The sequence below is a fragment of the Mesoplodon mirus genome, assembly GCF_964341445.2.
Source record: "Mesoplodon mirus genome assembly, chromosome: 5".
In the NCBI taxonomy this organism is placed as follows: Eukaryota; Metazoa; Chordata; class Mammalia; order Artiodactyla; family Ziphiidae; genus Mesoplodon; species Mesoplodon mirus.
In genome coordinates, this window is record NC_138980.1 from 120259902 (window position 1) to 120836617 (window position 576716).

The following is a 576716-nucleotide window of genomic DNA, read 5'->3' on the forward strand; positions in this document are numbered from 1 at the left end:
GAGTAGCTCCCGCTCGCCACAACTAGAGAAAGCCCGCGTGCAGCAACAAAGACCCAGTGCAGCCAAAAACAGAAAAATAAAATCAATAAATTTTTAAAAAATAAATGAAACTACAGCAAGGTACCATCCATAACCATCAGATGTGGCATTCTCTCCAATACTTAACATTGTCAGGCTGTTAAAATGTTGGCAATATTTATTAAGGATGAAGATGCACATACTCTTTGACCCAGCAGTTCCACTCAATACCAAGAGAAAACCTCCTACGTAAATCTTGAGAAGTTTGTAGCAGAATGTTGCAGCCTTGTTTGTAACAGTGAAAAACAAAATAACCTGCAAGTCCAGTGACAAGAAAATGAGTAGGTTACTGTCTTATATTGGGTTTCCCCCAGAGCAGATCCTGAGACTAGAATTTGAATGAAGCAGTTTATTTGATAGATGACACCAGAAAGCACCAATTGGTATGTGGAAAAGTAAAACCGGGAAGGTAAGAAGGCCAGTTCAAGGTCAGTGAGCAAATTCCCATTGGGTAACAAACTCAATAGTGCTGAGATATCTGGGAAATGGAGGGGAGGAAATCCGGAGTATTTATCCCCAACTCGTTGATTTCGGGCTGCTCCCAGGTTTGTCAGCTCCCTGACCTGTGTATGGCTGAACACACTCCAACTGCTAGAGTCCCAGGTGTTTGCGATAAGAGGCTGCTGGCATGCATAGGAACAGCGAATGCTAAACACTTAAAGCAATTCCATATGTTTATGATTGTGTATGTAAGATTTTCATACTTTTTAATATAGTAAAAAGTATAAAGCCACGCATAGTTTGTTTGAAATATTTTACAATTTTAAAATATACAGAATCAGGAAAATCAGAAGTTCAGGAGAGGAATGATGGTAATTCAGACTAGAGGATCGGGCATAGTAAAAATATTTGATTTAGGATAGATTTAAAAGTTGGAAGTAGGGACTTCCCTGGTGACACAGTGGTTAAGAATCCACCTGCCAATGCAGGGGACATGGGTTCGATCCCTGGTCCAGGAAGATCCCACATGCTATGGAGCAACTAAGCCCATGTGCCACAACTACTGAGCCTGCACCCTAGATCCTGCGTGCCACAACTACTGAGCCCATGCACAGCAACTACTGAAGCCCATGCACTCTAGGGTCCATGTGCCACAACTACTGAATGCGTGTCCTGCAACTACTGAAGCCCACACGCCTAGAGCCTGTGCTCTGCAACAAGAGAAGCCACCACAATGAGAAGCCTGTGCACAGCAACAAAGAGTATCCTCTGCTCGTCACAACTAGAAAAAACCTTCACACAGCAACAAAGACCCAATGCAGCCAAAAATAAGTAAAATTAAATTCTTTTAAAAAGTTGGAGGTAATGGGATTTTCTGGTGGAGTTTGATTTTGGCTTTGGACCCACTGAATTTGAGATACTTTTAAGGAAAGAAGGAAGGAAAGAAGGAAGGAGAGAGGGAATAAAAAAAAACTGAAATAATAGAACCATGCCTTCAAAATTGAGAGAAGTTATTTTCAACTGATAAATCTATACTCAGCCAAATAATCAGGGGTGATGCACACCTGAACAGTTGATCTGATAAATGAGTTGGCTACTAAGTCCTAACAGGCAGGACAAAGGGATGATTCATGTCCTGGGTGGGACAAAGTGGGCCACCATGTGAGAGTTCATCACACTACTCAGAACGGTATGAGGTTTAAAACTTTAGGGCTTCTTTGGTGGCGCAGTGTTTGAGAGTCCGCCTGCCAATGCAGGGGACACAGGTTCATGCCCCGGTCCGGGAGGATCCCACATGCCGTGGAGCGGCTAGGCCCGTGAGCCATGGCCGCTAAGCCTGCGCATCCGGAGCCTGTGCTCCACAATGGGAGAGGCCACAACAGTGAGAGGCCCACGTACCGCAAAAAAAAAAAAAAAAAAAAAATTCCACGCCATGAAGGCTTAACACACCAACACAGCTCTTGGAGGGTGGAGGGAATTGCAATCTAGAATTAAAAAGTCATATTTAATTTCTATCATATATTCAATCTCATTTTAATAAATTCTATGTGGCATCCACATTTGGGGCTGATTTGGCATTTCATTATATCAGCCACATTGCTATAAATGACATTCCCAATCAATAGATTAAAATAAACTTGTGCGCTTTCCCTGCAGTACATTAAAGGTGACAGCAATGCTCTTCACTCACTGTGTTGATTAAGAATTCACTGCCTTAGCAGAGAAACCCCTAATCACAGTGCCTTAACACAATGGAAGTTTATTTCTTGCTCAGATGAAGTCCAACACAGGTGTTTCGATCAGCAGGCAGCTCTCCAGGTGGTGATTCAGGGATCAAGGGTCATTCCATCCTGTGGCTTCTAGCTTCAGCTAGGGATTTCCAAGATTGTTGCCAAAAAGGAAAGAGCATGGAGGATCACATGTGGGAGGTCTGACAGGGAGGGCAGGCTGCAAAGTGGCACACAGGACTTTCCTTCACATTCCACTGACCAAAACTTTGTCATAACCACACCCAACTGCAGGGAGGCTGTAGTCTAGCTGTGGACCAGGAGATAAAGGAAACAGATTTGCTGAACAGCTAGGTAGAAAGGAAAAGAAAAGATACCAGGATTATAACTTCACCTCTGCTTCTCCATTTTTCTATTTTTGCATCTTTGTTCTGGGGTTAAGAGATTTGGGTGAATAGTATGGAAATGCCTCTTGCTTCTAGTAAGGGTCCTTGAAGTTTTTGAAAATAGAAGGCTAGAAGGAGTTAATGCTAATTGTTCTTTAATGTTTGTGAGAAATATAAGCAGAATTCAGGTCTTCTTAGGAAAGAACTCCATATTTTAGGAAAGTGACTCATTCATGGGCAGAGATCTCTTGTAAAGAATGGAAAGAGTAATACCAGTCTTTGCACACAGAAATAACTTTGTCATTTAGAGCCTTTTATTAACATTACAGATTGGGCTTGTATTTTAGTTCCATACTACCTATATTCTCATTGCCTATGCCATATTTGGTAAAAAGTGTTCTTCTGTTGTGGAATATATTCTTGTTTGGCTCTTCCATCTAGACTAGGAAGCCTGTCCTTCCCCAACAGGCCATTAGTAGCACAGACTTCTCCACATTCTGTCCTCAAAACTTACACCTGGAAGGGGTAAGATTTCAGGTTGTGAGTGGAAATCGGGTCTGAACTCTGTGGGTCTCATTCGGTGAATGCTCCCTGCTGGTCCTCTCACTCCCTAGAGTTCTCTTGTATCTCCAGGCAGCCTGACATCCAATCATCTTTCTCACTTCCCTCAGACAGGACTTTGTAGCATCTGAATTGAAATTAAGAATGTTGTCAATTCATTTAGTACAAACTCAGAGGGGCAAGAAGAAAGTTCATCCAGATTGAACGGTTCTGAATTTCCATCTTAAAAACTCCAGCTATTACTTAGGTACACAAATGCGATTGATTTGGTCCGAGTTTTCCATAGAATGTGAAATATATATGTCAATTCATATATATATATATATATATGTATATATATGTGTGTGTATATATATATATATATATACACACACATATATATATATATACAGAGAGAGAGAGAAATTTATTTTAAGTAATTGACTCATGTAATTGTGAGCACTGACAAGCCTGAAGTCTGCAGAGCAGGCCAGCAGGCTGGAAATCCAGCCAAGGAGTTGACATTGCAGTCTTGAGACAAAATTTCTTCTCAAAAAACCCTGCTTTTGATGAAAACTGTAATTCAAAAGGATACATGCACCCCAATGTTCATAGCAACACTATTTACAATAGCCAAGACATCGAAGCAACCTAAGTGTCCATTGACAGATAAATGAATAAAGAAGATGTGGTACATATATACAATGCAATATTACTCAGCCATAAAAAAGAATGAAATGGGCTTCCCTGGTGGCACAGTGGATAAGAATCTGCCTGCCAATGCAGGGTACACGGGTTCCATCCCTGGTCCAGGAATATCCCACATGCTGCGGAGCAATTAAGCCCATGCACCACAACTACTGAGCCTGCGCTCTAGAGCCCGCGGGCCACAACTCCTGAAGCCCATGTGCCACAACTACTGAAGCCTGCGTGCCTAGAGTCCATGCTCTGCAACAAGAGAAGCCACTGCAATGAGAAGCCTGCGCATCGCAACAAAGAGTAGCTCCCGCTCACCGCAACTAGAGAAAGCCCGCATGCAGCAACGAAGACCCAACACAGCCAAAAGTAAAAAAATAAATAAAAATTAAATTAAATTAAAAAAACAAAAAAGCAAAAAAAAAAAAAAAAGAATGAAATAATTCCATTTGCATCAACATGGATGGACCTAGAGATTATCACATTAAGTGAAGTAAGTCAGGCAGAGAAAGATAAATATCATATATCACTTATATGTGGAATCTTAAAAAAAATGATACAAATGAACTTATTTATAAAACAGAAACAGACTCACAGACATAGAAAACAAACATTGTTACCAAAGGGGAAAGGACTGAGAGGGATAAATTAGGAGTTTGGGATTAACAGACACACTACTATATATAAAATAGATAAACATCAAGGACCTACTGTTCAGCACAGGGAACTGTATTCAATAGCTTGTAATAACCAAAATGGAAAAGAATCTGAAAAAGAATATGTATATATCTGAATCACTTTGCTTTACACCTGAAGAAACATTGTAAATCAACTATGTTTCAATTTAAAAAAATTATCAGGGCAGGAAAAAAAAAAAAAACCTGCTTTTGCTCTAAAGCCTTCAACTGATTAGATCCGGCCCACCCATGTTGTTAACGGTCATCTCCTTTACTTAAGGTCTACTGATTGTGGGTGTTAACTATATCTACAAAACACCTTTATGGCAATACCTAGATTCATGTTTGATTAACTTACCAAGTACTACAGCCTGGCCAAGTTAACCCAGAAAACTTACAATCAAAGTAATCAATAATGTGATTGTGCCATATGCCTCCTTGCAGTTATTTGCTTTTCACTTCAGGAAGCTTTTTGAAATAAAGGCAACAGTCTCTTAAGCACTAATGTCACACTTCTTGGTCTATCAGGATGCTTTTTCTTAAAGAGTTTGTGGTTCAGTCTAAATGGAATGTCAACCAGATTGGAGGTTTTTGATTTATGATTGGGTCTTAATTGTCACCTCCTCCATAGTTCAGTGATGCTTCAAGCTTAGATTAAAAATAAAAAGTGAACTCTAACTTTTCAGGTTGTCTCCCCTTGCCCGTGAAAATCCAACTCCAACACAACAACTCACTCTTGCTTTTTATCAACACCTCCAGGTATCTGCAGCTTCAAAAAACATTCCTTTGGAAAATCAAATCTGAAAACATTCAAAGAGCTGGCCTTCAGCTCTGCAAACTTTTGACAATAATGTACATTGAATGAAGTTTGTCAAAATCTGTTTCTTTTCATAGCCTGTGGCTTGTGAGTGATTTCTGGGAAATGTTGATTATGAAATAAGCTCTCTTCAGTCGGTTTCAAAAGATGATCCCCAGGTAGGTAATCGTCAAGTAGAGGCATCTTTTCAGAGAAACGCAGGGGTGAGCAAACCCCTCTGGGCCTGTGTTGTCACTGCCCAGAGTCGTGAACCTGTGCGTGGGGGTGCTTCAGCATTTTGTACTGTAACTTTTCAACACAAATTCTAAAGCCAGGGAAGAGGGCAGGAAAACAACCAGGCTTCAATACAAGCCAGCCGTCAGATCCATCCTTGAGTCACTCTGTTAAGTGGAACCAGTAATTGTCTCGTTGGAGACCTGCAGAAATAGCTCATGGGAGAGAACGATCTGTACCTGGAATATATTCATTAGCTTGTGTGCCAAAAGGCCACACGTGGATAGAAACCATAATCTTGGTATTTCTTTGCACTCTGCAGCCTTGAGACTTCAAGGGCAGAAGCCCATGTGCCCTGGTGGCCACCTATCAACCTCTCCTACCGGCCTGCCTGGCAAGCCGGGTAGCATGTGGAAGTGGTGGGAGGGGGCAGCTGGAAACCCAGGGATTTAGGTCCAAAGAGAGCAGAGAAGATGGATGCATTGTACAAACAAGCACTCTGATAAAGGCCTGTTTCTGGTTTCTTGGGACCCTCCTACTGGTCTAGCTTATATATATACATATATATATATATATATATATATGTATGTATATATATATATATATATATATGTATATATATATATATGTATATATATATATATATATTTTTTTTTTTTGGCTGCGTTGGGTCTTTCTGGCTGCGCACTGGCTTTCTCTACTTGTGGTGAGCAGGGGCTACTCTTCGTTGTGGTGCATGGGCTTCTCATTGCAGTGGCTTCTCTTGTTGCAGAGCACGGGCTCTAGGCATGTGGGCTTCACTAGTTGTGGCACATGGGCTCAGTAGTTGTGGCTCACGGGCTCTAGAGCGCAGGCTCAATAGTTGTGGCACATGGGCTTAGTTACTCTGCTGCACGTGGGATCTTCCCAGACCAGGGCTCGAACCCGTGTCTCCTGCATTGGCAGGTGGATTCTTAATCATTGCACCACCAGGGAAGTCCTACTGGTTTAGCTTAAACTGAGAGAGGATTTGGTGCTCCTCACTGGCTGTTTCCTCCCATTCATAGTCAGTTACAGCTCTTTTCATTTTCATTAAATACATTTAATATGCACCATTTTTGCATGGCCCTCTGCTAAAATCTGCACAGAGGCAACATCCCTAGCCCTGAAATTGTGAAAAGAGCACTGGACTCAGGGAAAGAAGGCCTGGGTTACAATCTGGAATGTTCATTAAAAACCTTAGTTGCAAGGAACAGATCCTCACTGGAATCACCTCATGTGATTGGGTGGGACAGGGTATTGACTGTAAAGATACACACAGATTGACATGGGAAGGTGAAGGCCATCTGGAAGCTGAAGCAGGGTAGGGAAGGGGGTGGGGGGATGGAGCTGTGCTGATTGTCAGTTGTGGTTTTTTTCCTGCTGTCTGATTTCCTCTGTGTGCCCCTTGTAACTCCAGCCTACCATCCCCAAAGGCTTTTTTTGGGATCCCACTACTAACTAACTACTCAATTTCCACGTTTCTTAATTCAAATTCCCAAGCAATAATATGATAATTCCAGCTTTTAAAGTCAGGCCTCACAATAGCCCAGTAAGGATTGGCTGCTTTGGGACAAGGGTCCTCCCCTGGTCAATCGGCTGCCTTGAGCAGCTCACTTCCTTCCTTCTCTAAAGAGATGTGGCGGGCCAGGCATTCTGAGGCTTGGCTTGTCCAACACACTTAAGCAGGTTATTTAACCTCTCCCAGACCACCGTTCCTCAACTGTATTAGGATGCTAGCACCTGCACAGCCAACAGAGTTATCACTCATGCATTCAAAATCATGTATTAATGCAAAACAAAACTACAATGAGGTACCACCTCACACCAGTCAGAATGGCCATCATTAAGAAGTCTACAGGGCTTCCCTGGTGGCACAGTTGTTAAGAGTCCACCTGCCAATGCAGGGAACACAGGTTCAGTCCCTGGTCTGGGAGGATCCCACATGCCGCGAAGCAACTAAGCCCGTGCACCACAACTACTGAGCCTGCACACCTAGAGCCCGTGCTCCGCAACAAGAGAAGCCACTGCAGTGAGAAGCCGGAGCACTGCAACGAAGAGCAGGCCCTGCTGGTGGCAACTAGAGAAACACCGCGTGCAGCAACGAAGACCCAATGCAGCCAAAAATAAATAAATAAAATAAAAAAATTTATTTTTTTTAAAGTCTACAAATAATAAATGCTGGAAAGGATGTGCAGAAAAGGAAACCCTCCTACACTGTTGGTGGGAATGTAGATTGGTGCAGTCATTATGGAAAACAGTATGGAGGTTCCTCAAAAAACTAAAAATATAGTTGCCATATGATCCAGCAATCCCACTCTTGGGCATATATCCAGACAAAACTATAATTAGAAAAGATACATGCACCCACGTTCATAACAGCACTATTTATAGCCAAGACATGGAAAAAACCTAAATGTCCATAGACAGATGAATGGATAAAGAAGATGTGGTATACATATACAGTGGAATATTACTCAGCCATAAAAAAGAATGAAATAATGCCATTTGCAGCAACATGGATGGACCACAGACCTAGACATGAACCTAGAGATTACCATGCTAAGCGAAGTAAGTCAGAAAGAGAAAGACAAATAACATATGATATCACTTATATGTGGAGTCTAAAATACAATACAAATCAACATATCTATGAAACAAAAACAGACTCACAGATATAGTAAACAGACTTGTGGTTGCCAAGGGGGAGGTGAGGTAGGGGAGGGAAGGAATGGGAGTTTGGGATTAGCAGAGGCAAACTATCATATATAACATGGATAAACAACAAGGTCCTACTGTATAGCACAGGGAACTATATTCAATACCCTGTGACAGGAACTTCCCTGGTGGTCCAGTGGCTAAGACTCCATGCTCCCAATGCAGGGGGCCCAGGTTCAATCCCTGGTGGGGAAACTAGATCCCACATGCCACAACTAAGAGTTCGCATGCTGCAACTAAAGATCCCACATGCTGCAACTAAAGATCCTGAATGCCACGACAAAGATCCCGTGTGCCGCAACTAAGACCCGGCACAGCCAAATGAATAAATAAATATTAAAAAATATATATCCTGTGACAAATCATAATGGAAAGGAATATGAAAAAGAATATATATATTTACATATATTTGCATATATGTATAACTGAATCACTTTGTTGTGCAGAAGAAATTAACACAAAACTGTAAATCAACTATACTTCCATAAAATTAAAAAAAAAAAAAGCATTTACTGAGCTTCTGTATGAAGCACTTTGAGTGCTTTCCAGGCATTGTGCTTAGCAATGGGGTTACAAGAGTGAATAAAACTGATGTATATCTGCCCTCATGGAGTTGACCATCCAGGATCAAACAAGATCGTATCTGTGAAAGCAGCCCCAACCGTCCCACCTACAGCCCCACTGCAGACTTAGTGTTAAGATGCTTTCCTTCAGTCTTTTTCATAAGCATGTACTGTAAGTCATAGCAGCACTAGGGATCCAAAGATAAATAAGACGTGGTTTCTGATCTCAAGGAGCTCACAGTCTACTTGAGAAACAAACATGCAAGGAAACAGGGATGGTGCCAAAGCACAAGTTAGCAGGTAGCAGATGAGGTAGGGAAAAAGGAACCTCAGCTTGGCTAAGTAAGTCAGAGGAGGCTTCTCAGAGAAGGTGACACCTGAGCTGAGATATAAAGGACGAGGAGACATTTGTCAGACGTTCAAGCAGTGGAGGGGGGTAGGGTGAGGAAGGACTATGGACATTCCAAGCAAAGAAAATAACATGCAAAGCACAGTGGTTGTAGAGATTATGGGGAGTTCCAAAAACAGAAACACTCTAGGATTGGCGGAACCTGAAGTTTAAGAAATATGGCCCAAAATGAAGCTAGAACAGTAGCAAAGGCCAAATAATCATGTAGAATTTTGGATGCCTCGCTAAGTTGTTTGAGTTTTATCCCATACCCTTTGGGGAGTCATGAAAGAATTTAGATAAGTGGATCAATCTCGGTCATTAATCGGAGTCATTTCAGATTTACTTTTTACAACGAGCAAGCTGGGGGACAGAGCAAGACTGGATTGGAGAGGGGCAAGAACAGAGGCAGAGATGTGGTAAAGAAGAGATACAAGAGTCTCAAGGAGAGACAATGAGGACCTGATCTGATGAGGGAAGAGTGGGTAGGAGAGGACGTAAGCATCTCCAGAGAGTTTTAGAAGGTAGAATTTGCAGAACTCGGTGATCGTTTTGAAAGTAGGGAAGAGAAGGGATGAGAAGATGACTCCCAGGGTTCTAGCTTGAGGGTGTAGAGAGGAGAGGAGTGCTGAGCCCCAGAGAAGGAGTTCAGAAAGGAAGCAAGCAGGGAGGCGTTACCTCCATTGGGACAGATGGAGTTTGAGGTGCCTCTGGAACATGCAGAGATGTTGAGGGACTCTGCAGCTGGATGTGCCAGCCTGTTGCTCATCATAGGAGGCTGCGATGGAGGTCTAGATGTGGAGACATCAAAATGTGAAAGCATCTGAGACAATGGGTCCAGAGAAGGTAGAGTGTGAGAGGGATGGTTCATGGTAGGGACCTTGGGCAGACACCTGTCTGCAGGGGTGAGGGAGACTCATTAATTGGAAGAAAACCCCACCGTCCCTAAGACTAGCTGCTCACTCCCATCCTGCCACTCAGGAGTATGCTCTGGACAGAGACAGAACAAATCATTATTCTCTGACAAAGATTAGAGGTGTTTGCCTTAACTAAGAATTTGATCTGGACCAACATAAGGATAAGCTGTAGTTTCAAAGTTTTAGCCGTGTGTGTGTGTGTGTGTGTGTGTGTGTGTGTTTACGTAGCACTGGGGGTAGATGTTCTCTGAAAGGCTCAGTAATGTGCTGTTTTCCTTATGCTCCCTGAGTCTCTAGCCCGGTCCAGAACTCCCAGTGCTCTGCCTAGTAATATACTTGGCTATCCCCATTGTGAACACAAGAAACTGTCCTGGCAAACATGTTCTAGAGAAGGATTTAAGATGGAGGTGGGGGGAACATGTATTTTAGATTAGCTGAAAGGAAAGACGTCAATGAAGCCGAGAATGAAGGTAGATAAAAGTGAGAGAAGGAAGTGATGGAGAGGGAGGACGCCCCTGAGGGCTTCAGAGCAGAGGTGAGGGGGCTGATCCTGAAGAGCAGGTGGCAAGGAGGAAGGAGTCAGAAGGGGGGTCCAGCTTGCAGGGTAAGTGAAGGAAAGGAAGTCATATGTGTAATTGAAGATAATTCATATGCAGAGCTTAAATCCCTGTGAATATGGAGAGATGGAGCAAGCCTCTCTGAGAAGAAAGAGCACATGCTTATGCCACGTGGGCTCCAGAAGAGGCAGCAATGTGACATGGAGCTGACGAGGGGTCATAGATATATAAAGAACAAGCCAGTCTATATTTGCAGTAGTGTATGCAGCATCTGTCAAGGTCATGTATAGTTGGGGATGAAAGTAGACATCTCATATATTCCAGTTTTTCAGTAGAAAAGGATGCAGGGAAAGTCATCATTTCTCCTTTAATAAACCCAGAATAAATCATAGAGAATACTAAAAGAAAACACAAGGATTGATTGAGCTTTGGGCAATCACGTACCTTTTTAAAAAAAGTTTCAGTCTCCATAATATATAAAAAGTACTGAAGAATAAAGAAGAAAAGGAGCAAAGCGCTGATAGAAAAATGGCAACAGATAAGAACAGAAAGGTCACAGAAAAAAACAAATGGACCTTACATATGTGAAAAGCTGCACACATCACTAAAAATAAGAAAAATGCCAATTAAAATTGCACCATAAAACTGAAAAGCTTGACAGCATACTCTGCTACAACTCCCATGCAGGGAAATTTGGCAGAGTCAAGTAAACAGCACTACGTATGTAGTCTTTTGCCAAAAAACTTAATCTGAATTGAATCAAGCCTCCAGACCCAAATTCTAATTTATTAGAATGCAGAGGATAAAGGAACAAGTCAAATCGCACCATCATAAAACCAGAGTGTTGAACATTTTTTAAGAAAACTAGATTGGACTCTGAAAAACATCAATACCATAAACTAGAAATGACCCAAATACCCATCAACAGTGGCATGGATAAATTTTGGTACAATCCTATATTGTAATGCTATACAGCAAGAATGAATGAACTTCAACTGCACACAAGAGAATAGATAAATTTCACAAATATAATGATGAGTAAAAGAAACAGAAACAGAAGAATCATTAAGCTACAGTTCAGTTTACATAAAGTTCATAAACAGGCAAAACTAATCTATGGTGTTTTAAGTCAGGATCCTGGTTACACTGAGGGGGATAGTGATGGGAAGAGATCAGGGCTGTTCAGTTTGTGAAAATTCAGTCATAAACTTCTGTCTATTTTTCTTTCTTTTAAAACTTTTTTTTAAAAAATTGTGGTGTACACATACAGTGAAGGGCATAGAGTAATAATCTTAATACATACTGTTAGATGGATTTTTTACAATTATATGCAACTTGTAACCACCACCCACATCAAGATATAGAACATTTTCAACACCCCAGAAAGTTCCGTGATGCCCATTTCCCATCTAAATATCACCCACTCACCCACTATTCTGACTCCTATCATATTGGGTTAGTTTTTCATGTGCTGAACTTCATCCGACTTCTGTGTCTGATCTTTTTTTGCTCAGCATAACACCTGTGAAGTTCATCCTGAATGCTGCATGTGTCAAGTTTTTTTTAAAGTTGTATAATAGTCCATTGTCTGAATACAGCACATTATGTTTCTTGATTCTCCTGTTGGTGGATATTTGAGTTGTTTCTAGTGTTGAATTAGGAATAATTCCTGTACATATCTTTGGCAGACACAAGCACTCATTTCTCTTTGGTTATAAATCTAAGAGTGGACTTGCTGAGTCATCGAGTGGACCTATGTTTAGCTTTAGTAGATACTGCCAAACAATTTCAGAAGTAATTGTACCAGCCTTACTCTTACCAGCAATATATGACATATTTGTGATATTCTAATATTTCCATAACCTCTTCAACTCTTGGATTTGTCATCTTTTTAATTTTAGCTATTTTGATGAATGGATAATCGTATCTCACTGTGGTTTTAATTTGCATTTCTCTTATGACTAATGATGTCTAACACCTTTACATATGTTTATTAGTCACTTGGATATCTTTTTTTAAGGTACTTGTTAATGCTTTTGTCCATTTTGTTAAAGCTTGGGTTTTGTTTTGTTTAGTTATTTGTAGTTGTTCTGTATATTCTGAAACTCAGAAAGTTGTCAAATACAAGCACTGAAGCTGTCTTCTCATCTGTGGCTTTCTTTATTGTGTCTTCTGATGAACAGTCTTTATTTTAATGAGGTCCAATTTATCAGGTTTTCTTTTTCTTTTAAGGTTAATGCTTTTGTTTAATATTTTAGATATATTTATCTTCCTAAGGACAGAAAGACATTTTTCTTTGTTTTCTTTTAGAAACTTTATTGTTTCACTTGACACACCTAGGTCTATGATCCACCTTAAATTAATTTTTGTATGTCGTGTGAGGTAGGGGTCAATTTTATTTTATTTTCTATATAAATACCCCATTGCTCCAAGGCCATCTATTAAAAAGGTAATACTTTCCCCCACATGACTGCAGTAGTGCTTTTATCATATATCAAGGGACAATATGTGTTTGCATACATTTCTGGACTCCCTGTTTTATGCCATTTATCTATTTGTCTTTCCTTGAGCTAATATCACACTATCTTGATTATTCTTCTTTTAATGAAAATCTTGAAATCTTATAGTACACATCCTCCAAATTTGTTTCTTATTCAAATTGCCTTGACTATTCTAGGTGTTTTGCAGTATCACATAAATTTTAGAATCACCATGTCAATTTCCACTTTAATTGGAATTATTATGAATCTAAAGATTAACTATGTAGATTTAACATCTTTCCATTTATTTAGGTCTTCTTTAATTCTCTCATCAACATTTTATACTTCTTAGTGTAGAGGAGAGGTCTTTTACATCTTTTGTTAGGTTTGCTTGCGGGAATTTGGTGTTTTTTGATTGTGTTATAATTAAATTTTTTACTTTCATTTTCATTTTTTGTTGCTAGTATATAGAAATGATATTTTAATATAAATTTATTTTATTTATTTATTTTTGGCTGCATTGGGTCTTCATTGTGCACACAGGCTTTCTCTAGTTGTGGTGAGCAGGGGCTACTCTTTGTTGCAGTGCACAGGCTTCTCACTGCAGTGGCTTCTCTTGTTAAGGGCTCTAGGTGCTCGGGCTCAGTAGTTGTGGCTCGTGGGCTTTAGAGCGCAGGCTCAGTAGTTGTGGTGCACCGGCTTAGTTGCTCCACAGCATGTGGAATCTTCCTGGACCAGGGATCAAACCTGTGTCCCCTGCATTGGCAGGTGGATTCTTAGCCACTGCACTACCAGGGAGGTCCCTAGAAATTATTTTTGAATAATGACCTTATATCAAGAGACCTTGATGAATTTGTTTATTCTAATAGTTTATAGATTATTTGGGGTTTTCTTTGTATATATTCATATCATCTGTAAGTAAAGATAGTTTTCTTTCTTCCTTTCCAAACTTTACACCTATTTATTTATTTTTCTAGCTTATAATGCAGGCTACAACTTCCAATGATTTTTTTACTTTTCTATATGTACAGTATAATTCAAAAATTTTTTAATTTAGTGGCATAACTGAGCTAGACTAACAGAGACTAAAATGACATAACCAAATGTAATGCATGAAAACTTATTGAATCTTGGTTTTAAAATATTTACAAAAGACCTGTTTTACAATTGGCAAATCTGAACATGACCTGAATATTAAATGATTAAATGAAATTATTAATTTTTTGAAAACAGTTTGATAATAGTGTTGTAGTTATGTAAAAATGTACTACTCTGAGGAGATAAATGTTTATTTAGAGAGTAATGTTAATCATGACAAGTATTTTTAAACAGTTCAACAAAAATGTATGCATGTGTATGTGTTTGTATGTATATATGTATGGAGAGAGAGACAGAGAGAAAGCAGATGTGGCAAAATGTTAACAATTCTTGAATCTAAATAGAGAATTGTGGTGCACAGTTGGAGTGGCTCCCATGATCCCCACCTCCTGGAGTTCATGCTCTTTTGTGATGCCTTGTCCTTGACTGTGAGCAGGACCTGTGACTTGCTTGTAGACAATAAAATATGGCAAAGATGTAGGGTGCACATATTTATGTGTACATGATTATGTGATTAAGTTACATAAGACTCCAGTTTCTGTCTTAGTGGAGTCTCTCTCTCCCTTGCTAGCTTTGAGGAAGCAAGTGGCCATGTTGGGAGCCCCACGTGGCAAGGAACTGTGGTAGCCTCTAGGATCTGAAGATGACTTCCAGCTGACAGCCAGAAAGAAACTGAACCCCTCAACGAACTGAATTCTGCCAACAACTTGAGTGAGCTTAGAAGCAGATCCTTCCCCAGTTGAGCCTCAGATGAGGCCATGGCCCTGGTCACCACCTTGTGCAGCCTTGAGAGATGCTAAGAACAGGACCCAGCTAAGCCATGCTAAGATCCTGAATCACAAAAACTGTGAGATAACAGATATGTGTTGTTTTAAGGTGTTAAATTTGTGATGATATTTTTGTTAGTAATAGAAAACTAACACAGGTGTGATGGTTAATTATGTCAACTTAACTGAGCCATAGGGTCCCCAGATATTTGGTCAAACTTTATTCTGGATATTTCTGTGAGGGCGTTTTTCGGTGAGATTAACATTTAAATAGGTATACCTAGTAAAGCAGATTGCTCTCCCTAATGTGGGTGGGTCTCATCCAATCAGTTGAAGACCTGAATAGAACAGAAAAGCTGACCTTTCCCCAAGTAAGAGAATTCTTTCTGCCTGACTGTCTTTGAACTGGGACATTAAGTTCTTTTTTCCTGTTTTCAGACTCACACTGAAACATCCATTCTTCCTGGGTCTCAAGGCTGCTGGCCTTTGAAGAAGAACTACACCATCAGCTCTCCTGATTTTCAGGCCTTCAGGATACATAAGGATATACAGATATCACTGCAATATTCTTTCAACTTTTCCACATGTTTGAAAATATTCAAAATAAAAATGGGGGAAAATGCTCTGAAGTCAGAAGTGTCAGGAGACAGTTCAAAGAAGGCTCCTATGAAGATTCACTAGATTTTTTCCCTCTTATTCTCAACCTCTCTCCTTTCCTTTTTTTCTCAGTGAATCTATTTTATTTAATATGAGATTTTTAAAAATTTATTTTATTGAAGTATAGTTGATTTACAATGTTGTGTTAATTTCTACTGTGCAGCAAAATGATTCAGTTATACATATATATACATTCTTTTTCATATTCTTTTACATTATGGTTTATCACAGGATATTGAGTATAGTTCCCTGTGATATACAATAGAACCTTGTTGTTTATCCATTCCATATAATAGCTTGTATCTGCTAATCTCAAACTCCCAATCCATCCTTCTACCACCCTCCCCACCTTAGCAGCCACAAGTCTGTTCTCTATGTCTGTGAGTCTATTTGTATTTTGTAGATAAGTTCATTTGTGTCATATTTTAGATTCCACATAATATGAGATTTTTTAACACACAATAGCCACTGTAGTTAAACATAAATAATAAATCTACCCTTTTTGTGGAGATTTATCCTCTATAAACATTATACTGAGAAAGTTTGGCCTTAACCTTTGTTCTGCAAATGTTTCAGAATTTTTTCTACTGCCACATTACAAGATAAATGTCAGTCTAAATGAAGGCTTTTCTGTAAAACTCAGCAGCTTCACAGATGGCCTCTAATCCACACTCATAAAAGACAACACTACAGTTTTTTGGTTGAAAATAATTTCAAAAGCTCTTCTTAAGTTCCCACCAGAACATAATGCTACTTTTGATGCTGCATGAGGTCAGTTAAATAAACTCAGGCAGTGTTCTCCAGGAGTTATCAAACAAACTGAGAAAATTACATAAAAATTATGGTTTTACCTAGGATTAATATAAACATTTTCCCCAGAAACCTCAATAATTACATATAGCCAAATCACTGCTTTGCCCCAGGTTGTTTCCTCTGATGTGACTTGATGAATAATCCTTCACAGAAAGTGAACAAGGTTAGACGAAGGCAAACAATGGAGATATGCCTCAAATTCATTTTCTTAAAAACATACCTTAAAGAAACCTCTAACCATTGAGAGCATATTTTTAAGGAGGTCCGTCACATAGTAAAGCAGTTTCTGGCTTGGGCTATACATTAGACTCACCTGGGGATCTTAACAAAACACTGGTGCTATGGGCCTTCCCTGCTGGTCCAGTGGCTAACACTCCGTGCTCCCAATGCAGGGGACCTGGGTTCGATCTGTGGTTGGGGAACTAGATCCCATATGCATGCTCCAACATGAGTCCTCATGCCGCAACTAAGAAGTCTGCACGCCACAACAAAGATCCCTCATGCCACAACTAAGACCCAGCACAGCCAAAACAAATAGATAATAGGTAGATAGATAGATAGATAGAAAATCTCAGCAGAGAACTGGAAATTATTATTTTAAAAAAAAACACTGGTGCAAGAATTTCCATCCCCCATCCCAGAAAGTCCAATGTTGGTCTGGTATCAGGATTTTTAAGTTTCTTTTATTCAACAAAGGTTTAGGAATTATTGTAATAGAAGCACCATATATGTAAACTCTTTACATATTCTTAGATTACATGCAGAAACTAATTTGAATCAACTGTACTAAATGGTGGATACTCATAATCTAGGTCACTCACGCTATACCAAAATGCACAAACCTAGAGGAAGAAAGAAAGGGTCTAAGATGGAGAAAGGATTCAAAATGCTGTCAGATTAGGAATTGCTATAGCAACAGGTGATGTTGATTCCAAAAAGAAAGACCTGGAACCCAGGAGCTGCCTTCACATAATTCAAGGGTACACCAAAGGGCAGAGCTAGAGTCACAAATGACAGCTAAAGGAAGCTATATTTTGGTGCAATATAAGACTTTCTTAAAAAGCAGTGTATCTGTGGAACATTCTTTGACATAAATCATAGCAATAATTTTTTTTGGATTTGTCTCCTAAAGCAAAGGAAATAAAAGCAAAAATAAACAAATGGCACCTAATTAAACTTAAAAGCTTTTGCACAGCAAAAGAAACCATCAACAAAATGAAAAAACAACCTATAAATGGGAGAGAATATTTGCAAATGATGTGATCAATGAGGGGTTACTCTCCAAAATATATAAACAGCTCATACAACTCAATATCAAAAAAACAAACAACCTGATTAAAAAATGAGCAGAAGACCTGAATAGACATTTTCCCAAAAAAGACATACAGATGGCCAACAGGCACATGAAAAGATGCTCAACATCATTAATCATTAGAGAAATGAAAATTAAAACCACAATGAGATATCACCTCTCACCTGTCAGAATGGTTATCATGAAAAATAACAGAAATAACAAATGTTAGCAAGTATGTGGAGAAAAGGGAACCCTCATACATTACTGGTAGGGATATAAATTGGCGCAGTCACTGTGGAAAACAGTATGGAGGTTTCTCAAAAAACTAAAAATAGAACTACAATATGACCCCAGCAATTCCACTCCTGGGCATATATTCAAAGAGAATGAAAACACTAATTCAAAAAGATACATGCACCCCAATGTTCATAGCAGCATTATTTACAATTGCCAATATATGGAAGCAACCTAAGTGTCCATCTAAGCAACCTAAGGAATGGAGATAAACACACACACACACACACACACACACAATGGAATACTATTCAGCCATAAAGAAAAATGAATTTTTGCCATTTTTAACAACATGAATGGACTTGGGAGGGCATTATGCCAAGTGAAAAAAGTCAGACAGAGAAAGACAATTATTATATGATGTCACTTGTATGAGGAATCTAAAAAATAAAACAAACCAGTGAATATAACAAAAAAGAAACAAGACTCACAGATATAGAGAATAAACTAGTGGTTACCAGTAGGGAGAGGGGAGTGGCAAGGGGCAAGACAGGGCTAGGGGATAAAGAGGTACTAACAACTATGTATAAAATGAATAAGCTACAAGGATATAGTGTACAACACAGGAAATATAGCCAATATTTTATAATAACTATAAATGGAATATAACCTTTAAAAATTGTGAATCACTATGTTGTACACCTGAAACCTATATAATATTGTATATCAACTATACCTCAGTTCTTAAAAAAGCAATATTATCTGGGAATAGACTGGGTTGCCTTGAAATTGTGAGTAGCTGGTCACTGCAGGAATTCTGACACTAGCTTTTTTTTTTAAAATAAATTTATTTTATTTATTTATTTTTGGCTGCGTTGGGTCTTCATTGCTGCATGGGGGCTTTCTGTAGTTGCAACGAGCGGAGGCTATTCTTCGTTGTGGTGCATGGCCTTCTCACTGCGGTGGCCTCTCCTGCTGCGGAGCACAGGCTCCAGGTGCGTGGGCCTCAGCAGTTGTGACACGCAGGCTCAGCAGTTGTGGCTCGTGGGCTCCAGAGCACAGGCCCAGTAGTCGTGGCACACGGGCCCAGCCGCTCCGCGGCATGTGGGATCCTCCCAGACCAGGGCTCGATCCCATGCCCACTGCGTTGGCAGGCGGATTCTCAATCACTGCACCACCAGGGAAGCCCCTGACACTAACTTTTGAGCTCTAGGCCAGGTTGTTACAGAAGAAACCCCTGTACCAGGTGCTGTGTTAAGCATATTTGCTATTTTTGTGACCATCCAATATCCCTTTGTTCTTTTCCTAGCAACAGCCCCCTAGTTTTCTCTGAAGGCCTACGTCTATCTTACTCTCAGTTCTGATAGAGCCAACTCTCTGTCTAGCTCTAGGAAAGAACATCGATCCACTCCCAATCAAATGGAAAACTGTGATTGCCCTACACGGTGACTGGTTCGAGAATAAGCAAATAACCCAACTTGAGCCAATCAGAGGTAATGAGATTAAACTCTGGGAATATTCCTTACATTTTTGAAGACTCTCTCCCATTAGATTCAAAATTGTGACAATGTGATGTGGAAAATATGAACTTGGAAATTAAAAAAAATTTCAAAATGATCTTATTAATAGCCTTAGAGATTAAATAAGATAATATAGCTGTGAAACAAGAGGATGATGCTATAGAAAAAGAATATTCAGATGCCAAAAAAGAGTTCTTGGAAATTAAAAGATATGATGATAGTACACACACACACACACACACACACACCACAAATGTACTATGGCTATGCTCAAGCATCCTTAGCAGCATCCCCCTTCAACAGACTTCTGGATAAACCACCTTTTATTATACTGCTGAGCTGCCTGGGTTCTGCTGACAACTGTGTGTATGAAGTACTTTCGTTTGATATTTTCAGTAAACCTCAGTTGTTAAAAACAAACTAATAAAAATTTAAAATATGACATTAGTAATGAAAACAACCACTTATGAAGTGAAAGATAAATATGAGTAAATCCTACCAAAAGTAGAAAAAGACAAAGGGATGAATAATAGGAGAGAAATTATATATATGATTAATCCAATATTAACATGCTAAAAATAGGAGACCCAGACAAATAGAACATAGAAGAGGAAACAAATAAATTATCAAAGAAATAACGAAAGAAAAATTCCTAGAATTGAAGGATGGGAGTGTTCATAGTAAAAGGTCCTACCACTGAAAGCACAGCAAAAATAAATTTTAAAGACCCACAGTTAGGCACATCATTGTCTCTGATGATAAGTTATCATCATAGGATTTGGAAGAAAGTAAAAATCAAAGTGTAGCAGTAAAGAAGGGTCTTGCCCAGACTTTGAAATGCAAATCCAAACAATGTCCTGCTTTCATAATACGTATTTCTCTTCAACAAAACTAAAAAAATATTTAAACATTTTGAAAGCTTTTTATTTTGAGGCATTCTATAGTGACCTCTTTCATAAATATGAAAACCAAGATTCCCTGATCTAAGCGAGACTATAAAACAGATTAGGTGATTCAAGAAAGGTTATCAGGAAAATAGCGTTGATGATGAAAGACTGCTGACTATATATAATCCCAGGAAACTACATGTGACTAGCAAATCTATCAAGATGACTTCTTAATGCTCCAAAATTCTCTTGATAAAGGACTGAATACAAAATTTTATGAATGTTACAATTGTGTAAAAGATACATCTGTATTATGGCCAAGCACAAAAATCTATAAAATTAAAATAACAAGTTTAGTATGTTTTCTCTATTGATGATGTTTTTATTCATCAAATTGTTCTTAATATTGTTATATTGGTTTGGCAACAAAAAATTAAATTCCTTTTCTTTTTCCTTTAAAACAATTGCTCCCAAGTACAAAATAATAACTTCAATTCATTTTGATTACTCCCATGACATGTTCCAAGATAATTTTATGAAGACCTAAGTGTTCCATTTAGTATTAGGAAAAGGAAAATGTTAAGGGATGTTTAAGCTCTGTAAAGTTGAATAGAATAGCATTTGAATGGCAGGATATAATTACAGATCACTAAGGATACAGTTCAAAATGTACCCAATTCTACCTCTTAATACTTTTCTAAGAACAGAGTGCTTCAGTGATATATGAAATTAATAAAATATCAAAAGAAATAATAGTTCTGGAAGAACCAAATCTTCCTGGTTAGAGTTATCAGAGCTGTAAGAATTACTACTAAAATTTAATAAAATCTATATCAACTATAAAGGACTAGACCCTGTACTACTTGTGTGTCATTGAATTGAAGTCTGCCTTTTATTTTCATTTTACTGTTTCCAACAATGTGTGTCCAAATACTCCATCTAAACTTAAAAGATGTCTATGGGAAAATATCATATCCTATATATTTATTTGTCTTAGTTCAAATTCCCCCTCGACAAGGTCTGGAAACAGGTGGAATGCAATCCTAGGAAGAAGTGAGAGAATAAAGCAAGAAAGGACAGAAGTATTTAAAGGGCACACTCCTAAGGTCACTATTAGGTAATGGAAACCTGGCTGAAATTAGAGGTGATCCAAGGGAATGTGACATGGGGCACCAAAAGCATCTGCTATACTCATACCTAAAATCTTGCCCCACACTCAAAAGACTCTCAGGAAAAGCTTTCCAAGTCATTTAATCTATTCCAGGACCCCCCAAAGCTTCCTGCTCCCAACAGTGATATTGTCAAAGATTATCTGAGGGGCTTCCCTGTTGGCAAAGGGGTTAAGAATCCACCTGCCAAAGCAGGGAACACAGGTTCGAGCCCTGGTCCGGGAAGATCCCACATGCCGCAGAGCAACTAAGCCCGTGCGCCACAACTACTGAGCCTGCATTCTAGAGCCCGTGTTCTAGAGCCTGCGAGCCACAACTACTGAAGCCCGTGGGCCTAGAGCCCATGCTCCGCAGCAAGAGAAGCCACCACAGTGAGAAGCCTGCACACCGGAAGGAAGAGCAGCCCCCACTTGATGCAACTAGAGAAAGCCCGTGCACAGCAACGAAGACCCAACACAGCCAAAAATAAATAAATAAAATAAATAAATTTATATTAAAAAAAAGATTAGCTGAGAAGTTGTACATTGCCTTTTACAATTACATTCCAGGACCTAATTTAATTTTGTCAGTTCCATGTGTCTTTGAAGCAAATAGCAGAAACATTCTCATATTAGCTTAAGCGAAGGGGGTAGTTATCATGTGGGGATATCTCAGGAATTCCAACATGACTTTTAGGCTGAGTCTGAATTTGGAAATCTGAAGGCAGCTCTCCCCCCTGCATGCTGGTTTCTTCTCTCTGCAGAGTTTAAAATGAACCATCATGCTGAATGGAGTTGTTGATCAGTCATCCAGTGCTCATTGCCTGTGTTGAGGTGGCACCAGCAGTGATTCAGAGATCTAAGATATCACTCTGGACCTTAAAGAGCTTAGAATTTTGCTAAGAAGGTAAGGCACATAAAGAATAATCTACATACAAATTAAAGACCAAATGACTGTTACCATGTAAGTATCATAGGAATTCTAAAAAGGGATATACCATGGTGGTTGGGATGGCTGGCCAAGGCTCCATGGAGGAGGTGAGCTAGGTTTCCAAAGATATGTAAGATTTAGAAAAGTAGAGAGGAAAAGAGGGGGCAAAAAGGACAAAATGAGCAAGCAAAGGACCAGAGGAAGGAACATGTCCGGTCCATTTCCAAGAAATGACTTAACCAGTGGCGATGGTGACTCCATCCATACTCATTAACTAACTCCTTACTGAATGCTGCTCATGACGGTAAACCAGAACCAGTTAGTATGTTGGAAACATCTTCCTGTTCCTTTCAAACTACAATTCAGTCATTGCCTTACTTTGCATAAGATCCTGAAAACTGTCTGCAGAGAATACCCTGGGTGAACTCTCTTACCTAAGCATAATCAGTTTTAACTGGGATCAAGGAACGCTTAAAATTCAGCCACCAGAAAATCACAGAAAAGGTTGTTTTCTTTTCCAAGAAGCATTGACAGGTTCTGTGTATTTTCCCACAGAACTTAGAGACATGGACTGTATTATATTAGTACGAAGGCCTCATAATCCATTTTAACATTTCATGCTTAAAATGATTTCCTTGAATTAGAAACAAAACTGAAAGCAACATTAATTCTTAATATTCTAGTTATTAAACTCCCCATTGTTTAAGAAATAGCACATCCTTGACTTAAATCCATGAACTATCGAAGTATCATATTCCTCAATGATTATTATCACCTAAACATTACTTTAATACAGAATATAACAGCTATTTTCATCACACTGCGATGTAAAAACACTCACCAAATATTTTCAAAGTTTAAAAATATTTTAAAATATTGTATCTTAATCAGGTGATCATTTCTTAGTTTTCTTTCTTCCTTCTATGTATTTGTTAAGTAGGAGGTAAAACATCAGCAGGAATGGTTCTTCTTTGAACTCTCCTTTTTCCTGGAGTAACATATTGCTGGACTTTTCCCACTAAAGTTTGTCCTAGTTTTGCCAGGATTCTCTAGTCTTCTCTGTACTAGGCTACCACCATCCCCTACATAGTCACCAGCTTGGTTTGGAAAGAGGTTTTTTTTCCCACTGCAGATCACTTGCTCATCCAGCAATGTAACTTTAAAAAATAGTAAGAAGATCTATATTGGACATAAACCAAATGATAAACAAAAAGAAACTCTAAATGGCAAGAGCATGCAGAAGAGATGAGCTATCCTGAAGCACATCAGGGATTTCTACACACCCCATCTGTCAATAATGTAACATTAAAGCATGCTGGAGTTTGGTCCTGTGCCAGCCTCCCGGGCTTCCTCCCTGCACAGCCTGGGAGTTACAGCCCTTCCCTCACACCTGACTGGGACTTTGGGGTGAGGAGGTGCTGCACGTAAGGAAATCTGAGGCACACAGAAGTTAACTACCTGGTCCAAGATCACAGAACTAAGCTGTGAGACTTGAGTTGGATTCCTTCATGCATCACATCTTTACCATCACTTAAGAAGCCATTGAGATACTTGTGTATTTAGCTGTCTCCTACCTGCCGTGTGGCTGAAAGGGTCTTGGTGCCCTGGCCTGGTGTCAGGCCTGAGCCTCTGAGGTGGGAGAGCCGAGTTCAGGACATTGGACAACCAGAGACCTCCTGGCCCCATGTAATATCAATCAGCGAAAGCTTTCCCAGAGATCTCCATCTCAATGCTAAGACCCAGCTCCATGCAATGACGAGCAAACTCCAATGCTGGATGCCTCATGCCAATCAACTAGCAAGATAGGAACACATCCCTACCCATTAGCAGAGAGGCTCCCTAAAATCATAGTAGGTTCACAGATACCCCAAAACACACAACTGGACGCAGACTTCCCCACCAGAAAGAGAAGATCCAGCCCCACCCACCAGAACACAGGCACCAGTCCCCTCCACCAGGAAACCTACACAACCCACTGAACCAACCACACCTACTGAGAGCAGACACCAAAAACAATGGGAACTATGAACCTGCAGCCTGTGAAAAGGACACCCCAAACACAGTAAGTTAAACAAAATGAGAAAACAAGGAAACACACAGCAGATGAAGGAGCAAGGTAAAAACCCACCAGACCAAACAAATGAAGAGTAAATAGGCAGTCTGCCTGAAAAAGAATTGAGTAATGATAGTAAAGATGATCCAAAATCTTGGAAATAGAATGGAAAAAATACAAGAAACATTTAACAAGGACCTAGAAGAACTAAAGAGCAAACAAACAATGATGGACAACACAATAAGTGAAATTAAAAATTCTCTAGAGGGAATCAATAGCAGAATGACTGAGGCAGCAGAATGGATAAGTGACCTGGAAGATAAAACAGTGGAAATAACTCCTGCAGAGCAGAATAAAGAAAAAAATGAAAAGAACTGAGGACAGTCTCAGAGACCTCTGGGACAACATTAAACGCACCAACATTCAAATTATAGGGGTCCCAGAAGAAGAAGAGAAAAAGAAAGGGTCTGAGAAAATATTGGAAGAGATTATAGTCGAAAACTTCCCTAACACGGGAAAGAAATAGTCAATCAAGTCCAGGAAGCACAGAGAGTCCCATACAGGATAAATCCAAGGAGAAACACACCGAGTCACATATTAATCAAACTATCAAAAATTAAATACAAAGAAAGAATATTAAAAGCAGCAAGAGAAAAGCAACAAATAACATACAAGGGAATCCCCATAAGGTTAACAGCTGATCTTTCAGCAGAAACTGCAAGCCAGAAGGGAGTGGCAGGACATATTTAAAGTGATGAAAGGGAAAAACCTACAACCAAGATTACTCTACCCAGCAAGGATCTCATTCAGATTTGACGGAAAAATTAAAACCTTTACAGACAAGCAAAAGTTAAGAGAATTCAGCACCACCAAATCCGCTTTACAACAAATGCTAAAGGAACTTCTCTAGGCAGGAAACACAAGAGAAGGAAAAGACCTACAATAACAAACCCAAAACAATTAAGAAAATAGTAATAGGAACATACATATCAATAATTACCTTACATGTAACTGGATTACAAGCTCCAACCAAAAGACATAGACTGACTGAACGGATACAAAAACAAGACCCGTACATATGCTGTCTACAAGAGACCCACTTCAGACGTAGGGAAACAAACAGACTGAAAGTGAGGGGATGGAAAAAGATATTCCATCCAAATGACAATCCAAAAAAAAGCTGGAGTAACAGTTCTCATATCAGACAAAATGGACTTTAAAATAAAGAATATTACAAGAGACAAAGAAGGACACTACATTATGATCAACGGGTCAATCCAAGGAGAAGATATAACAATTGTAAATATTTATGCACCCAACATAGGAACACCTCAATACCTAAGGCAAATGCTAACAGCCGTAAAAGGGGAAATTAACAGTAACACAATCATAGTAGGGGACTTTAACACCCTACTTTCACCAATGATCAGATCATCCAAAATGAAAATAAATAAGGAAACACAAGCTTTAAATGACACATTAAACAAGATGGACTTAATTGATATTTATAGGACATTTCATCCAAAAACAACAGAATACACTTTCTTTCCAAGTGCTTGTGGAACATTCTCCAGGATAGATCATATCTTGGGTTGCAAATCAAGCCTTGGTAATTTAAGTAAATTGAAATCATATCAAGTATCTTATCTGACCACAACACTATGAGACTGGATATCAGTTACAGGGAAAAAAATGTAAAAAATACAAACACATGGAGGCTAAATGATACGCTACTAAATAACCAAGAGATCACTGAAGAAATCAAAGAGGAAATAAAAAAATACCAAGAAAAAAATGACAATCAGGGCCTCCCTGGTGGCGCAGTGGTTGGGAGTCCGCCTGCCGATGCAGGGGATGCGGGTTCGTGCCCCGGTCTGGGAGGATCCCATATGCCGCGGAGCGGCTGGGCCCGTGAGCCATGGCCGCTGGGCCTGCGCGTCCGGAGCCTGTGCTCCGCAACGGGAGAGGCCACAACAGTGAGAGGCCCGCATACCGCAAAAAGAAAAAAAAAAAAAAATGACAATCAAAACACGACAACCCAAAACTTACGGGATGCAGCAAAAGCAGTCTTAAGTGGGAGGTTTATAGCAGTACAATCCCACCTCAAGAAATAAGAAAAATCTCAAATAAAAAACCTAACCTTATACCTAAAGCAATTAGATAAAGAAGAACAAAAACAACCCCAAAGTTAGCAGAAGGAGAGAAAGCATAAAGATCAGATCAGAAATAAATGAAAAATAAATGAAGGAAACGATAGCAAAGATCAATAAAACTAAAAGCTAGATTTTTGAGAAGATAAACAAAATTGATAAACCATTAGCCAGACTCATCAAGAAAAAAAGGAGGAAGACTCAAATCAACAGAAATGAAAAAGGAGAAGTAACAACTGACATTGCAGAAATACAAAGGATCATGAGAGTTTACTACAAGCAACAATATGCCAATAAAATGGACAACCGGGAAGAAATGGAGAAATTCTTAGAAAAGCACAACCTTCCGACACTGAACCAGGAAGAAATAGAAAGTATAAACAGACCAATCACAAGCACTGAAATTGAAACTGTGATTAAAAATCTTCCAACAGGGCTTCCCTGGTGGCGCAGTGGTTGAGAGTCCACCTGCCGATGCAGGGGACACGGATTTGTGCCCTGGTCTGGGAAGATCCCACATGCCATGGAGCGGCTGGGCCCGTGAGCCATGGCCGCTGAGCCTGTGCGTCTGGAGCCTGTGCTCCACAATGGGAAAGGCCACACAGTGAGAGGCCTGTGTACCACAAAAAAAAAAAAAAAAAAATCTTCGAACAGACAAAAGCCTAGGACCAGATGGCTTCACAGGTGAATTCTATCAAACATTTAGAGAAGTGCTAACACCTATCCTTCTCAAACTCTTCCAATATAGCAGAGGGAGGAACACTCCCAAACTCTTTCTATGAGGCCACCATCACTCTGATACCAAAACCAGACAAAGATGTCACAAAAAATGAAAACTATAGGCCAGTACCACTGATAAACACAGATGCAAAAATCCTCAACAAAATACTTGCAAACAGAATCCAATAGCACATTAAAAGGATCATACACCCTGATCAAGTGGGGATTATCCCAGCAATGCAAGGATTCTTCAATATGCACAAGTAAATCAATGTGATAAACCATATTAACAAAGTGAAGGATAAAAATCATATGATGATCTCAATAGATGCAGAAAAACTTTCGACAAAATTCAACACCCATTTTTGATAAAAACTCTCCAGAAACTGGGCATAGAGGGAGTCTACCTCAACATAACAAAGCCTATATATGACAAACCCACAGCAAACATCGTTCTCAATGGTGAAAAACTGAAACCATTTCCTCTAAGATCAGGAACAAGACAAGGCTGCCCGCTCTCACCACTATTATTCAACATAGTTTGGAATTTTTAGCTACAGAAATCAGAGCAGAAAAAGAAAAAAAGGGAATCCAAATCAGAAAAGAAGAAGTAAAACTGTCACTGTTTGCAGATGATACTAAACATAGAGAATGATACTATACATAGAGAATCCTAAAGATGCTACCAGAAAACTACTAGAGCTAATCAGTGAATTTGGTAAAGTAGCAGGATACAAAATTAATGCACGGGAATCTCTTACATTCCTATACACTAATGACAAAAAATCTGAAAGAGAAATTAAGGAAACATTCCCATTTACCATGCAACAAAAAGAATAAAATACCTAGGAATAAACCCACCTAAGGAGACAAATGACCTGTATCAGAAAAAACTATAAGACACTGATGAAAGAAATTAAAGACTATACAAACAGATGGAGAGATATACCATGTTCTTGCATTGGAAGAATCAACATTGTGAAAATGACTATACTACCCAAAGCAATCTACAGATTCAGTGCAATCCCTATCAAACTACCAATGGCATTTTTCACAGAACTAGAAAAAAAATTTTTACAATTTGTATGGAAACACAAAAGACCCCGAATAGTCAAAGCAATCTTGAGAAAGAAAAATGGAACTGGAGGAATCAGACTCCCTGACTTCAGACTATACTACAAACCTACAGTAATCAAGACAGTATGGTACTGGCTCTAAAACAGAAACATAGATCAATGGAACAGGATAGAAAGCCCAGAGATAAACCCACACACATATGGTCACCTTATCTTTGATAAAGGGGGCAAGAATATACAACAAGAAAAGACAGCCTCTTCAATAAGTGGTGCAGGGAAAACTGGACAGCTACATGTAAAAGAATGAAATTAGAACACTCCCTAACACCATACACAAAAATAAACTCAAAATGGATTAAAGACCTAAATGTAAAGTCAGACACTATAAAACTCTTAGAGGAAAACATAGGCAGAACACTCTATGACATAAATCACAGCAAGATCCTTTTGGACCCACCTCCTAGAGAAATGGAAATAAAACAAAAAATAAACAAATGGGATGTAAAGAAAGTTAAAAGCTTTTGCACAGCAAAGGAAACCATAAACAAAACGAAAAGACAACACTCAGAATCGGAGAAAATATTTGCAAACGAAGCAACTGACAAAGGATTAATCTCCAAAATACACAAGCAGCTCATGCAGCTCAATATCAAAAAAACAACCCAATCCAAAAATGGGCAGAAGACCTAAATAGACATTTCTCCGAAGAAGATATACAGATTGCCAACAAACACATGAAAGAATGCTCAACATCACTAATCATTGAGAAATGCAAATCAAAACTACAGTGAGGTATCACCTCACACCAGTCAGAATGGCCATCATCAAAAAATCTACAAACAATAAATGCTGGAGAGGGTGTGGGGAAAAGGGAACCCTCTTGCACTGTTGGTGGGAATGTAAATTGATACAGCCACGATGGAGAACAGTACAGAGGTTTCTTAAAAAACTAAAAATAGAACTACCATATGACCCAGCAATCCCACTACTGGGCATATACCCTGAGAAAACCATAATTCAAAAAGAGACATGTACCACAATGTTCACCACAGCACTATTTACCATAGCCAGGACATGGAAGCAACCTAAGTGTCCATCGACAGATGAATGGATAAAGAAGATGTGGCACATATATACAATGGAATACTACTCAGCCATAAAAAGAAACGAAATTGAATTATCTGTAGTGAGGTGGATGGACCTAGAGTCTGTCATACAGAGTGAGGTAAATCAGAAAGAGAAAAACAAATACCGTAGGCTAACACATATATATGAAATCTGAAAAAAAAAAAAAGGTTCTGACGAACCTAGGGACAGGACAGGAATAAAGATGCAGACGTACAGAATGGACTTGAAAACATGGAGAGGGGTAAGGGTAAGCTGGGACGAAGTGAGAGAGTAGCATTTACATATATACACTACCAAACGTAAGGTAGATAGCTAGTGGGAAGCAGCCACATAGCACAGGGAGATCAGCTCGGTGCTTTGTGACCACCTAGAGGGGTGGGATAGGGAGGGTGGGAGGGAGGCACAAGAGGTAGGAGATATGGGGATATATGTATACATATAGCTGATTCACTTTGTTATACAGCAGAAACTAACACACCATTGTAAAGCAATTATTCTCCAATGAAGATGTTAAAAGAAAAACAAAAAACAATTCTTGGAAGTCTATCAATTAGAAAGAAATACAATTTCCTGAACTGGCTGTCTCTCCCAATTACCTCTGTAATTGCCCTTTCCTATTATTTTGTACCCTTGTAATACAATACCCTCTTAACTGGTGTGTCTAACTTTTGTGTCTCCCTTCCCTAGTCTTTATTCCACATAGCAAATAAAAAATTATATTTGTGAAGCACAAAAAAAAAAAAAGCGTGCTGCATGGTAGTAATGCCTGAGAAAGCAGTTTTATTTTAATTACCAATTTTCAAGCCTGAATGAAACAAATTCTGTCCTTTGGAGTGATCTATTATTTCTTTTTTTTTTTTTTTCTTTTTGGTGGGGTGGGGGGAGCATATAACTAGTATCTGCCCAACATGTAAAGCAAATACCTCAAACTGAAGGAATAATTCTCCCTAATGGCCAGATGGTGTCACCGACTGGTGACAAGTCCAATTGCAATGAAATTCTACTAGGCATTTCAACATCATGACCAAAAGAAGGGACCAAAGTTCCAGAAGTGCAGCTGGATTCATGAGAGTTTTAGAAAGGTGACAAGTTTCCCACAGGGTTGAAAAAGAAAAGAGTTTAAACACTTAGGCTCCTTGTCCACACATGTTTGGGAAAAGAGGAAAAATTCAGGTATTACCCTGGCTCTGAGCCTACCCTGTTTTAGCCAACCCTGCATTCCAGCAGCAACTGAACACCTACTCAACTTTTCTGTGTGGCAATTCTCTGACCTTGTGACCTGATTCTGTGACTTCCCTGGCCTCGTAACCAAACACACACTTTTAGATCTCAATTCTGCAAACTGGATACCTGTCTTTGCCTCTCCCTTCCCCACCCGCCCCATCTTTTCTCCAGGAGTGGTATCTGATTATAACCCCTGCTCTTTCACGGAGTGGCTATACAATTTGGGTAAATCATTTAGCCAGCCTGAATCTCAATTTTCTTATTTGCGAAATGAGGGGTTTGGATGAGAGTTTCAAAGATCCTTTTGAATTCTAAAATACCACTGCCTTTCTGTCAGGCTCTTGGAGACTGTGGCCTGTCCCTGATTAGCCGTTTGTCTGTGAAAAGGGTGAGTAGCAATTAAGTACACTGAACAAACGTTAGAATGCAACATCTTTTGTAAAATACATGCTTTCTTGTCAGTTGTTTTAAAATTAATTCTTCCTGATCTAGAATTGGACCAGGTACAGAATAATACCCTGTATCTTACTCTCACATAGAGTGTATATCAGCCAGTGTTTCTCCAAATAATAAAACCAACACAGGCTAACTTATACAGAAAAGAAATTTATTTGAAAGATATCTGATATTTCAAAGAATTTCAGGAAGACTGGAGAATCAGCCTTGGAAACAGGAACTCAGGGGTGTATGACACAGTCAAGATTCCACCAGAGGTTCCGTAAGTGTAGGGTTCTGGCCCTGGCATCTCTGCCCTGGACGCTTGTCACCATCCACCGAAGTCTCAAGTCCATCCAGCCACTCTGAGTGATCTCTAGCTGTCTCTAGCCTTGTTATCATTCCCTGAAGACTCAGAGTCTCAGTAAAGAGCTTCTGATTGGCTGAACCTTGCTCAAATGTCCACACACAGGTCTAAGGAGTCCAAAGGGGAATTATCTGCTCCAGTCCTTGTTCCAGAGTGGGAAGTCAGATCCTGGCCTCCACTCATCTTGGATTTGCCAAAATAGAAAAGGTGTTTGGATGCTGGACAATGCAAAATGACACATAGTTTTCTCACTTATGATTATAAACTTAACACATCTTGAAGGCGTATCTAAGAGGTCAATCATGTTATTGAGAGGTTTACATCTGATCAATTATTCCAGCATTACTTCATCTCTTCATTGATTTACATGAATCAGTAGTTGGTCCAGTAAATGAAAGCATATTCATCAGTATGCTGACTAATTTATTGAGCTGGCTTTTCATATTTACATGGCTCATATTTAGATGTCATGTCATCTGCATGACAAAATGAGTATTTGGAATGAATAATGAATCATCGGAAGAAAAAGCACATCTTCCTTCTGAACATAGGTTGTCACTGCGTTTTAAAGTAAAAATAATACTATTTGATATTTCGTTCTGGTCTAAAGTTCTTCACAGAGCTGATGTTAGTTTCCTTAAGTCGTTGCACTGTCCTGGTTTTATAGATCAGTTGGGATTTCTGAGGTATCTGGAGTTTAGGTGACAGATGTCAGAAGAGACACTAGAGCTAAGTTTCTCAGCCTCTTTCTAGAACAAATCCTCTAAGTCTAAGAAACAGTTCTTCTACCCTGAGAACAGAAGGCAGGAAGGTTCCCACCGGATTGCTGCCATTAAGGGGGACCCCTCCCAAGGCCAATGTAATAGAAGAGAGTTTTGTCAACAAGCTCAAGGACTGAGACAGTCTTCCAGAATATGCAGTAAGCTCAGAGAACTTGTCTGAGGAACTGCAGGGGTATCAGTGAGTAAGAGGCCTTTGGTTTTTGTTATGTTTTTAAGATATTCAGGGGACAACCAAAGAAAACCTCCCTAAAGAGAAGCAGCTAGCAACCCAGAGTCCTTTATCCTGGCACACAAAGTGCCTCCCTGCACTGGTCCACCCTTTGTTCTGGTACAAAGAATATATTCATCATGAAATAGATATGGATGAATGTAACAGAGATCCTCCAATGACAATGGCTTAAATAGATGAGAAGTTTGTTTCTCTCCATGTAAAAGCCCCTCTACTCTTCACTGATATGATACCTATTGTCCTTCAGGTCTCACTGGATATGTTACCTCATTTGAGAAGCCTTCCCTGATGCTACCTAGACAAGTTAAACTTTTTTAAAAAATAAATTTATTTATTTATTCATTTATTTATGTTTGGCTGTGTTGGGTCTTCATTGCTGTGCACGGGCTTTCTTTAGTTGCGGTGAGCCGGGGCTGCTCTTTGTTGCGGTGCGTGGACTTCAGTAGTTGTGGCTCGTCGGCTCTAGAGCACAGGCTCATTTGCTGTGGCGCACAGGCTTCGTTGCTCCGTGGTATGTGGGATCCTCTTGGACCAAGGCTCGAACCCGTGTCCCCTGCATTGGCAGGTGGATTCTTAACCACTGTGCCACCAGGGAAGCCCCTCCTCTCTGTCTTGAGATCAGAATTAAATAGGTAGTAAATGAATTCTTGTATAACCACAATTTTTAAGAGAGCTGGAGGGGTTCCACCAGTAAACCAAAGTGTTCAGCTTATTTCTGGAAGGCAGAAAGTAGATGGATGGATTTCAGATCAAGATGCTTATCAAACACATGCATCAACTTTTACTTGTTCCTAAACCCCCACCAAAACATATTGTTAATGGTATAAAACCATGAGGACAGCATGTTTCATATTCCAGATCATCCCACTTTATCACCCACAAAGTAGGATGTGTTTAATTGGGTTTGCACACCTTGGGTCAGTCCTGCCTCTCAGCTCCCGTCACCTTGCGTCTCAGTGTATCTCACACAGTAGGGAGGGGAGCAGCGCCAAGGACAACAGGAAGAGCTGCAAATCTCATTCTGTTCTTGGTTCCATTCCTGAGGCTCCTCGAGTAAATCTGATGGCCTCTTGGAGCCCTGCTGGTCTCATAGGTAAAGTGGAGATAATAACATCTGTCCTGTTTCTTTCAAGGTGTGTTTGCTGGACTAAAATGAGACCAGAAGTAGGTAGAAACAATATGTCCTCATCCTCAAGCCCTGTTAGAGTCATCTCCCTTCAACATTCAAGTTACGATGAAGTCAGGGCACGCCTGCCTAGATTAACAGGCTCTTCCATCCCACCTCACCCTCACCTCACCTCACCTATGTGGGAAGTCAGTCCCCACAGTTCCACCATCAGCCCCGAAACAGGTCAGTCCCCAGGGCCTGGAGGATGGACAGGGACATGACATGGGCTGGGGGTACTGTCCACTGAGAGGACCTTGCCCACAGTGCAAAATCTGATCTGTTCTCCATTGTTTTCTTGTTGTTCCCAACTCCCACAAAGGAGAGTCTGCCTTCCCTAACGTTTCACTCAGCGAGGTTCCCAGGCCCAAACTGACCCGCACTCTCATTCCCTATATGAAAGCCTCTTGCCTCAGATGTTTTGGTGGTGCCAGGATTGTGATGTTCCAGCATCAGCCTCCCTCTCCTGCCTATGAGCCCTGTCACAGCACCCAAGTCAACAGCACTAATCCTCCAGGTGAACTGTATCCCAGGGCTTCATTCTCCTTTTTCCCCCCAGTCCAGCCTCTCTCCATCCATCCAACATGTTCCAATACCCCGATGACAGGTGTAGTAGGCTGAATAATGCCCACCCCAAAGAGGTTCACATCCTAATCCCTGGAATCTATGGATATGTTACAAAAGGAACTTTGCAAGATGTGATTAAACTAAGGATCTTGCCATAGGAGATTATTCTGGATTATCTGAGTGGGCCCAGTATAATCACAAAGGTCCTTATGAGAGTGAAGCAAGAGGACAGAAGGAAGCAGAGAGAGACAAAGACATGTGACAACAGAAGCAGAGTTGAGAGAGGGAGAGACCCTGAGATATGAAGGGAATAAGGGGCTACCAGCCAAGGAATGGAGGCAGCCTCTAGAAACTGCAAAAGGCAATGAAATGGATTATCCTTTAGAACCTCCAGAAGTAACTCAGCCCTGCCAACACTTTTAGTCATGTAAAACCCAGTTTAGATATGACCTCCAGAACTGTAAGAGAATAAACTTGTGTTGTTTTAAGCCAAGCTTGTGGTAAATTGTTACAAGCAGCAATAAGAAACTAATAAAATAGGAGTGAAAAGTAGATCATTTACTTTGAAAAACTGGCAATATCTGCAGAAGCTGAACATATGCCTGCTTCATGACTCACAATTCCACTCCTAGGTACGTACCCAACAGAAATGTGTGTATATGTTCACCAAAGACATCTGCTATAATGTTCCTAGCAGCATTATTTGTAATGTCCCAAACCTGAGAATTACCCCAATGCATATCAGTAATAAAATGAGTAAATCCAGGTACATTCACACAGTGGGATACTATACAGCAAAAAGAATGAACAAGCTAAATCCATAGACAGTACGCACCTCTTCAACATAATGTTGAGTGAAAGAAGCCAGAAACAGAGTATATTCTGTAGATTCAATTGCTGTAAAGTGCAAATACAAGCCAAAGTAATCTAAGCTAGTTGCAGCCACTACCTACCCCCTGGAAGGAAGAAATATGAAACAGTCTTCTGGAGAGCTGGTAATATTCTGTCTCTTGATCTTAACGATGCTTCAGTTTGAGCAAAATCATTGAAATGTGCACCTATTAAACATCTACTATACATTATTAAAAACTTTTTTAATGGGGGAAAGGAGACTGGTGCCTTCGTGCAAATTTGCCCAATCCCCTCCTGTGAATCTCCGACCTTCCCAAACAAACGGATGTGGGCAAGGGTCAACCCAGATCTAAGATTCCAGCTCTGTAGAGAACAACTCTGGGTTAAAATGACCTGTGAGGGCTTCCCTGGTGGTGCAGTGGTTGAGAGTCCGCCTGCCGATGCAGGGGACACGGGTTCGTGCCCCGGTCCGGGAGGATCCCACATGCTGAGGAGTGGCTGGGCCCGTGAGCCATGGTCACTGAGCCTGCGCGTCCAGAGCCTGTGCTCCGCAACGGGAGAGTCCACGGCAGTGAGAGGCCCGCGTACCGCAAAAAAAAAAAAAAAAAAAAAAAAAGACCTGTGAACTTGCTTAACATATACTTACTAAAGGGCCAAATTTAGCGGATTATTTTCCTAAATAAAGGAAACCTTCTCAGAGATAAGTGTACTTTCCCCCTTTGAGAAGTCAAAACTACAAATTATTTTAAATTGACATCATCTGAACAACAACAACAAAAGATCACAGTCTTTTCTCCACCAGATGATCCCTTATAAATGAGTTAAAATCATTGCTGCTTCTTAATTTCATCTCTCTTTAATTCCACAGTGGAGTTTAATGCATGAAATATACGTTGTGGAATTTTAATATGTATTAATGTTTTTTTTTGTTTTTTTTTTTTGCGTTACGCGGGCCTCTCACTGTTGTGGCCTCTCCCGTTGCGGAGCACAGGCTCCGGACGCGCAGGCTCAGCGGCCATGGCTCACAGGCCCAGCCGCTACACGGCATGTGGGATCTTCCCAGACCGGGGCACGAACCTGTTTCCCTGCATCGGCATGCGGACTCTCAACCATTGCGCCACCAGGGAAGCCCTGTATTAATATTTTAATAATAGTATAATGAAGTTATAAACTCATCAAAACAAAAGAAGAACGGCTGCTCCCACGAATGCCTCAACCTGAAGTGAGGCTCTGGCTTCACCAAAAGAGGGAACAGGGACGGGAAGGGGGAAGAGAGACCCGTAGGGGACAGACACACTGACCAGCCAGGTGGATATGAACTGCGGGGGAGGGATGCAAATGTAGACGGGCTGAGGGACCAAGGGCCGTTATAGAGGGGTGGCCGACGCCCTGCTGTAGGAAAGACGCTGCCGCCCTTGCTCTGGGCCAAGTCGCTCAGGCCAAAGCGCGGTGGCCTGGTTGGGGTGTGGGAATGGGGGGAGGGCGGATACTCGTGGGGACAGAAGGCGGGGCTTCAGAGGCCACACTTTGGCCCCCGGGGCCGCCGCCCACACCTGCAGCACAGCCGCGAACCGGCGCGTCACTCCCAACGGAAATGCCGTGCAGCCCGGGCGTCTGGCGAGGTGCGCGCCTCCTGGTCCCCGCTACGACGCTTCGCCGCTCGGGGTCAGACGCCCGCATCTCTCCGCCGAGTGGGGGCGGGGATACGGCGGCACCTACCGGGATCTGCGACTCGAGCCGCCGAGGAGCCGCCGAAGACCACATCCCAGCCCGGACGGCGCCCCGGGGCCACAGGCACGGAGGGTCCAAGCGGAACCGGGGAGGCAGGAGGCGCCCCGCCGACTCGACAGCGCGTCCCAGGTCAGTGTGAGGCCCTGGCTGTGCGAGCTGCACTTAGGGAAACTTTGGTTTCCGTGTTGGCTGCCGGGAGGAGGGCGAGGAGAGCGCAGCCCGGGCCCAGCGGCCTCCGTGCGCCCCGCCCGGTACGCTCAGGCCCTGGGAGTCGGCACCTCCCGCGCACCCTGACTCTGCAGAGACCTGGCGCCCACTGAAGGCCTTCGGGGTGCAGGGCCCTGTCCAGAGACTCTGCCCCACCATTCCGGGCGCGCTCCACGGAGCCAATTCTCGCGCCTCCCTCAATCCCCGCCGGTTCTTGGCTCTGGCTTTACGGCGGCGCGGGCTTGGACCCCGCCGGCATGCGGGTTTCGCCTCCTTCTCGGCCTTGCAGCGCTGGGGACGTGATGAGGGTAGCCGGCGGCCGCGGGATGTCTGAGAGGATCCGGGGCAGGGGCCTCGCGGGCGCGGGTCCGCGCCGCAGCGCGCGCGCTCGGCCGCAAGAGCGCGCGGGTCAGAGGGGCGGACTTGGACGTGTCTCCGCAGGTGTCTCCGGCTGCCTGGCGGCGGCAGGTGCAGGCTGGGCGCGGGGGCGGGCCAGAGGGGGCTACGGAGCCGTTTGCAGCCACTGTCTCCACAAATGCGAGCTACACAGGTGCGGGCAGCCGGGTCCCCGGAGTTGTTGGGGGCGCACAGTTTTGGCACCAGGACCCCAGTCCCCTTGTCGGAGAACTGGGGTCCGGAGGTGCGCCTGCCCCAGCATGGGGGCAATGGCTGCTCCCATCGGGCGTGCCACTTCCCAAAGGAGGGCCGTGTCCTCCGGGCGGGCGGTGCGGGGACCGCTCCGCAGCGGCTCTGGGCAGAACCCCTTCTCGTGGATGGCGATCGCCTCAGCCCTCCAGCTGTGCCTTGGCTCCGAGACGAGGCGACGAAACGCGCACCCCGCCCCTATCGGTGTCCCGACGCTGTCTCCCCAGTCACCTTCCTTTGCCCTTCTCCGACAGCACCTCGGGCTCGCTCCCTCCCCGCTCTCAGGAAAAGCTGAGCCAGCGAGGACTGTGAAGACGCTGCCAGAATCCTCAGCAGGCTAGAAATCCCATCACCTTGGTTCCCTGAGACTTGGAGGTATAGGTTGGCGTGTCTTTATGTGTGTGCGCTGGGAAGGGGGTGTGTGTCTCAGAGACATGTGGGAGTGCAGCTCCCCCAGGGCCCAGCCCCAGGGCCCTGGGGGACAGCTGAAGTAACTAGAAGTAACCAGCCCTTTTGGGTACGTGTGGGAAAGACAGCAAACCTCACCAGCTACTCCTCCCTCTTGGGCAGTTTCTAAATATTTCTTTCAAGCTGGTGCCAGAGAACACTTTTCCTGGCAAGTCACTATGTTTCCTGGGACAGTCGCAGCTGCATCTTTTGTTCTGGCCCCGACCCTTTCCTTGCATGGGGAGAAGACATATATTTTGCTTGTGGCAGGCAGGCTTGCCTCGTTCCAGGTGCAGCTGGCCTCCGCATCCTGGCCTGGGCTGCCCACTACAACGCTGGACTTTCTCAGACCTGTCTGGGAAGGGTAGGACAGCAGACCTCCAGTACCTGGCCTGTTCTAACTCAAGGCTGTACTCTTCTCTGAGCCTGTGGGCTCCCTTTGCCCCTCTCTAGGCGTGGCAGGCGTCTCTGCCCTTCACTCATGTGCGGGAGAGTTGAGCATCAGGTGGCCTGGAGGTGATGATGGAGACAGCTTGGTGGGAGCCTGAGGCAGGGATTGATAGCTAATAGGTAGTGGGACTGGGGTGAAGAATGAAGAGTTTGTCACAGATTCTTTCCGAGCGTGCATGGGAAGCACCCCCTATTGGGAGTGGAGCCTGGAATCTTATTAACAAACTCTCCATGTGATCTTATGCCCACAGAAGGTGGAGAACCTGTTGGTATAGGCACCTTAGCCCCCATTCTCAGACCCCATTAGCCCAGAGCATTCACGTTTAGTGATAATATGTTTAGAACCTGACATTATTGAATTCCTAGGTGGCAAATATATTAGGCTCTTCTAAAATCCTCACAGTCATCTTCAGTAGAGTAGGTATTATCCCCACTTTAAGAATGAGGAAACAGAGGCTCAAAGGAACAGCTTCTCAAGAGCCAGTAACTTGGGAGGAGACAGTGCCCCAGGCTTTGATACACAGTCTGTTGCCTCCTCTGGTCCCCTTGTGGGCAGCACAAAGATAGGGCATCCTGGGGCAAAGGTGAGCGGCTGAATTTTGAACTTGAAACCCATTTGTTGATTTCCACCCCCTTGCTGCCCTCCCCCACCATGGCCAGATAAGTAACTTTTTGGGAGGGAGCATACATCCTATCTGGAGGTGGAGTAAGAGGCTCAGAGGAAAATAAAATTTCTTTCTGAATGACAGGAAAACTGGGGATGGCTTGGGGAGAAAAAGTCACAGGAAACACCAAGCCTATCATCTCCAAGATAGCTTTTTAAAGCACCTCGGCCCATGTGGCACTGCCATGTTAGATACCACACAAATTAGGCACTCAAAACAGAACCCTACTTTGTAAGAAGCAAGGAGACGTAAGAGAAGGGACACAGGAACATCTAGTTAAGTCCTGGCAAGCAGGTGAGTAAGAGAAAGAGTACCTTTCCCTCCTCAGCCACCTCATCTGCACAGAATGGGGCAGACCAGGTGAGTGCTGCAGCCTTTCCAACCGCAGCAGTCCTTGCAGGGTAGACTGCTTCCTGAACACACACACACACACACACACACACCACACACACACACACACACACACACCACTGGGTTGCCGTGCACAGAATCCACTCCAGACAATTTACAGAGTCATAATCAGTGAAATATGATTAACTGCACAAACACTGTGGGGATGTCTTTCTCAACAAGGAATTAAAAAACTAGACTCCAAATGGGAGAGATGTGTGGAACAAATTATAGGTATTTATGTAGCTCTGAATACATTTGATTTCCTTCAGTAGGAACTGACAGCTGGCTGACAGAAAACTCGTCCAGGGAGAGAAAAGACATAAGTGAAGTATGAAATTTTGAATAATGTTTTCAGGTAACTTTCTATTTCCATGTAGAGTGGGTGTCTGGAGGGGTGAATGTAGTTATGGTTTGAATTGCTTCATTTATCGACAGATATTTTTAATAGGGCTCATAATTCTAAGATCCAGTGCTTTTTACTTCTTTTTCCTGCCTTCCAGTCCCATGGTAGCTGGGAATTTCACCAGTCAGCCTGTAGACTCAGTTTCTCTTGTTTTCAGCACATGGCTTCCAAGGTTGGAGCCTACCTGATCAATCTGTTCAGAGAATGAATCTTTGTTTTCTTGCCTAATAGGGTGGTTGTCTACTTGGGGTGGGGTAAAGTTCTGGGGGTCTGGTTGTTCTATCCAACCATCCTGTCATGTTCAGCCCTGTGCCTCATTGCCACTTTCGGTGTTGTTTGGAACCTCCATGTCCTAAGCTTCCGGGGTCCTGTGGGTAAGCTGGCTTCCTTCTCATGGGGGCCACCTCCCGGGGGCTTTATGTTGTAGCCTCTGCTATGCTAAGGCAGTTTACCACGCCACCACCCGCCTCTGTCTCCACAGCTTGTTTGAAATTGGTCATCTGATGATAACTCTCTTCCAGTTTTCTGTGTTCTTCAGAATAGATATCTTTTAAAAAATTTTGTATTTGTATATGAAAAATGCTAAAAGAAGGTTTCTTTTGTGAGCACTGTCTCATGTGAGCTCTTTGCAGATGTTTCGCATTCAGAATAAACCTCTGAGTTGGGACCCAATCTGTCAACCAACCCTAAATTCCTAGGTTGCTGAGTTGCAGGTATGTCTGGCTCTGGAACAGCTTTTTTAGAACGTTGCACGGGGGACAAAAGTCATGTATTTCATGTGTTAACTTTTATTATATTTATGGATGTATATATCTAGTGGTTGTTCTTTGCTTAACATCATGAATGAAACTAAAGTGGAAACGAATAAGTATATTCTTTTGAATACTGCTTATCAGGAGCTGACTAGCTGAAATTCCTTGAAAGTCTAGGCATAAATACTATTGATAACACCACAAAAAGTGATTTATGTTGTGAAAACTAAGACTTACTATGGCTCTTTATAAATTTTAATTATGAAACATTCTTACATAAATGCTATGTTCTTTTCTGTGTACATGTCCCATTTTACAAAAGAGAATAGTAATATCATACAGGTGAGTACTTGAAATATATACTGTTTGAAGAATAATAATAAAATGGACACCTATATACACACCACCCAGGTTGAGAAACAGAACATTACCTGAACCTTAAAAGCCTCTGTGTGTCCCTCCCAAATTGCATTGTTCTCCTTAACCCTCACCAAGAGGTAACTTAGTCTTGACTATTGTGTAAATCGTTCCTTTGCTTTTTTGTTTTCTGAGTTTCCCACTTGCATGTGATCCTTAAGTAAATTAATTGTTTATTTTTGGAAAACTGGGTAGAAAGCACAAAATTAGATGAATAAAGAAAGATCTATATTAACAATATATGGCAAAAGTTCTCAGGAGAACATAAGTTAAACAGTCTCTGAATCTGAGTTCAGCTCAGCATTCCTGAACATTTACAAGAGCCCCTCTGGGCAAGGTCATGAGTGAGTCCTGGGAAACATGGGGCTTACCATGATAGGGCTTCTGGCGGGCTGCATTGTAGAGCAGATAGTGGATAGGCAAAGGCAATGGGTTTTGAGTCTTTCTCCTCCTAAGCTCACCATGACTTATCCCCAGATCGCAGAGCAGGTCAAAGTAGAACATTTGAGTAGGGCTGAAACGAGTGCCAGTGGCTGCCCCAGAAAGCAGGGTATGGAGGGGAGAGCAGAGATGTGGTCAGGACAAAGCAAGTCAGTTAAAGAACTGAGATCAGGCTTACCTGGGCATTTGGTCCTCAGTTAACAAGATGGTAAAATGGCAGTATGATCTCAGAGAGTATGTCTGTGCACATCCATTATCCTGGCATCTCCTCTCACCATCTTCTTGGGGATTTTCAGTGCCTTTCCTCTATGATGATCTCCAGATCTCGTTTCTTCTTTCTTGTTCCACCATTTCATCTTGATAGATTATATTCTTCAGTAGATTCTTGAGAGTGTATCCCAATTCTTGACTGATGGTTTGGCTAGATAAAGAATTCTAAGCTGGGAATAATTTTTCCCTCCGATTTTAAAAAATATTCCTCCGTTGCCTAAATCTTCTCTGTTCTCAGTGTTCTGTAAATTTACAACCATGTGCCATGGTCAGGGTCTGTCTTCATCCATTGTGCTGTGTTCTCTTTAGGCCCTTTCAATTTGGGAACTCATGTCCCTCATGTCTAAAAAATTTCCTTGATCTTATTCATCATTTCCTCTCCTGCTCACCCCTTTCTCCACCCCCCACTATTTTCTCTTGCAAGAACTTCTATCAGTTGGATCTTGGATTTCCTGATCTAGTCTTCTAATTTTCTTGTTTTTTTTTCTCTCTATTCTTTTTGCTTGACTGTGTTAGAGATTTTTGTCAATGTTATTATTCAACCCTTCTATTGAGTTTTGCAGTTTGTATCATGTTTTTATCTTTTGAGAGCTTTTTATGATCTCTGAATATTCTTTTTAATAGACTCTTATCCCTGTTTCATGGTTACAACATCTTCTTATCCCTTTGAGGATAATGAGTTTTTGAAGTTTTCATTTTTCGGACTAATATCTGTCTTCTCCAAGTTGATTTTTCTATTTGTTCTGCTCTCTGTCTTTAATGTAAGAGGCTTTTTTGTTTTCATGCTCATGATTAAAGGGCTTGGATTAAAAACCTAATGTGAAGCTTTTTCACATGAGTGACCTTTAAGCCACACTCTGGGATGATCTGGGTGGCATGTTGGGGCATCCCTGTGATCAGTACTCTTAGGTATTTTCTCCTTGGTAGGTCAGATTCTTGAGAGAAGAGTATAGCAGTTTTCTTCTAAAGGATAAAGATATGGCTGCCATCATTCTTGGAGCTGAGTTGGGGTAGAAGGCTGTGAGTCCCTTCACTCAGTGGTCAGTAAACATACCATCACTTATTCTCCTATTTTCTTGTCCTCAAACATGCCTAGTGTCTCTCAGTCCAGAGACTCTCTGTTTCACCATTTCTGGAGAATAAACCACTGGACATCTTTTGAGGTGGGAGAGGGGCAGTCTTCTACCTCCTAGTGGCTTGGAGTGAAGGAGCACTTCTCAAACTTCAATGCGCATGCAGATCACCTGGGGATCTAGTTGGACTGTAGGCTCTGACTCAATAGATCTGGGATGGAGCCTGAGATTTTTGCATATTTAACAAGTTTCAGGTAATGCTGCTTCTGCTGGTCCAAGGTAGGACCACGGCACTTCCCGGAGCAAGACCTAGGGATCCGACTGCCTCTCTAACAGCTTTTCTCCTAGCCCTCCTTATTTAGCTGCACTCTCCACCCCTAGTTATAGAGCCTCCTACTGCGGCCTCTTTCGAGGATTCTGTAGTGTACACGGGCTTAGTTCTCAACTCTGCCACCAATGACTCGAGGCACAGCCTTTTCAGGTTGGCTCAGTCAGTTACCACTGGCCCATCTGCTTTCCGGCTTCCAAAATGTTGTTTGTCATCTTCTCTCCTTTTCCTGCTATCTTTTTTTTTTTTTTTAATCTTTTCTTTTAGGGGGTTTCAGGAAGGGACAAAATTAGATGTATGTGTTCTGCCACATCATCGAAGTATAATCATCTGCTAAAATATTTTCCTAAAGTTTGGTTGTAGTATGGTGTAGAGCCTGATTTATGATAAATAACTGTGCTATTTTAAGCCTCTAGGTCTTTGCACAAGGAGTGTTCTCTACTTTTCGTTTCCTCCTTTTTCTGCCTGCCAAACTCTTTCGCAGTCTTCAAGGTTTAGCTCAAATGGCTGGCCTCTGTGAAGCCCCTTCCATCCTCAAACCATTAAAGTCTGTGTGTTCTCATGACTTTAACCTATAACCAGCTGCTTATACAGTAACTCTTCCAAACAGCTATGTAACCTCTTCAGGGCTAAGGCCTATACCTTTGTAGCTCAGTGCCCAGCATATATTAGGAGCTGATAGATAGCTGTTTAACAATTGAATTAATTTCTATGTGCATGTCTATCTTTCCCTTTTTTCTTCACTTTCTTTCTGCTCTCTTTATCTCTTCTTTCCTTTAAGAAGTCATTATATTTATTATCTATTCCAGTGGTTCCCAACCTTTTGGGACCAGTTTCGTGAAAGACAGTTTTTCCATGGACCCTGGTAGGCAGGGAGTGGTTTCAGGATGATTCACGTGCATTACATTTATTGTGCACTTTATTTCTATTATTATTACATTGTAATATATAATGAAATAATTATACAACTCACCATAATGCAGAATCAGTGGGAGCCCTGAGCTTGTTTTCCTGCAACTAGATTGTCCCATCTGGGGGTGATGGGAGACAGTGACACCCGAGGTGTGTTGCTTATGTCCAGTCTACTCTGTCATCTCATTTTGGTCGCTGTCACTGAAGAAAACCCTGCTTCACAAAGACAGGATATTGGAAATGGAAGCAGGCTTTTCAGTGCTTTTGTGGCAATCTCAGGATATTCCACCTTGACTTTAATCCAGAACGTATGGAGATTTGAAGTTGTTTCAAACATACTTTTACGTCCACCATCATTTGCGATCTCAAGCAGTAGATCCTCTTGTAGCTTGGACAAAGTTGATTCACCTGGCTTATTCACAGTATGGGTCACGGATCCATTCCTTCCCAGTTCTGGGGTCTTTGTGGTTGGGAAGCAATGCTCAAACTCTTTTGAAAGCTGAGATGGGTGATCATGCACCAGCTGGGAGAAAGAAGGCCCTGGCTCAGTCTCTTTCAAAATCTCTGCTAATGTTTGAAACATGTCAAAAATCCCAACATTCTCTCGTCACCCCCATAATTCCAGTTTGGCTTTGAATGTAGCTACTTTATCTGCCAACTTGAACACAGTTGTCATTCTCCCCTGAAGTGACAGATTGAGTTCGTTGAGCGGGTTGAATACGTCACACAAGTAAGCAAGTTTTTTTTTTTTTTTTTAATAAATTTATTTATTTATTTTTTGGCTGTGCTGGGTCTTCGTTGCTGTGCATGGGCTTTCTCTCGTTGCGGCGAGCGAGGGCTACTCTTTGTTGCGGTGCGTGGGCTTCTCATCACGGTGGCTTCTCTTTGTTTTAGAGCATGGGCTCTAGGCATGCTGGCTTCAGTAGTTGTGGCTCACGGGCTCTAGAGAGCAGGCTCAGTAGTTGTGGCGCACGGGCTTAGTTGCTCTGCAGCATATGGGATCTTCCCGGACCAGGGCTCGAACCCGTGTCCCCTGCACTGGAAGGCGGATTCCCAACTACTGTGCCACTAGGGAAGCCCAAGTAAGCAAGTTTTGCGACCCATTCTGTGTCACTGAAATGTGCTGCCAGTGGTAACTGTTTTTCTAAAAGAAATCTCTGGAGCGGCTCTCATAACTCAAAAACTCTGGCCAGTGATCTACCTTTAGAAAGCCATCTCACTTCTGTGTATAAGAAAAGACTTCTGTACTCTGCGTCCATCTCCTCACAGAACTGTGCGAACAGACATGAGTTAAGGGCATGTACTTTAATGTGGTTGATAATTTTAATCACATCCTGCGAAATGTTGTTAAGTTCAGGTGACATTTTTTGGCTAGCCGGCATTTCTCTATGGATGATACAGCGCATAGACTCACATTCAGAAGCAACCTCTTTGACCCAGGTAGTGAAACCAGAAAGCCGTCCAGTCATGGCAGCCACTCTGTCTGTGCCTATGCCAACACAAAATGATATGCAATCATTCAAAGAGTTGAATAGTTCTGCAGCTGTGGTGTTGGTTGGCAAAAAAAAGTGCACATAACATCTCATGCACATCCTCCTGAAAAATATATCACACAAAAACAAGCATTGTTGCCTTGTTGTCAACATCGATAGACTTGTCAACCTGGATTGCGTACTACGGTGACTCATTAAGCCTAACAATTGTGCCTCAGTATCCTCTGCTGTTTCATCAATTCGTCTAGTTATGGTGCTGCCGAAAGAGGAACACATGCCACCTTTTGAACTGCATGCAGCCTCTCCTAAAAGTTCACGACACATGTCCTTAGCAGCAGGCAGGATCAACTCTTCACTAGTAGTAAAGGGCTTCTTAGCTTTAGTAATGCCGTTAACCACTAAGAATGATGCTTTCAGTGCAGACAAATTTGATGAAGTGGTGGCCTTCAATAATTGCTTCTGTTTTTCGTGTTCACGTTTTTTTGTTTTGAAAAAGTCCAGAGGCTTGTCTTTTAATGCAGGGTGCTTGGTCTCCATGTGGCAAAGCAGTTTTGAAGGTTTCATGGCTTCCTTGGATAGCCTGTCGCCACATATTATACAGAGCGGGCTTGAAGAATGTGAATCACCTGTTGCAGTGAACCTGTAATTTAAGTAGGACTCTTGTTATTTTCTTTTAAATGCAGCTTTCTTTTTGTGGGCAGTCTTAGAGTCTTCTGCTGTCTCATCACTGGGTCTTTCCCCCTTTTCAAAGAAGCTCTCCAACAACGTTTGGTTTTTACTCATTTCGGCTAGGGTTAGCTTGCGGGCTTACCAAAACTGTGACTGAGACAAGTGTGCAGTGCGGGAAAGAGGTGCAGATGGAAGTGGTAAATAAAATAATGGGTGGGCCACGTGTGGACTAAAATAAGTGTCGGATTCTGACTTAAAGCCTGCCACCAGATGCAGCTGTACAATTGAAGTACATCAACTCACTTGCCACTATAAAGCCTGCCACCAGATGCAGCTTGTCACTTGCCACTCACTGATAGGGTTTTGATAAGAGTCTGCAAGCAATTGATTTATTATGGTCTCTGTGCAGTCAAACCTCTCTGCTAATGATAATCTGTATTTGCAGCCGCTCCCCTGCACCAGCATCACTGCCTCAGCTCCACCTCAGATCATCAGGCATTAGATTCTCATAAGGAGCCTGCAGCCTAGATCTCTCGCATGCGCAGTTCACAGTAGGGTTCACACTCCTATGAGAATCTAAAGCCACAGCTCATCTGACAGGAGGCGGAGCTCAGGCGGTAATGTGAGCGATGGGGAGCTGCTGTAAACACAGATGAAGCTTCGCCTGCTTACCTGCCACGCACCTCCTGCTGTGCGACCTGCTTCCTAACAGGCCACAGCACAGACTGGTACTGGTCCGTGGCCCGGGGATTGGGGACCCCTTATCTATTCTACTGTACAGTAGAAATTCATATCCCATATTCTTTATTTTAAAAGTAAATGAGTAGAGTAAATAATACTGCTTGATTTCTCAAAGCTACACAATTCAATGAAATAGATTTAAATATTATACAAACTTTTATTTGATTTTTCTCCCCAGCTCTAAGGACTGTTACAAGACTAACATTTCCTTGGCTCTCGATAAAGACATAATTCTTATCACCTAATGAAATTATCTGTTGAATAAGTTTAAATCTAAATTTTTATGTACGTATGTATGTATGTATGTATTTATTGGCCATGCCGCATGACTTGTGGGATATTAGTTCCCCGACCAGGGATTGAACCCAGGCCCTCAGCAGTGAGAGCACAGAGCCCTAACCATTGGACCGCCAGGGAAATCCTGAATCTAAATTATTTAAATAAACATAAATAATTTTCAGTTTTAATGATAATAAAATGTTTTTAAAGTCTATATGTCTTCACTTGTTTCTAGCCTAGAAAACTTTTTTGGAGCAACTGTCAAAATTTAACTCAATACTATGTTGCTAACCCCATAACCTAGTCAGTGTACAATTTAAGTAATGGAATCAAGAAAACTGCATAATCTCATGCTCACCATTCCTATCTCAGTGTGAATTCCAGACATTATATCAGTTATTTTAACATCTTGTAGTCCAAATATTTTTCATCCTTTAAAAGAAACATCGAAATGCCCCTCAAATTGAAAACTTAGATCTTAATTGCATTATTTAACTGAAAAGCATGTTTAAGTAATTAATACTAAGAAGTTTTTTGTATTAAGTTATCATAACCATGCTCTATTTTAGTTGATTCAGTTGCAGTTACACAGAATTTTGGCTTTTTTGCTTAAATTTGCATTTTAATATTATTTAAAAAATATTTTTCACAGGTGGAAACTAGGTGGATTTTGTTTAATTGATGTGGGATTTAGAGAAGTACTAGGCTAGTGTTATGTCATAAATATTCAATGAAGATTTGGGGAAAGTAAATTTTAGTTCAAACTTCCCTAAAGGTTGTTACTATTCTAAATTTTTCAAATTTTGCTCTATATTTATTAATAACATAATCTTATTTATGTCTTCTTTATCTATACATATTTCAGAAATTAATTGTGAATAACAACATGAATATAAATTGGGACATTGATTCAGGCTAATCTTTTGTTCTTCATCTTCTTTGCTAACCAGATATTGATTCTGACTTTTGAAGATGGATGAAGGTATAGAAATTTCCAGTGATGGAAATTCCCTGATCAAAGCGGTCCATCAGAGCCGGCTTCGCCTTACAAGACTCTTGCTGGAAGGCGGCGCCTACATTAATGAGAGCAATGACCGAGGGGAAACACCTTTAATGATTGCTTGTAAGACCAAACATGTTGATCACCAGAGTGTCAGTAAAGCCAAAATGGTTAAATACCTATTAGAAAACAATGCTGATCCCAACATACAGGACAAATCTGGGAAAACTGCTTTGATGCATGCTTGCTTAGAAAAAGCTGGTCCTGAAGTTGTTTCTTTGCTCCTAGAGAGTGGGGCTGACCTCAGCTTGCAAGACCACTCTAGTTACTCGGCCCTCGTTTATGCTATAAATTCAGAAGACAGAGAGACCCTGAAAGTCCTACTTAGTGCCTGCAAGGCAAAAGGGAAAGAGGTCATTATCATAACGACAGCAAAATCGCCCTCTGGCAGGCACACTACCAAACAGTACTTAAATATGCCTCCTGTGGATATGGATGAGTGTTATTCCCCAGCCACCTGTGCCACTCCTTCAGAAATAGACTTAAAAACAGCCTCATTGCCACTATCACATTCTTCTGAAACTGAAATGACACTTTTTGCCTCTAAAGATCTGGAACCCACAGGAAGCAGTGATGATATGGGGGACCCAAGCTCCCCCTTGAGGAAGCCTTGCATGGCCCCTAACGGGCCCAAGCTACCTCAGGCTCCACACTGGATCAAGAGTCCCCCCTCATTAATGCACCAGAACAGAGTGGCCTCCTTACAAGAGGAGCTCCAGGATATTACTCCAGAGGAAGAATTATCCTACAAAACCAATGGGCTGGCACTTTCCAAGCGATTCATCACTAGGCACCAAAGTATTGATATAAAAGACACTGCACATTTGTTAAGAGCCTTTGATCAGGCCAGCTCAAGAAAGATGTCATATGAGGAGATAAATTATCAATCATTTTTTTCAGAAGGAAATCAGCAATGCATTGACATCCCAGTTGACCAGGACCCAGACTCTAACCAGACAATATTTACTTCCACCTTAAGAAGTATAGTTCAAAAAAGAAACTCAGGAGCAAATCACTATAGCTCTGATTCCCAGCTCTCAGCTGGTCTCATCCCTGCAACTTCAGATGATGGCAAAACACTTATAGGAAAGAAAAAGATCCTCTCACCATCTTCTTCTTTGTTGTCAGGATCCAAAGAATTGTTGGAGAATATCCCACCAGGACCCCTGAGCAGGAGAAATCATGCCCTTTTAGAAAGGCGTGGTTCAGGAGCTTTCCCTTTAGATCACAGCATTACACAAACCAGACCAGGATTTCTGCCACCCTTAAATGTGAATCCTCACCCTCCCATCTCAGATATCAATGTCAGCAACAAGATTTCCAGCCTTCTTTCTTGTGGTCAAAAAATGCTTATGCCAACAGTTCCTATTTTCCCCAAAGAATTCAAAAGTAAAAAAATGTTGTTAAGGAGACAATCATTGCAAACAGAACAAATTAAGCAATTAGTTAATTTTTAAGAGACGGCTAGAAAATACATTTTGTTCACATGTCTATACCAGAGAAATATGGAACTAGAGAAGAAAATTCAAACGTTCATCCTTTTAAATCTTTTAAGTGGTTAGTCCATAATAGGGGTATCAAAATGTACTGTGTATTATCATATTAGGCACTGTGGATATACAAATAATAGATAGCTTTTGCTAAGGGAATTCTCTCAAACAAAATTAAAACTTTTTTTCAAAACCTTCAATATTTAACAACTTTCATGTGGTCCAAGTTTTTAATTTAAACAAAAATAAGCAAAGAAAGAAGGTCACATATGTTGGAGATAACTTTAAAAATTTCAGATTTGCCAAATATTTTATTAGGAAACATTGTGTTCAAATGAATTTTTAAAAAGCATTTCATGATTGTAATTTTCCATGATGCCAACAGCATAAAAGAAAACATAAACAGCTAGAAAGTGTTCTATGATCAATAAGCCTAAGCTACAAAGAAATAATGAACTAATTCTTGAAAAGTGTTGACTGCAGGTAGGTGACAACCTAATTAACATTTTAAAAGGTCAACCATTATAGTAGACGAGGCAGTTATATGTGTTGTCAGCTTAATAAGTGTCAAAAATGGCAGATCCGAGTTTTATAAGCTAGTAATAATCTGTGCCAAGTGTTTGTGTGCTGTTTTTTGCTTTGCTTTGTTTTTTAATGTTATTTTATGGAATTCTTCCTTCTCCATATCTTTTAATTCCTGTTATTGTTTTTTGAAGCTTATTCATAGGTTCCCAATAACAAGATAATACAAAATTTAAAAAGCATCTCTCGTTTTCTTATTATCAAAGTGTTCTTGTCTTTTTAAAGACAACCAAAAAAAAAAAGTTTGGAATTTATCACAAATAGAAACTAAATGCTTGCTTTGGTTGTAAAAAAGAAAAATTGATTATTAGATTATTTTAGGTTAGCTAAAATTAAGAAAGCCAGTAGAAATTTAATGACAAAATGTATTAAATATTTCGTCAATATTAAACAATGTCTTTTTTTCTGATATATAATTATTAGACATTTATATATTTAGAATAATTAGGATAATTTCCTTGTGTGACATTCCAATCATCTAGAATTTAGGACCTGTGAATAACTTCTAACAAAGTAAATGAATACCATGTTAGAACCATAAAATATTATAAAATGACTATATTATCTATATGATTTCAAAGCATAGTGTTTATAGAGAGACCTTATTTCAATCTAGCAGTTTTACAACAAAGAATAAATCAAACTGTACAAAACCTGAGTGTATTAATTTGAGATCCTAGGAACTGGCATTATGCTTTTCTTCACAATTGGATATAAGCAAGTTGTTAGGTACATAGTAATTATTTAATTTCTTGTGGCTTTTATTTGAAAAAGTAACTGTAAGTTTTCCATTTAATGTTTTGAAAAATATTAATATTAATTGCACTAGAAGTATTTTCTGATTCAGAACTTAGAATTGTACCTGATGTTTATAGGTAACCTTAACCCATTTCGCAAGTTTTAATATTGAGAAAAGTTCTTGGCTTTATGTTGTAAGGGTACAGTTTGGAAGAATATGTAGCTAGATTAGTTCATAAACAAAATGGTATCAATAAAGATTTAAATGCCATTTGGAGTATCAGTGATTTTTACTTACCTCAAATACTAATGATAAATATTTCAACATAACCTGAAGAGAAATTGTGCCACGTATGTTACTTTGAGTAAATAGAAAACTAAGAAAGAATAACATTTGTTGCTATTCTCATCCCAACATGAAAAGAATATTTAATAGGATTAAAACTTTGTTGGCCATATTTGGAAGAATTTTTAGTCTTGTGTCAATCCTAGGAACATTTTAGGGGCTGTGGTTGTTTGAGCATAGTTGTAAAGTCATCCTGTGGGACTCAATTGAGATTAGACAGCTGACCTTAAGTACTGAAAGGACTGATGACTGACTTAGTCTGAATCCTCCAGATTAAGAAAAACTAGAACCAGAAATTTGAAGTTACAGAAATATTTCAACTCTTTTACCTACTAGAGCTGTCCCTCTATGGAAAAGTCTATCCTAGGAAGATAAGAACCACTTTTGGAAATAGGCTGAGGATAGATGTTGATCAGAGATTTAACAAAAGATATTCTTTTTATTGAATAATCTTTAAAGTCTTTTCAATTTTGAAGGTTGTTTGAGACAGGCTTTACTTATTAACAATTCTAGATTCATTGGGACAAGTTGAAAACTAATGATTGAAATTACATTTTTTTAAACATCTTTATTGGAGTGTAATTGCTTTACAATGTTGTGTTAGTTTCTGCTGTATAACAGTGAATCAGCTATACATATACATATATCCCCATATCCCCTCCCTCTTGCACCTCCCTCCCACTCACCCAATCCCACCCCTCTAGGCGGTCACAAAGCACCGAGCTGATCTCCCTGTAATATGCAGCTGCTTCCCACTAGCTATCTGTTTTATTTGGTAGTGTATATATGTCAGTGCTACTCTCTCACTTTGTGCCAGCTTACCCTTCTCCCTCCCTGTGTCCTCAAGTCCATTTTCTACGTCTGCATCTTTATTCCTGTCCTGTCCCTAGGTTCATCAGAACCAATTGTTTTCTTTAGATTCCATATATATGTTAGCATACGGTATTCGTTTTTCTGACTTAACTTCACTCCATATGACAGACTCTAGGTCCATCCACCTCACTACAAATAGTTCAATTTCATTTCTTTTTATGGCTGAGTAATATTCCATTGTATATATGTGCCACATGTTCTTTATCCATCCGTCAGTGGACACTTAGGTTGCTTCCATGTCCTGGCTATTGTAAATAGTGCTGCAATGAACATTGTGGTACATGTCTCTTTTTGAATTATGGTTTTCTCAGGGTATATACCCAGCAGTGGGATTGCTGGGTCATATGGTAGTTCTATTTTTAGATTTTTAAGGAACTTCCATACTGTTCTCCATAGTGGCTGTATCAATTTACATTCCCACCAACAGTGCAAGAGGGTTCCCTTTTCTCCACACCCTCTCCAACATTTATTGTTTGTAGATTTGTTGATGATGGCCATTCTGACTGGTGTGAGATGATACCTCATTGTAGTTTTGATTTGCATTTCTCTAATGATTAGTGATGTTGAGCATCCTTTCATGTGTTTGTTGACAATCTGTATATCTTCTTTGGAGAAACGTCTATTCAGGTCTTCTGCCCATTTTTGGATTGGGTTGTTTTTTTGATATTGAGCTGCATGAGATGCTTATATATTTTGGAGATTAATCCTTTGTCCGTTGCTTCATTTGCAAATATTTTCTCCCATTCTGAGGGTTGTTTTTTTGTCTTGTTTATGGTTTCCTTTGCTGTGCAAAAGCTTTTAAGTTTCACTAGGTCCCATTTGTTTATTTTTGGTTTTATTTCCATTTCTCTAGGAGGTGGGTCAAAAAGGATCTTGCTGTGATTTATGTTAAAGAGTGTTCTGCCTATGTTTTCCTCTAAGAGTTTGATAGTGTCTGGCCTTACATTTAGGTCTTTAATCCAGTTTGAGCTTATTTTTGTGTATGGTGTTAGGGAATGTTCTAATTTCATTCTTTTACATGTAGCTGTCCAGTTTTCCCAGCACCACTTATTGAAGAGGCTGTCTTTTCTCCATTGTATATTCTTGCCTCCTTTATCAAAGATAAGGTGACCATATGTGTGTGGGTTTATCTCTGGGCTTTCTATCCTGTTCCATTGATCTATATTTCTGTTTTTGTGTCAGTACCATACTGTCTTGATTACTGTAGCTTTGTAGTATAGTCTGAAGTCAGGGAGCCTGATTCCTCCAGCTCCATTTTTCATTCTCAAGATTGCTTTGGCTATCGGGGTCTTTTGTGTTGCCATACAAATTGTGAAATTTTTTGTTCTAGTTCTGTGAACAATGCCCTTGGTAGTTCGATAGGGATTGAACCAAATCTGTAGATTACTTTGGGTAGTATGGTTATTTTCACAACGTTGATTCTTCCAATCCAAGAACATGGTATATCTCTCCATCTGTTTGTATCATCTTTAATTTCTTTCATCAGTGTCTTACAGTTTTCTGAATACAGGTCTTTTGTCTCCTTAGGTGGGTTTATTCCTAGGTATTTTAATCTTTTTGTTGCAGTGGTAAATGGGAGTGTTTCCTTAATTTCTCTTTCAGATTTTTCATCATTAGTGTATAGGAATGCAAGAGATTTCTGTGCATTAATTTTGTATCCTGCTACTTTACCAGATTCATTGATTAGCTCTAGTAGTTTTCTGGTAGCATCTTTAGGATTCTCTATGTATCATATCATGTCATCTGCAAACAGTGACAGTTTTATTTCTTCTTTTCTGATTTGGATTCCTTTTATTTCTTTTTCTTCTCTGATTGCTGTGGCTATAAATTCCAAAACTATGTTGAATACTAGTGGTGAGAGTGGGCAGCCTTGTCTTGTTCCTGATCCTAGAGGAAATGGTTTCAGTTTTTCACCATTGAGGACGATGTTGGCTGTGGGTTTGTCATGTATGGCCTTTATTATTTTGAGGTAAGTTCCCTTGATGCCTACTTTCTGGAGGGTTTTTATCATAAATTGGTGTTGAATTTTGTCAAAAGATTTTTCTGCATATATTATCATATGGTTTTTATCCTTCAATTTAATATGGTGTATCACATTGGAAATTACATTTTTGAATTTCAGTCACCCACATGACTTCTTAGCTTTATTTTCACAATTATTAAGTGTTAGTTTTAGTGGCACAAGTTTAAATTTTGATTGTCAGTTAACACATTTCAAAAAGGATCTTCTCCATTTCCAAAAAATAAAAAATTGCTATGTTATCCCTGCAGCTTTGGGTCCTATAAATATGAAGAATCTGACGTCCAAGGGAAGAACAGTTTCACCAAGGGATTCTATCACTGTCTTCTGAAATGGAAACTGTGATAACCATCTAGTCATCCCAGGCTCCTTCATAAGAGAAAAAGGGGTCATGAAGTTCGTTGAAATAATTCTCAGTACTACAAATAGGAGCTAGAAGGAATATGGGTGGAATTTGACCAATTCACTGGGGACTCCCTTCTATTATCATAGCCAGTGGTAAATATAGGTTATCACAATCCCACACAGGCAGAAGCATCAATGCCTCAGAATTCTTAAGAATGAAGAGATGGGGGTACACCACCAGGTACATTCTTGACATTTCTGCCCACAGCTGTTGGAAGGGACAGCCTAAGGTGTCATATGACCCCACCAGTTCCCTTCCTCCCCAACAGTAAAGTGGACCAAGGATGGACAAGTTACTGAAAGGAACAAACTGGGATGAACCAATGGGGCTTTCTCTCAGTAATCTAAATTTGTTCTGTGGAGCACTGGAGTCCATGACCTCCCACTGCTGAGGACCCTGTCTTAGTTCTTGCCTAGGACAGTGGTCTTAGTTCTTAGCCTTCCTGCAGTCTAGGTGTTCAGCTTTTCCCTAAATTTTCTGGATATGTCTCCTTATGGTAACTTCCTCCCTAGCCTCAGTTATTGGAGTTAATTTGAGTAGGATTCTATTATTGCATCCGAAATGTTTCTGACCAAGACAGTACCTAAAGAAAGCAGTATCAATTGGATCAAAATGGAAAATATGGTCCAGAAATAAGATAATCATTATCAGAACTAGGACTGCATGGCTCATGCAATGACCAACTCATAGGGCAGCTTTGGCACCTAAGGATTCAGCTTTGAAGAGTATCAGGAGACCATGTCTTCATCAGTGACCATAGCATGCCACATAGGCTCTTTAGAACAATGCCTGGCATATAGTATGCACTCCAAATTTTTGTTGCTTCTTATCATCATAAATATGAGGATGAGGAATTTTGAAAAACTAGAAAACTTTGATAAATTGGTGAGACAATGGTTATAATTATTCTGTTTCCCCTACAAAGTTCCAAATAGGTCATTTATTTAATATATCCCTTTTAACTCAAAAACAACTTAAATATACTTTTCCACTGTTTGAATTTTTAAAAACCACCTGCATATATATTTTTTCAATTTAAAGACTAATAGGGAATTCCCTGGCAGTCCAGTGGTTAGGACTCTGAGCTTTCACTGCTGAGGGCCTGGGTTTGATCCCTGGTCAGGGAACTAAGATCCCACAAGCCGTGCAGTGCGTCCAAGATGAAAAAATGTTAAAAAAAAAAGGGACTAATAAAACTTTTTCAACAACTGAATACATAGAGATGCAGAATATATTTAAATGTACTACACACATTTTATAGCTTAAACAATGCTAGAATGATTAAAGCAGAAATGGCATTAACCTTTTATCCATATATGCTGAACACCTAAAACATTTTGAGACATTCACACTTTTTGGTCTTAGAACTCCTTACAGTCTTTGGGCTTCCCTGGTGGTACAGTGGTTAAGACTCCACGCTCCCAATGCAGGGGGCTCGACTTCGATCTCTGGTAAGGGAACTAAAGATCCTGCATGCCGCAACTAAAGATCCCACACGCTGCAATGAATATCCTTGCAACAAAGATCCCGCGTGCGGCAACTAAGACCTGGCACAGCCAAAAAAAAAAAAAAAAAAACAAAACAAAGAAGTCCTTAACAGTCTTAAAAATCAGGACCTCAAAGGGTTTTTGTTGTTGTTGTTTGCTTTTTTAAAAAATCTAGGTTATGTGTATCAATGTTTACTACATTAAAATTTAAAACTGAGAAATTTTTAAAATATTGTTTTAAAGTGACAAACCCATTACATGTTAGCATAAGTATTTTATGAAAAATAACTACATTTTCCAAAATATATTTAGTGAGAAGCGAGGCAGTGTTTTATGTTTTTGCAAATCTCTTCAATGTTTGGCTTAATAGAAAACAGCTGGATTCTCTTCTGTGTTTCTGCTTCAATCTGTTGTAATGTTCAGTTGAAGCATATGAAGAAAATATGGCTTCACACAGATATGCAGTTGAAAAAGGAAGAAGTAACTTAATATGTTTTTCAGATAGTTGTAGGTAGTCTTCCTTGATACTATACTCAAACTTGGTAAGTGGTAGTTTCTTAGAAGGTTAGTTGTAATGTAGAATCTGAAACCACACCAAGGAACTTCCATTTTCTGTTACACTAAATTTCACTGCCCTGTCTCACACTTTGAATGGATTCCTTACCCAAGCAAGACCTTATAATACTGTGCATGAGTCATTTGGAAAATATTGATTCCTTGAGTTATGCAGACCTTCCAAGTGTAGACACATTTCACTATATACCATAAAGAAATAGTATTCATTAATATCACCACTGATATCAAAGTCTTTTAAGTATTGGGAATTGTCAAGCTCACAATGATGGGTTCAAGTTTAGTCAAATTCTAATTTTTCATGTAAAAACTCAGGTTTCATCATTGGCAGCAGATACTGTCACTTGTTTTCCTTCAAGCGACAAGCTTGCTTTGTTCATTTTTGAGAAAGTATCTGCTAAATACCCAAGACTAAGTAACTGGTCTGTCAGTTGTTCTTTCAAGTATAAATGTTTTTTCCATGAAAAAAATGGCTAGTTCAGTTTGCAACAAGGACTTTTCTTTAATACAGCCACTGAACTTCAGTATACAGCAGAATTGTACTATGCTTAACTCACATTCTGTCACATGAAATATTAAAAAGATGTGTACTCCGGGTCAAGATTTACTAAAATTAATAATTTTTGCTGAATCATTGATGATATTCCTATGTCTTTTTTGTTTTGTTTCTAGTGTGTGGGGCAGTGAAGAATATGATTGATAGTTGATGCCATGAATTTGATTCATACTAAGGCATCCACAATTTAACCCAACATTCCTTTTTCCACCATCACTGCAAATGTCAACACAGTGAAATAGGCAATTTCACAAGTGGCTTTGACCTCATCCATCTTATGAAAGCATCTCAGTGGAACTGAGGGGTTTGTGGACCACACTATAAGAACAATTGGCCTAAGAGAATTATTGAGGTTTTGTGTCATCCATCCATCCATCATTTGTTAAAGGCCTATTCTGACCAGGTATCATATAAAAATGAGTAATTTCTTCCCCCCAAAACAGCACAGTTGAGGGCAAAACGCGTAAAATAATTATAATCTAGCAGAGGATGTATATCAGGAGAAAGCCCTGGGGAAGTCTTGAAAGACTCTTTATAGGAACCTTGACTTAGGGGCAGAGCTCAACAGGCTCTGTGAAGAGGTCATGCCCTTCAACTTTAATTCAGAATTTTTTGATTAGCTCTTGAATTCACAAAGTGGCAACAGACTCTCACAGCAAATATTTCAATTGAATTTTCTGAATTATTACTACGTTATGTGACCCCAAGAAAGGGATAGAGAAGAAAGGGACAATGACCAGCCTTTATGAAGATTCTTTAGCAACAACCAAACCTGGAACTCAGCTGCCAGATTTAGTCAGACTGGTCCCTTTCACAAGCAGAAGCATAGAAACAAAAGAGCCTCCCTAGAGGACAGGAGGCTGGGTGAGCCCCTTTCAAGGCCTGCCTGTTTTCTGTCTACTCTGATGGTTAGACTAGGGAGTGGGGGTGGGTAGCCTTCATTGTTTAAAATTATGACATAATTAAAAATATGTAAGAGGGAAGAGATATGGGAACATATGTATAACTGATTCACTTTGTTATAAAGCAGAAACTAACACACCATTGTAAAGCAATTATACTCCAATAAAGATGTAAAAAAATAAAAATAAAAAAATAAAGATAGTACTCTCAAAGGAAAAAAAATGTAGTAAAGTAGCAATTACGGGGGCGGGGGGCTGTAGTTCTTTAAGAAACTGATAGAATTAAAGAGCATCCTTTCTTAAGTCAGAGTGGGAGGTGAGTTCAGAGGCAGGAAGATGGGGTTTTCATTTTTCTTTCCAAATTGGTATAAAGTAGCAATGTCAACAAATCACTGAGAAATATCGCTACACCTGGCCTCTGTTCTATCCTGTTTGGGTCAGTAGCACCACCTGACGCTCTGTTACCCAAGCCCAAAATATGTATATTAGACTCGTCCTTCTCCCCCATACTTCCCATTCAACTAGTTTACAAACGCTTACAAGCTCTTCCTTTTTAACCTTTCCTCTATTTCTTGAGCCTTCCCACCACCTTAATTCAGGGCATCATCTCCTTTCACTTCAAGAATTCTAAGGCTCCTTCTCATGCCACTGGAATCACCTTTGTAACACTCAAAACTGGTAACGCTTCCCTGCTTAAAATGGTGGGATGATTCCCATAGCCTGAGAGAAAAGGAACAAACTCCTTAGCTTGGAAAGTGGATCTGGTCCCTGCCTAAATGTTCAGCTTCAAAATACAGGGCCTCCACAAACTTTTTTGAACAAGTGAGATCAGGCTCTTTCCCACTTGGAGTTCCTTTGCTCACATGCCTCTGTCTGAAAGGCCCTTCGCTCTACCTGGTGAATCTTACTTAACACAACCTAAGTATTCTCTCCCAATTAGAAAATACTGCTCTCACCACAACCTGGTATATAGTTTCATCACAGGAGTTACAGCAAATATCCAACTTACTGTTAACAAGTCTCTCTCCCCCTACTAGATGGTAAGATCCTTGAGGTAGGAATCATTTCTGAATTATTTGCACAACCTCAGCTTATCAGACATTAATTAGATGTCCCTTTCCCTCACCCCCAGAGTTCCTATTGAGCCCTGAAGTCCTGTTACATGTCTCCCTCGTGAAAGACACAAGTGACTGGACAAATTAAGGTCCCTGGACCAAAGACACAAGTGACTGGACAAATTAAGGTCCCTGAGGAGACTTGTGTCTCCCTCATGAAAGACACAAGTGACTGTACAAATTAAGGTCCTGTTACATGTCTCCCTCATGAAAGACACAAGTGACTGGACAAATTAAGTTCCCTGGACCAAAGGATGGCAGTCCAAAGGTATGAAGGAGAGAGAGAAGCAATCACAGTGAAGAGTAAGAGTGACACTCATGGGGGACACTGGAACAAAGACCCTGAGTTCCTGCTGCTGGGGTGCCAAGAGCTCCTGGATCCCGCCCCACTTCTTCCAAGAGCTGCTTATCAGCTCTTCTTGGTTTCACTAATTCATTATACTCCCATTTTCTAGATTAAAAAGTACTTCAGCGCTACAATTCTCATCTCTCTTTTTAACACACAACTATTTTCCTTGCATTGATTCATGAATTTATAATTGTAAGATAGTAAGCTCATATTAGGTAGGCTCCCATCTTAAATTTCAAGATGAGGGATAGAGCATTTTTCTATATAGTCACTAGGTATTTAGTTTTTTGTTTTTTAATTTTATTTATTTGGTTGCGTTAGGTCTCCGTTGCTGTGTGCGGGCTCCCGCTAGCTGAGGCGAGCGGGGGCTACTCCTCGCTGTGGTGCGTGGGCCTCCCATTGTGGTGGCCTCTCCCGTTGCGGAGCACGGGCTCCAGGCACACAGGCTCAGTAGTTGTGACGCACGGGCTTAGTTGCCCCGTGGCATGTAGGATCTTAGTTCCCTGACCAGGGATCGAACTCATGTCCCCTGCATTGGCAGGAGGATTCTTAACCACTGTGCCACCAGGGAAGCCCAGTTTTTTTTAATTACAAGGAAAAATCCAAGACCCTAGCTCCAACAAACAAGCAAATAAACAACCTGTTCTGAATAACTTGCAAGTTTTCAACTGGATAAATGAGTATGTATCTGGTTGATTAGCAATCACATCACTCTTACAGGGCCATAAGCTACTGCACCTTTAAAAGCTCTGATTTTTTGAAAAATTGGGTGTTGTACAAAAGTATCTTCTAGGACTAGGATTGCTCTGTAGGCTTGGGAAACAGCAATTGGATGCTATGGGGTTTTAACATCAATACATTAGACCTAAGAACCTGGAGAGATAAAAATAGGTGTTACTAAAACATTTACTTATTTTCTGTCTGTGAACTTCTTCCCAAGTATTTAATAATATCTTACAATTTTATATGTCAATTATATCTCAATAAAGCTGAAATTTAAAAAAGGAAAGAAATAATTGCCTATTCCAAAGTCATGAAAACATTCTCCTTTATTCTCTTCTAAATGCTTTATAGTTTTAGAGCTTTCACTTTTAGGCCTAAGATTCAACTCTAATTAATTATTTTTTGTATATGGTGTGAAGCAGGGATCAATGTTTTCCTTTTTTCCATAGGGACCAAAATCCATTAAAATTTTACTTTTTGGGACTTCCCTGGCGGTCCAGTGGTTAAGAATCCGCCTTCCAATGCAGGGGACATGGGTTCGATCCCTGGTCAGGGAACTAAGATCCTACATGTCACGGGGCAACTAAGCCCATGCACTGCAACTACTGAGCCCACGCGCCACAACTAGAGAGCCTGTTTGCCACAACTACTGAGCTTGTGTGCTCTGGAGCCTGCACGCCACAACTAAAGAAGCCTGCGTGCTGCAACAGAGCCCACGCACCGTAACGAAAGATCCTGCATGCTGCAATGAAGATCCCGTGTGCCGTCATGTAACTAAGACCTGACGCAGCCAAATAAATAAAATATATTTTTAAAAATTTACTTTTCGGGCTTCCCTGGTGGCGCAGTGGTTGAGAGCCCGCCTGCAATGCAGGGGACGCGGATTCGTGCCCCAGTCCAGGAAGATCCCACATGCCGCGGAGCAGCTGGGCCCGTGAGCCATGGCCGCTGAGCCTGCGCGTCCGGAGCCTGTGCTCCGCAACGGGAGAGGCCACAACAGTGAGAGGCCCACGTACCGCAAAAAAAAAAAAAAAAAAATTTACTTTTCAACAGAATACATTTTATAATTCTCTTATGTAATTTTTATTCCTGAGAACACTTTAAATCTTAATCTAAATGACACTTAGTTGATAAATTTCTCAATATAAAGGCATTTTGCCTTAACACTAATACTTTAAAAAATATTATGAAGGATAAAGTAGTAAAGTTAATCTTTGGGACAAACGAATTTGATTTCAAACTTAATTAAAATGCAATTCATTTATAAATTCAACTCTCTGTAAAAGCAAAGCATGGTCATTTTAGAACATTTATAATGTAAACATTACTTTTTACTATAATTTTAAGAGTTATTTGTTGCAATTATTAACATTTTATAATTATGAAATTGCATCTTTTGCTGTTGGCAAACAACCATAGAAAGTGAAGTTTTAGGTGTTATTTGACAAATAGCACCACATTGTTGTAGCTAAAACTTAAAGGGGAAATATGATCATTTTCTTGAAGTATTTATATGTATACAATGTTCATGTTATATGCCTTACTGCTATCTATCTATCTACAATGGATCACATGATAAGTCTAAAAGAAGGGAACTATCTGTTGAGCACTTGCTATGTGATGAGCGTTGAGCTACAAGCTTCCATTGCATGAATCTCCCTTAACCTTCACAACAACCCTACAAGAGAATCCTCATCCTCTGTGCCCCTCCCCCATTTTATAGATGAAGAAATCAAGACTCAATGAGGTTAAATATTTCCCCAAATCTATGGCTATTAAGGGACAGAGGTGGTGCTGTTAGGTAAGTCTATCTGAATTCAAAACCCAAGTTCTTTTCTCTACATCGCACTACTTTATTCACTGGGAGAAAATGGTTGATAAAAGATAAATTACATATCTTAGGACATTCATTGGTAAATTACTTTTCAATAAATCAAAGAAGCAACATGTTTTTCTGAATACCTTGCTCAGGACTATGCCAGGCACTGTAAATACAATTAAGAATGCTCTCTTACCATAAAGGACTTTATAATCTAGCTGAGGAGACATAACTACTACGTATGACACAACTAGTGAAAACTATTAGTTGAAATTACCTGTTAAAGATCTGGAGACTACAGATGGTGTAGCTGTTTTTGAAATGAAGTACTGTGTTGAGGACACTGAATTAACTTTTAGAGTGGGACCACATTAGGAAGGGTCTTGAAAGAGTAAAATTCAATAAAGTTGAATTTAAGAATCCCCTAGAGATTTTTGATTTGGCATAAAGAAAGAGGTGTTTTTTAAAAGTTTTTTTTTTCCAGCAGAAATATTCAGGGTATCTTTGAGTAGAGTATGAGGAATGAAGTCATGAGGAACTAGTTTTTGAAATTCTAGTAGTAGAACAAGGGCCTGAACCAAGGTGATGTTGGTGAGAAACTTGAAAATCAAATGATATATTACCAGGATTAAAATTCTGCTCTCCAATAGTATTTTGCTTACTCTAGATATTATCATCAAAACAAAGAATACAAAAAACATATACGGCTGTCGGCATACTCCCCAAAATATGGAAGTTCTAGATACATCTAATTTAATCCGTATTGTTTTCGGTAAATAGACTTGATCTTGTTATAAGAAAGCTGCTCATCCCTGTGAAAGTTAAAAACATTTTTAAAGGCCTCTTACTCTTCTGTAGTCTCTGAATAACTAGTTCTGCAGGAAAAAGGAAAGAGGATGGCATATTTTTATGAAATCTGTATAATGCTAGTGCCAACAAAATGTGATTTAATAGCTGTACGACGTGGATTCTTTCAATTATCTTCAGTATACCAAAATTTTTTAATAAAGAGTTTTAAAGATTCATCTTCCTAAATTATTGTTATACTAGCCCAATGAAATCTCTTCTTTCCAAATCTTTTAGGTAAGTACAGTATTATAAGGACATAAGCCTAACAGAGTAAGCACTCAGTAAGTGTTTTTTGATTGGATAAACTGAAACATAAATCAATCATCATAATTTATATGGTAACCAATTCAGACCAAAGCAAAGAAGGATTATGAAACCAAAACATGAAATAATTTAGCAGAATTTTCATCTTAGAGATTAATTTTGATTCCAATGGCTTGTTTAAATTCATGGTTTTGTGGTTCCAAGATGTCATAGAAAACTCTTTTTTTGTCAAAATGGCCTCTAATAAAAAGTAAATCTTCAGTGGAATAGCTATCGTTTTTTCCAGTCCAAACAGTCAGGCTGTACCTGCATTAAAATAAAACAGAATTATATAGTTAAAAGAGAAAGATAAGAAACAGTGATGAAGAATTCCAATAACCCTAAAAACAGTTACTCTCATTTGTCTCTAACCCAAATTCACACAGAAGAAAAAATTAATTAGCACTGGTGGAACTATATTTTCCTGTTTCATTCCTTCATCAACATCAAAGGGACTATAGAGAATAAAATTCACACTGCTGTTGCCTAAATTAGGTCCCACAGTATCTGAATTAATGTTAAATGGCTTTAGAAACCCAGACTGGTAGCACTGGAAATGGACCCAATTTTGGACAAAAGAACTGAGGAGACTGTGTTGCTGATCAAGGAATCTGTTCCCTACACAAAAACCACAGCTCTAACCTGGTTTCTTCAGTAGCCAGGCCACAGTCAAAAGCACGAGTGGAAGGGACAGTGAAGAGACACAAATGTCACTGACGTTCCCAACATTCATATTCACTTAAAGTGGCCCCGCTATCCCTTCCGGGGGTTTTCTGTATGAGATACAAGAATGCCAAGAGATGTCACTAAGAATGCCAAGCAGAATAAACCTAGATCTATTTCTGGAGTTAAAAAACAATAATAATATATGCAGATTTATTATGGATATAAGAATATGCTCAGAATTGTAATGTTACTTAAATCGTATATTTTCATTTCTCCTGTGACATTACTATTACATTACTCTTAGTAGAGTTTAGAGAAATGTGAAGCTGTTAAGTATTTTCATATTTATTTTCCTCATAAACTTGTCAGAATCCAGGGAAAATCTCCAAAGCAGTTCTTCTGCTAATGATAAGAAACAGTCTAACCAATGTATATATTCTTGTTATACTGACACATTACTGTCCTTAAGGATGATGACACCATTCTGGAAATGTAACAAAGGAAAGTACTTCGGATTTTGTTCTATAGTGGTATTATGTGACAAACCAAAAAGAATTTTAAACTACAGTAGGGAACACAGAAAAAAAAATGAGAATTACTTAAAAAACTTATATTTTTGCTAAAATGGCATTTTTATTACTTTATTGAGCACCATGGTGACAAACGTTATAAAAAGACAGATGTGGGGCTTCCCTGGTGACGCAGTGGTTGGGAGTCCGCCTGCCGCTGCGGGGGGCGTGGGTTCGTGCCCAGGTCCGGGAGGATCCCGCGTGCCACAGAGCGGCTGGGCCCATGAGCCGTGGCCGCTGGGCCTGCACGTCCGGAGCCTGTGCTCCGCGGCGGGGGAGGCCGCGGCAGTGAGAGGCCCGCGTACCGCAAAAAAAAAAAAAAAAAAAAAAAAAGACACATATGAATTTAGGTTAAAAGAAGTTATTCATTTTATTTCCAGTGTTATTTTGCCTCTTTTAATCTTCCCGCTACTGTATTTAAACTAAAAGTAGGAAAAATAAAATTGACTAAGGGTATTTTAAATGCACCCATTCAAATCAATTCTCAGGTTTCATTTTTAAAGCTCTTTTCATTGTGATGTAACATGTATAGGAAAAGATGCATAAAACATAAATGTTTTAACAAATTATTATAAAATGAACTCCAGTGTAACAAAACACAATTCAAGAAAAAACACTGCCAGCACCTCAGGAGACACCTGTATATCACTGCCCCATCACAACCTCGCCTTTCCCCCAGAGTCCTCACAACCTTGTCTTTTGGGTTGCCATCTTCTTGCTTTATTTACCACCTATGTATCCATCCTAGACAATAGTTTAATTTTTGCCTGTTAATGAATTTTATATAAATGGAATCATACCAGATATAACTTTTTTGGTCTTGCTTCTTTTGCGGAATATTGTTTGTGACATTTATCCAACTTAAAACAGGTAGCTACAGTTTATGCATTTTCTTTGGGAAACAGTTTAGCAGTATCTACTAAAGCTGAAAGTATGAATACCCTATGACTTAGAAATTCTATTTTTAGAAATTCCTTTCTGATATAACCTTTATAAATGCAGGCACATTTGCACCAGGATGTGTGTGTGTGTGTGTGTTCACATTTATATATATGAATGTTCACAGCAGCAATCTTTGCAATAGCCAAAACCATGAAATAATCCAAATGTCATTCAATAATAGAATAAACTCTGAATGATGTTGAATGTTTTGCCTGTGTTCTCTTCTAGGAGTTTTATGGTGTTATGTTTTATATTTAAGTCTTTAAGCCATTTTGAGCTTATTTTTGTGTATGGTGTGAGGGTGTATTCTAACTTCATTGATTTGCATGTGGCTGTCCAACTTTCCCAACACCGCTTGCTGAAGAGACTGTATTTTCCCTATTGTATATTCTTGCTTCCTTTGTCAAGGATTAACTGACCGTAGGCGTGTGGGTTTATTTCTGGGCTCTCTATTCTGTCCCATTGATCTGTATGTCTGTTTTTGTGCTAATACCACGCTATTTGGATTACTGTAGCTTTGTAGTATTGTCTGAAGCCTGGGAGTGTTATTCCTCCTGCTTTGTTCTTTTTCCTCAGGATTGCTTTGGCAATTCTGGGTCTTTTAATTGTTCTAGTTCTGTGAAAAATGCCATGGGTAATTTGATAGGGATTGCATTAAATCTGTAGATTGCTTTAGGTAGTATGGCCGTTTTAATAATGTTAATCCTTCCAATCCAAGAGCACGGGATATCTTTCCATTTCTTTGAATCATCTTCAATTTCCTTTATTAATGGTAAACAACAAAGCTTTAATGTAATATATTACTAGAGAAATTTTCATAACATTGGGGATGGAAAAGAATTCTTAAACAAGACACAAAAATCACTAGCCATGAAGGATATGTTCGAGTAATTTGAACACATTAAAATTCAGAAATTCCTTCCATCAAAAGATACCATGAAGAACATGAACAGGTTAGGCACAGAGTTGTGGAAGATTTTTGTAAATCAAAAGGGCTCTAATACAGAATTTATAATGAACTTACCTATGAAATAGAAACAGACTCACTGATATAGAGAACAGACTTGGCAGTTGCTAAGGGGGAGGGAGCCTGGAAGAGGGATGGATTGGGAGTTTGGGATTAGCAGATGCAAACTATTATATACAGAATGGATAAACAACAAGGTCCTACTGTATAGCACAGGGAATTATATTCAATCTCCTGTGATAAACCATAATGGAAAAGAATATGAAAAAGAATGTATATATATATGTGTATATATATATGTATAAGTGAATCACTTTGCTGTACAGTAGAAATTAACACATTGTAAATCAACTATACTTCAATAAATTTTTTTAAAAAGCTTTGTTGTTTACCTTTCATATTTAATAAAAGACTCTGAAAGAGATGAAGTTAAGAGAAACTCAAAATTAGGGACAGAGTTCCAAAACAAATCAACAATAACAAAAACAGGACCACCCCCCCGCAAAAAAAAAAAATCTAGACAGAGAAGTAGAAGAATCCACTTAGTGCAATGCCATGGAGCCAAAGGACAAGGGAGTTTCAAACTGAAGAGGGGGACCAGCAGTACTCAAATGTTGCAGAGGTTAAGAATTTGGCTTGAACAAAGTATGATCTTCAAATGAGAAATTTCAGGAGAGTAATTGACTACACAGAAGTGGAAGGTGAGGAAACGGAGGCAGTAAGTAATGAAAGAAATGGGATGGCAGGATCATCCTATTTGAACATGGCAGCCTAAAGTCAGCACTGCCTCCTTTTTCTCCTATAATCACCTGAAAGTAACAAAAACAAAAGAATGAAAATAGAAACCCCATCTTCAATGAAATTAAGAAAGAGCTGAAAGTGCAAATTACAAAACAGGTGAGAAGGTTTCTAACAGCAACAGAAATTAAGGCCACATGTTAATGAGGTAGAGAGAGTTTGCTCATGTATGCAGATTACAGAGAAAGCCTATAAGAGACTCTTCTGGATGAGAAGCATATCCCACCGAAACACTTCGCACAGTGGGAATGGTGTCCTTGAACTACAAGTGGGAGCTTTCCTGGATTAGATTTGGTCTCAAAAAGCAGTGGAGACAAAGAAATAGAACAGGAAAGCCATAGTTGTAGGAATCAGACTGTTCCTGTGAAAACCCAAAAGTTTAAATTTAAGAGACACGTGAGAGATCTTACCTAGAGACACCACAACTGCTTATCTCCATTGACTGGGGAGAAGTTAAAGGCTAAACAAGTCACACGTAAGACTCTCTGGGTCATAAGGAGCATAGTCCTGATCCCTCTCCACTATGAACTTTAGGCAAGTAGCTGGTCTAAAAAACACCTCAGTTTCTTTAAAGCAGATAATCAAAATAAATTTGGCAGAGATTTTATACAAGAGAGTACAAGAAAATATAAGGAAAAACCCATGGCAGATGGAGAAATAAAAACCTCATCATTAGAAAAAAACTATCAGATAGCTGAAACAGATATAAAGCTATTTTTTAAAAAAAGCCACAAAACAGATGAAAGCCATAACCCACACATTTTTTAAATGATGCAGTTGCCTCTTTGAAGAGCACAAAGCAGATAGATATACAAATTCATGGAAGAAGTTTCAAGACAACAGAAAAGAGATGATAAAATATTAATTGGCAGATCTTAGGAAAGAAGTGGAAAATTAATACTATTACAGAAATATGGTGAAATCTGAAGGTATACTAGACTAGAGAGAACAGACATTGTTGAAAATATTGTAAGGGTCAGAGAAGACAAATTATAAAATAAAGTAAAATAAAATGCAAACAAATAAAATGGCAAGAAAGACTAAAGAGAAAACAATAGATACCAAAGACAGGCAAAGGAGATCTACATATTCATAACTGGAGTTTCTGAAAGAGAAAACATAGTGGTACAAAGGCAACAGAACAAGTATTTAAAAATACAATTCAGAGAAATATTACAGAAAAGAAGAGCATTTAAATCTATATATTGAAAAAAACTCCATATTGCTGAAAAAACTGGTATAGAATGGTCCATACTGAGATATATTCTAGTAAAATTACTAGGCCTCAAAGATAAAGAACCCTTTCTATATTCAGTTTCCCCCATTTTCCCCCTCCAAAATCACGTCGCTTATAAGGGCAAACAAATAATCAGGCTGGCTTCACACTTTGCCACATCAACAGTCACATTAGAAAGCAGAAATGGGGCTTCCCTGGTGGTGCAGTGGTTAAGAATCTGCCTGCCAATTCAGGGGACACGGGTTCAAGCCCTGCTCCGGGAAGATCCCACATGCCACGGAGCAACTAAGCCCATGCGCCACAACTACTGAGCCTGAGCTCTAGAGCCTGTGAGCCACAACTACTGAGCCCACGTGCCACAACTACTGAAGCCTGCTGCCTAGAGCCCATGCTCTGCAACAAGACAAGCCACTGCAATGAGAAGCCTGTGCACCACAATGAAGAGTAGCCCCCGCTCGCCACAACTAGAGAAAGCCTGCACACAGCAATGAAGACCCAGTGCAGCCATAAATAAATAAATAAATAAATAAATAAATAAATAAATAAATAAAGCAGAAGAGCAGGGCTTCCTTGGTGGCGCAGTGGTTAAGAATCCGCCTGCCAATGCAGGGGACATGGGTTTGAGCCCTGGTCTGGGAAGATCCCACATGCTGTGGAGCAACTAAGCCACTGTGCTACAACTACTAAGTCTGCACTCTAGAGCCCACGAGCCACAACTACTGAGCTCGTGTGCCACAACTACTGAGCCTGCGTGCCACAACTACTGAAGCCTGCACACCTAGAGCCCGTGCTTCACAACAAGAGAAACCACCGCAATGAGAAGCCCAAGCACCGCAACGAAGAGTAGCCCCCGCACGCCACAACTAGAGAAAGCCCACGCACAGCAACGAAGACCCAACGTAGCCAAAAAAATAAATAAATTTATATAAAAAAAAGAAAGAAGAAGGGCAATGCCTTCAAAATCCAAAAGGCATTGTGAGCCAAGAATTTTACAGCCAGCCAATCTATCATTCAATATGAAGTACAAAGTTGGACATTAAGAAAGAGAGTACAGTCAACTCAAATTAGGTGAGAGGGGGGTGAAGAAATACACTAATTTTATTATTGCTCATGGAATTTAATGAACACTTGTAAAGAAGTAGATTAAGCATATTTTATAAAGTAGCAGTAAGAAATAACCAATAGGAAAAAATCTAACTTACCAAATATTCAGAATTAAAAATACAAAAGAAAGAAAACAGCTACAGTGAAATGCTTTTTAAAGCTACAGAAATAGCAAATATGCTAGTTTTTCTTTTAAATGACAGAAACAAGACCAAACATATCTGTGTTATAAATAAATGTAAATAAGTTAAACTCTTCTTTTAAAAGAAAGACTGTTAGATTAGATTAATGAGAGCTAGGTATCTAGGCATCTGATAAGGAATTTAACAACATGGAAAAAAGAAGGCTAGAAAGAACCCTCAGGGGTTGGGTTGAAATTGGAAATATCAGTATGAACTCATGGGTTGGTTAAACACACACACACACACACACACACACACACACACAGATACAGAAATGTTTATAGACATATATGTAGGGGTGTGTATATGTATGTAGGTCTATATAGGTGTGTTTTTATATACATACATATATACATACACAGACCATAACTACACATATACATACACATATATTTTCCAGCTCTGTCCATTAAGAGGTCCTGGAAGCATTGACACCCTAGGAGCAATGATTATACTAAAATCCCAGATTTTGCTTTCTAAATACCACCTGCTGCTATAATCAAGCAGGGATCCTTGAAGAAGTGACTGATTTGAGAACTGGGACAAGTACGTGATGAGCTTGCCAAGAATGCAAGACCTGAGGTTTGTCATGAGGAAATATTGAACTGACCGAGATTGAGGACTTTTTTCATAATAAAAGGCCTGTAGTCTTGAAGACTGTCATGTGTACGAGAGGAAGGGAAAAACTGAGGAACTAACTATTTTGAAGGAGACTGATGCAAACTAAATGCAATGCATGTTCCTGGAGAGTTTCTTGGACCACAAGAAAATAAGGATTGCTGGAATGGTTGATAAATTTGAATGGGGTCTGCAGACTGCATGGCAGTGTTGCCTCAATGCTGATTTCCTGGTTGGAAGGTTGCATACTAGTAATACAGGAGTGCATCCTCGTGTGGGGAAGTGCACTGCAGTACTTAAGGATATGAGGCATCATGATAGAAAAAAAAACATAGAAAAAAATAGAGAAAGAGAGGTGGGGGGAGAGAAAGGGATGGAGGGAGAGAGAATGGTTGAACAATTTGGGAATCTGGGTAAAGGAGATGTAGTAGTTTTATGCAACTTTTCTGTATGTTTAAAATTATTTTTTTAATGACAATAAATCAGTCTTAAAACAGTCAATGAAAAATAAAACTTTATAAATTTATTTTTCAAAGAAAAGATAAAGCAAAGCTATTCAAGCCAAACAAAAAGAAAGACAATGTGAATTTAGGTAAAAAATATCATTAAACAAGACCAAGAAGGAGAACTTTTAATAATAAGGTATAATTCTTCATGAAGATAATAAAACCTATATGAATATGCCCCAAATAACATATCATGAGCATTTAATAAGCAAAAATTATGAAGGCAGAAGAGGAAGCAGACAAAAACACTTTAATAGTTGGAGACTTTAACTCTCTTAGTCCATAAGAGAGCAAGTAGCCAAAAAATTAAAGATGCCAAATATTTGCACACATGCAAAATGGCACAAGCATAAGGTTATTCATTATAGCATTGTTTGTAATATCAAAGATTAAAAGCATCCTTTATGTTCATCAATAGGGAGGTTGGTTAAATAAATTATAGTACATACATAAGTACGATGCACCTAGAAAAGGAAAATGAGGAACCTTGAAAAAAGCTCCAAGACGTATTGCTAAGTTAAAAAAAAAAAAAAAAGCAAAGAAGAGAACAGAAGCAAGGTATATAATATGATACCTTTTGTTTTAAAAAGGAGGGGAAAATAAGAATCTATACTTGTATTCATTTTTTTTTTTTTTTTTTTTTTTGCAGTACACGGGCCTCTCACTGTTGTGGCCTCTCCTGCTGTGGAGCACAGGCTCTGGACGCGCAGGCTCAGCAGCCATGGCTCATGGGCCCAGCCGCTCTGCAGCACGCAGGATCCTCCCAGACCGGGGCACGAACCCGCGTCCCCTGCATCGGCAGGCAGACTCTCAACCACTGCGCCACCAGGGAAGCCCCTGTATTCACATAAAGAAACTACTAATGTGGTTGAACAAGAAACTGACAACTGTGGTTAGTGAGGTTGGGCAGGACTGGGTGAATGGGAGAAAGACTTTTCACAGTATAACTCTGTTCACTGGTTTTTAAACCTTGTGATTATATTACTTATTCAAAGAATTACATTAAAATATTTTTAAAAGCAAAGAGTTAGGCATGAAAGAAATAACGTAACTAATAATGTATGTTATTAACCTGTCACAGAAACTAGTAGTTTTATTCTAATATCCAGTCTCCTTTCTGTCTTATAGCAATCCCCTGAATTCTAACTAGGCATAAGACTGTAGAGAATAATAGCTACGTGTCCCAGCTTCCCCTGCAGCTAGGTATAGGCATACGACTAAGTTAAAGCCAATGAGTGTGTGCAAGCCAGTGAGTGTGTCCAATGGCCCTGAAGAACAGGGACAGGCCCTGAGCCTCTTTTTCCCTCCATCCTACCAACTGAAACTCAGACATGGCAGTAATCAATCTGACCATATAGATGAGGTCAAAATCCTAAGGAAAACAAGTACCAAGACAGAAGGATTTTGGGTCCCCAACACTGTGAAGGCATCAAATCTGCCCTGGCCTATTTATGCTTTTCCAGTTATGTGAGACAGAAACAAACTTAAGTTTAAGCTATTGTTAATTTAGGTTTCTGTTATAACAGCCAAACTATATCATAAAATACATGAACTCATACAAATATCCATATATCAAACCATTAATAAAACCTTAATAAAGTCTACAAAGTAGAAATAATATAGACATTATCTGATTACTATACAATAAACCTAGAAAACTATTAACCAATCCAAAATAAAATAATTCTACTATCTCAGTGACTAAAAAGTTTTCTCTTAAAACAACTTTTGAGACAAAGGAGAAAAAAACCACAATTGCAGAATATTTATAAATTAACAGTGATGAAAACCTACACATAAGAAACAAAAAGATACAGCTACAGCAGTGGTCAGAGAAAAAAGTATAGTCTTAAATATTTATGTTAATAAATATAAATATATTAATAAATATAAAAAATGAAAATAAGCATCTAACTCAAGAAATTAGAACTACATGAAAAGAATTTTAAAAGATAAAAGAAGGAATTAGTAAATCATAAACCAGAAAAATAAATAAGAGTTCATTTTCAAAAAAAAGAGAGATAAATCATTTTCTAGTTTAATCAAGACACAAGGGAGAAAATTCAGATAAACAAAATAAGGAAATTATTTTAGAGACACAGAAGAAACCAAAAGAAAACTATTTTAATCATCTGTCTGTAAATAAATCTTAAAACTTGGGTGAGATAAACAATTTTCTAGGAAAATACAATACATCAAAATTGGCTACCATACAGAAAATCAACCATTTACCATGTAAGAAATAGAAAAGACTGTATAAGTTAAGCTTTCCCCAAAGCACCAGGTTTAGATGGTTTCAATGTTGAGTTTATGAAAACTCAGGTACAGGCCTCATTTGAATGTTACTTTTAACATCCCAGAAAATGTAAAAAGAAAGAAAGGTCCCTAGTTTTTTAATGAAATATCCATGATATTGATACCTAAAACTGAGAAAGAAAAAGAACTACAGATTTTCAAATGCTGAGATCCTAACTAAAATATTAGCTATAAAATTCAGCAGTACATTAAAAGAATCATAAATTCTGATCAAGTGGGGTTTATTCTGTAAATGTGTGGATGGTTCAATATATAAGATATTAATAAAATTTATTTTATTAATAGATAAAGGGAGAAAATACTGTTATTTTCATAGAAACTGAAAAAAGCATTTAGTAAAAACTCAATACCCACAGGAATGTGGATACTTCTTTAATGTTTGAGTATATGCTTCCTTACTCTCTACAATATAGTGAATTATCAAACAGGGTCTTTTTCTGGATGATTTGTGATCATTCTTTATTTGTTAGAATTCTTTACAACTATTTGACATATGTGTTGAGGATGGTTTTACCAGAACCTATTTTTATGTATTCAAATGTATCAAACTTTCCTTTTATAGCCTCTGGGTTTTGTGCCTTACTAAGAAGGGTCTTCTCCATTCTGAAACTATATAAAAAAAGAATCATCACTTGTGGGTTTTTCATGCATTTAATGTCTGTTGTTCAAGTCTTTAATTCATCTGGAATTTATTTTGGAGGAAGGATTAAGGAAAGATGTTAACTTTGTTTTTCCTACAATGTTGGCCTGTTGTCCCAACACAAGTTATTGAACTTTTGCTCCAATGATCTGAAATACCAGCTTTTTCCTGTTCTAAGTTCCATGATAGAGTTGGGTTTATTTCTGGACAATCCCTGCTGTTCTATTGACTAGTCTACTGAAAAGACAGTATCAAAACTATTTCAATATCTGTAGCTTTATAATATTTAATATATGGTCCAACCAATTTTTATTACATATTAAAATAATAAAATTTTGGGAATTCCCTGGCGGTCCAGTGGTAAGGGCTTGGTGCTTTCACTGCCGAGGGTCCAGGTTTAATCCCTGGTCAGGGAACTAAGATCCCACAAGCTGCATGGCCGAAAAAATAAAATAAATAAATAAATAAATAAATAAATAAATAAAAATTTTATATGGGAAAGACTTCTGGAATTATGACAGAATTCAAAGGGAAATTATTTTACCCACTTATAACTTTTTGTGAATGTATAACATAATGAAAAAAATGACAAACATTTACTGGGCACCTACTATGTGCAAAAGCTTTTGTGAGGAATAGAGGTGAAAGACACAATGTTAAGGTTCATCAAGGATCTTCATTCCAGTGAGGAAGTCCGAGCACTTACAGAATCAGTGTTCATTCTCTGTCTCTTTCTCTCACACACGTTGTCTTTACATAATCAGTTTTCATCTTCTTTCTGTCTCTCACACACACTCACATGCACACACTATATTGTAAAACTTACACGTACCTGTTTGATTGCTTTAACAGCCAAAGTAACTGAGAACAAGACTGCCTGACTAATGCTGCTCTGACAGGAAATGTTACAAGCTGCTTTAGTTCATTACATATATATTCCATCTCTTTCACCATTATCCAACTGTAACCTGAAATGAAAAGAAAGATATTTAACTTTTCTAACCAAAGTCCTACAAGTCAATTAAGTAAAAAACTCAATTACATATGAATAGGTAAATTCATAGGTAATTCATAAACATTTCCATTTGGATTCAGAGAAATTAAAATACCACTTAATGCAAGAAAACATTTTTTGAGTGGAAAATGTAGATAAAAAATTAACTCTAAAGTCATGTCACAAGTGACCTAGAGCAATAAATCAAAAATTAAAACATTAGAAAGGAATTTATTAATCTCTCAAATACAAAAAAGGAAATTCTAACATTATATTTACTTTAAAGATTCTAAGGCTCTGCATCATTAATATTCTCGATAAACTTAGATCTTCTGCTTGTTGTTAAGTTTTCTTTTCCAAGAGAGAGAAAGAGTATTTACTAGCTGTTTAAGTAATAATTAACTTCAAGTTTTTGGGGGTGTGGGGTTCTAGTCCAAATTACTTACACATTTTATCTAAAATAGAAATAGTGTTAAAATTGACTTTTATATATGTGTTTTATGTTTTAAATCATGTTTAGACATTGTGGAAAACATATCTGCCTGTTTATAAACAGCTTCAGAAAAAAATCTATATTTTAAAAATAGCCCCTACACTCTATCAAAAGCATCCATAGGTTGTAAAAAGTACTGGTCAGTAAAGGAACAATTTACAAAAAGCCTATGTGAATACATTAGTTTAGCAGCTAAATGCCTCATGAAAGAAGGGAAAGGTCTGCTTTCCTTTAAAATCTGGAAAATTATATCTTTTTAATTAGAAAAAGGGGTTGCTAACAGAAGCTATACTTACATTACTTAAAACTTATAAACTCTCTTTTCTAAATTTTGCAGCAGAAGAAGTAAGGGAGGATAAAACACATGTTGGTAACGACCAGAGGCCAGTTGGGGAAAAGCAGCCTGGAAACATTCAACACCAACATTAACTTAAAGACCCAGATATGGTTTAACTCGGCTCAAGCCTGAGATTAAAGCCAGAGTTAGACTAAACTGTGACTAAAAGATTAGAATCAGTATGGAGGCTATTAAATTGTTTCTAGTTTACCTTCTTTAAACACTCTGAATTATATGCTACATTCTTTACTGAAACTAATAAAAATTAAAATGATTAGAAAATTAAAATGGAACAAATTTAAAGCATATTATTTTTTTCTCAATCATATCAGTTGTTAGTCCAGGGGGTTATAACCTAAATGTCACTACTCATCAGATAGCAGTTACTCTAATCTCATGTTAGATTTTAAAACTTTACATCTAAAAACAATAGTAGCAAATAAGTAAAAAGAATGCCCTGAACACAAGATAAAGGCTAACATCTCCACTGGCTCTAAATAACTTCTTGGTTAATTATTTTTACCATGTGTTCAGGTGTCCCAGAGCATCTGTTTGCTTAATAGCTGTTTACTGGAAAATCACTACCTAGGAATGTATGAATAAATAGAAAGATGAATCCAAATAGCGTAATAAATTTCAGCCAGGAGAAAGAAGCTGAATATCAGGTCCATCTGTAAGAGTACATAAAGGGAAAGAAGAAATCCAGCCTAGAGGAGAGTCTCATGGCCTCACATACCCCCTGTCTAGCCAAAGAGAGCTTAAGGGCACCAAGGTTCCAGCAGCCTACATTTGGAGCTCCTTCTAATGTCTAGGGAACAGAATCTGTGCTGTTCAACTGTACACCCACCGACTTCCGGCCTCACATTACTTGAAAAGTTTTAATTACCACTTCTCTATCTTTTATCTGACATAGGGAGTTTGCTCCAAAGTAAAAGGAAAGAAGAAAAGAGTATAGAATGTTCTACAAGTTCAAAGAGACCAATTCAGGATTCATTTGTGTATATAAAGAGGCAGCTCTGGTTATTCTAGATCTTGCAAATAAATATTTTCCATGGAAGCTTGGTGAGAGAATGTCACCAATGAATGAGTATCTATCTGAAATAACAGACGGAAGAGTCATACACACATCTTTAGGGCCAGACCTTTCCCTCCATTAGGCTCTTAGATTTTGTAGAATGTGTTTTTGGTTTTGTATTAAAGGTATTATTTTTATATTTGAGTATATTTTAATTTGACCAAAAAGGAATACATTCAAAAAATTATCACCTTCATTGACTTTCTCAGGATGCCATCCTGTTGTCCAACCTAGGGAAAATGTCACATCTGGAAAGAAGGATGTCACAGTGTCTATAAAAGGTTTTGCATCCACTACTCTGCTATTGCCATTTGGACCAGGAAGAATATCAGCATTAATCCACACTGGACGCTTCAGATGCCTCTTCACATTTTCCAAGAGCATCATGGATGGTTCTACAGCTGCCAGACTAAAAACAATTTGTTGTCAATGAGATATATTCCTAAAGTAAAAGTTAAAAGTTCTTTTAGACTGGTGGCTTTAATGTTGTCAAATTCATAATAAAAGTATAATACCATAATGCCTGAATTAAACAAAATCAAAGAGTAGATAGCACTAGAGGGGAAAGCTAACATGTCCCATATCTTAAAATGTTGATTTATACTTACTATTCATGAAGGTACCTGAAAGGGTCTATAAGTGTATGAATAAGGATACTACATGTAGACAGAGGTTTCAAAACTCTGTATTAGGATCACTCAGTATAAAAACAATTTGTGAAAAGACACAAACATTCACTCATCAGAGAATGTATAAATAAGATTTAAAAATTAAATACACGCATAACCTGCAAATTCAAGTTTATGAAAATACCCAAAGTGCACTCAGGCCCCATGTCTCTTCTCTAATAGCGGCTCATGACCTTGGAGAAAAGGGCTTCTTTTCCTTCATGCATACTTGTGTGAGTCTGGACACATAAACACATTTCTAAAAATGATTGCCAAGTGTAAAATTATAACATTTCCTTAAAGCTTTTATAAACTTCATTTTTTCCTTTATTGTAAACACCTTTCCTGGAAACAAGAGACAACTATATTTTAGTTACTTTTAAACTAAAAAGCAGCTTCAGTCTTTTTACTTCCCTACATCTTTTCTAACAGACACATATATCTTGAAACAATAAGATTTTAATCAGCCTACATAATTTTTACTGATTAAAAATACATACACAAACTTTATTGGAAAGCTACACTACTTATAATTCTGAATGTCTTCTGAACCTTTAAGGCCTATGTTCATTTCTAAGAAAATTAGCTTTTAGTGAATACAGTGATGGGAGGCTAAGAATCTGGGAGACGGATACTGGAAGCGAGAACATTCAGCACCTCTCCTCAAATTTCCATTTTTCTTCTTAATGGATTGGAGTCCTTCTGCCTATGCTTCTACCTCTCTTCACCTCACTCTTTTTGGGCCTCCTACTTTAAGAGCAGAAACTGATAACTTCATTATTTATAGGGTCATATTTATTAGTGAGCAAGGATACTGTTCGCTAAAATCAGAGGAAACCAGCCTCTCTTTCACTCTGCTCCCATGTAATAAACTGCTTTTTTCTCACTCTTATGCCCCTGAAATGGAGGCCCTAGATTTTAGTGGATTGATAAACTCTAATGCTAGACCTTACAGACTCTAATTTAGATGCTGTCATTTCTCTGTCTCAAATGCTTTCTGCCTTGAATGGTATCAATGCCGTGTTAAAAACCACAATTCTGAGATCTGGCCAGCTGTACTTCCTACAAAATTCCCCCATTTTTAGTAGCAAACAACTTGTATTTATTACTCTAAAGCTTGCTTATCTGCAAGTCCCACAGCAGCAGCCAAATCCTCGTGGGGCTCTGCTCTTCATGGGTGGAGTGGGAGGTAACCTTGAACTAATCCACGCATGTCTCCTCTCGTTTTCCAGAAAGGATTCTTATTTCTTAAGAAATCTGGTGTCTGTGGAGGTTGGGTTAAACACTAATTTCCAGTTTACGTTTAGGAGGAAGCTTCTTATGCTTTCTCAATTTAGTAAGCTGACATCAGGCTGTTTAACAATGGTTCGCCATCTGATAATATCTAGTCTCAGCATATTCTCTCCCAAACTGAAATTCCACCAGCATATATTAAGTGTCTACTACATGCAAAACACTGCACAGTTAGACCTACAGAGCTAAGACACAGAACGTAATGAAATAAGAATTTAATGTACATATTCTGTTTTATATGTAAATATTTTAATTATCACTAATATAGACTATAGTAATGTCATTTTCTCTTACCAGAAACTTAAATAAGAAAAACAAAACCTATATTAAGAAAAACACAAAACTTTACTAAGAAGAAAACAACTTTTTGTTGTAGTTTTAATTTTCTAGAGCTTTACAAAATAATTAATAAAATTCCTCTGGAAGAGTAAATGTGGAGGAAAAGCCATAACATTTTTGGAAAAAAAAAAAAAAAAGACTAAGGATGAACTTTGCCCAAGAGCAAGATACAATGTTTACTACAAAGAATAAAATACTATGTTCCTAGCCTGGAAGACTCAATATTATAAATATTGCAAAATTACACTTCGTTCCCAACTAATCTATAAATTCCATGTAATTCTAATTAAAAATATCAGTGGATAACATTCTCAATCCTTACATGTATTAGTATTAAGTTTCCCATAAAGAACTGACAAAAGGTTTGCCAAAATGATCATTTGAAGAGGAGGGTCCTGATCAGTATACTACCTAAAATTTCTTTTTGGTAGTACTTATTTAGGAAATTCCAAGGAAGAATATAAACTTAGCTCTTACAGAATAGAGTTTTTTTCTAAAAAGTTACTTGGTAAGTCAAACTTCTCAGTACCTATTTTCCTATTAACTTCATTTAGAAATTGGGGCTAACAAAATAAAAATCATACTTAAAATGATAATAAACTATTTAAAATTACTTTCTAAGGTAAAATTCCAGATAAAAAATTTAAATCATCATACATTACTTAGTTATTACGTGTATACAAACAAAATAACTTAGAGGCACAAAACAAGAACTATTAAAATTTGACTATTAGGTCATTCAGCTACTCTTACAGACGTAGTGCAGAGTTCCGGTTCAGAGTGTGAACTCTTCAGCCAGGCTGGCAGCTCTCCTACTGATTACGTAACCACAAGCAGGCTACTTACCCCTCTCTGCCTCTGTTCCTTCATCTGGAAAATGAGAACAGGAATAACCTACTTCTTAGGATTGTTATGAAGACTAAATGAATTTACACATTTAATGCTCTTAGAACAGTGTCTGACACACAGTAAGTGCTTATATAATTGTTAGTTAAATTCATTCCCCTTTGGGCTTCCCTGGTGGCACAGTGGTTGAGAGTCTGCCTGCCGATGCAGGGGACACGAGTTCGTGCCCCGGTCCGGGAGGATCCCACATGCCGCGGAGCAGCTGGGCCCATGAGCCATGGCCGCTGGGCCTGCGCGTCCGGAGGCTGTGCTCCGCAACGGGAGAGGCCACAGCAGTGAGAGGCCTGCGTACCGCAAAAAAAAAAAATTCATTCCCCTTCAAATATGTTATGACCAAAACACTTTTTTTAATGGCACAGCCTTTCAGTGGTAGCTGCTAGCGTTTAGGAATGAAGGAGCTGGTCTGACTGGTGAGGAGCCAAAGAATATATTACAGGGGCTTCCCTGGTGGCGCAGTGGTTGGGAATCCATCTGCCAATGCAGGGGACATGGGTTCGAGCCCTGGTCTGGGAACATCCCACATGCCGCGGAGCAGCTAAGCCCATGCACCACAACTATTGAGCCCGCGTGCTGCAACTATTGAGGTCCGTGTACCTAGAGCCAATGATCCGCAACAAGAGAAGCCACCGCAATGAGAAGCCCGTGCACTGCAGGGAAGAGTGGCCCCCGCTCGCCACTAGAGAAAGTCTGTGTGCAGCAACGAAGGCCCAACACAGCCAAAAATAAAAATAAATTAAAAAAAAAAGAATATATTACAGAGAGCAAGTCTATGGGCAATAGTAAACATCAAAAAAAAAACAAAAAACTGAGCACATGAAAATGCAAGGAGCTCTAAAATTCAGCTCACCAAGCATTAATGGTTAAATGCTTTATTTCACAGTACAGAGAACACTGGACTGGCTCCAGGAAACCTGGGATCTGGTCCTAGCTCAGCTCTCAAGCTTAGCTATTGTCACTTAACCTCTCTAGGACTAAGTTTCTTTGTCAAGAAAATGGAGTTGGACCGTTCACCACTCTAAAAGCTTTAAGATCTTGAAACAGCTTTCATTCACCAACAGTGTAAAGAGGTTGACTGGTACACTCAGGCCCACAACTGATTAGAGTAATCTTAAAAACCCTGTGAGTAAGAGCTCCAAATCCTTATTAATTTCTTGAGATAATTCAATTTTAAAATATTGTTCAAAGATAAGGCAGGATTACCACACATCCTAGATTTTCATAGCAGTTGCCTTCATGGGCCTTATGGTGAGCTTTTATGGTGTCACAATAAATTCCTGGCTTTCCCTATAACTTTTATACTACCAAAATACCACAGAAGTAAAATTTTCCATGATAGCCACAGGGAAGGAAACAACACTTAATCTTGCTCTCTTCATTATCAATGTTTCCAAAATATTATTTTTAAGAAACTCTTCAGTTATTAAAGAATTCTAGATAATTCCCCTTCCACAAATATAGTAACACAAATCAAGTAGGAAATGCATTAACTACCCCAACTACTGCCAAATCTCTCTTGAACTACTTTTTAATGAAAGTATTTTAAATTTACCATTCTACTATTACAATGGTCACTTATGATAACTTCCTTTATAAAAATTAACTTAATTTTAGCCTTAAAGGGTTCCCAAGAAACAATTTTAGCAAACAACTCAGTGTGTCTTTGGTCCATTCCTGAAACATATTAGTTTGCAATTCCATTTTCAGTTTAGATAAAGTATAAAGTTATTTAGTCAGGCACAGATATAGTTACTGATTTTTTTTCCATTTTTCCATATTGTTATTCTATAACAACTAGGAGACTGAACACGTTTGTACAAATACCTCTTAAAATCCAGTTTGATGCCTTTATTGCTTTTTATAACTTCAGCCAGCCATTCCTGTAAAGTATTATCACTGTTTGTTTCAGGAGGATGAGCCATGATTGGCTGGCCATGCTCTGATCCATCACTTGGAAAAATGACATCAGCCTCTATCATATGAGCAGTACCTGTCCAAATAAAAGAACTTACATTAATGCTAATAAAATAGAGACTGTAGGAGATGGCACATTCAGTATCCTTTTGAGGAAGATAAAAGGAAGGAAAGAAAAGAAACTTTACTCAGTAAAGACTAAGTGCCAGGTACTATGTCAAGCCTTACATGTTGCACTTATTTGTTACATGTGAGCAAATAGGCAGTGAGGAGTTCAATACCTTTGCCTAGGTCACACTCAAGCTGTTGTCCTAATATTTAATTTCTTCCCAGTATATGGCAAAGTGAGAATACAAAGGGAGGCTTAATAAGTATTTGTTGACGCTTCTGAGAACAAAAATAGTACTTTTATCTTCTCACTCCTCAAATTAGAAACTACAGATGTTTATTGTTTATGTTTGAAATTGTATGTTATAGATTCAGTTCCTTGACCTAAAGCTTGGCTACTATTTAAAAGCACACATCCCTGGAATGGGTAAAGAGCTTCACCAGTCACTTGAGTGTGCTTAGCAGGCTCTGATAGACTAACTCCAAAGACGGCTGACAACAATTCCTCCCATATGTACGTGCCTCTCTCCTCATCTCTTTCTCCTCTCCTTGAGTCTGGGCTGGTCTTGTGACTTACTTTGACCAGTGGAAGGTAGTGGAAGTAAAACTCTCAGTTCTAAGCCAAGCCCTTAAAAGGCCTGGCAGCTTCTGCTTTCATCCTCTTGAAAGCCGGCTACCATGTAAAGAAGTTCAGGTAAGACTACTGAAGACTCAGAAACCACATGGTGAGAGCGAAGCCTCATGGAAGAAAACTAAGACTTCCTGCCCAACAGACAGCATTAAGGTCTCTGACACGTGAGTGAGGCCATTTTAGAATTTCTAGGCCCAGCTGAGCTCCCAGCCAAATGCAGCAACATGAGTGCTCCCAATCTATACCACATGGAACAGAAGAACCACTAGCTGACCCACAAAACCATGAAAAATGATAAATCAATGTCATTTTAAGCCACAAAGTTTTGGGGGTAGTTTATTACACAGCAACAGAAAGCAAACAGAAATAGCTACCTGGAAGTGGGGCCCTGCCATAACAAAAACCTGAAACCTGTGACACTGGTTACGGGATCCAGCAGATTCTAGAAAGGCACTGTTAAAGCAAGTTAGAAGAGCAGTGAGGAAATTCTTTTCACGTAGTGGTGAAACTTTTGATAACGTTGGCACTTGTAGCAACTGGTGGAAGATAGATAAGCTTATTTTCCAATAAGCGTATGAAGAGATGCTCAACATCATTAACCTTCAGGGAAATGCAAATCTAAACTACAATGAGATACCAGTTCACAAGTACTAGGAAGACTATAATGAAAAAGACAGTAACAAATGTTGACAAGGACATGGGGAGATTAGAAACCTCATCCACTCTGTTAGTGGGAATGTAAGAAGGTGCAGCTGCTTCAGAAAAGCTTGCAGTTTCTCAAAAAAAGTTAAACAGAGTTATATTTGAGATACAATAGGTCAAGCTTTTGTCTAATTTCATAAAAATTAGGCAAACATGACTTCTCAATAAAGTGGTACTTAGCACAATATATGTAGGCATTCCAACTTCTCTATCAATGCAGTTGTAAAGGAGCATATAGGCCTTGGAATTCCTTAACAGTAATAGTCCGTGTCTCCATTTATTAACTCCATTCATTTCCCATGAATAGAAAAAAAAAATCACTAAATGGCAGTGACAAGGAGTCTCAGGTCTCATGTAAATTATGTTCCTGAAGGTCTCTTTTAAGAATAAGAATGGAAGCTAAGCAGTAGGGGCAAGAGATCACGGTGGCTTGAACTAGGATGATGACAACAGAGATGGACAGATATAGACTAATTCAAAATATATTTTGGAATAGAATTATAATGTCTGGATAATAGAGCAGATGCAAGAAATAAAGAAAACAAAGAATAGATGATTCCCAGATTTCTGGCTTAAGAATACATGGGGAATTCCCTGGCATTCCAGTGGTTAGAACTTGGCACTTTCACTGCTGTGGGCCCTGGCCAAGGGACTAAGATCCCGTGAGATGCATTGCATGGTCAAAAACAAACAAACAAACAAACAAACAAAAGAATCTATGTGGATTATGCTGCCATTTACTGAGATAGCAAAGATCATAGGAAGTACAGGTTAGTAGACATAATTAAGAATTTCATTTTGAATAATTTAAATTTGTGATGCATGAGAACTCTCTAAGTGAAAACACCAAATAAGCAGTTGGATAGACTAATACAGAAGAGAGGGAGGCCTGGCCTGGAGATATGTTTGTGAGCTGTCCAGCCTCTCTCCCTATTCTCCCACCCTTGGTCCTTGGGTAGAAGCTTTTTGAAGGTCAGGGAATGCTTCTACTTTGGGAGACTGCCTGGTCACCATATTTCCCAACTCAGGGAGAGTCAGATGAGGAAGTCTGCACATCAAGATTATCACTCCAACCACAGGAGCCCCAGCTTGTGACAAGAGCCAGACAGTAGAAAACAGCTTTGTTTTTTCTGATTTTCTGCACAAGAAAATCCCAAATAGTTGCTACTCACACTCAAAACAAAACTCAAAGAAATATGTTTATAGAAATGAAGTTAAACTTATCTATCTTGCCTATACTGTTTACATGCTCTAATGCAGCAATTTATTATATTTTTTAATACATTTAGTTGATGACTATAGTCACACTTTTCCTAAATATGTTACAAAGCCTTTTTTAAAAAACTACATTTTTTATTCTCAAAAAGACTTGATGATTTCAATTTTTTAACCAGCGTTTCTTTTAATATATATTTTAAAAATCTACATGCAGAAATGTTATGACAAAAAAATTACATTATATGTAATAACTTTTTAAAACAATTTTGACTATTCTGAGGTCGGATGTGTTGACAATGCAATACCAAATGACACTCTTACATTGTTCTTCCTGTACTTTGTTTTTTTAAAACATAGACATTGTTGAAAATCCAGTATCACATGTTAATCAAAATAGAAACAGCTTCATTAATAACAGTTGTACTAAATTTAAATATTCTGGGAGAAATAAGATAAACCAATGAAATACATGTTTCCAGGAATCTGTTTTCTTTCCTGTGGACTAGAAAGAAATTGCAAGACTGGCCAGAGCTGAGAAAAGGGACTGGATGAAAAACATCCCCCAAACTATAAAACTTGGGGCTCTTGTTGCCTAAGAGAAGGTAAAGAGGATATTATCTGAAAACTAAGTAACCTATAAAAAATTCCCAGATCAACACCAGACTTCCAGCAACTGGAAATGACTTCCATTAGTCATTTTAAAAACTTAGCTAAAAGTAAATGATCCATAGTTAATTAAATTATTTCTAGGTATGAGGCTTCTGCATTTACTATTACAAATTGTAAATTTTTAAGATTTTTTCCAAATTTTTAGTTGTTATATAGAAATAAAATTTATTTTCTGTTCTGATTTTGTACTGTCAAAAAAGACAGATTGTCTAAATTAACCTATGAATTATAATCATTTATCTGTAGAATCTTTTTGATTTACTATATATGCAACCATATTGTCTGTACGTAACAGTTGTATTATTCCTATCTTTTTTCCATTAAAAAAACTGATATTTAATTCACATACTATAACATCATCCTTTTAAAGTGTACCATTCAGGGCTTCCCTGGTGGCGCAGTGGTTAAGAATCCGCCTGCCAATGCAGCGGACATGGGTTTGAGCCCTGGTCCGGGAAGACCCCACATGCCGTGAAGCAACTAAGCCCATGCGCCACAACTACTGAGCCTGCACTCTAGAGCCCGTGAGCCACAAGTACTGAAGCCCACGTGCTTAGAGCCCATGATCCACAACAAGAGAAGCCACCATAATGAGAAAGTCTGCAACTAGAGAAAGCTCATGCGCAGCAATTAAGACCCAACGCAACCAAATAAATAAATAAATAAAGTGTACCATTCAATGGTTTGCAGAATATTCAGAAAGTTGTGCAACCATCACCACCACCACCTAATTCCAAAAAAATTTTGTCACCCCAGAAAGAAACGCTGTACCCATTAGCATTTACTCTCTAGTCCCTATTCCTATCAGCTCCAGGCAGCCACTAATCAACATCTTCCTGAAGCATTGCTTTTGCTAAAATTTATTTATTAAATAATCACTGTTTGGTTACTATGTGCTAGGCACTGTTTTAGGTATTAGGGATATTAGAAGACAAGGTTCTTCCCTTTGAGGAACAAAGAAAAGCAATTTAAAAGAGTATCTTTACAATAAAAGAAATACATATTTAGATACATTATCCAGATACATAACTAAGATGCAAAAAATGTGTACATTTTTACAATAAAACACAAGGTTACAAGGAATTCTTCCTGTTGGAACAGGGCACTTCAAGCTGTGCCCTACCCCTCTGGTGACATGCTTTCATTCTCCTGAGCTGCTGCAGCCAACAGGGGTACTTCAGCGCAAAAGGCTAACTAAACTGCTTTAGTAATCATCTGATTACAGATGGAGTTAGTAAACCAAAAGGCTTGGTTTCTAGCCTAGGCATAGATATTGCCCAAGGCATTATAAATTAGTATTCAATGACTTCATTCAACAACTATTTATTGAGCTTCTCCTTAGTACACTGTGAAAGACACAAAAATATGTATGTACGACATACAACCTGATCTTAAAAATTTTACCTAAATCACTACAATATATAAGCAAATGTAATAACATATGAGAGTTTTAAATAAGGCATAGAAACGGTAAATCACTTCTGGAAAATGAGAAAATTCTTCCATTATGGAAACTTGTTCATTTTGTAAATAAAATGAGATCTTTTACAAAAATGTTTATGTTAGCCAAGAATTTACACTTGAATCATCTAAGTCTCTGGCACCTGCAAATATGACCAGATTTTTTTTTTAAAAAGAGTTGACTTCATCTATAATCTAATGTAAATACAAGTAACTAATGACTTACTTCTCAGTGCCTCATTCACTTGCACCTTGTGGTTAGCCGCATGATACCAGATGATCTGGGCGCCATCTTCTGTTGTGATCTGGTTATTTCTGAGAAAATATTCCAGTATGTTTTCACTCCAAGATCCTAAAATAACAGCATTTATATTAAAAAGAAGTTTTTATAGGGTAAATTTTTTTAATAAAAAAAGGGCACAGCATATATTGATAGAGAAAAATAAAGTAATAAAACTAGGAAAATATAAGATTTTTAAAAATTAAGAACAAGTATTAAGATGTGGCAAGTATAAAAATATATATTTATATATAAATATGCTATTTATGATGTAAGTAATAATTAGTAAACATATAGGATAGTCTGAACCTCAGAACTGTGAGGAAATATGTAGGAAGAAAAAAAAAACTGGTAAGAAGCAGATATTTTAAAGCAGGAACTTTCACATGGTATCTTCTCCAATCCTGGCCCCATAAATAAGTAAAATGTATATAAAGCCAATGCTACATTAAAAAACTTCTAAATTTTGTAGAACTTAATTGCCTTCTCCACCTGAGGCTCCATTCTATATTTATATTAACCATTTAGAATCTTAAATTACACATTTAAGCATATTCACCTTCAAATTATAAATGTCAACAACACTTACATGAGTGACTAAGTAAATCCTGAGTTAGTATTTATAGATTTATCTAGCATGTACAAATATATGTAATTCCTATAACTATCGACTAGTTTTTGGCAGACCAGATTTTTTTCTTAATTAGGCATTAAAATGTGTGAGTTAACCAAGACTAAAATACTTGAATCAGTTCTACTCCATATCATGCCATGTCACAATATAAGAAGGATAAAAGACTGAAAAACAGTGAAAGAGGTATCTATAATCTTACCTCGCCAATTCTTGTTCATTGGTTTAAACATTTAAGTGGCTATCAAATGGCTGCAAATTCCCTATGCATGAGATTATGTCTTCCGTTTAATTATTTGTTTATTAATTCCACCTAACAACAATTAAAAACCTAAAAATGGCCATCATAAACTGATGATAAGACATTGAGAGAAAGTAAAATTTGATAAGAGAATGGAGGGGCATATAAAAATAACTTCTAAGTAACATGCATGGAACTCAGTAACCACTCTGCATATTGGGCTACAGAATAAAGAAACTAAACAGTTAGCTGTAGCATCCACTATCCAAGCAGTCTCCTATACAAAACACATGCCCCTTTTTAGCATAGGCAAGAGAGTCACAGACCTTTCAGATTCAGATGAAAATACATGGGCATCATTTTTTTTAATGTTTAACTTAGGCATCTTAAAAAGGTACAGTAACTACTGGCTAAAACAGAAATGTCCAACAATGGGAAAAATTAAATCACAGTATATCCTCATGATAAAATATGTAATTGATGTGGCTGTTAAAAATGAAGTTTTTGAGATATGCCAAAAATCTCACAGAAATGGTAATCATGCATGTTACCATAAAAAAACTAAATGTTAGTTAATAGTGCATGCTAGATGTATCCTTGACACCTTCCAACTAAACACACTGAATTCAAAATTTTTATAAGGGTAACTTGCAGATTAATAATAAAATATCATGATTCCAGAAATTAAAAACATTTGAAGCAAAAAGTTCTCCTTGCCCAGTTAATGGGTGAAACTGTACCTTACACTTAGCCACAACTGTATATATCTTTCCATATACACAGAATTTCAGACTCTACTTACCTATAATCTAGGGTATTATCACTATTTTAAGTAAACTGTTATTCTGAAAATAGGGCCAGGAGAAAGGCAAAATTACTCGTAATTTTTAAAAATTAAGACTTTTAGTGGGAGCAGTTTCAGGTTTATAGAAAAAACTGAGCAAAAAGTAGAGAGTTCCTATATGTGACCTCCCCTAATTTTTACATCTTTCTGTGGTGATGAAATTGCTCTGAAATTGATTGTGGTGATGGTTACACAACTCTGAATATACTAAAAACCAATGAATTCTATGCCTTAAATGAGTGAATTGTATGGTATACAAAGTATATCTTGATAAAGATTTTTTTTAAGTTTTAAAAAAAGAAAATGTAAAAAAAAAAAGAAAAAAAGGAAAAATACATCTACCCTTTGACCCAGAAATTCCACTTTCATAAACTTATCCCATTGACAAATATGCTTGTAATATGTAAGAAATGACACATTTGATATAAGGATATTTATTGCAGCATTGTTTGTAACAGCAAAAGAGTGAAAATAACCTAAATATTCAGCAACAGTGAATTCACTAAATAAATTATGGTATATCCATGCAATGGAACACAATGCAGCCATTAGTAAGAATGAGGCAGATCCATATGTGTAATATAGAATAATCTCAAAGATATGTTAAGTGAGAAAAAAGCAAGGGGGAGAACAATATGTATAGGTACTGCAGTAGGAAGAATAATGATCCCCCCACCCCACCCCCACCCCCCGCTCCACGATGTCTATATCCTAATCTGTGAACTGTGAATACGTTGTTACACAGCAAGGGCGAATTAAAGTTACATGTGCAATTAAAGTTGCTAATCAGTTGACTCTGAGCTTGGATTATCCAGGTGAGCCTAATTTAATCACATTAAGCATCTTATAAGATCCTTGTAAGTGAAAGGGAAGGCAGGAGAGTTAGTGTTGGTGTGACGCAATGTGAGAAAGACTTGACCAGCAACTGCTGGCTTTGAAAATGGAGGATGAGACCATGAGCCAAGGAATTCAAGCAGTCTCTAGAGGATAGTAAAAGGCAAGGACACTGATTCTCCCCTAGAGCCTCTAGAAGGAATGCAGCCATGCTGACACTGATTTTTAGCTGAGACCCATTTCAGACTTCTGGCCGCCTGAATTATAAGATAATAAATTTGTGTTGTTCTAAGCCACTAAAAACTAATGCTCTAAAAAACTAGTTTGTATGTTAAAAAAAAAGTGGGAGAAGAACAAAAATGAGAACACAGTATATGGTAGCATGTATACTACAATCTTAACTATATGTATCTTTTTTTGGCCATGTCACATGGCTTATGGGATCTTAGTTCCCCCACCAGGGATCAAACCCAGGCTTCCTGCAGGGGAAGTGCAGAGTCCTAATCATTGGACCACCAGGGAATTCCCTATATTTTCTTAAAAGTCAGGATTGTCAGAAAATATACCAAAAAGTTAACTAATGGTTAACTATCTCTGAATATGGGCACTATGTAAATTGTTTTCCTATTTCAATATACTTTACTGTATAAATATTCTATAATGAGCATGTATTATGTTTACAATCAGGAAAAATTTTAAACTGAAAAAAGAATGTATTACCAAAACTGTCTGATGTGACTACTTATGTTTATGTAAAAGATACTGTAACCTTCTGGAGTAGAACTGCCCAGCTTAAAACACCTCTAACTGTTTTGCACAGCAAAGGAAACCATAAAAAAAAGTGAAAAGACAACCCACGGAATGGGAGAAAATACTTGCAAATGATGCGACTAACAAGGGGTTAATATCCAAAATATACAATAAGCTCATACAACTCAACAACAAAAAATGAACAACCCAATCAAAAAATGGGCAGAAGACCTTAATAGACATTTCTCCAAAGAAGACATACAGATTGCCAATACTCACATGAAAAGATGCTCAATGTTACTAATTATTAGAGAAATGCAAATCAAAACTACAATGAGGTACCATCTCACACCAGTCAGAATGGTCATCATTAAAAGTCTACAAATAACAAGTGCTGGAGAGGGTATAGAGAAAAGGGAACCCTCTTACACTGTTGGTGGGAATATAAGTTGGTGCAGCAGTATGGAGGTTCCTCAGAAAACTAAGAACAGAATTACTACATGATCCTGCAATCCCATTCCTGGGCGTATACCCAGACAAAACTATAACTCAAAAAGATACATGCACCCCTATGTTCATAGCAGCACTATTTACAATAGCCAAGACATGGAAACAACCTAAATGTCCATTGACAGATGAATGGATAAAGAAGATGTGGTACATGTATACAATGGAATACTACTCAGCCATAAAAAAAGAATGAAATAGGGCTTCCCTGGTGGCGCAGTGGTTAAGAATCTGCCTGCCAATGCACGGGACATGGGTTCGAGCCCTGGTCCGGGAAGATCCCACATGCCGTGGAGCAACTAAGCCCGTGTTCCACAACTACTGAGCCTGTGCTCTAGAGACTGTGAGCCACAACTACTGAGCCCTTGTACCACAACTACTGAAGCCTGTGCGCCTGGAGCCCGTGCTCCGCAGCAGGAGAACCCACTGCACTGAGAAGCCCGTGCACCGCAACAAAGAGTGGTCCCTGCTGGCCGCAACTAGAGAAAGCCTGTGTGCAGCAGCAAAGACCAACGCAGCCAAAAATAAAATAAAATTTAAAATAAATAAATAAATTTATTTTTTTTAAAAAGAATGAAATAATGCCGTTTGCAGCAACATGGATGCAACTAGAGATTATCACACTAAATGAAGTAAGTCAGAAAGAGAAAGGCAAATACCATATGACATCACTTATACATGGAATCTAAAATATAGCACAAATGAACCTATCTACAAAACAGAAACAGACTCAGACATAGAGATCAGATTTGTGGTTGCCAAGGGGGAGGGGGGAGGGAGAGGGATGGACTGGGAGTTTGGGGTTGGTAGATGCAAACTATTACATTTAGAATGGATAAACAAGGTCCTACTGTATAGCACAGGGAACTATATGCAATCTCCTGGGATAAACCATAATGGAAAAGAATATAAAAAAAGAATGTATATATGTGTATAAATGAGTCACTTTGCTGTACAGCAAAGAATGGCACAACACTGTAATCAACTATACTTCAATTTTTAAAAAGTGAAAAAAAAGAAACCCACCTCTAGCTCTGGGGTCAAACAACAGAGACACACTAATTACCAGCTTCTAAAGGCTACATAAAAAAAAGCTGGAATAATGCTTGGACACATCACTTTGTCTACATTTCCTATCCTCACCCAATTGCCAAAGAGGAATAGGACTGCTCAAACTATTCCTCATTTCATCTGCTGAAATTATGGGTCAGGTAAATGTCACATTCCTTTCATTTCAACCAAGATCTCAAAAGGTAATACTCCTCCCTCCTCGCCACTCCTTTTCAACATTATACTGGAAGTACCAGCTAATGCACTAAGACAACAAAAAGAAATAAAAGGTGTACATACTGGGAAGAAGAAATGAAACTGCTTTGTTCACAAAGATATGGTTGTCTATGCAGAGAATCCAAAAGAATCAACACAAAAACTCCTGGAATTGGGCTTCCCTGGTGGTGCAGTGGTTGAGAGTCTGCCTGCCGATGCAGGGGACACAGGTTCGTTCCCTGGTCCGGGAAGATCCCACATGCCGTGGAGCGGCTAGGCCCATGAGCCATGGCCGCTGAGCCTGTGCATCCGGAGCCTGTGCTCAGCAACAGGAGAGGCCACGACAATAAGAGGCCGGTGTACTGCAAAAAAAAAAAAAAAAAAAAAAAAAAACCTCCTGGAATTAACAAGTGATTATAGCAAGGTTGAAGGATTCAAGTTTAATACACAAGAGTCAATTGCTTTCCTATTTACCAGCAGTGAACGTGGAATTTGAAATGAAAACACAATTTACACATTTACATTAAACCCACAAAACCAAAATACTTAGGTATAAACCTAACAAAATATGTACAAGATCAACATGAGGACAACTACTCTGATGAATGAAATCAAAGAAGAACTAAATAAATGGAGAGATAGTCCATGTTCATGGATAGGAAGACTCAATATTGTCAAGATGTTAGTTCTTCCCAACTTGATCTATAGATTCAAGCAATTCCAATCAAAATCCCACCAAGTTAATTTGTGGATATCGACTAACTGATTCTAAAGTGTATGTGGAGGGCAAAAAACCCAGAATAGTCAACATAATATTGAAGGAGAAGAATGAAGTGATGACTCTATCCAACATCAAAACTTACTATAAAGCTACAGTAATTAAGATAGTGTGGTTTTGGTGAAAGAATAGACAAATAGATCAATGGAACAGAACAGAGAGTCCCAAAATAGACCCACATAAATAGAGTTAACTGATCTTTGATGAAGGAACAAAGGCAATACAATGGAACAAAGACAGCTTTTTCAACAAATGGTGCTGGAACAACTGAACGTTCACATGCAGAAAAGGAATCTAGACATAGACGTCATACCTTCACAAAAATTAACTCAATATGGATCATAAACCTAAGTGTAAAATACAAAACGATAAAACTCCTAGAAGATAATATAGGAGAAAATCTACATGACCTTCATAGATTTTTTTATCTATGGTCACGTCACAGCAATGACCTTTTAGATACAACACCAAAGGCACCATCCATGAAAGAAATAATGGATAAGCTGGACTTCATTAAAATGAAAAACTTCTGCTCTGCAAAACGTAACATCAAGAGAATGAAAAGACAAGCCACAGACTGGGAGAAAATATTTGCAAAAGACACATATGATAAAGGACTATTATCCTAAGTATATAAAGAACTCTTAAAACTCAACAATAAGAAAACAACCCCATTAAAAAACGGACCAAAGACCTTAACAGACACCTTACCAAAGAAGATAGACGGATGGCAAGTATATGAAAAGGTGCTCCACATCCATGTCATCAGAGAAACACATTAAAACAACAGGGTATAACTACACACCTATTAAAATGGCCAAAATCCGGAACAGTGATATATCAAATGCTGGTGAGGATGTGGAGTAACAGGAATTCTCATTCATTGGGGGTGGGAATGCAAAATGGTACGGCCACTTTAAAAGAGAGCTTGGCAGTTCCTTACAAAATTAAACATACTCCTACCATACAATCCGGCAATCATACACCTTGATATTTACTCAAAAGAGTTGAAAACTTATGTCCATACAAAAACCTGCACGCTTATGTTTACAGCAGCTTTATTTATAATTGTTGAAACTTGTAAGCAACCAAGATATCCTTCAGTAGGTGAATGGATAAACCGTGGTACACCAAGACAACAGAATATTATTGCTCTCTAAAAAGGAATGAGCTCTCAAGCCATGAAAAGACCCGTGTCTTTCCCCGGAAAGCTTAAACGCATATTACTAAGTGAAAAAAAGCCAATGTGAAAAGGCTACATACTGTGTAATTCCAACTACATGACATTCTGGAAAAGACAAAACTATGGAGACAGTAAAAAGATCAGTGGTTGTCAGGGGTTGGGGGGAGGAGGATAAGTCGGTAGAGCACAAAGGATTTTTAGGATGGTGGAACTATTTTGTATGATACCCTACCATGGAACGTGTCATTCATTATACATTTGTTTAAACCCACAGACCGTACACCACCAAGAGTGAACCCTAATGTAAAGTATGGACTTTGGGTAATTACGATGCATCAGTGTAGGCTCACAATTGTAACAAAAGTACCACTCTGGTGGCGGAGGCTGATGTGGGGAAGTTATGCGTATGTCAGGTAGGGGTATATGGAGAATCACCGTGTCTTCCGCTCAATATTCCCAGGAACCTAAAACTGATCTTAAAACAAACAAACAAACAAACAAAGCTCCTTTACAAAATGTCAGAATATTCTTGCCATTCTTTGCCACCCCAAAAGCTTTTCTTTACCGCCCACGCCGGGAACCAAGGCTCTCGGCCGCTTGATTCTGGGAGAACGTAAAGAACGCGGACCACGAGATCCAGAAAAGGAAGGAGTGCCGCCAGAGGAGTCTCTCAAAGGTCCCCCAACCACGGCAGCGGGCCGGAGAAAACGTCCACTGCAAGCCACTGTGTGGAGCACCTTCCCAGACCCGGAGACTCGGGAGCCCCGCTTACCAGGGGCCCCGGCGGTCGCTGTCATGGTGACCGTGGTCCTCAGTCTGCGCAGGCGCTGAGCGGTGGGTGCCGCCGAAGACCCGCCACAGATGGCGAGAAAACCCGACTCTACAGAGAAGACACCTTGCCGTGGCCTCCGACGGCCGCCTAGGAGGAACTTCCGAAGCGGAGGCGGAAGGGGCCGAGGAGCGGTGCGCACGCGCAGAGGCGGCGGCTCGAGTTTCGCCAGCCCGCGGTCTTCCCGGATGGCTTTCGCGTCCTAGTGTCGCGCGCGTTGCTCCTTTGAAAGGTAGTCAGGAAATGAGTAGTAATAAAGAACGCGGCGTCAGGGAAGACAGAAGCTGGGTTGAGACGCCAAGTTGCTGCTGTGGGGTACGAATTTCCAAATTGGATATATTTTCTCTTTTTAATTTTAGTAGCATCCTAAAAAATGACATGAAATCCTATCTCCATAAAAATTAGCGTTTCTGCATAAGGAGACTGAAGTGATAAGTTGGAAGTTTTCTGTTCCCTTCTTGACTTCTCTACCGGTTTTCACTCAGAAACACTCCTAGCAGCTGGATTCTCCCACCCACTGCCTTCTTTGCCCTCCTTAACTCCTTTCCACAGCCAAGCTGGGACTGGAAAAAGCGCCAGTGGAGTCAGACTGACGTGAATTAGCAATGCAGCACTGCCATATTCTGGTTCTGTAACTCTAATACCACTCAATCCGTCAGTTGTAAAATTAGGATAACAATACATCACCTCACACACAGCACAAATGGTAGCCCTTCTCGCCCAACTCTTCATATTTTAATATACGTAAGTCTTTCCAGACGAGTTGTAATTATTTCAATATGTTTTCAATAAGGCTTCCGTATGCTCTGGATTTTCTCAAGCTCAATCGAAAAGATTTCTTGAGTTTCAGAAAACACTAAATTATAATGACTTCATTGACCTTAAAAAAAATCTTTCTTGAGATATACAATTGATTGGCTTGAATTTGATCTGCATTTCCTAATGATACAAAATGTTATACATTTAAAGGGTACAATTCAGTGTAGTCACAGAATTGTGCAACCAGCACATCATCAATTTTAGAACATTTTCATCATCCAAAGCAGTCACTCCCCTTTCTCCCCAACCGTAAGGAACCACTAATCCACTTTCTGTCTCTATGGATTTGCCCATTCTCGACATTTCATTTAAATGGGATCATACAGTATACAGTGTTTTATGACTGGCTTCTTTCACTTAGCATAACGTTTGCAAGGTTCATATTGTAGCATGTATCAGTACTTTGTTAAATTTTTTTGTGGCCAAATTTCCATTATTTGCATATACATTTATTTGTCTATTCATCAATTAATGGATGGACTGTTGCATTGTTTCCATTTTTTGGCAACTAATGAATTTTGGCTGCTATAAACATTCTTGTACAAATTCTGTGTGGAATTATGCAGATGCATTTCTCTTGGGTATATACATAGGAGTGGAATTGCTGGTTCATATGGTAACTCTATGTTTAACTTTTTGAGGAAGTGCCAGTTTTGCAAAGCAGCTACATACAACATTTTACATTCCCACCAGCAGTGTATGAGGGTTCCAATTTCTCCACATCCTCACCAATACTTGTTATTATCTGTTTGTTTATAGTCATCCAAATGGATACGAAGCAACACCTCATTGTGGTCGTTATTTGTATATCGCTAGTGACTAATAATGTTGAACATATTTTCAAGTGCTTATTGGCTTTTTATATATTTTCTTTGGAGAGTGTCTATTCAAATTATTTGCACATTTTTAAAATTAGGTTATTTGTGGAGGTTTTGTTGAATTGTAAAAATTCTTTATAAAGTCTGACTACAAGTCCCTTAACAGATATATGATTTACAAATATTTTCTTCCATTTTGCAGGTTGTCTTTTCACATTCTAGATCGTATCAGTTGCAGTACAAAAGTTTTTATGGCCTATTGATAACTGTATTAGGTCAATATTTTCATAGCTTTTACAGTAACTGGCTCAATTAAAATTACTCTTCACTGTCCATTTTTTAGAACTACATAGTGGAATATGTGGCATGAGATAATGATGTCTAAGATTTGCTTGAAAATACTCCAGCAAAGAAATAAAGAGATAGATGAAGCAAAAGTGGAAAATCTTGATAATTGTTGAATCTGAGGATTGTTATAGGTAGGGTATATGGAGTTTCATCATACCATTTTCTCTACTTTTGAGTGTTTGGAAAATTTTATAGCAAATATATGTCTAATTACTTTTTTTTTTTTTTTTTTTTTTTTCTTTTTGCGGTATGCGGGCCTCTCACTGTTGTGGCCTCTCCCGTTGCGGAGCACAGGCTCCGGATGCGCAGGCCCAGCGGCCATGGCCCACGGGCCCAGCCGCTCCGCGGCATATGGGATCCTCCCAGACCGGGGCACGAACCCGCATCCCCTGCATCGGCAGGCGGACTCTCAACCACTGCGCCACCAGGGAGGCCCTGTCTAATTACTTTTAATCTTTTTGCACAAAGGAAGGGTTTCATGTGTTAAGGGTATATGGTACACTGAAGAAAGAAGATGTACAGAGCCTTATGAAGATCAGAATGTGAAAAATGGGCATTGACCTGATAGTTTGGAGCTGCTTTTGATGACATATTTAAAGAGGAATTAATGGTATAATATTAGTTCTGATTAACCCAATCTGGGTAGAGGTGGTGAGATTATGTGTATTAGAGGAGTGGAATAAGATGAGGTCATCTGTGGGTGACCTTTGATTCAGTACATACAATTCACTCTTGAATAAGAGTGTAGCTAGCCTTAGAATTTACTTTCCACTTAGCACTTATATATATTAAATGTATATATTTTATAGTTTTCTGGCTTCTGTTTTGTTATTGACAAGTTTTCTGCTAGCCCAGTTGCAAATTCTCGTAACTATAAAGCAGTCAATTTTTACTCTCTGGTTGCCTCAAATTTCTTTTTAAATATGCCTACATTGATAGCTTCCACTTACTTTGATTCCTGTCCTGGATTTATTCTGCAGTTCAGCAGACAAAATATGTTTAAATGTCATCTGCCAAATTGGGAGTCTCTGCACTGGATTCCTACTTCCACATAATTTAATGATAAAACCAGGGATCCTACTAACTCCCTAAATTGTGATTAAAAACAAACAAAAAACTAATTTAATTCAATGAATTTTTTTTTTTTTTTTTTTTTTTGCGGTACGCGGGCCTCTCACTGTTGTGGCCTCTCCCGTTGCGGAGCACAGGCTCCGGACGCGCAGGCTCAGCGCCCAGCCGCTCTGCGGCATGTGGGATCTTCCCGGACCGGGGCGCGAGCCCGTGTCCCCTGCTTCGGCAGGCGGACTCTCAACCACTGCGCCACCAGGGAAGCCCCTAATTCAATGAATTTTAAATGGCCCTCAGGCTTGAAGTTAAAGGGTTTTTGAGGATTGAGAATTTAATTACTTTATATCTTGGTTCCTTTAGCTGCTTAAATATTTTCTTTTTTAAGTTAACAAATCTGTCAGGCATTATTGCCACTTATCCAATTAGCTGTGTTTACTTACAGGGTTGAGTGAATCATGAAAACCCAGACTCATGGGATTTTGGGAGTTTTCAGCTAGCTCCTATGACACAAATATTAGCCTTTTTAATATTGTCCCATATGTCCTCGAAGCTCTTCATTTTTTTCCACTTATTTTTTTCATTGTTATTCAGACTGGATAGTTTCTACTCATGTATCTTCAAATTCACTGACTCTTCCATCATCTCCAGTAATTTTTTTATTGTATTCTTCAGTTCTAAAATTTCCATTTGGTTCTTTTTATAGCTTTGATTTCTTTGGTGAAGACGTCTATCTTTCCATTCATTTCAATAATGTTTACCTTTGCTTTGTAGAACCTCATTAGAATAATTTTTTTGTCTTTTTCTGATAATTCCAACACTTGGGTTACCTCAGAATTGGTTTTTGTTCATTGTCTTTCCCCTTGAGAGTTACTTAGATTTCCCTAGTGTTTTGCATCTTGAATAATTTTCGATTATTTCCTGGATATTTTGAATATTATGAAATTCTCAGTCCTGTTTAAATCTTCAGGAGAGTGTTTTTGTTTTGTCTTGTTTTAGCTGGCAGTCAATCCAGTTAGTTCACACCACACATCCTGGCCTGCTTTCTGTGGGCTATTGTTCCAAAAATTTAGTTCTCAGTGACTTTGCACTACCATTCTAATCTGCCCAAATTGTGCACCACCCAGTGGCTAGTCTGAAACCTGGATAGTGAGCTATACTGTAGATCAGTTTTCAAAACCTTTGATTGGCTGCTTCTGGTCAATTTCACACATGCACAGTGTGGAGGTGATCTCAGGATTTTATATACAAATTTAGAGTTTCCCTTTTTTCAATTCCCTCCTATCAATGATCTTCCCCACACTCTCTGGCTCTAAGATCACCCCTTCTTGGTGTTCTGGCTAGAAGGCAGAGCTTTAGCTTCCCCACAACATTGCTAGTGTTCTGCCCTGCACTGACTGCCACCATTGCACAGTGGGTAGAGAAGGGGGGGTGCTGCCTTTTTGCTGTCTCTAGATTAGGTAGGGCAGGAAAAGTCCACATTGCCCCTTAGGGTTTACACATGGTAGGGAGGGAGGGGTGCTGCTGTTTTTCTGCAGCTCTCCTGGAATAAAGTAAGTAAATTCAAAAGGATTCTGTCTCATAGTCCCCCAACCCCCTTCTCTGTCCTCTGACTAGAGAGAGCAGACTGTCCTCTGACTAGAGAGAGCAGACTGTCCTCTGACTAGAGAGAGCAGACTGCCAGCTGGCAGTTCCTATTTTAAAGTGCCTATGTGTAGATTCCTTTTTATTTATTCTGTTTGGAATTTGTTTAACTTCTTGAATCTGTAGAGTCATGTATTTCATCAATTTTTAAAAGTCTACATGATATCTAAAAATATTTGTTCTGTTCTACCCTCCCCTCTCCTTCTGCAGCTAATTAAGCAGATGTTGGGAATTCTCACTGTATCCTCTATATGTCTCGTTTTTTCCATCTTTTCATCTTTTTGTTTCTCCATGCTGCATTCTGGATAATTTCTCCTGATTTATATTCCAGTTTATAAATCCTTCCAATTGGTTATATTCTGTTCTGCCTTTAAACCTAATCACTGAGTTTTAAAGTTCAGTTTTTATATATTCTTGCAACATTTGTATTTAGTTACTTCCCAAATTAGTTCCATCACTTTTTAGTTTCCAATTCTCTACAGGTATTTGACACTTGACTTTATTTCTTTAAACACAGAAAGCATAAATGTAATACCTAAGACTATATGAATTTAACTGTTTCTACTAATTCTTGCCTCTGGAATCTAGTTTCCTTATGTGCCTGTTCTTTTTGTTTGTTTTGGTTTGTGTGTGTGTGGGGGACCACCTTAAAGCAAGTTAAATGCTTAAGAGTCTTTGGGTGATGTAGGCAATTCTAAACTTGGCTACAATTTTACATAATTTATATTTCTGATTCATCCTCATCTAAAGGCCAAAACCCTTTGAGGGAGTCTCAGCCTACTGTGGGGAAGTTCTTCTGTTAGATTCACAATTCCTGTTAGATTCACCATCTTGTGTGGGCCTTGAACTTTGGTATCTGTGCCCCTTACCCCATTAGGCTGTCGTATTAGGGCCCCATGCTCACTTCTTTTTTTCTCTTTACTTTTGGACTGGGTGTTCCATACTGTCTTAAAAATCTCTTTGATGTTTTAAGATGCTTTTTGTATTTTAATCAGCTTTGGTTGTTTTTATCAATGGCACAGCTCTAAATATCCTAACATGCAATTTCCAGAAACAGGAAGTTTCCCACAAGTGCGTCTTTGTTCCTACATGGCCAAACCCTACTCTTTCTCTTGGTATTCTCTGCATTTAGCACATACTACTTGTGGAGTGGAATCCATAAATGTTGATAAGAACTATGCTTAATTTTTTCAGAGCAATTAATCTTTTTTTTTTTTTAGAAATTTGTACTTATAGCTGCTCTAAGATATAGGTATCTTGTTTTAGTTAGCTAATATTAGTTGCTTCATGTAATAAACCACCAGAAAATTTAGCAGCTTAAAACAACAGATATTTATATCTGAGATTCAGAAATCTGAGAAAGGCTTAGTTGGGTGATTCTCATGAGGCTACAGTCAAACTGTGGCTGGGGCTGCAGTCTGAAGGCTTGACTGGGTTGGAGGATCCCCTTCCACTTGCCTGGCAGCTGGCTTCCCCAAGAATGAGTGACTCAGTAGAAAGAGAAGGAGAAAGAGAAAGAGACAGACAGACAGGGAAGGAGAGGTGGGGAGAGAGGGATGAAATGAAGACAGTGAGTGGGGAGAAATACACCAAAGATGGCAGCCATAGAACCTTTTATAACATAATATTGGAAATGACATCCCATCCCTTCTTCCATATTCTGTTGGTCACAAAGACCAACAGTGGTACAGTGTGGGAGGTGACTACACAAGGGTGTGAATAACCAAGAGGCAGGGATCATTGTGGGCTATCTTGGAAGCTGGTGAGCACCTTATTTTACCAAAAGAACAAAAAAAGAAAGAAAGAAAAACTTTACTATATTTGGAGGTTCATAATAAAGCTCTTGAATTAGTCCTATTTCTTCATTTGTAAAAAGCATGAAAATATGGCTGTAATTTTATCAATGCAAATACAGAAAATGTTTCCCAAAAGGTGTTAAATATTAAATTGTGTATCATTCCAAGCTAAATCCAAAACACAGAATATAAAGAGAAGATTTAAAACTACTAAAAATCTGATGTAAAAAAAAACCAAAAAGAACACCAATGTCAATTAAGTGGTAAAAGATAAATTTAGATGGTGAGGCTTAGTGTTGGGTAGGAAAAAAAATAAAGGTTTTAAATATAGCTCAAATAAAAAATAACATTGCAAATATTTTCATAAAAATTTGTTACAAGAAAAACAGTCCTCCTATGGAAACATATGGTCATAATTCCAGTAATAGATTTTCTTCTTGCTTTTCTGCAATTAAGATTGCTTTTATCAATTACACAGTGGGTGGAGAAGCAGTGAAAACTTTAAGATTCTAAATAGAAGCCACATAAATCAAAGTAATTGAGATGACATTGTGTTCTTCAGTGTAAACAGCGCACTATATTTTGTATAAAAAATGAGGGGAGGTAATAAAAATATATTTGCTGCTACTGCACCTAAACCTTGGAAAGATACACAATAATAAAAATCACTTCTTATTGAGATTGGAGAGTGAGAAGAACAAGGTAGATGCATACAAGGTGGGTAGTAAGGCTTATATTAAGTTTTTAACATTTCTTTCTGATTTTTGAATGTTTATATATTACACATATGAAGCATTTTTTTTAATCACAAAGAAAAAAATTAAAACCTAGGACTGTTTAGAGGTTTCCGGTTTATTTCAAGATATTTTCTTTTAAAATTTGAGTCAAGTTATCAAAGTTATATTACTTTAAAAAAAAGAAGAGTTGTATTCTTTACTTATAAAACAATATTTAAATCTAGGCTGTTATAAACTTAGGCAATTGAGACACCATAGTCAGGCTACTACTTTTATGATTAAATTATGATTTTTATGATTATGACTTTTATGATTACATAAGGTAAGATATTCACACAACACAGAAGACTCTTTAAAGTAAATTGCCTTAAAAGGGAAAGTTGAATGTTTTGACATATTACTGACTCTTCAGATTTTCAGCTCTTGCCTAGACAAGTTTAACGCCCACACCTTCTCATTACTGGTATGGCTATCCTCCTGGATTGTTTTCCAACCAGCTACTCAGAAGTCATATCTCTATTTTAGCAACTACTTTTACTTTGTTAATTATCTGCTTCACACATTCATCTCCAAGAGGGAAAGAACTATTTTATTCATCTTTCAATCAATGAAGCCTACTAAAGTGCTCTGCGTATAGAAAGCATATATGCATATACTAAGTCTGCTGGATTGCTGCAAAAGCAAATGGGCTAAATTTTACTTAATATTTCAAAATTCTGGAAAGACAGTATTCTTAAAAGGCATAGACCAAAAATAGATCATTGCAGACTGAGTACAAAGAACCATTCTATTTCTTCACCTTTAAAAAAATTAAAATTTTAAATTATCAATGGGAAGAACATGACCAAATGCATTCAGAAACATATTGTACATCTACAAAGAATACTTTAAAACGTGCCTCCAAAGGTAACTCCAATTTTTATTAAATGTAGAGACTTTAGGGAAACAAATCCAAAGCTATCCCATCATGGGAAGAGTCCTCTACCTTCTGGTTATTTTAAAGTAACTTCAGTATTCATAGATTGTGCCCTTAACTTATACTGCAAAATAAACAAAAATATAAAGAAAACAAATTGAGTTAGATATGCAATTGCTTATGATGTCAACAAATTTCACAAGTTATTACATGTTGCTTAATTTTATTTAATGTCTGCAACACTTTACATTGTTTATAAAGTAGTTACTTCCAAAAGACTGATATTTTCCTCCATGCTGTGTCTTTAGCTAGTACTACAGATGTGATTCAGTAGGAATCATATGACCAAACTGATTCAAATTCTCAGTTTTTTCCTAGCCTGAGACCTAAGAACCTGAGTTATAACCCTGACTTCATCTTCAGGTTGAGATGCTTCATAAATACTTTCTTAAAACAGGGCTATTTAGTGTAGTTTCTTTTTCTTGAGACACAGGAGTGTTTTTGATACAAAAACATATATATTCCACATTAGAATAAAAAAAGCATTAAAATAATGATTATTATTTTAAATAAGTTAAATGACAGGATTAACTAAAATATGACCATTACTTTTTTTAACACAACGTACTTTAAAAATTTCTTTCTATTTGAAGTAAAGAAGAAAGTTCTGTAACAGTTTCAAATACATAGAATTTAACTTATGTTAATATCCTGTTATAAAAAATAACTACCATATAAAGAATTTAAAATATGCAAAAGTAAGTAGTTCATTAAAATTTATATTTAATACATTGGTGTCAATGAAAATATGTAGGCTTGCCAAGAAACTTTTAAGGTTTAAAGAAGTTAAAAAAACACCTGTTTCAGGCTTCATTTATTGCTACATAATGACTACTTCAAGGGTCATCTGCCCTGTCGTCAGTCACTCTTAGAAGTGGTATATACAGTGGTATACTTTGGAAGGAAAGGAGGAAAAATAATGCACTGCAATACAAAAATATTACCTATTTATAAATTATTAAAGATTTATAAAACACATACCAAATCACATGTTCTCGCTATAAAAACAATATACTTAATTATAGAAGCACAAAATCCTGAAGCACCCACAATTACTTTAAGAATACCCATTTAATAAAGAGAAAACCATATAGGTATATATAAAATAATAATTTGAAAAGAAAAAAGGCAAAATTCTGATTTTAATGCAAACAATCAGTTTATCTAATCATGGAGGTAGGTCTCCACTCCAATTATACAAATAAGTTATCTGCCTTATTCAAAGAATTACCATATAAGTGTAAGATCTGGAAACTGGTCTGTGCCATTGAAATACATTTTTAACAGACTTTAGAAACCAGTAATTTAACTGGCATATAAACAAAAAAGGTAGTTCCTTCATAAGCTTACATCTGAAAAGAGCCTTCATTAAAATCATTCTTGGCATAAAGAGGTATACCTAAATGCAGATACTTTGGCTTAGCATTTAAATAACACAGTTAAATGCTACAAATTTTTTAAAGACAGAAGAAATCCTTGTCTTCTTCAGTACTTGTAAAGTGTAAAGCTTCAAAAACTGTGCATCTTTTAAGCTTTTGGATATTTAATATTGTGCTAATGATTTTTAAAAGATCATTCCTGCCTAAAAAGCAAAGCTTAACATGTTTCAAATATCAAACATATTTACTTTTAGTGTTTGTGGCATTTCAGCTTTAGTGCTGGAGTTAGTTTTAACAAATCAGTTTGCAATATAATACGACTCACGTCCTTTCACTAAAAAAGATTTTCAATAATAAAAAATACTAATTCTATTTCTAATGGTAAACTAGTAGAGTTGGAGGTCCCACCGTGGATCACAGGGATTAGAGCACTATCAAGATCATTTAGATAATGCTGAGGAAGAAGTTGGCCTTCAGATCCTGCCTGAAATTCAACCTGGAAAAAAAAAATCTTGATGAGTCAACCCTAGAAAGTGAGCAATCTTGTTTAGTTCAGCAGATGAATATAAAATAAACTATTTAAGAATATCATTCAATTTAAGCACGTTAAGAAAATACTTGATATTTTGTTCATAAAATAATGTTTTACATTCCCCTTTATTTCTTCTATCTACTACATAAATTATAATTGTCCCGTCCACAGATACTATGAAAATAAAATTGCCACTACTTCATACTTCAGGTTTCTTCTCAATGAACATGTAAACACATTGGCGGACCAAGGTTTTGAATAACTGTCAACATGACTTAAATAAAAACCCCTTGGTATTTAAAAAAAGATCTACTTAAAAATATTTTGAATTTATCATGAAATAATATTTGAATTTAATTTTGCTGGTGAAAATTACATTTTAATACATATGACTAAAAAAATTAACAATGCTTACTCAAATAATTATCAGGTGCTTCCTTGAAAAAGGAACTTTTAATAGTGAGATAAAAATGTAAGTTCTTTTTTCCAATAAGAACTGTAACACATCCTGCCCGAAGAAGAGCAAACCTTCAACATATGAAATTGTTCATGTTAAGATTGACCATTCTGGGACTTCCCCGGTGGTCCAGAGGTTAAGACTCCACGCTTCCATTGCAGGGGGCGTGAGTTCGATCCCTGGTCGGGGAACTAAGATCCCACAAGCGGCGTGGTGCCGCCAAAAAAAAAAAAAAAAAAAAAAAGATTGACCATTCTAATGAACAACCTGGACTGAAATCTATTATACTGGATGTCAAAAACAGTTAAAAAGGCACATTAAAATACTACTGGCTTGGGACTTCCCTGGTGGTGCAGTGGTTAACACTCCACGTTCCCAAGGCAGGGGGCCCAGGTTTGATCCCTGGTCAGGGAACTAGATCCCACATGCCGCAACTGAGTTCACATGCCAAAACTAAGGCGCCCATGTGCCACAACTAAGGAGCATGCCTGCCGCAACTAAGGAGCTCATGGGCTGCAACTAAGACCTGGCACAACCAAATAAATAAATATTAAAAAAAATACTACTGGAGTACCACTTTTCACCTATCAAATTGGCAAAGTTCAAAAGTTTGATTATATACTGCTTTGATAAGGATGTGAGAGAAAGAACACTCTCATAAATTGTGGTAGAAATATAAATTGTCATAACCTCTATTTGAGACAATATGGTAATATCTATTGAGTACATACTTGGACCTGGCAATTCTACTTCTAGGAATGTTTCTTATATACTCACACTTATGCAAAAGCAAAATACTGTGGATACCTTAAATATTAACCAGGACATACCAAACATGCATAAACACTAAATAAGTTATGGTACATTTATATAATCAACTACTACTGTGCAACTTTAAAAAGAATATGTAGTTAATATGAAATATCTCTAAGATATATTAAGTTAAAGAAGCACTGTTAAAAAAAAAGTGAAAAGAGAACAAAAAGGACGTACAAACTTAATTGCTCATACATGCAAAAAATTACAAAGAATACATAGAAATGGATAACATTTGACTGCCTGACCAAGAAGGGAGGATGAGGGGGAGTATGCAAGTGGACTGAAGGGTTAGGAGTCAAGGGTAGGAAGGAGATCTTTCCAAGGCTATTACCTGATGCAACTCTACTGGGAACCATTTACATTGTAGCCTGGAGTTAATATCTCCAGAGGTCACCAATTAAATAGAGTACTGTGTGAATGCTGCTCTCTAGCATGTTTAATGAAGTGGTCCCAATATATACACATCTGTGAGATAATAGAAAATATATATTGGTCTCTGACCCGAATTCCTGGCATAAAGCTCCTAAAACCCTTGTCATTTCCTAAGTGATAAGAATACCAGTAACATCTCTTGTTCTAATATTTATCTTTGATCCCATCCCTGACACAGGGCTTCTAAAAAAATTGTAAATTCCTAAGTGATAAGAGAGGGAGGAGCATCTTTTGTTCTTTTGAGTCAACTCTGGATGGGCTCCTAGATAGGGGCTGTTCACCAGAAAGACCAAGCCCATGATTAGAAGTTTTAAATTTCCAGCCCTACCCCTCATTCTCCAGAGAGGGGAGAGGGGCTAAAAACTGAGTTAATAATTGATCATGCCTACATGAGGAAACCTCCATAAAATCTCAGTAGAAGTGGGTTGAGAGCTTTCAGGCTGGTGAATACATCCACACTGGGAGGGTGATGCACCCCTACTCTGCAGAGACAGAAACTCCTGCTCAGGACTCTACCAGACCTTGCCCTATGTATATCTTCATCTGGCTGTTCATCTGTATAGCCTTTAGTGAACTGACAGACATAAGCAAATGTTCCCCTGAGTTCTGTGAGCCGCTCAAGCAAGTTAATTGCACCCAAGGAAGAGGGGGTCATTGGAAGCTCTGATCTATAAATGGTTGGTCAGAAGCACAGGTGATAACTGACTGGCATATGAAGTGGGGGAGGAGGCAGTCTTGTAAGAGCTGTAGGATCTGATGCTATCTCCAGGTAGATCAAGTCAGAATTGAGTTGAATTCTTGGACACCCTGCTTGTGCCTGAGAATTGCTTGCTGGGGTAGGGGAAAGCCTCCACACATCTGGTGAGCAGAAGTGTTTTCCGTTGAGTAGTGAAAGAGACACACAGGAAAGACATAGGAGGGAAGAAATAGGTTTTTCCCTACATGGGAGGAAAAAACTGAAAATTTTCCTTTTTTAACATTTTTAGACTTTTGTAATTTTAAGTCACATGAATATAGAATTTAGTCAGCATAATTTAAAAACCTACTTATCAAGCAGGAATGTTGTGGAGCAGGGGTCAGCAAACTATGGCCTGTGGGCCAATGTGGCCCACCAACTGTTTTTGTAAACAAAGTTTCACTGGAACACAGCTAAGCTATTTAGTTTACATACTGTCTACAGCTGCTTTCACACTATAATGGCACAGTTAAGTAGTTGTGAAAGAAATCTGACAGACCGCAATGCCTAAATTATTTACTGTCTGACCCAAAAATAGTTTGCTGGCCCCTGCTGTGGACAGTAAAGGAGATAATGTACAGGAAGTGTGTACCGAACATTAATGTTCAACAAACTTTAGTTCTCTTCAGTGATCTCATAGTAAAAGGTTAAAGAAAAACTTTTGATTATTTTAATATAAGATATATTCATTTCAAAAATACATCACAAAAACATGCCTCACCATATCAGTGTCAATGGAAACTCTGAGGCCAATTTTATTTATCCCATTATTCTTTAGAGTTTTCAGGTGAGGGCACAGTGCAGCACTACAAGCCATGGCTATTTCTTTTGCAAACTGATAAGGAGTTGCTGAAATAGATAAATCCTGGTCCTTTAGAAAGTAGAACACCTGAAATGTATTTAATTAGGAAACAAGTCATGATTAAGATTAAAAGTAGCTTTAAAAATGCAACAACTGCTACCTCCAACTTTATAAAATTCCAATGTTAGTGCCATGAAATTCACTAGTTAGGAACATTACATATATAGTATGTATATATGTGTATATATATATATATATATATATATATATATATATATATATATATACATATACATATACACACATACACACACACTATATATATATAGCCTGATCTATAGCATAAGTAGAAACTTAAAACCAAAGATTAGGGAATATGGGAATGACTTAGCTATTTTTGCCTAAAGTTAACTTGTAGCAACAAAAGCTTTGTTAACTCAGTTTAAAGAAGGGTACTAACGAGCCCACCCTATAAGATCACCATCCCATAAGGACATAATAATGAAGTTAAGATCAAACAAAGAAATAATGTTCTATAATTTCTATACCCTCTATAGTTTCTATCTTCTACATGTGTAAAATCACAAAGAATACCTAAGAAATCAGTAACATTGATTGTCTGACCCAGGAGGTAGAGTGAGGGGGAGAATGGAGGTAGACTAAGGGGCTGTGAGGCTACAGTTTCATATTCTCTCATTTTTAAAAAACTGGAACATGCAAAACTAACTTTCATATGTGAGTGCTGATTAACTGATATCTATAAAATATTTTATTTTTTGTAAAATAAGAGAAAAATGAAAACACCATGGTCAAATAACATGTTATTGTACAAAGATGGCAATCCTGTGAAAACTTAACTGTGAGCTGACAGGCAGTACCACTATACAATAACCTGAAATGATCCTATGGAAATGCATATCTGGTGTATATAAGGCAGTCTGGGGTGGAGATATGTGTGTCTCAAGGTGTAATGAAAGTGTAATACGCTGCACTTAAACATTCAGAGGTTGAGTACTGCGAAATCTCCAAATTAACAAAAACATATCCAAACACAGCAGGTAAATGGAAGGAAACGTCTTTCTAAGTTACCTCAGTACACTTTACAATCTTCTCATCAGTTTCAAAATCTGCTTCCAGTTTTATTTTTTCACTTGGAAATCCTTGTAATGATATTCCATCCACTGAACTAATAACACTGCAGAATAAAATATAATAGAACAGATTTATTTAATACCAAAGTACTTTCTATGAAGTAAATTATTAGACTTGAACAAATGGAATAAGGATAAAAATTATGAAGGCTATAAATTTAAAGCAGCAGTAAGACATCTCAATTATACAAAAAAATAATTAAAACTTAGCTCATATTCATTTACCAAGATTTCTTGATTGTGTAGCAAATTATATCTACTTTTTCATATGCCCAATTCAGACCTGAGGTTTAAAATACCTTAGTCTCCTAACAGAAAAGCTGTCTCATGAATTTCAAAACTCTATTTTGGAATCCTTCAGCATTAGCCCTCCTCTTCCTTTTTTGCTCCAGATCCCTTAGCCAGTCTCCAAAAAAGAAAGAAAATGGGTAACTAAAGAGAGGAGGGAATGGCAGTAATATTCTGTAAGGCCTCTAATGTACATATTATTGAATTCAGTTGTTTGCATTTACAGTGCATCAGTATAATACAGAATAAACACCCAAAGGGAATCCATTACTTATTTGATAAAAATAATTCCATGAAAATACATATCTGGTATATAAAAGGCAGTCTGGGGGGGGAAATATGTGTGTGCCTCAATGTACCATATAACAGACAAAGTATCTTGTCTTTCTCAGACCTGGCATCAAGCCTACACTGCTACACAATGCACATTTTATCATTTGCCCCCTCCCAAACTGACCACCCTTTAATAATTTACAACATCCTGACTAAGAAAACATACATGGTGCTGGTTAGGTACATTTTTGAAAAAACCAGACTGCATTTATTAATTGGAGTATATGCATTTAAATTAATGGTATAATTCTATATTTATTTATAAAATATTTAATTTTGTTAACAGGATGTTTTTATCCTTTCTCCTCCATCAAATCAATTACACTTTGGTAACAAAAAGTTCCTACCCTTTGTTTCCTTTTTCTTCAGAATCTACCCAGCAGATGTCCACATATTCTCTCATGTCTACAGCATCAACTTTCCCACATGTAATTTTAAAGTCTTTTTGTTCTCGTAGAGCTAGCCGCAAGCCATCCATGGTCTCTGGAGTTATTTGTACCATTAAGCCATCTAAAAATGAGAGTTATGTTTCACATTTCTTTTACTGAATATAAATTTATATGTCTAAGCCATAAATTTTGCTATCAAAATATGTTCCATGCAAGTTTTAGACCATCTGTTAAATCATCTTGATGGTTGTTTTCTGTTAGGGAATATGAAAAATATTTCACAATGTTAAGGATTCTTTTTTTATTTTTTAATGGTTAAACAAACAAAGGTGAGAATTTCCACTTCTGGCTATGATGAAATAATGATGCCAAACTGCCCTTTCATTATGGTAACCAACCATAAAACTAGACAAAATGTATGAGGCAATTGTTTTCAGGTTCTGGACAATAGGAAGTACAATACATGGTCCCTATAGGAAAACTCAATAGGTGAGCCCATAACTGCCCAGGCTCTCTGCTTGGGGACAATTTCTGCATGGTGACCAGTAAGCCTACAATTGCTCTACTGGGCTGAGAAGTCAGAGATAAGAGTTTAGGGAAACCTGAAATCTGTGGTCAAGACACTAAAAAGGGGAGCATCAGGAGACTGTGTTCAAGGACTTTTTGAGTCCTTGGACCAGAACTGAGAACACATTAATAGAGTGACCCTAGATGAGGCATAACAGAAAATGGCTATTATATGGTTGGGAACAGAATAGAGATAATAGAAGTCAAGCAATGTTGGGGGATATTGGTAGTCTAGACCAACCAAAATAGACATTAGCACCTCATTAACCTGAACTGTGCAATGCCAAATCAAAGATCTTACAAAATCTACAGGCAAAATAGATTTGGGGGATGAGTCCTGCCAGACTGTAAACACCTTAGGATATCCATAGATCCATCTGTTAAAAAAATAAAAAATAAAGACTACACAAGCTCAGGGTAAGCAGACATAAAATACCTGCTTAAACATAAATAAGCCTTCTTCAGCAAAAAAATCCCTTTAAAAAAAGCTAAAAGAATCTAAAGTCTCTAAAGCATATCAATAATGACAGTACATAATAAAAAATTACCAAAGACAGGAAAATGTGAGCCCCTATAAAACTAAAACTAACCATGAGATGGCCAAGACATTGGATTAAACACAAAACACTTTAAAATATCTATTCTAAAATATAATCAAGGACCTAAAGGAAAACACATTTAAAGAATGAAAAGCAAATACTGGCTAAATGTATAAACAGATTTTTAAAAATCTGAACAGAGAAATAGAAACTGGAAAACCCTCCCCCCAAATTCTATAACTGAAAAGTATAATCCAACTAAAATAGAAACCTTAATGGATAGGCTTAATAGTAGATTGAAGATGGCAAAAGAATCAGAGAACATAAAGAAAGGTCAACAAAAGTGATCAAATCTGAAGAACCCAGAGAAAAAAGAATGAAGAAATATAAAAAGAGCATCAAAGACCCATGGGATGGTATAAAACAGTCTAATACAGATATGGATTACATATACATAGATAGACTATCTCCCAGAAGGAGAAGAAAGATCAGGACATTTAAAAAAATGGTAAGAAATTCCCCAAATTTGATGAAAAATATTGACACACACATCCAAGGAGTTCAATAAATGCCAAATAGGATAAATACAAAGAAAACAACATTGAGGCCCACCACAGTAAAACTGGTGAAAACCAAAAATAAAGAGGCTATCTTGAAAACAGACTGAGGGAAAGGGCACATTAAATACAAGGAAACAAATATAAAAACTATTACTGACTCTTCACTAGAAATAATGAGGGCCAAAAGACAATGAAATGACATCTTTAAAGAAAATAAAGACTTTCAAAGCAGAATTTTATACCTAGCAAAAATACCCATAAAAAATGAAAATGAAATAAAGACAGCTGCAGAAAAATGAAAAGCAAGACAACATTAGATAAATGAAAGCCAGCCAACTTGTGTTACAAAAAATACTAATGACTTCTTGGTGTCTGCTCCATGTAAAGAGCTTGGAACATGTCACTTCCATCCTCACAACAAGAAAAAAGCTGAACAATAAAATACCTAGGAATAAACCTAACTTCTATTCAACATAGTACTGGAAGTCCTAGCCACAGCAATTGTACAAGAAAAAGAAGAAAAGGTATCGAAATTGGAAGGAAAGAGGTAAAATTGTCATTATATGCAGATGACATGATACTCTATATAGAAAACTCTAAAGACTCCACACAAAAACTATGAGAGCTGATAAATGAATTCAGCAAGGTAGCAGGCTACAGTATTTACAGAAATATTTTGCATTACTTTAAACAAAGAAATATCAGAAAATAAAAAAAAAGAACCCTTTAAAAATTGTATTAAAAAAATACCTAGGAATAAACCTGACCAAGGAAGTGAAAGACTTACATGCTGAGAACTATAAAACATTGATAAAGGAAACTGAAGATGATTCAAAGAAATGGAAAGATATCCCATGCTCTTGGATTGGAAGAATTAATATTGTTAAAATGGCCATACTATCCAAGGCAATCTACAGATTTAATGTGATCCCTATCAAATTACCCATCACATTTTTCACAGAACTAGAACAAATAATCCTAAAATTTATATGGAACCACAGAAGACCCAGAATTGCCAAAGCAATCCTCACAAAAGAACAAAGCTGGAGACATAAGCCTCCAAGACTTAAGATAATACTACAAAGCTACAATAATCAAAATAGCATGGTATTGGCACAGAAACAGACATATGGATCAATGGAACAAAAGACAGAGCCCAGAAATAAACCCACACACCAATAGTCAATTAATCTTTGACAAAGGAGGCAAGAATGTACAATGGAGAAAAGACAGTCTCTTCAACAAGTGGTGTTGGGAAAGCTAGACAATCTCATGTAAATCAATGAAATTAGAACACTTCCTCACAACATATAAAAAGATAAGCTCAAAGTGGTTTGAAGATCTAAATATAAGACATGACACCATAAAACTCCTAGGAGAGAACATAGGCAAAACATTCTTAGCTGTAAATCATAGCAATATTTTCTTAGGTCAGTCTGCCAAGGCAAAAGAAACAAAAGCAAATATAAACAAATGGGACCTAATCAAACTCAAAAGCTTTTTCACAGCAGGGAAGCCATAAACAAAATGAAAAGACAACCTACAGAAGGGGTGAAAATATTTGCAAATGATGCAACGAAGGGTTAATTTCAGAAATATCCAAACAGATCATACACCTCAATATCAAACAAACAACCCAATCAAAAAATGGGCAGAAGCGTTTTTCCAAAGACATACAGATGGCCAACAGTCACATGAAAAGATGCTCAGTATCACTAATTATTAGAGAAATGCAAATCAAAACTACAATGAGATCACCTCACACCAGTCAGAATGGCTATCATCAAAAAGTTTACAAATAATAAATGCTGGAGAGAGTATGAAGAAAAGGGAACCCTCCTAAACTGTTGGAAGGCATGTAAATTGGTACAGCCACTATGGAAAACAGTCTGGAGGTTCCTTAAAAAACTAAAAGTAGAGCTACCATATGATCCAGCAATCCCACTCCTGGGCATATATCCAGAAAAGATGAAAACTCTAATTCAAAAAGATATATGTACCCCAATGTCCATAACAGCACTGTTTATAATAGTCAAGACATGGAAGCAATCTAAGTATCCATCAACAGATGAATGGGTAAAGAAGATGTGGGGGGTGTGTGTGTGTGTGTGTGTGTGTGTGTGTACACACACACACAATGGAATATTACTCAGCCAAAAAAAGAATGCAATACTGCCATTTGCAGCAACATGGATGGACCTAGAGATTATCACACTAAGTGAAGTCAGACAGAGACAAATATATCACTTATATGCAGAATCTAAAAAATAATACAAATGAATTTATTTACAAAACAGAAACAGACTCACAGACATAGAAAATAAACTTATGGTTACCAAAAGGGGAAGGGAGAAGAGGGATAAATTAGGAGTATGGAATTAACAGATACACACTAATATAAATAAAATAGATAAAATAACATGGATTTACTGTATAACAGGGAAATATATTCAATATCTTTTAATAACCTATAATGAAAAAGAATCTGTAAAAAAATATATATATATGAAAAACTGAATCACTTTGCTGTACACCTGAAATTAATACATTATTGTAAATCAACTATACTTCAGTAAAATTTTTTAAAATAAATTTTAAAAAATTAAAAAGCTGAACAAACATAAAATGAACAACTCTTAGATCTATCAAAGAATTGATGTCCCAGGGCAAACTGCTGCCCTGAAAAAAGGAGCAAAATCAAAACCTACCACAAACAACCCAACAAAAATAAAACATATTTCTTCTTACTTCTTATCACATGTAATGTGATATAAGAAATATAATTGAATATATCACATTCCATCATCAGAAGACAGATATGGCACACAAAATGGAATCATAAAGCTCACTTACTTTTAAAAGGTATTACTGAAAAACATGGATCTAGACAAGAACACTTACAATCACTGCTTCCACTGGAAGTACTAGCCAATAAACAAGAAAAATAAATTAAAAAGCCATAATGGCTGTAAAGAAAGAAGCAAAACTATCATTATTAATAAACTATCATTATTTGTAGTTATAAAAAAACTCTAAGAGTCTATAGATAAATTATTTTAAATAATGTAAGTTTAGCAATATAGCTGGTTATAAGATAAAAATAGAGAAATCAATTAATTTCTATTTTCCAGCAACAAAAGCTAAAATTTTTAATTTAAAAAGATATGCAAGAATACTTTAAAAGGATCATATACCATGACTAAGGGGGATTTGTCTCAGGGATGCAAGGATTTTTCGGTATCTGCAAATCAATCAATGAAACACACAACATTAACAAACTGAAGAATAAAAACCATATGATCATCTCAATAGAGGCAGAAAAAGCTTCTCACAAAATTCAAGATCCATCTATGATAAAAACTCTTCAGAATGTGGGCATAGAGGAAACATACCTCAACATAACAAAGATGCCACCAAAAAACTACTAGAGCTCATGAATGAATTTGATAAAGTTGCAGGATACAAAATTAATGTACAAAAATCTCTTACATTTCTATGCACTAACAACAAACTATCAGAAAGAGAAATTAAGGAAATAATCCCATTTACAACTGCATCAGAAAGAATAAAATACCTAGGAATAAACCTACCTAAGAAAGTAAAAGACCTGTACTTGGAAAACTGTAAGACACTGATAAAAGAAATTGAAGACAACACAAACAGATGGAACACAGATATACTGTGTTCATGGACTGGAAGAATTAATACTGTTAAAATGAACATACAACCCAAAGCAATCTACAGATTCAATGTAATCCCTATCAAAATACCAAGGGCATTTTTCACAGAACTAGAACAAATAATTTTTTAATTTGTATGGAAACACAAAAGAACCCAAAGAGCCAAAACTATTTTGAGAAAGAAAAACAGAAATGGACAAATCATGTTCCCTGACTTCAGACTATATTACAAACCTACAGTAATCAAAACAGTATGGTTCTGGCACAAAAACAAAACCATAGATCAATGGAATAGAATAGAGCTCAGAAATAAACCCATGCACTTATGATCAATTAATCTACAACAAAGGAGACAAGAATATTCAGTGGAGCAAAGATGCTCTGTTCAATAAATGGTGCTAGGAAAGAATGAAATTTGAACATTCTCTCACACCATGTACAAAAAAATAAAAAACTCGAAATGGATTAATGACCTAAATGTAAGATCAGAAACCATAAAACTCCTAGAAGAAAACACAGGGTGAACACTCTTTGACATAAACTGCAGCAATATTTTTTGGGTCTGTCTCCTAAAGCAAAGGAAATATAAGCAAAAATAAACAAATAGGAACTAATCAAACTTAAAAGCTTCTGCACAGGGCTTCCCTGGTGGTGCAGTGGTTGAGAGTCCGCCTGCCGATGCAGGGGACATGGGTTCATGCCCCGGTCTGGGAAGATCACACATGCCATGGAGCGGCTGGGCCCGTGAGCCATGGCCGCTGAGCCTGCGCGTCCAGAGCCTGAGCTCCGCAACGGGAGAGGCCACAACAGTGAGAGGCCCGCATACCGCAAAAAACAAAACAAAACACACACAAAAAAGCTTCTGCACAGTAAAGAAAACCATCAGTACAACAAGAAACCTACCAAATGGGAGAAAACATTTGCAAATGATATGACCAATAACGAGATAATATCCAAATATATAAACAGCTCATACAACTCAACATCAAAAAAAAAAAAAAACCTGATTAAAAAATGGGCAGAAGGGCTTCCCTGGTGGCGCAGTGGTTGAGAACCTGCCTGCTAATGCAGGGGACACACGTTCGAGCCCTGGTCTGGGAGGATCCCACATGCCGTGGAGCAACTAGGCCCGTGAGCCACAACTACTGAGCCTGTGGGTCTGGAGCCTGTGCTCCCCAACAAGAGAGGCCACGACAATGAGAGGCCCATGCAACGCGATGAAGAGTGGACCCCGCTTGCCACAACTAGAGAAAGCCCTTGCACAGAAACGAAGACCCAACACAGCAAAAATAAACAAATTAATTAATAAACTCCTACCCCCAACATCTTCTTAAAAAAAAAAAAATGGGCAGAAGACCTGAATAGATGTTTTCCAAAGAAGACACAGGATGGCCAAAAGGCATGTGAAAAGATACTCAACATTGTTAATCAGAGAAATGGAAATTAAATCCAGAATGAGATATCACCTCACACCTGTCAGAATGGCTATCATCAAAAAGAACAGAAATAACAAATGCTGGAAAGGATGTGGAGAAAAGGAAACCCTCCTACAATGTCGGTGGGAATGTAAATTGGTGCAGCCACTGTGGAAAACAAAATGGGGATTTCTCAAAAAACTAAAAACAGAACTACTACATGACCTAGCAATTTCACTCCTGCGTATTTATCCAGAAAAAAACAAAACCACTAATTCAGAAAGATACATGCACCCCAATGTTCATAGCAGCATTATATACAGTTTCCAAGCAACCTAAGTATCCAACAACAGATGAATGGATAAAGAAAATGTGGTATATATACAATGAAATACTGCTTACCCATAAAAAAGAATGATTTTGCGATTTGCAACAACATGAATGGACTTGGAGGGTATCATGCCAAGTGAAATAAGTCAGACAGAGAAAGACAAATACTGTATCATATCACTTGTATGTGGAATTTAAGAAATAAAACTAGTGAATATAACAAAAAATAAACTGACTCACAGATATAGAGAACTAGGGATTACCAGTGGGGAGAGGTAAGCAGGGAGGGGCGATATAGGGGTAGGGGATTAAAAAGTACAACCTAGTATGTAAAATGTGAGTAAGATACAAGGATATAGTGTACAGCACAGGGAATATAGCCAATATTTTATAATAACTATAAATGAATATAACATTTAAAACTTGTGAATCACTTCGTTGTACACCTGAAGTTTACATAATATTTTATATCAACTATACCTCGATAAAAAATAAATTTAAAAAATTATAATGGCATTTAAATTACACTAAAATTGTAATAAGTAAATAAATAGATACCATTTACATTAGCAATAAAATCTATGAAGTACAGGAATAAATAAGAAATGATATTGAAAACCTATACAAAAACAATAAAATTTTATTGGAAATGAATATTATTAAGTATTATGTAAATAAATTGAAGGTAGCCAATGTACATGGAAACAATGAAAACAGAAAATATGCCAATTTTCTCAAAATTAAACTAGCAATATAATGCAATTCCAATGAAAAGTCCAGTGGACCTTTTAGAACCTGACAAGTTGATCCTAAAATTAACATGATAAAACAAAGGGCTTAGACTGGCCAGAACACTACTAAAATGAGGAATAAGGCATGTGTGTGGCATCAGAGATGGGAGGACTTCCTATAAAGCTATGTAACTGAGATAGTATGGAGGATGATATTAGTGAAAATGAAGACTAAGAACTTCCGAAAATACTCCATAAAAACAACAAGGAAACTGATAAAATGTCAGAAGAAACTTTTTCGAAACTCTTGAAATTAACCAAAGGCTTGCAGCAATCTGGGGAGTATTTATTTAAAAAAAAAAAAAAAAAAGCAGGAGAGAAGCAAGGAGAATTACAATCCTGCAGTCTGTGGAACAAAAACCACATTCACAGAAACATAGACAAGATGAAAAGGGAGAGGGCTATGTACCAGATGAAGGAACAAGATAAAACCCCAGAAAAACAACTAAATGAAGTGGAGATACGCAACCTTCCAGAAAAAGAATTCAGGATAATGATAGTGAAGATGATCCAGGACCTTGGAAAAAGAATGGAGGCAAAGACCGAGAAGAGGCAAGAAATGTTTAACAAAGACCTAGAAGAATTAAATAACAAATACCTAAAGGAATTAAAGAACAAATAAACAGAGATGAACAATACAATAACTGAAATGAAAAATACACTAGAAGGAATCAATAGCAGAATAACTGAGGCAGAAGAACAGATAGTGACCTGAAGACAGAATGGTGGAATTCACTGCCATGAAACAGAATAAAGAAAGAGGAATGAAAAGAAATGAAGACAGCCTAAGAGCCCTCTGGGACATTAAACGCAACAGCATTAGCATTATAGGGGTCCCAGAAGGAGAAGAGAGAGAGAAAGGACCTGAGAAAATATTTGAAGAGATTATAGTCAAAAATTTCCCTAATATGGGAAAGGAAATAGCCACCCAAGTCCAGGAAGCGCAGAGAGTCCCAGGCAGGATAAACCCAAGGAGAAACATGCCCAGACACATAGTAATCAAACTGACAAAAATTAAAGGAAAAGAAAAATTATTGAAAGCAACAAGGGAAAAATGACAACATACAAGGGAACCCCCATAAGGTTAACAGCTGATTTCTCAGCAGAAACTCTACAAGCCAGAAGGGAGTGGCATGATATATTTAAAGTGATGAAAGGGAAGAACCTACAACCGAGATTACTCTACCAGGCAAGGATCTCATTCAGATTCGATGGAGAAATCAAAAGCTTTACAGACAAGCAAAAGCTAAGAGAATTCAGCATCACCAAACCAGCTCTACAACAAGTGCTAAAGGAACTTCTCTAAGTGGGAAATCAAGAGAAGAAAAGGACCTCCAAAAACAAACCCAAAACAATTAAGAAAATGGTCATAGGAACATACATTATCAATAATTACCTTAAACGTGAATGGATTAAATGCTCCAACCAAAAGACACAGGCTCACTGAATGGATACAAAAACAAGACCCATATATATGCTGTCTACAAGAGACCCACTTCAGACCTAGGGACACATACAGACTGAAAGTGAGGGGATGGAAAAAGATATTCCATGCAAATGGAAATCAAAAGAGAGCTGGAGCAGCAATACTCATATCAGATAAAATAGACTTTAAAATAAAGAATGTTACAAGAGACAAGGGAGGACACTACATAATGATCAAGGAATCAATCCAAGAAAAAGATATAACAATTATAAATATATATGCACCCAACATAGGAGCACCTCAATACATAAGGCAACTTGCTAACAGCTATAAAAGAGGAAATCGACAGTAACACAAGAATAGTGGGGGACTTTTAACACCTCACTTACAACAATGGACAGATCATCCAAACAGAAAATTAATAAGGAAACACAAGCTTTATATGACACAATGGACCAGCCAGATTTAATTGATATTTATAGGACATTCCATCCAAAAACAGCAGATTACACTTCCTTCTCAAGTGCACACAGAACATTCTCCAGGATAGATGACATCTTGGGTCACAAAACAAGCCTCAGTAAATTTAAGAAAACTGAAATCATATCAGGCATCTTTTCTGACCACAATGCTATGAGATTAGAAATCAATTACAGGGAAAAAAACGTAAAAAACACAAACACATGGAGGGTAAACAATACGTTATTAAATAACCAAGAGGTCACTGAAGAAATCAAAGAGGAAATAAAAAAATACCTAGAGACAAATTACAACGAAAACACGACTATCCAAAACCTATGGGATGCAGCAAAAGCAGTTCTAAGAGGGAAGTTTATAGCAATACAAGCCTACCTCAAGAAACAACAAAAGTCTCAAATAAACAATCTAACCTTACACCTAAAGGAACTAGAGAAAGAAGAGCAAACAAAACCCAAAGTTAGCAGAAGGAAAGAAATCATAAAGATCAGAGCAGAAGTAAATGAAATAGAAACAAAGAAAACAATAGCAAAGATCAATAAAACTAAAAGGTGGTTCTTTTATTTTTTTTATTTTTTTTTTTTTTTGCGGTATGCGGGCCTCTCACTGTTGTGGCCTCTCCCGTTGCGGAGCACAGGCTCCGGACGCGCAGGCCCAGCGGCCACGGCTCACGGGCCCAGCCGCTCCGCGGTATATGGGATCCTCCCAGACCGGGGCACGAACCCGTATCCCCTGCATCGGCAGGCGGACTCTCAACCACTGCGCCACCAGGGAGGCCCAAGGTGGTTCTTTTAAAAAAAAAAACAAAAACCCAGCAGGAACTTGATTGAAAACAGCAAGTTTTGTGTCATTTTAACTTTCCTATTCCCATCCCCTCCTCTCCAGCATAGCAGAAGCCTAAAAACCAACAGCCTGAAATCATAGTAAAAACCATCAGCTTGGTATCCACTGGAGAAGGTAAATGGGGCTGGATCTCCTTCAAAACCTCATTACTGGAGAACTGTCATTTTTTGACTTGTCAGGTGGTTCCTGGGAAGACTCCACGTACAATGTCTTTATTTGACCAGACTCTAAGCTTACCCAGTGAAAAAAGTCTTTTCTCAGGGAGCATTTGTGAAAAACAGCTAGAGGCTAGTGATCAACATCATAGCTGCCTGTGGCAGCAGACACTAGTAGAGACAAACGATAGGCCAACCAAACACTTAAAGGAAAAGCTGGGGAATAAGATGTCCATAAGGGCTTTGAAAGGCACTAACATATATCTGGGAATTGAGAAGCCCCCATGCATGTGCAATACTGTGTGAATGCCCAGGATGTGTGCATGCTAAGGAAAGACCTGAGAAGACCCTAAGCTCTCACCTCAGACTAACCTTTAGGCTATGCACAAGCAGGAAATGCAGGCTAAGGCAGAGTTGTCAAGCTTGAGGTAGGCCCAAATGTTAGTCATGTTCTAGTTCTTGGCTGAGTGATGATTTCACATAAGTTTGTTGTACTTTGCTTTGTAACTTACATATATTCTTTTGTTAAGTATCGAATACATTTTTAAAAGGAGACGGAAAACATCTTTACATTAAACCAATCTTAAAGATGAAACTCATACCTTCAACTATGCTGGACTTAGCAAGAAATCCTGAAGATGCTTTTAGAGCTCCATTGAATACCACAAAACTTGCACCTGTCACTAATTAAAAAATACAATAATTATGTTTTAAACTGCTCTTTGTATGCTAAATGATATTTGTTAAATGCATAATGTGGAGCATAGCATATTTTAAGTACCTGATAAACGCCATGCCCATACCACTTATATTAGAATAACAAAAAATACCAAACAAAATAAAGTTACGATAAAATATTTCATAAAGGTTATTTAATGTTTGTATCTAATAATTGATGGCTGTTGTACTATTTACAGTGTTTGTATCAAGTGAGGGTGTGAAAAATCAAATATCCACTACTGTTGAGAGCATAAATCAGACCAGTCTCTATGGAGGACAACTTGATAAATTGCTATTAAAATTAGAAAAACATGTATGCTTTGACATACAAATTCCATTTCTAGGAATTAACGGCACATATACAAGGTTATTCATAGTACATTTTTACAAACAGCCAAGGATTGGTAGCAACTGTCCATTAATAAGGGACAATTAAATGATGTTCACATATAAAGTGGAAAGTTATGTGCAATGTAAAAGTTCTTTATATACTAACAAAGAATAATCTCCAAAAGAAAAAACAAGGGCTTCCCTGGTGGCGCAGTGGTTGAGAGTCCGCCTGCCGATGCAGGGGACATGGGTTCGTGCCCCGGTCCGGGAGGATCCCACATGCTGCGGAGCAGCTGGGCCCGTGAGCCATGGACGCTGAGTCTGTGCGTCCGGAGCCTGTGCTCCGCAATGGGAGAGGCCACAACAGTGAAAGGCCCGCCTACCGCAAAAAAAAAAAAAAAAAAAAGAAAAAACAAGGTGCAGAATGGAACAAATGTTATGACTTGTTTAAAAAAGTGGAAGAAAGGTGTATGTGTGTGTATGTGTGTGGTGGGGTGGTGTTTGCTTATATATACATACAAGCAAGAAATCCCTGAAAGGATATACCAGAAACTGATAACACTGGTTTGGTTGCCTGTGGGGAGGGGAAGAGGGTAGTCTGAGGGTCTAAGGAGGAAAGGAGATTTTGCAGTGTGACTATTTATACTTTTTGAATTTTATACTACATAAATATTCATAAAATAAATATTAAATGGCTGTAAAATTTTAATGACAAAAATGTCAATAGCATGTTAAGTTAAAAAAGCACAATATAAAAGTAAATATCCAGTATAAAATCATCTATTTAACATATATATCAATATAAGAAGGAAATATATTAAAATGTCAACAAAGGCCATATTTTGGCACTTTTTTTCCTTTTACTACTTCTTGAAACATATTTTCCAAGCTTAGTACAAATGAGTATACATACTTTTATAATCAGAGGAAAATTTTTTATTAGCAGCCAGAATGTCTGACTATTTTAAATGTGTTATTTTACAATAATGTATTAATTTTTTGGAATACTTACTTCTACTTAACTTTCAATTTGTTAGGTTCTCTACTGCAAGGATTTGGTAATCACAGCAGTCACTGAGGCCATTCAGCCGAGTAATGTCATTCACATCACCATCTTTATCATTTTTATATTCCCAGCCACTTAACAGTTTTATAAATCATTCTTCATCCTTATTTACCCTGTGCTCCCCGCTAAGAGGAGTTGGAGCAGACAGCAAACAAAGGCAAAAAATACCTCACTCCAGATACACCCACCATATGGGACACACTAAACCTGAAGACATCAAAATAAACACTGTATTCCAAGATAAACACAAATATTAGAAGCAATTTTTTTGTTTGTATAGCTAAAAGTTTAAAGCATACTGTTTTATCACCATCAATTCAGCAAATAAGTAAGGTATCTACATATAGGTATATTCCTCTTTGAAAGGAATTCTACTTTTTGAGATGGTTTTATGGATTGAGACTAGGAACCAATACTCACCTTTTCTAGGATGGCCAGTAGCACTGTTGGCCTGTGTTTGATAAACTCCATCATTCTGTATACAGACTAGATGAGAATCTGCTTCTGTACTAAAACTAGCTCCAATGCTAATGACATGCTCATTAGAAGAATTTATTACTTTCATTACCTGGAGAAAAACAATACGCATTTAGAGACATTTTTAACATTTTGTGCCTTTATTAGTGACAATAATTCAAAGAGTCACATTTCTGACCACCTTTATCAAGCTTTAGTCTGGACAACTCCCTGAGAATGTGATAGAAACAAATGCTTTACAATAAAATCACAATTAAAAGACAGATAAAACAGTAAGAAAAAAAATGAAAAAATAGGATTAAACAAATCCTCTATTAGGAAACAAATCTAAAATTTCAAAAATAAGTTTTTTTTGTCATTATATATTAGTCCAATTCAAAACAAATTTAACACACTTCTAAAGAAATCTAATGTTCAATAATTATCTCAAAACTTGAATAAAGCAATTATACTTACATCATTGTATTTTTTCCGAGGTATTTTTATGCAGCTTTTCCCCATTTCCATATGAATCAGTAGCTGATCTATATTATGCAAGGTATACTGGTAATTTCGAAGGTCCTACATAAAATAATGATAGTTCCATAAACCTTAAACTACTATCCATGAACATTTACCCATTCATTAAATCCTTTTTTAAGAGTATCCATCATTTTAAAACTTGTGATACATAACTATCAAAACACCATCCAGAAAGCAATAGCAACTTCAAAAACCAGCTAATTCTTCCAGCTACTCCACAATAATAATAAAAATTATCATTCTCAGGAAGAATTCTGTAGCATTTGAGGGTGATCTCTTTCTAGTTACAGATCTTCCAAAACAATAGATTTTCAAACCGAACATGGATAAATAAAAAGCAAGTTGGGCTTCCCTGGTGGCGCAGTGGTTGAGAATCTGCCTGCCAATAGAGGGGACATGGGTTTGAGCCCTGGTCTGGGAAGATCCCACATGCTGCGGAGCAATAAGCCCATGTGCCACAACTACTGAGCCTGCTCTCTAGAGCCTGCGAGCCACAGCTACTGAGCCCACGTGCTGCAACTACTGAAGCCTGCATGCCTAGAGCCCATGCTCCGCAACAGGAGAAGCCACCGCAATGAGAAGCCCGTGCACCGCAACAAAGAGTAGCCCCCACTTGCAGCAACTAGAGAAAGCCCACATGCAGCAACGAAGACTCAATGCAGCCAAAAATAAAATTAATTAATTAAAAAAAAAAGCAAGTCCACTGAAATGAATTTCTATAATAAAAGGTAAACACAAAATTACAGAAATTAGAGGTGGAAGGGAACCTGAGATCATCTAATCCAATACTTCCTATTAAAAATGAGGTGACTTGGGCCACAGTTTGCTCAAAATCATCAAATTGATTGACTTTACTAACTCTTTTACTAAGGCTTCAACAACTGTGTGGATCTCACATTACCTAAATGTGTAAGCACTGCAGTAGAATGAATCAAAAGGCAATTTGAATCAGGTATACATAAATTAGGACGTGTTCTAAAAAGCACTTCATCAAAAACAGAGGCCATTTATATTAAATGAATTAGGATTTATTATAAATGAACTTTCATTATACCAAATATGTCAAATTAAAATAGAAAAATATAAGTATGTAAAATTTGCTTAATGAATTGTTAAAGTAACAATATAAGAACACTTAATAAAACAGTTCAATTACTCACAACAAGTAAGTTCATAATAGTGTGTCCTATTTCTCCAAAAAGAGGTTTTCGGCCTCTGATACTTGTTAAAGGAGCAGGATATGCTATACACAAGAATAGAAAACTGGTTACCATCAACAAAAAACAAAAAAAGTCTTAAATTTATTACCTTTAATTTTCATTTTTCAAACATTATGGATAAATACCAATCAGTTCTCTGGGGAAAGTAAGAAATGACATTAACCCATACCATGTATCTATCAGATGCTACATTGAACTCGGACCTTTACATACATTATCCTAATTAAACCCTATAACAACCCAATGAGGCAAGTATGTCTATCCCTACTTTACAAATGGGGAAGTAGAGACACAGATTAATAACCCTGCCTATGGTTTCTAAGTTAATAACTGGTGAGGGGCTTCCCTGGTGGCGCAGTGGTTGAGAGTCTGCCTGCCGATGCAGGGGACGTGGGTTCGTGCCCTGGTCCGGGAGGATCCCACATGCCGCAGAGCGGCTGGGCCCGTGAGCCATGGCCGCTGAGCCTACGCGTCAGGAGCCTGTGCTCCGTAACGGGAGAGGCCACAACAGTGAGAGGCCCGCGTACCGCAAAAAACAAAACAAAAAACAAACAAATAACTGGTGAAAGATATGAAACTAGGCTTGGCCTGATTCCAAAGCATTTAATCTTTCATCATACATGTTGTTTCCAAACATTATGATGGCTAGAAAATTACCATAACTACATAAAGTTCTCATAATTTAAAAAGAAATATTCTGATAATTTAAAGCAAAATATGAAGAATTCAAGATTTTTAAGGCATTTGTAATGTTCAATTGTGTGAATTTATGGGTGATAGTAAACTTTTATAGTTCTTGGGTCAGCATGATAAAAGGAACACATAGAATCAGAGAAGTCAATGCAGAGAAGACGTGATATGGAGTCTGTCACCTAACTACTTTTCTGTTTCTTTAGGACACTATAAATATTGCACACCAAAAAGGAAAAGTACCTTGGTGGCAATGCAGCAGGAATTCTGGAAGAAAAGGAAAGTGAAAAAAAGGAAGGTAAGACTATTTCTATGATGATAAAAATCGGACACATTTTTAACCCAAGAATTAACCTGAGAATTTCAGTTCTCAGCTTAGGTTAAGCAAACAAACCTCTCTAATACATATTATACAAATATACCTCCTTAAAAGTCTAAGAAAACACACATGACACTATCTATTTTAAAAAAATAAGTCAGGGCAACTCACATCTTTGCTATTACAAGCATATATTTTAGTTTTAAAAGGGACAACTAAGTTATCTGGATGACAGAGAGTACTAAAAGAAACATAAATTAGTGGTAAAACACATTAAAATGATAAACAATATGAATAAGGTAAATGCTGACTTTTTACTTCATCTTTTATGAATAAGAGAGTGTCCTTTGCAACTTGATAGAGGTAATTTTATCTAAAACAGTAATTTTCAAAAGGTTATGGCTTAGAATGACATTCTGTCAGTTACAAACGGACCTCATAAATCATCTAATCCAACATGTAATGGTGTTCCAAATAGTCTCAACATAAAAGCGTAGGTAATCCCCATTTGATTAAGATTAGCTAAGTATTTTGATCTAACCTTCCATAAAAGTAGCATTCAAGTATTAGTATCAGAGACAAAACGTTAGGCTGAATGGATGAAACACTTGGCTCAGAATGAAGTCTCTTAAGCTCTTTGGTTCACACAGTACAAAACCTGAGATGAAAGTTAATTTTTACTTCTTGCACCACAGTTTAATAGTATCCCATATTTAAATCTTAAATGGTAAAGACCAACCCCTCAGAACAGAGAGTTTAATAAATTTGCCAAATAGATTTAAATGAGTATATCTTTCACTGAATTTGTCCATTTTGAAATAGTAATGGACACTTTTATAACTTCTCTACATTTAATTTTCCTCCAAGAAAATACCTATTAAATTATACATGAATCAAATGCCTAAATTTTCCTTAGATGTGATGTACTTCACATGCAACAAATAAATTATTCTTTAAAAAAGTGAGGGATAAAGAAAGGGTACGAATTCAAAGACAGTTGAACACAGAAATGATTTCAACTCAGAAATAACCATACACGTAATCCTGGACCACTATTTCACAAACATTTATGTTTGGCTTTATGGTGTACACAAATGGGGCAGGGGGGCAATAATTTACCTTCTTAATATGTAGGCAACATAACAAAATGAACTCCCTATAGCAAATACTTTTAAGAAAACTTTTCAAGGTTTTCTATGTTTTTTTTCTGAAATTCAAAAAAAATTTTAAGGTAAGTTAATATAATAATTATGAATATCTAGAAACTCAGGACATAGCAAAGTTGTCTAGATTAATTTGGTAGTAGAGGAGAGCTGTTTTAGAATTTTTAAAGTACATCAAAAAAAAAGTAGTCCCATTAACCCATTAAAAATTTATTTTAATGATATCTGAAATTCTTATTTACATTCAGTATATTTGAACCTATGTAATTTAGCTTTTATTCTAAAACTTACCTTTATATTCTGCACCCAATCTCAACATTAAACGCATAGGAAAAACCTTTGCCCAGGGAATCTCTAGCTTCTGGATGAGAATTCCACAAAGAAAAGGATTACTTGGTAACAGGAGATCATCAAGTTTCTGAAAAGTAGGTGTAATAAATAGAAATCCTCCATGATCCTTGCTGCTGAGAAAACTCTCAGTAAAGGTAATACTGTCCAAGTTTTCTATGTATTTTCCTAGAAATAAAATCATATATAAAAAGATTTTAAGTTGTTTTGAAGCAGCATTATGAGTTTGAATGTCCCAGTATAAACTTTCTTAAATAAAAGCAATGTAAAATATTTTTTCTTTATTTCCACTCTTGAAGAAGCACTGAATACCTTGTGTGCACAAAGTTCGGTTATTCCTGAAGATTGGGAATTGTGAACAAAAATTTGAGAATGTTTCTAACCATTAAGTGTTTTAAAATTTTTCTCCTTACTTCATGGTTAAGTGAAAAGTCATCATCATGTCCCCTAAATCTTATACATACAGAAAAGTATACGGTGGTCCCCCCTTATCCACAGTTTTGCTTTCCATGGTTTTAGATACCCCTGGTCAACTGTAGTTCAAAAATATTAAATGGAAAATTCAATAAACAGCAAATTTTAAATCTCTCACTATCCTGCTCTGCCCCATTGGGATGTGAGCCACACCGTGAATCACTTGTCCAGCATATCCAAGCTGTATATGCTACCATCCATTAGTCACTCAGTAGCAGTCTCAGTTATGATCGACTGTTGCAGTATCACTGTGCTTGTGTTCATGTAACCCTTATTTTTCTTAATAATGGCCCCAAGGTGCAAGAGAAGTGTTGTTGACAATTCGGATGTTCTCGTACTGTGTCTAATTTATAAATTAAGCTTTATCACAGGTATGTATGTATAGAAAAAACTGTACATAGGGTTCAGTACCATTAGTGGTTTCAGGCAGCTAGTGGGGTCTTGGAACTTATCCCCTGCAGATAAGGGGGGATTATTGTGTAGACAAATAAACAGACCAGGAAGGTAAATATATTTTCACTTTTAAAATTAAAAAAACTATAAAGACACTAATTTCATAAAATGCTAAATTTAAGGAGACTGAACAATGACAGAGCTCTTTTAAGTAATCAGCAATCTCTTCACAAAATAAATCTTTAGTAGAGTTAGCATAGCCAAAAGCAAAAATGCCCTTAATTTATCCATTCCCTGGTCTGAACAGTTCAAAATAAAATGGTATACCTTTCAGAGCGTCCTTATAAATGGTGATAAAGAGTCTGAAGATGTCCTTAGGAATAGTATCCTCACTTGGCAAACGTAACAATAGAATAATAATTTCTGCCTGTCCCAAGCCGTGCAATCCATTGGTTGAGAAGTACCAATATTTGTCTGAGGAATCTTAAGTGACAAAAGTGTACAACTATAAATGTCAACTTCTATTAACCAAAAAAAATTAAATATAATTGTCCTTTGCATGAAGCACAACTTTTTAAACTCCTTAGTTTCCCAACATTCTCCTCACAAAAACTTTAAATTGAATTGTTTGAGATTAATATAAAAAAGAGAAAGGATGAAAAATTATCTGATGGAGTCAATTAATAAACAACAATAAAATAAAAGATGCACTAACAAGCTGAAATGTAGTGGGTGAGAATCAGGTTAGTTTCAAAGAGAATGAAAAGCTAAAAGATGCATTATTGAGTATTGAGGACTATTTATTACTAAGAAATATTTACTTCCTTACTTTTAACTAAGTCTAGTGTAATTTACTTTAAAACTGTCTTTATTGTTACTAAATCAGGATTCTTGCTTATCTCAATTAGAAAATTTCAGTTTACCTAAAAGCTATATGAAATATGGTCAGCTGGGGAGATTGGGACTGACATATATATACTAATATGTATAAAATGGATAACTAATAAGAACCTGCTGTACAAAAAATAAATTCCAAAATTCAAAAAAATATATATATATGGTCAGCTGTATCATGAGCATCAAAATACAGCTTGTTATAAGCCCATGGCCTTAACCTAGGACTGAATGAAGGACACTAGTAAAAATCTTTAAGCTATTACTTCAAGTCCCACTGCATATAAAACTGCAAAATTTATTTATATTAATATTTGGCTACAAAAACCAATATCCAATACTGCTTATTTTTCACCATTGCCAGTCTGAATTTAACCTGACAATGTAATTAATTATTCAGAAATCCTGCTTACCAATTAGGCAAAGAAAGATGAATCATTACTTACAAAATGCTAACTTGACATTCACAAGTAGATTAGCATTTAGGACAAATGTAACAGGACAAAAACCTTCGCCTTCAAGAAGCAAGATGATCTGCTCGTGAGATGGGTGTTCTTCTATTACAGGCACTAAAACATGAAAATAATATATTAATTAGAATATACATGTCTTCCTGTTAAATATGGCTATAATGAAAAAAACAGATTTATAAATCCACCAATGGCTTAATCACATTTAAAAGCAAAAGCAAACACGTTTTATAAAATCAATCAACACCTGGACAACTGTTAATATACTGATTTTTACTTTTCAATTTATGTAAACATATTAATATTACAATACATATAAATCCTGATCAATTATATTATATATAGTCTATGCACAAATATGTTGATTAAATAGCATATTGATACAATTTTAGCACCTTTAAAGTTTTAAAACAAACCGTTTTGTAAAGTGGACTCCTATCTGCCAGCCACTCCAATTATAAATTCTGAAATTTACAGCTGTGAAATTAGTCTAGACCCAAGTTGTACATGCTACTTGCTACCATATGCCTTATGTCAGTGACAAGTGGTGAAAAAAGAACTTGACAACCAACAGGAAAATATACATGGCATGCAAAGAACAGGGCTTAAGGTATTTTTGCCACTATCAATAGGATCATGAAATGGTTCCTACTTTCAGAACAGAGATCCTAGGCTTCATTCCCCTACATTATCATGCACAGAACATAATCATTTCATGTAAGATTCAGCATAATGCCTGGGGTAACAAGGATATATCCCTAGGGAACTACTCCAAGGTGGGAGATAGCCACAGAATCTCCAGATAAGAAAGGACCTTAAAGACCACCTAAGTTCTCTTCTTTTACAAAGGAAACTGAGGCCCAAGAGATTAAATTGCATGCTTCAAGTCATATGTGTATTAAGTAGCAGATGAGGAACTAAAATTCCTAGCTTTGTCATCCAATCAAATATTCTTTCCTTTAGGCACTATGTTCCTTAAAAAAAAATGATATGGAGTCAAAACTAATATAGGACTAAAAGTCTATGAATTTCCCTGTTGTATTGGACTTTTGCCTTATTTTAAATTAGGGACCCAGATGAGATAAGTGAATCTCATTCAAATCAACTCAAAAGGTCAGATCTTTTTAGAATTTGTTTTTATACAGTAAGATTTTTGTAAACTAGAGTTCCATGCCATCGTACATATTTCAACCACACTTTCTAAATTAAAAAAATACATTTTATATATCACAGACAAAATTCATCAATATATTCTTCTTTTAAAAAAAAACCTCCTTTTTAAATTTAAATAACTGCTATCCTACCTGATCCCTTTTCTCCAGATGCAACCAGAAGAGGAGGCAAGCTGTCCTCATCATCAGGTAGAAGACTAATCTTATTGCAAACATTCTTGTCAATACCACACAATAACCTATAATCTGAAATACTAGCAACAGGTAAATTACTGTTAACCAAGACACCAGTAGGACTTGATAGGTCCTCAGTTTCTGCAAAAACATCATCATCTAGTGTAAAAGAGCCAGAAGTAGGCAACCCCTCAGTTCCTGTGTTTGTAGGCAGTTTTTCCACAGATGGAACCTGAGAAATAGGACTTTGAATTATCTCATTTCTTATATCGCCTGTCTCACTGTTTGGTTTTTCCACTGTAGTAGAATGGGCATGATCCACCGTGTTTATCATCTGTAAAATATGGAAAAGAAAAACCCAAATCAGTTCATAGTTTCTTTCTTCAGAAGCCAAATTTCCCAAGAAATAGTACCATTTTGGTTCTTTAAATTCAAGAGCACAGGTTTAGCTTTACTCTCTGCTCAGGTAGGTATTTATGACTAATTTTATAGACTGGAAAAAGGAGGCAAGGAGAACTTCAGGATCCTATACCATACCACAAAGTGAGCACACTTAGTTCAACTCAAGGCACTCCTCCTAACAGACAAAAAAGCCTGGCTGAGGGGTGGCAAGGGAGAGGAAAAAGGGAGAAGGCAGGGAGGGGAGTGGTTAGGCAGCAAAATGGTAGACATGCTCCACAACAGTAACCACCTAGAATAAACTGCACCTCAAGTCTGCTTCAAGTAAGCCCCTTTCTTTTTAGACAGGCCAAACCTAAGTCAATAGAGAATTGCTTATGAACTCAAGTAATACTAGCCTCTATAGAAATTCCATTTTGTTAAAATATTGATTGAGGGTAGGTGCTAGCTAAGAAACATACTTCTGGTAATTAGAGCTACTTGTAAAACCTAGCTCGTGAACTCTTACTGACAAACAACATAAGTTTATATGATACATGAACTTGAAGAGAGCAGGATACATATCCATCTTGTCTGATGTATCTTTACCCAAGATAAACCAGGTAACTGGCTCAGAGGAGATGCTCAATATATATTTGTTTAATGAATAAAAAAGCATTCCTACTTCATGTGTTAATACTTACTTTTATGAGTATTTTGCTACTTTACAATGAGAGTTATTAGTGGGCTGGGATTCTATATTATGTATCTTCTATTTAACACCTAGCACATTTGTATAAACATAAACATAAATACTACCATCAGGTACTTTACTGAATATTTGAAAATCATTAAATAAATTAGTCTAAATTAACTTACTAAATCTCAGTTCTATTTCCCCATACCAGTGGTTCTCAAAATGTGGTTCAGGGATCTCTGGGGTCTCCAAGACCCTTTCAGGAAGTCAGTGAGGTCCTAGGATTTTCTTCATATAATTTAACTAAAACATATCACAACAGACTGACTTTAGAAGTAGATGTGAGAATCTATCTTCTATTAAGCCAGACGTTAAAGAAATTCACAAAAATGTAAAACAATGTTATTCCTCTCACTAAACTTTTGTTTCAAAAACTTTTCATTAAAAATATTTCTATTAATTTAATGAGCTTATTTTTAATTAATTTTTAAATGTTTATCAATTTTATATCAGTAATTATCAATAAACATAACCCACATAACCTGTAGTTCTTTGGGGTTCTCAATAACTTTTAAGAGCATAAAGCGTCCTTAGATCAAAAAGTTTAAGAATCACTGCCTTAAAATGACATTAAAAAAAGGTAAAATCTAAAATATATTCATACATCATGTTTCTCATTTTATGAAGCTCAAAGCATTTAAAAAAAAAAGTACTCTAAAAAATCACACAAGGAATTACTTACAAAATAAAATTTTATTAAATTAACAAGTCATTCTTTAGATTCCTTACCAGTGGCACGTCAGGTAAGAGAGGACTAAAGTCTTCAGAACATCTTTTACTTCCAGAAGATAATTTTGTTGTATCTGCAACTTCGCCATTGGGCAATATACCATCTGCAAACCATACTCTCTTCTGTTCTTTGGAGCATAATCCTAGAATCAGTTTAAAACGTAAAGCATTTTAATTTGATAACATTGCAATGATTTAATACTAAATGGGTCAGGAAACATTTTCAAAAGCTTTTTGCTAGCCATTGGCAAGCCCTGCATTCTCAGGGTTTCAAGGCCTAGAGAAATGGCCTTTTGTGATTCATCTACCCAGAGTAGAAGTTTTTTTCTAATTCATACAAAGGCAGGGCTGGCCCTAGGAATCCCGTACTCAGAAAAAGAGTGGACAGGAGAGGTTATACCTTAAAGACATTGAAGGCAGATTTAAAGCCTATATTATTAAGGCTAACTTTGTGAGTGTGGAATAAAATTTAGGGACTAAGGCACAGGGAGGAAAAATGGAATAGACCAGAGCATGGTAGACAAGCAAAGGGAAAAAAGTATGAAGAACAGAAGAAAGAAGCATAAAAAGTCTAAAGAAAGAAACAGGATCACTTGTGCATCAGAGGTCATTTCCTACTTTTAACTTACTTAACAAGAGAAGCATAACATGCTTTGTTCTTATAATGTTGATATTGAAATTTATTAATATTTATTAATATTTTCCTTTCAAACGTGGAGGAAATAACTAGATGTCAGCATAAATATTTGTTCTCTTTTATTAAAAAGCATCCACGGAGGAAGGTTATGAAAATGCCTGCCAGATGATTTTAGAACATATAAACATCAAAAGGACCAACATCTACCTTCCATATCATAATCCAGATAACACTGAAAAAATTGGAATCATATATGTATAATTTTTGCAACATGGGTGGACATATTAAATAAGGTATCTTTCTTGTATTTGCAATACTTTATAATTTAATAATTTTAAAAGTCAATATAAGAGAATAAATATTTTTAAAAGCAGATTCATTCATCTTTAGAGCTATAATATACAACCATATATGCTAAAACTCATTATTTAAGTCATAATGATAAACAGAAAATAGCTATTAAGTGAGAAATAAGTGAAATCCAAAATAGTTGACAGAAATACTTGAATTTGTCTCTAACTGACAATTACAGTTATTTTCTAGCATGTTACAGACTAATAGTTTATTTTTAAGAGTGTACACAGGCTTACTGAATAGCACAGGGAACTATACTCTATATTTTGTAATAACCTATAAGGGAAAAGAATCTGAAAAAGAATAGATATGTATATGTATAACTGAATCACTGAGCTGTACACCTGAAACTAACACAACATTGTAAATCAACTATACTTCAATTTTAAAAATTAAAAAAAAAAAGTCTACACAGGCTTTACTCAAGATCCTAAACTACAATAGGCTATAAAAAAAACAGAGAGCCCAAAGATTTTTTAAATCTTTAGAAGTTTGTTAAAGGATTTAAGAAACATTTTTTATTGTGGTAAAATACACATTTAAAAATAGATTTTTAAGGAAAGGGAGACATGCCAATTATTTACCTATTGTCTCTCAAACCCAAGCCCACCCTTCCACATGGTGCTCTTTGATGCCAGGCTGGAAGTCTGGAAAGTGCAACTCCCAGACCCCCTTGCTAGTTGGTTCTGGTCACATTCCAGCAGTGACAGGCACTGGTTGGAGACTGGAAGGTGGGAAAAGAAGGAATTCTTCCTGTTTCTAGTCCCTGCCAGGACTTATGCAGCAGCACCACCACCAGATACACCCACATGTCCTGTGATCTTCAGTACTCCTTACATCAAGCCTGGGACCCTCCTTCTGTCATCTGAACACCAACCCTGTTAGGCTCCTTGATGGTCCCAGCATTTGCCACTTGGTGTTCCTCTAGAAGTCACAGTACTAGTCATGTGACGTGGTACCCTAATCCCTGAATACTAGGTCTGAGAACCAAGCATCTCTTGGTGTTCCTGCACGGGGTTCTAGTAATACTGCCTCTCCCTTTGCATTCTCCCAACCCTAGGGATGGTGGTTGCTTCCTGTACTTACTAATCTCTGAGTCACTTGAGCATGCCCTTTTTGTTCTTCTACCCTTCTAACGTACATGTATAACCAGTTCTCTGTATTAAATTCCTTCTAGTAGCTAGTCTGGTTTCTCTTTTCTCACTAGATCCTGTCAATACGAGAAAACTTCTACTTTGATCATTTATCTTTAATATTAGACACAACATTTTCTTCAAGTTACCTTCAACACTTGGTTGTTTAAGTGCTGAGATTGGTAAAGTTGTAGGTGAAGATATACTGGATGTTTGAGTCTCCTGAAGAGGCTGGATGGTGGCACATTCATCAGAATGATTAGATGTAAGATTAGAACCAGTTGGACTCATCATCCTTTCAAATGCCTGAGCTATAAAGGGAAAAAAAACTTGATCTCAGGTTTTTGAACTTCAAAGTAAATCATGATAAATATTCTATTTTTCAAGTTGTAAGAAGAAAGAAATTAATGGCTAACTAAGAAGTGACATTTGGCAAAGATAATATCCTTACTTTAGTTGGCAGCACTCCACTTCAGTATAAGCTACCAATTAGTTATTTCAATATAATTTTGGCATATATTTGATATCTACTAAAGAAAATCATTGTTATTTAATATGACCATCTGATTTTGCCCATGTACTCCTATAGTCTATTTCCAATATAGCTCCTAGTGATTCTTTTAAGACATAAATCATATCATATCATTCTTCTGTTTAAAATCCTTTAATGGCTTCCCAACTAGAATGAAAATTTAAGTTGTTACAATGGCCCACAAGACCCTACATAGTCTGCATTTCTACCTCCTCTGCTTTCCCAGTTAGCTGTCTGACATCATTTCTCACTAAAATCCTACTTGCTCATTAGAATCCAGCCACTGAGGCCTCCTTGTTCTTCAACAAGGGAAGCAAGCACTGTTCTAGCTTAGGGTCTTTGCTCTTACTATTCTTTCTGCCTGGAAAGTTCTTCCACATGGCTTTATTCTCTCACTTCCTTCAGGTCTCTGCTTACACATCATACTATCATAAACCCTTATTCTGACCACCACTAAAATTACTACCTCTTGCCACCAGTCTGTTACTATCTTTTATTTTCATTTAGAATATTATCACCATCTGATATTCTCTTTGCTTTCTGTCCACATCTCCTCACATTCATAAGGTCCATGAGATCAAAAGCGCCATAAGAACAGGGAATATATTTTGTTCTCAGCTGGAGCTCCAAAGCACTGAACAGTGCCTGAATACTGCTGAATGATTTTTTCATCCAAATAACACGGAACAGCACTGGTACCTCTCCCTTCAGCACTTCTCCAAACTGATCTGCTATAAAATGCTGCCACTACTACAATAACTTTCCTCAAGTGCCAATGAATTAGCACGCTCATGCAATGGCTTCCGCTAACCAAGTAAAATCCAAACATAGTACTTTGAGTTTCAAAGTAATTTCCAACTTCCTCTAAGTTTATGTAATGGCACTCACATGCATGCTTCTTTAAAACTTATACAGTCTCAGCACAACTTCCTCATTATCCACAATCTCTAATGAAACTATCTTTTCTTCTTTGTGGAATTCGTCTTATAACCCTTGAGCCATCTTTCTCCTCTTATTAGTAACATTATGATATCAAAACAGAATAAATAAAACAGGTAACTAACTAAATAAATCCATTCCAAATATTTTCTTTGATAAACCAATGCTTGATCTCACTATCCTACTAAGTCTCTTCAGTGACTAAATCTTCTCCTCTTCTGGATCCTTATGGTCAATATGTTTTAATGTTCACCTAAAAATCTGACCTGTCAACTCAAATAATGTTTCAAATCTTCATGGCTGTTTTATTTTTTAAGTGGGGAGAGATAATTATGTGGGAGCTTGCTCTAAGATTTCTTAACTCTAGCAGGTTGCTTGGCTAACAGCACCAGGGGTAGTCTTAAAGGCTACTGAAACAGCATAAGCAAAAAACAAAACAAGTACAAGCACTTAAACTAAATTCTTCATAAACACTGGTGGTAATATGGAAATATAAGAAGATTTACACTCTATTATCTTCCAGAGCAGAGGTCAACAGCAGGGAGTAAAGCAGCTTACCTCAGGCTAACAGACTCACATCAGAGCTTTTTGAAGAATTGCTGAAAAAATTTATCTTCATTCAAAAGAGAAAAACAAATTATTATCAGGTATTTATTCTCCTGGCTAACAGGAAGCAGCACCTGGGCTAGCACACAGGCCTGGTCTTAAAAGTCCCAAGTAATATTTGCTGGGAATTAAACTGTCAACAAATCTTTGAAAATGCCAAGAAGTACTCAAAAAAACAAACGTGTATTTGAAGAAAAACACACACACACACACACACACACACACAAAACTGTGAGAACTCAAGTAAGATTATTGCTGATAACAGTAAGCTAGCTAGGGAGCCAGAGAAACAATGGGAAACACAAACAAAATTCTAAAATTGAGAAGGGAAAAAAATATATAAAAGACAAAAATGTGCAAATAGTGTGACAGTCCTATGAATTTATATAAAAATTATAAATATTATACCTTAACTTTTATTCCCACTTTAGGTTGTAATTTTCTATAAGATGGGAACTATTATCTTGCCTTATGCTATTAATATGTAAGACTGTATACTGTTTATTGGTAGGTATTCTATAAATGTTTAGATTAAGATGATGAAGATGACAATGATGGTGACAAAAACAAATAGGCAGATGAAATGCAGCATTTAGGGACTTGGTACCTGTTAAAAGTTAATGAACTGCCACTCCAGAAACTGAACGCTTCCTTTCCACACTGGTAGTAATAATTGTGAGAGTAGAATAAAAAGAAGAGAAACCAAGCCTTGGGATGTCCCACCTAAGCCAGATAAGTCAACACTAGGTCCCTGCCTTAAGAAAATAAAGAAGTTTATCTTTGTCACAATCCAGTTGTTTTTAAGATATATTCAATTACTGGAAGAAGATATGTCAGGGTAATACTCACCTTTACTAATAGTCTCATAGCACACTACACATACTCTTGCTTCCTTTTCTAGATACTGCAATTTACACTTCCTATTACAACAGACACCGCAAAATACCTATAAAGGACAAAATATCAAATTTGATTTTGTTTCAAGCACATTTATACCAACTGGAGGCAGGGAGAGGAGAGACCCGAACTCTAACCAAAATCCATTTTTCTGATTACATAAACAAGTTTTCTAATCACCATAATCATAGGTAATTATTAAATGATTCTTTTTATTTTTATTATTTTACTTAAATGAGGTTTCTGTAATTTAAAATTGTATCTCTGATGAGAATTCCTTTAAATCAATTATGTTAATTGGAAGGGAACAAAAACTTTCTTAATGAATACGTTCATAACTTAAAAAGCTTTCTGTGGTCCTTTACAACTTTTTTTTTTTTTTTTTTAACTTTTTGGCCGTGCTACACTGCATGCGGGATCTTATTAGTTCCCGGACCAGGGATCGAACCTGTGCCCCCTGCAGTGGAAGCACAAAGTCTTAACCACTGGACCGCCAGGGAAGTCCCCCTCCTTTACAACTTTTAAAAGGAGAATGTTATTCAAAAAAGAAACAGACTCACAGATATAGAGAACAAACTAGTGGTTACCATCAGTAGGAGGAAAGTGGGGAAGGGCAAGATAGGGTTAGAAAAGGTACAAACTACTAAATATAAAATAAATAAGCTACAAGGATATATTGTACAGCACAGGGAATATAGCAAGTATTTTATAAGAACTACAAATGGAGTATAATCTTTAAAAAGTGTGAATCACTATGTTCGATACCTGAAACTTTCATAATATCGTAAATCAACTATACTCAATTTAAAAAAAAACAAGTAGAATGTTATTTTTCTAAAAGAGAGTAGGGTTGATCTGAGACTAACATATTACTGGAAAATGCTGAAAAAAATGCAATGTTATTTCTAGAGGCAACTCTTAGAGTCCATAGACTATTAAGATAGTCAGAACACAAATGAGGTCACAGCTTCAGTGTTCTGAACCTTGTGCAAGCCAATCTGCTTTTTTCTCAGTGTTTACCTCAAGTATCGAGCATAACACTAGCTGCAGAGTAGTCTTGAAATTAAGTATTCAAGGATAAACTGGAAGCTGACTGAATTCCGTACATTTGACGTGTTCATGTTAGAGAGAGAATGAAACGTATTCTTAGATTTCACAAAAATTAGTGTTCCTCATTTCCCAGTATGTAATACCCATGACAATGTGACATTTATTCAAACCTCAAGCAATCTGTAAAATGACAGTGCTTTATACACTTCCACGTAGGTGAAAAACGATGATTTTAAACTAACTGAATCTTGTAATCATCTCTTTATCAGCTTTTTTGTCACATTAAATTTCATTTAAAATGTCTCAAAAGAATAAAAGACAAAGATTTTTATAGCTTACTTTTCCACATGCTCGGCAGTGATGTCGCCGTTTCGTAAAAGTAAATTTGACTTGGCAGTTCATACAATTTGGAGCTTCTGAATCAGGAACCCAAGTAGGTTGTTTCCGGCCCAAAACAAGGCCTTCTTTGCAAGTGTTTGCAGGCACAGATTCTTCATTTGCAGTTACAAAACTGGATCCACCTTCAAAATTACTTTCTATATCAATGTAATTAGAATTGAAGCTAACCTGAGGATCAGTCACAGAATCTGTAGCACAGGTGGTTGGAACAATGGTATTTGCTATTCTGGGTTCACTTTCAGGCATATTTGGAACATCCAGCTTATTTGGTTCCTTTGAACTCCTTGTTCTTGATGGAACACTAAACAGTTGCTTAGGTCTGGCACCTCCAACATGAACAGATTGACTGTTACTAACAGAGACTGATAATTCATTTGTAATCTCAGACTTACTGCTAGATAACACTTGTTCAACTGGAATTGTACTTTTTTCCCCTAAAGAAAGGCTACCATTTTCTGTTGTATTCTGTTTATCAACCATTTCGCAAATCATATTAATACCAGGACTTTCCCCAGTAGCTTCTGCTTCAGCATTGAAATATATATTATCGACATTTCCATCATCTGGGCCTTTCATATCTATCTGATTCATCTGAGATTTTGAGTCATTTACATTTTCTTCAAATGATTTTATGTTACTAGGCTGAAGATACTGTTCAGTTAGAAAGGCATCAAGTTCAGCATCACTAACTGGTGCACCACTTTTCATGCCTTCATCAATATTAAAGTAATCCAAATCTTGTCCATTGATATCATTGCTTGAAAAAGTGAAACCTTCACAACAATCAGGAGATTCTGGGGCGTTCGCACCAGAAAGCTCTATTTGAGATTCTGCAGCTGTAGAAGAACTGGTGTTATCAGGGTAATCCAAAGACTCAACTCTAACTACCATCTGGTTAGAATCTGCCTTTCTATCTCCCATCTTTTCAATTAATGGCTGATGAGGTATGTTTTCACATTTTTCCTGTTTCAAAAGATCAGTCTCCTTCAAAGGTTCCCCACCTGAAGCTATATTCTTCTGTATTTCTTCATGCACAGTCACTGCATCTTTTATATTATTTTTATATTCATTCTGGGGTAAACAATCACCATGAGCTTTATTTTCAATTAATGATCCACACAAAGACCCAGGTACTGGAAGACAGGACAATGAGGAATATGTATTTTCACTTGAAACATGTAAAGTTGAAGCAGAATCTTGGATTTCATCTTTATTATCTTTAAGTTCTAAATTTCTTGAGTCTTCTTTTGCAGATTGTTTTATAAATATATCAGTCCTATCTTCCTGAAAGGAAAAGTCAGGTAACTTGAAATTTTCATCTCTTAAATTTGAATCATTTAAGCATAAACCTCCATTTTTTGGAAGACTGCAAGACAAAGGACTTGTGCTGCCTCCTTCTTTTAAACATTCTGGGGCAGCTATGACTGGCACATCTACCTCCTCTTTTACCAAACAGCCATCAGCTTTTACTAATTCACATGGCTGGTTCTTGTACTGTAGGTGGTCTTTGGCATCAAACATTTTAGAACTTTGTTGAGTCAAAGCAGATGGCATGTTAAAATCAACAACTGGTTCTAACTGATTAGAGATCTTTTTATCCTCTAAATTTTCTTTTCCTCTGTGATTACATGAATCTGAAAGTGTTGTATCTACTTTTACACCAAATTCTTTAGTTCCACTGATTTCCCTGTTTTGCAATTCAGAACTAACATCATTCTGTTCCTCTCTGCTGACTGTATTATTACCATGGTCTGTTGAAGAAACACAGAAAGTTTCTGACACTGAAGATAAATCCAGTCCAATCAAGGAATCTGCACTAGACTTAAAATCATCTGGCAATAATTTTTTAATATCTTCTTCACTATTAGTTACACGAACTAAGTTACCCATGTCACTTATCAGATCACAGACAGGTTTACTACATCGTCCCATATATAGAGGCTGGATTTCATCTGAAGTGCCACCATCCACAGAAGAAAGGAGATCAAGTCCTGTTACATTTTTTTCATTTTGTATAGAAGTTTGTCCCTCAAGTGTTTTTTCATTCAGGGCAATTTGATTTGTTTCATAGCCTGTTTCTGATGAGGCACAACAATTAATGCATTGTTGATCCTTTGGTAGCAGTGAAGTTAGCTGTGAGGAAGCCAACTCTGAAGAGACTGAATAGTGGTTAGAATCATATGAATTTTGTGCATCTTGGAGATAATCTTGTTCATCTAATTAAAATAGAAATATAATGTTAGTCAGGAGACCCAAATCAAAATTATTACAAAGATGTATGGTTTCTACGACTTCTAAACTTTTTTTGAGACCAGAAATATATTACTCTCCTGCAAAATAGTAATAACCTCCAAAATTATTTTCACTTGGATTTAAACTACTTAGGGTTTTTACTTTTTAATGTAGATGTCATAATATGATAGGAATTCTACTCAAAATAACTCAGTTGCACTATAAAAACCAGACTAAGGAAGAGCTGAAAAACAATCTAACTTCTTTGTTCTGCCCTCCAGTTTCCTAGTCTTCATCCTAAGATGAGGAAAATACTATCTTTCATAGTAATGAAATACCAATTAATATAGAACTTTCAGTTGCTTTCAGCTGGTTCATATGTTGTGTTTTGTTTTTTTTTTGGCGGTACATGGGCTTCTCACTGTTGTGGCCTCTCCCAACGTGGAGCACAGGCTCCAGATGCACAGGCTCAGCGGCCATGGCTCACGGGCCCAGCCGCTCCGCGGCATGTGGGATCCTCCCGGACCAGGGCACGAACCCACGTCCCCTGCATCAGCAGGCAGACTCTCAACCACTGCGCCACCAGGGAAGCCCTTGTATGTTGTTTTTAAAGGTCTTTCTTTTACCTAAACATGTATCTGGAGAGAAACTTCTACCTTTCTTACTTCTATTTCTGGCTATTGCTTCTATTCAGTATAAGAATACACTAATTCATTACAATAAGTGAATGTTTTACAGAAGATAACCAGGTAACCAAAATTGAAACCAAGTTTTGCTAAGAGTACTAATTACGGACATTTTAAAATTACATTAATGGTAAAAATGAAAAATGGACAAACCTGGATTCTGTTCAAAATCATCGAGGAGTTTGTCCAAGTCACTGACTGCTGCTTTAAAATAACTGTCCATCCTACTTGTAGACTTACTCAGAATTTAATTCTTGTGTGCCTAGAAAATATGAAGTATGATAATTCATTTAATTCTCTGACATATAAATATTATACCATGTACTGCATGCCAAGAAACACAGCCAGGGAATAGACACAAATAAAACTTAAGAGTATTGCTTTGAAGAATCTGTAATTTAGTTGGGGAAATTCCTCTATATATACAAAAATGACATGAAAACAAACTCTAACAACATAACATGCATACATAAACTATTTAAAATTTAAAACACTTATCTAAATAACTCATGGGTCAAAGAATGCATAGTTGAAAGCTATAAATAGCTGTTAAGTACCACGTATCAAATAATATAAAATATACTATTCACAAATAAAAATACTGCATGTAAAAACTTGCAAGATTCAGCAAAAGAGAATACTTAAAGACAAATACCTAGAGACTTAGATGCTTATACTAGAAAACAAAGAATGAAAACAAATAAGCTAACAGCAGAAATTAAAGAAATAGAAAACAAGCATATGAGAGAGGTACAAGAAAACTAAAAGTTAGTTTTATGAATAAAGTAGGTGAACCTCTGATCTGTGGCAGGAGCTCCATCAAATAAGCCTGAGAGACCTTGAAGGAATCTATCAATGACTAATGGGACAATATAAAAAGGACACAGGAGCTAAGTATCACTGGCTTAAATGGGACAAATGAACCTCAAATAAATGAAGACTACAAAGGACTGACCACAAATCAAATGGATTAAAAAAAAACAAACAAACCAAGAGATCATAATGATACTAAAAACAAAAACCACCACTCATTAGAGAGTTGCTAGGGCAGTAACCCTTTACTCTGAAAATTGATATACTAAGAGAAAAGAACTAAGAATTTATCCTTTCCTTTATTTACAAAATGTACTTTAGGATAAGAAAACAGTTGCTGAGGAAGAATTCTTTAGATAAGAATTCCAGTTGATAAATGCAGAAAGATATTAAAAATTTTAAAATCATTTCTTCATAGTCCCTAAAGCAATAAATGGACTACGCAATGGCTATCAATGGATGTTAAAATTGTTAGATGAAAGGTTGAGGGGAACTTTATAATGGTGGGATCAGGTCAACACATCTAAATCCAGTGACCAATTTCACCATCAATTAATGTGGAAGACATAGAATCACATACAAAATATTCCTGCCCAAAAAAACAAACAAAAAAACCCACAAAAAAACCCTGAATCCAAATCTAATCAAGTTTTTAGCACTAACTGCATATTTACAGGAAATTCAAGGATAGAGGGACAAGTTAAATGATATCAAAAGAAAGCAACTGGCTAAATCCAGAAGGGGGAACACTTTTCAGCAATGTTCCTTAAACAGTTGATAGTGAACGACTTTTTTTTTTAAACTTCCAGTCTGTTACAAACTGCTACTTTTGTAAAACACAATAAAACTATACAAATTTTGCAATAATATACAAACAAAAAGATATAGATTATTAAACACATTTGAATGGTGCCCTGAGTAAGGAATAGGAGTGGGAAATGAAGGATAAAAGACAATAAACTACTGAGAGGGCTTTACTAGAGCCACTTATGATGGTCACCATGAACTGAGGACACACGAGGCTCAGAAAAAATGAGATACTTTAAAGATGGGTTAAAAAAGATTAGACAGAGCTTAAGAGAATTGAACAAACAGGAAGACCTATCTGAAGAAATAACCTAAAATGTAGCCCAGAGAGATGAGGAAGAAGAAATATGAAAAAAGAAGTTAAAAAACATGGATGACAGAATGAGAATGGAGCCCCATAAGAAGAACAGAGCATGGAACAAGTATGCTTGAAAAGATAATGCCAGGAATTCCAGAACTGATGAAAAACACAACAGATATAGGTAACCCATTACCAAGCAATATAAATACAGTTGACCCTTGAACTACATGGCTTTGAACTGCACAGCTCACTTATTTGCAGAATTTTTTTCAATAGTAAATACTGCAAAACTCCAGAGTTGGTTGAATCATGGATATGGAGGAACCATGGATACGGAGGGCTGACTATAGGCTATATGTGAATTTTTGACTTGCAGAGAATCGGCACCCCAACACTCACATGGTTCAATGGTCGACTGTAAAGAGAAATCAACAGTTAAATACTCTGTAGTGAAACTTTTGAACTCCAAGATAGAACAGCCAGAGAGAAAATCTCATCTTCAAAGAAACAATAATTACGCTAGCACAAGGTAAACTTCAGAACAATTCTCATTGACAATGGTATGCCATCCTATTCATTAAAGCATATTATTCTTTTATTTCCATTTTTAAATTTTATTTATACCATACATATACAAAAGTACATGAAAACACATAGGCACCAAAACCAATAAAAGGAACCTGGAGGAAGAGACAATATAGGAAGAAGAAAACTTCAAAAAAACTAATATTCTCAGGAAAAAAAAAGCAATGCAACTATGAAACAGCAACAGGAAGCCATACGTAAAGAATATGTGAGAAAAAAGATCATGAAAATTGATAACAGAAATCTTAAAATTCACGTGAGGCTTACAGAATGTAGTAAAAGCAGTGCTTAAAGGGGCACTTATAGCATTAAGTGCATATATTAAAAAAAGAAAGATCTAAGAATCCATAATCTAAGCTTTCACCTTGGGAAACTAGAAAAAGAACAACTTAAGCCCAAAGTATGTAGAAGGAAAGGTAACAAAGATCAGAGCAGAAATCAATGAAATTAAAAACAGGAAAATAGAGAAATGGAGAAAAGCCACTGAAACCAAAAACTCTTTCTTTGAAAAAAGTAAAATAAACTAGGCTAATTAAAAAAAAAGAGAGATACAAATAACCAATATCAGAAGTGAAAGAGGGGTCATAACTACTGATACCATGGACACTTAAAGGAAAATAAAGCAATATTATGAAAATTCTATGCCCCCAAACTTGATCATTTTGATGAAATGGACCAATTCCTTGAAAAACACAAACTATCAAAATTCACACAAGGAAAAACAGACAACCTGAACAGTCCTATATATATTAACAAAACTGAATCAATAATTAATAATCTTCCACAAAAAAAGTCATCAGGTCTAGATAGGTTCACTGGTGAATTTTACCAAATATTTAATGAAGAAATGATCCAAATCTCCCACAGTCTCCTCCAGAAAAAAGAAGCACAGGGAACACTTCCTAACTCATTCTATAAGACCAGAATTACTCTAATACCAAAAACAGATAAAGACATTACAAGAAAGAAAAACTACAGACCAATATAACTTATGAACACAGAAGTAAAAACCCAAAACAAAATATTAGCAAATTGAATTCAGCGATGTATAAACAAAATTATACACAACAACCAAGTGGGATTTATTCAGGTATGCAAGGCAGGTTCAACATTTGAAGATTAATCAATGTAATATACCACATCAACAGACTAAAGAAAAATTATCATATAATCATATGAACTGATGCAAAAGAAAAAGCATTTGACAAGACCCAATACTTACTCATGATAAAAGCTCTCAGCAAATTATGAGTAGAGGGGAACTTCTTCAGTTTGATGAAGAATGTCCACAAAATACCTACAGCTACCATTACACAATATACTTAGTGATGAGAAACTAGATGCCCTACCCCCAAAGACTGGGATCAAGGAAAGGATGTCTTCTCTCACCACTCCTATTGCACATAGTACGGAAACCCTCACTAGTGTAATAAGAAAAGGAAATAAAAGGTACACTGTTTGGAAAGGAAGAAATAAAAATGTCTTTATTTGTGATGACATGATTTTCAATGTAGAAAATCTCCCCAAACTGATCCTCCAATATGGAAAAGTGAGTGTAACAGCAAAGATGCAGGATACAAGGTTAATATACAAAAGTCAAATGCTTCCTATATGAGCAAGGAACAGTTGGAATTTGAAATTTTAAAAAACAGCTTTTACAATATACCTCAAAAATTAAATGCTTAGATATAAGTATAAAATATATACAGGACCTATATGTGGAAAACTACAAAATGCTGACAAAAAATCAAAGAAGATCTAAATAAATGGAGATATAGTCCGTGTTCATGGACAAGGAGACAATACTGTTAAGATGTTAGTTCTTCCAACCTGATCTGTAGATTCAGTGCAATCCTAATCAAAATCCCAGTAAGCTATTTTGTAGAACTCAGGAAACTGATTCTAAAGTGTATATGGAGAGGCAAAGGACCTATAACAGTCAACACAATACAGGGATACCTTGAAGATATTGTAGATTTGGTTCCAGACCAGTGAATATCACAATAAAGTGAGTTGCACAAATTTCTTGGTTTCCCAGTGCACATAAAAGTTATATGGTATTTGTCCAAATGATTTAAAGATTTACACTATACTATAGTTTATTGTGTGCAATACTATTATGTATAAGAAAACCAATGTACACACCTCAATTAAAAAATTCTTTATGCTAAAAATGCTAACTGTCATCTAGGCCCTCATCAAGTTATAGTAGTAACATCAAAGATCACTGATCCCAGATCATCATAACAAATATAATAATAATGAAAAGTATGAAATACTGCAAGAATTACACCTTACATAAGAATGTATTTTAAATGGATAATAGAGGGTGAGTGGCTAAGACAGAGGAATAGGAAGACCGTGAGCTCACCTCCTCCTGTGGGCACACCAAAATTACTACTTAAAGAGCAACTAATGAGGAGAACTAGCAGAAAAGATCTTCTACAACTTAATATAAAGAAGGAACCCCAACAAGATGGGTAGGAGACATGGTACAGTCAAGACATATACCCTTGGGTGGGTGATCCATAAGGAGCAGGATAATTACAACTTCAGAGGTTCTCCCCAAGGAACAAGGGGCCTAAGCTCCATATCAGGTTCCCCAGCCTGGGGGTCCTACACCAGGAGAATGAGCCTCCTAAAACATTAGGCTTTGGGCTTACATTCAGGATAGCCAGAGGGCTGGGGGAAATAGAGCCTTCACTCTTAAAAGTGTGCACACCAAATCACACATGCTCTGAGATCCAGGGCAGAAGCAGTAATTTGGAAGGAGATTTGGTCAGACCCACTTGCTGATCTTAGAGAGACTCCTGGAGAGGCAGGAGGCAACTGGGACTTACCCTGGGGACATAGATGCTGGCAGCAGTCATTTTGGGGAGCTCATTCTACCATAAGGACACTGGTGATGACAAGAACCATTTTGGAATCCTCCCTCTGGCTTATCAGCCATGGGATCTGGACCTAACCAACAGCAGGCCAGCATCAGCTCCAGGACATCCCAGACCTCATAGCCAACCATGTCAGGAACCAGCCCTGGACCTGGCTCCGCCCACTAATGGCCAGCACTAGTCCTGGCCCAAGCACCTCATGACCCAGCCCTTCCCACAAGCAGTCTAGCATCAGGACTGGGACACCACAGGCCATGCAGCCAGCCATGTCAGGACCTGGCCCTGCCACCAGCAGCCAGCAGTCTTCACACTACTCAGGGCCTGGCAACCAAACCAGACAAGGGGTCAGCCACACCTACCAGGATGCCCACAGCAGTCACCTCAACAAAACAGAAGGGCCCATGCAGTCCACCTAGAGGGCACTCCCTAGAGCAGATAGGTCTGGGGATGAGAGGGGAGTATGCTGCTGGGCATCATAGGACATCTTCTACATAAGGTCATTTCTCCAAGATCAGGAAGCATACCCAACCTACCAAATACACAGAAATAAAAACAGAGAATTAGGCAAATGAGGAAACAGGAATATGTTCCAAATGAAGAAACGAGATAAAACCCCAGAAGAAGAACTAAGTGGAGATAAGCAATCCACTTGATAAAGAGTTCAAGGTAATGATCATAAAAATGCTCAAAGAACTCAGGAAAAGAATGGATGAACACAGTGAGAAGTTGGAAGTTTCCAACAAAGAATTAGAAAATATAAAGAACCAAATGGAGTTGAAGAATACAATAACTGAAAGAAAAAAAATACTCCAGAAGGAATCATCAGTAGACTAGATGATAGAGAGGAACAGATCAGCGAACTAGAAGACAGAGTAGTAGAAATCACTCAAGCTGAACAGGAAAAGAAAAAAAGAATTAAAAAAAAAATAAAGAGGACAGCTTAAGAGACCTCTAAGACAACATCAAGTGTACTAACTTTGCATTATAGGAGTTCCAGAAGGAGAAGAGAGAGAGAAAGGGGCAGAGAACATATTTGAAGACATAATAGCTGAAAACGTCCCTAACCTGGGAAAGGAAACAGACATTCAGAACCCACAGAATCAAGGAATCACAGAGAGTCCCAAACAAGATCAACCCAAAGAGAACAAAGACATATGGAAATAAAATGGCAAAACTGCCATCTGTAACAACATGGATGGACCTAGAGGGTATTATGCTAAGTGAAATAAGTCAAACAGAGAAAGACAATTACTATATGATTTCACTTATATGTACAATCTAAAAAACAAATGAACAAACTCAACAAAAGAGAAAGAGTCATATATATAAAGAACAAATCCCCCTTGCCAGAGGCAAGGGTGATGGGGGGAAGAGAGAACTAGATGAGGGAGACTAAGAGGTACAAACTTCCAGTTACAAAATAAATAAGTCATGGGTATGAAATGTACAGTGTGGGGAATACAGTCAATAATTATTTAATATCTTTGTATGGTGACAGATGGTAACTAGAGTTACTGTGGTGATCATTTTGAAATGTATAGAAATATCAAATCACTATGTTGTGTACCAGGAACTAAAATAGTATTGTAGATCATTTATACTTCAAAAGCAAACAAACAAACTCAGAAAAAAAGATCAGATTTGTGGTTACCAGAGGCAGGGGGTGGAGGGAGGGGGAACTGGATGAAGGTAGCAAAAGGTACAAACATCAGTTATAGGATAAATAAGTACTAGCGATGTAATGTACAACATGATAAATATAATTAACATTGATGTATGTTATATATGAAAGTTGTTGACAGTAAGCCCTAAGAGTTCTCATAACAAGGAGAAAAAATTTTTCTATTTTTTAATTTTGTATCTATATGAGATAAAGGATGTTCATGAAACTTACTCTGGTAATCATTTCATGATGTATGTAAGTCAAATCATTATGCTGTACACCTTAAACTTATATAGTGCTGTATGTCAGTTTTATCTCAATGAAACTGGAAGAAGAAATAAATTAAAAATAAAATGGATGAGACTAAATATAAAATGCAATATTCTAAAAACTTCTTGAAAAAGCATAAGAGGAAATCTATATAACCTTGGGTTGGTGATGAATTTTTAAATATAACACCAATGGCATGAGACATGAAAGAAAAAAATTGATAAGTTGGACATTATTGAAGTTAAAAAAAACATCTGCTTTGAAAAAGACACTGTTAAGAAAATGAGAAGACAAGCCACAGAGTGAGAGATAATATTTGCAAAACACATAACTGATAAAGGACTTGTGTCCGAAGTCCTCAAAAAACTCTTAAAATTCAATAATTAGACAACAATCCAGTTAAAAAATGGGCAAAAGTTCTGAACAGATACCTCTCCAAAGAAGATATAAAGTTTGCCCAACAAGGATCTACTGTATAGCATAGGGAACTGTGCTCAATACTCTATAATAACCTAAATGGGAAAAGAATTTTAAAAAGAATGGATACATGTATATGTATAACTGAATCACTCTGCTGTACACCTGAAACTAACACAACACTGGTAGTCAACTATACTCTAATATAAAATAAAAATTTAAAAAGATATAAAATTTGCAAATAAGCATATGATAAAATGCTCAATATCATTTATCTTTAGAGAACTACAGATTAAAATAATGAGATGCCACTACCTATCTATTACAATGGCTGAAATCCAAAAAACTGACAATACCAAATGCCCAAGGATGCCAAACAGCAGGAACTCTCATTTATTGCTGATATGAATGCAACATGGTACAGCCACTTTGGAAAACACCTTGGCAGTCTCTCACAAAACTAAACATAGTCTTACCATAAGAACCAGCAATCATAATACTGGGTATTTACCCAACTGATTTAAAGATTTATGTCCACACAAGAACTGAGATGTGAATGTTTATAGCAGCTTTACTCATAATTGCCAAAATGTGGAAGCATCCAAGATGTCCTTCAGTAAGTGAATGGCTAAATAAACTCTGGTACATCCATGCAATGGAATATTATTCAGTGATATAAAGAAATGTACCATCAAGCCACAAAAAGATGGATGAATCTTAAATGGATATTGCTAAGTGAAAGAAAGCAGTCTAAAAAATCTCTATACTATACAATTCTAATTTTATGACATTCTGGAATGGGTAAAACTAGAGTGACAGTACACACATCAGTGATTGCCAGTGCTTTGGAGTAGGGGAGGACTGAACAGGTAAAGCAAAGTGGATCTTGTGGTGAAACTATTCTGTATAATACTATAATGGTGAATACAAGACATCAAGCATTTGTTAGTACCCATACAACTTTATAACACAAAGAATAACCTCAATGTACGCAAATTTTTAAAAATATTTAGAAGGTTGGGGCACTCAGATGGAATGCAGAATGTGAAAAAAAAAGTCTAAATGCATTACAAATGTATAAAACAACCGTGCTGAAGGGGGTGGACAAATAAAGTTCTACCTTTGGAAGTAAGTGGAGTCTAAAGGCAACACAAGCAGTGTACTCTAGTTGATAGAGTTGTTTCTCCTGGGGGTATGGGTTAATTCTGAAACCATCATACACATATGCTAGAAATGAAATTAAATAAATGGATGGCTGATGGTGGCAGGGAGGTTTCCACTTTTGGAGGGGAAGGTTATATATAAGCAAGGGGAGGAAGCTAGAATGATCCATGTGGTAATGAATTTGAGTTGGAGACATCAGTATAAATTCATGTTTAGCTTAATATGGACACAGATGGTTACACATTTGTAATAATTTTTTATTTGAAATATTTATAGATATTAGCATAAACCATATCTCTTGCTCCATCAGCTGAAAGGGCCTAAAAGCAAGACGTCTTAGTGGCAACAAGCACACTAGTGCCCAGATCTTGGTTTCTCCAACAAAAGGAACCAAGGCTCCTTGGGGAAATTGCTGATTGTTAAGACTGGGACAGGAAACATACAAGATGAGCATGGAGTATCTTATAATGCTGGAAAGTAAGGAAATGCATGTGCACATACATGCACACACATAATGAAGGAGGTATGTCAAAATTTGCCTCCCATTCAGTCTTTCTCAGGAAACTACTAGAAGATGTACTTTGCCAACATGAAGGCGACACCAAGAAAGAAAAAAGACCTGACATCCTGGAAACAGGTTATCCCACACAAGGGAGAGAAAAATGAAATTCACAGATGAGCATAAAAGGACACTTCAGGAAGATAGCTGTACAACAGGCCTAGAGAGCAACCCATCAAGATGGAGGCAGGGTGACAGACAATTACAGGAAAGATGTTGCAAAATAAACAAACAGATTATCTGATGTGTGTGAATCTACCAACAGAAGATTTACACATCTTGCCTGAAAGATTGTTAATAGATTAAATAAAAGATATGAAAAGATATATTAAAAAACCAACATGATTATTAACTCTAGGAAAAACACAGAATTATATAAGAAAGGAAGTATCATCACAATATACTACCTGGCTCAGCTGTACACAATATTTACATAAATGATGCAAACACTAAATAATAATTTCACTAAAAATTAATATATAACTAATTTGCACATGTAAAGGAGGAGAGAAGTACAGTATTTAAACGTGGAGGCTGGTGTAACAAACATAAATTTCCATCTTCTATAATGGGAAATTGGTAAATAACGTCTAAAACTATGGTAGGATGGGGGTAGGCAGGAGAAATAGCTGTATATGAGAGCAGGTTATTTAAAAACCTAGAGGTGAAAGAGTTGAATAGTTGCTGACTGTGGGGCAGCCTTTCTCAGTAAGGGTTCTGTGAGAGAATTAAGCCTTAATGCCCCTAAGACATCCACTTTACATAATGAATTAACATTTCTCCTATGCATCTGAAGTGTTACGGCAGTTGACCCTTGAACAATGGGGTGCTGACTCTTCACGAAGTCCTATATAACTTACAGTCAGCCCTCTGTATCCACAGTTCCTCAGTATGTGAGATTCCTGTCTGTATCCATGGGTTCAACCAAGCAGGATGGTGTAGTACTGTAGTATTTAGTTACTACTGGAAAAAAATCTGCGTATAAGTGGACCTGCAGCTCAAACTCGTGTTGTACAAGGGTCTACTGTAGTTATAAATCACCCTTGGGGGAACTGAGAAAATAGTTACTCAAGTTATTTTCTGTGTTTGTGATTCCAATGAGGAACACTTCGAAAAGCTGCTTCTGTAGAGTGGGATTCAGGGAGAGAAGGATGAGGGCAGAGGGCTATTGTTTTTCACTGTAAGTCTTGCAGGATTATTTGACTCTTTAAATTATGTACAGGTATCCCTTTGATAAACATAAACATTACCTTAAAATAAATAGCAAAAAGTAATAAAGGAACTATGAATACAAAATGTATTTTAGAAAAATAAAGCACAGAACTCAAAGGTGTAGAAAGTTCTTATTAGAAAAAGCCCAATAATTTTTCTTAAAAATTATAGAATTTATTAAATAATATCTACTTAAGCAGTATTTCTATCTAAATAGCAATGTACTACTAAGTATTATGTTCTTTGAGTCACCTAAAAGATACAAAACAAGGTAGGATAATTAATAATATAATCTAACAATTTGTAAAAGGTATGACATTGAACTCTTTTGACATGAAATCTTATTAAACTGCACATACTTCCCATTTCAATCAAGATTTACTTATTGTGCCAGTAATCTACCCTTGTACAGAAGACACAAAAGAAATGCAAGATATACTCCCTATTCTAAGGAAGTTTATTTATGTGTGCATATAATAACTTGTTTTAGGTAGTATCTTTACTCACTTGGCCATTTATGTATTCATAATTTTATAAACAAATATTTACAATATTTACTCTGCAAAAATGATTTTTAAAAATCTCTTCATGAGTAAAACCAAATTGGCAACAACATGGAAGATCTGTCAGAAAACAACAAAACCAATAGTAAGGAGACTCCTAAAATGGTTAAGGTGAGAGATGATGAGGGCCTGAACTGAGACAGGGCAGATGGAAAGGAAACATATAAAAGCGGCTAAAGAATGGGAACTTTTGGGGAGTGAAAGCAAGGGAGAAAGCTAGGATTACTGCCAGGTTGCCATCGCAAGTGACTGGGTAGACGGAGGTAGCACTGACCATAACAGGAAATACAAAGAGGAGCAGGACTGAGGGAAAACACGAGTTCACGTTTGGACTGGTGTTTGAAGTACCTTGAGAACATCCTGGGGGAGATGTCCGATAGGCAGTTGAATGTAAGGATCTGGAATGCAGGAGAGAAGTCTGAGATAGATAAAGATTTGGGAATTGGCAGCACATAGCTGTTAATAGATGAAATCACCTAGGAAGAGAATATAGAAGAGGACAGGAGCCTGACATCAGATAACTAAAGGTCACAATTGGTGTTCCTAAAGCCACTCTGAAAAAACTTTGCCCATAGTTCTATGTACTTCCATGAAAAAATATCCAATATATAATGCTAAAAGACAAAAAAATCAAATTGTAAAACTTCATGCATAGTACAAATCAATTTTTACAGATAAGTTGTAAAAAAAAATTGAAGTATTAGCAAAGTCACAAGAAAAAGAAATACAGAGGAGCAAACACCAAACTATTCATAATGGTGTCTGAGATTATGTAAGCATAACATCTATATTACATGTTCTTATAGTATTTTTTAAACAAAAATATACTACTTCTATAAACAGGAAAAAAGATAATTTTGTTCCTTTCTTTCAAAAAAATGATAGCGGGCTTCCCTGGTGGCGCAGTGGTTGAGAGTCCGCCTGCCGATGCAGGGGACACGGGTTCGTGCCCCGGTCCGGGAAGATCCCACATGCCGCGGAGCGGCTGTGCCCGTGAGCCATGGCCTCTGAGCCTGCGCGTCCGGAGCCTGTGCTCTGCAACGGGAGAGGCCACAGCAGTGAGAGGCCCGCGTACCGCAAAAAAAAAAAAAAAAAAAAAAAAAAAAATGATAGCATGTATCCTTATAATGTAAAAAGATAATACAAATCTGTTAGAAAAACACTTGGACACTGGACCATAAATGGGCAAACAATATGAACAGATAACTAGTAAGATTATGAAAAAACATTCAATGTACAACCTGCATTACTGAAGTAACACAAATCAGAATACATACCATTCACTGCCTACTAGATCAGACTATGATCTTTTTAATAATAAAAGTACTCAATGTTGGTAAGTGTTTGATAAAAAGAGCATCTCAGACACGGCTGATAGGAAATAAACTGGTATACTCACTCAGGGGAACAATGTGATAATATGCATCAATCGATTCAAAAAGATTCCTAACATTTGATCTAATGATTCTCATTTCATAAATTCAAGACAATAATCCAAAACAACTGAAAATATGCAAAGATATTTTGCCAAATCATTAATTGAAACAATCTAAACTCTGATATTAGGACAGAAAATTATGTAGGCATCATAAGTGATGTTTATGTCTATCAAAACTTTTTTTTTTAAATATATACTCTATGACCTAGCAATTCCACTTCTAGAGAAACACTAGTACTGAGGCTCAAGAACACATTATAAAGAAATTTCAATGTTGCAATGTTTGTAATAGTGAAAATTGCAAAGAACCTAACAGCTCATCAATACAAGAATGATTAAGTCAGCTTTTTAAAACTGTGGTCTGAGGACCCCTAAAGACCCCAGGAGCTTTCGGAGGGTGAGGGCCTTCCTGTTCCAAATACCGATCTGTGCAAGGATGGATTTTCTTAATATGCTTCAGTTTAAACAAGGTAGCGCACCAGACTGAAGGGCAAAGCAAATATGAGAATTTAGCCGTCTCCTATAAAGCCAGACATTAAAGTGATCTACAAAAAATGTAAAACAATGCCATCTTTCTCACTAAATTTTTTTTAAAAAATAGTTACTTTAAACAATATAATTTAATTCAATATATAATGGGTTATTGTTATTTTTAAATGAATAAGTAAAATTTTTTTAATTTTCTGAGTTTTAATTTCTAAAATGGTATATATATACTGCATTAGAAAACAAAAACTCTTCTAGTCCTCGATAATTTTTAAGTGTATAAAGGGATCCTGAGACCCACTGGATTAAATAAACTGTAATACCATCATATTATGTAATATTATAACTGGGGATGATAATTAAAAGGGAATTTATTTTTATCTGTAATGTAACTGTTTCAAAAGACACTTTGCTCATGTATCAGTTGTGTAATCAAAAATCATAAAGTCATGTCTGTGAAGCTTTTTAAAAACATGAGGAAATGCTTAAAATATAATTTTAAGCAAGAAAAGCAGGCAATCCAACTGTATATAAAATCTCATTATTTCAATTAAGAAAATGCCACCGGAAAAAAAAAAGACTCAGGTGAAAAGTCAAAATTAACTATTGTTGATTACCTTTAAATGTGGAATTAAAGTTGATTATTTTTCCTTATTCTTTATTATATCTAATTTTTTTACACTAAACATGCGGTTTAATATCCAGAGGAGAAAAAAGGGAAGAAATTAGGTGAAAAATTATATATAGTTCTACTAGATCAAACCACTGAACTTGTGCCAATTCAAAAGACAAGCTCAAAATAATAAATTAAGGAACCTAATTCGATCAACAAACTGCCTATTTTATTAAAGGAAAAATATTAAGTTATCAAATGTATGGACTGGTTTCCACACGAGTCAAACTAACAAGAACTCCCTTAGCCTGGTATATAATATCATGCAGTCACGGTAGTACAAATAAGTTTATAGTTTAAAAGTTAGATCATCTTTTATCATTTTTCAAAGGTACTAAAGAAAAGGTAGACGAAGGGACACTAGCGCGTCCTTCTGGTCTAAAACGATGAGCAAATGCATCGGTGCGAGAATGGGCTTTGCTAGAGCACGGGCGGCGATGACAGATTCCTCTGCGGGGGCAGAGTCATTTCAGCGCAGAGGCTACCACTCACTCCTCGGGAGCGACAGCCCCTCCTGCAGGCTCAGCCCCTTCCCTGGAGGGACAGGCGGCCCTGGGGGCTCTTCTCCCTCCATCCGCCGCGGCCCGGGGGTTGCTCCCCCCGCAGCGCCCAGCACTCCGGGAGGCCCGGGTGGGTGGGACCCGGCAAACAGCGGCCGTGATTGCCATCCTGGCCTGGTCCGGCCCAACAGGCTTTACCGAGGAGCCTCGAGGTTTGAGAGTCCTTATTTCCCAGCCAGCTCAGGGGGGCTCGGAAAAGGAATGGGTCGGGGGCTCAAGGCTCAGCGCCTGGAGGAACAGGAGGGCCAGACCCTGCGCCTAGGGCAGCGCGACCATTGGTCACCCCGCCCCCTCCCCGAGGGCAGCAGGGGTGAGGAGAGGCCAAGACGCCTGTTCCAGGGGGCTCTTACCTCTCCAAACCCCTGCGGAGCTCTGTGAGGCTTGACGAGACGCCGCGTTAAGGAGTGAAGAGCGACCCCGGCCGGGAATCCAGGGTGTGCGCGATGTCGGCTCAAGGTTTGTTGCCCCCCTACCCCCGCGACCTAGGGAGAGCAGACAGCGCAGGCGCAGAGAAGGCTTTCTGTGCCTCACACGCCCCCTCCTTCTGCGTCCGCGGCCTCCCCGCTCACGAGGCGCCTGCGCGCTGCCATGCCCGTTCTAAGCCCCGGACGCCGGGTTTCTTACCGGAAAGGCCTGAGGAGGTTTTGGGGTGACTGGGGTGACTGGGGCTCCTGAAGATCGGCCGTAGGTCGGGACTCGGTTTCCCACTAGAAGCCTTGGAGCCGGGATCGGGAGGCGACTGCGTCCGGGTCCGGCTTCCTCTGCCCTTCGCTGACCTAGACGCAGCTTCCCCCGCCCCCAGCCTCCGGCGTCCTGCGGCCTGTACTGGACACACCCGCCTGCTGGGCAGCCAGCGCGGCCTGCTCCCCCCAGCGCTGCTGTCTTCCCGGAAAAAAACTCACTTTTTTTGCTTTGGGCTGGTTTTGCAACCACCCGCAGCCCCCCTCCCCCTCACACCCTGGCAGCAACCAAAATGCTCCTACCCCCCTAACAAGCCTTAAGCCCTCCAGCCGACTGGCCATTCCCGAGGGCTCTGCCTTTGCCTCTCCTTGCTTTAGTTCTGCTTTTCTGACAGTGGCCGCGAGAACAGCTGCCTCCCCTGTCTGAAAACAAAAGCTAACTCATCCGGAGAAGTAAATGTCAATCATGTGATGTATATTTGTGCTTGTTTGAGCTTTACTGTGTTCACCACAAGTTTCCTATAAACTTAAATGAGGGAAGAAGAGACATCTGTGTGAGGTCAGGGTATTACAGACTGGGGAAAAGAATCCGTCGGTTGCCAAAAGGTTTTACTGGTTCAGAATTCATACTGCTCTTTCAAAAAGTTCAAGAGTTTTAGTATCTCAGGAATATGTAAGTCTGATGTAATTTGCGGTGAAAGATTTGAGAATCAGCGTTCAAATCCCAAATATGCAAATTGGACAAGCATGGTTACTGATCTTTCAAACATACTTCATCTTGATTTCCCCAAATTCTGAAATGAAATGGTGTGGCTTTAGTTCAACGGTGAAACTTGTATTGATTGCTTAAAATAATTTATTGAGCATCTGCTATGTGACATACACTGTGTTAAATGCTTTGGTTAGGTCATCTCATTTAGTCCTAAGAATAATCCTACGAAGAACAGTATGCATTTTCTCTACTATGTGTCCGGTGTTGCTCACAGATAAATAAAATGGGGTCACTACCCTTATAGAAACACAGTCTTACAGCAAAGATGCATGTATACAAGTACATATTTGAGATAGAAGTATTTATATTGCACAGTGTGAGGACAAAGACTAGAAATAGGAAACACTAAGACCTTAAACAGGTAAATGAGAAAAGTATATACATGAACAGTCAATTCACAAAATAAGGAATTTAAATGCCTACTGCATATTTTACTAATGTTCAAACTCATTAATAATGAAAAGAAGACAAAAGAGGTATTATTTCCCATGGATCTAATTAGTTTGTTTACATTGTGTATAGACTCCATTGGTGAGGGTAGAATGAAATGAGCACTCATACCCTGTTGGGGATATAAATTAAGACAAAGATTTTGGAAAGTTACTTGTCAAATCATATCAAGAAATGTTCACATGACCTAATTCCGTAACTTCTGTTTTGGAAATTATAAGGAGATATTTCAGAATACAAAGATTTAGGTGAGTAACAATAAGGAAAATAAATAAGGTACCGAAACCCAATTACCTTTCACATATAAATTGTACTTTGTATCACATTTATTTGTTTATGGGTGTTTCCTCTATACAGTGCATTATGCTAGGAGTTGTAAGGACTGTAACGATGGATAATTTATGATTTTTGCCCTGAAGAAGTTCACAATCCACTGTGTCATTCTTTTATTTATTAACATAAATAGCTGAGAGATTGCTGCAGTATAGTAAAATTACAAGAGCTTTGTGTAGATTCTTGGTCAAATTTTCTGTGATTTCCTTTGTTGGTTGAAATAAAGAAGAAAGCTACACATCAAATGCAATGTCAGATAAAATATTAAGGAAAAAGAGTCCTTGGCAAAAGTTGAGTAATATTACTGAAATATTCAATGTATCATCTTTTACCTAAAGATCCTCTTTATAACTAAATGTTTTCTGGACTTGGGGAAAGTCATCATCCTAGTTATAACATACTTGGTCAATTTATTCCTTAGACTAACTAGTCATCACTTGGATCATCAGCAGTTTTTATTATTTTGAAAGGTAACCAGGATTCTGATGATTTTAAGAGGCTTAAATTCCATTGTAATATGAACTTCCAAAGCTGTTCCCTTTTCATAAGTAAACTGGGTGGAGAAAATACCAGAAGCAAATGAAAATAACTATTACAATTATTCATTTGTTTCATGGCTGGTCTGAGACTAACAAGCAGTTTTAGAACTAGGGATTCATTGCTCCAAAATACAGAATGTGACATGCAACTGTTAGTTACCCATCTGCATTTAAGTGATATATAACCATGCTAAAACACCCATGTTACAAGGAAAAGAGCTGAAACAGCTTTGTAAAAAATTGTCTGCTGGTCTAGGGCCAATTGGATCAGCTATTTGGAACAAAGTCACCAATGAAGAAATGGTTATAGTTTTGGTGACCGTGCGAACTAGTTTTTAAAAATGCATAGGAACAGTTTGGAAGGAATTCCACTAAAATATTAACTCTATTTTTGGAAGGTGAAATTATGAGTGATTTCTCCCTCTTCTTTCAAGTGTTCCATATTTTCCAAGTTTTTTTGTAATGAGAACATATTACTTTAATAATCCAAGAGGAAAAATGGAATGATTCCTTTTTAAAAGTATTGCTGAATTCGTAATTGACCCAACCAATTATCTTATATTCATTATGCAATCTCTGCATACAATATATTGCATGACTGTGAGTCATCAGAGAGAAATATACCCGAAAGGATTGAGGAGCACTTGTGTCTGGATACTGTCTTAGAGGTGGTGCAAGGTACAGTGATTCCCAGGGCACATGTTTTGTTTTGTTTTGTTTTTAATACATTTATTTATTTATGTATTTTTGGCTGCGTTGGATCTTCGTTGCTGCGTGGGCTTTCTCTAGTTGTGGCGAACGGGGGCTACTCTTCGTTGCGGTGTGCGGGCTTCTCATTGCGGTGGCTTCTCTTGTTGTGGAACACGGGCTCTAGGCGCACGGGCTTCAGTAGTTGTGCCTCGCAGGCTCAGTAGTTGTAGCGCACGGGCTTAGTTGTTCCGCAGCATGAGGGATCTTCCCGGACCAGGACTCGAACCCATGTCCCCTGCATTGGCAGGTGGATTCTTAACCACTACCCCACCAGGGAAGTCCCCGGGGCTCAGGTTTGATACAGCTTCAGCATCATGACATGGGTTCTCTTGTTGAGGGGGGTCAGATTTCTTTGCCAAATATTTCTAGTTCTTCTCTCTTCTGGGCCTGTGATGGCAGGGTATCTTCTGGCCCCCTTGTGGTTGAATAGGGCCAAGTGACTGATTGAGGCAAATGAACTGTGAGAAGTAACACGTGTCTTTCTAGACTGGATATTTTACTTATCAATGTGAGGCACTCCAGAGCCTCCTTTCCCTCTGGCACAGCAATAGACCAGACTTGATACCGTGGCCACTCCATTAGTGTGAGTTCTTGAGGGATTCCAGAGCACTTCTAGAACAAGAAATAAACCTTGTTGTTATATGCCACTGAGATTTGGGGGTAATTTGTTACTGCAACATAGTTTACTTAGCCTGTCACGGCAGATAAACTTTGTTTTATGTCTCTGAGATTTGGGCGTGCTATTCTGAGCCATATACCAGGGTGGTGTCTCAATGACGCTATTTACGGCAGCATCGTTTCCCAATGTTTTGCCTTCACAAATAAATTATTCTGTACTTACAATTATTATGATTTACCAGGTAAATACATTTTGTTGTAAACACATGTTTAACCTCTACTACTACTAAGAATGATAGTTAATTTTTTTTACTTTTTTTTAATGAAAAACATCAATCACATAAAAGTACAGAGACTAGTGCAATAGAACTCTCAGATTCAAAATCAATTCATGGTCACAGATCTTATTTTACCTATAAACTCACCCACTCTATCCCTCCCCCCACAACTGAATTATTTTGAGGAGAATCTCATTTATCTTATCTTTTTTTTTTAACATCTTTATTGGAGTATAATTGCTTTACAATGGTGTGTTAGTTTCTGCTGTATAACAAAGTGAATCAGCTATACATATACATATATCCCTATATCTCCTCCCTCTTGTGTCTCCCTCCCATCCTCCCTATCCCACCCCTCTAGGCGGTCACAGAGCACCAAGCTGATCTCCCTGTGCTATGCGTCTGCTTCCCACTATCTATCTATTTTACATTTGGTAGTGTATATAAGTCCAGCCCACTCTCTCACTTCGACCCAGCTTACACTTCCCCCCTCCCTGTGTCCTCAAGTCCATTCTCTACATCTGTGTCTTTATTCCTGTCCTGCCCCTAGGTTCTTCAGAACACTTTTTTTTTTTTTTAGATTCCATATATATGTGTTAGCATACAGTATTTGTTTATCTCTTTCTGACTTACTTCACTCTGTATGACAGTCTCTAGGTCCATCCACCTCACTACAAATAACTCAATTTTGTTTCTTTTTATGGCTGAGTAATATTCCATTGTATATATGTGCCACATCTTCTTTATCCATTCATCTGTCGATGGACACTTAGGTTGCTTCCATGTCCTAGCTATTTAAATAGAGCTGCAATGAACATTGTGGTACATGACTCTTTTTCAATTATGGTTTTCTCATTGTATATGGCCAGTAGTGGGATTGCTAGGTGTTATGGTAGTTCTATTTTTAGTTTTTTAAGGAACCTCCATACTGTTCTCCATCGTGGCTGTATCAATTTACATTCCCACCAACAGTGTAAGTGGGTTGCCTTTTTCCACACCCTCTCCAGCATTTATTGTTTGTAGATTTTTTGATGATGGCCATGCTGACCGGTGTGAGGTGATAACATCATTGTAGTTTTGATTTGCATATCTCTAATGATTAGTGATGTTGAGCATCCTTTCATGTGTTTGTTGACAATCTGTATATCTTCTTTGGAGAAATGTCTATTTAGATCTTCTGCCCATTTTTGGATTGGGTTGTTTGTTTTTTTGATATTGAGCTGCGTGAGCTGCTCGTAAATTTTGGAGGCTAATCCTTTGTCGGTTGCTTCATTTGAAAATATTTTCTCCCATTCTGAGTGTTGTCTTTTCATCTTGTTTAGGTTTCCTTTGCTATGCAAAAGCTTTTAAGTTTCATTAGGTCCCATTTGTTTATTTTTTGTTTTATTTCCATTTCTCTAGGAGGTGGGTCAAAAAGGATCTTGCTGTGATTTATGTCATAGAGTGTTCTGCCTATGTTTTCGTCTAAGAGTTTTATAGTGTCTGGCCTTACATTTAGGTCTTTAATCCATTTAGGGAGTGTTCTAATTTCATTCTTTTACATGTGGCTATCCAGCTTTCCCAGCACCACTTATTGAAGAGGCTGTCTTTTCTCCATTGTATATTCTTGCCTCCTTTATCAAAAATAAGGTGACCATATGTGCGTGGGTTTATCTCTGGGCTTTTTATCCTGTTCCATTGATCTATATTTCTGTCTTTGTGCCAGTACCATACTGTCTTGTTTACTGTAGCTTTGTAGTATAGTCTGAAGTCCTGGAGCCTGATTCCTCCAACTCCATTTTTCTTTCTCAAGATTGCTTTTGCTATTTGGGGTCTTTTGTGTTGCCATACAAATTGTGAAATTTTTTGTTCTAGTTCTGTGAAAAATGCCATTGGTAGTTTGATAGGGATTGCATTGAATCTGTAGATTGCTTTGTGTAGTAGAGTCATTTTCACAATGTTGATTCTTCCAATGCAAGAACATGGTATATCTCTCCATCTGTTGGTATCATCTTTAATTTCTTTCATCAGTGTCTTATAGTTTTCTGAATACCAGTCTTTTGTCTCCGTAGGTGGGTTTATTCCTAGGTATTTTATTCTTTTTGTTGCAATGGTAAATGGGAGTGCTTCCTTAATTTCTCTTTCAGATTTTTCATCATTAGTGTATAGGAATGCCAGAGATTTCTGTGCATTACTTTTGTATCCTGCTACTTTACCAAATTCATTGATTAGCTCTAGTAGTTTTCTGGTAGCATCTTTAGGATTCTCCACATATAGTATCATGTCATCTGCAAATAAAGTAAAACTGCAGTGACAGTTTTACTTCTTCTTTTCTGATTTGGATTCCTTTTATTTCTTTTTCTTCTGTGATTGCCATGGCTAAAAATTCCAAAACTATATTGGATAATAGTGGTGAGAGTGGGCAGCCTTGTCTTGTTCCTGAGCTTAGAGGAAATGGTTTCAGTTTTTCACCATTGAGAACGATGTTGGCTGTGGGTTTGTCATATATGGCCTTTATTATGAGGTAGGTTGAGGTAGGTTCCCTGTATGCTGACTTTCTGGAGAGTTTTTATCATAAATGGGTGTTGAACTTTGTTGAAAGCTTTTTCTGCATCTCTTGAGATGATCATATGGTTTTTCTCCTTCAATTTGTTAATCAGGTTTATCACATTGATTGATTTGTGTATACTGAAGCATCTTTGCATTCCTGGGATAAACCCCACTTGATCATGGTGTATGATCCTTTTAATGTGCTGTTGGATTCTGTTTGCTAGTATTTTGTTGAGGATTTTTGCATCTATGTTTGTCAGTGATATTGGCCTGTAGTTTTCTTTTTTTGTGACATCTTTGTCTGGTTTTGGTATCAGGGTGATGGTGGCCTCATAGAATAGAATGTGTTTGGGAGTGTTCCTCCCTCTGCTATATTTATCATATCTTTTCATCTCTAAATTTTTTCTACACGTATATTTAAAAGATAAGCACTTTACAAAGTAGAAATAATAATGCAATGAAATCCTTTTCTATCCAATATTAGTATCTTACTTCAATATGAATAACTTTGTTTTATCTATAGCCTTACCCAACCTTATTATTTTGAAGAAAATCTCATGTCATATCATTTCATTCATAAATATTTCAGTATGTATTTCTAAAATAAAATAGCTCTTCACAAAAATATATTAATAATACCATTATTACACCTGAAAAATTTAACAGTAATTCTTCAATAATGTCAAATATTTAAGGATTGCTGTCTATATTTCCAATTGTTTCATAAATGTCATCATTTTTAAATAGCTTGTGTGAATCAAAATCCAAATAAGGTCAACATATTGAGATTGATTGATGTCTACTAAAGTTCCCTCTTTCTTTTTTATTCCTGGCAATTTGGTTTTTTTAAAAAACCATGTCTTTTAGCCTATAAAATTTTCAGTATCTGGACTTTTCTGCACCTCCCTCCACATAGTATCTTTTAACACGTGTCTCTTGCCTCTGTGTTTCCTGTAAACTTGTAAACCTGTAAACTGTAGCTAGATCTAGAGGCTTGGTTTGATACAGTCCAGTTTCTTTGCCAAGGCTACTTCATAGACGGTGTGTACTTCCATCAGGAGACACATAATACCTTGTTGGCTCTCTTTCAGTGATGTTAACAACCATTGATAATCACTACTTGGATTCATCCTTTGATTTGGAGTTTGCAAAATGGTGACATTCTAATCTATCATTTCTTTTTTATTTATTGGCTGGAATTTTTCTAGGGAAAGAAAAATGTCCCTCAATAACAATTTAGTTTTCCTGAAATAAAGTTCAAACAGGAAAGAGAAGTTAAATATTCAGCCTTTTACTTTACTGACCATTTTCAGAAGAATGAGTTGGTTCCCTTGTACCCTCTAAAGGAGACTAATGGTGTGTGTGTGTGGGGGGGTAATATATGTAAGTTAAATGTATGTATGTATATGATACTATGTATCATATGCTACATATATATGATACTAAACCAGTTCTCTAGCTTTTAATAAACACATTTCAGCATTTTCACCATTGTACATCCCAATGTTTTTTTTTTTTTTTTTTTTTTTTTTTTTTGAAAAGCAACCATTTATTAGAACCAATACAAGAGTATGAAAAGAGGGAAAAGAGGAGTGGAAGAGGGGGAGAGAATGAGGTCTGCATCAGATGTCAGTTGTGGAAACACATAAATTGCCTACTTTTAAACATTTACATTTAAAAGGCGAACATATATATATATATATATCACTTATCCTAAAAAAAAAAAATCAAAAGCAGACATGTTTGGCTGAAATAAAACCAAGAAACACAACCAAAACTCCCCCACAAACCAAAAAGGTCCATAGAGAATTCAATTTCCCATTTTTCCATTCAGAAATCTGGCTACAAAGTGTGATTTGTTTTGCTACTCAGGATGGTACCGAGTGCTGAAAGAAACCCAGCCTCTGGAGTCTCTCAGATCCCATCCTGTGGGAAGGGGTGAGAAGGCCTGTGGCCGTGGGCAAATCAACTCCTGGCTACTTGGCAGGATGGCAGACCGTGCTCTCTCCATCCTCCAGGACTCCACAGAACCGCCTGGTGCCGCCAGTGCCGTGAACAGAGGAGCAGAGTCCACTCAACACTGAGAACCAGGACGTGACCGCGGCAAGGGGCCAGGACCTTGTGCTTTTTCAGGGGTTACACATCTAGGGCCAAGGAGAGGGAAAGGAGAAAGAGCCCTGTTGGGAAGAGGAGCCAGCTGAGCCCCTGAACTGAGACAGAGAGCAAGGCTCTTGGGCCCACACCTGGGCAAATACAAAGTGTCCAAAGCTTTCCCAAACCAGAGGGAAGAAAGGTCAAGGTCAGGTTCAGACAGTGGACACCGAGAAAGAGATGACAGATGCTGAATACAGTGAACTGGATGAAGCTTTCAGGAGCATCACTGCCCAATTCTGAGTGTTAAGCTTATCTCTAGAAAAAAAATTTTCCAAGATGTGGCTCTTTTTTGGTGGGGGATGGAGGAAGTGGTTATGCTTATTGAACCAGCTGGTTCCTATGGGGAGGCAAAGGCTCGGGTACAGATACCACGAAGGGGTGAAGTGAGCCAGCCGTCCTGGGATCAGTTCAGGGAGCAGCAAAGCCAAGATATAAACCAAACCCACTGTGTGTGCCCTGCTCCCAAGACAACCCAAGTCTGTTCCAAGCCCATGGGGTATGGGACCTTAATCCCCAACCAGCAGCAGCATCCCTGATTCCCTAATCCAATGTTCTTGGGTCTCAAACGGCCTCTCTTTGTGGATGCAAGACATAAAATATACTAAGCACTTTCCCCCGTAACATCCTAAGTTAAGTCTGGACTATTAAGACTTCAACATTCATGGAAACACTGTCAACATCTGAACTAGCAGCTTTGATGAGGGGTGGGGGGCAGAGAATTTGCCAAGGTCACTAAGTAGTTCCAACCTTGGGACAGCTCAGTGAGGACAAAAGCCTATGGCAGGCCTAGACCTCAGCTCAGGGCATCCTCCGTCGAGGACCCTAAAGTATTCTATCAACTTTGGTTTACAATGCCTCACAACACCCCTGTGAGGTAGGTCAGTATTATTATCCCCATTTGACAGATGGGGAACTGAGGCATTGAAAGGAGTGACTTGCCCAAGGTCAGCCATTATGAATCAGTTGAGGAGGTTGGCACCATAGTCAGCATCCACTCAATTCTTGTCCATCCCCGGAGCATTTTACATCTTAGACTGCACTTGGGAGCAAAAGGAAGCGGGTAGCACACCTCACCCTGCAAGCCAGATGAACTCAATCAACCCACAAGTATTAACTGATAGCCCATTATTTATCTAGCACAAGGCAAGGAACCTTGGAGTAGAAACAAGCTGCTTCTGAAAGTCATGTGTTCATGGGTGCCTTGAAAATAAAATTACAGTTTAAACATTAAGGGCATGAATCCTTTTGTAAACAAATACTCACTTTACCCTAAGAGGTGAAGGACTAAGTCACACCAGTTTCTCAAAGTTCTATACTGAGTAACCCAAATTCCTAAAATTCAGAGTGAAGCAAGACCACACTCAAGCAGAAAGCTAAGAACAACTTCCTCAGTGGTGGTCTGGGTAGTGCTCTGAGCTCCAAGGTTGGTGGGGAAAGGCCAGCCACTGCGGTGGCAGCAGCCATTCTCTACAGGCTCAGCGAGGAACCCTAGCACCACCCGACACGCCCTGCCGCTACTCGTCCCTCCCCACGACACGCAGGGCCAGCGTCTTTCCAATCTTTCTGCCTCAGCTCAACCTCAGGAGTTGCAGTATCTTCAAAAACAGTTAAGGATATAGATGGTGACACTTACTTTTCCATTCAGGGAGAGGGTATAAAGTGATCTCTATAACTAGTCAGAAGACACTTGTAATATTCTTACCTCCTGCCAGAGGCATAAATCTTTAACAAAAGAAAGGCAAAAGAAAAAACATGTTCCCCCCTCCTTTGGATTTACACTGGATTCTGGTAGAAATCACTATGACCCTTACCCTAAAACTAAGGGGAAAAAAACTAAAACCACAGCCAGTCCTGGTTTAGAATCAAATCCTAAAGCTCCTGGAAACTGCAAAACAGTGACTCGAGCCTTAAAAGGGCCATAACATGATGAAACTCTATCTTCTAAGGTGTTCTGGAAGGATCTCCAGGCAGGAAGCCCCTCCTTTCCCCCATACCTACTTGCAGTAGCCAGAGCAACAGGACCCTACGTACCTCAGAAGCTCGAAGAATGATTTATCAATACATACAGTATAATGTTCACCAGGGATGCTCTAGTTCCAAAAAGGACCAACCGTTCCAAGACCTAAATATAAACCTTTTTTCATTGATGGCTGATCACATTGGGTAAGACCAGGTGATGAGAAAGTTCAAGACTGATTAAAGCAGCAGTGACAGTTCAGGTTCAGTCTGTGTTGGAATTTCTCAAAAAGCATGACAAACTGGCCACTGGGGCCTGGGTCAACTGTGAGGGTCACACCTGCCAATGCCAGGGGACATCGCCAAATTAAAAAAAAGAAAAAAGAACAAAAGGAGAGGAGAGAGAATGGCAAGAAGTTCATTGCATTCAATTTGGCCTAATTTCTTGATAATAGTTTCCTATTAGATTTTCTGATTAATACTGATGGCTCTTACCTAGGCAGTGATAATTAGGTTTTGATCTATTGTGACATTAATGATCACAATCAGTTGACTTTGAAATTGTTTTAATTAATGGCTCGTCCCCTGTCGGCTGCCTCCAGTGCAGGTTCTGTCCCTTCCCCCACCACCTTGTTTTAACTCCTTCTCTCACTGACCTCAGAGACAAATATAGCATTGGAGGGTCACTTTCTTCCCATGAACCAAGATTTTAAACTATCTTAAAATATTTCTCTGACAGGGGAACAAAATGAGATGATGTTAGGTGAAATGAGAGGATCCGGATAAAAGGCAAGAAAACACGCTCTCAACGAATAGGAAACATTCCATCTTAGAAAACCACCACAGTCAAGCATGATGTTAAAGTGGCAACGACAAGCTGAAGTAACTCTAAAAAGATGAGATGAGGTAGTTTAAAATCCAAGAAATCCAGCGCAAGCAAAAAGAAACTAGAATTTTTATGAAGCTATCCAAAGAACCTTCACACTTTAGTCAACTTTCAATTATCCAACTCTCAATTATGCAGGCAGAGAAAAGTAGCATTTTTCCTGTGGTCACATGGTCAGAACTAGGACATTTCTTAAGGTCAGACTGTTTCTTCACAGGGCTAGGCCTCACCCTGGACCTCCCTAGACTGATTAAATCCGAAACTCTGGGTCATGTGTGTTTCTGGGAGAGGTTTCAACATAATTGACACAAGTCTCTGCTTAGAAATCACCATCTTGAGGTGTTAAATGAAACTACACTGCCCAGAATAGATGCCCAGGTGTTACCAGATGTGCCCCAAGCCTTTTTTTTTTTTTTTTTCTTAGCAAATCTTCTGTCATTGGAAAGTATGTCCCTGTTTTAGGCTTCAAGCCAGCCTCACGTTAATTCCTTCAAAAGGAATGAGAAAATGAAAAAGGTGTGAGCAACACTGACAAAATATCCATAAGGAATACATTTTACAGAACCCACAATAAAGTAACAACACGTAACTGGATCTGCAACATAGGTAATACTTTCCACAAGCAAGGATTAACTACCTTTAAATACTTTGGCAAAGAACCTCGAATAGGGACTGAAGCCAGGGTTCTCAACCTCCACTCACCTTTCTCTTGTAGTAGCATTTCTAACCAAACCTGTTATCTTTATTTTCTGGAATAAAACAACCGTTGTTGTGGTCCATCTATGGTCAGTTAGTTCAATTCACCCAAGGTCATGTCTTTTCTACACACGAACCAGTTGTCACCCTCCTACTTTAGGGCCACAAACTATACCAACCAGTCAGTTGTCTCTGCCCTCAAATATAAAATGTGTGCCCATTTGTAGCATTTATTACAATGAAGTATTAATAGTTCATCCCACACCTGTATGAAAATTCTTTGAGGTCAGGGACTGCATCTTTTTGAACTTGGTATCCCCAGGGCCAAAAAATGTCCGTTAAATGAAATGCATGTTGATGTACACTAAGGTGGCTGGAATGTGGATGGCTCAATAGAAATCCACCACGATTAATTGGGGGGCGGGCAATACCGAGCATGTGCTCTTGGGGGCAAGGCTGGTAACATCTCTATTTTTGAAAACATAACTTTTATGATTAGTGGTAAAGCCAAAATGAAACTGAAATACACTGGGTCCAGACCTTTCCTCTCTCTGCCCTGACACAGGTATGCTTGGTTGGTGGTCTAATTACAAAGGTACAGATCTCAACACTCTAAAAACCTAAACCAAAAGGATGGAGTCACGGGTGCAAAATGAGCTTTTCCTTTGACCTAATTTGTGAGAAACCATTTCCACATTTCAAATCTAATGATATTACCCTTCCTGAAGTTCTCAGGTCACTGCAAACTTATTTTAGGCCCTCAAATTTGAACCTTAAAGGCAAAAACAATCACTCCCCAGCCCAAACACAGATCCCTCTGATCCCCTACAGTACCTTAGGTAAGCTGGGCTACACACAGATCAGACAAAACCACAAGATGAAAATCACAGGCACCTTCCCTGAGGCCAAAGGATTTGGCCTGAAGATAAGGAACTTGGATTGCAGGGAGGCTACAGTACACGTAAGAAGAGTCAAGAAGAATAGAAAACTGCAGGAACTACACGAACAAGACCAACTTTTCTTCAACAAAAAAAAGTAGTATGGATATACGGCTGGGGGCCAGCCAAGGACCACAGACTTTCCAGCATTAAGGAACACCACAGGTCCAAATGCTCCCTTGAGCAGATGAAAACTGGACTGCAGGGGGAGAAATGATATGGCTCTCTCCAGGTTAAAAATGGGCGCTACCATCAGGGTTGACGTTCTCTAACAGCTGATCTTAATGTGAGGGGATCTGCCCCGCCCAGGGCTCAGAAAAGCAGCTATGCTGACCTTGATAGACTCTGCTGGTCAAAGCTCTGCTACATTCTCTGGAAAGAGAAATCCTTGAATGCTGATTTCAAGAAAAAATTCAGCATTAGAAAGATGTTTTGAAAGAGGACTTAACATAGGAAAAATATACTTTGAGCACCTGAGACCTAGATGTTTAAGAGTGCTTAGCCCAGGGCCACTAACTCTTCTGAGAGGAGGAAGCCCCATGAAAGCAGGTTTCTCTTTGAGGCTGCAATCCTCCAAAGGCCTGGACAGCTACTCAGCACTAACAAATGCCAGAGGAACAGGCAGGCACCCATCTCCTTTCTGCTGAGGGCTAAGATCAGTATTGGCCTCTGGCTCCCTCTGTTCCTATAGAAGTAGCAGTGGGTAGGCAGGGAGAGAACAGGTTGTTTGGGCAGCACTCAGTACAAGACCATGATTCAGTAAACTGTGGACAGAAAAAGACGAATGGAGCAGAGACTGAAGTACTGAAGAGGTGATGAGTAGATGATACTGGGTTTTTTTTGTTAAAAGAAATCAGATTTTGATGAATGCCTTACGTATTACCTATAACCCTGGCAACCATGTGTCCCACGTTTCTCAAGACCAGTCTTGGTACCAAATAATTTGGTCGTGTTCTTTGTCCACAGGCTAGATCTGGGCTCTAAAACTATGGTCACTGTACTTTGCTTACATCCCCACTGCTCCTGGGAGACCCACTCTGGCTACATGGATAAGCTGTCATTTTCTCCACCTGCAAACTCAGAGACCCAGATCACCTCCTCAGTGGCTCTGGCCTACTTCTGTCCTATTCTAGTATACCCTAATTGATATCCTTAGTTACTTGTATGAAAAATCTCTTTTCTGACTATCCTTTCTTTCAGATGCCCATCAGATTAAGTACTAACAACTGTCAACTATCCAGCACTTTATCTAGGCCTTTTATTCCTTCAGAGAGTTAAGGGAGATGGAGATAAAACCCCTACCCACTTGAGGTATGGGTTATGAGTTCTCCCCCAATCACACTGCCATTCAGAAGGATTTTCCTGGATGGCTGAAACCAAAAGCTTCATTGTTCCAGTCTGTCATGTCACTGCAGCAACAGCTGTCTTCTCAACCGTGCAGTATAATTTTTGACATAATTTATACAACCACACAGAATTCAATCAGCAGCTGGGCAGGGGAAGCAATGTTAACAAATGCTATGAATGGGTGTATGATTTGCATGTTACTTGGCTCATCTGTGGACTGGAGCAATCTCTGCACTCCCCTCGTTACTCTGAATAATCTAGAAATGGTTGAATGCTCCTGGCCAGACAGCTATCTGTTTTAAAACTCAAAAGCAACCACAAAAACCTCAATGGCTGGTGAACTCTAGAGTTAAGGCTATTTCAAGCATTTATTCTTATCTCCTCAGCTTTGGGCTGGGACAAGGATGCTCAAAACCCTGCTATTTCTTTACTTTTAGTCTTGATTCTCTAGCCCCCTTCAACTACAAGAAAAAAAGGGTAATGAGAAGTAGGGTGTTTCTTGGGGAACAAAGGCAGAGGATATAATCAGAAAAATAATCTCTCAATATAATGGTAAAGCAGGAAGAAGCCAAAAGGGAAGTATTTTGCTGAGTAGGGAGAGGTCGTGTCAACATGCTACTGCCGGGGCCTGTCACTCTCTGAGGTTGATAGTCTTCCATGGAAATGCATTAAAAAAAAAAATAAAATACAACTAAGAGTTTGAGGGCGGAGAAAGGGAAGAGCATTAATACTTTGGGGACTCTTGGTGGCAAATCCAGGAGTCATCAAAGCAGGAAATTTATGATTATAAACACTATGAATATTTAAAATTGATACTGTGGCCAATGGCTCCCCTACTGAAAATAATGGCATGGAGGGAAACTTGGGTCCACTGAGAAGTGAGGGTCAGGTTTGAAGCCTCTTTGGTAACAGGAATGCTTTGGGAGGCCACAAAAGTTGGCAGGGCTGGAGGGTGCCTAGCACCTTGGCACAAGCAAGCACCAGGCAGTCACTCACACCTACATAAATAGATAATCCAAATGGGAGGGATGGAAGGAAATAATACATATATGCCATATGTGATAGTAAAGACAATTGTATCCTACCCCATCATCCTCAGGTACTAATAGCTACAAACCTCCAGAGTCAATAATCTTGTCATTTTATGACAGACTACACCAACTTGCAGAAGCAGAATCAGGGATTGCTAAGAAACAAGGCCAAAAGTCCTGGCGCTAAAAGGAGTGCCTTGACAAACATGAATGTAAAATTTCAAGCCCTCCAAAGGATGGAGCTATTCTGGGAGGATGGGTGAGGATGAACAACAGAGGGTGGCCCAGAAGACCACACGAGGAACCCTGTATTCTCCTGGGTAGAGCTGAATGAGGTTGGGAAAGCCCCAACAGGTAGGCAGTTGCTATTGGCTTTTTAAAAAGATGGGCAACATCTTTTCCAACCCAACATCTCAAAACAAAGCCTAGCTGGTCATCAACATGTTCTAAGAGCCAAAGAAAGAAACCAAAATTCATCATCATTATAGCAAAATCCCCCACTAAAAAGCGACCGACCCTGAAAAGATCAAGACTCTAAGGTGATTAAAAAGTTAAGACTCATCTTGAGGTCACAGGGGAGCAGAAGGAAGAGAGCAGGGCAAAGGAAAAACTGGTGAGAATTACACACAGTACGTAAATGCCTGGTCTTCACAGAGAGACACTTATCATGAATCAGACCATCAGTTATGTTACAAGAGGACCAATACCAACATCTCTCCTGTGGAGCACAGTGATAAGCACATTTTTTATGGATGTGTTTAGGATAGAAGGGGGTGGGTAGAGGGAGAGGAGGCAGGGAGGTGAATGTATTATGTACAAAGAGAAATGGCAGAGACCACCCCCTCCTTTAGCTCTTTGTTGTTTCTTTCTCTTTGTTTTCCGCATCCTCAGGATATGCATGCCACGTCAGTCTCTCTTCATAAAATGCTATCACAATTTGTGGACATTTAACATTAGCTTCTTTTGCAAGAACCAGGTCTGCTTCATCTGTGTCTTTCCATTTCATTAGGAACATTAAATCGCCACAGGAATCTGTCGCCCCAATGATCTTTTCTGGTTCCAATCCTCTCTCAAAGCCCCGAGCGATATCATTGCTCTGCTCTCTCTTTTTTTTGGATTTGATATCATCAGCACTGTTGGAGAAATTGGATTTCCTCTTGTTACCTTCTGACTTCTCCCTGGGTTTGTTATTTTCACCCTCCTTCATCTTCTTATACTTTTTCATAAACTCAGAAATTAGCTCAGGGCAATCCAAGTTTTTCTCAGGTTCCCAAGTATTGTGCTCCTCGGAAAAGCCTTTCCACTTCAGTAGATACTCCACTTGCCCCTTAACCACACGCCTGTCTAGCACCTTCTCCACGACGTACTCCTCCTCATCCTCTGAAGAAGAACTGTCAGCTGTCCGCTTGGTTTTCTTTCCCATGTCTCACGCTGTTCCACCTGAAGGACTAAGGCCACCGGGTTCCCGGGATCGAGACCGATCACTCACGCTAACGTCTCCCCTGTTCCTCGGTGGTGAGGCCGGACCACAGGCCGCCGCTGCCGCCGCGTTCTGCGCAACGCCAACCGCCCGCCAAAAAGCATCCCAATGTTTAATACTATAATAAACACATCATACCCATTGCCAAAATCATGATACTAAAAATATTATTAAAATGGTCCAAGGAATTATAATTAAATTTAAATCAGATTAGGATATACTTATAACTCTAATGTTAGATTTCTACTTTTTTCTGTAAAGTCATAAAACAGGTCAATAAGAAAAGGTTATCAAAACTATTAGGTGCTTTTATACTATATCTAAGGATAGTCACAATTGAATTCATCTACAAAAACTTCAAAGATATAGGTATATCATATTAGTACACAGTTATACTAATTTTATGTTTAGGAAGCTGGCATAAGGAAATTCACCAAAGCTCAAATATGTTAAGATGCAATTGACAATATCAGGCAATATATAGAGAGAAGAAACAACTGTTAGTGATCTAATTCCACTGACAGTTAGCATGTAAACTGGAGCCAGAAAGGGAACTGAAATTCAAATCAGAGAAGTGAAATTAATTATTCTACTTTTTAGTCACTTAAATAATTATATTTTTGTGAGAACAAGCTCAAAACAAAAGTTGACATACTTTCTGAGTTACATAAGTTTAACATTGTGTATAATTAGGTGAAAAAATGAACTGGGGTTACCAGCTCCTTTCATTATATATATTCAAGAAAAGGGATCACATTTTCAAACACTGGGAGAGTATTAATTTTCTACAGCTGGAGAGAAGACCAGGAACCCACCAGTGGGTAGCAGAGACCAAGCCTTGTAGGCATGCAGTGACCTCAGGAACTTGGCAGTGAGTGAGAGGCACAGTCTGAAGTCAGTGGAAAGATCCCTTGTAAGATGTATCTCTGGGCCTGCCTGATCTTCAGTGCCCAAGAGGCAGCTCCAGTGCTGTATAGCAGCATCCTGCAGTCAACAGAGCAACAGCAAATCTGGCAACCACACAGAGCAAAGGACAGCTAACCTCCTGATTTTGACATTACTAGGATTGTTGCGGGACCCCATCAAGAAAGAGAAGGGAATCCCAAAAATGATTGGTTGAATTTTCCCTCCAACCTCAGAACAGATTACATTTGATTTAGGAAATAGGGAAATGTGATATATCTTGTATCCTGGCATTGTGTAATAAAATTCATGCCCACTATATGTAGTTTTATAATGGTGATCTCTCAATAAAAATAGAATGGAAATCCTGTCCTCTATTATGAGAGATGATGATGTTCTTATTAGCTCTTTTTGGTAACAGATTTGATAATCAGTTCAAAAGTGAATTTTCTCATTTAAAATATTTTTGAGTTACTCCTTCAGATCAAGAAAGAGAGATAACCAGAAGAAACTTTTCTGCACAATTTACAATTTTCCTTAATGTTAAAAAGAAACCAATAGACTCATATGGACTCTGAGACTTTTACAACTCATATTAAACTATATATGTGTATATATACACACACATATATTTATACATCTGAGATAGAAAGATAGATACACAGTCAAGCAGGTTAAACAAATTAAAATATATATACAGTTAAACAGGTTAAAAGAAAGTATGAAAGTATATACTAAACAGCAAAAGGGAATCATCATCTACCTCACTTTTTCTCTTGAAGTAAGACTTTGCAAGAATGTCTGCTGTGATTGACCAGTGATATACAAGGAGACTGGATAATATGGGACCACATTTCCTCATGTGACATTTTCTTCCTATTATGGTCATTTTCCTGCCTATTTCCTTTTTTTTTTTTAAAGTTTATCCCTTCCCCTTTCTCCTTTGGTAACCATAAGTTTGTTTTCCATGTCTGTGAGTCTATTTATATTTTGTAAATAAGTTCATTTGTATCATTTTTTTTAGATTCCACATATAAGTGATATCTTGTGATGTTTGACTTTCTCTGTCTGACTTACTTCACTTAGTATGAAAATCTCTAGGTCCATCCATGTTGCTGCAAATGGCAATATTTCATTCTTTTTCATGGCTGAGTAATTTTTTTTTTTTTTTTTGCGGTACACGGGCCTCTCACTCTTGTGGCCTCTCCCGTTGCGGAGCACAGGCTCCGGACGCGCAGGCTCAGCGGCCATGGCTCACGGGCCTAGCCACTCCGCGGCATGTGGGATCTTCCCGGACCGGGGCATGAACCCGTGTCCCCTGCATCGGCAGGCGGACTCTCAACCACTGTGCCACCAGGGAAGCCCTGAGTAATATTCTTTATCCATTCATCTGTTGACGGGCATTTAGGTTGCTTTTATGTCTTGGCTATTGTAAATAGTTCTGCTACAAACTTCAGGGTGTATATATCCTTTTGAATTAGAGTTTTTGTCTTTTCTGGATATATGCCCAGGAATGGGATTGCTGGATCATATGATAACTCTACTTTTAATTTTTTAAGGAACCTCCATACTGTTCTCCATAGTGGCTTCATCAATTTACATTCCCACCAACAGTCTAGGAGGGTTCCCTTTTCTCCACACCCTCTCCAGCATTTGTTATTTGTAGACTTTTTAATGATGGCCATTCTGACTGGTATGAAGTGGTACCTCACTGTAGTTTTGATTTGCATTTCTCTAATAATTTTGTGATGTTGAGCATCTTTTCATGTGCCTATTGGCCATCTGTATATCTTCTCTGGAGAAATGTCTATTTAGGTCTTCTGCCCATTTTTGGTTGCATTTTTTGTTTTCTGGATATTGAGCTGTATGAACTGTTTGAATATTTTGGAAATTAATCCCTTGCCAGTTGCATTGTTTGCAAATATTTTCTCCCATTCCATAGGTTGTCTTTTTGTTTTGCTTATGGTTTCCTTTGTGGAGCAAAAGCTTTTAAGTTTAATTAGGTCCCATTTGTTTATTTTTGCTTTTATTTCCATTACTCTAGGAGAGAGATGCAAAATAATATTGCTGTAATTTATGTCAAAGAGTGTTCTGCCTACGTTTTCCTCTAGGAGTTTTATAGTATCTGGTCTTACATTTAGATCTTTAATCCATTTTGAGTTTATTTTTGTATATGGCTTTTTAAATTTTTTTAAATTTATTTTATTAAAATTTTTTTCGTATGATTTTATTGTTTTTAGAAAAAATTAAGTTACACTCCATTTACAGTTATTTCAAAATATTGGCTAGAATCCCCGTGTTGTACAATACATCCTTGTAGCCTATCTTACACCCAACAGTTTGTGCCTTTCACTCCCCCACCCTTATGTTGCCCCCTCCTCTCCTCCCCACTGGTAACCACTAGTTCTCTATATCTGTATCTGCTTCTTTTTTGTTATATTCACTAGTTTGTTGTATATTTTAGATTCCACATAAAGGTGATATCATATAGTATTTGTCTTTCTCTGTCTGACTTATTTCACTTAGCATAATGACCTCCAAGTTCATCCATGTTGCTGCAAATGGCAAAATTTCATTCTCCATTTCCTTCTTGACATCGACTCCTGGACTATATCCATGGTCTTAAATTAACACTATTATTTTTCCTAAATAGAATTTTCTCCAATGACTTTTTTTTTTTTTTTTTTTTGCGGTACGCGGACCTCTCACTGTTGTGGCTTCTCCTGTTGTGGAGCACAGGATCCGGACACGCAGGCTCAGTGTCCATGGCTCATGGGCCCAGCCGCTCCGTGGCATGTGCGATCCTCCCAGACCGGGGCACGAACCTGTGTCCGCTGCATCGGCAGGGAGACTCTCAACCACTGCACCACCAGGGAAGCCCCAATGACTTTTTTAAAAAATAAATAAATTTAGTTATTTATTTATTTTTGGCTATGTTGGGTCTTTGTTGCTGTTCGCAATCTTTCTTTAGTTTTGGCAAGTGGGGCTACTCCTCATTTGGTGCACGGGCTTCTCATTGCGGTGGCTTCTTTTGTTGTGGAGCATGGGCTGTAGGTGCATGGGCTTCAGTAGTTGTAGCACGCGGTCTTCACTAGTTGTTGCACGCGGGCTTAGTTGCTCTGCGGCATGTGGGATCTTCCTGGACCAGGGCTCAAACCTGTGTCCCCTGCATTGGCAGACAGATTCTTAACCACTGCGCCACCAAGGAAGTCCCTCTTCAATTACTTTTAATCTGTTTTCATTTCAATGATGACCTGTCAATTTTATTACAGTCTGCACTTTTCTTGCTGTCCTTCTATATATTAGTTAGATTTAGATTTGACTAAGGGTGTTAATAGCCTCCAAAATATCAGAGGCTTAAACTAGATGCTTATTTTCCTTTTGCCTTAACATCCAGATACAGATGGTCTAGGGCTTCCATAGAACTCTGTTCTATGAAGTCAACACATACTTTGGATTCTTCTAGGTTTTTACTCTATCAACTGTGGGCTCTATTCTCAAGGTCACCTCATGGTCCAAGATGGCTCTTCAGCTCCATCTATCATGTCCATATTTCAACTAGCTAGGAAGAGGAAGGTGACATAGTGGGTCAAAGGGTTCATGTAAGCTGTTCCTTAAGGAAGGTTCTCTGAAGCTGCTGCAGGATACTCTTGCTTATCTGCATTGTTTAGGACTTATTCCCCTGGCCATATATAATTACAAGGAAGACTGGGGAGTTGTTTATTTTGGGAAGCCCTGTGTGTCTTTATTTTGGAGGGCCCTGTGCCTCGCTGAAAATTCTAATGGGAGAATGGATATTGGGAAGAAATAGCAATTTCTGCCATACTCTAACTGAACCATGGGAGCTCGCTTGTTGCAAGAACACAGATTCATCAAATAGCATGGATCTGAACAGGCTCTGCATGATACTTGCAACTCCAGAATAAAGGCTGACCTCTCAATCACACTGGGACACACTATTAATGATTGCATTGTCAACGCAATCAAAAACAAAACTGTCCCTCCAACCCTCGTTGTCTTTCTTCCCCTCGTCACATTTTTAGAAGGAGTGTTTGCTCTCACTGACTCACTTCCCCACATCCTTTATTTATCTCCAAACTTCTCTAGAATGGACTGTCCCTGAATACTCCACTGTTCTTGCAAACACTAACAGTGACCCTATGAAACTAAATTAATCGGGTGTTTTTCTGTTGTCTTCCTTGGCTTCTCAGCATCTGGCAAAGCTGACACTTCCTCTTTCTTGAAACCCTCTCTTCTGTTGGATTCTATGACACAACACTCTTCCAGAAGCTCCATGTAAGTCTCCTTTGTAGCTTCTCCTCTATCAGAACACAAAATAGTGGATCTCCTAAGAGCTCAGTTCTAAGTCCTTCTTTCCACCACCACACATAGATGAACTCATCTACTGCAGGCTTCAATTATCACGTGTGCTGAGGATCCCCAAAACTACATCTGTAATTTGATCTTTATTCTGCTTTGCAGTATCTTCCTTTTCTTTCAGTGTCTGAGCAAACAACTAACTTGTCTTTGATTAGCCAAAGCTGGTTCTTTATTACCCATCTGAATGCACAGAAATTTAAAAAAACACGTGAGCTTGTCAGCAAACCATAGACTGTATGCCATATTAAGAGAAAATATTATTATAGCTTATCATCATAGTATTTAGTCTTTCATTCCTTAAACTGTCAACCAATATAAATAATTACATATCTGCTCTTTCTCAGACACATTCCCTACATATTATTGAGGATTTAAGAATAGAAACTAGGGCTTCCCTGGTGGCGCAGTGGTTGAGAGTCCGCCTGCCGATGCAGGGGATACGGGTTCGTGCCCCGGTCTGGGAGGATCCCATATGCCGCGGAGCGGCTGGGCCCGTGAGCCATGGCCGCTGGGCCTGCGCATCTGGAGCCTGTGCTCCGCAACGGGAGAGGCCACAACAGTGAGAGGCCCGCATACCGCAAAAAAAAAAAAAAAAAAAAAAAAAAAAAAAAGAATAGAAACTAAAGACAATGTCTCTTTTATAGAGAATTTTTAAATATAGTTGAGAACAAATATATGCATTATATGTATCAGTATACACATTCAGTATTGGCTAAATAGATATATTCAATTGCGGGTTTTATCAATATTATCAATATTATTTGTTTCTGGGGAGTTCTCTTTAAATCATCTACATCTTTCGTTAATTTTTTTCCACTAAATCTGGTATTGTTTACATGAGACAATAGAGTATAAAGCAGTAATTCTGCTGTTAATTTGAAAAGATGATTTCATTATTACAATAGGTCATTGGCAGCTCTAACCTCCAATGACCTCCTTTGTTATTCTGTTCATAAATACTGCATGGTTAAATGGGATCACAAGTGTAAGTGAAACATAATTATAGCATTGCTTACACTGAGTATGACTGAAATAAATGTATTTATGTTTAACAATAAAAATATAAAGATTATACTTGGTCATTGTTATTAGAATAATATTTTAACATTCCTTTTTTGTTTTTTTTTTTCGTGGTACACGCGCGCGGGCCATTCACTGTCATGGCCTCTCCCATTGCGGAGCACAGGCTCCGGACGCACAGACTCAGCAGCCATGGCTCACGGGCCTAGCCACTCCACGGCATGTGGGATCTTCCCAGACCAGGGCACGAACCCGTGTCCCCTGCATTGGCAGGCGGACTCTCAACCACTGCGCCACCAGGGAAGCCCTAACATTCCTTTTAAGGTGCTCTAATTTATCTTTTCTGGTTTTCTTTCAGTACCTTTCATCCATTTGTGCCAACTTTAGTGCCTGGTTCTTTTTCTTGATCAATTGTTGGTCAAAGGCAGTTTGGAGAACATCTGCCATTATACAATAGTAACTCCTCTTTTCTTCAGAAGTTCCAAGTATTTTCTTTTTCCCAACTTTTTTTTTTAAACATCTTAGCCATTTTAAAGTGAACTGTTCAGTGGTATTAAATATATTCACATTGTTGTGCAACCATCACTACCACCCATCCCCATAACACTTTTCATCTTGTGAAACTGAAACTCTATACCCATTAAATTCTAATTCCCATTCTCCCTTTCCCCCAACCGCTGGCAACCACCATTATACTTTCTGTCTTTATGATTCTGACTAGTCTAAGTACGTTGTTTAAATGGAATCATACAATATTTGTCTTTTGTTACTGGTTTATTTCACTTAACATAATGTCCTCAAGGTTCATCCATAATGTCCTCAAGGTTCATCCATATTGTAGCATATGTCAGCATTTCCTTCCTTTTTAAGCCTGAATAATATTCCATTGCATGTTTGTACCACATTTTGCTTATCCATTCACCCACTGATGGACACTGGGTTGCTTCCATGTTTTAGCCATTGTGAATAACACTGCTATGAACAGGCATGTATTCAATGTTTTTGAAAGAATGTTTACCAGATGTCAGAGACAAACCCAGAATAACTCTTGCCTGAATTCTGAGACTGATAAGCATGTGTGGTCTCCTGACCTTGAGTCTCTCACAGGGCCTAACATTGTGCCTAGGGTAAGTCTGCTGACCTTTGACTGTCCATTGGTGTATGTGTTGAATTAACAACATGATGGAAGTGTGCATGGTCAGACCTTGGGGATTTATAAGGAATTACCTTGGAGTCACTGTGGATTCAGATATTCCTGAGGGAAATCCTTAATTACTGGTATCTACAGGGATTTTCTCTTGAGCTAACCAATTACCCCAAAGAGTAATATACCAATCTCTTGGGGTTGAGGGAAGAGTTGGGGGACAGGGTGTGGGTAAACCTTGTCTGCCAGCTTTCTCAGAGTCAAAGAAGATAGAAAGATGAGGTTACACTATTAGATGTATAGACTTCCACTTAATAATTTCCCTGGTTTCAGTACTGAGCCTCCTGCATTATGTTAAAAAAAATCACAAAAAGTGCAGTTTTTAAAAGAAACTTTTGAAAACAAAAGGTTCTAAAATTCAGCATATCAAAAGTCAAACGCGCTATCCTCCCCAAACCTTCTCTTCTCAGTTTGCTCACCTTGATAAACGGCAGTTTTATCCTCCTGACTCAGAATAAACTTGGCCATCGTCCTTCACTCCTCTTTTTTTTCCCTCCCTTCACACTTATATTTATCAATCAATAATCCTCTTGGCTCCGCCCCCAAAATATATCCATTTCTCACCATCTGGGGTGAGCTACCATGATCTTTAGTCTATTGCAGATTGTTCTACTAACATTGATTTTTGATTTGTGGCCAACAATGAATCTAGTTTATCTGCTTGGACTAATAAACCCTACTTGCCTTTGTTTTTTCTTGCCATAGCCTTCTGCTCTGGGTATGACCCCAACGACTCTGACTTGTGGTGCCTGTGAGCCTCCTTCTGGTCTAATAACAGTTTTGGATTTCACTACCTTAGACCTGCCCTACACCAAATCCAGGAAGGGAGGGTACTGATGGCAAGGAAAGGAAAAATGCAAAAGCAGTAGACTATCTGCCTTGCAATTCTGTCCCAGGCCATGCAAAAAATTCTTCAGAAAATAAGTGTGAATGTCCCTGTGCTGGCTATCTGGTTTATTTGTCCTCAGATCTATTCCCTGCCCTTCCCCTGTTTTGCTCTGTATTGCAGGACCCTCACTGCTGCAAACTGCATTTTGCAAGCTCTTTGACAACTGATTTCTATTAGGATGAACCACTGAGGAGACAATGACTGGAGGTTGAAGGGTGAGAAGTAGGAAAACCAAGGTACTTCTCTTTTCTCTCTCTGCTTTGTGTAACATGTCAGGCAGGTTCCATCTCTCTCTAGGCTTCCTCAGCTCTGGTTCCACCACCTCCTCCCTCTGTCCCTCTGGCTGTGGGAGCAATAGCTGTTTCCTGCCATTGGTAACTTTGTGTTACCTCACTGACCTCTGATTGCCTTCTCAGCTCTCCCACCACTTTTGTGACTAGTTTTCCACATTAAATTTTCTCTATTAAAATATCTCAGTTCTGTTTTTCTGCCTAGAACCTGACAGATGCTGCCACCTTTCAAAGTCCTGCCAGATGCTTCTAATACCTGCTCTAGTTTTATGCTTATAACCAAACTTCCCCCTGCATTGCTAGTATTTGTTTGTTTTCATATATACTCTGAAAGTTTAAAGGAAAATTGTTCACCTTCTATAAAAGTGAAATATTTTTAGAATCGTAGTCTAAATGATTTATTTCTCAAGACCAGAGATAGCAGCTTCCAGTTTAGTGAATCCCTATCAAGTGTTGGATACTGAGCTAGCTAGACACTTTGAAAATATTTTCTCGAATCCTTACAGTAATGTTCAAGGTAGTTACTGCTCCCTACTTATCAGAGGAGAAAACTGAGGAACAGAGAAATGAAGTAACTTGACCAAGATTACATAGCTCATAGGTGGTGAGGTTTGGCTTCACACGTATCTGTCTGATATGACCATTTTCCACTGCCGCACTCCACCTTTCTAACATGCCTACCTTCACGTTAATCATTGTTTGCTCATCCTTGTGATTTTAATAAGCACTAATAGGTTTTATTATATACTTTCATAGTAATTTTAGGGCCACATGAAAGATACATGAATTTCGGAAATATTAAGTACCAACATAGGGAACCAATTGTGTCTTGATTAGATCAACATTTGTACATGGCTTCAACTGTCATTCCAACTACTATTTGTACACTTGAACGATGGAAACAAAATCTAATTAATGAGTTGATTCTATCATGTAAAACCAATCATATGTTTCAATATCCGTTGAGCTCCACAATGAAGTTAACCCAAAACAGATACTTCCATTTATTCTACAAAAAATGGAGAAGCAAGACCAAAGTAGCTGTTTTACCTAATTACTGAACCTCTGTTCTGAATGCAGGAAGCTACTTCCTAAGAGAAGCTGCCATTTTTAGCAAAGAAACAGAGCCTATAATAGAGGCAGTTCTCAAGCACTGCAAGATTTCAATCCAAAAAGTACCTTATTTGCTCACAAAGATGAGAATGTGCACACACAAGTTTGTATATTATTTTTCAAGCACCGTGTCCACAAAAACTAGAAAGTATGAACCAAAGAAGTGTTGAGGCCAGGATCTCAAGTGGGAATTAACAAAAAATGAGGAAAGAATAGATATCACTTGAAATAGAAAGTGAAACATGATCCTAACTTTCCCCTTTTGGCTGTTAAATCCCTGAACCCCAGCATTTGCCTTCAATAGTTACAAATCCTCAGAAGGAATATGGTCTAATTTCACAGATGACACTCGGGTATATCCACAAGTAGATTTGTACTTTGTGGATTTTCCTGTGACAAATTGGCATTTCATACTGGTTTCTCACTGATGCCTGGCATTCACTGTTGCCAATTCCTTCCAATATTGGCTGCTATATGTTAAAAAATGACAAATAGAATGGACTTGAGAATATGGGGAGGGGGAAGGGTAAGCTGTGACAAAGTGAGAGAGTGGCATGGACATATATACACTACCAAACATAAAATAGATAGCTAGTGGGAAGCAGCTGCATAGCACAGGGAGATCAGCTCGGTGCTTTGTGACCACCTAGAGGGGTGGAATAGAGAGGGTGGGAGGGAGGGAGACGCAAGAGGGAGGAGATATGGGAACATATGTATATGTATAACCGATTCACTTTGTTATAAAGCAGAAACTAACACACCATTGTAAAGCAATTAGACTGCAATAAAGATGTAAAAAAAAAAGACAAATGGCTTATACTATATAGCTGAGTAAAACACAAGTATCCTATAATCCCATTCACCTGAAAAACAAACAAACAAACAAACAAAACCACTTCACAATGCACAATCTCATTATACATTTTTAAGACAAATGGAATGCCTGTGCCCCTGATCCCTTATATTAGCACAGATGATCAGAAGTTAATTCTATATCATTCTTTATCCCAATGCAAGGTAAAGGTACATAGAGTTTAGTTCTGATTAACTCACCAAAGATGTGATAAAAATAAAAAATTCTACATTTGATACTGATTTTGAAAACAAAAAATAAATTTTTATTTTTCAAAAAAATCTGATTTCTACCATTTAATGGGGACATTCTGTTTACTGTTTTAGGCCAGACCTTTCAAATGCTTTCATGTGGAACTTATTATAAAATTATCTTCTAGACATCCACTGACTATAAACTATGTTCATTACTGTCGACTTAAAAAAACTGCGCAGTGTGAGAGCTGTGAGTTAAGTTTTATTTGGGGCAAAATAAGGACTATAGCCTGGGAGACAGCATTTTAGATAGCTCTGAGAAACTGCTTCAAAGAGGTAGGGGGGAAGGTCAGTATATGTGTAATTTTGGTGAAGGGGGAGTACATAAAATCAAGTACATATATATATTTTTTAAACATCTTTATTGGAGTATAATTACTTTACAATGGTGTGGTAGTTTCTGCTTTATAACAAAGTGAATCAGTTATACGTATGCATATGTCCCCATATGTCTTCCCTCTTGCGTCTCCCTCCCTCGCACCCTCCCTATCCCACCCCTCTAGGTGGTCACAAAGCACCGAGCTGATCTCCCTGTGCTATGCGGCTGCTTCCCACTAGCTGTCTATTTTACATTTGGTAGTGTATATATGTCCATGCCACTCTCTCACTTTGTCCCAGCTTACCCTTCCCCCTCCCCATATCCTCAAGTCCATTCTCTAGTAGGTCTGTGTCTTTATTCCCGTCTTGCCCCTAGTTTCTTCATGACCTTTTTTTTTTTTTTTAAGATTCCATATATATGTGTTAGCATACAGTATTTGTTTTTCTCTTTCTGACTTACTTCACTCTGTATGACAGACTCTAGGTCCATCCACCTCACTACAAATAACTCAATTTCGTTTCTTTTTATGGCTGAGTAATATTCCATTGTATATATGTGCCACATCATCTTTATCCATTCATCTGCTGATGGACACTTAGGTTGCTTCCATGTCCTGGCTATTGTAAATAGAGCTGCAATGAACATTGTGGTACATGACTCCTTTTCAATTATGGTTTTCTCAGGGTATATACCCAGTAGTGGGATTGCTAGGTCATATGGTAGTTCTATTTTTAGTTTTTTAAGGAACCTCCATACTGTTCTCCATCGTGGCTGTATCAATTTACATTCCCACCAACAGTGCAGGAGGGTTCCCTTTTCTCCACATCCTCTCCATCATTTATTGTTTGTAGATTTTTTGATGTTGGCCATTCTGACCAGTGTGATATGATATCTCATTGTAGTTTTGATTTGCATTTCTCTAATGATTAATGATGTTGAGCATTCTTTCATGTGTCTGTTGGCAATCTGTATATCTTCTTTGGAGAAATGTCTGTTTAGGTCTTCTGCCCATTTTTGGATTTTGTTGTTTGTTTTTTTGATATTGAGCTGTATGAGCTGCTTGTAAATTTTGGAGATTAATCCTTTGTCAGTTGCTTCATTTGCAAATGTTTTCTCCCATTTTAAGGGTTGTCTTTCCGTCTTATTTATGGTTTCCTTTGCTGGACAAAAGCTGTTAAGTTTCATTAGGTCTCATTTGTTTATTTTTGGTTTTATTTCCATTTCTCTAGGAGGTGGGTCAAAAAGGATCTTGCTGTGATTTATGTCATAGAGTGTTCTGCCTATGTTTTCCTCTAAGAGTTTGATAGTGTCTGGCCTTACATTTAAGTCTTTAATCCATTTTGAGTTTATTTTTGTGTATGGTGTTAGGGAGTGTTCTAATCTCATGCTTTTACATGTAGCTGTCCAGTTTTCCCAGCACCACTTATTAAAGAGGCTGTCTGTTCTCCACTGTGTATTCTAACCCCCTTTATCAAAGATAAGGTGACCATATGTGTGTGGGCTTATCTCTGGGCTTTCTATCCTGTTCCATTGATGTATATTTCTGTTTTTGAAGCACCATATTTTTTTGTAGAAGGTTTCTGCTAGTCACAATGAGCAGACGTCACCATGAAAGATTTTAGTGCTTTTACAGATATGAGAAGATACAAGAATTGGGGTCATAAAATCAGCTCCTGAAAATATCTAACTATCTGAAGACCTGTTCCACCAGTTTTTCCCAGAGCACAGAGTGCCTCATTTCTGCTCTCCACTCTAAGCTCCTTTCAGGGGTGTGTTGAAAGTCAGCAGCTGCAGCACATGATTTAATCCTTGTAGAGGTAGATGGCAAGTGCCAATGGCAGGTGCCAATTTGTAGTTGACATTACAAAACATATGGGCGTATTTTATAATCTTATTTTTAGAGACTTCTAGGGAAGACTTTTTCATAACCTCTCATAATTGAGTGCTGCCTCTAAGAGAACAGCTAATCCTGTTCGATTTACCCCAGGACGCTTTTTGCTGAGATTTACTTTCTTTTCAAAAACATCATAGTGCTAAGGCATTTAGCATTCCAGGCAGGAGTTAACAATGCATCCTTTAAAGATCTAGCATTTAGTCAGCAGTCAGCAGATCTGGTTTAAGACCTGTCTCTACCACTAACTAAGCTATGTCATCTTGGGAAAGTGCTTTAACTTCTCTAAGTTTCCACATCTGTACAATGGGATGATAACTACAGCTACATGTCATTCACAGGGTTCATGTGAAATAATGAAATGTATTTAGGGAATCTACCCATTCTTTAAAACTTGAGAACTTTATGCATGGCTGACATGGTGTCAGCAAAGTGGGAAGTACTCACCTATACTCTCAGTCCCAAATTTCTAAGGTTTTCTACACTTCAACAATTTGACAAAAAAGTCAAAAGAGGAAGAACAAGAAAAATTTTTTTTTAATTTATAGTTAACTCAGATACTTCAAGATCTGTTACCTGTGCAAAGGCAATCTTACAAACATCTAAATGTCTCCTAAATATTCTTCTCCCCCCACTTCCTCCTCCTGCTCCTTCTTCTTTTTTAAATCAAATGATGCAAGGAACTCCAAATGCTCTTGATTCAAAACAGAAAGTGAAAGATTAGAAAGAATTAGTTAAGAAGTTCTAACTGGTGTTACATATGCTAGTTGCTCCAACAAAGAATAATAATTTCTTATAAGCAATGTATACAACATTCCTCATCAACAAGATCTGGCATCCCAGAATTCCATCTTAAAAGTTGCATCAAATGAAATAAAAAAGTAAATAAATGAAATGCTATAATTTGACATTATAAATTAAATTTATACTATAAAACAGCTCATTATAAGATTTTGGATGGGAAAAATGCAAATGGTCCCATGGCTAAAAGTGAATGGAGAATGCTTCTCTTAGATGAACTGTAGAAATGTGTTTAAGATGGTAAACACAGGGAAGTCCATTCTATAGGTAGAAATTTTTCATTGAGAAAAAAAGGATGAAAATGAGTACTAACAGGAAAACATGAGTTGATAAAATGGAGAAAAATAGAAATTAGTAAAATTTACAGTTAGATGATGTAGGACAAATGTCTACAGGTACAACTGACTGACTGTGTGTATGTGTATGAAATAGACTTACAAATAGAAAATGTGAAATAACATTCAAATCTGTCTTTTATGGGTTTCAAGGCTCCTGTTTTTATTTTATTTTTTTTTATTTTTTAAAATTTATTTATTTATTTTTGGCCACATTGGGTCTTCGCTGCTGCGTGCGGGCTTTCTCTAGTTGCAGTGAGCAGGGGCTACTCTTTGTTGCGGTCCGTGGGCTTCTCATTCTGGTGGCTTCTCTTGTTGCGCAGCATGGGCTCTAGGTGTGTGTGCTTCAGTAGTTGCAACACACAGGCTCAGTAGTTCCAGAGCATGGGCTTAGTTGCTCAGTCGCCTGTGGGATCTTCCCGGACCAAGGCTTGAACCCATGTTCCCTGCATTGGCAGGCGGATTCTTAACCACTTCGCCACCAGGGAAGTCCCTCCTCTGTTTTTAAATCTATTCTGTTCAAATTTTGTTTCCTATTGCAAGACATTTATTTACTATAGAGAGAAAATATAGGCTCATGGAAAATGTTGATAAGCTAATTCAACATGTGTGACTAGCTGGTGAAAAAAATTTAATTACCAGATAGAAATGATTTGGAGCAAAAAAAAAAATTTATACTTGCTAATACACATTATTCTATCACATTAGAGATAAAACATATGAAACATCTCTTGAAGCCTCAATAAAGACATTTGTCAATGTCTATAATTTAATATTTGACTAAAACTTAAATTGTTTAGTAATAAATCTTGCAGAATTGAACCAAGAAACTAGAATATGATATACTCACACCTCACTCTTACAATATCTTTTTTGAAGTCTATGGACTAGGTGAATGATTTCCCCAGGGGCTTGAAAAATGGAAAGTTTAAGATTATTCTTTACGTATATATATGGGGTCACAGTGAGGTATGAAGCTATTCAGAAGCAGGAATTTTTCTTAAGAGCTAGATAAGCAGCAGAATTCCTGAGCCATGAAGCAAAACAGCTTTATGATGTGGTTTTAGCACACTAAGACCCGTCTGTTTTACATATTCTAAGAATAGAAATGGACTGCAGAGTCAGAACAGTAATAGAAGAAGTATATAGCTTTAAATATGAATGGTAGCTTCCTTTGCTTATCTACAGAGAAGAATCTTGAGGTTGATTTGGGCCTCATGATTTGAAGTAAAACATAAAACACACAGCCATCAGAAAAAGTCAGCACTCTATAACTTTCCACCCATAAATATAAAAATATCATGTTCTTTAAGGAAATTTCTACAATGGATCGGAAGCAAGTCATACATTACTAACCTTTGTGTATCCTTTAAGTCACAAGTCACTAGATACATATGATAAGCCCAGTAACCAGGGATTTTATTATATTGAAAAGTACCTAGAAGAAAGGCATGAACAACAGGATTAATTAACACTAAAAAGGAGATTTTAGAAGAAATAATATTTAAAGCTTAGTTGCACTAAACAAGACTACATACAAAAATCTGCTTTAAAATCTTTATGCATAGAGTTATGTATACTGCTATAGAAAGATATTTAAAAAACATTGCCCATGGAAAGGGCAGGATACAAAATGGGTTGTTCATTTTTACAAAATATACAAATAAATTAATAGTTAGCCCTCAATTAATGACTTCTTTCATTCCTGAAGATCATGCCATTAAATGAAAAGGTATTTCCGTTAATTTTAATAGAAGTTGATGATGTAGTCTATCCCATCTCAAAACACCCAAACAATTTTTTCACAAATAGAAAAATGTACCAATAGAACAATGAAAACAAGATGATATAAGTAATAAAAAGTGTTTTAAAGTAAATTAATACAGTTTACATAGTGATAAATGAACGTGTATTGTATCATCAAAGGAGGAAAATCCCTATTTTGATATAAGAGGGATGCAGGGAAATTTTTCTTTAGAAAGTGGTGGAAGAACAGATGATTCTCAGGCAGACAACTCTTTCATCCCTATCAAATTGAAAAATATATATTTTAAATGTGATAACATCTAATGTTTAATTGGATGGTAAAATGGGTATCTCATACACTCATACTGAGGTTATAAACTAAAGTAATCTTTCTGGAAAATAATTTGATGCTATGTATCAGGAGGTCTCAAAATTATTATACCCTTTGAATGAGTAGCTCTCCTTTTAGAAATTTAAGGGAATAACATAAAATAAGCACAAAAGTATGTGGACAAAGATATTTTCAACAGAGCATTTAAAGTGCAACATTAAAATCATACAATAGATTTTTATTTAAGCATGAAAAATGTCTATTATAACTAAATAATTTTCATACCTTATAACCCAGAAATTCCATTTCTACCTTTTACCCTGAAGAAACATATATCAACGATATGTCAAAGAATGTTCATGGTAACAGTGTTTGACTAGGAAAATAATGGAAATAACTCAGGACAATGACAAAATAAACAGTGGAATTTTCATATGAGGAATACTCTAATCAGGAGTGGTGTTCAAAATTAAATTGAAAAATTAAAAATTGCTCTACAAAAGACAATGTCAAGAGAATGAGAAGACAAGCTACAGACTGGGAGAAAATATTTGCAAAAGACACATCTGATTAGCCAAAATGACTGTTAGCCAAAATGTACAAAGAACTCTTAAAACTCAACAATAAAAAACCAAACAACCCAATTAAAAAATGGGCCAAAGACCTTAACAGACACCTCTCCAAAGAAGATATACAGATGAAAATGCATATGAAAAGACACTCCACATTATGTGTTATCAGAGAAATGCAAATTAAAATGACAATGAGATACACACATATTAGAATGGCCAAAATCTGGAACACTGACAACACCAAATGCTGACAAGGATGTGGAGTAACACGAACTCACATTCATTGCTAGTGGGAATGCAAAATGGTACAGACTCTTTGCAAGAAAGTTAGGTAGTTTCTTACAAAGCTAAATGTACTTTTACCATACAATCCAGCAATCTCACTTCTTGATATTTACCTAAAGCAGTTGAAAACTTATGTCCATACAAAACCCACACACAGATGTTTATAGCAGCTTTATTCGTAATTGCCAAAACTTGGAAGCAACCAAGATGTTCTTCAGTAGGTGAACAGATAAACTGTGATACATCCAGAAGATGGAGTATTATTCATCATCAAAATGATATGAGCAGAGTCAAGATGGCATACCAGGAGGATGCGAAATTCACGTCTCCTCACAACTAGGGCACCTACCAGGCACCGGTGGGGGACCATGGACACCTAAGGGGATGGGAGGAAACCCCAGTGACCGGGTAGGATGTGGGGAGTGGGGGGAGTGAATAGTGAGGAAAAGTGGAGGTGGGAAGGGACTGGCGCCCCTAAGGGGCAGCTGGGGGAGGGGAAGGGATCCCATGCCTGAAGGGGGAAATTGGGGAACCATTGGAAGGGCAGAGGATCAAAAGGGAGTGTGGTCAGGATTCCCCTGCCTACTTGGACCCCTGGGAACCTGCTGAGATCCCAGGCCTGATCCTCTGCCCACCTAGGCCCCCTCCAGCCACGCGGGTCCTGAGGGAGTGGGAGGGAAGGAAGGGGGAGCCGGAACTCTGGGATGGGCACCCCTGAAGGGTGGCTGGGGGAGGGGAGGAGTTCCTACACCCAGTAGGACCCACACATGGTTAGGGGTCCAGAGGCGACGGGGGAGACCCTGGGGGAGACAGTGGGGGAGGGGTGCAAAGGAACAGAAGGGAATGGGGCCTGTGCTTTCCCTGTCCACTTAGGCACCAGGAAGCCTGTTGGGCTCCTGGGCTTAATCCTCTGCCCTTGGAGCCTCCCTCCAGACTTGCAGAACCAAAGCCCCACCCCTACACCCCCACCCAGGGCCCTACCGCTGCACTCGGAGACCCCCTCCAACGCGCTGGGCCTAAACCCCACCCACACACCCTCACTCAGGGCCTTACCTCCAAACTCTGGAACTCCACGCTCCAGAGGCCCTCCTTTCTAAGTGCTGTCTCTCCCCTTCCTTGCAGGTCCTAAGCAGAGGCCCCACCCCACGCTCAAACCTCCACCCACCTAGGTCCTGCCCCACCCTAAACCCCACCCCTGCCTAAGTTTCACCCCCCCACCCCCCCACCCACCTGCCTAAACTCTGCCCCCATAGCCACAGCTTTTTAAAATTATTTTCTTTTCCTTTTTCCTCTTTTAGATTGGAGTTCTGTTTTACCTTCCTGATTCATTGCTGTTGATTCTTTTATATTTTTATTTCCCTAATAAATCTTTTATTTTTCTAGTTTTATTTTATTCTTTATGCTTTGTTAGTGATCTCTCCTTTTGGCTTGTTGCCCCACCCCCTTTTTAAAAATTTTTTTCTGCTGTGGTTTTATTTTACCTTAATGCAGTTGTTTCAATTATACTTTTATTTTTCCTAATATATTTTTTATCTTACTAAATTTATGTTGCTTTTTATTTTTTGATATTGTATTGTTCTTCTCTTTCTTTCTTTCTTCCTTTTTTTTTTTTTTTTTTTTTTACTGTGCCACAAAGCTTGTGGGATCTTGGTTCCCAGACTGGAGGTTGTGCCCAAGCTCCTGTGGTGGGAGCTCCAAGTCCAAATCGCTGGACTAACAGAGAACCTCAGACCCCAGGGAATATCAATCAGAGTGAGGCCCCCTGAAGGTCCTCATCTCAGCACCAAGACCCAGCTCTATCCAACTGCCTGCAAACTCCAGTGCTGGACGTCTCAGGCCAAGCAACTAGTAAGACAGTAATACAGCACCACCCATCAAAAAGAAAAAACAATGAAACAGTAAAAGAATATGTTACAGATGAAGGAGCAAGGTAAAAACCTACAAGACCAAATAAATGAAGAAGAAGTAGTAAACCTACCTAAAAAAGAGTTCAGAGTAATGATAATAAAGATGATCCAGAATCTCGGAAACAGAATAGAGAATACAAGAAACATTTAACAAGGATCTAGAAGAACTAAAGAGCAAACAAACAGTGATGAACAGCACAATAACTGAAATTAAAACTACCCTAGAAGGAATCAATAACAGGAAAACTGAGGCAGAAGAACGGATAAGTGAACTGGAAGATAAAATGGTGGAAATAACTGCCAGGGAGAAGAATAAAGAAAAAAGAATGAAAAGAGTTGAGGACAGTCTCAGAGACCTCTGGTACAACATTAAACACAACAATATTAGCATTATAAGGGTCCCAGAAGAAGAAGAGAAAATGAAAGGGTCTGAGAAAATATTTGAAGAAATTATAGTTGAAAACTTCCCTAACATGGGAAAGGAAATAGTCAATCAAGTCCAGGAAGCACAGAGAGTACCATACAGGATAAACCAAAAGAGAAACATGACGAGACACATATTAATCAAACTATCAAAAATTAAATACAAAGAAAAAATATTAAAAGCAACAAGGGAAAAACAACAAACAACATACAAGGGGATCCCCACAAGGTTAACAGCTGATCTTTCAGCAGAAACTCTGCAAGCCAATAGGGAGTGGCAGGACATATTTAAAGTGATGAAAGGGAAAAATCTACAACCAAGATTACTCTACCCAGCAAGGATCTCATTCAGATTCGACGGAGAAATTAAAACCTTTACAGATAGAGCAAAAGTTAAGAGAATTCAGCACCACCAAACCAGCTTTACAACAAATGCTAAAGGAACTTCTCTAAGTGGGAAACACAAGAGAAGGAAAAGACCTACAAAAAGAAACTCAAAGCAATTAGAAAATGGTAAAGGAACATACATATCAATAATTACCTTAAATGTAAATGCTCCAACCAAAAGACACAGACTGGCTGAATGGATACAAAAACAAGACCCATATATATGCTGTCTACAAGAGATCCACTTCAGATCTAGGGACACATACAGACTAAAAGCGAGGGGATGGAAACAGATATTCCATGCAAATGGAAATCAAAAGAAAGCTGGAGTAGCAATTCTCATATCAGACAAAATAGACTTTAAAATAAAGACTATTACAAGAGACAAAGAAGGACACTGCATAATGATCAAGGGATCAATCCAAGAAGAAGATATAACAACTGTAAATATTTATGCACCCAACATAGGAGGATCTCAATACATAAGGCAAATGCTAACAGCCATAAAAGGGGAAATCGACAGTAACACAATCATAGTAGAGGACTTTAACACCCCACTTTCACCAATGGACAGATGATCCAAAATGAAAATAAATAAGGAAACACAAGCTTTAAATTATACATTAAACAAGATGGACTTAATTCATATTTATAGGACATTCCATCCAAAAACAACAGAATACACATTCTTCTCAACTGCTCATGGAACATTCTCCAGGATAGATCATACATTGGGTCACAGATCAAGCCTTGGTACATTTAAGAAAATTGAAATCGTATCAAGTATCTTTTCTGGCCACAACACTATGAGACTAGATATCAATTAGAGTTAAAGATCTGTAAAAAATACAAACACATGGAGGCTAAACAATACACTACTTAATAACCAAGAGATCACTGAAGAAATCAAAGAGGAAATAAAAAAATACCCAGAAACAAATGACAATGAAAACACGATGACCCAAAACCTATGGGATGCAGCAAAAGCAGTTCTAAGCGGGAAGTTTATAGCAATACAATCCTACCTCAAGAAACAAGAAGCATCTCAAATAAGCAACCTAACTTTACACCCAAAGCTATTAGAGAAAGAAGGACAAAAACCCCCCAGAATTAGCAGTAGGAGAGAAATCATAAAGATCAGATCAGAAATAAATGAAAAAGAAATGAAGGAAACAATAGCAAAGATCAATAAAACTAAAAGCTGGTTCTTTGAGAAGATAAACAAAATTGATAAACCATTAGCCAGACTCACCAAGAAAAAAAGGAAGAAGACTCAAATCAACAGAATTAGAAATGAAAAAGAAGTAACAGCTGACACTGCAGAAATACAAAGGATCATGCATGAGAGATTACTACAATCAACTATATGCCAATGAAATGGACAACCTGGAAGAAATGCACAAATTCTTAGAAAAGCACAACCTTCTGAGACTGAACCAGGAAGAAATAGAAAGTATAAACAGACCAATCACAAGCACTGAAATTGAAACTGTGATTAAAAATCTTCCAACAAAGAAAAGCCCAGGACCAGATGGCTTCACAGGCGAATTCTATCAAACGTTTAGAGAAGAGCTAACACCTATCCTTATCAAACTCTTCCAAAATATAGCAGAAGGAGGAACACTCCCAAACTCATTCTACAAGGGCACCATCACCCTGATACCAAAACCAGACAAAGATGTCACAAAAAAAGAAAACTAAAGGCCAATATCTCTGATGAACATAGATGCAAAAATCCTCAACCAAATCCTAGCAAACAGAATCCAACAGCACATTAAAAGGATCATACACCCTGATCAAGTGAGGTTTATCCCAGGAATGCAAGGATTCTTCAATATATGCAAATCAATCAATGTGATACACCACATTAACAAATTTAAGGATAAAAAGCATATGATAATCTCAATAGATGCAGAAAAAGCTTTTGACAAAATTCAACACCCACTGATGATCAAAACGCTCCAGAAAGTAGGCATAGAGGGAACTTACCTCAACATAATAAAGGCCATATATGACAGACCTACAGCCAACATCGTTCTCAATGGTGAAAAACTGAAACCATTTCCTCTAAGATCAGGAACAAAACAAGGTTGCCCACTCTCACCACTATTATTTAACATAGTTTTGGAAGTTATAGCCACAGCAATCAGGGACAAAAAATAAAAGGAATCCAAATCAGAAAAGAAGAAGTAAAACAGTCATTGTTTGTAGATGACATGATACTATACGTAGAGAATCCCAAAGATGCTACCAGAAAACTACTAGAGCTAATCAATGAATTTAGTAGTGTAGCAGGATACAAAATTAATGCACAGAAATCTCTTGTAGTCCTATACACTAATGATGAAAAATCTGAGAGAGAAATTAAGGAAACACTCCCATTTACCATTGCAACAAAAAGAATAAAATACTAAGAATAAACCCACCTAAGGAGATAAAGGACCTGTATTCAGAAAACTATAAGACACAATGGGCTTCCCTGGTGGCACAGTGGTTGAGAGTCCGCCTGCCGATGCAGGGGATACGGGTTCGTGCCCCGGTCTGGGAAGATCCCACATGCCGTGGAGAGGCTGGGCCCGTGAGCCATGGCCGCTGGGCCTGTGCATCCGGAGCCTGTGCTCTGCAATGGGGGAGGCCACAACAGTGAGAGGCCCGCGTACAGCAAAAAAAAAAAAAAAAAAAAAAGAAAACTATAAGACACTGATGAAAGAAATTAAAAACTATACAAACAGATGGAGAGATATACCATGTTCTTGGATTGGAAGAATCAATGTTGTGAAAATGACTATACTACCCCAAACAATCTACAGATTCAGTGCAATCCCTATCAAACTACCGAGGGCATTTTTCACAGAGGTAGAACAAAAAATTTCACAATCTGTATTGCAACACAGAAGACCCCAAATAGTCAAAGCAATCTTGAGAATGAAAAACAGAGCTGGAGGAATCAGGCTCCCAGACTTCAGACTACGCTACAAAGCTACAGTAATCAATACAGTATGGTACCGGCACAAAAACAGAAATAAAGACCAATGGAACAGGATAGAAAGCCCAGAGATAAGCCCACACACATATGGTCACCTTATCTTTGATAATGGAGGCAAGAATATACAATGGAGAAAAGACAGCCTCTTCAATAAGTGGTGCTGGGAAAACTGGACAGCAACATGTAAAAGAATGAAATTAGAACACTCCCTAACACCATACACAAAAATAAATGCAAAATGGATTAAAGACTTGAATGTAAGACCAGACACTATAAAACTCTTAAAGGAAAACATAGGCAGAACACTCTATGACATAAATCACAACAAGATCCTTTTTTACCCACCTCCTAGAAAAAGGGAAATAAAACCAAAAATAAACAAATGGGACCTGATGAAACTTAAAAGCTTTTGCACAGCAAAGGAAAATATAAACAAGACGGAAAGACAACCCTCAGAATGGGAGAAGATATTTGCAAGTGAAGCAACTGACAAAGGATTAATCTCCAAAATATACAAGCAGCTCATGTAGCTCAGTATCAAAATACAAACAACCCAATCCAAAAATGGGCAGAAGACCTAAGTAGACATTTCTCCAAAGAAGATATACAGATTGCCAACAAACACATGAAAGGATGCTCAACATCACTAATCATTAGAGAAATGCAAATCAAGACTACAATGAGGTATCACCTCACACTGGTCAGAATGACAATCTTCAAAAAATCTACAGGGCTTCCCTGGTGGCGCAGTGGTTGAGAGTCCGCCTGCCCATGCAGGGTACACAGGTTCATGCCCCGGTTCGGGAAGATCCCACATGCCACAGAGCGGCTGGGCCCGTGAGCCGTGACCGCTGAGCCTGTGCATCCAGAGCCTGTGCTCCGCAACAGGAGAGGCCACAACAGTGAGAGGCCCGCATACTGCAAAAAAAAAAAAAAAAAAATCTACAAACAATAAATGCTGAAGAGGGCGTGGAGACAAGAGAACCCTCTTGCACTGTTGGTGGGAATGTAAATTGATACAGCCACTGTGGAGAACAGTACAGAGGTTTCTTAAAAATCTAAAAATAGAACTACCATATGACCCAGCAATCTCACTGCTGGGTGTACATCCTGAGAAAACCATAATTCAAAAAGAGACATGTACCACAATGTTCATTGCAGCACTATTTACAATAGCCAGGACATGGAAGCAACCTAAGTGTCCATCGATAGATGAATGGATAAAGAAGATGTGGCATATATATACAATGGAATATTACTCAGCCATAAAAAGAAACAAAATTGAGTTATTTGTAGTGAGGTGAATGGACCTAGAATCTGTCATACAGAGTGAAGTAAGTCAGAAAGGGGAAAACAAATACCGTATGCTAAAACATATATGTGGAATCTAAAAATAAAAACGGTTCTGATGAACGTAGGACAGGAATAAAGAAACAGATGTAGAGAATGGACTTGAGGACATGGGGTTGGGGAAGGGAAATTTGGGACGATGTGAGAGAGTAGCATTGACATATATACGCTACCAAATGTAAGACAGATAGCTAGTGGGAAGCAGCTTCATGGCACAGGGAGATCAGCTCTGTGCTTTTCGACCACCTAGAGGGGTGGTATAGGGAGGGTGGGAGGGAAATGCAAGAGGGAGGGGATATAGGTATATACACATGCATATAGCTGATTCACTTTGTTATACAGCAGAAACTGGCACACCATTATAAAGCAATTATACTCTAATAAAGATGTTAAAAATAAATACCAAAAAATATATACATATATATAAGCTATCAAGCCATAAAAAGACATAGAGGAATCTTAAATTCATATTACTAAGTGAAAGAAGCCAATCTGAAAAGACTGTTTGATTCAAACTATATGACATTCTGGAAAAGACAAAACAGTGGAGACAATAAAAAGATCAGTGGTTGTCAGGAGTTGAGGGGAGAGGAGGGGGAGGGGAGAAGGATGACTAGACAGTGCACAGAGAATTTTTAGGGCAGTTAAAGTATTCTGTGTGACGCTATAATGGTGGATACAAGACATTACACATTTATCCAAACCAGTAATATGTACAACACCAAGAGTGAACCCTAATATAAACTACGGACTTTGGGTTACTTATGATGTGTCAATATAATTTCACCAATTATTACAAATATACCACTCTGGTGGGAGATACTGTTAACAGGGAAGCTCTGCATGTGTTGGGGCAGGGTATATATGGTAAATCTCTGTACCTTCCTTTCAATTTTGCCGTGAACCTAAAACTGCTCTAAGAAAAAATCTTTAAAAAATTAAATTGGTACATATCCTTACACCTAAATATTTTAATATGTGAAAAAGGAGATATTTTATTCATGTGTTACATGCATATTTAAATTTTTTGTTTGCATTTTTAAAGATGGAAAAGCTTGTAATGTGATGCTATGTGGGAAAAAAAGTAGAGAACTAAATTTTAGGTACATTACAATGCCAATTGTTTAGAAAAACACGTAGAAGGACTCAACACAAAATGTTGGTAACTGTTTGCCTCTAAGTGGGAGAATTATGGCTTATTTTCCTTCTTTATTCTTTGTACATTGCTTACTTTGTACTTTTCAATTTTTTTAAACCATAAGCATATATTATAAAAATAACGATTAAAAAGCACCTTCTTTCACCCCCCAAAAAACCCCAGGCTACAATATATATGAATATCTAGATCAACTCCTTAAACCTGATTTTGATGCATTAGAGATGCATGACTGAGCAAAAGGATAAAACACATTAAGGTGATAAATGCTATTTTTTAATAAAAAGAGATTATCATAGGATTGTCTCATTTGTGAGTCTAGTTTCAAGTCAAAATTGCATAAAACACCAACACATTTAATTTCTAATCTGTCATAACTAAAGAATTTGTAGTGATATAAATAAAAATAAGTAAATACTATAAAATTCTGGTCATCTTTCAGATTTTTTTTTTCAAAGAAAAAGAGGTGGGAAAGGACCCCTCAGTTTTTAACAAACTACATTTTGCTCTAAATGATAGAATACACCAGTGGGAAATGGGTATAGCAGCAGCATGGAAAATAATAGTAGCACAGATCCAACAACTCTTGGAAATGAGAGTTGGCGGGGGGAGAGCGAGAGAGAGAGAGAGAGAGAGAGAGAGAGAGAGAGAGAGAGAGAGAGAGAGAGAGAGAGAAGTTAGGAAATTAGGAGGCTCCTGGAGGAAGAGGAGGGGCATGCAGAGTTTGTCTCGTCTAGTGTTTTCCAAATGACCAGTGACTACCGCATAAGGTTGTTGTGAAAGCTTCACAAATTAAGTCATATCACAAGCTTACTGTAGTAGGCACTCAATAAGAATTAGCTATTATTACTATTGATGGTTATATTTCCCACTGTGAACTAATGCATTAGCATTCTTGTAGATATGTTAGTCTTTTGTGATTTTGGTTAGTGTGCATATGTGCCCTAGAGCCCAATCTAACTTGGATATTCTAATACACTGAATTTCCAAGTCTATAAAACTAGAGACAACTACAACAACAAATAAACTAAAGACAAGACACTGGACACATTGATTTTCCACTGGATTGCCACCTTATGCAGATAAAAATCTTTTAAAATGAGAAATAAAAAGTTAGCAAACACAAAATTTATACTCCTTGACTCTCAAATTTAATGCCAAAGAACTTAATGATAAGAATTTAATTCTGGGGCTTCCCCGGTGGTGCAGTGGTCGGGAGTCCACCTGCCAATGCAGGGAACACGGGTTTGAGCCCTGGTCCAGGAAGATCCCATATGCCATGGAACAACAAAGCCCACGAGCCACAACTACTGAGCCCATGTGCCACAACTACTGAAGCCCACATGCATAGAGCCCATGCTCTGCAACAAGAGAAGCCAGTGCAATAAGAAGCCCATGCACCGCGACAAAGAGTAGCCCCCACTCCCCACAACTAGAGAAAGTCTGCGCGCAGCAACAAAGACCCAACACAGCCAAAAATAAATAAATAAATACATAAATTTATTTTTTAAAAAAAGAAAATTTAATTTTGAAGTTGACCAAATACATTGCAACAGTTTAGTAAATCTTTAGAAGTATAGTGATGTCTGTTTCATATTTTGAGTAGATATTGAATTTCATTCACATGTATAATATTGAAAAAAGTCTTCGAAATCAGTGATTATTACTTTAGTTATTTAATGACCTAACAGTTAAGTAAATCATCTCCCCACGTCTGGGAGATGGCCTGGCACTCACAATTAGGCCATGGTGTTCTCCTCTTGAACATAAAAAATTTCACAGAATAGTAATATCATATAAAGCCATGATGGATCAAGGCAAAAATAAGACCTCCCCATAATCACATCTGAATATAGAGAAAACATGAAATTGTCCAAGCCTCAAAAATAACAAACACCTCCCTGTCTGGCTGACACGAGTGTTGCCTCTATTAATTAAAGCTTTAGTGGGGGTCTGGTCTTCTCTTCTCCTACATAAGTTTGCCAAGATACCTAATCATAGAATTACTCCCCCTTCCCAACAGTCTCCAATCCAGAGCAAATCCCTGCTTCCTCAAACACCCCCCAACATCACCTAACACAAGCCCAAATCCTCTAAGTTTTTTCTAACATCCTTTTCCTGTGACCTGCTATAGTTCCCTTGGTGTTGCCTCTCCCTTACTTACAATGAGTAATCAACACAACTCTAAGTGTATTCCTGGTGGATTTTGGCCGAAGGACATGGACATAATTATATTTGAAATATATTTACCAATTTCTAAAAAGTGGTTCACTCTGGCCTTGACAAAACAGGCAAAATAGTTACATTCAGGAACTCAGATTTCAACTTTTAGTCCCTGCATGGGAATAAAACAGTAATCCAGTGACAACTCAAATAGGCCTTTCTTCCAAGTTATTTCACGTAAACTTTAACAGCAAACTGTTAATCTCTGATGGCAAGTTCGTGAAGAAGCAATATGCCAAAAGAGAGCTAAAGTAGTTATTATCCATTGATTACAGTCATTAGCTTTATATGCAAAAATACTCATAACAAGAGCTAACTCATTGTGCCTTTTTACAAAGTCCTGATTGTGAACAATTTTGGTCTTCAGCTGTGAGCCAAATTTATGCATCAGTAATTATTCTTGGTGTTAAAACAGTTGTTGATTAAATAAGAGAATTCAACCAGACACTATTATTTAGTATTGGTTCTTACAAGAGCTTATTTTGATGCTCTAAGGGTAGTCACATTCGTAATGTCCACAGTGCAATCACTGAAGATCCTTGGAAAGAGTAACAGAGTGTGTCCATATACATTCAACACTCCAAATATCAAAAAGTGCAAATAACCAGGTTTTGGGGGGTCGGAGGGGTTGGGGTCAGTAAACAAGATAAGATATGCCAATTATTTTATTGGCTTCCTGGTAGTCACATCTAGAACAAATTTATTTAAAATGTATTTTATTTTATTTTATTGATGTACAGTTGATTTATAATGTCGTGTTAATTTCTACTGTACAGCAACGTGATTCAGTTATACATATATATGCATTCTTCTTCATATTCCTTTCCGTTATGGTTTATCATAGGATATTGAATATAGTTCCCTGTGTTTACAGTAGGACCTTGTTGTTTATGCATTCTATATATAATAGTTTGCATCTGCTAATCCCACACTCCCAATCCATCCCTCCCCCACCCCCTCTTCCCCTTGGCAACCACATGTCTGAACGAGTCTGTTTCTGTTTTATAGATAAGTTCATTTGTGTCATATTTTAGATTCCACATATAAGTGATATTATATAGTATTTGTCTTTCTCTTTCTGACTTACTGCACTTAGTATGATAATCTCTAGGTCCATCCATGTTGCTTATGCAAAACTTTTATATTGCCTACATATTCAGTGAAATGTGGGAATATCTGTTATGCAAGTCAACTAATATCTGTTGTTTGTTAAATTGTTGTTCTTTTTTTTTTTTTTTTTTTTTTTTTTGGTATGCGGGCCTCTCACTGTTGTGGCCTCTCCCGTTGTGGAGCACAGGCTCTGGACGCGCAGGCCCAGCGGCCATGGCTCACGGGCCCAGCCGCTCTGTGGCACGTGGGATCTTCCCGAACCGGGGCATGAACCCATGTCCCCTGCATCGGCAAGCGGACTCTCAACCACTGCGCCACCAGGGAAGCCCTGTTGTTCTTTTTTTTAAAAAAATTTTTTTAATTTTTTTTTGGCTGTGTTGGGTCTTCATTGCTGCACATGGGCTTTCTCTAGTTGCGGCGAGCAGGGGCTACTCTTCGTTGCGGTGCGTGGGCTTCTCATTGCAGTGGCTTCTCCTGTTGCGGAGCACGGGCTCTAGGCACGCAGGCTTCAGTAGTTGCAGCATGCAGTCTCAGTAGTTGTGGCTTGTGGGCTCTAGAGTGCAGGCTTCAGTAGTTGTGGTGCTGCACAGGCTTAGTTGCTCTGTGGCATGCGGGATCTTCCCTGACCAGGGATTGAGCCCTTGTCCCCTGCATTGGCAGGCCGATTCTTAACCACTGTGCCACCAGGGAAGTCCCTAAATTGTTGTTCTTGTTGATGATCCTGGTGCATGCACTGCAAGGTCCTGAAGTACCTTGTAAATCATAACAACTAAGAAATAGATACATAAAGGTGTGTGTAATTTTAAGGGTAACGGTATTTTATTATTACACTTTTGGAAATTAATAATCCTTACAAATTACATATTGTGACTCACTCCTCAGCTGTTGTGGATAAATGGAAACTTTCTTCAGATCCATTCTAGTATTCAGTTATAATGTTCTACCCAAACTCTGAGTTTTCCTTAATTTATTGGAACTGAAACAGAAGTCTCTTACTAATCTATAATCAGAAAGGCATGCACGTTAAATTGTTTTCCAAAAGAAAATGGTGAAAGTGTGAGCTGTGCATGGTGACTTCCTTCCAAAGAGTACAGAGTGGAAAGGGGGCCAGAGGAGAGTCACTTTCCAGTGGAGAAACCTGAGAAATGCTACTTCAGTCAGGTGATCAAGGCCAATATCAACAGCTACAAATTATGCTGATAATATGTACCTTTGATATGATGTGATGAAAATGGCACTTTACCTCTGTGATCTTCCTTTCATAAACCCATAACCCAGTCCAATCATGAGAAAAATAGCAAATGAAGTTCAATAGTGGAGCATCCTGTCGTATAGCTGATCAGAACTCCTCAAAACAGTCAAGATCATCAAAAACATGGAAAGATGAGAAAATGTCACAGCAAGAGGAGCCTAAGGAGACATGGCAGCTAAATGTAATGTGGGATCCTGCAACAGAAAGAGGATATTAGGTTAAAAACTAAGAAAATCTGAATAAAGTATGGACTTTAGTTAATAATAGGTAGATAGATATAGACAATGGTTTTTTCACTCATCTTGCATTACTTTGTAACATGCTTGTTTCAGAAAATGTAGTTACAGTTAACAATCTGGCTTTGGCACTGAGTAAAGGTAATTTAAAAGTTCTTGTGGTCATCAAAACCATGGCTATTTTTCTTAAATATCACTGCTTTAACCAACAGAACTATCCCAGGACCAGAAGATTTTTTGTAACAAGGGTGCTTTCTTCTGAGAAAATGATTTTAGCTGTTTGTATTGAAATACAGTTGTTTTCAAAGAAACACATGCTGCTTAAAAAAAATACTATCAAATCCAATGGCCAAGTACAAATCCAAAAATAAAATTACAGATCATATTCTGTTTTTTCACGGCATTGATTCCTTGCTTTAAAATGTTTATTATAGTAAAACCATTTAAGAAACAATAAACATTGAGGGGAAAACTATAAATAGTTCAGTGTTATATGCTCCTGGTATGTTCTACATCCAGGTTACACCCAAATGGAAAATAGCTTGTTTACAAATAATATGGTTTTCAGGGTAAAACATTCGGAAATTTGGAAGGACATGCTACTATGTAATTGTTTTTTTTTTTTTTGCTACTATGTAATTTAAGCTTCCTAAAATCATCAACAAGATTTGACTACCATTCAAAATAGTGAAGCTGTTGATGATTAAAGTTACGACTAGTTTTGAGAGGGAATAAATTGGTGAAATACTTTAAATTTGGCATGAATTCCTCAAGTGCTCCAAATGCTAGCTTAGAAATAAGGAGATCTTCCCTGGAAGGATTCTTAGCAGTTATTTCTCAAATTACACTAAGGAATTCTTTTTCATTAATTTTTGATTTAGTACTACATCGGATGTACAAATTTCTTCATTTCAATCATCATGTGAAATAACAGAACATTTAATTGGCCAAATCTGAAAAGAATCTGAACTCATGTCCCAATATATTCATGTTGGTGAGAAAAATAATCATTAACTCCAAGCAATTTGCACAATGTTATAATACACTGTATCCTTCACTCCTCCAGGACAAAAACATCTTATCTTTCTGATTCTCACTGACTCTAGCACAGTGCCTTTCATACAGTAAGTACTCACGAAGTAGTGATATAGTAAATGAATCATTTAATGAACTATTTGACTTGTTTGCGAAAGACATTTGAATTTTTGTCAGTCCAGTTACTTTCTTCATATTAAAATTATTTCTATTTTTTGACAAATAACAATTAAGAGCTTAGCTTGTTATGAAAGAAAAGCTAAACTGTGATAAAAATTTTCCTGTATATAATCCATAAAATATATAAATCATACACAGGTAACCAAAAGTTGAATATATAGTGTGATTATGCTATGTAAAATGAAATCAACAGACAAAAAGGAGGGGAGGAAATACATTACATCATTAACTACGGCTGTCTTTGAATGATGGATATATTGTTGGGCTTATGTTCATAGAATCTAGAATGAGGGATAGCTATATTTTCAGCAGGTTTTTAGTACATACTACTTCAACATCATTACACAAGATCTCTGAATCACCCAAAATATATTTTGAGAGACATGATGCAATAGCATTTCCCTCTCATTTTTTTTTCTCTAAACCTCTTTTTTTTTTCCTTCATAAGCAAATTACCCTATACTTATTCCTGTTATAGTTTTCCAGGTAAGTATATTTTACATAAATTTCCCCTCACTAGTACTATTTTTTAGGGTCAATTGAATTCTAATTCAGTTCCCCAGGTTATCAGACATCCCATCTAATTTTGTACCTTTAATATGGCTAAGCATTTTCACAATTCTTCATCCAAATACCTAATATATATAATAATCCATTATAGTAGTATCCATAGTCATAATACCAATTCAAAATCATAATTACCATAAATAGGCAATACAGTCAGTAAAATTCAAATGTGAATAGGGTCTAGTTATGAATCTGTTAGATTTCTATTTTCTCCACTTACTTACACAAAGTGCTCAATATAAAAACTTTTTCAGGGCTTCCCTGGTGGCGCAGTGGTTAAGAGTCCACCTGCGGATGCAGGGGACACAGGTTCGTGCCCCGGTCCGGGAAGTTCCCACATGCCGCGGAGCGGCTGGGCCCGTGAGCCATGGCCGCTGAGCCTGCGCGTCCAGAGCCTGTGCTCCGCAATGGGAGAGGCCACAACAGTGAGAGGCCCACATACCGCAAAAAAAAAAAAAAACTTTTTCAAAAATATAAGCTTGTTTTCACATCTAAGGTTAGGTGTAAAACATATATATATATCTTCAAAGCTATATACATATACACTTTCACATACAAATACATATATTTAATACATATACAAGTGTATATGTATTTCTTTTACCTTAATATGTCTTATGTATATGTGTTATGTATTATACTTAATATGTCATATGTATTAAAAATAATATACAAACATATATACTATCAAGCAAATATGCACTATTTTTTTAAACTCATAGATGATTTATTGCTTTAAGTAACTAAACAAGAAAGAGAAGAGACAGGCTGTTGGTCAAGACAGTAGGCACTCTCTCTCCAGGGTTTGCCAGTTGCATCTGCTTAAAGCCTCAACAATACTTTCTGGACAATATAAACACATCATAGCATACATGGGAAGCAACTTGGCCAATGACACACTGCTTAAAATAGCACATAACAAGGGCTCCCCACCAGTCGATTTGCCCTGAAATGACCAAAAGAACATGTGTTCATATGATGTGCTGAATACAAAACGTTAAAAAAATTTTTTGGCATTAATACTAACAACAAAATGGTTTCTTGGACATTCTGCAGGAGTGGGTACACACAGAGAATTACCTCTTCATTTACAGATTACCAGTATCTATGAGAACACTTGGAGAAAAGCCAAGAGGTGAGGCACCTCCCCTCCCAATGTCATTTTCTTTGCCAAAGTAGCAGGGTTGGGGGAAGGGGGGGGTTAAATGGAGAAAGGCAGCTGACCGAGCACCAGAGGTTGTTACAATCACCAAGTAGCTGCAGCAAACAGCAGGGGCTGGACACTGCCGTCTGGGGGTTTGGGGATGAACGACTCAGCCTTGACTTGTAGCCAGGGAGGCCCAGGGATTTGGCCCAAAGGCCTGCTGGAGACCCTGGGTGGATGGACACAGGCACTGGATGGTCCAGTCCCTTCTGGGAGGAGTGGTGGAGCCAGGGCTGGGCCTCCAGCCCCGAGGTCTAGAAGTAACATGCCTTCTCAAATACGTACTATTTTATGTATATCCCTTAACTACTTATTGTGAATATAGATGATTTTACTACTTTTGTCTTTTAACCTCTCTACCAGCTTTGTGTGTGGATGGTTTCCTACCTTTATTGTATGTTTGGCTTTACCAGTGAGCTTTTCCATTTTGTAATTTTCTTGTTTCTAGCTGTGGGCTTTTCCACCTAGAGAAGTTCCTTTTGCATTTGTTGTAAAGATGGTTTGTTGGTGCTGAATTCTTTTAGCTTCTGCTTATCTGCAAAGCTTTTGATTTCTCCATCAAATCTGAATGAGAGCTTTGCTGGGTAGAGTATTCTTGGTTGTAGGTTTTTCTCTTTCATCACTTCAGGTATTGTGTGCCACTCCCTTCTGGCCTGCAGAGTTTCTGCTGAAAACTCAGCTGATAGCCTTATAGGAGTTCCCTTGTATGTTATTTATTGCTTTTCCCTTGTTGCTTTTAATATTGTCTCTTTATCTTTAATTTTGTTTGTTTATTTATTTATTTATTTATTTATGGCTGTGTTGGGTGTTCGTTGCTGTGTTTGGGCTTTCTCTAGTTGTGGCGAGCGGGGGCTACTCTTTGTTGTGGTGCGCAGGCTTCTCGTTGAGGTGGCTTCTCTTGTTGCAGAGCACGGGCTCTAGGCGCGTGAGGTTCAGTAGTTGTGGCACGTGGGCTCAGTAGCTGTGGCTCACAGGCTTTAGAGCGCAGGCTCAGTAATTGTGGTGCACAGGCTTAGTTGCTCCACGGCATGTGGGATCTTCCCGGACGAGGGCTTGAACCCATGTCCCCTGCACTGGCAGGCAGATCCTTAACCACTGTGCCACCAGGGAAGCCCTTTATCTTTAATTTTTATAATTTTGATTACAATGTGTCTTGGTGTGTTCCTCTGTGGGTTAATCCTGTATGGGACTCTCTGCACTTCCTGGACTTGGGTGACTCTTTCTTCTTCTAGGTTAGGGAGGTTTTCAGCTATTATCTCTTCAAATATTTTCTCAAGTCCTCTCTCTCGCTCTCTCCTCCTTCTGGGACCCCTATAATGCAAATGTTAGTACACTTGATGTTGTCCCAGAAGTCTGTTAAATGGTCCTCATTTCTTTTCATTCCTTTTTCTTTTTTCTGTACAGTGGCAGCGATTTCCACTACTCTGTCTTCCAGATCACTGATTTATTCTTCTGAATCATTTAGTCTACTATTGATTTCTTCTAGTGTATTTTTCACTTCAGGTATTATATTCTTCATGTCTATGTGTTTGTTCTTTATATTTTCTAACTCTTTGTTGAAACTTCTAACTTCTCTCTCTGTGCGTCCATTTTCCTCCCAAATTCCTTGATCATCTTTATGATCATTACTGTGACTTCTTTCTCATGTAGATTTCCTATCTCCACTTCACTTGGTTCTCCTTCTGGGGTTTTATCTGGTTCCTTTGTCTGGAACATATTCCTCTGCTGCCTCATTTTGTCTAAGTTGCTATTTGTATTGGGTTGGCCAAAAAGTTTGGTTTTTCTCGTAAGATGGCTCTAGTAGTGCTTAGTTGTCTTTAACTTCATTTGAAACAATTTTGTTAAATGGTATTGTGACAGTTGCCATATCAGTGTTTATTTTTAAAAACTTATCAAAATAGGTGAATATTTGTATAGCCATTTTAATATTGAAGATGGAAGAAAAAAAGCAACATTTTTGGCATATTATACTTTATTATTTCAGGAAAGGTAAAAATGCAACTGAAACACAAAATATGATTTGTGCAGTGTATGGAGAAGTTGCTGTGGCTGATCAAATGTGTCAAAAGTGACTCAAAGTTTCATGCTGGAGATTTCTCACTGGATGATGCTCTGCAGTTGGGTAGACCAGTTGAAGTTGATAGTGATCAAATTGAGACATTTATTGAGAACAATCAAAATTATACCATGTGGGAGATAGCCAACATACTCAAAATATCCAAATCAAGCATTGAAAATCATTTGCACCAGCTTGATTATGTTAATTGCTTTGATGTTTGGGTTCCACATAAGCAAAAAAAAAAAACCTTCTTGACCGTATTTCCACATGCGATTCTCTACTTAAACGTAATGAAAACGTTCTGTTTTTAAAACAAATTGTGACAGGCAATGAAAAGTGTATACTGTACAATAACGTGGAATGGAAGAGATCATGGGGCAAGTGAAATGAATCACCACCAACCACACCAAAGGCCGGTCTTCATCCAAAGAGGTGATGTTGTATATATGGTGGGATTGGAAGGGAGTCCTCTATTATGAGCTCCTTCTGGAAAACCAAACTAGACCACCTGCATAGTGGGTGGACTTCTAGACTGGTTGGTTGCCAGGCCCTGCTTTGTGCAGATGCTGCTAGCTGCTGTTTAGTGGGGCCTGGTCATGAGGTGGCTGGTTGTGGAATCCTGGGGGGCCCTTGGGGCTAGTGCTGGCTCACTAGTGGGCAGAGTCAGGGTCCCAAAGACTCTGGGGCTGTTGCCCACCCACTGGCAGGTGAAGCCAGATCCTGGGGTTAGTGCCAGTCTAGTGACAGGCAGAGCTGGTTCCTGGAGTCTGACTTCAGGACCCCAGGATCACAGAGCTTGTTTCAGATCATTGGAGGGGTGGGGGGGGTGGGGGGAAGGGTCAGTTCCTGGCACAGTTGGGTATGGGGCCCAGGGTGTCTGGTCAGGGCCCAGCTGGTCCCAGGGTAGGGTCTGACCTGCTTTGCAGGAATCGTAGTTTTCTTGCTTCTGGTGTCTGCCCACTGGTGGGTGAGACTGGCCTAGAGGCTTGTGCAGGCTTCCTGGTGGGAGGGGCTGGTGCCTGTCCACTGGTGGGTGGAGCTGGGTCTTGACCCTCTGGTGGGCTGAGCCATGTCTAGGGGCGAATACAGAGGCCACTGTGGGCTCTTTAGTCTTTTTTTTTTAAGTTTTTTTTTATGTATATTTATTTTTGGCTGTGTTGGGTCTTCGTTTCTGTGCGAGGGCTTTCTCTAGTTGTGGCAAGCGAGGGCCACTCTTCATCACGGTGTGCGGGCCTCTCACTATCGCGGCCTCTCTTGTTGCGGAGCACAGGCTCCAGACGCGCAGGCTCAGTAGTTGTGGCTCATGGGCCCAGTTGCTCTGCAGCATGTGGGATCTTCCCGGACCAGGGCTCGAACCCGTGTTCCCTGCATCGGCAGGCAGATTCTCAACCACTGCGCCACCAGGGAAGCTGTTTAGTCTTTAAGCAGCCTGTCTGCTGATGGGTGGGGCTGTGTTCCCACACAATTAGTTGTTTTGCCTGAGGCATCCCAGCACTGGTGCCTGCAGGCTCTTAGGTGGAGCCAGATCTTGGTGATAATGAGGTAAGATGTTAGCAGCCAGCAGCAGCAGTGTTCATGCAGCTGAATGTTCCCCAATATGTCTTGACACCAGTGTCTGTGTCCCCAGGGTGAGCCACAGCCACCCCCCACCTCTCCAGGAGATTCTCCAAGACCAGCAGGTATGTCTGGCCCTAGCTCCTATCAAATTACTGCTTTTGCCCTGGGTCGCAGTGCATGTGAGCTTTTGTACACACTCTTGAAGATTGGAGTCTCTATTTCTCCAGTGTGGGGCTTCTATAATTAAGCCCCACTGGCCTTCAAAGCCAAACGCTCTGGGGGCTCGTCTTCCTGGTGCTGGACACCCCCAGGCTGGGGAATCTGACATGGGGCTCAGAACTCTCAATCCTGTGAGAGAATCTCTGCAATATGTGTTTGTGGGTCTCCAACCCAGGGAGTGTAGGATTTGATTATATCAAGAGTATGACCCTTCTACCCGTCTTGTTGTTGTTCCTTCTTTATGTCTTTTGATGTAGAGGATCTTTTCTGGTAGGTTTCACACCTTTTCAACGATGGTTGTTCTCTGCGGATAGTTGTGATTTTGGTGTGCTCTTGAGAGGAGGTGAGCTCAGGGTCTTTCTGTTCCTCCATCTTGGCCGCTCTCCCTGTACTATCTTATGGAGCATCTGAACTGAATGCTTGAAAGCTGAGTACCAAGACACTCACCCTTGGACCCAAAATGGCACAGTTACTACCAGGCTTATAACAAATCTATAGAGAACAGCCAACTGTTGGTGAACGAATTCTCCTGACAGTCACCTCTTAACACTGAAGCCAGGAAAAGTAGTGAAATTCAAATCAGTTATCTTTTCTTCAATAAATATATTTTGTGAGAGAGAAGGATGAAAAAAGTGACTAAAATAGAGCTTCCCTGGTGGCACAGTGGTTGAGAGTCCGCCTGCCGATGCAGGGGACACGGGTTCATGCCCCGGTCCGGGAAGATCCCACATGCCACAGAGCAGCTAGGCCCGTGAGCCATGGCCACTGAGCCTGCACATCCGGAGCCTGTGCTCTACAATGGGAGAGGCCACAACAGTGAGAGGCCCACGTACCGCAAAAAAAAAAAAAAAAAAAAAAAAAAGACTAAAATAAACTTTGAGTTATACGAATTAAACTAGATATGTTATTTTTAAAAATCAACTGGAGTTAGCCTATTGTTTGCTCATCCCCACCACTACAAAGATGGATTATGTTTCTCAGGACAGAGAAAGAGAGCTTTAAGCTTCTTTCAGGCCTTGGAAGGCAATAGGAAACTACAGGGACCACCCAGTGGTAGGGAACCAGAGAACAGGGGCATGTCCTGGAGTCAGTAGGAAGAATAAGGTGAGATTCATGCCGAAAGCTGCTTGGAGCATCAGGGCCCAAAAAACAGTAGCTGGGACCAGGCTCTATAGCAGCACTGCAGAGTCTTCAAAGCAATGACAATGATGCAACCACCGAGGACAAAGAGCCAGTCCTAACCCATTTCCTGAGAGGCAGGAGCCCAGAATTCTTGTGTAATCCTGGGGAGCGAAAGGAGTCCTCAAATAACTGAGGTTGACTTTCCCCCTCCTCAAAGTAGATACATTTGATTTAGGGAAGTAAGGGTTTGTGACTTTTTGTACCCTACCATTTAGTGCCCATTAAATATGGAATTTAATCTCTCAATAAAGAAGACTGAAAAAGAGCAGAATACTTCCCTCTATAGGAACATCCCCACTGATCTTTATTAGTACTTTCTGCTCTTTGGGTGTTGTAACCAGTAATCTTTAATTTATTCCTTCAGATTAAGAATAGACTCTAAGAGGCACTAGATGTATTTTTTCTCCATATTGTATAATGTCTTAATATTGATTTCATCCCATCTTCATTGGATAAATAAATCTCAATAGAGACACATGGCTTTTCAATATAAATTAAACAATATACAATATAAATTAAACAAAAAAATCTGACAAACAGGTTAAAGAAAAGTATGCACTAAATGGAAAAATGGAACCTTTCTGTCTATGCCTCTCCTCTTACAGGGTGACTGCAACAGGTGCTCAGTTTACAGAGTGACTTAGCTTATTTGGGACCTCATTCCCTCCTTGGCATTTTCTCCTTGTTTATGATTCTCTCTCTCTCTCTTTTTTTTTGGGGGGGGCATGCTGCATGGATTTTGGGATCCTAGTTCCCTGACCAGGGATCAAACCCGGGCCCTCTGGCAGTGAAAGCGTGGAGTCCTAACCACTGGACTGCCAGGGAATTCCCTATATGATCATCTCTTTATCAGTGTCCTTTTAATGCCAAGAGCTCCTAAGCAGGCCATTTGGACTTTAGTTATCTTGATGACACTAAATTTCCTCATACACTTTTTTCCCAAAATGGGGCTGTCATTCTTAGCTTTTTATCTGTTTTTGCAGTTTTGATGATGGCCTATATCCCCATTAAGTCCATTTCTGAATTTTTCCTATTGTCTCTTATTTCAAGAGATCTTCCAATGGAGGCATTGGAAGATCTCTTGGAATAAGTATAACTTTTCTAATTTAGTACACACTGGCTCAACAGACTCTATTCAGCCTCAAACTGAAGGACTGTTTTTAGACCAGCAAGTTTTTTTTTTTAAACATCTTTATTAGAGTATAATTGCTTTACAATGCTGTGTTAATTTCTGCTGTATAACAAAGTGAATCAGCTATATGTATACCCCCATATCTCCTCCCTCTTGCATCTCCCTCCCTCCCACCCTCCCTATCCCACCCCTCTAGGTGCTCACAAAGCACCAAGCTGATCTCCCTGTGCTATGCAGATGCTTCCCATTAGCTATCTATTTTACATTTGGTAGTGTATATATGTCCATGCCACTCTCTCACTTCGTTCCAGCTCACCCTTCCCCCTCCCTGTGTCCTCAAGTCCATTCTCTATGTCTGTGTCTTTATTCCTGTCCTACCAGCAAGTTTTTGAAAGCAGAGAAAGTATTTTCACCTGAAAAGCACTGGTGGTGATCACATTGCTATTTGCATAATCTTTGCCAATAAAGCTGAAAGCAAAGGCTCTTCCGTGAACCCTCTTCCTCCCCTTCCTCTTCTGTAGGAAAGAGCTGTTGGCCCTTACTCTGCCTCCGTTTCCTCCAGTTAGGATTCCACCCAATTACTCCACTGAACTGCTCTTACGGCTGTTGTTAAGTCACAGTGACCAAATTGCTAAATTCAATGGACGTTTACAGTTCTCATTTTATGTGGTCTCTCAGCATCTGATACACTTGACCTTTCTCTCCTTTAAGCTCTCTCTCCCTTTGGTTCCGTGGCATCACACTGACCTGAAGTCTTCTTCAAGACTCCCTTGAACCCCCTTCTTCAGTCAGATTATTAGATACTGGAGTTCCTCAAAGCTCTGTACTAAGTCCTCCTTTCCTGATAACACTAACCTAGATGATCACATCCACTACCATGGTTTAATGACCGCTTATATGCTGATGACACCCAAAGCCATATCTTGGACAATGTCCAGCAGACAGTTGGATTCAGGATCTCGAGTTCAGAAGAAACCCAAGATCTCTTATCCAACTGTCGGCTGGACATTGTCAAGAACTATGAATGGTCTGAGATTTTACCCTACTTTCAAGCTAACTAGTTAACGTGTCACAGTTTCACAGGTGCTGGCTGAAGACATGAGACTCCTGGGTCAGAAACAAAGGACTTTATAACTCATAGCAGAGGCAGCATGAACCTCATATTTCCATCTGTTCCTTTGTTCCCCAAGATCCCATGGGGGTGGTAGAGAGAAAGACTCAGATAGATTCTGCACATGTAATTGATTTATGTCCCAGATGAGGAAATTTGAATTTAGGAAATCCCAATCTTTAAAAGTTGCTAATAGCTAACCTACCCAACCTTCGCCCTGGAGGAAAACACTATCTTCAATATACTAGACAGCAAACATACCTGCTCTTTGCCCTGGAGGGAAACGCTATTTGAATCTTGCAAGGCTGTTTGCTATACAAACATCCTTGAACAGGTGATTCAGAAAAAAGCTGCCACAAGACCACAAAAATGCAAGAAGAATTGTCTCTCAAAACATCTTTCTGTCTCTCTGTTTCTTTAACATATACCTTACTTAAGGCCTGGTGCAAAATAGGTGCTTAATAAAAATTTGTTGACTAATATGCCTACATATTTCTATTTAAAAGGTAGACATATAGAACTTTCACTTATGGAATTATTTTCTTTTCAAATATATGCCTTCAGTTGTTTGTGCATTGTGGGAAACAGCAAAGAAACAGAAATTTCACATCCAAAGGTTGACTCATTATATTTCTTTCCAAACCTGTTTCACCTTCTAGCTTAGTGAATGGAACCCAGGGCTGAAGTTGGAACCTTAGGTCTTATCTTTAGCTCCTCCTTTTTCCTCACCCTCACTCTTCCAACTACACATATCCTCACCAAGTCATACTGAATATATAGCCCATGAGATATGGAATCTCATATTCATCCCTACTTTTTTGGCCCTGCTATGTCTATTCTTTACTTTAAGCACTCTTTTTAAGGGTTTGAGGTGGGGTGTCTGGATTAATGCAGACTTGTGTACTAATGAGATCACATAAGAAGAGATTAGAACTAAGAACAGAACCCTAAGGAAAGTCAGTGCATAAGGAGCAGGATCAAAGGTGTCAAGGGCCACATAGAGCACAATTAAAAAAATGATTGCAAAATGCCAATGGATTCAACAACAACAACAAAAATTCAGCAAGAATTCCAGTGTAAGGAAGGGAGATGACACCAGAAAATAGTTGATGAGAAGTCTGTGTAAGGGGGGCTACTTGGAGGAAAGAGTGTGAGAGCTGATGTTCTTCAAAACTTTTTCCCAGAATTCTATCTTCAGTACATTACAAGAAGACTTAGTAGCTTTCGTGTAAGGCTTATTCTTATTATATTCTTGTACTCACAAGATCCTGCCATACAGATAGTTTTATTGATAATTTTATTGATAAAATTAAATAATAGGGCAATAATCTCAACTGAAATATTGAATATAATAAAATTATAATTTAATAATATTTCCTAACATTCTTTAAATATTAGGAAAACATGAAAAATAATGTCCTTCAATACTTAATAAAAAGAAAAGTTTACCAATTGCTGTACAGCAATCATATATTCAGGTTATGATTTTTGTATTATACGGAATTTTCAAAAGTCTCAAATCAATAATCTAAGTTCCCACCTCAAAAAGCTAGAAAAATAAGAGCAAGAATAAACCCAAAGCAAGCAGAAGGAAGGAAATAATGAAGAGCAGAAATCAAAGAAATTGAAAAGAGAAAAATTCAATGAAACAAAAAACTGGTTCTTTGAAAGTATCAATAAAATTGACAAACCTCTACTAAGACCAACAGGGAAAAAAACAGAGAAGACACAAATTTTCAATATCAGGAATGGGACAAGGGATATCACTGCAAAACCTTAGAGATGTCAAAAGAATAATTAAGAGGATAATACAGGGCTTCCCTGGTGGCACAGTGGTTGAGAGTCCGCCTGCCAATGCAGGGGACATGGGTTCGTGCCCCGGTCCGGGTGGATCCCACATGCCACGGAACGGCTGGGCCCGTGAGCCATGGCTGCTGGGCCTGCGTGTCCGGAGCCTGTGCTCCACAACAGGAGAGGCCACAACAGTGAGAGGCCCGCGTACCGCAAAAAAAAAAAATAGGATAATACAAACAACTCTACATATGTAAGTTTGACAACTTAGATGAAATGGATTAATTCCTCAAAAAACACGAACTACCACAACTCACTCAATATAAAATAGAGCAAATGAATAGCATTATAACTATTAAGGAAATTGAATTCATAATTTAAAATCTTCCCCAAAAGACTCTAGGCTGAAATAATTTCACTGGAGAATTCTACCAAATGTTTAAAGCAGAATTAACATCAATTGTACACAATCTCTTCCAGAAATTAGAAAAGAAAGGAACACTTCCCAATTCATTTTATAAAGCCAGTATTACCTTAATACTGAAACCAGACAAAGACAGTACAAAAAAGAAAACAAAATACCAATATCCCTTATGAATATAAACAAAAATTCTTATCAAGATATTATCAAATATAATTCAGTAATATTAAAAAAAATCCCATGACCGACTGAGTTTATTTCAGGGATGCAAGCCAAGTTCAATATTCAAAAATCAATCTATGTAATCCACCAGATTAACAGGCGATTTTTTTTTTTTTTTGCGGTATGCAGGCCTCTCACTGTTGTGGCCTCTCCCGTTGCAAAGCACAGGCTCCGGATGCGCAGGCCCAGAAGCCATGGCTCACGGACCCAGCCGCTCCAAGGCATGTGGGATCCTCCCGGACCAGGGCACGAACCCGTGTCACCACTGCGCCACCAGGGAAGCCCTAACAGGCAAATTTTAAAAATCACATAGTCATTTCAATTGATGCAGAAAAAGCATTTGACAATATTCAACATTTATACTTGATAACCCTCAGGACCCTGGGAATAGAGGGAAACTTCCCTACTTGATAAACAATATCTACAAAACTCTACAACTAACCTCATGTTCGGTGGCAAAAGGCTGAATGCTTTCCCACAAGTTTGTGTCTTCCAAGACACAGCTGCCTATGAGGAGGAGCCAAGCCCAGCCTGGCAACAAAATAAAGGTATTTTTAAAAGCTTATAACAAGGCAAAACTCCTATGTTAATAATAAATGCATGAACTCAGAAGATTTCAAGACTGAAACAGAACTAATGACTGGACATTAGCTAAGAACATTATATTGTCTACTAGTTGCTTTTCATAATTAAGAATTATAGGGGACTTCCCTGGCAGTCAAGTGGTTAAGACTTTGCTTTCCACTGTTGGGGTGCAGGTTTGATCCCTGGTTGGGGAGCTAAGATCCCACATGCCTCGCAGCCAAAAAACCAGAACATAAAACAGAAGCAATATTGTAACAAATTCAATAAAGACTTTAAAAAAAAGTTATAGGCATATTTGGGTGTATGCGTGTTAGAGGTGCCAATGTCCTCTTTTTAAAAATAATTTTCACCAATGAACTTGGTGTTCCGAAGACACTATCGGAACATCTAAGTATGGTCATAACTGACAGCAATATATTTAGAATACGATGACTGGTTAAAGTTGCCATTCTCTTTTCTTCCTCAGGGGATTGTCCCTTTTAAAAAAGTGACTTAAAAATATGTTACAATATTAGATAATGGGACTTCCCTGGTGATCCCGTGGTAAAGAATCCACCTTCCAATGTAGAGGACCCGGGTTTGATTCCTCGTCAGAGAACTAAGATCCCACATGCCATGGGGCAACTAAGCCCCTGCACCACAACTACTGAGCTCACATGCCTCAATGAAAGAACCTGCGTGCCGCAACTACAGAGCCCAGGTGCTCTGGAGCCCGCACGCCACAACTAGAGAGAGAAATTCCACACGCCACAGCTAGAGAGAAGCCTGCATGCCACAATGAAAAGCCTGCACCGCAATGAAAGATCCTGCATGCCTCAATGAAGATCCTGCATGCTGCAACTAAGACCCAATGCAGCCAAAAAAAAAAAAAGAAAAGAAAATAAAAGAATATTAGATAGTATTTTACTGTTGACAGAAATATATAAGAAAAACAATGAAAAATGATAACATTATAAAAATACTTGTGTAAACACTGTATTTATTTAAGATATGTAAAACTTTAGGTGGTTAGTTTTATTAAAATTCTTAGATTAATAAGCAAATATGCTTCTTTTGATTAGATATTGTAATTGATATCAGTCCAGAGTTCTGACCAAAGATGTCAAAAAACATCTCTGCATGCTGATACATGTAAATTTGGTTCATTTTAATTTCATACTATTACTTTTCAAAATATAGCCCAATTTAATTATTCTTTACTGATAGATTAGGGTTTATTTCCCACAATACTGCAATGTTGCAAAGAATATTACTGTACAGTCTACTTTTGCTCATGTGCAAGAGTTTCTATAGAGTTTATAAGTAAAATTGCTGGGCTATAAGTATCTTTTCATTATAAGTTTTTTCCTATGAAATATATCAAACACACAAAGGACAACATATGATGTCTATGTATAACTTAAAAAATAATACTTAAAGTCATAGCAGTGTATCTACTGACCTGCTTAATAATGTTTGGGTTATAAAGGAAATAATTTAAAAATATTTTTTAAAACTAAAATTAATAATAATGAAAGCATTTCTTATGAATATTTATGATCTACATCCACAGTGTATACAGGGAAATTTATAGCTTTTAATATTTTTTTGAGGAAACAATAGGGTTAAAAATAAACACCATAAGGGTTCAACTCAAGAAATTGAAAAAGCACAACAAAACACTAAAAAAAGGTGGGGCATCAAAATAAGGACAGAAATTATTGAAATGGAATAAAAAAATAATGAAGAAGATTAACAAACCCAAATCCAGTTTTTGGAAAAGACTAATGTGGTAGATCAAGAAAAAGGGTAAAGGTACAAATAAACAAAATAGGGTATTTCCCCAGAAAAGTCTGAGAATTACTAAATGGTACGTTTCTCTTAAATTAAAAAAAAAATTCTTAAAATAAAAATAGAATGCAAATATCAGCACCTACTTCCTCATAAAATGAAGCTTCATAACAGACCAGTGCCAAGCAAAATGCTGTACAGTATGCTTCCCTGTGAGAGAAGACTTAATTAAATATGGATTAGTGGTTAGTGGTTTCCTCGAGAAAACTGTAATTGTTAGAAAAGAACACTCAACTGACTGTGACACTCCTATGATGAATCTTTGTCTGAGGCCTTATTTGTGTTAAGAAATATTTTAAACATTACTTTCTACATTGATCAGGTTTGTGGGGGAACATTTTAGAAATAATAATGATGATTGCATGATGATGATAAGTCCACTCCTCTACTTCACTTTGATCTGGTACACCTTTCTCCTTTATGTAAAATTATCTTTCTATTTTACTTTCAAAATATCAATGACCCCAACTCCTGGACATCTTGTTTACCTGGATTATTTGCTATTGTTCCCTTCCTTTTGGGGCATGCTTGCTTCTGGTTAGTTTCTAATTCTCTCATCTAATCTGTTCCTACTCCTCAGAGAGCAATAAGACCTTAGCTGAGAGAGAGCCAGAGAATCTTTGACCATTGGTCCTTGGTCCGAAAGAAAGTTACTATCTCCACCTTGTAAAAGGAACAGATGAGTTAGGACCCAGATGAGTTAGGATCCAGAATCACCTCCCTCTTTGTGCAATGCTTCTTTCATTATATCATCCTTACTTTTTTTAATATAAAGATTCTCATAGTTTTCTTATTGGAAAGATTAAAAAGTGCCCCCAAAGCATAGACATGGAAAAAGGAATGAAAATATCCATAATTGCAGAATCCTTGGACAACCAACCTAAATACATTGATGAATCTCTCTGTGTAGATCCAATTCAGAGATTAAAGAAAGAAATAGGAAAGACAAGAAATTAAAGAAATTTAGAAAACTTTTATCCATGATATAGGTAAGGATTTCTTAAATAAAACATAACCACAATTAAAAGGGAAAAGTTTAATTAACTGGGCTACATTGAAATTAAGAACTTCAGTTCAACTACCAAATGTAAAATAGATAGCTAGTGGGAAACAGCTGCATAGCACAGGGAGATCAGCTTGGTGCTTTGTGACCATCTAGAGGGGTGGGATAGGGAGGGTGGGAGGGAGACAAAAGAGGGAGGAGATATGGGGATATATGTATATGTATAGCTGATTCACTTTGTTATACAGCAGAAACTAACACAACAGTGTAAAGCAATTATACTCCAATAAAGATGTTAAAAAAAAAACCAAAACTTCAGTTCACCAAAAGAAACCACAAAAAAGTAAAAAAGCCAAGCCGCAGAGTGGGAGAGAATGTTTGCAACTCATAATTGTCACAGGACTAGTGTTCAGAATACATAAAAAACTCCTATAAGTCAATAATTTGAAGCAAAAGATAGGCACTTCATGAAAAGCAAAACACAAATGATTAACAAACATAATAAGCTGACTAAACTCAGTAATCAAGGAAATGCAAATTAAAGCCACCAAGATGTACTATTACATAACCATCGAATTAAAAAGTCTGACAATACTAAATTTAAGTGCAAATTTAGGGCAATAGAAACACTCTTACAGTAATGAATGGCATGTAAATTGGTACAACCACTTTAGAAAGCAGTATGACATGACCCAAGGGGTTGTTACATAGATTTTTAATTTTTAATCATTTGTTAAATCGTATATATAAGTTTTATGTGTTTTTCTGTATATTTGTCATATTTCATAATTTTTTAAACAGTTAAAAGGTAGTAAATAAACTCTTATTTTGATCTGAATGGAAACCAAATTTTAAAAAATAATATTTGGCTCATGGAATATATTTTAAAGGGGAAACAAGGTACTTATTTTTACTAAAATATCACTATTATCAAGAACTTTAAAAAAAATCTGTGGAACTGCTATGGCTTGATGGGGAAAACTTTTAGGGATCCAAGTACTTTGAAATCAAGAATCTAGTTCATTACTATGAAGAATTTATTGGGAAAAATTTATTTGACAAAGAAGTTTGTATGGGTTTTCCCTTCTTCCTAAGAGGATTATCCAAAAATATATATCTTAAAAGTTACTCTTGCTGTTGGACAGAAGTATACTGATGATAGGGCTAGACATCTACAAGTTTCAAAAACAGTTTGATTTTTATTGGAATTTGACCCTCAGGTATGAGAAAATATAGGGTTAAAGAACTCTGGACTAGGTCAATACTAATTATTGTTCCAGATTTCACTTATTTCACACCTTGGCTTTTCACTGCCAACAAGTGATGGCCTAAAGATCCTTCCATGTATAAAATGCCACGATACTTCTCCAAATAAATTTACATTAACTGAAAGTATGTAATAGATTGTTATCCACTGGAAACACCTTTAAAAATGCCTTGTTTTCAGAAATTTTCATTTACATGTTTAGGAATTGGATAAAAAAGTATATATATGACCTTGTGGTAGAAGAACAATTTTATCACACATATAAAATCTTAAAGTCAATACCAAATCTAGAGGGTCTGATATAGCAGAGATCACTTGCTGTATCTGACAATTAAAAAGCTGTAATTTATTTTAGCAAAATTTTTTTTCTTGGTAACATGTAGCACATATTTGGTAAAGTATAGAATGAACTGCACAATGTTTTGTTAACCAAGATGGCTGGAAAACAGAATAGAGTAGATGGTAGTTTCCATTAGAGGGAAAGGCAAATGGAAAAAATATGTGCTTCTTTTAGTAGCCCCAATACTGTTTAACTGGGAATCTTTTTCTTTTACTAAGGGCTATAACAGGAAAATTTTGTCTCTTAGATTATTTATAAAGTGATACATATTCCAGATATGAGAAAGAAATATTTATGGAGTAGGGAGCAATATTTCAAATTGCATATTTTGTACTTCCAACATACGAAAATTTCTCATGCCCTATGCTTCATTTATAATAGAACCTGTGGTGGAGATTGTGATTGTCTTTGTTGGATTTTTAATATTCATCTCTCTTTTATCCTGAATGCACACGTGAGGTTTTTTAATCAGAGACAGATTATTATTACTTACATAATAATAATTGTGCTAGTTCCCCTTGCTCCAATTCTTACCCCTGGAGAGAGATGAGAACCAGATGTCACCCTACATGAAACAGGGCCCGTAATATAAGGGAGGAATGATGAGAAAAGGAATCCACGCTTTTATGTAGAAAAGAAAGGCAGCTGTCCTTCTCCCCCTCTAAAAGGAGGGAGGAAAAAAAAACCCTCTGGATCCTGGGTTCTCACTATAACCCTTTTATAATGTATTGGGTTGGCCAAAAATTTCCTTTGGGTTTTTCTGTAACGTCTTATGGAGAAACACGAACGAACTTTTTGGCCAAGCCAATAAATCTCTCCAGGGGTTATATAAGTCCAGTGTCTCCAGTTTTATAACCCAGAGGAGTCTCCCAATCCCAGGCCTCACCCCCAATTTAAAATGTTAACACATATCTCTAAAGTTAGGTAAGTCTTTTGAACACTTATTTTCTATACGGTTGGAAAATATCTTCTAGAGCTTGCTTGTAGTCCAGGGTCTCAAGTTTCCATAAAATTTGCTTAGAATGCCCTAACTGCAGAAACAAAAATATTTTCTCTCCACCTCACAGTGTTCCAAAAGTAATTCTTCTTCTGCTTGGGCAACATGGTTATCCAGCTAAAAACCTCAGTTCCCAGTTGCTTTCAGATAGGTGTGGCCTTGTGACTGAGTTCTCACCAATGGAAATTTTACTTCTGGGTACAGTGCTACATCAATCTAAAGTTGAAACTATGACTACCTTGAGTTTCTATTGTGTGCAACAGATGTTGCATATTGCAGTGTTTCTCTCAAAAATTTGAAGATCCTGCAGTTCTCTTGTTTGTTGTGGAGCCAGGGGAACATTAGTGCACAGACAAGGAACTAGAAAGTTAGCCCCTTAACATTTTTTTTTTTTTTTGCCCCTTAACATTTGACAGATAAATGACACTGACAGAATTTGTTAGGTAATGCATATGAACAAGCTGAAATACAAGAAGTGATTGTTTCGTTCACCTATGCTGTAGTTTCTCATTTCATTAATTTAGCATCTCCTATGTGAAATTCCTGTTTGGAAATGTAATAAGACACAGTCTGAGGCTAGAGGGAATACTCATTTTCTTGAATGTAAAAAAGTGAGGGTTAGTTATATAACCAAATGGGCTTTTTCAACAAATGAGAAATGAGTTACTCTCTCAGTTTTCCTCTACGTGAGAATTTATTGATTTCACCTTCATTCCTAAAGGATATTTAGACTAGGTAAATAATTCTGGGTTGACATTTCTTTCAGTTCTTGAAAAACTTTCATTTCCTTCTAGCCCCTGAGGTTTCTGATGGGAAAGTCACTGTCATTTGGATCGTTGTTCCCCTACATTGAATGAGCCTTTTCTCTATAACTGCTTTCAAGATTTTCACTTCGTCTTTAGGTTTCAGAAATTTGATTATGAATGCCTTGAACTTCTTTGAATTTATACTATTTGAAGTTCACTCAGTTTCTTGAATCTGTAGGTTTATGCCTTTCACTAAATTTAGAGAATTTTCAGCCATTTTTTTTGATGAATACTTTTTCAGCCCACATTCTACCTTTTTTGGGGCGACTCTGATGACACCAGTGTTAGATCTATTTTTATTCCAAGTGTCTTGAGACTGTGGGTTTTTTTTTTTTTTTTTTTGAGGTACACGGGCCTCTCACTGTAGTGGCCTCTCCCGTTGCGGAGCACAGGCTCCGGACGCGCAGGCTCAGCGGCCATGGCTCACGGGCCCAGCCGCTCCGCGGCATGCAGGATCTTCCCGGACCGGGGCACGAACCCGTGTCCCCTGCATCCGCAGGCGGACTCTCAACCACTGCACCACCAGGGAAGCCCAGAGACTGTGGGTTTTTTTTTTTTTCAGCCTATTTTTTCTGTTGGTCAGAATGGGTAATTTCTATTTCTCTATCTTCATATTGATGGAATCTTTCCTCTGACATCAACATTCTACTACTGAGCACATTCATTGAGTTTATTTTACAAATTATATTTTTCATTACTACAATTTCCATTTGTTTCTTCTTTATATTTTCTGTTTCTTTGCTGAGAATTTCTATTATTTTTGTTTTTTCAAGTGTGCTTGTAATTGTTCAGTGAAGCATTTTTATAATGACTGCTTTAAAATTCTTGTCAGATAATTCCAACATCTGTGCCATCCCATTGTTGGCACTTGTTGATTTTCTTTTCTTATTCAAGTTGAGATTTTCCTGATTCTTGATATGATGAGTGAGTTTTCTATGTTTTCTGGACATTTGGGGCATTATGCTTTGAGACCCTGGATCCTAGCTAAATCTTCTCTTTTAGCAGGCTTTGGCTGTGCTGTGCCAGCAGGGGAAGGGTATAGAAATCTAGGCTACCTATGTGGCCTTCACTGACATTTTACTCCGCTGGGAGAAGGGGCTCAGGGAGGAACACCTTGTTACCATCAGGTGGGAGTGGAACTCCAAGGTCCCTTCTCTGCCACCTCTGTATGTACTACCCTAGAAGAAAGAAGTAGGAGTGCTTCATTACTCCCAGGCAAGTGTGAAAGTCTAGTGTCTCTGCTCAGTATTTGCTGATGGGGCTGAGAGTGGAGGCATGGCATTTTTTATGCAGTTTGGCCAGAGTAGGGCAGTTTTTAAAAAAGGTTTCTGTCTTGCCAGACTGTTTCCTCATCCCTTAGCAAGAGAAAGCAGGCTTGTGGGGGTGGGTGCACGTGCATTTTTTGTCTAAATGCATTGGCATTTCTGGGTTATTGGCTCCCAGCATATATAAGAGACAAAAAGAAATCTCAGGGAACTTAACACTATGCTGTTCTTTAAGTCTCAATGTCCCTGCCCAGTACATCTCCTTAGCTCCCTCTTTCAGGGTCTTCTTACCTTCATTTTATACATAACGTCCAGGGTTTTTAGCTTATTTAATGGAGGAATAGGGCGAAATGATTCTGCTCCATCTTTTCTGGAACCAAAAAGTTCAGCTCACTTAACAGAAGATACTGCTTTTTTCCCTGAATAACTCTACTGTCCCCACCTGGAGTAATGAGAGGAATTTTTCCAGCACAGAACAAAATCTAGACACACATCTATTCTTCTAAAGAAGCCAAGGTGTCCTTCCCCAAGGGCCTCTGCTGCCTGGTATGCCCACCATTTACTAGTTGAGGAGCAAGAGAGGAATATTAGTAACAGTAGATCCAGGGAATAAGGAGATTTATGAGAAGAGAAAAACTGTTTAGGGGTGGCTCATCAGCTTTTTATTTTTTTTTAACTCAACTACTGCCCATACTTCAGTGGATAATATCAATAAATAGGAAAAGGAATATGCATTTGAAAAGGGAGCTTTAAAGGTTCACAGTTAAAGTGTTATATACTATTTTCCCCTAGAACTTCCTCCCCAAGGTAATGATTAAATAAATAAATAAATAAATAAACCCCTTTCCTTTGTTTGTTGTGGTTTTTATTTAGATCTTTACTTATTTGGACCTGTAAATTCTCACTTTTGGTTTAAGTGTCATAGGATCTCTATCTAATAACTACAAAAACAGATTGTAAAGGTGACAAATGTGACCAAAAGTTGACACTGATGGTCATTAAAGACCAAACTTACCTAACCACTGAGGTAATGAATAATGTTAAATGTTAATCTTCTTGTTCTATAGCTATTTCTTGGTTGAACCAAAAGGTCTATCCTAGGTTTGATGATTGACATGCCTGGAGCTAGATATACTGTCGTTTTTTAAAGAACTGCCTTTTCTTCTACTTTTGGTATTGTCTAACTTAGGCTGCTGGCTGGCCTCTTTTTTCCTACAAGAGCTCTTCTTGCAATATGAGTATTGAACAAATTATTACAAGCTTTCTTTTTATGACAAACACCCAGGCTTCTATAGAATTGGTCTCCTTTTTGAAACATTTCTTGCATGTTTTGCTTATGTATGTTGACTTTCTCTGCCTTTGATAGCTTCTGTTCTTTCTTGTTCTGCTCATAGTTTATCTGAATTGGCTCCCCTTGTAGAGGTCCCTCTTTCTGATGATGGAATTCCTTGAGAAGCTCTACTCTCTGCTCTAAGAGTTGGCATTCATTCTCCAGCAAAGCTGTAATCAAATGCAGTGAATATGTGTCTTGTTTCAGTTTCCTCACTTGTTCTTCCAGCTCATGCTTAGCTGACACCCCATTATTCGTTTGAGTTGGGGAATGGGCGCCATTATTTTCAAGAGTTTTGATGTCTGTCTGAGATTTCTGATAGGATTTTATTAGTTTACTGAGCTCGGTATGTTGCACACTCCAGTGTTTTGCTTCCTGTAGTAACTGCTCCATGTTGTACTTCAGTTTGATATTTTCTTCTTGAACAAGAGGGAATCTGTGCTTTGCTTTTTCCTTACTTAGTTGAGTTTCATGAAAGGCTCTTTTTTCTTCTGAACAATATACCAAATCCCTTGCACAACCTTGCATGGTGTCCTTGGAATTCTGGTTTTCCAACATCATCTCCTGTTTCTTTGAGTTCTGTTCTTTCCCTAAGTCCCAACTAGGAAGCAGCTTTTCCAATAGTACTTTATTTATTTTATCAAGTTCTCTGATTTTTTCTTTAAGTTCTGACACATCCTCATAGATATTGGTTTCCTCAAAAGATTCTTTTGTTTCTATGACCTTCTCTTCATAACTTGTCATATGTTTAACAATATCTTTAATTTCTTTTAAGAGGTTTTCAAACTTCTTTGCAATTCGTTGTTCAGTTGCTTCATGGTCACTGTTTTTTAGGGAAGGGAGAGAACTGCAAGAAACAGGGGGAAGTGATCCAGTTTCAAATAAGGCAATGATAATCCTAGGGTCCAAAGACTCTTCACTGAGATCAGGAGACTTAAGCCTTTTAGAGAGGGTGGGCACTTCCATCTCAGACTGAATTAGTAGGGCTGATGACCAGGGCATGAACAAAGCAGAAAACCCTTAGGCATTCCAGGAAGGGAAGGTGGTGATCCTCTGTGCAAATGGGTAGAGAATGTGGAACTAAGCAGAACTCAGAGACCAGAGTTAAGGTCTGAAACCAGGAAGATGATGTTTAGGTGGAAGGTAACATCTTACACAACTTAGGGGGAAGGAGGGTGGGAAAGGGGACCAGGAGCTAGGGCTCCATCTCTCCTCCTCCAGGCTTCTGGTGTTTATTCCTTGATCCTGGCAACCAGATCTTTATTCTGTCACTGAACCATTGTGGCCTGTCCCCAGATTCTGTTTCCTTTGAGTCACAACAGAAACCTCTTAAACTCCCACCCAGTGACTCAAAACCTAAAGCTACTCCCCACTCCAGAAAGATCTCTACAGCAGTCCTTCCCTTCCTTACTTTTCTAGGTTTTTATTCATCTCATTCAGTGACTTTCATATTCATCATATTCATTGACTTTCCCCTCATCCCCACCATATACAACATGTTGTCAACTGTGGTATGTTTTTCTAACACTTAGGTGCATGGCTGAGAGAAGTCGTCCCTGGTGAGGGTCCCCATTCTTTCATAGCACCTGGAGCCCTTATTGGTCCCATTCTAGGAGAGATGCTACTGCAAAAGAAAGTCATCCTTACAAAATAGAACCCAAAAAGTGCTGCAATCTTTCTGTGATTTTAGGGAAATAACATCAGGAATCGCTCCATTAAAAAATATTCTAATGCAGTAAGAGAGTATCTGAATGGTTTCTTAACAACACAATTACAAATTGAGACTTTTCTTGGCTTGGAATGCAGGCATCCTTTTTTTTTTTTTTTTTAATAAATGTTTACTTATTTATTTGGCTGAGCCAGGTCTTAGTTGCGGCACATGGGATCTTCATTGCCACAGGCAGGATCTTTAGTTGCGGTATGTGGGCTCTTAGTTCCATGACCAGGAATCAAACCCGGGCCCCCTGGATTGAGAGCATGGAGTCTTAGCCACTGGACCACCAGGATGCCCTGAATTCAGGCATCCTTTAGGACAGGGTTAGTAAGCTTGCTCCTGAATCATTTACATCAGGGGATATAAAACTTTAATTACTCTTTACAAGAACTTGTTTAAAATGGCATAATTTACCTAAAGTATTTGAAACAATTAAATCCTATAGTGGCTTATAGAAAAGTAATTGAAGAATATTAAACCAAGTGTACTCTTGTCTCTGTCCTTAGGAGTCAGGGCCTTGAGAATATTAAGTTCAAACAAAGAAAACATTCCTTAGGTGAGACTTTTTCTTGGCCTTCAAAATCTTGCTAGCAGGCACTTTACTAACTAGAATTTTGCTTCTAATCGTAAGGGAAAACTCATTATCTAGCAGTTTGGTTTTTTTTTTTTTTCCTTAGAGAAGAGAAATTTACATTTTTTTTCTTTCACAGCTCCCAACTCACTTTGATTTTAGTTTCCCTGAGTGTCATGCTCATCTTCCAGCCAGCTGGGCTCAGAGCCATCACCTCATGACCATCCACAGATGCAGTTGTGTTGGTCTTGTTTTTTACTTGAAGAAGGAACACTTTTCTGACCCACACACAATGATACCACAGAGGCTAGAGATTGCCCTTATGCTTTAAATCCATCTCATAAGGTCCAACTTTGATTGATATTTTGGTTTTTCCCTTTGACTCAAGCCATCATTTAAGATACTTTTTAAATCTCCAGGACAAGGAAACTTTTTTTTCCTGATTTGGTAATTAATTTCTAGCTTTATTGTGTTGTAACAGAAAATATAATATTTCTACTTTTGAAATTCATATTTTCTCTTTGGCCTAATAGATTAACAATGTTCATGTATATTTTATGGATACTTGAAAGAAACTGAATTCTCTATTTTCTTCTTCTGCTTGCAGTTTTTTTTGTGCTTTTGGACATAAATCTGATATTACCCTGTCTTTGATTTTTCTGGAAACTGGTTTGAAGGTAGCTTGGTCAAGATACCATGAGAATTTTCTTTTCATCAAAAGGGGATTTAAATATTTCCTTCCTCCTTACAAATACAATGAATTTCAAATAAAATTTCTGTGAATTTTACTGAAATTTGAGTTTACTGTAGATACTGAAAAGCCACCAGAGTGGTCTTCTTTTCTTTATTGACCCGTAAGCCCAGTGGATAACTATGAATGTTAAACACATTTGGATTGTCTTACAATTGCTATCTACTAAGTGTCCTTATCTTAATGACTTTAAAAAAAAAAAAAGAAATGTGAAAAAGAAGAGCAAAAAGCTCTTAGAGAGAAAGCATGCATAGAATTTTCTCTCTTTTTAAAACCAGTTTGCCTTAACAAGAATAGAAATCATATCAAAGGGTACATGATATCAACATGTCTTATTTCAGGTGATGTTAACCTTGGTCACTTCATTAAGTGATATCTGCTGAATTAAACTACTATGAAGTTACTATCTTTCCCTTTATAATTAATAAACGTCCTGGGGAAGATGTTTTGAGACTAGGAAATTATCCTGTTTCTCCTCAAACGTTTGCTTATACAGCATAATTTTAGTATACAGAAGTGAATCTTGCCTGCAGCATTTATTACAGTGGTAATCTAATGGTGATTTTCTATTTCTCTCATTCCTTTTATATTTATTGATTAGAGTTATTCTGTAAAGAAGAGCTGTCTCTTTTCCTGTATTTACAGCTCCATTTTATTCATTCATTCATTCACCTATGTATTTATATACATATGGACTCACAGATATTTTATTTGGGGGAGGTTATAATTGAATACTATTATTTTCTTACTCAACTATGTGTGAATAATTTTAACATGATGGATTTTTTGGTATAATGAAATATATTTTTATTTCATGTAATTCTTCTACTTGCTCAGTAGTTTTTTGTTTTGTTTTGTTTTTGTTTTCACCAAAGCATACTAATAGCTCAGTAATGATGGCTATTCAAGGGTTAGAGTCTTTATATTTACAAGGCATTCTATGCAGGGTGTGATTTTAAACATAATGCCGTATGACTGTTTTTATAGGTATTATTGTACGTGTTTTGCCATTTTAGAGGAGAAATTGTCTGAAAATGTGAAATCTTCATACAAGCAAAATGTAGATGTAGCTGTAATGTAGATGTAACACTATGTAACAAAATGCAGATGTAACACTTTTCCTCAGTCTTTCTTCTCTTTGACCACCAGGTGGTGCAGTGGGCTTTAAAAATTACCATATAACCTCCCCCCTCCCCCCACCATTTCCCCCGCCCCCCTTTTTAAGTATAGGACTCTAGAATGAGTGGAACGATGGAGATATTCTCATCCACAGTCTTATTTTATCAGAGTTTTAGAGTGGAGATTCTAAGTGACTTGCCCAAAGTTACAGCTAGTTATGATGAGAGGTGGAATTAGAGGCCACCCTCCTGCCTTAACTCGTTAAACTTGCCCAGGAAGCCAGGTAGGCTGTGGAAGAATTTTTCAATTTCTGCTAAGCGTTTAGTAGAAAAAAGAATTACGTGGAAGAACAGGTTTTCACAGCTGCTGAGACTGGCTTGTTTTGCAAGAATGATGGCAAACAAACCTACATAATGCAAATGGTATTTTGACTGACGAAAATGGAAAATGTGACCAGAGACTCTCAAGAATCTAACCTTGTCCACATTTCCCTTAGAAGCAGTATTCAAGTATTGGCTAATTCAATGTTGGCAGCGACCTTATAGAACAAAACTGCTGCAAATAATGACAGTGGCTGTATGCAGGGGAAAATTTAACAAAAAAGTGAAAAACTTACGCTCTGCAAATTACAATGTATTGTTGAAAGAAATTAAAGATCTAAAGTGGAAAACCTCTCATGTTCATGGATTTGAAGACTTGATATTGTTAAGATAGCAATACTCCCCAAATTGATCCACAGACTCAACACAATCTCTATCAAAATCCCAGTTGCCTCTTTTGCAGAAATTGACAAGTTGATCTTAAAATTCATGTAAAAATTCAAGGGATCCAGAATTGCCAAAACAATCTTGAAAAAGAAAAACAAAGTAGGAGGACTCACATAACCTGATATCAAGACTTATTCTAAAGATATAGGAATCAAGACAGTGTGGTATTGGTGAAAAGATAGACACATAGATAGATGGAACAAAATAGAAAGCTCAGAAATAGATCCATACAATTATAGTCAACTGATTTTTATCAAAGACAGAAAGGCGCTTCAATAAATGGTGCTGGACAAATTGGACATCCATATGAAAAAAAGCAATAAATTTTGACACTCACTCACACCTTACAAAAAAATTAACTCTAAATGGATTTTATACTTAAATGTAAAATGCAAAACTAAAATTTATGGAAGAAAACATAGGAGAAAATCTGTATGACCCTGTATTTGGTGATTAGTTTTTGGATATGAGGCCAAAAGCATAATCCACAAAAGAAAAGTTTGATAAATTGGAATTTCTCAAAATTAAAATATTTCATTCAGTGAAAGATACTGCTGAAGTGAGTGAAATGACAAGCCACAGACTGGGAGAAAATATTTGTAAATCACATATGAAATGAAAGATTTGTATCCAGAATACATAAAAAGCTCTTAAAACTCAACAATAAGCAAGCAAAAAACTCAATTTAAAAACTGGACAGGAACTTCCCTGGTGGCACAGTGGTTAAGATGAGAACACGGGTTTGAGCCCTGGTCCGGGAAGATACCATGCCATGGAGCAACTAAGCCCGTGTGCCACAACTACTGAGCCTGTGCTTAGAGCCCACGAGCCACAACTACTGAAGCCAGCATGCCTAGAGCCCATGCTCCGCAACAAGAGAAGACACCACAATGAGAAACCTACGCACTGCAACGAAGAATAGCCATCGTTCACCGCACCTAGAGAAAGCCTGCGTGAAGCAACGAAGACCCAACACAGCCAAAAATAAATAAATGAAAATAAATAAATAAATAAATAAATAAATAAATTTAAAAAAAAATAAAAATAAAAAAAACTGGACAAAATATCTAACCAGAACACTTCACCAAAGAAGATATATGGATGGCAAATAAACCACTGAGCATAAAAAGATGCTCAATATAATTTGTCATTAGGGAAGGCAAATTGCAAAACAATGAGATGCTGTGACATACCATTTGAGTATTTAAAAAAAAAAAAACTCTGACAATAGCAAATGCAGTCAAAGATTTGGAACAAGAGCTGTGGGAAAGCAAAAATGATACAGGCACTTTGGAAGACAGTTTCTTATAATGTTAAACATGGACTTACCATATGACTTAATAATGATGCCCCTAGGTATTTACCCAACTGAATTGAAAACTTATGCCTATACAAAAAGCTGCATGTGAATGTTTTTAGCAGCTTTATTCATAATCACCAAAAATTGGAAGCAAGCAAGATGTCCCTCAATAGGTGAATAGATGAACAAACTGTGGTATACATGATGGAAAACTATTCAGCAAGAAAAAAGGAACATGCTATTCATCCACAAATTTACATAGATGGATCCCAAATGCATTTTGCTAAGTTGAAAGAACCAGACTGGAAAGGCTACATATTGAATGATTCCATTCATGAGACATTCTAGAAAAGGCAAAACTGTAAAGATGGAAAACAGATCAATGGTTTCCAGGAGAAGAAGGGAGTTAACTAGGGAAAGCACAGAGTATCTCTAGAGTGATAGAATTAACCTGTATGGTACTGGAGTGATAGATATATGACTCTGCATTTCTGAAAACTTACCAGCACAGAGTAAACTGTAATGTATAAAATTTTTTCTAAATCAACCAAGAGGTCAGAAGACACAAGGGGTGAAACGCAGATTGTGACAATGCTTAATGACTTGCCTCCAAAGAGTAGAGTATGGAAAGAGAGAGCAAAAGTAACTTTACACTGAAGAAAGCTGGCAAACTCTATCTGGGCCTATTAACATCATCAGTGTTGAGTCATGTCAATAGCATGTACCCCTTCAGTGACTGAAGTTAACATCACTGGTAATGGGACAAATAAAATTTTCTGTGCCTCCAGAATGCAATGAGAAAGACACACCATCACTTCTGTGGTATTCATGGCCAGAAATGCATAATCTCAATCTGAACATGAGAAAATATCAGAAGAACAAAAATTGAAGGACCATTCTGTGAAATAAATAGACTATACTCTTCAAAAAGCTCAGAGTCATGAAAGCAAAGAAAGACTGGATTTGTCTGAAGGGGATTGAAGAGGCATGACAATTAAATGCAACATGTGATCCTGGACTGGATCCTGAACTGAAAAAAAACTGACCTTTAGAAGACATGAAACTAAATTTGAATGCAGTTTCTAGGTTGGAACCCAGGCATCAGTACTTTTTAAAGCTCCCAGTAGATTTCCATGTGCAGCCAAGTTTGAAAACAAGTAGAGTCCTTCCCCTGTTTTGTTTTTTAATGAATAGATTTATTTTTTATTTATGTATTTTAAAATAAAAATTGTATATATATTTAAGGTGTACATCATGATGATTTGATATACATATACATGGTGAAATAAGTAGTAAAGTCAAGCAAATTAACATATCATCTCCTCACATAGTTAGCATTTTGTCCAGTGAGTGCGCCTGATATCTATTCTCTTAGCATATTTTCTGGTTGACGCAGTGTTATTAAGTATAGTCATCATGCCTATACATTAGATCTCTAGACTTATTTGCCCTGGTTTTCAGTTAGAACTCAATGCTTGCACCAATTAGACCAAGCAGTTTCCAACTCCTGCATATGGTGTTTGAGAATCCCTAGGATGTTCTGAAGACAGATTGTCAAGATGACATGCTATAAACCTAACATTGGCATACCTTTATGGAAATTGATAAGACTAATGATTATGTAACTACATTAAAAGAATTGCACAGAACTTGAATTATGTAAATAACTAATCTTCCCTCACAATGATGTTTCTTGGTCATCAATTCTGCCTTTTTTCTTAATTTTTAAAGACAAGCTTCTATCTCTAGTGCAAAAAGGGCAAACAGTGAAATCAATCCAAGAATAAAGTTAAGAAAACCTGAGTAGCTTGTCTCTAGGTGTCAGATTTCAGCTGTTTTGCCTATCAGGATGCCAGGCCTTTTCACCTCCTGAAAGACCAGGCTTTTTACCAGCTATATTGCACTATTTACATCTCTACAAAATAAAAAAGAACACTGCATCCTTACCCATCCTCCAGCTAAAGCCCCATCTCTGTTGTCTTTCCAAGCAAAGGGCTGAACACTATTTTGGTTTCCTCACTCCTGCTCACTCTTCAAACCACTAGAATCCGCCTTCTTGCCCCAGTACAAAGCTCACTGTTTCTACTGAGATTCCGTCATTTTTCTCGAATAAATGCTTTTTGGATTCTTGCAAGCCTTTGGTTAATTTCCGAGTTCTAAAAAGTTGATTTTGACTTTTATTTTATTTTATTTTTTTTGGTTAGTGATCTTGTTGCTTACATGGAGGATTGGATTTTCAGAGGTCCTTATTCCACCATCCTTAATCTAAAACCACTCATCATCTTCCCCCTAAGCCCCAAACTGCCCTTCCTGCTTGGTTTCTTGTCTCCTTAAATGGTAACCACAGAGTTTCATAAGCCAGAAATCTGGAAATCATCTTTGACTCCCCCCACCCCCTCCCTTCCTCCTTCCCTCCTCGGATCCAATCAAACACCAAATCCCAATCATTCCACTTTCTAAACCTCTCTCAAGCCCATTTCTTTCTTCTCAACCCCACTCTTATTACCAAGGTCCCATTACCATCCCCTCTCCCTTTAACCCCCACCTCTAATGGGTTTCCTTCCCACTCTATAGCCTCCATTATACTACATGCACATGGATCATTTAAAAGTGCAGAATAGGGACATCCCTGGGGGTCCAGTGGTTAAGACTCTTTGCTCCCAATGCAGGGGACCAGGGTTCGATCCCTGGTTGGGGAACTGAGAGTTCGCATGCTGCTTGGCCAAATAAAATAAAATTAAAATAACAGCTTTACAGGGACTTCCCTGGTGGTGCAGTGGTTAAGAATCTGCCTGCCAATGCAGGGGACACCGGTTTGAGCCCTAGGTCGGGAAGATCCCACATGCCACAGAACAACTAAGCCTGTGCGCCACAACTACTGAGCCTGCGCTCTAGAGCCCGTGAGCCACAACTACTGAAGCCCACGTGCCCTAGAGCCTGTGTTCTGCAACAAGAGATGCCACTGCAATGAGAAGCCCGTGCACCGCAACAAATAGTAGCCCCCGCTCGCCGCAACTAGAGAAAGCCCATGCACAGCAATGAAGACCCAACACAGCCAAAAATAAATAAATAAATAAAAATATGGAATAGTGGAGGATAAGAGTTCAGGCTTGGGACTCAAGTTGATGTGGGTTCCTATGCCAATTTTGCTATTTAGTAGCTCTGGGTGTTTGGGCAAATGATTTATCCACTTTGTGACTCAGTTTCCTCACCTCTAACATTGAAATAACATTGATCCTTAACTCATAGAATATTTATGAGGATCAAATGAGAAAAATCCTAGTATTTATTACATTGACAGAATATGTTATTAAGGCTAAAGTTTCACCTTTTTAACATGACTCATAATGTACGATAGCATCTGGTAGGGGTTTACCCTTCTACCGTCTTCACTTATAACTCCCTGCTTACCTTATTGGAGCCATTAGAAGTTTTATTTTCTCACATATATGAGAACATAGAATGTTCTCTCTCAGTTTTCAGCTCTCAGCCTTCAGACACGTAGTACTCTCCTTCTGAAACTCCTGCTGTTTCTCTAACACAACAAACATGCTTCTTGTTCAGCGCCTTTGCACGGCTATTCCCTCTGCCTGGGAGGATCTTTCCCAGATCTTCACATGGCTCGCTCCTTTTTTCCACTCATGTCTCTACCCAAAGGTCATCTCCTTATGCAGCCTTCCATGATCACCATATGTAAAGTGGTGCTCCCGTGACTACCCCTTCAATATGCTTAATTGTCCTTTGTAGCCTTATCCCTACCTGGCATTATATGATTAATTTCTAATTTCTTTTTTACCTACGTGTTTTCTCTGTTAAAATGTAAGCTCTACAAAGGCAAGATTTTTGTTTTGTTCTTTGTTGTATTTCTGACATTTGTAAAATCCCTGACTCATGAAAGATACTTAAATCTTTGTGGAATGAATGAATACATGTGAGATCATGGTGAGTTTCCCTGGTAAGATTTACTGGTGAAGCTATACCAAGATGCAGATAAGAAATAGATACTAGTTCAGATACCTGAAATGGCCTCCTAGGATCAGCTATAGGACCAATGACAGACACAGGTTCACTTTTACAGATCTATGCCATTAAGACAAGAGTAAGAAATTCCAGGTAGAAACAATACCAATAAAATAGAGGCTTTCACTAGTTTCAATGGGTGGACCAAAAGACTGATCTTGGATTAGTAACTCTCTCTTTGAAAGTTTCTATCATTATGGTATTCCTGGGGTTGGTTGGACATTCACTGACTTTTGAAAAATTATTGTCCTTTGATGCACACATATTAATATCTGCCTTGGGCTAGCAGCTTGCCTCTTCTCACTAGAGCTCATTCTGCAGTATGTGCAATCAGCCAGCTGTCATGACCTTTCTTATCATGAAGGGAAATCTGGGTTTCGTAAGATCTTTGTTTTCTGTACTTCATCCTCCACTTCTTGAATTTTCTGCCTATGGAATCTTACTTACTCTCTAGCTGGTATTTCTGCTTTCTCTCTTCCTTTTCTTATTCTTCCTGAAACAGCTTCTTTGGAAGAATGCTGCCTTTCTGCCCAAGAGTTTATTAAGAGTATCAGCTTTCTGATGCAAAGTTTTGTAGTCATTTTCCAGTAGAACTTTGGCTTAAATAAGTCAGCAAGATTCGTGTTCCAACATCTCTGTTTTCCAGCCCTTGCCAAGTTAGCATCTCAGCATTTAGTTTAGATTGGAAATGGCCTCTATCTTTTTCAACTATTGTTAACAAAGGCTCCTTTCTTGAGCCATCTATCATCTGTTTTTAACTTCTCAGTCTGGTCACCTGCCAGCTACTTCCGCTGCACAATATCATTACTCAAAACCTGCGTTTCATTTTCTTTGTGAGCAAGACCACTTGCTTTGTCTTTTTGGAAATTTCTGACGATGTTTGATTATATCACTCAGCTCCTTTCAGTTTTCTGTTCCCAGTTGTAAATGTCCAAGTCTCTTAAGTCCAGTATATTCTTTTTTTAACCCTTGGGAATCCAGGTTTTGTCCCTTTACTAAAATTAACTTCATTAAAGGCTCTTTTCAACTCTGAAAGTTTGCAAAAGTTCTTGTAAAAATGAGTTATATTTCCACTGAGTTCTTGCATTCTAATATTTTATCCCAGTTTTTATATTCCTGTTCTTGGGGCCTAAAATAACAAGTGGATTTACCACTGGCATTTGATTTGTTCCCCCAAGCCCTTTGATTGCATCTTTAAGGCCATTTCCTCAAAGAGATTCTTATTTGTATCTTGGGTTCCCCCCAAAACATCTTTGTAGCTTTGATCAGTTGATAATCTGACAACTCTAAGAATTTCTTTTTTCCCCCAAGAGGCTTTTAAATTTCTGCAGTGTGCCGCCAGTCATTTCATATCTTTTTCTCTTTATTGACAGAAGCATTCCCCCTGGAAAATGCCAAAGTAATTACTTCTTAGTAAGACAGTTATGCTTATAGATTCTGAAGGCACTTATTGAAAGTCAGGCTATGGAGGCTGCAGTGGGGGACTGTGATGAGGCAGAGAAGAGAGAATGCTGAGGCCAGCAGGCGCCAAAGATAGGAGCCTCCGCCCAAAACAGGCAGTGGGTATACCAGATGAAGCAGATTCCTGGCAGAGCCAGTTGAGAAGAAAAGTCCAGGAAGAGCTGGAGCTCAGGATTCATTGGTCCCCCAGGACCTCCTACTGTACAGCGTCTGGCCCTGACAACCAGATCTTAATTCCAGAATCAGGGCTGGTCCATCTCCAGATCTTATTCCAGCCCTGCCATAGTCAGACTCTCTCCTCAGCAGTACAGGTAGCCCAGTGGCACCTGTGTAGAAATTAGAAACAGACACTCCTTCCAGGATACTGTCCTGCTATCTGCCTCAAGATGGTTGTAATAAATGCACAAATCCACAACGAGTATGATGTGACTGGTACCCACTAAGTCATGCCATCGCCAACCTGCACAATCAGACAGAGTGGTCTGCCTCTCCTGCACCCTGCGGTGGGACCTCCTTCTCCAGAGGCCCCTCGGGCTTCTCTAACTCCCTATGCTAGAATGATCCTAAAAATAGGTATCGCTTTCCTTCTGGGAAGGTCTCCAGTTCATTTAACCGCTCTGCTGACCTCCTTTCCTCCAGCCTCTGCCGCTATTGCTCCTTGAGATAAAAGGTAAATCCCCGAGGTTATGAGTGTCCATAGAAGCCCAAAATATTTAAAGGAGATAGTTAAGCTGCCATAAGAAATTGATGGTTTAATATTAGAAAATCTATCAGTGTAATTCAACCATCCTTGAATTATTTTGGAATCATGTTCTTTTTAAATACACTATTGGACTGGATTTGCATATGGTTGTTTTTTGGTTTTTGTTTTGGCTGTGTTGGGTCTTTGTTGCTGCACTCCAGCTTTCTCTAGTTGCAGGCAAGTGGGGGTTACTCTTCGTTGCGGAGCGTGGGCTTCTCATTGTGGTGGCTTCTCTTGTTGTGGAGCACAGGCTCTAGGCACGCAGGCTTCAGTAGTTGAGGTACACAGGCTTAGTTGCTCTGCTCAAGTGGGATTTTCCTGGAACAGGGATCAAACCCATGTCCCCTGCATTGGCAGGCGGATTCTTAACAACTGTACCACCAGGGAAGTCCCTTGCTTATGTTTTATTTGGGACATTTCCATCTATGTTTATAAACCATGTTTTAAGCACAAAAGAGAACTTATTAGCCCATTTAACTGAGAATTCCAGTGTTTATAAGTGAGAATGATTTTTAAATTTCTCTTTTTGTGCTGACCTTGTCAGCACCTGGTTTTGGTGTCACAATTAAACAACTCTTTTAAAATGAGTTGTGTAACTTTCCTTCTTTTCTGTTCTCTGAATTAGCTGTCCTTTGAAGTTTTATTAAACACACCTCTAAAAATACCAGAGTGAACTTCCACTTGGGCAGGAGTAAATGTTTTTAAAATTATATAACTGTCTTGCTGAGGTGGCAAAAAAAAAAATTCAAAACAGAAAGGAAAGTAGGAATTTAGAAAAAACAAGAAACCATATTCTTCCTTTAGGGCATATTCAAATCCTCATAAACTTAAATTTCAGTTTTGACAGTTGAGTCTAATGCAGGAGGATAGGTGACAAAACCCATTTCAGAGTCTAATAGAAGACTTCTCTATAAATCTGGGTCTGCAAAATGCTAAGCTCTTTGTGTAAGGGTAAAGTAGAAATAAATGCACATCACGCAGGGGGCCAGTAAGGAAACTTGCTTATCTTGATCTTGTTGCTGAGTGGAGAGAGACAGAAATGACTTCTTCAAGAATTTAAAACCAATTTTGGGGGGGCACAAGGCTGCCTGGCGTAGAGTATATTTTCCAGTCTTCTTAGCAACATGACATGGTCATGTGACTGTATGTTCTGGCCAATGGAATGTAAGTGAAAGTGATGCTTGTGTTTCATTCAGGACTTTTCCATGTATGTTCATAAATGAGATTGATTTTTAATGTTCTTAACTTGGGCTGACCTTGTCTGGTTTGAGAGTTCTCAGAAAGGGAGAAAGGTATTGAGGTAGCCAACTAGCAGTCTCTGCTGTCCTGGTACAAGAGGTGAATGAGACATGGAGCGGGGTGTCACAGAAACAGAATTTTCACCTGAGCAGGAAGGATGCTTCTTCTTTAAGGAAGATCCCAGCCCTGGGATTGTCTAAGTTTCAGCAACGGTAGCTGCCTTGAAAAAGAATAGCTGCTGAATTAGTGACGGAATGTGAAGGGAGATGAAGTGAATTATTTTTGTCTTCAATGCAAAGTCATCTGGAGCATTTTGTGGGCTAGAAGTGGGGGGAGTTTGGGGTTGAGTTACTCAGAAGGAGAAAAAAAATGTGAGTGTGTTTGTCTGTGTAAGGCAGAGATCCAATACAATTTAAATATTTCTTGAATGATCTCTTTTCCTGGATGTGCTTGTCACAGCTCTTATTTCAAATAGGCCTGAATTCAACCTAAATCCAGTCTTCTGCCTTCCTCAGTTCCTCCTCTCATTTGTCTTAACCTGCCTCTGTGCCCCTCAAAGGCATTTCATATTAACTGCTAATCATGTGCCTTGCTCTTGAGCAAACCAGGCCTCCCCCGTTCACACTGGCAGAGCCCTGGGCTCAAGGCCACAGTGCTGGTCTGAGCTGGAGTGGAGCAGTTTAATGAGTTCCTTTATCTGGGAGGAACTGCTGACATAAGGACTTCATTCAAATACCAGCAAAAAGTAGAAGATAAAATATGCATAACCCCACCTTCCAACCCCACTGAATTCCACTGGTCCAGATACATGCCTTATTTTCCTATCACTAGGTTGGATCCTGTGAACACCTACATGTTTGTCAATGTTCTATGTTATTAGTCCTCAAATCTCTTTGTTAGTATTGATCTCAGAGAGGCAGCAGCAGTGAGTAGTGGCTTGAAGCGGGATCTTAGTTCCCTGCCCAGGAATTGGACCTGGGTAGCCTGGATGAAAATCAGGAAGGAATCCTAGCCACTAGGCCAGCAAGGGCTAGAGGCTAGAAGCAAATTTTTCCTGGCTCTTACCCCATTGAAAAATGCATTTCTCAAGAAGGCAAAAACGGTAAAAACAGGTACAAAGTTTATTATTAGAGACACAGCACAACAAGTGGGAGAGCACAGAGAAACTGTTTGTTTAGTTAAGACAGAATCAAGGCAGAGATACACACCCAGAGAGAAGGGGTGTGGGCATCCTCCCTAATGAGGTGGAACACAGTAAAGAGGCCGTTACATCATTTATATAGGGCAGTTCTTCCAGGCCTTTGTTTACCTTTGGCCAATCATCTGGTTTCTTTTCCCACACCTGACCTGCCCTAGGGCCCTCCCCAACATGCGTGTGCAACTTTTTTCCAAGGTGGATTCCAGCCCAGAGGGCTTTGGGGGGACTTGGCATCGTCTATTCTGGGGTGATGCCTCCTCTTTTTGACCCCCAAGGAGCCTTTCTGTGCACGTGCAGTGTCTCCCTTGCCCCAAGGATGGGAAATATGTGACCTCTTGATGCTTTAATCAAACAAGGTTTAGCCCCTCTCTGTTCCTGCCATGACTGTTATCTTCAAGTGTCCTCAGGAGACAAAGCCTGGAGGCTGGTTGTAAATATCTAACCTGGAGCTTACTTATGTCCTGTCTCAGGAAATGCAAACAGGAGGCCAGTTGTAAGTGTCCAGCCTAAAGTCCATCTTTTTCTCGCCAAGAAATGTAAACGGGAGGCCAGTTATAAATGCCTAGCCTGGAACCCATCTATCTCCAGGCTCAGAACACTGCACATAAAAGTTTTTTGAAGTATGTATTTCCTCACACATTTCTAGTTTGACAGCTAAAATTTCTCATCAAATTTCATTTAAGTACATAGGATATTATTCCTGCATGTTAAAGTTTTGACATAGATTTAACTGTTACATCATTCTTTTAAATGTATCCAATAGGCTCTAAACACTATTGTGATTTTGATATGCACCACCATTCACTTAAAAAATATACAAACAAGCTTCTCTTTAACAACGGGAAATTTTGTATCACTCCTTATCCTTGTATTTGTATTTCCAATCCACCCCCTCCCCAGAATTTTATCCTAATGTAACATGTATTTATGCTTGAAAGTTTTTCTTATCAATTCTCATAATTCTTTGCAACAGAAATGTGTGTATAAGTTGAAATATTCATTTTAATTTCCTGTGACCATAAAGATCTAAGTTTTATAAGTTACAATTATTAGTGATATAAAATTGAAATGTTATACTTATTGAAAGAGCTTTAAAAAATACTGATATAGTTTTTTTAACCTTGTAAAATAAATAACTGTGTCAGCATGGCTCATACGAATCATGACTTCCACTTGGAGTCAATGTCCTTTTTGTCCCATACAACAGGGGTCAGGGGCATCAAGAGCATTGGTGAAGCAGCATTTCCTAAAAAAAACTGCTCCTCTGTGGTCTCAGGGGTTTTCCTATAAGTTGTTATTTGTTCTTTAGAGTTTGAGGCTGGCACTTTTTGTTTTGACCAGAAGGTGTCAGACAAAGACAACTCTGGCAAGACTGTCACTTGTGAAGGGGGAGGTAGGAAAGGAGAGCTATATGAAACTAGGCACAACACGTTTGGACATTAGGGATCTGGAAACAGACTCTTTAAATTATCTGTACCTTGTATACACCTTGAATAGTGCAACCAGGTTGAAGACCATGCCCTAGAAGAACAGTTCTCAAACTCAGGACCCTTTTGCACTCTTAAAGATTGTGGAGAACAACAAATAGCATTTGTTTATTTGGGTTATAGCTATTTACTGTATAAGTAATTAATACAGTTTTTAAATATTTATGTAATTCATTTTAAAAAATAATAAATCCATTGCATGTTAGCAAAAGTAACAAAATTTTTGTAAAATAACTATCTTCTACAAAACAATTACTATTTTACATTTTAAAAGACCTTTTTAATGTTTGCTTAATAGAAGACAGTTAGATCCTCATATCCGCTTCTGCTTTTAATATGTGGTGGTATACTGTTTTGGCTGAAGGATATGAAGAATATTTGAACTCAGAAAGATATATATTTGGAAAAGGGAGGACCTCCTAGTTGCCATGAAGGGGTCTCAGGGATTCCTAGGTGCCCTCAGACCACATTTTAACAACCACTGACCTAGAAAAATATATGTACTTCTGACCCAGAAGATACATACAAACCTTATGAGCATGAATTTTTATAACAGCATTGTTTTTAATAACCAAAAACTGGAAATAAGACATACCCAGTAAGAGTAGAATAGGTAAACAAATTACAGTATATTCATACAATTAAATATATATTAGTGAAAATGAATGAAAACAGCTAGATGTATTAAAATGGATCACAAAATCGCAATGACCAAGAGAAGTCTATAATAATACATACAGTATGATGCCATTTTTGCAAGGTTCAAAAACAGGCAAAACTAAACTAGTTGGAGATGCATACAATGGTAATAAAACTATAAAGAGAGGCAAGGAATGTGAATATTTCCAGAGTGGAGAAAGGAAGATGTTACTGAAGACAGGCACAGGGAACTTTTATAGTACAAAGTTTCATTTCTTCATTTGGATGGAGGTTACATGAGTTGTGGCTTTATAATTACTCTTTAAACTGTACATATATGTTTATATACTCACTATAGCTATTTTTAATTTTACAATAAAAAATATATGGTTTGCAATAACAATACAAAAGGACTCAAGATTATGTTTAATAAAAAACTATGTGGAGAAAATGATATAATTTTAATGAAAGTTAATATAAAGACTCAAACAAATAGAGAAGTATATACTGTATCCTTGAATAGGAAGTCATTCTTATAAAAATGTCAATTCTTTGCAATCTACACAGTCAATGAAATTACAATAAAAATTCTAACAGGATTTTCATGAAACTTTATAAGTTGATTCTCAAATTTACATGGAAGAGCAAAAGGCCAAGAACAGTTAAGATGTTCCTGAAGAAGGGGTGGGACTTAATCTACCATACATCAATACTTATCTGGAGGGCAAAGAATTTTAAAAAGCATATACAGTGCAAGGATAGACAATTACATGAGTGGATTGTAGTGAAGAGCCCAGGAAACAGATCCATACATATATAAAAAACTTGATTCGTGACTTAGAGCGTATTGCAGATGAATGGGAAAAGAACAGACTATTCAATAACAACATATATCTGAAAAAGAAATAAAGAAAACAATTCCATTTACAATAGCATCAAAAACAAACAAAAAACTTAGTAATAAACTTAACCAAGGAGGTGAAAGATCTGTACACTGAGAACTATGAGTTTGATGAACGAAAATGAAGAAGACATAAATAAATGGAAAGATATCCCAATGTTTATCAGAACAATTAATATTGTTAAAATGTCCATAATACCCCAAACTGTCTATAGATTCAATGCAGTCTCTTTCAAAATTCCAGTGACATTTTTACAGAAATAGAACAAACAATCTTAAACTTTGTATGGAACTATATAAGACCTTGAATAACCAAAGCAATTTTGAGAAAGAACAAAGCTGGAGACATCACACTTCCTGATTTCAAACTGTGTGGCAAAGGTTTAGTATTCAAAACAGTATGATATTGGGACTTCCCTGGTTGCGTAAAGGTTAAGAATCTGTCTGCCAGTGCAGGGGACACGGGTTTGAGCACCCGTGTGCCACAACTACTGAGCCTGCACTCTAGAGCCCACAAGCCACAACTACTGAGCCTACGTGCCACAACTACTGAAGCCCATGTGCCTAGAGCCCATGCTCCACAACAAGAGAAGCCACCGCAATGAGAAACCCACGCACTGCAAGGAAGAATAGCTCCTGCTCGCCGCAACTAGGGAAAGCCCGCATGCAGCAACGAAGACCCAACGCAGCCAAAAATAAATAAATAAATAAATAAATTAAAAAAAAAACAGTATGGTATTGGCATAAAAACATACACAGAGACCAATAGAACAGCGCAGAGAGTCCAGAAATAATCCCATGCATTTATGGTCAACTAATACTTGACAAGGAAGCCAAGAGTACTCAATAGGGAGAGAATTGTCTCTTCAATAAATGGTGCTCAGAAAACTGGATAATCACATGCAGAAGAATGAGACTGGGCCCCTATCTTACACTCAAAAATAACTTGAAATGGATTAAAGACTTAAACATCAGATCTGAAACCATAAAACCCCTAGAAGAAAAAGTAGGGGAAAATCTCCTTGACATTTGTCCTGGCAATGATTTTTTAAAAATGACAACAAAAAGCACAAGCAACAAAAGCAAAAATAAACAAGTGGGACTGAATAAAACTAAAAAGCTTCTGCACAGCAAAAGAAACAACAAAATGAAAAAGCAATCTGCACAATGGGAAAAAATATTTGCAAACCATCCATCTGATAAGAGGTTAATATCCAAAATTTATAAGGAACTTATAGCCAATAAACAAAATAGCCAAAAACAAAAACAATAGCCAAAAAACAAAAAATCAAAGATATGATTTAATAATGTGCAGAGGATTTGAAATGACATTTTCCCAAAGAAGATATACTAATGGCCAGCAGGCACATAAAAATTGTTCAGCATCACTAATTGTTGGAGAAATGCAAATCAAAACCACAATGAGTTATCAGCTCAATCACTTCACACCTGTTAGAATGACTGTTATCAAAAAGAGAGAGACAGCAAGCATCAGTGAGAATGTAGAGAAAACCCTTGTACATTCTTGGTGGGAATGTAGATTGGTGCAGCCACTATGGAAAACAGTATGGAGGTTCCTCAAAAAAATTAAAAATAGAACTATCATATGATTCAACAATCCCACTTCTGAGTGTATGCCCAAAGGAAATGAAATCGGGATGTGGAAGAGATATCTGCACTCCCACATTCATTGCATTCATCACAATAGCCAAGATATGGGAACAATCTAAAATTGTCTATCTACAGATAGATAAAGATGATACAGAATATATATACAATGGAATACTATTAAGCCATGAAAAAGAAGGAAATTCTGCCATTTGCAACAACATGGATAGGCCCTTGGGGGCATTATGGTAAGTGAAATTCAGAGAAAGACAGACACCGTATGATCTCGATTATATGTGGAATCTAAAAAAGCTGAATTCATAGAAACAGAGAGTAGAATGGTGGTTGCCAGGGGCTGGAGGGGTGGGAGAAATGAGGAGATATTGGTCAAAGGGTACCAACTTCCAGTTATAAAATGAATAAGTTCTGGGCACCTAATGTACAGCATGGTGACTATAGTTAACAATACTGTATTATATACTTGAAAGTTGCTTAAGAGTATGTTCCCACCCCACATATTCAAAAGATTAATTGTGAGGTGATGGAGGTGTAAACCAACGCTATTATGGTAATCATTTCACAATATATACATGTATCAAATCATCACATTATATACCTTAAACTTACCCAATGTTATATGTCAATTATATCTCAATAAACCTGAAAAAAAAAAGAAAGCATAAAGTATTTAATAAAGAGCATAGGGACAATTCATTGGCCATATTGGGAGAAAATTAGATCCCTACCTGGAACCATATGAGAAAATAAGTTACAGAAGAGAGATTAAAGACTGAAAGCAATATTATAAAACTTTAAAAATATATACAAGGAGAAGATCTTTATTCTCATACAGGAGAATATCTATAACCTCATGTAGGGAAGGATTTCTTAAAAGGACTGACACATTCAACTATAGTAAAATAAATAATTTCTGTTAATCAAAAACATCATAAAGACAGTAGCCATACACTAGGAGAAAACACATATAACTGACAAAAGGTTAATAAAGGTAGTGGTAGTAGTATTAATATAATGATGATGACTATGATGGTGATAACAATAATAGCAAATATTTATGTAAAGCATATGTCAGGCACTCTTTTAAGCACTTTCCAACTTTTTCAATACTTGTTATTGTATTTTTAATTTTTACAATATGGTGGGTGTAAAATGGCATCTCATTGTGATTTCAATTTGCCTCTTCTGATTATTAAATAATTTGAACATTTTATCTTGTGTTTATGACCATTCCTGTTTCCTCCTCAGTGAAATGCCTTTTGGGCCCAAGTTTTTTTTTATTTCTTTGTTTTTAAAAAAAAATTATTTATTTTTGGCTGAGATGGGTCTTCTTTGCTGTGCGCGAGCCTTCTCTAGTTGGAGCGAGTGGGGGCTACTCTTTGTTGTGGTACGTGGGCTTCTCATTGCGGTGGCTTCTCTTGTTGTCGAACACGGGCTCTAGGCGTGTGGACTTCAGTAGTTGTGGTGTGCAGGCTCAGTAGCTGTGGCTCGCAGGCTCTAGAGCACAGGCTCAGTAGTTGTGGTGCACGGGCTTGGTTGCTCCACAGCATGTGGGATCTTCCTGGACCAGGGCTCAAACCCGTGTCCCCTGCCAATGCAGGAGGATTCTTAACCACTGTGCCACCAGGGAAGTCTCTTGCCCCAATTTTTAAAACGTACAATTTCCTGTCTCATTAACTTCTTAAAAGTTCTTTAAACACTCTAAACTCTATATGTCTTTAATCACTCAGCATATTACTTAGGGCAGTGTAGTACAGTTGTTACACACACATGCTTAAGCTAGACTGCCTGGGTTCAAATCCCAGTTTCTTCCACTTACTGCTTGCATGCCAAAGTTGGGCAAGTTGCTTAACTTCTCTCAGCTTCAATTTCTTCATCTACCAAAAAAAAAAAAAAAAAAAAAAGGATATAATAATAGCATCTAACCCTACTAATTCATAAATTCTAGAGAGACCAGACTCTTCATCTGCACTGGTGGGGATAAAAGTTGGTATCACCAGGGACTTCCCTGGCAGTCCAATTGTTAAGACTCCATGCTTCCACTGCAGTGGGGTCACGGGTTCCATCCCTGGTCGGGGAACTAAGATCCTGCAGGCTGCATGGTGTGACCAAAAAAAAAAAAGTTGGTACAGCCACTATGGGAAGAGTTTGCCTTTAGCTAATAAAATGCAAACTCCACCACCCAGCAATTCTACACTTCCTTGGACATGTTCACTAAGAGAAAGGGACAAGAATGTGCTGTCAGGGTCTGCGACTTTATCCTATAAGGATTCTGACATTCCTTGGGCTTTTGTGATCTCCCCTCTCAAATCAGTGGTTGTGACTCCTCCACCCCTGTTTGTTTTTTGCTTTTTGTTTTTTTTTTTTTTTTAATAAAGTCAAACCTGCAGATGACTAAAAATTCAACCATGAAATGAGAATTTGATATTGAAACTGCTTCCTCTACCCCACTCCTCCTCATCACTGGTCTTGCTCCTTGGGGACAACTAATTGAATCTCAGTCTGTTTCTGTTTTCAGATCTTTGGGTGGTTAAGTTAACTTGTTTTATGGATACTGGCAGAAAATGAGATTCTTAGGTCAGAGACAAAGGACTTTATTATTCATAGCAGAGCAAGCTGCTTGAGTATCATGTTCGTACAAGTTCTCCTTGTCCCCAAGTCCCAAGGAAGGGACATTGGAGGGGTTCAGATGGATGTGACACATAATGGGTTTACATCACAGCTGAGGAATGCTGAGCTAGAGGAATTAACCTCTTTTACAGTGAGCCTGTTCTTTGTCCTGGAAGGAAACAGTATTTCACATGTTTAAGGTTTCTGGCTGTAAGCACAACCCTAAGAAATGGCCTAAGCAAAAAGCAATCAGGACCTTGTATTCCTGCTTGCATGGAATGTACAGGGATGCTCTGGGCTCAAGGTAGATTACCTGTCCCATCATGTGCACAGCAGCATTCTTCAGAATGGCAGAAACTTGGAAATGACCTAAGTGTCCATCACAGTAGAATGGATAAATCAATTGCAATTTATTCTTTCAAGGGAATATTATACAGCAGTAAAAATTAATGAACTATAACTACATGCATAATACAATTTAATTTCAAAAACATAATTTTCAGCCAAAGAAACTATTCATAGAATATATACAATGAGATTTCATTTATAGAACATTCAAAACTGCATACAGGGCTTCCCTGGTGGTGCAGTGGTTGAGAGTCCGCCTGCCAATGCAGGGGACACGGGTTCGTGCCCCGGTCTGGGAAGATCCCACATGCCGCGGAGCGGCTAGGCCCATGAGCCATGGCCGCTGAGCCTGCACATCCGGAGCCTGTGCTCCACAGCAGGAGAGGCCACAACAGTGAGAGGCCCGCGTACCGCAAAAAAACCCCAAAAAACAAAAAAAACTGCATACATAGTTGGTAAAACAATACAGAAAAGGAAGTGAATAATTAAGATAAAACTGAGGATACACATTAACTTTGGAGGGGAAAGGAAGGGCATACACAGGTGTTCCCTTTATTCTTTAAACTGCTACTGATTTACTTTAAGTAAATGACTGTTATATTTCACAGTTAAACACATGTAGACAGGTGTTCCCAAAGCATAAGCTCCTGAGGACTGTTTTAGGGTGGGTGGATTTTTAACCCCAGCTCATTATTTAGGGTAAGTCTTCTGGCACAGTGGCTCTCTGGCTTTGATCCTTGAGACCCATGAGGAATGGCATTGACTCTTGGGATACCTCACATGCCATACCAGGGCATTTGTTTTGTGTCCTAGTATGCAGTCAGTCCTAGAGAATGTTCCATGTGGGCAGTACAAAATTCAGGCTCCATCCCTTTCTTGTCCACCCAACAAAACACTTGGGAATGCAACTGAGGGACAGATAATCTAGAATGACTCTAATTAATTGTTTAAAGTAAAATGTTATCAAACACTGGTTTGTTAACTCTTAAATGATGAACCATTTGCCATAGACATCAGAACTGATTGTTTCTGTGGTCCCCAGGTGTAAGATCAACCTCCTCTTAAAGAAGTGCCCATTCAGCGCAGTGGTTGAGAGTCCGCCTGCCGATGCAGGGGATACGGGTTCGTGCCCCGGTCTGGGAGGATCCCATATGCCGCGGAGCGGCTGGGCCCGTGAGCCATGGCCGCTGGGCCTGCGCGTCCGGAGCCTGTGCTCCGCAACGGGAGAGGCCACAACAGTGAGAGGCCCGCATACCGCAAAAAGAAAAAAAAAAAAAAAAAAAAAAAGAAGTGCCCATTCAACCTTGGGATCTGACATTCCTTGGGCCTTTGTGATGTCCCTTCTGAAACCAGTATTTGTCCCTCCTGCCTTTGTTTTATAAAGTCACATCTGCATATGTCTAAAAATTCAACCTTAAAAGAAGAGTTTGATACTAAAAAGCAGCTTCCTCTACCCCACTCCTTCTCACTACTGGTCTTGCTCCACAGGGACAACTTCTTTCAAGCTATTTTTAAAATTGACAAATAGAAACTATACATATTTAAGGTGTACAATTTGCTATTTTGATACATGTATACATTGTGAAATGATCACTACAATCCAACTCATTAACATATCCATCATCTCACATAGTTACCATTTTCTTTTTATTCTCTTTCTTTTTTTGTGGTGAGAACACTTAAGATCTACCCTCTTAGTAAATTTCATGGATACAATACAGTGTTGCATAACTTATTCTTCTTGCATAACTGAAACTTTGTACCCTTTGACTAACATCTCCCCAAATTCCTCTATCCCCACCCCCACCCTCCAGCCCCTGGTAATCCCCATCTACTCTCTGCTTCTGTAAGTTTAACTATTTAAATTCCATATTTAAGTGAGATCATGCAGTATTTGTCTTTCTGTGCCTGGCTTATTTCACTTAGCATAATGTCCTACAGGTCCATCCATGTTGTCTCAGATGGCAGAATTTCCTTCATTTTAAGGCTGAATACTATTCTGTTGTGCATATATACACATTTTGTTTATCAATTTGTTTATCAATGGACATTTAGGTTGTTTCCATATCTTAGCTATTGTAAATAATGCTGCAATAAACATGAGAGTGCAGATCTCTCTTCCATATCTAGATTTCATTTCCTTTGGATATATACCCAAAAGCAAGATTGCCAGATCATAAGGTAGTTCTATTTTTAAGTTTTTGAAGAAACTCCACACTGTTTCCCATAATGGCTGTACCAGTTTACATTCCCACCACCAGTGCACAAAGTTTCCTCAGGAACAACTTTCTGAATCTCAGTGTTTCTGTTTTAGCTCTTTGGACTGTTACCTCCTTAACCAAAACTAACACCCATGTATTGGTATTTTCATGCTGCCATCTCTCTGGCTCTCTCTCTTCTGCATTCCTCTTCCATTTATAAGGAGCCTTATGATTACATTGGGCCTGCCCAAATAATCCAGGATAATCTCCTCATCTCTGGGGCAGCTGATTAGCAACTTTAACTCCATCTGCAAACTTATTTCTCCTTTGCCATGCAACCTCACATATTCACGGGATCCTGGGATTGGGGTGTGGACATCTTTGAGGAGCCATTAGTCTGCCTACCACAACTCCCGACTCAGTAAGACAAGGATATTAATGGCTCCACTCTCCCTTTAACCCCCTCACCTCAAACCTCCCATCCTCTGACTTCTCTCATCTACACTTAGACATCACCAAACTTTCTGTCATTTACATATTGTTCTGTACCCATAATTAAACCATTTGTAGTACGTTCATGGATTCATTATTCTAAAATCTGAAATATCAGTACCTTACTTTATTGTACTGTATAACTCTAGGCTCAAAGTAATTTCCCCTAAGAATTTTGAAGGTATTTCTCCACTGTGTTACTAACATCCAGTGTTGCAAATGAGATGTCTGGTGCTAACCTGATTTTATCTGGGGGAGTAGGGGTAGGGAGAATGCTGTTCCAAAGTATTTTATCCACAGGAGTTTGGGTGGGAGTGTTGATGGGAGTAATTTACTGCTATTTAGGAATTTCTATTAATTTTCTTGCTTTTTCCTGGAGTTTCACCCTGGCCCTCTCTTGTCTCTAAAGGGCCTCTCCAGGGTTCTTTTTGTCAAACTAGTGCCCGCCCTGGGAGCATCTCCCTGGCTTGTGGCTTGTACTGTACGTAGCAGCTTCCCCACCCAGCCTCAGGCACCACCATTTTCCTCTTCCAGCTTTCTATCTTTCAGAAACGGTCCATATCTCTCATCCACTCTTATTTGCTTTAATGTGGGGAACTCATTCCTTTTATTCCTTTACTCTCATTTTAAAGGAATAAATGTAAGATACCTATCTTACACCACTAAGATAACTCAAAATTGATTAAAGATATAAATATAAGACTTGGGACTTCCCTGGTGGTCCGGTAGGTAAGACTCTGTGCTCCCAGTGCAGGGGGCCTGGGTTTGATCCCTGGTCGGGGAACTAGATCCCGCATACATGCCGTAACTAAGAGTCCACACACCACAACTAAGAAGCCCACGTGCCACAACTAAGAAGTCTGCATGCCGCAACTAAAGATCCTGCATACTTCAACGAAGATCCCACGTGCCGCAACTAAGACCCAGTGCAGCCAAAATAAATAAATAAATTTTTTTTTTAAATAGTTGAATTCTGAATTATAAATAAATAAATAAATAAAAGACCTGAAATCATAAAACTCTTAGAAGAAAACATAGGGAAAAAACTCCTTGACTTTGGTCTTGGCAATGATTTCTTGGATATGACACTTAAAGCACAAACAACAAAGGCAAACAAACAAACGAACAGACAAAAAACAAATGGGCCTATATTAAACTAAAAAGCTCTGCACAGCAAAATAAACTACCAACAAAATCAAAAGGCAACCTATGGACTGGAAGAAAATATTTGCAAAACATACATCTGATAAGAGATTAGTATCCGAAATATACAAGGAATTCAAACTCAATAGTAAAAAATTAAATAATTTGATTAAAAAATGGGCAATGGACCAGAATACATATGTTTCCAAAGAAGATATTTGAACGGCTAACAGGTACATGAAAAGCTCAACATCACTAAGTATCAGGGAAATGCAAATCAAAACCACAGTGAGATATCTTGTCACACTTGTTAGAATGGCTGTTATGAAAAGGACAAGAGAACAAGTGCTGGCAAGGACGTGGAGAAAAGGGAACCCTTCTACACTGTTAGTGAGAATGTAAATTGGTACAGTCACTGTGGAAAACGTTATGGATGTTCCTAAAAAGAATTAAAAATAGATCTACCATATGATTCAGCAATTCTGTTTCTGAGTATATATCTGAAGGAAGTGAAATCACTATCTGGAAGAGATACCAGCACCCTCATATTCATCACAGCATTATTTATAATAGTCTAGACGTGGAAAAAACCAGAATGTCTACCAATGGATGAATGGATAAAGAAGCTGTGAGATATATAATAGAATATTATTCAGCCATAAAAAGGGAAATCCTGCCATTTGTGACAACATGGATGGAACTTGACGGTGTTATGCTATGTGAAATAAATCTGACAGAAGACAAATTCTGTATGCTCTCACTTGTATATGGAACCTAATAAAACTGAATTTACAGAAAAAACAAATGTAGATATTGTGAAAGAGGGGAGATAAATTCTGTCACTAAATCTGCCACTTTGAACCCCAAACCTCTTCCCTTTTGTTTTAAAATTATTTCACCAGGGCCTCCCTGGTGGCGCAGTGGTTGAGAGTCCGCCTGCCGATGCAGGGGATACGGGTTCGTGCCCCGGTCTGGGAGGATCCCATATGCCGCGGAGCGGCTGGGCCCGTGAGCCATGGCCGCTGGGCCTGCGCATCCGGAGCCTGTGCTCCGCAACGGGAGAGGCCACAACAGTGAGAGGCCCGCATACCGCAAAAAGAAAAAAAAAAAAAAAAAAAAATTATTTCACCAGAACAAAGATATAAGACAAGCCTCACTGTATGAGCTGTCCTCATCCTGAGGTGCCCTGTGACCCCTTGTCCTGATTTGGACATAAGAGCGGAAATAAGGCACTATGTTTAAGTTTGGAAATCAATGGGACATGATGGGTTTCCCTTACCCCTGCCTCCCATCACATAAGAGCTGGTAGTTCTTGGCTCAGGCACTTCCCTGAAACCCAGGGGCCCCAGTATCAACTATGGTAAAAGAGATGCCCAGGAGTTTACCTTAACATTTTGATTCCATCTAAACTAACAGCTGTTCAAAGGCCTGTTTGCCCCCGAGCACTCCCTGTGTAACTGACCCCCAAAGTTAGAGAACTCTGATTAGGTTATCAATGAAAAAATGTTGCCCGCCATATCAGTAAACAAAGGATATTGCAGCCATCAAAGCCATTACATTACAGCCATCAAGCCATGACATTACAGGGCCCCAAGAGTGAGCCCTGAGGGAACTCAGGATAGAAACAGGATGCCTGCCATCTAGCAGTCAACTGCTGCAGTCACTCTGGACGGTGCACGCTGAGGAGGCTCAGGATGAGAAAGCACAGGATACTGGCACAGGATACTCAGATAGCTGAGGTGTATACCAAAGGAATGATTTCGGTGAGCCCAGACTCTTGCATCTTCCCATACATAGAAAAGCGCTAAATGCCTTAACTTGAGATGGCTGGTTTTCTTTAACTAACAGTAATCTTCTGATGTTGTGACTACCTGGTCTTTCTTGCAAAAACGCCTATATATCCTGGCTCCTCCCTTACCTCTTCTGAGTAGTCCCTTAAAGCTATCTGAGAGGCTGTGTCCCGGGCTTAAGTCCTCAGTTTGGTCTGCCAAATAAGACATCATTTTCAATTTTGAGGTTGTGCATTTTTTTCAGGTGACAGGGTTAAAATATTGTCACCTCTTGGAGATTCCCATGGAGCAGGGCTTGAGGAAAGATGGTGACAACATCACCTATGGACCAGGGTCCAGGCTGATCGCCACCGTGCATATGGTTGCAATGGACATATAGGTAGGGTCAGCATCTGGCATTCTTAAAGACATAAAAGCCAAAAGGCTTTACATCTACTGGTATTTTTTTCTCCCAGTCACTGAACCTCACACCTATTCTTAGGGTAGAAGCTAAAACATTCTACTCTGTCTCCTACTTTTCCAAAAGTCTCTGTGTTCCAGAGGAATTTAAAAATAACAGCAGCAGGAAACCTAGTACTTCTAAAAGGGAATATCTCCCCAAGTTATCTCATGATAAAGGTATGAAGTCATCACTATGAACCTTTCCGGGGCTAGAAGGTAAATCTGGAGACAGACTACGTACAGCACAGGGCTTTCACAAATTGGTTTCTAAGGTTTTCTTGGGGGATATTTTAGTTGAGACTTTTCTCTGCTAAATGGACAGTCTTCTGCTTTCCTCCTTCCCTTGTCTCTACCTCTCCAGCTTCAAGTCTACAATGTGGCCTTAACTCTGCATTTCTACTAATTGTCCCTATGTCCCAGCAAAATAAATAAATAAATAAAAATTGGTGCTTGTTCCCTGCCTCAGTTTACTGTGCCACACCCCCCCCATTTGGATTTCATACTTTGAGGGGTGGGTCAGAAATGAATGTGCCTAAGGTTCCATTTGCTTCTTCAAAAAATGTAGTCCGATTATGGAATAGAAGCCCACTGCTTTTATATAAAGCAAAGGAATAGGAGTGTTTAATCTTGCTTTCAACCTGTTAGAATCAGCATAGGAGAAAACACAGAAAAATATTGAAAATTGTTGATTGATGATGTCAGTTCAATAAATGCATTCTTTTTTTTTTTTTTTTTTTTTTTTGCGGTACGCGGGCCTCTCACTGTTGTGGCCTCTCCCATTGCGGAGCACAGGCTCCGGACGCGCAGGCTTAGCGGCCATAGCTCACGGGCCTAGCTGCTCCGCGGCATGTGGGATTTTCCCGGACCGGGGCACGAACCCGTGTCCCCTGCATCGGCAGGCGGATTCTCAACCACTGCGCCACCAGGGAAGCCCAATAAATGCATTCTTTATTTCCCCCTTAAAGCAGCTGTTTTTTAAAACTTTTCATTTGGGCTTCAGAGTTATTGACTTTCTTCACTGGGTGTATTTCCCTTCCTTTCGCATTAAAGAGGGAAACAAAAATGAAATGTTCTTTGAAGTTTTTCTTACAATTTTTCTCAGCCATTTAAAATTCCCCTACTGTTGAATCTAAAATGCTCTTCTGTAACTGAAATCCTATTATGAATAAAGAAGCTGGATTGTCTTTCTGTGGAACCTCAGGAAGCTTCTTTTGCTTTTCCAGTCTTCACAGAACAATGTAAACACCTTTCAAGTGAAACCCTCAATGAAAGCCTTTTATTGATTTTCATGAAACTATATGGTTTCACAGGCATTTAACTGGCCGTGATTCTTTTAAAACCAATCACCTCCAAGGATCGCTTACTTCAAAGGATGCATCTTATGAAGCAAATTTAAAACAAACCAGCAGGAGTAGTCCCTTTAAATACACATTAAAAAGATAAGACAACACAAAGTGCTCTTATTTGAAGAAATGGGCTCACCTCTTGTTCTTCTGCTCAGGAAATTAATTAGAATGGATTAACCAGGAAAACTGAAAAGGACGCCTGCTCTCTTTTTTGTCCCCCTCCCAGCACCCCAAACCCCAACCTCCAACCTCAAGCTTTTCTGAATGTGTTTACTTGAAATCAGGAAGTGGAAAGTTTTCTGGATTGAGTTTTAAAACCAAAGAAGTCAAAATAATTTTCCTTGGTATGCAGAAGAACAGAAATGAGTTGTTTTCAGAAATGTTCATTAAAGTTCATAATACGATTGAATAGTGATTGTAATAATTATTTGCCTGATCTACCCAAATATTTATCTCTAAGAGAAGAAATTGGAACCTTTCAAAAATCTACTCAAAGACAACTATATAGTTTAATTAAGTTAGAGACGCAAAGCCTCTCTAAACATTCCTACTGAGGTTTCTTAGACAGAGGTAACTTAAAATCTGAGTGTAAATGATACATCTCAGAGATGGGGGTGTGTGGGAAATATATACATATTATATATGAAGAATATACATATATATTCTTTCCACTGATATGAAGACTAGGCCCTTAGTCCAAGAGGACTTTAAAAACATTAATTTGTTCCCAGAAGGGTTGAGCAATGCTGAAAAACCTGTTGAACAACGCTCTACCCTCTTCATTAACTTGGAATTTGGGTTCCCTGGGGTGTTATATAGGAGTATATTCCTTTGTATTATTTACACTCCAAGGACTTTCCAAGCAAATTAATAATGTGAAATGGATTAAAGGGAGAATCTTTAAAATACGGAGATAAAACTTTTAAAGCACCCATTTGAGTGCTGAAGAATCATTAGTTTTCTCTAAGTACAAAATAACTGAGGATGATTACAAAAGATTTCTCTGGTTTCCCAAAGCATTTACCCTAAAAATCTTGACCAGGCAACACATTGTTAGCTTATTTGTTGTCATTAGCTGAATTTGGAAAAATAAAAGCACACTTCTTTAAAAATTCCTCTAAACGGGAATTAGTGGAGTAATATTCAATTTTCTTTCTGTGTTTGGATAAAGAGATAAAAAGAAAATGATTTTAAGCAGGAATTAAAGCAAATAGGAGGCTTAGGAACAAGAGCTGGGGGCCCCAGTGACCTCAGAAGCTGCAGCTTCGGTGGCCTAGAGGGACAGAAGCCAGGCCAGAGAGAGTTCAGGAGAGTGGAGCACCAAACTTTGTTTTCTAGAAGTTTTAAGACGAAGAAAAGAGGAAAGGGTGGTCCCTGAGTTGAAATGAGGTTTTCGTTTGTTGTTTAATTTAGGAGAAATCTGACCATGTTTGGAGCTTGAGAATGATTCAATAGAAAGCAAAGGCTTAAAATGCTTGGAAGAGAGAAAGTCAAGGAGACAGGAGGTAATGGAATCAAAGGTAGGACGAGGGTACAGCAGAATGATTAGAATTAAAAATAAAGATGAGGGCCTCCCTGGTGGCGCAGTGGTTGAGAGTCCGCCTGCCGATGCAGGGGATACGGGTTCGTGCACCGGTCTGGGAGGATCCCATATGCCGCGGAGCGGCTGGGCCCGTGAGCCATGGCCGCTGAGCCTGTGCGTCCGGAGCCTGTGCTCCGCAACGGGAGAGGCCACAACAGTGAGAGGCCCGCGTACAGCAAAAAAAAAAAAAAAAAAAAAAAAAAAAATAAAGATGAATAAATTTTATTTTAAGTTAATCAGGTCAAGGAAAGTCAATATAAGGTTAAAAGAAGGGGTTTGGAGTCCCAAAGTGCTGATGTATTCACCAAAGCAAGGGAGAAAATCAAGAAAGAGGACTCCAGGAAGCCAGATATCCAGGAAGAGAGTAGCTAGGGGAATGCCAGGATGGCAGCCATCAGTAGCAGCCTGGAGGGATCCAGATTGCAGTAGCTTGGAGATGTCTATGAGAAAGAAAGGACTCTTGGGGAAAATGGAATTGATAGATTATCTGACATGGTTTCTTATCTGGGAGAAAAGAATTATGACAGATCAGATGGACAAATGGAGAAAAATCAAGATTAGGTAGAAAGAAAACCATGCGAGTCAAACACAACTCCAGACACTTAATACATGCTGGGTGCTATTTAAGTGCTTTAAGCTGTATACTTTTATTAATCCTCCGCATTTAAAGAGGAAGAAACTGAAGTACAGAGAGAAGTCACTTGCTTAAAATCACAGACCTAATAAGCGACAAAAGCAAAGGTCTGATCGCAGGGTCTGGCTCCAGACTCTCTAACCCTAACCACTAAATATACTGCCTCTCCAGGAAAGGGAGATGGGAATGAAAAATAAAAAGAGACAAGAAAGAAATGCTATTATTATACACTATGTGGCTATGCAATGAATAATTTTTACTAGCTGAGTTACATATTAATTTATGAAATTAATTACACATTATTTTATGAAAAGTGATATAATTAGATTGGCAAGATAGCAGATAGAAGTGCTCAGTGGGTTAAGATTTCAGCCCACATGGAACATAAAAGATAATACACAATAAATATAGTCAACAGATCAGGAAATAACAGCATAAAAATATTATTTAAAAATATGGAGTTGGGACTTCCCTGGCAGTCCAGTGGTTAAGACTCCATGCTTCCACTGCAGGGGGCATGGGTTTGATCCCTGGTTGGGGAACTAAGATCCCTCATGCCGTGTGGCATGAAAAATAATAATAATAAAATAATAAATGTTAAAAAAATATGGAGGTAATAAGGAAAAACTGCTAAAGTAATTGAAAGTGGTTGCCTCTGGGGAAGGGACTGAAAGAAAGGATGTGGAGAAGGGAGATGCTACTTCTTATTTTATGTTTTGTAATATTTGTGACATTTAAAATACATTGTACATATATTAATTTAATAGAAATAAAGGAGAATGCAATTACCATAAGGAGTTGGGTGGGGGCACTATAGCACGCCGATCATTTTTTGCCTGGGTCCCAAATTTATAGCTATTTGTTTCTAAATGAATACTTCGTTGTTTACTTGTAACTGAAATTAATTAAGCTTTCACTACTAGACTGAGATCCCTAGAGCTTTATAAGTGAAGATTGGAGAAATTTCTTCTTTTATATTTAAATACCAATAACACATCACTAGGTTTTTTTTTTAAAGTTGAGAAAATTTTAGGGAATTAGAATAATTAATTTTATTGGCTTTTAAGCCATTTCTTGAACTGGAGATTAAATTTGTAATGAAGTTTTCTAAATTCAAAATTAGAAAAAAGCAAATGTATGACTTTTTTTCTTTAATAACATATATATATAACTATTGTTTTCAGTTCAGTGAGTGGTGTCTTTAAGCTCAACAGTGGCTTCTCCTTCCTAAAAAGGAAAAACCAAAAAAAATCTTTAAATTCAGGAGGGGAAAAAAGCAAATTATAAGCTGGTTATTTATAATATGTCATAAATATATGTGTATAATTAAATTGTATAAAAGGAGCTAATTTAGTTAATTTAAGAACATTTTTGTGGGGGGAATATTTCACACGGTCTGCCAAGAGCTACAGTCCATTGAAACAGGTCTATTACTGCTTGTTCCTGAAAAATCCACATCAAAAGGGATGGACTGTAAAATTACCTTTCTGTTAGGAACAGCGTACAACTGTCTTTCTTGAAAAGGCCTGCAGAGTACTTAAAATAAAATTAAGGTGCCACTGTTTTATGTTATGTCTACTGACATTACCTCTGTTCGTTTTAACTGACCACAGATGCAAAGGATGCTATGGACCAGACCTTAAATAGTAAGTACGAAGCCCTCAGAGCCAGGAAAGAAGTAAACCTTCAGACCTAGCATAAAGAAAAAAATGTTGCCAGCTATTCCATTTCTACAGGGATCAAGCCATTAGCCACTGTCACCCACCAACAATGCACCCTGAGGGGACTTCAGGATGGAGAAAAAAAGGAAGCATTCTGCATTTTGCCCCTAGATAGTTAAGATGCATATCTAAGGAAAAAACATCCTGGCCCCTATATAGTTAAGAAGCACATCTATGGAAAAATTTCAAGAACCCCAGATTCTTGTATCTTCCCATTCATAGAAAAGTATTAAAATAATGAACTTGAGATGTCTGTTCTTTGTGATTAGCAGTAATATTTTTATGTTTGACTACATTTTTTTTTTTTTTCCAGCAAAAACTTCACATATATCCTGGCTCTTCCTTTATCTCTTTGGAGCAATTCCCCAATTTGGAGTTATCTGAGAGGCTGTCTCCTGGGCTATGGTCCACAGTAAGTTCTCTGAATACAACTCAAATCACTTTACATTGTACGTTTTTCTTTTGGTCAACGATAGTCATATTCTTTTGAGATTTTCCAGCAGGGAGGAGGAATCAGCCTGCATAGATTATTTGTTATTGTCTTTTTAACTCGTTTGTTAATACCAGTCAGGACTACTATTTAGTCAGTGCTTATGAAGGCCAGGCCCTGTACCACATGGTCTGTAGGGGTGAGTTTAATGCACTATTGGTCCCCATTTTGCAGATGATGAAACTGAGGCTCAGAGGTCACCCAGCGAGTTCTTGGTGGAGTTAAAATTTACAACTTTATGGCTCCAGAAGCTCAGGCTTCTACTATGCTTTTTGGGTACCTTGGGCACAGTCTACAAATCCTCCAGTTATTAAGTCATATTCTCTCTTTGCCAGGCTGATGTTAATATTGTCACAGAATCCTCCCACGTTGGCATCCATTTGGAAGAAAAGAGTTCAGGATTCAGGAGGCCTGGATCCTACTACCAGCTCTGCCTGTAACCCAGTGGTGCCTGATGAGGGATCTCATCTTCCTGAGCTCCTCCTAAAAGGTGAGGAGACCTTGTAGTCCCAGCAGGCTCCAACGTAGGTAGATTTCACATCTTCCCCCTCCCCAGAAGCTGCCTGGCTCTTCCCAGGGGAGCGGAATCTCCCGGCATGCAAGTAATCTCCCAGGGCAAGAAATGGGGTCAGAGTGACCACGCCAGCCGACAGTGAACCTAAGTAGACAGTCTTGGTGAGATCCTTGGCTTCTGATGAATCATAGGCTGCCACCAAGCAGGTGGCTGCACTGGTCTGATACTGCTTATGCTTTTTTTTTTTTTTTTTTTTTTTTTTTTGCGGTACGCGGGCCTCTCACTGTTGTGGCCTCTCCCGTTGCAGAGCACAGCCTCCGGACGTGCAGGCTCAGCAGCCATGGCTCACAGGCCCAGCCGCTCTGCGGCATGTGGGATCTTCCCGGACCGGGGCACGAACCCGTGTCCCCTGCATCGGCAGGCGGACTCTCAACCACTGTGCCACCAGGGAAGCCCTTTTTTTTTTCTTTTTAATACTATTATTTTAAAATTTTTAGTTAGAGCCAACTCTCATTACTTTCCATGGTTCTGAATAGGGCCTGCTCCATTATTTCTCTTCCTCTAAATGCTGGCAGCTGAGATTCTAGGAGCTTCTGTTACTCACCCAGGCCCTTGGACCCTTTAATCAATAGAAGTTGGTAAGAGGTCAGAGGAGAATTTCAGGCAAGGCTTTATTGGGGCTGGAGCTGCAGCATCAGGGAGCAAAAACAAGAAACAGGTAGCCCTGGGCTTCCCTGGTGGCGCAGTGGTTGAGAGTCCGCCTGCCGATGCAGGGGACACGGGTTCGTGCCCCGGTCCGGGAAGATCCCACATGCCGCAGAGCGGCTGGGCCCGTGAGCCATGGCCGCTGAGCCTGCAAGTCCAGAGCCTGTGCTCCGCAACGGGAGAGGACACAGCAGTGAGAGGCCCGCGTACCACAAAAAAAAGAAAAAAAGAAACAGGTACCCTTGCCAGATCTCGGAGTGAAGCTGCTTGGGTCCTTAAATGGGGTAACAACAGGAATGGATGGGTGGGTTTGGCAGGAGGCATACATTACGTGGTCTGTCCACCCCTTTGGTGGTGCAGTGGACAGGATCATGCACAGTACCATGCTTTAGCTCCTGACACCTCAACAACTTGTAGTTTGTTTCTGATCTCTTTTTTTTTTTCGGTACGTGGGCCTCTCACTGTTGTGGCCTCTCCCGTTGCGGAGCACAGGCTCCAGACGTGCACGCTCAGCGACCATGGCTCACGGGCCCAGCCGCTCCGCGGCACGTGGGATCTTCCCGTACCGGGGCACGAACCTGCGTCCCCTGCATCGGCAGGCAGACTCTCATCCACTGCGCCACCAGGGAAGCCCTGTTTCTGGTCTTTTTGTATCCTATTGCTCAGCTTTGCCTCAACTGTGCATGTGCGCAGTTATTTTTAGTCACTTATAATTTTTTGTATCCTATTGCTCAAGGAGACGTTTGTCCAGGTGCAAGCACTCTTGTAGAGGATCCCAGTTCCCAGCCTGCGTCAATTCTAGGAGATCTTGTGCTGCTCCTAATCCAAGGATTGGTTTCCAGGCGACTTTCCTCTTAGTCTCCACCTCCTAAACTGCCCTCAAAGACACTACTTTGCCAAAGGCTTAAGGTCAAGCTTTGTATCATGCCCGAGGGGATCAGACACGTGGATTCCAGTCCCAGTATTGCTTCTTCAGCTTTGCTGTTAAGCTTAGGGCAAGTTATTTAACCTGTGTGGGCTTCAGTTGCCTCGTTTCTAAAATATATACAGTAATGCTTATTTTAAGGAGTAAAAAGGCCTTGGCGCAAAGTTTGTAGTAACAGAAATTCCTCGTCTTGGGGAAGTGGCCGCGAGGAGAGAAGATTTGGGTAGGGAGATAAACTAGGGGCACCCTCTCTGCCTTCTGCATGTAACAAACATAGGGAACCCTTTTTTAGTGGAGTTGGGCGAGAGGAAGTAGGGATGCAAACCAAGTCCCTGGGCCGGGATGCGCTCTTACGCGGGTGGTGGAGGAGAGATTAGAAAATAGATCAATATCCAGGGAAGCACAGAAAGGGTTCTCCCAGGATCCCCCAGGTGCCATGGTAACGTCAGGGCAGAACAGCCAAGCCCAGGGATTCGAAGCTTGGGCCGAGGGAACTTTCCCAAAAGTTGAGAAATTTTCTTGGCAGATGGGGCGATAAAGGGATTTCTGGAACAGGGATCCCGTGGATAACCCGGTTTGGCGCGAGGCGCAGCACAGACCAGCACCCGGCCACCCCTATTGCGCCTGTGCAGTGCAGGACACTCAGAATCGCTCACTAAAGGCTCCAAGATTTATTGGAGTCAGCAATCAGCTCTTCCACCAGAGCCGGGGACTAGGGGCGCCGCGCTCTCCTGGGTCGGGGACCGACCGCCGCCAGGCCGGCGTAGGAGCCGGGTAATACCTGGCCGGCGCGTTGGAGGACAGCCTTCGCAGTCCGGCGCTGCACCGGGAAGTGATGACCACCGCCCACCGCCTGACGCCAGCGGAAGCGCGAGCCCGGAGCTGGCAGGCTCGGAGGCGGTGCGCCCGGGAAGGGGCGGGCACGGGGCGGGGCTGCGGGCGGCCGCCGCGGCTGGAGCGAGCGAGTGGGGCGGGGCCTGTGGTGGCGGGGCGGGGTTTGGCTGCGGTTGTTTTTACCAAGGCCTCAGTGCATCGCGTTCAGCTGGGGCTACGCCGCGTGGAGGCGTGAGCGGGTTCGCAGAGGGACGCTCGAGGCCGAAGGGAGCCAGGAGGGCCAGAGGGAAGCTGGGATCCGGCAAGCGCGCTGGTGGTGGTCGGTCGCCACGATGTCAGCGCAGTGCTGTGCGGGCCAGGTGAGCGGGGAGAGACAGGTCGGGAGACCGGGCCAGGAGCCGAGGCAGCGCGGGCTTCTCTGGGTGCACGTCCCAGCTCCGCCGCCGAAAGTGGGGTGGGTGACCCTGCGCCGCCTGGGTGAGTGCTCCGGGCCGGAGCGCGGCGCTCGGCCTTCGGGGAAAACCGTGTGCTGCGGCGGGCGGGCCAGAGGGACACGGGGAAGCCCTAGAGGCTACCCCGAGGTCTTCCCGTTCGGCCTTAGGAACTTCGCTTAGGGCGGGGCGAGCAGGGTTCGGGCGGAGGATCCCGACTGTTTCAGGAGCGTGTCGCCTCCTCCCCAGGACACAAGTGTGTGGTGCTCAGCTCCGTAGGCCACCTGGCTCTGCCAACCCGATGAACCCAGGAGAAGACGTGGGTTTGGGCAGCCACTCCTTTTCCATGCCCTGAACGAAACTCGGGTCGTATGGCCCAGACGAGTTGCACTTGACATCTCGCCAGGCTCTGGAGCACTGGCTGTTTTTCTTCGAGAAAGTCTGGAAGACTGCTTTCCAAACCGTGGTGCTCAGGTCTGGGCGCCGGGAAGACTCAGCCCTGCTTCCCGAGTCTCCCGACCCAACCCTGTCTGGACCCAAACGCGGCTGACTGGTAGAGCGCGAGGCTTCCCATCCCGTTTCAGCTGAACTTGCCCGAGCCTGTTTTGTAACTCTCGCCTGTTTAACTCATGAGATCTTAAAACACCTGTGTCCGCTTGGGATGGGTGTCTTCTACCGGTTAGTAGTGCATCAGGGCAGAATTAGTAGTAGTTTTAAACCTTTAATGTTGATTTCACTCCTTCCTGCAGAGTTAGAAAAAAAAAAAGTAGGTAAAGCCTTGCGCACTTCGCGCTCCCTTCTTCCTAGCCGTGTTGATTATCGGCATTTCTGTACAGTTTTTAATGGTGCGTTTTCTCAAATGAGTCTAACTCCGGAGGGCATACCGGGCTGTTTTTGCTTCTTAATACATTCAGCCTTGCGACAATCAGAGGCCAGCCCGTAACTGATGCAGGGGTTAAGCTGTGGGTTTCTCTAACCCGCTGATTACACTGGTAGATAATCCGTCCTCTTTCCAGTGGCCGTGTGAAGTTATCACTTGGTTTTTGAGGTCTAATACTGTACTTGGCATGCATTCAAGCTGGCCTTTACAGAGATGAGGAAATTGAGGTTTTTAACTTGAGGTGGAATGCCTTGCCCTGAGTCAGGCAAGGCAACAGGAGGACATTTAACACCTTCTCAGGGCTTTGGAGACCAAAGTGGACGGGAAAAGGCTGTTTTCAGGATATTCCAAATCTCAAGAAAGCTTTGCAAATCGTTCATTGTTGTTATTTTGAGATAATTCTAATTTGATGTGACACTTCATTATATAGTGATTACGTTACAGATATTTCGGGGCACCTGTTCTCCAGTCCCTTGAGAGCCCCTTGAGGTTTTCTGTGGCTCCCAGCAGGTGATTTAGGGTTCTGAAAATTATTGTCAGTACTCAAGTGGGTCTTGTAAAAGAATTATTGGTATGGTTGATATTTGGCAGGGTTTCATGACTTGTTTCTTTTTGTTTGTTTTAAAGTGAGAACTTTTAAAAATTATTTATTTTTTGGCTGTGTCGGGTCTTCGTTGCTGCACGCGGGCTTTCTCTGGTTGTGCGGGCGAGGCCTACTCTTCATTGAGGTGCGCGGGCTTCTCATTGCAGTGGCTTCTCTTGTTGTGAAGTGCAGGCTTCAGTAGTTGCAGCATGCGGGCTCAGTAGTTGTGGCGCATGGGCTTAGTTGCTCCGCGGCATGTGGGATCTTCCTGGACCAGGGCTCGAACTCACGTCCCCTGCATTGGCAGGTGGATTCTTAACCACTGCGCCACCAGGGAAGTCCTCGTGACTTGTTTCTGAAATCCCCCTCTCAGGACTTTGGAAAGAACCAAATCCTGGCCGTTCATCACAGGAAAATTAACTTCTGCTTTGTAGGGACTGCTTGAGGCTTCACTGTGGTGGCTTTCAACACAGGGAAGGGGTGATGACACTATAATTTCGTATGAATGGAGCTGTTAAGTTTGCATTAAAAAAATGCAGCACTGTCAGAAGATATCTAAGTCTGTGAATCCTTTGAAAAAATTTTTTGAGCACCTGTGCATTGTTTTTACCTACATCACTTATGACATCAGTGTACGGGTTTCTTGTTTTGTTTTGTTTTTACCCCCGCACCAGCCAGTTCCCCAGCTCCCTGGATAGTAACTGGCTGTACAACAATTCAATTCTGACACTACCTGGAGTTAGTATCCCACAGGTTAGGGGTCCGCCCTCCTCCCCCTCCCCTCCTCTCCCCCGCACACTCCAGCTGCCAATCCCAAGTCTTCTGGGCCTCCCACACCTGTGTGGAAGACCGAATAAATATTTCTGTTCATATCACAACATCACAGCACCTCCTGTGTGCCAAGAGCTGGAGATACGGCAGTGAGCCAGGCAAGCGTCATCTCTGCCCTCGGTGACTGGGGTGGGGCGGCATTTCATAAGCATGGAAGCAGCGAAACAGCAAGTGCTGGTACTGCCACAGGTCCTGGTGGCAGAGTGGCTTTGGGTAGGGTTGCTGGGGAAGTCTGTCTGAGAAGATGCCCTGGGAATTGAGACTGATAGAGGAGGAGAGGCACCCACATCAGGGCCTGGGTAGGGAGTCTTCCAGGGTGTTGGAGGAACAGAAGTGGTCACCTTGGGTGCTGTGAAGACTTGACTGTCAGGGACTGGCATGGAGGGAGAGCAGTCAGAGCTGGCCACCCAGTGAATACTTTTAAGCTGCCTCCTCCTGCGTGTGAGCAGTGGTCTGGGCTTCCGCAGTGAGCCCGAATTCTTCTTGACGGAGCTTGAATCCTGGCAACCTGCTGCTGCCCTAGGCCAAGGAGGGGAGAGTGTGGTACCTTAATTTAGGGCGTCGTGGTGCTTACAGTGGGGCGTCATTGGCTTCTGGGCATATTGTAGATGTAGAGCTGGACTTTTACATGGGTTAGAAGTGGGGTGTGGGGATGAGAGAGATTCGGTTTATGACCCGAGCAACTGGATAGGTGATAGTGCCTCACTGAGGTGAGGTAGGAGGCTTGAAGGGAGGAAGACATTTGGCAAGGAAAACCCATAGTTTTCTTCTAGCTCTGTCACAGTTGAGATGCCTATTATAAATTAAATGGAGATGGCCAGTCATCGGTTCGATTTTTAAGTTGGGAGAAGTTTGAGGTTGGAAATAGAAATTTGGGGGACTTTAACTGATACTGTCAAAAACAATGTGTAACCCAGAAAAGAGCCTGGGCTTTGGACTCAAGTCTGGATTTGAATTGGGAAATCTGGACACAGAGGGGTGGTGTGACTGCACGTCACTTACCCTCAATTAACCTCAGTTTTCCTCCGTGGTTGAATGGGTGTGATAATACCTCCTAGGGTTATTATGAGTATTACATGAGATAATGTCTCTAGTACAGGGTTTGGCACAGAGTAAGGAACCCCCAAAATCTTAGTGACCATTATCCACCTCTACCTGGACAGTCTCCGGGTCATTTTATCTTTGCCTTGACCCTGATAGACTTTGCTTAGGCTGTTGGCTGATCGATGCTAATGGAAGCAGAGGTCACAGGACAGTGGACATCTTCTGGGTACCCAGCACTGTGGTAAGGCCCCTGGGCATTGGGTGATTAACAAAGTGCGTCCTTACTCTCCTGGAACTTAAGGGCTAGTTGGGGATTGGAAGTGTGGGGGAAGCTCACTACAGAAAGTGACAGGACACCCTGTCAGAGGTGAAATGAGATGTGTAATTGGAAGATCTAGACACCCCGTCAAGGCAATTTGAGAGTAAGCCTTGGCAGGGTTGACTCCAGGCAAGCATAAGCATTAATGATAATAGTAACAATAGCTGAAGCTTATTTCATGCTCACAGGTGTGCTGTTTTTACCTACGTTATATCACTCATTCTCCACAGCAGCCCTATGGGGTCGGGGACTGTTCTAATTGGCCTCCCTTTGCAGGTGAGGCAACTGAAGTGCAGAGAGATAAATTAACTTGACTGATATTTACATGGTGGTGGAGCCAGGCCTTCAACACTGGTCCAGCTGACTCGAGTTGGAGCTCCTAACTGGGAAACTGTTATTCCTTATTATTCTAAATACAGTATGAATAAATCATGAGGAACTGTTGCTGATTGTTGTTGCTTATAATGGCCCTAAGGCAGCTTTGAATGCATAGCTGTGAGGCTGTCTTGGTAGATATTGGTGGTTGCCGGGAGTTACCAGTGGGTGGGGTTTAGCTTCTTCCTCACAGTCTGGTCCACGTTATAATGACAGCAAGTCTCAGACCAAATTCTGTCACTTGTGCAGGCATTTATTGGCAGGCAGGCACAGCACAGTTACACAGCCTGATCTGTGGCTTCACGAAGTTCCAGCTCTTTGCCCTTCTTGGTGCACTGACACGCAACTTGCATGTTCCCCTGAGGCAGGTGTGACAACCTTCTAGAAGGAAGAACTTGACCAAGACTGCTGAAGCACAGGACCTCATGGATGGATCAAGCCCACGGTACCACTCTCAGGCAGAAGACTCCTTGTCCTTGTAGCCAGTTCATATAAGGATGGGAATGCCCACGCCAGGGTGTTTCCAGCCAGATTGTGTTACTTGATCCCTGAGATTTTCCCCAACGAAAGCAAATTTCTAACGTCTGTTATATTAATTGATAAAGCCACAGAATGCCACCAGGGACTGTCCACTGTCAAAGATAAATAAAGCTGGACGTTAGTTAAAGCAATGAAAACAGATTTTATTCAGTAACCACTCACTGACAGAAAGACCTGAGCTCCATCCTGATTAGCACAGATCACTGGGAGTTTTCAAGGGACGATCAGGGAATAGGGAGGAGTGAGTGGAGGCCCAAGTGGAGTTAGGAAAGTGAGACGTTCCAGAGTTTGTTTGGAGTATGGATGTTGAGGCCAGCTGGGTCTGATAGCTGGCAGGTTAGATTCTGTCCTTCCACCGGGACTAGGAGATAGACCCTATCCGTCCTGATGATTACATTTCAAAGGAATGGCATTTAAGTCCTTGAGAAAGACACTCCAGACTTGTAGGAAACGTGTCCTATCTGTCCTCCTCAAGGGCAGAGGAAGGATTCACAATTATTAGCCCTATTTAGAAATGCTCTTAAGAAAGGGAGGTTAGGGACTTCCCTAGTGGTGCAGTGGTTAAGAATCCGCCTGCCAATGCAGGGGACACGAGTTTGAGCCCTGGTCCGGGAAGATGCCACATGCCACGGAGCAACTAAGCCCGTGTGCCACAACTACTGAGCCTGCGCTCTAGAGCCCATGTGCCACAGCTACTGAGCCTGCGCTCTAAAGCCCGCGCACTACAACTACTGAGCCTGCGGTCTAGAGCCCACGAGCCACAACTACTGAAGCCCGCACTCCTAGAGTCCTTGCTCCGCAACAAGAGAAGCCACCACAATGAGAAGCCCGTGCACCGCAACGAAGAGTAGCCCCCGCTCACCGCAACTAGAGAAAGCCTGCGCACAGCAATGAAGACCCAACGCAGCCTAAAATAAATTTAAAAAAAAAAAAGGAGGTTAGTGCCTATCTTAGGTGCTGGCTAGAACAAACAGTAAATTTCTTTTTACAGCCCTGAACTTTTCCAGACAAGAACTCAAAAAGGCAAAAGGCAGCTAGGTCCTCCCAGGGATGCAGCCTCAGGCTACTAGAAGCCTGTTAAAGTTTGGTCAAGTCCTTCGTGCAGGGGTTTGGGCAGAGTTGCTGTGTATCGAGAGTTCTTGCAGTTTTCACCATGTCTCATCATTATGCTGGTTAACAAAGCCTGGTGTCATTGGAGTTAGAAGTAACTGAATCCCACGCAGGAGGCTTTTAGAGGTTGGCTTTTATTAAGTTTTAGCTGGAATGGGTCTTCCTCATCAGGGCATCTGATCACCTCTAGACTGTAGCTTAAAACACACACGCACACACACATACACACACACACACACACAAAATCCATGAAGACTTCTTTAAAAAGTAAATTACATACCACATAAAAGTACTGATTTCCCTGAGATGTCCTTCCTTCTCTATAAAACCCAAATCTCTGCTTTTAAGGCCAAGCTTAAGAAGCATTTTCCTAAGAAATGACCTTCCCTTTGCTTTAAGAGTTCTCAGAACTTGCACACAAAACTTGTCCACACCACCTAGTAGTATGTGGTCATCTGATGCACTGGAGTTGTTTCCTGGTTACTGTGTGGGTGCATTTCCTCTCTCCTAGACAGAGCATGTGCTGTGACCTAGCTGAACCCCGTGTTGTGTGCTTTTGGTTACAAAACTTTTTCCCTACAGCTCTTTGTTTATAGTGATTGGAAATGTTAGGTCCTCATTATATCACGTGTTGCTTCCACCCTTGGAAGGGATCTAGGCACAAAAATTCATTCTTTGCATGACTGATGCTTTTTTGAACAGTTTGGGGCATTTGTGAAATATGTATCACCCAGAGAGAACCATATTTTGATATTTTATAACAGTCACTCACATTTAATATATATGATTTTACCTTGTGGAGTTGGGATTATGTTGTAGGTGCTATGTTTGATTCAACTCTGCTGAATTACAGGAGTTTTTCAAGTGCACCAGCCACTCATTTGCAGCTATGTTTTCTGGGCTTATACCCAGAAAGTAGTGCAGTCCTCTGCTTTCAAACATGGCAATTTTTCCAGAGGTATTAAGTAAACGTAAATATGTGAAAGTCAGTTAACAGGCTTATGTGTTAATACGAGTGTGTGTGCGTGTTTCAGTTCCGAAAAGACTAAAAATAATGAAGAAAATCCCAGCTACACCTCCTTTAGATGCCATCGACAATAACCATTTTCAACATCATCTTTAACTTTGGTCTTTTTCTTTACAGTCACTTATGCGGATACCATCTGTCTAGATGGTGTTTTCTGTCTCTGTTTTCTTGCTCTATAAAGGTGCCCTTCTCTGTTTCAGTTGCATTAAATTTGAGTCCTGTGCTTATCACTAGTATTGGCAGTTTTATTTTTCTATTCGTTTTATAAAATGCGGGCAAGTTGCAGTAAAATGGCCACATCATTGTTCTACCATACTGACAAAGGTGGTGGTGATTCGGCTGATGTTGAACTGTTGCTGATACAGAAAGAGTGGTTTGGAGATGCCTCTGTGTAGTTAGCCAAGTTCACGTTGTTGGAAAGATGTTTGTCACTGACCTTGAACAATGAAGAGAGTGAAGGTTGCCGTTGTAGGTGGAGAGTCAGCATGAAGGTTGCTCATTCAGATTTGTTTTCTTGGGTGGCTTTAGAGCTGACCTGGGCAGGCTGGCAAATAGCTTTGGGCTGCAGCAGGTCTGAGTGAGATTGCTTTATTGGGAGGGCCCATCTGTAGGGAGTAGAGGGCAGCCTCTGACTCATCTCTCTGCTAATAAGATAAAAGTTAACACCCCCTTGCCCACTGCTTGCTTCCCACCCCCCGTTTTCTCTATGAATATCGCCTGTCAATTTCCCAGAGATATTGAATATCTTGGGAGTGAGTTAACTGTGAGACTCAGAAGTTTACTTTTCAGTTTCCCAGGTGTTTTAATGTAAGTCGTCTTTTAGAAGCCTTTAGAAAGGACAGAGCAATAACGATGGCATTGTCTACCTGTATTCCGAGCAGGAGAGCAGTATGTGGCCTGTTCACCTATGATAATTACCATTAAAAAGGAAGTCCTCATGTAACATGGTATGTCTGCGGAACTAGCCATTGGACACAATTCCATTTTACCCTTTGACTAAAGTGCTTTCTGAATCTTTAATTATAATGGTAATTATAGATAAAGATCTTGTGTTCTTTCAGTGTCCTGAGTCAAACAGCATTGTTAGTGAATTGTCATTACATACTGCCGTTGTTAGTTGAATTTGCGATTGCGATAGGATGCTGAGAGCAAGCATCCAATGGATCAGGTTACTCATCTAGACCACCTTGATTGTCCCTAACGATCAGGTTTTTCAAGTGGTCCAAAGTGAACCTTTGCAACCCTTGTTAAAATGAATTTTAAACATTTCCAGAGGGGACATCCTCTTATTTTCTAGCTTGTGTATTAATGATATTTTAGAAGATTTTAGAACATAATCTGGGAGTCAGTGTAGTGTGTGTGTAGGAAATTCAAACAATGGATTTGTTTGATTACATTAAAACATCTGTTTGAATTTTGAAGGAAATAGGACTTTACTTTTGGCTTTTCTTCTGTAGCTTGCCTTGTGAGATTAAAGTTGAGCCGATGTTTAAGGAAAGCAGCTGTTATGGAAAAACTTAGGGTGGGTTCTTATCACAGAATAAATTTTGAAACAATTTCGGTTTGAAGTAAGGTTACAAAATATAGTGATTAGACAGCATTTTCCCCCTCATGAAAACTGTCTAGTCTAAACAAAAGTAGGAAAAACACATACACACAACCGCTTAAATCTTATTTATGCAGAGATAACTAGGAGAGATGGAAAATCAGGCTAATGTTTGTTTAAATATCGTTTTTTATAAACTAGCCAATTGCTCTTTGAAACAAAGCTCATGAGGTCTTTACGGGATTTATTTTCCAGTGTTTTGTTTCTTGCATTGTATCTCAGTAATTTAATGGAGGGCTGAGTTGCCTAATGCTCTGATCCTTAGCCCAGGTTGGGCTATTTGTGTGGTGATTGATGAGGCAGATCATGGAGTCAGAGAAACTTTTGGAAGAGCCTTTATTTTAAAAAGGCATCCCTTTAAATTCCCCAGCTGAAGCTTAGATGTCTTGTAAAAATGCCCCTCCTAAGTGTACCTCTGGTGTGTTTGAGCCTCTCCAGCGTTGGGGAGCTCACTACCGTTCCCAGTTTTTAAGTTTTCTGAGCCTTGGTTTCTTTGTTCATCAAATGGGGGAAATTTGTGTCTTGCCTCCCTTATATGATTGTTGAAAGGGATGAAAACAAGACAATATTAAGACTCTTTGTTATCTGTAATTGGGTGATGCAGGTGTGTCAGGGTTCAATGCAGGAAACTGAGACCACTTGGGGTATTTTAAGCCGAACGATTTAATGTAGGGAATTAACTGTTGAAGAAATTAAAGAGCTAGAGGAGCAGGAGTCAGGGGGCCGCCTTTGAACTCTTGGATTTAAGGGCACACCACTCCAGCAGTAATCCAGGAGTCTGAAAGCCCAGGCTGCTGCCCCCCGCCTCTTGACACCCACACAGCTGGTGGCTTAACATGGGAGCCCCAAGTCTGGCCACTGTCCTAGGACCTTGCTGGGAAGCAGACACTGCAGCAGGAGGATGGCCCCCACCTTGTTTTCACCTTCCAAATATTGTGAGTGTTGCTAATTGTCAGGTCTCCAACAGCAAAGGAGTCTGAGAAATGTGGTTACATTTTCCAGATTCTTCAGTACTGGAAGACCCATAGAAGAAGGTAGGAATGTAGGCTGAATGAGAGAACTATCCCTGTGGAGCACAAGCTAGGAGGAACTAGTGTGATAACCCTAGTGAGTGCTGTACTTCCTGCCCATCGTGGCTTGACCAAATGACAGCCTCACAAGTAAGGCCAGAGTGTTGAGAGGGTTGACTTAAAGGGAGGAAGATGGAAATACGTTATCGTGCAAACTGGTTTTCCTCTCCTAGTCTCTTCGCTGCCTGCTCCTTTTTCCGTACTACCAGCAGGTTGATCCTTGTACCAAAGTGTAGTCCTAATCATGTCATCCCCTGCCTGATTTTTCAACACCATTGGGGTTAACGTAGTGGATTTTCTAACTGCAAGTCTTTTGTAGGAATCTGTTAGTGGTCTGTATTGAGATAACTTATATTCTAAAAAACAATGTGCTTAATACGTCTCTTCCAATCATTCCTGATATTAGTAATTTGTGTTCTTTATTCTTTTTTTTTTTTTTTTTGCGGTATGCGGGCCTCTCACTGTTGTGGCCTCCCCCGTTGCGGAGCACAGGCTCCGGATGCGCAGGCCCAGCGGCCATGGCTCACGGGCCCAGCCGCTCCGCGACATATGGGATCCTCCCAGACCGGGGCACGAACCCGTATCCCCTGCATCGGCAGGCGGACTCTCAACCACTGCGCCACCAGGGAGGCCCCCTTTATTCTTTTTTTTTTTTTTTTTTTTTTTTTGCTGTACGCGGGCCTCTCACTGCTGCGGCCTCTCCCGTTGCGGAGCACAGGCTCCGGACACACAGGCTCCGCGGCCATGGCTCGCGGGCCCAGCCGCTCCGCGGCATGTGGGATCTTCCGGGATCGGGGCACGAACCTGTGTCCCCTGCATCGGCAGGCGGACTCTCAACCACTGCGCCACCAGGGAAGCCCCCCTTTATTCTTTTTTAATGACTCTAGGAGTTTATCAATCTGATTAATCTTGTGAAAGAAACAATTTTTTAATTGTTATTCTCTATTTCATTGATTTCTGGTCTTTTTCCCCTTTTGTAATTTACTTTGAGCTTAATCTATTATTATTTATTTTAAATTATTTTATGGATTTTTTTTTTTTTTTTTTTTTTTTTTTTGCTGTATGCAGGCCTCTCACTGCTGCGGCCTCTCCCATTGCGGAGCACAGGCTCTGGACGCGCAGGCTCAGCGGCCATGGCTCACGGGCCCAGCCGCTCCACAGCATGTGGGATCCTCCCGGACCGGGGCATGAACCCGCATCCCCTGCATTGGCAGGCGCACTCCCAACCACTGCGCCACCAGGGAAGCCCTTATTTTATGGATTTTTTTAAAGGTAGAAACGTAAACCCTTATTTTAAATCTTTTCTTTCCTCTCAAGGGAATATTTAAAATCATTTTACATCCCACACATTTTGATATGCTTTGTTTTCATTATCATTCAATTCAAAATATTTTCTAATTTCCCTTGTGATTTCTTCTTTGACCTGTTGGTTATTTAGAAGTATGTTGTTATTTTCCAAGTATTTGAGGATTTTGCAGGCGTATTTTTGCTATTGATTTCTAGTTTACGCTTGTGGTGATAAGAGAACATATTCTGTATATATGTATTTCTTTTTGATGGCTCAGAAAATGATACATTTTGATGAATGTTCCATGTGCTCTTGAAAAGAACATGTTTTCTACAGTTATTGGATAGTTACTGTGCCCATTGTGGCTTGACCAAATGACAGCCTTACAAGTAAGGCCAGAGTGTTGAGGGGGTTGACTTAAAGGCAGGAAGATGGAACTGCGTATCGTGTAAACTGGTTTTCCTCTCCTAGTCTCGCTGCCTGCTCATTTTTCCATACTACCAGCAGGTTGGGTATAGTGTTCAAGTTGGTTGCTAGTGTTGTGCAAATCTTCTCTGTCTTTACTGATAGAGGGGTCTAATTCTATCAATTACTGGGAGAAGGGTGTTAAATTTTTCAAATATGATTGTGTTTTTGTCTCTTTCTGCCACTAGTTATGTCAGTTTTTGTTTGGTATATTTTGAAGCTCTATTATGTATACACACACTTGGGATTGTTATGTCTCCTTAATGAATTGATCCTTTTATAAAATGATCCTTTTTATCTCTGGCAATGCTTTTAGTCTTCATGTCTTTGTCTGATGGCCATACTACCCTTTTAACTTTCAGCTCATCTGTGTCTTAGATTTAAAAATGCTCTTATAAACTACATGTAGTTGGGACTTGCTTTTTGATCCCTTCTGACAGTCTCTGCCTTTTAATTGGATGTTTAGATCATTTACATTTAATGTAATTATTCATGCTTGAACTTCAGGCTATATATTGTTGGTCATTTCCATTTCCTCATCTGTTCTTTGTTCTTTCTTACCTTTTCTTGGGAGGAGGGGTAGGATGGGCATTAATTAAATGTTTTTCAGTATTCTATCTTCTTTATTGCCTTTTTATTCCTTAAAATTTTGTAAAGATTATAGTATGTATTATAGCATCTTGAAGAAAGGATAAGAGTGGGTCAGTTTACTAGACTCTTTTTAGCAAATGACAAGTAACAAACAGTACTTTCTGCTTTATAAAAATAATATATAGTTATCATAGAAAATTTGGGAAATACAGAAAATTATAAAGAAGAAAATGAATATCATTTATAATCCTAGAGAGAACAAACCCTTGTTAGTATTTTGTTTTATTTCATTCTAGTATTAAAATAAATTAGATTGGAATTCTCTGGCAGTCCCGTGGTTAGGACTCTGCACTCTCACTGCTGATGGCCTGGGTTCAGTCCTTGGTCAGGGAACTAAAAATCCCACAAGCCATGCAGAATGAATGAATGAATGAATGAATAACTGAATGAATATTAGATCATGCTTTATGTACTGTTTTATATCCTAACTACTTTCACACAACATTATGGACATTTCCACATATCGTAAGAATGAGAACATTTTAATGGCAGTATCACACTTAATTGATCACATGGACATTTATTTCACTATTTACCCTTTATTAAATGTTTAGTACATTTTTAAAAAACCCAAAAAACTTAAGTAACTCTTATGTAATCTTTTTTTAGTCCCATGCCTCTTTAGGTTAGAGCTCTGGAAATAGTCCTTCTGTAACACAACATGAATATGCATTCCTAAAAATCACACTATGCAAAATGGAACAGCAAAAACCACAGGCCTTGTGGGGAAAGGCCTTGTGGGGAAAATGGGGTTGGAGCACAGCATTGAAAGTTTTGTCAGTGACACACACACACACACAAAAGGGAACCTGGTGAAAATGATATTACAGTTTTACAAATGTTAAATGGTTAAGAGATATGTAATACTATGAAAATTTGGCCCTTGACCTTGAAAAAGACCTGAAATTTGCTTGTGGAAACAGGTGTTGGAAAGTTGCAGCTTGTGAGTTGTGAAGTGGTGGATGGAGGGTCATCTGAAATTGGATGGAAAGTTCTTAACACCAGATGTGCTTTTGAGTGACTCATAATGCAGGTGGAGTGGAGGAGTGTGTGTTTCATGTGTTCTGTGTAGCTCAGTTCAGCTGGGCACAGTGTTCTGCCTTCAGTATATGTTTCTCACAGACAAAACTGCACGTCCTGTTTTGCTCATATTGTTCCCTAACATTGTAGGGGAGGAAAAAGTTTTCCTTGACCCTTTTAGGGTCTCTGGCTGGATCTGAAAATTAAACTGACAAAGATTAACAGGAGAAAAACATACACATTTATTTAACACAAGTTTTATGTGACCCGGGAGCCCTCATAAGGAAATGAAGAGCCAAGAAATAGTGAAACCTACTTTTATATTAGATTGAACAAAGAGAGACAGTTGTGGAAAAATGACTAAATTATGTGGGGAGGTGAAAGGAAGATAACAATTATTTTAATAAGGTCTCTTTGCATAGAAATTCTCTCCATCTCAACTTCTTGTCCTTGTTAAGAATGTCTTCCTTCTGGTACAGGGAGGGCACCTCTCATGTGGGAATGTCATCTCCTGCTTTCAGGAAGAAACATGAAGGTCAGAGTGCCCTTCTTGCACCTGCTGTTTCTCAGGTGCCTTAACTCAAAATAATCAATATGCCAAAGTGGCATATCCTGGGGTGAGATGCTCTAAACTCCTTCCATATCAATCCTGTTGGAACAAATTTGTATTTTCAGAGCAAGTATAGCAGAACCAACTATAAAATGCATAGGTCAGAAGCCCTGGACATGGCAAACCTCCTTCAGAAAGGCCGACCAATTCGTATGCCTGTTAGCTGCGTGAGGGAGGAGCTGGGCCCGCTGCTTGTCTTTGGACCAACTGCCAGAAAGTTGGTACTGGATGGAAGTGGCTAGAAGTGTCTCCTGCTCCTCCTACCCAGCTGTGCTCAGATTTCTTGTACTATAGTAAGTGAACAGCTTCAGAGATAGGAACTCTTCCTATCTTTGGAAACAGCTCTACTTCATTTTAGGGAGCTCTGGTTGAATTCCTCTTCCTGCCAGCCTCCCCAGGCTCAAATGACTTGCTGGCCCAGAGCTTGGAGAGAGTTGCAGTGGTTTTGTAGAGTAGAAGAGGCAGCATTGAAGGTGGGAATGGGCTCTGGCTCCTGGGGAACAGAGGACCACAGTTGGGTTGACGCAGCTCTCCTGGTTATGAAAATCCTCACTGTCTACCCAAACCTTAAACTGAAAATTGGGACATGCTGACAGAGGGGAATTGTCCCTCTGAGTATGAGAAGTTTCAGTCGGAAGCCAAATTATTGGAACTTCTAGCACTCCCAAATAGTTTTTAAGGATAACAGGCAGTTTGAAATTAGAACCATCATGGGAAGTTTTTGGTTGGCAGCAAGCCAGAGAAAGTCTCACTGCTGACCATGAGATTTCTGATGTGAGTGATGCCTGTCACTCCTTTGGTGGGTTACCATTCTCAGGGACCATATGGACTGTGAGAATCTGGTTAGTTACACCATCGTCTTCTGGAGCTAGATGAATCCTTAAGGGAGTGACATGTCCACCCTCTCATGTTATTGAAGAAGAGACAGGCCCGCAGAGCTCAGGCCCTCTTCCAGGTTCACACAGCTAATCAGCGTGCAGCAGGGACTGCCACCCTGGCCTGCTACCGTGGCCTTTGGTGTGCCCCCGTGACCTGTACACAGTGGACATTTGGTAAATGACAAGAGAGAGAATGGGTGAGTGTTGGGCTTTTTCTAAAGACATCTGCAGTTCAACAGAGAGCTCATGGCTGCAGATTTTAAACAATCTTATGGTTGAAATCTCACATTGGTTTTTTTCCACTGTATTTTGCTGCAGTAAAATCAGTTTAAACCTTTTGTCCTCTCTCTTCTCTTAAACTCCCAAGCAGTTGTTTGAATTTTTTTTTTCCAGGAAGTTCTGCTTCATCTGTGGATCATGGGCTTTAGCAGAAAGCAGTTTTTAAGAATGTGCTTTTTTATTTCTTACCAAGCCATGTAGTTTGTGAAAGTTGCAGGTTGCTGAGTAAGGGGTATTAGGCCATTTAGATTGAGCTGGTTAACCAATGAGGCGCTCTATGCAAATTGTTATACCCAGCAGTGGCTTCTGGCTGCAGGCTTTGAAAAGCATGAAGCAGTAAATTATTTCCTTATGATGGGGGGGAGGAGAGGGATGAGGGTTGTCACGGGATTGTATTTTCTTGGAAGCTAGAGGTGCAGCAGAGCTGAGTCTCTGACTTCATTTTCCTGCTGTGACATGGCAGAAAGAAAGCAGGGCACAGAGCACTGGAAGAGGCTGATGCTTATCCCATTTCCCCTTCATTGTGAGTCTGACCTGACCGAGTTCCCAGATTTTAGAGAGATGCCCCTCTTCTCCTCCACTCAGCACTGTCCTTCCATTCCCCCTTCCTGATCTTTCTAAGACTCTGAGAGTAATAAAAATGCTTGAGGTACTAAGAGAAAGTAGGGAGGGAGCTCCTGATCAAAAAAAAGTATCTATTTTATAGGGCTTTTATTAGAAGAGTTAAAGAAAAAGCTATAACTAATTAAGTGAGTTGTGGCATTTGGGAGGAATGATCTTTAACTAGTGGGTCCCCGGGGCAGTGCTGGTGGAATTTTGGGTGAAGCAGTTCTTTCTCTTGAGGGGGTCCTGAGCTGGTATTTAGTATGCTTGATAACATTAAGATTTAGTGCCTAAGCTAAGGCAGTTAGATATCAGTAGCACCCACCAGTCTTCATGAAAACAGTCTCCACCTTTATAAGCAACAACCCACAAGGCCACAGAGGGAGGATGGTGCTGCCCAGATAAGAACCACTTGGTGGTTTGGCCTTGATAGTTTTCCATGGAGTTTAGAACTGCAAAATGGATTGAATCCTACTTCCAGTAGTACATACGGAGATGAAAAAAGACACAGATAAGCAAGGTAGATGATTCTACCACAGCACCGCCTTGACTTATATAACATGCATTCAAAACTTGACATACAGACAGCAGGTTGTATTTTGGATGTAGTTTACTTTAAATGTTGCTCAGAAGTGTCATATTAAGGTTGAGTGCTCGGGCTTCCCTGGTGGCGCAGTGGTTGAGAGACCACCTGCTGATGCAGGGGACACGGGTTCGTGCCCCGGTCCGGGAGGATCCCACATGCTGCGGAGCGGCTGGGCCCGTGAGCCATGGCCGCTGGGCCTGTGTGTCTAGAGCCTGTGCTCCGCAACGGGAGAGGCCACAACAGTGAGAGGCCCGCGTACCGCAAAAAAAAAAAAAAAAAAAAAAAAAAAAGATTGAGTGCTTAAGCTAAGCTAGTTAGATAAAGTTACGTGTTTGATAGGAGAAGGAAAAGCATGCTTTATGGTGAGAGAGTTCATTTAGATATATTTCCGGTATGCATTTTGTAAGCTTTTTTGTGGATAGTCCAGAGGCAGTACGGTTGAATAATCAAGAGCCAATTCTGGTGACAAGAAGCCTGAGTCCACAGAGACAGGAAACTGAGATTATCAGTTTGGTTGTGCTGTTGATAAGGATGTGTGGTATAATTTATTATTATCTGCATTACCCACGAGTTACATATGTAAATGTAGACTTTTCTTGACTAAAGTGTACTGAAGTGAATAGAACTAGAAAAAAAAAAGTGTGCCACCCATAAAAGCGGGTGCCAAGATTATAGTTAAGCTGTCAAATCAGTCTTTGTCAGGGTGCTGCTGCTGGCTATGGGTTACTAGGAAGTATTGAAAGGGCTGTTTTTGGTACAAGAAAATTGTTAGAGGAATGGGAGCTCCAGTACTAAGAATCAGCCATTTCCAATGTGCAGTCTCTTAAGAAAACTCAATGTTGAAAGATCCATGAAATACTTAATGTAAACTTTACAAAGCATTTTATAGCTGACCAATAATTTAAGAATCACATGGAACAATTTCAGCTCCAAAGTGCTGGGAATTTGCCCTTGGGGACACTTTATTCCTGTTTAAATTAACAGGTGTTCAAAAAAACCTCATAGTTTTATTTTTATCCTTAAAGTGAGTTGGAGCAATGCCCAAGCGTTTACTTCTCTGTTGAGCAGAAATGTCCAGCCTTTTAAAATTATTATTTTAGGTTTCCTCTTTTTTCTTTTTTTGGATACGTCCTTATTTGTCTTATAAAAATGACTATATTAGGTTTTTTTAATTAAAGAAATTCTTTATAAAATTTAAAAAGTTAGTTTTGAGATATAGTTCACATACCATATAACTCATCCATTTATTTATTTTTAAAAATATTTATTTATTTATTTATTTGGCTGCGCTGGGTCTTAGTTGCGGTGTGCAGGATCTTTTAGTTGTGGGGTGCTGACTCTTAGTTGTGGCATGTGGGATCTAGTTCCCTGACAAGGGATCGAACCCAGGCCCCCTTCATTGGGAGTGCAGTCTTAACCACTGGACCACCAGGGATGTCCCTAGCTCATCCATTTAAAGTGTAAAAATTCAGTGGTTTTTAGTATATTCACAAAGTTGTATAACCATCACTACAGTCTAATATTAGGACATTTTTATCACTTCTGTGACCATTAGCAGTTGTTCCCATTTTCTCCCCAAACTTCCTCAGATCCCTGACAACTGTTAATTTACTTTCTGACTCTATGGATTTGCCTATTCTGAACATTGCATGTGAATGGAATTGTACAATATGTGGCTTTTATGACTGACTTCTTTCACCTAGCATGTTTTCAAGGCTCATCCATGTTGTAGTACGTGTCAGTACTTCATTCCTTTTTATGCAGTATACCAGATTTAACTCATCCATTTTTCAGTTGATGGTTGTTTAGGTTGTTTCCACTTTATGGCTGTTTTAAATAAATCATTTTCCAAAGAGGCTGCTGCATCTTATATTCCTACCAGCAGTGTATTTGGGTTCTAATTTATCCATATCCTCACCAATGCTTACTATTGTCTGTTTTTTCTTTTTTTAAAATTATATCCACCCTAGTTTGTGAAGTGGTATCTCATTTTGGTTTTGATTTGCATTTTCCTAATAACTAATGATGTTGAGCATCTTTTCAGGTGCTTATTGTCTATTCATATCTTCTTTGGAGAAATGTCTGTTCAGATCCTTTGCTCATTTCTAAGTTGGGTTGTTTTTTCAAAATTGAATATTAAGAGTTCTTTTTATATTCTAGATACCAGCTCTGTAAGATATGTGATTTGCAAATGTTTTCTCATTCTGTGAGTTATCTTTTCACTTTCTTGATGGCATCATTTGCAACATAAAATTTTAAAAATTTTGATGTAGTCCAATGTATCTATTTTTTCTTTCCTGGCTTGTGCTATATCTTGTGTCTAAAAAATGCTTTGTCCAACCCAAGGTCATGAAGATTTAGTCCTGTGTTTTCTTCTAAGAGTTTCATAGTTTTAGCTCATATGTTTAGGTCTTTGGTCCATTTTTTGAGTTAATTTTTGCGTATGGTATAAGGAACGGGTCCAGCTTTATTCTTTTGCATTTGGGTATCTATCAATAGTTCTAGCACTGTTTATTGAAAATACTGTTTTTTTCCTCCAGTGCATTAACTTGGCCCACTTGTCAGAAATTAACTGACCATAAGTGTTAGTGTTTATTTCTGGGCTCTCAATTCTGTTAATTTTTAAAAATTGATCCTACATTGGAGTAATTATCCATCTGGGATTTAGACACAGTGGGACTGTTGGTCAGTGGGCTGGAGGTTGCAGTTTGGGGACTGGTGACCAGTCAGTCTTAGATGGTTGGCTCATTTCTTTATGTGGTCATGATATTAAATATTTTCAGATTTCTAACTGTAGGTTTCACAAGGCTGTGGTAGATGTTGGAGGCATGAGAGATGGTTTTGTTTATACAAATCACAAAGTATAAATACTGTGTCAGTGGGAACTGGAGTCGTCCCTATATCACTGTTAAACTGTGCTTCTGAGTCATGGAGTTGTCTGGACTAAAGTACGCTTCCTTGCTGTATGCAGCACTAGCCAGCTCTTTATGTAATATTTTCATTTATTAAGCAATAACTTCATTAGAAAATGAATTTTGATTGGATTTTCCAAAAGAGTTATTGTTTTTCGAAGGTGCTAATCCCTCTTTCCTTTTTTCTTTTCCACATTTAGTTTGGTGAGGCAGTTAAGAATGCTGACTTTAAATCACACCTGGGTTTGGGCCCTGTCCTCACCCTTAATGAGCTGTGACCTTGGGCAACTTATTTCCTTGAGCCCAAGTTTCTCATTGCTGCAGTGGGGATAATAACAAAAGTAAGTATCTCACAGGTTGGGAGAAACTGTCCACACCTAAGAGTCCATCCTAGCATTTGGGAGTAAGTGCTGCAGAAATGGGAGCAGTTGCCTTTGTTGTTGTTGTTTGTTTACATAGTTACAAAACACCCCCCTCCCACCCCCCAACAAAATCCTTTTGGAAAAAGTCGGCAAACAGAAATGCAAAGGGGAATAACTTTTTGGTTAGACGTGAGGTTTGGGTGATGGGGCTGAGGATGCTGAAGCTGCACATTGCTGGAGCAGGTGGAGCTGCCAGGAAGAAGGGAACCCATAGGTTCCTTGTCCTTTGAGAACAAGCTTCCACAGGTTCCTTGCCCCCTGGTTACTTGTGCAGTGGGAAGAGAGCTGGCAGCTGGGTAAAGCTCCCTAAGCGTCAGCTCCAGCTTTGCGTTTGAGGAAATGAGATGCTAGCTACTTTGGAGCTACTGGGTTCAGACCCCAGCCCTGTAAGCCTCTCAGCTTCTTTTTTGAGGGCGCTAAGAATAATACTGGTAATTAACATTGTTGTTCTAAGTGCTTTACTACATTTTCTGTTCTAACAATCCTATGATGTTGGAACTACTATTATCTCTATTTTGTAGATGAGGTGATTGAGGTGCAGAGCTGATAAGTAACCTTGTATTGATGGGATGAGCATTTAATACAAGCTAATGTTGAACACTTACTATGTGCCAGGCACGTGGGCTGAGCACTTTACGTGGCTGATCTCATGTCCTCCTTTAAAATGTCATCATTATCGCCTTGATACGGGGGAACAAGTCTGTTTGCATTGCTCCACTGGCCAAGGGATTCCTACCTACGTTAGGGAGCAAGTTTCTGTTGTTTGTTTACTTTTACTCTTGCCTAGTGTTGTCTTAAACTGTGAATGTTTAATGTAGGTGACTTCAAATTCTTGTTTGTTTATATTGATCACTTTTCAGTTATTTGATAACTTCAAAGGTTGGTTGAAAAACTATTTTGTTTTATGCAGTCTCTGAAGAGATGATCCCAAGAAGTTAAATTAAAAAAAAAAGAAAAGTTTCTGTGTGATATTTTGAGGGAAAGGGAGTCTTCTGAACTTACCATGAAATTTACTTTAAGCCTAAATGTAATTTTTGTTTTCTGTCTTTTGCTTCTGTATCTTGTTGTTGTATAATTCGTTTGGAAGAGTTCAGAATGATCTTTTTATTTCTATTAGAAAGCGTGGGAGGTGTTCTAATGTTAGCAATGGGAAAAATGTGAATCATGGGACAGTTTAGAAATGGACATTTTGTGTGGTATCATAATGATTGAGAATGTAGGCAACCTGAAATTTTTTTCCTTAATGTAATAGTTGAAAGAAGAAGGCGAATGATAAAAGGAGATTTGGACTGTAGTTCAGATTTTAGGCTGCTGCAAAGTGCCAAACTCAGTTTCACTCTGTTTTATGCTTAGTGTCTGTCTTTAAAGCTAGAGTCCAAGATAATTGCTAGAAACTTGTAAACATCATCCCTCTCTGTAGACTATAATTTTTTCCTGAGTGTATGCCAGTAACTCTTGATGGCTGCTCCATCCTAGAGATGGCACCATAAAGGTTTGGGTTTGAGTGTTAGGACCTGGCTGACTGAGCTCACATCTCAGGACCTCAGGAAAGTTGCCTCACTTTGTCCACATCAGTTTTCTCGCTTGTGGAAAAAATGGAATCGACATTCTTTTTTCCTTTTTCTCTCTTTTCTCCTTCTTTCCTCTACTTCTTCTTTTGTCTTTACATCACTCTTTCAAAGTCAACATAACTTATACATTTTTTCTCTGATTCTAAAAGTGGTACGTTCTCATGCCAAAAAGTTAAGTAATACTTTCTCATTTGTGAAAAGATGGCAAAAATACCAGTGAAAAACTCGTAAATCATTATCTGCCTCACAGGATTGTGAGGATGAAATGAATCTGTGTTAGGAATTTAGGGCCCTACCTGGCACCTAGAGAATACATAATACAATTTTCTATTATTAAGAAAATTATTATTACTACCGCTACCACAACTTAGAAGAAGAATAAACACTGCCAAATGTCTTTCAGAATGATACTTGATGCTGAAGGCCTTGGCTGTATTATACTGTAGCAAGCCTTTGGAATGGTGCTGAGTGAGGGCCTGTGAGGACGATGCATATCTAATGGGCCCTTCTGACTGCCTCAGGTCTTGTGTGCATTTAGGTACTTTTGGGTCTTTCTTGATTTTATGTTTTTGTATGGGGGCGGGTGGAGGAGGCTTCAAAACCGTGTACTCCAGGTCTCCTGGGGATGTGGTGATGTAACAACAGTTTTCGGAATCCTGATGGGCTTTGCAATCAGAGATTGAGGTTTCCTTATCTGTAAAATGGGGATTGTGATACTTAAATCATAGGGCTTTTCTGAAGATTAAATCAGGGAATTCCCTGGCGGTGCAGTGGTTAGGACTCCGCACTTCCACTGCAGGGGGCACGGTTTCAATCCCTGGTTGGAGAACTAAGATCCCGCATGCCTTGCGGCCAAAAAAAAAAAATTAAATCAAAGAGTGTCTTGAAAGTACCTTAGTGTAGTGCCTTGATACAGAGGAAGTGTTTAAGAAATGGTAGGTAACTATTGTTTATGATGAGTACTGGGTAGAAGGATCTCCCTGGTTGATTAAGACACTCTCAGTCTTTTTTTTTTTTTTTAAGACATTCCCAGCTTTAATTTTCAGTGTTTTGATGGCAGTACAGCATATAATTCTTTGGATTCTTTTTTTTTTTGAATTTTATTTCATTTTTTAACACCTTTATTAGAGTATAATTGCTTTACAATGGTGTATTAGTTTCTGCTTTATAACAAAGTGAATCAGCTATATGTATACATATATCCCCATATCTCCTCCTTCTTGCGTCTCCCTCCCACCTTCCCTATCCCACCCCTCTAGGTGGTCACAAAACACTGAGCTGCTCTCCCTGTGCTGATCTCCCTGTGCTATGCGGCTGCTTCCCACTAGCTATCTGTTTTACATTTGGTAGTGTATATAAGTCCATGCCACTCTCTCACTTCGTCCTAGCTTATCCGTCCCCTTCCCCCTGTCCTCAAGTCAATTCTCTACATCTGTGTCTTTATTCCTGTCCTGCCCCTAGGTTCTTCAGAACCTTTTTTTTTTTTTAGATTCCATATATACGTGTTAGCGTACGGTATTTATTTTTCTCTTTCTGACTTCACTCTGTATGACAGTCTCTAGGTCCATCCACCTCACTACAAATAATTCAATTTCGTTTCTTTTTATGGCTGAGTAATATTCCATTGTATATATGTGCCACATCTTCTTTATCCATTCATCTGTCAATGGACACTTAGGTTGCTTCCATGTCCTGGCTATTGTAAATAGAGCTGCAGTGAACATTTTGGTACATGACTCTTTTTGAATTATGGTTTTCTCAGGGTATATACCCAGTAGTGGGATTGCTAGGTCATATGGTAGTTCTATTTTTAGTTTTTTAAGGGACCTCCATACTGTTCTCCATCGTGGCTGTATCAATTTACATTCCCACCAACAGTGCAAGAGGGTTCCCTTTTCTCCACACCCTCTCCAGCATTTATTGTTTGTGGATTTTTTGATGATGGCCATTCTGACTGGTGTGAGGTGATACCTCATTTAGTTTTGATTTGCATTTCTCTAATGATTAGTGATGTTGAGCATTCTTTCATGTGTTTGTTGGCAGTCTGTATATCTTCTTTGGTGAAATGTCTATTTAGGTCTTCTGCCCACTTTTGGATTGGGTTGTTTGTTTTTTTGATATTGAGCTTCATGAGCTGCTTATGGTATTTCTTCCCTTCTGATATTCTTTGATTTTGCCAAGGTTGTCTTGTTTTTTTAATGTACCCCAAGAGAATGAATTTCTCTCTCTCTCTTTTTTTTTTTTTTTTTTTTTTGTTTTCTGGCCGTACCGTGCGGCATGCGGGATTTTAGTTCCCTGACCAGAGATCAAACCCGTGCCCCCTGCAGTGGAAGCGCGGAGGCCTAACCACTGACTGCCAGGGAATTCCTAGAATGAATTTTATAAAGAAAATAGACAGCTAGATAGCAAGTCAAAGCATATGTGGAAGGTAGCAAATTAAATGGGCTTTGTACTTTTTTCCGGGTCGGAAGACTTCTAGTCTTTTATTCTTCACTGATTAAAATTTTGCATAATTTTCTTTTAATTAAAAGAACTTGTTATGAAATTCATCCTAATGTTGCAAACCTGGAAAAATCAGGACAAGGTAAAGAACACAAAGATGATTTAAAAATCACAGCTCTGGTTAATATTTTAGTGTGTTTACTCTGTCTTTTCCTAGGGATGTGTCCATGAGCATTTTCCCATATTAAATTATTTAACGACATCTTTTTCAGGGACCGCATACTTGTCTGTCGCAATCCCCTTATCTTGTCATGTTGAAGCAGTGTTTGATCCCCCTGGAAACGCGTGTTCCCTATTTGCCATCCCCGAAGAGTCCTCCTGAGTGGAGAGCTCAGGAACTTTCTGTGAGGGGTGTGAAATGTCTTCCTTAAACACACACCGCACCTGCCATTGGCTTGTTCCAGACCCGTGGAAGAGGAGGCCCTGCTGCTGCAGAAGGAAAGCCCTCACCCTAGTTCCCTGAGCTTGGGTAAAGCATTGAAGGAGCCACAGATCACCTGGGAGCTTATTGAATAAGTGCAGGTTCCAGTTCTGAGTAGTAGTTGGGGGCTGGGACCTGATGGGCTCTCAGCGATGCCCACACTGCTGGCCCGGGAGCCACACTTGGCACCTCGAGCTCGGGCACCTCAGAATTTGCCGAGCGCTCTCCATTCTTGCTGTGAAGCAGTCTGTGCCTTAGTCTACTCTGGGCCCGTCTGTTTGGGGGCCTTCCTGCACTTCCTCTGTCCATCCCCTCATCCAGGCTCTTGTCCATAGTCCTGTGCTCTCACCACATCCCCACCAGATGCGCTCTTGTCACTCCAGCAGCTCTTGGCTTCCTGGGCCTCCCCCTCCTGCCACCACCAAGTCGGGCCAGGAAGGTTTCTTCGCGATTTCGACTGCATTGCTGCCCCCATCCCCCCAGCTTCCTGTGTGGGCGCTCAGGCCTCGGGCTGGCTGATTCCCTCTCTCTCCGTGGAGGGTCCCGCTTCAGAGGCACCTTCTGTCCGTCCTGCCCTGGCCCCAACCTGGCATTTGCCCCACTTGGGCCCCTTGACCCTTGGATTTCCCTGGGGGAAGGAAGGAGGGACGAGACAGACCAGACTCCTGCAGGGAACCCTCTAATCTGTCTGTCCTATCCACTCCACCCAGCTGGCTTGAGAAACACCAGGTATGACTGAACAAATCACAGTAATTCAGGTCCATTTCCTGAACCGCCTACCCCTTGGGCCTATTTACCTTGCAGCCCAATAACAGTTCATTGAGTATGTGCCTCAGCCTAGCTTTTTGATCCGTGGCGTTTGGTTTTGATGCCGGGGTACTGTTCTTCCACAGTGTAGGGCCAGTAGAAGGACTCAATCTTTGTAGTTTTAAGTGGTAGAGGGAACACCACTCCCAACTTGGGAAGTGACTTCTTTCATTGAAAAGAATGCCCCTGGGAGAACCTCCCTTAGACTCACCTCTGCCCTCCTTGCTGGCACAGCCAGGGCTCTGATGGATTAAAAATACGAAGGTGAAGGTTGGGGCGGGAGTGCTATATAAGGATATTTTCATTTCTGTTGATATTTTGATAGAAAAAAATGTGATTCATGGGCTCCTTCGTGTGTGGCCTCGGTTCCTTTTGCAGAGGTATTTTAAGAACATTAACAGGAAGCTTCTCAGGATGGGGGCGCGGTCGCAGGGGGGGAGTTGCACGTGTGTGAGAGTTCTCTGCCGGCTGGTGTGATGAAAGCTGCCTGTGGCTGAAAAAAAGCAACCTCACAAGCCCTGTCACCTAGGGTTTGGTGCCAGCTGGCCTTCTCATGAGACCCAGGTTCAGAAGAGGGTAGGCGGGTTGCTGATAAGATCCACTGGGCTCCTGGGCAGCTCTTCAACCAAAAAAGACAGTTAACTGCGGATATTTGCCTGGGGGAAGGATACACACCTATTCATTCCTTCCTCTTCAAGCTACAAGTATGAGGAGGAGGTAAACTTTGGGGATGGAAGGAGAGGGGGCCTGGGAAGAAGGCTTCCTGAACCTTTGAGGGACTGAGGAAGGGAAATCTCAACTGTGAGAAGGTGTTTTCTCAGCTGTAGGAAAACAGTGCAGCTTTTACTCCAGCTCTGAGAAAAGGCTGTGAGACCAGGACCTTTCATGTGGCCACCAGGCTTTCATGTGGAGAGACGGGTGAGGGCGACCCTGTAGGAGGGTCCCCGTGAGAACCAGGAGCTACTGCGGCCCTTTCTCTCTCCCTTCCCTGCCCCTGAGGGCTAGTGCCATACTGGAACGGGGTTTTCCAAACCAGAGGCCTTTGTCTGACGTTTCTCTTTCCAGTTTTTCTATTCATTTATGTGAAAACAGGTTTAAAACGTCACCTTCTATCAGGCATTTTGGGAATCCTAAAGAATAGGATTATATGACATCCTGACTGCTGGAAAATCTAGGGCAGGAGGCGTGTGTGAGTCTGTTCTTGCACAGAACCACTGCAGCTAGTCTCACCTTCAGAGATAGCCAGCTTGTCACTTGTCAGGGGTCGGAGGTGTCTTGAGCAGTGGCCTCTTCCTACGGCGGGGAGGGAGAGTGACCAGCAGTTGACCCTGAGGTTGTGTGAGGGATGCAGGGAGGGACTTGCCTGCTTCTCAGAAGTAGGGAGGGAGGCGCCTCAGGGGCTTGGGCACTTAGCAGCCAGGAGCCGGTAGCTTCCAGAGAGCTCAGCTGTGGCCACCCCAGGGCTGACTCATCGTGAGCCATAAAATGCCGACACTTTAACTGTGTTGTGATAGAAACCTTTCAAACTGTACTAGACACTTAGACACTTACTGCCTTCTTGCTAGAGTCGACAGTGTTGTTTAAACTACTTATGGTGCCACGTTTTAGTGGGTTTGCGTGTCTGTGAGTTGACTGCACTCTGGATGCAGGAGTCTGGGACCCACAGGCTGAGTTTTTAGCTCGTCCTGCCTCCAGACTGCTGAATTGTCTCAAATGGTGTGTTTTTTGCTGGTCCGCTGATGCCCATCACTAGATTTGTCCTTCAGTCAAATAACCTAACCTTTCTGGGCCTCCGATTTCATATCAGGAAAATGAGGGGACTGGACTGGATCAGAGGTTTTCAACCTAGGTGCTGCGACATGTCCCAGTTTGGGTGGAATTTGGGGGATGCCGTGTTTGATGTAAATCGACTAGAATGTAAGCTTCATGAAGGCAGCGACTGTACTACTAGCTTCTAGAACAGTGCCTGGTCACTAGTAAGCATTTGATAAATACGTGTTGTATGTATATATAAGAACATTTGTAGTGTTTTAGTGCATCCATCTGTTTTATACATTGGAGTTGCACATGGGATTTCACTTGGTAGGGAAAGGAGTGCACCGCTAACCCCTTGAAACTGCTGGCCCACCTGAGCTCTGAGGTCATGCCTGCTGGAACTTTCTGTGAAATGAGCCCATTTCTGTTCTCCTTCCCAGAGCACACTTGGATCTAGTTGGCTCTGTGGCCTCCATCACCAGGCTTGGCAGCGTCTGGGGATGGGGCTGGCGTAAAGCACCTCTTAGAAAGGGCTTGGCAGATTTCTCCATTGCGGCATAATCTCCACGACACAATCAGGCAAATTTTGGGCTTTGTGTTTCATTAACTGCTTGTTGATAAGCTATTATTAAGTGGAAAAAGCAGGATTTTTTCCCCCTCTCTCATTTTGATGAGAAGCCTTAAAACTGACTTTAAAAAATGGTTTAAACCTAATGAGCACTTTTCTTCCCATCATCCTACACTTTTCCATTTTGAATTTCAAGGTTTTGTTTTCCTACGGCATTTTTTTTCTGGAACTTGCTTAACTCATCTTTCTCAGAACTGTTCTGCTGCAGGTATTTGTGGCTTCAGTGGGTGCAAATGAATGTTCTGATTGCCTTGCTTGTTCCTCGGTGGAAATAAAGAGGGCATGTGGGAAGTGCTTCCACACACATGACAACTTGTCCCCAAGTTGCTAGGATGCTTTCCTGGGTTTAGATCTCAGAAGTTTTATTTCTGAAAGTATTTTCCTTCAACAGATGCATTTATCATTCACCTTAGGGCAGAAAAATGAAAGCATTGTTATAAGTGAGGTAGTAATGATTTGATCCCACCCCCCTCCCATCTTTACCTCTTTCCATATCTACCTGATGGACTGAGGAGGGGGGCCTCTCTGGGGAGGAGGGACATGACTATTGATGATGTAGATGATAAGTCCAGGTGGCTCTCTTGGGAAAGTGGGTGGGTACCCTGTATTAGGCTCTGTGCTGAGAGCTTCTCCTGAACTGACTCATTTTATCCTCACAACAACCCTGTGAAGTAGGTATTTTTATTCCCATTTAACAATGAGATAATTGAAACCTGGAGAGGTAAAGAATTGTCCCAAGGCCGCTTAACTGGGGCTGTATTGGAGCTTGGGTGTGAACCCAGACAGCCTGGCTCCATCGAGAAGGGGAGAGGGCATTTGTCTGAAACATTTCTGATCGTCTCCACTTGTGAGGGAGAAGAGGGAGGTTTCTACTCGTATGTAGTGGGGAGAGGCCAAGGATGCTGCTAAACATGCCACAGTGCACAGGACAGCAACAGCCCCCACCAAAGAATTATGGGGCTCCCAGTGGTGCAGAGTTTGACACACTTTGCTCTAAATGATCTGTCTCCCACGAGTGTTTCCGCTTTCTGGCAGTTCAACAGAAAACGGTTCGTTTACCTTTTAACCTTAAACCTTATAAATTCTCTCTACCAACTTACTAAAGTATATCTAGTGTGGTATTTTTTAGAAGATGCATAAGCGGAGGGTGGTGTGAGGGAATGACTCAAAGAATCCAACTGCTATCTGAGAACAGACAACTCAATCAGCATTCTTTTGGTGTTGTAAGTAACCCTAATCTCGTGAGAAAGAGACTCCCAACCAGGGGGAACGGTTGTGTCCAGATTCGTTGTAACCCAAAAGCCAGTGCTGGCTTGGTGGGTGTTGATGACCTGTCCTTTGCCTGTTTCAGATTCGGTCCCAGTGACTGTGGGTACTCAGTGCTCATGAAGGAAGGACACTGACCCTTGACAATGCTTTTCATGGAAATGCTGTTGAAACCAGCACGTTCTAGAATGTTGAAACCTGTCCCAAACTCCTTTCCGACAGTCCTCCAGAATCGTGTCGTGACAGTTATGGAAAGATTGTGAGAACCTTGGAGCTTTAAGGGATTCTCTGAACTCAAAAGAGAAAAACTTAAGAACCTGAAATGAAGGAAACACAAGAGCCAATTTCTGGGCCAGGCAAATACACGGCTTCTTGTTCAACTTGCACTCTTAGGTAGCCATTTAAGTTTTCCTATTTCATTTTCATTTGCTTCAAATTCTACCAAGTAGAGGTTTATTTATAGCAATTAAACTGTAAAAAACATTATAAGGGTTAAAGAATTTTTAAATTGAGGTAGAAACAAAATTCACCGTCTTAACCATACTTAAAAATACAGCACAGTAGAATTTTCTAGTTTTATGCCTCAGTTACAGTGATAGTTCACTCTGGCTGTTTTCTACCAATCACATAGCAGAAGTAGATCTCATTTACTCGCTGGCTGATTCGTTTAGCAAATACTTGAGTGCTTACTACCTGTAAGGTAGAAGAGAAATGTCGTTTTGTTTTCTTCCAGAAGAGAAACTTGAAGTGTTTTTTCTAATTACAAGATACGTGCTGGTTACAAAGAGTTCAGAAAATACAGAAAAGCATAGTCACTCATAATCCTACAGTTCTGTTAACTACCATTGACATACTGGTATATCCTTTAGATTGTTTTTTGTTGTTGTTATTGCAGATCTATGTCTTGTTATAATTTTACCCCAAATGCTATCATGCTCTATACTGTTGTGTTATTAACTATTTTCAGTTAATGCAGTGTGGACATCTTTCCATGGCGGTAACTTTTCCTGTATAATCATTTCAATGGGTGCATTGGATTCAATGATATGAATGCACCATTATGTCAGTGATCAGTACTCCTTCCAGTACAGAAAGGAGCATCCAGTTTCCTTTCTTCTAAACAACTCGTTATGTTAAAGCACGTTCATGTGCCCGACACACAGTGAGGACAAACAAACCAAAACATCGGAGTTAGGAGCGGAGAAAGGTTTGTTGCAGGGCCACGCAAGGAGACGGGTGGCTCGTGCCCCCTCCAAAACCCCGAACTCGCCGAAGGGTTTCAGCAAAGCATTTTTAAGGCCAGATGAGGGAAGGGGGTCACAGGGTATGTGATCAGCTTGTGCACAGTTCCCTGATTGGCTGATGGTGAGGTAACAGGGCAGTGTCACAGAGGTTAACAGCCCTTAGGCACCAATAGGTCTGGGGGCTATGTGCTCATGGTCATCAGGTAGTTAACGTCTTTCATTTGGTGGAGGTTTTTCACATCTGCAAAGCAACTCAGGAATGTGCATTAGATGCTGTTCTCTAGGTACTTCAGAGAGGAGCTGAAGCAGAGGGTTTGGGGGAGGCCCCATAGGGTCATTTCACGGGTAGAAACAAGGTCTGTTGTTTATTGCTGCATTCCCGGGAATTAACATTGCACAAGTAGGTATGTAGTATACTAACCATTAGTTGAGTGAATGAATGGCCTGGTTATTAGTTGAGTGAATGAATGGCCTGGTTATTTCCATAGGATTAGGGGTAGGGCTTTTATGTTTTTGTTTTTGTTTTTTGCCATACACGGGCCTCTCACTGTTGTGGCCCCTCCCGTTGCGGAGCACAGGCTCCGGATGCGCAGGCCCAGCGGCCATGGCTCACGGGCCCAGCCGCTCTGCGGCATGTGGGATCCTCCCGGACCGGGGCACGAACCCGTGTCCCCTGCATCGGCAGGTGGACTCCCAACCACTGCGCCACCAGGGAAGCTCCAGGCGTAGGGCTTTTAAAGTGGGCTAGGGCTTGGGGGTGAGGGAGCGGGGAGCTTGGTAATGGGAGTGGTTGAGCCGCTCTGGCAGGGCGCTAATAGAGGGCATCCAGATCCACTGCAGCCAGAGGTTGCCAGGAGAGAGGAGGGGAACACAGAGGGAGATGCCTTCTTCAGATACCAGTTGAATGCTTACTGTGCCCCTGAGGGCAGGAGAGAAAAACTGCTTCCTCACTTTGCTGCTTCCTTCCCACACAGCCAATTTCCCTTCTGTAGGAAACAAAGGTTTCAGGCCAGTGTTGTCTGTCCAGTGCACCCTCTGTATATACCAGCAGTGAATAGATCAGAATAGCAAAGAGCCTACAGATTCAAATCCTGGCTCTACGACTCACCAGCTCTGTCCGGTGGGGTTGATATAACAGCTGATGATAAGTTGTAGTACCTTGCAAAGAGCAAGGGATTAGTAAGTGTTAGCTATGGTTAGCTAATGTTATTATGGATTAAGTAAGCTTTACTAGGTTCCCCTATATTCTTTTGTGTGGGAGAAATCCACTGTAAGCTCCAAACAAACCAACTTACTAACACATGTATAATACGTGTTGAGGTTTCTAAAACACAGTCCTTTTGAGAATTAGCGACTACCTGCCACCTATATTTCTTGTGCAGTAAGATACGCCTTTATTGAGCAGAGGAATTGCGTGTTTGCGTGTTCTTATTCTCCTAGCTTTCAAGTCGCATCATCCTCTTGTATAGCTACTGGTAAAGGGCAGCACATGGCACCACGGTGGCAAGAGTTGCTATTTACCACTCCCTCTGCCTCCTGACTGTAGTGGAGAAAAAGGTCTGTATAGGCTCAGTGGGAAGCTGTTTCTGAGCATCTAGTGAGGAGAATGAGCTGCAAAATATTGGTTATGTAGTCCAGAATTTAAATAAATACGGCTATCAAAGTAGAATCAATTGTTCCTTACCTCTCTGCTGAGCGCTGGTGATTCATAGATAATCCTAAAACCTCAAAGGAGAAGGAAGGAAAGTGGGCTGTGACATGGCATGAGTAGTATTGTGTGTTACTGAAAGATGTGGAAATGGAAATTAAAAGATAGAGAGCACCGTTCACTTTAATAAAATATTCTGAACCTGGTTTTATGTCTTGTGTGTTTTTCTTCTCTTTCCTTGGTATTAACCGCCACCACCACCCCCACCCCCCCCGCAGCTCGCACAGGAACACCTGGGTTCTGCTTCCAGCAGCTTCAACAACTTCAGTTTTTTAGGAACTTCCTTACTGCTGCCCCGCCTCCTCAGTGTTTATTAAGGGACAGTATTGTAATGATTGTAGTTAACAAACAATCTCTTAGGTCTTTCCTCAGTTCTGCTAGGGCTCCTGCATTTCCAAGTCAGGAAAGGGGACTGAATGAAGGTCCGTGTCAGGTTTGAAGCAATCTTTCCTTTTGCGGTTTCAACTCAGTTTTGACGTGCTAAAGCCAACTAGGCTGTCCAGAGCTCTCGAGGAATAAGTCTGAATGAATGAATGTTTTCCACTTTGCTGAGGGATTTACACTCCCCCAAACTAAAGCATTGGCACTGAAAAAACTGTGATCCGTGTTTGGGGTGATTCTTGCGACAGAAGTGTCCTACGCAACTTGTTTGCCTTCCTAAGTGGAACGAAGGGACCCCGAGTTAATGGGGTGCCTGAGCCATTATGATGAGTGTGAGTTATCTTACTGCCGCGGGAGCTGAACATCGCAGAATGCAGCCCAGGAAGCAGTGGAGTGATGCTCATAGAACCCGTGCCTGCTTGAAGAGCTTTGGACTGCTCCACTTTTTAATTCCTCTCTGTCTGATCGATTTTTCTCTCTCTCTTCTTGCTTTGGGTTTAACCCAGTGTGCTTGCCTCTTGCAGGACATTTTTCAACATCTAAGAACTTGTGGATGGTAGGGATCAATCAGACCACCTCTTACAGGGATGACCAGACTGTAGCATGGGTGCCACCATGCACATGGTGCGCATTGGTCCTTGCATTTTCCCTGTGGATTGAGACATTCAGCCTTAGAACCTACCTCAAGACCGCCACTGCCAATGAGTTGAGCGTCAGATGAAACCTGTTTACCTATCATCTGTCATCTGCCTACGCTCCTTCAGTGTGCAAGTGAGGAAAACCAAGACCCAGAGCTGCACAGAGTTAGAATCCAGGCCTTTTGGTTCTCAGACCTGTACTCTTCCCACCAGTGGGCTTAAGCAAGCCTGTTGGAACTGTGAAAAAAAAGACCTGAGGGAGGAAGAGGGGAGCTCTCACAAGATACATGGGCATGTGTTTGTGCTGACTCTATGACATCTCTTTGGCTTTCTTCCTGATTCTTTGCTATTTCCAATTGGTGGTGTTGTCAGCAGGGAATTCTAGGTAATAAAGGAATTGTGCTTTTTAGTTTAACAAAAGAACCCGGAAGTTACTACCAGCCCTAGCTCATGTTTCGCTTCTGTGATCACTTCCTCACTTGCCTGGCATCAGTCCTTAGAAGGACTGTCAGCCCAAGGCCAGTGGGGAGGACAAGGAGAGAGATTGTGTATTTATTTACTGTGGTGGTGGTGGTGTGTGTGTGTGCGCGCGCGCGCGCGCGCGCACGCATGCGCACACACACGCACACGCGCAGGCACACACCTTAGACAGGAGAAGAAAACTAACACTAAGGGGGAGGCCCAGCTCCAGGTAGCAGCAAGAGGCTGGCTAATCCTTTCATTTGGACTCTGCCCCGGCAAGGACAAAGCACCTCTTATTTAGAAAAGCCTTTGCTATTCATGCTGTTGCTATTTCAAAGTAAGTTAGATAGAGGGTGTGAACGGCTCTTCGAAATTTTTCTTTTTCAGTATATTTGGGGGAGGGAAAGTTTCTTCAGAAAGAGAGAAATCACCCAAGTCAATACCACATTGCAAATACTTCTGTATCATGATCTTGAAACTTACTTTTCTTAAATAGTCTGTTTTCTTTTTCTAATCATGAGAGTAATACATGCACACGATAAAAACCCAGACAGGAGAGCAGAACAGTGAGACATGGCTGTCTTAGTTTCCTCCCCACTCATCTAGGCCCAGGTGATCGATGTTAGCAGTCTTTGTGTCCACACACATATTCCCTACGCACACATATGCATACGTATAAGATATCCGGGCATACTGGCTGTCTTAGTTTGCTGGAGCTGTCATAACCCAAGTACCACAGACCAGGTAGTGTAAACAACAGAAATTTAATTTCTCACAGATCTGGGAGCTAGAAGTCCGAGATTAAGGAGGCTTCTCTCTTTAACTTGTAGATGGCTGTCTTCTCCCTGTGTCTTCACATGGTCTTCTTTCTGTGTGTCTCTGTGTCCTAATCTCTTCTTACAAGGACACCAGTCATGTTGGATTAGGGTCCACCCCAGTGACGTTATTGAATCTTAACTACCTCTTTAAGGGCCGTCTGTCTAAATAAAGTCATGTTTGGAGATACAGGGGGTTAGGACTTCCAACTTATGACTGGAGGGGCGGGGGCAGGGACACAGTTGAGCCCCTGACACTGTCTTATTCTTTTAAACTATGTCCTATTGTATGAATAGTCCATAATTCATTTATTCCGCCCCTGTGTAGCTGGAGAATAAGACCTTTTTTATGCTTTTTTAAAAAAAATTTTATTTATCTTTGGCTACGTTGGGTCTTCATTGCTGAGAGTAGGCTTTCTCTAGTTGCGGCGAGCGGGGGCTACTCTTCGTTACGGTGCGCAGGCTTCTTTTTGTGGTGGCTTCTCTTGTTGCGGAGCATGGGCTCTAGGCGTGCAGGCTTCAGTAGTTGTTGCACATGGGCTCAGCAGTTGTGGCTCGTGGCCTCGAGCATAGGCTCAGTAGTTGTGGCGCACGGGCTTAGTTGCTCTGCGGCATGTGGGATCTTCCCACATCAGGGATCGAACCCGTGTCCCCTGCATTGGCAGGCAGGTTCTTAACCACTGCGCCACCAGGGAAGTCCCCATTTTTATGCTTTTAATGAACAACCTTATACCTAAATCTCTGTGCCCTTGTGTAAGTATACCTGCAGGATGAACTTCTAGAAGAATTGCAAACATCGTCCTCCCAAAAGATTGTCCTGGGTCCCTCTTGAATGTATACTGATTTCTTGTGGAAGAAGATTGTGTGCAGTATCTACAAATTAAAGCCCTTAATAATGAACTCTTTGTGATACAATGTGGGTGTGAGAAATTCAGAGTGCAGCACATGACTTGTGCCCTTGGCCCTGTGGAGTGGGATTGCCAGCCCTTTTGTTTGAGGAGTGTTGCTGTTATGACTTTATGATATATTATTCATTCAACGTTTATTGAGCCGTTGATGGGCACTGTTTTGTTCATATGTTGTTGTTTGTTTTTTGATAGACTTATTTTTAAGAGATATTTTAGGTTCACAGCAAAATTGAGAGAAAGGTACAGAGATTTCCCGTATACCCTCTGCCCCTACACACGCACAGCTTTCCGCATTATTCACGTCCCTCGCCAGAGTGGTACATTTGTTACAACCAGTGAAGCTACATGGACACATCATTATTATTTAAAGTCCATAGTTTACATTAGGGTTCACTCTTGGTGTTGTACATTCTACCTTTGTTTTTTGTACCTTGACTTGTTCAGTAAAATGTTTAGGTCCTCTGGAGTTGGGGGTAACAAGACAGAGGCGCTTCTCCAAGCTTGTGACAGTCCCAGAAGTTAGGTTGGCCAGGAGTTGCTTTCTCCAGTTTTGAGGGTGAAGAGTAGGGGAGTGACATGCTCGCAGAAATAAAGCTGTAAGTGGCAAGGAATAAAAGGTAAACCCATTTTATTCTAAATTATGCTCTTCCGGAAAGAAGTAGTAAGTCAGCAGGGCTGTGAGATTTTCCTCACTGCTAACATAACATTGCTTGTGTGGATGCTGTTTTGAATTTCCACTTCCATATCAGCGTTTAGCTTAAGATAATGCACTTGTACTATGGTATTGGTGATTGGCTTAGTTTGCGTTCATAAATAACTTTTAGGCTAGTAGAGAAGTGCTCTTTGATTCTGATATTAGGCATGTGTGTATGTATGTACACTTGTCTGTATATATGTATACACACACATAAATATCATAGCACTATATGTAGGGTTAAAGTAAAAAATAAGGAGAGTTTAAAAAATTAGATTCATACAACGACACATGACTTTAATGACAGAGTAGGATTAAACCAATGTGATTTTCTCTTCACGTTTTCCATGATCACATTCCTCTGTCACTATTTGTCTTTAAATGACCAGTGAGGCTGACTTTATGTCTGTCTGTGTTCATTTTTCCCCTCTGTGGAGATAGTAAGTGTAAATGTTGATTTTGCTATGGGTTAAGTTCTCTCATGGGATGTATCAACTGCTTCTAAATATTTCTTTTTCCAGATAGGATAAATATTTGATCACATTTGAAATACAGTAAAACTGGTTATCTAAGACCATAGAGCTTAAAGAGTTAGCAACCCATGAATGAGGCAGTTTGGAAAGAATTTGGCAGGCAGAGGAGGAGGGAGGCGGGTCCGGGCCAGAAGCCAGCTAAGCCAGTGGGAGCGGAGAAGAGGGAGCAGGGGAGGGAGAGGAAAGAAAAACTGGGGCATATGAGTGGAAAGGGATCAATAAAATCAGGGACAGAGAATATGGATGAGTGAACTGTAAAGGAAGGTGGCCTGTAAGAACACCACACAGGCAGCAGTGTTAGGATCCCACTTGTGTGATCTGTTAGCTCAGCCCAATAGAATAGCTTGTCTTGCAAAGCAGTAGCCCAGCTTTCTGAGGCAAGAAGAGTCTTGAGAAAAATGGCTTAGAAAATTGAATGTAAGATGGAGAGAGTACATTAAGAAATTTAAAGTAATGAAATAGTACAGAATGACAAAGGGCTCCCACAGTGGCGCTTCCATGAAGTAGATGAAATATCTTGGGAAATGCATATGTTTCCAAGATCCGTCCTAACGTCATTGTGATTATAACCTGTTGTGGTCTTACACCTGTGATCTCTTCTTACTGTAAGTGATGTTTATAGTGTAGTCTTCTAATTGATGCTTGTTTTGAAGCCATGCAAAGCTCTGAACTTCCTGCTAAATCATTATCGAGAGATTGCATTGTTAGGTTTTGTGTATAGTGTCAATACATGTAGGTTTGGTTGTTATTCGTGGTTTATGGTAATCTCTTTAGTATTATTCCCTATTTGCTAAATGGATATCCCTCCCTAACACCAGGTGTGTCTGATTAGGTTGTCCAAGAGACCACCGAGTACACTAAGTACTGTCAGCACCCTCACTTTAAAAAATGAGGAGTCTGGGGCTTCCCTGGTGGTGCAGTGGTTGAGAGTCTGCCTGCCGATGCAGGGGATAAGGGTTCGTGCCCTGGTCCAGGAAGATCCCACGTGCTGCGGAGTGGCTAGGCCCGTGAGCCATGGCCGCTGAGCCTGCGCGTCCAGAGCCTATGCTCCACAATGGGAGAGGCCACGGCAGTGAGAGGCCCACGTACCACAAAAAAAAATAATAATAATAATGAGGAGTCTGAGTCTTGAAAATGCTTATAGCTGGTAGGTGGCAGAGCCAGGCCCCAAACCCAGGCTTACTAAAGATCTAGTTTCCTTTTAGGGCAGTGAAAATACTCTGATACATAATGTTGCATATATGTCATTATACATTTATCTAAACCTGTTCAGTATAGGACACCGAGAGTGAACCCAAAATGTACCATTCTGGTGACTGATATTGATAATGGGGGAGGCTATACATGTGTAGGGGTAGGGGGCGTATGGAAAATCTGTGCCTTCCCCTCAGTTTTATTGTGAACCTAAAACTACTCTAAAAAAACAAACTCTTTAAGAAGAAGAAAAAAATTAACACCAGATCCAAACCTGAAAACTTAATTCCCTATTTTATTTAATATTCTCAAATAAAATTATGTCCAGTTGCATTGACCAGTAAAGCCCAATCCTGCCCCACTCATTAGCCTAAAGCCTACCCTTAGGGGCGTGAAGCTGTGGTCAACAACAACGTGTAAGAGGCACCTGTGCCTTTTGTGCTTCAAGTTACCCCCCACCCCCATGCAGTTCATTCTTTGGCTCATGGATTTTGACAGGTCCCTTTCTTGGGCCCAACTTCTTGGTATTCCCATCCTTCCCACTTCAGTTAGTCCTTTTTCTAGTTCTTGGCTTCTTCTCTTGCTCTTCCCTGATTGGTTTTCGTCTAAGAGTGATCACGGTGCTTCAGGTGAAGTGTGCCTTTTCTGTTTAAGTATTGGGCATCTCCCAAGCCATCATGTTTATTAAAGACAATGTCAGACCAATTCTGGCGAAAACTTTGTTCACGCACTCAACTGTTCACACATGTCCTATGGGCAGGACGCCTTGGAGGAATGGTAGCTCACCTGCAGAGGTCTGGGGTGAGCAGGTTTGTGAAGGAGAGGCTCCGAGAGGGTGTTTTGTGTTCCTTTCCTAGTTGGCCTGCTGCTGTGGGAATGCTGGCTGCTCCTACTGCTGTGGCTGCTGCCCCAAGATCCGCCAGTCCCGGAGCACCCGCTTCATGTACGCGCTCTACTTCATCCTGGTCGTCGTCATCTGCTGCATCATGATGTCCAACACCGTGGCCAGCGAGATGAGGGAGCATGTAAGTCAGCCCTTCACCTCTTCCTACTGCTGATGAACGGTTGATGAGGGTGTGTGGGAAACATTCAGTTTAGAGGATGGGGCCCACCCACCCCAGGGTGGTTTAGGGTTATACCCGCTCTCCCTAAACTGCCCTGAAGCCTCTTCAGTGCTTTCCTTCCAAGTGGGCGAACCCTTCACCATCTCTATTTTAGTAGAAGGACAGATGCCATCTGATGCTTGTGGTGCAGAAGATTGTGTGTGTTGTCTTGGCCTCATTTTGGGTTTTTTTTTGTTTGTCTTTTTTCCTTTTTGGCCATGCCATATGGCATGTGGGATCTTGGTTCCCTGATCTTGGTTCCCTAACCAGGAATCAAACCCACGCCCCCTGCAGTGGAAGCACGGAGTCTTAGCCACTGGACCGCCAGGGAAGTCCCATCTTAGCCTTGTTGATGGCCGTTCCTGATTAGGTGTGTAGTCTTTTCTTATAGACTTTTGTACTCTTCCCTTGTCCTAAGGCTGTCTGCCAGTGTCTCTAGTAGCAGCTGTTATATATAAACACTTAATGCGGCCAGTATGGTAAAGCCTACATAATCCCACAGATAATGAGGAGTGGGCTATTGGCCAAGTTTTACTTTTCTGGACATGTCACTTGTGGGGTGGGTGTCTCCAGGGGTGAGGGACGGATTTGCTTCCATCCGTTTCCTGGGCAGTGTCTACAAAGGTATCCCTGGTACGTGATGCTGATAGAGACACATATAGGGCCTTTTTCTGGAATTTCCTCATAGTAGGCCTGATTATGGGGGGAGGTGTTGGGGGTTCTGAGGGAGCCCAGTAAATAACACCATCCTTCCCCTCGGAGGTTTTGAACAAATTGACAAAAAAGACTACAGTTTCAGCGGGTAGATGCCAAACATCACCTTTATCCCCCCAGAAGTCGATGTAAGACATTGTGATTCGTATCTGCAAGGAAGTGGTCTTCCTACTACTGAACCCCAAAATGAGTCAGACTTAACCCATTTGGGGACCCCACCTGAGCCAGGGAGCACTTCCTCTGCAGGGGCACAGTTTGCTGGGAAGAGCTGCAGGCGTGTTCTCTGGGGGCAACTCTCCTCAGAGGGAAAGCGGGAGAGGAAAGGCTAGCCAGCCAGACCCCATTTGCCCCACAGCCTTAGTGCTGAGCACTGCATCTTCCTGGGGCCAGCAGAGTGAGGGGGGGACAAGGTCAGGGCAGTGCCCTACTGGAAGCCTGGAGATGGCATCGCCAGGAGCAACTCCTGAGGAAGTGTTTGTTCTCCCCAACCTTATGCTGAAACTGCAGACTATTTTAAATGCACTCAAGGGCTTCAGAACAACCATGTTTTTACAAGCACTTGTTATACTCTTATCCGTTAGTTAAAGTAGTCCCTTTGAAGCTTTCTGTTGGGTAATGCTTTTATAACTGTGGTGGTATGATCTGGAATATACTGGAACTAATGTGAAAACTTGTGAAATTTAGATTCTCCTCTGATTGCTTTAAACAGTGGATCTCTGTTCAGTAAGGCCCTGCAGTGGGAGCCATGGGTCATTCAAACTTGAGAGAAAAGGAGCTTCTAACCCAGAGACAGGTATGAAGTCTTCTGAGGCTTAAAACCAGGTAGAAGTTGTGTCTTATGAGAGGATGCATGAAGTGCTGTGGAAGTTTGGAGGCAGGGAGACCAAGGGCTAAGGCTGCCTTGTTCGTCTACACCAGGTCCTACTCCATCTCGGTGGTGGTTTCCACTCTTCTCTTCTTCTTAACTTGGTTTAATCTTAAATGTTTGTGACAAGAAGTTTGAGAGGAGGAATACTTGAAAGGGTAGAGTTTAACTCTTATTCTGAAGGTCTGTTTAATCTCCCACTTCTTACCTTAGCTTTTCAGGTAACTTAATATTCTCTTTTTAAATGAACAAGCATTGGCTTAAGGACCCACTGTGGGGCTTCCCTGGTGGCTCAGTGGTTAAGAATCCGCCTGCCAATGCAGGGGACACGGGTTCGAGCCCTGGTCTGGGAAGATCCCACATGCCGCGGAGCAACTAAGCCCGTGTTCCACAACTACTGAGCCTGCGCTCTAGAGCCCGTGAGCCACAACTGCTGAGCCCACGTACCACAACTACTGAAACCCGCATGCCTAGGGCCCGTGCTGCGCAACAAGAGAAGCCACGACAATGAGGAGCCCACGCACGGCATCAAGGAGTAGCCCCCACTCGCCGCAACTAGAGAAAGCCTGCATGCAGCAACGAAGACCCAACACAGCCATAAATAAAGAAGGAAGGAAGGAAGGAAGGAGGGAGGGAGGGAGGAAGGAAGGAAGGAAAAATTAAAAAAAAAAAAAGGCCTCAGTGTGTCACTGTGATAGGAACTGCCAGTGTGTCCATAGTGCTCTTAAGAAGCTTTCAGTCTCCGTAGAATTAGGCTTTGGATCCCAGAAACACAATCTGAAACTACAAATGTATAGTACCTCTTAGAGATGAACCCATCAGAAACATTGTTACTGGAGGTAAAGATAATTTGGGAACCACAGGACCTATTTTAGGATATGACTTTCATAATAATAATTTTAACATTTGATTACCATCCAAGTAACCTGACGCATGGAACAGTCCCTAACAACTCCAGTTAGGATCTGACTGTTCATAGAACATTTAAGAAACAGAAGATTTAAAAAAAAGAAAAGAAAGAAGAGAAACAGAAGGTGTTGACTGGTGTCGCTAGGGAAGGCTTCGTGGAAGAAGTGACTTGTGTGATAATAATGAATATTTCAATTGCTAATATCTGTTGGGTGATACCACGTGCCAGGTTTTATTCTAAGCACTTTACATTATCATCTCAGTTCATGACCACTGTACTCAGCTGAGCAGTATTATCCCTGCTCTACAGATGAGGAAACTGAGGTACTGAGTCATTTAAGTACCTTGCCCAAGGTCTCCAGCTCTAAGTGGTGGAGTTGGGATTTGAATCCAGGCTGACTGAGTTCTTAGTGACTAGGCTCTGTAGGTAGAAAAAGGACAACGCATGTGTAGAAGGACAGGGAGGAAACATGGGCAGGTAGAATGACGTGCAGGAATCTCAGTGCTGAGGTGAGGCATTTGGCCGTGGTCTCATGGCAAGTGGGAAGCCATTATAGATTCTTGAGTAGGAGGCTGTTGTCATAGAAACAGGCCGAGATACTCAGGGAGGTGAGCCCAGCAGTGGTGTGTGTGCAGTGTGACTTGGGGTCAGAGCAGAGGGAAGGAGGAAGGGAGGGAGAGAGGGAAGGAGCAACCCCGAGGCCTCACAGAGGCTCTTGTAAATGTTTCTGTGCCTGTCCCCTGAAGGTACTGATTTGAAAATGGTTTGGCTGGGCTTCCTGAATAGGGAATGAGGCCCCTGTGGGTGAAACCAAGACTTTCCCATCTCTAAGGCCTCACAGGGGGCCAGCCAGCTGGTCACCAAGTCAGCTTGTTTCTGGGCCTATAGAATAGAGGCTGGCCTCACCCTCAGGCGGTGCTTGAGGGCGGGGCGCTGAAAGGTCCCTTGGGGGATGCACACTGGGCTTCTGCTGCAGTCCTCCCTCCTTGTTGGCCTGGGGAAATGGTTGAGGGTGTGACAGGAAGAGGAGAAGCACATATCCTTGTAACAGCCCAGATGGGAGAGCACAATTGCCTCCTACCCGGCATCCTTGCATTCCTGCGCAGTGGCCAGGGCTCCGTCCGGAGCCACGTGGCCTTTGGTGTGCAGATTTTGAACACAAGGCAGTGCCTTTTCAGTTGTTTTCAGTTTTTGCCTTGGCTTCCCAATGCGGCCTGTGTTGTAGTTTGAGCCAGAGGGAACTGCAAAGAACTGCTGGGCCAGACTTCGTCCCGCCTGTTCTCTCTCGGGAAACTCCTCTTTCCCGTGAGAACTTTGGCTCTGCTGTGCTGGTTGAATGGGATGCGATTTCTGTCTTCTCCTGGAGCATTTTTCCCATCTCAAAACATACCAGCCATTTTATTGCAGGTCATTCTTGTCAGTGACCATGTAATTCACGCAGGAACAGTCTTGAGATATTTGATGCTTGTGGGGATTAAAAATCCATTTTAGAATGTAGAACAGCAACCACAAAATGGGCGAGAGATTTAAGCCTCCTGACCGGCACCACTAAATCAAGGTGTAACTTCTGTGTGGAGACCCATGATGACACTTTGAGTTTGGGCGTCCTAGGAAGCTGCACGGGCATTTGGGGAGGGAGGAGAAAGGAAGGCTCTTCTTGTTTCCTGTGGGACAGGAGCCTCTAAGACTAAGCCTGCACTGGGAAAGGGAGGACAGGACATCTACGTGGCTCTCAAGGCTTATTTCCTGCGAGCTGTGTGCCAGGCTGAGGGAAGAAGAGCCCTAAAGGTTCCTGAGTGGAAGAATCCATTTTCTCCATCCCACGTTCCACTTGGTGCCCAGGCTGCTCTGAGGCATTGACATGGGTGGTAGGTAGTACCTGAACCTTTGCTTTTTTTTTTTTTTTTTCTTCCAGAACCAAAACATACCTCCCACATCGTGGAAGACGTGTTTGTGTTGTTGTTCTAGTGTGTTTCTTTGCTTGAAATTTAAATCTTGAAGAATCATTCCTTGTATTGAGAGGAGAAGCTCCTATGATGTTTGTTTTTGATAGCAATCTTTTTTTGTTCCTTCAGGGTTTTTTTTGTTTTTTTTTTTCTTTTTGCGGTATGCGGGCCTCTCACTGTTGTGGCCTCTCCCGTTGCGGAGCACAGGCTCCGGATGCTCAGGCCAGCGGCATTTGGGATCTTCCCGGACTGGGGCACAAACCCGTGTTCCCTGCATCGGCAGGCGGACTCTCAACCACTGCACCACCAGGGAAGCCCCCTTCAGTTGTTTTAAAAGGTGTTAACGTTTTGTTTGTACTCTTACTGAATCTCTTTTGGAGACATGGTTTGCTTTATACATTATTTTCTGCTGGTGAGTTTGGGTCAGTTTTCCTCTGAGTGAGTAAGAATGTGGAAATTGAACCATTCCTATGATTGGATGAGAAGAGCTTTTCCGTTCTTTTCAGCACAGGATGATAATGTTGCAGGGTAGAGTGGGCTTCAAAGGAGGGTTGGACGAGATCTGACAGGACCCAGAGTTGAGGGGGGCTGAGGGCTGCAGTCTCCTCAGTGTCTTAAAAGCAGCTTCTGAATTCCATTCTCTCCCTGGACTTAATGAAAACCAGCTCTTGATGGTAGAACCCCTGATGCTCCAGCCTCCCCCACTAGCCAGTGATACACCCAGAGACTTCAGGTGCGCCTGGAAATCTCCTAGCTCAGGCATTGTTAAGTTGGCTTACAGGCTCTTGTTTGGCCAGCAGATTTTTCTGTTTTTAATGTGCATTTAGCTGCCTGCTTCTTGCATTTGGCAAGAAGTAAGGGGCTAGCATGCTGTAGCTCGCCACAGGCCCCATCACTGGATGTTTACTTACATCAGGTCCCATACATTTACCCTTACTTCTTGCCCCCCAAGAATAGCATTTGGATTTGAAACTCCTGAAATAGCTTAAACTCTCTGAGTTCATGAGTTTCTGAAAAGGCTGTAATTGTCAGAACGGACACCAGGCTTCTTACCCACCCCTGACGGTGAGCAGTAGGGAGGTTGCTTAATGTGCTCCAGTGGTCTTTGCAGATCTTTACGCACAGCCCCAGGCCGGGGCCCGAGAAGCCTGTCTCTGCCGTAACTCGTCTACCCTTGGCACGCTGGAATCTGGCATTTTTATCCAAGTAACTATTTAGAAATTGTTCTGGTCACTTTGGTCCACTGGACTCAATGGACCACTCAGTTACAGGACTAAGTGGAGGTGGGACACTGCTTGGATCTAAATCTGCCCCTCCTTCAGTTACATTTCCAAGTTACAGTCATCACCTCCCCCCACCCCTTTAAAAAAGTCTTAAGTAGGTATTCTACTCGCAATTTCTACAGTTATCATGAAGTCCAAAATTTGCCAGGGAAGGGCAACAGGGATGGATGTTGAGGCTGCCAACTGTGGATTTAGGCCCCTGGAACAGAGGTAGCAGGATGGGCTTAAAGGACTTTTCTCTATTTATTCAGAAAATCCAGTCTCTCTCAACACATTCCCTGGAGGTGATATATAAATTAGCTTTGGTCTGTATTTCTCAGTCATTTTCACTGTTCATTAGAAGAAGGAGATGTGGTAATGGGAAATTCATGTACATTAGCTGTATTAACATAAGATTATGTGGACATAAGTGGATGAAAATGAAATAAAGGAGGACTGTTTATAGCCAGGCTCGTTCTGAGGCCATATCCACATCTGGTCATCCATTCCCCCCCCGCCCCCCACGAGTGTAGTGGTCACCTCCTGGCCTGAGCCCTTCTCCTTTGCCTGCTTTCCCTGAGCCGTGCTTTCATTTTCTGCTTTGGTTATTCCTAATGTTTATCTGCTGGTTGAGGCACACTTTTCTCAGGACAGTGCTGGGGACAGATCCATTCTCCCCCTTTTTTCTAGGTCCAGTGCTGACCACATACTTTCCCCACGCAGGTCATAAAAGGGGTGGGTTTCTACTCTGCATTCAGGCAGTCCTGATTCGACCCCACCAGGCTCCTTGATGTCCTGTTCCAATTGTCTTATTTAGATTTGGATTGTCCCCATGTCCCTAGCTTCACACGTTCACTTCCCCTCAGACTTCTTTCTCCAGATAACTAACCCCATGGGTGACCCCATGAGGATGCTGTTTGTTCTTGTATGTCTCCCAGATGATACTCCATTTTCAAATTCTGGAGTTCCCACAGTGTAGCAACTGTAGATGAACACAGAGCTACTTTCCTCAGAGACGACTTAGATTTCAAAACACTCTCCTGAGTAGACACCCTGTGGTCAGTTCACAGTGACATTTAACCATACTTCGGTGGTTCCTAGAGTTGACAGAGCTTTGATCCAGCATGTTAGAGATGCTGAAATTTGGTAACGAGCTACTCTACTTTTTTTTAACCTACAGTATTAGGAATATGAAAGCATTAGAATAAGTACTGGTTTTGGGAAAGCCCTCCCAGTCCCGTTCCCGTTCCCGTCCCCGTCACAGGAGGTAAAAAAAAAAAAAAAATACATGAAACAAAGTTACTAGTTAAAGGATCTAGTTAAACAGATAAGAGATGGAAAAAAGGATGCAGCTCCCATTCATAAGTGTTCTGCCCAGTGAAGAGACAGCAGGTACTATGCGATGTTAAGTGTCACGCAGAGAAAATATTGCTCTTTTTAGAGTATAATTTGGATAAAACATGATTTTAAAGTGGAAGAATCTTAAGTTATAACCCTAACCACCCCCCTCATTTGACAGATGAGAGGTTGTGGCGCAGGGCAGGGAGGTGGCTTGTCCAATGCCATGACACCAGGTAGAGCTGGGACAAGGACCCAGGAGTGCTGGTCCCCGGCCAGGGGTGCCTCTCTGGCCTGTACGACTGGGTTCGGCTGTTGCTCAGATGTTCACAGAAGTAGCAGAGGAAGCCTTAGCAAACTTATCCTTCCTCTTGATTCCTGATCTTTCTTCTGGACTTGCTGGTGAGGGAGAAGTATTTCCTCTGGAAATAGTACCACCTCGGGCCCTCAGTGGCTTTCTTAGCTTATCTTCCCCACTTGCCTCCTTCCCTTTGTAAAGCCAGAAGCTGGGCTCTAGGGATGATGGTTAGTCTGAAATAAAAAATAGGGGCAACCACAAATCCAATACTTATTTATTCGTTGGCATTGCATGTGAAATAGAACCTGCCTTCAAGTTGTGTTTGGTGTGACCATCTTTTCAAAGTAAACAAACAGCAGCAATGAAAAATATTCCAGTTTGATCCCAAACACCATGTAGTTTGTTGCAGCATAGAATGACAGGTATTCATGCTGAAGCTGGAAAGTCTGGCTCTTGTTTTGATCTTGGTCATTACTGGTTTCATGTTAAGAGAACTGTGTACCTGAGACGTAGCATCGTGCATTGAAGTTTTCGGGAGTAGAACTCTCCATTCTCAGCTGGCATTTTATGCTTTTGTGTTAGAACAAGTGTTGAATTAGTGCCAAAAAAAATATTGCTGACCCAGTTATTTGAGTGTGGAGTATTTTTTTTTTTAATCCAGCTGAGATAGAATGCTTTTCAAAAGTCCTCGTTCTGAACAGCAGCTGAGTTCTTTGTACGGTTGTACTTTATATGTGTCCAGTGTATCAGCGAGTGTGTTTCTGAGGTTAAAGGTGGGCCTGGGCCATTGAACTTCAAGTTCTTTGTAGAACACGGAGGGAAAATTCTCACTGTGGCCTGATCAGAGTTTCCCTGGGGTGCGCTGGCAGTGAGGTTCCACCTCTTAAATCTTGTGGGTCCCCTCCTCTCTAAGTTGGGGTGACTCTGGGGACACATGTTTCCAAACAGTTTTATCTTAGGTCTCAAGTTCATCCAGGCATAACACCACCTGGAGAAAACAGTCCCTGCAGTCCTCCCATCCCTCGCTTCTCTCATGGCTCAGGCCCCAACCTCCTGTGCTCAGTGAATGCGGGGAGAGTGATGGTTGGAAATAGTGTGGTTCTACAGGCAGTGATCTGAACTAATGTAAACCCTGCTGAGAGCCTTTTTGAGTCTGAACCAAAGACAAAGAGGTTTGATCCTAGTCCAGTAATAATGAGCTTACCAGGAGCCAGAAAACAAGAAACAATAGTTATTGTCTTCGGTCTGGAGGATCCATTACCCAGAAGCTTTGGGGGAGCATCGGATGTTAACAGGATCTCTATTTCAGGATCCATCCAACTGTAGGAGGGGTACAATGATAAGATGTGAGAACTGAAGTTTTCCTGATCCTTTTTTCTGTGACCATCAAAAGCACCTGTTAAGCAACTGTCCATAGACGGGACCGCGAAGCTCTCTGCAGATAAATGGGACAGACAAGAGCTTATGGTTGGAAACAGCTCTGTTATAAAAATGGAGCCAGAGGGAACAAAGAGCACAATACACAACAGTAGCCTCAGATCGCTGGGAGCAGGAAACATAAATATTGTGAATAGTTGAGTCTTGATACTCGATAACAGAGTTTAAAAGGGTGATCGTGTTACTTGGTTAAACTGTAATCCGAGTTCATGTTTTAAAATATCTTTTAAGTCACGTAATTGATCCCTCCCTCCCTCCCTCCCTCCTTTCTTTCCTGCCTATGTAAGTGCCAGGCACTGTGGCAGGTGCAGGGGATGTGGGTGTGAGTAACATACAGTTGTCCCTAGAGAATTGGGCCTCAGGTGGAAAGTATATAAAGAAGATGCCCCCAGCATTAGGCTGCATAGTTAAAAATAATCTGGGGCTTCCCGGGTGGCGCAGTGGTTGAGAGTCCGCCTGCCGATGCAGGGGACACGGGTTCGTGCCCCGGTTCGGCAAGATCCCACATGCCGCGGAGCGGCTGGACCCGTGAGCCATGGCCGCTGAGCCTGCGCGTCCGGAGCCTGTGCTCCGCAACGGGAGAGGCCACAACAGTGAGAGGCCCGCGTACCGCAAAAACAAACAAACAAACAAAAATCTGAATTCGTTGGCAACTGTTGGAGACGGTGGTGTTAGCTGTCCCTTCTGTTGACCTTTGGGGTGACGTTAGAACTCAGGAGTGCTTTTTCCCCATCCTCATGGGAGACTGGGAGCCGAGGTGAGGTAGGAGGTTTGTAAAAGGGACTGGAGTGTGTTGCCCTCTAAAGCAGGGTTGAGCTTAATCACAAGGGGGGTTGGGTATTTGGGGAGGGTGTGGTTTTTAAATTTCAGTGAGGCTGTTTATACAGTCTTAAAATTAAGTCTAAAATTATCTCTCTACATGCCGGCTTTCATCTGTGTGGGTTTTATTTTTGGTTCCACACGCCATGTTTGTATAACAGATGTGAGGTTTTTTCCTACTATGCGGGCTTCTGACCCACAGAAAAAAAAGCATTGAACTCACAGGCATGTCCTCCACCACCTCCTCCACAAAGCTTTTTTTTTTTTGCAGGCAGATAAATTAAAATCCTTAAGCTGCAGCTCTGAAAATGACATATGGGAGATGTACGATTTAATTCTCTTAAAGCACAAGTTCCGCCAGTCGCATCTCTGCTGTTCCTTTGACTTAGGATCCGTAGAATAAGTCATCACCAGTTGTCATTTGCCTTTGAGATGCTAATTCATGCTTCAGCAGCAGCTCAGCGCAGCTCCTCAGCTCTACTTCCTAGTCCTGGGCCAGGGAAACTTTTCCTGTAAAGAGCCAGCTAGTAAACGTTTCAGCTGGGAGGGCCTTGTGGTCTTTAGCAACTACTCAACTCTGCAGCCAAAACAGAATGCCAGCAAATGAGCGTGGCCGTGTTCTCTATTTACATGAACAGGAGCTAGCTGGATTTGACCCACACTCTGTCCTTTGCTTCGCTGGCCTGTGGTAGACCTCAGTGGCCCTGTGCCTGTCATATGCAGTTATTCTCTCCTTCTCCCTGAAGGGGAAACTTGAATGGCCTAAACTTTGTGCTGAGGGTACCGGAGCTCCTGATTAAGTTGCAAATACTGGGCTGTGTGAGCTCGTATGTACTGGGTTGACTAGGCAAGAACAATGTAGGGATAAATTCAGTGTGACACGTTCAACAATATGATGTCTTACTCTTCCTGGCCTTTTGAAATACATGGTAAATCATTCACAGGTTAAAAAAAATAATCAGCAGCCCTTCTTTTTAGGTAGCCAAACCAAGCATTTTGGTGATTGGGAAGAAGTGGGGATGGAGAAAATGAGTGTGTGGGTACCCCAGTTCTTTGCTCCTGGGGGCCCCCAATTCCTGGTCCAGTGTAAAATGGGAAGGATGCTGGGCCAGAAACTGAAATGTCTGCCTGGCCGGGTTCTGAGAACTAGGACTGGGGAACAAGTGACTAGGGGCTCTCAGAATCTTGAGGGTATAGGTTTGGTAGGATTCAGTCTTTTGGAGGATATTAGGTTCTTGTGTCCCACCTAAGGCAAAATCATGGATAGTTGAAATTAAACCATGAAAATGCCTGAAATATCCATAAAGCAGGGCACACATGGCTTTGTGTGTACAGCATTTCACTAGAAAGGTAGCTCCTTGTTAGCATGGATTTTTTAACCTGTTTTATTCGCTGCTTGAATCTCCATATCCTAGAACAGTACCTGTACATAGTAGATATGAATGAGTCAGGGAATGAGCAAACCCTGTGCTGTGACGCTTAGGTACAGTTATATAATATATCGTGTGGGATGAAGAATACACACGTAAACTCTAATTTCACTGGGCTTTTAATAATTATTTACAGAAAACAGCCATGAGCGTAGTTGGATTTGCATATGATATGTCACCACTCTATTCCAGGTTCACAAGTTCAAGAGGAAGTTAGCTGATTTGGTGCTCACTTAGGCCATAAGCACATCTTCCCACTGATGAGTGGTCTGACTAGAAAGCTCTGCCTGTTTAGACATTTAGTCCTCTTAACAGAAACTTCAGCATCTCTGTGTTCAAGAGAGAACTGTCAGTGGGCCTTGTTCCTCTCAGGGGGACACAGAGTTCTCTATCAGACCCTGCATTCTGTGGGAGGGAGTGTGGGCCAATAACCGTATTTGCCATCTAGAACAAAGTCCAGGCCTCCATAGCTGCAGTTTTGTCTCTGAGATTAGGTGTGGATTTGTTTTCTGGACTCAGAGGGCCCCCCTGTTTCCACCCCTTTTCTCTTGATTATGGGGGGCAGTGCTTACTGAGATGCTGACCCTAGGGGGGAGCAGCAGAGACTTTCCTGGCTCCGAGATGGGTGTGTAGGGGGCTCTGCGGGCATCTCTGTGCCTCTCTCCTGCTCTCCCTGTTCTCCCCAACCCTAGAGTTTTCAGAAGCCCTCCCTGGGGAGAGTTTGGCAGTGTCGGTTAAAATTTAACCAATTTTATGACTCAGTATTCATCTTCTGGATGTCAGTCCTCCTAAATGCTCTACCTGTGCAGAGAGAGATATGCACAATATGGGAACTATCCATTGTACATTGTTTATAAGAGTGAAAACTCAGAAACAACGTAAATGTCTGCCACTAGCGTCACAGAAACTAAATTATGATTGGTCTGGGTTGTGGATTTCTGTATAGTAGTTAAAAAGGATGCAAATAGATTTATGTGTTGAACACGCAACAATCTGTGAGACGTAATGAGAGGGGAATAACACAGCAAAGGGCCTAAAAGGATCCACATGAAAGCGTGACAGTGGTTCCCTCTGGGAAGCAGTCAGGTTAGGGTTGGAGTAATGATGGGCAAGGGGATTCAGTTATCTATATCTGTTATAATTTACATTTTCTTTGGCAACAAGAATATAATTACGTATTGCTTGTATAATTGTAAATAAATATGTTTTAGAATGATGCTTGGACTCTTATGTTTGCAGTTAGATTTCTTGAAAGCAGGGGTGAAAGGGCCGCTGGGTTCACTTCCTGCCCGCCACCCAGCCCTCCTGACTGTCTCCTCTGCTCAGCCTTCAGCCCTCAGTCTGGCTTCTGCCCCCATCTGCTCTAGAGAGTATTCTGATCACTGCCCCAAATGACTCTTTGTTGGCAAATCCAATCTGCGTCGTCGTGGTATTTGACACGCTCTGCTTCTTGAAAGCCTCCCTCAGCTTCTCTCTGGTTCTGTACCTTTTCAGTTTCTTCCTTGGTTTTTTTCCCCTTCTTCCCAGTCCCCAAAGGTTTGCATTCCCCAGCATTCTGGGCTGTTCCCACCTCTGTCTCCCTCCCCCTCCTCTACCCGCATTCCTCTCCAGGTGAGTTTGTTTACTCCATTGAGTGCCTCCTTTGCCATCTCTGCTGGTCACTACCAAGTCCTTCTCTCTAGTCCTGCTGTCTTTCTGGAGCACTGCACCCTTGCTTAGCCATCTGCCCACATTTCCCCCGGATACTGGCCGCCTGTCGTTAAGAGAATGACTGCCCCTCCATCCTGAAACCGCTCTTCTGTGATTCCTATCCACTGCTGGGCCGCCGTCCAACCAACTGCCAAGCTAGGAACTGGGAATCTTAGTTCTGGGTTCCTCTGCCTTTCTTCCTAGGCCCCATCAAATCAGCACAACGGGACCTGTCTATTCCATGGCCCCAATCCCCACTGCCGTTGCCTAATTGAAGATTTATATGAGTTTTCACTGGGATTAACTCTTCTCTCTCCTTCAAGATTAGTAACTGGCGTGATTCTTGTTTGTACATTCTGCCTTCATGTTCCCTTAATTCCCTGAGCAGATTGACGTTAGCTGTCGCCTGCTTCCCTACTGAGGAAGAGCCCGTCGTGCCATCATTATTAGTCAGTTCTCTGCAAGTTGTCTTGTTTGGATTGAAAGCTTATTACTTAAAGTTTGGTTGGAGTTGTTTTCTAACTGTCTAATCATATTTGGGGTGGTTTGATCCTGACGAATGGCTCATGGTGGAGGAGAAGCTGTGAGCACCAGTGCCGTCTCTGTCTTGCATGCTTCCGAGATTCTGGGGAGTTACTATTTGGGGATGTTAAGTTCCTGTTGGCAGAGGTGGCAGGGTCAAATAAAACCAGGCTCGGTGAAATTTTAGTTCCCCTTATGGCTTTTAATAATGACACAATGTAGACTTTTCTCATAAAAATGTCTAGAAACCCGAACAAAAGAGATGTGAGATTGTAACTGTCTTTAAAAATACCCCCCCACACACAAAAAGGGCCTCAAAGGTAATAATTTACAGAGAAATGAGCCTTGGTTGCTAGAGGCCGTTGAGGGGAGGATGGAAGCTTATCTTAGTGTTCCCTGTTTCACAGCTCCTGTCCGTGGGTGGGTAACAGACAGGCATCACTCTCATGGACACTGGAATTTTTCCACAGACAAAAAGAAATTGTCTTAGAAAGTTTGAAAATAAGTGGAATATCAAAAAGGGGAGAGGGTCTCGATTCTGAAATTCATTTCAAGTAAGAGATACTAAACAGAACCTACAGATATGGTTCTTATAGGTTTTATGGTATCACTCCTGCTCAGCTGCCCAAAGCTTTCTCTGCAGCTTGGTTTCATTCAGTGCCCTAAAAATTTGATGTAATGAAATGTAAGACTCATTCGCTTTGCTAATATGCCATTTTCTCATCTCTCCCAAATAATATTTTAATATTATAGGAGCACGCCGCTCCTTTTCCTCTTCATTTCTGTAAGAAACACTCCCAAATTCTATACTTTATTTCTAAGTTTGCAGCATGTGGGCCCCTGGCCAACTAGACCTGTAAGCCTTTCTATAGCTCTTCTATCGTTTGTTTGTATTTATTTACCTGAGATTGAAATTGTTTTGGAGGCATAGCTAGCATCTCTTCTATATAGATGGGTTACGGGGATTTTCTAGCTTCCATCTCTTTGAGCTTAATACTTGTGTTGATGTTTCAAAATGTCTTCTCTGATTTGGGAGTTCAGACATATTTTCTTTTGGGTGGCAACTAGGTCTCTGAAAGATAGGTAGTGAGCACTGTTTTTTAGAACTCAATTCTTATACAGGCATACCTTGTTTTGTTTTGTTGTCCTTTACTTTATTGCACTTCGCAAATACTGCGCTTTTTACAAATTAAAGGTTTGTGGGAATGCTGCATCTAGCAAGTCTGTTGGTGCCATTTTCTCAGCAGCATTGTTCACTTCATGTCTCTGTGTCACGCTTTGGTAATTCTCACGATATTTCAAACTTTTTCATTATTATTATATTTGTTATGTGATCAGTGATCTTTGATGTTACTGCCATGATTCACTGAAGGCTCAGATGATGGTTAGTGTTCTTTTAGCAATAAAATATTTTTAAATTAAGGTCTATACACTGCTTTTTTTAAAAAAAAAAACACATAGTGCTGTCGCACACTAAATAGACTGCAATGTAGTGTAAACATAATTTTTATATGCACTGGGAAACCGAAAGATTTGTGTGACTCGCTTTATTGAGACATGTGCTTTATTGCAGTGGTCTGGAACTGAACCCGCAGTATCTCTGATGTATGCCTATATATATGTGCCAGGGAAGGATTCACCTTATTGAAAGTTACCCTGTATGGTTGTCTGTTGGTATCTCTGGGGGATTGGTTCCAGGACGCTATCGGATACCAAAATCCACCAATGCTCAAGTACCTTATATAAAATGACATTGTATATTACTTAGGCACATCCTCTTATATTCTTTAAATCATCACTAGATTATTTATAATATCTAATACTATGTAGATAGTTACTGGTACATGACAAATTCAAGTTTCACTTTTTGGAACTTCCTGAAAAATAAAAAAATTTTTTTTAATATTTTCCATTTGTGGTTAGTTGAATCCACAGATGCAGAACTGGCAGATATGGGAGTCCAACTGTAACTTTCAATATGAATCCTTTGTAAAGTGAATAGAGCATCTACTGAGTTCTAAGATGTTCATCTCCCCCCATGTTTAAATCAGAATGCATCAATCAGTCAGGGGTTCATGTAATGTGCCTAACTCCCTCCCCGAGAAGTTCTTTTTATAAAATAGTACCTTAGAGTTAAGGAAGTTTACTTAATGGCTACTATGGATAAGGAACTGTGATGAGCACTTTTTACAGCGATTCACTGATTTAATTCTCAGGGTTGGAAGTCCATGTGAGCTTTTTATTCTTCCTGATAATTTGTGGCTCTTAGTTTGGTTGCTTGAGGGTTGGGGGGAAACCCTTGCCCTTGGGTCTGTACAGAACCAACACAGATGCAGTGTCCTTGGATACCCAGAACCAGGCATAAGAGGTAACACCCTTAGCAGGCCTGTCCCCTCTACCCCACGGTGTGGAATCTGTGTGTAATGTATGTTTTCTTTTTCTAAAACCGGGATGGAGCTTGGAACAGCAAATATTTAATCAGAGCAGATTCCCCTCGCTAAATCCTGCCAGCTTGTTCAACTCGGAGGTTCTTTGCCTAAAAATATTCACCACGTACTGAAGGCTAAACGACTAAGTCACCCACAGAGCATAAAGCAGGTCTTAGTATTTGGAGCAGGGGGTTGTTTGCCTACTGATATTTTGGATGAAGTATGCAGTGCCACATACTCACCCTTTGATGAGCCTAAGGGCCTCTGGCGGTAAACAAGGGTTTTAGGGGAGGGGGGATTTGTGGGGGATTGTAGGGTAGGCGTTCAGGCTTGCTGGCAGTAGTGTTCTTCTTGAACTGATCTGAGAAGGAGAAGAGAGAAGAGGGTGTGGGCTAGGGAGGTGGAGAAGAGTCTAATCGGGAAAGATGGGCTGGTGTAGACGAAAGGGATGCTGCCATGCACGTGTTGCAGTGGAAGTGAGGGCGGCGGGGTGCAGCAGGGATTAGCTTTGCTGATAGAGTGGGACACGGAAGGGAGGGAAAAAAGAGTTCCATGAATATTACAGAGCAGTAAATCCCATATGAACAAAACAGGACTAAGTGAGGTGGCATCTGTAAATCCTTTTACAGATTTAATGCAATGTTACCTCCTTATTTTTGGTACCACTCACACGGGTGCAGCTTTTGTTTCCTGCTAGAGGCTCTGAAACGTTCACTTGTGTGGCATCCCCCATTACTTCAGTATGTGAGGATCTTAACCATGTGAGTTTGCTCACTCACTGTGAAACACTGCTAAAAATTCAAGGTCCTTCAGAAGGCCCTTCCTGACTTCTCATTACCTGGGTGAGGGCACTTCCTGTATCCCGTATCCTTATCGCTATACTGAAGCAACTTCCAGGCCAGCCGTTCTCACTGGGATGCTCCAAGGCGCTTCCAACCCTATGTGTTAAAAGCAAACTCCCGATCTGTTCTTTTCAGTTCCACTCTTCGTCCTCTGCCAACCCTACTCCCCCACCACCCCCAACAGCTTTAAAAAAGCAGAAGAGGGCTTCCCTGGTGGCGCAGTGGTTGAGAGTCCGCCTGCCGATGCAGGGGACGCGGGTTCGTGCCCCGGTCCGGGAAGATCCCACATGCCGCGGAGCGGCTGGGTCCGTGAGCCATGGCCGCTGAGCCTGCGCTCCGCAACGGGAGAGGCCACAACAGTGAGAGGCCCGCGTACCGCCAAAAAATAAAAAAATTAAAAAAATAAAAGCAGAAGAGAACCCTCCCCGCATCCTTCACTTTCTCGCCATCCCTACAGTCCTGCCAACTATGACTTCTAGCCACAGAATTTCAATTTTCTCTGCTAGTAGTTTACCTTCTTCGATTGTTATCTGGACTGTTAATCCAGTGGCCCTGTAATTTATCCTCCTGCCTCAAACCTGTCCCTTTCCCATATGTTCACCACTTTGCAGCTAAAGGCATTCCAGCTTAAATAGTTGTTTCCCTTACAGGGTGGGAGCCAGACTCCTTAGCATGGCATACACCTGGCCCTTCCCACCAAGACCCTGCCTTCTTTTGAGCTTCATCTCTTGCCAAGGAATGCTTTTTTAGCATAAATATGTCCCATGCAATATTTAGTCTAAATATGTCCCAAGTGTTGTTATATTAAAAAATTAGCTATTATTTATCCAAAATTTAAATTTAACTAGACATTCTGTATTTTATTAGGCTTAGTGTTTTACCTGGCTTGGTCAAAAATATAGTAGTGTCTCTCTTTATGCATTTATTTCTTGCTCTGATCAAAAAGAAATTGGAGTTGCAGGAACTTGCTGACTGCAAAATATTTGGCATTTCTTTATGAAATCTTTTTTTTTTTCGGCTGTGCCACGTAGCATGCAGGATCATAGTTCCCCAACCAGGGATCAGACCCGTGTCCCCTGCAGTGGAAGTGCGGAGCGTAACCCCTGGACCGCCAGGGAAGTCCCATGAAATCTTTTATAGCTATTCATGGAAATTGAGGTATCCTAATAGGGTCTCAGTATTAATGCTTTTTTGCCTGAGACATTAATTTTGAAAAACATGCTTTGTTTGGAAAAGCACGTTTGAGATTCAGGTGTAGTAATGATTGCAGCTCTTTTCTGAGGGAGGGAACCCTCGTGGAGGAAGATGAACTGCAGTTAAATTTAGTCTTCCTTCTGTTTATGGAAATCTTAATAACCTCCACTGTTGTTGTTTCTTTAGGATATTTTCTGGAGAAGAAACTAAATTATCATGCTTCAGTTTTACCTCTAGTTTTATGTCATTTTTTTCCTGTTTTTTTTTTTTTTTTATCTTGTGAGTAAAGGCTGTAATGTGATTTTCAACTTATTTTCTGTTCTAAAGAGTATTCAGCTTTGATGTTGGTAAGAAGCAAGTTTTTTTTTTTTTAAACACTGACTAAATCTTTATTTTCTGACATTAGTAGAAACGTGCTGCTTGTTCTCATAATGTAAGATTTTAATTATTCTGATAATGTAAGTGGGTTTTACATTAAAACCTTCTAATTGTACTAGAATAAACCATTATCAACATTTATCAGAAGATTAAGGTCCGTAAATAAAGAGCTCCAGTGGATCAAGAAAAAAAATCCAATTAACTGCCAATTCACAGAGAATAATACAAATGGCCGTAAATTTAAGAAAAGATGTGAACCTTACTAGTAATGAGGAAGGCGGACATTAAAACAAGACAGTGTTTTTTTTTTTTTTTTTTTTTTTTTTTTTTTTTTGCGGTATGCGGGCCTCTCACTGTTGTGGCCTCTCCCGTTGCGGAGCACAGGCTCCGGATGCGCAGGCCCAGCGGCCATGGCTCACGGGCCCAGCCGCTCCGCGGCATATGGGATCTTCCCGGACCGGGGCACGAACCCGTGTCCCCTGCATCGGCAGGCGGACTCTCAACCACTGCGCCACCAGGGAGGCCCAAGACAGTGGTTTTTAACCTTTAAATTTGGTGCTCAGGTTGGGAATGTGAGCAGTCTCAAATATTACTGGTAGGATGTAAAGGCAGCCTTTAAAAGTGTGATCTGACTTTATCTCGTGAAATTTTAAAATGTAGATACTACTTGACCCACTGATTTCATTTCCAGGTCAGGAGCTTATCCTATATAAATAATGGCATATGTGCAATTATTCTCTATATTTATGCATTTCAAGAAAAATTATACCCGTGGGACTTCCCTGGTGGTCCAGTGGGTAAGTCTCCGAGCTCCCAATGCAGGAGGCCTGGGTTCGATCCCTGGTTGGGGAACTAGATCCCACAGGCCGCAACTAAGACATCTGCAGGCCGCAACGATAGATTCCACATGATAGATTCCGCATGCCGCGACTAAGACCGGCACAGCAAAAATGAATGAATGAATAAAGAAAAATATACCTGTGTATTATAAGTATCATTTTTTAAAACTCTGATGCTGGATTTCAGAATTCATTAGGAGTAAGTGGAGGTGGAGTGGTATGTTATGAGCACTATATGTTTAAGAAAGATTCAGAGAAAGAAAGAGGTCTTTGGAAGAGAGACTTTCTTCTCAGTCTTAATTTCTCTCTGCATGTGGTGTATTTCACATTGGATTTTGACTTGTAGGCTGAAAGAACACTCCATTGGCAGCCCTTCTTTTCCTAGTTTTAACAAATGACTTTTTCTCTTTTTCTTCAGATCCCTTTTTTCGAAGATATCTGTAAAGGCATTAAAGCTGGCGACACCTGTGAGAAGCTGGTGGGGTATTCTGCGGTATATAGAGTCTGTTTTGGAATGGCCTGTTTCTTCTTTATATTCTGCCTCCTGACCTTGAAAATCAACAACAGTAAAAGTTGTAGAGCCTATATTCACAATGGGTGAGTCTTTGTGGGGATCCTTTCACCGTTCCTTATATTCAGAGCAACATTCCAGGACCTCTTCCACTCTTCAGACCCTCTGACTGCTTTCCTCTAGTTGAAATTGTTGACACTGATTTTAGGGAAGGTGGAACTTATACTTACCACCACACAGTGGCCTAAGAACTGGAATCCTATTTGTAACACTTGGTACCATAATGAGAAATGCATTGGAGATAAGAGTTTATTTCTTGTACCAAGAGCTTCCCCCAGGTCACTTCCACCCTTCAACAAGATGGTTTTGCACAATCAGAGGCCACACTGAAGTCTGTCTAATTATGGGAAAAGGCAGTCTCCAGTCACTTAATTACTTCCCCTCCATTTGGAGAGAACAGAATCGTGAATTGACACGCTTACCTCTAAGAGGTCTTTTGTCCTTCCTTGAATATCATTTAAATACATTTCCTTTTTTTTTTTTTTCTTCCCCTCCAGCTTTTGGTTCTTTAAACTTCTGCTGTTGGGGGCCATGTGCTCAGGAGCCTTCTTCATTCCAGATCAGGAGACCTTTCTAAATGGTACAAATGGGGTATTGGGGGTATCTATTTATTGTGTTTTTATTCACTTTATAAAACTGTTCGAAAGCGTAGTCCAGGGTGCCTTTGATATTGTAGGTTACTAACTTTCTTGTAGCTTAAAAAAAAAATCCTGCCTCAGCTGCCCACACTTCACCCACCCTCTGTACTTCCTCCTCCCCCGCCCCCGCCCCACTTCTCCCTCCCTGGGAGGGGTGAGAGGACCTTTAGTTACTCTACCGGTTGAAGAATTGAAATTAAGGTTATTAGCCTGAAGGGAATATGAAGCACTTAAAACTTGTTTGAAAACTAGTTTAGCCTGTCAGTGTGACCCAGGGAGACCTTGTTCTTTCTGAGCACTGCACACAAGCCCAAGGCTTCTTAGCAGCTTTAAATCTGCTGTAGCTATAATGGGGTAAGAAAGGCATCCTCCAGACTATTTCTTTTTTTTTCTTTTCTTTTCCGTACACGGGCCTCTCACTGTTGTGGCCTCTCCCTTTGTGGAGCACAGGCTCTGGACGCGCAGGCTCAGCGGCCATGGCTCACGGGCCCAGCCGCTCTGCAGCATGTGGGATCTTCCTGGACCAGGGCACGAACCCATGTCCCCTGCATCGGCAGGCGGACTCTCAACCACTGCGCCACCAGGGAAGCCCCAGACTATTTCTAAACTTGCCTTATGTGAAACTGTATAACACTGAATTATATTCCGTGTTGATAGAACCTACCAAAGTTATTTAATATAAAGCATTCAATCATAGCTGAAACAAGGGGCCCTTCTTCATATGAGGTAGGGAGGAGAAGCAAAGCCTGAGTTTTAGAGGTTCAGAACACTGTTCAGACCCAAATGGATTCACTTTCCTTATTAAGATAGTAAAAGTATTCACATGGTGAATAAGGAAAAGCCACAGTCCCTCAAATAGCCACATATCAGGCTCCAGCTAGTTTCTTAGGGTCATACCAGTTTTATGTACTCCTTAAGGAAGTTGTATCCAAGTTGTCTTTTTACCTAAAATACTGGTAACTAGTTTTCTATTCTCCACAGAGGTCCTTGTATATATTAGAATAATATACTTAGAATGGGACGGGACCTAGCTGTCCATCCTGTAGCACAGCTCAGTTGTATTATAGACAGCCCAGAGATGTGATGCGCTTATCCAAGGTTTGGGCTTCTCTGTGGCCGAGCCAGAAGTAGAACCTGAGTCCGTGGCCCCCCATTTGAACCTCATTTCCTCACTGGCCATTGGTGGGTCTCTATCCGGTAAAATTTGAATCCTTGTTTTTTCTGGCATTGTGTGATTTTACTTTTAAATTGAGGGTCATTGTTGATTTTATGAATCACTGCATCTGTTAGGATATCTGGCATTTATTTATAGCATGGAGGTGAAGCTTGGATGCTGTGGTGCCAGATTGCCTGTGTTCACATCCCAGCCCCACCCTTTACTGGCTATGGGACCTTGTCAACTTACGTGTAGACTCTCAGTTTTTCTCATCTGTAGAGTAGCTGTAATAGTAGTACCCACCTTGTAGGGTTGTGTGGGAATTAAATGTGTTACTGGTACAGGGAGCCTGCAGTAAAAATTAACTGTAGTCATTACTCTCTTTTGAGTTAAACACTTGGGACAGTCACCTCATCTCCTTTCGGACGGTCTTCTTTTGCAGCCTGGCGCTATGTGGGGGCCATCGGAGGCTTCCTGTTCATAGGCATCCAGCTCCTCTTACTTGTGGAGTTTGCACATAAATGGAACAAGAACTGGTATGTGCCTTTATGGATAACTTCCATGTGGACTCACTCTCTGACTCAGAGAAAGTGCCCATTGTTGACAGAAGCTCTACCCCGAGTTGTATTGCCGGGGATTAGCAGCCTGCTTACACCAAAAGCAATTTTTGCTTGTTCTCTCCCTTCCTTCCTGCTCTTTGGACCTCTTCATTTACTCCTCTCCCATACTGTTTTTCTCCCCTTTCTACTTTTCCTTTTTCCACTTCATTTCTTTTCACTCTTTGGCTCTCTTTTCCCTGCACCTTCTCATTTGGGCTCTAAGACTTAGCCACACTCAACCCCACTGCTGGCACCTCGCAGCCCCTGCTCCGTGCTTGCGTTAGTGGCTGAAAATTTGGGTAGGCTTTATCTTAGGCTCTCATCCTTAGGAGATTAAAAAGAAAAAAGTACTTTGGATCTGGAGGTTCATTTTCTGCAAAGAATATTCAATGAAATAGTGCTTTTCTTTTTAAAAATTTTTTTGTTCCTTCTCAACTGCCTAAGAGGGAAAGGACCCCTTCATTAGGAAGATCTGTTGTTCTACCTTAGAAAGCCTCCCTGACTTAAAAAAAAAAATACAGACCCTTTTAAAGTGCCTTGAAAATAGGATTCACATCCTGGAATACATGGGAAATGCCAAACTATTAATGGCTCGTTTTATTACTTGCTGAGCCACATTGAGGAAATGACAGCTAGACAAGGGTCCAGCTCCTTTGGTGCTAAGGCCAGGTTGGCTCTCTTTGTGACTCTGGGCAAAGCACTGAAGTGCTCTGTCTTACTTTACTTATAAAATATGAATGAAAATAACTGCCTGCTATATCCAGTAAGGCTTTTGTAATTTTGTAGATTTTGTAGGCATCACGATATTTTGTACTGTTTGGGTAGGGGATCTGAAAGTTCTATATGAATGTGAATTTTATTTTTTATTTTGGACAAAACAAAATATACTGTCCAAATTCTCTCAAAACACTTTTCATCTTGATTATATTCCTCAGCTTGGTAGTAGTAGTAGTTGTTTTGTTTTGGTCTTGTTTTTTTGAAAATCGAATCATGAGATGCATGAGTGAAAAGATAGTGTTAGCCATTTTATTATTTGGTAAATATTGGAATAAGCACCCAAATACCATTTTAAAAATGTTTACAGCACATTGAATAATCATACAGGTAGCACTACAGGCGTGTTTTGGTGTTTTTTTCAAATCTTTTTTTTTTTTTGGGCGGGGGCTGCGCTGCGCGGCATGTGGGAATCTTAGCTCCCTGATCCAGGATTGAACCCGCGCCCCCTGCATTGGAAGTACAGAGTCGTAACCACTGGAACTCCTCTCAAATCTTAATCTCTATGATAATACAGATTTCTAGGTCTGAGTACATATATAAGTTTATTATTGCATGCTGTCCTGCATTTGGAGTCATCCCTGAAACCTAGTATGTTTGGGGCTTCTACTAGATCTTGTTTCGAGGCAGCAAAGTTTTCCTAAAGATAAGTCAAATGGTTGACTATAGTTTTATGTGACCCTGTCCTCAGTTATGCAGAAGAAATATGCACAATAAATTGGAAAGGCATTTTAATTGATTAAATACCATTCTTTCCATGGATGATGATTTTTTTGGGGGGGGGCGGGGGCGCGCTGCACCATGTGGCTTGTGGGATTTAGTTCCCAGACCAGGGATCAAATCCGGGCCCTTGGCAGTAAAAACGTGGAATCCTAACCACTGGACTACCAGGGAATTCCCTGGTGATTCTTTTTTTTTTTTTTTTTTTAATAAATTTATTTATTTATTTTTGGCTGTGCTGGGTCTTCGTCTCTGTGCGAGGGCTTTCTCTAGTTGCGGCAAGCGGGGGCCGCTCTTCATCGCCGATGCGCGGGCCTCTCACTATCGCAGTCTCTCTTGTTGCGGAGCACAGGCTCCAGATGCGCAGGCTCAGTAGTTGTGGCTCACGGGCCCAGTTGCTCCGCGGCATGTGGGATCTTCCCAGACCAGGGCTCGAACCCACGTCCCCTGCACTGGCAGGCAGACTCTCAACCACTGCGCCAACAGGGAAGCCCCCTGGTGATTCTTATGTACTTTCATTCTGAATTTTTTATTTGACAAAAGGAATGCATCACCCTATGTTTTTTCTAAAATTTTTACAAATAAACTTTGAGTAAGGAACTTCATGATAAAATATTAATATCTTTGATACTGAGTGCCTGACTTGCCCATTAAATAGTATGCTCTCTTGAGAATACTTGTGCTTTTTTACTCTAACTTTAATGTTCTGATTGATTCTGAAGCCATTTTCTGGGACTAAGTATCAATACCAAGTTTTAACGGGCATTTTGGAAGAGTTTGATTGCTTTAAAAACTTTCCAGAAACCACCCAATAGGAATGGCTTAAGAGCTTTGCAACAATTGATGTTGCTGTTGTCCTGGCTTTGAGGCCAGTGTCCCAACAAAATCTCTTTTGTCCACATACAACTGGTTGGTCTGCCTAAAATTAGGATTAAGCTAGGAAACGCACAAGTATTGTTATTTTTATGTAAATTCATCTAATTTAGGGTTTTTTTTGGTGTGTTTTTTAACAGAGATTCTTGCTTACAAGGTTAGTCTAGAAAATATAATGCTTGTATCACTCTTCATGGAACAACCAAAATTTTTCTTCCCTTTTCCTTTCTTTTTTTCTCCTTTTGTAAAGATCTTGAGGAGGAGAAGACCCCAAAGGCAATAGGATAGAAAGGCCATGGGCCTGGACACAAATGCTGCAGATTTTAATGCCCCTGGCTCTCTGGCTGTTTTACTTGAGGCATATGACTTGGCCTCTCTGACCTCAGTTTTTTTACCTGAAAAATGTTGTGGTTGGGTGATGTTTAATGTGTTTTGTTCTTTTGTTAAAAGGTAAGCTGGGGCATATTAAAAATTTTTTTAAGAGTTTGTCCGAGCAAAAATTGATTCAAATTGGGCACCCTCCAATCTGGCAGATAGAAAGGAGCTCCGAGGAGCTGTACAGAATAAAAGACGTTTGTTTATAGGCAGCAGAGAGCAGGAACAAGGAAGTTATATTAGGCAAAAAAGCAGGTTGGTTATTGTGAGGTAACTTTCCTCAGGGTATGGCAGGCGTCTACCAGTTAGGTGACATAACTAGTGCTGATCAGGGGATTCCTGATTGACTGGTTTAAGATTCCGTTTCTGGGAGAGCTGAAACTCTAAGTTGTGTTGGTTTGGCGATGTGGGGCTTAGCATAAGCGACTCCTTTCTAAGCCTGTTGTCTTGTTTTTGACACTTTCTAGGTCAATTTTTATAATTCAAAGCATCAGTTCTATATAAAAACTGAAATGACAAAAAGTAAACAGTATATTTAGGTGTTTCTTTTTGGGGGGGTTGCATTTTTTTAAATTAATTAATTTTTTTTGGCTGCATTGGGTCTTTAGTTGCGGCGAGTGGGGGCTACTCTTCGTTGCAGTGCGCGGGCTTCTCGTTGTGGTGGCTTCTCTTGTTGTGGAGCACAGGCTCTGGGCACACAGGCTCAGCAGTTGTGGCTCACGAGCTCTAGAGCTCAGGCTCAGTAGTTGTGGCACACGGGCTTAGTTTCTCCGCGGCACGTGGGATCTTCCCGGACCAGGGCTTGGACCCATGTCCCCTGCATTGGCAGGTGGATTCTTAACCACTGTGCCACCGGGGAAGCCCTATTTAGGTCTTTCTAATGAAGACCCATTTTATTTTATTTTATTTATTTATTAGATTTTCTAGATTTTAAATTAATGTTGTTCTTGGGTTTTGTTTACTCCTAACCCTCACCCGAAGCCTGAGCCCAGACATCTTTCCTAACCTGATAACCTGCTTGCTTCTGTGTCCATACACTCCTCCCCACTGCCCGGTCTTTCTCTAATCTCCATTCAAGTGCTTCTTATTGAGCACTGATTCAAAATTTTTGGAGTATATTAACTGTGTGCCGGGCACCAAGAATATAAAGATAAATAAGTCACAGCACTTATTTGGGGTGTCTATAGAAGATGTCATTGGGAGGACCCTGAGTCTGGAGCAGCAGGAATCACAGCCACTCTGCCACCATTGCTGCATCCAGTTATCCTCTAACAGTTGGCAGTCCTTGCACCAATATTCATTAAGCACCTATTATTTGCCGGGCACTCGACAGTAGGAGAGCAGCAGTGAATGCAACCGTGTCCTGCTCTGTGGAGCTTACGTTCTCCTGGGGAGAGGGGGATAGATAATCAACTTATAATCAAGCAAATACATACTAGGTTCAATGGTGAAAAGTACTGTGGAGAAAAAGAAAGGGTGTGGGAGTTGGGGTGAGCAGGGCAGGGAAAGGCTTTCATGACGAGGTGTGAGGGAGACAAAGGAAGTTGGGGAGAGCCTAAGGCAGGATTGTGCTGGCTTCTTTAAGGGGCACAGGGACATCCACTGTGGCTGGACCCCAGTGGTGAGGGAAGGGTGCAAGAGATGAAATCAGAGACAGCCCTGGGCCAGCTCATGAAGGGCTTCGGGGACCATCATGGAAGGGCACTAGAGAGGTGGAATCTAATGCACATTTTAAGTTGAGAAAAGATGAGAGGGGGTTACAGGTGCAAGTAAGGAGTCTAGTGGGAGATGATCCAGGTGAGGGACGAGGTAGCTTGGAGCCACGCGGTAGCAGCAGTCAGATTCTGATATAGTCTGAAGTTGGAAGCAGTGGAATTTGCTGCTGGGGATGGCATGGTGGTGGGGAGAGGAGAGGAGCAGGGAGAGAAAAAGACAGCGGTCAAGAGCAACTGCAGTTCTTTAATCTCCCCCCACCCCCACCCCAATGAGAAGAATGGAATTGCCATGTTCTGAGGTTGGGAAGATCACAGAAGAGCACGTTTGGGGATGGAGGCTTGAATACAGGGAAGTTAATCTGGACCTGCTAAGTTTGACATGCAGATTAGACCTCCAAGTGGAGACATTAACAGTTGGATAATAGGAGCCTGGAGTTGAGGGGAGAGGTTAGGGTTGAAGATTTAACCTTGGGAATCTAAGCATAAATTAACTGTTAAGAACGTCCTTATAGTAATAACATAGCCCAAAAGACGAGTGAGGAAACAGCTGGACCCCACCTACACACTGGTCAGCAGTGTTCACCTTTTTCCACATAATCCGTTTTCTCTCCCTGTCATCGATTACCATTTGGCTCTTTCCTTTCTCTAGTTTCATGTTCTCTTCATTTGCTCTGTGTGCCTTCTCTGTTAGAATAACACTGTGGTCATCGGAGCACCTGGCTCAGTTTCAGGAATATGATGGTCATTGTCATTTTGGCCTTTCCTCCCTGTTTTCTTTGTCTCGGGCTGCAGTAACTTAATAATTGAAACATTTTAGCTGGGTTGCTTGAACACTTTCCAGCTTTGTGAAGATAGTAAGTCTGTTGCTTTCTCTGTGAAGGTTTGGGGGAGTGTGGTTACAAAGGGCAATTGAATCCTAAGGCAGATGACAGTGATTCAGTCCATCCCCTGTTGTTCTGTCCTCTTCATTTAGCATCAATAAGCACCCTTTGTTCTGAACAGTTGCTGTAGATTGTTAAATCACTACTTATTTCTCCCATCCCTTTATTAATGTTTACATAAACCAGAGAGCACATTAACCTCCTCTTTTAGATTCTTTATTGTAAATCCCATTAAAGTTTTTACTCTTTTCCCAGCTGATTTTATTCTCCCCCCCGCTTTTTTTGGGGGGGGGCGTGCTGCATGGCTTGCGGGATCTTAGTTCCCCAACCAGGAATTGAACCTGGGCCCCTGGCAGTGAGAGCACTGAGTCCTAACCACTGGACCACCTGGGAATTCCTGTCTTCACTTTTTCTAACGTCAGACTTCTCCTTCTTCATACCTGGCATTGTTTGGGAGAAGCAGTACTAGTACAGATTCTCCTTTTCCGTGCAGAGACAGAAGAGCTGAGGTCAGCCAGTCTTTCTCCGGGTGAAGTTCATTTGCTTCTCTCTCCCTAAAGAGAAGATGAGCGTCAGCAGGAGCTGCTGGCAGCACTTGGCTAAGAGACTGGCACCTCCAGGCTCTGTGTTTATGGGGAAAACTCCAACTCCAGCAAAGAGCCACTTTTTAATACTGCCAAAACCTGTCCCAGGGTAATTGACATCCAGAATGGGGAAGCTAGAATAAAGTCTGTGGTGTATTCATTTTAGTTGATGAATACACTTGAGTCAAAGATGGCATTTTTTCAGTGTTTAGAAAAAATGCTATGCTTGAGCCAAGAAGTTTTTGCATATTTACCTGTACCTTCTAGCTTCTAGTGGGTAAAATGATGGGCCTTCTGGATAACTCATTACTATGGGCTGGGGCCTGATGGCATTAGTGAATAATGCCTGAGGGATGGTAGATGCTGTCGGAGAATCAATTGACCTGTCTTCTCTCCCCTTCCTCTTCTCCACTTCCTGGAGAAACAGGACCGCAGGCACAGCTAGCAACAAGCTGTGGTATGCCTCTCTGTCCCTGGTGACTCTCATCATGTACTCCATCGCCACAGGAGGCTTGATTTTGATGGCAGTGTTTTATACACAGAAAGATGGTTGCGTGGAAAATAAAATTCTTCTGGGGATAAACGGAGGCCTGTGTCTGCTTATTTCAGTAGTAGCCATCTCACCCTGTGTCCAAAATCGTAAGCACAGTTTTTTTCCATTCTTCCTTATTCATATTATAAATGTCTTTGAGCAACACCCCTCCCTTTTTGGAAATTATGGTCATTCCTTAATTTACCATGGGTGGGTCAGCAATAGGAACGGTGGGACCCCAGTGTCCCCTTCAAGCCCCACACTGGGGCGAATGTAATAGTCACGCATGCCTTGTGTCCAAGATTTGAGTGTAATGAAGCCAACAAATAAGGAGATAGATGTTGCCATTACATAATGTACTACAAGGAGCCTTTCAATGGAAAACACCTTTAGTGGATATTTAGCTCTTCCCTGTGATCTCTGTGTAAAACTTGAAAGAGTGAGAAGGCTACGGAAGGAGCTGTTCTGGGGCTCATCTTTCACTTAAGACCCCGTGGACCACAAATTGAGGACAGTGTGGTCCCAGAGTCAGGAAGCAGGAAATCCGATCCTGGCTCTGCCCGCAGCTAGCTCCGGGAGCTAACCTTTCTCATATCCCAATCCTTCCTCTGCAAAGCCAACAGAAACCTGTGAGCCTGATCTTACTCATGGTTGTTTCAAAGCCAAAAGGAAGAGATGATGGAAGTTCATTATTGAAATTGAGATGGTTATTACTCCTCTAGTTCCTTTAATTGATCAATTAAGAATTTCCTAAAACATTAGTATTCAGATTAAAATATTCTTTGGGTTAAATCCTACTTTTTGAAATAGTTATAATATTTTGAAGTATTTGGTTTAATGCCATTAATTGGTAAGGTGAGTCTTATTCCCATGCCAAAGAGCAACATTATAAAAGGGCCTATTTTTTACCTTTATTGGTCATTATAATTTAATAATTATAACTCTGGGAATAAATTTAATCAAAGGGAAGACTGGGTAAAACTAAATCCTTTTATGTCTGCAGGTGGTTGAAAATTTCACCAAAAAAAGGATAAATTCCTTTTATCACATCTTGGTTACTCTCAACCATCTGGACAGTTTAATTTAAATATTGTAACACTGAAGCCCTTTTCCCAGTGAATGCTCAGTCCCATAGCCTTCTTCTTTGGTTTGGACCAGCTCTGGTATTCCCAAAGGTTTTTTTGTCCATTGACAGATACGAGCTTTCTCCCACTGTCATGGACTATGAGTGTCTGATGGCCTTGTCGAATCTGGAATCCAGGCCCTCCCTATAAAATCCATCATTTACCCCACTAAACGATGTGATCTCACAAATAACGATGGTAAATTTTCTTTGGAGGTTTTGTGATTTAAGAACTAATGTTGTGAACCTCAGGGAGACCAGGCAATATGTTTCAGTACAGCTGTAGTTATTATCAAAATAGGGTGTTGGGAGAGAACTCGGTAGAACTTGTCGTCTCTAAAACAGCAGTTAGGTTCAGTGTATCACTCCCCACCCCGCCCCCTCCCCAAATGTTTTGGTGTCATCTGAGAAACACATTACGTACCTCTTCTTACCTTGAAGGGTGGGGCTCCAAGTTGGAGGGATATCATTCGGCGGAGACCTGTTTTTTTAAGGCACATATGGTTTCTCATCATTGATTTAAAACACTGTCTCTTCTCATTCTCCAGGACAGCCTCACTCTGGGTTACTGCAGTCGGGTCTCATCAGCTGCTACGTCACGTATCTCACGTTCTCAGCTCTGTCCAGCAAACCTGTAGAAATAGGTAAGCCGACTTGTTAGGGAGCCTGTGCTTGCAGGATGAATATTGTCATTTGTGGAGTGAGCACTATGTCTCTGTGAGCTATCATTTAAGTATCAGGGATACGACACATCAAAATAGAGAGATGATCTAGACTTCTTCATTAAATGAGGTCCTCAACATGGGATATGAACATGAAACTTCCTTCTCCTGAGTCTTCCTGCTGTTCAGGAAAGACATGAACTAAGGAGGGCTGTTGAGTTTGCTTTGAGGCCTAATCTGCATTTTCCTGCTCAGAAATACTCAAATGTTCAAGAAATAATCAAAAATATTCAAGAAAAATTTTTTTGCTCTTTTTTTATTATTATTTTTAGATGGTTATTAATTTTCTTTAGGTGATCATTTCTCTGACTGTAACAGAGTAGAAAGAGCATGGGAGTGGTTCTGCCACTTAAGTAACTTGTATGAAGTCACTTTTCTCTCCCTAGATATCTCGCCTTTAAAAAAAGATTTTATTTTATTATTATTATTTTTTTTTGGTTGCATGTGGTCTTTGTTGCTGCATGCAGGCTTTCTCTAGTTGCAGGAGCAGGGGCTGCTCTTTCTTGTGGTGCGCGGGCTTCTCATTGTGGTGGCTTCTCTTGTTGCGAAGCATGGGCTCTAGGCGCGTGGGCTTCAGTAGTTGTGGTGTGCAGGCTCAGTAGTTGTGGCTCGTGGGCTCTAGAGCACAGGCTCAGTAGTTGTGGTGCATGGGCTTAGTTGCTCCATGGCATGTGGGATCCTCCCAGACCAGGACTCGATCCTGTGTCCCCTGCATTAGCAGGTGGATTCTTAACCACTGCGCCACCAGGGAAGCCCCTAAAATAAGAATTTTAATTATTATTTTAAGAAGATAATTAAATAAAATTCTTCTTTTATAGGGTGGTTTTTAAGATTTCAGTGAGTATGTGTGTGTATGTAAGTATAAGTACAGTTCCTGACATGTAGTAGGTGCTGTATAAAGGGTACCTATTATTCTTGTAGAGTAGTTGCAATGAATATTTGAGAACTATAAAAGCACTATTATATTATAAGCTTTCCCAGTAAAGGACCAAATTTTCTTGTGTTGATTTCCAAACTCATTATATTTCATCATCTTTATCACTTTTGTGATATATAAAATGTGTATATAAATGTATACTCATATACACGTGAATATGTTTGGGTACATTTTATCTTATATACATCAGGTGAAATGCATGTACTCTCTTTTCTCTAGAACAGAAAATTGAAGTTGTTTTCCTTTTTTAAATTTAGAAAGCAAATGCAAAGATAATTTGAAACTTTTAGCATATACATGTACTACATATGGGTCTTGCCTTTATAGCTATTTATAGTACAATGCAAATATAATTGTACGTCTTATATTAAGTATAGTCTATCCTGGATATAATTTTTTTTAATCTCTATCTTGACTCTAAGTTTATTTAAGTCTAGTCTATTTAAGACTTTTATGAGTGTTTTGACTATTTACGTATTAATCTCTGTTTTTAACTTAACGGGGTTTTTGGTTACAACATTTTTCTTTTTAATGGCAGGTATCACTTAAATACAGAAAAAAAACTTTTATTTTTAATTTTGGGTGGTACTACTTAAATAGCAAAGTTCATATTTTGGTCAGTTTTGTAAAGAAAATTTTCATTGGCCTAAGAATAAAGATTCCTTAAACCACAGCACACACAGTTAAGTTTACAGTTTCAAGTGGGAGCACCAGTAATAATTTTAGTCCAACCTTAAACTCTTAGAATGTACATGTTTATAAAATGGTTTCTAGCCTGTTATTTTATGTTTATGTTTCTTACTTTTGGGCAGAGTAGGCAAACAGATCCAGCTTGGGTGTTCAAAATTGAAGACTCTGTGATAGATAAAAAGTAAATGACTAGTGATGGTAATATGATAGAAATCTTTGTTATGTAGCCTCTCACAATTTTTTAAAGCTCTAGACCACTTGAGGAGGTTCCCATGTTACAGCCGTAAGATGTCATGACTGTCCTATTACCAACAGTAAAATGACTTCTCATCTGGGTTCAGGCTGTCGGCCAGATAGCAGTTCCTGCAGGTTCCTGTTTAATGTAATAGTCTTGACACTCCTCCAGGGAGGATAGACATGGAGGATGCTCTCAGTTAGCTGCACGCTACCTGTTGCCCAATCAACTGAAAAATGACCTACGTTTACTCTTTACTATTGTTTCAATAGTTCTGAAAAATAGCACGACTCTTAGAAAGTCCTGGGACTGATGATTCCTTTAGCACTAAGCTGGAACCTGAGGGTCTTGCTCCGAGAGGCTTCCTGGGTGGCAGAGGGTGCTTCACAGTAGTAACAATCTAGTCTGAGTCGAGTGGGACAGTAGAGGAAAAGCTTCCAGTGCTGAGTCTTCACTGTTCTGCACTGCATGAATTTTCCCAAAGTGAATGCATCCCTGAGTTACAGCAGGCTTTTCTAATTTGGCTCTGATTCCTTTCCCTTTTCTTCACAAGTTCTAGATCAGCATGGGAAGAACGTCACCATCTGTGTGCCTGACTTTGGTCAGGACCTGTACAGAGACAAAAACTTGGTTGCTGGACTGGGTACCACTCTGTTGTGTGCGTGCATCTTGTATTCCTGGTAAGTTTCAGGAGTTACCTAAGGCCATCTTTGCAGACTTTAAAAGTATAAGAGGAGAATTTAAATACGTTTTAGCAGTGTGAGGCAGCCAAACAAATACCATCTGAGGAAGAGGGAAAATGTAGCCCGAAGTAAAAAGGTGGTATTACAGCATGAAATCTAGGTGTTTGGACTTCATTTGCCTAACTTGTATTTCTATGCAGTAAATAAAATAAATATATATGGTACGTTGCAATCCTTTAACAGACGGTTGAGTACTACTTGCTAAAGCATTTTTGGAGAGTAAGGGAGCACAAAGTGAGGAAGAGGTGGTATGTGCCAGAATGTTTTGGCAACTTTCTACTCCAGCGGAAATACCGTTTGTTCTCTTGTTGATGGAAAGAGTACAAAGTACTCTTTGCTCCATACACAGTCATTCTGTGCTTGGTCCAGGAAAGACAGGAAGCATCCCTTTTCTTTTATGCTGAAACCCACATTGCTATTAAGGAGGCGAAGTCATTCCTCCAAAAGTAGGTGTGATACATAAGCAGGCTGTGTTGCAGATGCTTGGGGTGAGGTTTATTCCACCTTCAAAATCTGTAGAAGATACAAGAAGGAGAAAAGTAAAGGGTAGGAATGATAAGTTTCTTACTTCAGGTACATATTTCACTGATGATCAAGCTTCCCTTTGACAGTAACCCTTTCATATTTAGGTTTTACTCCTGTGTTTTACATTTCATTTGTTATATTTCGTCTTTATTTTTATTTAAAAATATATACACACACACATATATATGTGTGTGTGTGTATATATATATTTATTTATTTATTTTGGTTGTGCCGGGTCTTAGTTGCAGCATACGGGATCTTCGTTGCGGCATGTGGGCTCTTAGTTGTGGCATGCATGCGGGATCTAGTTCCCCAACCAGGGATCAAACCTGGGCCCCCTGCATTGAGAGCATGGAGTCTTACCCACCAGACCACCAGGGAAGTCCCTCGTTTGTTATATTTCAGTGTCTAAAATTTCAGCTAGTCACAGGCACATGGTAATCTTCCTCTGGCCAAAACTGTACCATCCTGGTGGTCATGGCTTGTATAAATAGAATGTCTCTCTGAGCATGTTGGCTTTTTCTCTTAGAGCTTCTAACACCCCCTAATGCCATAGAGAGGGACCAACAGACATAGACATAGATGACAGACGTAGACAAGAGAACTGATTTTTATAAAGCACGTGTTCACAGTCATGCATCAAGCTTTCAAACGCGTGCAAGCTCTCAGCCTGTCTGTGATGTGGTGACAGCCTTTCCATGCTGCAGCAGAAGGGACTGTGGTGACCGGTTTCTGGCCTTGCGCCGTTATTAATTCCATACTTGTTCACTGATTCAGGCCCTTATCAATGAATGTTTTCAGGAAACCCATAAAGGCCACCCACAGTTTAATGCTGATTCTCAGCCCTTCCTTTCTTAAGTTTTTCCTTCCTGAGTCTGTTATTGTTGGGCTTTGGGGAGTAGTGTCAGCAACATGGCTAATTTTACGATTTGTCACTCACATTTTTTTCTGTATTGGTATGTAAAAAAATATTGGTAAATCCAGTGAGGAGAAAGTAGGTTACTAAACTATAAGTATAGAATATTCCATTTTTAAAATAAAATATAGTTGTATTTACACATGTAGAAAAACTCCTGGAAGGAGATAAACCAAGCTTGTAAGAGTAGTGGTATTAGGGAGAACATTTTTTTCTGTTTTTTTCTTAAAAAAAAAAATTTTTTTTTTTTTTTTTTTTTTTTTACAATGAGCTAGTGTTTCTTTTTGTTTGTGCTATCAGAAAAAAAGCGCTGTAAAGATATTGGATAGAATAAAATCCTGTTTTTGAGTTGCTGAATGCCTAATCCTGCATGATAAAAAATGTTTGTGCCCTTAGATAAAAATAGGGCATGATTTGCTCTAAGCCCATCAATGGAAAAGATGGCAAAAATGCTTTTTTTTTTTTTTTTTTTTTTTTTTGCGGTACGCGGGCCTCTCACTGTTGTGGCTTCTCCCGTTGTGGAGCACAGGCTCCGCGGCCATGGCTCACGGACCCAGCCGCTCCGCGGCATGTGGGATCCTCCCGGACCAGGGCACGAACCTGTGTCCCTGCATCGGCAGGCGGACTCTCAACCACTGCGCCACCAGGGAAGCCCACACAATGCTATTCAATGTGCTGATAGAACTGCCACCAGTGGTGTTGGCTTGTGGTGTGGAATTTCCACCCTGTTAGATTTTCACTGCCACCCTTGAGTGAGAAATAATGAATAAAACATTGCTCCTTTTGGAATTTAGAGGCACTTTAGTGGAGGTTGGTAAGGTCTAATCTGATATTCCCAAAAGATAACAACTTTCAAAGCTGACAGCTGCTACTTAACATCTGTCTAAATGCCAGTAACAAACGTTTTTGAATGCTGGTAATCAAACTGCAAAACCATAGCGTGCAAAGGAACGAGGAGACAGAAAACAGCAGCCACACCGAGTGGAGATGAGGAGTAGCCAGGCAGCTCCAGGGTATTGGTGTAACACACGGCACGAACACACTGCCTGGTGATGGCAGGGGATTCCTCAGGGGTCAGTGAAGTGCTGCCCAGGGTGGGGTGAGGGTGTCTGAGTGACTGATGTTTGCTCTGATTACCCACCACAGCTCCAGGAGGAATGGGCTTTGAGAACTTTATACCAAGCATCTTGGAGCTCAAGGGGTACTAAGTTCAGCCTAGGAGGGCCTTGAACAGGGAGGTGTGAGAGGCGGCCCAATTAGGAGTGTTTCAAATCTTGACTTTCCTAGACTCAGAGGATTGAGAGATTGGAAGATACTACAGAAGGAGGCTGCACTGCCTGGGCGAAAACTGTCATTTGAAGATGATTGCAGGAATATCTAGAATTCTCCATAGAATCTGTAGGAAGCCAGAAGATTGGGTGGTGTGTGCATTGAAGGGAGAAGAAATCACCTGTTTTCAGTGGAAGTCCAGGATTGCTTGGGATTGGGGTTAACTTTTTTTGGTAAGATCTTAGAGGCTCACTGTGCTATGTTCTTACCCAACTGGAGTCTCCTCACCCCCGACACACACTCTCTCTCTCTCAAACACTTCTTTAGGAGGCTCTCATGATGACCTCCAGTCTCAGTTTCTGGCTCTCTGTCCCAAGTCCTGCTTCTGGGCACTCACTATGAGGCTGTTTTACTCTTGGCTGTCTTAGCTTGGAAGAAGGGCTCAGCCAAAACTCACTCGCCAGCTTTCCAACTGAGGCTGCCCTTTCTCCCAAAGCCTCTTCTACTGTACCCAGGCATTATGCTGTAAAGCAATGTCACAGCCCGGACCCTGTCAGGAGTCCCCCGATGGCTCTTTCTATAAGCGGATGCCCCTGTACCCCCTTAGACCTGGATCCTTGCTGTCATAGGCCCTGGCCTCCCCCAGCTATTCCTTAAGTCCCTCCTTGGTCTCTAGATTTTGATTGAAATTGTTATTCTGTTGGCTTCAAGTTCACAAACTGTCAGATGAGACAGGATCATGGAGTCGATCAAGTTCAATTCCCTCTTGGGAATTCTCTGGCGGTCCAGTGGTTAGGACTCTGTCCTTTCATTGCTGAGGGCCCAGGTTTCATCCCTGGTTGGGAAGCTAAGATCCCACAAGCTGTGTGCCCCCCCCCCCGCAAAAAAAAAGAAGAGTTCAATTCCCTCGTTGTACACATAAGGAAAATTGAGATGTGGAGACTGCTCCTATATTTCTCCCCCAGTTCAGGAAACATTTCCTTACATCTCCTTTGCTGGTGTATTGGGAGAGACAGGTTCATAGTCATCCCCCCCCCCCCCCCCCCCCCGGGAAGACTTGGAGTAAGATCCTTCACTTAGGTGGAACAATCAGCTGGATGACTTGCATAATTGCATTATTAGGAGGCATTTGTGCTGTAAAATGTTCCCTGGCTATTTCAGTTTTAGCTATGCTTAAGAGGAAAAAAATAACTCTTTTTTCAGCTGTCTTAGGAATTTGAGTACAAAATTGGAAACACTAAGAATCTTTAATAAAGGTCAAACAACTTGCTAGTTCCAAATGGGACATTTCACAGCACTATAGCAGAACATATGGAAATAGGTGCAAGATTGGTAAGATGGCACTGGAGAGATTGGTTTAAATGGAGAAAAGTTGGCAAATCAAGGAGGGTTATCTATTCTTTTGGTGTGTTCTGGACCTACTGCTTTTATTTAAGAAGGAGCGGGGGGAGTACCTTTTGGGAATCCTGTTTCTCCCTAACCTGCCAGCTAGAAGTTTTCATGTCTCTGCATCAGGAACATGTTGAGGGCCCCTTTCCACCAACTCTGGTTTCCACTGGGAACATAACTGAACTTGATTATGCCAAGTCTGAGAACAGTCACGGGATCTCTCAAGGGCCCTGTAAGTTTGTCAGGGGTAGAATCTGTGGTCTCCGATAGGAAAGTCTGGACGTGTTGTCTAGAGATTTTCTGTGACCTAGTGGAGTTTGGCCAGTTCCAGAACCGCTGAAGCAGATGTGGAGGGGCACCTGCATTGCAAATCATTCTTCCAATATGGAAGAGATTCTGGACATGGAAGAGATTCTGGACATGACAGAGGTTGGGAGGGGTTGGGGGTAGCAGGGAGACGTTTTTCTTTTTTGGTTGTCACAACAACTGCAAGATGCCCCTGGCTTTTGGTGAGTGAGGGCTCGAGATATTAAACAAATAAGGTGATTAGACCTTCTGTGTCCACTGAAGCATTGTCCCAACCAAATGCTGTCAGGCTCCTCGCACCCCCACAGGAAGTACTGGGTTAAAGTCACTCAGGCCTTAGCCCTGGAAGGGAAGAGGTTATGGATAATCCGGGAATTGTTGTCTTGTGCTGACCAGATGGGTCTTAGTAATAGCCAGAGTGCAGACAATAAGAATTTCCTAGGCTTTTAAAGAGTTTGTAAAAACAATATTTTCTCAGTAATTTTAAGAAGAGTGTTTTGCGGGTAAAGGCCATGACTGAATAAAGACCTTATTTTATGGTAACATCTACTTATAGAAGTCACATGTCACTAATGATGAACTGATTATAGGTATTTTTAGAAGAACAAAAGCTTCCCCTTTTAAAGTGCTCTCTGATGATGGAAGCAAAGTGGCAGAGGTGCCAGGATCAAAAGCTTTGCTTTTATGAAACCATTTTATTCCCAAGAATTTATGAAATGGAATATTTATTTGAACTTTTTTTTAAAGAATAAATATCATCTTTCAGATGAAAATTCCAGATATTGATCTCTTCCTAAAGTTAAGTTACATTTTCCTCCATGGAAACAATATACCGTGTTAAATCATAATTCATATGCACAAAATGTAGCATGCCCTTGAGTGCAGGAGCAAGGTGTATGTGTTTCTTGGGCGCACAGCCATTGGGAATCGTTTCTGTCATTCCTCAGACCAGGCTCAAAGTCAGGAAGTGGGAGTGGAGTGGGCCTCCATTAACATCCATCTGTTCAAAGCAGAAGTGAAAGTGATGCTATTGGACTTGAGTGGACCACAAAAGAAGCAATGCTCTTGGATCCCAGAGGACCTTTTTACGAGGAAAACTTTTTATTGTTTATTTGCATCTCATCGATCTCTCCTGGAGAGAGAGGATGAGAATGAGCAGAGAAGGTAGTGCTGCATCTTGCAGTTTATTTGGTTGAAATGAGTCTGCTAATTCCTGCCTCTCCACTAGCCCCTCCGCCCCCAGGCTAGCACATTTGCTGCAGGAGGGCAGGGATTGTTGTGTGTTTCACTGAGTCCCCAGTGCTTAGAACAGGGCCTGGCACATGGCACACCTTCGGTAAATATTTGCTAAATCAATCTGTAAAGATTATTCATATATATTGAATATTTTTCTATTTGCTTAAAATGGTCCTTTTTTCCCCCCAGGAAAAATAAATACCTTTTTTTTTTTTTTTTTTTTTTTTTACCCCTGTAAGCCAGATTTTATAACATTTTACCTCTCTAGGCATGGGGAGAGTGGCAGGAAGAATTTTTTTTAATCACACTGATAACTACTCTGTGCTGAATTTCCAAACAGAAAACCTTGTTTTGCCATAGGCTGATTATCACAGAAAATAGCGATGACCTTTGCTTTTCATGCCTTTGCATTTTGTTGCCATTTCTGGCTTCTTTCATTGCTTTTGATTCCTTCTAAGTGAGACTAGTCAAAGGGAGGGGAAAGATAAAAATGAAATCTGAAAATTATTGGCATTTGAGGGAGGAGAAGTGGAAACCAATAGTGAAAACCAAGATAATAGGATCAAAAAATGACTTTATTGATCGATTGATTGATGGTTGGTACGCGGGCCTCTCACTGTTGTGGCCTCTCCCGTTGCGGAGCACAGGCTCCGGACGCGCAGGCTCAGTGGCCATGGCTCACGGGGATCCTCCCGGACCGGGGCACAAATCCGTGTCCCCTGAATCGGCAGGCGGACTCTCAACCACTGCGCCACCAGGGAAGCCCCGACCTTTATTTTTTTTAACCTATAAACTTCTCTTTGCATAAAATGACCTCATGCCACATGGGAAAAAAACATCAGCCATCGAACAGGTCAGGCAATTTTGGAATAAAGTGGGTTGTTAAAATAGACTTTTATTTAAGCAGAACTGTAGGTTAGAGTGAGCCTCTCACTGGAGCCTCCGTCCGCCAGGAGGCTCTGCCCTCCTTCTATGTGATATAACACATTAATAGCCTTTGCTGACCTTTTTATTTATCTCTTAGTTTGACATCTACGACCAGGTCAAGTTCCGATGCTCTGCAGGGGCGGTACGCAGCTCCTGAACTGGAAGTAAGCTCATTTCCTTTTCTTGCCCAGCTTCCTCTCAGAAGACCCATTTTTCAGAAGGCTTTTTATGTGTTTATTTGCATCTTTAGTGGTCTGTATTCCACGATCCCATTTTTCTCCTCAGGAAGGAATACAGTTTTCGTACAGGAAAAGAAATGTCCTGAATATACTACAGGATTAAAGTAAATCCTTGATTTTCCTCCAACAAATTTGGCCTCTGGTGTGGCATTCGGCCGCCCCACTTCCACCAGAGGCCTGGGTAGCTCGTTGGGCTGTTCTTTGCTCATTTCCTCTGTTGTAACAGAATGTGTGCAGGTTGTCTTAACTTCTGGCCCATTCCCCTCATCTTTACCTGTCTGCGCTCTCCGTACACGGCACGGCCATGAGGTCATACGGTAGCTGTGGGAAGGAGAGGGGAGGAACGCGCCTGCGCTCTGTGCCACCCTGCTGGGCACTGTCTGTACACGAGCTTGTTAACTGCAGCAGCGCCAGCAGGTGGGCATCTCATGGGGCGAAGAATGGTGAACAGTCGGCGTCCGAAGAACCAGGCTAGTCAGCATTTTGCCTGTCGGTCAGCAGAATGTCATTTTCATCCTTGTGCAAACGTCTTTTTTCTGGGGCCCTCAGTGGAACATCCACCAAGGTCACAAAAGGTCTAATCAGATGGAGGCAGCCAGGAAGAGACTCAGCCCTGACCCCAAGAGTGGAACGAACAGGAGGTTCCGATGATGGCTGAGACTAGCTGTGTTCTAAGTGCTACATCTGTGACTTCATTTAATCTTCAAAGAAACCCAAGGAGGGTTTTATCTCCATTTCACAGAAGGGGGAAAAACAGAAAAGTTAAGTCCTTGAAACTTTTGATTTGCCAGCGTGTAAACCATGCCCTCTGGTTCCAGAGTCTGTGCTGTGTTCCTAACCACCCCTGCTCGAGATTTAGCTGCTCTCTGCGGGCCCTGCTGATCCTGCCTGGCGTCCGACCCCTGGCTGCATGGAGGAAGAGCCCTGGTGTCTGTCCAGATATGGGCACTTTGTTCTGCAGTGGGTCTCTGGGGATGGTCCTCCCTGCACCTGACCTGGAGACAGTGGACCATTATGAGGGGTTGTCAGTCTGCCAGTATCATTCACCAGCTCTTTCTGTCACTTGAAGAAGGAGAAAACTGTGCTGAGTTTGAATGGATTACTGCCTATTGTCCAGAAGAGAATGGCCTCTAGAAGGCAAGTGGTCGTTCACACAGCTGACTGGGTCACCCCCTGCTGAGGTTGGACCGCTCTGGCTTCAATATCCCCATTGTGTACACAGTTAAAGTGCAAAGAACAGCAAGTCTCCGAGTTAGATTTAAGAGAGGATGTTCTTCTTCTCATTCCAAGGAAAGAGCCCCAGCGTTTCCCTCTGAACTGGAGAGCACACGGGATGGAAGTTGGTTTGCTAACTCCTTACCTCGCATTTCACAGGATATACCTTTGAAAGAGAGAGTTAGTCATTTCTTGTTGTAACTTAAGCTTCAAAAGAACTGGGACCCCAGCATACCATGTCTTGGCCCCATTGAATGAATTAGTGAATCTTAGACTGTATCACTTGATCCAAGATTCTGTCAAGGCCAATCCCTCTATGACAAATTTCCTTGATGCATGAAGGAAAAAGGGCTTGGCTTTGAGGTGTATAAATGGGACGAAGGCTCAAGCTCCCACGTCCTTGCCCCTGGCTCTCTGTTCTTTGTCGTGAAATGGTTGTTAGCCAGAAGGTGCTGAGGACCCAGCACTTCCCAGATTGTCTTGGCATGTGTAACATTATTCTTACACTTCTGGAATCCTGTAGTAATTTTTCGTACCCTGATTTTTAAAAATTGTTTATTGTTTTGAGTAGGTCAGAAACATGGCATGACATTTGGAAGGAACCAAGGACTGTTAAAGGAAAGCATCCCATCCATCTCTGTCCCCAGCACCCCTGCCCCCATGAGGCAGCCAGCTCAGAGCCCGATTTTAATAGGAAATGTGGGCAGGCCTCCTGGACCCAGATCCCTTAGTTTTACCCTTTCTGAGTCTGTCAGCCCCACCATCTCCTAGATACCACATGCTGCCTATTGGGGTTCAGTGTGTTCCTCTCCCAGATCTGTCACTAACCTAATTTTGTGACTTCAGGCCAGTTATTCAGCCTGCGTGACCCCAGTTTCCTCACGTGTAAACAGGATAATGATCCCAGCCCCAGGCGCTGAAGAGGATTTCATCAAGTAGCCAGTAGAGCAAAGCACCAGGAGTGAGCTCCATGAATGTGGCGACCTTGTCTCATTCACTTTGTGTTCCAGGTTGAGTTTTCCAGAAGCAGCCACCGAGGCAGAGCCTGAGGTGCAGGATGTTTATTAGGGACCAACACCTGTGGAAGGAGGGAAGGGGGCAGCATGGGGCAGCGGGTGAAGTCGAAGGGCACTGCAGGCTGGGCAGAGCCACTGCTCACCCCCCGGGCACTCGGAGCAGATACGCGACCCATCAGAGCTGTCCCCCAGGGGTCCGTGGCTGTGCCTTTACAGCCCTGCCGTGAGCTGTCATTCTGTGTGGGTTGCCCAGGATAGGCTCCTTCGAGGGTGGAGCCACCCACAGCTGGGGCAAAGCCTGGAGCTGCCTTCTAGAGCCTCGCAGTAGCTGAGCAAGCACTAAGGGAGCACCTTGGAACGGGATCTGGGTGGCTCACCTCCAGGTCCTTATTTCCTGTCACTAGCCCCCAGAGTGTCTTGGAAGAACAGACACATAATCAGAACCTTTCGAAGGAGTGAAGCGTGCAGTTCGGGGCTTGGGATATAGTTCAGCTGCAGAAGGTTTGGCACATAGGTGGCCTTTAGTTCTTAACCAACGTGGAGATAGAAAAGCAGAAAGCAAGCCGCCTGACTTTGTTGGTTTTGCCCTCGCAGGTAGCCCGGTGTTGTTTTTGCTTCGGCTCTGGTGGAGAGGGTAAGTAGACAGCTTTCCTTCTGTGCTCCGTGTGGCCCTGCAGACCTGTAGCTCTAGTCTGTAGGCATTTGGGATTCAGGCACAAATAACTTGAGTGGTAAGAGGAAATTTTTATTCCAGAGCTGGTTTATTGTTATGTGTTACACTTTATACATTCTTCCCAAAGGGTTGCTGGGATTCGTTTGTGTTGATATTCTGGCAAGCGAAGAACAGTCTATATTTTGGGTCATGTTTATATAAGTTACATTACCCAGTGAGATTTCAAGGAGCGGGAGGTGCATTTTTTAAAGGAATGATAATTTGGAAAATTTCTTTCGTTCAGCTTACTTTTCTTCTTGAATCAGAGCATCCCAGGGGCTTGAGAACTCTTGCTCCGCTCTCTCATTTTCTTCTGAGCTTATAATACGTTTTGTGTGTTTAAGGGGTCTCTTCTGTTAAAATAAATGTGACCGACATTAGATAACTCATCCTGTTATAGAAGGTTCTGGGGTGAGGTGGGCGTTTGGGACTTATGGCATAGATGAAATTGCCTGAGGGTACAAATGATTTTTGACAGCTTTTCTACTCAACAGCCCCTGGGATGGGAATTAGCGAGTGTGGCTTTGCAAAAATGGTAAACATGCATGTGTTCACTCACTGGGCTTGTGCTCGCTTTGTGGGTCACAGACACAGAAGAGAAGCAGAATGTGAAAGAGGGCCCGAGGGTCATTTATGATGAGAAGAGAAGCACTGTCTACAGCTATGCCTATTTCCACTTCGTATTCTTCTTGGCTTCCCTCTATGTGATGATGACCGTCACCAACTGGTTCAAGTGAGTGGCCCCATTGTCTTAGATGTTTTAGAAGTTGTTTAAAAAAACATCCTATTCTTTTTTTTTTTACATCTTTATTGGAGTATAATTGCTTTACAATGGTGTGTTAGTTTCTGCTTTATAACAAAGTGTATCAGTTATACATATACATATGTTCCCATATCTCTTCCCTCTTGCGTCTCCCTCCCTCCCACCCTCCCTATCCCACCCCGCTAGGTGGTCACAAAGCACCGAGCTGATCTCCCTGTGCTAGGCGGCTGCTTCCCACTAGCTATCTATTTTACATTTGGTAGTGTATATATGTGCATGCCACTCTCTCACTTCGTCCCAGCTTACCCTTCCCCCTCCCCGTGTCCTCAAGTCCATTCTCCAGTAGGTCTGTGTCTTTATTCCTGTCTTACCCCTAGGTTCTTCTTGACATTTTTTTTTCTTAAATTCCATATATATGTGTTAGCATACGGTATTTGTCTTTCTCTTTCTGACTTACTTCACTCTGTATGACAGACTCTGGGTCCATCCACCTCATTACAAATAGCTCAGTTTCATTTCTTTTTGTGGCTGAGTAATATTCCATTGTATATATGTGCCACATCTTCTTTATCCATTCATCCGATGATGGACACTTAGGTTGTTTCCATCTCCGGGCTATTGTAAATAGGGCTGCTATGAACATTTTGGTACATGTCTCTTTTTGAATTATGGTTTTCTCAGGGTATATGCCCAGTAGTGGGATTGCTAGGTCATATGGTAGTTCTATTTGTAGTTTTTTAAGGAACCTCCATACCGTTCTCCATAGCGGCTGTACCAATTCACATTCCCACCAGCAGTGCAAGAGTGTTCCCTTTTCTCCACACCCTCTCCAGCATATATTGTTTCTAGATTTTTTGATGATGGCCACTCTGACTGGTATGAGATGATATCTCATTGTAGTTTTTATTTGCATTTCTCTAATGATTAATGATATTGCGCATTCTTTCATGTGTTTGTTGGCAGTCTGTATATCTTCTTTGGAGAACTGTCTATTTAGGTCTTCTGCCCATTTTTGGATTGGGTTTTTGTTAAAAACATCCTATTCTTTACGGCCCGAAGATCAGATCTCTTGGAGTCAACTAACTTCTTCTGCAAGTGCTGCTGTACTCATCTTCACAGAAACAGTCCGCGTTCCTGACAGTCTGTCAGCATGCTTTTTTTTTTTTTTTCCTTGCAGTACGTGGGCCTCCTACTGCCGTGGCCCTCCCCCGTCGCGGAGCACAGGCTCTGGACACGCAGGCCCAGTGGCCATGACCCACGGGCCTCGCCGCTCCGTGGCACATGGGATCCTCCCGGACTGGGGCACGAACCCGTGCCCCCTGCATCGGCAGGCGGACTCCCAACCACTGTGCCACCAGGGAAGCCCAGCATGCTTTTTAAAAAATATATATTTATTTATTTGGCTGAGCCAGGTCTTAGTTGCGGGATCTTTCATTTGCAGCACGTGGGATCTTGTTCCCTGACCAGGGATCAAACCCGGGCCCCCTGCATTGGGAGTGTGGAGTCTTAACCACTGGACCACCAGTGAAGTCCTTCTGTTGGCATGCTTTTAAGGCTGGCAACTGGTGATACTTACTGCAGCTTTAAGAAAATGGGAGGTTAATGGCACGTGGGCAGTCTTGAGAGCATAGTAACAGTGAGGAGGAAGAACATAGAATTCTCCCTTTAAGAAAGAGAAGACACTCTTTTTTTCTACTTTGTACTTTGTCTTTTTTTTTTTACACTTTCATTACAAAAGTTTGAAACATCTTCTTAAAACAAACTAACATATGGACTTCCCTGGTGGTCCAGTAGTTAAGACTCCCTGCTTCCACAGCAGGGGGCGCAGGTTTGCCAGCATGGCATAGCCAAAAAAAAAAAGGTGGAAGTGTGAAAAGTAACAATGGACTCCCCCCCACCCCATAACCACTGCTAACTATATGGTATGTATCCTTTCATTCCTTTTCTGTGCATTTATAAGCCTATATATATATATATATATATTTTTTTTTTTTTTTTTTTTTTTGTGGTACATGGGCCTCTCACTGTTGTGGCCTCTCCCGTTGCGGAGCACAGGCTCCGGACGCGCAGGCTCAGCGGCCATGGCTCACGGGCCCAGCCGCTCCGCGGCATATGGGATCTTCCTAGACCGGGGCACGAACCCGTGTCCCCTGAATCAGCAGGCGGACTCTCAACCACTGTGTCACCAGGAAAGCCCAAGCCTATATAATTTTTAAAACATAAATGTGATTATACATATTCTCCCCCTTGAGGGTTGTTTTTTAACTTACATGATGGACAATACATGATGGGCGTGACTTTCCCTGTCACTACATGGAGATTCTTTTTGATTCCTTTTGGAGATTTCTTTGACCAATCCAAAGTTTCTGTTGCATCATAATTTGTTGTGCCTGAGGATATACCTAAGATAGACATTAGAATAACTTAGGATAGACATTAAGACTCACTGTACAACAAACATGTGAATGGCTCCTTCATGCCACACTGCTGTGGGTGGTAGGGACTATATTCTAATAGGGGAGATGGACAGTGATCCATATCAAATACAGCATGTCAAACAGTGATGACTACTTGAGAGAAAAATGAAGAAGAAGAATGAGGAGTACCCAGTGGGGTCGGGGATGCTGGGGGCAGCGGTTTCAAATAGAGTGATGGGGAAGGCTTCCCTGAGGAGATTCTTCCCCAACATCCTGAGGGAGAAGAGGGTGTTAGAGCCTCTAATGCTTCCCAGTGATACCTGGAGAATTCCTTTAAAATTTTGGCTTTGGAAGTTTAAGAAAGGATAGAGGCAGAAAATAACAGATGTCAAGGATGTGGAGAAACTGGAACCCCCTCTCACTCCTGGTAGGTAAAATGGTGCAGCCACTTTGGAAAATAGTTCCTCAAAAATGTTGAACACAGAGTTATTATATGATGCAGCAATTCCACTCCTAATTATATAACCAAGAGAAAAAAAACACATATGTCCACGTAAAAACTTGTATACAAATGTTCATAATAGCATCATTCATAATAGCCGAAAAGTGGAAACAACCAAATGTCCATCAGCTGACAAATGGATAAACAAAAGATGCTATATCCACACAATGGAATATTCCTCAGCAACAGAAAGGAATAAAGTACTGTTACATACTACAACATGGATACACCCTGAAAACAGTATGCTGAGTGAAAAAAGCCAGTCACAAGAGGCCACATGATTCCATGCATGGTGACATGTCCAGAATAGGCAAAGCCATACAGACAGAAAGTGGATAAATGCATGGCAGGGGCTGGCAGGAGGAGGGAAATGAGAGGGCAGCTGAAGGGTGCAGGGTTTTTTTCTGGGGGGATGAGAATGTTCTAAAATTGATTGTGGTGATGGTTACACAAGTCTATGAATATAATAAAAATCGTGTACTTTAAGTGGGTGTGAATTACACCTGAATTGAGTTGCCAGGGAAAAAAGAAAGGCTGGAGGTGGTGGAAGCAGGGAGAGACAGACTTGGTGGAAGAGACCTTCCCACCACCTGTTCTCTCCCTGCACTGATCACAACTGGGTCTCTTGTTTCCGCAGCTATGAAAGTGCCAACATTGAAACCTTCTTCAGCGGGAGCTGGTCCATCTTCTGGGTCAAGATGGCTTCCTGCTGGATATGTGTGCTGTTATACCTGGGAACGCTGGTCGCTCCCCTCTGTCGACCCTCTCCGCACTTCTCCGTGTGAGGATCTGAGCAGTCTCCTTGGTTCTGCAGGCTGGAAGTGACGTCCTTTGAACAAACGTACCCGGAGTCTGAGCAGTGACTGGTACTTTGTGACAAGCTGGCATTCCCCTGGCTGGCTTGAGTGGGTCTAAAAAAACTTACAGGGGGAAAAAAAAAATCACCTGCTTAGCTTTTTTAATTCTGAAATTTGAAAAGAAGCTACCAGTTTGTCCCCCCAAAATTGAAATGTTCACCCGAGTTGATCCTGAGTGATATATTTTGTGTGTGTCTTACCCCTAAAACCTGGGATAGTAGTTAGGCTAGTATTTTCCTTCTGCATGTTTTTACCAAAACAGAGTTTGGGGCATGACATTTTATCACAGGGAGAAAAGCTTACCTTGTGTGGCCTATTATTCCTATCCTTGAAATAGAAAGACATGACAGAATCTGGAACCCTAAGCTCCTGACAGAACACAGACCCCTCTCCCCCACCTCGGCCTGCAGGACCCCTGCTCGTGGTTCCCTGGTATTTATTGGCTACAAGAGGAAGCATCTGCTTTTAACTCCACCCTTGTGCTGTTTCCTCCCGGCCCCCAAACGTTTCCCTTTGAAGTTGTGATGCTGGGAATCAGACTTCACTCTGTCCTTGCCCTTCCCAGAGCTCCCCTCATCCTTTCTGGGTTCAACATCTTTGTTATAATGTGAAAAAGCACAATTTGCCATCACCACCCATGTGATCCCCCACCAGATTATCACTACCTGATCTGAGTTACCGCAATAATATGACTCTTACTCGTGGTGTTAGTCACATGATTAGAGAACAAGATTCGTGTTGTTTTCTTGGCTACAGTTCTTTCTTGTTTGTGGATTGATAGTCATGATACTTTAGGACCTTACCTGGGAAGTTGCTTCTTGACTGAAGCCTGCTGCACCCCTCTTTCCATTACTAAAGTCAGCCAGTTTCTCTTCCACTTGAGGCCTTTGAAATTGTAAAAGCAAAAGGGCTTTTGTTTTCCAGATCTGTAATGTGACCACACCGTTAATGTCCATTATGATTTTGGGGGTGGATTTGCTGAGGTGAGGATCACGGGCAACAACACCTCAAACAGGGCTGACCAGGTAAGGCCTCCAGTTATACAAGTTGCAGAAGTGACCAAATATACTTAGAAGAAGAGGTGAGTGGGGAGGTATTTAACTAAGCCATAAGCAAAAACCGCAGAAATTTCCAAAATACCTACTTTTAAGGTGATACTGAAGAAAGATTTGACTCTAGGCAGCTGCCCAAGAAGACGTCCATTTTCAGTGCTGATGCTCTCAGCCAGGGAAGAGTTTACGCAGTGAAAAGTCCATCAGAGACCCTGATGGAGGACGGTGGGCACCCTCCTCTCAGTATTTCATGCAGGATGGAAAGAATCCTCTTAGCACCCGGGCAGAGAGGGTCTGAGGATGAAAAGATTTGGCCTGTACTTTTTGTGCCCTGCTGTATGCATTGGGTCCCACCTAAGCTGGCCTCCAGTGTGCCAAATGCTGGCCTGGGAAATGAGTCCAGTTCTTCATTTCCACTCACTGCTTTGCCCTCCTTTCAAGAAAATTGGGGGGCGAGGGTCAAACGATGGATGAATTCCTCCAGGAACTTATTTACAGTGTTGGAGGTTTGCTCATTGTGTGTGTGAGAGCCTTGTTTTGTAAACTTTATCAAGTTTTTTTCAGACCAGGAGCTCTTTGAGCTCGGTGGTCCAGAGATCTTCTATAGGCACAAAATGAATGGCCGCCATGTGTAGCCCGAGGTTAAGCCAGTGGGAGTGTGAGCTCTGTGGGTCAGACAGGTGGAGGGAGTGGGGTTGTGTGTGTCTCAGCATCCCGGCAGAGGCCACCGCAGCGGCTGGTGCAGTGACATGGGCTCTGGGTAAGCCAAAAGGAGAGGCAGCTCAAGAGCCGGGCTGCCGTCAGTGACTGGTTTCGTTGTGTCATCTCCCTGCTGGGGTCTAGTGGGGTCTGGCATCCAGCCGTGTGACTTTAGAACTGGCCCTTCTGGCAGGTCAAGGTCAAGCTGACCAGGCCCTGTGTTCCTTAGCGGACCTTCGTTGGGCCCTTCCTGTGCAGAAGGAAGCTCGGGGAGAGACAGAGGAAAGGACACTGCCAGTGGCCAGACCCTCGGAGCTTCCTTTCTTAGCCGCCCAAATTCTCCTACAACCAACCCCCATTTTCCAGCTGCTTAAGACTTGGTTGGTGCCTAATTATGTTCCTTTCTGAAGGTTGGTCTGACACAAGAAGGAGAGTTACAGTCACTCTGATTTTTATTCTCAACTGAAAATTTAAGCAAGTTTATCTGAATGATCAAGAGATGTAGGTGTTCTCTGAGGGAAGAGGGCATATAAATAAGAAGTTGACTTTAATGATTATAAATTGTAATAAACAATACTCAGGTGATAAGTCAACATTCATGGGTTTAAAAAACCTACATTTTTGTGCTATTGTGTTTTAAGAAACTGGAAACATTGTGCCAATTGCTCTGAGTTGCTCTTAAGGATGATGTTCATTTGATAAATTCACTGATAATCTTTTTAAAATAATAGACTTCTGCTTCCTACAACTTTTTATACATGATTTAAAAAGTGCATTCCCAGAAGCTGCTGGTCAGACTCCTTTAGTGATGAAAGCCGAAGATATTTTAAAACTGTGTATGCTTCCTCTGTGCCGTTCATCCGATGTGGAAATTTTTTCCCCTCTCATTTTCACGAGTACAGACACTTAAGTAGGGGAAGGGATTCTTCTGGGAATGTTGCAGTATATGTCTAGATGTGTCACCTGACTGAAGACCGGAGACTTTTTTGTCAAAGGCTTTTGGAAAACCTACTTTGTCCTTACTGGGTTGAATTTTTTAATACTGGTTAGTTGGTTTTGTTTTTGTTCTCACAGTTTCTTGGGAAATGGCTTGAAAGAATTGTTCCGGAGGTCTTTGGAGCACCTTTGTAGAGTAGATGGGCCATGTGCATGTGGACTGATGGAGGGTGGAGTTATTGGGGATTTGGGGTTCTGGTGCCCATCAGAATGGCCAACAGAGGGGCTCCCACACCCCATTGTTCATTTCCAATTGCTCAGCGGTGCCTTCATTATGGATGACTTCTGTGCAGTGCTCATTCCCCCCAAATTGTCACCTTCTGCCTTTTTTAAGATTATGTGCTTATTTAATTTTGGCCAGAAGTTTACTACCATTGGTGCTTCCTGTTACCCTGCAAAGGGAATTCCAGAGCCTGTGAGCATTTAAGCTGCCTATGCCTTTTTCTCCTTTGACTCCCTTTCTAAAGAGCATCTCATCTTGGTATGTATTCATGTCCTACCCCTCTTGGAAGTGAAAGGCGGTTTTGGTTATAACTAAGAAGGTTGTGACCTCGGGCCAAGACCCCACGTGTCCAGAGAGCACGCTGGGCCCTCCTTAATCAGGTACAGTGCCAATGCCCCTGAATTCATGGCATTCTCTGTAGGGTATTCTCCTTAATTTACTAAATCCCTTTGGCCTTGTTCTTAACTGTGTTTCCTGCCATTTAATATATTTGTAAAGCCTTAGACATTTTAATCCAGTTTTGCATTTTACGCAGAAATGCGTTCTCTAATGTTGGACCTGCTTCGCAGGACACAGATCTTTTGAATTGATGCTAGCCATTCTAGAGACCTCTCGCTCTTTTTTTTCTTTTTTTTTCTTCCCCCTTCCTCAGTAAATCATTTGCAGAGGCGTTCATTTTGAAAGGAGGAAATATTTGGCTTTTACCAAAGAGGTGTTCTTTTTTTAAAAGCAAAATCCGGGCTTCCCTGGTGGCGCAGTGGTTGAGAGTCCGCCTGCCGATGCAGGGGAAACGGGTTCGTGCCCCGGTCTGGGAAGATCCCACATGCCGTGGAGCGGCTGGGCCTGTGAGCCATGGCCGCTGGGCCTGTGCGTCCGGAGCCTGTGCTCCACAACGGGAGAGGCCACAACAGTGAGAGGCCCACATACCGCAAAAAAAAAAAAAAAAAAAAAAATCCTTTCAGCAAAAACTTACTTGGGGAAGGGTGGATTAAGAATGCATTTGTCCACATCCACTTCTGTAGGTGTTTAATCATATTTATGTGAGTAAAATGTTGGAAGAATTCTTTTTTTTTTTTTTTTTAGAAGAATTCTTTAAGGTAATCCTTTGTGGTGAAGGATCCTGGGAAATTCTCTCAGGTAAAGAAAGCTTGTAGCAGATGGGTAATATATGTCTTGAGAGCTATTTATAAGAAATTTAAGGATTGTTTTGTTTTCCTTTATTAAAGATTTAAGGTTTTTTTACTTTGCAAAAAAAATACACAAGTTTTATAGTCATAACTTTGTTACTTTTTTAAAAAACTTCTCCAAAATAATTAGATGTAGCCAAATTATGTGGTTATGTTTTGCTATGTTAGAATTTGAAAATGTAATATGTGTGGTAAATCTACTGTTTGAAATTTATAATGCTCTCAGATATGGTTGGAGTTTTGGTAACTTTTAAAATAGTTATTTTTTTCCCTTTAAGTCACAAAGGCAACTATGGATTTATGTTTGTTATTTTGGATGCTAATTTTTCTATGAAGCAGCCGAAGTTGACCAGTCTTTTCCTAGGTAGAAAACTCAAAACTTGTTAACTTTAATAAAATTGAAAACTATGTTGTTTTTTCTCCCTTCTGTTGAATGCATTTGTAATTAAAGTCTTCCAGGTACTGTTTTCCAAAGATGTCTTCAGGTGTTAATTCGCTCTCTCTTAAGCTTCATAGAGCCTGTTCTGGTTCTAGAGAATGAAAATACAAACAGGAAAACCCAGGTTTTTTACCTTCTTTCTCTCTGAAAGCCCCTGCAGCCTGCTTCCTTTTTCTTATTTTTATGATAACAACACTCTGTCTTAAATATGAGAATTAGAGTAAGTCTTTAAACAAGGTAGTGTGAGTTCTCCAACATGGTTCTTCTTTTTCAAGACCTGGCTATTCTAGGTCTTTAGCGTTTCCCTCTGAAGTTTAGAATTAACTTGCCAGTTCCCTCGATTGGGATGGCATTGAGTCATTGGATCAATTTAGGAAGAATTGACATGATAACAACATTAAGTCTTCTGATGTATGATTGTATCTTTCATTTACATAGATAGGCCTTTTAAAATTTCTTTAGCAGTATTGAATGATACTTTTGTTTTTATTAAAATATCTTTGTATGGGATTTAATCTTGATACTTCTAATCCTCATTTGTATGTGAGGTTAGTATCCTGATTTTTTTAATAGTATGTGTCACATAATATAAAACTTACCATCTTAACTGTTTTTTAGTGTGCAGTCAGCAGTGTTAAATACATGTCGACTGGAAAAAAAAAAAAGCACAGCGTGAGAGTTGTGAGTTATGTTTTATTTGGAGCAAAATGGGGACTATAGCCCAAGAGACAGCATTTCAGATAGCTCTGAGGAACTGTTCCGAAGAGGTAGCGGGGAAGGTCAGTATATTAGGAGCAGACATCACCATGAAAGATTTTAGTGCTTTTCTAGATATGAGGAGGTGCAAGAATTGGGCTCAAAATCTTCTGCAAATATCTAACTATCTGAAGGCCTGTTCTGCCAGTTTTTCCCAGAGCACAGAGTGCCTCATTTCTGATCTCCACCCTGAACTCCTTTCAGAGGGTGTTGAAGGTCAGCGGTCCCAGCAGCTTGTGATTTAATCCTTGTAGAGGCAGGTGGCAGGTGCCAACCTTGAGTTGGCATACATCTACATTGTTGTGCGGCCAATCTCCAGGATACTTTTCCTCTGGCAAAGGTCTAACTCTCTACCCATTGAACAGCAACTTTCCGTTCCCCTTCCGCCAGCCCCTGGCAGCCACCACCCACCATCCTACTTTCTACCTCTATGAATTTGCCAATCCCCACCCTCCACCACTTCTTCCCACATAAATGCTGACATTGCTGAGGTCTTCTGGCTTTTGTGCTTTGAGGTTCACCACTTTTTGTTGTAAATGTCCATGGGGTTTTTGGTTGTGTTACCCTCTTGCACTTTTTTGTGTAGGAACTCAGGAAGATCCAAAAACTATGCTTCTGTCATTTCTTCTATTCACTCTTGAATTGAACCTGCTGTAGTAGAGCTTTCACACACACCTTTTTCAGAAAGTGCTTTTCAAAGTCATTGGTAACCTTCATGATGCTGAATCCATTGTCCTCATCTTACTTGACCTACCAGCACTTGGCAGTATTAACTCTCAACTAAATTAAAAACCTTGTTCAGATTTTACTAGTTTTTGCATACACTCATCCCCACCTTTTGAAAGGGATTGTCTATTGTATTTACCCTGTCCCTGTTCACATTGCCCTTAAGATCATGGGAGGCAAATAATTTGTCTTTTGGGACTTCCCTGGTGGCACAGTGGTTAAGAATCTGCCTGCCAATGCAGGGGACACAGGTTTGATCCTTGGCCTGGGAAGATCCCACATGCTGTGGAGCAGCTAAGCCCGTGCGCCACAACTACTGAGCCTGTGCTCTAGAGCCCGTGAGCCACAACTACTGAGCCTGTTTGCCACAACTACTGAAGCCTGAGCATCTAGAGCCCGTGCTCCGTAACAAGAGAAGCCACTGCAATGAGAAGCCCACGCACCTCAACAAAGAGCAGCCCCCGCTCGCCTCAACTAGAGAAAGCCCACACACAGCAACGAAGACCCAAAGCGGCAAATAATAAATAAACAAAAAAACTTGTCTTTTTAGTTTTCCAGTCTCTGCACCCACAGAACGACGTCCAAGGAACCACCCCTGGAAGCATCATCCACAACAGGACCTGACTTAGTTCTTAGCTCCACCTTCTGGGTCATCCTTTTTCCTTAAAAAAAAAAAAAGGCCTGATTTGTAGCTGAATAGTTTGCTCAGCCTGCTTCCTGCCCGTAAGTGGTTGGGAGCCCAGTGGCTTCAGTTTGAACTGTCTCTGTCCCTGTCCCTATTGGTACAAGCTGGTGGTGCCTTTGTTAGCTCAATTCTCTTAAAAACATTGTGTGACCCTTACTGGGATTCACTACGTTAGATAAAACCATCCCCACCAATCTTTTCCAGATACACTCCCCTCTACTTTGGGCTACAGGTCAGAGTGCTGTGTGACAATACCCTTATTCTTACAGAAGCCCTTTTATCTAGCTGAGATTAGGAGACACACTAGCCAGGAGGATTTGAGACGCACTTCCTTAAATCTTTGAGGTCATAATAAGAGGCTTTATCTTGACCTTGAGACCACACTTTACTTGTGGCATATTAGAAATGATGAGTAGTTAAAAAAATAGTGTTGTTGAAAAAATATTTCATTGAATGAATGTGTTTCAGTGTGTTGTTAAATGAAAAGTAATTTAGAAAACCATATATACAGTGTGATCCAAATCCTGCCTGTGTGAACTCTTAAAGAAAAAATTATTCTGATACTTGTTAAAACAGTTAAGACTTGGGAATTCCCTGGCAGTCCAGTTGTTAGGACTCGGTGCTTTCACTGCGGGAGCCTGGGTTCAATCCCTGGTCGGGGAACTAAGGTCCTGCATGCCCCATGCAGTGTGGCCGAAAAATTTAAAAAAATAACAACAACACGGTAAGACTTTATTCAAGTCCATTCAGTAGGAGTTTTGCAATAGGGCAGAGAGATCAGGCTCAGCTAAATACAAGGACAGTGGGGATTGAGAGCCAGCAAGCAGAGGGAGGGGTTCCAGTAGATGGAAAATTACAAGAGGAGACCTCGGGGTGGAGAGATTCTTGCTAAAGATAGGCCAAGTGTAAGCAGATAGGGTAGGGGGCCCCCAGAGAAAGAACCAGACATAACTTTATTAACATAAGAAGCCATTTTAGGCCTAAGCCATTTTGTGATCTAAGCCTGGCTACAGTGCTTGCCCTTGCAGAGGGATAGGTCTCAGTAGTCAGTGATAGTAAGGGAAGAAAAGAAGGTGAAAACAGTTACTACCAGGACAAGGAGATAACCTAACTTTATCAGAGACAACATATCAGTTGTAAAGACTACCAGTTCTGTTTCAAAGGTAAAGATTACCCTGAAGCACGTTCTTGAGTTGTTTTGCAGAATTCAACCCCCCTGGAGTCCTCAACCATCAGATTAACTGGAACCTAAGGGATGATGTTGACATTCTCTGACCCTCATGACTTCTATCAACTAGGGCCTGGACTCTGTCAACCTTTGTCCCAAGTCTATGCTGAATTCTCTGCTCACACCCCTTAATGAATATGCATATACCACACAAACCCCTTCATGAATATGTATGGACCCTTACCTTAAAGCTTCCCCAAATTTGCTATTCAGGGAGACACTGCTTTGAGAAAGATCCCCAGTGTTCTCCTTACTGGCTGCAAGTAATAATAAATCCTTCTCTCAATCTTTGGCTTGGTTGTGTCTTTTTGCTCAACACCCATGAAGAGGCGAAGCCAGTTTTTGGGTAACACAAGGACTTGTACATCAAAGATAGAAGGGATGAAGAACTTGCTCAGATATCAAGGGTGGGGAGTTTTGCTAAGACTAGGCTGTGCCGCCTGGCAAGGACAGGCTGGATGTGGAAGACTAAGGTTGAGGTCTAGTCAAGGAGAGCTCAGAGGAGCCTGACTAACATTTGGTCAAGGAGAGGGACTTGGTTATAACATACATGCATGCTTGCGCGCTCAGAGAAAATGCACCCAAGGTGTTCACATTGTTTTGTCTTCATAGCAGCACCCCCGCCCTGTGTTTCCCTCTCCACATTTTGGGAACTATTCTCGTGGCTATAGCAGGAGCAGCTATTTTCTTTCCACATAATTGTCATAGCTCCAGTTAATTGATTCAGGAATGGACTTCCCATTTAAGTTGGGCAATCAGCCTCTCTGGAAATTTGGACTTGAAACAAGAAGTTGGGAAACTTAAAAGATGTTGCTAGTGACTAGTTTAGGACACAGGGAGAAAGCCAATTTGCAGGAAGATCTAGGATTAAAATGGATGTGTAGAGGGGTAGTTGTGAAAGAGAGAAGGGGTGGGGCAGAGAGAGAATGGACTTCTGGATTTCTTAGGGTGTTCTTAATGTTCCCCACGTGAATTCTGTTCTGGAACCCCAGCCTGAAATAATGATAGCTCTTATTCACTGAGCACTTGATGTATGCCTGGTACAATTCTCACAATGATCCTATGGAAGTTACTGTTAATTCTCATTTTACACGTGAAGGAAAAAGGCGAACTTTTCTTAAAATCCTTACTAAATGCAATTGTTTTTACAGAGGTTGCCAAATCTCACCTCTCCCCACCCATCTTTCCCATCTCCTTTTCTCTTTACCATTCTCCACCTCCCAAGGTTTCCTTTGTAGATCAGTTTTTCCTTTTAGCATATAGAGCTTTTTCTTGGGTTTTCTATTTGCATAAGGATTATATCAGTAAGGACTTGCATTTGAGTAGCAGAGTGAACCTCAGTGTCTTAAACACCTGGGATTTTGGTTCAGCATCTCGATGTCAGGCCAAAGACTACTGTGAATTTCTGGCTTTTCTTTTGTGGACTCCAGGGACTGCTTTAGCAGATCCATCCTATCTACGTTACAGACAGAAAACCAAGGAAGGGTGCAGGGCTCCCTGAAGAGGAGCACATTGCACATGTTAGGGCAGGAGATATAAAGGTCTGGCATATCTTGTTATTACCAGAAGACAATAATTTTAAAGATGCTCTGATGACAAGCTAAGTTATGTCTAGCAATGACTATTATCTAGAAATAAGGTTTGTGATTATTATAGTATGTTATGCGTTTTTCTGCTTTTTAAGGTGAGAAAGTGAGTGAAGAGACTCTGATGAATTAGACATAATATTAATAAAAATTCAAAAGAAGATACAGGTAATTAAGTTTAAAGCCAATGTTTAAGTTATTATAGTTTATTAAGTTCATAAGGTTAAACTTTTTAGGTTTCATGTGTTTTAAATGTTTAGAGAGTTGTCTGTACTAATGTGAATCATCTTTATTGGGTTTTTGAAGGGCTTGAGAAAATCAAATGTATTAAAATTAGATTGTACTTTGAAATTTCTAAGACTTAATTTTTAAAACGTGATAAACATTTGGGTGTATGTATCACATTTATAAGCCAAGGAGACATTAATCAAAAACAAAATTGACGGGCTTCCCTGGTGGTGCAGTGGTTGAGAGTCCGCCTGCCGATGCAGGGGACACGGGTTTGTGCCCAGGTCCGGGAAGATCCCACATGCCGTGGAGCAGCTGGGCCCGTGAGCCATGGCCGCTGAGCCTGCGCGTCCGGAGCCTGTGCTCCGCAACGGGAGAGGCCACAACAGTGAGAGGCCCACGTACCACAAAAAAAAAAAAAAAAAAAAAATTGACTAATAATATTAACACAAAATTAATCACTTAATAAATAAAATGACATGAGTTTAAAGGCTTAAAAATTATTTTAAAAATACATATAGTTTAAGTATATAAAATGTAAGTTGAAACTCTTTCAATGCATAAAAGCTGTCTTCAGACATAAGAAAAATTTAGTTGATACTTTGGGTGTGTCAGTCAGTATAGGCTAAGATATGCTGTGGTAACAAGCAAGTCTAAAATTCTCAGTGGTTTACAGTGACTAAAGTTCAGTTCTTGCTCACATTACATTTCAGTTGTGGGCTGTCTGCAGCTCTGCTCCAAGTTCTCTTCACTCTGAGAGCCAGGCTGATACAGCAGCCCCTATGTGGGACACTGCTGATGAAGGTGGGTGAATTTGCCACTCCAAAATATGCTACTTTGGAAGAAGAATTCTTCTGAGCTGAAGGCAATTGAGAAGATACAAGAAAATTTTTTGCCCTCCCCCATTTGCCTAAGAGCAGAACATAAATTTAGAAAAGCATCCCTCCTCCCCTTCTACCAGGAAGGACAAACATTAATACCTGGAGACAACTTTGGACCCTTATCAATGGAGAAGACATTGACTTAAATCTGCATAATAAAACTTACTCTAGTTTACCATGCTTTTCCTGGTCACCTCCTCATACTTGGCTTCTCCCATACTTTCCCCTTGTCTTTAGCTAAAGATAGTATATAAGCCCGAGTTCTAAGCTTTTTCTGAGAACTACTAATTTTTCCGGTATATCTCCCATGTATACATGAGGTATAGAATGAAGGGTAGCAAAACATGCCACCACAAAATATGCCACTTTGGCATACTGATTGTTTTGAGCTATAGCAAGTAGGGAGAAGCTTTCTCTGAATACCCCTTACCTGCCTACAGACAGATCCTCCAAAAGGAACTCAGTAGTCATAGATCCCTTCCCTGGGAATTTCATCAACCAGAGGAGACTAGAAGTTGACACCACACCCAGACAGGCTTCAACATAAACTCCCATCTGTTCTTCTAAAGGTCCATTCATCTTTCCTAAAAATCATTACTCTCCCCTAAAAGGCCTACATCCTCTTTCTTCTTTCCCTATTAAGATGGTATTTAAGTGAATTCTAAGCCACTTTGGGGAGCCATTTTTCCCTTGGGTATCTCTCATGTATACATGAGGTGTGCATGTTAATAAATGTCTTTGTCTTTTGTTAACTGTTTTATTACAGAGGTCTCAGCTAAGAACTTAGAAGAGTAAAGGGAAAATTATTTTTCCTCCCCTACACTGGTCTCATGGAAGAAAGAGAGAACATGGCAGAATCACATGGTGACTCCCAAAGCTGCTTCCTAGAGGTGGTACACATCAATTCTGTTATCACTGCATCGATCAAAGCAAGTCCTATGGCTACTCTTGAGGTCCACAGGGTGGGGATATATAATCTTCCCACAAGGAGGGGTGCCTCAAGTCATAGCCAAGGCTGATGCAATGAGGCAGGGAAGTATTACCCTCCCCCAGGGTGGGGCAGCTGATATTTTGACCAATAATACAACCTACTATAATGGGGAATAAGGAGATTTTTAAAAATTCTTATAATTTACTTTTTTCCCCTGTCATACATGATGTCAATGTGTCTTAACTTACAGAAGTGATTGCTTCTGGGTATTGGAATTAGGGTGATTTTAATTTTCTTCTTTGAAAATTTCTATAATGAGTATATAGTTATTTTGAAACCACATTAAAAATTTTAAGTTTTAATTAAAATTTTCATAGCCAGATTAAAATTTATAAATTTTATTTGGACAGAAAAGGCAGTGGATAACTTGTTTTTAATATAAGAAGGGTGATGTGTGTAAAACAGTGTTTTAGTATCTCACAACATAGAAGGAAAAAATGTATGTTGGAGAGCTTGTGTTTTAGGTATCTCTCTATCCAACCTGTCAGCTTAGAAAGAGTGTGGCTATAAAATGGAATGTGTTTGTTAAATACATACCTCAGTAACTGATGAATGTTGGTTAGTTGGGTGGGGAGAGCATAGTCTCATGATGGCATAGAGGCATTTTGTATTATAAGATATGTTCTTTTGTGGTTATCTGGCTGATGTCATGAAATTCTCACTTTTGCCACCAGGGAAGACGATATTTCTCTTTGGCAGGAAACTTACACTTAGTACAGCTTGGATCTCTTTGCATATTATCACAGCGAAGCTTTTGTGCTTAATTGACTCTTCATTTGCTTCTGATTTTTACAGTCAGTACTGATCTTACTAATGAACTAGGTTTTTGTAATCCAAATTGGATTTCTGCCTAATTGGTTGTTTCTGTCCCAAATCTACGTGGTGGTTGAGATGAAATCAGATGTTCAGTTCTCCCCTCTACCCCACCACTTTGGTTTTTCAGTATATTTAAATGAATTTTCATAATTATAATCCTAAAGTGTTCTTCTCTTCCTTTTTGTCTCTTGGAGACAAGAAAGCTCACAAGACCACATTGACAGGTGACTGACTCATTAGCTCCTCCTTGCTCAGATAGAATCTCTGAACTGAACAAACTTTAGATTAGGTTGCAGGAAGGCTCATGATTCAGCCTGTGATCCTGCCAAATAAATGATGATAGAATCAATCTCTCTCAACCTTTCTTCCATTATTTCAAGTAATAATTTTATTTATATATCTTCCCCCCACCACCTCATCCACTGCATGGCCTTTTCTTGATCCATGTGGTAACATCTCTTGAATCAGTTTGCCTTCTGTCTTAGTTCACCTTAGAACCCCAAGGTTACTGCACAAGTTGCCCAACTGGCTCTCTCCATTTTCAGATACACCCAATCCTTTACCAGCCGTGGTGACCTTTCAGGAATGTAAATCTAGTAATCTAGGTCACTCCTGTGTAAGGGGCCCATTGCCTTCGTCATATATTTATGGCATTCAAGTCCCTTTGAAACAGGAGGGAAGGAGGCAGGGCACAACCTTTGAAAGAGTAACATAGCCTGAGGACATTACATAAACTGATTAGAACCAAATGGGTCCAAGATGGCAGACAAGTCGACTTTTTCCACTAGAACTTGAGCCTCAGTATATGCTCACATCAGCAAGCTAAATGACACACCCACAGGCGCCATGACAGTTCCAAGGTCGACCATAAGGATCAAAAAGTGGGCCGTCGCCCAATTCTTGGAAATCCCCGCCCCTTCCTGAAATAGCTAGAATACTCCTCCCACTCATTAGCCTGTGAAATAACCCACTTCTATAAAAACTGACATCCCCTTACCCTCGTGCCTTTCTCACATTCTGAGATGACCCATACTCTGGCTGTGGAGTGTGTTTTCTCTCTAAATAAATCCGCTTCTTACCTATCACTTTGTCTCTCACTGAATTCTTTCTGCAACAAGCCATCAGGAACCTGAGCTTCATTAAGTCCTGAAACCAGGTGTGCAATATCAGTTGGAAGACTGGGTTTTGGCCAGGTTTGAGTCCCGGCATGTGGCTTCAAGTCCCAATCTGGGTTCTGGCTGGGTTTGAGTCCCAGCAGTGTGGCTTCAAGACCCAATCTGAGGGTCACGGTTTCACCTTTAGACCCGGTCTCTGACCCTCTCTCTAATCTACCTCCCAGTGCTCTCACCCGAATACTCCTCGTGTCAACCTTACTATACTACTTTCGGTGTCCTTAAATGCCCTTCCTTGACAATGAAACTTGCTTCTGCCTGGAACATTCATCCTTCTTTTATTTCTACCAACCTCCCTAATTTTCAAGATTTCCTTTCAGATATCATATTCTTTAAGGAAGCATTTCTTGAAACAGCTCCCTCCTCAGCCCCACCCGGATCAGATTTGGGTTATAGTTTGAGCATAATACTCTTCACCGTATTTTAATTTTCCATTTATGTGGTGATATCATCCTCTCCATGAGGGCAGAGATGATGGGTTTTTCCACCATTGTACACCGAGCACCTAGCGTAATGCTGGGATGTGCACTTGCTGTTTGTTAAATGGATGGATGAATCTCTTCCCAAGGAAAAACAGTGACTAGACCATGTCAGTTAGTGATACTGGGAGGCCCAGAATCTAGCACCACATAACTACTCTCTCCCTGTGCCATCAGGAATGGAGTGAACCCCTACTGGGTTGTCTGCCCCTGTACATTTTCTCTGGGAACTGTCCCCATCCCCCCTCCCCCTCAAACAGTTACAGGGATGGGCTCCTGATTGCCACGGTCATAAACAAGACCGCCCACAGCCACTGACCACCTGGGTTCAGGGTTGGGGACTATTCTAGGATGAATTCTTTTATCCTAGAATATAGAATTATAATAGTTGGTGAACTGTTCTAAGATGGCCCTAGACCCAGTGGCCTGGTCTGTGTCCCTTACCCTGGAGCTTGCAATTAGGACAGAGACAGAGAAAAGAGAAGAGAAAAAAGGTGGGGGGGGGAGGGGAGGGGGAGGGGAGGGGGAGGGGAGGGGGGAGGGGAGTTCTCTCTGCAGATAACTCCCCCTTGGCTGGACAAGCACCATTAAACACAGGCCCTGTTCAAGGTCATGTTTTCTGCCCTGTTGGCCAGAAAAGCAGAGATTTCTGTTTGCAACAAGATAAGGTAGAGAAAAGTTTCTGAGATAAGATGCAAGATAGAAAGCTCTGGTGGCTTTTCCAGACTATGGTTCTAGGATCTTCATGTGGCCCAGATGCTCTCTTGACCCTGAGTTTCCAGTAAACACTCCTGTAGCCTACTATGAAATTTTCCTTTTATTATTGGAATTAGTGTGAATAACATAACATTACTAAAAACAATCAATATGTCACTTTATGTTTCAAAGCTCTAAATCTGCTTGAAAAATAAGTACATAAATGAAGACTACCTAAAAGAGAACAAGCAAAGGCACTCCAGATCTTGCTGTATAGCAGGGGAGTGAGCCACTGTCACCAGTGCTTGGCAGGTGCAAAAAGACAAAGGAGTGGGAAAGCTTTATAGTGGAGAAAAGAGAAGACTTCAGTTATGCTCTTATTGGAAGCTACTGCCATGAGGAAACTGTTTGCAGGCTAACGGGCTAACTAGATGCAGGCATCCTGTGTGATTGGTGAAGGGGACTATTTAGCTTTCTCTGGTTAGCCCTAAATTGGAAATGGGGACAAAAATTAGGGAAGCTATCAGTTATTAATCAAGTCCTGGCCATTTTGAGTCATTTGCTACAAAGGTTGTTGTTTGGATTCCTGGTCTGGTTGCTGCATGTTGTGTGTCAGAGTTCTTTTGTTTGTTTGTTTTTTGTTTTTTGGGGGGTTTTTTTGGCCCCACCACACGGTTTGTGGGATCTTAGTTCCCTGACCAGGGATCGAACCCAGGGCCCCTGCAGTGAGAATGCTGAGTCCTAACCACAGGACTGCCAGGGAATTCCCCAGAGTTCTATTTTTATATATAGTCTGGCCATTGTCCGTTTGTATATTCAGTATCTCATGATGATACTTGTATGTATTGAACTCCTTTACTTCAAAAAAAACTTCTTAAATTCATCTTGGTCAAGGGCATAATATGTGCGGGAACACTTTCTGCTTTTGGAGGGTGTTTTAGGATAAGAGACATGGAAATAAGATATATGCATCAGGCCAGGAGGGTTCCAGGAGATGTGATCAGAATAAGTCCCCTTCCCCGTTCATGACACCCAGAGCTGGTAGAGAACAGTGGTAAAGGCTGGATCCTCCACATTCATCAGGCTTGGAGATCTGCTGGGAGATTGAAGGTCAGCACAGTAGACTTTGGAATCACTTTGCCCAACTTTGTTTTCTTTGACAGCAGTGCTACTTCTAAGATTTGGATTTGGGGGCTGGTGAAGTGGGAGTGGATCATCTGCTCACAAAGCTGCAACTAATACCCAGACCGTGCCATTTCACACCAGATTCCAAGTGCCGTAGGGCCATGGGGCTCCCTAATATACAATGGAGACACAAAACTGAACAAATGTAAAGCTAGAAGGATGCCTGGATATCACCTAACCTACTTTCTACCACCACCCCACAGAATTCTTAAAAACATAGGTAAGGAAACAGATTTAGAAAACGTATTGGTTTTCTGTGGCAGCTGTAACAAATTATCACAAATTTAGTGGTTTGAGACAACACAAATGAATTCATTCACAGTTCTGGGGTCAGAAGTCTGGGTGGGCTTGGCTAAGTTCTTTTCTCAGGGTATCACAAGGCCAGAAAGCAAGTGTTGGCTAGACGGGGCTCTTATCTGCAGCCTCCAGGAAGAATCTGCTTCCAACCTCTTTCAAGTTATTGGCAGAATCCAGTTCTTTGTGGCTGTAGGTCTGAGGTCTTTGTTTTCTTGCTGCCTGCCAGCTAGGGGCCACCCTCAGTTCCTTCTCAAATGGTGCTCTATCTCCAAAGCAGCAAGGGCATATGGAGCCTTCTCACACTCCAATCTCTCTGACTTCTGTATCTGTCCTTTAAAGGACTCGTGTGACTGGATCAGGCCCACCCAGATAATCTCCTTATTTTGAGGTCACTGGACTTGGAACTTTAATTATATCTGAAGAATTCCTTCACAGAAGTCTCTAGATTAGTGTTTAACTGAATGAATAACCGGGGGACAGGAATCTCGGAGAGGCCATCTTTAGAATTTGCCTACCACATGTTTTATACTACGAAGAAATTCCGAGTGGAGATAAACTCTTGAACCAGTTCTGGGTAATGTGTAATTATTATTTGAAGGTAGAGAAAGAAGATGAACACCTTCTGACCACCTATACATTAGTTGTAAAAAATAGATTCCCAAAGTATAGGGACTTAGTTCTCATTTGCAAAAAAAAAAAAAAGTCCAAGGCAGGTATTATGGTTGGTGGGTAGCTTTCCTCTACCCAGTGATTCAGAGACCCAGGCTCCTTCCATATTGTAGCTCCTTCCATATTGTAGCTCCTCACTTCCCTAGAGCCGTCACCTACATCCAGTTGGTGCAAGATGAAAGAACATGAAGGAGATGCATCTGTTCCTCAAACCTTTGTCTAGTGGAAGTACACATCACTTAACAGTCATTCCCTTGGTGACAGCTAGTCACATGGCCATGTCTAGCTGTCAGGGTGCTTGGAGATATAGTCTAGCTGTATATTAATGAAGAAGAAATGGATTGGTGAACAGTAGCAGTCTCTGCTTCAACCTACTGTGTACTGGCACCTTACATAATTTTCATTTAATTAACACCAGAGCCCTGAGGGGTATATTGGTCTGCTTTACAGAACTGGGAGCTGAGAGCCAGAGAAATAATTTTCCCAGGGTCCCACAGCTGTTATGTGAAGCACCTCAGTTAGGATCTCAATCCTATTTGACTCCCAAACTCTTACTCTTTCCAGTTTGACATATAATCGTTCTTCGGTAGAGTGTTTGGAGATCAAGCCCATGTTTAGGGATGTGTTGTTTGGATTATAATTTGATTATCATGGCTGGTTTTCTCCAAATGAATCAGAATTACCTAAGTGGTTTGTTTGAAATGTTTAGTTCCTAGCCCCACTCCACTAAAGTTTTATTCAGCCAGTCTGGAGGTCAGGGAGGGGGTAGGAATCTGCATTAAGTAAGCACCCTGGGTTATTCAGATGTGTAGAAATGAACATGAGTAGGTGAATTCCCAGTTCTGGTCTGGAAAAGCGCTCCTTGCTAGGAATTGGGGTTCTGATCTGTTTATGAAATTCTAGGACTTCAGAGTAGCTTCCCCTGTCCCACTCCAAGGAATCACGTCACTGGGGAGGGATTTTTTTTTAATGGTAACAACAGGGCTGAGTGAGGCCAGTTGCATGCCTGCCAAATGGTCCTATTCTCTGCCTAAAGCCCACCCATCTGGGCCTTGCAATGCTCAGGTTGGGGTCACTGTTGGACTCCTCTAACAGCCTCCTTCAGATGTGGAGAACATGAATCCAACTTCCTATCATCTGTAGAATCTCATGTCACTGGTGATGTTGGTTGCCTGGGTTGCTTGTTCAGCCAATTTCTCACCCTGTCTTTACTGAGGATGGACTGCTTGCAGACTTGTGCTAGAAGGACCCGTGAATGAAGCAAAGCAAGATGCTGCCCGCTCTTGTAAGCTTTTAGCCTGGTAAGGTAAACCTACCATTAATGAGAGGGAGTACCATTTACAGAGGGAGTTTACATATTAGCTTATTTAATTCTCACAAAAAACACTGAGGAGTTGGCATTGTTTCCAAAAACTGAAGCTCAAAGATGTTAAATAATTTAATCAAGGTGACTCAACTAGCTAGTGGTTGTGGATCTGGTATTTGAATCCAGGTCAGTTTGATTCTAAAGCTCATGTTCTTAATTTCTCTGAGCAGTGGGCTGAAAGAATATGTCCATATCCTAATCCCCCAGAACCTGTGAATGTGACCTTTGCAGAAGTAATGAAGGTACAGATCTTGAGTGAGGAGGTCATCCTGAACTATCCAGGTGGGTAACAAGTGTCCTTATAAGAGACACACAGAGGAGAAAACAGACACAGAAGAGGAGATGTGATGTCTAGACAGAGATTGGAGTGATACAGCTACAGCCAAGGAACGCTGATAGTCACCAGAAGCTGGAAGATGAAAGGAATGGATTGTCCCCGAGAGTATGGAGGGCACTGACAACACCTTGATTTCAGATTTCTGTCCTCCAGAACTGCAAGAAAATAAATTTCTGTGTTCTAAGCCACCAGTCTGTGGCTGTTTTGTTTTTGTTTTTAACAGCAGTCACAGGAAACTAATACACCCTATTTGTTTTAAGCAAAATCCTCAGGGAGCATATAATTCAAGGATGAATTATATTGTGTGCTGACAGATGGAAAAAAACCCCGAAAATCAGAGACAGAGATCACTGAAATTGGGGGTCAGTTAGCCCTTTGTAATTATCTGTTAGTACCTGCCTGTCTCTTTCTCTGTGTTGGACTTACATCATCATCACCATCATCACCTTCATCATTTCTGATATTGTTGACTACTTAATCTGTGCTAGATACCAGACTAAGTGCTTTACTTGCATTACCTCATTTAAAACTCCCATCAATTCTAGGAGGTAAGTACTAGTACTATCCTATTTTGCAGATGAGGAAACTGAGGCTCAGAAAGGTGATTTCCCACCTGTGGTTGTACAATGAATAAGTGCCAGTGGGAGGCCTGGAACTCAGGTCTGTCTTGCTCCTGAGTCTTGGCTTAAGCAGTTCCCTACACCATCTTCCCTTTTAGTAAATTCTTACATGCTTAGTCATTGTAGTTAAGGGCTCCACCATTTTGGGTGGCCAGAGCCAGAGGGGTGGACGGAGCAATGGGCTCCATGAGCCTGAGTCCTCTAGTGTATGGCATGCCCCTCCAGGCCACAGCAAGCATGCCTCCGCAGATGTTTGTTAATGAGTGAGATGTAATAGGACGGGATGCCAGCTGATCTCTGGCTGCTACAGGGCCATTGGAGAAGTGCCTGGCATCCTCTTGGAGGTGAGCCACCGGTTTCTGCATTCAGTTACGGAGCTGCTGCACACAGGGGTGGGGAGAAAGCAGGTGAGCGCTGCCTCTCACTGCCTGGAGGGAGGTATAGCATGCAAATCCCAGTGAAGGAAATAGGGAATATGGACTGAAGTTTCCTCTGGGTTGGTGGTGATCTGGACTGACTGGGCCTGTCCCACCCTCTGTTCAGGAGAGGAGAGGGACATGAGGCTGGATTTTCATTTCTGTTCCTTTCTCAGAAGCTCTCAATGTTATGGACTTAAGACCCAGGTCAAATATCCTCAGTGCAAGAGGGAATGGAAAATTCCTGGGCCCGATTCTGACAGGAAAGCCTGGTTTTAGAATTTGAAAAGGTGATTGAATACAGTTTGCTTTTCTCCAAGTAGGGGAGAGACAAGACGGAGTGCTGTGCTGGAGGGGCCAAAGGTAAGGGGCCTGATTTTGCATTTTGCTGCAGCCAAGAAATGGCTTTCTGCTCTGCCCTACACTCCTCCCCCAATTGCCCCCGCCTTCCCCAGCATGGGCTTCCATGAGGCCAGACTGTTGATTTCTTCTACATTTGTGTGGAATTGACATCTTCTATCCTTCCAATGTTGAATTAACTTTGTGAATAATCTGTTAAGCATCCCAATCAAAACGACTTCCCTCCTTTCTAGAATTTTCCCCATTTGTCAGTGGAGGTAGGAATCCCACTGAAGTTTGTTAAAGAGCCATAGAAGAGTTCTAGATGGCCCTGCTTGCAGACGGTAAGTGCACTTCTATATTTTTTGTAATACTCTTACCTAGCCTTCAGAGATTCAAGTGGGATTGAAATTATATTTACCAAATTTCAGCATATTGATACCTTAAAATAAGTAAATGTAAGACAGCCAAAATGTATAGACTTTTATGCGGTAAACATAAACTCAGGAAAGTTTCGTTTATTCAACAAAATGTTGTTGCGTACCTATTGTTTGTCAAATTCTAGGAATATGGAAAAGAACAAGTCTTCCTTCAATTTGCTCAAGGTCTATTTGGGGAAACTATTATGCGGCAATTGAAAATCATTCTTTCTGGTGAGATTACTTAATGGTTTCTCCAAAGTGGAGAAAAGGTATTAAAAGAATGACAGTAAATAAAGGTAAGGAAGCTAGAAAGTAGCTGGATTTACTGCACGATATGCAATCGCCAATATTATTTTGAACTAAATTCCAAGGGAACAGTGTGATCTCTGTTCTCTTGGAATTTAGTTCTCTGATCTCTGTATACCTAATGTATACAGGTCTGTCTATGAAAATACTGTGGAATAAGCCAAGGAAGGATGGATAGTGTTCCAGCCCTTCTGTAAGTAAAAACAATCAGAACACAGGCTTTAAATTGTCAAAGTGTGATGGGAAGCTTTTATCGAGTAATAATCAATAGAAAGTTAAGCATCTGTCTTAGTGATTTATTCAATGCCACTTCTTGCCATCATTTTGAAATTGATAAACTGGGCATAGTTCAGAAAGTAAACCTGATGCCTTTATGGGGGTTGGAGCCACATTCATGCTCTGGGTGGGATCACCTCTGCAGGAGAACATTACATTTTTTTCTTGAAGGCAAAAATGCTTATAGGTTTTTTGCCTCTTTACTTTGTATTTACTTTTAAAGTTGCACTTGTTCACCTACCAGTGTTTGCGAAATCCTGTATTTGGGATGCTTTTTCTATAATAAAATGTTAATCATTTGAAAAAAAATGCTTTCAAAGAATTTGGGGAGCCCAATGCGTAACTGCATGCCGATGACATTTAAGCACATAAAGAACTGGAAGGACATTTTTCAAAATGTTAAAATGGATTATTTTAGAATTGTAGAATTGCAGGCTTATTCCTTCTTTCTATTTTCAATGTTTTCTAAATTTTCTAAAGTGAGTTGCTGCATGATTTTGATAATTAGAGAGAAAAATATGTCATTAAAAATATGATTGCACCTGATTAGCTTCAGCCCATGCTCTCTGTTGCCAGCTGATCCTCTGCCTTTGGCAAGAGATGAATTTCATGAGCCTTGAAGCCCTGCCAGGAATAGTGCAATTACCCAGAACGAATCCACCCTGGGGCCTGGCCAGCCCCCACTGGAGGGGGGGAAGGTGCAGAGAAGCCCATCTGGAGAGGGGCTGCGTTGTTTCTCAGGGACACCCCAAAACTGAGCTGTGCCTGCCTATTGATTCCCAGGTTCCTAACTTAAAGATGAATTTCTGGTGCTGGACTGCCAGCTGGCTAAACGCTGTTTTGACTTGGGGGCTATGTGCCCACTTGGAAGTGCGAGGAAAAGCGGCTGGGCAGAAGCCTGTGTGGTTTTGCATCCCCCTCGGAGCTGCGGGGGAGAGCATCACATTTCCCTCCTAACAGTGGTCAAGCTTCTTGACTGGGAGTGCTGGCCTCTGCCAGAATACGTTGGAGACTATAATTCCTTCCTGCTGTATTGTCTAGCGCTATTCCACTCTGACCAGTGACATCTGCATCACCAGGGGGGAAGGCAGAAGCTCAGGGCCTTGGGGCAGATTTGCTGAATCAGACTCTGCATTCTAACAAATCTGCAGGTGACTCAAGAGCACAGCTGCCTTTGCATAGCTCTGCCAGAGTCACCTCTCAGGTGGCTGAATCTCAGACAGGCTGCAGGGGAAGAGGGGAGGGGTAGGCCGGTGGGAAGCCTCGCCTTCAATCGGTGGCCTCCAAGCAGAAGCCATTCCAGAGGCCAGGCCAGGGCAGCTGGCAAGAGCCCTGATGAGAGTCTTACTTCTGCTATTTAGGGCAAAGGAGGCTGGGCAACAGCCCATTCCAGGGCAACCTTCTCCAGGAATGTGGGGGGCTTAGTGGATAATCTCTCCCTGTCTCTCACAGGGTCTCTGGAGCCTGGTAGGAAGCAGAGGCATTATTTTCATTTTCCAGATGGTTTGGGGGCGGTGGGGAGGAGGCAGGCTGGGATGCTGCCAGCTACTGAGGAAGCTCAGAGCTCTCTCCTCGGCCTAACAGTGCCAGCTGGCTCTCAGGCCAGATATGAAGGCTGTGTCCAGACACATCATCCTTCCAGATCTCCAGAGAGTTGCCGTTTGGGCTGCTGGATTCTCTCAGGGGCTTCCTAGAGCTACAGACTCCTGGGCCACTTTCATTTTTTGAGGAGGGGTGGTGGTAGTTTCCAATACATTAAAAATGCTGGGGAAAAACAGGTTAAATGTTATAGTATTTTTTAAATATATTTACATTTAAAAAATTAATGCTTAAGACTTCCCTGGTGGCGCAGTGGTTAAGAATCCACCTGCCAATGCAGGGGACACGGGTTCAAGCCCTGGTCCGGGAAGATCCCACATGCTGCGGAGCAACTAAGCCCATGTGCCACAACTACTGAGCCTGAGCTCTAGAGCCCGCAAGCCACAACTACTGAGCTCACGTGCCACAACTACTGAAGCCCGTGTGCCTAAAGCCCATGCTCCGCAACGAGAGAAGCCACTGCAATGAGAAGCCCCCGCTCGCTGCAACTAGAGAAAGACTGCGTGCAGCAATGAAGACCCAACACAGCCCAAAATAAAAATGAATAAAATAAAAAAAGAAAAGTACACTGGAAATAACATTTTAAAAAAATAATGTTTAAAAACACAGACAATGTGAATATAGATTTAACACTGTATTAGTTTGCAAGGGCTGCCAGAACAAGGTACCACTAAGTTAGTGGCTTAAACACCAGAAATTGTCTCACAGTTTTGGAGGCTGGAAGTCTGAGATCAATGTGTCTGTCTACAGGGTTGCCTTCTTTGAGGGCTCTCTGTTTGTCTTGTAGATTAGCCGTCTGCTCCCCATGTTGTTACGTGGTCTTCTCTCTGTGTGTTTGTGTGCAATTGTCCTTTTCTTATAAGGACACCAGTCATATTGGATTAGGGCCCACCCTGATGGCCTCATTTTAACTTAACTTCTTTAAAGACCCTATTTCTAAATACAGTTACATTCTGAAGTCATGGGTGTTAGGAATTTTTGGAGAATACAACTCAGCTTGTAACAAACATTGGGAAGTAACATCAAAAGGCTAAAATAAAGCCCTTTCATGAATGTAAGACCCAGGCCCGGTGGCCCTCCTTCCTCCACCCTGTCTGTGTCCTGGACCCATAAACGATCCAAGTGGGCAGCAGGAGGTGTCTGATTTTTCTTGAGTTTGTATGCGGGGGTGGAAACAGGGAGAAAGGTTCTTCCCTCCGCCTTGGCCTACTCTGGCTGCTTGCTGCCCTCTAAACCAGTCTCCACTATGGTCCTCACGTGGATCCCAGAAGATTTCCCCTTTGGTGGGAAAATCTGAAGGCTTGGCTTCAGCCGTTGCGCACAGCTGGGGCCAGGGTTCTGTTGCCCCCAGACTCGGGACCTGCGTGAAGAAAGCCTGCCCAACATGGTGTCCTCTGGTCCTGATGCTCCTACAGGATTTCAATTCCAAATCCTGAAAGTACTTCCCTGGGGGATTGTTCAGTAATCATAAAATTCTCACCCGTGCTGGGGAACCTGATCCTTCAAATGGGCAAATTTTTTGTCTTTTAAGTCCTCCCTGAAACCACCTATTATGGGTTGAATTGTGTCCCCTAAAAAAGACATATCGGTGTCCTAACCTCAAGTACATCAGAATGTGACCCTATTAGAGATAGGATCTTTACAGAGTTTATCAAGTTAAAATGAAGTTATAAGGGTGGGCCCTAATCCAATATGACTCATGTCCTTATAAAAAGGGGAAATTTGGACACAGATGTGCATAGAGGGAAGATGATGTGAAGAGACAGAGGTAGAAGATGGCCATTGACAAGCCAAGGAGAGAGGCTTGGAGTAGGTCATTTCTCAAAGCCCTCAGAAGGATCCTTGATTCCAAAACCAATTCTCCAGAACTGGGAGACATCAAACGTCTGTTGTTTAAGGCAGCCAGTTGACAGTACTTTGTTACAGGAGCCCTAGCAAATGGATTCACCACCTGTGGTAACTCCTACTCCCTACCTCTTCTCTCTCCTTATTTGCTCAGCTCACTTTCCATTACACACAGACATGACTTGGCCAAGGCCTTGTTCCATCCCCCAATGGTGTCTGGTCTAATTTACTTATGTGACAGTCTTGGTTCTCTTCAGTAATCATAAGCTTCCTGAGGGCAAAGACCAGGATTATGTTCCTTTTAAAAATTCCACTGGTTGGGCTTCCCTGGTGGCACAGTGGTTGAGAGTCCGCCTGCCAATGCAGGGTACATGGGTTCGTGCTCCGGTCCGGGAAGATCCCACATGCCGCGGAGCGGCTGGGCCCGTGAGCCATGGCCACTGAGACTGCGCGTCAGGAGCCTGTGCACGGCAACCGGAGAGGCCACGACAGTGAGAGGCCCGCGTACCACAAAAAAATAAATAAATAAAATAAATAAAAAATTCCACTGGCCCTTGCCCAGTGCTGGTCAGAAGATCAATAAAACCATGTTGATCTGAAGAACTTTCCTCCCTTCCTGTTCACTTCTGCCATAGAGTTTCTGGCATGGTTAGGGGAGAGGCTGAGCCTAATGTGGTCCTTCCAGGTTGGCCTGGGCACAGCATTGCATTCATCGAGGCTGCAGTTTCTTGTGACTTCATCTCTCTGCCCTTCCAGTCTGATCCTGAGAACAAGCCCTCTAGGTTGTGGAGTGCGTTGCCATGACCTTGAAAGGATATCCAAGAAGCACTTGGCTCTGGAGAAGGCCTCTGTGGGTGTTGAGTGGGGTGGGGGAGAGCGGTGGCCTGGTTGGTTTGCAGGGCCTTTTGCTGCCCCCTCCTGGAAACCATCTCTAGGTCCTGGAGCCTGAGCTGTCACAGAAGCCCAGTTCCAGGGTCCATGGGACCCTGGGTCTCCCTGCAGGCCCTTCTAGGAGTGTATCTGATTTGAACTATGATGATGACATCCTCGGAGTCTGGAGTGCCAGCCTCTGCTCCGTCCTGAGGGGCAGCCCTTGGAGCTGGGTATTGTGTTGGGGGGAGCCGAGTGGGACAGCCAGAGCCTCAGAAGTCTGGGGTGGGAGGCAGGGAGACACTCAGGAGACCAAAGAGGATGAGGAGCCCCTAAAGAAAGCGGTGGTTGTATTTTTGAGGCAGAGGTGGGCTGAGAGTTGTAATCCGGGTGGAGGGAGTCTGCTCTGAGGATCTTGGTTGGTTTTGACTTAACCCAGGCCGAACCCCCTGGCCGTGTGGTCAAAAACAAGTCAAAGAGCTTTGGGGGCCCAGAGTAGGGAATGCTTACACTTACCTGAAGGGAAGGAGAGGTCGCATAGAGAGGTGACCTCTGAATTAGGCTCCGAAGAGTGAACAAAAAAGACTCCAAGAAGGTGCAGGCCTCAAAGCTGCCCACAGCCCCTCCTGGCCCGGCACTTGAAGGTACAGCCTGGGGCTGGGGAGACGCTGGCTCCAGCTTAGTCCCCCAGGATGGACTCCTGTGATGGGCCTCATGCCGAGGGCATTTTAAAGACAAGACCAGGTCAGGAGAGTGGCAGGAAAACATGTTTGAAATATTAACTCAAGTATTTCCCTGCTTTGCCGTCCCTCTCCCTCCCTTCGCCTCCTACCCCGGCAACTGGAACTTTAAAGCAGCCATCTTCCAGCCCCTTGGCCCCAGGTGAGGAATGTAACAGAGAGGAAAGCAGGACCGGACCTCCGGTTCTAAAAGCCTAAAGCCGAGCCTGAATGGATAGGACTCTGGATGTAGCCAAAGCATCTGGGATTTGGGGGGTTTGCTGAGAGGGTAATTTCACTTAAACACGAGAAAAGATTCCTCTGGAATGGGGGAAGGGAGGAAGAAGGAAAGCCATGACAGTACAGAAATGGTGGTTCCTATGGTGGGGGGGGATGTCGTATGTCCTGTGAACTAGAAAGAGCCCTGGGAGACCCCAAAGAGGAAGTGGCTTGTGAAGTGTGTTCAGGCAGAAGTGACATCTTGGCCCCAAGAGCTTCCCGTCCCAGTGTGGTTCAGAGCATAGCAAGTTCCTTCCTGAGATGGCCATGAGAGTAGCAGCGAAGCGTCAGCCTTAAGAGGACCATGACCTTGGGAGGAGGTCTTGTGTTCCAGGGGCTGTGGGCTGAGGGGGCAGGTGATGTCTCAGTGGCCATGCAGGGTGGCCGCACTGCATCCCTCCCCGGGTTCCCTCACAGGGTTTGTGTGGTAGGTGGAATTGCAAAGATCCCTTTGCCTTCCCTGAGCCATTCTCCCATCCCCTGTTTAGTCAATCAAGCATCAATTTAGTACAGCTGGGAAGGGACTTGAAGGTGGAATTAAGGTAACTAATCAGCTGACCTAAAATAGGGACATCAGCCTGGATTAGCCAGGTGGGCCCAATGGAATCAAGCAGAAGAGTAAGTCAGAGTTCGTCAGAGAGGTGCAGAGGACGCCAAGTCAGAGGCAGATCTTCCAAGGGTGAGGAGTGTTTGCTGCCTCTTTGCTGGTGCTGAGTGGCCCACGTGCAAGGCCTAGAGAGAGATTTTTAGGAACTAGGGGTACCCTGGTGGACAGCCAGCAAGGGAATGGGGATCTCAGTCCCTTGACTCCCAAGGACTGAGCTGGGCCAAAAACCTGGATGCACTTGGAAGTGATTCTTCCCTAAGATCTCCAATAGAAGCCCCGCTTTGGCCAACACCTGATTTTAGCCCTGGGAAACCCGTGTTGGACTTCTGACCTACAGAAACTGTGAGTTAATATATATTTGTGTTGTTTTAAGCTGCTAAGTTTGTGGTAATTTGTTCCAGCAGCAGTAGGAAATGTTTGGATGGTGAACCTGCAATTGTGCAGGCCACAGAGTGACAATATGTGACAACATCCAGACACACGGACAACCAGAAGACATTGAAGACCCCATCCCTCAAAGCTTAGGGGGACTTTGACAAGGTCTTAGGTTCAGGCAGGGGGTAAATTCCAAACTGAGATTATGTTTTTGCCACACTGGTGGGATGGGGATCAAAACAAATGAAATTCAGTAATAGAAAAAGCATGTGTATTCTGCACACCTGGACTTGTGGCCTGAGATTGGGAACCACTTCAAGAACTTTTATAGAGAGCTCACATTTGATGGAGTTAGAGTGAATGTTTCCTAAGTGCTGAGAGCTTCTCTGTCCAGGTCAGCATTTTAAAGAAAAGGATCAAGGAAGTAAGGCAAAAAAGAGGCGAGTGCTTCAAGGCAGGTCTCCACCTGACCCACAGCCTGTGCCCATGGAAGTTTCCACCGGCTCAGACAAGGACATCAGCGTGCTCTTTGCATAGCTGCTCTCATGCTGGTGAAGCACTGGGGCCTTGTCTTTTGCTGCTTGGGAGGAGGTGTCAGCTGTCTGGGGGCTCTCAAAACTGCCCGAGCTTCTTTCTGCTTTGTCTGGCTTCCCAGCTGGGAAAGAACAGGTGTTCCTGTTCCATAGCCTGAGCAAACCCGCAGGCAGAGCCCCTGAGTGAGACCTGAGACGAGAAGGAGGGGTGCGACTGGGGGTTACCAGAGGCGGGGGTGGGAGTGTGGTGAAAGGTGTGAGAGACGTCAAAAGGTACAAACTTCCAGTTACGAAATAACTAAGTCATGGGGATGTAACGTACAGCATGGTGACTATAGTTCTTTTTTTTCTTCCAGATTTATTGATATAATTGACATACAGCACTGTATAAGTTTAAGGTGTACAGCACAATGATTTGACTTACATACATCATGAAGTGGTTATCACGGTAAGCTTAATGCAGCATCCATCATCTCATATAGATAGAACATTAAAGAAATAGAAAAAAAATTTTTTCTTGTGATTAAAAACTCTTAGGATTTACTCTTTACCAGCTTTCATGTATAACATGCAGCAGTGTTAATTGTCTTTATAATGTTGTACATGACAGCCCTAGTACTTATTTACCTTATAAGGGGAAGTTTGTACCTTATGACGGCTTTCATCCAATTCTCCTTCCCTCCAAACCTCTGCACACCCCTGCCGCCGACCCCGCACTGCCTCTGGTAACCAGAAATCTGTTCTCTTTTTCCTATGAGTTCATTTGTGTTTGTTTATGAAGTATAATTGACCTACAACACTGTTAGTTCCTGTTATACAACATAGTGATTTGATATTTCTATATGTATCAAAGTGATCACCATGATAAGTTTAGTTACTCTCTGTTATCATACAAAGATATTACATAATTCTTGACTATATTCCCCACAATGTACCTTTCATGCCTGTGACTCATTTATTTTGAAACTGAGGTTTCATACCTTTTAATATCCTCACCTGTTTCTTTACCCTGCCCCCCTCTGGCAACCACCTGTTTGGTCCCTGTATCTATAACTCTGTTTCGGTTTTGTTACTTTGTTTGTTTGTTTGTTTTTAGATTCCACATATAAGTGAAATCATATAATATTTGTGTTGCTCTGTTTGAGTTATTTCACTTAGCATAATACTCTCTAGGTCCATCCATGTTATCACAAATGGGAAGATTTCAATTTTTTTTTAATGCTGAGCAATATTCCGTTGTGTGTATATATATATATATATATATATATATATATATACCATATCTTCTTTATTCATTCATCTATCAGTGGGCACTTAGGTTGCTTCCATATCTTGGTTATTGTAAATAATGCTGCATTGAACATAGGGATGCATATATCTTTTCTAATTAGTGTTTTTGTTTTCTTCAGATAAATACCCAGGAGTAGAATTGCTGGACCATATTGTAGTCCTATTTTTAATTTTTTGAGGAATCTCCATACTGTTTTCCATGGTGGCTGCACCAATTTACATTTTCACCAACAGTACATGAGGTTCCCTTTTCTCCACATTTTTGCAACACTTGTTATTTGTTGCCTTTTTAATAATAGCCACTCTGAGAGGTTTGAGGTGATATCTCATTGAGGTTTTGATTTGCATTTCCCTGATGATTAGTGATGTTGAGCATCTTTTCATGTACCCATTGGCCATCTGTATGTCTTGGGAAAATGTCTATTCAGATCCTCTGCCCATTTTTAAATTGGGTTGTTTGTTTTTTTTCCTGTTGAGTTGTATGAGTACTTTGTATATTTTGGATATTAACCCCTTATTGTATATATCACTTGCAAATACCTTCTCCCATTCAGTAGGTGGCTTTTTCACTTTGTTGATAGTTTCATTCACTGGGCAAAAGCCTGTTAGTTTGATGTAGTCTCATTTGTTTATTTTTGCTTTTGTTTCCCTTGCCTGAGGAGACACATCTGAAAAAATATTACTAAGACTGATGTCAAAGAACATACTGCCTGTGTTTTCTTCTAGAAGTTTTATGGTTTCACATCTTACATTTAAGTCTTTAATTCATTTTGAATTTATTTTTGTGCATGGTGTGAGAGAGTAGTACAGCTTGATTCTTTTGCATGTAGCTGTCCAGTTTTCCCAACATCATTTATTGAAGAGGCTGTCTTTTCCCCATTTTATGTTCTTGTCTCCTTTGCTGTCGATTAATTGCCCTTATAAGTATGAGTTCATTTCTGGTCTCTGTATTCTGTTGATTCATTGATATACATGTCTGTTTTTTGCTAATACTGTTGCTTTGTAGTGTAGTCTTAAATCACGGTACGTGATATCTCCAGCTCTGTTCTTCTTTCTCAAAATTGTTTTGGCTATTTTGGGTCTTTCATGTTTCCCTATAAATTGTAGAATTATTTGCTCTAGTTCTGTGAAAAATGCCATGGATATTTTGATAGGGATTGCACTGAATCTGTAGATTGCCTTGAGTAGTATGCTCATTTTAACAATCTTAATTATTGCAATCCATCAGCAATGTATATCCTTCCATCTGTTTGCGTGGTCTTTAATTTCTTTCAGCAGTATATTACAGTTTTCTGAGTACAGTTCTTTTACCTCCTTAGTTAGATTTATTCCAAGGTATTTTGTTCTTTTTGACGTAAATGGGATTGTTTTCTTAATTCCTCTTTCTGATAGTTTGATGTTAGTGTATACAAATGAAAACAGATTTCTGTATATTAATTTTGTATCTGTATACTGTATATTAATTTTGCAAGTTTACTGACTTCATTGATGAGTTCCGGTAGTTTTTTGCTGGCATTTTTAGGATTTTATATGTATAGTATCATGCCATCTGCAAACAGGACAGTTTTACTTCTTCCTTTCCAATTTGGATGCCTTTATTTCTTCTTCTTGTCTGATTGCTGTGGCTAGGACTTTCAATACTAAGAATGGTATTGGAATGTTGAATAAAAGTAGTGAGAGTGGACATCCTTGTCTTGTTCCTGATCTTACAGGAAATACTTTCAGCTTTTCACTGTTGAGTATGATCTTAGCTGTGGGCTTACCATATTTGGCCTTTATTATGTAGAGGTATATTCCTTTTGTACCTACTTTGTTGAGAGTTTTAATCAAAAATGGATGTTGAATTTTGTCAAAAGCTTTTTCTGCATCTATTGAGATGATTATATGATTTTTATTCTTTAGTTTTTTAATGTGGTGTATCACATTGACTGATTTGTGGATATGAAAACCCTGGGATAAATCCCACTTGATCATGGTGTATGATCCTTTTAATATGTGGTTGAATTTGTTTGCTAATATTTTGTTGAGGATTTTTGCATCTGTTTATCAGGGATGTTGGCCTGTGCTTTTCTTTGTGATATATATATTTTTTCTGGTTTTGGTATCAGGGTGATGCTGACCTTGTAGAATGAATTCAGAAGCATTCCTTCATCTGCAATTTTTGGGAATAGTTTGAGAAGGATAGGTGTTGACTCTTCTCTAAATGTTTGGTGGAATTCATCTATGAAGCCATCTGGTCCTGGACTTTTTTTGTTGGGAGTTGTTGTTGTTGTTAAAAAAAGCCAGCATTTATTGAGCTTTGCTTCATGCCAGGGATCGTTCTAAGCATGATCCATGTGTTAATTCATGTAATCCTCAAAATGATCCCATGAGGTGGGCACAGAGAAGTTGTGCCCAGATTACATAGCAGAGCTCACATTCAGACCCAGCCTGTCTAGCTCCTAAAACTGCATTCTTAACCATGATGCTTAAGGATATCAGATGAGTATCCCAGGAGGGACTGGGGACCAGGAAAGCCTGCCACAGTAAGTGGTGGTGGGTAGGGCTTTCCTCTTCCTGAGGCACAGCTGTGTGGGCCTGGGCAGGCCCCTCGGGGTGCCTCTGAAGCCTGGAGAGGCACACTAGCCACCTTCCTCCTGGGAGGCCTGGGTGAGGCCCCCAGGCCATGTCTGCAGAGCCAAGAGCCCTCCCCACCCCTAAATACAAAGCACAGTGATGGCAGTAGTCGTTGTCATTCATGATGATCATTCTTATTAAAATACACATAGGAGCCTCTGGGAGACTGATGGGATTTTTCTCATTGTTGTTGTTTGGTTGGTTGGTTTATTTTTTATTTTTTTAAATTCAAACAGGAAGTCACAAAAATTATAATCATCCTCATCAGTTCACTCAGTCCCATGTAATTAATTTTTTTCATCTTGATCTTTTGTTAGCACATTTATGAATTCATCAGTTTTCCATTAGAGTTCTGAAAATGCTTATTCATTCAGTTCAGCAGTATAGTCAGTTACCAGAAACTTGTACTTGTCAGTCTTTTCCACGAATTCCTTGAAGATGAAACCCTTTTATAGGAACATTTTTGCGAAAGCATCAGAGTACACCCAGAACTGCCTGTAAATGACAAAAGACTTAAAAATGACCACGGTTAGGGCTTCCCTGGTGGTGCAGTGGTTGAGAGTCCGCCTGCCCCTGCAGGGGACACGGGTTCATGCCCCGGTAAGGTAGGATCCCACGTGACGTGGAGCGGCTGGACCCGTGAGCCATGGCCGCTGAGCCTGCGCGTCCAGAGCCTGTGCTCTGCAGTGGGGGAGGCCACAACAGTGAGAGGCCCATGTACCGCAGGGGGAAAAAAAAATGCTAAATATTTGATGAAAGTTCATAATAATGCAATTGACAAGGAAATTTAGTTATTTCTGAGATATACATTTTAAAGGAATAACTAGAATTATGACTTACTATACCAGAACATATAAGATTTTTAGAAGTTTCATGTAATCTCTGAAACATTTATATTAACATATTTCCATACAGATAGCCCAAAGAAAGTTTAGTATTTGTTGTTTTTTTTTTGTTGTTTGTTTTTTTATACTGCAGGTTCTTATTAGTCATCAATTTTATACACATCAGTGTATACATGTCAATCCCAATCGCCCAATTCAGCACACCACCATCCCCACCCCACCGCGGTTTTCCCCCCCTTGGTGTCCATATGTTTGTTCTGTACATCTGTGTCTCAACTTCTGCCCTGCAAATCTGTTCATCTGTACCATTTTTCTAGGTTCCACATACATGCGTTAATATACGATATTTGTTTTTCTCTTTCTGACTTACTTCACTCTGTATGACAGCCTCTAGATCCATCCATGTCTCAAAAAATGACTCAATTTCGTTCCTTTTTATGGCTGAGTAATATTCCATTGTATATATGTGCCACATCTTCTTTATCCATTCATCTGTCGATGGGCATTTAGGTGGCTTCCATGACCTGGCTATTGTAAATAGTGCTGCAGTGGACATTGGGGTGCATGTGTCTTTTTGAATTATGGTTTTCTCTGGGTATATGCCCAGTAGTGGGATTGTTGGGTCATAGGGTAGTTCTATTTTTAGTTTTTTAAGGAAGCTCCATACTGTTCTCCATAGCGGCTGTATCAATTTACATTCCCACCAACAGTGGAAGAGGGTTCCCTTTTCTCCACACCATCTCCAGCATTTGTTGTTTGTAGATTTTCTGATGATGCCCATTCTAACTGGTGTGAGATGATGTCTCATTGTAGTTTTGATTTGCATTTCTCTAATAATTAGTGATGTTGAGCAGCATTTCATGTGCTTCTTGGCCATCTGTATGTCTCCTTTGGAGAAATGTCTATTTAGGTCTTCTGCCCATTTTTGATTGGGTTGTTTGTTTCTTTAATATTGAGCTGCATGAGCTGTTTATATATTTTGGAGATTAATCCTATGTCCGTTGATTCATTTGAGAATATTTTCTCCCATTCTGAAGGTAGTCTTTTTGTCTTGTTTATGGTTTCCTTTGCTGTGCAAAAGCTTTGAAGTTTCATTAGGTCCCATTTGTTTATTTTTGTTTTTATTTCCATTACTCTAGGAGGTGGATCAAAAAAGATCTTGCTTAATTTCTTTCATCAGTGTCTTGTAGTTTTCTGCATACAGGTTTTTTGTTTCCCTAGGTAGGTTTATTCCTAGGTATTTTATTATTTTTGTTGCAATGGTAAATGGGAGTGTTTCCATAATTTCTCTTTCAGATTTCTCATCATTAGTGTATAGGAATGCAAGAGATTTCTGTGCATTAATTTTGTATCCTGCAACTTTACCAAATTCATTGATTAGCTCTAGTAGTTTTCTGGTGGCATTTTTAGGATTCTCTATGTATAGTATCATGTCATCTGCAAACAGTGACAGTTTTACTTCTTCTTTTCCAGTTTGTATTCCTTTTATTTCTTTTTCTTCTCTGATTGCTGTGGCTAGGACTTCCAAAACTATGTTGAATGGTAGTGGTGAGAATGGACATCCTTGTCTTTTTCCTGATCTTTGAGGAAATGTTTTCAGTTTTTCACCATTGAGAATGATGTTGGCTATGGGTTTGTCGTATATGGCCTTTATTATGTTGAGGTAGGTTCCCTCTATGCCCACTTTCTGGAGAGTTTTTATCATAAATGGGTGTTGAATTTTGTCAAAAGCTTTTTCTGCATCTAGTGAGATGATCATATGGTTTTTATTGTTCAATTTGTTAATCTAGTGTATCACATTGATTGATTTGCGTATATTGAAGAATCCTTGCATCCCTGGGATTAATCCCACTTGGTCATGGTGTATGATCCTTTTAATGTGTTGTTGGATTCTGTTTGCTAGTATTCTGTTGAGGATTTTTGCATCTATATTCATCAGTGATATTGGTCTGTAATTTTCTTTTTTTGTAGTATCTTTGTCTGGTTTTGGTATCAGGGTGATAGTGGCCTCATAGAATGACTTTGGGAGTGTTCCTTCCTCTGCAATTTTTTGGAAGAGTTTGAGAAGGATGGTTGTTAGCGCTCCTTAAGTGTTTGATAGAATTCACCTGTGAAGCCATCTGGTCCTGGACTTTTGTTTGTTGGAAGATTTTTAATCACAGTTTCAATTTCATTCCTTGTGATTCGTCTGTTCATATTTTCTGTTTCTTCCTTGTTCAGCCTTGGAAGGTTATACCTTTTGAAGAATTTGTCCATTTCTTCCAGATTGTCCATTTTATTGGCATAGAGTTGCTTGTAGTAGTCCCTTCGGATGCTTTGTACTTCTACGGTGTCTGTGGTAACTCTCCTTTTTCATTTCTAATTTTATTGATTTGAGTCCTCTCCCTCTTTTTCTTGATGAGTCTGGCTAATGGTTTATCAATTTTGTTTATCTTCTCAAAGAACCAACTTTTAGTTTTATTGATCTTTGCTATTGTTTTCTTTGTTTCTATTTCATTTATTTCTGCTCTGATCTTTATGATTTCTTTCTTTCTGCTAACTTTGGGTTTTGTTTGTTCTTCTTTCTCTAGTTCCTTTAGGTGTAAGGTTACATTGTTTTTTGAGATTTTTCTTGTTTCTTGAGGTAGGCTTGTATAGCTATAAACTTCCCTCTTAGAATGCTTTTGCTGCATCCCATAGGTTTTGGATCATTGTGTTTTCATTGTCGTTTGTCTCTAGGTTTTTTTGATTTCCTCTTTGATTTCTTCAGTGATCTCTTGATTATTTAGTAACATAGTTTTTAGCCTCCATGTGTTTGTGTTTTTTAAGTTTTTCCCCCTGTAATTGATTTCTAATCTCATAGCATTGTGGTCAGAAAAGATGCTTGATATGATTTCAATTTTCTTAAATTTACTGAGGCTTGATTGGTGACCCAAGATGTGATCTATTGGGGAGAATGTTCCGTGCACACTTGAGAAGAAAGTGTAATCTGCTGTTTTTGGATGGAATGTCGTATAAATATCATTAAATCTACCTGGTCTATTGTGTCATTTAAAGCTTGTGTTTCCTTATTTATTTTCATTTTTGATGATCTGACCATTGGTGTAAGTGATGTGTTGAAGTCCCCCACTATTATTGTGTTACTGTCGATTTCCTCTTTTATAGCTGTTAGCAGTTGCCTTATGTATTGAGGTGCTCCTATGTTGGGTGCATGTGTATTTATAATTGTTATATCTTCTTCTTGGATTGATCCCTTGATCATTATGTAGTGTCCTTACTTGTCTCTTGTAACATTGTTTACTTTAAAGTCTATTTTATCTGATATGTGTATAGCTACTCCAGCTTTCTTTTGATTTCCATTTCCATGGAATATCTTTTTCCATGCCCTCACTTTCAGTCTGAATGTGTCCCTAGGTCTGAAGTGGGTCTCTTGTAGAGAGCATATAGATGGGTCTTGTTTTTGTATACATTCAGCAAGCCTGTGTCTTTTGGTTGGAGCATTTAATCCATTCACGTTTAGGGTAATTATCGATATATATGTTCCTGTGACCATTTTCTTAATGGGTTTGGGTTTGTTTTTGTAGGTCCTTTTCTTCTCTTGTGTTTCCCACTTAGAGAAGTTCCCTTAGCATTTGTTGTAGAGCTGGTTTGGTGGTGCTGGATTCTCTTAGCTTTTGCTTGTCTGTAAAGCTTTTAATTTCTCCATCGAATCTGAATGAGATCGTTGCCGGTTAGAGTAATCTTGGTTGTAGGTTCTTCCCTTTCATCACTTTAAGTATATCATGCCACTCCCTTCTGGCTTGTAGAGTTTCTGCTGAGAAATCAGCTGTTATCCTTATGGGAGTTCCCTTGTGTGTTATTTTTCATTTTTCCCTTGGTGCTTTCAATAATTTTTCTTTGTCTTTAATTTTTGCCAATTTGATTACTATGTGTCTCGGCGTGTTTCTCCTTCGGTTTACTCTGTATGGGACTCACTGGGCTTCCTGGACTTGGGTGGCTATTTCCTTTCCCATGTTAGGGAAGTTTTCGACTATAATCTTTTCAAATATTTTCTCTGGTCCTTTCTCTCTCTCTTCTCCTTCTGAGACCCCTATAATGCGAATGTTGTTGCGTTTAATGTTGTACAGAGTTCTCTTAGGCTGTCTTCATTTCTTTTTATTCTTTTTTCTTAATTCTGTTCTGCAGCAGTGAATTCCACCATTCTTACAGGTCACTTATCCATTCTTCTGCCTCAGTTATTCTGCTATTGATTCCTTCTAGTGTAGTTTTCATTTCAGTTATTGTATTGTTTATCTCTTTTTGTTTGTTCTTTAATTCTTCTAGGTCTTTTTTAAACATTTCTTGCATCTTGTTGATCTTTGCCTCCATTGTTTTTCTGAGGTCCTGGATCATCTTCACTATCATTATTCTGAATTCTTTTTCTGGAAGGTTGCGTATCTCCACTTCATTTAGTTGTTTTTCTGGGGTTTTATCTTGTTCCTTCATCTGGTACATAACCCTCTGCCTTTTCATCTTGTCTATCTTTCTGTGAATGTGGTTTTTGTTCCACAGGCTGCAGGATTGTAGTTCCTCTTGCTTCTGTTCTCTGCCCTCTGGTGGATGAGGCTATCTAAGAGGCTTGATGGGAGGGACTGGTGGTGGGTAGAGCTGACTGTTGTTTTGGTGGGCAGAGCTCAGTAGAACATTAATCCACTTGACTGTTGATGGGTGGGGCTGTGTTCCCTCCCTGTTGGTTGTTTGGCCTGAAGCAACCCAACACTGGAGCCTACCTGGGCTCTTTGTTGGGGCTAAAGACAGACTCTGGGTGGGCTCAAGCCAAGGAGTACTTCCCAGACTTTCTGCTGGCAGTGTCCTTGTCCCCACAGTGAGCCACAGCCACCCCCACCTCGCAGGAGACCCTCCAACACTAGCCGGTAGGTCTGGTTCAATCTCCCCTGGGGTCACTGCTCCTTCCCCTGGGTCCCGATGTGCACACTACTTTGTGTGTGCCCTGCAAGAGTGGAGTCTCTGTTTTCCCCAATCCTGTCAAAGTCCTGCAATCAATTCCCACTAGGCTTCAAAGTCTGATTCTCTAGGAATTCCTCCTCCCATTGCCAGACCCCCAGGTTGGGAAGCCTGGCAAGGGGTTCAGAACCTTCACTCCAGTGGGTGGACTTCTGTGATATAAGTGTTCTCCAGTCTGTGAGTCACCCACCCAGCAGTTATGGGATTTGATTTTACTGTGATTGCACCCCTCCTACCTTCTCATTGTGGCTTCTCCTTTGTCTTTGGATATGTGGTATCTTTTTTGGTGAGTTCCAGTATCTTCCTGTCCATGATTGTCCAGCAGCTAGTTGTGATTCTGGTGTTCTCGCAAGAGGGAGTGAGAGCACGGCCTTCTACTCCGCCAGCTTGGTTCCTCTGTGTTGGGAGTTTTTTTGTTCTTTCTCTCTCTTTTTTTTTTTTTAACTGATTCAGTTTCATTACTGGTAATTGGTTTGTTTGTATTTTCTATTTCTTCCTGGTTCAGTCCTGGGAGATTGTACATTTCTAGAAATTTGTTAACTTCTTCTAGGTTGTCCATTTTATTGGCGTGTAATTGCTCATAGTAATCTCCTATGGTCCTTTGTATGCCTGTGGTATCATTTGTAACTTCTCCTTTTTTATAACTGATGTTACTGATTTGGGTCCTCTTTTTTTCTTGATGAGTCTGGCTAAAGGTTTATCAATTTTGCTTATCTTTCTAAAGAACCAGTTCTTAGTTTTATTGATCTTTGCTATTGTTTTCTTTGTTTCTATTTCATTTATTTCTGCTCTGATCTCTATGATTTCTTTCCTTCTACTAACTTTGGGTTTTGTCTTTTTCTTCTTTATCTAGTTTCTTTAGGTGTAAGGTTAAATTGTTTATTTGAGATTGTTCTTGCTTTGTGAGGTAGGCTTGTATCACTATAAACTTCCCTCTTGGAACTGCTTTTGCTGCATCCCATAGATTTTGGATCACTGAGTTTTCATTTGTCTCCAGATATTTATTAATTTCCTCTCTGATTTCTCCACGAACCTGTTGAATGTTTAGTAGTATATTGTTTAGCTTCCATGTGTTTGTGTTTTTTGCAGGTTTTTTTGTTGTAGTTGATTTCTAGTCTCATAGCATTGTGATCAGAAAAGATGCTTGATATTATTTCAATTTTCTTAAATTTACTGAGATTTGTTTTGTGGCCTAGTATGTGATCTATCCTGGAGAATATTTCGTGACTATTGTTAATAATAATGTAGTGCATATTGAAAGTTGCTAAGAGAGTAAATCTTAAAAGTTCTCATCACAAGAAGAAAACATTTGTCTCTGTGTGTGGTGATGGATGGTAACTAGACTTATTTTGTGATCATTTTTCAATGTATACAAATATCAATTGAATCATTATGCTATACAACTGAAACTAAAGTAATGGTATATGTCAGTTAGAAAAAAAAGTGCCTGGAGAAGGCTCATGGCCCTCCTATGGATGACCATGGATGCCAAGGTCTTTCTGAGCTGAGTTGCTGAGCTACAGGCTCCTGGTACATGGCTCTGCTGAGGCTCGGGCCATTTAATGAGCTGCCTTACATCCTCTTTGGAGTCCTGAGTAAGATGGGACACCTGGGTCTCTAGGAGCACTGGGAAGCCTTTTGGGAGAGGAATATCAAGTCCTGTGGTATATGGGTAAGGGCGCATACTCCACAATCAGGTGAACTCCATCCAAATCCTGGCTTTCCTTCTTATTAGATGGGTGAACTTGCTTCTTTTTTTTTAATTTTACAATTTTATTTATTTTTTTATACAGCAGGTTCTTATTTGAACTTGCTTCTTAACCTCTCTGGGTAGTTGTTTCCTCATTTACAAAATAAGGATATTAAGAGTATTTACTTTTTTGCTTTGTTCTAAGGCTTTAATGAGATAACCTATATGAAGCAACTGGAATGTAGGACACCACAAGAAATCTATCCTATGATGATCCACAAAAGTTCTAGAATGGGAGATCTTGCATTTGATAGGATTCTAAGGTGTTCTATCAGAAGTTGGAGAAGAATGTCTGTTTTCTAGGAGTCAACGTGTGTTCCTGTGTAGTGACATTAGTAGTTTTTGGCTGTCCATTATCTAAACCTCATTTCTTAATAGCACCTTATGACTTTATCTCCTGGAGACGATACTCCTGGGTATAGTTGTGGTGGAGGCAGTGCCCTTTCTCTAAAGAACTTAAAGAGGCCAGATCCTCCCCTCCCTGCCCAGCTGTAGGCAGGGTATATGCCTTTGCCTTGGCCAGTTAAACTCCCTGTCCTGGAAATTGTCTCTGATCTTTCTTTCTGGACTCCTATTAGGTAGATACTGAGCCTTCCAGATTAGTCACCTTTTCTCTCCCACTTTCTATTTATTGTGTTCCCTTTATTGGAGAGTTTCTCTATTTTATCTTCCAGATTTTCTGTTGAATTTATTATGTTAGCTATCATAATTCTATCTACCAAGAGTTCTTTTCTGTTTTCTGATTATTCCTTTCCCTCCCTAAAAATAGCATTCTGTTCTTGTTTCATGGATGCATATTGTCTTAGTCTGTTCAGGTTGCTATAACAAAAAACACTGGGTGGCTTATAAACCACAGAAATTTGTTGCTTACACTTCTGGTGGCTGGGAATTCCAAGATCAAGGTGCCAGCCTGGTTGCCTTCTGGTGAGGGCCCTTTTCCTGGCTCATACCAGCATCTTCTTGCTGTGTCCTCACATGGTGGAAGAGGCTGGACTCTCTCTGTAGCCTTTTTATTTTTCTTCATAAGGCACTAATCATGTTGTTGAGGGCCCCACTCTCATGACATAAGCATCTTCTAAAGACCCAGCCTTCTAATACTATCATCTTTGGAGGTTAGGATTTCCACATATGAATTTAGGGAGGACACAAATATATGGACCATAGCACATATCTTCTCATATTTCAAGGTGGGTGGTATTATTATTAGGCTGTGCCACGCAGCTTGTGGGATCTTAGTTCCCCGACCAGGAATTGAACCCAGGCCCTCAGCAGTGAAAGCATGGAGTCCTAACCACTGGACTGCCAGGGAATTCCCAAGGAGGGTATTATTTAGTTTTTTTCTTTTACGTGTTCCTCTGGTCCCTTTATGGCCTCTTTCTCACCCCTCTGAGCTGCTTTTATTTTCATTGTTTGGTCTCACCTTTTAGAGTGAGGCACTAAAAAGCTAATTAAAACTCTCTGGGCATTCCTGCCCTATCACTCCAAAATTAACAACAATCATGACTTTCTTTCTCTGTTACACATTTTTTCTCTGAATATTATTATAATGCTTTCCATTGTTTGATATATTCCATTATTAATAACTATATTTATAATTATCCCATTGTTTTGGGGGCATTAAGTTTTTCCTTTTTTTTCTTTTTAGCTCTTAGAAGTAAGTTTGCTATGAATATCTTTCTATATATGGCTTTTATTTCCACATAAATCATTGTCTTGGAATAGATTCTGGGAGTGGAATTGTCAGGTCAGAAGCTTGTGGGCATTTTCATCACTCCTTCCTGTGTGTTGCCAGATTTCTTTCTAAAGGTAGTGGCTATAGGCCCAATGCCAGCAGCAACAAGTGAGTACCACCCTCAAGCATATGATTTTTAAGTCTTTCTTTATTGTTGCTTGTTTTAAAAGTACATAATAGCACTCATTATTGTTTAATCTCATTATTTTTAAAATTTGTCTTTCTTTGGTTACTGGGGGTAGGGGTGGTTGAATATTCTTTCATAATGGAACTGGGTGAATTTAGCTTGGAGAAACATGAGGAAGCCCACTGGATACATAAAATCTCCTCAAATGACTTTCAAGTAGAGGCAAATGCAAAATATTCTGTGTTGGTGTGTTGGTAGTGGTTCTTAACCTGCATGCCATGGGCTGGACAGGTTGACTCCCTGAAATTATATGCAAAATGTTGTGTCCATCTGCACATTAGCAAAGGGAGAGGGAGGGTCCTTGGCTTTCATCACAATTTCACAAGGATCTGGACCTACAAGGGCTTAGTTAATATGGTGGGAGATTTCTACCCCGAGTAAAAAAAAAAAAAAAAAAAAAAGGCAATAAGGAAGGCTCTGGGGTGAGATTTCCTCGATTTGAAATCTCCTTCTGCCAGTTGCCAGCTCTGTGATCGTGGGCAAGCTATGAACTTCTCTGTGCTCTGAAGTGGGGATGATAACAATAGCAGGTATTTCATAAGGTTGCTGTGGTGATTAAATGAATTCACACAGGTAAAGCACTTTTAATAGCGCTTGGCATATAGTAAATGTCTAATGGATGTCTATTATTCAAAACTATTATAATTAGAACCTTCCAACAAAAGGATAGTCTACCTCATGTAGCCTATCAGGTCAAAAGTTTGTAGGTAGTGAGTTCCCTGTCACTTGAGGTATTCATGAAATAGCGAGATGACAACTGTCAGGGAGGCTCTTGAGAGAACCCCTGAATTGGGAGGTACTCTGAGTTTCTGTGAATTAAATTTTCCCTCTGGGCAGGTGGCATGGGTGAGACCAGCAGGAACGACAGCTGCGCTTGCTAAAATGGAAATATACTTATGAACAAGCAGGCTGTTGCATGAGTATGTTCCGGGCACATGCTTCTGAAGATGCAGAAGAATAGTTTGAAAAAACCAAGTACCGTTTCTGCACCGCTATGTGTGGAGAGAGTAGGGGTGGGGGACTTATCCTTGGTGCCCAGAGAGATGAGATAGTTGGGCATTGGAGGTGGGCTGTTGTGCAGCGGAAGCTGCCTGTTTCTAACTGCTTCTCTAATGAACAGATATTTAATGAGCATTTACCGAAGTCTGTGGGCTGGATGTGATGGTGGACGGCGGGTATGATTAAAAAGATGAATGAGATCCAGTATCACTATGCCCTCATTGTTCTAGTTTTCCTTTTATTTACTGGACCTCTGGGCTATTCATGGAGGGACAGTGAAGCCCAGCTAAGTGGCTGAGACACATGGATGTCTTTGGGATGACTGCTCCAGAGGGGAGTTGGACATTTCTACATATGTATGTGTGCGCATGTTCATGAGCACTGGGTATCCATTCACACCTCAGTTTCCCTAACTATGGATCAAGTAAAACCTAAGTGGGCTAGTAGAGAGGGAGGTTTACTTCCGGTTGGTTTATCCAGAAGCAGACGCTGAGTTAAGGATTTGAGTACAGCTTGTTTATTTGGAGGTAAAGGAACCCCAAGTAGGGGAGTGGAGAGTGAGGCAGGGAGGGGAAGGCATTTACCACTGAGGCAACTGGAGCTTCATCGTGCTGGGGGTGACAGAGGACACATACTGTTGCCGAAATATCGGCTTCCCTGTGCACCAATGCCGAACAAAAATACGGAGACAGGGAATTTGGAGGAAGAGAGAGATGGCTTTATTTTTCTGCCAGGCAGCAGGCTAGCGCCTCAAGAACTGTGCTCCCCTATCCCTTGGAAATCAGGGAAGATTTTATATGTGGGTCTCGCAGTCCGGGGTATATGACAAGGATCAAAGTAGTGAAGGTCTTACATTCTTCCTTTCCTTTACATTATTTCAAAACAGTCATAGCTGGTGTCAGGCCACCGGGTAATTGCATCCGTTTGCCTCTGGTTTATTGGATGTAACTCAGGGAGATTTGGGGGTGATAGGTGCCAAATGTAAATTGCATAGTGTCAGGGAGTGAGGTTAGCTTTGTAAAGTACAAATCTATTTACTACAGATTAGTGACAGAGTAAAACAAGGAGTGATTAACTATTTCAGGCCAGGTTATGTTTCTTCTCTAGCCTGTTTGCGGTTCCCTTTGCTTTCCTTGCCCTCAGGAGAAGAAAGAAAACTCTCACTTCTATGTACATTGCAACAATACCTCAGGGGCATCCCCCCGCAAGGTGAAGGGCTAGTTGGAGCCTGTTGCTGGGACTCTTAATTCCCTTGTACTCCCAGCCTGCGACGTGGGTAGAAAAAGTTGTCTCAGCACCAGAGAATGCTCTGGAACAAAGTGCTGCAGCTGCTGGCAGTTTGACATCAGTGAGTGAGAAGTGCTGAGAGAGATGGACACCAAACGCATCTGCCACAGTGTTTTTCAGCAGGAACATAAGTTCCCCTGATGTAAGCAAGGCCAAGTGTGCTTTGGGAAGCAAGTTGGATCCCAGTGAGCTCTTTCTCAAGCCTGAGGTTGACTAGGGCTGCTGTACAGTTGACCCTTGAACAACATGGAGGCTGGGGATGCTGACCCTCTCTCACCGTGGAAAATCCAGTATAACTTTACAGTTGACCCTACATATTATGTGTTTCTTCACCTGCAGTTTCAACCAGCTGCAGACCGCATAGTACCACAGTACGTATTTGTTGAAAAAAGCCCACGTATAAGTGGACTCCCCACAGTTTAAACCTGTGTTTTTCAAGGGTCAGCTGTATAAAGTTGCTGGTTTTGTTCGCTTCATAAAGGCAGCTGGCCAGGGTCAGAAGCACTCCCAGTAGCCTCGGGTTCGAACTCCAAGAATAGATGGAGGCATGAAGTCTGGTGAGGGTGACAAGAAGGTGTGGAGAAGAAAAGCTGGGGCCTCCAAAGTCCCAGGACGTGCCCACCTTCCACTGCTGGGTCTTCCCCATCAAAACAGGAGGTGTGGTGGCCTCCCAGGAGACTCCTGGAATTTTGTCTCGTACCTTCTATTAGCACTTTCTGTTGGAGTGCTATGGAGGGGAGCAGCGTCTCAGACCTCACCTCTGACCTGGCCTAGCTGAGGTGGTTCTCACAGTAGAAGGAGAAGCTTGAGCCTGCAGGTTCCCACACCTGGGATCTAGTCTCAGACCCACTCCTAACTAGCCATGGGACCCTGACAAATCAGAGATGACCGGGTCTCTCTTTCTCCAACTGTAAAATGGGGAGGTTGAAAAAGATGGTCCCTAATCACCATTCAGATACGAAATCTGGTGATTTTATGGTTTTGGATACATAGCTTTGCAAACACTTGCCCATCCTGAGTATCTTCTGTATTAGGGAGAATTAAATTCAACTGGGAGTAACAGAAAAGCCCCAAATACGCTGATAAAAAATTCTCATTTTCAAAAAGCCGAGATGTAGAAATATTAGGGCCAGTGTGTGACTTCACAGTACCAATTCTATCCTGTTCTGTGCTATGACACTTCCATTCCCAAAGTTTTCTCCTCTGTCGAAGATGGCTTCTGGACCTCTGGCCATCACATCCATATTCCAGAGTAGGAGGAGGGAAAAAAGGATAGAGAGGAAACATCAACTATCTTTAAAAGAAGAGTCCCAGAGCTACCATAATTTGTTTGCTTACATGCCATTGGCTGGAACTTAGTCATATGACCACACCCAACTACAAGGAAATCTGGGAGATGTAGACTTATTCCGGGCATCTATGTTCCAGGTAAAATTGTGGGCTCTATGCCTATGAAAGAAGGATAGAGCAGATATTGGGAGTCGTAGCCTCTACCTTAAATTCCTCCAGGTGCAGGACTAGCCAAATAAGCCACACCATTTGGTCTCTGCCCCTGGTCATGTGTGTCTCATCTCAGTGGTCTCCACTGTGAGTCTTCTCCTCTGGTTCTACAGGGCATTTGTAGTTATTAGCCTTAGCTTTTACCTTTGCGCCCCTCTTTATTTCCTCATGAATGATGCGGAAATAGCCCTTCATTTAGTCTTTGCACTTGACAAGCCCACGGCCTCACTCAGCTGCTAGTGAGAGGTGCCTGATGTTTCAGGGGTGCGCTAGACCACCTCCCGTACAGTGACTTGCTAGGAGACTCCCAGGACTCGGCATACAGTCAAGCTCATGGTGATGATTTATTACAGCAAACGATAGAAAGCAGAATCAGCAAAGGAAAAAGGGGCACGGGGCAAAATCTTAAGGAAACCAGGTGCATGTTTCCAAGATTCCTCTCCTAGAGGAACGTGTTTAATCCCCTCCAGCAAGGAGTTGCCACAACACATGTGAAACATCCACCAGGGAAGCTCATTAGAGACTCAGCAGCCGGGTTGTTACTGGGGGCTGGGCATGCAAGCACACTCTTCCTAGCATGTACCAGAGTTCCAGACACCCGGCAGGGAAGCAGGTGTTCCGCATAAGCCACATGGTACAATATGGGCCACACTTACCAGTTCTGGGAATGGAGGTAGCCCTCCCCAAACCCAGGCTCTCAGGTGCCAGCCAGAGGCCAACTTGGCAAGCAGCCTTTTTTTTTTTTTTAAAGAATGGTTTAATATTAAAAGACACCTAAAAATGTAATTCACTGTATAAACAGAATAAAGCAGAATAACCAAACAGTCCCTGTAGTAGAGGAGGAAAAAACAATTTTGTCATTCAACATCTCTTCATGATCAAAACTGCAAGCAGGCTTTTAGGATAGAAATCTCAGGCCTGCTCTGTTAACTCTTTTCTGTATAATTGATGCATATTTTCTATAACTATATAATAATTTCAGGTTATGGAGCCAGGGACACCGGGTTTGAATCTTGTCTCTGCCATTTATAAAGTAGGTGTCCTTTGCCAAATCCCTTTCCCAGTCTGTGCCTCGGTTTCTTCAGTAACAAGAAGGGAATCCTCTCCCTCCTCTCCCTGCTCTCCTCCTCCCTTGCAGGTTGTTGTCAGGATTAGATGTAGTGTGTACAAGGTGTCTGGAATGCTCTCTGAGTCGAGCTGTTACTGTTAGTCTTTTTCCTCCCTGTCTGTGTTGGTGTGTGATATTTTGGTCCAATGCCCGAGGCAGAGGGCAGTGTGGTGGAGCTGAATTCAGGTGGAGTAGAAGTAGGGGGTCTTCTCTTTGTTCTGGGTCAAAAGGGGGGCCCACTCCCCACCTGCCCTTCCTCTGCTTTCTGTCTGGAGGGGCTGGCATCGGCCTTCTGCATCAGTGGACCCCCTGGCACATTGGCTCTGGCTGAGTCTGAGTGATTGGGGAGGGGGAGGAGACTGAGGGTGGGATGCTTGTTTCCTTGGCTCCTGCGCGGGGTTTTTCACACGCGGGGTTTTGCACATGTGGGGTGCGGCTGTGCCCCTCTACCCAAGGTCCTGTTGGCTGCACTCACTGCCCTCACCTTCTCCAGAAGTGGTGACAACTCTTGCCTCTAGTTCTGTCAAGGGAGGTGGGGAGGGGTGGGAACAGCTCCCCTCTCTTGCTTGGTGGGTGGAGTGGGGCGGGAGCAGAGGAAGGGATACTGTACTCTCGCTTTTGGTTTCCCAAAACCTGCCCCTACCTTCTGCATTAGCCCCTTTATTAATCTCTTCTCAGTTACGAATTTGACAGCCTTCTGTTTCTTGTGGAGTCCTGCTAGGACAAGGACTTAGGACACTTGGATTAGAGCCCAGGCTGAGCCATTCAGTAGCTGTGGGACTGGGGACAAGGTACCTAGCAGGTCATCAGCCAGAGGGCTGGTGTCTAACCCTTCTGTGTACTCCCGGCTGGCTTTGCCGAGTACCTTGGATATAGCAAGTTGAGGGTCTCAGTCAGATTCAGTCGCCTGTAGCAGCCAGGCAGGAGCCTATTGAGTGCCGAGGGTTGAATGGGGCCTGGCAGACCTGGAGGACATAGCCCTCGCTGAGGCTCCTGGTCAGGAATGCAGATGGTGTGGCCAGAGCTTTTGATTTTTTGAGGGAAGCTGGAAATCCAGATTTTTATGTGAACTCTTCCGTGTTTTAAATGTTTGCTCAGGTTAACAAAACCAACAAACTACCAAACGACAACGAAAACACCCTGCAGGCCAAACAGTTTTTGCCTCAATCAGTTTCTGTCAAGCCACCTGTCCTGGCCTGGGACTCTGCCCTCTGCTCCCTGGAAAATCCTTCCTGGTGGGACATTTAGGACAAGGCTCTTTTGACCCAGCTAAGAACTCTCAGGATTAAGTAAGTAGGGGTTCTTCCAATAGACAAATGTGTTATAGATAGTCTAAGAGTAAGGGAATCTAGAGATTGGCTTTAAGGTTCATCTAATTCTAAAATAAATTATACTTTCACAATTATGATCAGTACTAGAATGAAAATGACTTTCACTCATACAGTGGCCTGGACTGAAGCCAACTGCATTTGTGTACCTTTTTTGTAGCCCTCACAGTGCCTAGCACAGTGTCTGGCACATGGTAATTGCTTATTGGGTGTTTGATGAATGAATGAGTGAGTGAATGAATGAATGGATGGAGAATGGCTCTTTGCTTGGCTCACAGAGAAGACTATCATGTGAATTTAGGTTGAGGAAAATGGAAAAAGGCTTCTCTAGGCAATTTCTGAAAGAAACCAAAGGAAATGAGGCTTCAGTGATCATTCAGAGCCTAATCTGCAATAATTCAAATTTAGGATGTTTCATGTATGGTGCTTGTTTTTTGTTTAGTTGTTATGTTTTGGTAAATAAGAGTTCTTAAGCACTGAACTATTAGCAGTTAACAGTGCTAGGGGTAGAGTAAGTTTTTAATAAACTGTAGTAGTTGTTATTTTACTTTTAATGAACTTTAGGAGTTGTCTTTTAGCTAAAAAAATAAAAGCAGTCTGTTCAGAATAGGGCTATTTTTAGAGGATTGCCGCCACCTAGTGGATTCTCTGGAGAAAGACAGGAAGTTGAAGCCGACTGCTCTTGTGCTTGATGCAGTTGGCTTTTCCAATTCAACACTTTAATGAGGGCAGGGGTGGGGGGTTGGAGAGGGGAGGGATGGAGATGAAAATTGCACAGTCCTCATCCTCCAGGAGCTCACAGAAACCACAGGGTGAGAGGGGACTTGCGAGATGTTGGTTCTCGAACTCTCATCCTCATAATTCTGGTGGGAGAGGGTTGGGGAACAGGATAACTCATTAAAGACAAATTAACGGAGAAATTTTCGATAAGAATTTTCCTTCCATAAATTTTTCTTAGACTTTAGATGTCTGCTACTGCTTACTCTAGCAGATGCTATAAAATAAGCATTAATGAACAAGTATTTAGTTAAGAACCTGAAACGTGGCAAAAGATGTTCACGCTTAGTTGGACAAGTCTTTTTTGTGGGCACACATGCTCCCGACAGGGATTCCTGTTGTGCTTCATCGTGTATAAATTTGGTAGTACTTAGCAAGTTAAACTTCACGGAGGCGAAACTTGTGTGTTAGTTCACCACTTGGATCAAGGACTGAAACGAATCCTTTTCTCAGAGTACCTTGAGCTGAAGCTGTGACTTCTGAGGGTTACCCTTCAGGGCAGGGTTGGGACCCGGCTCCACCACGCAGCCACCCATCTGGACCCCTCGGCTCAGGAGCTATTTTGTGGAATTTCTAAGGTGAAGGATGTGGCCTGGTTTAAACACAGGCAGCTTTTAATTTTAAGAACAAATTTAGTCAGTAGGAGCTGAATAATGCAAGTCTGATTTGTAGTGGCTCAAGAAACCAACTTGCGGTCCAGCCTTGGTGGTGTGAACTAGGAGCTGAAATCAAGGCTGTTTTGTTTGTATTTTAATTGTTCTCATTTTATATCATTTATTCATCTATACTTCTCTTAGGCAATATTTTGCTGAACCCATTTAAACTGCTCATTGGTCTGTTGTTTTGTTGTTTTTTTTTTTTTTGCGGTACGCGGGCCTCTCACTGTTGTGGCCTCTCCCGTTGCGGAGCACAGGCTCCGGACGCACAGGCTCAGCGGCCATGGCTCACGGGCCCAGCCGCTCCGCAGCATGTGGGATCTTCCCAGACCGGGGCACGAACCCGTGTCCCCTGCATCGGCAGGCGGACTCTCAACCACTGTGCCACCAGGGAAACCCTCATTGGTCTGTTTGACACGTTCTTAACTTGTATTCCATTCTTTCTTATAGAAACAACACATGGTCAGGAGTTTTATCTTAGAACAGTACACGTGCTTTGCAGGCTCCCCATTTCTGCATGTGGGTCTGGGGCTGCCTGCTTCTGCCTCTGGTGAACGGAGCTGGATGGACAGTATCTCCAGAAACACCTTCTGGAGTTGGGAGTGTGGGTCGTGGAGGTGGTTCTGCTCTCGCTGTGGCCCAGTTCTCTCCTCCGAGTGCAGATCCCTCTGGCCCTGCCCCTCATGTCCTCCCTTCCTTGACTTTCCTTCTGTCTGCTCCACTCTGTTGGGGCTCAGCAGATGCCCCTGCTCTCACTCTGGCCTCCTGCCCACTCATCCGGCTGACCTCCATTGTCAGTTCTTTCTGGGGCTCCTCCCTCACCCCCATGCCCCCATTCAGTATCCCTGGGCTTCTGTGGCTTCAGAATATGAGATTGGGGGCTTTATCTTTGGTGGTCACCCGCTCTACCATTGCTCTTCAGCCACTGGATGTTCCTGCGGGCGTCTGGTCCTCCAACCACACGGGGGCGCCATTTCTTGGTGGCTGCAGTGATGCTACTTATAACGGGCCTGTCTGCCCCTGCAGTCCTGGCTACCCAGAGCCCTCACCTCTGCTCTCAGGGTGTGGGCTAAGTGTGCAGTCCACAGTCACCCACGGGTGCCCCACTGGAGGCTCCTCCACCTTCTCCTGCTGTGTGGGAGTGGGGCAGACCCCACCACCCCAGACCCCACAACCTCTCTGCTCCACCAGCCTTGGGGAATCCCTTTCTCTCTTCTAATGGCCACCCCCCTCTGCCTCTAGACCAACTCCAGTTTCATTCCTTGATCAAGTCCTACTTTTCCAAACCGTATCCCTGGTGGCTATTTTGTTTTTTCAGGTAGGCCCCAGAAACACAAAGAGGATCCTACCCTTTAGATCACCAACATTTGCGATCATTCAGAATGCAGTAGGGTAGCACCTTGAGACACAGACCCACCTCCTGCTCATATTTCCCTTTCCCCTAATTCTTCCGTTCAGGCAGAGGGTGGACCCTGAGCTCATTGCCTCAGAGGGTTTGTGGCAGGATCGCCAGGCCGTTCAGTGATGCTGCAGCCTGCTGTGTGTTGATGGCCTTGGAGCCAGGGAGGGCTGCACCAAGGTACAGCGACAGTCCCCTCTGTAGAGTGACAATCCCCATTGTAGAAATGGGTTGTGCCCTAGAACAATTGTCAGCCACTTATTTGAAGTTGAGGATGCATTTCCCAGACTCCTCCAAAATTTAAAAAAAAAAAAAAAATTCTATCAGTGTTGTCACTTAGCTGTTTTTTGTTGATTTTTTTTTCCTTATGAGGGAGGCTTTTGTACACAGAAGACACAATTATGGCTACTGTAGATTCTTCCAGCACAAAAAGAATCTGGTCTAGAGGTGAGGAAACTTGAGAACTAGGTCATTTATACATGAATCTAGGGGAGTGGAATATGAGCCACCCCTGTTTGGAGGGCATACACTTGGAGTCCCTAATAACATTGGGACTATAGGAGAGCTCAGCTTTCCCCTTGGGGTCATGAGAAAAATCCCCTTCAGTGTCCAGAGCCCCAAAACTTTAGCTAATAAACAACCTCAGTCCACTGAGTTCACCCCAAATGTCTTGAAACAGTATAGTTTCCTTATTGGGTAAGGCTCTTTTATTCCTAAGAAAACTTAAATATAGAGATGCTGAACCAGTCATCCCAATATTTTTGTGTGGTATTTGGGAATTATCTTTGACTATGTGGTACGTAAAGTACTTGAAATATTTAAGAGAATTTGGCATATTCGAGAATTTAATAAACTGAACTTGAGTATTTGATTTTAGTCTTGTAATTTTAAGTTAAAATGTATGGGAGGGTTTGGTTGAATATATAAATAGTAGGTGGTTAAGATACCTTATGATCCACAATATTCATATTTGTTATATTTGTAAGAGTTACATAAGTATGTAGGTAGGTTTTGTCAGACAAATGACAGAAAAATTTAATTTATAAGTGAAATTGAAACATAGTAAATTTATAGTATATCACAAATTACTGTAGTATTATGTTATAGATTAATGTATTAAGTTTATAAATGCAATTTTAAATGCTTAGGGAGATTTAATTAAGTTTGCAAATGGGACTAAACAATCAAAAGCTTAAAAGTGGTTATAAATTTTGCTATAGAGTACTAAGTAGATTTGTATATTGATAAAGTATAGTAGAATAGAAGATTTTTTAAAAATTGGCACAGTTGATTTACAATGTACAAGTACAGTTGATTTACAATGTTGTGTTAGTTTCAGGTGTATAGCACAGTGATTCTGTTATACATATATGTGTATATATGTATATATCTATTCTTTTTCAGATTCTTTCCCTTTGTAGGTTATCACAGAATATTGAGCAGAGTTCCCTGTGCTATACAGTAGGTCCTTGTTGCTTATCTGTTATACATATAGTAGTGTGTATATGTTAATCCCAACCTCCTAATTTATCCCCCCTGCCCTTTCCCCGAGTATAGTAAGAGTTTTAAGTTGAACTTATAAACTTCAGATTTTGTGGTTTGTATCTTTAATTAATTCTGAGATTCTGGAATAATAACTTGGGAGGGGAGAGGGAGGATCTTCCTTTCTTTCTTGGGTGGAGGCAAAATGTGCTCTACCTCCCTCTTTGCACCTGCTCCCAGGCCCTGGGGCTGTCTCCTGATGCCCTCTGCACCCTCGTCCTGCCCCAAGAACTCTCCCCACACCTGGTGGGAGTCTACCCAGGCACGGTCCTTTTCCCACAGTGATGAGCCTCTTCTCTCGCCCAGTCACACCTCCCATGCCCCCAGGACCCTTGATCTCAGTCAGAAGTGAGGAGGTGGATAGGCAACGGGATGACTTTATCCTCGTTGGTGAGTGATGGCTGCTCAGACTCCTAGGGGTGTTACTAAAACTCAAAGGAGGACCTTACTAACCTGAATGAAACTCTAATAGGAATTTGAGTCGGTGAGATAAAGTTGAGTGTATACATTCAAAAGTCCCAGGTTGTGACTTGGGGAAGAGGGTACCACACCTGCTAGTCTGTTCCTATGGTGTGTATCTGGCCTTTGTCTAGCCTCTCTCAAGTGCTTCCCGATTTTCACAGTTTCTTCCACTTCTTTGCTTTTTTAAATTGAATATATTTGATATATAACGTTGTGTGAATTTAGGGTATACAACATGTTAATCTGATATATTTACATGTTGTAATGTGATTGCTGTTGCAGTGATATTTGGTGCCTCTATCATATTACATAATTATAATTTCTTTTTAGTGGTTGGGATAATTACGTTTTAGTCTCAGCAAGTTTGATGATTGTAGTACAGTATTGTCGTGTATATTCACTGTATCGGGCATTGGCTCTCTATGACGTATTTACTTCTCACTGCAAGTTTGTACCCTTAAACAACAGCAATCTTATCCCCTCACTCCCCATCCTCTGGTAAACACCATTTTACTCTTGTTTTTCAAAAGTTTGACTTTTTTAGATTCCACATATAAGTGATATCACACAGTATTTGTCTTTCTGTGTCTGACTTATCTCAGCATACTATACGCAAGGTCCATCCATGTTGTCGCAAATGGCAGGAGATCCTTTCTCATGCCTGAATAATATTATTCATGCCTGAATAATATTCCATTGTGTGGAATACTACATCTTTTTTTAAAATCCATTCATCCATTGGGCATTTAGGTTGTTTCCATATCTTGGCTATTGTGAATAATGCTGCAGTAAACATGGCAGTGCATGTATTGCTTTGCAATCCTATTTTCATTTCTTTTGGTATATACCAATCTTATGGTAGATCTATTTTTAATTTTATGAGGAAACTCCATACTGTTTTCCATAGTGGCTGGACCAATTTACATTCAAACAGTGTATAAGGGTTCTCTTTTCACCACCTCCTCGCCAGCACTTGTTGTCTCGTCTTCTTGATGATAGCCATTCTAATAGATGAGATGAATCCCATTGTGGTTTTGATTTCCATTTCCCTGATGCTTAGTGATGGTGAGCATCTTTTCATGTCCCTGTTGGCCATTTTGATGTCTTCTCTGGAAAACTGTTTAGTTCTCTGTCCATCTAAAAATTGTATTGTTTGCTTTTTGTTATTGAGTTGTATGGGTTTTAAAAAATATATATTTCAGATATTAATCCCTTATCCAATATATGGTTTGTAAAAATTTTCTCCCATTCTGCAGGTTGTCTTTTCATTTTGTTAATTGTTTCTTTTGCTGTGCAGAAGCTTTTGAGTTTGATGTAGTACCATGTGTTGATTTTTGCTTTTGTCATTTGTGTTTTTGGTATCATATCCAAAAAATCATTGCCAATATCCACGTCAAAGAGCTTCTTCCCTACGTTTACTTCTAAGAGTACTTCTCTACTTCTTAAACAAGAAGTTTTCTGAAAGTTTCAAGCTTTCTACACCAGCTTCCAAGATATTGATGAAGAATGACTAGGAATAAGGAAGTGTACCCAGTTGTGTGTTGGTAAATGTTTGGCAGTCAGCAATCTGGAGATCTAATTTGTAGTGTTTGCCAATTTCTGTGGTGTAAATAAGCCCACCATGGCTAATTTCACATTTTCAACAGTTTAAGAACTGGCTCGCAAAGTTCCTAAGAATTTACTGGTTAGCTCTCATGAGCTGGCATGTGCTGGTTTAATTAAGCACACCACTGGGTCTGCCTTTTCTATTTGCCCTCTGATTTTGGGGGGAGACAAAACTTATTATATATGATGTTAATAAGCTCTCTAAAGTATGGAATTATGTTCTAAATCTCCTGTGAGCCCATGGTACTATCATGGTCATAGACAAAAAAGTATCAATTATCTAAAGAAAATTTCCTGTGGACATACTGCTTTTTGGGAGCAACTGCCCAGCTAAGAGCAGGGAGGCTGCCTCCTCTTTCCAGCAGCCTCAGGGAGGCTTGTAGGGGAAAATACAGGAGCACAGGATAGTTTTGATAAGCATGCCGGTCTCACTGAAAGTCAGATCGAGATACTGTAAGACCAGCTCAGATTCACATCCAGAGCTGATCAACTAACACACTTTCCTCTTATAAATGCATGTGTTTCAGGTACAGGGTTTGGCATGTACTTCAGTGATTAGAATGAAATCCCCCAAGAAGAGGATCTGTAGCCTTCATCACATATTGCTAGTAAAGTGCCAAGGGCTCCAGAGAAAGCGCACTAAAATTTTGTACTATGAAATACCTTTTATACCTATAAAGGTATAATGTAACTCTACCATAGAGTGGGTGGGGACCAGGAGGGCCAGAGAGCTCCTGGAGGCCCTCGGGGCTCAGGAAATAACCTTTCAGTGGGATACGAAAAGCAAGGAAAGCAGGGAAGATTGAGAGATGACAATCTCCAACCATATGAATTTACTTCTCCTTCCTGGGCTCTTTGGAATTGGGAAAGATTTGTAGATGTGGAACCACAGGTGTCAGGACAGCAATATGGCCCAGAGATCTGGGAAGGCAGCTCCTGTAGCAGGATCTGCCTGCGAGACTAGATTCCCTCTGTGTCAGCAGAAGGAATAATTGGTAGACAGGTCTAAGTTCTGTACACTCACTGAAGACCCTGATTGAAGGTCTAAGTCCTGACTTTCGAGGCAACCTCCATCTGTAGGCTTTACGTGTGAGAGGTGGCCCCAAATCCTGCACATCTCATATTGGTCATGCATATGCCACTGTGTTTTCTGACTACTGAAATATAATAAAACAGTGGTCACAGTGTTTATCCTTTATTTATGATTTAAAATATTTCCAGGAATTTTAGAATTTGGAGAATATATTACTTCCCAGCAATATTCCTTGAAACAAAAATCTAAGGGAATTTATAAAAATTTGCCTGGATCTTTGCCTAACAAATGGAACGGAAGAAAGGCTAGTGCAAAAATCAGGCAAGTTTCTGTCCCGTACATACAGCGAGGCTGCTGATACCACCGCAGATAGAGTGTATGTTGTGAGCAGCTTTCTGAGTTGTAGGAGGGCTTATATGATCCATATACGCTATTGTCCTTATTACTTAAGAGGTATTCGTGCAGCCAGCCAGCAAAAAATTTACTGGATATCTACTCCATGTCGGGCACTCAGATTATACAGATTGTAGTTAAGACATGGTCCTTTATTCTCAATTAGCTGATATTCCACTAGAGGGAGCCAAATACATAAATAAGCACAATAACCATGTTGAAAGTGCTGGCACAGAAGTCTGGGCAGAAGGTGTGTGTGAGGTGGGGAGGGTAACAGAAGGAACTGGACAAATCTGCCCCAGGATGGGTCAGGAAAAGTCTTCATAGGAAAGGTGTCCCTGAGCAGTGTTTCTGAGGCTTCTTACCCAGAATAAGGAGGCTGCTGAGGTGAGCACGGAACTGTTAGGCTTCTGTGTGTAGCTAACTGGAGAGATGGAAGATGAAACCTCTGGCCTGAGCCTTTTGACTGATGCACGTGCTCAATCTCACGTCTGAGGAAAAAAGATCCCCTGGCAAGTTGAACGTAGACACCACAGAGAACGGCACACACATCATCAAAGCCTGAGCCACGTGCAAGCGATGTCTGGGTAACACAGTTTTTAGAAATTATCTCTTCTTTATTGCTACATTCATATAAAAAGTTTGGTATATTTGGGTGGGCAAAACAAAGCCACAGTGTATATAAAGAAAGTTGTAGGAAGTTAAAAAATATGTGGTTTCAGTGTTTGGAAAAGCAGTCACAGATTGTTTCTTTGGTTTAGTTATCCAGGCGATCGAAATTCTGGGTTTGAAATTCTTGGAAGTCCTCTGGGATGGTGTCTGCAAAGGAGAACAGGCACAGGGGGATTAGGAAGGCTCCCTCCAGCCCACATCCTGGTGCATCTCATGCTGGGAGGCATCCTGTAGGGGTTGCTGTCAGCCCACTCAGCAGGCCCCCAAAGACACCACTTCACGCCACACCCCCGGCAGCCATTTTCTACCACCGGCTGCTTTGCAAATTGTTGGCTTAAAGCCCAGGAGTGCTCATTCACAGGCCTAAAGAAAATTTGCACACAGAATGGATTTTGAGTTTATGATTATGTGTGAGCTGTATGAAAATGAAGGCTGCCTGTCAATTAAACCTGCCTGAATCTCTCACTGAACCCACGTCCTAAGCCAAGCAGTTTAATTCTCTGGGGCTCAATTTCCTCATCTATCAAATAGGAAAAATGAGATCTACCTTTTACTTGGATTACACAGGGATTCTCAGGTTTCGGGAATATGTGGCATGAGCCTGTGGCTTCTGGAAGGGATGTGTGCTATACAATAGGGTGGCATTATTTGATTTTTTTTTTTGTAGTAATATCATGCAGTAACAAGAATATACATTACCATTGCAGCGATATTTGAGGTTGGACCAAATGATGTTTTCCTGGGAGAAGCAGAACACGCCGAGCCGGCCTCCACGCATGGTGGTGTCTATGGTGACCCCCGAGTCAGCCACCAACTCGGAGCCTTCATAAAACTGCACCCTGTGGACAACAAAGCCAGAGCGGGTCTCCGTGAGTGGGTCTCCAACCAAGGTTGGGGGAAGCGCCTGTCATAAGACCTAGGGGTCCCACTTCTTCTTATCCACCTGCGTCTTTGCTCTGTTTCATACTCCACTTTTCACAGACCTGGATCGTGCTCCCGCTGCTGTGTTCCCCTTTCCCTACAAGACTGGAAGCTCCATGAGGTCAGGGACCACCTGTCTACATCTCCCCTCTTCCGACTCTCCAAAGGCCTAGCATGATGCTGGGCACTGAGTTCAACTCGATGGGTACTCGCTGATGAGTTAAAGAGAAATCACAATATGACTCAGGACCAAGAGGCTTTGTGACTTCACTGTCCAGTGAGTTACCTTGTCCAGACATCATGCTTGAAAACCACTGCTTTTCTCTAGGTCGAACTGGTAACATTTGGTGGAATCCCAGAGCAATGATTCTCCTCGGGAGGGACAGCACTCCCTAAGCAGGGTTTTAGAAATTTGTGGGAGCATTTTGAGCTGTCACCGTGGCATTTAGTGACAGAGGCCAGGGGTGCTGGGTAGCTTACAAGGCCCTGGAGAGAAAAATCAAAACTTGTCCTGCATCCAGACACTTTTGGGGTGCTCCTCCAGACCCTTGGGTAGGTGAAGAGACTGTTTATCTGGGCTTAGAACCTAACTCTCTCTCACTTGTGAACATCAAGTAGTTTTTGCACTGGTATTAACTGATTTTCCAGGGTAAATTGAGAAACTGAGTACAGTCGACCCTGAAACAACATAGGCTTGAACTGCATGTGTCCACTTACATGTGGATTTTCCCCAAATACTACTTTACTATGTGATCTACAGGTGGTTGACTCTGCAGATACTGAGCCGCTGATACGGAAGGCCGACTATGGGACTTGAGCACCTGCGGATCTTTATCCATGGCGGGGTCCTGGAACTGATCCCCTGAATTGTTCAAAGGTTAACTGTACTTTGTTTTGTTTAAAAATTAAGCTGTTCACTATTTACTTATTTTATTGGAGTATAGTTGATTTACAATGTTGTGTTACTTTCTGCTGTACAGCAGAGTGAATCAGTTATACATATACATATATCCACTTTTTTTAGATTCTATTCCCACGTGGGCCATTACAGAATATTGAGTTCCCTGTGCTATACAGTGGGTCCTTATTAGTTATGCATTTTATATACAGTAGTGTGTATATGTTAATCCCAACCTCCTAATTTATCCCTTCCCCGCCCCGTGTAACCATAAGATTGTTTTCTACATCTGTGACTCTACTGTTTTGTAAATCAGTTCATTTGTACCTTTTAGGTTCCACATATAAGCGATGTCATACGATATCTGTCCTTCTCTGTTCACCATTTTAGAAAGTCACATCACCGCTGGCAATACCACTGTTGTGTCCACAACACACCAATCTGTAGTAGGACATCGCCTCTGCACTGATTCTAGGCACAGGTGCCAGTGTCTGTCTCATTTTGTGTTGGGTGTGGTTGTGTCCAAGCATTTACATGATTTTGTTATAAATTATTATTTCTCTATTAGGGATCAGATTGACTCTCTAAAATAATATGTGCAGGTAGGTTATATTTTCTATGATTTCATTTTGGGACACAGAGGGGGCATTTCAAAATACGTCATAAAAAAGGGGCATTAAGCTTAACAGGGCTGAGCACATGATCATCTTACTGTGAGACAGATTACATTTGATGTAATGTCTCAAAGAAGGACAAAATATGAATTAGCCCTCATGATTCGCTTTTTTCCACTCAGCAGCTTCCTTGCCCCCAGTCAGGAGAAAGCAATCAGCACCCTTCCTAAAAGTGCTACATGGGTGTTGATCTGTAAGTTTGAGGAATGAGAGAGAAAAGTACACTGACTAAATTTCAAAGATGTAGTGTTAAGGCATCCTAGCTTCTGAGAACAGTTGTTTTTTTTTTTAAATAGTCCTACAGGGAAATAAGGCAGATTACATCGGCTCACATGAGGGTCAGTTCATGCCGAGGGTGGGACATGTCGTCACTGTGTCAGGCACGGGGGAGACCAAGATAAAATGTGACATGGGTGCTGCCCTCGTGGAGTTTATCAGACCGTGAAGGACTCACTGCAGCGTGAAATGTTTGTTTGTGGGTAAGTGATGATACAGGGCCCAGAGGGACCACATGGGGATGCGGATGGGAGAGTCAGTGCACGTTTCACCTCACACGGGTCAGCGTGGCAGAGGGGAATCACCGTTCCGGTGCCAAGGCCTCCCCCACAGAAGGTCCTTGTACCCCCAGTTTGGCCCTACCATCCAGGCGGTCAGTCTGAGCTGGGTGTTGTCCTCCCACCTCGTTGCTGGGACCCTGAGGTCCCAGCGTGTCCTCAGGGACCCTCGGCTCAGGGAAGCGAAGGCTCCGCAATGCAGGAGGAGGATGCACTTTACTTCAAGTGCACGGGGAGGAGGGGGCGCTGCACCTACCTGATGTAGCCCACCTGGGGCCGGTGCTGCAGGAACCAGCGGTAGGACACCTTGTCCTTCCAGCCCACATTCCTGGAGTCCTTCCACAGCAGCCTGACCTGGTCGCTGGTATCCCCGGTGTGCCACAGGGAGTTGCGGAGATGCTCCCCCGGACCCGTCTTAGACTTAACGGCCTGGACAACGACACGAGAGAGGTATTAGAACAGAATGCACAGACCACCCTTCCTGCACCCTCCATCCCTGGGGTGGTGACGGGGTGGGAATTCACCGTTACAATCTGGTGGCTTTGGATCTGGACACAAAGCATAAACACTTAAGTGCCATTTCTACTGTGATGCTCCCCGCCCCAGCCTTTCAGTAATCCACACTGGCCAGTACTCCACTAACCCAGCCCATGTTTTTCCTGCTGAAAATCCATTGCTCCCCACATTTGGCCAATGAGGGCTCTGAATTCTGCCTTTCCTCCTAGCAGGAGTGACAGAGGTAACCTCCCAGCCCTCCTGTACAAAGTTGGCCCCATTGAGGAAACACAATACCAGTTTCCAAAAGAGTGTGCCTGAAGATGTACCTCCAAATCCTCCCCACCTCTTGGGCCCTACTGGGGCTGACATTCTCACCAACAGTCACCCAGAGGGAAGCATGTAGCTTGTATGCAGGAGTGAAGGCAAGGCCCTGGATGGGCTCCAGTGTTCCCTAACTTGAATGCTGGCACGAATGCATCAATTCCTTAGATGAATAGATGCCATATGGGAGAACACAGAATTTAAAAGGTGGGTGAAGGGCCCAGAAGAAAGGGAGATGAGTACCTTGAGCTGAATGCCAGGTTCTGCAACAGCTCGGAACGGGGTGGCCTGCCAGTACGTCTGCTCTGTTTGCTTCCACATGACCACATAGAAGCTGGAACTGTCTTGGTAACCAAAGATAAAGCCAGCATAGTCATCGTCCGTCTGGGTGTTGACGTGGAAGGTCCCTTCAAAGTCCACTCCATTAAAAGCCGTGTACCCTGTAAAGATCAAAATAGATGAGAAAAACAGACAAGCCCACGAGTAGCTGGAAAGAGAATTCTGTACCAGTGGTGATGAGGCCCTGGACGTACCCACTGCCAGGCCTGGATCACTGTTCATGGTCTGCACGATCTCCATGCCCTGCAGAGAGAGTTGAAGGTGTTAAGATTAACCTTAGAGGGGGGTAGAACAATCTCAGAGAAGCCCAGAACCTCAGACCTCCATGTAAAGATTTCATTATCTGAGGAACTGCTCTACCTTGTTATGTGCTCAAAGAAAGCGTACCCTTAGAAAAAAACAACAAAAACCCCTCAAAGCTAAGTAGAAATAGTTTTGCTAAAACTGTCACTTAAGCTGAGTCAATAAACCCTTAATTAGAGAACATATGCTTCTAATGAATGTGACCTCCTGGGTGACACTGGAAAACCTACTAAGCCTCTCTGTGCCTGTCTTCTTTAGGTCCACAGGGAGGAGGACACACCGGAGCATCTACTGCAGAGATTAGGAGCATGGCTCTAGGGTCAGACTGCCTAGGTCCCAAATCCAGCAATCTTAGCTGCTTACCTGCAGTGCTACCATGAGTAATCATTCAAGCTTTGTAACACTTGAGCTCATCATCTGTAAAACGAGGCTAATGAAAGAGCTCTGTCACAGGGTTGTTGAGAGGAACAAACGTGACGTGGAACAGTGCCTGGCTCGAGGTCGGCACCCTCAACATTTACCCACTACTCTCAGAAGGGCCTGTGTTGAGAGGTAACTCTGAGCCGGTGCCAACCGCATGACCCTCACCTGGTTCAGGACCACCCAATTGGGATCAATCTGGGCGTCCCCTTCAGGGTCCAGGACCACCGTCTGATAGGCCCTGAAGTCGGTCAGGGTGACCTCTGCATTCTCCGGGCACACGTCGATCCGATCGATGACCTGGTCGTGGTCGAAGTCTGTCTCGCAGATGTCCCCCACGCCGTCACCTACGGGGGTGGAGGAGGAGGGGAGCAGTTCAATAATGCCTACTACCCCCAAGCCACCCCCTCCATGACAGGGAGGGGCTGGGCAAGGAGCAGAGACAGCCCAAGACCCAGCTCCGCGTGGAGTGAGGAGTCCTGGAATCAGCCGTGTCTGAGCCGGCCCCGGGGTCCTCGTGGTGGGTTGGTGAACCCCACTGCAGGTGAGTGAACCCCACTGCAGGTGATCAAAAGGATTTCCTAGGGACAGAGTGGAGGGCAACTGTCCAAGGATGACCTGACAAGGGACTTCCCCGGTGGTCCAGTGGTTAAGACTACACCTTCCAAGGCAGGGGGTGTGGGTTCGATCCCTGGTTGGGGAGCTAGGATCCCACATGCCTCGCAGCCAAAAAACCAAAACATAAAACAGAAGCAATATTGTAACAAATTCAATAAAGACTTTAAAAATGGTCCACATCAAAAAACAAAAAATCTTAAAGTGCACTTCACAGTTGACCCGACAGGACACCCTGGCTGTCCTCTAGGACAGGGCTTCACAACTAGTGGATCTTTTCTTTTTTTTTTTTTTTTGCCGTACACGGGCCTCTCACTGTTGTGGCCTCTCCCGTTGCGGAGCACAGGCTCCGGACGCGCAGGCTCAGCGGCCGTGGCTCACGGGCCCAGCCGCTCCACAGCATGTGGGATCTTCCCGGACCGGGGCACGAACCCGTGTCCCCTGCATCGGCAGGCGGACTCTCAACCACTGCGCCACCAGGGAAGCCCCAACTGGTGGATCTTAAGCCTGACCTTACATAAGCAAATGTCTACAGTACTTTCTGGACTATGACGCATAAAAAGCAGGGAAATTATGGTCACCAAAATCTAAGAATAATTTACAGTGATCCTTAGGCTGAATATAGCCCAGTGTCTTTTGTCCAGCTGGCAGATGGTATTAAAATTTGAATTTGCATGCTGGGCTGGGCATGCCCTCACCAACGCACCCCCATGCTCACCACTGTCCTCACCACTGTGCTGTCTCATTTCTGGCTCTGTGCATACCTTTCCTTAACAGCTTGGCCCCCTGCAGGCAGCGCTGTGGTGCCCTCCCCTCCATCCTGCTCCTGCTCTGTGACTCTGGTGAAAGGCACAAGCAAGATGGTGGAGCAGCTCTCCAAGCCCCGATGGGGAGCACGTGGCTGCTTCCCTGCCCCGCATGGTCTCATCCTAGGGCTGCGCAGAAGCAGCTCTTCTCTGACAGGTGGAGACTGGTGTCTAGCAGATGTCTACTGTCCAGACGAGCTGTGGCTGCTCAGAGAAGCTGGGGCCCTGGCAGAGGTAGGCCACCATGTGCCCGGCTGAAGGGAGCCCTGGGCTGAGCCCACTTACTGTTGCTGTCCTCCTGGCCAGGGTTGGGGACCAGCCGGCAGTTGTCTGGTCCAGGGGGCACCAGGTCTGGGATGCCATCATTGTCATCATCATCATCACACTCGTCACCAATTCCATCCTTATCAGTGTCCAGCTGGGCACTATTAATGACAGTGGGGCAGTTGTCTGTACTGTCCTGGTGCCCATCTCCATCACTGTGGGAGAAAGGAGAGAGGGTTTGCGTCCCAGTTCAGCAGAGGACACAAAGAATCCAGTTCTCAGGAGGGAGAGTTTGGGTTTGGGGTCTTAACCAGGCTTGGTCTTTTATCAACCCCACAGGTCTTTAGATGAGGCTGCCTTATGGGCCTCAGAGACCATTTCCCACTTCTCCAACCTGTTGAAACAAGGAGATCATTTTCTATTCAAAATAAGGGCCAACTTCTGTGATTTTTGTGACCAGGTGCTCCTTTCAGTCCCTGGGCACGACTGTGACCCCCGACAGAGAAAGTGGGAGGGGAACAAAGTGAGGGGCGGTGGACTCACTGCCCGCTGTGAGTCCTGGCTCAGCTGTGCACCAGCACTGGGCCCCGGATGTGACACTTACCCCTCTACGGCTCAGCATCCTCCCCTGTACCATGGGAATAATAACAGCCTACCTCACAGGGTTGTTGGGAAGATTAAATGATTAAGGGATTAGAATTTTGCATGTTAAGTTTTAATAGAAGAAAAACACTTCTAAGTGTCTGGCTCTTGGGAAGCCCTATGGTGTTTCCTTCTCTATGACTCTTCACCATGCCTGGCCAGGAAGCCTGAGAAGCATCAGATGTGAATGCACAGGGAGAAGGGCAGGAACAGCAGGGCCGCCTGTCCCAAGAACTGAGCATGTAGGCTGGGCTCGGGTCCTGGGCTAACGCACTTCTCGGAACCCTCGTTCTCTGCCCACCTGACATTCCTTCTTTCCAGGCCTAACGGCCACCTGAGGATGAGTCTGCCCTGTCCCCAGGCTTCCCTGAGTTGATGGAGGCCTCCCACGGCTACTCTGGATTAGAGCAGATACTCCTTTCACGGGCACCACCCACAGCCCGTCCTGGACCAGCAACTGCCCCACGCCGTCCACAATGGGACAAGGACGGGAAGCCAGGGGCCAGTCCATGCCCTTCAGGCCAGTGCTTCCCAGATGGGTCCCAGAGAAAGTGAGGTCAACCCCGACAGGCAGCAGGTGACAGAACTCCAACAGTGGAATTCCTGGGCATGTGGCAGGGCTGCTTTCCAAACCATAAGATTGAGCTATTTCCATTAGCAGCCATTCCATACAGCCCTGAACATTTTTATGCAAAACCAAGCAGTTTCTGTCCTCAAGTCTGTGGGGATTAAAATGTAGTGGAATGAGTTATTTATTTTAGGCAGCAAATCTAGAGGCTGGTGGGACAGGATATTTTAGAAATCACTTAGATGGCACTGAGAGCGCAGGATGACCTGCAACAGGGAACATTCTTGATGTACATGATTGAGGGAAGCTGTCAGGGTACCAGTCGCATCTTCCCCTCAAAAACAGAGACATCCTATGTCAAACTGTCACCGACTTGCCTCTCTCCTCATGCTGTGATAACACTAATACCTCAGTTACCGTTTCCTGCAGGTCCTCTGAGGGCCGGCACTGTAGGTAGGGGCTTTACCTACATTATCTTTCATTTTTACCATCACTTGGCATTTAATTCTCTCTACTTTGCAGATGAAGAAATTGAGCCTCAGAGACTGAGAAGTCTGTTGACGTTCACTTAGCTGGCATGTACTGTGCATCACGGACACAGAGCACAAGGACTTGATAGGAGCTGTCCTTGAGCAAGGCTGGGCTTGGGAGCTGCTGCCTGTAGGACAGCCTCTGAGAAGAGGTTGAGAAGGGTAGCTATGTTTCTTCCTGCTTTGTCTTCTAGACTCCTTTCCCTCTCTCACCCCTGTCCTGCTGCCCCTATGATTCCCTACAGAGACGAAAGGGTTTAGAGTCTTGGACGACAGGTACCTCTAGGGCAGAGCTGGCCATGCCTACATTTTTGATGTTCCTATAGCAGCTGATCCAGCCCCGTGTCTTAACGTAGGACTCCATCCATGTGGGGCTAGAAGGGCTGACAACATTCATTTGCATAGAACAACTCCACCCAAATAAAGAAAACTGAAAGAAAAAATTCCAAGGACAATGAAATAACAGTGATTCCCTCAGCACACTGACAGCTCTCTATTTTGGGATGATGGTGAAGCTTTCCTGAGCTGAAAGAATATAACAGCAAAAGAGCTAACATCTATGCAACAGAAACTGTAATATGTACTTTCCGTAAATTAACTCAACTTTCACAATAGTCTTAAGAGCTACATTCCATTTCCATCCCCATTTTACAGATGAGAAAATGGAGGCACAGAGAGATGAGGTAACTTGCCTAAGGTAAGCTAATGTGTAAGTGGAGGAGCTGGGATTTATATCTAGCTGTGTCGCTCCAGAGCCCATCCCTAAAGCATGATGCTACACCGCCTCTCCTGTGACAGAGTCTCAGTTGCTTGAGTGCCTAGTGGCCCCGCCTGGTACCGTCAACTCCCCCATTCATGGAGGTGCAGTGACCCTGACCAAAGACAGGGCTATTGTCCCTCCAGCAACTCAATCTGCCCAGAGAGATCCCAAAGCATGGTATCAACAGAGAGCTCTGAAAGAGAAAACTTTCTCTGGAATTTTCATCAGCCCTGTGCAGCTGGGAAACATGCCATACCTGTCCTGATTGGTGTCACAGGAGTCCCCAACCAGATCGTTATCCACGTCAGACTGCAAAGAGAACAAAACGTGTTATTTACCCCTGGGCCTGCACAGAATGTTCTGGAGAAGGCAGACCCAGCCCATCATCACTGGATCTCAGGAATTATTTCTCTGGAATTGGGGTGGTGCAAACTGCAAAAGGACAACACCATATTGGTGTAGGCACAATGCTGAATTTTCAAAAAAGCCTTCCAAAATATCAAGCTCCAAGGATGGGCTGCCTACACACCAGATGAGCTGATTGGAGAAGGGCGCTGGGGCAGCATGGTGGCAGGTGGAGACGTGGCACTCTGGCATGGGTCGGAAGGGAGCCAGCCACAGGCACGGGGACAAGGCAAACAGATTTTGCTTTGCTTCTGCATTTTGGAATTGAGCCAGAGTGGGAGTGAGTCAGAGGGCAATAATGACGCCCCTCTCTCAGGGCTTTAAAAATAAGTGACACATCATACCCAATTATCCAGACAGGAAGGAGGAGAGAGAAGGGAAACAGCACGTCGCTGACTGAACCCGATCTGAAATGTCCATACATAGGCTGTTGTTGGGATTTGGGGATGAAAGGGACATGAGGCTCCCAATGGTTAATTTCCACATTGCATTTTCCTTTCAGCAAAAAAACAACTTGTTTTGGGCATCATTAAACTATTACTGGGACTTCCCCGGTGGTCCAGCAGTTAAGACTCTGTGCTCCCAATGCAGGGAGCCTGGGTTCGATCCCTGGTCAGGGAACTAGATCCTGCATGCCGCAACTAAAGATCCTGCACACAGCAATGAAGAGCCCACGTGCTGCAACTAAGACCCAGCGCAGCCAAATAAATTTTAAGAAACCCCCAAAACTCCTATTCCTAACCTCCCAGGGACTTCACAGCCTGTGAGATTAGTCCAGAAGGCCTCAGACCTCCTGTAATGTTCTTCCCATCACGTCCAGGCTTAAGTACACAATTTCACCACCTCTGCTGTTAGGTATAAGGCAACAGCAAAGAACTGGGCTGGCGGGCTCGGCTGGGTTCTTCCAGACATGTGTCTTACACGGGTCTCTGCATTGGGCAGTTCAGCCTAGAGTTTGGGTTCCCCTGGATCCTACTAACCTGGTTAGGGTTGCTGACATCAGGACAGCTGTCACAGGCATCCCCCACGCCATCACCATCTTTGTCCTGTTGATCACGGTTGGGGACTTTCTGGCAGTTGTCCAGGATGTTTTTTATGCCTATGAGAAAGGAATGCTTCCCTGAGTCAGGTGAACATCACAGAAAGGTCTGGAGCACAGACTTCCAGGTGCTGTAGAGATCAGGCCAGCACATGGCACACAGTAGGCTATGTCTGCCTGGGCCATCCTCAGAAAGCCATACCTTTTCCAGCAGTTACCTGGAGGTCATGTCAAAGGATGGATTCTGGGAGACTTAAAAAAGAAGAGTGACCTGAGGCATTTATCCACTGAGTTAGAATTTGTTGAAGATATCAAGGGCTATCACTGCAACCAGATGAGGGGGTCATGAGGGCTAGGTGGGCCGACCCTGGAGAGGGAGAACCTCACGGGTGTGTGAGCTAAGACAAGGGTCCCGGGGCTCAGGCAGTGGTGTGCTGGAGTCAGGCCAGTCATACCCATTTCTCCCCAGCTTCCCGTTCAGTCATGTCATCTCCTCTTGGTACCCTGGAACCAGTGATGGTGGGAGTGGTATTTACATAATGGAAACTGGCAAATGCTACAACTCGGGGCGTTTTTTGTTTGTTTCGCTGAGCTGGTTTACCATCAGTCAGGCTTACAGAAGGTGGGGTCGTGTTTTAGAGACATGTGAATAGTCTGGAGTGTGGGGTGTGTGTTGGTTAGTGGTGGGTGTAGTGTATTTCTAAAAGGAAATTCCTTCAAGGTCCTGTGTTGTGATGTGTTTTTCAGAAACTATCGGATCCAGCCTATACTTTGATGATAGTCATCTATATGTTACGGAAGCTATACAGGAACGAATGTCCTTCCTCACTGCCTGTGAGGCTCCAGAGTTGTGCTCCAGAGGTGCTATTCACACAGACCACAATACGAGGCCCCTTCAGTGGACCCTGGAGCTGAGTGATGCAGCCGCCCTGCCTGACAGCTCTTCCCAGGCTCCTGGGAAATGCCCGATTCTCTGCAGGAGGAGCCTGACCCAGGGCTGCAGCCCATGACTCTGCTCAGCCCCTCTACCTCAGTCCTCCACTTCCAGGACCCTTATGCATGAAGAGGATGGTGGGGAGGGAGGAAAGCTGCAGTCTGGGAAGACAGATGCCCTACAAAGTCACATCCCTGACAAGACACTGCTCGAACGGATCACTACACAGTTTCTGGCAATGATGTAGAGTTCCCAGAACACCAGGGTTCTTCTTCCACAGAAACAAGTGGGCCTTGGGGCTGCCAGGCACAGGCCATGTGGAACCCCCTGGAGCGGGAAGGCCCTCAGAGTCAGTCATTCTATTCCTGCTCCTAAGAGAGAACAAGGGGAAAAAGGACAAATGAGTCCCAAGTAAAAGACTAAGCAAGACACACCCACCGTCTCCATCCATGTCGTCATCACAGGCATCTCCCTTTCCATCCCCGTCAGTGTCCTTCTGGTCATTATTTAGGACATTCCGGCAGTTATCACAGGCATCCCCAAAGATATCTTTGTCACCGTTCCTCTGGTCCACATTGTGAATCAGGACACAGTTATCCTAAAGGATCAAAAGACCAACATTAACTCTGACCTTTACTGAATCCCCACTGTGTGCCTGGTCCTGCGGTGGATGCCAGCCAACCTTCCCCCGACTGGCATGAGATGTCGCAACTCAGGAGGCCCAAGTTCATCAGTTTTATAAACATTTCAGAATCTTAGAATAAAAAATTGCAGTGCTATGGGAACGCAGGCATGGAAACAGACAATTGGGATGATTAATATAAATAGTTGACTTCACGGCCTTTCTTCCACCATCCCTGGTACATGGCAATTCATAGGCCCTCCCAGCAAAGCAGGTACCTACCTGCTCATTCAGGATCCCATCTCCATCAGCATCCTCATCACAAGCATCTCCAAGGCCATCTCCGTCTGCATCCTCTTGGCCGGAGTTTGGCACATACTTGCAGTTGTCCTAAGTTGGAGAAACACAGCTCAGAGACACATCTACATTTGTATCTTTTCAGCTTTATTGAGGTATAACTGACAAATAAAATTGCAAGACATTTAAAGTGTATAATGTGATGATTTGATATACATTGATATTGTGAAGGGATTCCCCCATTGAGTTAATTAACATATGCATCACCTCACATGTTTATCTCCCCATTTTTTTTTTTTTTTTGCTGAGAACATTTAAGTTCTACTCTCTTAGCAAATTTCAACTATACAGTACAGTACAGTGTTATCAACTATAGTCACCATGTTATACATTAGATCCTCAGATCTTATTCATCTCATGGCAGAAAGTTTGCACCCTTTCATCAACTTCTCCCCATTTCCCCCATCCCCATCTCCATCTGTCTTAAGTCAAAAACTATTTCTGCTTGTACCTGTCTGGCTTTTTAAAATATATTTATTTATTTTTGGCTGCGTTGGGTCTTCATTGCTGCACGCTTTCTCTAGTTGCGGTGAGCAGGGGCTACTTTTTGTTGCAGAGTAGGGCTCTAGGCACACGGGCTTCAGTAGTTGTGGCACGTGGGCTCAGCAGTTGTGGCTCGTGGGCTCTAGAGTGCAGGCTCAGTAGTTGTGGCGCACGGGCTTAGTTGCTCTGCGGCATGTGGGATCTTCCCGGACCAGGGCTCGAACCTGTGTCTCCTGCATTGGCAGGCGGATTCTTAACCACTGTGCCACCAGGGAAGTCCCTACCTCTCTGGCTTTATTGTTGATGGCTGTTTTGCTACATTTGCGATGCAGCTACTTCAAAAATACAATTTTAAATGGAACCCAAAGAACCTCTGCCCCATATAAGATGTGGCTTTGGAAAGCCACAGAGTGAGTGTGCATGCGTGTGCGTGTGTGTTTTTCCCCTGCTCGTCCCCCTTACCTTTCTGCAGTTCCTGGCAGAGCACAGCAATTCTTCGTCAGGGTAGCTGTCAATGTCCACGTCCTTTCCGCAGATGTAGCCGTCACCAGCCCAGCCAACCCCACACTGTGAAAGGAAAACCCGTCAGGAGCCCAGGAGCTGAGCCTGGTGGGAGGCCAGGGCCTGACAGGGGCCTCTGCTCCTGTGTGTGCATCCCCAGAGGGAGGGCCAGAAAGCTTTGTTCGCAGGATTTTCAAACTATTAAACTGTGTTTTGAATAGTCTAATGGTTCAAAATTCAAAAAGTACAAAGGGAGAGTGAAAACTCCTAACTCCTTCCTGCTCTTGCACCCTGGCTCAGGAACCAAGGCAATCTGCTCTCATGAATACTTTCAGAGACATGCTGGGCAGAGACCAGCAAACACACATACATTCTTTTTCTCTTTTTGTCCTTCAGCACAATTGGTGGCACACATATAAACACTGCTCTGTACCTTGATTTTTAAAAAATTAACATTATATCTTAGAACTCTTTTCATATTACCACATGTAGATTTGTGTCTTCCTTTTTAATGGGCACAGATATATCATACATAAAGTGGAATGCATGCACCTCAATTAATTCAACCAGTCCCCTACTGGTCAGTGTCAAGTCGTTAAAACCTTTTTTCTGTTGCAAACAACGCTGCCACAAAGAATTCGAGGACATTTATCATTCTGCACATGTACTGGCTTCTTAGTATGAAATTCTTGGTTCAAAGGGTACTTGTATTTGTACTTTTGAATTATTGTCAAAATGTTCTCCATATGATAATCCAATTTCTTCTCCCAGTGGAAATGAATGCACACAAGGGTGGAGCGGCTGCTGTGGCACCTTCCTTAGCATTCTGGAGCCACAGTCGTATCTCTGAATCTAATGGTCTTCTAGATCAATTTCCACCACAGCAGGAACCTTCCAAAGTGCTTTACCTCTACTCATATCTTTTAATAGGTGAAGATTCCCACAGGTGTAGGGCTGTCTGCATGTTCTCTACGTTTCTGGAAAAGTCTACCCAAGTTCCGTGCCACCACCAGCTGCTGAGAGCAAGCCTTCATTGTCAACAGAAGAGGCATTAAAATAACAGTCACTCTATACCAGACTCTATGGGCATTTTCTCCAGTCCTTACAGCGATGCTGCCAGGTCATCACCTTTTACAAAAAGAGTGGACTTTTACAAAAAAGTCCCATTTTACAAAAGAGTGGACTCAGCTCAGAGTGGCTAAGTCCCTTGCCCAAGGTCTCAGAGCTGGGACTTGAACTCAAGACTGTCCCAGTTCAATGTTTTCTGCCACATGTATTTGGTTAACAGGCACTTTGAGTTCTCCCTCTGATATTCCATGTAGTTGGCCTGGCTAAAGGATGAATGATAAACCCAAGAGAAAGGAAATCCTTCCATAAGCGGTGTCCTGGGTATGAGGTGGTACCTGGGAGCTCAGCTCAGGAGCAGGATAGGTGCCCGAGGAGGGGCAGGCAGAACTGCAGAAGGGACGGGAGACAAGGGGGCGTGGGAAATGACAGGGAACCAGCAAGGCAGGGGCAGGTAAGAGTCGGGGGAACAGGGCCAAGGAAAGAGAAACTTCACATGAGTAAATGTTAAATTTCCTGCCCTCATGAATCAAAATAAGGTGACATAAGACCAGTGACTTCCTAAGCTGCAGCCTGTCTGTTCTCAATCATGTACACCCCACTTCTGCAACCAGAGATGTAGAAGGCAGGATCCAAAGACACCCCTCCCAGTAACTACACCTATTTCTGTTCAACTGCTTCAGCAGGGCCTTCAGAAGGCCTGGAAAGCTCAGCCATGGGCTATGGTCCTTGACTCATTTTAATGAAGAAAAGATTTCCTCTAGGAACAAGTATGTTTTAATGAGCCATTTTCTGGCAGATTAACTTATTTTAGTCACACCAAGTGTATTAATCCTCTGCCATCTGTCATTGTGCCTTATTACAAATTCAAAAACACATTAAGAAAAAAAAAACACATGAAGAGCCTCATCACCCACCATCCCAGGGGACTCATTAATTTGTTCACAGAAAATGAGGATTTAAACAAAGATATACGCTTGCCTCTCAATGGGAATAAACATGCCCCATCAACAGGAATTAGAGGAACTGTTGATTTTTTTCTCCCCCTTGAACCCAGCCCGTTCCTTCATCAGTATCTTGTTACAAATTATCTGTGCTGCTGGAGAGAGCTGGTGTCATCACAGTTATTTCTCTTAGTTTTGATTCTTCTCATTTTTCCTATTTGAAAGTGATATGCCCATTGTAGAAAATTCTGAGAACATGAAGGTAAGGGAGTCTGAGTTTGAGGTATAAAGAAGAGAGAAAAAGTCTCCCAGGATCCATCCTGCCCCTCAGGGTGATCGCCATGAACCTATGAACCCCAACTCTAAAGGGCCTGGCTCCCTGGGGAGGAAGAGGGAAGTGAGCAGCTGAAGACGGCTGACTGAGCAGCACCTAGAATCCCCCAGGACTCCAGGGCAGGATGGATGGCAGGCATGAACCTCATTCCTTGCCAAGGGCCCACTACACACCTGCCTGGTGGGAGACCCTTGCAAGGCTGCAACTGCCCTGCCCTCTACCCACCTCCTCCTCTCCAGGCCGGCTTCCTGGTGGGGAACCGCATGGGAAGGAGAGTGAGCACCCACTGAGCTACTCCTGGACCCGGCCGAGGTGGACACAGAGAACAGAGGGTGCTGCGGAAGATGGGAGGTTTTTCTCCCAGGGTTTATAAGAGCAGCCCACCACCCTTCCACTGTGGCTCACCTCCTGGAGTATGAGGCCAGATTTTGAAACTGGACGTCCTCAGGGTGAGGACAGTAAGGAAAGGCAGCAGTGCGCTCATATAAACAAGCAGCCAGGGCAGCAGTCGGAAGGGAGGGAAGGAGGCTCCTTCCTCTCCGGCTGCTCACTTCTTGGGCCTTCCAGAGGGGGTGGCTGGGAGCTGGGGCTCCACCACCGAGGTGCCCAAGGGGATGGTGCCGACCCACGGCCAAGAGGGAGAGAAAGAGGGTGGCTGATGGTTAGGTGGACTTCAGATTGCTCCCCACAAACTCAGCTGACTCTGTTATTACTACATCCTTTGTTTACTTTGATGGAATTGCTTTCATTCTTGAGTACTTTTACCCTGAAGCAAGTAGAAACCGGAGAGGTGTAGTGTTTCAAATGGAAGGGGGAAAATGATAAAGCAAGTAGCAAACAACTTACCACGCACGTCACATCCCCCAGCCTCTCTTCAATGCACTGTGCGTTCACGCTGCAAGGGTTCAGTTCTGGATTCCTGCAGCTCCTTTCCATTTTGCATCCCCTCGTCTGATCACCAACGTACCCTGGTTTACAAGGCCCACAGCGATAAGACCCCTGTAGGGGCCAGAGCAAGACGGTGAGCCAGGGCCTCAGACCTGTGAGCAAAGGTACGGCGCTTGTGTCTATTTTCACATGTGCTCGATGATGCCAGGATGAAGTGAGCCCCGTGCCTGCCTCTGCTTATGTGGATGTCTTATAACACTGCGTGAGTACTGGGGGAGACACTACCAGACTGGAAGCCACAGCAGGCCACGGAGGCATGAAGGAACACAATCGAAGGGAGAAGGCTGGCCAGTGAGCCACTTTGATTTGCCGGCTCCACTGTGGAGGGCAAAGAGGAAAGGGCTGAAAACTCCAGTGAAGTCCTGGGAGGTGGAGCGAGAAAATTTACTCTGGGGACAAAGAACACGGTTTGGTTAACAAGCAAATGAGAAAAAATTTTTTAATGTTCATTTGGCTTTTTTTTTTTTTTAACAATCAAGTGACAAAGGAACAGAGAAATGTCGTTGGCCTTGCACTGAGAATTCTTGATGAGGTGGGGTGCTGTGGAAGAAACCTGGCAAGTGAGCTGTCAGCTCCATTGCGATGGCACTTCCAGAGCAAGCCTGACTTCTTTTTTTCACCGAGATAGACTTTACATATTATGAAAGACACCCACGTAAACTATACAATTCAATGATTTTGATCACTCACAACCCCTGAATCACTGAATCGAAAAGATGCTTTCCAAGTATTATTATTTTATTTTTCCCACACTGCAGGGCTTATGGGATCTTAGTTCCCCAACAAGGGATTGAACCCAGGCCCTGGGAGAATCCTAACCACTGGACTGCCAGGGAATTCTCTCCAATGATCTTTCTTGATCTGTCAGCCTCATTGGAAGACTCCCTTTGGTCAGTTCTTTCCTTTTCTTTGCTTCTCTGCTCTTTTTCCTTTGCCTACTTCTTCATTTTTGAGGTTTTCTAGAGTTCTATTTTGTAGACAGTTCCACTGTCTACTTTTCCTCTCCCTGAGTAGCTTTAGTTATTACCTTCATGTCACTGTCTCCCAAATCCATATCTGCAGACTAGCTTTGTCTTGGTAAAAAGCTAAGAAGCAATAAGTCCCAGTATATTCCCAGGCACCATTGTGGATAATAAGAACAGGGCTCTGCAGCCAGACTGGATGCTTATGAGATGTGTGGCCTTCGCCTAATTATTTAACTTTCCTGTGCCTCAGTTTCTTCAACTGTAAAATGGGGATAATAATAGTGCCTATAGGGCTTCCCTGGTGGCGCAGTGGTTGAGAGTCCGCCTGCCGATGCAGGGGACATGGGTTCATGCCCCGGTCTGGGAAGATCCCACATGCCGCAGAGTGGCTGGGCCTGTGAGCCATGGCCACTGAGCCTGTGTGTCCAGAGCCTGTGCTCCGCAATGGGAGAGGCCACAGCAGTGAGAGGCCCGCGTACCGCACAGGAAAAAAAAAAAAAGTGCCTATTGACAGGTTTGTTGTGAGGATTAAAATAAGTGACTTGATATTTATAAACTGCTTTGACATATAAGGAAACTAGGAACCTGGAGATTAAAAACCTTTCCCAGGAACATACAGTAAGTGAGAAGCAGTCATACCTGGAGCCAATAGCTCCTTCATTGACAGTCTACTGTGCTACACCTATCATCTTGGAAAGAGTCAACAGGAACTTTCAGGAATAAGAGCCAAATCTGATTAGTTAAAATTTCAACCCACTAAGTGTTAGGCATTTTAATTTAATACAAATGACTTTTGAGAAGTTCTATGAAAATAATGAATACCATTCGGGAATTGTGTTGTCATGAGTAAAATGCATATTTTGGAATACTGAACTATTAATACAAACTAAAAAGCTCTTCCTATTTAAAAAATACTAGAATGATAATATTTTATTCAATAAACATTCATTCAAAAGCCCAACACTGATCAGGAAACTTGCATAAGCCTCTTAGATAGCCTCATCCACCAGAGGGCAGAGAGCACAAGCAAGAACTACAATCCTGCAGCTTGTGGAACAAAAACCACATTCACAGAAAGATAGACAAGATGAAAAGGCAGAGGGCTATGTACCAGATGAAGGAACAAGATAAAACCCCAGAAAAACAACTAAATGAAGTGGAGATAGGCAACCTTCCAGAAAAAGAATTCAGAATAATGATAGTGAAGATGATCCAGGACCTCGGAAAAAGAATGGAGGCAAAGATCAAGAAGATGCAAGAAATGTTTAACAAAGACCTACAAGAATTAAAGAACAAACAAACAGAGATGAACAATACAATAACTGAAATGAAAACTACACTAGAAGGAATCAATAGCAGAATAACTGAGGCAGAAGAACGGATAAGTGACCTGGAAGACAGAATGGTGGAATTCACTGCTGTGGAACAGAATAAAGAAAAAAGAATGAAAAGAAATGAAGACAGCCTAAGAGAACTCTGGGACAACATTAAATGCAACAACATTCACATTATAGGGGTCCCAGAAGGAGAAGAGAGAAAGGACCAGAGAAAATATTTGAAAAGATTATAGTCGAAAACTTCCCTAACATGGGAAAGGAAATAGCCACCCAAGTCCAGGAAGCACAGGGAGTCCAATACAGGATAAACCCAAGGAGAAACACACCGAGACACACAGTAATCAAATTGGCAAAAATTAAAGACAAAGAAAAATTATTAAAAGCAACAAGAGAAAAACAACAAATAACACACAAGGGAACTCCCATAAGGTTAACAGCTGATTGCTCAGCAGAAACTCTACAAGCCAGAAGGGAGTGGCATGATATACTTAAAGTGATGAAAGGGAAGAACCTACAACCAAGATTACTGTACCTGGCAAGGATGTCATTCAGATTTGATGGAGAAATCAAAAGCTTTACAGACAAGCAAAAGCTAAGAGAATTCAGCACCACCAAACCAGCTCTACAACAAATTCTAAAGGAACTTCTCTAAGTGGGAAACACAAGAGAAGAAAAGGACCTACAAAAACAAACCCAAACCAATTAAGAAAATGGTCATAGGAACATATATATCGATAATTACCCTAAACGTGAATGGATTAAATGCTCCAACCAAAAGACACAGGTTTGCTGAATGGATACAAAAACAAGACCCATCTATATGCTGTCTACAAGAGACCCACTTCAGACCTAGGGACACATTCAGACTGAAAGTGAGGGCATGGAAAAAGATATTCCATACAAATGGAAATCAAAAGACAGCTGGAGTAGCAATACTCATATCAAATAAAATAGACTTTAAAATAAGCAATGTTACAAGAGACAAGGAAGGACACTACATAATGATCAGGGGATCAATCCAAGAAGAAGATATAACAATTATAAATATATATGCACCCAACATAGGAGCACCTCAATACATAAGGCAACTGCTAACAGCTATAAAAGAGGAAATCAACAGTCACACAATAATAGTGGGGGACTTTAACACCTCATTACACCAATGGACAGATCATCCAAACAGAAAATTAATAAGGAAACACAAGCTTTAAATGACACAATAGACCAGATAGATTTAACTGATATTTATAGGACATTCCATCCAAAAACAGCATATTACACTTTCTTCTCAAGTGCGCACGGAACATCCTCCAGGATAGATCACATCTTGGGTCACAAATCAAGCCTCAGTAAATTTAAGAAAATTGAAATCATATCAAGCATCTTTTATAACCACAACGTTATGAGATTAGAAATCAATTACGGGGGGAAAAAACCATAAAAAACACAAACACATGGAGGCTAAACAATACGTTACTAAATAACCAAGAGGAAATCAAAAAATACCTATGAAAACATGACGATCCAAAACCTATGGGATTCAGCAAAAGCAGTTCTAAGACAGAAGTTTACAGCTATACAAGCCTACCTCAAGACACAAGAAAAATCTCAAATAAACAATCTAACCTTACACATAAAGGAACTAGAGAAAGAAGAACAAACAAAACCCAAAGTTAGCAGAAGGAAAGAAATCATAAAGATCAGAGCAGAAATAAATTAAATAGAAACTAAGAAAACAATAGCAAAGATCAATAAAACTAAAAGCTGGTTCTTTGAGAAGATCAACAAAATTGATAAACCATTAGCCAGACTCATCAAGAAAAAGAGGGAGAGGACTCAAATCAATAAAATTAGAAATGAAAAAGCAGAAGTTACAACAAATGCTGCAGAAACACAAAGCATCCTAAGAGACCACTACAAGCAACTGTATGCCAATAAAATGGACAACTTGGAAGAAATGGACACATTCGTAGAAAGGTATAACCTTCCAAGACTGAACCAGGAAGAAATAGAAAATATGAACAGACGAATCACAAGGAGTGAAATTGAAACTGTGATTAAAAATCTTCCAACAAACAAAAGTCCAGGACCAGATGGCTTCACAGGTGAATTCCATCAAACATTTAGAGAAGAGCTAACACCCATCCTTCTCAAACTCTTCCAAATCATTGCAGAGGAAGGAACACTCCCAAACTCATTCTATGAGGCCACCATCACACAAAACCAGACATACCAAAACCAGACAAAGATACTACAAAAAAAGAAAATTACAGACCAATATCACTGATGAATACAGATGCAAAAATCCTCAACAAAATACTAGCAAACAGAATCCAACAACACATTAAAAGAATCATACAACATGACCAAGTGGGATTTATCCCAGGGATGCAAGGATTCTTCAATATATGCAAATCAATCAATGTGATACACCATATTAACAAATTGAAGAATAAAAACCATATGATCATCTCAATTGATGCAGAAAAAGCTTATGACAAAATTCAACACCCATTTATGGTAAAAACTCTCCATAAAGTGGGCATAGAGGGAACCTACCTCAACATAATAAAGGCCATATATGACAAACCCACAGCAAAAATCGTTCTCAATGGTGAAAAACTGAAATCATTTCCTCTAAGATCAGGAAAAAGACAAGGATATCCACTCTTGCCACTATTATTCAACATAGCTTTGGAAGTCCTAGCCACAGCAATCAGAGAAGAAAAAGAAATAAAAGGAATACAAATTGGAAAAGAAGTAAAACTGTCACTGTTTGCAGATGACATGATACTATACATAGAGAATCCTAAAAATGCCACCAGAAAACTACTAGAGCTAATCAATGAATTTGGTAAAGTTGCAGGATACAAAATTAATGCACAGAAATCTCTTGCATTGCTATACACTAATGATGAAAAATCTGAAAGAGAAATTAAGGAAACACTCACATTTACCACTGCAACAAAAAGAATAAAATACCTAGGAATAAACCTACCTAGGGAGACAAAAGACCTGTATGCAGAAAACTATAAGACACTGATGAAAGAAATTAAAGATGATACCAACAGATGGAGAGATATTCCATGATCTTGGATTGGAAGAATCAATATTGTGAAAATGACTATACTACCCAAAGCAATCTACAGATTCAATGCAATTCCTATCAAATTACCAATGGCCTTTTTTACAGAACTAGAACAAAAAATCTTAAAATCTGTATGGAGACACAAAAGACCCCGAATAGCCAAAGCAGTCTTGGGGGAAAAAAATGGAGCTGGAGGAATCAGACTCCCTGACTTCAGAGTATAATATAAAGCTACAGTAATCAAGACAATATGGTACTGGCACACTACAGAAACATAGATCAATGGAACAAGATAGAAAGCCCAGAGATAAAGCGATGCACCTATGGTCAACTAATCTATGACAAAGGAGGCAAGGATATACAATGGAGAAAAGAGTCTCTTCAGTAAGTGGTGCTGGGAAAACTGGACAGCTACATGTAAAAGAATGAAATTAGAACACTCCCCAACACCATACACAAAAATAAACTCAAAATGGATTAGAGATCTAAATGTAAGACTGGACACTATAAAACACTTAGAGGAAAACATAGGAAGAACACTCTTTGACATAAATCACAGCAAGATCTTTTTTGATCCACCTCCTAGAGGAATGGAAATAAAAACAAAAATAAACAAATGGGAACTAATGAAACTTCAAAGCTTTTGCACAGCAAAGGAAACCATAAACAACACGAAAAGACAACCCTCAGAATGGGAGAAAATATTTGCAAACAAATCAACGGACAAAGGATTAATCTCCAAAATATATAAAGAGCTCATGCAGCTCAATACTAAAAAAACAAACAACCCAATCCAAAAATGGAAAGAAGACCTAAATAGACATTTCTCCAAAGAAGATATACAGATGGCCAAGAAGCACATGAAAAGCTGCTCACCATCACTAATCTTTAGAGAAATGCAAATCAAAACTACAATGAGGTATCACCTCACACCAGTTAGAATAGGCATCATCAGAAAATCTACAAACAACAAATGCTGGAGAGGGTGTGGAGAAAAGGGAACCCTTCTGCACTGTTGGTGGGAATGTAAATTGATACAGCCACTATGAACAACAGTATGGAGGGTCCTTAAAAAACTAAAAATAGAATTACCATATGACCCAGCAATCCCACTACTGGGCATATACCCAGAGAAAACCATAATTGCAAAACACACATGCACCCCAATGTTCATAGCAGCACTGTTTACAACAGCCAGGTCATGGAAACAACCTAAATGCCCGTCGACAGACGAATGGATAAAGAAGATGTGGCACATACATACAATGGAATATTGCTCAGCCATAAAAAGGAACGAAATTGGGTCATTTGTAGAGACTTGGATGGACCCAGAGAGTATCATACAGAGTGAAGTAAGTCAGAAAGAGGAAAACAAATATCGTATATTAACGCATGTATGTGGAACCTAGAAAAATGGTACAGGTGAACTGGTTTGCAGGGCAGAAATAGAGACACAGATGTAGAGAAGAAACGTATGGACACCAAAGGGGGAAAGCCGCGGGGGGTGGGTGTGGTGGTGTGATGAATTGGGAGATTGGTATTGACATGTATACACTGATGTGTATAAAAGTGATGACTCATAAGAACCTGCTGTATAAAAAAACCCAAAAAAACCCAAAACCCCGAAACCCCAACACTGCAACTTTGAGAGAAGATAAAGAACAAATTTGGCACTTATAAAATTATTATTATTTTTTTTTTTTTGGCCACGCCACACAGCTTGCGGGATCTTAGTTCCCCGACCAGGGATTGAACCCGAGCCCTCATTAGTGACAGCGCAGAGTCCTAACCACTGGACCACAAGGGAATTCCCATATAAAATCATTCTTATATAGAAAATTACTTATAAATTACTCTTATATTAAAAACTGTTTTTCAGCACAAACTTTTATCCTCACTTGCAAATCAAATATATTATGCCCATATGTGCTCCATGTGTTTTGGGGTTATGATTTATGTACACATACTTGTTTTAATAACTGGTCTTCCACAACAAGAGCCATGAAACATACTCACCAAAGTGTTAACACAGATAGAATTGAGAACACACGCTCCACTGCGACACTCATCAATGTCAGTGCAGACCTAGTGCAGAGACGTTTAAAGGGACACTGTTTAAGTAGAAAGACAAATACATTTTGCTTTGTTTTGACATCTTGTGTGAAGCGAGGACATGCAATTTCAGGTAGGCTGGTGATCAGAGTATATCCTTAGTGGCCCTGCTTTTGCTTGAGGGTGTCCCACTTGCCCTGAGTTTTGGAGTCTCTTCACAAAGTGATATTAGCCAGGGTTCTGGGGATTTTACTGCTCTAGGGCTGGTTTTTATGTCAATTTGGGGGCTTCTGTTTCTGCATTCTATGTGTAACACAGGTTCGGAGCTCATGACTATACGTCTTACAAGCTTGGAGCTTTGATTTGTTGTGGGCAACTGTCATTTCTGTCAACCATGTCCCAAAGTTGACATCAAGCTTCCTGTCGATTTTGGGGGGCTAAGAAAGTTTTCTCATCTCCTTGTAATAAGTAGGGTAGCTTTCTAAGGCTTCTGGCTTTCTTCAGGGGTATTAGGTCTTTCTAAAGGTTCAAGACTACATCTGCTATACGCACATAGTGCTTGAACCCCAGTTTCCCACTTGGAGGACCTAAAACCATCTCCCACCTCCCATGAGCTGCTGTGACATCAGTTTCCACCCACAGCTCTGACTTTGAGTTCCCTCTTTGTTTCTCGAACCTGCACATTTCCTTTTATTTCTTTTGATATTGGTCATGCATTAAAATTTGTTGTTTAATTTTAGCAAGTTGGTTCCCTTTGACTTGAGTTCATTATACCATATTCTGGAAATCCACTGGAAGGGCTCCTTCCTAGCTTACATAAAGCACCTTCTGTTCTTTTTGTCTATTTTCCTTAGCTTAGTCTTGGCGATTCTGTCTTTAGAGAAGAGGAAGACAAACTTAGGTCATTACTCCAATGGCTTCTTGTTATTCCTGTGTGTCGAGCTTGGCTCCTTTTTCTAGTCTAAAAAATGATGCCCTCTAGGATCCCTTGATAGGCTGCTAGGAAATAACGAACGTCTGCCCTCCTTTAAAGCTAATAATTTCCGTAAGGTAGTAAAATATATTTATAGACCAACCATTTTTAAGGGCTGAAAACATCAAAAAGAATTTCACGGTCAGTCAGTTAAATAATGGCCAGGATATGGTAGAACATTTGGAAATAAATGGAGACGGTCACAAACTGCTTGAGTGCTTTACAGCAATTTACGGCTTATATAAGAAGAAAGGCAGGTTTCCTCAGGGGATTATTTCTACTCTTGAAATCCTCTCATCTCTAAAACAGCTTCTGATCAGCAACAATGACTCTATGAAAGTGACCTAATTTTTCAAAGCTTTCGCTTCCCTAGTTCTTAAGTTAACTGGGGGGACGAAATGTTCAAAAAACTACCAACAAAGTAAGGCTGAATCATGCCACATGTCCAGGATCACCCCCTTAACTGCTTTCCTAGTGCTACTCGATTATCCCAGTTGACTAGCTTCCTCCTCACTAGCCTTGGTGAAATCAGTTGGAAAACTTCCTAATGTGCCCGCAGTGCATGAGGACATTCTTCTGCACACCCTTGGCCGCTCAGGGAGGTAAAAGGTTATATGGACAGAGGTGGGAACCAACCAAAGGTTTTCTGTTGGTAATTAGAGATTAAAAGGCCACAACTTCAGCCCACCTGCTTGTTTGTCTTGGCAAAATTGATCCCAACACCCTGCACCGTGGTCCCTGTGAAGCCCACCGGGCAGGTGTCACATCTGAAGCCAGGAGCCAAGTTCACACAGCGCACGCCTGGGTAGCAGGGATGATATTTGCACTAGAGAGAAAGAAAAATTCACTCTTTAGCCACATGGAGAAAACACTCTCAAACTTCCATTCATCTATTTGCGCAGACTTGGGGATCCCTTTAACTATCCATTTTTTGGTGCTCGACATGATCAAAGGCAATAAAGGCTTCCACTTTCATAGTTACTCACAGAATCCCTGACCCACACGGTCTGGAGGTTGCCTTGTAGTGGGCTTTTGCTATATTATAGAATCACGCACAGCCGACTGGAAAGAGTCCTTAATGTTAACCAGTCTACCTCCCAGTGCCAATTCCCTGATATTCTAACTTGGAGTTTTAAAACCTCTGTTGAGAGGAGAGCGCTCCTGGACCACTTGTCAGCTGGCTATTAGTTGAGTCCAAAGAAACCAACTACTCAAACAAAAAGACCTTGAGAAGACAAAGCCAGGGCAGTTGTTTCTTGAGTTAAGATGTGATTCATCAGGGTCTGTGCCTGCCTTTGTGCCCTACCAAGTCCATGACTGTTCCTAGGCTCTCACAGTCTAGGAGGTTCATTCTGACTTTGTTTTGTTTTTAACCAGTTCAACTAATGTAAAAAACATGACCACTTCCTGCCCTTTCAAAAGGAGGAAAATTCCAGCTCACAGATAAAAACCAGATGCAGTTCTGTGAAACATGTGCAGATGTTCTTCCAGTGGAGGGATGACTAAAGACCATCTTAATTGCTTACTACCTGGGGAGGTAATCAGCTACCACAAGCCTGCAGGATACATGTGTGTGAAGGCTCCTTCCAGCCTTCCTCTGGCCTGATGGGAGGGAAAAGGCACATTCTGGGGGCAGCCTTGTTACCCACTGTGAACACTGTTTTGGGACTGGACCAGTGACTGGCTAACCATGGTCCTTCAGAGGCTTTGCCAGCTGGCCAAACAGCCCATATTTGCTGTATGTCTTTCTGGCTCCATCTCTGGGCACTTTTGGTTACTCACAGATAATGGGGCCTCTTCAAAAGGTCTTATTGGTTTGAGATTCGTGTCTGCTCCTCTGTTTTAGGAAGACTGAAGCAATCAGTTGCAACCCCTGAAATATACCCTTACCCAGGTCTTTCCCCTCCCACGTTTGCAAATGTGTGGAAAAATCACAATCGTCACAGAGACTGCTTCAGAGAAAGAATCAATGTTAGAGTTGAAGGCTGAAATCTCAGCATTGTAGCAACACAAACCGGAAGAGTGGGAACCACGGAGGGGAGACGTAATGATCACGGCCACAACTGTGTGTCATGCCTCCTCCTTCCCACCATCACAGATCTCTAAGGATTCCTGAGGGAGTAGTTTTTATGTAGCCTGGAGGACAACCCAAGTCATCCCTTAGTCTTCAACATGACTTCTTTTTCCATAAGCTGTCAGGTGTACAAGATACTGAGGGAGCCCCAGCCTATCGAGTTGAACTTTTACCTCATCAACGTCAGAACAGGTGATCCCATTTCCTACGTAGCCCTCAGGGCAGGGCCCACAATGAAAGCCATCTCTGGTGTTGGTACATCGGACGCCACGGAAACACGGGTTGGAATCGCACCGGCGCACTGGGGGTGTCAGGGATGCTGGGAGCACGGGGGGCACCACGGTGGCGGGGTTTGGAGACTGAAAGCTGAGAGGACCTAGAGGAAAACCATCATCCACAGGCTTATAAACCACCAAGAAAACAGAGCTGATACAGAAGCAAGTTTAGTTTCCCAGTGAACTTCTTTTCCCTTCCCTCTGCCTCTGTGCCAAACCTCCAGAAACCAGTGCCAGTGGAGCCTCACCCACCCAGGCCCGTCATCAGTTGGCATTTGCTGGTCCAACTCAGAAGGCACCAGTTACTAGAAAAGCACTTACCGCAAGCCTGGCATTCAGCTATGGTGTTTCGCAAAAATGATGTTTCCTTGACCTTTAGAAATGGGAAGGGAAAAAAAAAAAGTTGGAAAAGGAGTTCCTGATGTATAATCCAGGAGTGAAAGAATCCATGAGTAGCAAACTATTAAGCAGTACTTAGAGGAGTGTTAAAGGAGCTCTTGGTAGTTGCCACTCTGCATGGAGCCCTGGTGTGTTTATCACAGGCTGGCCCCCCATTTTCAGAGCCCCAGGGCAGCGGGCTGCACGGGGCCACTTGGGGTCAGGCTCCAGGTCCCCTCCCTGCCTCTGCAGGCCTGCAGCTCCTTTAACTCCAACAAAGAGCTTCTCTCCTAAGACTGGGCCTTCTCTGACGGTATGTCCTACTGGTCACCTGCTGTCTCAGGAGATCCTTCAACTCTCCCAGGAGCTGGTTTAGTTGTGACATCTGCCCCAAGAACTGCCGATTGAAGTCTCCTGTAGGAAGAGCAGAAGGTAAGAAGCATGCAGTCAGTGACAGCTATTTGTACAGTGACTCAAAAACAAACGATTTCCCAGACATCATCAAGACAAAGAACCTAAGATACAGGAATTTAATTTGGGGTAAAATTCATTGAATTCATCTAAAACGTAATGATAATGATGCCACTGGGCTGGTTACTCCAAATTCCTATGAATTATACTAATAAAAGTGCAATGAAAATATTCCTTGCCCTGGACTTTGGCACGAGAGCCTCATCTCTGTAGGTATATGATCCTGTAGGGCTGCTCTGCCGACAGCCCACCTTTCTGGGATGGGACCCAGTCCAGCCGGGGGCCTGGGGGTTTGTGTTGATGGAGGTGTGCAAACTGCCCAAGAGCCCACACCTGTGCTTGTGGCGGCCAGCGGCTCGCTCTGCTGCAGGAAGCAGTCTTGCAGGCTGGCCACCTGGAACAGCGAGCCTCTCACCGCCAACTTCAGCTCTTCCAAGGAGTCCTGGAAGAAATCGGATTCATACCACACATTGCTGATGTCATTCAAAAGCCAATGAGCTTGCAGACGCACACAATTTTAACAGAGTAGGCCTGAATACTTGGACTCTGACACTTTACATAATTTTGTGGTTTTGCATTTTTTCCTGAAGCCTGCCAGCCCTATCCTTTTGACTGAAGCAAATATGGAAGAAACCAGTAATTTAGGAGAGTGCTGGCGTCCAGCGTGGTCTGAGAGTTCACGAACGTGACTCAGAGAAGAGAAAAGGCAATCTTCCTTCATGGTAAACAAGCTCTTTTGTGGCAGGAGCCTCTTAAGAGTTGTCTGTTTATGGAGTTTAGACTGTAATGAATAAGACATTGACCCCAATTTTAAACACTATTGTTTTTAGGGTGTCTTGGATCCAGGTTTTAGCAAAGTCTCTGGTTTCCTTGGATTATGAGGATGAATAAACCATATATTCTTTTTTTTTTCGTATATTCTTTTTCTTTTTTATTGGGGTACAGCTGCTTTACAATGTTGTGTTAGTTTCTGCTGTACAGCGAAGTGAATCAGCTATACGTATACATATACACCCTCTTTTTTGGATTTCCTTCCCATTTAGGTTACCACAGAGCACTGAGTAGAGTTCCCTGTGCTATACAGCAGGTTCTCATTAGTTACCTATTTTATACATATTAGTGTATATATGTCAATCCCAATCTCCCAATTCATCCCACCCCGCCTTTCCCCTCTTGGTGTCCATATATTTGTTCTCTACATCTGTGTCTATTTCTGCCTTGCAAACAGGTTCATCTGTACCAGTTTTCTAGATTCCACATATATATGTTAATATAAGATATTTGTTTTTCTCTTTCTGACTTACTTCACTCTGTATGACACTCTCTAGGTCCATCCAAGTCTCTACAAATGACCCAATTTCATTCCTTTTTATGGCTGAGTCATATTCCATTGTATATACGTACTACATATTCTTTATCCGTTCCTCTGTTGATGGACATTTAGGTTGCTTCCATGACCTGGCTATTGTAAATAGTGCTGCAATAAATACTGGGGTGCATGTGTCTTTTTGAATTATGGTTTTCTCTGGGTATATGCTCAGTAGTGGGATTGCTGGGTCATAGGGTAGTTCTATTTTTAATTTTTTAAGGAACCTCCATATTGTTCTCCATAGTGGCTGTACCAATTTACATTCCCACCAACAGTACAAGAGGGTTCCCTTTTCTCCACACCCACTCCAGCATTTATTATTTGTAGACCTTTTGATGATGGCCATTCTGACCGGTGTGAGGCGATACCTCATTGTGGTTTTGATTTGCATTTCTCTAATGATTAGTGATATTAAACTGTATATTCTGCGATGTATATTTTCATATATTTTCACATTACTGGTTTAGATCCATCATTCATTGTTAGTCATAGTCAATTTCCTCACCTCTTAATTTTGTAGCTTTTACTGTACCCATTATTTTATATATGTATGATAGAAAATGTTTATGTTAACTGGCAACATAAAGTCATCATTCTTATTTTAGAAATGAGCATACCAAGGATTTTCAGAGCAACTCTGCTTTTTCATTTAGCTAAGTTAAGATGTATGCAACACGTGCTACATAACAGGTATTTTGTTGGAATCAGACCATAAGCTCTATGGAGGCAGAGCCTAGAATGTGCCTACTGACTGATTAATTGACTGACTGACTGACTGAGAAGGTGACTATGAAGACAGAGCACTGTGGTCCTTGTTCGTAGTCTAAGGAGGTAGAACTTTTGGACAAAATTCCAGAAAATTCCATCTATTTCTGATGACCTTGGTTTTTAGAAATGGACTTATCTGGTGGTGGAGACTAATTTCTGAAATGTCAGTGACACAATTTCTGACTGTCATTATGACTATTTGGGCTACTCTGGGGATTCAGAAATAAAGTTTGGCATATCTCTCCATTAATTTTTTTCTCTCTCTATAAATCTACACGAAATATATATACCACTCTTTCTCCCTCTCTCTAAACTTGGATTTTAGCTTTCTTGAAATTTCTGCTTGAAAATGCTTCCTATGTTTCAAGCACAAACTCTAGTATCTGATTCATAGTTTTTACATTATTATCTAAAACTTCTCAGCATTCCTAGTTACAATGGAAATTACTGTTTACACCCTGCTTCTTTACACAAAGGGCTCAGAATAACTTGGTAAAAGCACATATAATTTAGTTAAAGCATATAATAATGAAATAGAAGTGGAAAATAGTGATTGCAATATATAAAACAACAATATGGGCCACAGTGGATGAACGTAGTTACTGATTTGGGGTTCGACTTCCGTATCAGATGAAATTCTGGAACGATGAACAGTTATAGTAATAATTGGAAAAGACAAAGAATACTAGTTATTTATAGGAAACAAAGTATTTCCTAGCACAAACTTCTTTTTTTAAAATAAATTTATTATTTTTTTTAATATTTATTTTTGGCTGCATTGGGTCTTCGTTGCTGCATGTGGGCTTTTCTCTAGTTGTGGCAAGCAGGGGCTACTCTTTGTTGTGGTGCAAGGGCTTTTCATTGTGGTGGCTTCTCTTGTTGTGGAGCACGGGCTCTAGGAGCACGGGCTTCAGTGGTTGTGGCACGTGGGCTCAGTAGTTGTGGCACATGGGATCTTCCCAGGCCAGGGCTCAAACCCATGTCTCCTACATTGGCAGGTGGATTCTTAACCACTGCGCCACCAGGGAAGTCCCCGTAGTGCAAAATTCTAAGAGAAACATACGTGGCAATTTCTAGAGTAGGTGCAATGATACAATGAAAAAAAATACCATCAACAGGGCATAAAACGGAAGACAGAAGTGATGTGATTTGTAAGGCCTCATGGAATTAAGTTGGCAATAAGGGTCTTTTTGTTAGGGATGTTCTAGTGAGACCTGTGAAAAATGTTGTTCCTGGTGCTTGGCAATTTCCAATCATTCTTTTATACTTTCACTAAAAATATAATAACGTTATAGAAAGATTACAAGTAGATCATCCTATTGCCCTAAGATAGTTTAAAAATTTTTGCTATTCTTTTTGCTATTCCTTTCCTACTTTATAATTATATCCCCAAAGTCTCCACTTATCATCTAAGAGAGCAGCTCTCAATTTTGACTTCACGTTAGAATCAGTATTTTAAAAAATACTGATGCCGAGGCACCATCGCTATAGATTCTGATTTAACTTGTCTGGAGGGTGGGCCCTCTAGCAGTTGGTTTTTAAGTTCCACAGGTGTTTCTAACATGCAGCCAAAATTAGACCCACTCTTGACCTCAGCCCACTCTTCTGCATTCAGCAGAAGCTTCAGAAACTCATCTTTCCACTTTGGAGAATGGTTTGTGGGTTCTTACCTGTGCCTTCCTCTGGAAAGTCCTCAGTTCAACCACCTCAGGACTCTGGGCGAGGCCAGAAAAGGCTCTGGGGAGATTGTGAATGGAATCCACTTGTGAGCAGTCCACGTAGAGCTCTACAGAGCCAGCTCCCCGGTGCAGATTGTTCAGTCTCAGGAGGACCCTGTGCCGCCTGCCGTCGGCCAGCTGCAGGTTGTTGAAAACCACCAAATGAATCTTCCCATCATTCTTCAGGTAACGGAGGATGGCTAGAGCCAAGCACAGGTCAGTGAATAATGAGATAAAGGGAAAGGGCGTGATTCTGTGCTGCACAGCCTCCAGGTGACAATGGCAAGGCTGGGTCATTGGAAAGACGCAAGTAAGTCAGCACCATAAATTTTCAACATTTTGTGTGCCAGGCATTTTTCTAGGCACTGGCCACCACTCTGTTGCTGAGAATGTTTTGTGCTCATGAAGAGAGACAATAAGTAGTAAATTTGAAAATAAACAGTATAATTTCAGATAATGATGAGTACAGTGAGCAAGTAGAACCCATCAAAAGTCAAGTAACATCCAAGTAAGCTCCTGAGGGCATGAATTCATTAATTCACAAACATTTACTGCGCACTACTACAGGGCTGGGTGCGGCCCTTCGGTGCTCTAAACACTTAATTTCTCCTCACTGCAACCCTATGAAACTGGAATGACTACAGGTGAGGAAAGGGAAGCTCAGATAAGCGAAGGAACTTGCTCAAGGACACAGTAAGTGACAGGACTAGAATTTGAAACTGAGTGTGGTTTATTCCATGACTAAAAGAATGCTAGGCCTGGATAGGCCTTTGTAAGGACTTCACGGAAGATCCACTACCTTACACAAAAAGACATTCCCAGTATTACAATGAGTGAAAAAAAGGTTATGAGTCAATACAGGTTCATTCCGAAAAAACTATGTAGGTATGTACGTAGATGTATATATACATATACAGAAAATCAGAAGGAAATATTAATACGGTCATTGCTGGGCGCTTGGACGATGTGTTTTTTTTCCTTTTCTTCATTTTCATTGCCTGATTTTTCTACAAGAAACATGCATTACTTATGTAATACAAAAAAGTAAAAGAAAAAAATGAATTCCACCCATAAACCCAGAGTGTGCTACAGTCAGTCTGTATGATTCATAACAAGTAACTGGGACCATCTTTCTTCCGATACCTCTTCTGTGAAGTGTAAATACCAACTTGGTGCTGCCCCATGGAGTAGCCAGCCAGGAGTATCTGTTTATGTTGCAATATTGCCAGAAAAAATAATCCCTACTACGAAATTTTAAAGATGTTTTTGAAGACTTCCTCCAAATACATTAGACTTTCTAGGTTGACTTCCCCACCCTTCTAAACCCTGACTAGATTTGCTCTCCCATTTGACCATGGCTGGAGGGGGCCAGTTGGCATCAGGGTCTGTGGTGTAGACAGATGCCCTGAGGAGTCAGGAGATCTTCTCTCATGCCCATGTGGTTGCCACCACTTGCTTACCGAGAGAGAAGAATTGGTAAGACCTGACAGAACAGACTGGCTAGAAGGCCTTTCTATGGCTGTAGTACATTACTACGTTTCCTGAAGCAAAGTATTGGTAAGACTTAAGTAAATGTGGTATGAGGAGAAGGAAAACAGACGTGAGTAGAAATTCTTGAGGTATTTTAAACATGGGATACAACAGAGTTTTTTTACCCTTTTATTTAATATTGTTGAGAATTTATAATAGTAACAGCATGGCTGGAAATTGGAGGCATAAGGTACACAAAAGAGGGGGAAAATGAACCCAAATATATGCACTAATTCAATATTTTAAGACGTCTATTTCTTTACTTTTTTGAATAGTTTTGCAAATCCCTGGCGTTTTTAGGCCAGTGAAAACACCACTTGGACTACCAGACTTCAACCAGGTCATAGACACATATACTCAGGATCTCCTCATTTTCATTATGGCCACAACCTCTGTTCCTCATAGTAACAGTTTAAGAGGATACACAGAGCAGCTTAAAACAAATACCCTTGGTCTTTCTCCCCTGGGATTTCTGTGGAATTCAAAGGAAACATATTTTCATGGGCCTCTTGCCTGCTTTTAGCAGGCCTTCCAGGCCATGTGGGCCATGATTTATTTTCATAACTGTATCACTAAGTTTAATTTTATAAATAGTACCTAGTGGAGTACGTTACATATGACAGTTGCACATTAATGTTGTGAATATAAACTTTAAATGAATAATTAAATGATTGCATCAAAAGCTTTTCACATATAAATTTAAAAGTTTAGAGAGTAGCAATTTAACATCTATTGCAGGCAGCCAAAACTGCCATCGTGTTCATGCTGTCATTTAAGAGCACGCTATACTTCTGCCTTGCTTTGTGTTGCAGTGCAGCACTGAAATGACAGATTCCTCATGCTCCTAGATCTTGTGACAAGAGCAAGAGGAAAAAAAGGAAAAGAAGAATTACGGAAACTTCCATCTTCACAAGGTCTGTTAGCAGAAAATTATCAAGTGCTTTGACATTCACCATTCTTCATACTTGATCCAATAATTTTCATTTTGCTTATGGCTTCCATTTTTTCATTTTTCTTTTTTATTGCAAACTCCTTACTTCAGTGCTTCTATATTTATTTTATCTTCAGAGCAGTAAGACTACCCCAGAGAGTTGACAGGAACCTGCTCAGAAAACTCAGCATTCTCCCATCAGTCACAATGAGTCTAGAAACAGCCTCAACAACCCAGGAGTCTGCAGCCTGGGAGATTCCCTGACCTTCTCCAGAAGCAGCACCACTGGAGGGGAGAGAGCAGACATGGTTCCCTTCCTCTCTCTGGTCCCCCTTTCCCAGTGCTCACCTTGCCCAGTCTTAGCCCAACATACACACAGAGCAGAGGGGAGCAAAACAGAGGGGAAAATACAAGCAAGCCAGTAAGACATCACTTCTGCCTCCAGAAGGAGTGAAATATCAGGCCTGGAAGCTGGAAGGAGAAGTCTTCTCCTGGCTCCAGCCCACTTCTGCCCCTTAGCACCCCAGGGAGCAACGCACTCAGGAAAACCGTCACTGGGTACAGCTCTGCTTCTTCAGCTGAGGCACATTCCATTCTCTTGCTTGCTTCTCACTGAAACAAGTTTGCTTGGTGATTTCAGCCTTGTTCTCTCTCAGGGCGAGTACCAAGAACTCCTCTGATTAGAACTGAAGGCTGCGGGTCTTCAAACGGTGTTTCTGCCTCTACCTTGTTCTATGTCTGTGTTTCTCTGCCAGATTCCTTACTTACCTTCCTGCTGAGGGTCTCTTTCTATGCAGTTTTTCTGGACCGAAAGCTTGAGATTCTTACAGGACTGTTTTGACCAAATGATTGCCTTTTCAATACAACACACGAGTGAGCCAATGGAATCATTCACTAGCTCCCTAGTGGTCCCTAATTAACGTGTAACTTATCCCAGGACTGGCCCAACCTTCCTGCCACCTTCCATTCTGCTGATCACCAGCCAAGCTGAACGACCAGTTCTAACAACCCATGTTCACCCCTCTCTAGCTTTCTCCAGCCTCCCTCATCCTTTTCTTCCTGTGCGAATGTTCTCTTCTCCATTCCTCTCCTTCCTGCTCCATCATTGCCACAAATCTGAAGCCAAGATCCAGCTCAAATGCGCCAGACTCACTCTAGTCTTCCACCTTCCCCACGGCTGGAAGTTACTGCCTCATTCATCTTCCCTAACACTTTCTCGGTGCTTTGCTAGGTATACTTTTTCAGGACTCAGGTTCCAGTCATGGCTCGGACACTTAATCCCTATGTGACCCTGGGCCTGAAGTGTCCACTTCTTAAACTATTAAAAGGAGTCAATAAAAGCTGTCCTTCCTATTTCATTTTGTTTTCAGTGGTGGTCAAATAAGAAAATGCAAAAATATAAGCTGCTGTACAAACGTAGGTACTAGTATATTTGTTTATTTTCTCATCTTCTCTACTAAAGCATAAACTCTTGGGACAAGCAGTCTATTTCTTACTAATTTTCCCATACACCACAGCATCTGAGAACACCAAATACAACTATCTGTTGAATGAAAAAATAGATAAAATAGAGTATTCATGTATCTACTCTGATTTTTTTAATCCATAATCTTTTTAAAAATGTGGGGAGCAGTTTCCATTAGTTTACTTACATAAATCCTTTCCTTCTAAACTTAGCATCTTTGTGTACTTGAGAGTTTGGAGCCCCGTTTTATGGCTGCATTTCCATGTCTGGGTACCAGCCTGACAGAGGAGCCACGCAGCCCGGCCTGATTAAAACCATCTCAGTGACCGGCGGGGGATGAAGATGAAGAAGCAAACCCAGGCAATGAAGATTTGAAATATTGCTATCTTGGGAAAACTTTCAAAAGGTGCTTTTTGAAAAGTGGATGGACTTGGTGGTCAAAAATATTATGATGTGTTGAATGTCAAAGCTACGAAGCAGGCTGCCAGCTTTAAAGAACTGGAAATGATAATATTTTGTCTGCTTGGGCAAAGAAATTCAGAGTGACCTGGCCTGCAGGCAGCAAACTCAGCAAGGTAGTCCGGGGCTTTCTGCTTTACTTGGCAAGTGGCTTTGCTCTTTGGCACTTTTAAAAATAGGATGAAAGCACTTGCTGTCAACCTTTCCTCTTCTTCTCTAAATAACTGTACATTAAAAAAAGACTTCTTGCCATTAATGTCTCTTGTGACGGATATTCTTGTTGGCCTTGACTCATTTATCTTTATGCCTTATATGCTAAGGTCTTTGTAACTTTAGTGCTTTGGAACTACATAAAAGGTAAATCATCAAACTGCTTTTCCTAAAAGTACTCTGGGTGACTCCCAGATGTGATAAATGCAGTATGTGTGTTTTGAAATTTTTTTGTAGCAGTTTAAACCAATGTAAAGCTTACAGAATACACATACACACACACACACACACACGGAGCAAAGAAAGCATCCAGTGAAAGGAAGCACAGCAGTTATACTGAACATCTGCAAAAGGCTTTATATTTTGCTAAGTTATGAGACATCACTATAAACAACTATCTGGTAGGTAACAGAGCTGTAAATGTGCAAAGAATCCCAAGGTCACCTTATAGGAGAGAGGTACAAAGCAACTTCTTAAATGCCCATGGAATGCTCTCTAGCCTTAGTAGAGCCACAGAATATTAGCATTATAAGTCATCCAGCTTAACATCTCACTTCACAAATCCCTTCAGTAAAAATGCAGCCTCTACCAGCACATTTCCAGTAACAAAGAACTTCACTTTGCAGAAAAACCCATTTCACTTTTGGATTGCTCCCCAGGATTTTCCTAATTCAGAGCCAATATCTGTTTCCTCCGACTTCCACCAGTGTGTCCTAATTTTACTCTTCAGAACTAGAGACAGAGAGAATCTTATCCTCAATCGAAATGATATTCTTCAAATATTTTAAGGCAACTTTCATCTCTCTCATGTCTTCTGTCTGGCTCCTTGATTTCTCCAGTTCCTTTAACTTTTTGACTTGTGATGTGGTAAAAAACGGGATCCAGAAGGATGCTGGCTTGGTGACTCTCCTCAAGGTAATTTCTGACTTGACAGTGTCCCTGTGAAATGTGCTCACAACTAGACACAGTATTCTAGACAATACTCTAGGCTGGACAATTAAGTGTGCAGTGGGACTAACAGTGCCCTTCATCTGGCCACATGTGTGTATTAATGAAGCCTAAAATTCAAAAAGCTTTTAAAAAAGTTGCATCACTGTATCTGTTCATTCATTCATTCAGCAAACATTTCTGAGCAACTGCTAAGTGCCAGGCACTGTGTTCAACATTGCTTGGTTCTTAACGTTGTTGACTAGAATGCTTAGGATGGGTCTTCCACATCCTGGGTGTCTACATTCCTGTCATTCCTAGAGGATGGATTTACATTTATTACTGTTAAATTTAATCTGATGGTGGCCTATTGTGTGTCAGCCAGGTAGGACCTTGTAAATCTTGATAATGGCATCTGACATGTTCAACTGTTTTTTCCAGCTTTGTGCCAACTGCAAACATGTTAAAATACTATATTTCCACCTAAGTCACTGATATGTTGAAAAGTTCAATGCCCAAGACAGAGCCTTGTCAAAAAACACTAGATACTTTGCTATAAGGCAGTTTACCAACTCCTAACAGTACTACTTATCTAGCTTATTCTTTTTTTATATTATTCAGAAAGGTATGATGAGTGACTTCATAAAATTCATTAAAAAGTTTGGCAGGATTTATTTTTAGTAAACCTATTTGCCTTCAAATAATCCCAGCTTTCTTTTCCAGGAAATCCCAAAATGCATGAATAATATAGTACAACCCTCTGAAGGTTTGTCCTAAAGTTCATGAAAATTCTTTCCGCTTTCCGTATATCATCATTTTAAAACTGAGTTCATTCAAGGGTACCTCATTAGAGTACTGTGACAGTTAAAAGGGAAAATGAGCGTTGAGCCTTTAGCATGGCCCTGGTTCATTGTAATGGCTCCATAGATAAATATTATTATAAGTGTTTGAGGCACCTCATTTTTTCCCCTTCATTATTTGGTTTAGAATTCTAACTTTTTTTTTTTTTGGCCGCTCCACACAGCTTGCGAGATCTTAGTTCCCCCATCACGGACTGAACCCGGGCCCGTGGCAGTGAAAGCTCAGAGTCCTAACCACTGGCCAGCCAGGGAATTCCAGAATTCTAACTTTTAAACTCTTCCATCTCTTTCAAGCTGTATCTCTCATTAGCCTGCAGCTTTCAGAACAACTACTCTGAACCATTTGACTTCTCCTATCATAGGCTGAGGAGCCTCACTCTCTCCAGTCATTACTGCTAATTCTTGGAGTTCCCTTCATTTCCACAGCATCAAGTTGTTTTTCTGTGGCTCTCAAATTAAGACTGAAGAAGCAGTCCTCTCATGCTTTTTCTGAAAGGTGAAGCTTTCATTAAGGTAAGCCAAGAGTTCACCAACTCATCATTTTTGGAAGACAGTTGCCTAAATAATAGAAAGGTGTCTCTGTCTCTCACTATCTATCTAATCTAGCTAATATAGTAACCTGAAGTTTTTATTGAGCTTCAGAGTCTAAGTTATTATACTTTATATAAGTCAGTTCTTGCAATCAACCTGGGAGGTAGCCATTATCATCCCCACTTTAGAGATAGTAAATCGATGCTCAGGGAAATTCAGAGATGTATTCATGGTGACACAGTTCCTGAGACTTTTAATTGTGACTCAAACTCAGGATACTAACTGGAAAGTTGTCTCTATGCCAGATTCAAGAAAATCACCAACCATATCTTCTACCCAGCTAGGTGGTTTCTATAGAATGCTTATTTCTATACCACTGCATTACTAATAATCTGATAGAGCATTTCTATCAGAAATACTACCAGTATTACTTTTACATCCTCAACCAAATGGTCTTCAACATTCATTCATTCAAAAAGTGATTCCAAGCCAGGCCTACTGTGTGACATTGTATACGTCTAGAAGTTCCACAACGTCTTTTTTTTTTAAACAAAGCTACTCTTCTCAGCCTCCATTTATTCTATCCAATCTCTTCATGAGCCACTTCTATGTACAGGGCACTGTGCTATATGCTGCAGTATACACAAAGGTAAGTTAAGGGATGCTCAGTCCCTGCCTTAGGGGAGCTTATAACCTACTGGAGAAAAGACCTCTTAAGTAATTCAAATACAAGGCAAGAGAACAGTAGCACCTTCTGTGGAGGTACAAAGTCATATAAAGAAAGGCGTCAGGAGGAGCTGGAGATGTGTCTTACGTGTGTAGGGTTTCAGTCACTTGAGATGGTGCAGGGCATGCACCAGGGGGAGCAGAGGGCAAGAGCAAAAGGACAGAGAAGGAGCGACAGCGTGGGTGCGTCCAGGGAACAGTAGTTAGTCCATCCAGCTGAAGCACAGGCTGCACGGACAGTTGGAGGGACAGACAAACTGGAAAGGCTGGTTGGGAGTCAGGCAATAGAAAGCCCTAAATGCCCAGCCTGGGCAATTGCACCTTATTCAGTTTGGGATCGGAAGCCACTACAGGTCTCTGCAGTCAGGCATAACTAGATCCAAGTTATGCTTTGCGAACGGTAATGAGGCGACCATGGTAGGATGACTTGCAAAGTGAGAGGGTAGAAACAGAAAGCTCAGTGGCAAACTCATTCTTTGCAGTCTTCATGGAATACGCTTTAGTTTCTCGTAGGAGCTCGTCAAAGACCCAGACAACTAAATCTTCTCTTCAATTCCATCTGTGCAGTCACCCTCTCCCAAACCATAACCTTTAATAGAGGGAAAGATGTGTCCTATTTCCTACTCTGGTGCTTTAAGTCATGAGAGATACATCTTGATTTCTTGTTTCGCTGTTTTCCATGCAAAGCAACAGAAGACAAGATTAGCTGAGCCTTGTCAGTTGAATAATGGACTGGGGTTCACCTTCCAGGAAGATGCTTTACCCCCACCCTCCACAAATCATGGCATGTGTGCATGGCCCCCTGAACGGTCAGGTCACTGAAGATGGTCTCTTGCTCTTTGTAATGCCCCTGCTTGACCAGTCCCTGCTTCACCTATACTTACTCACATGAACGTGCTTGCCCCCTGCCCCAGCTAGTGATTGTTCTAATCCTTAGACCAGAACGGTTCCACCTGCTAATTTATTAAAGGGAAACTTCTGCCCTCATGATGGTGGTTAACCTGAGGGGCTGTGAGGGATGTGCCCCAGCTGCCAGTTTCCCTGGTAACTGATGAGCCAACCTGACGTCAAATTCCCCCATACATGGTAGCCTCCTTCTCCCTCGAGGAGCAAAGATCGCTGCCATGTCCTGCCTGCTGTCTGGTCTATACAGTGGGATGTCGCTCCAGGACCTTTTGCTGCAGACATGTAAGATCCCCTGTCCAATAAACTGTTGATGTCTCCATCACTGTTCTGGGCTCTTCTTTTGGTCTCGAGGCTGGGCAACAAGACTTGCAGGCCTGCAGGGTGCAGCCCAACACCACCACTGAACACCTCAATGGGGAGTCACAACACATGCTGCATCTTTTTCTGGACCTGATGGACCCAGTGACTTCTCTTTCTTGTTCCAGTCACAATGGGCTGCTGCTCCTTCCTAGAATTTTCAGATTCACCAGGCATGGCAAATCTCTGTCCTTTTTCCTATTGCTCCAGGGAAACTTCTCTGTGTCAAATTCTTCAATTCTAATACTGTTATAAATTCCTCTTTGTTTTCTAAGAATTGTCATCTCTGGATTCTTTTAGGACTCCTTTTAAAAAATATTTTTTCTAAGAGCTTTTTAGCTCTTCTAGTAGGTTGGCAGATGGAAAGGTGTTCAATCCTTTCCTCTTTTTTTCTCCTTTAACATGGAGATCAGCTGGTATTAACAGCTGACTCACATGACTGGTGATTCTTCCAAGGAAACGCACTTAACAACCCCCTTCCCTATCCATCTACCTGCCCATGTATCTAGCATTACCCTGGCCTCTATAGAGTGAACAGAAAGAATCAGCTCGGGGGAAGTTGCTTGTTTTTCCACAATGGCCAATTTAGAAATAGAGGGTGAGATTCAGAGAGAGTGAAAAGCTAGAAGCAGAGTTTTTGGCTTTAGAGAGCGCCTTTTAGCCACTAAGCTGAGTGAGCTAAAAGAAAAACCTTCCAGTGCATCTAAAATAATTTAGTGAGAAGCTACTGCCCTTTAGATGAAGAAGGGTGGCTTTTAGAGATGATAAACTGAGTAGCTGGGTTCTTAGGCAATGAGCTGTTCCTTCAAGAGATGTGAGGCAAAATGGGGTTGTCAGAATCAAGGCAGAAAGATGGGTGAAATTACCTCCTATCAGGGCTGAAGGTGGGGAAAAGGGAGCAGGAATGGTTGAAACATCTGCTAAATCATGAACCATGTCCCCAACTCCCTTCATTGTCTGAAACTGCACCTCAGCCCCTGAGAGGCCATGAGGAACAGACAGAGAAAGCAGACGTGTGAGTGAGGTGGAAGGAGGAAGAGAGGATATTGGAACTTGACATAAAAGGAGGGGTTAAAAGCCCATTCCTTCTTGCTTTTAACTCTATAGTCCTGTGAATGCTAAGAATTAGGAATTTCTTTCAGCTCCCAACACCTGCAGCTTTAAGTGTTCAATCACAATTAGAATCTCAGAGAGTTTGAAGCATTAGAAATATCTACTTTGTAGAGCAAACTGAAATAAAAAATCTCGCCGGAAGGACAAGTCCTCCTTTTTTAAAAGCACGAGGCAGCATGGACACATATCTGTCACATTCCTCAATAAGCAGGAACAGGTGGTGTCCCCAGGGCACGGGTGGAAGAGAAGGAGATGAAAAAATAGTGCCCTTTTTCCTTGGAAGGCATTTCTTAGTACATGTAGGAACTCAATTTGACAGTGAAACATTTGACAGCAGAGGGAACAAACAAGTGACAGACCTGTGTAAACTGGCACAAAACAGGTAGAAAAGAGAGTTGTTCATTTTGTTCTACCGCTGAGATATATTCTCTCCATCAAGTCCGGGAGGTGCTTGCAGAGCTAGGAGTTAGGTCTGCTAAGCCACATGCTTCTAAGGGAGACAAGAATGGTGTGAGTGGCTATTACAGGCTGAATGTGTGTGTTCCCCTCAAATTCATATGTTGAAGCCCGAACCCTCAATATGGTGGTATTAGGAAGTGGGCCTTTGGGAGGTAATTAGGTTTAGATTAGGTCATGAGGGTGGGACCCCCATGACAGCATTAGTGTCCTTACAAGAAAAGGAAGACAGAGCTCACTCTCTCTCTCTCTGCACCAGCACACACTGAGGAAAGGCCATATGAGGACACAGTGAGAAGGTGGCTGTCTACAAGCCAGGACCCAGGCTCTCATCAGGAACCAAATCTGCTGGCACCTTGACCTTGGACTTACCAGCCTCCAGTACTGTGGGAAAGAAACATCTGTTGCTTAAGCCACCCAGTCTATGGTATTTGTTATAGCAGCTCAAGCTGACTAACAGAGTGGCCAAACTGTCCTGGGTCCTGTCCCGTTCAGAGCTGGATCCAGAATAACATGACGATTGGAAGATGTCAAAGGGCATTTTTGCCGCAAGCTATTCTTCCTTCTTTCTCCCGATATCAACTCACCCTCCCTATACAGGTAAATGCACAATCAGAGGAATTTGGTATTGAAAACTGAAATCAATGGTGGATGGAACCATCTGAAGTAAAGGAGACCCCAAATCCTGGAATAGGCAGAGAGGATTTTTAAGAAAATAATTTCTATAAATCTCCTTACCTTTGTTCAAGCGTCCCATCACAGTAAACTCAAAATACTTGCTGTTGTCAGCTGAAGAGTAAAGTCCGAAGATGGTGGCTGAACTTTTCGTCTGCAGCTTGAAGGTGGAGATCACATAGAGCTCGTTCAGGGTGGTGTCTGTCAGGACTGGCTGCAGGACACCTGGGTTCAGCCTCTGGCTGGCGGACGGGAGAAGGTCAAAGACTGCGGAGCATGGGGAGAAAGGAACAATCAGTGAAAGGTTTAACTTTGGGGCAAACACGTTTTTTGAGGGGAGACAATTTGACAGTAAGCTATGAAGTAAACTGATATTGTAATCAGTTTTCCACATTGTCAAACTCGCCAGTTCTTCCTCATCACTCTTACAGTGGCTGGACATTTGAACCAGAAGAAATAGAGCACAATATTCATCACAAGATTATAGCCCCCAAGAGAAGACAAAATTTGCAAACCCAAAATTGCATTTTGGCTGAAGAAGTGGCTCTGAAAATGCCCACTAGGGAGAGGCTAGTATAAAGGCTAAAAGCCTTTATAGTAAAGGCTTAACGTATAAGGTGGGCGGGGGGGGGGGGCGCAGGTAATAGCATCCAAGTCATTGTTTTTCTTATGGCCCCTAGTAGTGAATTTCCGCCTCGGGGTCCCTCATGTGCCTCTTGGACCAGAGCCAATTGTCTTTTCCTGGTCAGTAATGAGTGACACGGAATATGCAGCAGAAAGCAGGGGTATGGTAGGAGATAGACTGTCAACAAAACAGTTTGCTACCTTTGTGAGACCTAAGTATTCCCTTTGTGCATTTACAGTGCCCCAGTGTCTCTCTGTTAAGAAATCCCGATGTGGAAACAAAACAAAACCATACAACGTGGTTTCTATTTCTTGATTGTAACCTCACTGATAGAGTTGGTCTACAAAAACTAGAACCTGCATTTATATTTGTGTAAGTTGCTTTTGATCGAGTCAGCAGCACCTTCTCTCAAACTTTATGAAAGCTACGAGAGAGTATGTCCAGTTAATTTAAAAGGCAAAGGCCAAATTTGGGTAATACTCACATTAAGTTACTTAGTATTTTTCTCGGTTTATGCAAATATCGTTTGGACAATTCCATAGCCTGCAGGAACTTCAGGCTCCAGAGCTGTCTCCTGGATACAATAATCTGGTTACTAAAAAGGGTCATAGTATCCATAATTTATAAAGAGCTCTTACAAATCAATAAAATAAGCATCCTAATAGAAAAATGGGTAAATAACATGAAACGGCAATTTACAGAAAAAGAGTTACAATGGAAAATAAGTATATATATAAGTGTTCATATGCTTAACTAATGATGAAGGAATTGCTAACTTAAACAACGAGGTATTATTTTCACCATCAAATTGGAAAAACAATAAATACAATAATACCCAACTGTTGGTGAGGATTCAGGAAAATGGGTACTCATATACTGGTGGGTAAGATTTAAACTGGTATAAACACTCTGAAGCCAGTTTAAATAGCAATATCAAAGGGCCTAAGACACATATGCTCTTTGATTTAGCGTTGCTACAAAAGGAATTTATCTTAAGAAAATAATGGATGACATGGTAATTTATTTAGAAGAGTCACCACCAGTGTTAATTCTAGAATTTCTATTTAGGAAGGAGTTATGTGAAAATCTAATTGGAAGAGGTGGGAAACCTGAATCTTTGCTGGCACAGCACTTTGTCTCTTCTTAACAGAGACAGAAAGGCTTGACAGAGATTACAGGGATTTCAGCCCTCCGAAGCCATCCTGTGGCACTGCAAATGTTCAACAAATTATTTACAGTATAAAAACACTGGAAACAACTAAGTGTCCTACATTAGAGCCCTGGATAAATAAATTTTGGTCCACCCAAAAAGAGAAATACTATATATTAAATTACTATATATTAAAAAGGATAATGCAGCTGAATACTTAGATATGGGAAAAAGCTCATGATATATTAAGTGGAGACAGATGATAAAATTACATGTATAACATGACCCCATTTGAGATATGTATTTGCCCAGAAAAAGATTTGAAAAACAATTTGACAAAATGCTAACAAGAATAGTAGCTATCTCTGGGTTGAATAATTATACATTTTTAATTTCATTTGCTTTTACTTATCCAATTTTTTTTTTACAATGAACAGGTGTTGCTTTCGTAAGAAAAAATAAAATTATAAAAAACAGGCAAAAGCCTAGTTATTAATGAATGTCTACTCCTTTTAAAAGATGATATGTCTTCAGATTGGATCTGTATTGTTTCTTTCATGTATATCAAGAACCTTATACAATAATGATTTTACTACTAGCAGCCCTGGAAAGCAGAATATCTATTATGTTCTTTCTAGCATCCCACATTCCCCAAACATGAGGACTGCTGCCCACTGTACTTCAAAAGGGGCATAGAATTTTCAAATTTCCAGAGAACTGGAAACTTTACATTTCCACCAGTGGGAGCAAAGGGAAATAAGGTAATATATTTAAAAGTTCCATTCAGGATAAGACATCTTCAGGAAAGAGATGTGTGTTTAAAAGTATGGGAACTGCATGCAAAACTCTTGGTATTCCTGATTTTTGCTTTGACCATGATTACTTCATAATTCAGCTGAAACTAAATTTACCGCATTTCAATCTGTAGGGTTCCTCTAATCCACTGGCTTAACTCCCAAGAGGCCAAGTTGGGATTAGTTAGTAATGAGTTTGGAGAGTGTTTTGAAAAGGAAATGAGACACCACAAATTTCTACTAATGTTATTACGCTTTAGTAATAGCGCCAGGATCTAAGCACAACCTTCTAGTGTTACAGGTGAAATTACTGCTACCAATGAGCCCAACCATCACTGTATGAAAATCGAATACTTACCAATAAGACTAGCAAGGCAGCTCAGAGGAAAAAGGAGATAAGCAAATTATTCAGCTCAGCTGATAATTGCAAACCAATCAACTCAATAAAGAATCTATCAGAAACTTGACTTAATCAGATCATCTACAGCAATTAAATTAACCAAATAATTTAGGTATAGCCTGATTTCAAGTCTCCATAAAACAGGCAGCTCTGTCCAAGGAGAAGCAAAATGCATACCTGCAACACACCATGAAGTTGTGTGTTCAAATGTCAAGAATTCATATAACACAAAATATTATACCCATGAATTCAAATATGTTAAATAATGTTTGCAATAAGAAAACTTTTGAACTGTGTCAAAAGCTTCCTTTCTGACACCAAAAGCAAAGGCAACAAAAGCAAAAGTAAACAAGTGGAACTACATCAAACTAAAAAGCTTCTGCACAGCAAAGGAAACCAACAAAATGAAAGGGCAACCTATGGAATGGGAGAAGACATCTGCAAATCACATCTCTGAAAAGGGGTTAATATCCAGAATATATAAAAAACTCATACAACTCAATAGCAAAAACAAACAAAACAACAAAAAATCACAACCAAACATATTTAAAAGTGGGCAGAAAATCTGAATAAACATTTTTACAAAGGAGACAGACAGATGGCCAACATATACGTGAAAAGATGCCCAACATCACTAATCATGAGGGAAATGCAAATCAAAACCACAGTGAGATATCACCTCACACAAGTTAGAATGGCTATTAGCAAAAAGACGGGAAACAGCAAGTGTTGGTGAGGAGGTGGGAAAAAGGGAACCCTTGTACACCATTGGTGGGAATGTAAGTTGGGGCAGCTACTATGGAAAACAGTATGAAGGTTTCCCAAAAAATTAAAAACAGAACTACCTTATATGATCCAGCAATCCCACTCCTGGGTATTTAGCCAAAGAAAACAAAACCATTAACTCTGAAAGATATATGGAGTTATTCATCACAGCACTATCTACAATAGCCAAGATATGAAAACAAACTGCGTCCATCACAACTTTCTCATCACAAGAAAAAAATCTGTAGTCACGTGTGGCAATGGATGTTAACTGGACTTACTGTGGCGATCATTTTGCGGTGTATACAATTATCAAATCATTATGTTGTACACCTGAAACTAATATAACATTTTATGCCAATTATACATTAATTTTTTAAAAAGGCTTCCTTTCTTACCTTCCTAGAAGCAAGGTCACAATGAATAAATACTATAAAGTACAGCATTTTAAACATTTCAACCCAAACTAAAAGCTGTTCAGTATTCCCTGAAAACACAATTCTGGTTGCCTGGTCTGGAATCAAAATGAGTTATCTGGTGAAATGCAAAGTTTAAATGGGTAATTACTGCAGTGGGAGGGGAAGGGAATGGAGACCACCAGCACAGGCATTCTTCATTCTGCCTTCCTAGAATTAGCAATTTTTACTTCAAGTTGCGTGTCTCTTCCAGCTTTATTTCCTTAGTCAGTAAAAATTAACCCCAGGCATCAATTCAAACAGATGAAGGTCGTCACTGGATAGCTAGTTAAAGCCCTAAAATGTTTTCTTGCTTAAATAATTTCTTCCTTTTGGTCTTTCCAAAATTCTGTTTAAGCTTAAGTGCTTTCTGCCCAACAGTTCTTTTCACCCCATCTCACAAAGGGGTTTGAAGACTGATCATCCAGGTGGCTTTTCAAATTATTAGTCAACTTATTAACCTCTTTGTAGAGAAAGACCCATTTCTCAGCCTTCCAGTTCAATTTATCTCAAGAATCAAGAGACCAAGCCAACTCCCAAAGGAGGCTTTGGGGTCCCAGCAAAGTTGGAGCAGAAAAAGGCGAGTGGCAGGGCAATACAGCAATACTGCACCCTTCTTGGGGATATCAGCCTCAGACCACCTGGTCGGAACATCGCTCCTGCCGCGTCGAAGGATTTAGGATGCTGGGCTGAGTGGAGGGCCGGCCAGAGAGAGCCGCGGGGGACGGAATTCGGATTTCACCCTACTTCAAACAGAACGTGTTCGAGGTCTAGGGCCGCGCCATAAGCTTGGAAACCCCACGTTTTTGCCTAGCCTGAAAATAAGTTTTGCATCCCCCAAACTATTGTATAGGGAATTGGTCTCATCGCTGGATAATCGAATCTCCGAAAATTCTAATCTTTAATTATCGTTTCCAATCACAGTAAAAAAGAGAGAGGTGCCGAGCGAGGCCCCAGAAGCCAGGGGCCAAGCCGCGCGCGGAGCTGGTCCCTCCGTTCGCCCAAGGGGAGCGCGGGACGGCGGGCTCCGTGACCGGGGGGACCCTGGCCCGTGGCTCCCGCCCCGGCTCGCTCCCACTTACCCTGGGGGGTGGCCTGGGCGCCGGCCCCCAGCCACGGCTGCAGGGCCAGGTTCAGCAGGAGCAAGGCGGCTCCGCGCGGGGCCAGCATGTTGGCTTTTCCTGCTCCCCGCGGGCGCTCGGGACTCACGGCTCCGCGGGCCCTGCCTGGGAGTGCGGACAGCGCGCGGCCCCTCGGTCGGGCTTCCAGCGCGCAGCGCAGGTGAGGCGAGCGCGGCGTCCGGGCTGCCGTCGGGGGCGGTGCTCGCTTCCTGGCGCCGAGGAGCTGAGTGCGCTGGCGGCTGGGCAGGGCGCTTTATGGTCTGCTTGGCCCGGGTGGGGGAGGGCCGAGGCCGGGGCGGCCTACTTGGCTGGGATCCCCTTTGGCCGGGAAGTATGGGGGCGGCCGGAGCGGGGAGCGTGGGCGGCAGAGAGAGAGGCGTGAGCTTCGGGACAGGGGACGAGAAGGAGCCCTGGGCCGACCCGGTCCTGGGTGGGTGGGCGTAGTCGCCGGGCCCGCACGGACGAGGGGGTTAGGAGGATGCGAAGTGCGAGGATGCGCAGTCGGGGGGCTGGTGAGAAAGTGAGGACACGCAGGACAGAGAAGAAGGAGAAGAGCGGGGCAAAGGAGGAAGAAAGTGACACTGACCCGCTAGCTTTGGGCACCGTCCATCCCCCACCTCTTCTTTTCTAAACAGAAGAACATCGTTTGGTCAGGCTCTTAACACCCATCTTGGGTTCCCTTCCCAACGAGCCCTGAAGGCTCTCTGGGAACTTCTGCCTCCTAAGGTGGTCCGGAGAACAACTGGTTTCTTTTATTTCTTCAAGCTTTTCTTGAATACTTCAGATGATGAATATTTTCCCCATCAAGTTTTGAGAGGTGAACGGTGAATGTTTCAAAGTTTTTGAGTTTTCAATGGAAATAAAACACATCTCAAGGAATCCATCCAGACAGAACCATTTATAGGATGGTAATGTTTTATGGAGAATTTTTCAGTCCGGTTTCCAAACACTCTGCCCACTTCTGTTCCGCCCTCCCAAAAGATTCCAAGTGACAGTTTAAAGCTATGGGAGTAGGACCTAAAAGAGAGGGAAGGAACATAAGGAATTAGTCTTCCTCCTAGGCAAAGTTCCCTGAAAATAATGTGGATTAATTAGAGGAAAAATATTTTGGAACAATGGCAAACTTTTCCCTCTTAAACAATCTTGACTAATGGAGAAAATCCAGCAAAGTATTTATATCCCTATCTTTAAGTCTCAAAGAATTCCATTTCAAAGTTTAAGAAGCTATCTGCCATAAGCTGGAAGATTAACTCATCTTCTTATTCCCAAACTGCTAGAATAACCGCTCACCAATTATGGTTCCATTTACAGCTAATGACCTGAAAATTTGTGAGCTGTATTCAGAGCTCCTTTCTATTTGAGGTCTAACATAGTTCTATTCCAGGCTTCATTTAATGCTACATTACATTAAGTCTCTGTATGGAGTGGGTCACCATATGTCTACATATAAGAGAGCACTGAAGAGACAAAGGGCACATGTTTCCAGCAATGTGACTGTACACTAGTGAGATGGATTAGAGAATCTTCAAGTCACCAAACGGTGTCCTCAGGAGTGGCCTGGGCTGGAGGGAGCTCCAGGCTCCCAACTTCTACTTTAAGCACAATGGCTCTGCTTGTATATGTTTTATGCAACGGACTTCGGAGTAAGTAGGACTAAGTTATTTGGAAGGCAGATACCATTTTTTTAAAGTCATCTTTGTTCAGTCGTCTTTGCCAGGCATCCCCAAATCCTAGCAAATTCCCAGCAAAAGAGCTTGCACAGGTAGGCACACAATAAATTTTGGTTGAAACTGGATGACTACTAAGTGTAACTGAGCAACAAAAGAATCAAATGACTTTCTGCTAGCCTAATAGTACTTACAATTTAGTTTTGTTTTTAAAGAGACTGCATTTTTATGAGGCTATTCTTTGGGGAACCTCAGTCAGCTTTTTCTTCATGTTCTCAGAATCAAGAGGAAATTTGATTACAATAAAATTCATTAAATTGGCTGTGAAATATATGGTAAAGGAGGTGAAAGAGTTAATCTGTGTCTTTTCTGTGCCACCTCATTAAAAGATCTGTTGTTAACACTTACACTGAATTTTAATAATGTACTAATTTATTTAAATTTTCCCCAATATCAGACTGAGCTCTTTAGCACTATCTCATTTATTTTCATAGTCCTAATTCCACGTACAGTGCTGGCACTTGATAGTAAGTAGCTCATTGAATTTACTTTCCTTCTCTTGGTACTGTAAAGCAGGATAAGAGGTTGTGATATGTTAGTAATCCATTCATGCTGTGGATTGCAAAAATGGTCCCAAAGCTTCACTGTTGTCTATATATCTTTTGCTTTCCAGCTGTAACTCTAGGCTTGGCCATGTAGTTTTCTTGTTCAATAAGAATTTAGCAAAACTCCTACAAGCAGAAGTAAAAAACATACGTGTGTGATTGGATTTGCCTACTCTTCCACCTCTGCCTTTGCCATGATAGTGTGGCTGTGCTAGCCTGTTGGAGGACGAGACATGGTGCAGAGATGAGTCACCACAGTCACCTTAAGCAAAGCCAGCTGAGATCTGCTCACAGATGACTCACACAGGTGAATAGGTTCAGGCAAGATCAGCAGAACTTGTCTTGTTGACTCCAGCCATGAGAGGAACAAACGTTTATTTTTTTAATGTATTTATTTAATAAATGTATGTATTTATTTATTTATGGTTGCATCGGGTCTTTGCTGCTGCACGCGGGCTTTCTCTAGTTGCGGTGAGCGGGGGCTACTCTTCATTGCGGTGCAGGGGCTTCTCATCGCGATGGCTTCTCTCATTGCAGAGCGTGGGCTTCAGTAGTTGTGGCGTGTGGGCTCAGTAGTTGTGGCTCGTGGGCTCTAGAGTGCAGGCTCAGTAGTTGTGGTGCACAGGCTTGTTCCTCCGCGGCATGTGGGATCTTCACGGGCCAGGGATCAAACTCACGTCCCCTGCACTGGCAGGCGGATTCTTAACCACTGTGCCACCAGGGAAGTCCCTATTTATTTTAAACATTTATTTTTGTATGCCATTAAGATTTGGGGGTTGTTTACTATGTAACGTTATTGTCACATTACGATCTTATTGTAGCAACTTATATACTAGGTTCCGATCCATTTCTAATTATTGTAACACAGAGTATGCCCCATTTTTTATGTTTGCTGACAGATTTCAAGCTTCAGCACTCCCCTTCCTCTTGGTCCCACATCTGAGAAACTTGATAAGAAAGCCTGGGTGCTCCTTCCTTTGGTGCTGTGCAAGCCCTACATCATGCATGGGAACACTCTCCCCAGCCCCACCCCCTAATCATCATGAACACCCCAAAGCCAGCCTTCTTTCCCTTCTCTCTCAAGCCATCTGCAGACCAGCTTCAGAGCCCATCCTGCTCTCACCAGAAAGCCTCCCTATGTGAGAAATAAACCTTTTCAAACTCTTTTGCAGCTGGGCGTGGGGATACCCATCCTGCTTCTGCTCCTCCTGTTCTTTGGAAGGGGGAGAAGTTACTCGTATTACACGTATTATTTGGCACAGCTAAGTAGAAGCTTTATACATATTTGTTAATTGATATTTGAATAAAGCTATCATTATTTATGTCAAGTTTTCCACTTGAATTTCTTTTTTAACATCTTTATTGGAGTATAATTTCTTTACAGTGGTGTGTTGGTTTCTGCTTTATAACAAAGTGAATCACCTATACATATACATATATCCTCACATCTCCTCCCTCTTGTGTCTCCCTCCCACCCTCCCTATCCCACGCCTCTAGGTGATCACAAAGCACAGAGCCGATCTCCCTGTGCTATGTGGCTGCTTCCCACTAGCTATCTGTTTTACATTTGGTAGTGTATATATGTCCACGCCACTCTCTCACTTCACCCCAGCTTACCCTTCCCCCACCCCGTGTCCTCAAGTCCATTCTCTACATCTGTGTCTTTATTCCTGTCCTGCCCCTAGGTTCTTCAGAAACTTCTTTTTTTTTCAGATTCCATATATATGTGTTAGCATACAGTATTTGCTTTTCTCTTTCTGACTTACTTCACTATGTATGACAGACTCTAGGTCCATCCACCTTACTGCAAATAATTCAATTTCGTTTCTTTTTATGGCTGAGTAATATTCCATTGTATATATATGCCACATCTCCTTTATCCATTCATCAGTCAATGGACACATAGGTTGCTTCCATGTCCTGGCTATTGTAAATAGAGCTGCAATGAACTTTGTGGTACATGACTCTTTCTGAATTATGTTTTTCTCAGGGTATATGCCCAGTAGTGGGATTGCTGGGTCGTATGGTAGTTCTATTTTTAGTTTTTTAAGGAACCTCCATACTGTTCTCCATAGTGGCTGTATCAATTTACATCTGACCAACAGTGCAAGAGGGTTCCCTTTTCTCCACACCCTCTCCAGCATTTATTGTTTGTAGATTTTTTGATGATGGCCATTCTGACTGCTGTGAGGTGATACCTCATTGTAGTTTTGATTTGCATTTCTCTAATGATTAGTGATGTTGAGCATCCTTTCATGTGTTTGTTGGCAATCTGTATATCTTCTTTGGAGAAATGTCTATTTAGGTCTTCTGCCCATTTTTGGATTGGGTTGTTTGTTTTTTTGATATTGAGCTGCATGAGCTGCTTGTAAATTTTGGAGATTAATTCTTTGACAGTTGCTTCATTTGCAAATATTTTCTCCCATTCTGAGGGTTGTCTTTTTGTTTTGTTTATGGTTTCCTTTGCTGGGCAAAAGCTTTGAAGTTTCATTAGGTCCCATTTGTTTAGTTTTGTTTTTATTTCCATTTCTCTAGGAGGTGGGTCAAAAAGGATTTTTCTGTGATTTTTGTCCTAGAGTGTTCTGCCTATGTTTTCCTCTAAGAGTTTTATAGTGTCTGCTCTTCTATTTAGGTCTTTAATCCATCTTGAGTTTATTTTTCTGTATGGTGTTAGGAAGTGTTCTACTTTCTTTCTTTTACATGAAGCTGTCCAGTTTTCCCAGCACCACTTATTGAAGAGGCTGTCTTTTCTCCATTGTATATTCTTGCCTCCTTTATCAGAGATAAGGTGACCATAGGTGGGTGGGTTTATCTATGGGCTTTCTATCCTGTTCCATTGATCTATATTTCTGATTTTGTGCCAGTACCATACTGTCTTGATTACTGTAGCTTTGTAGTATAGTCTGAAGTCAGGGAGCCTGATTCCTCCAGCTCCATTTTTCTTCCTCAAGATTGCTTTGGCTGTTCGGGGTCTTTTGTGTTTCCATGCAAATTGTGAAGTTTTTGTCTGGTTCTGTGAAAAATGCCATTGGTAGCTTGATAGGGATTGCATTGAATCTGTAGATTGCTTTGGGTAGTATAGTCATTTTCACAATGTTGATTCTTCCCATCCAAGAACATGGTATATCTCTCCATCTGTTTGTATCATCTTTAAAACTCTGCAAGCCAGAAGGGAGTGGCAGGACATATTTAAAGTGATGAAAGGTAAAAACCTACAACCAAGATTACTCTACCCAACAAGGATCTCATTCAGATTCAGTGGAGAAATTAAAACCTTCACAGACAGGCAAAAGCTAAGAGAATTCAGCACCACCAAACCAGCTTTACAACAAATGCTAAAGGAACTTCTCTAGGCAGGAAACACAAGAGAAAGTAAAGACAATAACAAACTCAAAAGAATTAAGAAAATGGTAATAGGAACACACATATCGATAACTACCTTAAATGTAAATGGATTAAATGCTACAACCAAAAAACATAGACTGGCTGAATGGATACAAAAACCATACCTGTATATATGCACTCTACAAGAGACCCACTTCAGACCTAGGGAGACATACAGACTGAAAGTGAGGGCATGGAAAAAATATTCCATGCAAATGGAAATCAAAAGAGAGCTGGAGTAGCAATTCTCATATCATACAAAATAAACTTTAAAATAAAGACTATTACAAGAAACAAAGAGGGACACTACATAATGATCAAGGGATCAATCCAAGAAGAAGATATAACAATTGTAAATATTTATGCACCCAACATAGGAGCACCTCAATATATAAGGCAAATGCTAACATCCATAAAAGGGGAAATTGATAGTAACACAATCATAGTAGGGGACTTTAACACCCCACTTTCACCAATGGACAGATCATCCAAAATGAAAATAAATAAGGAAACAAAGGCTTTAAATGACACATTAAACAAGATGGACTTAATTGATATTTATAGGACATTCCATCCAAAAAACAACAGAATACACTTTCTTCTCAAGTGCTCATAGAACATTTTCCAGGATAGATCATATCTTGGGTCACAAATCAAGCCTTGGTAAACTTAAGAAAATTGAAATTGTATCAAGTGTCTTTTCCAAACACAATGCTATGAGACTAGATATCAGTTACAGGAGAAAAATAAATCTGTAAAAAATACAAACACATGGAGGCTAAAAATACACTATTAATTAACCAAGAGATCACTGAAGAAATCAAAAAGGAAATTAAAAAATACCTAGAAACAAATGACAATGAAAACACGATGACCCAAAACCTATGGGATGCAACAAAAGCAGTTCTAAGAGGGAAGTTTATAGCAATACAATCCTACTTCAAGAAACAAGAAATGGGACTTCCCTGGTGGTGCAGTGGTTAGGAATCTGCCTGCCACTGCAGGGGACATGGGTTCTAGCCCTGGTCTGGGAAGATCCCACATGACGTGGAGCAACTAAGCCCATGAGCCACAACTACAGAGCCCACGTGCCACAACTACTGAAGCCCATGGACCTAGAGCCTGTGCTCTGCAAGAAGAGAAGCCACCACAATGAGAAGCCCACGCACCACAATGAAGAGTAGCCCCCACTCACCGCAACTAGAGAAAGCCTACGCGCAGCAATGAAGACCCAACGTGGCCAAAAATAAATAAATAAATAAATTTATATATATATAAAAAGAAACAAGACATGTCTCAAATAAACAACCTAACCTCACACCTAAAGCAATTAGAGAAAGAAGATTAAAAAAACAACAAAGTTAGCAGAAGGAAAGAAATAATAAAAATCAGATCACAAATAAATGAAAAAGAAATGAAGGAAACTATAGCAAAGATCAACAAAACTAAAAGCTGGTTCTTTGAGAAGATAAACAAAATTGATAAACCATTAGCCAGATTCATCAAGAAAAAAAGGGAGAAGACTCAAATCAATAGAAACAGAAATGTAAAAGAAGTAACAACTGACACTGCAGAAATACAAAGGATCATGAGAGATTACTACAAGCAAGTATATGTCAATAAAATACACAACCTGGAAGAAATGAACACATCCTTAGAAAAGCACAACTTTCCAAGACTGAACCAGGAAGAAATAGAAGATATAAACAGACCAATCACAAGCACTGAAATTGAGACTGTGATTAAAAATCTTCCAGCAAACAAAAGCCCAGAACCAGATGGCTTCACAGGCGAATTCTATCAAACATTTAGAGAAGAGCGAACACCTGTCCTTCTTAAACTCTTCCAAAATATAGCAGAGGAAGGAACACTCCCAAACTTATTCTACGAGGCCACCATCACCCTGAGAGCAAAACCAGACAAAGATGTCACAAAGAAAACTACAGGCCAATATCACTGATGAACATAGATGCAAAAATCCTCAACAGAATACTAGCAAACAGAATCCAACAGCACATTAAAAGGATCATACAACATGACCAAGTGGGGTTTATTCCAGGATTGCAAGGATTCTTCAATATATGCAAATCAATCAATGTGATAAACCATATTAACAAATTGAAGGAGAAAAACCATATGATCATTTCAATAGATGCAGAAAAAGCTTTTTACAAAATTCAACACCCATTTATGAGAAAAACCCTGCAGAAAGTAGGCATAGAGGGAACTTACCTCAACATAGTAAAGGCTATATATGACAAACCCACAGCCAACATTGTTCTCAATGACAAAAAACTGAAACCTTTTCCTCTAAGATCTGGAGCAAGACAAGGTTGTCCACTCTCACCACTAATATTCAACATAGTTTTTGAAGTTTTAGCCACAGCAATTAGAGAAGAAAAAGAAATAAAAGTAATCCAAATTGGAAAAGAAGAAGTAAAGCTGTCACTGTTTGCAGATGACATGATCCTATATAGAGAGATTCCTAAATATGCTACCAGAAAACTACTAGAGCTAATCAATGAATTTGGTAAAGTAGGATACAAAATTAATGCACAGAAATCCCTTGATTTCCTCAGTGATCTCTTGGTTATTTATTAGTGTATTATTTAGCCGCCATGAGTTTGTATTTTTTACAGATTTTTCCCTGTAATTGATATCTAGTCTCATAGCGCTGTGGTCAGAAAAGATACTTGATATGATTTCAACTTTCTTAAATTTACCAAGGCTTGATTTGTGAACCCAAGATATGATCTATCCTGGAAAATGTTCCATGAGCACTTGAGAAGAAAGTGTACTGTTGTTTTTGGATGGAATGTCCTATAAATATCAATTAAGTCCATCTTGTTTAATGTGTCATTTAAAGCTTGTGTTTCCTTATTTATTTTCATTTTGGATGATCTGTCCATTGGTGAAAGTGGGGTGTTAAAGTCCCCTACTATGATTGTGTTACTGTCAATTTCCCCTTTTATGGATGTTAGCATTTGCCTTATGTATTGAGGTGCTCCTATGTTGGGTGCATAAATATTTACAATTGTTATATCTTCTTCTTGGATTGATCCCTTGATCATTATGTAGTGTCCCTCTTTGTTTCTTGTAATAGTCTTTATTTTAAAGTTTATTTTGTCTGATATGAGAATTGCTACTCCAGCTCTCTTTTGATTTCCATTTGCATGGAATATCTTTTTCCATGCCCTCACTTTCAGTCTGTATGTCTCCCTAGGTCTGAAGTGGGTCTCTTGTAGAGTGCATATATACAGGTATGGTTTTTGTATCCATTCAGCCAGTCTATGTTTTTTGGTTGTAGCATTTAATCCATTTACATTTAAGGTAGTTATCGATATGTATGTTCCTATTACCATTTTCTTAATTGTTTTGGGTTTGTTATTGTAGGTCTTTTCCTTCTCTTGTGTTTCCTGCCTAGAGAAGTTCCTTTAGCATTTGTTGTAAAGCTGGTTTGGTGGTGCTGAATTCTCTTAGCTTTTGCTTGTCTGTGAAGGTTTTAATTTCTCCATTGAATCTGAATGAGATTCTTTTTTTTTTTTTTTTAGTTTTTTTTTTTTTTTTTTTTTTTTTTTAGTTTCTGCTTTATAACAAAGTGAATCAGTCATACATATACATCTGTTCCCACATCCCTTCCCTCATGCATCTCCCTCCCTCCCACCCTCCCCATCCCACCCCTCCAGGCAGTCACAGAGCACCGAGCTGATCTCCCTGTGCTCTGCGGCTGCTTCCCTGCTGGGTAGAGTAATCTTGGCTGTAGGGTTTTCCCTTTCATCACTTAAATATGTCCTGCCACTCCCTTCTGGTTTGCAGAGTTTCTGCTGCAAGATCGGCTGTTAACCTTATGTGGAATCCCTTGTATGTTATTTGTTGTTTTTCCCTTGCTGCTTTTAATATGTTTTCTTTGTATTTAATTTTTGATAGTTTGATTAATGTGTCTTGGTATGTTTCACCTTGTATTTATCCTGTATGGGACTCTCTGCACTTCCTGGACTTGATTGACTATTTCCCATATTAGGGAAGTTTTCAACTATAATCTCTTCAAATATTTTCTCAGTCCCTTTCTTTTTCTCTTCTTCTTCTTCTTCTGGGACCCCTATAGTTCGAATGTCAGTGTGTTTAATGTTGTCCCAGAGGTCTCTGAGACTGTCCTCATTTCTTTTCATTCTTTCTCCTTTATTCTGCTCTGCAGTAGTTATTTCCCATATTTTATCTTCCAGGTCACTTCTCCGTTCTTCTGCCTCAGTTATTCTGCTATTGATTCCTTCTAGAGAATTTTCAATTTCATTTATTGTGTTGTTCATCATTGTTTGTTTGCTCTTTAGTTCTTCTAGTTCCTTTTTAAACGTTTCTTCTATTTTCTCCATTCTATTTCCAAGATTTTGGATCATCTTTACTCTCATTATTTTGAATTCTTTTTCAGGTAGGCTGCCTATTTCCTCTCCTTTTATTTGGTCTGGTGGGTTTTTGCCTTGCTCCTTCATCTGCTGTGTGTTTCTCTGTCTTCTCATTTTACTTAACTTACTGTGTTTGGGGTCTCCTTTTTGCAGGCTGCAGTTTCGTAGTTCCTGTTGTTTTTGGTGTCTGCCCCAGTGGCTAAGGTTGGTTCAGTGGGTTGTGTAAGCTTCCTACACAGTGGAGGGGACTGGTGCCTGTGTTCTGGTGGATGAGGCTGCATCTTGTCTTTCTGGTGGCCACAACCGCATCCAGTGGTGTGTTTTGTGGTGTCTGTGACCTTATTATGATTTTAGGCAGCCTCTCTGCTAATGAGTGGGGTTGTGTTCCTGTCTTGCTAGTTGTTTGGCATAGGGTGTCCAGCACTGTAGCTTGCTGGTCATTGAGTGGAGCTGGGTCTTAGCGTTGAGATGGAGATCTCTGGGAGAGCTTTCACTGTTTGATATTATGTGGAGCTGGGAGGTGTCTGGTGGACCAATGTGCTGAACTTGGCTCTCCCACCTAAGAGGCACAGTCCTGACATGTGGCCAGAGCACCAAGGCCCTGTCAGCCACACAGCTGAGAAGAAAAGGGAGGAAAAAAAAAAAAAAAGAAAGAAGAAAAAGTAAAATAAAATGAAATAAATTTATTAAAATAAAAAATTAAACAAAATTATTAAAAATTAAAAAAATTAAAAAGTAATAAAAAAAGAAAGAAGAGAGCAACCAAACCAAAAAACAAATCCACCAATGATAATCACAAGTGCTAAAAACTATACTAAAAAAAAAAAGACAGAACCCTAGGACAAATGGTAAAAGCAAAGCTATACAGACAAAATCACAGAAAGAGGCACACAGATACACACTCACAAAAAGAGAAAAAGGAAAAAAAATCTATATATTAAAAAAAAGGAAGAGAGCAAGCAAATTAATAAACAAATCTACCAATGATAATAAACTCTAAATAGTAAACTAAGGTAAACATAAAACCAGAAACAAATTAGATGCAGAAAGCAACCCCCAAGTCTACAGGTGCTCCCAAAGTCCACTGCCTCAATTTGGGATGATTCATTGGCTATTCAGGTATTCCACAGATGCAGGGTACATTAAGTTTATTGTGGAGATTTAATCCGCTGCTCCTGAGGATGCTGGGAGAGATTTCTCTTTCTCTTCTTTGTTTGCACAGCTCCTGGGGTTCAGCTTTGGATTTGGCTCTGCCTCTGTGTGAAGGTCGCCTGAGGGTGTCTGTTCTTCTCTCAGACAGGACAGGGTTAAAGTAGCAGCTGATTCGGGGGCTCTGGCTCACTCAGGCCTGGGGGAGGGAGGGGTACAGATGCGGAGCGAGCCTGCGGCAGCAGAGGCCAGCGTGACATCGCTCCAGCCTGAGGTCGTGTATTCTCCCGGAGAAGTTGTCCCTGGATTACAGGACCCTGGCAGTGGTGGGCTGCACAGGTTCCCGGGAGGGGCAGTGTGGATAGTGACCTGTGCTTGCACACAGGCTTCTTGGTGGCTGCAGCAGCAGCCTTAGAGTCTCATGCCCATCTCTGGGGTCCGCCCTGATAGCCGTGGCTTGCGAACGTCTCTGGAGCTCGTTTAGGCGGTGCTCTGAATCCCCTCTCCTCGTGCACCAGGAAACAATGGTCTCTTGCCTCTTTGGCAGGTCCAGACATTTTCCTGGACTCCCTCCCAGCTAGCTGTGGCGCACTAGCCCCCTTCAGGCTGTGTTCACACAGCCAACCCCAGTCTTCTCCCTGGGATGTGGCCTCTGAAGCCCAAGCCTCAGCTCCCAGTCCCCACCTGCCCCAGAGGGTGAGCAGACAAGCCTCTCAGGCTGGTGAGTGCCGGTCGGCACCGATCCTCTGTGCGGGAATCTCTCCGCTTTGCCCTCCGCACCCCTGTTGCTGTGCTCTCCTCTGTGAATCCGAAGCTTCCCCCTCCACCACCTGCAGTCTCCGCCCGTGAAGGGCCTTCCTAGTGTGTGGAAACTTTTCCTCCTTCACAGCTCCCTCCCAGAGGTGCAGGTCTCATCCTTATTCTTTTGTCTCTGTCTTTTTTGTTTTTCTTTTGCCCTACCCAGGTACGTGGGGAGTTTCTTGCCTTTTGGGAGGTCTGAGGTCTTCTGCCAGCGTTCAGTAGGTGTTCTGTAGGAGTTGTTCCACATGTACATGTATTTCTGATGTATCTGTGGGGAGGAAGGTGATCTCCATGTCTTATCCTCCATCATCTTGAAGGTCTCCCCCTTCTCCACTAGAATTCTTGAAGGGAATAGAAATGGAAGATAATTACTAACATTTAAAGATGGTTTGAAGGGAGTATGGTTTACACTGTAATGTGTGATGACATTTATGCCACAGCACTGGAAAATGTAGACTTTGGACTATTATTTAGTTTAGTGTTAATAACAAAGAAAGTTCCTTTTTTTTTTTTAAATTGAGGTATAGTTGTTTTACAATGTTGAGTTAGTTTCAACAAAGGAAGTTTCTTGATTAAGTGACAGGAAAATAGCTTCCCTGGAAACTAGTCAACACCAATAAGGGCCTAGTAAATGAAGCAGGGGGCTTTTGATTAGTGTACAATTAAAAGTAAAAAACTTTTTCATAGAACTCAGAAAAAGATACTTTGCCTTAGCAATTAGGCACTGAAGATTAGTGAAGCAAGAAAAGAAGTGTGTAAAATCACTCATTTTCAATCTCACTAAGGGTCTAAGTAGACTATTTTAAAAATTCTTATTAAGCTTCTTTAATATACTTTACTAAATACTGTGTAAAAATTCCTTAGAAAAATAGCCAGAAGTGCAATTGTGAGGACATTTATTACCAGTAACTATGTCTACCCAGCTTGAAGTCCAGAGAGAGTTTTGACAACTAGCATTTCTTAAGGTAATTGCACTGCTTCATTAAACAATACATTAATCCATCCAAATGGTGGTTCCTACAAAGTCTAGTGATAAGAATGATTATTGTTCCAGGGAAATCCCAAACTTAGTGCCAGATGTCTAACTGTATTTGCTAAGAAAATATGATGCAAACTGCAATGAAATAATAGGACATAAAGCAAACTTGTAAAATATGCTAAAATTATATTCATTTGGATGTGAGAAGTTTAGAATTGGGGATGATTTGATTTGAATTGGATTGACATTCATCTATGGGGAAAAAATGTTTGTAAGCAAGTGAATAGTATTACTCGAATTCCTGGGGGCATGTTTAACTTTACTAAAATAACTAACACATGAAGGATTTTAGTAGTTAACTGTCAACAGGAAACTTGGTACTGCTAATTACAAATGAGCCCTAACAAGTTTGTAAAGAAGCTGGACCATATATATAAATATTTTTTCCAACTCTAAATCATAAAATTCTGTAGGTGTTGCTATCCAATCATTGACAAAAGTGTTGAGTTAGAAAGAATATTTGCCTATCAATCATGAAATCTGAATTAGAGTTTCTTCTCTTTAATGTAATCAGCTATCCAACAAATAATTATTTTGTGCCTGTTCATTACTTCACTCAACAAATATTTCTCAACAGTCTTCAAGAATGTGCCCAGCACTGTGTTAGACAATGGCCATACAAAGATGAATGAAACACAGTTCTTGTTCTTCAGCTCACAGTCTGCTGTGAGAAATACAGAAATACAGAGGATATAAATAATATGATAAAGGCTATAACAGATATGTGTCCTAAGAAATAAGGAAATGCTGAGGAGAAAGCAACTTATAGTTAGAGAGAATTGGAAGAATCTTCCTAGAAGAGCTGGCTTTTCACTGGGGTCATGAAGGATGAGGAGGTATTCTCCATGTGGCAAAGTAAGGGTAGAACATTGCAGGCAGAGTGAATGCATGTTATGTGCAAGACCATGGAGGGAGATGTCAAGATGATGTCTGGGGTCCTGACCTGGGCCACGTGGCAGACTGTAGTGCCATTCTCTGAGATATGAGGGGTAGATGATGGTTTGCCTTGGCCATGTTGAGGTTAAGCCACCTTTAAGACATTCAAGTGGAACTGTCCATTAGGAGCTTAGTTACAAGGGTCTGTAACTCAAGAGAGAGGTCGATAGGTGTGGCCTCATTAATTTACAGGTAGCAGCTAAAGCTGTAGGTGTAGATGAGACTGCCTAAGAAGCGTGTGTCAGATGAGGAAAAAACACTGAGGAACACTAATGTTCAGAATCAGTAGAGGAGAAGGCAGAGATAAAGATAGAGAGAAGTAAAAGAAAACTGGGAAAGTGTGGTATCAGGGAGGCATGGTGAATAGTATCAATACCTTGGAGAGGTCAAGCAAGATAAGAACTGAAAACTGTGCTTCGGCTTATCAACATGGAGGTCATTGGTGACTCTGTTGAAAGCATTTAATGGAGTAGTGTGGGTGAAAGAAAAACAGGGTACTGCCATTTGAGGAGTGAGGATGACAGAATAGGAAGTGGAGAATAAAGATAATGATAAAAGTAAGATAACTTTCAAGAATCTTGCCTGTGATGTGGAAGGTGGAGATAGGGCAGTAATTATTGGGAGAGATAGGAACATATTTTGACGTAGATGGAACAGAGCTGCCAGGGAGGGAGTTGATGGTATGTGATTTTTCTTAATCAGGAGGCATTAAAATTATAACTAGTATCATGTGGTGGTCTATTAAATTTGGTATTTTATGTTTTCTTATAATAGTTTTTCATTTTCTGTATTACAACAGAAGCTTCACAAGAATGAAGGCTGTCTGTGTTAAGACAGTAACAGAATTCCCATCCCAGGGGTTCATTACCTCCTATAACATGAAGTCCAGAGGGAGAGGGTTGCAGGGGTGATTCAGTGAATTAACAACCTTATGCCTCTGGATCAGCTGTTGAACTTCCCTCGTGGTTATTGCAGCTCCTAACGTCATATCTTTACATGACATCATCCAAGAGTAGGAAGCAAGGGGACAGTGAGGCTTCTGCTCTTGTATCTCTCTCAATCTCCAACCACTGCTCATTTTTCCATGAGGAAGACCTTTCCCAGCAGCACCCAAATAGACTTCTTTCTCCTCAAGTCTTATTGTCCAGGAATGGGTCACAGACATATCCGTGTCTTTTCTGTCAGGAAGGGTGGGAAAGGGACGACTGGTGTTTTCAGCCTCCATTGTGGGAGTGGGCTCGACCAGGAAGGAAGAGGGAGAGGAGGGTGGATTACAGACCAGGCCAACATGGTCACCACAGGCTCTGTGTCTCTCACTCTGCTAGTGCCCCCTGCAGGGCTGGGTGCTTACAAGTGGGTCTTTGGCAAATGGTCCTTATTCACTTTTGAGGTTCATAGCTCAAATAGGCGAAGCTAGAAGAGAAGTGATGAACTGGTACATGAGAATAGGAGGGAGGGGGTGGGGAAATATAATGGACTTAGGGAAAAGAGGATGGGCAAAAAGAGACGAAATAACTTCAGTTTCCATGGGTTTAATGTGAAGAATACTCTTAATATATAAGAAGTTCTAGACCAGGGGTTGGCAAACTGTGACCCACAGGCCAAATCTGGCTTACCACCTGTTTCCGTAGGGTCGACAAGTTAAGGGGAGTTTTGACATTTTTAAGTGGCTGCAGAAAAAAAGATTATAAATAAGAGTGTTATTTATGACGTGAAAATTATGTACATTTCAGATTTCAAGGTCTATAAATAAAATTGTGTTGGAACACAGCCATGTTCACTTGTCTACGGCTGCTTTTGTGACACAACCACAAAGCTGGGGAGTTGCAACCAAGTCCCTGTGGATTACAAAGCCCTAAAGTCTTTACTCTCTGGCTCTTCATGGGAAAAGTGACTGGCCCCTCTTCTAGGCCATACGTTTTCTGAAATCCTATCCATTATGTTAGACTTAATTATTAAGCAGAAGAAAGGAAGGGAAGGAAGAGGAAGCAAATATTAGCAGACTCCTGTTGCTGATTCCATTTCTTACTCTCCTGTCTTCTATTAAGACCTAGGAGTTGAGGGGCACGGGGCATGAGCATCACATCTTACCTCCTAGTACCACAAACTAACAAATATTAAATCTACCCTTCCTCTCCTTCCTCTCTCTAGGTACAGTATTCTGCCAGTGGTATTAACATGGACCAGCTTTACATCAGTCTCAGGAGAAACGGGAGGGGGTTGGTCATTGACTTGAAAAATCTGTCTAATGAAAATATTCTTCCTTTTATGGGTCTAGGGAAATGTGAACTGCAGACCTTTTATATTGCCACTTGAGCGTTAAATTTCATTGGTAGATAGCATGTGTTTCATCATACATGTCAGTTAAAAATGAGATTCCGCCTTGCATAATTCTCAGAAAGAGATTTGCTTCTGGTGTTCTGGCATGTCCCTTCACAGAAATAATTCTGAGTATGGATGTAATTGCCAGTGATATTGATGACTTTGGCTGCTGCATTTAAAAAGTGACCAGTGGGAAAGCAAAGTAGACGTGACAAATCCAATAAAGGAAAAGTTTCAGCAGAAAAAGCAGAAGTGAGCAAAGGTAGCAGAGGAATTGGGGGAAGAAGGAGAGAAAAAGGGGAAGGCAAGGTGAGGAGGCAGCCAAGAGTCCCTCAAGAACAAGCTCATTGTGTGCAGGGGTGTTGAGTGCTGGTTCTTTTTTAAAGGACCCGTCAAAGAGTCCCACGTTCCATATGATACCTTCATTTTTCTTTCTTACACACATACCCTCTCTCCCTCTCTCTTTCTCTCTCTCTCCAGAATGTAAGAGCTCCTTTCCCAGTGCCCTCTGATTGGAGCACGCTGTTCAGTGAGGGTCCTGGAAGTCACCAGTGGCAGCACAGACTTTGGTACTAGTCCTCTGAGGATTACTATCCCTCTTATCTTGGTCACAGCAGCAGTCTTTCAACACTATCTGTATATCTGATAAGCAGCTTAGTTAAGCAGCTAAAATCAAGGCCTGCAGGCTTGCCCCAGCACACCCAAACAGGGCTTTTCCTGTGACATTATGACTAATTTTTTTTTTTTTTTTTTTTTTTTTTCCTTACGTGGGCCTCTCACTGTTGTGGCCTCTCCCGTTGTGGAGCACAGGCTCCGGACGCACAGGCTCAGCAGCCATGGCTCACAGGCCCAGCCACTCCACGGCATGTGGGATCCTCCCAGACCGGGGCACGAACCCATGTCCCCTGCATCAGCAGGCGGACTCTCAACCACTGCGCCACCAGGGAAGCCCTGTGACTAATTTTTTATCTTCATTTGCACAACACAACTTACTTATACATATGTACTTATATGCATATTCATGCATGCATAAATATGTATGGATATGCATAAGTACACACACACACACACACCATCCTTATCTCTTTTCTGTGGAAGAGTCTTAGTAACTCACATAATAATAGTAATCAACTTTATCTCATTCAGATACAGAGTCCTGTCATATCTTTGATCTCATTTAATCTTCACAACACTGAAGTGAGATAGATAAGATGGTTAAAATTCCCACTGTACAGACTAGAAAACTAAAGGTCAGGGAGGTTGAACAACCTACCCAAGGGAATGCTGAAGCTTGGCCTCAAACTCAAGTCTCTGACCCCAGGCCAAGTGCCTTTCTACTCTACTGCACTGGCTTCTAGAGAATGAATGATCAATGCAAAAACCCCTGCTTCCTGGGCAGGCTAAGGGAAGGGAAGCCATAAGAATGAATTTCTTGCTGTTAATTTAATTTATTTTCCTCTAATATATTATATGAAACCAAAAACTCAGTTTTCCAGTATTAGCTTTTCTTTCTCTACACTTTTTAAAGACCATTGCCATAATGGTTGTGGTCACCAGCACAGTGTATCATGACCTAGCCCTGTCCTGTGAAGGAATGCTGGGTCTGATCTGGAGAGGTGGCACATGGAGTCACACCTGGGTTTGAAACCCCGCTCATCACTCTCTAGATGTATGGCCTTAGAAGGTGTATGGTCTCTTAAAACTTTTGCTGGGGGAGAGGGTGGTGTCTCCATTTCCTCACTGGGAAATGGGAATGATATCTACCTTGCGAGTTGTATGAGAACCAGCTCCAGGATGGTGTCTGACATACTGTAACTTTCAATTAAGAGTGGTTGTTTATTCCTAGGTTGAGACTCTGACTTCAGGGACCTGAAGACTCCCAGGATGTGTGAATCTGAAACATTTCTGAGAAGAGCTGCTGAAAATAAGCAGGGGTATTGTCCTGGTTAGGAATGCAGTAGGCTCTGCAGCCATAATGGCTTTGATCCTGATTCCATACTGTGTGCCCTTAGGAAGGCCTGTGATGGCTCTGTTCCTTAGACTGAAGTGTCATTCAAAAGATGGAGATGCTAATGGTACCGATTGTAAGATGAGTGGAGTTGCCAATAGCACTTTCTGGGTGAGAGAATAAATATAAGCATTTAACCTAGTGCCTGACACAAAGTGGTTTCATTATTACTTTCATTTGGGGGGGATGAGGTTCAGGTATTTCTGTTTTAAATTGAGTTTGTTAATCTATTATCCTCTGGAGCTTAAATGAGAGGAAATGGGGAAAGAGTAGGTTGCCTTGACAATTTTAAACAAGTAGAGCATATTCTGTTAGAGAAAGTACACCCAACCCTCTTGTAAAAAGAAGGGAAAGACAGCAGGACTTAGAGGAAATTTTAATTACTCTGACTACAAGCAGAATTAATGCTTTTGCTGCCTTGGTTACCTAGGGCAAAAACTGAGCTCAAAATCAAGGAGGAGGCTGTGCTATTATATATAGAAACTCTGTAATCTCACTCCTGGGTAACTCTATGTGTGTGCAGGTACAGTTAGATATGTTGGCCAACATACAGATCAGAAAAATAGAGAGTTTTGGAGGCTGGTAAAGGCTAAGGAAAATCCCAGGATAAAAATATCCTCAATCCACAACTGTAATTGACTCTGGGGAATAATTATTCTGCTATAATCAGGGTCTGTGGGACATCATGGAATGTTATGATTCTGAGATTTGCTTGTTGCAGAATAGATGTTTGTTTACTTTTCCTTTTTTTCCTCTATGTTTCTTTAATAAATATTCCTGTTCAATTAAGGCTGGTGTTCATCCAACTGAGGAAATCAATGGTAACCTATGCACCTGTCTTGGGGAAAGGTTCGCCCTGTTCTTAGGTGGAGTCTTGTGTTGAGAGAAGTGTGACATCCTCATAGAGTAGTTTGGTCCAGAGCATCCCAAGTCCAGTACCATAAAAAGAAAATGGGAGAGATGTGGGCTTTGTAGTCTGATCCTTATATAAGCGAATAAATAAAGCATGAAAAAAAGGATGTATCAGACTTGTCAACAGGGCTGTTTCCACTGTTGTTATGAAAGGAATTTATGACACTGAGAAGGTGTTCTTTCATGATCTAGCCTCTCTTTATGTACCTTTTTGGGACATAAGGTAAATTATGACTTTACAACGATTTGAGTAAATGAGCTTCATAAATCAGGAGAAAAGACTGGCTTGATAGCGTACTTTTTTGTGTATTGAGACAACTATATTTTCACCTGGGTAGCTGAAAGGTAAATGTACTGGACTTATGTATTAAGACCAGAGGCTTTTTAATAATGATATGGGAAGGAATATTGTTTTGAAACTTGCTTGTGGTTATAACTGCTATTTAAATCTCTACAAAAATTGGAAGAAAAATAATTGTGATTGAATTTTTATTTAAAATGTTGTTGCATGAAGACTTTTGTTTCTGGTAGTATATTAGAACAAGATGCCCTGAATGATCCTCCTAGTAAAAACAGTTAACATTTCAGAGTAGAAAATATTTTAAAAATTAGATCGATTACTGAGCTGTAAGAAAGCAAGAAATTCATAGAGGCCAAATATAAAGTTAGAGCCTGAATCCTAAAAGGTAGATGAGCACCGAAGTCAGCTTTTACACTGAGAGTATCTGATAAACCTTGAGAAATTAAACTTTTGTTTTATCAGCTTCACAGGTTGAAGGGATAAAAAAAAGCCTTAGGCCCTCTTAGGATGAAGAGACTAATAGGAGGACGCCCTCCCCCATGTAAAGCTGAGACCTGAAGGAGTCACACTCTTAGTACAAGAGTGGATTAGAAATAAACCCTCTGTTCGGAAGGGGAGAACAAGAAATCTTGGCTGTCTTGATTTTAGCTCTGGTGTAGGGGAGAAAATCTTCCCCCTGAGCAGTTGTACCTATAGCTATCCTTCATGTGGGTTTTTTGTTTGTTTGTTTTTGCCTTTTCCCACAAAGTTAAAAAATTTAATGTTTTATAACTTACAGAGAAGTCAAAAGTACAATGAACAGTTCTAGAGTCACCAGTTTCTCTATACATAAGCCAATATCTATACCTACACGTGTGTGTGTGCATGCGTGCGTGTGTGTGTATAGATAAACACCTGTTTTTTTTTGGTTTGAACCAACTGAAATTAACTTATAATCACTGGACACTTTATTCTTAAATACTTCAACACTCATTTCCTAGAATAAGGACATCTTCCTATAGAATCATAGTATTATCTCATCTCAGAAAAGTAATGATAAAATGTCATTTACTATATGGTCTGTATTCTAATATTCTTAATTGTCTTCCAAATATATTTTATGACTTAAGAAAAACAGAAGCTGCCCAAAGTGCACTGAATTTGATTGTTCTGTTTCTTAAGCTTCTTTTAATTAAGAAAAGTATCCTGCCTTTTATGTGTGAGTATGACAATGAATTTTTTGAGGAATTCCAGCCAACTGTCATGTAGAATGTCCTATATTCTGAATTTTACCAATTGTTTCTCATTATTAGATTCAAGCTTAAATATTTTTGTCAAGACTGCTTCAGGGACTTCCCTGGTGACACAGTGGTTAAGAATCCACCTGCCAATTCAGGGGACACAGTTTCGATCCCTGGTCCGGGAAGATCCCACATGTCACGGAGCAATTAAGCCTGTGCACCACAACTACTGAGCCTGTGCTCTAGAGCCTGCAAGCCACAACTACTGAGCCCATGTGCCACAACTACTGAAGCCCCCACTCCTAGAGCCCGTGCTCCACAACAAGAGAAGCCACCGCAATGAGAAGCCCACACACTGCAATGAAGAGTAGCCCCCGCTCACCACAACTAGAGAAAGCCTGCACGCAGCAACGAAGACCCAGTGCAGCCAAAAATAAATAAATAGATAAATTAAAAAAAAAATTTTTTAAAAAGGAAGAATGCTTCATAGTTAATGTTGCTTCTTGTGGTTTTGTAGTGCTAAATTCATGCTACTGTATGGCGTGAAAAAATATCAGATAGAAATCTGGTAGTGTCTCCAGGCAACTCAAGTCCAAAAAAATCCTCTCTGGAGGACAAAAGCTTTAACCCAGTTCTCAAAGAATTCCTACAGATAATGTTCCAAATAATAATAATTAAAAAATTACAAAACATTCAAGGAAATAAGGCACCATAGGTGAGAGCCAACAGAAACAACTGACACAGAATCAAACTTTCACAGGCTTCCAAGCTATACAATAAGTATATTTAATATGCTTCAAGAAATAAAAGAGAAGCCTGAAAATAAGGACAAGAAACAAGACCCTGGGAAGATGGCGGAAGAGTAAGATGCGGAGATCACCTTCCTCCCCACAGATACATCAGAAATTCATCTACACGTGGAACAACTCCTACAGAACACCTACTGAACGCTGACAGAAGACCTCAGACCCCCCAAAAGGCAAGAAACTCCCCACATACCTGGATAGGGCAAAAGAAAAAAGAATAAACAGAGACAAAAGGATAGGGACGGGACCTGCACCAGTGGGAGGGAGCCGTGAAGGAGGAAAGGTTTCCACACACTACAAGCCCCTTCGCGGGCGGAGACTGCAGGTGGCGGAGGGGGAAAGCTTCGGAGTAGCGGAGGAGAGCACAGCAACAGGGGTGTGGAGGGCAAAGCGGAGAGATTCCGGCACAGAGGATCGGTGCCCTCAGGCACACACCAGCCCGAGAGGCTTGTCTGCTCCGCCACCGGGGCAGGCGGGGCTGGGAGCTGAGGCTCGGGTATCTGCTTTCAGTCGGAGCGCAGGGAGAGGACTGGGGCTGGCGGCAGGAAGAGAGCCTGAAGGGGTTAGTGCACCACGGCTAGCCCGGAGGGAGTCCGGGGAAAGGGTCTGGAGCTGCCGAAGAGGCAAGAGGCTTTTTCTTCCCTTTTGTTTCCTGGTGCGCGAGGAGAGAGCATTAAGAGGGCTGCTTTGGGAAGAGCCGGAGACGGGCGCGAGCCGCGGCTAAAGGCGCGGACCCCGGAGACGGGCGAGGGACGCTGGGGCTGCTGCTGCTGCCGCCGCCGCGGGGCCTGTGTGCGAGCGCGGGTCACTGTCTGCCCCGCCTTCCAGGGGGCCTGTGCACCCCGCCACTGCCGGGGTCCCGGAACCCGGGGACGGCTTTCCCGGGAAAGCGCACGGACCGCCTCGGGCTGCTGCAACGTCACGCCGGCCTCTGCCGCCGCAGGCCCGCCCCACACTGCGCGCCCCTCCCTCCCCTCTGCCTGAGTGAGCCAGAGCCCCCGCATCAGCGGCTCCTTTAAACCCGTCCTGTCTGAGCGAAGAACGGACGCCCTCCGGCGACCTACGCGCAGAGGCGGGGCCAGGTCCAAGGCTGAGACCCGGGAGCTGTGAGAGCAGAGAAGAGACAGGGAAATCTCTCTGTGCAGCCTCGGAGGCAGCGGATTAAACCTCCACGGTCCACTTGATGTGCCCTGCGTCTGTGGAGTGCATGAATGGACAGCGAATCATCCCAAATTGAGGAAGTGGACTTTGAGGACAAGGTTTAAGACTTTCCCCCCCTTTTCCTCTTTTTACAACGAATTATCCCAAATTGAGGAGGTGGACTTGGAGAGCAAGATTTTTTATTTTTCCCCCTGCTCTCTTTTTGTGAATGTGTATGTGTATTCTTCTGTGTAAGATTCTCTCTGTATAGCTTTGCTTCCACCATATGTCCCAGGGTTCTATCTGTCCGTTTTTTTTCAATAATTACTTTTTAATTTTAATAACGCTACTATATTTCATACTTTATTCTATTTTACTTTACCTGCTCTTTCTTTTTTTCCTACCTTCCCTTCCTCCCTCCCTCCCTCCGCCCCTCCTTTCCTTCTTTCTCTTTCTTTCCTTCTTCCCTCCCTCCCTCCCTTCTTCCTTTCACTCTTTCTTTTTCTTTCCTTCCTCCCTCCCTTCTTCCTTTCACTCTTTCTTTTTCTTTCCTTCCTCCCTCCCTCCCTCCCTCCTATCTTTCTTTCCTTCCTCCCTCCCTCCCACCCCTCTTCCTTTCACTTTCTTTTTCTTTCCTTCCTCCCTCCCTCCCTCCTGTCTTTCTTTCTTTCTTTCCTTCCTCCCTCCCTCCTGTCTTTCTTTCTTTCTTTCCTTCCTCCCTCCCTCCTGTCTTTCTTTTTTTTTTCTTTCTTTCCTTCCTCCCTCCCTTCTTCCATTCACTCTTCCTTTTTCTTTCCTTCCTCCCTCCCTCCTTTCTTTCTTCCTTCCTTCCTTTCTTTCCTTCTTCCTTTCTTTCCTTCTTCCTTTCTTTCTCTCTCTCTTTCTTTCTTCTACTAATTCTTTCTTTCTACTTTTTCTCCCTTTTATTCTGAGCCGGGTAGATGAAAGGCTCTTGGTACTGCAGCCAGGAGTCAGTGCTGTGCCTCTGAAGTGGGAGAGCCAACTTCAGGACACGGGTCCACAAGAGACCTCCCAGCTCCACATAATATCAAGCGGCAAAAATCTCCCAGAGATCTCCATCTCAACACCAGCACCCAGCTTCAGTCAATGACCAGCAAACTACAGTGCGGGTCACCCTATGCCAAGCAACTAGCAAGGCAGGAACACAACCCCACCCATTAACAGAGAGGCTGCCTAAAAACATAATAAGGCCACAGGCACCCCAAAACACACCACCAGACGTGGACCTGTCCACCAGAAAGACAAGATAGAGCCTCAACCACCAGAACACAGGCTCTAGTCCCCCCCACCAGGAAGCCTACACAACCTACTGAAACAACCTTAGCCACTGGGGACAGACACCAAAAACAACAGGAACTACGAATCTGCAGCCTGCAAAAAGGAGACCCCAAACACAGTAACATAAGCAAAATGAGAAGACAGAAAAACACACAGCAGGTGAAGGAGCAAGATAAAAACCTACCAGACCTAACAAATGAAGAGGTAATAGGCAGTCTACCTGAAAAAGAATTCAGAATAATGATAGTAAAGATGATCCAAGATTCTATTTCCAACATCCAAAATCTTGGAAATAGAATAGACAAAATGCAAGAAACAGTTAACAAGGACCTAGAAGAACTAAAGATGAATCAAGCATCGATTAAAAACACAATAAATGAAATGAAAAATACTCTAGATGGGATCAATAGCAGAATAACTAAGGCAGAAGAACGGATAAGTGAGGTGGAAGATAAAATAGTGGAAATAACCGATGCAGAGCAAAATAAAGAAAAAAGAATGAAACGAACAGAGGACAGTCTCAGAGACCTCTGGGACAACATTAAACGCACCAACATTCGAATTATAGGGGTTCCAGAAGAAGAAGAGAAAAAGAAAGGGACTGAGAAAATATTTGAAGAGATTATAGTTGAAAACTTCCCTAATATGGGAAAGGAAATAGTTAATCAAGTCCAGGAGGCACAGAGAGTCCCATACAGAATAAATCCAAGGAGAAATACGCCAAGACACATAGTAATCAAACTGTCAAAAATTAAACACAAAGAAATCATATTAAAAGCAGCAAGGGAAAAACAACAAAGAACACACAAGGGAATCCCCATCAGGTTAAGGGCTGATCTCTCAGCAGAAACTCTACAAGCCAGAAGGGAGTGGCAGGACATAATTAAAGTGATGAAGGAGAGAAACCTGCAACCAAGATTACTCTACCCAGCAAGGATCTCATTCAGATTTGATGGAGAAATTAAAACCTTTACAGATAAGCAAAAGCTGAGAGAGTTCAGCACCACCAAACCAGCTTTACAACAAATGCTAAAGGAACTTCTCTAGGCAAGAAACACAACAGAAGGAATATACCTACAATAACGAACCCAAAGCAATTAAGGAAATGGGAATAGGAACATACATACCAATAATTACCTTAAATGTAAATGGACTAAATGCTCCCACCAAAAGACACAGATTGACTGAATGGATACAAAAACAAGACCCATATATATGCTGTCTACAAGAGACCCACTTCAGACCTAGAGACACATACAGATTGAAAGTAAGGGGATGGAAAAAGATATTCCATGCAAATGGAAATCAAAAGAAAGCTGGAGTAGCAATTCTTATATCAGACAAAATAGACTTTAAAATAAAGACTACTAGAAGAGACAAAGAAGGACATTACATAATGATAAAGGGATCGATCCAAGAAGAAGATATAACAATTGTAAATATTTATGCATCCAACATAGGAGCACCTCAATACATAAGGCAAATACTAACAGCCATAAAAGGGGAAATCGACAGTAACACAATCATAGTAGGGGACTTTAACACCCCACTTTCACCAATGGACAGATCATCCAAAATGAAAATAAATAAGGAAACACAAGCTTTAAATGATACATTAAACAAGATGGACTTAATTGATATTTATAGGACATTCCATCCAAAAACAACAGAATACACATTTTTCTCAAGTGCTCATGGAACATTCTCCAGGATAGATCATATCTTGGGTCACAAATCAAGCCTTGGTAAATTTAAGAAAATTGAAATTGTATCATGTATCTTTTCCGACCACAATGCTATGAGACTAGACATCAATTACAGGAAAAGATCTGTAAAAAATACAAACACATGGAGGCTAAACAATACACTACTCAATAACGAAGTGATCACTGAAGAAATCAAAGAGGAAATTAAAAAATACCTAGAAACAAATGACAATGGAGACACGACGACCCAAAACCTATGGGATGCAGCAAAAGCAGTTCTAAGGGGGAAGTTTATAGCAATACAATCCCACCTTAAGAGACAGGAAACATCTCGAGCAAACAACCTGACCCTGCACCTAAAGCAATTAGAGAAAGAAGAACAAAAAACCCCCAAAGCTAGCAGAAGTAAAGAAATCATAAAGATCAGATCAGAAATAAATGAAAAAGAAATGAAGGAAACAATAGCAAAGATCAATAAAACTAAAAGCTGGTTCTTTGAGAAGATAAACAAAATAGACAAACCATTAGCCAGACTCATCAAGAAAAAAAGGGAGAAGACTCAAATCAATAGAATTAGAAATGAAAAAGGAGAAGTAACAACTGACACTGCAGAAATACAAAAGATCATGAGAGATTACTATAAGCAACTCTATGCCAATAAAATGGACAACCTGGAAGAAATGGACAAATTCTTAGAAATGCACAACCTGCCGAGACTGAATCAGGAAGAAATAGAAAATATGAACAGACCAATCACAAGCACTGAAATTGAAACTGTGATAAAAAATCTTCCAACAAACAAAAGCCCAGGACCAGATGGCTTCACAGGCGAATTCTATCAAGCATTTAGAGAAGAGTTAACACCCATCCTTCTCAAACTCTTCCAAACAATTTCAGAGGAAGGAACACTCCCAAACTCATTCTATGAGGCCACCATCACCTTGATACCAAAACCAGGCAAGGATGTCACAAAGAAAGAAAACTACAGGCCAATATCACTGATGAACATAGATCCAAAAATCCTCAACAAAATACTAGCAAACAGAATCCAACAGCACATTAAAAGGATCATACACCATGATCAAGTGGGGTTTATTCCAGGAATGCAAGGATTCTTCAATATATGCAAATCAATCAATGTGATACACCATATTAACAAGTTGAAGGAGAAAAACCATATGATCATCTCAATAGATGCAGAGAAAACTTTCGACAAAATTCAACACCCATTTATGATAAAAACCCTGCAGAAAGTAGGCATAGGGGGAACTTTCCTCAACATAATAAAGGCCATATATGACAAACCCACAGCCAACATTGTCCTCAATGGTGATAAACTGAAACCATTTCCACTAAGATCAGGAACAAGACAAGGCTGCCCACTCTCACCACTCTTATTCAACATAGTTTTGGAAGTTTTAGCCACAGCAATCAGAGAAGAAAAGGAAATAAAAGGAATCCAAATTGGAAAAGAAGAAGTAAAGCTGTCACTGTTTGCAGATGACATGATACTATACATAGAGAATCCTAAAGATGCTACCAGAAAATTACTAGAGCTAATCAATGAATTTGGTAAAGTAGCAGGATACAAAATTAATGTACAGAAATCTCTGGCATTCCTGTACACTAATGATGAAAAATCTGAAAATGAAATCAAGAAAACACTCCCATTTACCATTGCAACAAAAAGAATAAAATATCTAGGAATAAACCTACCTAAGGAGACAAAAGACCTGTATGCAGAAAATTATAAGACACTGATGAAAGAAATTAAAGATGATACAAATAGATGGAGAGATATACCATGCTCCTGGATTGGAAGAATCAATATTGTGAAAATGACTCTACTACCCAAAGCAATCTACAGATTCAATGCAATCCCTATCAAACTACCACTGGCATTTTTCACAGAACTAGAACAAAAAATTTCAAAATTTGTTTGGAAAAACAAAAGACCCCGAATAGCCAAAGCAATCTTGAGAACGAAAAACGGCGCTGGAGGAATCAGGCTCCCTGACTTCAGACTATACTACAAAGCTACAGTAATCAAGACAGTGTGGTACTGGCACAAAAACAGAAAGATAGATCAATGGAACAGGATAGAAAGCCCAGAGATAAACCCACGCACATATGGTCAACTTATCTTTGATAAAGGAGGCAGGAATGTACAGTGGAGAAAGGACAGCCTCTTCAATAAGTGGTGCTGGGAAAACTGGACAGGGACATGTAAAAGTATGAAATTAGATCATTCCCTAACACCATACACAAAAATAAGCTCAAAATGGATTAAAGACCTAAATGTAAGGCCAGAAACTATCAAACTCTTAGAGGAAAACATAGGCAGAACACTCTATGACATAAATCACAGCAAGATCCTTTTGGACCCACCTCCTAGAGAAATGGAAATAAAAACAAAGATAAACAAATGGGACCTAATGAAACTTCAAAGGTTTTGCACAGCAAAGAAAACCATAAAGAAGACCAAAAGACAACCCTCAGAATGGGAGAAAATATTTACAAATGAAGCAACTGACAAAGGATTAATCTCCAAAATTTATAAACAGCTCATGCAGCTCAATAGCAAAAAAACAAACCACCCAATCCAAAAATGGGCAGAAGACTTAAATAGGCATTTCTCCAAAGAAGATATACAGACTGCCAACAAACACATGAAAGAATGCTCAACATCATTAATCATTAGAGAAATGCAAATCAAAACTACAATGAGATATCATCTCACACCAGTCAGAATGGCCATCATCAAGAAATCTAGAAACAATAAATGCTGGAGAGGGTGTGGAGAAAAGGGAACCCTCTTGCACTGCTGGTGGGAATGTGAATTGGTACAGCCACTATGGAGAACAGTATGGAGGTTCCTTAAAAAACTACAAATAGAACTACCATATGATCCAGCAATCCCACTACTAGGCATATACCCTGAGAAAACCATAATTCAAAAAGAGACATGTACCAAAATGTTCATTGCAGCTCTATTCACAATAGCCCGGAGCTGGAAACAACCTAAGTGTCCATCATCGGATGAATGGATAAAGAAGATGTGGCACATATATACAATGGAATATTACTCAGCCATAAAAAGAAACGAAATTGAGCTATTTGTAATGAGGTGGATAGACCTAGAGTCTGTCATACAGAGAGAAGTCAGTCAGAAAGAGAAAGACAAATACTGTATGCTAACACATGTATATGGAATTAAAAAAAAATGTCATGAAGAACCTAGGGGTAAAACGGGAATAAAGACACAGACCTACTTGAGAATGGACTTGAGGATATGGGGAGGGGGAAGGGTAAGCTGTGACAAAGCGAAAGAGAGGCATGGACATATATACACTACCAAACATAAGGTAGATAGATAGTGGGAAGCAGCCGCAGAGCACAGGGAGATCAGCTCAGTGCTTTGTGACCACCTGGAGGGGTGGGATGGGGAGGGTGGGAGGGAGGGAGATGCATGAGGGAAGGGATGTGGGAACAGATGTATATGTATGACTGATTCACTTTGTTATAAAGCAGAAACTAATAAAAAAAATAAAAAATAAAATAAAAAAATAAAAAGAATGCATTAAAAAAAAGGACAAGAAAGAAAAAGAAATTTTTAAGTATATTTGAAATAGAACTTCTAGGAAAGGAAAATAGAATTGAAATGAAAAACAATGTATGAATTATATGGTAGATTGGACAAAATTAAGAGATAATTAGTGAAGTAGAAGATAAATCTAAAGAACTTGTACAAAATATAGGACAGAGAAACAAGATTAAAAAGAAATATGAGAAGTTAAAAGTAAAGGAGGATAGAGTAAGAAGTCCATATGTCTAATTGGAGTTCTAGATGGAGATATTAGAAAGGATGGAAAAGAGACAATACTTAAAGAGAGAATGGCTGAGAATTTTTCAGAATTGTTGACAGACACCAAACTACAGAATCCCAACAAATCCCAAACAGGATAAATAATAATTAATGGAAGCCAGAAGACAGGGAATATTATTTTTAATGTGCTGAGGAAAAAAAAAACCTATCAATCCCAAACTCTATAATTAATGAAAAGAATAAGGGTAAAATAAGGACATTTAAAGACAAATAAAACTCAGTATAGATCATCACAAAGTGAATTTCTAAGGTATATACTTCAGACTCAGAGAAAAATGAACTCAAATTGGAAGTCTGAAATAAAAGAAGAAATGATGAGCAATGGTTTTATAAATAAATAGACTTAAATATTGGTCATATAAAACAATAACAATGATGCTTAATTTGTAGAATTAAAAAGCAAGATAGAACTAAAGTACTATAAACAATAAAGTTGGGGGCTTCCCTGGTGGCGCAGTGGTTGAGAGTCCGCCTGCCGATGCAGGGGACACGGGTTTGTGCCCGGTCCAGGAAGATCCCACATGCCGCCGAGCGGCTGGGCCCGTGAGCCATGGCCGCTGAGCCTGCGCGTCCGGAGCCTGTGCTCCACAACGGGAGAAGCCACAACAGTGAGAGGCCCGCGTACCGCAAAAAAAAAATAAAAATAAAAATAAAATAAAGTTGGGAGGGAAGCAATTAGATATAGTCTTATAATGATCTTGTATTTTTCAGGAGCAGGTAAAATGATTGATAAGTTTAGATTTTATTAAATATTAAAATATTTATGCTTACCTCTGGGAGAATAGAAAATGTATTGCTCAGGAACTAGTAGAAGGAAGAAATTAACAAAGAAAAAATCCTGCCCCCCAATACACAAAATTCTTTTGGTTTGCATGTTGCCAAACTATATTGCGGGATTGTGCCATCCATATCACTGAGTTTTTCTTATATAAAGCTATAAATAAGAAATTTCCTTCAGATCCAAGTGCCAACAAAAAGCTTTGTTTATTTTAGGAGATTTCTTTATGGCTAACAGGTAATTTTGTATCTATTATATTTTCAGTTTTGCTTTTGCCACCTGGAAGCCCCGCCCAAACATTGACCTCCACTTTAATAATTATGTAGGAGCTACTATCCTATAAATCTTTTAACTCTTCCCTCCCACTTTGATTATCTAACATTTATTTTTATTTTTTCTGATCCTTATTTTCATCTTGTGTTCATGTCTTAAATGCTCTGTAGGACAAATTAGGTAGGAATAAATAAATATATACTTGAATGGATCAATAAGTAAAAATGAAATGATTAAAGCAAATAAAAAATTGAAATCTGGAAAGTGGTAACTATTTTACTTGCTCTTTAGTCTTCTTCATTAGTGGCAGCACAGGAAGAGTGGTATGAATTAGTCTACCCTGTTTGAATCAATTCATCCAGCGTTGGAATTCCAAGCAGCTTGTCTATGCTTGGGGTTTGTAGCAGCAGTTAGTGGTGCAAAACACTAACATGACAAGGAAAATCAATTATGAAAAAAAGAAATGAGAACTTATTACTGACCAACTTTTAGAGCTAGTAGTATTTTAAACATGATATTATACGTATATATGTTTCATCATTTGTGAACACAGTTTTGTCTCTCAGGTAGAAATAGTAATGGAGAAAGAAGCTGCCCTCCTTTGATATAATGAAGCTGATTATGGCAGTTGAATTTGTTATAAGAGTTCATTGCACTTGATTCAATTTATGCTAAAAATAACATTCTTTCTCAGAGCAATCCCACTCAAAAAAAAATCAGTGGAGACCTTCAAAAGAACACAGAAAATAAAAATGAAATGAAATAACAAAATGACATTTTAAGACTACAGTGTATTTGTTATATGGGAGGAGGCCAACAATGGGGTGACCCCAAGAATTAGGCTATGCAAAGAAATAGCTTTTTGCCAGCTGACCACAGGTAATGGGTAAACCCAGTATACAGCCACATCTTGTAGAGTACAGAGACTTGACTTTAACCTGTCCCAATGAAAAATTTTAACACATTTAAGAAAAGACTGTGGCAGTCAGAAAGGAAACTGGTCAGACATTGACGTTTTAGAAATGGGTGGTATGGGAAGAGTTAGTGAGGCAAAAGTTGGCAGTGGACACGTGAGTTGTCCTGGCCGCTGATACAACGCTTCTGGGCCAAGTGGCAGACAGGCCACATGGTAGAAATGGATGCATCAGGTAATTATAGGCTGACCCCATTAAACCTCACCCTTGTTGCTTGCCAAGCAAATTTCTGTTAAACTGGCTTCCTGGCAGTTTGTCTTAGAATGTACTTGCCAGGTATACACTGATGTGTATAAAATTGATGACTAATAAGAACCTGCAGTATAAAAAAACAAACAAACAAAACAACTAATACTAAACTTTCATTGGGTTATTTGTATGGAAATATGTTAATATAAATGTTTCAGACATTACATGAAATTTCTAAAAATCTTATATGTTCTGGTATAGTGTTATAAGTCATAATTCTAGTTATTACTTTAAAATGTATATCTCAGAAATAACTAAATTTCCTTGTCAATTGCATTATTATGAACTTTCATCAAATCTTTAACCGTGGTCATTTTTAAGTCTTTTGTCATTTACAGACAGTTCTGGGTGTACTCTGATGCCTTTGCAAATATGTTCCTATAAAAGGGTGTCATCTTCAAGGAATGCATGGAAAAGACTTGACAAGTACAGGTTTCTGGTAACTGACTATACTGCTGAACTGAATGAATAAGCATTTTCAGAACTCTAATGGAAAACTGATGAACTCATAAAACTGCTAACAAAAGATCAAGATGAAAAAAATTTTAATTACATGGGACTGAGTGAACTGATGGGGATGATTATAATTTTTGTGACCTTCTGTTTGAATTAAAAAAAAAAGAATGTACTTGCCAGGCTGAAACTAATGCCAGCCCTGTAAAAGACATTTTGCCTTTTAATGAAAATAAGGGCAGTCTGCTTATTATTCTTCAGCCTCCCTCCACGCTGACAAGACAAGAGCTTCTGCATCTCTATGACTGAATCCCAACCCAGGTCTATAGTACTTTTACCACGGAAAGGAACATTCCCCTTGGAAGCCAGCCTGGCAGTCTTCCCCGTGACACCTGGCCTCCCCAGGGACCTTCTGAATGTTGACAGTCAGCCATCATTTTACATTAGTAGATGAGGATAATGTTCCAATGAGACATGTGATTACCAGAGGTTCCTTATCAGAAGAAGGAATGTGCCAGAAGGCAAAGAGATGAGCTTCAAAACATGGGTTCACCTCTCCCAGTACAACTTAATAGAGGTCCTGGCTAACTCCTCCCACCTACCCACCCAAGGTGAGGCAGGTGTCAGCCCCTTAGAATGTACCCTCCTATGTTCCCAGGGTCTTGTAGACCTTTATAGAAGGTCTCTCACTTGTGGCCAGGCCATGTAAGTCCCAGAGGACATCACTCACCTTGGCTGTACCTTCCCCTAGGTACCTGGGTCACCTAGGGGAAATCTATCCCTGAGATAGTCAAATCCTGCTTGGCTTTTGCTGCCACCAACTCAGTACTAAAGAAACGAAAACTTTCCTCATCCCCTAATTGTCTTTTTTTTTTTTTTAATGCCAAAAAAAAACCCAGTATGATAAGGTAACACCTTTTTCGTTGCTTCATCTTTTCTCATCTAAGTTTGGATAATGTTCTAAGATTGGGTACTGAATGTTAATTATTTTAAAGGAAGTAAAATTTCCATTAAAAGATTACTTACAGGAATGGTAACATCTCCAAGTTCTTTGGAGTTAAACACATTTCAATGTGGAAGGAGTGTTAGGGAGACCTTGGCTTTATCTGAATCTGGGAGTGATGACAAAAAACTATCACAGAAAGGGCCTCAGTTACTGAGTACAACCCTGTTCTTTCTTTTCGGTATGAGGATGAGCTGGGGTTCAAGGAGGTTAACTTATTTCCCCAGAGACAGTCAGTAGCAGACCAGAATGAACAGCCAGTACTCCAGGCTCCTGGTACAGTGTTCTCTCCACGTCTGCATTGGAATACGGTGCTATAAGTAAAGCCCTTTGTTTGACTCTTATGGGAATGCCAGATAATAGAACTGTACTCCATAGCTCCCTGCCTATTTTCCTCAGTCTGGTTCAAATCAGAGTCTTTTCTCCACTTCCCTCATGCCCCAAATTTCTGTACCTTGGGCTATTATCCACACATGTTCACAAATAAATACTAGCAGCTACTTCATGGTGTCAGTCATTTTCTTGATCTCTTCCCCCAACCTTAGACAATATCACACCCCTGAGCTCCAGTACCTCTCTTGATATCAATCAGCTTAAGTCTGTTGCTGCTTCCAAGGGTCCTGCTGCATCCACAGGGCACCACTCTGCTTCTGGATCTACCACCACATCTGCTGGGGAGCATTGTCATCTCTGCTAGAGATCGTTGTTACATCTGTTGGGGACCATATTCTTGTCTACTAGATACTATTGTCACATCAGCTGGAGACCACAGTCATGTCTGCTGGGTACCATTATCACATCTGGCAGTGACACATTCATGTCTGCTGGAAATCACTGTCACATCTGCTGAGTACCACCTCTGGTGCTTTGGATCCTGTGAGATTCCAAAGCTGTGCAGCATTTTGAAGTGAAGTTTGAGAAATTACTTCTTTCCTGGTTAGGAGGAACACATGTATTATAGGAAGTTGCGGTGATGCCAAAGCAACGCTGCCTCGTACACCAAAGCATTAACCAGTTTTCAATGAAAAACTCTTTTCTTAACTTACTATAATCCTACCTCTATGGGATTTGATGATGAATCACTGGGAAGCTGGACCAGGAGACAGAGCTGAGAGCTGGGCACCAAGTTATAGTCAGAATCTCTCTTCTGAGACTTTGTTTCTGGGTCAAATTGACTTTCTTCATATCTTAGGGTAATTTTCCTCCAAGGAGGCTTATTTATTGGGTAACTACTATTACAGCTGATTTATTGGGTGCTTACTACATTCTATGCCCTGTGCCAAGAGCCAATTTTACCTCACTTAACTTTTACAAAAGCCCTGTGAAGCAGATACTATTATTATGTCCCTATTTTACAGAAGAGGAGATGGATCCTTACAAAGGATATAAGACTTTTCCAAGGCTACACAGCTAATATATGGCAGACCTAAGATTTAAACCCAGGTCTGTGGAATTCTGGAACCTGTTTTCTTAAGCTTTATCCTATACTGACTGGTACAAATACACTTTGGGCAGCCCACCATTACCACCTGTCACATGTGCCTGGCTATGGCTAAAACCCAGAGGTGGACACAAGGCTCAAAGTAGGGCCCTTCATGTTACCACTTTATTCATAAAATATCAGTATGCAGGATCCTGGCAAGACACCTCCTGAGTTAAGAAATTAAACACTATTTTTTGTGGGGGGGAGGGTAGAAACTTGCTCCATTTTGAGGATTCCCATGGTCCTGCCTTTTTGCAGCTAAGAAGTCCCCTGTATTCCAGCACTGGGTGTATGGGAAAGGATGGGGATGAGGGCAGGGAGAGAGGAGAGAGGAATACTTCTAGGAGCCCATCAGCCATTCTAGAAAGCAGACAGTTTATGGTTCCTCATCCTCCCTCTGCTTTGTTCTCTCTAGTTTCACTGTTAGTGCATACCGGCTCCTCTCTCTAAGAGGAGAGAACAAGTGCCTAAGAGGATGCCTAACAAATGCCTCTCTCCAAATGCCTAAGAGGATCTGTTGGTTGGTTAGTCCCACACTATCCAATCTAGTGCCACTCTTGGTAAGAGTTTTATTACCGTGCTTCTTCAGAAGCTGATCTCCTTATGTTCAGCCTATAGATGGCTTTTATGTCAGGTTCCAATCCCTGATCCAGTCAGTGGCAGGAACTGGTCTAGCTGCTTTGTTCAGATAGAGGGGGGCAGGCACATAAGCTTTTCTTAGCCTCCTTCCTTTTCACACACTGTTATTTTGCAGAAAGTCCCATTACCACTAAAAGAAAGTGATACATTAGTGCTGTCTGATTTGGGTCTGATTTAGGTCAACATAATTACTGGGGGGGTTCTTTGGCAGAAACAACCATGTTTCAGTATTTTTATCCTCTACATAAAGCGACCGGTTCTGATATGTAACAGGTCTTAGAAAAGCATCCAATCCCAGAGGTGGGCATAGAGCTCAAAGTAGGACACTTTAAGGAGAGGCTTTTCATTCAGTTCTCCTTGTGGCTTGGGTTTGGGGGAGCAGATTGGAAGTATGCCCTGGGAACCTCTTCCTGCAGAGCTCTGGGGAGCCAGCCCTGGATCATTCCAAAATTTAGCCAAGTTTGGCGTTGTCATTATTCCTCGAGGGACATCACTGGATATGATTACCTCTCAGTTGTTCTCGCCCCACTTTTACCTCTCTTTCTGCCTCTGTGCTTTGTGGGTAGCTTCCTTGATGTAATAGTTTTTGATCTAAAAGAGTCAACAAGCTGAACAAACTCGAGCAATAATTTTCCTTTCCTCCTGTGATTATTCCCCAATATCCATTCACCCCTTCTTCCTTTTAGTCAAGGATAGGCATATGCCCTCTTAGCTAAAGACTGTATTTCCCAGCCTGTTTTGCAGCTGTGGTGGCCATTCTAGACATTCTAGATACGGAGATGTAAGTACAAGGGGTTTGTACAACTTCCGGGTCATATCCCATCATGGGTGCTGTGCTGTGCTGCCCTCTAGCCATTGGGGCATGGGGGTGGGGTGTGGTTGTTGGCTGACGGCCCTCTTTGAAAAAAGAGCTGAAAAGAGCCATCTCATCCAAGATCATGCCCTCTTCCTGGAGCAGCTCACAGCCAATAACTGGTCAAGGGATGTAAAGACCCAACTCCCCATCCCAACTCTGAAGGGCCATCTCTCCTTCACAGTTAACTACAGGGTCAGTTGAGGCCTGGCTGTGATTGTCCTGCAGCCTAACTTCTCTCTCTGCACAATTCTGCCTCCTTCCTTTCCCTCTGCAGAGGTTGATCCCAAGAGCACTGCCTAACGAACCTCTTACACGCTAATCCCCATCTCAGATTTCCTAGGAAACCCACCCTGCAGCACATCTTTAAAAGAAAGTTATTTGCCTTCCTTTCTGCCTACTTTTCTACTGGTTGGAACACAGAGAGGGCGGTGGTGAACGAGCTTTGACCATATGAATGAGGAAATGCCTTACAGGGTGGAGGAGCAACAAGATAGAAGGTAGGTGGGTCACTGGATGATGTCATGGGTCAAGCTCCCCATGAACACTGGACCACTGACCACCTGCATCCTTCTAGTCTGTTATGTGAGAGAATAATCAACTTTGGTCTTATCTGAGCCACTCTATTGTTGGATTTCTATGTTAGAGCAGCTTAGCCTATACAATAGGAGTTGGAGAAACTGTGATCAATTCTAGTCAGATAATTTAAGACCTTTTAAACCACAGTAAGGATTCCAGACGTTACCTTAAGGACAGTGCACCTTTGCTGCATCTTTAAGCATTGTGTATATTGTCTGTCTAAGAAAAAACTCTGGAACTGAGTTGCTTCACTCTTAGAGTAGAATTGCCTTGACATACGTTTTTTAAAAAGTAACATTAGTAGGACTATTTGCCTAAATTTAGTTAGAATGACTCAACTACTAGAAAAAAAAATTTTGTATTATCCTCACAAAATACAAATTTGTAGACTTCACATTAATAAAAGTAGAATAAGAAGTTGATTATTCTCTTTGGCATTTTATTTGAACCACTGTTCTTTTGAGTCTCTCTTTACTGGAAGTAGATTTGATTTTTTTCACTGCAATCTGGCAATCCTGTAGAACTTGAGTGGAAAATAGGATTATGCTGAAAGTTTCTTGCAGGAGGAATGATTAGTGACTCTACATGACTAAAGAATAGTAATTAGAGGCACAAAGACTTGAAAGGTCAATTCTTTAAAAACTTCTCCATAGTATGTGTAACCACATTACTTTCTTGGTTTAGACAGCAAACTAAATTCATATGTTTTCTTGGGGAAAATAAAAGCAACAGCCTCGTAGTAAAATTCCCTGTCGAATTGTTTTCTGAAAATCAAATAGTAAATAGTTTCCCCACTCTGGTTCACAATACATCTCTTGGCAATTTGTTTGTTTTGGACACACATACATGATTATTCACCTAGGTGGTCTAGGTTGGAATTTCAGTTATTGCTATCCAAATAAAACACTCCTTTTCCGGGAATCAGCAGACTCTGTATTAACTGTTCTCTCAGAGCCTGGATGAAGGCCATGTTGGGAACCTGAGGCTTCTCTAGAGTACTTTCTACCATCTTTTCCTCTCAAAGAGGAAACAGAAGCTTCTTTAATAAAGCCTCAGGTTGTAAAACAATCCCACGTCTACCCACTCAACTCCTCAACCATTTCCCATCAGTCCTCCATTGGTATCTCTCCCAAGACGCTTTAAAATGAAAACTACGTAAAATACGGTTTTTCCCTTCTTTCTTCAAGACCAGGACAGGCTAGTTTTCTCCCAAGATACATGTACCACACTTACTTATAAACAAGCTTCTTTCCTCAGAACAATGGTCCTCAACCAGGGACGATTTTCCCCCTCGCCCCACCCCGGGGACATTTGGCAATGTCTAGAAACATTTCTGGCTGTCGCAGCTGGGGGGATGCTACTTGACTCTAGTGAGCAGAGGCCAGGGATGCTGCTAAATATCCTGCCATGCACAGGACGGCCCCCCGCCACAAAGAACTATCCAGCCCAGAGTGTCAGTAGTGCCGGTTTTGAGAAGCCCTACCTAAATAAGATTTGAAATTGTATTTATTTTCCAAATTAACTGGCTATCATATACTTTGGATTTTATTCAGGAGCAGTATTTGGAAACAAAATTTGCCCCTTAGATTATAGTTACCAGATTTAGCAGATAAAAATACAGGAAGTTGAGTTAAATTTGAAGTTTTTACTTATATGAAAAAATTATCCATTATTCATATGAAATTCAAATTTCACTGGGTATCTTGTATTTTATCTGGCAACCTTAGCTTAGATGGAGAAATTTGCCATAGTTTTCACTGGTAGAACCATTTTCATATTTTAATTTAAACCACTGATTTTAGTTAGAAGATGCTCACTGTTTAAAAAAAATTTTTATGTTAATGTGGTACATAAACAAACTGATTAACTTTCAGAAAGACCGTATTATTATGAACACGGCTTGAGAGCATCTTTTGTTTCTTCTCTGAAAATCATATCAATCTGATTTTTGTTAAATAGCTGTGATGTGATAATAGACTTTCTAATGTTCTTACACTCTGCTAGGAATGGTCCTTGTTTATTCTGGACCTGGGCCCAGTTTGTTCTAAGACCTTACCCCAAATACACAAATCAGGGTCTTTCACTTTCTTTTTTTGCAGGACCATCTATTGCTTTCTTCACTCTCAAAATAAAACTAAGTGGTTATAGTTTGAGAAGAATGTGAATAATTAATATTGATAATCTCAGACAAAATCCAATACACCATCCACATCACCAGAAGAAAAGTGACTGTAAGATCCAAAACAATAATATTTGTCTTTCATAAAAATATGTGACATGTGTATGAACCCAGGGCTGGGGTCAGAAGACCTGCATTCTGTTTGAGGTTCTGTCACTGGCTCACTCTGGATCCCTTATCTAGTGCTCATCCCTCTACACTCGGCTCTCTCTTTACCAAGTTTAAGAAGCTCTGTGACTTAGGTATATTAAAATATATGAGAAATGACTTAATGTTATCACAAAATTGTCACATCTGCTAAATTAAATTTTAAAGGTTAATTCAGATAACTGCAAATTTACTAATTAATTTAAACTTTAACTATACTTATTTATATTATACATGGAATTACAAGCTGCTAAACTTTAAGAAATCCATAATCTATTATCTTTTGCCAATATAGGAAGAGCTGGGGAATATTACAGTAAAAATGAAGACATTTACACTATTTTCTGTGTAGTAACACTGAAGCACTAAAATAGTCCCAAAAGGAGCTAAGAAAAAGAACAAGGAAAAACCACCTTGTTCCAAAATATATTGAATGCAAATTTCCCACATGATCTTAGTCTAATTACTGTCATTTCTGAGCTCTCGTTATTATTGTTTTTTTTTTTTGTTTTTTTTTTTTGCTGTACGCGGGCCTCTCACTGCTGTGGCCTCTCCCGTTGCGGAGCACAGGCTCCGGACACACAGGCTCCGCGGCCATGGCTCGCGGGCCCAGCCGCTCCGCGGCATGTGGGATCTTCCGGGACCGGGGCACGAACCTGTGTCCCCTGCATCGGCAGGCGGACTCTCAACCACTGCGCCACCAGGGAAGCCCTCTCGTTATTATTTTAATGTTTGAAATTGGTTTTTATTTTACTTTTTTCATTTACCCCAGTTGCAGAATGCTAAAAGTTGCCCCTTTGCCTCAATGGGTAAACAATTCTCTAATCTTTCATCTGTTTGTCCATTTCTAAAATTTTTCTGAATTTCTAAATCAAATCCACAAGCCTCAGAGAAGGGAAGACTCTAGCAGGTAAGAAGCAAGAAGGATCCAACCCAATGTCATCAAAGGTCCAGCCTGCAGGATGTGTCTGGCAGGACCTCAGATCTGCATCTCAGGAACAAACACCGAGAGATGCTGCATCACCAGCATTTGAAAGCACCTGCCCAGAAGGCACAGAGTCCTGACTTCTCCAGGCCAGTCGAATGCAGCGCCGATCCCACTTACAGAATGAACAATATCATTTACACATTTTAGTTATCACTCTAAAATGGATAATCTAAAACTTTTCTATTTTCTCCATTTGGGGAAAAAAATAAACCCTTGAGGCAACCCTGAATGATACTTCAGAAAATGTAGCCTCCAGTTTCAGCTCAGCTGTTGCAGCTAGGATTCCTTGTGAAAGTGACGAGCCACAGGTAGAATATCAGGAAGCTGAACTGGGAGGTTTTCAAAGTCCTTTTAGCTCTAAATTTTAGTTCCCTTTATCTTCACCTCTCTGGCCCTGATTCATTTATGCCGCATTGGGAGAGCCCCAAGTATGAATGACCCATCCCCCGACTTGCTGTCACCTATTTCCCTGTGCTCAGCTGCACTTTTAACTTTTAAAGAAACAGACTTGTAGAGGAATGTTTAAAACCCACAATATATGAAGAGCTTCTCCAGAATCTCGCACCAATTTGTTTCTGATGATAAATACCAGATGCTAGAGAGGAAGATTAACTATACAGGCAACTTGCATATAAATTATACAGTAATGGCAAGAAAGGGGTCTGGAGGGATATGGGATTTCATTTTGAACTTGGCTATGGCATCGGCTTCTGTCCCCAAAGGGGAGCAGTTTTGAGTTGCTGTACGTTCATTCATACATATATGTTCATTGTTTTTTCTTTTCTTTTTTTCTTGCGTTTGCTCTCAGTTTGTTTGTTTTTTTTTCTTCTTTCTTTTGCCCTTTTTCCTTTGGAAGAACTGCTTTTATGTCTGGTTTGTAGAGATCAGAATGCCATGGGCAGTTCTTGAGTCTCATGTGTGGTGGGAAGGGGTTAGAGAGCTTACTCAATCAGGACAAATCATTAGCAAACAGCATGGTGTGACCACTAACCTAACCCTTCAGAAGGAGCCCGCATGCTGCAACTAAAGGATCCCACACGCTGCAACAAAGATCCCGAGTGCTGCAACTAAGACCCGGCACAGCTAAATAAATAAGTAGGTAAGTAAGTAAGTAAATAAGTAAGTAAATAAATAAATAAATATTTTAAAAAGAAAGAAAGTTCTCTAGGTTCAAAACCATGCCTTCACCTATTTTTCTATCTCTCCCTACTTAATCCTCCTCTTTGTCTAATCCCCTTCCCCTCTGGTCCCTTTCTTGATCCCTCTCTCCTTTCCCTAAGTATTTCCTGAATCTCTAATTTGGCTTTTAAAAGTCTATGAAATGCTTCAGACATATATAAAAGTATAAGGAATAATATAACAAATATTCATTCCTACTACTCAGCTAAGTTTGTTATTGCAAATTATTGAAGCCCATTCTATATCACCCTCCTGATATATCTCCCCTCCATTCTCCATGCCAGGAGTTAAACACAATGCTTAACTTGCTACTCATTCACCTATAACAGATTATAAAATGGAACTTAAAAAGAAAACTTGTTCTCTCTGAAAAAATATTACATTCTTTCTTCTTATGATAATAATCAAGGCATTTAAAATGATTATATATACAATAGATAAACAACAAAGTCCTACTGTATAGCACAGGGAACTATATTCAATATCAATATCCTGTGATAGACCACAATGGAAAAGAATAGGAAAAAGAATATGTGTGTGTGTGTATGTGTGTGTGTATATATATATATATATATATATATATATATATATATATATATATATGTATATCTGAATCACTTTGCTGTACAGCAGAAACTAATACAACATTGTAAATCAACTATACTTCAATAAAATAAATTAAAAAAAGAATCAGGGCACTTAATTAAATTTTAAAAGAGAAAGATGAAACAAAGTTTTTCAAGTGAACGTACATTGAAATAATTGTTCCTCCAGCTACCTCCTGCTGAAGGGGCGTGCACTAGTTAAAGTTTCCCAACACCATCAATACAATTGTGTTCTGAAGTCTTTTTCTGAATCTCTGTAATTTTAATACTCTTTTGTTTAGTTCTCAGTCTTTCCTTTTTTTTTTTTTTTTCTCCTGGAGTTTCCCCAACTGTCCAATTGTTCTCTCCTGTCTCACTACAGGATTCACCCCAATGACATTTACTGCTTGGACAATTTATTCTTGAACATAAAATGTTCTCTCTCTGCTCTGTACCAAATGAATATAGTTGACTTTCTCGGCACCTTTTCTAAGTGATTTGGTGGAAAAGGATGAAAACCATTCACGTCAGGATGGAGCATGAGGTCACTGAGAGAAGTGCTTCCAGCCCTTCGGAGGCAGGATGACTATTAAACATGGCAGAGAGCATGGTCCTTGGGCCGCTGTTCCTCTTTGGAAAATGTTAATTGTTTAGGGGCAGTAGAGTCATCCTTAGCAACTGGGCCTTCCTGACATCCAATGAGGGGATGTCATTCCCCGATGCCAGGACTGAGAGAGACCTCTGCTCCCATCAGGCCCAGCAGATGTGCCTTGGTAGAGGTGCCCTTGATGTAAAGGTCTGGTGTCAGATCCACATCTATGTCAGGCAGCTACTGAAGGCAGTGACTGGATGTCCAAAGAGCAGAGTGCTTGCTGTGGAGCACCACCAAGTGGTGCACCACCAAGTAAGCCCAGAATTAAGTGCTGGTCAGTTTGTTGTTTTAATATTGATGATAGTTAACAAAAATAGAATGCATGGTATGGTATAAAATATGAGAGTAAAAGATGTCTAATCAATAAACTTGAAGTACAAAGAATGTTGGAAGTAGGGCTGTGTAACAGTGGCTTTTTCCAAATAATGCTAGTTAACTATTTTCCAAATTGTTTTTTTCTCATTCTTACAATATGATTTATTTATAACTTTGGTAAATAGTTAATGTCAAGAATGCCTATGAAGTAAATATTATTTAGTGTAAAAAGCTCAGGCTTTGGAGACAAACAGAACTGGGTAAAAATCCTCATGTAATCACTTTTCAGGACAAGGTATCTACCCTTGGTGTCTCCAAGTCCAAATTCCTTAGCATGACTACACAGGCCTCTGACTCTACCTGTAGTCTTATTTCTCATTATTATCTACGGCTCACTTTAATTGTCCTAAAATGTTGAATTACCCGTTCTCAGACCACAGCATACTATTTCTTTACTCCTTGTCTTTACTGGAGTTGTTATCTCTGCTAGGAACTCCTCCCTGGTCATGAGGGGTGCTTGCCTGACACTGCTTCATCTCCAAGCGCTCTGCAGATGGGTGAATTATCCCTCCCATATAATTTCATAATACCCTGAACTTATCCCCATCAGCACGAAGCACACAGAATGGATGTTATATGTTTACTTCCTCCAATATAAGCCACTCAAAAACAAGAACCACATCTTATTTATCTTGGTAACACTGGTGTCAGCATTTAGTAAACTCAATAAATGTTTGCTGGATTGGGAGGGATATATCTGTGAAATGAGTATAATACCATCCCTAGGATTACTGTGAGGAGGAAGTTTAAAAAGCTGCTGCTAATTCTGTTACCCAGCCTCCTTCTAATGTATTTCTAAAACACAGAAACAAATATATCATACATGCAAAGAAAATATATATTAACAGTCATCTCTAGATGTCATTTTTGTACTCATAACATTTTCCATAGAGAAATATGTTCAACAGAATTGTAAGCATATTTGCTAATTTTAAGATACCATTTGGCTTATGAAATCCAAATAGCAGAAAGACACTTATGGACCAGATGAACAGTTTAACTGAGAGTCAACTGGTCTCTCTTAATTTTTATAAACTGTTGGCCATATCTACAAGTAGAAATTATCTTGAAGAAGAATAAATGTAAAAATAGATTGGCTTTTAAACAGGTCCACCTATATAATTAATACATCTACACCTAAAAGGATCAGAGAGAAAAGAATTTTTCACTTTTACCACCATAAAAAAATGAGGCACGTGAATTTGTTTCTTACCTAGTAACTTGAGTTAATGCAATGGAATAAACATAAATGAATTTATATACATATATAAATTATATATATTATATATTAAATTATAATTAAAGTCCATACTTTATTCAGATTTCTTTAGATTTTTATCTAACCTGTAACTTCCCACCTCCAACAGTGAAGACGCCTATCGTCTGCCATCCGTGTACTTAATTGTTCAATCCATAGTACATATAGCAGTACCAGAATGGCTAACTCATACCCGTACCAGTGGACTTTATCAACTACTGTACAGCATTATGTACAGTTCCTTTTTCCTTTAGACATACAGACTACACTCATTTCCAAAGTTGCTTAGATTAGGACCACCATCCATCCCCTTCAGTGTGGTTGTTTCATGCATTTGTAAGAAAGATTCTTTTGTCACAGTCTATATCCCATGCTGGGATCCCCTGACCTCCTAAATAATTTTTTAATTTACATATATTAAGGATCACTTTTTGTGCTGTAAAATTCTATGGTTTTAGACTAATGGATCACATCATGTGTCCACCATTACAGTATCTTACAAAGTTGTTTCATCTCCTTAAATAACCCCCAGTGCTTTACATTCAACCTTCTCTCCCTCCTTTCAAACCCCTGGCAACCATCAGTCTTTTTACTGTATTTATAGTTTTGCCTATTCCAGAATGTCATGTAATTAGAATCATATAATTTTTCAGTTTCACCTTTTTCATTTAGCAATATGCACTTTAGGTTCATCCATGTCTTTGGGGGGGGCTTGATTGGTCATTTATTTTTATAGCTGAATGATATCCCATTGTATGTATATGCCACAGTTTATTTATCTACTCACCTATTAAAGGACATTTTGGTTGCTTCTGGTTTGGGGTGTTATAAATAAATACTTAATTGCTAGATTGTATGATATATTAATTTCCTAGGGTGCTGTAACAAATTATGAAAAGCTGGGTGGCTTAAAACAATATAAATTTATTCTCTCAGTTTTGGAGTTTAGAAATGAAGTGAAAATTGAGTGTCAGCAGGGCCATGTTCCCTCTGAAGACTCTAGGAAAGAACCCTTTCTTGCCTCTTCCTAGCTTCTGGTGGCTGCCAGAAATCCTTGGTACTCCTTGGCCTATAGATACATCACTCCAATTTCTGCTTGTCTTCACATGGCCATCTTCCCTTTTGTGTGTCTGTGTCTCTCTGTCTCTGTGTCTCTATGTCTCCTTCTTATAAGGACATCAGTTACTGGATTTGGGGTCCATCTTAATCCAGTATGATCTCATCTGAACTTGTTTACATCTGCAAAGCCCCTATTTCTAAATAAGGTCACATCACAGGTATTAGGAGTTAAGATTTCAACATAATTTTGGGGGAGGGGGAAACAATTCAACCCACAAAATATAGTAAGATAGTGTTTAGCTTTGGGAGAAATTGCCAAACTGTCTTGCAAAGTTTTGCATTCCCACCAGCAATGAATAAGTATTCCTGTTGCTCCACAGCCTTGCAAAGCAGTTGGGATTGTCAGTTTTTTGGATTTTAGCCATTTTAACAGGTGTGTAGTGATATCTCATTGTTGTTTTAATTTGCAATTCCCTAATGACAAATGATGTTGAGCATCTTTTTATATGCTTATTTCCATCTGTATATCCTCTTTGATGAGGTGTCTGTTCAAATCTTTTCCCCATTTTTTTTTTTTTTTTTTTTTTTTTTTGCGGTACACGGGCCTCTCACTGTTGTGGCCTTTTCCATTGTGGAGCACAGGCTCCGGACGCACAGGCTTAGCGGCCATGGCTCACGGGCCCAGCCGCTCCGTGGCATGTGGGATCTTCCCGGACCAGGGCACGAAGCCACATCCCCTGCATCGGCAGGCGGACTCTCAACCACTGCGCCACCAGGGATGCCCTTTTCCCCATTTTTAAACTGGGTTGTTTGTTTTCTTGTTGAGTTTCAAGAGTTCTTTGTATATTTTGGATACAAGTCCTTTAACAGATAGGTGTTTTGCAAATATTTTTTCCCAGTCTGTGGCTTATCTTTTCATTCTCCTAATAGGCTGTTTCATATTTTTATTATTCAATTGTATATATTTTTTTCCTTTGAGACTTCCTCTTTGACTCATTGATTATCTAGGAGTGTCTTGTTTAATTTCCAAGAGTGTGGAGATTTTACTGTTGTCTTTCTGTTTCTTATTTACAGCTTGATTCTAGTATGATCAAAAGATACATTCTGTATGATCTCATCAAAATTTTTTGTTGAGGTTTGCTTTATGACTCAGGATATGGTCTATCTTGGTGAATGTTCCGTGAGCTCTTGGAAAGAATGTGTGTTCTATTGTTGATTGGAGCATTGTATAAATGTCAGTTAAATCCTGTGTTTAATTAATCTAGATGTTTGCTTATTTTCTGTCCAGTAGTTCTATCAATTTGCTGAGAAGGGAGGGGGTAACCATAACTATAATTATGGATTTGTCTATTTATTCTTTCATACCTATCAGTTTTTGCTTTATGTGTTTTGAAGCACTGCTGTTTGGTGTACACATTTAGGATTGGTATGGCTTCTTGGCAGATTGGCCTATTTATTATTATATAATATCCCTCTTGTCCCTAGTAGTTTTCTTTGCTCTGAAGCCTACTTTATCTGATATTCATATATCCACTCTTACTTTTTTTTTTTTTTTTTTTTTGCAGTACGCGGGCCTCTCACTGTTGTGGCCTCTCCCGTTGCAGAGCACAGGCTCTGGACGCGCAGGCTCAGCGGCCATGGCTCACGGGCCCAGCCACTCCGCGGCATGTGGGATCCTCCCAGACCGGGGCACGAACCCGTGTCCCCTGCATCGGCAGGCAGACTCTCAACCACTGCACCACCAGGGAAGCCCCACTCTTACTTTTTTATCTGATGAATATTTGCCTGGTATAGTTTTCTCCATCCTTTTGTGTCCAACCTACCTCTGTCATTATATTTGAAGTTCTTTGTAGACAGTATTTATCTGGCTTGTGTTTGTTTGTTTTTAAAATTTTTATTGGAGTATAGTTGATTTACAGTGTTGTGTTAGTTTCTGCTGTACAGCAAAGTGAATCAGTTATACATATACATATATCCACTCTTTTTTAGATTTTTTTCCCATATAGGTCATTACAGAGTATTTAGAAGAGTTCCCTGTGCTTTACAGTGGGTCCTTATTATGGGTTGTGGTTTTTCATTCACCCTGCCAATCTCTGTCTTTTAGTTGGTGTATTTAGACCATTTACATTTAGAGTAATAACTGATTTTTGTAGAGTTCAAATCTGTCATTTTATTATTCGTTTTCTATTTGTTCCCTGCTAATTATTCCTCTGTTTCTCTCTCACTCTCTCTCTCTCTTTTTTCTTCTTGTGGGTCACTTGAACATTTCTTAGAATTCTATTTTGATTTACTTAATGTTTTTGAGTATATCACTTTGTATTATTTTCTTATTGGTTGCTCTAGATATTACAGTATACATATATAACTTAACACAGTCTACAGGCATATGATGTTCTATCACTTTGAGTGAAGTATAGAAACCTTATTTCCTTTTAGGACCCTTTACTACCCCCATTTTTAAAATATAATTCTGTTTCTGCATAATTGATCAGTATGTCAAATGTCATTTTTTTTTCACTTAGTTCTTTTTAATACAGGCATAACTTGTTTATTGCACTTCACAGATATTGCTTTTTGTTTTGTTTTTTACAAATTGAAGGTTTGTGGCAACCCTGTATTGAGCAAGTCTACTGGCACTATTTCTCCAACAGCATTTGCTTATTTTGTGTCTCTGTGTCACATTTTGGTAATTCTCAAAATGTTTTAAACTTTTTCATTATTATATTTGTTATAGTGATCTATAATCAGTGATCTTTAATGTTATTATTTTAAAAAGATTATGACTTGCTGAAGGCTCAGATGATGGTTAGCATTTTTTAGCTATACAGTATTTTTAATTAAGTGATGTACATTGGGTTTTTATTTTAAGACATAATGCTATTTTACACTAAACAGACTACAGTATAGTGTAAACATAATTTTTATATGCACTAGGAAATCAAAATATTTGTATGACTTGCCTTATTGTGATATTTGCTTTATTGTGGTGGTCTGGAACTGACCAATATCTCCAAGGTATGCCTGTACAAAATACAGACAACAGGTTCACTATGCTGGAGGAGCAAAATGAATCTCTTTCAATATATATCACTGCCTAGTAGCCTTGATACCAAATAAATAAATGAACCTGGCTCCCCATTTACATTTCTAGGCAATAAGGTACCATTAGAGGAAGTCACAAAATTGTGTTAACTTAGCTAGGCTTCAAGATGGCTGAGCCCCACTGCTGAAGCTTTAGATTCCATCTTCTTTCAATTCATATGGCAATTCCTAGGATCCCTTCCCTTTTCTATCATCCTCAGGGCCAAGCTTTAAAGGGTACTAAAACCCAGGTCTCCACATAGGACTTCTAATAGTTGGAATTGGTAAAATGTAAATTGATCCTGTTACATTCTCTAGCTAACTTCATTTCCATAAAAATAGTTGAATAAATATTTAAAGAATAGCTCTTTGAAAGGGCATCTAATTATTAGCCTGCCCATGGCTCTCACTTGATTTGTCTCCTTCATACTAATTTAAATTTGACCTTTGCCATTGTCAGCAATGCTTCCATTCACATTTTTTTATACATTTATTTACTTATTTGTTTTTATTTTTGGCTGCATTGGGTCTTTGTTGCTGTGTGTGGGCTTTCTCCAGTTGCAGCAAGTGGGGGCTACTCTTTGTTGCAGTGCGCAGACTTCTCATTGTCGTGGCTTCTCTTGTTGCAGAGCACGGGTTCTAGGGACATGGGTTTCAGTAGTTGTGGCATGTGGGCTCAGTAATTGTGGTGCATGGGCTTAGTTGCTCTGTGGCAATGTGGGATCTTCCCAGGCCAGGGCTCGAACCCATGTCCCCTGCATTGGCAGGCAGATTATTAACCACTGAACCACCAGGGAAGCCCTTCCATTCACTTTTTACTAACTCCCTGATACATCCTCTAAATTGCTTTCTCTCTCTCTTTAGAGACCCTAATTTTTTTCCCTCAGGCTCTTTTGATTTGTTTTCTAATGTAACAGGGAAATTTGAAGGTAACTGATTTGAGCTAACTCAGCATTCCATGCTCTCCTTGAAACTTACTCCAGTGTCAGAAAGAAAGCATGTCTCTCATTTTCAACGCCAGAGCCACTGCTCAAGCTCCTGATCTCAGCCTCTCAACTCTTAGGGTAATTCCTAGGACTCCATCACTCTTCTCTCTGCCATCTTCAGGCTTTTGCTCACCATGTCTGTATGTAGATCCACCCTGTAAACTCCTTCAAGAACTTTATCTTGAGTCTTCTGCTTCTGTCCTATTCCTTTCCTTCCTTTATCTGACATATTCCTTGTGATATTATACCTGCCCCTATTCCTAATACCATTCTCTTTAGTAATCTCTTGCAATTTGATTTCTAACAACCTATTCAATGAGAAATGCTCAGTGCAAGGGTGCCAGGTGACTCTCTTCTAATAATATTCTGCAGCATTTCCTCCCTTCGTTTTTTTTCACATTTAAATTCATATAATGCAATGCATGAGTTCATAAAACGCTTCCTCCTATCAGGTCCATGAAACAATAGCATTCCACCTCCCGCCCATGACTATGTGAATCCATTAATATTGTATTAAGACTTTTACTCTTTTTTTACTTCCTCAAAACTACATATCCCCATGCCTTCCAATATCACCAATTATGGTTCTCAAGTTAGTCAATCAACATTCTTCCTGATCAGTCTCCAGCTTATTGTCAAATCCAGCATCCATTTACTTGTCTTCAGATTCTTTGCCACTGTCATTCCCATCTCTAAGCCTTGACTTATACAGGTAGTATAGCCCATGGAGTGCCTTCCTCTGTGCCAATTTAAATCCAATGCACTCATCCTTCAAGGTCAGCTAAAGTCCTACTTCTTCTACCAGGCCTTTGCCAAGCATTGCAGTACATTAAAGACTGTCTAAAGCCACATTAGACTTGTGGTCTGCTTGACAAAATGGTACCTCCTAAACATCTCTAGTTACCTCAAATATGTAGGCCTTGTTTTATCAACTATCCCCTTGAAAGCATGAACACAAGTTTTTATTCCCTGACTGCCCAGCAAGGTGCTGGGCATATAGAAGTTGCTTCATGAACTTGTTTAATGGCTTAATTCTAAACAAATACTATTAAATAAATAATGATAGTAATATCATGGCACTGATAATTCTACTCTGAGTGAAACTATGATTTTTATAGGACTACTTAGAAGGCTACAGGCAGAATGGCCATCAAAAAGGTTACAAATAATAAATGCTGGAGAGGGTGTAGAGAGAAAGGAACCCTCCTACACTGTTGGTGGGAATGTCAATTGGTACAGCCACTATATAGGGAGAACAGTATGGAGGTTCCTTAAACAACTAAAAACAGAGATACCATATGATCCTGCAGTCCCACTCCTGGGCATATATCCAGAGAAAAACATAATTCAGAAAGATACATCACCCCAATGTTCATAGCAGCACTGTTTACAATAGCCAAGACATGGAAGCAACCTAAGTGTCCAGCAACAGATGAAGGGATAAAGAAGATGTGGTATATATACACAATGGAATACTAGCCATAAAAAAGAATGAAATAATGCCATTTTCAGCAGCATGGATGGACCTAGAGATTATCATACTAAGTGAAGTAAGTCAGACAAAGACAAATATCATATGATATTGCTTATATGTGGCATCTAAAAAAATGATACAAATGAACTTCTTAAAAAAAAAAGAAACAGACTCACAGACACAGAAAACAAACTTATGGTTACCAAAGGAGAAAGGGGGGAGGCACAAATTAGGAGTTTGAGGTTAAAGTATACACACTACTAAATATAAAATAGATAACCAACAAGGACCTACTGTACAGCAAAGAGAACTATACTCAATATCTTGTAATAACCTATAATGGAAGAGAATGTATAAAAGTTATATATATATATATATATATATATATATATATATATATATATATATATATGAAACCGAATCACTTTGCTGTACACCTGAAACTAACACAACATTGTAAATCAATTATATTTCAATAAAATTTTTTTTAAAAAGAAAAAGAAGGCTATAGGCAGAATGACATAGTGGTTAAGGGTATAAGCCCAGACTGCCTGGGTTCAAATCCTGCCTCTATCACCTATTGGCTAGGTGACCTTGGGAAGGTTAATTAACATCTTTGTGCCTTAATTTTCCTCCCTGAAAATAGGGGAACATAACAGTATTTACCTCATGGAGTCATTATGAAGATCAAATGAGTCATGTTGGATACTTAAAACAATTTCTGGCATGTAGAAATTGTTCCTTGAATGTCAGCTATTATTAAATGCTTACCACACATAAAATGATAGTATCTCAGAGCTAAAACAACCTTCACTTTATAAGTGAATGAGTTGAGGAATAAAGGTAAAATGATTGGCTCAAGGTCATATGGCTATTTAGAAACAAAGTCAGGAAACCAGCTCTCCTGACTTCTATTCAGTGTTTGTTAGTTTCCTCCCCAAGGGTTCCTTATCTGAACATGGAACTGAACTACAGAAGTTTAGAGTTGAAAGCGACATTCAAGGCTCTCTAGTTCATAATGCATAATCACTTGTCACAAACCTTTCATATTTGCTGACAGCACCATATTACAGATTCTAAATCATCCAGACAAAAGATCCTAATACCATGGCTCCTAAGTTAAGAAACACACAAGGGATAGGAATGGATGCCAAGATCAGGTCCCTGGAGTCCAGATGACCATCACTAGATGAAGCCATTTCAAAGTCTATATTTTGAAAAGTAAGATTTCTTTTTCAGGGAAAACACTGTCTGGAATACTCATTATAAAGCTGTAATTCAGGTCATCCCACACATACATGAATGTTTTGCAGATAGCATGCTTCCTGGTAGGAATCTGAAGTTATTTTGATGAACTTTGAATAATACTCTTTAGCAGCCAGAAAAAAGGTGCAGGGGCATAACAACTACCCATACCAGGCATAATCCCTGAAGGTTTCAGCTTTCTCTGTGGTTCTCTGGAACAATATTCAGCCTGGTTGTGCAATCAACTGGCCTAGAGTTTTAAAATTCAATCTAGAAAATACAGACTCTCAAGAGGAATTGTAACAATAAAAGATGGCTATTAAACAGGCACTAATAAACCTGTGTGTAAGGATTGTCTCATCAGAAGCATTAGCATGCTATTCTCTGTCTCAGCTCAATGCTAGGAGATTTAATTTCTCTTTAATGCAAGTGAAAGTGTTGTATGTAACAGCAGCAATAAGGGAGAAGGCTAAAATGAGTAATTATGCTGTGTGTCCACAAAGAATGTGCATCCACTTTCACCTCCCTCCCTCCTATAAACAAGACTCAAGTAATCTACATTCTCTGTGTATGATTATTTAAGTGCCTAATTGTAGTATATGGACTCTGAGCTTTATGGCTTGGGATTTTAATCCTCTAAACAGGGAGGTCCAATTACTTGAATCTGAAAGTTGAATTACCTGCTTTATACTGAAGACTGAACAGACAGACTCCATTGATCCCACAGAGGATGTATCATTACTACTCTCTGCTTCCATAGTATTTTACTTTTATCTCTAACTTTACTTATGATAATCTAACTTGTTACACCTAATCCTTTGTCTCCTTTGTAGAGTATAAACTCCTGAGGATAGAAGTCATATCTTATTTATCTCTGTATTCTCCCAGAGCCTTACAGTGTTTTGGACATAGTAGCTGCTCAATAAATATTTTGACATTTAATTTTAATGGTACATATGTTACGCATTTCCCAGTTTAAAGTATTGTTAAAGGAATGTCACCTTTGACATAACTTCCCTACCCATTTCTGAGAACTCTTGCCTTTGAAACATGAAAATGGACTTTAGCAGATTCATACTGTAATTTAGATGGCTATGTAAACAGTAAGGGAGTGCTTAGTAATTACTTGTTCAATTGTAATTTTATGAAAATTTGCAGAGATTTCTTTTGAGTTTTCAGTTGTTTAAAGGGACCCAGCCATCTCAGAGGCACAAGGAAGGAAAGATCTCAGAGGAGTGACTGGGAGGGTATCCCAGAAAGTTTACTTTGCCTTCTAGAAAGAAGTCTGACATCCAGGTGCTAATTTCAAGACCCAGAGAGCATGTTACGATCATGGCATTCCCAAGGCCTATCTTTCCTCTTTTCCCTCCAGTTTTCTGAGAAATTGTCAGCTTGATGTTCAAGAAACATGTAGTTCATGCCCACTAGGCCCACAGACACGACTGGTGACATGATTTGCAGGGCCCAATTGAAATAACAAATGCAGGGCCCTTTGTTCAAAAATTATTAAGAATTTCAAGACAATGACACCAGAACAAGTGTGAGCTCTTCTAAGTATAGGGCCCTGTGTGACTGCAGAGGTCTCACATCTATGAAGCCAGCCCTGTTCTGTCTTCAAAGAACTTCTGGTACAATGAAAGGCAAAAGGTTTGTATCAGATAGAAGCTACAATTCAAGTATGTACAAGATGCTGCAGGAACCCAGAAGTTCCTAACTTTGGAAAATTGTCCCAGGGAGGTGACAGTTAAGCTCATTTCTGAGGGAGCAGTGCCAGGGAAGAATGATATTCCAGGCTGAAGAACGGCAGAATTCACTTGACAAACTTCAGGAAACTTATTACTTTTAGGAAGAGTGTAACGAGCAAATATGAAGGTGACTAATTGAGATAGAGAGTGGCAAGAAGCAGAAGCCAAATATATGGGGAAAAGGGGTCAAACAATTACAGAGTGTCTACTATATGCCAAGTTCTTTACCTCCATGTCATAATTTTAAACACAACAATCTTGTGAATAAACCGTCATGCCTGGTTTACAAATGTGTTAGTTTAGGCCCAGGGTAGTTAATAGTCAAAGTGCTTGGTACACATGGCCTCCAATAAGTACTTGAGGAATTACTGGCGGGTTGTCTGACATCCCCCAGGACTCTTAAACCCCAGGCCAAACTGATGCTAAGCGCGTTGTTAACCCCTTCAGTGGCCCTTCCAGCCTTGCACCTCTCCCAGTCCCCAAAGTACCCTTCCTTCCCTCGCGCCCCGCCCCCGCGTTTCCACGTGCCGGAAAGTAGGCAGCAAAAGTACTTCCGGGATAGCAAAGGTCGGCCCCGGCAAGATGGCGGCGCCCTTGGAGCTCAGGTGCTGGGGAGGCGGCTGGGGGCTCCCGTCGGTGCACAGCGAGTCCCTGGTGGTGATGGTGAGGCCGCCTCGCAGGCCAGGGCGCGGGAAAGAAGGGGCGGGGCCAGAGACGCGAGGCTGGCTGGTCCGGGTCTCGGCGGCTGGGGTTGGTTCCCGCGGCGCTCGGGCCCGGCCGGCCGGGGCGCTGCTCGCTGCACCGCCCGGGGCTCCCTCCCGTCCAACGAGTTACAGCCTAGCCTGTGACCCCGCCGAAGCCTGGAGGAGAAGTCATGGCTTCTCCGCTTGGCTCCGAGTTTTCTCAGCCTTGCAAAGCTGTCTGTGCAGTGGAATGAAAGCCCAAAACAAGAGGCGCGCGCTCCCCGCTCTGCATCCCTCAAACGTTTGGGGGGGAAAAGTCCTCTAAATCTTGGTAGCGCGCAACCCCGGCTAGAAGTAGCGGGAGGGACGCACCCCCCGAGTCAGGCGTTTCTGCCTTCTGGGGACCCAGCTTTGAAGTAAAGCTGCTCTGCAGATTTGCATTACGTACTCAGTCTAAAATGTTTTATTGCAAACTCTCTTTCAGGCTTACGCCAAATTTTCTGGTGCACCCCTGAAAGTCAATGTCATAGATAACACCTGGAGAGGTTCAAGAGGTACAGTGTAAACTTTTAAACACCCATTTCTGCCCTCTGTAAGCACCCTCCCCCCTCTTATTTAAAGCTAGGGGGCTTGTAGCCATGGAGTACCTTGGGGTTTTAGTTCTTACCATGACCTTGGCTGTGTGTTGCGTACGTTTTGATCATTCTGAGTAATACTTCAAAGGAGAAGCCAAATCAGTGGAAATTATGAGAAATGAAAATGCTGTCCAAAACTTTTTTTGTGTGTGTGAAATTGCAAAAACCTAAGATAAGTTACTCATTTTTTTCTTCTCCAAATGTGACTGGCATAGTTTTTAGGGTATTGGAGCCTCTTCAGAGGAAATCGAAATGCTTCCTTATATGTAAACTGTGTTTTGATTACAGGAGATGTACCAGTTTTGACAACTGAAGACAGTATTGTTTCTCAGCCGGCAAAAATACTAAACTTTTTAAGAAAACAGGTGGGTTCCTTCTGGAGAAGTAGATTCTTGATCCCTGCATGTTGCTTCCAAAGAAAGTGCATTAAAAAAAATTTTTTTAGAATTATTTCTTGGAGATACATAGGACTTGATATAAGAATAGATTTGAGAGTCACTGCTCTAAATCATGATTTGTACTGTGATTCAAAAGCCATATAGTTAGTTATAGTCAATTTATATTTTCATGCACTTTGCTTGGTTTTTATTGGAGTTTAGGTGTAAGTAGATTCAATTTAACCATTTTCACTATTATACTTATTGATATGATTGTAAATTTAGTTCCATAATTGCTATACATTTTGTGCTTGGTGTGAGGTCTGAGTTCCCATCAACTAGCAACTATTTATTTTTTAAAAGCACTTAAACTAATAGTTGCAGTTAAATGTTTCATGAAATAATGTATCCAAAATATCTGAACATGCCAAGATTTATATATCTAAAATGTTTAAACTGTAACAATTTACATAAATGCAAAAGTTATCATTGATTTTGCCTATAGTTTAAAAAAAGAAGTTCTATATCAACAAAATTTAGAACTTTTCTCAATTGGAAGGTTTTCTCAAGGGGAAAATGCTACTAATTAGAACTTTTTCCTTATTGTTAACAAGAATAATAATAGCCTCTATTAAGTTTGTACTACATGCCATGCACTAAACTAAACTAGGTCATTAACAATCATTGAAATAATAGTTAATAATAAATAAACACCTAAAACTAACATTTATTGACCCTAACGTGTGCGTGATGCTGTGCTAAGAACTTTATTTGCATTAAGCAGCACTTGTCACTGAATTTGTATTTCTCTTTTCCCCTTTTAATATGTTTGCCATTTTTGAGGAAGAATAGGAGTCCTAATTTATTTAGCTTCACTGTTTTGGGATGTTCTTGACTTATGAGGTTTTTGGTTTTATATTTTTTAATAGAAATATAATGCCGATTATGAACTGTCAGCAAAACAAGGGGCAGATACACTAGCTTACATTGCTCTCCTCGAAGAGAAGCTTCTTCCTGCAGTGGTGAGCATTGGTGAATATTACAGTATTTTAGTGACTTACTGAAAATGTACTTAGTCGATTTAGAAGAAAAATAATGGAAAAGGCTTAAGAGATGAAATTTCATTTATGTATCAGTCTTGATTCTTTCATGTAACTGCAGAACTGGGTTGATTCTGTTAGATGTTCAACTAGTGTATGAAACAACAAAGTGAAAGATAATGTCATTTTGGAAATAAGAATTCTCTGTGAAAGACTGGAGTTTGTCCATGTATAGAGTTGGGCCAGCTGTAATTCATTCATTCAACAAATATTCATTGAGCACCTACTATGTTCCAGGCCTTATTCTGGGTGCTTGGGATAGAGCAATCAATAAAACTCACACATTTAAAAACCTTGATTTATCCTTGAGTCATCCTAACTGGAAAATTTGTATGGAGTCTACTTCATTCAGAGATATTTATGAAAAACTTTCACATTGATTGAGGATCTTCCTTTTAGTAAAAGAATATGCTTGTAGTGTTTTTTCCCTCCTTTTGCAGCTTCACACATTCTGGGTTGAGAGTGACAATTACTTTACTGTGACAAAGCCATGGTTTGCTTCACGAATGCCTTTTCCCTTGAGTTTGATCCTGCCTGGAAGAATGTCTAAGGGAGCACTGAATAGGATTCTCCTGACCAGGGGAGAGCCTCCCCTCTACCACCTCCGAGATGTAGAAGCTCAGGTATGGTTGGAATTACCTTCTGAGCAAGGGCCCTCCAGAGGAGGGACAAGAGAAAGTGCAGGGATGAACTTACCTATAGATGCCAGTCTGAAAAGGAGTTCTCAAGTATCTTTCCTACCTTTGAGATGTAATTTCATCCTTATTAGATATACAGAGATGCCAAGGAGTGCCTAAACCTTCTGTCAAACAGACTGGGAACATCTCAGTTTTTCTTTGGAGATACGTGAGTGCATTCCCTTAAAAACCATTTTGATGTTTTGATTGCATGTATTCAGTGAGCAGTTATTTAAAGCAAGTTCCCTTGCCTGGTCCTCCCACCCCATCCCCAATGAGTTTTTCACTTAAAAAAAAAATTTAATGGATTTTTACTATAGGAAACTTTTTCTGTTGGGATAATCTTACATTGACTTAATATGCTACATCTGTGAATTTGAAACTTCTAAGACTATTCCCACTGTGTCTCCAGTCTGTATGTAACACTTATGAGTAAAAATGAATCTTTAATTTACAACTTAATTTTCTTCTAAATAAAATGGGTAGAGTATTTTTTATTTTTTATTTTTTATTTTTTTTTTATTTTTTATTTTTTGCGGTATGCGGGCCTCTCACTGTTGTGGCCTCCCCCGTTGCGGAGCACAGGCTCCGGATGCGCAGGCCCAGCGGCCATGGCTCACGGGCCCAGCCGCTCCGCGGCATATGGGATCCTCCCAGACCGGGGCACGAACCCGTATCCCCTGCATCGGCAGGCGGACTCTCAACCACTGCGCCACCAGGGAGGCCCGGTAGAGTATTTTTTAAAAGCTACAAATGAGTAAAACCCTAGCTGCATCATTTTTATAAGCCAGAATGGGTAGTAAACCTTTTAAAAGACTGTATTGTATACTTCAGAATTGACAAATGTATTTGAGAAAAAGTTTTTTTTTAACATAATCCCAAATTAATATTTTCTATGTGCTTTTAAAAAATCCTTAATTTATTTTTAGGCCTTCTACCTTGGATGCCTATGTGTTTGGTTTTCTCGCACCTCTTTATAAAGTACGCTTTCCTAAAGTTCAGTTACAAGAACATTTGAAACAGCTCTCCAACCTGTGTCGCTTTTGTGATGACATCCTAAATAGTTATTTTAGGCTTAGTCTTGGAGGTAAGCTGGTTCCTCTTCAGCTAATCTTTGTTTGCATAGAATACTTGCATATTCTCCTAAGGATGTATAAGCCAAATTCATTACTTATTAAAGAAGTTTGTATATTGTCTTTAAATGCTGGTTTATAGAACTTCAAAAAGTTGCATTTTTCCAACTTTTATTCCCATGTGTTAGTTCTTCTTTAAATAGAGAAATATATATTTGCCATTTGTCTGTTCTGGATTTTATACCGTTCTTGCTTCTTGTTCTTTAAATATTGCTCCTTTGAAGTGGGTCATTTTCTTCTAAAAGTTAACCACAGGTATTTATTGTGTCCCTGCTGAAAGATAGCATTTATCCTAATGCAAATGGGCAATTACTTTAAATGTTGCTTCTAGCATTTTCCTGTGTGAACAGAATTGAGCAGCAGATTGATTTTGGTCAGGTACACTCCCATGATTCCACTACTTCAAAACTGATTGCATCAGACTGGAGGTATAGTAAACAGAGGGCACCTGTCACTTAGGCTCTGATTCTTCGAGCGTGTTGGGCCTTGTGCTTAAGTGATTGGGACACAAAATTTGTATGGGGAGAGTTGGCCAGAATTGTCCTTTTAAGAAATAGAAGTCATAAGGATCGTTGGTTTAGGGACAGTTTACTTTTTATAGTGGGTTATGTGCTTTATATATAATACACTTGTATATAACAAGGGAGGGGTTAGTTAGTTTGGGGGTCATGAAACTGAGTAACTTTCAACCTTGTTACTTGGGAGCAGTGGTTAGCAAACCTGACTACAGAACACATACAAAATCTTGGGTCCTATACCAGATTCACTGAATGAGAATCCCTTAGGGATGGATCCCAGGAATCTGTATTTTTTAAAGTTCCTCCAAGTACTTCAGATGCTTCGTGGATAGCTGTTTGGGCCTTAGAAAGCTGTTCAAATAGTTGTAACTAAAGACCTATGTGAAATGGGGCGGGGGGGGGGGAGTACAAGTCACATTTGAGAAGGAAATGAGGACTGTTGTGCTCTTACTAATGACCTTGGCTATCTGCATAATGCTTGGCTAACAGGGTCTCCTTAAGGACAAATTTAGTCCTTTGGCTTAGGGTTTGGTTTTGGAGCATTACTCTCCCTCTTAAGTTTGCCTTTGAACCCAGAATGGTTTTTCACTTTGCCTTTTTTGGAGGGTGTGGTGGGCAATGGGGCACTTAGGAGGGTGGATAGACTCAATATTCTTTGAATCTAAACAGCTTGTAAGGCTTTCAGAATTTCCTCTTTCTGATTTCTGTCCTGGCTTCTTAGGCACCTCTCCTGCTGGACAAGAAACGGTAGATGCAAATCTGCAGAAACTCACACAACTTGTAAATAAGGAATCCAACTTGATTGAAAAGGTCAAGTTTACTTCAATTGTTATTTTATAGTAGTTTAGTATTTTCCTTTCTGCAAGTAATATTGTTTTGGGTTATGCATTAACTTTACCTTTTCAGTTTTTTTTTAAGTTTATTTTTTCAGAAAGCTGTTTAAACATACATTTACTAAAGCTGTACAAAATACAGTGTTTTGAAGCCAGTAATGGCCTGATTGCTATGGGGAAAGATCTGATAATGGTATTGGATTTACTTTTACCACCCAATTAGTAGTACTTTTCAAGTTAGGAGACCCAAAAGCCTGGCTTCAAAAAAAGAGAGAGACAAACAAGAAAACACTTCTTGCTTGCTTGTCTGCTTCTTTCTGTCTCTGAAGGTTAACGTTTCTTGAGATTGTAAGCACCTGTGCTTATCCTTTCTTGCTAAAAGCACTATGGTGTTCTTTTCTTTCTTCCACATAAATGGTTTTATTTTGTCTCCTTCCTATCCTCTGTTCTAAACGTTGTCTACAATTTTTGCCAGTGTGGATATTTAGCCACTTAGGGAACATGCATTTGTTCAGAGAGATACTGAGGAATTGGGTAGGGGAGGGAGCCAACAATGGAAATTTCAAGGGTGATTCTAATTGGAAAAATACAAGGGAGTTATGCATTTTTTCCTCAAGTGTTTGATAAACTTGCTTTTTTTTCTTATACAAATGGATAATGCTTTATTCTTTCACAAACTAATAGGTCATTGTGGCTTAATAACACTGGCTAGAGGATTTGGGGGATTGAGTAACAGGCACTGTGTTATATGAGCTTTATATGAGTTATCTCATTTAATCTTCACAGCAGCTCTGTGTGTGCAGGTACTTTGTCATTCCCATTTTACAGATGAGATACTGAAGCTTCGAGAGTAGCTTATAACATCACCTGCCCGAGGCCATTCAGCTGGCCAGAGGTAGAGAGGGAATTTGAACCCTAGAAATTGGATTCCAGCATGGGCTTTGCAGTTAGTCATCTAAATCATGAATGAAAGTATGTATCCATTACTACTGGTGGTAATAGCCAGATTTATAACTGCCACTCTCTGGAATGACCATTTTATTTCTTTTTTATGGTATTGCATGTACCTCTTATTAAAGTTTGGGTAAGCTGAATGAAAGCCAAGTTTGTCTTAATTCATAGCCTAACCCAGCAAATCTCATGAGAGGAAATACACTGAGAGTTAAGTGTGGATAATGGAAAGATTACTCAGACTGTTTTAGATACTTTTCTGCTAGATGAAGGCTATCCAGTATAGCTTCCATTTCTATCTGTGGCAAATTCATTAGACATGTGAAGGGAACCATGAAATACCTACATATGCAGAAAGTGAAGCCAGGAGGCCCTGTCACCACTTGGTACAGTTCCATTTTGGCATCATCAATATATGAGAGTTTCCTGACCCTATATCAGCACCTCTCTCCACCCCACTTCCCATCTGCTCTTCAGTACAGTTCACTGTTTGCTACAAGACATTAGAACAACAAATTCTATTGGCTACCACTGTTCACCATTTAGACAGGAAATCTAGAGCTTAAAAAAAAGAAAGAGTTATGTTTGAGGAACTTAGTTCTTGCAAGGAAAAAAAAGACATCACAATTGATTCAGATAGTTCACTGGGAATACTTTTTCCCTTGGAAAATTAAGAGTTAATCTTTTATTCTTTTCCCTTTATTATGAACCCTATGTACCTCTGCTGAAACATTTCCCCTATACTTTATAAAAGCATCTTGAGAAGATAAGAGAGAGTTTGGGGCTGCTTATATTCAAAACTCTAAAAAAGCCTACCTGTCAAGTAGGTGATAAGATGCTATATTCTGTTGGTTTTGGGTCATCGATGGCAGCTGCTTTCAAGTCTTTTATGAAGCAGCTTAACACCAGGACCTTGTACTCTGGTTTTGGGGTACCCTGGTTAAAGGTAGTTGTCTAAGGTCTGACTCAGTTCTAGGTAACCCCTGTCCTAGCGTTTCCCGGGATGCTAACGTACCCCTTAGGGTAAGTCTGAAACTCTTGGATATTTTCTAAATATGCTCTTGATTTGTTTCTCTGGAGCAGACTTAGAACTGATCCAGTGTTTGCAGTGCCTCTGGATTAGGTCTAAAGAATTTCTCCTTCTTTCTGTCTCTTCTTAGCTTCTCTTGGTCTAAATAGTCATAGCCTAAAAGAGGTGATCTTTTTGAGTGGAGTACAGGTCATTTTTATTGAGGCAATGAGATATAGTTGAAAGAACAATAGTGTTAGAATAAGAAGACCCGTGTTCACATTTCAGCTCTGGTGCTAGCTTTGCAACCTAATGCAAATCTGGTAACCTTTCTGAGCTTCATTTTGCTAATCTGTAAAATAGGGAATGATTGTGTTCCGCCTTTTTTTTTTCTTTAAGTTGTGTTGGGAAGATCAAATGAGAACATACTTTGTAAACTGTGGAGAGTATTGTAACAGAAATACTGCTTTTACACTTAATATTAGAAGATCTCTTAAACCAAGTTGTGCTGTGGTTGAGTTCAGTAGACTATTCATTATGTGGAATTACTGTAATTTTGTGAAGTCAAGGATGAGCCATATTGCTTTCATACATATACTGAGTCAGCCCATATTTAGGTATGATGTTTAGAATTCTTGAGAGATTATTTGCAAGAAAACGGTTTCTCTAGCAGTCCTAGAAACATAAGGTTCGGTACTCTTCTAGACTATAGTTTGGATGGGGAGGCCACAGTCCATATAAGTGGTGCCATAGCCATTAGTCAGATGTACCTTTTTTACTTTCCACAGATGGATGACAATCTTCGCCAAAGCCCTCAACTTCCTCCTCGGAAACTGCCAACACTTAAATTGACTCCAGCAGAAGAAGAAAGTAATTCCTCACAACGGCTATCACCCTGACAGTCTTCATGCTTTGTGTCCAAAGTCATATAATTGTTGCAGTAATCTCTTACTTACTAAGTGTGTGAAGGCAAAAAGAAAATTCATAAATAGGTATAAGGAAGACTCTAAAACAAAAGAAAATTTCTATGACAGCAATTTTTTTTAGTTAGGAAGCTCATGTTTTAGCTTGGCAATGCACTTTAACATCAAAGTAAATGCTAAATGAACTTGGGGAAACAAGAAAACACGTTGTACTGTAAATAAAAAACCTGCCTTAACCTTGGCAGATTTTTGCCTTTGGTTCACATGTTGCTGGCCCAAAGCTACACTTCTGTTCTGAATGTGCACTGTTAGTTTATTCAAGTTAATTTATTAATTTAGTATCCTTAGACCCGTCTAAATATCTAATATGTGACTCTTTGGCTAAAGCCTTTTTTCTTCTGTTTAGAAATCTGATGCCTATTTTAGATGTTAGGAAAAATATATTATTCTAATATTCTATTTACTTCAATAGAAAAGCCTGTATTTCACTTTAAAAAGCAATGAGGAATGTGTTTTTTAATTATGCTCTCATAAGTCTAATCTTTGAGGGAGTTACTACCATATATATAAATATTAAAGGTGGTTACATATAATATTTGTCTGACTATATGCACTTCAATATAACAGTATTTGCTCATGTGTTCAATACAGGTTAGCAGGGGCTGTTTTAATTTATTGGAGCTTTAGACCTGTGTATTCGTAGGACATCTTTAACTCTAGTCATCTCTTTCTTGGGTTGATTTCGGGAGAGCTGAATGTGTTAGCATCGTTATTATGCCAGGCTGTAAAGTCTAACTGACACTTGCCCAGTTGTTAGACACAACTCAGGAGGAGCTCACTGACAGAGAACTAGAAGTACCTGCTGTGCACCTGGTCCAGGTTCACCATACTCGGCTCAGACCAGTGTTCTTTCCTAAGAAACATATCATGTAGTCAAAACCTTTATGACAACTAATTATTTTCCATAGAGTTAACTACAGTTGAAGGATTCAATGGAGTAATTGGAAATAGATTTTAAAGAACATTTTCCATTTATTGGTTGCTGAACTGTTTCAAAGATTTGCTGTGTGGGTAACTTTACTTATAATAGAATCTTGCTTATTTTAGTGGCTGAGGTGCTTCTGCTGTACTAAAACTACTTCTGGGGTTTTTAAAATATAGGACCATGTTTTTGATTAGTGTCTTAACAGATTACTATGGTGCTCAGCAAATCTTGTCACATCCTGCAGAAAACCCCAGGTTAGGAAAACAGTTTTGGACTCAAGAGACTTGTCTAATTTGAGCTGAGTGGAACTCAGCTGTTTGACCTGCATCCTCTCAATTTGTTCTGTATTTAGGTAGCTATTTATACAGAAGTCTTTATGTCATTGTAAATATTTTTTCTTGAAAGTTTTAATGAGAAACAGGGTAGTCTTGTTCATCTGTTTGGATGCATTGAGAGAAAGAAACTAATGAGTTTCACATTACTTCTGCAACAGGTGGGAGAGAGAGAGAGAGAGAGAGTGTGTGTGTGTGTGTGTGTGTTATGCGTTAGTCTTCTGTTAGAGTCCAGCAATCGGAAATCTGTTTGAATATTCTGTGTTGGAAATCATGACCATAGGACTTTATTGTCCTCTAGGATTGATGGAGATGGGTGGTTAGCACATTAATCATCTGCTTATGCTTTAGTTAGGGTTAGTCATTTTCGATTATGATTTCTATTAAAACTTTCAAAAAGCATTTGAAGTGACTTACAATTGTCAAACGTGTAAAACAGGACAATTAAAATTAGTTTTTGGCCAAATAAAAAATTTGTAAGAGAAAGAACTATATTAACCCTAACAGATTCTAAAATTGAATGGTAAATTTAACTCCAGGTTTCTCCATGGGCAAAGTCAAAGGATAATACTGGGTTATGTAAAGTTTTCTGTCAATAAAGTTACTACTGTCCATGAGTAAGCAAAATGTGTTTATATTTTTATAAGAATGTGGAATATCGTATTCTTATGACACAAAGATGCAGCCAATAAGCATACTGTAATGTTTGATGTGTTGAAAGTTTAATAAAAAAATATCATTCTAGAATAACAAGTACCTATCCTTTTTTAGTAGAAAGATGACTGTAAATATGATTTATTTCCTTTTGGTCATTCCTGTTTTGAACTGCCTTTAGCTGTATGCTATATAGGCCATGATGCTTCCAGACTATCTTTCCTAAGATGCAAAATATGATTTAGATAAGTGAGAATTTATATGCTGTGTTACTTAGTTGAGGTTTTTGGTGTAAGCTAATGAGATGCTAGGAAGCTATCACTGAACACAAACCATTCCAAGGATCAGCCACACATATAGGAAGCTCTTGGAAAGGAATAACTTTCCAGACTGGGCAGAGAGCTTTTGAGCAACCTGTCAGGATATGCTTTGGATAAAGTTTGAGTTTGCTGAGATAAATGGTCCACGGTCTTAAAAATACTGTGAGCCACTTTCTTTTGGAAGTGATGGTGGAGGATAATATGATAAAAGGGACTATGTTTGTGTTTATGTTTCTTGGTAGTACAGGATGAGAAAATTGGTCAGATAATTCCCATAAGATAAAGATCTTTCACCAACAAACTGTCATCAATTATCCATAAGACTGGCCATTCCCCTAAGACCAAAGAAACCGTAAAAGACCTTTAAGGACAGTCATTCCTACACAGTGTTTTTCCTCCTAAAAGGTTGGCACTGACAAACGAATTAAATTTCAACCTAGACATGTTTGTTTTATTTTTTGAGTGCTAGAGGAGTAGAGATTTTATGTAAAATCTGAAGCATTTTGATTTCCATTTGTAATTTCTGTTCATTTAATGTGGCTAGATATATTAAAGGAATGGGGAGGCTTATTTCAATCAAAGCTAAGTTACAATTTTCAGAAGTCTGCAAAAATGGAAGAAAACTAGACATCAAAAGAGGCAGAAATTGGTAACTATCTCAGAAAACCAGTTTTTAAAGGTAGTATCATGTGATAAAAGTGGTATTTGAAGTCAGTAGTATGTTTTCTTAGAGCCTCTTCCAGGAACAGACATTCACCATGTTATTAGATTTTTCATAAACTGTTTACTTTTTCATAAACTGTCAAAAATTGTATCCCTCTGAAACCAAAATATAAATGCTTAAATGTAAGGACAAGAAGCTGAGGGATGGTTACATACGATCTCTCTGTACTATTTTTGCAACTTCTTTTTGTGAGTCTATAATTATTTCAAAATAAAAGGGTTTTAAAAATAAATTCAGTAAGTTTATCATTGTCTAGATAAACTATGATTTAAAATTTAATGCTTTAAACATAGTATTCAGTTCCAGATGAATAAATGCATAATATAACTTAATTTATTTCATTCTTGAGTTTAAAGAAAAAAACAACTCAGGTTTATAACAAATGATAATCTAAAGATCTGTTTTGCCTTATCAGCAAAGAAAAAACAACAAGAACCCCTAAAACCAAGAACCCCTTTTCCCTAGGAGATTAAAAATTCTACGATTTTATGTTTGTAATTGAATCTTTTTTTCCTATGGTATGGTATCCTTTTATGAGGATAAAATATTTTGAAAAAAACTCCTCCGTGTCTCTGTGTGGTAATCCTTCTTTGTTTGCAAGTGTTCTCTAACTACACTAGGATCATGCTTTGATGAACAAAATGCAGTGTGTCTGTGTGCTTTTTGTTTTTTAAGTTCACAGGGATTTAGTGATTGACTTTGTCTTGGTTTAATTATTTATGTAATTGAAATCCTGAGCAGAGCCACCTATTATATTTGGGTTGTAATGACGGTTTTTTGTGTATGTTGTTGGCATTTAGAATTATCTTTTACCTTTTTTCTTGTTCAGCTCTGTGGAACTTAACATTTACTTTTCAATGTTTTCATATTTCCTAAGAAATTACTAGATTTTTAAGAAATTTGTTGTAATTACATGAACCAAAGGTCAGTAATCCTAGTCTCAAAGGTTTAACTGAAGTTTCATTAGATCTTCAAAATGTTGATTTTCATAGAGATGTAAAGACGGAGTGCTTTGCTTTTCTTTTTTTTTAAGGGTTTGTAAAACTATTTAGCCCCAAACTCTTGTTGGGATATAATGTTTGCTAGAAGCCCAGGTTACCTCCCCTAGCCTTAAAATTATTGTGATTGAGGTGGAGAGGTATCCTCGGAATCAAAAAGCATACAAAAATCATTTGTTCCAGATGAGGAGGCCAATGATTACTGATGAGAATTAACATTCTTGAACAATGATATAAGAAAGGGTAGCTTTGAGTTGGATGTTTGTAAACAGTGTAATGTTATGATAAAAGACTATTCAGAGCAAAACAAAGTAGTTCCTTTAAAAAAATGCAGGAAAATAAGTCTTTTTATATCCTCATTATTATTAATTTGAAATTGTAAGATATTCTTAAACTATATTTCAATTCTTTGGAGAAGCATTTCAAGATATATTTTGGCAGAATATATTGTTATTATATGAATAGTGGGTTCTTTGGCTAAATAGGGAAATGCTGGGTTAGACAAAGTTGAGTTACTGTAGGCTTCTCAGCACCTTACATATGCTTTTGGTGGTTTCAGACTCCAAGAAGGGCCTGTAGTTTTATACACTATTTTCCTAATTTATTTTTATGTGGATTTTTTTTTTAAGTAGGTGTCATGTGGGATTTGTGTTCTGAGAAATGTACTTAGGGAAATGCTGCCCTAAGAGTGCTTCTGCTTGTTTGTACTCATTGCAGAGGTTTCCAGTTGTTGGCTGCCCTTCTAGTGAGTGGTGATAAAATGGAAGCGACAGGTTAGGGCTCCCTAGGACCATGGAGTTGACTGAGGATTGGCTCTGGGTTTAGATAGGTTGGTTATTTAGGCACATGTGAGGCCCTTGGTCAGTCCAGCTGCTTCCCTAGAATCCCAGTTGGCTTGGAACAGCTGTACAGGAGTGTGAACTGGTGGTTTCAGAGAATTAACCACTTGTTAGGCATCTATGAGACAGAGGGAACCAACTTGGAATTCCATTCCAAACTGTTCTTGGCTGTGCTTTAAAACTACCAGAAAGGCAGTGAGTATTTATAGCATTAAAGTCACATACAAGCTAGTTATTATATATATATATATATATATATATATATATATATATGTACATGCATACACACAGTGTCTTAGAAAGTGTACAGTTGCTTCCGGGACAAAAGCAAGGGAAGTTTAATATTTTCAACTTCTACTACTGAAGACATGGTCTAAAAAAGGATTGTATGTTTGTGTATGCATTTTCTAGGATGAGGGTTTACAATTTTTATTAAATTCTCAGCAAGTTTCTGTATCCCCCCAAGTTTAAGCCTCACTAGACCTTCTAATTTCAGAGGACTAAGTATATCTGATTTCATTTCAAAGTATAAAACCAGTTCACTCATCAGGCATAAGGATGCTCTTTGTTTTCTGCAGTGTATATGGCTGCATATTTGGAACTGCATGCTTTGGATGTGTATTTGTTGGAAAGCTTGCCTTTGGGTTTGAGTTGTGGTGTGGTGAACATCTGGCCATGTGCAAAGCAGTTGGATCTTTGTTCTGATTCTTTAGGTCTTCTCATGCAAATTCAGAGAAATGCCTTCTAATCATTGACTTTACATGTCCCGGATCCCTGGATGTCTAGAAACAATGGCTTGCCAGAGTTTGCATCAGTCCTGAGCGAGTCACGCACTATAGAGGAGGCTGGGTTGGCTATATGTTCTTTGACCTGTTGGCTGCCTCTCTTGCAGTGCTGGCGTCTTATTTCTTGGAGAAGGACGGGTGTACTCAAGCTTTTATGTTAATTGCATAAAGATGAGCTTTATTCTTCTTCTGACTTGATGTTTTATTTTGTAAAATAGGAAATAATGTCTTTCCATTGTTCTGTTCATCCCGAAGTGGAAATTTGAGGTGTTTGTAATATAACTTTAGCTTTCTGGAAGACTGATAGCAAAGAAGACAAGTAAGAAATTTATGTATACTCATATTGGTTTTGTTCCACCAAGCGTATCTTCAAATGGTGTACATTTGAAACATCTGTTCTAGTGTACAAACACTGTAGTTTTGTTATGAAGTAAACAATCTTAAAATAAGCATTGTTGGTCATAATTTCAATATTCTAGCCTTGCCTAGTGTGAATATATTTTACTCAGAGACTGTGTATAAATACCCAGAAGTGGTGATGATGATCAATGTTGTAAAGAATTTATTCTGATAAATAAGGAACTGGATATAATGTCAAAATAGCTATTTTCACAATAAAATCTCAAGTTGCTTGAATGTTTATTAATTCCTGGTTTAATGTTATTTATTCCTTGAGGTGAATATTTCATTGGGAAGAATTTTGGGGTCGTTCAAGATAGTTCTGTGCTGGGACTGAGCTAGATAGAGGGTTGTTCTTTTTAAAATGTCCATTCTTTCTATGATGCATTGAGATCACTTGTGCTCTTTCCAGCCTGTGCTAAAGGAGGTTAGAGGCCTGCTCCCTAGGCCATGGTGTGTGTGTAACCTCAGACAGCTCACACAACTTTTCAGGACTCTAGTTAGCTTATCCCTTTGGCTGTATAAGTTTCTTAAAACTTTTTTTTGCTCACACAACTTTTCAGGACTCTAGTTAGCTTATCCCTTTGGCTTTATAAGTTTCTTTAAAATTTTCTTTTTTGCTCACCTAGAAAGTCCAGTGATGTTCCATGTAATTGGATGGAAGGCATACACCGAGAAAAATAATGCAACTTTAGTTAGTGGGGAAGATATTCATATTTTTTGCTTTTTTTTTTTTTTTAATTGGGTAGCATATATGGGTATGGAGAACCCTGTTAGGGCTGTTAGCCTAGTAAGGGCAGGTTCCTTGAGGGGATGAGTATTTGTTAGTAGAGTTTATTTTTTTTAATTGAGGTATAATTTATGTATAGTAAAATGCATCAACCTTCCAAGTAGAGCTGTTCAGGTATGTATTTCTCTCACATGAGAAGCCAGCTACATCTTTGTTGATACTTCTATCCCCAAAGAATACAAAACTTAATTGCGTATGAACTTTGGGTTTCAGATGAAATGCCCTTGGGTGGATTGAGGTGGTAGTGATCACTTACTTCTTGCAAGAGAGCAGGAAAGAAGAGTTGGTGGTGGTGGGATAATAGAATTCTTTTGGGGAAAGACAACTGTTGGATTGGCCCAAAAGTTCATTCGGGTTTTTCCGTAAGATGGTATTTGGAGTCACAAAGCTGAGAACCTTTCAACAAACACCTTCAGAATTTTTCGTTCTTAATTGCTCAGCTCAGAGGCTTGACTTTGGTCTGGGACTATCTGGGGTGCTCAAAAACCCCTGAATATTTAGTATGATGTCCTTTGGTGAACAGTAGGCTGCAACATAAGTAGTGATCTGTTTTTCTTTTGCCATTAATAGCAGCCATTGGTAGGAAAACTTTTAAGTTTTCCATATGGGGATCTTGTCCTAAGTGAATCTCCATAGGAGAAAGATTGAAATAAAGGGGAAACCACTAAGATCACTGAGGACTGCGCATATGTTTGAGACAGGGATATATGAGAACAAGAAGGAAATGGTGGTGGAGAATGTAAGGATTTGTCTTACTCCATCTTGTAATTAAGTTCCTAGTTGTAAAGCAAAGGAGATACTCATCCCTTCTTGATCTGACAAGTTCAGGAGAAACGATGAGAAAACATGGCACATTTCTCCAGGTACATTTGTCAGCCTCCTGGAATGCTCTAGACATCTGTGATTACGAAATGAAGACAGCTGTGCATCGTCAAAGACGTTGCTAATTTCTAACACAGCCAACTCACTCCAAAAGTTGTACTTTTCCAAGTAAGAGAGGGGCTATTATATTTATCCTGCTTTTTGAGTAAGTGAGTGAAAATAGGGAAATCTTGACATTTATAAATAAAATTAGGGATTGGTTTTTCAGATCCGAGTTTTGGGCAGGTGGTCGTCTCAAGAATTCACATTTTGAAAAAGTTAAGAAATCTTTTGGTGTAGAAGGGAGCATGATGCTTTCCAAATATCACAGTTAAGACCAAACAGATTTCAGTTTTATTTTAAATGCAAGAAGCAAACTGACTTATTTGAAGACTGTCAGACTGTGCCTATTCTGATATGTGTTGTCCCAGTTCTCTCTATGAAGGGGGAATTGTCTTTTTCATCTAATGAACATGATTTACGTTTTGTATTACATATAATATGCAGTTCACAGAGTGACTACTGCTAAAATGGTTTAGAAAAAGGTGGGAAGGGATATAGTAGATGTAGAAATTAAAAGGAAAAAGAACCAAAGAGAAAGGAACTCTAAATATGATATAATTGGGGCTGTGGCGAGGAAGAGGAATGGAATGTAGAAAGACAGTGGATTTTAGAGTTAGAAAGCCTGGCTTAACACAGCACACCAAACTGGTGATTTTAAGCAAGTTACTCGATTCTTAGTCTGCATTACTATTCATTGCAATGCAATGGAATAATTGAATCTGGATGTATGAACATTTTTATGTTTTTTTTTTAAAAAAAACTATTAAATGGGCTTCCCTGGTGGCACAGTGGTTGAGAGTCTGCCTGCCGATGCAGAGGACACGGGTTCGTGCCCCGGTCCGGGAAGATCCCACATGCCGCAGAGCGGCTGGGACCGTGAGCCATGGCCGCTGAGCCTGCGCGTCCAGAGCCTGTACTCTGCAACAGGAGATGCCACAACAGTGAAAGGCCCGCGTACCGCAAAAAAAAAAAAAAAAAAAAAAAAAAAAAAAAAATTAAAATTTAGATGCTACCAATAGGAAGAGCCCCATCCCACCCCTTATGAATAACCTCTGTTAACCTATTGGTATCTAGTCTTTCAGTCTTCTGTTTTCTACACACACACACACACACACACACACACACACACAATTCTGTATATATTGTAATCCTATATAGTATGTACTATTCTGTAATATGCTTTTTCACTTAGTGTTCAGAAAACCTTGTAGGTCACTACATATTCTACATGATTTTTAAAGGCTGTGTGCAATTTCAGTGCATGATGTTACATTGTTTATTTCATTCCTTTGCAATGGACATTAGGGTAAATTCCTCTTATAATGGTCTTTGTTACATGTTATTAAGTTGTTTCTCAGGGAGATGCACCACTTTATATTCTCTGATGCCCTGTGTAGGAGAGCCTGTTTTACTGCAACCCCACGAACTTTGAGTTCTTTATCTCGTCACTAATCTGAAAGGTAAAAAATAGTTTATTTATTTATTTAATATGTATGTCTTTGATAACTAGTAAGGGTGAATATTTTCCCCATATGTCTACAGTCCATTTGTGTTTCTCCTGTCATTTGTCTATTCATATTCTGCATAAAAGGAAAATTACTTAACTTCTCTGAAACCCTGTCTTCTCTGCTGTAAGATAGGGTTTCCATGTGTTAAATGGAATAACACATTGCAGATCCAGAGTATGGCAGGCATGCAACAGTATTGTTTTCCTTCGTGTTATTTCCTGGATTAAGAGCTCCCAGAGGATGGAGACTCTTTATTTATCCCAGAACCTAGTACAGTGCTTGGAACAGAGAAGAAGCTCAAAAAGTTTTTAAGGAAGGAGGAATAGCTGGGATTCGAAAATATTTTGAGTATATCAGGAAAAGGAGTGAGAAAAGTTGAAGCCGAGATCCAATGAATCAGCAGTGAGACAACTGGTGGGTTCCTCAGAAGCTTATTATTCAAATGGAAGAATTTAGGTTGTATTCTCAAAGCTCTACAAGAAACAATTTCTTATAAAGTGGCTAAAGGACGTTAAATATTTGTATTCAAGGCCATAAGTAGCCTTGAAAAGTTGAGTTATTTTTTTGTAAGCTAATGAGTACATATTTTAAGTACACTAAGAAAGGTGACTAATTAAAGGAATTAATAATTAAAATTTCTGAAAAGTGAATAATTTAAAAAAATGATGAATTCTAATTTTCATATATTAGATTTACCTAGACTAGGAGTAAACATGCAATAATAATATAATCATATTTTAAAATGGTAATAAGTTAAAGTAACCCAGAGTTGTGGTGCCTCGAAAGGAAGGAAGAGAATTGGTGTCAGGTCTTGTTTTATCCAACATGCCCTGGGATCATGGGGGAGAGAGTCAGTGATTCGTTAATGAGAGTTGCAGATGGCTGTAAATTGAGAAGTATTGTAAACAGCAGGAATGACTGAGAAATGATACAAAAGGAGCCGGAAAGGTTAGGAACATGGACAGGAAATCAAATGATTCAGCCTGGAGTAATGTAAGCCAGTCTGACGTCTGGGGCCAAATAAGAAGAAATAGAGATATTCCATGAAAGAGACAAACATGAAAAACAGTCATCTCAAAGGAGATTGTGGGTGTGGGGAGAGAGTAGAGGAAAACAAGAGAAGTAAGAAGCAGGAACTAATGGTATGTGCCCAGTACTATGATTTGGTACTTTCCGTGTTGATTTCTTTTTGACTGAGGTTAAAGCAATTTAGTGCTATGTAAGAAATAGAGTTTTTGAGGATTAACTCAGTACCTAGTGAAACAAAAGCTCAGCCTCTCTTTTAGTTGATCCTAATGATTGTTAGTGTTATCAGTATAGAGAGCATTGTGGAAGTGGCTGGAATCTTCAGAAAAGCTCTAGTAGGATAGATCACTCGCCATACTCCTACCTGGCATCTCTCATTCAGTGAGTGTTGCCAAGAACTCTTGGAGCAGCTCCCTCCAGGCTATCCTAGTTGCCAGCAGCATGAGGGGGCCCTACAAAACCTTTGGTAGGTTAGTACAGGGTCCAGCTTAAGCAAAAGTAAGATGTGAGTTTCACAGTGGCTGCTCCATGAGGCAGTCTGTTCCTTCCAGCATTTCTTACTATCCCTTATCCTTCTCTCTTGCTATAAAAGTCTAGTGATCATTTGTATTTTCTCTAGATGTCAATAAACTAAAGTCAGATTTATTGGCAATATTGGCCCACTTTAGGAATCTCCAACTCTTTTTAATTTTTTTTAATAGAGCCACCACTTCTCATATTTTCAGTTGCAAGGGCTTTAGGAATTGGGTCACAGTGAGGACCTCATGGAGATGAAGAGGAAGAGGACTAAATTATTCTAGGGAGGACAAACCCCTAAGCAGGTGATGCTTACTGTATCCATTCCCCATCCCAAGAAGACCAGAACATCGGTGCAAAGAGTATGTTGAAGGAGTGAGCTGGAAAGGAGAAGTGTCAAAGACGTATCGCTTGTAGTTCCAGTTGTAGCTTGTAATGTATGTTAATGGCTCAAATTGGAAGCTTGAAGCTGAATGTGTCACCTATACCCAGACATACTTGTCTTGTAACAGAAGGTCCTTATGGCTAAAAAAAAATTCATTCATGTATTCAACAAGTATTTACTGAGTGTCCCCTATGTTCCAGGCACTGTTCTTAGTACTGAGGATACATCAGTGGACAAAACACAGATCTCGGCTGTTGGGGTACTACATTTTAGCGGTGGTGGGGGGGACAATTAATAATGAACCTAATAAGCAGAGTATATAATGTAGTAGAAAGTGGAGGTGCTATGGAAAAAGAAAGTAAAGCAGGATAAAGGGGCTGGGAGTGCTGGGATTGGGGGCAAGTGACAGTATTAAATAGGGCAAGATAGGCTTCATTGTGAAGATGAGCAAAGACTTGAAAGAAGTGTTGGGCGGTCTTCCAGGTATCTGATTAAGAACATCCTAGGTGGAGCAGTGGTCCTAAGGGAAGGTTTGTCTGGCATGTCTGAGAATCAGCAAGGAGGCGAGTGTCTCTGGAGCAGAGTGAGCAAGGTGGAGAGTGAAAGAGATGAGATCGGTGAGCTAAGGAGTGGGAGCAGACCAGGTAAGAGCCTGTGGGCATTTGTAAGCCTTTGGCTTTTACTCTGAGCCATTTCAAGGTTTTGAGTACAGAAGTGATGTCGCTGATTACTTTTTAAAAGGACGACTTGAGCTGTGATGCTGAGGATTGACAAGGGTGTGAGCAGGAAAACCAACTGGGAGCATTTTATAGTAATCTAGCAAAGAGATGGTTGTGGCTCAGATGGATTAGGATGGTAGCAGTGAAAGTGGTAAGAACAGGTTGGATTCTGGATGTATTTTCGGGTACCATCAACAAGATTTTTTGACCGATTAGATGTGTGTTGTGAGGAAAAGAGAAGTGACTTAAAGATTTTTGGCACGAGCACTGGATGGATCAAGTTGCCATCACCTGAGATGGGAAAGGCTGTGAGGAGAACAGCTTTTGAGGGGAGATTGGGAGTTCCATTTCTGACATGGTGAGTTTGTGATATCTTTTACGCATCCAAGTGGAGATGTTGAGTAAGCACTTGAGGAGACATAAGTTTGGAGTTCAGGAGATACAATTGAAGAGTCATGAGTATAAAGATGTTATTTAAAACCATGAGACTGAATGAGATCATCAAGGATTTAAGTTATAGAGAAGAGAAGAGGACTTAGAACTGAGACCAGGGACACTCTGAACATGAAAGGAGGCCTGAGACCAATGAGGCTGGAGGAAAATCAAAAGAAGGTGATGTCCTTGAAGCCAAATGAAGAAGGAAGAGGGAGTGATTAAGTGCAGTGACTAGAGCTGATGGGTTATGTAAGATGGGGACTGTGACTTGACCATTGGATTTAGCAAACTGACCTTGATGAGCAGTTTCCATGGAGGGGTGGATAGGAATAGGTTCAAGAGAGACTAGGAGGAGAGGAAATGGGAAGAGTGAGAAGAAACAAATGATGACGGGGATAATTGTAAAAAGCATGACAGAGCTGGGAAAGATATCTAGAGGTAAAAATGCCTTCCTGTGGGTCCTTGAGCTCCCACCAAGAACGTAGCTACCTATTTATTTATGTATGTTTATGTATAGCTGCAAATCAAGTCAGCATGCAACCAGCAGTGCTGAGCTAGGTCATTAGGAAACCTTCCCTTTAACAGAGATTCAAATGGGGTTTAATAGAGTTTGTCAAGGAACTTCTTATTTATTACAAAAATATCGCTATTTGAAACATGGGATTCTTCTCAAAATGATGAGCTAAATTCTTTTGTGAATAAGCATATTAATACATTTATACTTAGTTAAGCCAGAGGATGCAGGGATGAAGTCAATCACTGGAGTATTTTCTTCTTTGTCTAGAGGATTTCAGCTTCTGTGGTTTAGGTAATAGAATTTGTTTCCTTTATCTAGGCCTGGGGCCCAGAGAATTGAGCCCAAGTGAAGTAAATCTGCATCTTTATTTTCCATTTGAGCTGTGTGCGTTCATCAGGGGACAGGATGAGAACATATTTGAAAATTAAAGGGTTATCACTATAGAAAGCATTGAGAATGCTGTGTGAAGCATAAGTATGTTTTAGGAAAAATATAATGTTTTAAAGGCACCGACTAGTCTGAAAACAAACCAGAAACCTTGGTGTCATCTTATCTCTTTCCCTGTCTATCTAGTCAGTCACCAAGTCCCATCTGTTCCTCACTATGGTCATCACTTGGATCTGAACGGTGCTCCTGCCATGGCCTCTTCTATCCTGGGTCACTGCTGCAGATACACCATCAGCCTCCTATCTCTGGTTTTGCTCCTTTCCAAACCATTCTCCACATTGTTCAAGAGTGATCTTTATAAAATACATAAAGATCATGCTTCACCCTTGTTTAATACCTTTTAATGGTGTCTTGTTATCAAGTCTAAGCTTCTTAAGAGAGCCTATAAGACATTTCATCATCTGGTTCAAGTTCAACTTTGCCCCACCTTCTGTCCTCACCACTGAAGATCCAGCCACCAAACCTCCTAAATCTCCAAATCACTCCATACTTTCTTTTAAGTCTTTGGATGAAGAGGCTCAAATGAGTAACAGAGAAGCCACAAAATCAATTTAACAAGACTAAACAGAGAATTCGATTTTTAGGCGTCTTTAAAATAGAAATGGAAGGGAGGTTGTTCTTGCCCTTTGTAATTCCCCTGCTTGACCAGTCCCTGCTTCACCTATACTTACGCACATGAACGTGCTTGCCCTCTGCCCCAGCTAGTGATTGTTCTAATCCTTAGGCCAGAACCGTTCCACCTGCTAATTTATCAAAGGGAAACATCTGCCCTTGTGATGGTGATTAACCTGAAGGGCTGAGAGGGATGTGCCCCAGCTGCCAGTTTCCCTGGTAAATGAGCCAACCTGATATCAATTCCCCCTATAAATGTAGCCTCCTTCTCCCTGGAGTAGCAAAGATCGCTGCCATGTCCTCCCTGCTGGGGTGGGATGTTGCTCCATGACCCTTTTGTTTCAGACGTGTAAGATCCCCTGTCCATCAAACCATTGATGTTTCTGTTACTGCCTCTGGGCTCTTTCTTCAGTCTCGAGGCTGGGCAACTACAAGACTTGCAGGCCTGTGGGGTGCAGCCCAACAGAGGTCCTTTGTTTCCGTGTTCCATGTATTCACATTATACTAGATGTTTCTATTTCTGCTTGGCTCATGCACGTGTGTAACAGCACTGCACCTAAATCATGTTTGGCTTCTTCTCTACTCAGCTTTGAGAACTCTCATGGCTTAATCCTTTCCCTGTTTTTACATTTTACTCACTCACTTCACACACCCACTTTACACACTTTCCCTCGTTTGTCTTTTCCATCCTCAGTCTTCAAATACTGCCTGTAATTTGACATCTCACAGACTGATGTTTCAGGCATCTCTTGTGAGATCAGACTCCCATCCAAAGGAGATCTAAAAGGTCTGCAGCAATCTCAAACTTGAATCTAAAGCTGAACTCTTATCTTCACTCTGCCAAAACCTCTTCCTCTGCTAGTGCTTCCCATCTCAATAAACATCATCTGCGCTACTCCGTTGCCAAAGTCAGAGACCTGAACATTTACCTTTTTCTTAGCCCCTAAGAAAACCTACTAACATGCCAGGCAATGCCTAAAATGTTTTATATATAATAACTTTGTCTTTTAACAAATCTGTAAAGTAGCTACTATTATTATCACCCACTTCATAGATGAGGAAACTAAGGCACAGAGAGGTTACATCATTTGCCCAAGGTCACACAGCTTACTAATGGTAAGTAAGTAATCAGGGATTTAAACTCAGATGATGTGGCTTCAGAGTCCATGTGCTTAAATTAACCTCTACACCAACTGTTATTCTTGGTATCTCTTTCTGATTCACCCCTGATAAACTCTCATCCAACTTATCAGAAGTGGAAGCAGTCCTACCTCTAAAAATGCCCTGAATCCATCTACTTCTTTCCATCACAGTTGCCATCACCCTAGCCTTTTTCCGAGGCTGTCATATTTCCCTGGAGATCTCCAATTCCACTCTTGTCCTTCCCACCTCCCTCAACTCAGCATCCCCAGTCATTCTTCCCAAAGAAGCCAAGTCTTAGCTTGAATGTAATTTTTTTTTCCTGAGAAGCCTCCCTTGATTCCCATAAATGAATCACATCCTCTCAATTATTCTTTCTCATATCACCCTATTCATTTCTTTCATGGTAAATTTCATAATCGATAATTAGACATTTGTGTCTTTATTTTTTAAAGCTCCATGAGAACAAGGATTTTGTTTTATTTTCCACTATCTACCCAGTGCCTAGCACAGACCTTAGCCCATAGTAGGCATTTAGTAATATCTGTGAATAGATGGATGGATGAGTGACTAATATTGAGTAAGAAGCAACTAACTTTTATTTTATGTGTTATAATGAAAGTATGGTTTCACTTCTTTATAATGAACTAATGGGAGGAGGCTGTATGAATTACTGAAAAATATACAATGTATGATTTTTAAAATAAAACGTAGTTTTATTGTTTCAGTGAAGGACTTTGTATAATTCTAGTATGCATGCCACCCATTGCTTTCACCCCAACACTCCTTTCTAAGAGATTCTGTTCCTACCCTCACACCCCTAACTCAGCTCATTGGACCAGGGATAGAAACTGATCTGAGCTGAGCTAATTAGATTCTCCCTGCTCAGACTTTAAAGTCAGGAACCTGAGAAACAGATCTTTAAGGCAACTGCATTCATTCAGCCTTCAAATATTTATTGAGCATCTAGAATGAAGTGGTCATTGGGGATGTAATGAACAAGACACATCTCTCCTTGAAGACATTTACAGTTCAGAGGAGGAGACCTGCTATTGCAATTCATCGTGTTAAGTGCTGTGACATGTGAATTACTAAGGAGTACACAGGAGGGCCTAGGAGAGGTGCCTTAAGCAGTCTTGCGAAGGCAGAGAAAGCTTCCCAGCAGAGGTGATGTCTTAGCCAAAAAAAGCTAAATCGACCCAGGAGAGAGTAGGCATGAGGTGAAAGGGTATTCTAAGCAGAGGGAACAGGTAAGGCCAACACAGTGCATTCAGTCTGTTGTGCAATGATAGGGGAGATTTTACTGAGAGGGAAATGTGGTCTCCACCATGAAGGCCCTTGTCAGCCTGTACAAAGTTTGGACTTTATGCTGAGAGCTGTGAGGGTCCTGAACAAGGGATTTTAGCAGAAGAGTGACACATTCAGATTTGTGCTCTAGAAAGATCCCTGTGGTTTCAGTTGGGGGGAACATAGTAGAAGGAGATGTACGAGTTAGGAGATTGTTATAGAAATCCAGGCATGGAATGATGTTGGCAGGAATGAGTTGTGACAGTGGGAAGAAATGGAGTGGATGGTTAAAGTGTGTATAGGATGATGAAGGGTGAGGGAGAGAGGAATTAAGGACGATGTCCAGGCTCGCAGCTTGGGCTCGCAGTAGACTGTGAGGTCACCCTCTGAGACAGGAGACATGTCAGGGACCTCAAGAAAGAGGTCAAGGCTGGAGACATAAATGAGAGTGTTATTTCAGAAGAATTAAGTGAAGCCTTTGGGGATTGACTTTACCCAGTGAGTATGTGGAGAAGAAGAAAAGAAGAGGTCCATGGTTGGAATCCTGCGTGACTCTGCAATTAAGAAGGTGAATGAGGAAGAAGAGTCTATAAAAGAGTTTGAGAAGATGTGTCCTGAGAGCCAGGTGGAAACCCAAGTAAGAGTGATGTTGCAGAAACCAGTGGCTGAGACCCCCTGTGGAAGAGTCTAACGAATGTCAGTGTCCTAACAAAAAGACCAAATCAAGGACAACTTCACAGTAACTAATTGCTTGGGGATATCTAACATACATGATATCTAACATATATTTCTCTTAATTATGTAAATGTCATTCTTAGATTGTTATCTATGGCAGTATCCATCTGTGTGTCCCTAAGAATGCTAAGACGCTTCCCGATAGTCACCTTGCCCTAATTCCCTGCAAATTCTCTAAGAGTGGAGTCTGGAAAACTCACTGGAGCACCATAAGACAGAAGGGGAAAGGAAAACCAGATTGAACAGACTCCATGATCCTTCCTCAAGGTATTTTTAAATGGGCTTAGGAGATTAGCATGCTTCATGTCCAGATTGTTCCTGCAGTGATTCAGCCATGTGGCTGACAGGGTCTTGGTGCTCCAGCTGGTGTCAGACCTGTGCCTCTGAGGTGGAAGAGCTGAGTTCAGGACATTGCTCCACCAGAGACCTCCCGGTTCCATGTAACATCAAACGGCAAAAGCTCTCCCAGAGGTCTCCATCTCAACGCTAAGACCCAGCTCCACTCAACGACCAGCAAGCTACAGTGCTACAAACCCTAGGCCAAAAAACTAGCAAGACAGGAAGACAACCCCACCCATTAGTAGAGAGGCTGCCTAAAATCAAAATAAGGTCACAGACACACCACTGGACGTGGTCCTGCCCACCAGAAAGTCAAGGCCCAGCCTCATCCACCAGAACACAGGCACCAGTCCCCTCCACCAGGAAGCCTACACAACGCACTGAACCTACCTTAGCCACTGGGGGCAGACACCAAAAACAACTGCAGCCTGTGAAAAGGAGACCACAAACACAGTAAGTTAAGCAAAATGAGAAGACAGAGAAACACACAGCAGATGAAGGAGCAAGGTAAAAACCTACCAGATCAGACAAATGAAGAAGAAATAGGCAGTCTACCTGAAAAAAGATTCAGAGTAATGACAGTAAGATGATCCAAAATCTTGGAAATAGAATGGAGAAAATACAAGAAATGTTTAACAAGGACCTAGAAAAACTAAAGAGCAAACAAACGATGATGAACAACACAATAAATGAAATTTAAACTCCTCTAGAAGGAATCAATAGCAGAATAACTGAGGCAGAAGAACGGATAAGTGACCTGGAAGATAAAATAGTGGAAATAACTACTGCAGAGCAGAATAAAGAAAAAAGAATGAAAAGAACTGACGACAGTCTCAGAGACCTCTGGGACAACATTAAATGCACCAACATTTGAATTATAGGGGTCCCAGAAGAAGAAGAGAGAAAGGGACTGAGAAAATATTTGGAGAGATTATAGTGGAAAACTTCCCTAACATGGGAAAGGAAATAGTCAATCAAGTCCAGGAAGCGCAGAGAGTCCCATGCAGAATAAACCCAAGGAGAAACATGCCAAGACACATATTACTCAAACTATCAAATATTAAATACAAAGAAAAAATATTAAAAGCAGAAAGGGAAAAGCAACAAATAACATACAAGGGAATCCCCATAAGGTTAACAGCCAATCTTTCAGCAGAAACTCTGCAAGCCAGGAGGGAGTGGCAGGACATATTTAAAGTGATGAAAGGGAAAACCCTACAACCAAGATTACTCTACACAGCAAGGATCTCATTCAGATTCAACAGAGAAATTAAAAATTTTACAGACAAGCAAAAGCTAAGAGAATTCAGCACCACGAAACCAGCTTTACAACAAATGCTAAGGGAACTTCTCTAGGCAGGAAACATAAGAGAAGGAAAACACCTACAATAACAAACACAAAACAATTAAGAAAATGGTAAAAGGAACATACATATCAATAACTACATTAAATGTAAATGGATTAAATGCTGCAACCAAAAGACATAGACTGGCTGAATGGATACAAACACCAGACCTGTATATATGCTGTTTACAAGAGACCCCCTTCAGACCTAGGGACACATACAGACTGAGAGTGAGGGGATGGAAAAAGACATTCCATGCAAATGGAAATCAAAAGAGAGCTGGAGTAGCAATTCTCATATCAGACAAAATAGACTTTAAAGTAAAGACTATTACAAGAGACAAAGAAGGACACTACATAATGATCAAGAGATCAATCCAAGAAGAAGATATAACAATTGTAAATATTTATGCACCCAATATACGAGCACCTCAATACATAAGGCAAATGCTAACAGCCATAAAAGGGGAAATCAACAGTAACACAATCATAGGGACTTTAACACCTCACTTTCACCAATGGACAGATCATCTAAAATGAAAATAAATAAGGAAACACAAGCTTTAAGTGACACATTAAACAAGATGGACTTAATTGATATTTATAGGACATTCCATCCAAAAACAACACAATACACTGTCTTCTCAAGTGCTCATGGAACATTTTCCACAATATATCAATTTTTGGGTCACAAATCAAGTCTTAGTAAATTTAAGAAAATTGAAATCATATCAAGTATCTTTTCTGACCACAACGCTATGAGAGTAGATATCAATTACAGGAAAAATTCTGTAAAAAATAAAGAACACATGGAGGCAAAACAATATAGTACTAAATAACCAAGTGATCACTGAATAAATCAAAGAGGAAATCAAAAAAATACCTAGAAGCAAATGACAATTAAAACACGATGACCCAAAACCTATGGAATGCAGCAAAAGCAGTTCTAAGAGGAAAGTTTATAGCTATACAAGCCTACCTCAAGAAACAAAAAACATCTCAAATGAACAACCTAACCTTACAACTAAAGCAATTAGAGAAAGAAGGAAAAAAACCCAAGATAGTAGAAGGAAAGATATCATAAAGATCAGATCAGAAGTAAATGAAAAACAAATGAAGGAAACAGTAGCAAATGTCAATAAAACTAAAAGCTGGTTCTTTGAGAAGATAAATAAAATGAGAAACTATGAGCCAGACTCATCAAGAAAAAAAAGGGAGAAGACTCAAATCAATAGAATTAGAAATGAAAAAGGAGAAGTAACAACTGACACTGTAGAAACACAAAGAATCATGAGAGATTACTACAAGCAACTGTATGCCAGTAAAATGGACAACCTGGAAGAAATGGACAAATTCTTAGAAAAGCACAGTCTTCCGAGACTGAACCAGGAAGAAATAGAAAATATAAACAAACCAATCACAAGCACTGAAATTGAAACTGTGCTTAAAAATCTTCCAACAAACAAAAGCCCAGGACCAGATGGCTTCACAGGAAAATTCTATCAAACATTTAGAGAAGAGCTAACACTTATCCTTTCAAACTCTTCCAAAATATAGCAGAGGGAAGAACATTCCCAAACTCATTCTACGAGGTCACCATCACCCTGATACCAAAACCAGACAAAGATGGCACAAAGAAAGAAAACTACAGGCCAATATCACTGATGAACAGAGATACAAAAATCCCCAACAAAATAGTAGCCAACAGAATCCAACAGCACATTAAAAGGATCATACACCATGATCAAGTGGGGTTTACCCCAGGAATGCAAGGATTTTTCAATATATGCAAATCAATCAATGTGATAAACCATATTAACAAATTGAAGGAGAAAAACCATATGATCATCTCAATTGTTGCAGAAAAAGCTTTTGACAAAATTCAACACCCATTTGTGATTAAAAATCCTGAAGCAAGTAGGCACAGAGGGAACTTACCTCAACATAATAAAGACTGTATATGACAAACCCACAGCCAACATCATTCTCAATGGTGAAAAACTGAAACCATTTCGTCTAAGATCAGGAACAAGACAAGGTTGCCCACTCTCACCACTATTATTTAACATAGTTTTGGAAGTTATAGCCACAGCAATCAGGGAAGAAAAAGAAATAAAAGTAATCCAAATTGGAAAAGAAGAAGTAAAGCTGTCACTGTTTGCAGATGACATGATCCTATACATCGAGAATCCTAAAGACGCTACCAGAAAACTACTAGAGCTAATCAATGAATTTGGTAAAGGTACAGGATACAAAATTAATGCACAGAAATCTCTTACACTCCTATACACTAATGATAAAAAATCTGAAAGAGAAATTAAGAAAACACTCCCATTTACCATTGCAACACAAAGAATAAAACACCTAGGAATAAACCTACCTAAGGAGACAGAAGACCTGTATGCAGAAAACTATAAGACACTGATGAAAGAAATTAAAGATGATACAAACAGTTAGAGAGATATACCATGTTCTTGGATTGGAAGAATCAACATTGTGAAAATGACTGTACCACCCAAAGCAATCTACAGATTCAATGCAATCCCTATCAAACTACCACTGGCATTTTTCACAGAACTAGAACAAAAAATGTCACAATTTGTATGGAAACACAAAAGACCCCGAATAGCCAAAGCAGTCTTGAGAAAGACAAACGGATCTGGAGGAATCTGGCTCCTGGACTTCAGACTATACTTCATAGCTACAGTAATCAAGACAGTATGGTGGGGCTTCACTGGTGGCGCAGTGGTTGAGAATCTGCCTGCTAATGCAAGGGACACAGGTTTGAGCCCTGGTCTGGGAAGATCCCACATGCCGCGGGGCAACTAGGCCTGTGAGCCACAACTACTGAGCCTGCACGTCTGGAGCCTGTGCTCCGCAACAAGAGAGGCCACGACAGTGAGAGGCCCGCACACTGCGATGAAGAGTGGCCCCCACTCACCGCAACTAGAGAAAGCCCTCGCACAGAAACGAAGACCCAACACAGCCAAAAAAAAAAAAAAAAAAAAAAAAGACAGTATGGTAGTGGCACAAAAACAGAAATATAGATCAATGGAACAGGATAGAAAGCCCAGAGATAAACCCACGCACATATGGTCACCTTATGTTTGATAAAGGAGGCAAGAATATATAATGGAGAAAAGACAGCCTCTTCAATAAGTGGTGTTGGGAAAACTGGACAGCTACATGTAAAAGAATGAAATTAGAACACTCCCTAACACCATACTCAAAAATAAACTCAAAATGGATTAAAGACCTAAATGTAAGGCCAGACACTATCAAACTCTTAGAGGAAAACATCGGCACACTCTATGACATAAATCACAGCAAGATCCTTTTTGACCCACCTCCTAGAGAAATGGAAATAAAAACAAAAATAAACAAATGGGGCCTAAGGAAACTTAAAAGCTTTTGCCCAGCAAAGGAAACAATAAACAAGACCAAAAGACAACCCTCAGAATGGGAGAAAATATTTGCAAATGAAGCAACTGACAAAGGATTAATCTCCAAAATTTACATGCAGCTCAATATCAAAAAAACAAACAACCCAATCCAAAAATGGGCAGAAGACCTAAATAGACATTTCTCCAAAGAAGATATACAGATTGCCAACAAACACATGAAAGGATGCTCAACATCACTAATCATTAGAGAAATGCAAATCAAAACTACAATGAGGTATCACCTCACAGCAGTCAGAATGGCCATCATCAAAAAATCTATAAACAACAAATGCTGGAGAGGGTGTGGAGAAAAGGGAACCCTCTTGCACTGTTGGTGGGAATGTAAATTGATACAGCCACTATGGAGAACAGTATGGAGGTTCCTTAAAAAACTAAAAATAGAACTACCATATGACCCAGCAATCCCACTACTGGGCATATACCCTGAGAAAACCATAATTCAAAAAGAGTCGTGAGCCACAATGTTCATTGCAGCTCTATTTACAGTAGCGAGGACATGGAAGCAACCTAAGCGTCCATCATCGGATGAATGGATAAAGAAGATGTGGCACATATATACAATGGATTATTACTCAGCCATAAAAAGGAACGAAACTTGAGTTATTTGTAGTGAGGTGGATGTACCTAGAGTGTCATACAGAGTGAAGTAAGTCAGAAAAAGAAAAAGAAATACCGTATGCTAAGACATGTATATGGAATCTAAAAAAAAAAAGGTTCTGATGAACCTAGGGACAGGACAAGAATAAAGACGCAGACGTAGAGAATGGACTTGAGGACACGGGGAGGGGGAAGGGAAAGCTGGGATGAAGTGAGAGAGTAACACTGACATATATACACTACCAAACGTAAAATAGCTAGCTAGTGGGAAGCAGCCGCATAGCACAGGGAGTTCAGCTCAGTGCTTTGTGGCCACCTAGAGGGGTGGGATAGGGAGGGTGGGAGGGAGACGCAAGGGGGAGGAGATATGGGGATATATGTATATGTAGAGCTGATTCACTTTGTTATAAAGCAGAAAGTAACACACCATTGTAAAGCAAATATACTCCAATAAAGATGTTAAAAAAAAAAAAAGAGTGGAGTCTGGATTCATGAGGGTTTTTCTGAATTTGGTTTTCAAATGTTATTACATGTCGGTTTGTGAAGTACGCTTGAATGTCAGAGTTGAGAATGTGGAAAAAAGGAGACATAAGGAAAATTTATTTTAAAAATGTTTTTCAACTTTAAGCAAAGCATCTAACAACCCACTAAGTTTAGCATTTCATGTGTGTTTATGACCTGTCAAAAACTGCCAGAACTTGACTTGGGATAAAGAAGAAAAAGATGTTGCCTGTTTGTCATCTCTCAGAGCGTCCAACTTCTGAAGGTCACTTTGCAACCAAAAAAGAACTTTCCTTCATCACTGGACATTTCTCAAAGGAGAGAAACATTAGTAATAGGATCCTGGCCATGTAATGTTCATTAAACAATTAGATGCTGATGCCAGTTGGTAATCACTCTTTTCTAGTCTATTTTCAACAGTGCGAGTGTTCCTAAGAGGCTTGCATGGGATTGAATCTGGTATTTCAATCAGAATTTTAGTGTATTTTCAGTATCGGTAACATCTCCCTCCCTCCTACTTACACTGAGCAACAGACTCTCCTGGGTCTGATTTGTGCTCTTTCTTCTGAATGTTTAGTCAATTTAATATACACGGTGGACATATTCTGGGAAAAAAAACCAGTAGGCTTCTCAGCAGAGCCATTTTAAAGATTAGGTGTTGTTTTAAAACAAAGCCATACGATTTATCACAATTATAAGGCAGGAAATACAACACTCTGCAATGTTTAAATACTTTTCTTTAAGGACTCTTATTTTCTTGGCCTCACAGGCACTCAACTTCTCTGAAGATGATTTTGTGACATCCCTCTGAAGTTTGAGGTCCTGGAAAAACGCAATGCTGTTTACTGAGTGCTTTCCATTTAAAACTGTTTCACTGAATGATTAGTGAAATGGAAAAGAAAGCACAATATGAAGGCAGTCGTGGTCAAGGCTACTATTCTCAGGTCCAGGACAGAAGGTCTGAGTCTTGCCAAATACCAGGCCAGACCACGAGCACAGCCTTTTCTCTCCTGGGTGCGAACATGGGTAAGAGGGCTCCAATACCATCACCAACTCAAGGTTTAAGAATAACTTTTTTCATTTTCTTAATTAACGACTTAATTTCTAATGCCAAGCTCTTATTTCTCCTGGCTAGCAGAAAAAAAAAAAAAAAGAAAAGAAAAGAAACAGAAAATGCACAACCTCAGTCCTTCCAGGGGTCCCCTCCCTACAACTATTTATGCCAGTGCTTCTGGAGCTTATGCAGTGCAAAAGCCTCTGAGGTGGGGCCCACCTGGTCCCCATCTACACAATTTATCTCTGAGACAGCCTTGCCCTTGCCCGGCCTGCATAGGCCCTCAGGCCCAGCCTCTCTCTGTGCTGCTGGCTGTGTGCAACTCCCTCCCCGCCTTTCACTCTGCCCGCAAGCATCTCTGCCAGGTTGCCTCCGTACCCTGCTGATGGCACTCTCCCTGGAAGCAGGGCTTACAAATCCTTCTCCCTATTACTTCCCTCTTCACTTCCTCCTAGTCGAATAGAATATCTTTCTAGTCTGGGGAAATCGCTTCTTTCTTTCCCTGTTTCTTCAGTACAATCTGTCCCCCCACCCCTTTTCTTTTTCAATTGAATCGTCTTCTGCTAAGGGCTTAGGCTTTTGTTTCCAAAGCTTGGAAGGAAAGTCTGCCTTGTGCCCTGCCACAAACCTCCTGTGAGGCAGGAGCACAGAGTCAGCAGCTAACTGCTTGAACGGGAAGGAAGGGAAAGAGGAGAAACAGGGATGCAATCACTGTAGATAGATAGCTCAGCATCTTATCCCACCCGAACGCACACCTCCCCTGACTCCCTCTCCTGACACCTGGACTCCCAGTGTTTGTTAGAAGATACCACCGAACCCCTTCTAGCCACATTTCCAGGTGTCCATGGGCCCAGGAGCCTATGGGTTCGTACACAGATATGCACACCAAATGGCAGGGAAGGACGTGCCTGGGAGAAACACTTTCCTTCAGCAGAGGAAGGAGGTCTGGCCCAGTCCACTGAGCACAGCACCTGCTCTGTGAACAATTCTGATCCAGTCCTGGATGTTTCCATGCCCTGAATGGGAGGACCACATGAGGAAACAGAAAGAACTGTAATCCCAGAGTGGGTCCAGGTAAGACTGCTACTGGTCTGCATCTTCCCACCCCTGCCATACACACGCCAAATGAAACACAAAAGAACAGGACACAGAAGGCAGAGTCCTTTCCCCTCCAGCCAGAGAGATGCTCAGGGGTGAGCAGAGACATCAAGGACCCTGGAAGCAGCAGGAGAAGGAAGGTAGACAGCTCAAGGTTTCTTAGAGGTCCCAGGTGGTTTCACACCACCAGGAGCTTTGGCAGGTTGTGGAAAGTTACATACAGAGTATGCACCACGCGGCTGATCAGAAGGCCAGCAAAGAGGAACAAGAGAAGTGCAAGCGGTGGCCTGAGTTCTGGGGCTGCAACTTCCTGTGCCATGACTCGCATATTCCCAGAGACACAAGAAAGGCTACAGAGAAAGTTCTGCCATTACGCAGGTGGGAATGGGCCGGGGAGGTGGCTGCTGTTTGAGCAGAATTAAGGACAAGCTGTTAAAGAACCTTCACAAGGATCTGTAAGCTGGACGGAGCCAGGAGTTACAGATATCTGCCTCCATGTCTCTACATCAGTATTTTAATCCATGCACCATAGGGGAATAAGATGAAACTTGCCCCCAGGTGGACCGGAGTTTAAATTCCAGGCCTGTCATTTCTTAGCTATCGAGTTCTTTGGCAAATTGCAGGATCTCTTTTCCCTCATCTGTAAATGGGCATAATAGTTTTATAAAGTACACCCAGCATATTATCTGCCATAAAATTGGGACCAAATAAATGAGAGTTGCTACTATTGTTATTGTTATTACTATCTATCACTATTATCATCTGATCCCCTGATTTCACTAGTGAAAAACCAGAGCTGGAACCTACAGGGTTTTAGACTGTCTTTGGGCTTTTGCATTTAACAGACTGCATCAGGCCAGCTAAGAGACCAGAGCATATAATCAAATGTCCAGTGGGTGACATCTGTTGAGACCCTAGACTCACTCTGTTCACTCATTAATAAGTCACACACTTGGGTCATAGTAATTCTCTGGGGGTATGGGGACTGAGTCTGCAAAAATGATGGCATTTACTGAACCTAAGTCATGAACAGCTGTGCTGGGCCAGAAATAGTTTCCCAAGTGATGACTTTCTTTGCCAAGTCAAAGACACAGCTCACAGTGGGCTTGGAACAATAGAAACATCTAATAGGAGAGTCCCTTTTTCAGGGTGACACCCAGCAATCTTTCACCTTCAAAACAGGGCAGTGACCAATTTCTAGAGCACATTCTTTGGCCTGTTTTGCTACAAAGGCGCAAGAAGAGATTCAGGGGAAAGAGAAGCCTCAGTAATTTATCAAGGGGAAACAGGTTAATTGAATCAAAATCCCAGCAGGAACTGTAAGTTAGAGAACTTCCAAAGCTTCTGGCTCCCACATCCTCTGTTGCCTGTTGTCAAGAGCATTTGTGGACGTGATAGCCTAGCCTATGTCCCCAAAACCCAAGCCAACTAAAGAAAGCAATGCATTTGGTGGAAAAGTCATAAAAATAAAGACATCCTAATAGAGCAGTTAGACTATTCTCACTGCATTTTGACCAGAAAAGGGAGCCATGGAAAGATTCTGTCACCATCTGTGATCTGCTTGCCATAAAATCATAAAGCAGAGAAAGATGACAATGGAAGGACTTCAAAGGTATAGAGCAGTCACTCACCCATGCCCAGAGGCTTACAGCTAATGTGAAGCAGCTTCAGAACTAGAACCCAGGGCTTCTAACTCCCAGCCGGGGCCCTTTCCACCACCCAGGCAGCTGTCCTAGAGGTGGCAAGAGCACACATTTTCAGAAAGTACTCCAAGCTCATTAATGAAGAGGTACCAATTAAACAGCAATTCCTACTTGCATCAGGGGATCAGCGACAAGAATAACACTGCATGTTGAGTCTGAAGGGATCAGGAGGCCAACAAGAACACAGGTTGCCTCCAGCTTCTGATAAGACTGTGCTCCAGGTTCATTTCCATGTCATTTGTTTGGACACCACAACATACTTCCAGATAGAAACAATGGTATAAATGGGTAACTTCCCAGGTCAGTCTAGAGAAGCTTATTTAATATATAACTTTACCTGTAACTTTACTGACTATTCCTGATATTCCAGCTGTAACAAGCCACCATTTATATCTGTTTCATGAATAGAAAAACAAATTCCAGGCCCCAGCTTGGAAGGCAGAAACATAGCTCCCATTTTCCTCCAGTGGGAGTGGTTTCCCTTGCAGTTGTCTGGGACTCTAGGGTATTGGGAACAAAGGAAGAGGCAGGAACTCTTCTCCAGGCTCTGGGAACTTGCTCTTACACTGCTGGCTCTCAAACCCGACCCTTGGGAGGTGCTGGTCACCAGCAAAGGTCTCAGTGGTCTAAGCTAAAATACAACATTGAAGTTCCAGTGCAGAAAGTTTTTCACAAAGCAAAGTGTATTCAATTTAAAGAATCACCCTTCATTCTTGAGATGACTCTTCTCAGTTTGGGGTGTTGAGGTGTCTCTTTGGAAATGGTTGTAGTCAGTGTACTTGTTTTCTTAATATTCTTTCTTGGAAAAATAACATGGGCAATCCTATGTTGATGGTCCCCAGAACTGCATTCCAAAATTTGAGAACTCCAATTCTGAGAACCACTGCTCAACACCTCCCCATTTCTTGGGTGAGTTGGGGAAGGTTTTTGCTGTAGTGTCCATCCTTCAGGGCTCTGGGAGGGGTGAGCCAAGGTGAAGTGAGCTGCTGGAACTGGGGGATCCCTCATCCTTTACCACTGGTGCATGGGACAATATGGGTCTCTCATGAATTAAATGTCCCAAAGGAGGGTCTGATTGGGATTAACTTTATCTAATGGCTTAGAAGACAAATTCTGGGTGGGCCAAGGGTACCCCTCTTAAACTTCATTAATTGAGACTGATTAGAAATGTATATTTCAGGTAGAGGCTAATCATTCGGTTAGGAGCTACTACTTAATAAGGAGTGTATGAGGAGATGACTAAGCAAACCAAACCACACATTTACAGGGAAACATTGAATGTACCTGGGAATGTGATCTTTAAAATAATGTTAAAGTATCAATTTGCATTAAAAAATTAATTAAAAGTTGTTATCAAATTTTTTTTAATTTTGTCTTTTATTTATTTTTAAAGATTTTTTTTGATGTGGACCATTTTAAAGTCTTTACTGAATCTGTTACAATATTGCTTCTGTTTTATGGGATTTTTTTTTTTGGTTTTTTGGCCGTGAGACCTGTGGGATCTTAGCTCCCCGACCAGGGATCGAAACTGCACCCCCTGCATTGGAAGGCGAAGTCTTAACCACTGGACCACCAGGGAAGTCCCTATCAAATATTTTTGAGACAGATTTGGTAGACCTTGCTAAGCATTCTTTTTTTTTTTTTCTTTTTTTTTTTTTTTTTTGTGGTATGCGGGCCTCTCACTGTTGTGGCCTCTCCCGTTGCGGAGCACAGGCTCCGGATGCGCAGGCCCAGCGGCCATGGCTCACGGGCCCAGCCGCTCCGCGGCACATGGGATCCTCCCAGACCGGGGCACGAACCCGTATCCCCTGCATCGGCAGGCGGACTCTCAACCACTGCGCCACCAGGGAGGCCTGCTAAGCATTCTTTTGTTGGAGTTATTCTGTTCTTGAAAGCAAAGCAAAACAAAATAAAAACAAAGATCATGGGCTTCCCTGGTGGCGCAGTGGTTAAGAATCCACCTGCCAGTGCAGGGGGTGTGGTTTTGATCCCTGGTTCGGGAAGATCCCATGTGCCACGGAGCAACTAAGCCCGTGCGCCACAACTACTGAGTCTGTGCTCTAGAGCCTGCGAGCCACAACTACTGAGCCTGTGTGCCGCAACTACTGAAGCCCACGCGCCTAGAGCCTGTGCTCTGCAACAAGAGAAGCCAGCGCAACGAGAAGCCCGTGCACCATAACGAAGAGTAGCCCCCGCTCGCCGCAACTAGAGAAAGCCCGCATGCAGCAACGAAGACCCAACGCAGCCAAAAATAAATAAATTAATTAAACAAACAAACAAACAAACAAAAATCGTATTCACATCCTGTTGTTCTTTCTGTGCCCTTGGAATTCGCTCCTGAACTGCCCTTTACTTCTCTTCTCTCTTCTCTCATGCATGCTGCCTTAATTCAGGCTCTCATCACTTCCTGCCCAAAGCCTGGTTTTCACACTTCCTTTTTAAAATCACGGGACACTTTCCTCAAACAAAGTCTATATGGAAGTCTAGTTTCAAAACAACAGAAAGCTGCTTTGCTTGGAGCAGGGCGAGGGCTGGCTCCCTGCACCCTCACCCCTGCCTCTGTCATTCATTCATTCAATATATATTAATTGAAAACCATGGCCTAGTCTATCAACTTAATTTCCTAATTGGGCCTCCTGGCTGTAGTCTCTTAGCTCTACCATGGACCATCCATCCTGGTAGTAGAACTACTTTTCTAAAACTCAGATCTGATCTTATCACTATACTTTTCAGAAACTTTCAATTGTGTCCTTATTATGTGTGATGTCTTGACCCTATGGTGTCAGCAGTATCTGACCCTTACTGAGAAAAAGGCTCCAGATAGAAGCTCCAAATATAAAATCAAATATAAGATTTTATATTTGCAAATGATGTGACTGACCAGGGCTTAATCTCCAAAATATACAAACAGCTCATATAACTCAACGACAAAAAAACAAACAACCCAATTGGAAAATGGGCAGAAGACCTAGATAGACATTTCTCCAAAGAAGACTTACAAGTGGCCAAGAGGCACAGGAAAGATGCTCAACATCACTAATTATTAGAGAAATGAAAACCAAAACTACAATGAGGTATCACCTCGCACCCATCAGAATGGCCATCATCAAAACATCTACAAATAATAAATGCTGGAGAGGTTGTGAAGAAAAGGGAACCCTCTTATACTGTTGACGGGAATGTAAATTGGTGCAGCCACTATGGAGAACAGTTTAGAGGTTCCTTAAAAAACTAAAAGTAGAGTTGCCATATGATCCAGCAATCCCACTCCTGGGCATACACCCAGACAAAGCTATAATTCAAAAAGATACATGCACCCCTATGTTCATAGCAGCACTATTTACAATAGCCAAGATATGGAAGCAACCTAAATGTGCATCAACAGATGAATAGATAAAGATGTGGTACATATATACAGTGGAATATTACTCAGCCATAAAAAGAATGAAATAATGCCATTTGAAGCAATATGGATAGACCTAGAGATTATCATAATAAGTGAAGTCAGAAAGAGAAAGACAAATATCATATGATATCACTTATATGTGGAATCTAAAATACAACACAAGTGAACCTTATCTATGAAACAGAAACAGTCTCACAGACATAGAGGACAGACTGGTGGTTGCCACGTGGGAGGGAAGAGTGGGGGAGGGAAGGATTGGGAGTTTGGGATTAGCAAACGCAAACTATTATCTGTAGGATGGATAAAAAACAAGGCCCTACTGTATAGCACAGGGAACTATATTCAATATCCTGTGATAAACCATAATGGAAAAGAATATGAAAAAGAATATATATATGTATAACTGAATCACTTTGCTATATAGCAGAAATTAACACAACATTGTAAATCAACTATACTTCAATAAAATTTTTTTAAAAGAATTGATTTTATTAAAGGCTCAGTGAGACATGGGAGTACCAGTGGAGATACTTCAGTACAAGTAGCAAAGTGAAACACAGAGTCAGGGGACAGGCTAATCATCCACACCTGAGAGGAACCAGAACTGCTGGGTCCTGGGCAGGGTCTGGGTTGGATGGGTACCCCCTGGAAGATTCAGCAGGGGACCACTGATGCCCAGTGGTCCCAGGATGATGTGTGTGAGTGGTGTGCCCACAGCAGAGTGGGGTCAGTTCCCAGCAGACACAGCAGTTGCCCCAGTAGTGGGAGAGGTCTCATTTGGGAGCATGAGTGAGCCTCTGGGGAACGCCAGCACTATTTGTGGGACACCCATTTGCAGCAGGTCAGGAATGGACAAGAGCCTGTATAACCCCAGTTAGTATTATTACTTTGCCACCATTTATTCCTATGCTTTGATGAGAGCTGAGGTTGTCCTGGGTCATACAGGCTTTAAGAAAACAGTTCCTGAGAAATAGTTGTCAGGGCTAAAACGTATCCTTCCATTGCCCTTTCTCAGAGAACTGAGTTCATATCATATAGAAGATGTTCTGTATTGGGGACATTTTGACTAAAGTAGCTAATTATGGCCTGACACAGAGAACTGGAGTCCTGGGCCTGTCACAAGTCTCTCCAAGGCCTCTGCTGTGGTGTCAGCAGATTTATGCTTTGTAGGCGGTTTGTTCTCTCACATGTCTTGCAGCAAGGGGATGGGGTGAAGGTGAACGGATCATCCTATAGTGGTGACTTTTGAAATGGAATACGGTTTGGGGTTCCTTGGGGGACTATGGGTGACCTATGTTTAAATCTCGTGTGCCCGAGTCGGGTATGGCCTACAGCATCTGCCACGTCACCCAGCTAAGAGCTGTGTGACATCTGAGATAAGGATGTCTTCAAAGCATTCTGGACGGGTCAGAGCAGGACTGGCATTGTCTTAACTGAGAGATAGACCTGCATTTCACCCTGCCGTTACTTGCGGTCCTTCCCTGACTTTAGCACCAACATGATCAGGGCCTCCCCGCTGCCCAGGGGGCGTGCATGGGCTTCTTCTTTCAGTTGGTCACAGGCAGAAGTTCAGTTCCTCCCAGGTCTGCTTGTTAAACCCTGATCGCAAACCATCTGTTCTCAGTGTTTTCCCAGGTTGCCAACTGAACGCAGGGAGGATGGAGTGTTTTGCAAACTCTGCAGCTATTAGTTTCTCTGCTGACCCCACTTCAGGGTAGTGGGATGCTTCTCTAATGGTAAACTCTCTTTAAGCTTGAGTCATTAAAACGTTTGAGATCAGCAATGTTCAGAGGAAGCATATTACAGCTGACCAAGCAGAAAGGACTTTGGAAATCTCTTTGCCTCTGCTCTGTGATCCCATGGTCCAATTCTCCTCTCATGAAGAATTTAACCTTCAGGAAGGATGGTCTGGAAATTTTCTCGGCATCATATCAGTGATTTCACCAGATGCAGTCTTGCCTCCCTTACTTGCTAAACGGCAGGATATACAGTTTTTACGTGTGTCTGAAGGCTCCAAGGAGGGTCCTGAACAGTCTCAATGTAAATGAAGAGTAGACAGGGATGGCCCCCTCATTCTGGGTGGGGAGAGCTGCCCCAAGATGCTCTCATCACTGATGTCATTTGCATGGCTTCCTCCTGCCCTGTTAGGAGAAGTACCCGAAGGCTTCTGGGCTGTCAGGGAGGGAATTTGATCACAAACTCCCTGGTGACTCGAGAGATTGAACTGTTTGTATACTTACTAGCTAATGGCACATTATCTTCTACATAGTGCCTGTTCAGGTCTTGCCAGTTTTTGACTGGTTCGTGTTTTTCAGAGAGTGTCTCTTGAACAAGGGGTCAGAAAACTACAGCCTGCTGACCGGCTGCCTATTTTTGTAAATAATGTTGAATCAAAAGATGCCTGTTGGGCTTCCCTGGTGGCGCAGTGGTTGGGAGTCCGCCTGCCGATGCAGGAGACACGAGTTCGTGCCCCAGTCCGGGAAGATCCCACATGCCGCGGAGCGGCTGGGCCCGTGAGCCATGACCGCTGAGCCTGCGCATCCGGAGCCTGTGCTCCGCAACGGGAGAGGCCACAACAGTGAGAGGCCCGCGTACCGCAAAACAAAACAAAACAAAACAAAACAAAAAACATGCCTGTTAAGAACCCTCCTACACTGTTGGTGGGAATGTAAATTGCTGCAGCCACTATGGAAAACAGTATGGAGGTTCCTTAAAAAACTAAAAATAGAGTTGCCATATGATCCAGCAATCCCATTCCTGGGCATATATCCAGACAAAACTATAATTCAAAAAGATACATGCACCCCAATGTTCATAGCAGCACTATTCACAATAGCTAAGACATGGGAACAACCTAAATGTCCATTTACATATGAATGGATAAAGAAGATGTGGTACATATATACAATGGAATATTACTCAGCCATAAAAAGAATGAAATAATACCATTTGCAGTGACATAGATGAGCCTCAAGATTTTCATACGAAGTAAAGTAAGCCAGACAGAGAAAGACAAATACCATATGATATCACTTATATGTGGAATCTAAAATATGACACAAATGAACTTATCTACAAAACAGAAACAGACTTGTGGTTGCCAAGGGGTAGGGGATGTGGGGGAGGGATGGATTGGGAGCTTGGGATTAGCAGATGCAAACTATTATATGTAGAATAGATAAACAACAAGGTCCTACTGTATAACATAGGGAACCATATTCAATATCCTGTGATAAACCATGATGAAAAAGAACATGAAAAAGAATATATATATGTATAAGTGAATAACTTTGCTGTACAGTAGAAATTAACACAACATTGTAAATCAGCTATACTTCAATAAAATAAATTTAAAAAAAAGATGACCATTAACTTATGAACGAATGTCTGCAGTTGCTTTCTGTACTTCTAGGGCAGGGTCAAGTACATGATGGAGAATGACCAGTCTAAAATATTTACTCTCTGGCCCTTTACAGAAAAGGCTCTGCTTCCATGGTTCACCTCTTTCTAGTAATAAAACAGTACAAATTGTAACCACAAGGAGATACCAGTTCATGAACTCATCAGATTGTCATAAAGCCTGAAGTGAGAAAAGTGAGAAACACACCTATTAACAAAGAGACACATACAAGTATGTTTGCTGTGGCTTGTTGGTCAGAATTCTTAAACTGGGTGGTTTTTCACCAGGAAAAAAATAAAGATAAGAATTTTGCTATATGCATACAGTGGAATATTTTTTTGAGATTTTAAACTGATTATAAACCTTCAAAACACCAAGTTGAGCAAACAAAACAAAACAAAACAAAAGCAATTTGCAGAATGATACACACAACAGTAGCAATGCTATTTATATAAAATTTGAAAATATGCGAACTCAATCTGCTCTTGTGGGTGAAGGATACATATTGAGCTAGATCAGTTTACAAAGGCTGATCTAGACTGGTGGGTGGAGAGCTAGGCTGAGATGAACCCCGCGTTGGTTTACCACCAAGGCTGTGTGAAGAGATCAAGGCTGTGTAGAGGGGAGAGGGGACTCTTGCCCAGGCCTGAAGCTCTGGGTCTCAACAGCCCTCATGCAGTGAAGAAACCCCCTGGAGAGAGACCCCTTAACTGTGGGCTCACTGCCTGTCATACTCTTTTAGTCTGGCAGTCAATGCATTGTCATATGGGAATTTCTTGCTACAGCACAGTTATAAACACCCACATATTATTTATTTGCTGAATCATCAACCTCTCCCAGGTTCCATTTCAATGGATTGAGCATATATGGCTAAATCCATATAAAATATAGAAATACCAAATTCAGGAAAGTAGTTACCCCTGGGATGGGGTTGGGTGACAGAAGAGAAGAGGTCAAGAAGACATCCTAGTGGCTATAATGTGTCTATAATGATTTATCTCTTCATAGCATAGGAAACCAATGTGACAAAATGTTATGATTTGATTAAGCTGAGAGAAGGCATGTATAAATCTATAGGGTGAAAGGAAGTTGGTGGATAGAGGTGGATGGAGGACTGAGCTTCTTGGTAGAAAATGAGAAAAATCTATTTTTGAGGGAGAAGAGGATGGTCAGAACTGGCACCCAATCTACGTTGATATGTTTACTATTCTATATTCCACATTGAACGGAGGAACTCAGCAACTTCTTATTGTGCTAGGCACTGTGGGTGATGGGGTCCAGAGCTATGATGAGACAGTTCCTGCCTTGAAGGCACTTACCATCAGTGAGGGAGAGTTTACACCAAGACTGATGCTCCTGCAAAGCAGGATGGAAACAGGACAATACCAGCCTGAGCACATTGCTGTGGGAGCAACAGGGGAGGGACCATCAGTCTGGGTAGAGGAGGAAGGGAGGGGAGAATTCTTCAAGCAAGAAGTGGGAACTCAGCTCCCGAGACACAAAACACCCCTAAAGGAGGAGAAGTGAGGAAGGGATTCAACAGGGGGAATCTTCAGGGGGTTGAGTGCAGCCCAGCCCAGTGGAAAGGGTACAATGTGCTGAGGAGAGGGGGGAAAGCACACTTGGAGTGTGTGTGTGTGTGTGTGTGTGTGTGTGTGTGTGTGTGTGTGTAGCATCATCGAGTAGAAATTGAGGCCAGATGTAAGGAGTTGGGAAGCCTCTGGCTGCCTTTCTAGCTTGGACTTCCTTCCACAGGCATGGGGAGCTACTGAAGCCTGGAAAGCTTGGAAGGTTGGAAAGGTCAGTGCAACAAGACCTGTCCTCATAATTATCTCCCAAAATGGGAGGGAAGGAGGGAAGAAGGGAGGGAGGAATGAGTAAGAACAGGAGGCAGGGAGGCCTGGTAGAAGGCTGTTGACACATGTCCAGGCAAGAAATGCAAGAAATGACACAAGCCTGTGTTCAGAGAGTGGTTGTGGGGATGGAGAGGCAGGGAATGAGCGAGGACCCTGTGGAGGCGAGGCAAGTGGAGGTGTCACAATCACCCTGAAGGTGTTGCTCCCTGAAAATGCCCCCTGAATATCAGGGCAGCTGGACTTCCACGACAGACGCCCTTGGGCAGAGGTGGAGGGCCAAGAGCAAATGGAAGTTGAGTTCTTGTGAGGAAAACCATGAAATTAGGAATTATTCACAGTGAAGGGAAAGGCCTTTGTAGGTTTCCAAAGAAGCTTCATGCCCAGGACTGAAATGTAGGGTCTGGTGCCAGGTGTGGCTAGGGACACGGAGAGGGTCATTTTAATCATTATATGTCACTTGATCCAAGGTCAGGAGGCAGGGCAGCTTCATAACCTGAATCCCACAAACTCTGTTTCTGAGGGGCCCTCTGAAGGCTATAAATGGTCCAGCACAACTCAAACCTTAAAACAGACTCAAGCAAAGTCATGAGTTGGGAAGTGTGTGGAAGAAGACCCATAGGGGGTGGTGACTCCAAGCGTAGCTAGGAAGGAGGGGAGCAAGGATTGGGCTGGAGAGTTCCAGTGCATCCACCCTGGGCTACTCCTACTCGCCAGAGGAGCTAAATATGAAGCTGCCATGTGATGACACCACAGCAGAAAGGCTCCATTTGCAAATTCTTTTCATCAGGGAAGAGGTAGATCTTCTCTGCCCTCAACTGATAATCCTTATCCACTTCTTTGTCCAACAAGCGATCCAACTTGGTCTACAGACACTACAACTTGACCCAACACCTGAGAATGGTCTTTGGGTGACTAGGATCAGTCAGGATGAAGAGAGAGAATAAAATAGGTGGGGCCTGAAGTCTATGCCTGGGAGTGCATTTTACAAAGTGGTAGGCTCACTGGAAGACTTTTTTCTTTCTTTCTTTTTTCTGCTGGTGTGTGTGTGTAGTTATTGTTCACTTATGTCATGCCATCTGTATTGGAGTCAGTCTGTTTCACATATCTGGGCCACTATGTTGTAAGTTCCTTGAGGTCAAGGATGGCATCTCATTGATCTTGGCATCCCAGAATCTGGCACAATACTTCACATGTCATCAGACCTCAGTCAATGTGGTTGTCTTCAATGGAAAGCAGCATGGACACGGGTCTGCTTGCAAAAGACACTGTGTTATCCCCTTGTGCTGATTTAGAATGTAAAAAAATCCATAATGACAACCTGGTGTTAATTACAGCCAACTCCTTACCCGGTTCCGCAATCCTACAGGTCCTCAGAAATGTGGCTCCATCTGAATACACTGCCTTGGATCTGTGACCATCTGGGTGGTCCTCTGTCCTTCCGAGGAGGAGGAAGAGGTGCCTGCCCTAAGCGTAGGCTAGTTGAGCATCTCCAGTGCCTACTACAATCCTGAACATCCCAGCGACCATCCATCCTCCTCCTAAGCTACTGAGCACATTTATCTCTTGTTGACAAGCATCAGGCCAAAAGAGGCATAGGAGTTATCATGAGAACGAAGAAAAGCACTTCCTCATCCAAGCATTTCAAACTCAGCTGCCCTTGTTCTATTGGTCCAGGACCTTGGGGATGACTTTGAGAACAAGGAGCCCTGGGCTCTTCTATCCTGGGAAAAGTGCCAACAGGGGACTTTTCAGGTGGTCTTTTGCTGACTGGCAATATGAGCTGGACATTTAATGGGGGGTAGAACATAGTTTTGAGGAATAGGTATTTCTTTTACTCTTTTTTTTTTAAGAAATAACATTTATCCTTGTCTAGAAGATATTTGTACCCACTTCACTTTCATCACCAGCCCTGTGAATTTTCAGGTAGCTCCTTCATTGGCGGGGCTTAATTAGGGATGTGGATGAAGACATGTTTGCCTGCACCCCAACCTGGGTGAGCCCTGTGGTGAGTTCCTAGGGCGGTGCAGGGTGAGAGGCATCAGCGGATGGGCATTGTCTGTGCTTGGGTACTGAGGGGCAGTCAAGGGAAGTGTGTACACCCAAATATTTATGATGATTATCTCTGAGAGGCGGGACAATGGGTGATATTTATTTATTCTTTATATTTTCTGTATTAATTGGACTTGAGGGCAATCAGCATGTATTATTTTATGATCAGAAAAATTACACAGCCATTTTTAGAAAGATCCAGTAAAGCAGGGCTCCTGTGTGTTCCCCAGACACATCCTGCTTAAGGCAGCCCACTCCACATCCTGTTTCTACTTGCCCTGCTGGGACCACTCACGTGTGCACTTATTCTCAGTGACCCTTCCCATCCCCCCGTCCCAAGACCCGCCCCTTCGCAGAGTACTCCTGACAAGCCCCCAGTTATATCCCTCCCTCTCATGAAGCTCAGCAATGCTCTCAGGCTGAAACTTTCTCATATTCTTGTATCGATCTCTTCACAATTTTTATAATTGATTTCATATATTGGTATAATTGATTCTGAAATACTCAAGTAATATGTGAATTAATTCTCCTTGTAAAAATAAAATTACCCCTGGTCTTCTCCTTCCATCCCCAGAGTTAAATTACTATTATCAGTTGGTGTGTTTTCTTCCAGGTTTTTCTGTTATGTACTGACTTAAATGCACTCATGGATGCTATATAATCATGTGCTTTTGTTTGTTTTCTTTTCTTTTTTCATAAATAGTATCATATTTTCAGGCACTGCAATTTTCTTTTTTTGTTCAATAATATGTCTTGAAGGTCTACCCATTCTATAGCTCTTTAAGTGCTATATAGTATTCTAAAGTGTATTTAGTAATTCCTCATTGTTGGATATTTAGATTGTTTCCAGCTTTTCATTACAAGCACTGAACATTTGGGGAATGCCTCCTTGTGCATAAGGATAAGTGTTTCTTGAGGAGAGTTACTGAGAAGTGAAATTGCTGAGTCAGATGACATGTGAATTTTTTTTTTTTTAAGTAGATACTATTAGATTGCTCTCCAAAGTGTTGTACTAATTATATTTCCACTGGGATTGTGTGAGTATACCTGTTTTCCCACACCCTTGCCAAATCTGAATACTATCAAATATTTTAATTATTGCCAATCTGATGGGTATAGTATATGGTTGTTCAAAAATTTCCCTAACTATCAGCGAGATTGAGTATATTTTCTTAAGTTTACTTGTACTTTCTCTTATATAAATTGTTCATATTTTTTACATTTTTCATTTTATGGGGAGAGAAATCTTTTGGGGAGAAGGAATTTGTATGGGCTGTTTATATGTTCTAGACCAGGGGTCCACAACCCCCGGGCCACAGACTGGTATTGGTCCGTGGCCTGTTAGGAACTGGGCCACACAGCAGGAGGTGAGCGGTGGGAAGCTTCATCTGTATTTACAGCCGTTCACCATCGCTCACATTACTGCCTGGGCTCTGCCTGGGCTCTGCCTGGTGTCGGATCAGTGACGGTATCAGATTCTCATAGGAGCGTGACCCCCTACTGTGAACTGCGCATGTGAGGGATCTAGGCTGCATGCTTCTTACGAGAATCTAATGCCTGATGATATGAAGTGGAGCAGAGGGGGTGATGCTAGCATGGGGAGCGGCTGCAAATACAGATTATCATTAGCAGAGAGATTTGCACAGAGACCATAATAAATCAATTGCTTGCAGACTCATAGCAAAACACCAACAGTGAGTGGCAAGTGACAAGCTGCATCTGGTGGCAGGCTTTATAGTGGCAAGTGAGTTGATGTACTTCAATTGTACAGCTGCATCTGGTGGCAGGCTTTAAGTCAGAATCTGATACTTATTTTAGTCCACACGTGGCCTGCCCATTGTTTTATTTACCACTTCCATCCGCACGTCTTTCCTGCACTGCACACTTATCTGAGTCACAGTTTTGGTAAGCCCGCAAGCTAACCCTAGCCAAAATGAGTAAAAACCAAACGTTGCTGGAGAGCTTCTTTGAAAAGGAGGAAAGACCCAGTGATGAGACAGCAGAAGACTCTAAGACTGCCAGCAAGAAGAAAGCTGCATTTAAAAGAAAATACCAAGAGTCCTACTTAAATTATGGTTTCATCACAACAGGTGATTCACGTTCTCCAAGCCCGCTCTGTATGATATGTGGCGACTGGCTATCCAACAAAGCTGTGAAACCTTCAAAACTTCTTTGTCACATGGAGACCAAGCACCCTGCCTTAAAGGACAAGTCTTTGGAGTTTTCCAAAAGAAAACAACGTGAACACGAAGAACAGAAGCAATTATTGAAGGCCACCACTTCATCAAATGTGTCTGCACTGAAAGCATCGTTCTTAGTGGTTAACTGCATTGCTAAAGCTAAGAAGCCCTTTACTACTGGTGAAGAGTTGATCCTGCCTGCTGCTAAGGACATGTGTCGTGAACTTTTAGGAGAGGCTGCAGTTCAAAAGGTGGCATGTGTTCCACTTTCGGCAGCACCATAACTAGACGAATTGATGAAATAGCAGAGGATATTGAGGCACAATTGTTAGAGAAGATTAATGAGTCACTGTGCTATGCAATCCAGGTTGACAAGTCTACCGATGTTGACAAGGCAACAGTGCTTGTTTTTCTGTGATGTGTTTTTCAGGAGGATGTGCGTGAGGATATGTTATATGCACTTTTGTTGCCAACCAACACCACAGCTGCAGAGCTATTGAAGTCTTTGAACGATTACACATCAGGAAAACTGAATTGGTCATTTTGTGTTGGTATATGCATGGACGGAGCGGCTGCCATGACTGGGCGGCTTTCTGATTTCACTACTCGGGTCAAAGAGGTTGCTTCTGAATGTGAGTCTATGCACTGTGTGATCCACAGAGAAATGCTGGCTAGCCGAAAAATGTCACCTGAACTTAACAATGTTTTGCAGGATGTAATTAAAATTATCAACCACATTAAAGTACGTGCCCTTAACTCACGTCTGTTCGCACAGCTCTGTGAGGAGATGGACGCAGAGCATCAACGTCTTCGCTTATACACAGAAGTGAGATGGCTTTCTAAAGGTAGATCTCTGGCCAGAGTTTTTGAGTTACGAGAGCCCCTCCAGAGATTTCTTTTAGAAAAACAGTCACCACTGGCAGTACATTTCAGTGCCACAGAATGGGTCGCAAAATTTGCTTACTTGTGTGACGTATTCAACCTGCTCAGCGAACTCAATCTCTCACTTCAGGGGAGAATGACAACTGTGTTCAAGTCGGCAGATAAAGTGGCTGCATTCAAAGCCAAACTGGAATTATGGGGGTGACGAGGGAATGTTGGGATTTTTGACATGTTTCAAACATTAGCAGAGATTTTGAAAGAGACTGAGCCAGGGCCTTCTTTCTCCCAGCTGGTGCATGATCACTTATCTCAGCTTTCAAAAGAGTCTGAGCATTACTTCCCAACCACAGAAGACCCTCAGAACTGAGAAGGAATGGGTCCACGACCCATTTGTCAATAAGCCAGGTGAATCGACTTTGTCCGAGCTAGAAGAGAATCAACTGCTTGAGATCGCAAATGACGGTGGCCTTAAAATTATGTTTGAGACAACTTGAAATCTCTATACATTCTGGATTAGAGTCAAGGAGGAATATCCTGAGATTGCCACAAAAGCACTGAAACGCCTGCTTCCATTTCCAACATCCTATCTTTGTGAAGCAGGGTTTTCTGCAGTGACAGCAACGAAAAGGAGATCACGGAGGAGACTGGACATAAGCAACACACCACAGATGTCACTGTCGCCCATCACCCCCAGACAGGACCATGTAGTTGCAGGAAAACAAGCTCAGGGCTCCCACTGATTCTGCATTATGGTGAGTTGTATAATTATTTCATTATATATTACAATGTAATAATAATAGAAATAAAGTGCACGATAAATGTAATGCCCTTGAATCATCCTGAAACCATTCCCCCACCCCCGTCTGTGGAAAAATTGTTCCTCACGAAACTGGTCCCTGGTGCCAAAAAGTTGCGGACTGCTGTTCTAGACAATAATCCCTTGTTATTTATATGCACTGCAAAAATTTTCCCTCATACTTTGCCTTTTCTTTTTTTTTTAATTTGTGAATGGTGTCTTTTTTTTAAGATTTTTTTGATGTGGACCACTTTTAAAGTCTGTAATGCATTTGTTATAATATTGCTTCTGTTCTATGTTTTGATTCTTTGGCCACGAGCCATGTGGGGTGCGAGGTCCCAGACCAGGATCAAACCCACACCCCCTGCACCGGAAGGTGAAGTCTCAACCACTGGCAGTGAAGTCCCGTGAATGGTGTCTTTTGGACAGAAATTTTGTGTTTGTTTGTTTGTTTGTTTTTTGCGGTACCCGGGCCTCTCACTGTTGTGGCCTCTTCTGTTGCGGAGCACAGGCTCCAGACGTGCAGGCTCAGCGGCCATGGCTCACGGGCCCAGCCGCTCCGCGGCATGTGAGATCTTCCCGGACCGAGGCACGAACCCATGTCCCCTGCATCGGCAGGCGGACTCTCAACCACTGCACCACCAGGGAAGCCCTGTTTGTTTGTTCTTAATAGAGCCAAATTTATCCATCATTTCTCTATGTTTTACTTTCTACTGGCTCAAAACTATTTGTGGATTTGCATTATATATTTTGTCTTTCTTTTCTCAACTTCCTTGGGCCTGCTCCGCCTTGCTAACCTTGGCATGCATGTACAGGGAACACTTGGGGAGACTGTCTGAGCCCATTGCTGCCCCAGTGCACATCCCTTAGGTGTTCTGACACCAACTCCAATGGCTGGCACCAATTTGTCCCTTGCTAGGGAATTATAAAAAATCAACTTTGGCAGCGGTTTGGAATTATTTATGGTTGTAGACATTTGTCTTTGCAGGGTCTTAGTTACCGTTAACTCTCCACTCCAGAAAACTAAATCTTATTACTAGACAATCAAGCACACATGGAGTCCAGGAGATAGAGACAAAATAGAAGGAAAATAAAAATATCTTAATCCTGCTTGAGCTTGGCTTTACTTACTTAAAACCAAGGAGTCCCAAGACCCTGAGCCAGCAAGTGACAGAACCAGAGATCAAACCCAAATCACCCATGGCTAAGTCACTCACTCCCCATTAGGCCCTATCCCCTCTGCGTTGTCACCTCCACCACTGCAGCGACGTCTCCATTTACAGATGCTGTCACCAAAGGTCAAGGCTTCTACTGACGGTGGCGTGGAAGCGGGAGCGGAAAACTGTTTTGCTACGATAACCCAGCGGTGGGAGACTAGTGACAGATGTGCTGCATGAATCAGATTTATTTGGCTGTAAACACTTCACAAATTTGGGTGTGTGGGTATGGGAAGTACACCTCTGTTTCATACAAACAGCAACACTAGGCTGCATCCCCTCTCCATAGCTTGAGATGTTTGTTGTTATTTATTAACAATTATCTGCAAGCACAGCTATCGTCTTATGCAAGTTACACGGGTGTGCCTGTGGGGGGCTGGGGGAGGGGTGGGGACACCGGTGTGTGGTCGGGAAACGAAAGGAAGAAGACGTGCTGGTTTTAAGACACATCTGCCTTCCCTTCTCTGCTTTCTTCAAATTCAGATTCACTCGCAAGAGAAACCTAAAAAGTACAGTGTGGTAGACTGACTGCTTTAATAGTCCCAATCCTGCACCCATCCCTGTGTCCACATCCTCCACCAGATAACTCTGCAGAACCACCCACCTTGTCCTCACCCCCCTCCCCAAACACACACACACTCTGATTCTGGGCCGGGTTGTGTGATTCAGGTTGTGTGGTTCCCTTTAGCTAACGGAATGTTGGCAAATGAAATCCAAGGTCAGCTGAGGCTTGAAACAGCGTTTGTGCCTTTCCACCCTCTTGCTTCTCTGCCGTTGCTCTGAGAACATGCTTAAACTAGCCTACAGCAGGATGATTAAGGGCAGCAGAGCTGAGTGACCTCAGTCAAAGCCATCCTGGACCAGCCAACATCCAGCTCAGCCCCAGACACGTGAGTAAGCTCAGCTAAGGACAGAACAGTCCATCCGAGTCCAGCTTAAGCCACCTACCTGCAGACTCTGAGCTAAATAAGTGCTTACTATTATATGCTTACTGAGGTTTCGTGGTTGTTTTTCATGTGGTATTATTGGGGCAATTGATAACAGATTCATTTGACAAAAGGTGTATCTGCATAGGTCACTGTGGTACATGCCTTGGGCAATTATCTGGTTAAGTTTTAAAACATTTTAGGTGACCCCAAAGCAATCCACCTATAAACCTGTCCTCATCATCATTGCTTAAGAAAGAGAAATTGCTACATCCCTACTTTTCTCTGATAATGTGTGTGCAGCAGAAGCATTCAGCTGTGGCTTTGTGGTTGAGGTGGGTGTATCCACTTCCCTAGAGCACAATTAGTCTTTTCATAAACTCCGGTTTCAAAGAATGCCAAATGACTACCCTCTCACAAAAGAAAGGTAAAGCTCACATGGCCTTCTGATGAATGAGTTTACAATTACGTGGTGAGAACTGCCCTATGCGTTCTGGGTTGATACAGGGCTCTCTTGAGGGCATGATCACTGAGAACAGTCCTGTTCGCTACCCCACAGTGACCAGCTGGAGGCCAGGCCAACCCCACCTGGTGTGGCTGTGTACAGAGTGGACAGGATAGCTTCCTGGGGGGAAGCTATGGAGAGAAAGGGGGTGTGGGGGGTACAGAGCAAGGGGTCGGAAAAGCAGCTCTCCCAGCATGCACTGCCAGGTCCTCAGGGCAGAGATTCCTAACTCACGCTAGATATCGTGTCAGTCCTGAAGGGGGAGGTCTGGAGCATGGAAACTTCCCTTGCCCAGAAGGGATCTCCTTGACTTTGCAATGCTGTCTCCAGCTTGGGAGGAGACCCTGGAAGAGTTAGAGAGGACCCAAAAGCGGAGGTACGCACCAAGTGAGAAAAGCAAAGAGGGGAAGATGCTCTAGACTCCATCCCACACTAGTCTGGCCCTGGCCTTGAACTCAAGGGACTGAGTTTGAAGGCCATGGGGAGCCCTACAGAGGTCAGTCAACTTTTAATGTTGCCAAATGAGAGATTAACCAAAACAAAATGCCAAATCTACCATCTTCTGTCATACCTTTTTGAGAACAGGACTTTTTGACCCCAAATAAAAAATAAAAGCATAATCTCAGTATAAAAGAATGGTCTTTCCCCCAAAATGAGTCAGTAATCTTATACCATCTCATATATATATATATATATATATATAATATATATGATTATAATTATATATATATAATTATGTATGTGTATATAATTATTCTTGTTTTTCTCATTTTGCTTTAGACTTATGAAGATTTCATCATGAATGAGTCACTGCTTCTGGCCTCCCTCTTTGCTCAGTGCACATTCCTGCAGGACTAGTGTTGAAAGACAAATTATTTCATGGGCTTCTGGAAGACCCAGAAGATGGAGGACTCGGCACCCCAAAGGAAATCTGAACTCTGTGTGTGGGGAGAGGTGGGGAGGGGCCTGGGTAAGAAGGAAATGCTGGAAATGCAGTACCACTCACTGTGCTGCAGAAGCAGGGTGCTCGGAGAGGCTCCATCCCAGGTGCCTGCCTGAAACAGTCTACAACAGCCCACACCGTCCTCTTTTTCTCCCACCTACTTCCCAGTTTTCTCCTATCCATTTCTCCTCCTTCTCCCTGCTCCTACCTGCACAGTGACTCATAGAGCAGTACTTACACTAAATATGTTAAGTCATTAAAAAAATCCTCTACCGTCTCGGTCTTTGCTTTTAAAATTCAGATCTTAAAAAAATGTATAACCTGCTTGGAGAGAAGGATAAGCCAAAATTATCTTCAGTGGTTGCAAAGCAGGCAACTTCTATTCATCGTCTTTAGGCTCCTGTTGTGTCCGTGGAGGGGGGCCATCATCCCGGGATGGCAACTGCATGCACAAAACAACTTAGCTTCCGAAGGCATTACGGTCGACCCACAGCTCTGATTAGCAGATTGGAGAAGCTGAAAATGCTAATGGTGAGATAATTGGAATACATGGGGACTTTCTCAGAAATTTGCAGGTGTTGAAACCTGCACAATGTAATCATTTAAATGGAAAGAAACCACTAAATAACTTCCACCCCCAATTACTGAGAAGAGGTGAATAAAGCTGGGGGAAGGCTGCTGGAAGGGAAGGTGGAGCAGGAGGAAGCCTGTCGTTGACGCGCCTGCGGAAAGCGATGAGGGCACCTGGGCTTGGCAGCGGGGGAGCAGTTTGGAGTCCCATGCGAATCAGAAAATGCCCTCCCATCCCAGTACCTTAGAAGGCTTGATTTAACACAAGGCTTGGGATTGAAATTATAATAGGCAAGCATCTCTTTTCTTTCTTTCTCTTTTTTCCTTTTTTTTTTTTTTTAAGATCAGAATTAACATTAAAGATTCACTTGGTTTACGGGGCTTCCCTGGTGGCGCAGTGGTTGAGAATCTGCCTGCTAATGCAGGGGACACGGGTTCGAACCCTGGTCTGGGAGGATCCCACATGCCGTGGAGCAACTAGGCCCGTGAGCCACAACTACTTAGCCTGCGCGTCTGGAGCCTGTGATCCGCAAAAAGAGAGACTGCGATAGTGAGAGGCCCGCACACCGCGATGAAGAGTGGCTCCCGCTTGCCACAACTAGAGAAAGCCCTCGCACAGAAACGAAGACCCAACACAGCAAAAATAAATTAATTAATTAATAATCTCCTACCCCCAACATCTTCTAAAAAAAAAAAAAAGATTCACTTGGTTTAAAAATAGAAACAGTTCAAGTCTTTTTACTAGCAACCTTGAATTAAGAGATTTTCATTGGCAGCCTTCCTACTCCTACTCAAGCCTAGTTTGTCTTATTTTAAAACCCTCATTTGCTTCTCTGGAGGCCAGGAGAGGCATGAAATGCAGGTGACTTGCTGATGCTCAACTTTCCATCCGTATCTCAAGGTAGCTCATGATGTGAGGCAGACAAGGGCAGGTGTAGGCCTCAGGGCTGGGAATGGACAAGACAGAGAGGCCTGGGACTGGGGCTGCTGGGAGGGGCCTGCACAGCCAGGGAGGGTCAGCAGCAGTGGATGCTGAGCTCTCTGAGATGGGATCTGGGTTAGGGGTCAAGGCAGCAGTGCTGGGCAATGTGTGCTAACACATTCCTGGGAATGGAACAGGATGGAAAAATTGTATTTACTAGAGCTGTTTTCAGGAAGAGAATTGGAAAGAATTATTTGATAAGCTGCTTAAGGATAAAGGGGAGGCATCAAGACTGCCATGGGACTTGTTCAAATAAAAGTTATGTGGGGCTTTTGTTTGCCTGAGCAGAGGATGAAAGTTGGGGTCAGAGCTGAATTGCCTAAACCAACAGAGGAGAAGCAGAATGCTGCCACCAGGAAACCCCCATATTGATCCTACCACCACGTAAATCTGATAATTCAGCCTCTTCGCTAAATAGTTGTTGAATAAACCTTTCACTGTTTTGAAGAGATTTCAAACTGCTCAGGACATCCACAGGCCTGAGATGTCCTGGCCTGAGGCTCTGTGGTGGTGGAGGGAACACAGAGGCTGCTGAATGCCTAGAATCGCTGCTAATTCATGACCAGGGTCTGTGGGGAGGGAATTTGACTGTACCAGGTCAAAGGGAGCTACAGAACATGATGTTACAGGGGCTAGACTAGCAGATCAAAGTCACATACCAGTGGCCAGACCACATGGGCCTGAGAACTACCCCTTTTCTACAAGGGAGAAGCATTCCCACAAATGGGCAGCCCAGCAGCTTCTCTAAAGTTGTGATACTTATGGTGGCTTAAGCAGATTATGATTGTATTAGTCAGGGTTCTCCAGAAAAACAAAACCAATAGGAGATTAGATATTGATAGCTATAGTCATAGATATATAGATATAGATGAGATCTCTTCTAGGAATTGACTGCAAGCTGGAGAACCAGGAAAGCAAATGGTGTAACTCAGTCTGAGTCTGAAGCCTGAGAAGCAGGAGCACCGATGTCCAAGGGCAAGAGAAAATGGATGTCCAACTCAAGCTGAGAAAGAAAATTTGCCCTTCACCTGTCTTTTTGCTCGATTCAGGCCCTCAGTGAATTAGATAATGCCCACGTGCATTGGTAAAGGTGATCTTTTTGGCTGAGTCTACTGATCCAAACTCTAATCTTCTCCAGAAGCTTCCTTACAGACACACCCAGAAATAATGTTTCGCCAGCTATCTGGACCTTCCTTAGCCCAGTCAAGTTGCCACATAAAATTAACCATCATAGTGATGATGTGAACTTAAAACTCTATTATTCCTCCAGTGGGCTTATCTGGATTCTCAGGGGCAACCCTGAGAATAGTAGGGCCAGGTAAAAGTAGTCTACGCTTTATGGGTCGGGGGCACTTCCTCAGATGATGAGCCCTAAGAAATAAGGTCTATGACCCAGTCGGCTTGTCCAACACAACCTCTGTGTGCCTGGGTCTGGCTGGGTGCTGGGAGAAGACAGACTTGGTCCCTGGCTGAATTCACAATTGGGCAACAGAGTAGACAAAGTGAATGACAACACAGCAGAGTAAGTGCCATGGTGGGGAAGATACTCTGGCAATGGTGGGGGGTTGGGCCACCCTCTCCCACACCTTCACCAGCACCCAGGGGTGTGATTTCAAAACTCTTTAAACAATTGATGGAAGAAATGTTTAAAGGAATTTACTTGAATTTGGAAATGGTTCTTATGGCAGAGCGTGGCAGAGCTCCATTCGGCAGAAGCACGTGGGCAGGAAGGGGAAGGGGGATTTTTTGGCAAATAGAGGTAACAGCCAGAGTATGGTAGGTCTCAAATGCCTGGCTAGATCTAGTTTTCACCCTGTACATTATCGGTTAACCTTTGAGAACAAAAGCTGCGTATACCCTGTATCCCTTAATACCCAGCATACTGTGGGTGAGGCTGTCAACTGTCCTCTGACACCCATTTTCTCCCATTCTACAGGTGCTAGACGCCTGCAGAGACTCTGATTTCCCAGCCTCCTTCACAGCTAGGTACAGCCATGGGGCTAAGCTCTGGCCAGTTGTAAGGTAAAGTGATGCATACAACTTTCAGGGTATATCCTTGAAAGGGAAGATTTTCCTCCTTCCTGTGGTCAGAACACAGACAGGGCACAGCTGAGCCAGCTTATTCCCCAGGGTACAGTAGAGCAACAACAACAAAAAAGGGAATCTGGGTCCTTGAGTGGCCTCAAGGAACAGAGTTGCCTACCCATCCTCACCCACCCCTAGTGTAGGCAGGTATATGGGAGAGAAATTTACACTTGGGCCCTAGTATTTTGGGGGTCTCTTTGTTATAGCAGGTTAATTTGTACCCTAACTATTGCACTGGGGCTCAGTATGGCTGCCTAAATGCCCTATGAAATTATTTGTGGAAATTCATAAAGGAGAAGTCAGTAAATGGCTGTGGAAATAAACAAAGACCAACCAAATGGAAAAGCAAAGGCTATTTATTCAGAGCTTGCGGTATAGCACGGGGGTCAGCCACTGCTTTTGCATTTGGCAGAGGCTCAAAGGCAGGCAGAGGAGTGGGAAAGATTTACAGTGGGAAAAAGGGAAGACTTCAGGGATGCACTGATTGGAGGCTGGTGGCCTGGGGAAGCTGGAGGCGGGCTAACTAGAAGCCAGCATCCTATGTGATGGTGAGGGGGCATATTTGATTCTTTTTGATTGGTTTTAAGTTGGAAGCAGCAACACAAATTAGGGAGGCTAGAAGTTATTATTCAAGTCCTGGCCATTTGGGGCTGACTGTGAGAGAAGTTATTGTATAACTTCCTGGATTGTCACCAGAGATAGCAATCTGGCTTGCTATGAGTCTGACTTATAGCAGGCTGGCTTCTTGGGCTGTTTATTATAGATGAGGGGGTTGGTTTTCCGGGCAGTATGCTGCAGGCTGTGGGTCAGAGTTGTATTTTTATGCAAGGTCTGGTCATTGCCCATTTGCATATTCAATCTCTCGTGGCTGATGAGACCAGCCCTATCACAGAGGAGAAGTGGTGCCGACGGGGCAGTGTTTTAAAATAATCTCACTGGCACAGAACAGTGGAAGGAAGTAGATTTCATTTATTCCTGATGGATAGACAGTGCACTGTTGGGCTGCACTGAGAAATGGCCAAATCACTGGCAAAAAAAGAGAGGCCCCTGGGGCTGAGGAACGGGAGCTCTGTGAGCCAGCAAAGCAACAAGATTTCTGTGGCGCTCACAGCCAAAGGGCATTAGGATTTGAGTTGCTCCTGACAATTTCCTGAGGAAAAAAAAAATAGTGGCCTACAGGCTCAGTGCTGTCACATCCCCCGGGGCTTGGGCTGGAGGGAGAGGCTCCAGGCCACCCTCCTTACCCACTGTAGACCCCCAGAAGCCCAGCGAGTCCCAAAGCACACTTGGCAGATTTGACAGACCAGTGGTCACCAGAGAGATCTGCTTTTCTTAGCGTGAAGCCAGGTGTGATCGGGGCCAAGCACACAAGGAGGCCCCTGATTGCCCGTGGATGTCTGAACAGTGCCCAGTTGGCAGGCCCGTGCTCACTTGCAGGTCTGGTTTCCATTCCAGTGGCGTGTGGGACAAGGGGCCCCTTCTTCATGGAACCGAGGGCAGCATGCCCGGAGCTCGCAGTGGGTTGTGTCCCTGATTGGGGAGCACCTCTCTTTCTGGTCATGAGCTGCAAACATTCGAGCCCATGCACTTCTGTTTCCAAGAACACGGAGTGCTGATCTTTGCTGGAGACAAATGTTGCTTTATGGTTTGTTCTCTCCATGGTTACTCAGCCCCAGCCCTGCAGGCCATTTCTTCCACAGGCTCTTCAGGGGCCCCTGGACCCTCAGGCAATCCCCATAGACGCTGTGCTCCGTTCTTGTCTGGGGCAGGCCCAGGGAGGGAGATGACCACAGCTGGCCATCCCGTGGCAGCCTCCTGAGTTTCCAAACTCAGCATTTGTTAAAAGGCATCTTGGTTCTCTCCTAATATCCTACCCTCTTCCCTCAGTCTTCCTCATGTCTGTAACTGGCATCACCATTCACTCAGTGGATCAAGCCCCAAACCTAAGAGCCAGGCTTGATGCTTTCTTTTCCCTCACCTCCCACTTCAGTCAGTCCTATCATGGCTCCCTTCAAAGTGTATCTGGAAGACATTTACTTTTCTCCATCCCCCTGTTTCCATTTATTGCAATAACCTCTACCGAGTTCCTCCTACTGCATTTGCTTCCCTACAATCTATTCTCTTGGTACCAAGAATGATTCTCTCTCCCACTCCTGGGCATATATCTGGATAAAACTATAATTCAAAAAGATACTTGCACCCCTATGCTCATAGCAGCACTAGTCACAATAGCCAAGACATGGAAACAACTTAAATGTCTATCGACAGATGATAAAGATGTGGTCTTCATATATATATATATGGAATACTACTCAGCCATAAAAAAGAACAAAATACCATTTACAGCAACATGGGTGGACCTAGAGACTATCATACTAAGTGAAGTAAGTCAGACAAAGACAAATACCATATGATATCACATATATGTGGAATCTAAAAAATAATACAAATTAATCTATAAAATAGAAAGAGACTCACAGACATAGAAAACAAACTTATGGTTACCAAAGGGGAAAGGGAAGAGGGAGGGATAAGTTAGGAGTTTGGACTTAACAGATACAAACTCCTATACATAAAATGGATAAGCAGCAAGGATTTAATGTATAGCACAGGGTCCTATATTCAATATCCTGGAATAAACCATAATGGAAAAGAATATAAAAAAGAATGTATATACGTGTATAACTGAGTCACTTTGCTGTACAGTAGAAATTAAACACATTGTAAAACAACTATATACTTCAATAAAATTTAAAATAAATTAAAAAATAAAAACAATTAATTTTAAAAAAAGATTCTCTCAAACTGGGCACTGCTCTTCAGGAATTGCCCCCGCCCCTCTATCCCCCTTCTGCTCTCTTCACACTGGTTTTCTCTCCTTTCCTCTACACATCAAATTCTTTCCCCCTTTTGGGATCTTTCTTGGTCTGAAATATTCCTACTTTTCCCACAACTGGCTTCTACTCATTTTTTCAGGTGCTCTGAAGATAATTTTTGATGGATAGATGGATGAATGGATTGGTAGATGGGGCTGCATAGGACCAGACCAAATTCCTCATAAAGGTCACTCAGGTCTATAATTCCCAGAGCTGAGCCACATTGCACCAGGCCTTAGTCCGTAAGTTCAGACAGGTGTCAATTCAATTCAATTCAATAGATATTTATGGAGTGCCTACAGTGTGCTAGTCCTTGGAGATACAATCATGAATAAGACAGATATAGAGCTTACAGGAAAGAGGGGTGGGAGAAAATTAAATATGCAGTTATAATGTAGAATAGTGCAATCTATAATTATGATACGAGAGGGGGAGGGTACTGTCAGAGCACACAAAAGAAGCATGTGAATGTAGTCTAGGGACTCCAGGGAGAAGACAGACAGCCTTCCTGAGCACTACGATGGCTCATCATTCTAGGCGCTTCACACATAATGTCTCTTCTCCCTACAACCATCCTGCCAGGTAGTTATAATTATCACCATATTACAACTGTGGAAACTGTAGAAGCAAGCTCTATGCCCAGAGCCACTGTTTTAGGTTGGATTCCCTGGGACACTGACTGAGATGGAGATTTGCCCACAGGGGTGCTCTTAGAAACAGCACCTTGAGGGTGTTCAGGCAATGGGGTCAGGCAGAGAGGAAGCTGATGGGGGAAGCAGGTGCAACAGTGGCCTCAGTTGATACCACGGGTGCTCTGTAGCTGGGAAGCAAAGGGATGGGCTTTGAACCCGGGAATTGACCAGTCATGGAACCCAGCCTGTCCCTGAGATAAGGGTGTAGGCTTGGGTGTGGTAGCCCCCTTCATGTGATGGTAATTCCTGGAATGGGGGGGGAGGTAGGTTGTTAACTGTCAGCATCTGGGAGAATGAGAGCTTGGTCCTAAGCCCAGTGCACCTGTAGCCACCCAGCTCCCACATGGGTAGCTTATACTTTTAAGGGTTGACGTGTCCCAGGGCTTGGTCCCCTCTCTTCCCTACCATCACTCGTTGGTGATATCACGGCTTCTCACAATTTTAAATACCATTTATGTGACCCAACATTTATATCCTTAGTTTAGGCCCTCTCGTGTGCTTCAGACTCACATGCCACTGTTTATTCATCATCTTCACTTAGCATTTTCAAAAGCAACCTCTGAATACTTTTTTGGCTACACCGCTTGGCTTGTGGGATCTTAGTTCCCTGACCTGTGGTCAAACCTGGGCCCATGGCAATGACAGCGCCACTGGCTAACTGCTGGACCTCCAGGGAATTCCCCAACTTCTGGATTCTTACCCTCCCTGCAATCAGTTCCGTCCCCGCTTCCCATTCCAGTTAATGATACCTCCACTCTCCCAGCTGCTCAAGCCAAAAACCTTAGATCACTCTTGACTGTTCTTTTCCTCTGAGCCCTCAATTCAATCCGTTAGGAAATTCTTCAACACATGTCTCACAGCATCTTCCCATTTCACTCAATGTAAGTGCTTTCAGTGGCCTGATCTCCCCTTATCACCTCTATCAGCTTAGTTCCTACCCCTCCCATCCCACCCCATTCCATGCAGACAGGCCAGTCTCCTTGTCATTTCTTGAACCCTGCATGCAGGCTCCAACCTCAGGGCCTTTGCATAGAACCCCACCCCCATACGTCTTTAGAGTTCACTCTTTCACCCCCTTCAGGTCTTTGTTCAGATGTCCACCTGCTCACCGAGGCTTCCCTGAACACATTATTTCAATTACACTCTCCATTCTCTGTCCCAGCTTAATTTTTTCCCCGAGCATCCACCACCTTCTAACATATAATTTAATTATTTATTTTATTTCTTGCCAACCGCCCCCCACCCCATGCCCCACCTCAACTACAATGTAAACTTCATGAAGTCAAGGCCTTTCCTGCTTTGTTCACCATGGTCTCCTGGGGGCTTAGAACAGTGCCTGACACACAGTGGGCGTTCAGGAAGTGTTCATTGATTGACTGACTAAAGCAGGGAGAGGGTAACCAAGTGGGTCTGTCTGGTTCCAAACACATGTTCTCGCCCACACACCACATTACACGTTTCCTACACAGACTCCTTCAAGATAGATGCAATGCCACTGAGAGGCCAAAAGCAAATCTTGGCCTTGCACGAGGTCACATGGCATAGCGGGCAAGGATCCGTGTGTCAAATGTGATTCCAGCTGGGCTTTGTTTGCTGGGCCAAAAGAATTTCTCAGGGTGCTTCATAAGTGAAAATCTTGCCCCTAGCCCTCCCGTGACTGGAAAGAAATGGTGTCAGGGCTTCTGGAGCCCTCTCTGAGTGAGACAGGTGCGGAATTCTGACATGATCAGTGATTCTCAGGTCTTCCTGTGGCTGTCCAAGTTCACTGCTGAGGTGGAGAAACCTGAGCCATATACTCACGCAGCACTCCTCAAGCCTTTTCTTTAAAACAGCCCAGGTCTGCCTGTCTGCTCAGACTTTTGACCAACTGTCCATATTCTGATGTCATTCAGAATTTGTTGTTAAAGGAAATCTGGGGGCAAGGGGTTTGGCCACATCACTTTCATCAGAGCAACATGCGAACCCTTCTTTATTTTTAAAAGGGTGTTTTAAGAATCAGAGTCAGTATGGGACAGGGGGAAAGGCTCCGATCTTGGAATTAGAAACCTGAGGCCAGGCTAGTCTTGACTTTTCATGACCTTGAGCAAAATTACTCTGTCTAAAATTTCATTTTCTGCTACACAATAAGGACCATTGGACTAATTAGTGCTGGTAAGCTAATGTGTTTTAGGTTGAATTCAGTCTGTGCTTGGTTAGCTTTGGACCTTAGCAGGGTTGTTGTTTTTTTTCATAGTCTTAGGTATACATTATTTTCTTTTATTGAAGTGTAGTTGATTTACAAAATTGTGTCAGCTTCGGGAATACAGCAAAGTTATTCAGATACATATATATATATATATATGTACACATTTTAGATTATTTTCCATTATAGGTTATTACAAGATATTGAATATAATTCCCTGTGCTATACTGTAAACACTTGCTGGTTATCTATTTTATGCATAGCAGTTTGTATCTGTTAATCCCATACTCTTAATTTATCCCTCCCTCTTCCCTTTCCCCTTAGGTAACCATAAGTTTGTTTTCTATGCCTGTGAGTCTGTTTGTTTTGCATATAGATTCATTTGTATTATTTTTTAGATTCCACATATAAGTGGTATATAATATTTATATTTCTCTGTCTGACTTACTTCACTTAGTGTGATGTTCTCTAGGCCCATCCATGTTGTTGTGAATGGCATTATTTCATTCTTTTTAATGGCTGAGTAATATTCCATTATATATATCACAACTTCTTAAACTGATCATCTGTTGATGGGCACTTGGGTTATTTCAATGTCTTGGCTATTGTAAATAGTGTTGCTATGAACATTGGGGTGCATATATCTTTTTGAACTTGAGTTTTCATCTTTTCCAGATATATGTCCAGGAGTAGGATTGCTGGATCATATGGTAACTCTATTTTTAGTTTTTTAAGGAACTTCCGTACGGTTTTCCTTAGTGGCTGCACCAAGTTACATTCCTACCAACAGTGTAGGAGGGTCCCCTTTTCTCCACATCCCCTTCAGCACTTATTATTTGTAGACTTTTTGATGATGGCCATTCTGACCAGTGTAAGGTGATACCTCATTGTGGTTTTGATTTTCCTTTCTCTAATAATTATTGATGTTGAGGATATTTGCATGTGCCTGTTGGCCATTATGTCTTCTTTGGAGAAATGTCTACCTAGGTCTTCTGCCCATTTTGTGATTGAGTTGTTTGGTTTTTTTGATATTGAGTTGTATGAGCTGTTTGTATAATTTGGATATTGAACCCTTGTCAGTCACATCATTGCAAATATCAATATTTTCTCCCATTCAGTAGGTTGTCTTTTTTGTTTTGATGGTTTTCTTTGCTGGGCAAAGGTTTTTACATTTGACTATGTCCCATTTGTTTATTTTTGCCTTTATTTCTTTCATCTTAGGAGACTGATCTAAGAAAATATTGGTGTGATTTATGTCAGAGAATATTTTGCCTGTGTTCTCTTCTAGGAGTTTTATGGTATCATGTCTTATATTTATACCGTTAAACTATTTTGAGTTTATTTTTGTGTATGGTGTGAGGGAGTGTTCTAGTTTCATTGATTTACATGTAGCCTGGATCACAGCAGTTTTTAAAAATGGAACCTGGCTACCTTTAGATGGAGCTTGAGGTCTCCATTTTACTACAGTCCATACCACTCCCTGTTGCCTTTCACCAAAGTCACTCGTCTGTGTTACCTTCCTGGCCTTGAAGGCAGCTGTTTCCCTTCCAGTGATAAAAATCTAACGATTCTAAGAAATATAATAATTCCTGAAATTAGTGGTACCCAATGGGTGATGGGGGGGAGGGGAGCAATAGCTTTTGAATTCTAGAATGAAGAAACAGAGTTTATCTATTGATCATAGAAACTCATTCTGTTATGCTTTAAAGTACATTGATTTTGTTGTAATTCATTCCTCAAAGATTAGACATTATTACTCTTAAAATATCTCTGAACATAATAGAGTATATTTCCACAATGTAAAGGAGATGGAAGGAACTTTCTCCAATAAGGAGGACCTGAGCTAATGTAGATATGCCCCCTCCCTCAACATATGTAGAAGCACTGAAGTCTAAACATTAAGAAAAATGAGTTTGGGGTGGAAAAGTATAACTCCTTTTTTGGGTGCCAGAGATAGAGAAATAAAAACTAGTGGCACAGGCATGAGCTGGTGTAGAGGTAGCCCAAGGGGTCTTTGGACCCAGACATTGATTTAGGGGTGGGAGACAGGGCTTGGGGTCTGTGCAAAGCAGGGATGCTAGATGAAGCCTTCTACATAAGCCTCAGAGGAGCCTTTCTGTTCAAACGATTAAGGCATTGCAAGGAGAAATAGAAGCCATTGAGAAAAAAAAAAGAAAGAAAAGAAAAGAACAGTACATTTAAAACAGGCATGTTTGAAAAAGAACAGAGCTTTGCCTGCCTTAAACAACATCCTCTACTACAAGAATACTCAAGTTCTCACACTTCTCTGAGCCAGTACATGAAGTGATGGGTCAATTTTTATAGCCAATAAACTGCATTTTGATCACTCACATCTTGAGATTTCAGATCCTAACGTGCTTATCTTAATATCTAACATTTATTGCCCACTGCCTCATGGCAGGCACTGGTGGTCCCTACCCTTGAAGTCTTTCCTGACCACCTGACCTTGGGAAGTCACATGGTCAGGCCTCTCTGTGAGTCCCTAATACCAGCCAGATGCCCAAACTGGCGCTGCCAGGACTGAGCCATGAGAATCTGCCACGTCGCGAGAAAGACTGACCACACTTTCCCCTCCCAGCCCACTGTGCCTATATGGCAAGGTCCAAATGGAACCCTTATTACATTATTCAATGAGAGAATTAAAAACGGATTCTTAGTATCAAAAGCTGTTTTGCTGGTGGTGGAGAAGGGATTTCAGGAAGTATTCTTAATATAACAGCGCTCAATGTTGGATTAAATTAAACTCAGTGTTGGTGCTGTCCTATCTCTGCTGAGTTATACCAAGATCTTCTAAGACATTTGGGAAAAAAGAGGCTTGGCAGGAACCAAGGCATTTATAATGGGAAAAACAGAACATTTTCTTTCATGAAAGATAAAACTTCATCACATATTCTCCAAATCAGATTTTCTGACATGTGCCCTTTAACTGTATTCCAGTTCTTATTTGAAGGGGGGCTAGGGGAGGGTTAAGGCTAAGGGTGGATATACCTCCTTGTTCTCTTCTTAGCAAAGACGACAGTCCCCTTGGAATCAACAACTTAGGTACTTCGAAGCAGACAAGACCATTGTCCCTCACAAGGTGTAATACATTTAACAGTACAATCATGGAAGTTCACCTCTCCAAGGGTTTTTGCTTTATGAAATCCAGGAAGCCTCTGGATTCCTCCTTTCTCCTGGAGGAGAGTAAGGGGGAAAGGGTGGGTCCTACAGGCTGGAAAGCCCAGAGTCGTCTGGGAATGCATTGCACAGGTATCCAGTAACCCAGGATGAAGCTATTTTATTCATTGCAGCTGCATCTGTGACCAATGCCAACTGTCCCAGTCTACAGAATCTGTGTGGGGAAGGTTAGAGGCTGGGAGGGAAGGGTCAGAGGGTTGAAATCTGTTTCTTTACCTGGCCCAGGTGTTCTTTTTCAAGCAGGGGAAAGAGCTATCTTATTTTTGAGAGCCCTTAATGGTGTAACCATTTCTATTTTCTGATATGTACAAGTTATGTATATGATCACATATTTGTTTCTGCAGGCAATGTTATTTTTCTGACCCAGTTAAGACAATTGGACTTCACATTACTCATTCCAGCCTTTCACACATGGAAAACACATCATCACCATCTTTTATGAAGCAAATGAGCGCTAACCTCTGTTCCCCAAACCCACGACTTGGTCCCTTTTCCATTCTCACTCAGTTTCTTTTTGCCCTGTCACCATTTGGAGCGGTAGCTAGGCCTTGTGAAATGCATTCCTCTCACCAACTCACAAATCATTAAAATACAAGTTTCCTTTGCTCCTTGGGCCATTTTCAAAGGGGAAACTTTTAAAATAGTCTTTCTACAGAAGTCACCAAAAAGATAGAAAACAGGAAATTAAATGAATTACCAAGAAAGTCTGCATGTGATTCTATTTTGTCCTTTCAACTAATGAAGATAATATGTCATGAATATAACACGACATTATTAAAACAATAAAATAACCGGGAAACGGTCACGCCCTATAATTGATTTAGCCTCCAGGTTCGTATTATAAATATTCTTTTCTTCTCTCAACACTTAGGGGGAAAATGACATTTTTTTCTCTTATAAAAAGAAACTAGGAATTTGTATTTTGTTTCTATCACAGGAACAAGCTTTTAAAAAGTTTCTTGGGACCTTATTGAATAGATTCTATATGTCTTTGATTTTTAGGATAAAATGCACAAAATAGCAAAAAGAAAAAGAAATCTGTTTGACCAAATTTATATCAATCCAAATGCTGCTGTTTGATCCAAACACACTGTGTTTTCAAAGCTACAGGACACACACACACACACACACACACAATAGTAACAGAATCCCAATCCCAACATTGTTCTCAATTGGGGGAGCTTTGATTTGTGGCAAATGTAAACTCCCAAAAGAAATAGGAAATGATTAAAACCAGCATCTCAGGGAAAGGTTATTGATAAACTCTGAGACTCCCCACTCCCAAGTGCAATTTCAGGGGCTGTTAAGGGCACTGCAGTTACCACCATGGGG

General features: G+C 40.6%; 9 protein-coding genes across 16 annotated transcripts in view; 3 read left to right on the plus strand and 6 right to left on the minus strand.

Moving 5' to 3' along the window:
- Positions 1-48600: 48600 nt before the first annotated feature.
- ANKRD34B (ankyrin repeat domain 34B) lies at positions 48601-50145 on the plus strand (the record flags this gene model as incomplete). The annotated part of the gene is made up of 1 exon (XM_082622908.1): positions 48601-50145. One exon carries the CDS (start codon positions 48601-48603, stop codon positions 50143-50145), a length of 1545 nt encoding a protein of 514 aa, XP_082479034.1.
- An 11845-nt stretch (positions 50146-61990) lies between these two features.
- On the minus strand, positions 61991-95420 carry FAM151B (family with sequence similarity 151 member B). 2 transcript variants are annotated; one of them, XR_014294035.1, is made up of 7 exons: positions 95256-95420; positions 87396-87521; positions 82291-82456; positions 77455-77672; positions 75197-75332; positions 64462-64592; positions 63953-64086 (listed from the first exon to the last, which is right to left on the minus strand). XR_014294035.1 is itself a non-coding variant. In XM_082620996.1 (6 exons), exons 1-6 carry the CDS (start codon positions 95278-95280, stop codon positions 63927-63929), a joined length of 831 nt encoding a protein of 276 aa, XP_082477122.1. In that variant the 5' UTR covers positions 95281-95419; the 3' UTR covers positions 61991-63926. The 2 variants fall into 2 exon arrangements, 1 of the variants encoding a protein (XP_082477122.1); XM_082620996.1 differs by lacking the exon at positions 64462-64592 and having other exon boundaries at positions 61991-64086; positions 95256-95419.
- Positions 95421-103107: 7687 nt separating this feature from the next.
- ZFYVE16 (zinc finger FYVE-type containing 16) lies at positions 103108-158689 on the minus strand. 3 transcript variants are annotated; one of them, XM_082624085.1, is made up of 18 exons: positions 158401-158689; positions 143531-143639; positions 140400-142675; positions 138963-139059; positions 136186-136347; positions 133913-134055; positions 132007-132382; positions 130679-130801; positions 129666-129821; positions 128415-128639; positions 125892-125974; positions 124666-124770; positions 124153-124300; positions 122219-122299; positions 110792-110954; positions 109762-109867; positions 108592-108759; positions 103108-105390 (listed from the first exon to the last, which is right to left on the minus strand). In XM_082624085.1, exons 2-18 carry the CDS (start codon positions 143598-143600, stop codon positions 105229-105231), a joined length of 4644 nt encoding a protein of 1547 aa, XP_082480211.1. In that variant the 5' UTR covers positions 143601-143639; positions 158401-158689; the 3' UTR covers positions 103108-105228. The 3 variants fall into 3 exon arrangements, with proteins under 3 accessions (XP_082480211.1, XP_082480210.1, XP_082480212.1); XM_082624084.1 differs by lacking the exon at positions 158401-158689 and adding an exon at positions 158127-158211; XM_082624086.1 differs by lacking the exons at positions 122219-122299; positions 158401-158689 and adding an exon at positions 158127-158211.
- SERINC5 (serine incorporator 5) lies at positions 158149-354653 on the plus strand. 4 transcript variants are annotated; one of them, XM_082624089.1, is made up of 15 exons: positions 158149-158232; positions 261268-261300; positions 261689-261787; positions 262201-262355; positions 302758-302925; positions 322334-322512; positions 322984-323066; positions 324723-324816; positions 331229-331440; positions 333005-333100; positions 335594-335720; positions 342449-342515; positions 345416-345455; positions 346122-346266; positions 349853-354653. In XM_082624089.1, exons 5-15 carry the CDS (start codon positions 302842-302844, stop codon positions 349998-350000), a joined length of 1275 nt encoding a protein of 424 aa, XP_082480215.1. In that variant the 5' UTR covers positions 158149-158232; positions 261268-261300; positions 261689-261787; positions 262201-262355; positions 302758-302841; the 3' UTR covers positions 350001-354653. The 4 variants fall into 4 exon arrangements, with proteins under 4 accessions (XP_082480215.1, XP_082480216.1, XP_082480214.1 ...); XM_082624090.1 differs by lacking the exon at positions 261268-261300 and having other exon boundaries at positions 158153-158232; XM_082624088.1 differs by lacking the exons at positions 158149-158232; positions 261268-261300; positions 261689-261787; positions 262201-262355 and adding an exon at positions 264922-265202.
- LOC309803704 (chromobox protein homolog 5-like) lies at positions 166418-175306 on the minus strand. The gene has a single exon (XM_082620311.1). The coding sequence runs from the start codon at positions 175154-175156 to the stop codon at positions 174581-174583; it is 576 nt and encodes a 191-aa protein (XP_082476437.1). The 5' UTR covers positions 175157-175306; the 3' UTR covers positions 166418-174580.
- Positions 227340-228498, minus strand: SPZ1 (spermatogenic leucine zipper 1; the record flags this gene model as incomplete). Its single annotated transcript, XM_082623847.1, has 1 exon — positions 227340-228498. The coding sequence occupies one exon, from the start codon at positions 228496-228498 to the stop codon at positions 227383-227385; it is 1116 nt and encodes a 371-aa protein (XP_082479973.1). The 3' UTR covers positions 227340-227382.
- A 48461-nt stretch (positions 354654-403114) lies between the features above and the next one.
- On the minus strand, positions 403115-455118 carry THBS4 (thrombospondin 4). Its single transcript, XM_082621261.1, has 22 exons — positions 454767-455118; positions 449559-449762; positions 438302-438549; positions 434828-434936; positions 434355-434437; positions 433967-434018; positions 433544-433746; positions 431985-432122; positions 430288-430356; positions 422780-422932; positions 419552-419656; positions 418532-418639; positions 418066-418225; positions 416635-416753; positions 415506-415558; positions 412771-412964; positions 411233-411411; positions 410536-410584; positions 410246-410442; positions 409440-409612; positions 406836-406975; positions 403115-406283 (listed from the first exon to the last, which is right to left on the minus strand). The coding sequence occupies exons 1-22, from the start codon at positions 454852-454854 to the stop codon at positions 406222-406224; spliced, it is 2886 nt and encodes a 961-aa protein (XP_082477387.1). The 5' UTR covers positions 454855-455118; the 3' UTR covers positions 403115-406221.
- Positions 455119-465284: 10166 nt separating this feature from the next.
- The window catches only part of CMYA5 (cardiomyopathy associated 5), a 327862-nt gene continuing 216430 nt past the window's right edge, over positions 465285-576716 (minus strand). The window contains exon 3 of the mRNA XM_082621622.1: positions 465285-465477. Within this exon, the coding sequence (XP_082477748.1) occupies positions 465365-465477 (113 nt within the window). The 3' untranslated portion in view covers positions 465285-465364. The remainder of the gene's footprint in view (positions 465478-576716) is intronic.
- On the plus strand, positions 509188-523730 carry MTX3 (metaxin 3). 2 transcript variants are annotated; one of them, XM_082623778.1, is made up of 9 exons: positions 509188-509285; positions 509790-509859; positions 510229-510305; positions 511247-511339; positions 511858-512040; positions 512187-512263; positions 513024-513181; positions 514467-514555; positions 517327-523730. In XM_082623778.1, the coding sequence occupies exons 1-9, from the start codon at positions 509205-509207 to the stop codon at positions 517435-517437; spliced, it is 939 nt and encodes a 312-aa protein (XP_082479904.1). In that variant the 5' UTR covers positions 509188-509204; the 3' UTR covers positions 517438-523730. The 2 variants fall into 2 exon arrangements, with proteins under 2 accessions (XP_082479904.1, XP_082479905.1); XM_082623779.1 differs by lacking the exon at positions 514467-514555 and having other exon boundaries at positions 517327-517415.

What these genes read in the sequence shown, in the direction of transcription:
- FAM151B (XM_082620996.1), bottom strand. Translation starts at nt 95,280, where the DNA reads ATGACAGCGACCGCCGGGGCCCCTG. An exon ending in AGCGACCGCCGGGGCCCCTG is followed by an intron (nt 87,522 to 95,255) that starts GTAAGCGGGGCT and finishes CTGTTATTTTAG; the next exon opens with GATCTTGGAGTGAAAACATA. An exon ending in TCCTGAGAAAGTCAATGAAG is followed by an intron (nt 75,333 to 77,454) that starts GTGATAATTTTT and finishes TTTTCATTTCAG; the next exon opens with GTTACAGTTGGATAATGGTG.
- ZFYVE16 (XM_082624085.1), bottom strand. Translation starts at nt 143,600, where the DNA reads ATGGACAGTTATTTTAAAGCAGCAGTCAGTGACTTGGACAAACTCCTC. An exon ending in TGATTTTGAACAGAATCCAG is followed by an intron (nt 142,676 to 143,530) that starts GTTTGTCCATTT and finishes TATTTTAATTAG; the next exon opens with ATGAACAAGATTATCTCCAA. An exon ending in TTTCCATTGACACTGATATG is followed by an intron (nt 105,391 to 108,591) that starts GTGAGGCATGTT and finishes TTTTTTTTCCAG; the next exon opens with GTTGAATTTCAGGCAGGATC.
- LOC309803704 (XM_082620311.1), bottom strand. Translation starts at nt 175,156, where the DNA reads ATGGGAAAGAAAACCAAGCGGACAGCTGACAGTTCTTCTTCAGAGGAT.
- SERINC5 (XM_082624088.1), top strand. Translation starts at nt 265,176, where the DNA reads ATGTCAGCGCAGTGCTGTGCGGGCCAG. An exon ending in CGCAGTGCTGTGCGGGCCAG is followed by an intron (nt 265,203 to 302,757) that starts GTGAGCGGGGAG and finishes TTCCTTTCCTAG; the next exon opens with TTGGCCTGCTGCTGTGGGAA. An exon ending in CAGCAAACCTGTAGAAATAG is followed by an intron (nt 333,101 to 335,593) that starts GTAAGCCGACTT and finishes TTTCTTCACAAG; the next exon opens with TTCTAGATCAGCATGGGAAG.
- THBS4 (XM_082621261.1), bottom strand. Translation starts at nt 454,854, where the DNA reads ATGCTGGCCCCGCGCGGAGCCGCCTTGCTCCTGCTGAACCTGGCCCTG. An exon ending in TGGCCAGGAGGACAGCAACA is followed by an intron (nt 411,412 to 412,770) that starts GTAAGTGGGCTC and finishes CCACCCCCGTAG; the next exon opens with GTGACGGCGTGGGGGACATC. An exon ending in AACCTGGCATTCAGCTCAAG is followed by an intron (nt 409,613 to 410,245) that starts GTACTCATCTCC and finishes GTCGTTGTCCAG; the next exon opens with GCCGTTAAGTCTAAGACGGG.
- MTX3 (XM_082623778.1), top strand. Translation starts at nt 509,205, where the DNA reads ATGGCGGCGCCCTTGGAGCTCAGGTGCTGGGGAGGCGGCTGGGGGCTC. An exon ending in GCGAGTCCCTGGTGGTGATG is followed by an intron (nt 509,286 to 509,789) that starts GTGAGGCCGCCT and finishes ACTCTCTTTCAG; the next exon opens with GCTTACGCCAAATTTTCTGG. An exon ending in CACCTGGAGAGGTTCAAGAG is followed by an intron (nt 509,860 to 510,228) that starts GTACAGTGTAAA and finishes TTTTGATTACAG; the next exon opens with GAGATGTACCAGTTTTGACA.